Source organism: Eumetopias jubatus, unplaced genomic scaffold, assembly GCF_037043125.1.
Source record: "Eumetopias jubatus isolate StellerSeaLion01/CBP00866 unplaced genomic scaffold, mEumJub1_p1.0 scaffold_7, whole genome shotgun sequence".
Lineage (NCBI taxonomy): Eukaryota > Metazoa > Chordata > Mammalia > Carnivora > Otariidae > Eumetopias > Eumetopias jubatus.
Window position 1 is genome coordinate 13,199,217 of NW_028274813.1, and position 544,154 is coordinate 13,743,370.

Genomic DNA, 544,154 nt, shown 5'->3' on the forward strand with positions numbered 1-544,154 from the left:
ATATGGAAAACAAACTAGTGGTTGCCAACAGGGTGGGGTTGGGGAGATAGAAGAAATAGGTGAAGGAGACTAAAAAGTGCAAACCTTCAGTTATAAAATAAATAAGTCACAGGGAAGAGAAGTCCAGCATAAGAAATACAGTCCGTAATATTGTAACAACTTTGTGTGATGACAGAGGGTAACTATACTTATCATGGTGAACATCTTATAATGTATATAATTGTCGAATCACTGTCATACACCTGAAACTAATATAATGTTATATGTCAACTGTACTTCAATTAAAGGTTTTAAAAACTAAAAACAGGCAAGGGATTTGAATGTTTCATAGAAGACAAAGAGCCAATAAGCACACAAAAAGTTGGTCAACAACATTTTTCATTAAGGAAGGGCAAATCAAAACCACCATGAGATACACTTCACATCTACTAGGATAGCTAGAATCAAAAAGACAGGTAATAACAAGTGTTGCAAGAGTGTAGAAAACGGGAGCCCTTATATATTGTCGGTGAGAATATAAAATGTGCAGCTATTTTGGAAAACTGATAATTCCTCAAAAGGTTAAATACAGAGTTAACATATGACCCAACAATTCCACTCCTGGGTGTATACATAAGCAAAATGAAAATGTGTGTCTACACCAAACTCTGCCCACAAATGTACACAGCAGCATCACTCACAATGGTCAAAAAATGGGAACAAACCAGTGTCCACAACTGAAAAGTGGATGAATAAAATGTGGTATCCACACAACGGAACATTATTTGACCATAAAATTGAATGAAAGGCTGATACATGTACAGTGTGGAGAAATCTTGAAAACATTATGCTAAGTCAAAGAAGCCAGTTTAAATATATATATATATATTGTGTGATTCCCTTTATATGTAATGGCCAAAATAGGCAAATCCATAAAGACAGAAAATCAATTAGCGTTTGCCAAGAGTTGGGAGAGAGGGGCTAAGAATGACAGCTAAGGCATCCCAGATTTGTTTTGGGGGATGATAGAATGTTCTAAAATTAATTTTGGTGATGGTGGAACAACTCTGTCAATATATTGATAACTATTAAATTATACACTTTAAATTGAGACTCTATGCTGATTTACATCTAAAACTTTTTTTTAATGACACATTCTCACACACTACACAGATGTTATGGGGGAAGGTGGCCTCTCGCATGAGAATTCCCTTCAATGAATGTTCCTTCATCCGAAAACTATAGCATGTGCCAGATGATGTCAGGGTTGCTGAGGTGACCAAGACCCAGTCCTGGCCTTTCTGACACTCACAGTCTCTCCAAAGGAGCGAATGCACACCCACATACCTCTAACAGGACAGGGGCTGTGTGTGCCTGTTACGGTAAAAGCACAAAGTGTAAGAAACAGTGACAAAGGAAAGGAACTGGAAATCCCAACTCTTCCTTCCTCTTGGGGAAGATGGGCCCGGTGCAGAGGGAGGCAGGGATCCACAGAAATTTCCCTTCTCCTTCCCGTGGGGGCTCTCCAAGCCACCCCCGCTGGATGGATGGGTGAACGGGGGGAGCACCTGTTGAGCTGGGTGTCCTGGGGGATGCATGGAGGACTAAGGCATGGCCCGTGGTACCCGGAGTGCACAGCTCCCCGAGGCAGGGACACTGTGAGAAGTTGATGAACAGAGCCCATGTCCTGTAGGAGGCAGCATGTGACAGACGCTGGTTTGGGTGCCCAGGATGGTAAGTGCTGCAGGAGTGCCCGTGTCCTGCTTCGGCTCTTTCCAGATTGTGCTCCTTAAGTCCCTCTGTGTGGGCAGCGGCCTCCTCCGTCTGCCCATGTGGACTTGGACTTTCATGAAGGGCTGTCTGCCCCGTGGTTTAAATCAGAGTTAGGAGTGAGATGAGAGCAGGAGAGGGAGGTGGTCTGTGCAGCACCTGACTCTGTTCCCACATTTTAGAGGCCTTATCCTCGCCCACGTCCAAGTGCCCCAGCTGCACCTTGCTCATTCAAACCCTGCTCCCCAGAAAGGATCTGATCCCCAGGCCTGCAGTGTGCATCAGCGCCTCCCCACGTAGGGTGAAGCCCCACTAGAGGGACCCCTCAGTCACCCAGGAGTAGGGTCCCCAAACCCTTCCTGCCCTCACCCCACAGGCTTAGACCCAGGAGCCCATTCTAATGCACATAGAGTTGCAAGGGCCCAACCTGCTCGGATTAGTTGCTCCCATCAAAGGCGGGGATGCAAGAGCTGTGCTGGAGATTTCGGGGAGGTGGGGGTGGGGAGGAGTATTTTAAGCTATGCTTTCCCCTGTGAAAAGAAAGTCCACCCCACGTTAAAATAGGACCTTAGGTGAAGGACTGGCTTTCTGGGCTCCAGGCGGGGGCGCACGCTGAGGCTCGCCAGGCAAGCCTGAGAAGCCGCCAGTGATGAGGATGAGGTAGACCAGCCAACGTTCTTGAGTGAAAGGCTCAGAAAGCGGCAAAGGAAAAGAAGCCTGACTCGCAGGAAAACGCGCCAGCCCATGACCCTCTGTAACCCGAGTGAGGAGCCGGAGGACACCCCTACCCCCCGGGGTGACTTACTTCCCTCCGCACAAACCTGTGACCGGGTCTCAAGGACAACAGTGCTGTGGTAGCTCCCTGCGCCAATACCACTTCCTCTACCTGGGCGCCCGCACCCTATTCTTCCCCATCTGCACCTGGCCCTCCTTCTGGAAGCCTCCTCCCTCAGTCCTGCTCTCCCCAGAAACCAGCTCTGGCTGGTTTCAGCATTAATGGAATTCATCTCAGATGGCTCACAATCTCTGGGATGACGGTGACCAGGATGGAAGCTGATGGGTAGCCCTCTGCAGAGGTCGGAAATCCTCCTCAGGACTGGTCTGGAGAGGAAGGAGCATGGCTGCCACTGCTGGGCGTAGACACATGGGTGCACCTAGGCCAACTCCACCCACAGCTGCCACAGCAATGTCGACCAGATCGGGATGAAGCTGCCCCCAGGTTCTGAGAGGTGTCTGCCCATCAGAGCTGGGGTACCCACCCTCACTGTGGCCACAAGGGAGCCCGGCGCAGTGAGTGCCTGGCATTCTCAACTTCCCCGGTGGGCTCTGCCTCATCAGGTGGGGGATTCCCCAAATACAGGAAGGAGATAAAGATCACAAGGCATGACAGATGACCATTTACCTTTGGATAAATACCCAGAGTAAGGGCATCCCACCCTACCCTTCCTGCTGCCTGCCTTCCCGAGCCAGTGTGATCTCTTGAGTTTGACGACAGCCACTCAGGCCATCATGGCCGAGTCAGCTATTCAACACATATTTGTTGAGCTCCCAGGCCAACTGCAAGGGTCCCGTTACTTGCGAAAGCTCCCTAGAAGCGTGTTCTGCACACATCAGTCACAACTCTTTTCTCTGGGCCAAAGGCTTTGCTTCCCTGAACTGCAGTAAACTGGAGGCTGGAACACAAGGCCATCTCTAAAAAGATGTCCTCGTATGTTTTTTTTTTTTTAATTAAGGTATAATTGACATATAACATGATACAGTTTCAGGTATATTTGTACACGTTGTGAAGTGAGCACGATAAGTCTAGCCGACCTCCACCACCGCACATAGTTGCGCATTTTTTTCTTATGATGAGAACCTTTAAGATTTACTCTCTTGAAAAATTTCCGAGGAATTTTCTTGGCCGCTTTCTGAGCCTTTCACTCCAATTTCAGTACAGTATTAATTATAGTCACCATCCTGTATACCACTTCCCCATATGCCTTTATTTTACAACTGGAAATTTGTACCTTTTGACCCTTCACCCATTTTGCTCATCCCCCACCCCTAGCCTCTGACAACCACCCATCTGTTCTCTGTAACGATGAGCTTGTTTTTGTTTTGTTTTGTTTTGTTTTCGATTCCACATATAAGTGGCAATCCTACAGTATTTGTCTTTCCCTGTCTGACTTACTTCCCTTAGCATAATGCCATCCAGGTCCATCTAAGTTGTGGCATATGGCAAGATTTCATTCTTTTTTATGGCTGAATAGCCTTCCATTGTATACGTACACCACATCTTCTTCATCTACTCATCTGTCTTTGGACACTTAGGTTGATTCCATTTCTTGGCTCCTGTAAATAATTCTGTAAGGAACATGGGGGGGGCAGATATGTTCTCAAATTAGTGTTTTTGTTTTCTTTGGATAAACCCAAACATGTGCAAATCCAGAAGTGGAATCTTGGATCATATCTTTTTACATCCTAAAAAAGGAAATCTGGGTGGAGTGAGGACCAGTGTGACATCTGTCACGCTCCTGTAGCAGCAGAGACGGTCAAACCGCCCAACCGGCTAGAGTTCATCAGAAAATAACCTCCTACAGCAGACAGTGGGACAGCCTCTTTCTGCAGACCGCGGACTATTCTGGGCAGTATTTTGAAAATGAAACTGATTTATTAAAAGCTTACAAGAGGAGGCAAAAAGGCCTGAGGTTGATTTGACTGCTTTGCTGTGGAGAGCGCCCCAAGATCATAAGGGGAGTACCCTGGGGACCCAGCAGCGGCCTGAAAGCTTAGTTTTCTTGTTCCCACCATCCCACTAACTGGCCACGTACACCTGGGCCAGTCACATGGGCGCCTCAGTTGTCTTGTCTGCAAAACAAAGTTGAGCCCCTCTGGAGTCCTTGGGCGGCGAACATCAGGAATCCAAGTGATGGGGGAACCAGGCTGAGGGGTGGGGATCTCCTGCAGCCTGAGGGCTGGAAGCAGCTGGGCCTCAGGAAGGTTGGGAAAGTGATCTTTTCTTCAGCTAACATTTACTGAGCTACCACACTAGGTGCCGAGCCATTTCAAGGCCCTGGGAGCCAGTGATGAACAAACCCGCAGGATCTCTCCTCTCAAGGAGCTTATGGTGAGCTAGTAAGCACACGAATACTTGTGATGGCAGTCAAGAAGTCACATGTGATGAAGACACGAAAGCAGGCTAATGTGATAGAGTGTGGCTGCAGGAGGGGCCCTTTTAGAGTGTCACTCCCGGAGGAGGTGTCATTTAAGAACATTCCCGATTGTCAGGAATGAGGCAGTGTGGGAAAGATAGGGGTTAAGAGTTCCGGGCAGAGAGAACAACATATGCAAAACCTCAGATGGGAACAGGTTATGCCTGCTTGTGCCCAGGGTGCCCCGAGTTCCATCAGCCAGAGCCGGTGGTCTGCATGAAGTGTGAGAGGGAGGCAGGGGCCTGGCAGTGCGGGGCCTGGGGGGCATTTTGGCACCGATTCTCTTTCCACCTCCCCTCCCGACATGTCTGCTTCACGGTTGTTCCTTCTGCAGACTGGTTTCCCCTGCTGCCCAGGCCACACAAGCAGAACAGGACTGCCCCTGGGTACCAAGTTCACCCTTAGTGGACTCACTCACAGGGACTGTCATTTTCCAGGAAAGCGCTGGTCACATGGGCAGCACTCGTCCAATTACCTGTAGCCCTAAACCACGGCAGATGCCAGCAGCTGAGCTGGGCCCCAGGAGTTCCGTGGTGAGAACAGGGCAGGCACTCCAAAATTACCTCCCCCGGATGGGACTGGACTAGGGGGTCATCTCCCAGCCCGACGATTCTGAGAGTGCAGAATCCACATTGTTCTGAAGCAGTCTCAACGTTCAGGAGGAGTTGATTTAAATCAGTTCTCACACCTAAGTGAGCACCAGAGCTACCTGCAGGGTTTGGTAGAACACAGATGTCTGGACCCCCCCCCGCCCCCCCCCCCACACAACCTCAGAGTTTCTGATTCAGTAGGTCTAGGTGGCAGTCTGAAAATGTGCATTTTCTAACAAGTTCTGATGATACTTTAAATGCTTTTGTTCCTCAAAGTCGGGTCCAGCTCCCTGGCCCTGCCAGTTTCTTCAAACTGCAGGTTTTGGAGCGGGAAGGACTGGAGTCAGGGGTAGGGCCTGGCGTGTGCAACCAGTGTTCTGGATCCCTCTGGACACCAGGGTTTGAGAATCATGGTTTTAAAACGTTTCAGAACACCTGAAACGTCTTTGTTCCCAGCCTCAAGTGTCACCATGGGGAAATAAAAGGTGACCAGCCACTGGAAGTTTGCTCAGTGTCCTTACTTAAATGGTTAAAATGGTTAATTAATCAGTGTGTTTGGATTGGAACAAGACAAAACAAGCCCTCCACTTTCAGCAGAGGAGATGAGGATTTTCTCAGAATCCAGCCTCTGGGTGGGAAAGAGCCCTTTTTTCTGGGCATTTTCATTTCTCCCTGCAGGAGGAGACCGGGTCCCACTCCTGGCGGGGCTCGCTCGCTGCTCAGCGTCCATAAATACCGGGAGAAAGTTTGGGGACGCGCCCTCCGAGCCCTGGCTCCCGGGGGGGCGCCGGCGACCCGCCGCAGCCGAGAGGTGGGCGCCGAGGCCTCGCCGGGGGTCCGCCAATGAAGCGCCGAGGAACTCCATGACCTCATCGCGAGGCTCTGTCACTGGCTGCCGCCGCCGCGCCGGGCCCGCCCCTGCCATTAGAGCTGGGGATTTCTGCGTGGGCCCCGCCCCCTAGAATGAAGGCCACTTGGGTTCCTAACCGGGTCTGCAAGCTTGGCAGGCTTCTCTTCAGATTCCCCAGAAGAAAACTTCTGCTTCCTGAGAAAGACTTGAGTGTTCCTTTCAACCTGCCAAAGCACTGGTTCTCTGCGCTGACTTTTCACTGATGTTACTGGGGTTTGGCAGGTGCTCGCATCCTTTCCTAAGTACCTGACACATCACACTTACTTCCCACTTACTTAAATCGTATATTCTGACGAGCTTTGTCCTCCTTCCCAGTGGATGACTTTCTCAAGCCCGATCATACTGTGGAATGCTAGTGATCTTCTCTCTCACATTTAACCTGGGAATTAGCTGACGTCCAGAGAGGGAATAGGACTTTCACAAGGTCACACAATCAGGTTAATTACAGAGATGAAAATCAGATCCGGGGCTTCCAACTCCAACTTCGGTGTCACACATTCGCCACTTTGGCAAGCAGACCAGACCCGAAATCATTTTCCAAGGCTTGGCTCAGGGGTTACCGCCTCCAGGAAGACTTCCTATCCTGAAGCCTCCAGTGGGCCAAGGGCTTCCCCAGTCCCTGGTGCTCCTCTGAGTCTCAACTACAGAGCTGTCCTTGATTTCTTTTTCCCTTTGCCCAATTGGATTGTAAGTTCCTTGAGGGATGGCATCACATTTTATACAATTTTGTATCCTCAGAACCTAACACTGGCACACAATACATGCTTAATCAATGCTTGTTGAATTAGACTGTGGAAATTTTGCATGGTAGTGGTGTTGTCCAGGGAAAGATCACTCGCAATTCCTAACAAAAGCGGATTCTGTGTTTTTGAGGCTCTTTCACACAGACTGAGAATTAGCTTCTTTTTACTAGTAAAGTGTTTGAAATGAAAATGTCACAACTGTTTGCTAATACAACTCTGTAGTAACAACCAGATCCTTTGTGCTCACCGGGTTCCTGATTGCCCTTTCAAACTCCAGATGTGTGAATCAACCATTTTTCAAATCAAACCAGCCCATGTATTTTCCTCTGTGCAAGGTCTGCCGGGAAGCTTAAAAATCATTCTAGTTATACTCTTGACTAGGTGACAGGTACAACGTTCTCCCCTGTATCCATGTAGTTTTTGATCTTTACGTTGCTGCTCATTCATACATACCAGTGGGTGTTTTATCATAAACCCACTCTTTGCCTTTCTGGAAGAAGGTAGGGCAGGTCGTATACAAAGTACCAGGAAAGGGTTCCCAGAACTCTGGGTGTGAAAAACTCTCATGAAGATAAGGGAGTCCTATCACACAGGCTTAAACCCAAACCAACTTGGTTGTTATTATGGTGTCCAAAGCCTATGCAAGGTCATCATGGATGGAGACGGGCAGTGGAAATTCACAGAACTGGTCCAGCCTCATCCTGGGCAGGGGACACAGATCTGGGACATGTGGATATTCTCAGCCTTGGAGAAGGAGGCTCGAGAATGGGACCAAGACAGTTCTCAGCGCTTTTCCAGGGCCTGAAGGATGGCCTTTTAAAGACTTCCCTTTCTCTAGTTCCAAATCCATGCTCACCAAGCAACCTCTTAAAACAGTTTCAGCTTTGCATGCATCCTGACACTGGGAATGAGGTCTCCAGGGATAGGACACTGGGTAGGTAAATGAAAGTTGCCATGGGGGGTACACATTGGTCTGTGGTGAGCTTCATTAGTGGGAGTGGGTGGAGCAAGCACCCGGAGCACCCACGTGTTTCTGGACTTGGCAAAGCTGAAGGCCAGCCTAGGAACGTGGTTTCCACACGCAGGTCATGCCAGGCCCAGGCCCTCCTTGAGCCGCCAGCCAGCCTCCCACCTCTGGCGACCTGTCTAGCCCTGTCAGATGGTGACAGATGGTAAACCAGGCACACCCGCTTCAGTGTCTGCAGTGGGGCTGCCTAGCAAGATTCCCACTGGTTCGTCCCTACAGTGGGAACCATGGCTCCAGGCAGCAGCAGGTGGCCTTTGGGAAGAAACTCAGGGGGCCCTTAGGACACTTCAAGGGGGAGGGGCACAGAGCCATCTTGAGTCATCCTCAGGAACTCATCACAACAGGACAGATGCAGCTTTTCAACAGCGGCCTTGTCCATCAAAGTGTGGGTGCTGGAGGTATATGCTACACGGAGGCCGGCCCGGGTGTTACCAGCACACCGCAGAGTATGACACACCAGAGAAAAGGGAGGAACCACAGCCTTCAACAAAGGCCACAACAAGGACACATCCCAGAACACAATGAGCGGAAAAGCAAGTTACAGAACATGACACCATCTTTACAGAGCGTGCAACCAAACGACACCATATGCTGGGGCCACATACAGTACTCACAGCACAAGGGGCAGCGGGAAGCTGCTTACGAAACAAAGCCGGGGGCTAATAAGCACAAAGAGCAAGATGGTGGTTAACTCTGGGATCGTCAGTCGGTGCCCTGGTATTCATTTCATTATTTTGTTACACAGAGGCCTCCTGATTATACGTTTTGTACGTCTTAAATATTTCATAATTACAAACCCTCCCCAGGCAGAGCAGCGGTCATTACTCAAGCCCCAGGCCTGCAGGCTCTGGCATGCCTTCCAGGCTCCTCCCGGGCATGGCTGCTCATGGCTCACGCCTCCCGGGGTGCAGGCCGCCAGATGACAGGGCTGCCGCCCGGCACAGACCAAACCTTAGAACTGATCGTTCTGTCAGCACACTGAAGCCGTTGTCCTTTGCTCCTTCGGGATCTCCCTCTCCCCCTTCAGCCTGACCCATCGGCTTCAGCAAGCTGACTCCCACTTCTGTGGGCCTGTCCCCTGGGATGCCCAGGCCTCGGGTACACCCATCCAGTGCAGCCCCACCACCTTCCTTCTACTCGTTCATCCCTTCAGCAAGTATCTGTGGAGCACCTGCTACATGCCAGGCGCCATACTCAGTGCTGGGGATGCAGCAGGGAATAAAATCCCACAAAACCCTCTGCCTTCATGGAGCTTACATTTGAGTGAGGGGAGACTGGCAATGAACACTGAATTAATACCTAGAAATCAAGAAGAAAGCAAGCAAAAACCACAGCAGAGCCAAAGGATAGGGAGTGAAGGGAATGGCAGGGAGTGAGTTTGGGTAAGGTGGTTGGGGAAGGCCTCCCTGAGGAGGTGACCTTGGGACGGAGGTGACTTGGGACAGAGACATGAGGAAGGGAGGGGGACCACATGGATATCTGTGGAAGAGCCTTCCTGCCCGAGGGAGGTAAAGGGCAAGGGCCCCCGCCCCTCCTCTCGCCTTCTCCTTGAGCTTCCCCCACCCCAGCCCAGCCCAGACCTCTCTCAAGCACCCTGACCCGCTACTCACCTCATCCCCTATTCTAGTTGTAAAGGGGACCCAGGCTTTCAGGGGGAAGGGGGCTGGGAGGTTACAGGCCACAGAGGCACCTCCATTTGCACTGACCTTTGCTCTGAGCCCTGAGCCTGTCCCCACTGCTCCTGGGAAGCCAGATTTGCTGGAGGGATTAGCCAGGAGTCACAGTTCCTGAGCCATCTTCCACTTCGCTTCTTTCCTCTGGGCATCGCCAGGCCTCAGGGCTGGGTTTGGCCTACAGGCTGTGATTTCTCCCATCCTTGTGAAACCTGTAATACCAGTGCCTGGAAAAAAGATGTTGGCTTAATTACTATTCGTAGCACCAATGACTTCCTACCCCTGAATTTCCCTGAGCGCCACCTGCAGGTAAACTTACCTGGAAAACAGCCTGGGGAACTTCTCCACATGCCAATGCTTGCATGCCCCCAGGGTCGCCATGGCAGAGCAGCTCAGGCAGTGGGTGAGGACCAAAACATCACAGAGGTAACACGGACTCCAGAGACCTGGGGCCCCTCTGGGGCTCTGCACAGTGATGGCCCAGCAGGGTTTTTCTCTGGGCAGGTCAGGCTGACAATGTTTGTTGGCATCTGCTCCTGAGCCCTCTACCCCAGTGACCTCAGGCCTCAAGCTAATGGCCGTGAGTACTCTGTTGGGTGTCTGCCACTCCCAGGGTGGCCTGGTGAAGGTGGAAGCCTCAAACATCGTCATCACAAATACTGATTGTTCTGTGAAGTCCTAAAGGAAAACACCTGCAGGCTGATTCCACACCTTGAAGACCTCCCGCCTCATTGGTTCACTCTTTCATTTGAGCTCCTACCTCGTGGGTACAAGGGGGACGGAGATGCAGAATGACAGCTCACGGTTTTTGGGTTCTTACAGTGTACCAGCACAATGTTAAGTGCTTTGCTTGTATTTTCTCACTAAATTCTCAACCAGCTCTATGTGGGGGGAGTAGGTATTCTACCTGAGGAGCTGTAAGCACGTGAGGGATGGAGAGGTTAAATGCCACTGGCCAGGCAGCCCCTGCAGAGTTAGGGTTCAGGCTCATGAAGACATAGGGCTTGTCTTGGAAACTACTAGCTGGGGGCGCACAGATGGAACAGCGATGGTTCACATTACAGTATGGCAGCCGAGGCAGGTCCGAACACTCGTCACTACAAAGCCCTGTCACAGAGGGAGGTAGCACTGCTGTGGGCTGACACAGGATCAGTCAGCCGTGGAGCAGGGCTCCTTGGCCTGGGTCTCCAAGAATGCGCAGGAACGTCCCTCCTGGACCAGAGGGGAGTGAACATTCCAGGCAAACGTCTGGAGAGACAGGTCTCCAGGCTAGAGCTGAGAGGAGAACACGAGGGTCTGAGGGGGAGGTGTGGAGATCTGTGGAGATTCCTTCTCTTCTTCTTCCTCTTCCCTCTTGGTGCAACCAAAGGGAACAGGCGCTAAAGGGCCCCCTGCTAAAACTTTAACACATCCCTTTCCTGGGGCTGTCCCCAGCATCTGAGACCTTTCAGGTCCACCTTCGACATAGGTCCTTGGGGGTGCCTGAAGGTTATGCTGGTCATGGCTGAAGTTATCTCCTAACCTTCCCTCCTCACAACCAATGTCTCAGTTCAGCTTCCTCGTGGTGAAGTGCCGTCCACAAGGTCTGTTCTTCCGGGGCTGCTGAGGAGATAAGAGACGGACAAACCTGTGTGAAGCACTTGGAAAGCTGGCGTGAGGCACCCGGAAGGGGCGATGCGGATGATGACAGTGCTTCCTCACCCCTGGCGTTCCAGAGGGTCAGCTCTCTCCTCAAATGCAGTGTCCGGAATCCAACATCCTCAGCCCAGCCCCCAGCTATCACCCCGGTGTACCCACAACCATCTCTCTCCTGAACTACTGGCAGTGTTCTCAGCACAGCAGCTGGTCCGAGTCCTAAAACAGAGGTCAGAAAGTCCTGCACGGACCTCCCACTTCACCAGAGTCAAAGCCAAGGTCTTCATGATGGCCCACAAGGCCCGCCAAGGACTGAAACGCCTCCTCCTCCCTCTGAACTCTCCTGCTTCACCTCGCCTCCCTCACTCCACTCCAGCCACACTGGTCTCTTTGGTCTCTCTCCAACTCACCAACTATGCTCTCACCCCAGGGCCTTTGCACTGCTGTTTCCTCTGCCAAGAATGCTCTTCCCCCAGAGATATCCTCATGGCTCTCTCTCTCACCCTCTTTGAGTCTTCATCAGATGTCACTTCCATGAGGCCATTGCTAACATCCCATTGAAAACTGCAACATCTTCCACACCCCTTGCCCCCAACTCTTTATTCTCCTCACTTGGCCCTGCTCTGTTTCTTCAAGTAGCCATCTTTACTTTCTAACTTACTACCTTATTTTGCTTATTTATTTCCCTGACTGCACTGAAAGCTCTACCAAGGCAGACATTTTGTCTGTTTAGTTCTACACTGTATTCCCAGCATCTAAAACAGTACCTAGCACATAGCAGGTGATCACTACATAGGTATCAAATAACTGAAAGAATGCACACCTTGGACACCTGCCCCAGCTCTCAGTCTGCGGAGCCGAGGCAAAGAAAGCCCACTGGTGACTTTGCGTCCTCCTTAGAGGGCAAGGGAGCTGCATCTCAGCTGGTAGCTGTCCTTGCCGGGCTCAGGGCAACTCAACAGACATTTATGGCGCTCCTGGGCAGGTGCTGTGCAGGCCTGAGATAGAGGCCTCTCCGCCCACCTCATCTGGGTGGGGGGCTAAGGCTGCCGGGAGCAGAGGGGGCGCTGCTAAGGGAGACAGGCCAACCCAGGGTCAGAGGGATCTACTTGAAATCTGAGAGGGCGGGACAAGCTCAGGCCGGCCTCCCCCTCACACCCGCCTCGCACCAGGCCCCGGGCCCTCTAGTCCTGCCTGGCGGGTGACCTTCCCCAGGGTCGCTACCCCTTTTAGGCCTCATTCCCATCTGCCCCCTCGCAGTTTCTCCCAGACCCCCGTCCTGCCAGACCCCCATCCCTCACCCTTCCCTTTCCTCACCTGCCTGCACCACGGCCACTGCCCCCAGCCCTTCCACCTCCCGAGCCCCCGCCCCTGTCCCACTCCAGGTCCCTCTCCCGGGCCTCCCTCCCCTCCCTGGCCTCCGCCGCACCTCGTCCCCCTCCCCCCCCCCCCCCCCCGCGCCCAGCCGCCCGGCCCCGGCCCCGGCTCCCGCCCGGCTGCCGCTCCGGCCCTGGCCGGCAGGGGCCGCTCCTCGCGGCACCCGGGGCCCCGCCGCCGCCCGCCGCCGCCGCCGCCGCCCGCCTCCCCGCCCCTTCCCCAGCCGGCGCTCCCGTTACGCCGCGGAGCCGGGAGCCGGAGCCCGCGCCCGCGGCGGCAGCGGGAGGCGGCGGCGGGGGCGCCCGGGCGGCGGCGGCGGCGGCGGCGGCGGCGGCGGCGGCGGGGCCTGCGGGGCCTGCGGGGCCTGCGGGCGGGCGGGCGGGCGGGCGGGGTGGGCCCGGCCAGGCCGCGATGGCGACCAGGAAGGCGGGCTCGCGCCTCGAGACGGAGATCGAGCGCTGCCGCTCCGAGTGCCAGTGGGAGCGGATCCCCGAGCTCGTCAAGCAGCTGTCGGCCAAGCTCATCGCCAACGGTAGGCGCCGGGCGCGCCGGCCTGGGCTGCGGGGCGGGGAGGGGGGGGGGGCGCCGCGCTCTCCTGCGGGCCAGGCCGGGCCCCGGAGGCGCGGCGGGGCGCGGGCAGGGGCGCGGCCGGGATTCGCGTGGTCCGCGCCGGGGAGGTGCATGGGGCCGGGGCCTGGGAGCCCCGGGTTCCCGGACGTCACGCGGTCGGGGCATCCAGCGGGCCAGGGCCGTGCCCTGCGTCCCAGAGTTCCGGCGTGCGGGCGGGCTCCTGTGGGGTCAGCGCGTCCGGGGGCTCAAGGAGCCCGCTGCCGGAGCGGGGTCCTAGGGGCCCGGGCGGCCTTCGGGTCCTAAGAAGTTGGAGGCGATGGGGGAGGGCGCTCCCCCGGGCACGGCCGTGAAGTGTGCAGGGGATTACAGGGTGTGCGTATGCTGTTCGGGGCGGGGGGGGGGTGTCGAACAGAGACCCCTGGGAAATATGGTTTGTAAACACGTGACGTTCAAGGGGCTCCAGGGGGAAGCTCAGACTTGGGGTAGGTGTAGGGGGTGGTGGTGGAAGGTAGGTGAATGTGTGTCCTGGGGTTCAGAGAGTAGGGTGTCAAAGCTGTGGACCTAGAGAGGTCGGGTTTGGGAATATAGGGGAAACAGTGAGGAGAGTCAGAGAGAGCATATGGTAGAGAGAGGTGGGAATGTAGTTGAAGAGTGGGGTTGGGGGGCCTAGGGGCTTGGTGCCCAGAGGAGGAAGGGGTCTGCGTAGGAGTCTGGTGCTTGGAGTTAATCTATGGCCCCGTTGACTGAATTGGTTCTTGTACCCAATCAAATCAAAATTGCATCCAAAATCCCATTTCAGAGCGCAGCTCCACGTGGCCTTATTTGTTTTGGAAGCAAGTATCCTTAATATTTGCTGGTCTTTTAGTACCCGCCAAAACTGCGGGCACCAATGGACTGGTGAGAGGGCAGAGGTTTTGTGTTATTTCATCCCTGGCAGCTTGAGGCTGGGTGAGCAAATGTTGGCTGAACAAATGAATGAAAGAATGAATGAATGAAAGACACTGCTCTAAGAAAGGACATCGGGCTGTTTTCAACCTTTTAACCTCAAGCCACTCAGAAATGGAGAGGGATGTCAAGTGTCTTGTTCAAGAGTGGTTTATGATTGTGTCTTTTATGGTATTAGTGCCTTGAAATAAGAACTTGGTTTTGCACACACTCAACTGTGGTACCTTGCTTTGGGTAGAAGTTTCCCTGGGGGATGCAGGTGCCATGACTGTCCTAGGGGCATGGAGGGAAGCATAGACCTACCTGGGCTCAACTCAGTGGAAAATATTGCCTCTTCTCCTAGTAAGCATTCGAGGAAAATGGTGTTCAGTCTCCTGGGCCCCGACGGCAGCTTGACCTTGCCCTTCCCGGAAGGCTCACCAGCTTCTCCTCTTGCTCCTTCTCTCTTTACCTGCAGCATTTTCTCATTTCTTCTTAGAATTGGACAGTCCTGGGTCTACTTTGTCACTTCCCGGCTGTGTAGCCATAAAATACCTTTAGCGCAGGTTGATGTTAGAGTTAAATGGGTTCATTTATGAGCCTCCTGGTTCTTTCCTTCAGAACCCACTTGTTTTCTGCTTTCTTTACTCATTCATTCAACCAATATTTGCGTGCCCACCTGTGCCAGGAATAGAACAGAGGTGAGCAGCACTGACCAAGCTCCAACCCTCACAGACTGAATCTCTTCTGAGGAGACACGCAATGGCAAATACAGAAATCAAAATAAATGGGATAGCTTCATAGTGAGAAGTGATTTGAAGAAAACAGACGAGGTAATGGGATTGAGAGTGATGAGTAGGGGAGGAGGGTCGCCTCACACTGGGGTGGTCTCTGGAATAAGAGGGTAGATGGGCTTTTGGTGGCATAGGCCCATCCTACCTTCCCAGCCCCACAAGACTCGGCTCCCTTCCTAGGGCCTGAGCCTCAGTCATCATGGAGCTTTTGGGAGAGTGGGTTATGTGGGCCCCAGTGGTCCACGGGTCCGGGTGCAGGTTTGGTTTTGGGAAAATCATGAGAGAGAGATTCTGCCCTAGAACCCACATGGTTTGTAGCAGTCATTGATGGCAAAAGGTCACCCGGACTTGAAAAGGTCAAAGAGATTGCTCAGGAACATAACAAGATAAAGCAAAGAAAAAGATGAAACAAAACCAGAATTATTGTGGCTCTTCTTTGGGGTTCAGGGAAATGTTTGAAGGAGGGTCCTTCGCTTCCTTTGGCTGATGGGGGCTTCCTTGTGCTGGCAGTAGGATTTCCTCCTGGCCTTGAGGGCACCAGCTCCCCCTAGACCCTTTTGGGTGAACTGGACCTCGAATTCTGGGCAGATTTGGCAGAATCCTTAAGCAAAAGCATTTGCTGCTTACAATCAGGAAAGCGGGTTAATGTCATGTTTGTCATTGTAAGACAGTTTGAAGGCAGCCACAGGCCGAAAAGAACACAGTCGTCTTTGGAACCGGGCAGACCAGTGCCTGAGCCTAACTCTATGTCCTTGGCCAGATCCCTTAACTAACCACTCAGAGCTTCAGTCTCCTCATCTTAGAATGGGGAGGAAAGGACTGAGTTTGCAGGGGTGGTTACGAGGATCACTAATGACTCCCAGGGCTCATCAGTCTGAGCCGTTAGTATGCAGCCCCTTCATTCATTCATTCCACAGACAGCGAGTACTTGCTACAGGCTAGGCACTGTTGTAGGCACTGGGGATATACCACTGAACAAAACAGACAAAAATGACAAATGTCCCTGCCTTTATGAAGTCCACATTCTAGCGGGGAAGGGGCAGGGAGACATAAATAAAAATCACTAAGTAAAATTTATAGGATGCCAGATGGTGGTAAGTGGTATCAGAGGGGAATCAAGAGGGAAGAGGCAGCAGTGCTTTGGGAGTGGGCGGGGGTGGGGGGCACAAAAGTCACTAGTTTAATATGTGGCCAGGGAGGGCCTCACCGGGAAGGCAACATTTAAGATAGGCCCCGCGGCCGTGGAGGGGACGTCAAGGGCAGAGGCCTGATGAGGGCAGAGGGGTGGCAGAGCCAGATCACTTGGGGCCTTGGAGGTCATGGTTAAGGCTTTGGCTTTTCTCTGAATGAGGTGGGAGCCCAGGGAGGGGTCTGAGCGGAGGAGTCATGCGTTCCCAGTGCTCCTGCTGGCAGAGACCTCCCTGCTCAGCAGCATTTGCTTCTCCTGGGACTGGAGCATGACAGCCCCTCCCAGTAAGGGCTTGAAACAGTGGACACTTTTGGAGCATGCTGCTCCAGCCTGACTCCTTCAAGATAAATTAAACAGTTTGGCCAAGAGGTGAATAAGGAAGAAAAGGGCAAATGCCAAGCTGAACACAGACCTCGGAAATCCATTTTCTGCCTCATACTCCACTGTGAGTACCATTTTAATCACTCCCATCTCAAAAAAAAACAACCAAACAAACAAACAAACACAGCCCCCCCGCACCCCCCCAAAATGTGTGACAGCTACGTGTCAGGCCCCTGTGAGTTCCGGCAAGACAGTGATCACACAAGTTAAAAAGGGAGGGGTGATGTGGGAGAAAATTCGACTCAAGTCTAGATTCTCGCTGCCTGAAGTGTGGTCAGCGAAGCAGCAGCTTGGGCATCACATGGGAGCGTGTGAGGAATGCAGACTCTCGGGCCCCACCCCAGGGTCAGCACCTGCATCTTAACCAGGCTTCCAGCAGATTTGTGGGCACAGGGAATTCTGAGGTGCCCTGGCCTGGAACTGAGGTGGCACCCTGAGGGGGTTGGGGATAGAGATGGAGAACAACAGCACATCAGCTCCCTGTTGGCTCACAAGTCAGTTTTGGCCCTAGGAGGGCAGGCCCAGCTGCCCTCTCTCCCCAGAGTGTCACCCATTAGCCTCCCAATGGTGAGGTTCACTGCTGTGTGACAAAGTGCATGGCCTGGCACCTGGGCTTCGATCCACAATCTACCTGTAGCTGGGTGACCCTGAGCCAGTCAGTTAACCTCTCAGAGCCTGTGTTCTTCATTGCCGTGGTAGGGTTAATAATCGTCCTCCATTAAGGTGGCTGTGAGGAAGAAATGGGTTGATATATGCAAACCTTGCTACATGCAAAATGCTGGTATTGACTCCCTCCAGCTGACTCAGTGTAACCCTGGACAAGGCAGGCCACGTCCTGGATAACACCTGGCTGGGACGAAGAGTGGGAGCCCTAGAAATGACACACCTGAGCTTGTGCCTGGTCAAGACTCCCACATTTTTCAATAGCAGAAACAGGAGCCTGTACCAGCCCCAACAGACAGCCACTCCCTTTCTGAGGCCGTGTCTGCTTCTCCTTCCTTTCCCTGTCTGTTAATGTTAGGTAAGCTCAGTTACTGAGCTTACTTAGAACAATTAGGCCCCAAAGGGTGGTTTCTCCTTTAAGGGATCATCACCGTTCTGATTGGGTATGATTTTGAGACATGCTAATTACCTCTTGGTGATGGGCAGGTAGGGAAATGGTGCCTGAAACAAAGAATATTTCTGGGGCAGAGTTTGGTTACAAAATGTATGCAGACCTTTGAGTGGGAGTGAAGTTCTTGCATTTGCCACTAGCTGATATTCCCAATGGCCTTGGTGCCTCCAGCCTGGTGGCATCGCCCTCTGGAAGTGGGCTGAGTTCCTGGACAGCTCCCTGGTCTCAGGCCTCTGGAGCCTTTCCTGCCCATCTAGGGGCTTCTTTGGAAACAAGGCTGATGTTTAACGGAGAGTCTGCTGTGGGGTAGGAAAGTGGCACTGTTGTTTAGAATGGCTTCTTTGGACGTTCCCAGGGTGCTGCGGACTCCTGGGAGTCAGACTCTCCCCAGACAGTGGGGAAGGACAGTGAGACCTTGATGACACTCCACCCTAGCCTTCCGAGGGCAGCCATCCTCTTTTCAAATACTCAGTCTTGTTGTCCTCTGAAGGACACACCTTTGTGGCAGACCATATGTCCTGATTTTTGGATTCAAAAGAGTCACTTATTTGACAATAACATATTGATAGCTCTTGACCTAAGTACTGGGGCTCATGGTCACTGTAGTCAGGACGGAAGGACCACGACCTTGTGGCTGCATACAGTGGGGCCAGGACTGCCCAGCTTTTCTCTGGCCGCCTGCCTGGAGGGATCTCAGGTTCTGAGGATTCCTGACATTGATCTGCTTGGTAAGCCAGCCTGTCCAGGGTGGCCTCCCATTACCTGGGCTTCCCCATCCCTGCCCCCACCGTGCCCCCACTGGCTGGTTTGGCCTCTCGGACCCTCTCACTCACCTTGCTCATTGTCTTTCCACCTGTGCTCATGCCATTTGCTCTCAAGTCCTCTCTGCAGGCCAGAAGCCTACCCATCTGTCAAGGTCTGGTTCAAGTTCCTCCCAGCTGTCCTTCCTTCACAAAAAAAGGATGTTTGCCTCAGACAAAACCACCATACAGTGTGAGAACCAGATGGGTCCTGAGAGATCACACTGTATAGCAGTTTTCAAACTGTGTTGTTGAGGAATCCCTCTGGGAACACGCTTTAGGGGCCTGGTGGCTGGGTGGGCAGGCCTCACTCCCTGGAGCAGTGATACTTTTTCCTAAGGTTTCTCTTGAAGGAAGGCCTAGTATGCTTTTAAAAACACATTTGAAAGCCACTGATCCGGTCGTAAGCTCCCCATTTTACAGATGAAAAAAAGAGGCTCACGGAAGTGTCTTCCTTAAAGCCACCAGCTGGTGAGTAGCAGAAGTAGGCAGGGTGGGTCCGAGCTCTGGCCTGTGAGAGCAGTCGCTTAGTTCCAAGTGAGCTTCTGCGGCTTCCTAACTAAGACAGTTTCTTCACCTGGTGAAGCCCTGTGTGTAAAGTGGTGATATGCATCCAGAATCCCTCTTCTGAAACTCTTGGTGCCAGCTGTGTTTCAGAGTGCAGAATTTTCCAGAATATGGTACGTATCCTGGCCAGTATGTGACACTCTCAGTGGCTCCAGGAGCAGCACTTCAGAATGAAACACGTCACTATTTCTGCACCAAAACATGCAAACAGTCCTTGCGCAGGGCTGGGTAGATTAAAAAATAGCCTCGTGTTGGTTCGGTTGAGGTTTTGTTGCCCAATAAGTTAACAAAAACAAAACCAGCTTTTGGTTTTTAGGGAGTTCTAGATTTGGAAAATTACGGATAAGGGATTATGAACGTGTAGTAACAATGCCAAACTTGTAGGGCAGTTGTAAGGACCGAAGGTGAACACGAGAAACAAAAAACCGCACCTAACAGCCCTCAGCTTGGTGCCTGCACAGAGTAAGGCCTCAGGAGATGCCTGCTGCTGGGCCCTGGCGGTGGGTTTATCATCTCCCAGGTCAGGGCCGTTTCTCCTCCCCCACGTGGTCTGTTGTGGCTCGTGCCTTGTCTCCTCCCCCAGGGGGCCAGCTTCTAGAGGCTCTGCTCAGAGGAACGTTAGGCTCCTAGTGTGCATGTGCTGTGCTGTGTTCAACCGGCCCCAGACTTTCACGAGGGGAGGCCTCTGAGCAACTGGAAGCGGCCTAAGGAAGTAGGGGCCGGCGCCTTCGGAAGTGGAAGCGAAGGCCGCAGGGCAAGCAATGACTCTGGCCCGGACCAGGGCTGTTCACCTGCGGGGCTGGTGGTGTCACGTGACTTGGGGGCCGGCCAGAGGCTCCCCGGTTGTCAATCCAGCATGCTCCACCCGAGCTCCTTTTCCTCCTTCCTGACTGAGCCCCAATTTTGTCCAACTGTCAGGCCCTCCGTGTGCCATGTGCTTCACTGGGGGTGGCGGGAGGGGGGCGGGCCCTGATGGGTCCACTCCCTGCCTGTGATTGGTTGAGGCATGAGCATGTGACTTAGTTCTGGCCAATGAGACATCAGGGGCATTAGCTATGGGACGGGGCTTCTGGAAAAGATTTCCTCTGGCTCAGAAGTGACGTAGATGCTTTCGAGGTGACGGGAGTGGTCGTCTCCCCCTGGAAATCGTCGCTCGCGCTTCCGAGGCTCGGAGCTGCAGCCATCTCGTGGCCGTGAGGCTGACCCTCAGAGGGCGGCCGCGCAGAGACACAAGAAGGATGTGGCTCCACGCCTGCGGCGGCCCTTGTCATTTATGTGGAGTAGTAAATGCCTTCTTGTTGAAGCCGCACTGAATTGGGTGTGCGGTGGTTACTTCCTGCTGCAGGCATTCCCTTCTGGTGCACCTCCTCGCTTACTCGGAGCACCCGCCGCTGCCCCGCCAGCTTTGCACCGGGTGCACCATCAGGAATGGCCTTCGCCCCTGGTTCACACCGACCTCACTTGGGTAGTTTCCTGCCCCTCTGGGTGACCTCATGCTTGGCAGGTGGCGGAGCGTTGCGGGCCTTTCTGTGAAAGCCAGTGTTTCCCATCTGAGCAGCCAAGGAAAGGGAAGAGGTTTTCTGAGATCTCTCAAAAGCATCCCCATCAGCTACCAAGACAAGAAGGAGCAGAGTTTGGCAGATGGGTGGGAGGAGTGCCACATACCATATAAAGGGCAGCCGCAAGCCACAGAAAACCTAACAGTGTGGCTGCAGCCCCTGTTTGTCTGCCCATGTCCGTCAGGGGTGGTGGAGGGATGGAAGTGCCAGAGCGAGGCAGAACAGATGTTTTTTGGTCCTTTCAGAGGCCTGCCAGACCTGGAGTCAGAATCTCCATGCATTTGCCCTCCGAGTGACCTTGGGCACCTCACTTGATTCTCTGAAACCTTAGTTTTCCGGACTTCACGGGTGTTGAAACAATGCCAGTAGGGAATGAACAAGGCTTGCTTGAACTTTTGCTGTGTGCCGTGTTCTGGGCCTGAACTTTTACACAGATCCCAGGTAATCATCACAACAACCGCATGAGGAGTGGGGTCGAGGGTCATAATTCTTATTCAGGGGTAGGTAGACTGAGTTTGGGAGATGTTCATTGAGCTGGATTCTAACCCACTTGTAACTCCAGTTCCATTATTCTTTACACCAACAAATGGTTTTCCAAGCTCGTCGGATCAAGGAATCACCAAGTTGACTTGTGGGGCCCCATTCCTAGGGATTCTGATGCACTCGGTCTGGGGCAGGGCCTGAGCTCCCACACGCTTAACAGAGCTCCCATGTGATGCCAATTCTGCTTGTCCGTGGACCCGCTCTGAGTAGCACTGAACTAAAGGAGCCTGGACATTATGGATTCCCAGACCACTCCTGTGGGGTAGTGATTTCCCTGGTCCAAGACGGGGGCTGGAAATCTGCATTTTAAAATAGAGCCTTAGGTGAGTTTTGTGGTCAGGCAGGTCTGAAGCTGTTGCCTTCAACCATAATCTTTAGCATTTAATGTGTACCTCCTATGTATGGGGCCTGTACCAGAAGAAAAAGACTGAGTGGGTCACCAGCCACAAGAAGCTTACAGCTCAGAGCAGTCACACAGCCTCTGGGCCGCTGAGTCACCTGGGGGCTGGTTAGCAGCTCAGATTCCCAGGCTGGGCCCGAGTCCTGCTTTAGGAGGTCTTAGTGGGGTTGGGGTTCAGGAAGCAGGGTTGTTAACTAGCATAGGTGGTTTGTAGCACAGGAAGTTCCAGGACCAGATTTTAGGCACGATTGTCCAGGTGGTGGGACAGAGTGTCACCCCATAGCTTGAGCAGAACAATGACAGCATTACTTACAAGTCTCCAGGGTGCTGCTGGGTTAGTGGGGCCTGAGGGCAGGGTGTGCTTAGGTGGCAGTGGGTAAGGCCTGGCAGAGCGCCAGGAGGAGGCTCTTGGGCAGAGCTGTGGCTTTGTCCCGGTTGGCCTGAGACTTTCTTGGTTTGAAGCACTGAAAATCCCGTGTCCCAGGAACCCCCTCAGCCCTGGGCAAGCGGGACGGTCGTTTACCCTGTTGGGCAGATGGAAGTATTTTCGCAACGAGGAAAGGAACCTGGTGCAAGAGAAAGCAATGGGCCCTGTCCTGTGAGTCGTGGGATTAGATCCCGGGTCTGACACTTACTGCTTGTCTGGCCGTAGGTGCGTTACTCAGCTTCCCCGAGCTTCCATCTTTAGCTCCAAGGTTGTTCTGAGGAATCCAAGGGGTAATGCTGTTGGTCTGAGGCACGAGCGGTCATCTCAGGCAGCCTGCCCGGGTCAGGAGTACTGTGTGTGGAAGGAGGGGAGGATGGTCCAGATGCTCAGCCCTTGACAGGGGGGAGGAAGCAGGCAGGGGTAACAGTAACAGCAATGATAGCAGCCGTGCAGTGGGGGTTGAGGTGGGCTCCCGTGGTCCTGAATTGTGACCGAGGCCCAAAGCCGATGGCAGTCGCCGTTAGCCGGGTCCCAGAACTAGTCTGTGCAGACCTAGGGCCTCAGCTCAGTCCTCGGCCTGCGGCCGTTCAGTCTGCACTTCAGTGTGGGGGTGCTGTGAGGTGTACTGGGGACACACCCATGAAAGTGACTGCTGGGCTGTCGGCCCCACGAGGGCAGGGCTTTTTTGCTCTTTTGTCCAAGCTGTGTCTCTAGCACCAATAGCCTGTCTGACATACAGCAGGTACTCAGTTAACTGTTCAAAGAACAGCTTGGCTGTTGCCCTTGAGGAGTTAACTTGGATTCGTTTGCTCATCAAACACCTACTGAGCACGTACTGGGCGCCAGCCCTGCCTGACGACCTGGAGTACGGTGACCACTGAGACCGTGCTTATGCTCAAGTCTAGTACGTGGAGGCCCGGCATGTATGTGCTTGGGGCTGGGAATGGTAGGGGACGAGGGCGGTGGAGGTCCAGGGGAGGGAATGTCCGCCTAAGACACTGAGACTCCTGGTGCTGTCTCTCCGGTGACTGGATGGCCCTGCCCGCCTGGGGCTCTGGGTGAGTTCTGGCTGCTGGATTGCTGTTCCGGCTGACAGGATGTGCACGACCTTCTCTTCCTGTGTCTCTTGTGCAACTGAAGGGTTGATGCTTCCCGAGTGGCCCTTCCCAGGGAGGGGTTCTGGGTCTCTCTGCTTCCTCTCCCTCTCCCTCCAATCTCCTCAGTTTGGGCTGGCTCAGCCCCTTGGCTGTGAGGCCTGCCTCCCTTGACTAACTGCTTTCTCTGGCCCTTGCAGCTTCGAAGTCTAATGAGAAGCAGCTTTTTATTCTCAAGTAAGAAGTGTTGAGTTGATGAGGTGCTATTGCTGGGCATGCCAAGCGCAGGGACCTGCAGTAAATGTTTTTCCTTTCTCTGGCCCACCAGGCCAAGGGAATCAGTTCTCCACTGAGTCTTGGGCTAGCGGCCTGGGAACGAGGGTCCCTCAGGCCCTCTGCAGCTGCCCCAAGACCTGTGGTAGCCTCCCTCCTGCCTCTGCCCGACCCCACACACCAGTTGTGCCGTTTCCCTTCTGCCTAGACTCTCACTTGGAGAAATCCTACCTCACTTGGAGAAATTCCTGAGGCCCAGCCAACTCAGACCTCACTTACTTACTTCTGACAGTCTTCTGAGCGTGCCTCATGGTCTTTCCACCCCACCATGCCAGGACTCCATGGCCCCTGGCTCCCTCTGGACCATAGTCTTTGAGGGCAGGGCGTGGATTAGGGCTTTGAATCTTCAAGAGATGCTTGCTGATTCTGTGCGTGTGTGCATTTAACTTCTCTGTGTGGAGCTGGCTTCCTGAGAGAGCCATTTCCAAGCCTTCTGGGCTGGCCTGATAATATCCCCCTGCCCTGCTAGAGTCATTTCCTGCCCTGCTGAGCCCTGGGGACAGGCCAGACCAACTCCAAGATGACTTTCGAGTTACCTTCTTTCTTATTAAACAAGATTTTTCGAGGGGAAGTGTGTGTGTGTGTGTGTGTGTGTGTGTGTGTGTGTTAAACGAGTACACACCCTGTCTGTTCTCCCAGCGCAGTGGAAGTAGTGTCTTCTGTTCCCACGTTTTACTCTCTTGCCCTGTCCTTCCAGCCTCTGCATTGTGTGTGAACACGGGGAGGAGGCTTTGGCATGAAGCCTGGACTCCCAACTTCCAAGATTTTCCCAGAATATCCTTTCTGCCAATTTCTTTGAGCTCCTTAATCTTTGACTTTTGGCATCTTTGCCTTTCAGTCAAGATCCAAATAGCAGGTCCTCGGAACTGGGTCATAATTTGAGCAAAGATAGTGGAGGGGGACAACGGGGCCCGGAGGTAGACACGCGAAGGCCTGGGTCTTGGTCAACAGTCACACCCCCGTACGTGCCAGGCACCTTGGGGGGGCGGATAGCTGAGTCGCCAGAGACTAATGTACTTGAGTAGGTCCTGTCCACGAAAGGGAGACCCATGGATTGATCCACTCGTTTCAGAAATAGTTAGAGAACACCCACTATGTGCTGAGTCCTGGAGATGGGGCATGAATGTGAGAGGGACAGGGTGGAGGTCAGAGCCCAGGGAGTAAGGCACAAGGATTTTGGCTCTCCCTTTGGGTGAGAGGGGAGCCACGGGAGGGCTTTGAGAAGTGGGGTGGCATGACCTTGCCTTCTCCAGCCAGCTACTTGACAGTGGCCCTACCCAGGTGAAGCCCAGCTCTCTGCCGGCTCGTACGTGCCGCTGAACAGCTACACGTCGTGGGAGGAAGCCCTCAGCCTCACTGGTCATCTGCACTTGATGACCAGTGACCTCAGAGGCACTGCCACGCTTCCCGCACGTTCGTAGCCCTGCTTTCACGCACTCTTTCCCCTTCTCAGGCCTTTTATCAGAATGCCATCCTATCACTCCTAGCTCATGACCTGATATGAACTTTACTGAGGACATAGGAGCAGTTAGGAAAGCCCCTCGTTTCCCACCACAGAGTCAGCCTGCTCCCCCTCCTGTCACTGTGCGGAGGCTCCAGCTCCTTTCAAGGCCTGCAGCCCATGCACCTTTGCTCAGAATCCCTCTGTTTGCGCCTCCTCGGACTTCACAGCTGCTGACATTTCTCCTCTCTTCTGGATCAATTCTCTCTGTCTTCTTTCCCAGGTCATTCCCTCGAGGATTCACAGACACCCTAGACTCTCCTGTAAAAACCTTCCCTAAGCCCCCATCTCTGTGACTTTCTGCCTGCCTCTCTGCTCCGTCTCAGCAAAGCCTCTTCAAAGAACCGTTGTCTCCTCAGCCTGCTCCTTTGAGCTTGTACCCCCCACCCTGCACACCCCGAGACCTCCCATGTCAAGGTCACCCTTGATGTGGCCTCCCTGTTACCAAATCCAACGGTTGTTTGTGTTCTTATCTTCCTCCATAGTCCAGCTGCCTTTAACCCACTTGGCCACTCCTTCTTTCTGGAAGCTTCTAATCTGTTTCTGTAACAAACACGGTCCTGGTTTCTTTTTTTTAAATTTTTATTTATTTGACAGAGAGAGACAGCAAGAGAGGGAACACAAGCAGGGGGAGAGGGAGAGGGAGAAGCAGGCTTCCCGCAGAGCAGGGAGCCCGATGCGGGACTCGATCCCAGGACCCCGGGACCATGACCTGAGCCAAAGGCAGACGCTTAACGACTGAGCCACCCAGGTGCTCCAGCCCTGGTTTCTTTAACTGGGTCCTTCCATTCACTCTCCTTTAGCTTTGACTCCAACCTCCATCCATTGACTTGATTTCTCTACTTGGGTATCAAATATTATTTAAGTTAGAACAGGACTCTTGGTTTTATTTCTGCTCACCTCAGTAAATGGCAAGATGGTACCATTTTCTAATCCAGTGTGCAGTCTCAAAGCTAAAAGTAAAGAATTTATTTTAATCCCTCTCCATTACCATCACTGCTGTAACTAATGATCACACATCTACTGGCTTAAAATAATGCAGATGTGTTCTCTGGCAGTTCTGGAGGTCAGAAGTTGGACGTGGGTCTCATTCGGCTAAACTCAGGTGTCCGCAGGGCTGTCTTCCTTCTGCAGGCTCTGGGGAAGAATCCGTGCCCTTGTCTTTCCCGGTCTCCACGGCTGCCCACGTTCCTTGGCTCTCGGCCCCTCCTCCATCTCTAGAGCCTGCAGTTTAGTTTCCTCTGTGACTATACCTGCTTCTGCCACCACGTCTCCTCTGACCCTGACCCGCCTACTTCCCTCTTCCAAGGAGCCAGGAGTGCCCACCCACATAATCTAGGATAATCCCGTCTCAAGGTCCGAAACTTAATCACACCCCCAAAGTTCCTTTTGCCATGTAAGGTGACATATTCACAGGTTCCAGCAACCAGGACACAGTCATTTCTGGGGTGTGGGGGATATTATTCGGTCTGCCACACCTCCAGTCCAACCCATTAGTAAGTCTTGTTTACCTTACCTCCAAATTATGTCCTCCCTCCGCCTGTCTCTCCCTTTCTGCACTCTTTCTCACCTCTGCTGCCTTGTCCCAGCGTCTGTCACCCCCCGCCAGACTCCCGCAGTGACCTTCTGACTGTCCCTGCCGTCACCTCGCCCGCTCCAGCCCCAAGTTCGTTCTCCACACAGTGGACGGAGGGGTCTTTGCAGACCTAAACCAGATCCCTTCACCCCTGCTTGCACACTCTCCGCCCCCTCCAGAGGCGTCCAGGTGCGCTTCAGAGGAAAGCCACACTGCTGACCACAGTCTACGAGCGTGTTCATGGCTGCCCTTGCCCCCCTCCCTGACTACCCAGATCCGTCCCCACCGTTCCAGCCACACGGCCCTCTTGCTGTTTCTCGAACGTGCCAGCCATGTTCCCACCCCAGGGACCTTCCACGGGCTGCAGGGTTCTCTTCCCGCAGATCTTTGCATGGCAGACTCTGTCTCGTCTGATCTGACCGCCCAGTCTCAGGTAGCCACCCGGTCACTCCCTGTCACGTCCCCGTTTTAACTCTCCGCTGATCTCTTACCACTAGCTGGCCTTTTTCTGGTTTGTCTCCCCTTCTGGAATATAAGCAGCACAAGGGCAGAGACCCCTCTGTCTCCTTCACTGCTGTCCATGCCAGATGCTGGCAGGTGCTAAGTAAATGTTGGCTGGTGTGTGAATGTGAGGAGCCTGGGAGCTCAGGCCGAGGGAGCAGGAAGGCTTCTCCAAGGTGACCCTGAAATGCATCTCACACGATGCCTGGATTTTGGCAGGAGAAGGGAGGGAGATACAACATGTCCAGGCACCCTCGGGTGAGACAGATTGCCACGGCCTCGGAAGGATGCGGGGGGCCTGGAGAGTGTGCACACGGGAGGCTGGTGGCCCAGGGAGAGCAGGTGACAAGCTCTCAGTCATAACCGCAGATGCAGACCTCCTCCACCTGGCTCTGAGATGATGGGCCAGGTCGTGTGAACCCCTTGTGGGTGACCAGACTGGGCATTCCAGAGTCAGAGCACACTCCAATACGGGCCATCTTCTTTTCCTTTTAAATTAACTACTTAATGTTCTGTGCAGGTAATGAAGGTACATGGTACTAAAAATCAACTAATACAAGAGAGAAAAGTAACTTCCTTCCTACATCATCTCCGTGCCCTCCTGCCCCTTTCCACAGACGTAGCCACTCTTAGGACTTTCCTGGGAGGTCCTTTCAGAAATATTCAGCATATCTGTAGATTTATTAGAAAGTGCGTTGTTGGTTTTGTTTTTTTACACACAATAGTAACAGACGGCACACCCTATTTTGTATCTCTCTCTGACGTTGTTACCTATTGCTGTGTAACAAACCATCCCAAACTCAGTGTCTTAAAACAGCCACATTTTATTATTTGTCGCCATCCTGGGCTTGCCCGGGCTCGCTCCTGCATCTGTAGCCAGCTGCGGGTCAGCTCCGTGACATGGCTGCCCTGGGCTGGCTCGCTCACATGGCGGGGCCTGGCTGAGACGACTCAGCTCTCTTCCCTGTGGCCTTTCTTAGATCCAGGCCAGCCCGGCCGTGGGCTCAAGGTGGTCACAGAGAAGCAAGCGGGAAGCTGATGTGTAAGTCTGTTTCCCAGCTTCTGTGTGCGCCAGATGCACTACTGGTCTATCAGTCAGAGCAGATCATGCGGCCCAGCCCAGGGTCAGTGTGAACGGCCACAGAGCATGTGGATTCAGGGAGGTGTGAAGACCTGGGGTAGTGTGTGCAGTCAGGCTACCACGGGGTTGTATGGAGATCCGCTTCCCTCGTGTAATGGACACATCATGTATCATCATGTGGGGTGTAGCATAATTCATTTAACACGTCCCGGGTGAGGACCGTACGGGTGTATTCTGCCCTGTGCTCTTGCCACTAGGGCTGTACGTAGCCAACATCCCTGTATGTACCTCTTGGTGCCTGAGAGCGCATGTATGTAGGGGAGAAGTTACTAAAACTGGGCTTTCTGGGTCAGGTGATGTAGGTACATAAATCATTTTATAGATGTTGCTCAGTTGCCCTCTGCAGACACTCATTTCATGATGCTTCTACCAACACTGTCCAACAGTGTCTGTGTTTCTGTCACTTTTTGGTGGGGAGGGGGGATGACAGGTACTACGAGCGCTGAGAGAGACACCCGTGACTTACGAGAAGCCGGGTCAGTGAGGGGATGACATTCACTGAGCTTGTGCTGAGACCAGGAGACAGAGAAGCTGGCTGTCTCTGCTGGGTGACAGAGGAGAGCTGAAGAACTGGCTCCTGCCTGAACAGGGATTTGTTTTTCCTCTTGGATCACAGCCACGGCGGGAATGGTTTGAATAGACCTAAATGCTTCTCGATTGACAAATCCCAGTTGTTGAGGTTTTTTGTTTTTTTTTTTGGTACTGATATCAGGTACTCCCTGGAATAGAGTAGAAACCCTAAGCTTTTTCTTCCCAACCTGATCAAGTCTCTGGGTGTCAGCTGTTTATCCCTCGAGGGAGAAGGCTGGGAGGAAGGGGCAGTCACCTCAGGGGGCAAAGGCCACAGTCCCCACCCCCCCTTCCTCGGGGGAGATCAGGGAGGTCGAGGCTGCTGGGCATGGAGCTGGGCCAGCTTGGGGCTCGGGGGACTGTTTGGAGATGAAGCATGGCACCAGAGTGCCCCTCCCCTGGGGGGTTAATTCCCCATATTCTTCTCAGTGACGGTCCCCAGGAGTGGTCTCTGTTCGGCTTCAGGCTTTGGCTCCACGTAAGTTCCTGGGGAGCTGGTTTCTGCAGCCTCACTTACACCCTGAAAAATGCCTGAGGGAAAGGTGGAACGAGCCCTGGGCACCCCTGAGTTCCTCCTCACCCCCGTCCCCTGAGAGTCCTAGCAGGTGGAGCAGGAAAGGGACTTAGGGACGGCCTGCTCACACAGCTGCTTGGGAGGGAAGCTGGGCCCCTTTTCTGGGGGCTGATGTCCACATGCCGGGGCCACAGGGCAGGGAGATGGCCTGGTTCAAAGTCCCTGCTCCGGGACGGACCGGCTCTGCTACCTTTGGCATGTTGCTCCACCTCTTGTGCCTGGTTCCCCATTTGTGAGATGGAGATGCTAACAGGCCCTGGCGCGGTTGGGAGGGCTAACAGGACTGTGTACATGGCTTAGCCCACTGCACGGCATTCAGTAAGAGCCCGGCATGGCTTGTCTAGTAATAAATGTTGCATAATGTTCTTATCTTCCTACTGGATTGCAGGCCTCTTGAGCAGAGGGCTTGTGTCTCACAGAGCCTTCTGACCTCATTAGATCCAACGTAACCATTCTGGGAAATAGCAAGTCCAAAACGAATGGCACTAACAGGAACAGTAACACACGTCTACTCAGCACCTGCTTTGTACCCTATGCGTTAGGTACATGATGTCTTAGCCTCACAGTAGCCAGGTGAGGAAACAAAGGTTCAGAGAGGTTAAGTAACTTGCCCAGTGCCACACAGCTAGTAAGCAGCAGAGCTGGGATTAAGCCTGGGGCTGCCTGAGGCCAGAGCTCTGTCCTCCACGTTGTAATGCCAGGCTTTTGCGTTCTGGAAAGTAACATGCCTGGCCCCACCGTGCAGTCCTGCTTCCCCACCTGCAGGGTGGCTTGCCTGGCTGCGCCCTACCCTGTGTCTGGTGAGTGTGAGTAGGCAAAGGAGTGGGGGAAGAGATACTCAGATTTAAGTCTTTCATGTGGCAGAATTCTGATGTAAGGGCTCCCTGTTCCTGTGGGATAGCCGCCAACTCTCCAGGCAAATCCCAGAGCTCACCTTGTTTGTTGAGAAGTGCGTTACAATACGCATTTCTCAGGGATCACTTTTCTCTGTGGTCCCACGTCTACAGTCATGAGAATTGTTTCTCCATATAGTCTGTCCTGTGTTTGTGGTTATTTTATACAGGAGGGTAAATTTGTTCCATCTTGGCTGGAAGTGAAAGTTCTATTTTTATCTTTTTATCCTCTTTTATTTCATACTTAATTCTTTAATCCAGCTGGAATTAATTTTCTTGTATGCCCGAGGGGCCTTTGTTTTCCTTGTACCTCACTGTCCTAGCGTGTAAGCAGACACACTGTGCGCAGTAACAGCTGGCTAGGTGACCTCTGTTTCTTTCGTCACTTGCAGGCTCTGAATCGGGAACCCGCAGGTCCTTGACAGGAGCACCCAGTGCCGTGGAGTGTTCGTCAGGCTGCTGAGCTCCTGCCTCATGAGGACGGAGCCTTGCCGTCTCTGTATGATTTCTCTGGCCTGAGTTCATGGATATTTTTCAGATCCTTGCCCTCCTGGTTGGGAGAGTGAGTGGTAGGGAAGTCACCTTTTTCAAAGGAGAGCAAAGAAAACGTGGTTTGCTTGGGAGATTCATTGGAACCTGAAAATGTTTACAGTTGCACAAACGATTTTGCAACCACCATGCTAATTTCAAATTGGAATGTAAGCTCTTTGCTCAGAGCGCACAGCTCCTTCCAGACCTGAGGAGCTGATCCTTGCCTGTCTGGCAGGAAACTCCTAACTCTGGCCATCTTCCTCTCTCTGCCCTTCGTGGTTCAGCTCTAACAAATTACTTGGAGTTCCCCAAACAACTAGGCTGTGTCATGCCTTTGCATATTCCGACTCTGCTGCTTGAAAGACCTTTCCGTACATTTTCCATTTTGTAAACATGTACCTGTAATATTCTTGGTGAGGGCTTTGTCTCCTCCTCTGCCACCCAGGACTACCTCTTGGTGCCTGAGAGCGCATGTATGTAGGGGAGAAGTTACTAAGTAGAGCTGCAGTGTGCGGAGTGGTGCTGAGGGACTAGAACTTCCATGAGGGGAGGGACTGTGTCTCCTCATTCTGTGCAAAGCCTCTTCTTCTCAGCCGAACCTTTCCAAGGTCCCACCCAGTTGTTCTGATAGAGCTGGGCTCTCTGCATATCTTAGCAGCAAGGCTCTGGTGTGTTCCCCCAGGATCAGGAGATCAAGAAACTAAAAGGCTGTAAATCCTACAAAGCACTAAGGTGGTAGTTTTATAGTTCTCTTTATATGTAGTCCTTTGTTTAAATATTTTTGTAAGCCTAGGCTATAAAGCCAGTGAAACAGGAGAGGTGATGTGAGGGTGTTCTATCAAAAACCTCAGTTGGGTTCTGTGGGATTCCTTCTAGACATGAGGGACTCTGGGAATGAGTATTGATTGGTAAGGTGTTCTCAGATAGCAGTTCTCAACTTAAAGCCTGTTTGGTGGTGGGGAGATCTAGCTAGGATAACAGTTTGGCCGGTGTAACTAAGGTCAGAGTAACAGTGACTAAAGCAAGAGCCAGGTAGAAGTTAATGTTTCTCTCTCATGTAATAATTGATCATAAACAGTCCAGGGCTCAATGACAGCTCCTGGGTGTTGGAGACCAATGCTCCTAATGTTGTGCTCCAAAGTAGATGGCTTCCATCTTGAGGACCGGAATGGATGCACCATTTTCCACCAGCCAAGACTCACTCCAGCTAATGGGGTAGAGTGAAGAGAAACTGGAGGGTAAGCTCATTCCCTGGAAGGGCCCAGCAGAGAAGCTGCATACAATACTTCTGCTCACATCCCATTGGCCATAACTTAGTCACGTGACAGCCTCCAGCTCCCGGAGAGCCTGGGAAGTAGTCTTCACGTTGGCAGCTATGTGCACTGATAAAACTCAGGGACTCTAATACTAAAGGAAGAAGGGGAGAATGAATATTTGGGGACAACTGACAGATTGTGCCACCAGGACCAGGCCTAACGCAGGAGGGTATAGTCCAAGTGCCTTGGCCCGTCATTAAATTAATAAACCATTTATTGAGCACAGACTCTGTGCCAGACATTGTGCTCGGCTCTGAGACTAAAAACTAAGTAATACACAGATTCTTCCTTCAGGTCTCTCATTACAGTCTGGAAGAGGCAGACAGATATGTAAACACCTAGGTTGGGGTGCTTGAGGTTCCTGGGGCAGCTGGGGCTGGCTTGGGATAGGGCATGTGTGGGGAGAGATGAACAGTGCTTGAAAGATCAATAGGTCCTTATCAAGTAACGGTGGATGGTGTTCCTAGTATTCCGAGTCATCCCAAAGGCGTGGAGGGAGGAGGTTCACAGGGCCTGCGTGTGGAGAACTGCCTGTGGAAACTTCCAGGTCCTGTTTTCCGTGGGGATGGGGCTGAGCGGGGAGAAGGGAACCATTAGTCCCATGTTCTGCTCCCCACTTGAGTCTGCATTCTTCTCCCCTCACTCACCCACACCGTCTTCTCTGGCCACTTGGTCCAATGTGCTTTCATCGTCACACTTTTCTTATGTTCTGCTGTTCCCTCAGCCTGGTTTGCCTTTCCCTGTACTGTTTGCCAGTCCACATCGAACTCAGCCTGTCAGGTCTAGTTGAGAGGTGTGGCAGGCCAGGCCACAGTATTTCCCTCACTGAGAACTCATTAGCTCTCATCCACAGTCTTGCTATGGTCGTGGTATTATTCCCCTTTCATAAATGCAGGCTGGTGCTTCCAGAGGGTAAGCGATACGCCCCCGATCCCACAGCTAGAAAGGGGTGGCAGGCAGCAGAGGGCCTGATCTGCTGTCCTTTCTGCTTGTTGGCCTGGGGAGTCTGCTCCGGGCAGCCATTTCCAGCTGCAAGGTCAAAGGAGCCCGAAGCAGGGAGGTAATCAGAGTGGGGGTGGAAATGAGGGATATGTGGAGATAGGAATCTTCAGCTCAGATGTACAGAGGGGCTTTCTTAGAATTGCCCCCCAAAACACCGAGGCTAAATCCTAGGGCCACAGACACAGTGTGACAAACTGGGATTTATATCTATGACTCTGAATCTCATGTTATTTTATTTTTTGGAAATTTAAAATCTACAAAAAAGAAACTCAATGTATACTAATAGTCTCACCACTCAGAAATAACCACCATTAATGTCGCAAGATATATACTTCCAGTTTTTAAAGAAGAGTCACAGTTTTTCCTAAAAGCAATATAAAATGATTCTGCTCAATAAAAATAATTCAAACTGCAAAGGTGAGAGTGAAAAAATTATCCCAAGTCCTGTCATTTGGAAATTTTTATTACTTAAGTGATATTCATTCTAGACATCTTTTTAGGGAAACAGACAGAATAAAGATAAACAGGCATACTTTTATAAATGGTGATCACACTCCCATCTGATATCACAGCCATTAGCCATGGGTAGCTGCTGACCACTTGAAATGTGGCTGGTTCGAATTGAGATGTGTCATAAGTGCAAAGTACACACTAGATTTGGAAAACTTTTTTTTTTTAAGTCAGCTCTATGCCTAACCTGGGGCTCAAACTCATGACCCCGAGATCAAGTCACATGCTCTACTGAGGGAGCCAGCCAGGCGCCCTTGGATTTGGAAAACTTAGTACGAACAGGAATATAAAATATGTTGATAATTAAAAAATGTGGATTGCTTGTTCAACTAACAATATTTTGGATATATTGAGTTAAATAAAAGATACTATCAAAATTAATTTCACTTGTTTCTTTTTCCTTTTTTAATATAGCTACTGCAACTTTTAAAATAGCATGTGGCTTGCATCCATATCTGTTGGGCAGCAGCTATTTTATTTTATTTTTTTAAAGATTTTATTTATTTGGCAGAGAGACAGCGAGAGAGGGGACACAAGCAGGGGGAGTGGGAGAGGGTGAAGCAGGCTTCCCGTCGAGCAGGGAGCCCGATGCGGGGCTCCGTCCCAGGACCCTGGGATCATGACCTGAGCTGAAGGCAGACTTACGACTGAGCCACCCAGGCGCCCCAGGCAGCAGCTATTTTAAAAATAAAGTATTAATAAGTACTGATGGGAAGAAGGAAAGGAAAGTGAATCTAAGCGAATTGTTGAGCTCTAGATAAATGCTTCACCATGTGGCATTGTTTCCGGAAAGAGTGCAGTAAAGTTTTAAAAAGATTGGTGTCGTGTTTTTTTCTTTAAGCATGTATTACCTTGTTTTGAAGGATGGTACTCTGAAGCACTTACCAATTTTGTTACATTGTCATTTTTGCATTGTGTTGGTTTATAGCAGTCCAGTTCTGTTCTGTAGCTAGTTCTTATAGGCATTTAGTATTCTCTATGTCAATGCTCTGATCCTCGCTGTCAGGCCTTTGCCCACACATCCTTCATCCCTGAGCCCTGGATTTCTTTATTAGCTGCATTTCATTCTCAGGAATGGCTCATGCTTCTTGGAGGAGGCTGCTTGCTGCTCTTGCACCTGACCAGTGTTACGGCCAGCTCCAGGCCTGTTGGGTTACGCTCTGTGTCCCTGTGTCCTCTGCAGACATTGTGTCCTTGTCTTCTGCTGTAGGATGCTGCTGTGGTCCTGCCTGATGTTCCCTCATCTTGTAGGCTATTTGCTTTTCCTTCTTGGACAACTTAGAGAATGCTTGAGTTCAGTAACTTAACTCAGCCCTTGTTTACTGTGGCTTGGCCCATCCCAGAACACTAGGTCTCATTTCTAAGAGACTATTTTGGGCGTCCCGGTACACAGATAGAGGCATTGCTGAGAACTTTAGATTTGGCAGATTTGGGTCACTGACCAGGAAGGCTGGGAAGGCTCTCCTTGTAGCTCACTGCCTTCAGTGGACCTACCACTCAGAATCTCAGTGGGTGCTCCGTGACTGTTTCTTGACTTAATTTTAGATTACCTAAATAATAAGCCAATCTGTTCTCCTTTCTGGGACTGGAATGTTGTTAAAGATAAAACTAGAGTCCATTTTGGCCCCTAACTCCAGTTGAGGTCCTCCCTCAACTGTAGCCCAGTGGGAGGTACAATCGTGGATTTGAGGTATATCCTTCCAGACCTTTTACACTGTGCTTATATTTTAATGCAGTTCGGTTCTGTCGCATCACAGAAGAAATAGGTCATGCTCACGCTGGTGTATGAATTGTTCTGGGTTCATGCAGAACATCTAGATGTGCGGATTCCCAAGAGCTACTTCTGGAGTGAGCTCTTCATTCTAATTAACAAGCCAACGTGCACAGTAATGGAATTGTAACTCTTAAGTAGTGTAGTCTTAGGAGTAAAACCTTCATCTAGACATTCCTAGTTGTCAGTGTCTGTATAGCTTCGACTTTTAGGCAGAAACAGACTGCGTGCATTCAGGTCATTTTGACACAAACTCATTTTAAGAATCTGTACGAGACATTGCTCCAGCTCACATCCATGTGTAAGACCACAGAACACAAAAGAGCTAGGAGATGTCACTGCATCAGTTTTGGAAAATACATAGTATTATTTTGTATAGATCATGCCGAAAAATAGCATAAGACAGCTGTGTTTTCCTACTGAGCTTGCGCGCTCTCCATGTTAATACATATCTAGTCTTTCTAGATTCAATAAATGTGTGACAAAGGAATGAGCTACCCCCGTCTGTGTACACATTCTGGAACATTCTTATTGATGAACAGAATTCACTGTAAGCTGGTGCCCACTTGGACTCCCTCTAAGGCTATGAAGTTCCAGAAGGGCCTTGCACAGAGCAGGGGTGTGGTGGTCCTGAGGTCCCCGGGCGGAGCTTCCCAGCACACAGACCATTCCCGGCTCCCATTTAGCTTCTCACTTTGTTCTTTGTAGATGACATGGCAGAGCTTCTCCTCGGGGAGTCAAAGCTGGAGCAGTCCCTGAAGGAACACCCCCTGCGGCAGGGGGCCAGTCCCCGAGGCCCCAGGCCCCAGCTGACCGAGGTCCGCAAGCATCTGACCGCCGCCCTGGACCGCGGGAACCTAAAGGTACTGTGGGTCTCTGAGCTGAGGGGGCCAGTGGGGTGATGCTTGTTCTGCCTCCTCAGGGCAGTGAGCCATGGGGAAGGATGGCCTGCAATGGACCGGGCAGTGTTCAGAGCACACGAGCACGCTGCCACAGCGTGGCTTCTCAGAAGCAGGCCTGCTCACCGTGTGATCGGCGTCTCGGCCCCCTGTCTGGCTGACCCACCTTATCGGGGCTTCCAGCTCACTAGGGTCTCTGGTGAGTCTTCAGTGACACGCTATTCTGAAAAATCTTCTCTAGGTGCTTGGAAGAGAGCTGTTGTATATGGCCCAGAGCTCAACCTGACGCCTTGGCCACTTTAGGAAAGAGAGGAGTTAATCAGGAATGCCATTTACCGCACAATTCCTGCCTAAAATACACAGCTCCTGAACGTCCCCAGGCTGCCGTGGCCCGGAACTGCGTGGGGCTCCTCCTGGCGAGCACAAGCCTGGTACTTTGGTAGGGGAGGCAGCCAGGATGGAACCGTCCCTCTGCCTGAGCAATGGCCCTAACCCTCATGGCCCAGGAGACCTTAAGCACTACCCTTCTGCTCTGCTCCTTCCCTGCCCTGTCTTCCCGTCTCTAGACTCAGCTTTCCCTCTCATCACATATTCTTTTCTTGCTTCCTTTGAATCTCCTTTCCTCTCGTTTTTGCTCCCCCTGTGCCTGCTGCCCCCTACACCCATTAGCTCACTTGCGGGGCTCTGAGTTCTTCCCCGCCCTGAAGGCTGGTTCTTCCTGCTCTTCGGAGGTCACGCTCCTCCAGGTAGCTGCCTGCACCCAGCCCCAGACCCGTCAGCGTCCTCAGCTGCCGTCGTGCTGTTGTGCACCCTTCACCGTTATCTCATCTCCAGAACTTTTTTGTCATCCCGAACCAAAACTGTCTATGCATGAGGCTCCGACTCTCCGTTCCCCCCTCTCTGCCCCCGGCAACCCCCAATCTACTCTCTGTCTCTATGATTCTGACTGCTCCAGGTCCCTCATATAAGCGGAATTGTAGAGTATTTGTCTTTTTATGACTGGTTTATTTCATTAACATAACGTCCTCAAGGTTCATCCATGTTGTAGCATGTGTCAGAATTCCCTTCCTTTTTAAGGCTGAGTAATACTCCATTGTAGGTTTATACAGTGTTTTGTTTATCCACCTGTGAGTGGGCACTGAGATTGCTTCTGCCTTTTGGTACTTTGAATAATGCTGCTATAATATAATACAGACTTTTTTTTTTAAGAGGGTGGGGAGAGAGAGAGAAGGGGAGAGAGAGAGGAAGGGCAGAGGGAGAATCTTAAGCAGGCTCCATGCCCAGTGCAGAGCCTGATGTGGGGCTTGAACTCATAACTCTGAGATCATGACCTGAGCCGAAATTGCGAGTGGATGCTTAACCGACTGAGCCACCCAGGTGCCCCGAATAGTGCTGCCATGAATGTGGGTTTACAATATCTCTTCCAGATCTTGCTTTCAGTTCTTTTGGGCATTTACCCAAAAGTGGAATTGCTGAATCATATGGTAATTCTATGTTTAATTTTTTAAGGAACCTCCATACTATTTTCTGTAGCAGCTGCACCATTTTACATTTTACTTTCTCACCACACTGAGTTCCAGTTTCACCACATCCTTGCCAGCATTTTTTATTTTCTGTTTTTTGCTATTGTTTTGGTTTTGGATAGTAGCCATCCTAATAGTTTTGAGGTGATATCTCACTGTGGTTTTGATTTGCGTTTCCCTCATGATCAGGAATGTTGAGCATCTTTTCATGTGCTTATTGGCCATTTGTATGTCTTCTTCAGAGAAATATCTATTCAGGTGCTTTGCCCATTTTTTATTTGGGTTGGGTTTTTTTTGCTGTTGTTCAGTTGTAGCTCTTTGCCTTTAACCTTGATGATTTCTCTTTCCTTTTTCTTCACTTCCCATCTCAGAACCCTCCAGGGCTACTTCTCTGGACTTTATTCTCATGTTTATGTACACCCCCCCCCCCCCCCGAGAAGCCATGTTTTCCTTAGCTTTACTTTTTGTATCCGTTTTGGAAGCTTGTGCCTATTCCCAAATTGTTCCGTGACCCCCACGGAGGCCACCTCCCTCTCTGGGGCTTAGTTTCTATCAGTTTGAATAGGGTGGGCTGTTGGAGGGGTGAGCTTGGACCCTCCCAGCTCTTAGATATTCCAAGCCTGTGAGCTTTCATTCAGAGATGTCCTTCCTCCTTGTCATCTCGTCACCTCCTTGGCCCTGGAGCAGTTGGGGGCTTGGGCAACATTTGTGTAAGTGAGTGTTAGTGTTTGTCAGTTGTGTGGCTGCAGGCTTCTGGAAATGCAGGCAGAAAGCCTCCTTTCTAAATGGCCTCTATGTATGTCTGTCTCCACTGGACACAGCTCCAGGCCCCTCAGGCTGGCTTGAGAGCATCAGTTAATTACTTTATTTTTTTTAAGATTTTATTTATTTATTTCAGAGATAGAGTGAGCGGGGGTGGAGGGAGGAGCAGAAGGAGAGGGAGAGGGACAAGCAGACTCCCTGCTGAGCACAGAGCCTGATGCAGGGCTTGATCCCATGACCCAAGATCATGACCTGAGCCAAAATCAAGAGTCAGACGCTTGACTGACTGAGCCACCCAGGCACCCCGCGCATCACTTGAATATAGGAAGGTCAGTTTACTAAGCACTTGGTGCTGCATTTGGGCCTTTAAAAACACATATTCTCTCTTTCCCTGTTTCTTTTTTTTTTTTTTTAGATTTTATTTACTTATTTGAGAGAGAGAGGATGAGAGATAGAGAGCACGAGAGGGAAGAGGGTTGGAGGGAGAGGCAGACTCCCTGCCGAGCAGGGAGCCTGATGTGGGACTCGATCCCAGGACTCCAGGATCATGACCTGAGCCAAAGGCAGTTGCCTAACCATCTGAGCCACCCAGGCGCCCCTTTCCCTGTTTCTTTTAAAGGGCCATGCCACACTTCTCTTCAGAGTCAGTTCATGATACTCGTCGGTCCTCATCAGTGAGAAAGGGTAGAGGGACAGTGGACACGTGGGCCGTGCTTCCCAGGGATGGCCATCAGGCGTCCCTTCAAGAGGCCAGAGGGTGTGGCTGTGTGCTAGGGGAGAAAGGTTGAGGATCATGCTCCAGGCCTGACATCTGGCTAGTTTGTTTCCTCCTTCCAGATCCCTAACTTCACTGTGAAGAATTAACCTTCTGGTTTACCAGGTGCTGATGGTTTTTTTGCTCTCCACCCAGTGCAGTAGTAAGAACATGGAATTTCAAGTTAGAATTCCTGAGTTTGTGTTCCAGTTCTAGCTTTATAAGCTGTGTGATTCGGTGAAGTTACGTACTTTCTCTGAGCTTCACATTTCTCATCCGTTAGCATAGTTAGCTAGGGGTTGTCTTGAGGCTCAGATGTGGCACCAGAGACATGTCATTTACTGCGATGTTATTGGTTCTATCTAGAGAGATTTTTCTCCTGTGGCCATTTTAAAGCTTCCTCTACCGTATAAAGAATGTTCCAAAGTCGCCCAGCTTTTGCACGGGTGTGTTGCCCCAATAGCTGGCTACTGTGAAACTTGTTCTCTTCTTGACCTTAAATCAGTACGTCTCCTGGTGGGGCACTTGCTCAAGCCCAGTGCAGACAAGGTGCCCACAAAATACGCACGGACTGAAACAGGCAGGACCAGAGCAAGGTAGCAATGTGGTGGGGCAGAAGGAGCCTGGCCTGGGAGTCAGGAGACCTGCTTCTCAGTCAAGTCAAGAAAACCGTGTTTCTCCTGGGCAGGGCAGCACAGCTCTGCTGGGGCCGGTATCCCCAGCCCTGCAGCGGCAGCCTCTGTGTGGGGTCGCCAACTAGACTCGCTCCGGCAAGGCTCTCCCAGTGCATGCACACTGTGCCTTTGCACTTGGAATTTTGTTCAGGCTCCTGTATCTTTTACATCTGGCCTTGTAGTTTACTTTTCTTTAAAAAAAAAAAAATTTTTTTTTTCAAGTTGAATTAAACATCTTTTTCTTTTGGTAAAATATTATCTAACACAAACTTTGCCATCAAACCATCTTAAAGTGTACAGTTCTGTGGCGTTGAGTACATCTGCACCGTCGTGCAGCCTCTACCACTGTCCATCCCCAGATTGAAGCTCTGGGCCTGGTAAACACCAACCTCTGCTCCCCTCCCCCTTCTGTTTGCTTTTTAAACCAGTGGTCCCAGGGCTGGAAGGCCTAAGGGAGGAAGGAAGACAGCCTTGTCTGCCAGGAAGCCTTTTCTCTGGGTAGAGAACCCCTGTGGTGGGACTTTTTTTCATAGCTCTTTTCCTCTTCTCTTAAGTCTGTTTTGATTTTTCTGTTTGCAAAGATAATTCTCATTTCTTGCATTCTAATTTTCTTTCTCTCTCTCTGGCCACTCAAAACCCCCTTTTTTTGTTCCTTTCAGGGCGCCTGGCTGGCTTAGTCAATAGAGCATGCCACTCTTAATCTCAGGGTCATGAGTTCAAGCCCCACATTGGGCATGGAACCTACTTAAAAAATAATAATAAAATTTAATTTAATTTACTTTAAAAAAAACCCTCCCTTCCTTCCCTTTGCTGATTTTACCATCTCTCTAATGCTGCCCATTGCCCCTGCTTCCTTTCTTTTTTTTTTTAATTTTCTTTTTAAAGATTTTATTTATTCATTTGAGACACAGAGAAAGAGAGAGAGAGAGAGCATGAGCAGGGGAGCGGCAGGCAGAGGGAGAGGGAGAAACAGGCTCTCCACTGAGCTGGGAGCATGTTGTGGAGCTTGATCCCAGGAGCCCGGGATCATGACCTGAGCCGAAGGCAGACGCTTAACCATCTGAGCCACCCAGGCGCCCCAACCCCTGCTTCCTTTCAAAAAATACTTTATGATTTCACTTATATGTGGAATCTAAAAAAAAAAAAACAACAAATGAATAAAGAGACAAACAAAAAGCAGAAACAGACCCATAAATACAGAGAACAAGGTGATGGTTGCCAGAGGGGCGGGGGGGTTGGGGGGTGGACGCAATAGATGAAGGGGAGCAGGAGATACAGTTGTGGACTGAATGAGTCCCAGGAATAAAAGGCACAGCATAGGGAATGGAGTCAGTGATCTGTAACAGCACGGTATGGTGACAGGTGGCGGCTGCACTTATGGTGAGCACAGCAGAGCTTAGGGAGTTGTCCAGTCACTATGTCGTACACCTGAAAAGTGTGTGACATTGTGTGTCAACTATACTCAAAAAAAGAAAAAAAAAAAAAAAAAGAAATGCCCGGAAGCTGGCGATCCTGGCGGACAGCTGCTTTGCCATGCTCTGACTGGTTACCTGGCATTGGCCACCCCGTCACGGTTAACAGAACGGTGCAGCTTCCTGGCATGCTCCTGTAAGCAGGAAAATCTAGCCTTGCATAGCCTGGGTTCCAAGGAGCAGGCCTGCGAGAGGGTGATAAATCTGTCTCCTTATATAGCAGGCTAGGCTGTCTCCTCTCTTCCTGCTGATGAGTGCTGGCCAGGGGGAAGGGCAGCGGTTGAGGCCAGTGGGGATGGACTGGGGAGGCCAACCTCTCCTGCCTGGAGAGGAATGAGGGCCCATCAGAGGACGAGGGCTAGAGCTCGCAGCCTCTGTGGGGGGTGGGGAGGACCAGGGTTCAGTCACCTTACCCAGTGAGAATGGCTCAGTGGGAAAAGTTCGCCCCTGGAAAGAAAGCAAGTCCTGGGTTTTGCACCAATTTAGAAAACCTCTCTCTTTGGGTTATTTGGGTTATTGTCTTGTAGCACACCCCCAGGGCAGCGGGCAGGATGCACCAGGATGTCCTTTTTTGAGACAGGTGCTTGTATGTTTTGTTCATAAAGCATCCCTTCGTCCTTGGCGCAACACAGCCAAGCACGGGGACCTGTGGGGAGCCTCAGTGTTCGGTTTCGTTTTGTTTTACAGCCACTTTCTTGAAGTGGAGTTCATATGCCATATAACTCACCCATTTAGAATGTACAGTTCAGTGGTTTTTAGTATATTTACAGACTCGTGCAGTCATTACCCCATTTTAGAAAATTCTCATCGCCCCCAAAATAAACCCGTACCCATTAGCAGTCACCTGCCATCCCCCACCCTCCAGCCCTAGGCAAACACACTAATCTACTTTCTGCCTCTATAGATTTGACCACTCGGGCCATTTCATATAAGTGGAAGCATGCAACATGTAGCCTCTTGTGATTGGCTTTTTCACCTGCCATGGTGTTTCTGAGGGTCATCCCTGTGGTAAGCATGGGGCACTGCTTCCTTCCTCACTGTGGCTGGGTAATATTCCACTGTGGGGCCATACCACATTTTCCTTATCCGTTCCTCAGTCATTGGGCATTCAGGTTGTTGGCAGTCACAGGGCCATGGCAAACAATACTGCTGTGAACATTCGTGTGCGCATCTTTGTGTGGAGAGCCCCGAGGCTTTGTGGCAGCAGGTGTCGGGTCCCCGAGGGAGCATTACTCCTAGCATCGTAGGAAAATGTTTTTCTCTCTCCTTTTCCTTCTAGTCAGAGTTCCTACAAGAATCCAATCTGATCATGGCCAAGTTGAATTATGTGGAAGGAGATTATAAGGAGGCTCTCAACATCTATGCCCGGGTGGGCCTCGATGACCTGCCGCTGACAGCCGTCCCTCCCTACAGGCTGCGCATGATTGCGGAAGCCTACGCCACCAAAGGTGAGCCCGCGCCTTCCCTCCCGGGAGGCTGTCCCCTGGGGCCACGCTGCGTGGAGCCCACAGGCCAAGCCTGTACCCTGGGTCAGCACCTCCGCATGGTGTGGGCCCCGCCACACCCTGTTCCCTCAGACCCTCAGTTCTTCAGTTACCCCTGAAATAAATGAGGGGCAAACATTTTAGTAAAGGATCCTGATAATTAATATGCAATGAAATAGGAATTTTTTTTTTTTTTTTGGTAATTAAGACAATGCACAGCACACGTCAGGATTCTTGTCATATGGCCACTTGGCCACATGGCTGACCAGTTTTATTCATTATTGCCACCTCTGGGCTAATTTAATTAAGGCTGATTGGTCCCTGCAAATGGCTGTAACAGCCAGTCATCCAGTGTTTAGCTGTGTGCGTGGGGGCTCCGGGGCTGGAAGGAAGTGTAAACGTCAGCCCGGTTGCCAAGAAGGAGCTTGCAATCCCATGTGAGAGGATGCAGTCCCACGGAGAAGAAAATGACAGACGCAGGACACACACATTGTTTGACTTTTCCAAGCTGCCACTTCCTCATCTGTGAAATGGGTATAACCACATTCACGTCATAGATTTAGTCTAAGGATCAGTCAAATAATGTATGTAAAGCACTGACCACAGTACCTGGTGCATACTAAATGCTCATCAAATAATATTTTAAAATATCAGCCCCAAACAAGGCAGCAGATGGTAAAAGTCAGGTGGCTAACAGCTTTTTAGAGATAAGAGAGGTCACACAGGCCCACAGGACCAGGAAGGCTTCCTGGAGGAGGAGGGACACTTTGAATTGGAAAGGCCATCGTAAGAGAGGGAGCATCTGAAGCAGCTCCTCTCCGTCCTGCCACCTACTGTCCAAACCATGCATTGTGACTGACTGTGGCCAGCACAGAGGCCGGGGCCCTGGTCACTCGTGTGCTGTCAGCTGTCGGACTCGGTTGTCCTGCACAACGATGAACAAAGACCCAGCCTGAGGCACACTTAAGAGCTTTGTTTCAGGGGTGACGTATTCAACCTGTTCCCTGGGGAACCTCAAATACTGCCAGGTTCATCTAATTAATCTTCGAAACCTCCCTGCGGGCCGGGGAAGGATGCTGTCACTCTTGGACGGGCACTCTGGCACTTTGGCTGGCACCGTCCTGTGAGGCTGGGGGCGCCACGGGGCGTGCTGGGGTGTGTGCCACGCAGCTGCCCCCTTCTTCGTGGTGCCTGCTCCGTCACCTCACATGCCTTGGGCTTGGGGGAGTTTGTGTGTGATTTGGGGCCAGAAACGATCTCCTGCAAGGAGAGCAACGCTTCACCAGTCACCCGGGGCCCAGTGGGTTGTCTTCAGGGGTTTTGCTAGTTGCAGAGGGGGGATGGCTCTGGGGTCTGCTTCGCAGCAAGAGCTCAGGTCCTCGTATCAGCTCTAAGACAGACTGGTGGTGGCAGCCATCTGCAGGGGGCACTGCCCGCTCAGCCTCGTGGCTGAAGGAGGACAGGAGAGGGCAAGGAGGACGGGAGACGTGGTCCCTGGGTCTGGGCCTGCGTCATACGTGATTAGCAGTGCGCCCCCAGCTGTGGTGGGAGGCTCCTGGGAGACCTGGCCCTGGCCGGCTCCTGTGGGCACACATAGCATCACACGCGTGCAGGAGAGGCAAGTGTTGCTTGTGCCAGAGGAAGTGGCCTGCAGCCCAGGTGGCGCTGGCCCCGAGAGCCGGCGCTGGCCAGGTGAGAGGCAGTGCAGAGGGGGGATTCTGAGCACCAGTGCTTAGCTGTCCGCCTGGTCCGGCTCCCACCACCATCACGTACTGGCTCTGCACGCCTCGGTTTCTCCATCTGTCCAGCTCTCCTTGGGTTGTCTTGAGGATTACACGAGATCATCTGTATCAAATGCCCAGCACATAGTGAACATGATCTAAATAGTAGCGTAAAAGCTGAGTGTTTGTTGGGGTACTACAAGAAGTGACTTACAGTAACTGAAAAATTGTCCCTTTAATTTGTGGAGATGCCCAAAGACAGGACAGTTCTCTGAGGAGTTCAAGAGGCTCTTGGTCCTAACTCTGGGTAGCAGCACTCTTTGGTTCTTCTTTCTTCTTCAAGGTCCTTGAGAAGTTTTCAGGAGAGACTGTGGACAAATATTAGATGAATGCTAGTATACGGGGTTCTCTTCTCTCCGTTGTGAACCACGAGCCTGCAGGGGTCTGAAGCAGGGTTGGTGTCCTCAGCTCAGCGTTTCCAGCACTTTTGAAGTAGTTGCTGACGTTTCCAAATTGAGACCATCCAGTTAAAAAATTGGCTTTCTGGCTTCTTCGGGAAGAAGGGAAGGGCTGTCCCCTCAGGCCCCCTGGGCAAGCCCTGGCTGGAGCTGAGCGCCCAGCGCTCACCTCTCCCCTGACCACCGCGTGCTGCTGTAGGCTCGGAGTTCGCCTTTTATGGGTCACCTGAACTTTTCCACAATCTCCAGCGGTCTGATTGGACCAGGGCTTTCCGCCAGAGCCTGAAAGTATCACTCCCACATCTGCTCTTCCAGCCATGGCTGCGAGCTCTTCCCCTGGCCAGGTAATGTTAGCCTTGGCTTATTGGGAATCTGCAGCCAACATCATTCAGGTACCAGTTAGGGCTCTACTGTCTCTTAAATCCTCCAAACCTGTAATTTATAGACAAAGGAGATGAGACTGGGCAAGGTGACTGGAATGCCCACTGTGTGCCCTTTATTTGGGTATCTCAGCCAGTCTTTATCACCACCCTATGAGGTGGGCTCTGTTACTCTTTCCATTTTACAGATGAGAAAACTGAGGCACAGGGGTTAGATAAGCTGCCCAAGGTCCCGAAGCCAGGAAGTGGATGATCCAGGACTCGAGCCAGAGCCCATGCTCTCCTAGTGAGAGGCAGAAGGGGCCTCAGTCTGGAGCCCATGTTCTTAACCATTCTGCTCTGTTGGCATGTGGATCAGAGCACGCTTGGGCCAGGTGAGGTTTCCTCATGTAGAAAACACTCAGATCACTAGAGGATACCCTTGATTTGCACATAGACACCTCTTGGCAGCCTCACCTTCATTGTTCCTCCACTGTAATTTCTGCTCCTTGCCCAGATTTCTTCCTGTAAATTCTGTTCCTCCAGTTCATACTTCCTGTCTTCTCTGATGGCCTCTGGGACTCACCTGTTCAGAGTCAACCATATTCGCTGCTGTCTTTGCTCAGTAGATTAGTAGGTGACATGAAAGTCATACTAGAATCAGTTGTCCTGGTATCAGACGCCCCTGCAGGTCTGTGAGTTCCTCTAAAGGAGGAGCTGTTTGTTTTGTTTGTTTGCCATCCTCAGAACTCGGCACAGGATTTGGCACATAACTGGTGCTCAGTTATTGAGTGAAATTTGTACAGGTTCCCTTGCTTGCATTTTTACTGAGATGCCCATCATGTCATTCAAGTGATCTGGGTGCCTTCACTCCTAGCCTAGCATGGTGAGATGCGTTTTCTTTGTAGATGACATACTGGGCATATTTCAATGATTTAGAGTCCTTCCCTGCCGATTATGGGCAATACCTCCGAGAGTATGCTGACGTCACACCATAACAGAGCCTGACATGGATCTCTTTTTGAAAGGTTGTACATTTCCATTCATTTCCATGATCAGGGACTTCTGACATAGATCTCAACTCCCCCCACTATCCCCCCAACTCCTTCCTTCCATCTCGTAAACCTAAGCAGACAGAGAGTGGGAATCGAGGAAATGGAGAAACTCTAGCTTCTGGTAGTACTGGTTTAATCAAGCGAGTAGACATCTTTGCTCTGGGATACAGATTGATGTAGCAAATGAAATCTCCAGGACACCAAGTGGCCACAGATGTTCTTTTCACAAATGGAAAGGCTGGGGAACAGCGGACACATGGCCACTGTCTATTTTGGGACTTAGATGTGCTGGACACGGGGTGACTTTCTGCAGATCGGCCAGTGGGAGCTGGAAGTGGCTTGCCTTCCCCGATACGGCCTCTGTAAACAGCCTTGGTATGTACCCTGTTGTCTCACAGGGACTGAAAATGCCTGGGTTCCAAGATGAGGGAGTCCTGGAACAGTCCGCCTGGTCACAGCTGGTGGGGCAGCTGTGTTCTCCGAGGTTCCTGTTCCTCCCCATCCACTAGGGTGTTGTCCTCATCTGTGTGATTGAAGCTGCTGTGGTGGCGTGATGCAGCTCGTGGAAGGGGGCAACGAGGGAGACGTCTAGGGTGAGCAGAAGTAGCACGGGTCGGTTCTGCTGACAGCCCGCTGGGGAGAGGTTGCTATAGCACCTTAGCCACCAGGGACCTGGGATAAAGAAGACTGGGGGCTCACGTAAGCCTCTGATTTGACATGTCTAGCAGAGCTTGGTCTCACCCAGCTAACACCTGTAGGAGGGGCAGGGAGAAGGAAGTAGCCTGCACCCAGGCTAAGGAAAGGGGACGTGGAGGCCCTGAGGCTCTGGCGCCCAAGAGGAGGGAAATTATGAGCCTGGAAACAGTGGCGTGGTATTAAGCTTCCTTTCTAGATTGCGCGGTACGAAGCTGAGAAGGACCGACGGCAGACGGCCAGCGGGGCCTTCCCAGTCACCCCTTGTACAGACATTTTCTCTTTCCACTGGGGGAGACTGCCAGGGAGGCCAAGGGACTTGCCTGATGACGCCCAGTAGGCTGGAGGCAGGGCCAGAATGAGGCAGGAAACCTTCCTGTCAAACTGCATGACCTCCGTTCCCAGGTGGAGAAGGCAGCACGGGGATGGGGAGCTCTATGGAGCCTCCCATTGTCTCTTTCCTCCTTTGCTCCCAGGTTTGAAATTGCTCCTTTGATGCGCTGGTTAAGAACCTGGGGTTTTGGAGCCAGACTGCCCAGGTTTGATCTCTAGCTTTGTCACTTATTAGCTATAAGACCTTGGGCGAGTTCCTTTCGTCTTCCTGGGGCTCAGGCTTTTTTATCTATAAAACAGAGGTAATTATAGTATCTACGTTATAGGGTTATTGTAGGGAATGAGGGAGTACGGGTAAAGCTCTTAGTGTAGTGCCTGGTGGATCAACAGAGTTTAGCTATTTTTGTTCTTGGGTGTGACCCCAAATGGCTAGACCTCTTAGGGAGCCCCAGGTAACGTCCAGTTATGGGGAAGAGGGGAAGAGTTGCCTTAGCATATCTGCCTTGTCTGGCAGAGGGTATGGTCCCAGGAGTGGGACCCAGGAACAGTACGTTTAGAGGGAAATCTTTAGAGGCAGATCAAGCAAAGATCTGAGGTCCGGAGTGCCATCTGGGGAGGAAGAGGTGTTGATGGTGTTGGAGGATGGGCAGCACCCAGTGGCCAGGGGCAGATGGAGAGTTTTGCTTGAGGATGGGGCCCAAGACACACTCCCTCTGCACTTCACCAGTCTTGCCCAAGGCTGATCCAGAAGGTTAGAGGTCTTTGGAATTGGGCCCACATTAATGGTTTTTTCACAAAAGGCCATTTACATTGGAATGGTTCGGTTGATTCAAGTAGTGGTCCTTTAAGAGGCGAGAACCATTCACACGGTTCTCTGACAGCTGTCTTCATAAGGAACATGCTAAATACACAGGAGAGAGAGCCGCGGAGGAGAAACCATCTCTTGGTTGGACTCCCCTTCCTGGCCAGAGGCCGGGGGCCAATCTCTAAAGACCTCCCCTTCTCTAGAGTCTGCAGAGCTCATGGACCTCTTGCTCTTGCCAGAAGTGCAGGTATGATGTAGGATAGCATTCGAATTACATAATGATCTCCCCTTGGAAAATGTGACAGCCTTTTTTGCCTGCCTCCTGTAAAGTTGGCCCTGGGGCTGTCTTTGGACTGCCCACTGTGTGCGTTCTGAGCATCCCGTCTCAGGACACGGAGTCAGGGAAGGAATGAAGACCCCTGGCTTCTGCAGTGGGCAGGGTGAAGGGGCAAAGGAGCTCGCGAGGGAGGCTTCTCAGAAGTGCTGCCTTTTCCCTGAAGCTGATAAGCACTAGTCTTTAAATAGAGAACCCATTTCCAAAAGCTTTGGATCCCAACTTTGCTCTCCCCAGTTTGAAACCGAGTGTCTTCACACATCCACCGACTTCAGCTTAGCATAAGCAGTTGTTAGACCAGGAGACTTAGCACATTCACCGACAAATGTTTTTGGAAGATGCACCTGGGGATTGCTCGCTCTCTTCTGGGGGCCTCCCACCAGAGCAAACTTTAGATACATCAGCACAAGGGATGCAGTCCATCGATGAGGGGCTTTTATCAGGTGTCGCTCATGTGTGTGTTCACCACACTCTGCCCAGTCCTGGGCATCTGGATGCCATGGAAAAAGGCTTGGAACAAGTTGAGTTGGAAATCCTTCAGATAGTGGGTGGTTATGACTTGAGGACTATCATCTTCCCCAAAGGCTGCCAGGCATGTAGACCCCAAAGGAAGCAATTATCTTTAATCAGGGGTTCCATTTATGAAATAGAAAAGAAAAGAGAATGAAGGCGTATCTATCTGCCCCTTACCCTTAGGGGTTGATTCTGACAGCACTGTGTGTCAAGGTGAGGCCAGACCCCCGACATGGTGACTTGAGGGATGCGTTTCCTACAAGGATGCTTTACTTTCCTGCTTCAAGGCTTCTTTTTCCATCCTGGAATATTGGCTCCCAGGAGCAGCCCCAGTTTCCCCCAGGAAAGTGGAAACGTTTATTGGGGGGTTCTCAGGCTGTCACGAATGCGGGCTCCATCCTTGGAGAGGTTAGTTTGCTGCTTCCGGGGGAGCCTGGGTGTGGTGGCCTGGCTACAGGCTGGCTTCAGGCACAGACATGGAGACCAGCGCTTAAGAGCTCTCCAGCCGGCTCACACAGAGGCAGCAGCTGCCGGGGGTGGTGGAGGTGTGGCTGAGAGGATGTGAGGCTGCTTGTGTGCTTGGTGGGAGAGAGTGTCACTAGAGAGATGTGACGGTTGCTGGGGACCCCAGAGTAGGGAGGGGGCGGACCAGTGGCCGAGTGTCTGTGTCATCTGCTCTGCTCAGCCCCAGCCAGCCGCTCGGCAAAGGCAGTACAGGAATGTGTTGTGTTTGTAGAGAGGATGGAAGTGGCAGTGCAAATCCAGGTCCATCCTGCAAGGCTTTCTGCTGGTGGGGCCAGAGCCCCTGCCCTGGGGAGGTGCCAGGGTGCGCAGGGGGAAGCAGTGTATGGAGACTTTTGAGGGCCCGAGCCAAGCTGAAGACCCATTTTGAAGTTCTGCCAAGCTCTGTGGGTTAGGGCCCTTTTCACTGCAGGTGAAAGAAAACCCCACCTTGTCTGACTTCAGTGATAGCTGGATTCAGGGCTCAAAGATGGATTCTTTCTCCCCATTTGTCTCCGTGTTGGTTCCCATTTCAGACTCCAGGTGGCTGGCTGGAGCAGCCCCAGACTTGATTTTCTTAACCTGGGCCACATCCTCACTGTGTGTCAATGCCCTGGTGGATCACATTCCTACTCTTGATCTAGTTCCAGCGGCGAGCATCATGCACCGGGACTGGCTCCGGTCTGGCGTAAAGGCTGTGATGAAGGAGGGTGGTCCCACCAGCAGAATCAGAGGGAGGGTCCACAATAGATGTCCACAGCACAGCTCTTCTGAATAGGAGCCCTCTCGTCAAAGAGGCCCAGGGCCCTGTATGCCCTTCTCTCCTTGGAGGTGGTCCTTGCAGGGGAGAAGGAGAAGGGACACTTGGGGAGGAGCCAGGTGACCGCTCTGTGATGGAGTCACTGTGGACTGGACTGAAGATGCCTGGCAACCAGACCACATCAGGTGGGTCAGCACTGAAGGAATGGGGCTTTTTGGAAAAGAGTTGTCTCCAGGGGTGGAGGTCCCTTGGGGGAAGAAAGACTTCCTGTTCTGGCCTTGGGAATGGGGCCAGAGCTGGGCAGCGGAAGCTACACAAAGTCCAACGTTAGGCCTGTATCTGGAAGTCTTTCTAATAGCGACAGCCACCTCAGGGCTCGGCTGCCCTGGGAGGTGGGGGGCCCAGTGGATTAGCATTTATCAAGCCCTGCCCTGAGTCACGTGCGGTGTTTGCTGATTGACCTGTGTGATGGCACCTCATTCTGGCAGTAGTCCCTGTGAGGAGTTGAGAGGCTGAATTTCAGAGGTGAGGTGGGATTCACATCAAGGCCTGTGGACTCCAGAATCCCTACTCTATTTGCTTTATTGAGCTGCCTTTCAGCTGGAGCATAAATTCTCATTTGGAGTGGGGCTGCTGTTGACAAGGGGCTGAAGGACTGGTGTCAGATAACCTGCAAGCCCTTGATTCTGTTCTGTGATTCTTAAGCCATTTGATCTAAGTCTCTAAGTCTCACTTTTCCTACCTGCAAAATGGGGATAATAATACTCAGATGAGAGTACTGAGAAAGCTGAATAAGACAAAATGGGAAGTGCTTTGAAATATATAAATCTGAGAGGTTAACAGTAGGGGATTTTTGTCGTCTGTCCTCACGTACACCTGGGTTTGGGAGCAACCGGTGGCTGTGATGTTCTCGCTCTCCCCACGGTCCTCCACCGCGCCCCCCCCCCCCCCGGCCTGGGCCCAGGGTCCTGTCTAGCATGCTCCTTTCCTTGGGCAGCCAGTGGGGCTTCTAGCTATCACTGGGGTTGATCGCTTACCCTTTCCCCTATAATTTTATCTTATTGTTCTTCTTGATATAGACAACATACGTATGCATTACATAAAAATCAGAAGTATAGACCGGTCAAAAGAACATAAAAATATCCATCACCTGGTCTGCCCGGAGCCAATTTCTGTTAACATTTTAGTGCACTTACTTTTAGATCTCTATAATTATCATGTGGGTTTTTTTTTTTATAAAAATGAGATTATACCACATATACTGCTTTATGACCTGCTTTTTCCACTTCACTACAGATCATGAACACTTTTAGCAGCTGCACAGCATTTCATTACATGGATAAGCTGTAATATATTTAACTAAAAAGCCTCTATTTTTGGACATGTAGGTTGTTTTCAGCTTTTTACTGTTACAAGTAAAGCTGTGACGAACGCTCTCTCAGGCTGATCTCTGTGCTTGTCCTTAATGCTTTCCCTAGGAGAGATTTCCAGAAGTAGAATTTCTGGGTCAAAAGAGAAGTATTTCCAGACTGCTCTGCAGAACGTCTGTACCTTTGTGCTTTCCTGCCCACAGGGTGTGGGACCAGTTGCCTCTCCTTCTGGCTGAAACTGAATAGAATCCCTTTGATCTGAAAGTGAACTTTGAGTCTTTGGTTGTGTGTTGAGTATAGACTATTTGGAAAATAAAGAAAAATATAAAGCAGAAAATAAAATCAGTCACCATACGACCACTTGAGCTAGTGAACCACTGTTGGGGTTATATGTAAATATATAAAACATAGAAAGATAGATATTTGTATAAGATATAAAATATTTAAAGATAAAAAGATATATATACAGTATTTTGTACACAATTAGGATTATGCTATATATATTATTTTATAGTCTATTTTTCACTATATGTATGTGTGTGTACAATTATTTTTCCATGTCATTAAATATATATATTTTTTAAAGATTTTATTTATTTATTTGACAGAGAGACAGCGAGAGAGGGAACACAAGCAGGGGGAGTGGGAGAGGGAGAAGCAGGCTTCCCGCCGAGCAGGGAGCCCCACACGGGGCTCAATCCCAGGACCCTGGGATCATGACCTGAGCTGAAGGCAGATGCCTAACGACTGAGCCACCCAGGTGCCCCTCATTAAATATTTTTGAAAAAAGTTTTTAATGACTGCACTGTGGTGTGCCTTATGGATATTTTTGAACAGTTGCCTATGGAATGTCTGAATTTAGTTCTTCATATTACAAATATGGTCTATAGCTCTATAAAAAAACAGATTTATTGAGATATAATTCAGATACCATAAAATACAACCTTTTAAAGTATATGGTTCAGTGGTTTTCAGTATATTAAGAGTTGTGCAGTGATCACCACAATCAATTTTAGAATGTTTTCATCACCCCCAGAAGAAACCTGTACTCATCAGTGGTCACTTCCCAATATCTAATTCACATCACCCCAGCCCTAGTCAACCACTAGTCTACTTTGTGTCTCTGTAGATTTGCCTCTTCTAGGCATTTTATATAAACAGGATCACATAATATGTGATGTCTTGTGTCTGACTTCTCTCACTTCATATGTTTTCAAGGTTTGTCCATGTTGTAGCACGAATGCATGGTTCATTCCTTTTTTTGACCAGATAATATTCCCTTGTATGGATATCTCACATTTTGCACATTTTATTAATCCATATGCATCAGTTGATGGACGTGGGGTTGTTTCCACATCTGGGCTGTCATCAGTAATGCTGCTGTGAACATCTGTGTATAACATTTGGGGTGCATGTATGTTTTCATTTCTCTTGGACATACACTTGGGAGTGCAATGGCTGGGTCATGTGACTACTCTGTGTTTAACGTCTTAAGGAACCACAACTGTTTTCCAAAGCGGCTGCCCTGCTCTAAAGCTTCCAGTTGCTTCCCGGCTTGTCAGCACTTTACCATCCGTCCCCTTGATGCTAGCCATCTCAGTGGGCGTGAAGTGGTATCTCATTGTGGGTTTGATTTGTGTCTCCCGAATGACTAATGATGTCAAGCAGTATTTCATGTGCTTATGGGCCATTTGTGTATCTTCTTTGGAGAAATGGGGAGTCAGATCTTGTGCCCAGTTTTAACTTGGGTTAGTTGTTTTTTTATTATTGAGTTGTAATTGTTCTTTATATATGTTAGATATGGATATAGGAGACATGGTTTATAGGTATGTTGTTTATGAATATCTAGTTTTAAAATATTTGCTGCCATTCTGTGGGTTGTATTTTCATTTACTCAGTGGTAGCCTTGGAAACAAAAATGTTTTAAATTTTGATTAAGTTCAGTTTTTCCTCTTGTTCTTGTTCTTCTTCTTCTTCTTCTGGTTGCTTTTGTGCTTTTGGTGTTGTAGCTAAGAAACCACTGCCTAATTGAGTTCACAAAGATTTACTCCTATGTTTTCTTCTAAGAGTTTTATAGTTTTAACCCTTACATTTAGATCTATAATCTACTTTGAATTAATTTTTCTATATGGTATGAGGTAAGGTTCCAACTTCATTCTTTTGTATGTGAATATCCAGTGATCACAGCAGCTTTTGTTGAAAAGACTGTTTTCCCCCCTCACTGAATTATCTTGATGTCTTTGTGGAAATCAATTGAACATGAATGTAAGGGTTTGTTTCTGGATTCTTAATTCTAACCTGTTTGTCTATACGTCTATCCTTATGCCAGTAATCACACCTGTCTTTATTACTGTAGCTTTGTATTAAATTTTGAGATGGGGGAGTGTGAGTCTTCCAACTTTGTTCTGTTTCAAGATTATTTTGGCTCTTCTGGGTCCCTTACATTTCCATGTAAATTTTAGGATCAAGTGGTCAATTACTGGAAAAAAAACTTACTGGGAATTCGATAAGGATTCTGTTGAATCTATAGATCATTTTGGGGGAGTATTGCCATTTAGTCAATGTTAAGTCTTCCAATCCATGAACATAGAATGTCTTCTTTCTTTCAAAAATGTTTTGTAATTTTCAGTGTGCAAGTCTTGCATTCCTTTTGTTAAATTTATTCCTAAGTATTGTATTCTTTTGGTGCTATCATAAATGGAATAGTTTTCTTAATTTCATTTTCAGATTGTTCATTGCTGGTGTATAGAAAATACAAGTGATTTTTGTATATTGATCTCTTATCCTATAACCTTGCTGAACTCACTATTAGCTCTGATAATTTTTGTGTGTGTGGATTCCTTAGGGCTTTCTCTATACAAGATCATGTCACCTGTAAATAGGATAGTTTTACTTCTTCCTTTCCAATCTGATGCCTTTTTGTTGTTGCTGTTGCCTAGTTGCATTGGCTACAGGCTCCATTACAGTGTTTAATAGAAATGACCAGAGCAGAGATCTTCTAAGATAGGGGGAAAGCTTTCAGTCTTTCATCATTGAGTATGATGTTAGCTGTGGGTTTTTCATAGATGCCCTTTATCAGATTGAAGAAGTTTCCCTTTATGTCTAGTTTGTTGAGTGTTTTTATCGTGAAAGAATGTTAGATTTTGTGAAATGCTTTTTTCTAATGAGATAATCGTATAATTTTTGTGCCTTATCCTTCTAATATGGTGTATTACATTGATTGATTTTCATATGTTAAATCAGCCTTGCATTCCTGGGATAAATCCCACATGCTTATGGTATACACTCTTTTTTTAATATGTTGCTGGGTTTGGTGCACTAATATTTTGTTGAGGATTTTTACTTCCCTATCCAGAATGGATATTGGTATACTTTTTTGGTGATGTCTTTGTCTGGTTTTAGTATCAAGGTAAGACTGCCGGGGGGGGGCGGTTATAGAGTAAGTTTTGAGGTGTTTCTCCTCTTTTACTCTTCGGGAGAGTTTGTGAAGCATCGTGTTAATTCTTTAAACATTTGGTAGAATTCACCAGTAAGCCATCTGAGCCTGGGCTTTTCTTTCTAGGATGTTTTTTTTCATTACTCAATTCAATCTCTTGTTACTCTATTGTTTTAATAGATTTTGGTAGCCTTTACTTGTTCTCCACTTTTTTCGACGTGGCATCTTTTCATTGGAGCCCTGGCAAACAGCCCTGGTGGGAAAGGAATGATGCTTATCTACTTAGTTACTGGTTTCAGAGAGGATGACTTTGAGGACTGGTCTCTGTTTTCTTGCACAGTCATACTTTGAGCAGCAGCTCATCCCATGTCCTACAGTAAACTCAGTACATGTTGCCCTCAAGGGAAGCGGCACTTCCTATATATTTGCAACTGATTGACAAAGTCAGCCCCGTGGAGGAGTCCTGGGTTTCCCCGCCAGGAAACTGCCAGCCCCGGCCAGCTTTTAAGCAGAAGGAATGACTTAAGCTTCTAAATCAGAATGATCTTTCTGGCACAGAATGGAGACTCGATTAGAAGGAATGAGAGATTATAGGGAAGGAGACAGGCGTCGGAGAGGTGAACTGGCTTTGGGCCCTTCCCCTCCTGTTTTGCGTGCCAGGGGGCCTGACTTCTGCAGGCTGGCTCCAAGATGCCCTAGTCAGTTGGTTTCTGCCTGGGTTTGACCAACAGGAAGCACCAGCAGGAAATTGGGGAGCAAGAGGAGAGAGCAGCCAGGGTATTTCTCTCTCTTTCTCTATGCCTCCAGCAGCACCTCTGACAACACTTGCATCTCTTCGTTGCCCCAGCTGTTGGTGGTCTGACAGACTCACCCCGTTCTCCCCCCCCCCCCCGCCCCCGCCGAGGTTTTTCCCAGGAGGGAGCTTCTGCTGGGTTCTGTCTCCCACGCGCTGGCCGCAGCTTCGGGGCTCTTGGAGCCCCATCTCCTCCCTCTGCTCTTTCTAGCCCTAGGAAAGTTAGTGGCCTCCTGCTGCCTCAGAATTCTGGGATGCCATACCATCCTGTTTGGCGTCTCATCGGTTTCATCCCCTTAAATCTCCTTTATTTGAAAGAACTAGAGCGATACTTTTGTTCTAGCTGGATCCTGACTGATATTGCAAAAGCCCGGTTTCCAGCAGGCCAAGGAAACGGTGTGTGTGCTGGGGGAGTTGCAGTGGGAAGGTGGTTGAGGGAGGAATCAAGATGACTGAGATTTTTAGCTTTACTCCCTGGGCGCGGAAGGACGTTAAACCAGGTTAAGGATTATAGGAGGAGGAGCCAGCTTCCCTTGGAGGGTGGGGGAAGATACCGGGTTGTGACCGCAAGGGGGTGCTGTGCAGGGAATCAGTCTAATTCTAGGGCCTTTGCTCAGCACACCGGTTGCCAGGCAATGGGTTTGTTGGTCAGGATTTAGGAATTGATTGTGTATAGATTTGGTCACAACCCAGCAGTGGCTGAAGCTCACTCAGAGGAACACAGAGACTGAGGAAGGCAAGAAGTGAACCCTGAGCCCCAGGATGTACCAGGGGGGCTCTCCTATAGGCAGAGCACCCAGCAAGGCTCGGGGATACCTGGGGGGGGGGGGGACAGACGCAGATGACACAGAGCTTTTCCCTGGGCTTTACAGGGCCTAAAACACAGGAGCATTTGTACCCTTGTGGCAGATTTATATTCTTAAGTAGGTTGAGTGAAAATGTGGTGAAAGCAGTAAGTAGACAGTGGCCTGAGTATCAGGACAAGGTTTAATGTTCCATGGAAAATTCCACACTCAGGTAACCAAGAGTGCAGCCCTCTGCCTCCCCCCAAAGTCATCTTTCCCTTATCACTGAAGCTCAGGTTCTTGATGAGTGCTCCTGCTAATCCAAGCAGGTCTAGGCACGGCTGAGCGTTTTTTCAGACTCTGTGGAGGCTATGCCGTGGTCTTGCCCAGGTGACCCCATAGCCTGCTCTGTCCCACCCGTGCTCTGCTCCAGGTTGCCTGCTGGTGCCCACTTACCTGCCCTCACCTCTCCCAGGCCCCCTCCCCACCTCTGCTTGTCTTCTCCCTCCAACCAGGATCTCCTCCTTCTCCCTGTGAGGAGTCCACCCTCAGTGACGTGTCAGTGACAACCTCTCCAGCTCTCCTGTCCACTTCAGTCTCTCCTTCCTCTTCCGCTCTATTTATAGTTAGTACCATGCAATTTGGCATTCGGTTTTTGTTTGATTATTTCATATCTGTCACTTGCCTGTCTCAAACTAGATTGTATGTTTAATTAATTCATTAAACTGGCAGATATGTGGCAGATACTCCGGGTTGGACTCTGAGGCTGTTCATGTCTAAATTTTCTGTTCTGTGGTTCCACATTTGCACCAGGGACAATGCTTGCCACACAGGGCTACTTGTGATGGCATGGGTCTTTAAACATTTTTCCCTGGCAACCTCCGGGGTACGTTGTGGAAGATAAACTCTACCCAAGTAACACACTACTTGCTTAAGCAAAAGTGCAGTGTTTCCAGTGTATTCTGAAATCCTTTCCATTTTAGATAAAAATAGATTTTGGTTTGGGCCTGATATGAAACAAAATAATCTTGTCTCTCACTCCTACCACCTTCAGCTTCAGGTTAGATCATCCCAATCTGTGGACTATCTTTCAGATTGTGGGACTCTAGAGAGCCTGTCTCCCGTGGCACCTTTTCTTTGAAAGCCAGTGACTCTTTGGGTATCCCTGATGCCGTTTTTCTCCCCTGCATTGTGGGCTAGCTGCTGTATTTTTCACTCTTAGGATCTGGGTCCTTACTACTAGGATCTCCTTGGGGCCTAGACTCATACAAAGCTGGCCAGGTTTTTAAAAGACCATTTAATTCATACTCCTGTTTAATATTTTAAAAACTCCTGACTCCTCAGACAGTGCTCCCTCCACCACCACCCATCACTTGGCTTCCATCATTTCCAAACCATGTCTGGTGTTCATTTTCTTCCCCCAAATGTTCCTGATGCTTGGGGAAAGAAAAAAAGCATCCATATTTGGAAAGCTCAGAGCTCTCTGGGGGCGGGAGCAGAGCACAGACTGTTCAGTGGAGAAGGAGGGTGTCAGAGCTGGCTCTTGCTCTCCCCTCACGCTGGGACTGGTGCAGAAGAGCGGGAAGCTGTGGGGGGCCCGGGCTGGGCCTCCCCGGGCTGGGCCTCCTCCCGCAGGGCCTTGATGCAGCAACCAGGCAGAGGCCTGCAGCTCCCCACAGGGTACACTGCAGCCTCACAAGACAGGGAGGGGGACTCGGCTTTGGTGAGCTCCAACTGTGGGCCTAGCACCCTTAATCCTCACAACAACCCTGTTAGAAGCGGGTAGGGCCCCCATTTAAGAGGCGTGAGGGCTGGGTTCCCTGTGCCAGCCCCGGCCCCTTTTCCTCCTTTGCTGTCAAGGGCTTGCTTCCTAGACTGGGGCTGGCGTATCGTGTGGGTAGGAACCCCCAGGTGACCTCCAGAGACCGCCCGAGCCGGACTCAGAGGCCGTGTCGTCCCTAGGGTTCCGGGGGTGCCTTGGGTTGCCCCGAGCGGCTCCCAGGAGCTCTTGGAGAACTTCCATCTCCCTGAGCAGCACAGACAGCACTTGGGGTTCCTATTTAAGCAGTAGAGTTCTTTGGCACTGTGGGCACGTTCCAGAACCGGAATTCCACAGAAGGCCTCGAGCGAGGCCACCTGCTCAAGGCTCCGTCGCGGGCCACACCAACGTGGACCGGGGCCAGCAGCCGTTCCAGGGCGTCCAGGCCGAGCAGGTCGCCGCCGCTAGGGGGCGCGGGAGTCGCGTCCTCACCGGGCGCCCGGGGCCGCGCATGCGCCGAGCCCACTCCGGAGCCCCAGCTCCCCAGCTCCCCAGCTCCCCGCGGGTCCCGCCCGCCGCCCGCCGCCGCCCGCCGCCGCCCGCCGCCGCCCGCCGCCGCCGGCCTCGGGCAGCCTCCTCCCCTCCCCTCGTCGGCCGGTGCAGACGCCGCGGAGCCTCTACTGCTCTCCCGCAGGCGTCCGCGGCGCTCACTACCTGAAACATGCGGTGCAGGCATCACCCGGCAAGGGAAAGCAGTGCCAGTCTGTGGGCTGCTAGCTGAGGTTTCGCCGGAGTTAACACGGCTCCCTTTGATCACGCACCGAAAAACCCCCGGTAGTAAGGACTGTAGAAGCCCAAGGAAGATTTTCCTGGAGTATTACTTGGTAGATTAATGTACCAAGCTTGAAGTGACAGTGTCTAGGCCTGACCTTTACGAACTGGATATTTGCTAATGACCCTGTCGGTATCCCGGAGGCACAGCACCGACGAGTACCCACCAACAGTGCCTTTTCCCTGGCGGAAGAATTCTCCCGTCCGTTGGGGGCCGGGGTCCAACTGTTCACCTGCTCTGGCAGTTAGCTCGTGGGATCAGGGCTCAGGGCTGACTCTGCCAGTACCAGTACCCCTTGTGTGACCTTGGGCAGATCAGAAACCCTCTCTGAGCTTGAATTTCTTCATCAGAGTTAGCAGAGAAGATAGGGGATCCAGTTTTTTTTCCTGGAGAAGCTGCTTTCCTTTCCTTTCCTTTCCTTTCCTTTCCTTTTCTTTTCTGTTCTGTTCTTTCTTTCTTTCTTTTTTTTTTTTTTTTTTGAAGTCTTTAGATCCCTTTGGGTACCTTGAAAAAAGCAGTTGCATAGAAAGTCGAAGGGTGGAGGGAATAAGGTGATAGAGGGGGGGCCGGGGGAGTCCTTGCTGAGTGCCTGCTTTTGCCAGTGTGCCAAACACAGAAAAAGTGGCTGCAGGGGTGCAAGAGTGGGAGGACCTTTGAGGCCAGGGCATAGTGGTTGGGGGGGGGGGGTTGTGCAGCATAAGCCTTCCCACTGGTGATGTCAGGCCTCCTCCCAGCTAGATGGAACCAGGCTGCCACGGGTGGGAGGCCACATGCTGTGCAGCCACTCATCTCAGGTTGCTAGTCAAAGCTTCCTGTTTATATTTAGATGGTGTAAGAAGAGTAAGAGCCCTTTTATTGCCACTGGCCCATATTCATATTTAATGTTGGTTGTGTTAATAGGCTCCTCATTGGTTCTCCTTTTGGAAGCAAGCAGAGACTCAGAGAGACCAAAGAAAGTCTGGGGGCTGGAGTCCTAGGCCAAGGTCCACTGAGGTGCTTGTTCTTAGTTTTTCTGTGATACCTGATCTGTCTGAGTCTCTGCACTTCTTACATTGTTTTGAAAATGTCTTTCTCCTCCACTGCGCTAGAGGTGAGCTTCTCCAGGGAGAAGACCGGGGTCTGTTCTGTGAAGGCCAGCCCTCACCAGAGCACAGCACACAGGGGGTGCTCTGTGAGAATTTTGGAAATGAAGAAAGGACAGGCACATCTGTTCACTGGCAGCCATCATTCCTTGCTGTATTTGGGGCACCCAGGGCCTACACTTTGCACTATAGGGATCTGCTAGGAGTATGAGTCAGTCTGCTTTTCTTAGGAAAGAAACTAGAGCTGAGACCAGAGTTTACATGGTATCATGAATGATTAAGGTTGAGGGTGTGTGCTAAAATGTTAACTGCGTTTAATTCCGAATGGTGGGAATATGGATGATTGTTATTTTCTTCTCAGTACTTTTCTTTTTCAGACACCTCTCAAAAAAATGAGGTTTGTCATTGCCCCCGGGAAAGGTGCTTGTTGGTAATAGTAGTTACCATTTATCAAGTACTTACTTCACTGTGTGCCAGGCACTGGGCTAAGCCTCACAGTAATTGGAGCAAGTGCTATTATTCTCATTTATTTGATGAGGAAACAGAGAGGCTCCAAAACACTGAACAGCTTTCTCAAAGCCACCAAGCTAATAAATGGAAAAGGAAGGATTTTTGAGTCCAGGTCTGTCTACTCAGAAGCCCTTGTATTTTCATTTCTTAATATTTTACCCAGCAGTGTGGCAGTTAGATAATAATGTGATTTTTTTAGAACAAAGATTGAAAGTAATATAATACTTTAATATTATATAATTATAATAATTATGTAATTATAATAATACCCTATGTTCTATATCAGTTTTGTTCTAGGTATATATTCAAGAGAATTAAAAACATATGTCCACACTTAAGATGAGCATTGAGTAATGTATGGAATTGTTGAATCACTGTGTTGTACACCTGAAACTAATATTACACTGTTAATTACACTGGAATTAAAATTAAAAACTTAATTAAAAAAAGCAAAAAGAAAACAAAACAAAAGAACAACAAGAACACGTATGTCTACACAAAAACCAGTACATGAATATTAATAGCACTGTTTTTCATAATTTCTGGAAAGTGCGAACAACCCAAATGGCCATCAGTTGATGAATGGATGAATAAATGTGTTATACCCATACCGTGGAATATTATTCAGCAATAAAAAGAATAGAGTTTTTGGAACTATAGAGATTACACAATATTGTGACTGTAATAAATGCCATTAAATATTTAAAAATGGCTAATTTTATGTTGTGTGAATTTCCCCTCAATTAAAAAAAGGAATGAAGTTCTTTACTTGGTATAAGAGGTATGAACCTTGAAAACACGCTGAGTGAAAGAAGCAGAGACAAAAGGTCTCATATGGTAGGATTCCATTGACATGAAATATTCAGAACAGGCCAGTCCATAGAGACAGAAAGTGGATTAGTGGCTGCCAGGGTCTGGGAGGAGGGTGGAATGGGGAGTAACTGCTCATGGGTATGGGATTTCTCTTTGGGGTGATGAGAATGTTCTTGAATTAGCTAATGGGGCTAGTTCCACAGCTATGCGAATATACTAATACCACTGACTTGTGATTTTTTAAACAGGTGAATTTTGTGGTATTTAGGTAATATCTCAATAAAGCTGTTATTAAAATATGTATAAAAATACAGCAAATTAATAACATGCTCCCACTTGGAGACCTTCCAGCCTGCTGTTACCTAAAGATAATAGTGGTCTTGAGGGTGTGTCCTAAAATGTTAACTGCGTTTAATTCTGAATTTAATTTTTCAGGGGCTTACTATATGTTGGGTACCGTTCCAGGCACATAACATTTTACGTACAAAGTCAGCTGTGGATTGGAAACCAGGGAGTCTGGCTCCAGAGCCCATGTTCTTAGCCTCTACATAGTATTGCTTTACCTATAGAGACAGGTAAATCAGAGACATGAGAGAACGTAATGAAAAAGCTAAGAGCAAAAACTCAAGTAAGAGTATCTGGTTGGAATCATAGCCCTGCCACTTACCAGTTGCATAATCTTGGCTGCGTTACTTAATGGTGCTGAGACCAGTTTCCTCATCTCTAAAATGGGATGATGGTGAATCCTCTCTCAGAGCATTCTTGTGAAGGTCAGGTCAGTTATGCCAAACTCTCTCAGAAGTGTCTGGTGTGTAGCTAGTATTCACTATGTGTTGTTACTACTATTATGTTGTTACTAAGTAGTGACTTAGTGAGCATAAGTTCAAATTGCAAACTCAGTGAACATTTTAGGTTGAATTAACATCTCATTTGCTCACAGAATTATGGAAGGGGCATTGAAATGTCTGCTCTAGCAGGTGAATGTCTGATTTCAGGGTCTGGCATCTTCTTTTATGAGTGGCATGTGCGTGCGTGTGTGTGTGTGCGCGCGCGCGTGTGTGTGTGTACATGCACATCTTCTAAGAAGAAGATGCTGACTCTGGAAAAGAAGACGGCCATTTCCAAAAGCACCTAGAAGGGGCCAACCGAGTCTCCCAGGCCAGAGACCACTAAAAATCAGAGAGGCACTGGATTGACAGGGACTCCATAGGAAGTCTGGGCCAGCCACCCCCACGCCCATGCCCACCCCCCACCAGCATTTGGTCGTTTCCATTGGTTTCTCCTCTCTATACCCTGTACCGTGGCTTGTCCTTCCTCTGAGTTGAGTGCATGTGACACCTGTGGGAACCTGGCCATTCTAGAGGTGAGAGCACAGGACCAGCAATCTGGGGCTGCCTTTGCCAGGACTTTGCTTTGAAAGATCTCGACTCTCTTTTCCTGAGTTTCTTTTCAGCCTTGGAAATTGAGATCCCTGGAAATTGTCTTACTGTCTTTGAAGTCCATACCACAAGGCTGGGTGATCAGAGACAGGGTACTATGAATAAAGTTTTTCTGGTACTTCCAGTTACAAACTCCCTTATGGGTCATGTTACAGCAAAGCATCAGAGTAGAGTGTACCTGTCCTGGGTCTGGCTTCCAGAGATGCGGTTAAGATAAATGAGGAAACAATGCCTAATGTTGTAGTACGTTGTTCATGTAATTATATTTTATAGACTTTTATCACATTGCCTAACTTTATAAGAAATTAATTCCTTGTTCATTTTAATGAGATTAAAAAAGTCAAAATATTTGTTTTGGCTCTTAGTGCCCCAAAGTTCTACAGCTCAAGCTGGTCTCCCAGTAGTTGAGCCCTTCCTGATGCAGACAAGGAGCAGGAGGGCCAGTGACCCTCAAACCTGCAAGGGTGGTGCAGTGCTGGGTGGGAGAGATCCCTGTCTCTGGGCCCCGGACCTTGACTTCTGTGCCTTTACAATTTGAAACTCATTTTTATTGTCCTTGCTCTTATCAGACACTGAATATGCTGTCAGCAGCTCAGTGAGACTGGATATTGTGAGTAGGGTTCTGTGGTCAGATAGCCCAGGGGTCAAAACATGGCTCTATCATTTACTAGCTGTGGAGCCCAAAGTTCAGTCTTATCTGTAAGGTGCTGTTAACACCTTCCTGGCGGGGTGGCGGTGGGGATTATAAATGGGGCTTGTCAAACCGCAGGCAGAGCACTGGGTGCAGAGGAGGCCTTGATTCATGAACGCTTATCATTGTCAAAACTCTTCAGTCTTAACGTACCCAGATCAGGCTCCTCGCCGAGGCTTCTCAAATTTGAACAGTCCTGAAAGAATTGGGGGGTGATTACCCTTTCGGAGTTTTTGGCGGTGAGATGGACAGTTTTCCAGTTCCTCAGCCAGACCTCCAGCCATGTCGAGCCCTTGGTGTTTGTTTCTTCCCTTAGAATACTGCCTGGGGCAGGATGTGTGTGCCCCCACTCCTGGGCCCTCTTAACACATCCTTCTGGCCCCTGCACAGACCTTCGGCCTGTCATTTCACTTTTCTGAGACGTTCTTTTTCCACAAGATTGGAAGGAGGATGGTGCCTTTTAAACAGGACCAAACAGGCCAATGTCCACAGAAGAGCTTCAAAAGCAGTCAAGTGCGATCTACATGCTTTTCTTATCCTGAATTTATTTAAATGTGTTAAACCCTTCCTAGGCAGGACCTTTCAGAAGTGAGTCTACCTGTGGGAATTCCCTCCTGGGGCAGGGAGGTAGGGTTTGTGTCCAGTGGCTACTCAGCATTCTGTCAGTCTGAGCACACGGTCTGCCACGGTTTGCATCCATGCTTTGAAGTTGGCCACGATGATTGGGCAACGAGCGCTTGATTTACACTCTTTGCAGGCAGCTTTGATTTTGGAGGTTCCGAGCTTATCAAGATGTGCATTAGGCTTCGCTGTCATACCAGCTATTTGTCAAGTCTGTTTTTCACTTTTTTGGTCATGCATTTCTGTGGAAAAAAGAAAGTAACTCAAAACATTATTGATGAGCGCTTTCCAAACTGACAAGGTGTCATCTGACATTTTAAGGGGGGCCAGTTTGGGCCATGAACTTGGGCCTCGCTTCTCAGACAGTGTTGATCTGATCCCAGACGCTTGAAAATTTATAGTCTAGTCAGGAGGTCCTGTAAGTAGCTTCTGACGGAGAACTGAATATTCTGGAACTGAGCTGCTTAGCCACGAATTCACTGTGGTGAATCAAGACTCTGCTACTGCTCTGGGATGTCCCCGGTGACAGATGGAAAGAATGTCATAGCATTTGGGAGAAGGAAAGGAATAATGTTCACCATAAAGGGCCCCCTACCTAAGAATGGACTCCTTGCCGGGGACCCATTTGTTCTTGGTGTCCACATATCTCCCTTAATTAGAACACAGGCCCAGAGAGAACACCAGTCTCTCCTCATAGCAGAGGATTAAGTTGTGTAACTAGTTTGAGGGTTCTTACCAACTATTCATGTGATGGATTGCAGCCCTGGATGACTGGATTTCAAATATTTCAGACCTCCAAATACAGATGGTAGACAAACTGTGTTGAACTAGATTTGGCTTTTCTTTGATTTAATGAGCTTGGCGGGTCCCTGTGGGCCTTGGTCATCTTCAGGAGCGTTAGCAGTCAGGGGCCAGACTGCAGTGTTACCCAGTGCCAAAGAATAGACCCATTTTATTTTCCTGGCCCTTTGACACACTCTGGAGAATTCTTTTTTCTCTATATTAAATTCCTGATAAACCTGCACATTATTTGGTTATTTCTCATACAAGCAGAGGGCAGATTATGAAACAATTTATCTCTTTTTGTTGTTTTCTCGTGGTTTAAATTTTGCACAAGTGAACACTTAAAGCACATTTAGGAAGCTCCAATCAAGTGCATGCTTCTGAGTAGTCTTAGAGCTGGTCTGCCAAATGGTGAATTTGTTTGGTTTTGTTTTGTTTTTGAGTATCAGACAATTTGTTGTGATAGTAATAATATCTTAACAATAATACCAGCAAACTCTTATTGAGTGCTTTATATAAATAAACTCAACTAATACTCCCATTGAACTCGTTCAGTTTATCTTGTATTTGCCTCCAAAGAAAATTTCAAGAGCTTGTAACAGAGTTCACACTGGAGAGAGGCTGCTTAGTGATTTTTTTGCAACTGCATAAACAAACTTGGCTGTAAATGGGAAGGGATTGAATATTGAGCATCTAGGACTGGAGGGGCATTAAAATAGGTATTAGAACTGCATATTCCTTCCATTTAAAAATTGAGTAGAGACTTGCAAGATAAAAATAGACATAAGTCAAGTTTCTAGAATTGAAAACTTCAATGTCTGAGATGCAGAATACACTGGCTGTAGTTAATGACAGATTAGACATTGAAGAAATTGGTGAACTTGAAGGCATAGTAATAGAAACCATCCATAATGAAACAGAGAGAAAAATATTCTTTTTAAAAAAAGTGGAGAGAGCAAGGCACTGGCTGGCCCAGTTAAGCGTCTGCCTTCGGCTCAGGTCATGGTCCCAGGGTCCTGGGATCGAGCCCCGCATCGGACTCCCTGCTCGGCGGGAAGCCTGCTTCTCCCTCTCCCACTCCCCCACTTGTGTTCCCTCTCTCGCCGTGTCTCTCTCTGTCAAGTAAATAAATTTTTTAGAAAATCTTAAAAAAAAAGTGGAGAGAGCATAAGTGAGCTGTGGGGTAACTTTAAATGGCCTAATATGCATGTAATTGGGGTATCTCTTAGGGGGGTAGATACAAAGTTTTTGAAGAAATAATGGCTGAACATTTTTCAAATTTTATGAAAACTATAAATCCTCAGATCCAGAAAGCTCAATGAAGCCCAAGCATGAGAAACATGAAGAAAACTGAACCAAAACACTTCATAAGCCAAACTGCTCACAACCAGTGATAAAGAGAAAATCTAAACAGCAGCCAGAAAGAAAGACACATTACATGCCGAGGGACAAACATAATGGTGGTAGATTTATTGTCAGAAACCGTGCAAGTAATGACATATCAGATAAAGGGCCAGTGTCCAAAATCTATAAAGAACTTACCAAACTCAACACCCAAAGAACAACTAATCCAATCAAGAAATGGGCAGAAGACATGAACAGACATTTCTCCAGAGAAGACATCCAAATGGCCAACAGACACATGAGAAAGTGCTCAACATCACTCGGCATCAGGGAAATCCAAATCAAAACCTCAGTGAGATACCACCTCACACCAGTCAGAATGGCTAAAATTAACAAGTCAGGAGAGAAAGGGGAACCCTCCTACACTGTTGGTGGGAATGCAAGCTGGTGCAACCACTCTGGAAAGCAGTATGGAGGTTCCTCAAAAAGTTGAAAATAGAGCTACCATATGATTCAGCAATTGCACTACTGGGTATTTACCCCAAAGATAGAAACGTAGTGATCCGAAGAGGCACATGCACCCCAATGTTTATAGCAGCAGTGTCCACAGTAGCCAAACTATGGAAAGAGCCTAGATGTCCATCAACAGATAAATGGTAAAGAAGATGTGATATAGTGGAATATTATGCAGCCATCAAAAAAGAAATCTTGCCATTTGCAATGATGTGGGTGGAACTAGAGGGTATTATGCTAAGCTAAATAAGTCAATCAGAGAAAGACAAGTATCATATGATCTCACTGATATGAGGAATTTGAGAAACAAGACAGAGGATCATAGGGGAAGGGAGGGAAATATGAAACAAGATGAAACCAGAGAGAGACAAACCGTAAGAGACTCTTAATCTCAGGAAACAAACTGAGGGTTGATGGAGTGGAGGGGGGTGGGAGGGATGGGGTGGCTGGGTGATGGACATTGGGGAGGGTATGTGCTATGGTGAGCGCTGTGAATTGTGTAAGACTGATGAATTTACAGACCTGTACCCCTGAAACAAATAATACATTATATGTTAATAAAAAAATTAAAAAAAAAAAGAAACCATGCAAGTGAGAATATAGGGGGGCAACACCTTTAGAATGCCGGGTGGGCAGGGAGTGAACCGTCAGCTTTGAATTCCATACCTAGTGAAAATATCTCTAGAAAATGAGGGCCAAGAAAAGCCTTTTTCAGACATACAGCAGCTGAAAGGAACCATCATTAGCTGGATTGCAACCATGAGAAATGTTAAAGGAGTCCCTTTACGTAGCAGGAAAATGATACTGGAAGGAAATATGTACCCACACGAAGGAAGGGCGCTGGAAGTCACAGCTATGTTGATGGCTGTATGCGTTCTTCCTTAAAGATGTCTTTAAAAGATCATTGATCATTTCAATGAAGATGACAACTCTGTAGGGTGGCACTTACAACCTATGTGAAAGTCAAGTGTATATAATGAGAGGATAAAGACTGGAAAGAGAGAAACAGAAGTATGCAGTTGTAAAGGTGTTGGACTGTATGTATGTGATGTGACTTCTAGAACGTGATGAGTTAGGCCCTAAAGCAACCACTGACAGTTCTGCTCGGAGACGTCAATACCCATTTCCATATGTAATAGAACAAGTACAAGATCCTGGAACGAAACAGTCTACCAGTTTGACCGAATTGACATTTATATGACAAGCCACCCAACAACAGAATACACATTCTTTTCGAGTGTAATGGAACATTTACCTAGATTGACCATATTCTGGGCCAGAAACAAGTTTTATAAATTGGAAGGGTTCGAGTATGTTCTCTGACCCGTGTCAGCCCTCAGGTCAGTGATTCACTAGAAAGGTCAGAATTCAGAAAAGCTGTTCTACTCAGTTTCCGTTGATTACAACAAAAGGCTACAGATTACAATGTGTAAAGGGAAAAGGTGCTTGGGGTGGAGTCCCGGAGAGATCAGGCTCAAGCTATCAGTGGTCTTCCCTGAGTGGATTCATGTGGACAGCACTTAATTCTCCCCTGAATGTTGTGGGAACACTTACAGAGTATTGCCAGTCAGGGAAGCTCACTCCAACCTTGGTGTTTTAGGTTTTTATTGGAGTTCTGTCATGTAGAAATGGAGCGCCCATGGAACCTAATTACTCAGTGTTTAGTACCTCCAGAGGTCAGACTGATACAGTGTGGCCCACAGCCTTCACCATAAATCACATTGTAAGTATAACCATCTGGTATGGCCTGAGGCCTCAGGTATACAAAGACACTTTTATGAGGTGTGATATTCCAGGGACTTAGAGGGTATTCCCCAAGAGCTGCACAAGGGCCAGTCCTTACTTTGGAATGTGCAGAGTTTGAACATCCCAAGCCTGCTTAGCCTTTATCTGCACAGACCATAATGGAATTTTAGGAATCAATGATAGAAAGATCTTGGGAAAATCCCCAAGCATTTGACAACTGAATAATACATTTTTTTTAGTTTTTTTATTTCAGTTCAATTTAATTAACATATATTGTATTATGAGTTTCAGAGGTAGAATTCAGTGATTCATCAGTTGCCTACAATACCCAGTGCTCCTTACATCAGGTGCCCTCCTTAATGCTCATCACCCAATTACCCCATCCCCCTACCCACCTCCCCATCCAGCAACCCTCAGTTTGTTCCCTATAGTTAAGAGTCTCTTACGGTTTGTCTCCCTCTCTTTTTTTTGGTCTTATTTTATTTCTCCTTCCCTTCCCTTATGTTCATCTGTTTTGTTTCTTAAATTCCACACATGAGTGAGGTCATATGATAATTGTCTTTCTCTGACTTATTTTGCTTAGCATAATACTGTCTAGCTCCATCCACATCATTGCAAATGCCAAAATTTCATTCTTTTTGATGGCTGAGTAATATTCCTGTGTGTGTGTGTGTGTGTGTGTGTGTGTGTGTGTGTATGTGGATATAGAAGATGTGGTATGCATACATACATATTTATCCATACCTCTGTCGATGGACATCTGCACTCTTTCTGTATTTTGGCTATTGTGGACATTGCTGCCATGTGCCCCTTCTTTTCACTACATCTGTATCTTTGGGGTAAATACCCAGTAGTCCAATTTCTGGGTCGTAGGGTAGCTCTATGTTTAACTTTTTGAGGAACCTCCATACTGTTTTCCAGAGTAGCTTTACCAGTTTGCATTCCCACCTACAATGTAGGAGGGTTCCCCTTTCTCCGCATCCTCACCAACATCTTTTGTTTCCTGACTTGTTAATTTTAGCCATTCTGACTAGTGTGAAGTGGTATCTCATTGTGGTTTTGATTTGGATTTCCCTGATGCCAAGTGATGTTGAACATTTTTTTATGTGTCTGTTGGGCATTTGTGTCTTCTTTGCAGAAATGTCTGTTCATGTCTTCTGCCCATTTCTTGACTGGATTTTTTAAAAAAGATTTTATTTATTTATTTGAGAGAGAGGGAGCACAAGTGGGTGAAGGAGAAGCAGACTCCCCACTTAGCAGGGAGCCTGACATGGGGCTCAATCCCAGGACCCTGAGATCATGATCTGAGCTGAAGGCAGTCACTTAACCGACTGAGCCAACCAGGTGCCCCTTGATTTTTTTGTTTTTTGGGTGTTGAGTTTGATGAGTTCTTTATAGATCTTGGGTGCTAGCCCTTTATCTGATAAGACATTTGCAAATATCTTCTCCCATTCCATAGGTTGCCTTTTAGTTTTATTGACTGTTTCCTTTGCTGTGCAAAAGCTTTTTATCTTGATGAAGTCCCAATAGTTCATTTTTGCTTTTGTTTCTTTTGCCTTTGGAGACGTGTCTAGCAAGAAGTTGCTGTGGCTGAGGTCAAAGAGATTGTTGTCTGTGTTCTCTTCTAGGATTTTGATGGATTCCTGTTTTAGGTCTTTCATCCTGGATTTACATTTATGTCTTTCATCCATTTTGAGTTTATTTTTGTGTGTGGTGTAAGAAAGTGGTCCAGTTTCATTCTTCGGCATGTGGCTGTCCAATTTTCCCAACACCATTTGTTGAAGAGACTGTCTTTTTTCCATTGGATATTCTTTTCCTGCTTTGTTGAAGCTTAGTTGACCATAGAGTTGAGGGTCCATTTCTGGGTTCCATATTCTGTTCCGTTGATCTATGTGTCTGTTTTTGTGCCAGTACCATACTGTCTTGATGATTACAGCTTTGTAATACAGCTTGAAGTCCAGAATTGTGATGCCTCCAGCTTTGGTTTTCTTTTTCAAAATTCCTTTGGCTATTTGGGGTCATGAATGAAAGAAGAGAGAAAAAATCATAAATAATAATACATTTCTAGAGAAGAAATCAAAAGTTAAATTAGTATTGTGAACTGAATGAAAATAAAAATGACATATCAATAATTGTAGGATATTGCCAAAGCAGTACTTAGGGAGGAATTTATGACTAAATGCCTATATTAGGAAAGAAACAAGGTCTTAGATTTATACTTTAACATCCACCTTAAGAAATTAGAAAAGGAAGAGTAAATCAAATCCAGTGTATGCAGAAGAAAGGAAATAATGCAAATTAGAGCAGAAATAAATGAAATAGAAAACAGGAAAACAATGGAGAAAAATTGGTAAAACCAAAATCAATGAAATAAAAAAAATCTTTATTGAGAGTTTCAATAAAACTGATAAACCATTAACCAGACTGTTCAGGATAAAAAGAACACAAGCTGCCTAAATCAGGATGAGACGGGTGCCATCATTAGAAATTCTATAGATATTAAAGGGATCAGGGAATATTATAAAAAACACTGTGTCAATAAACTTGACAACTCAGAAGAGATGGATAAAATACTTGAAAGATATAAACTATCAAAACTCACTTAAGAAGAAAGAGATAATCCGAACAGCCGTATATCAAAGACATTGAATTTATAGTTAAAGAGCTTCCCACAAAGAAAACTCTAGGTCCAGATGGCTTTCCTGGTAAATTTTACCCAAAACGTAAGAACAAAATAACAATTCCCCACCAACTCCTCCCGAAAATTGAAGAGGAGGGAATATTTCTCAAGTCATTTTATGAAGTTAGCATTTACACAAATACCAATACCGTTACAGGAAAACTACAGACAAATAGTTGATGAACTATTTGTTCATCACATAGATCAAAAACATTTTAAGCAAAAATTTAACAAATCAAATCTGACAATATAAAAAAGAATAACACATCATGGTCAGTGGGGTTTATCTCAGGAAAGAAAGTTTGTTTTACTATTTGAAAATCAGTCAATGTAATTCACCAGATTAAAAAACTAAAAGAGAAAAAGCTGCACAATTATCTCAGTGGACAAAGAAAAAGGATTTGAGAAAATCCAGCATGCGTTCTTGATATAAACTCATAGCCAAATGGGTGTAGAAGAGCTCTTCCTTGACCTGATAAAGGGCATCTGTGAAACACTTAGAGTTAACATCAAACCTAATGGTGAAAGACTGAGTGCTTTCTTCCTAAACAGGAATGAGATAAGGATGTCTGCCCTCACCACTACATTCAACAGTCTGCTGGAGGTTCTTGTATAATAAGGCATAAGGTGATACATAGAAATAAAAGGCATCCAGATTAGAAAGGATGAAGCAAACCTGCCTGTATTTGCAAACAGCATGATTGTCTGTGTAGAAATTCTGAGGGAATCCACAAAAACGGTGGTAGAACTAATAGGTAAATTTAGCAAGATTACAGAATTCAAGATCAGTATTCAGTAATCTATTGTATTTTTTTAAGGATTTTTTTATTTATTTTGGGGGGGAGGGGCAGAAGGAGAGGGAAAGAGAATCTCCAGCAGACTCCCCGCTGAGCGAGGAGCCCAGCATGGGGCTTGATCCCATGGCCCCAAAATCATGAGCTAAGCCGAAATCAAGCGTTGGACACAACCTACTGAGCCACCCAGGTGCCCCCAAAATCTATAGCAATGAACAAAAGGAAATTAAAATTAAAACAATACCATTTACAACAGCACAGTAAATATGAAATACTTAAGGGTAAATCTGAGAAAAGGTTTGCAAGGCATGTACAGTGAAAACTACAAATCATTGTCAAGAGATGCTAAAGATCTACATAAATGAAGAAACACGTTGTGATCATGGGTCAGAAAACTCATATGGTTAAGATGCCAGTTCTCCCCAAATTGATCTATAAATTCAACATAATTTCAGTCAAAATCCCAGCCAACTTAAAAATATATATATTGACAGGCAGATTTTATATGGAAATGTAAAAGACTAAGATTAACCAAGAAAACTGATAAAAGAGAACACAGTTGGAACACTAACACTACTTTCAAGATTTATAAAGGTATGGGAGTCAAGACAGGGTGATACCAGCATAAATATAGACAAATGGCTCATTGGCACAGCACAGACTGTCCAGGAAAGATTGTACCCATCTGATTTTTCACAAAAGTGCAAAGGCAAATCTTTGATAAGTGGTACCAGCATACTTGGCTATCTATCTGTAAAGAAGTAAACGTCAGTCTCTACCTTGCAACATGTACAAAGATTATCTTAAAGTGCATCATAGACCTAGATGTAAAACCTAACCCTATAAAAGTTTTACAAGAACATATAAGGAAAAAAAAACCTTTGTAGCCTCAGGCTGGGCAAAGATTTCTTAGATACGAAGCCCAAAGCACAATTTAGAGGAGAAAATATTGATAAATTTGATTTCATCAAAATTCAAGATTTCTGATCTTCAAAAGACCTGTTAAGAGAATGACAAAACTTCATAGCTGAAAGAAAATATTAGCAAATCACATATCTGATAGAAAACTTGTATTCACAATACATAAAGAACTCTCAAAACTCAGTAATAAGAAAACAAACAACCCAATAAAAATGGATAAAAGATTTTACTAGACATTTCACCAAAAAAGATACATGGATAACAAATAAGCACATGAAAGGATGGTCAGTATCATTAGTCATTATGGAAACACCCATCAAAACCATGAGATAAGCACTTCACACCCATTAGGATGGCTATGATAAAACAGACAGCAATGAGTGTTGGGCAGCATGTGGAGAAACTGGAACCCCCTGCCCCCCCGCCCCCGCACTGTAATTTGCTGGTGGGAATAGTGAGATGGTATTGCCACTTTGGAAAACAGCTTGGTATTTCTTAAATAGTTAAAAATAAATGTATTATCTGACCCAATAATTCCACTTCTAAGTATATACCGATTAAAAGAGAATTAAAAACATATATCCACACAAAAAATCACGCATGTTCATGGCAGCATTATTAATAGTGGCCAAAAAGTGGCAACAATCCAAACGTCCATTAGTGGCAAATGGGGAGATAAAATGCAGTCTATCCATACAGGAATCCAAAGAAATGGAGTATTGCTATAATTTGGATGCACATTGAAAACATTGTGCTAAGTGAAAGAAACTAGACACAAAAGGCCACATATTCTATGATTCTGTGTTTATGAAATGTCCAGAGAAGGTAAATCTATGGAAATAGAAAGCAAATTAGTGGTTGCGAAGCAGGGGGTGGGAATAGGGATTGACTTCTTTGGGGGCAGAAAGGATCATTTGGGAATGATGGAAGTGTTCTCCAACTGCACCGTGTTGATGGTTACACAGCTCTGGGTTTATTAAAAGTTGTGAGGGGTGTGCTCAGAGCAGGGGGCCTGAAGAAATGGCCCCTCTGTTTACAACACACCCAAAAGGAATCTGGGTTCATTGTGAACAAGGGGCACAAAACTTGTGGCCTTCCTATGTACAAATACCCTACATGTGTCACAAAATAAAAATAAAATCGAGGTTGTTGAATTGTACTTAAACTAGTGAATTGTATGGCATATAAATTATCCCTCAATAGATCTATTTAAAATAAAATGGTCGGGGCGCCTGGGTGGCTCAGTCATTAAGCGTCTGCCTTCTGCTCAGGTCATGATCCCAGGGTCCTAGGATTGAGCCCTGCATCGGGCTCCCTGCTCCGTGGGAAGCCTGCTTCTCCCTCTCCCACTCCCCCTCTTGTGTTCCCTCCCTCGCTGTGTCTCTCTCTGTCAAATAAATAAATAAAATCTTTAAAAATAAATAAAAAATAAAAATAAAATGGCGTATAGTAATCAGGACAGCATAATATTGGGGAAAGAATAGACAAAGAAATGAATGGAACAGAACAGAGAGGCCAGGAATATACCCATTCAACTATAGTCAACTGATTTTTGACAAAGGTGCAAAGGCAATTCAGTGGGGGAAAAGATAATTTCTCCAACAAATGGTGCTGGGCACAACTGGATATCCGTATCCAAAAGACAAAAATCTAGACACAAACCTTAGACCTTTCACAAATGTTAACTCAGAATGGATTGTAGCCCTAAGTGTAAAATGCAAAATTATAAAACTTCTAGAAGATAACACAGAAGAAAATCTAGGTGACCTTGGGTTTGGCAGTGGGGTTGTATATACCACACCAAGATCATTGTCCATGAAAGAAAAAAATGATAGTGTAGACTGTATTAAAACCAAAAACTCTCATTCTGTGAAAGACACTGTTCAGAGAATGAAAAGGCAAGTCATAGGCTGGAAGGAAATATTTGCAAATATCTGATAAATGACTTGTATCCAAAATATACAAAGAACTCTTAATCAGCAGTAAGAAAACAAACAACCCAATTGAAAAAAAGGGCCAAAGATCTGACCAGATGCTTCACCAAAGAAAATATACTAATGGAAAATAATCACCAGAAAAGATGCTCAGCATCATATGTCTTTAGAGAACTACAAATTACAACAACAAGGAGACAGTACTATACACCTATTAGAATGACTAAAATTGGGGCGCCTGGGTGGCTCAGCTGGTTAAGTGTCTGCCTTTGGCTCAGGTCATGATCTCGGGGTCTCCTGGGATCAAGCCCCACGTCGGGCTTCCTGCTTCGCAGGGAGTCTGCTTCTCCCTCTTCCTCTGCCCCTCTCCCCCTCCCCCCCTCGTGCTCTATCTCTCACTCATGCTGTACCTCAAATAAATAAAATCTTAAAAAAAAAAGAATGACTAAAATCCAAAAAACTGATAACACCAAATGCTGACAAGGATGCTGAGCAACAGTAAGTCTCATTCATTGCTGGTGAGAATGCAAAATGGTGCAGCCACTCTGGAAGACAGTTTGGCAGTTTCTTACAAAGCTAAATAGAATATTGTTTCAAAGCATATTTATTTAGCTGTTTCTTACAGAGTCTCACTCCTGGTATTTACCCATTTGAATTGAAGACTATGCTCACACAATAACCTGCAGGTGAATGTTTATAGCCGCTTTCTTCATAATTGCCACAACTTGGAATCAACCAAGTTGCCTTTCAATGGATTAATGAATAAATGGAATATTATGTAGGGACGGAAAGAAGTGATCAGGCCACAAAAAGACTGGAGAGACCTTAAATGCTAAGTGAAAGGAGTGAAAGAAGCCAGTCTAAAAAGGCTGCATACTGCATGATTGCAACTGTGTGGCATTCTGGACAAGTTAAGACCATAAAGACAGTGAAGAGATGAGTGGTGGCCAGGGGTGCAGGAGGAGCGGGGTAGGGATGAATAGGTGGGGCATGAGACATTTTTAGGGCAGTGAATTTCTCTGTCTGGTGCTGTAATGGTGGATGCATGACATTATGGATTTGTTAAAACTACAGAACACCATGAACCCTAATGTGGTTTAACTATGGACTGTAGTTAATAAAAAATAAGATTAAATAAATACAAAAAAAGCATCATGATGCAACACTGCAAAAATGTTTTGCTTTGTTATATGCCAATTTTACCTCCATAACAGGTAAATTTGTTAAAAAAATAATAAAATCTTTGAGCCATACCTTCTGTGACAGACCAGTAACCTCTGAGCTCCCAGGCACACGGTCTGCAATTGTTGGCTCCTTGTGAATAGAAGTGGTTTCTCTTCCTTCCCGTTCTGTAGAACCATTTCTCATGGCTTTTTACAGCCTGGAGGGATAATCGCTGTTTGATGAGAGCAGCTTGGAAGAAGCCATTCTGGAAATGATGACGCATGAAACTCTGGGTCATTTGCTGATGCTTAGTGTGTCTGGGGCCCAGTCCCGAGTGGCGTTTGCTCTGAAAGTCAGCAACTAAGTGGATGGGTGTTTGGCAGGCTGGACACCTGAGTTCTGAGTCCTGTTGTGTCGTTAACTGGCTGCCAGGTTTGGGGGCAAATCACTTACTTTACCGTGGCCCATCTCAGCTTCTTTGTACAATGAGTGGGTTTTCTGGGGGAATTTCTCTGGCTTCTTCCAGTTCCAGACCCCATTTCTGTCAATATCAAACCCTCTCCCACACTTTTGCCTGGAGTGGAATGTGTGTCTTGTGTGTATGCATGTGCCCCAGGGCACTTGGCACAGCAGAGGCCCTCTTGTGTGGGGCTCCAGACGCCATCCCCGCAGTGTGCCCTCTCTCCGCCCCAGGTTGTGGGTAGAGACCTGGGGCCTGGGCCTGGCTTGCTCCGGGCTAGTGGCCCAGGGCAGGCCCAGAGGTTGGTGGCAGCCAGGCACCAGCCGCCCCTCCCAGCGCTGTTGTTCTTTCAGCTCTTTGTGCTTTCCTACATCCCAGCCCTGCATTCTCTCTTGGCAAAGAGGATCTCCTCCATCTCCAAAGAAATGCCCACAAAGCAGTTCTGGTATTTTCTTAGCCCACAACTGAGTCGTGGTCTGTAGTGCTATTGTGATTCCAAAACTCTAAGCCTCCAAGTTAGAAGATTTTCCTAGTAACTGAGACCCCAAAAGCATTTAACTTTTTTTTTTTTATGTTGAATTAGTTAAGTGGACATTTTGGGATAGAAGATATCTTCAGCTAGTATTATTCCGGTGAGCCTAGCTTTGCTTACTTTGAGGATCTTGGGACATAGTTGACTAAGAAGCTCTGTGAGGTCTAAATGGGGTCATGGTGAAGTACCTGATCAGATTCTCAACCTGGATATCAAGGTCAAATGTCCTTAATGGGGGAGGGTAAAGGGCAAGAGAATCTGCTTCTTTTGACAATTTGTGATATCCTGGGACCGTCTTCAATATTGAAAAATTAAGCTCCATGAAAAACAACTCAGCCAGGTTTTGTATGTTTGATTTTTTTAGGACTTTGTTTAGAGAAGCTGCCTGTTTCCTCTTCTACCAGTAACCTCCACGTGGACCGGGAACAGGATGTTATCACCTGTTATGAGAAAGCAGGGGACATTGCGCTCCTGTACCTCCAAGAGATAGAAAGGGTAAGTGAGTACCATGTGTTTCTTCCAGTTGATAATTTTTAAAAATTTCAAATCAGACTGTAGAGAACTGTGGTCAGCCTCTGGAAAACCTTCAACATCTGCCTCTGGGTGCAAAGCTTTACTTCTATTCTTCAGTGCAAAGGAGATGGTGGTGATTGCGGCACCTTGTGAAGAGTGTTTGGGAAGCATTTTCACATCCTCAGAGCGGAAATGACAGTGTGCCCCGAAGCTGGTTAGTCATTCATGTTCTCCTACGCACAATGGGGTGAGCTGCATTTGTACTTGCATGGATGAGATGCCAACAGAATGTACATCTGGGGCTTGGGAGACTTTACCTCAGTCATTATGCAGAAGGTCTGCTGGGGACTCCCAGCTGACCTTTGTGGAGCGGGTGTGCATCCCCTGAGACCATCTGGGATGGCTTACTCCCAGCAGTCAGTGGTGGCCTGTGGTGGGTAATGAAACCAGCAGCTGACAAGCGGGGGGGCCCCAAGCAGAGCCAGAGGGAGCAGGAGGCCCTGAACTCACACCCTCAGGCAGAGGAGGTTGGAGGCTCGTCTGTTCTGAACTTGTCTCTTCAGAAGGATCACTGCTCTTTACTGTTCCTTCATCTCGGCCTCAATTTTACCATCTGTGAAAAGAGCAGAATAGTTTCTACTCCGTGGAGTTCTGGTGGGGATTATAAAAGATCATGTAAATAAAGGGACTTAGCTCAGATGCAGAAACATTGGATTCTTGGTAAATGTCACTTATTTTTTTACTAATAACAACGGGTTCTGACCATCTCTGCTCCTAGCAGAGTTTCCTGGCATTCTCACCAAGGCCCGACACTGAGATTTCCCCCCCTTTACACCCAGACACATGTCCTGTGAGATTATTTAAAATGATGAGAAATCCTGTGAGACTTTGAAAATGACCCAAGTCTTGTTTCCCATCAGTTTGGGGGGTTCTCTGTTTCCCTAAGGATCAGAATGGTTAGCTTTGTTCTGTTGTCAGTGTATAGACTGAAGTCATTTTTTTCCGCAAGTCTTCTCATAGTGGGTTGGTGTGTGTGATGAGGATCAGAATTGCTCTATAAGGGGCGGGCAGCGCAGGTGAGAGCCACAGAGAGGAGTAGGGGAGAATGATGGGTCCAGCTTTGGACCTGGCCAACACCAGCATGGGTTCTAAATCACAGGTCATGATGTCTGGGAACTCAGGAAGATACTTGACCATCTTGCCAAAATGTCCTATCAGAAGGCTGTTATGAGAAAGGAATTTTTTGGTTATTCAGAGTTCTTGGTATGATCTTTAGAGAAATGATCATGCAGCCTGCTTTTAAAATCCACACGGTCTTCACTGTGTGCCTCCTTGATACCCAGTGCTTGGAAGTGGAGAAGTCGGCTTAGTGCAGCCAAGCTGTTCCTGTTGACCCCACAGCCCTTTTGCCACGTAGGGGCCCTTGCTTTGCACCTTACTCCCCCAACAGTTGTTGCAGCCCTGTCATCTCGGGGCTGCCTTCTCCTGGCGGAGAGGAGGTGCGTCTGTTACACGTGTCTTTAATGACCTGGGGATTGGCAGATCTGGATGTACTTCCTGTTGTGTTCGTATATAATCACCTGTTCACTGTTGGGTTCTCTGGCCAGACCATCAAGGAGACTTGTATAATCATAGGAATTTTTTTTTTAAAGATTTATTTATTTATTTTGGAGAGAGAGAGAGAACATGAGCAGGACGGACAGAGGGAGAGGGAGAGAGAGAATCTCAAGCAGACTCCACGCTAAGCACAGAGCCCCATGTGCAGCTCTGTCTCACAACTCTGAGGTCATGACCTGAGTGGAAATCGGAAGTTGGATGCTTAACCGACTATGCCACCCAGGTGCCCCTTACCATAGGATTTTTTTTTTAAAGATTTTATTCATTTATTTGAGAGAGAGAGAGAATGAGAGAGAGAGAAAGCACATGAGATGGGGGGAGGGTCAGAGGGAGAAGCAGACTCCCCACCGAGCAGGGAGCCCGATGCGGGACTCGATCCAGGGACTCCAGGATCATGACCTGAGCTGAAGGCAGCTGCTCAACCAACTGAGCCACCCAGGCGCCCCCTTTTCATAGGATTTAAAAGAGATTTTTGGGTGTGGTTTTGGGGAGGCAGTGGTCAGAGGATGTCAGATTTGAAGATGAAATGGAGGCCCAGTCAAGGAGGACACGTAGAAGTTAGGACCAAAGCTAGGACTAGAAGTCTTCCGACACCTAGTTCAGGGCCCGCTCGTGTCATCATCCCAGGCCGCCGCACACAAGTGCACAAGTGTGTCATTTCCCACACCCTCACCTACAGAAAGTGCTCTGTTAGAATTGGGCCAAGCAAGCCATAGCTCTTGGTAGCGTGGGGAAGCTGCCTCAGCCTTGGGTGCCTCGTAGGGGTCATAGATGATTTTCACATTTCTGGCTCCGATTTTCCAGCGTGAGTTTTCCTTTATGGGAAACCACTTCAGGCCTCCCCAGGTCCAGCAAGCGGGGATATTAGTGCTGGGAGAGACTGAATGAAACAAATAGCTGTTTTGACTGTAGTAAGAGCTCAAGAAGCCATTTGTTGATTGATGGGAAGCCTAAGGGAAAAATGACCTTCCCTAAGTGACTGCTGGGCTTGGTGGATGTTCAAGGTCTTCATGAGGCAAGATGGGATGCTATGCAGAAGATACCTGCTTGGCCTTTTTTTAAAATTTTGAACTTAAGATGACTTTTAAGGATTATGCTAAATTAAAAACAGAAATGTTAGGGAAATAGAATCTGAAAGAAGTAACAGACTGGCATAAGCCTAGGTATATAGTGCTTTGTTTTTCTGGGTAGGCAAGCCTTGTAAGTAGAAAATCCCACACACTCTGTTCCTCTGTTGGTTCTGCTGGGCACCGGCCGTTGCTCAATGGTTTCCCTCCATTTCCTAGCCATTCCATGGTGAAGAAACTTCTGTTGGCCAGGACCTTTTGGCATTTTATTTATTAGTGTTGGTTCTTAACTTCATTCACTAGCAAGAAAAAATTGGGGAAGAATTTTTGAGGACAGATTGGAGTGTCATGGTCAATATTTTCTCATGACCTGAAGCCACTAAATCATGTTTCTGAGGCAGCCCTATTCTCTGAATAGTGGAGATGTTTGATGATAGATTTGTTTGCTACCTAAAGAGCAATAACTCTCCAGAAAGGGGCGCCCTTGGCTGCCCCTCAAGGCAGCTAACTTAAGCCGTGAGAGGCAGCAGAGCACAGTGGTGAAGCGATGGCTGGTGTTGGGATCCTGGATTTGCCACCTTTTAGCTGTGGGACTTTGGGCAAGTTACTCAGCCTCTCTGTGCCACCTCAGGATCCTCATCTGTAAAATAGCAATAATGACTGCTCTAAGGCTATGGTGAGGATAGAGTGGCTTAACTCATATACTTCCTGGTATGTGGTTAGCAACAGTTAAATGTTAGCTTTGTTGTCATGTTCTGTACCTGTATCACCTGGCCGTGCACTCTCTCCTCATCTTAGATTTCAGATAGTTAGAGAAAAATCTGGAATATTATAAACATGCTGTTTCATTAAAAATGTTAAATAATTTTTAACAATATTTACAGAGTCATTTTTCTCAGGAGAACTTGGTCTTCCTTCTCTTGTGCAGAAGCTAATGGGACAGCATCTTGCCCCCCTGGAGTCTCGCTATCATATCTGGGTTCTGGACTTCTGGTTACCCCTGACTGTTCGACTTTGGTCCAGTCGTGTATTTCTGTGTGCTTTGGCGCTCCATTTTCATGGTGGGGCTGATACTGCCTGATTTGTCCAGGGCTAGAGAACCAGTGAGCCACCAGTGTTTTCCAGCTGCTACAGGAAATTTCCATGTGTTCTTGTCCCCCTCCCGCCACCCCTGTCCAAAGGTGGAGGCGGGGCCAAAGAAAATTTGAATACATGAAAGCAGGGCGATTAAGTATTTGTTTAGTGTTGTCCTTGTTATATTAGGGTTATAGAGCCATCTAATTTTCTCTGCTAGTTTGTTCTCTGAAGGGGAATAAAAGATACTTCTAAAATTGTGCATACACAGTGATTTAATCAACAAATTGAATTAGAACAGAGAGGATTAGAGGTGACAGAGGCTGTCCTTGATTTGTTTGTCTTCAGATGGTGGCATCATGCCAATGGTAAATAAAGTTACCTGCCCCACAAGGAGCTTCTTGTGGTGCCATGGTAGGAATAAAGATGACTTCACTTTTGAATATCATAATATGAGCCCTGCCTTTGGCAAATGAAATCATCCTGTCTCTGTCCTTTGCAGGCAGCAGCCAACCAGCTGGTTATGGCTTTCTTGAGCAGATGCCGTGCCAGGCTGGAACTTTACCTTCTGCCGACAGTTCACTTCTTCACACCCTATTTTAGAAAAGAAGTGAATGCTAAATTATGGGCTACCCATTGACTTTTGATGGGCAGTTTTTGGCCTAAAGTTTTGAGGAGAAACAACTGGTCCCTAAATACTCCAGACCCCACCTGGAATTCCTCTGTTCCTCAGGGAGGATGGCGAGCAAGACCGGGCCCTGACCTTCTTTCCTCCTTGACGTAGGGGGACTTGCAGCCACAGAGCTGGATTAGATTAAGGTGCATCTTGAGTTCAAACGAGACGTCCCAGGAGAATTGCTCAGGGCTGCTGATGGCAAAGGCAGGGTGTGACCCTGGGGGTCCATGTGGCCATGCTTTGGCCTTCAAAATGGGAGACAGTAAAGACAAAGATTCTTCCTTCCCGTCCCCTTTCCATCCCCTCCTTCTGCACTCGAGCCAAAGCAGCGGGGACCCGGTTCATAGCTTAATAAACTGCTTCCTTAAAGAAATGTCAGGACACCGACCAGCCGGTAAATGTGCTCTGACTCCGGGCAGGTCCTCTGACTGGGGTGGGAGGCCACGCACACTTAAAACTCAGAAAAGTCTGGAAACCAGAAAAGAACAGTAGCTTATTTTAATTGTCATATATTCTCAGTCTTTGCCCTCATAAGTTATATAGCATTAAAGAGTTTTGTATCTATTTTTTTTTCACTCAGCATTATGTCAACACTTGAAAATGTTTTCATGGAGATATAATATTTCATCACGTGGATGGCCTCTATGATAGAATTAACTTATTATTGGGTCTGACCTGTTGTAAATCAGGCTGCGATGCCTGCCGTCTTCCTTAGCTCTGCCCTTGATTTCATTGTTTCCCAAGGTCAAATTCCCACAAGGGGAGAGATTTGGGGCATTCTCATTATCTACATATTGTGTCCATTTGCTTTCTACAAGTCATGCTACTGTCTTTGCCCTTTGGCACTGGAGGAGAATAGTGTTTGCTTTGCACTCTTGCCTGGAGTTGCTATTGTGTAAAAGTTATTTTGCTGGTTTGCTAGGCGACAGTGATTCCTTGCTTGCAGTTTTGGTTTGCCTTTCTTTGTCAGTCAGGGTGAAATGTTTTCCTTCTATTCGCTTACGGGTTATGTTTCATTTCTTTTTGAATTACAGCATTATCGAGATATAATTCACATACCATACCATTCACCCATTTAAAGTATACAATTCAGTACTTTTTAATATATTTAGAGTTGTACAGCTATCACCAATATTTAATTCCAGAACATTTTTGTTGCCCCACAAAGAAACCCTGTATCCACTAGCACTCCCCATTTACCTCTGATCTCCCCCAGGCTGTGCAGATGTGTACGTTCTAGACATTTCATACAAATGAAACCGTACATCGTGTGGTCTTTTGACTGGCTTCTTCAGCATGTCCCAGTGCTTCGTTTCTTTGTACTGACAAATAATATGCCATTTTATGGATATGCTACATTGGGTTTATCCATTCATCATTTATCATTTGGATTCCTTCCACTTTTTGGCTATACTTTCAGGGATCATTTCTATAGTTCGTCACTTTTTGGCTATTATAATAACGCGTCTACAAATGTTCATATACAAGATTCTGTATGGGCAGTGCTTTCAGTTTTCTTGGGTATATACCTAGTAGTGGAATTGCTGGGTCCTGTGGTAACTTTATGTTATATTCCTTTCTTGTCTGTTTGTATTTTCTGTCCAGTTTTTGGATGAAGTCTTTTTCTGATTATTTGAATAAAGTCTATATCATAACTATGTTAACTCTTTAATCATATTTGCTCTGAATATTTTCTCAGTCAGTAAATTTCCATTTTTAAGTTGCTCATACATTTTAAATCTGTATATAGTTGAGACTAATTTTTTTTATTACATTTATTTCATTGTTTTAAAGCTGAAATATTGGAATAGACTCCCGCTAGGATTTAAAAATTTTTCAATCCTTTTCCATAGTTTCAAAAACAACTTTTAATTTCCAAATCTTCTTGGGATTTATTTTGTTGTGTGATATTAGATGTGACTCTAAATGAATGTTTTTCTCAAATTTCACTGCCACTTTAAGATGATCTTCTCTCTTTTTCACATTTGCTGTCATATATTTTAAGTCATTCAATAAAATTTTAGATACAACAGTAATTTCTGGCTTTCCTATTTTGTTCTGCTAATCTTATATTGTACCAATATGACACTATTCAATAAGTACTTCTTTATGATGGGTTTCAACATCTGAAAGGATTAGTTAACTACGTATTACTTGTATTTTTCAGAATATCCCTTGTTCTTTTCTGATGATACTTCTAGATCAATTTTAGAATAAGTTTGTTGAGTTCTAGAAAAATCCTGTTGGGACTGGTTGGATTTTTATGAACCCGACACATAATTTGGAGAATTATATTTAGTCTTCACTCATCTGTGACCACAATATCTCTTTCCATTTTCTTAGACCTTTTGTTTCACAGATTTTAGTAGGTTTATTTTACTCCCAGATTTTTCTATTTGTATTGCTTTGTGAATAGGATCATTATTTTTTAAATTATATTTTCACATATAGCAAATGCTTTTAATTTTTTAAATCACTTACACAAACATTTGCTGAGTGCTTTTTTTTTATTCAGAGAGAGAGAGAGTGAGAGCACAAGCAGGGTGAGGGTCAGAGATAGGGAGAGGCAGACTCCCTGCTGAGCAGGGAGCCCCATGTAGGGCTGGATCCCAGGACCCTGGGATCATGACCTGAGCTGAAGGCAGACCCTTAAACGACTGAGCCACCCAGGCTCCCCTATTGAGTGCTGTCTGCACAGTGTTTGACACCAGGAGCACTGGAATGAATAAGCCACAGAGCCTGTCCTCAGAAAACATATGATCTAACGGGGACCCAGGTCCATAACCAGTGTGGGCAGTGCTTTGGTGGGGAACACTCAGAGGACTCTGCAAGCCCAGAGAAGTGTCTTGGTGGATCAGCCTGGTAGTTCAGGGATGGTTCCTGAAAGAGAGGACACCTGAGCTGAATTCTGAAGGCCGACAAGGGTGGCAACATAGGAATATTAGCCACAATACTGAATTCTATAAAAATAGAGTTGATTCTTTTCATTTTTCTAAGAATACGAATATATGGCAGAGGAATGATTTTTGTTGTTGTTCCTTCCTGTCTAATATTTTCCATTTTATCTCTCTCACACCCTATCTCCAGATTCTTTTTTCCTATCTCCAGATTTTCTAAAACAATGTTAAAAAATAAAAGTGGTAGAAAAATGTCCTTATTTTGTTCCTACTTGAAGGTAACTCTTTAATATATCTCCATTAAGGATTATAATGCTTATATGCTCTTTAAGTTGCCACTTAAAATTCATAACAATCATGTCAGGTACATATTATTATCCCCATTACACAGATGAGGACAGTGAAGGTCTGAGAGTTTGAAGGAATTGTCCTAAGTCCACAAGTGGTGAGGAGTATCAGAACCTGACGTTGAACCTGGGTCTTTTGACCTAAAGTCTTTGGCCTCTGTCCCCTTACTGTCATGCTTCCTTAGTCACTAGGTGTATGCTTTTGCCAAAGCAGGATACACTTGTTAAGGATGCTTGTTGGCAGTCCTCTTGCAGGGAAGTGTTTATCCTCAGAACAAGTGGTGGCTTCGACACTGCCAAACAATGCTCCTGCCCAGGCCCATGTGTTAGAGGCTCTTCGTGAAGAAGGGATGAAATCCAAGATGCTTAGACTTGAGGGTAAACTCTGAGCTGAGCTATTCTCTCTGCCTCTCCCCTTGTGTCTTTCCCATTCTTCCAATGTATAACCTAAAGCCTCATCCTGGCAGCTCTGACCTCTTGTCTTTTGGACTTTGTTCTGCAAGCAAAGGCAGAGTGATGGGACAAAGGGGAAGGAGCTGGACTGCAGAGTCAGGTGGACCTGAGTTTCAGCACCAACTCTAACACTTAGCTGTGCAGTTTGGGCAACTCACCCAGTGGAACAAAGCCTCGCTTCCTCCTTCAGTGAAGAGAAGATAGTAGTGTGTATCTCAGTGGCTTTTTGTGGGGGAATAAATGAGAGAGCCTCTGTGCCTACATAGTGCCTAGTGCATAGTAGGTTACTTTCTTATTGCTTTTTTTCCTGCATTTCTGATTGGTCTTGCAAATTCATTCATTCATTATGTACTTCATTCATTTATGATGTATACTGAATGCTTAACCCTGCACCAAACATTGCAGTAGACATTGAACATATTAGTAAATTAAATAGATGTGGCCCGGACTTTGTGGACGTTTCAGCACCACAGAGGGAGACAGCCAATAATCAAGGGAAAAAAAAAAAAAAAAGAAAACACTGGTAAATGCAATGAAGGAAGAGGACAGGCTACTGTGAGAGGGAATAATAGAGGCAGACCTATGTGATGTTGGGTGGCCAGAGAAGGCCCTTCCAACAAGGTGACAGATCAGGTTGACACCTGAAGGATGAGAAAGATCACAAGGGTAACATGACCCAGATTGTGTTATGGAAAGTTATTCAGACTGCTTGTGGAAAGTGGGAAGAAGAAAAAGAGCAAGAGATGACATGGAGACTCCATTTAGGAGACGGTTGTGGAAATCTCACAGGAAGTGATGGTAGCTTCCATGAAGGTAATGGTTGTAGAAATGGATAGAGGTACAGACATATTTGAGAAATAATTAGGGACATGGTAATAGATTAGAGTGTCAGGGTGTCAAGCCTCACACCGCCCCACCCCCTCCCCAGTGTCTGATTTGGACAGCTGAGTGGATGTTATTTATTAAGATGGGATAACTAGAGAATTATGTTTTGGGGTGAACCTGAGCTTTTAGGAGCTTTAATCATGCTCAGAGTTTTCCTGGGGGTGGAAATTAGGTGGTTCTTGTCCCCAGAAGACATTCTAGGAGCTAGGAGGGAGATGCCCAGAAAGGGCCCCTTGAGGATAAGCCTCATCCCTGAGCTCTAGGTATATATAGACCCTGCCTCAGACCGAGGCTGGACCAGGAAAATCCAAGAATTTCTCTGTCCCACCACCAGCCATGTAACAAAACACAGCACCACGTAACAAGTAACGATAGACTACTGTTGGGAAAGGGGCATGACATGGAGAGAAATCCCCCCTGTAGCCCAAGCATACAGGGACTGCTGAAAATAGGTTAGAACAGAAACACTGAGAAAAACCCTCTGGCATCCCAGGTCCCAGAGTGAGCACAAGTTGGTAGCCTACTACTTGAGGAATTTGAAGTCTGTGGTGCATTGGAGGTAATTATAGAAACAACAAAACCCAGCCCAACTTCAACCACTGACTAGATTGACTCAGTCCCCCACATCTGTTGCCCATTTTCAGGTATAAATATTATTTACCTCAGTCTGTTTCTCTACACACGATCTTCAGTGTTGAATTTAAAAATACGAGATGTACACAAATGCACATACAAATAGGAATAAGCAAACTCTTGTGAAGAGCAATAAACAAACCAAACCCAGAAGTGACCCAGGTGTTGGAGCTATCAGACAGGAGCTTAAAAATATCAATGAATAATATGTTAGAGGATATTGTGGAAAAAGTATACAACATACATAAAGAGACGGGAATTTCAGCAGATAGATAGAAACTATAAAAAGGTAAAATTGAAATGCGAGAAATAATAAAACATGATATAAGAGATGAAGAGGTTTTTTTTTAAAGATTTTATTTTGGGGGCACCTGGGTGGCTCGGTCAGTTAAGCGTCCCACTCCTGGTTTTGGCTCAGGTCATGTTCTCATGGGTCGTGGGATTAATCCCCATGTTGGGCTGCATGCTCAGCGGGGAGTCTGCTTGAAGATTCTCTTCTTCTGCCCCTTCCTCCACTCACATGCGTGTGCTCTCTCTCTGTCTCGAAAATAAATAAATAAATCTTTTTTAAAAAGGGTTTTATTTTTAAGTAATCTCTACCCCCCAACATGGGACTCAAACTTACAACCCCAAGATCAAGAGTCACGTGCTCTCCAGGTGCCCCAAGTTGAATCAATTTTTTGATGGCTTATTAGAATACTGGGCATGGGTAAAAAAATATCTTTCAGTTGAAGATAGGTTAATAGAGATGATTCAAATAGAAATACAAAAAGAAAAAAAAAGTGGGGAAAAGCCAAATCAGAACATCCAAGAAATACAGAAAAAATACGTATTTGGTGTCCCAAAAGGAGAAGAGAGAGAAACTGAAACAGAAGAAATGTTTGAAGAGAAAAAATGGCTGAGAGTTTTTCAAAATTACTGAAACACAACAAACCACATATCCAAGAATCTCAGAGGACCCCAAGCAGGATAAACAGAAACATACACTTAGACATATTGCAGTTAAACTATTGAATATCAAAGACAGAATCTTGAAGGAAGCCAGAGAAAAAGAAACTTTAAATACAGAAGAATAAAACTAATAGTTACAACAGATTTGTCATTAGAAACTATGCAAGTTAGAAGACATCAGAGAGGGGCGCCTGGGTGGCTCAGTGTTAAGCGTCTGCCTTCGGCTCAGGTCATGATCCCAGGGTCCTGGGATCAAGCCCTGCATCAGGCTCCCAGCTCCATGGGAAGCCTGCTTCTCCTTCTCCCACTCCCCCTGCTTGTGTTCCCTCTCTCGCTGTATCTCTCTCTGTCAAATAAATAAATAAAATCTTTAATAAAAAAAAAAAAGAAGGGCGCCTGGGTGGCTCAGTTGGTTAAGCGACTGCCTTCAGCTCAGGTCATGATCCTGGAGTCCCGGGATCGAGTCCCGCATGGGGCTCCTTGCTCAGCAGGGAGTCTGCTTCTCCCTCTGACCCTCTTCCCTCTCGTGCTCTCTGTCTCTCATTCTCTCTCTCTCAAATAAATAAATAAAATCTTTAAAAAAAAAAAAAAGAAGAAGACATCAAAGAGATGCCTTTAAAGTACTGGATGAAAAATTTCAAAACACCTTTGAAGAAAGAAGACAAAGACTTTGTATTTTATAGGACAAACAAAAGTTAAAAGAATGCAACAGACCTGCATAACAAGAAATGTTAAAGAAGTTTAAGCAGAAGAAAATAAAGATACATACAGTGAAATGAAGATCGTCATAAATGGTGACAATGAGCATACATATAAAAGACTTTTTTCTATTTTTGATTTTTAAAAAATATAATTGACCACCTAAACCAACAATAACATTGTATTGTGGGATATATAACATAGGAGTAAGATGCAAGACAACCGTAGCACAGAAGATGGGGGAAGAAATGTAAGCATACTGTTATAAAGTGTTTATACTATATACAAATTGGTGTATTTTGTTTGAACATAGACTGTGATAAGCCAAAGAGCTACACTGTATACCGTTTGGCAGCCAAGAGGCGGGGAGGGTGGCGGGGCGGGGCATGGGTGGATGGACAGATAGACAAACATAATTAACCACTCATTAGTGGAAATGAAATGGAATCTTCAATCCAAAAAAGCAGAATGAGAGAAAAAAGGAACAAAGAACAGATGGGAAAATAAAAAACAACAAGCAAGATGATTCCAGTCATGCCAATAGTTATATTAAATGTAAATGGTCTGAACAATTAAAAGGAAGAGATTTTCAGATTGGATAAAAATGCAAGGCCTAATATATGCTATCTCTAAGAAAGCCATTTAAAATTAATATATAGGTAGGCAAAAAGTAAAATTATATACCATGTAAACAATAATCAAAACAAAGCTAGGGTGACTATTACATCAGAGAGTAGAATTTAGAATAAGGAATGTTTACAGGTGATAAAGGGAGATGTTACGTAACAAAGGGGTCGATTAATCAACAAGACATTGTAATTCTAAAAGTGTATGTAGCTAATAATAGAGCTTCTAATTGTCTAAAACAAAAGATATAGAAGAATTTGTAACATTAAATATATATTAGAAAGGAAAAAAAATTCAAATCAGTGGTCTAAATTTCCAATTCAAGAAACTAGAAAAAGAACAAATTAAAGCCAAAGCAAGCAAAAGGGAGGAATAATAAAGATCAGAACAAAAATCAATGAAATAGAAAAGAGATAAACAGAGAAAATCAGTGAAACTAAAATGGATTCTTTTAAAAGATCCATAAAATTTGTAAACTATTAACAAGGTTGAACAAGAATAAAAGAGAGAAGAAACAAATTACCAAGACCCAAGAAGAGGAGGCAGTACGATAGATTCATAAACGTTAAAAGGCTGCAAGGGAAGGGGCACCTGGCTGGCTCAGTCAGTGGAGCATACGACTCTTGATCTTGGGGTTGTGAGTTTGAGCCCCATGTTGGGTGTAGAGATTACTTAAAAAATAAGGTGGTAAGGGAAAATTATGACCAACTTTATGCCGGTAAATGTGATCACTTAAAAAAAAAAAAAAAGATTCCCTGAAAGACACAAACTACTGAAGTTCACTCAAGAAGAAGGAGATAACCCAAATATTCTTGTGTCTAGTAAAGAAATTGAATTTGTAGTTAAAAACCTTCCCAGAAAGAAAACTACAGGTCAAGTTGACTTTATTGGTGAATTCTACCAAACATTAAAGGAAGAAATGATAGCAATACTATAAAAACTTCCAGAATACAAAAGAGGAGGAAAACATTCCCTAACTCATTTTATGAGACTAATATCTCTTATGAATATAGATGCAAATACCCACAACAAAATACCAGCAAACTGAGTCCAACAACATATAGAAAGGATTATATACCATGACTGAGCAAGATTCATTTCAGGAATGCAAGTTGACTCAACATGTGAAAATCAATTAATGTAATATATCAGTAGAATAAAAGACAAAATCCACATGATAATGGTAATTTCACGAGATGTAGAGAAAGCATTTGACAAAACCCAACACTGTTTTGTGATAGGAATAGAAGTTCACACCTTCAACCTGATAGAAGGCACATATGAAAAACCCACATCTAAAATATATATAATGGTGAAAGACTGAATTTCCCCCCCTAAGATCAGGATTAAGACAAGGATGTCTGCTCTCACTACTTCTATTCAGTATTGTAGTAGAAGTTCTAGCAATACAATTAGGCAAGATAAAGAAATAAAAGCCATCTAGGTGGAAAAGGGAGAAGTAAGACTATCTCAGTTTGCAGATGACATGATCTTGTATACAGAAGATCCTAAGGAATTCACACATACAGACCCTATTTTAACTAGTAAGTGATTTCAGCAAGGTTATAGAATATAAGGTCAATATAAAAACTGCACTTTTATTTCTCTACACTAACAATCTGAGAATGAAATTATGAAAACAATTCCATTTATAATAGCATGAAAAGATGAAAATATACCTCTCTGATATGAGGAATTCTTAATCTCAGGAAGCAAACTGAGGGTTGCTGGAGTGGTGGGGGGTGGGAGGGATGGGGTGGCTGGGTGATGGACACTGGGGAGGGTATGTGCTATGGTGAGCGCTGTGAATTGTGTAAGGCTGATGAACCACAGACCTGTACCTCTGAAACAAATAATATATGTTAAAAAAAAAGATGAAAATACATGGGAATAATAGAAAGAGGTACAAATCTTAAACCCTGAAAACTACAAATCACCGTTGAAAGAAATTAAAGAAAACCTAAATAAATGGGAAGACATCCTACTTTTATGGAGCAAAAGACTTAATTTGTTAAGATACATCTGTATCTATATACTCTCTCCATGGGCACATGCATACATACATATAATAAATATAAGATCTGTTTTTAACTTTAGGACAAGTGCCCAGACCTTTAATGACTATGTGTAAAAAACCACATTTTTTTCTGAAGTTGAGTAATTACTTTGGTCACATTTTAGTTTCTCCTGTTAAATTTAATTAAAGTTAAATTAAATGTAACGGTTTACATTTAAAACTGGCATACATAACACAATCTCAGTTTTTGGAAAATGATTTTTATCTTTCTTTCCTTGATACATATGTATAGGGATACCTGGGTTATTGTTCAATAAATGTTAACTGGTCGTTTCTGTGTGGTGGAATTTTGAGATGATTTTTTATTTTCTTTGTGTGCTGTACTGAATTGGTTTTGCTTTAAAGTAATCACAGCATTTTTAAAAATTAAAAGCTATGCTTGAAAGCCAATGAAGGCTAATATTTTAAAAGTTTAAGTGTTGGGCCTCCAAGTAGAGATGTCAAGGAAGTAGTTGAATATATGAGTCTAGTGTTCGGAGGGCAGGTCTGCAGTAGAGAGGATAACTTTGGGAGTTGGCAACATAGAGATGATTTCTGAAGCTCAGAGGAATGGGTGAGCTCACCCTCTTGTAAGAGGGACTTACAAGAGCCCGCGCTCTTTGCATGTGCAGCGCTTGGAGGATGCATTGGGGAGGAGCCTGCAGTCGAGCCAAAAATGACAGTTCGCAGGGGTAGGAGGAACACCTACCTCTTAGCACTCACAGAGCCAAGTGCTAAGTCGGGAAGGAGCCAGGCAGTTTTGATAAGATGCTGGGATGTAGTTCAAATGCAAGGGTTGCCCACCTGGATTTCATCCCACAACATCTGTTCATTGTGCACTTGTCTTTGCTGTTTCCCGAAGCGCGAAAGTTAGAGACGCAGGAATTGCTTCCACTCCATACGGAGAATAATTCTGAGACCTCTAGAACGTTTGGGCTTTGGCTTACGGCTGGGTCTTTGAAGGGCTGCTGACTTCCCACAGATGTGGACAGCATGTTTGGAGAACACTTGTAGGGTTTTTAAATGGGCCGCAAGTGGCTTCTGTTTGATAAATGCTTTGTTTGACTTGCCAGTTCAAAGCGGGTAGCTTCTCTAATAGTAGGCGTGCGTTTACCCTTCACTATAACCCACTCGACTTGAAGGTCTTGCTCCTGATTAGTTGGCAGTCTTTCTTGTGGGGCTAAAAATTTAGACCTTTAAAAGCTCATTGTCTGTTGACAAAAGATCAAGTTTTGGGAGAGAGAGAGCTTTGTTTGTTTTTCTCCGAGCTCCCCTTGAGAGTCCATAGGCCTTGGCTTTGAAGCCTCGAGAGTTCACCCTCCCTGGGTAATTTCGGGGCCAATGCCAATCACAGCGCTTCTCGGCTCAGCTTTCTTTGGAGTTCATCGAGCTTATGTAGGGCTGGAGCTGCCGTCAGCCTGTCCGTGATCTCTGCCATTGGTGGATGATGACTTTTCCGGCCTGTTGCCGGGACCTGTTTCTGTCTCACTCAGACTCTCTGTCAACATTCTGGCACCCAGCAGGGTCCCTCCGCCTCAGTGCTCCGCCTGGCACCGGGCACCCCTCAGCACCCTTCAGTGCCAGGAGAGCCACGCATGCCCTGGCTCAGAGACGTCATTCCCTCAGCTGTCCTAATTTTTGTGCTCACTCCTGCACCGGTCCCTGTGCACCCGTATTGGCGCGAGGAAGCTGGTTTGTCAGGTTGTCGTGCAGCGCGTGTAGAGATGCGGTTTGAAGGGACTAGGCTTGGATATGGATCTGATTAGTTTTCCGATTTTCTCCCCTTCCAGGTAATACTTACCAATATTCAAAACAGAAGCCCTAAGCCTGGCCCTGCTCCCCACGATCAAGAACTAGGTTTTTTCCTAGAAACAGGACTTCAGAGAGCCCATGTCCTCTATTTCAAAAATGGGTAAGCCTTCTTCGTTTTTTAACTCAGGTTCCTAAAGAAGGAAAATAGAAAGCCTCACCATGCTGTCTCCGGTTCAGCTATCGTATGAAAGCAATTTTGAACATGAACTACGATTGGAAGAGTTTTTTAAAATCATGAATGTAGGCTCTTTTGTCTCTTCTCCCCCGGCTCTCTCCCTTTGCCATGAGGTCTGAAGGTGGGAGAAGGGAGGAAGGAGGGCTCCTTTGTGAGGAGGAGTCACAGGTTCGAAGCCCCAGGCCAGCGGGTGGGTCTGCTGGGAGCGAGCTTTCTGCCACCCCTCCTCCTCGGCAGCGGTACCGCACAGACCAGCCCCTTCCGTTGGGGGACGAGTCAATGACGTGGAAATCCCAGCACACAGGGTCATCTCCTGAGTGGCTTCTCAGTTCCAAGAATTGGGTCTGCCAAATCCCCAACAGTATTTAGGAAAGTGAGTGTGGCTCTGACATCACACGGGCACATTTTCCACTTGAGCTGCCTTTGCAAAGGATTTAGGAAAGTTTACTGACGTGAACGTGAGGGATAGCTTTCCAGTACATTTGACGTTTGTTTTCCTTTTTGTGTTGCTCTTAATGAGGAAGGTGATGATTCTGTTCCAAATCTCTTCAGCTGTCCCTTGTTTTGACCTTGTGCTGCAGGATAGATGTGCATGAAGACCCACAGTAGGTATCTGGCTTCTCTGTAGCTCCGCGTAGGCTTGTTCCCCTTCCTCTAGGAATAGCCAAATAGCGCTTAGAACCACAGAGGGGACACGAGTCCCAGCCTTTGGATAAATGAACGGTGGAGTTCCTCCCTCTTCATTTTCAAGAGCTTCAAACCTTGGGGCGTAGCTCATGGGAGTGGCATTTCTTCTGTTCGCTGGCTCAGAGCCACATGCAAACATTTCTCATTTGTTGCCTGCAAATGCTTATTTCTCCAAATCCCATTAAATTGTTGGTGGAGAAGACCTGCTTGGCTCCAAAGACCATTGGTTCAGATCAGCATGGCGTGTGAAAGGCCACAATAACACCCCAAGGTTTGGACTGGCTTGAGGCCTTGGTGGCCAGGAAGATGCTTTCGAGTTTGATCTCATCTGCCACTGATTGAGATCATCTGAGCAACAGTGCATGTCCTCTAAGCTGAATTTTTAGTTCTCTTTCCTATGATGCTATTAATAGAGGGACAAGGGAGCGAACATGGAATATTTTTTTGAGTGATTTGTTTCTTCTCCCTTTTAACAATAAATGGTGATCATCACAGAGGACCCCCAACCTTGCTCTCTCTCCCTCTGACCTGTAAGTGTATGTGGTTGACTCCCATACGCAAGTCCAGAGGCAGGAGTGCATTCCCTTGGGGCTCTCAGGGGTGCCGAACCAATACCTTCTATTGAAAACGTTTTGTGTAAGATTGGTAAAGGTGGGCTGGATAATTTATTTTCATCTGAAGCCTACTCACTGAAGAGGAAGAAGCTAGTCCTCTTGGGCTCTGACCTCCTGCCCTGAAATGCTGGCTGCCCACTGGAATCCAACTAAAAAATAATAATGATGAGAGGTTTGTCCTAGAAGATGGATTACATGCCAGGAATTGCTTACCGGCTCATTTCTCTTTTTATTTCACCCAAGTTCAAGGAGATTCCCATTGACGTGGCCAAAGTGAAGAGACTGCTTAACTTTGAAGCCTTTTCTCCTCCTTTCTTGTCCCCTCGCTCTTCTCTTTGGGCTCCGGAGACCAGTGATAGGGTTGGCCAGCTTCTCTAGAGGGTCCTCGCCAGCTGCAATGTCCTTTGCAGCAGTAATGAGAGATCACTTTGGGGTAGATGGAGGTGAAGGCCAGTTCGGGGACCATAAGCTGTGGATGAAAGGAGAGCGAGCAGCAGGAGGCTTGGGCCTGTCCAGTGCTGCCAGGCCGCCTGACTTAGAGCAGTGGGTCTCTCGGGGCCCAGGAGCCCCGCCTGCGTCATTGTCAATGGACGTGCACAGCCAGGATCTCTGTGGAGTAGGTGGGGGCACCTGGAGGTAGCTGCTGTCCCTAAGCACCAGTGGCTTCCCACATCCCATCTTCTGATGTGTTTGCTCCTTTTTGCTTTTCTGTACTTAATTTTTTAAATTATTTTTATTTTTATTTATTTTTTAGGTTGCGGGGGGAGAGAGAGAGAGAGAGAGAGAGAGTGGCAGGGAGGGGCAGAGGGAGAGGGAGGGAGAAAATCTTAAGCAGGCTCCATGCTCAGCAGAGAACCCAGCATGGGGCTCGATCTCACAACCCTGAGATCATGACCTGAGCCAAAACCAAGAGTCACATGCTTAACCGACTGAGCCACCCAGGCGCCCCTCTGCACTTTAAAAATATGTATCTGGAAGGGTATCACGGACGGGGTTTGACGGATTTGCAAGGATTAAGAAAATGGGCTGTAGAAGAGCTTCGCAATAAGAGATGGGAATTGATAAAGCACATCTTTTTCTTTAGAAATGTACTTCGATGCATTCAGCTTTGTAGTTGCCCTCCCTGAGGACTTAATGAGATTTAGTAATTAACCTTATTCGTTTATAATCCTCCCATCTTTCCCAAGAGTACGTGAACAAACTAGTGAACTTGGGTCTCTTTCAGAAAGAATCCGAGTCCCAGACCAAGGCTCTTACTTCACCGTCCTTGATCCTCACGGCGTCGGCTCTTTCCCGGGCAATGCCGCCCCTCAAGGCTGGTACTATGGGTAGCGTTGCCGCCGTGTGCCCACGGTGACCTGGCTGCCGGGTTCGGCCGTGCATCCTTCCAGCACGGCTCCACTCAGGGGAAAGTCCGTCCGTGTGCGCAGAGGCTGGGCCGACCCTCCAGCAGCGAGTGGTCTGTCGTCATCCTGCCTCCCTGGGAGGAGCCTCGGGACCCGGGGACCAGACGTTGCTGGGGGGGTTCCCAGCCTCTGCTGCTGATTGGGGTTTTCTCCTCCCACTTTTACTCATGTCTCCTGCAGAGTGTGCTGCAGGTCTTCTGTTTCCTCCTCTCTCCTCTTCCCCTTTTCCTCTCTCCCTGCCTCCCCCCCCCCCCCCCCGCCCCGCAGCCTCTTTCCTCCTGTTGGGACAGAACACCTGGTCCTATCTGAGCCCCACACAGCCACATCTGTCTCGTGGCTAGTTCTCCTCTCCCTCTGGGTGGCAGCAGCAAGCCTGTGAAGGATGAAGAAAAACCCTCTTGCTCAGCTCTGCAGAGGGTGTAATGAGAGCGCGTTAGCCTCAGAGGGCCAGGACGCGACCTCCAAGGGTTCCTGGAGCGGCCTTGCTGAGGCAGGCGCTCAGAGGAGGGGCAGCAAGGGTGTCGGAGCCAGAGGACTTGGATTTGGAACCAGTCCTTCTCCTCACTGGGTCTCGGTGTCTTTATCTGTAAAATGGGTCTGGCACCTCCCCGCCCCAGGTCACAGAGCTGAGCTGAGGCACAAGTAAGACAATGCGTGTGGGAGCGCTTCCTAAAGCGTCAGGCAAGCGGCAGGTGCCAAGCTGTCATTGCCAGTGATGCGGATGCCCGGCTGACTTTCCAGGTGGACGTGGGACCAGGTGAAGGTCAGCCTCCAGTGGAAGTGGAAGGTTTGCAATGCAGACATCACTCATTTGGTTGCTGAGCCTCACCTGACACATTTTTCAGGGAAGGGCATTTATTTATGGCTGCTGGTTTAGGTGAGCTCGGTCAGCTGGGCCAGCTATAATGACTGATGGCCTTGTCGGCGCTCCCGAGAGGAGGTGGGGTGACTAGCGAGGGGTGGCCGCTGGGCAGCACAGCTAGTGGCCCAGAGATGGCTTCAGCCTGGGGGTCCCCTCAGCCTTGTTGGAGTTTTTTTTAAAGATTTTTTATTTTATTTTATTTTTAAATAATCTCTACACCCAATGTGGGGCTTGAACTCAGAACCCCGAGATCAAGAATCACACGCTCCACCAACTGAGCCAGCCAGGCACCCTCCTCCCCTCAGCCTCCTAAGGAGAAGAGAAATGATACTCCTCGCTTGAGTCCTTGTGGCCAGAATTTCCAGGCAGCTCAGGTTTGGGATGCCAGTTATTGACTGCATGCTGTTTTAGGAATATTTGACCATCTCTTATCAACAAAGCGTAGCAAAGGACATTTCAGGTAACTTTGCTTCTTGTCAGCCCTGTCAGATGCACTGGCTGAGCAAAATCGATGGCAGCAGGTGTTTTCCTGGGCTCCGAATTGGTTTTAATTCAGGGAGGGTGGGGATACATTAAAACAAGAAGGCAAATGCCCAGCGACACCTGGGAGATGTGCCTGTGGGTCGTACTCTTTGCTGGGGTGCATCATGGAGTTCTACCCTGGAAACCCCGACGCGGAGGAGGTTTGGTCAGACTCTGAGTTGCCCTGCGGTGCTTGGTGCCACGCCGGGGAAGAAAGGGGTGTAGAGGGGCTTTTTGGCGTTTTGTTATTATAGTCAATCAAATAGACCACTAATCACCACTGTGCATTGGCTTTAAAAATCCCTAGACTTCCTCATTTTGTTGACCTGTTCAGCCCTGCTTAATGTAGCCTAGAATTAGCAGGCCGAAAAAGGAGCCCTGAGGCATGCAGTATCCTAGGGGCTGCTGAGGAGGGTGCTTCCTGTGTTTCCCGCCCCAGAGAGAGCAGCGGCAGCAGGTCACGGGGAGGGGGTCGTGGGAAGGGGCCGGCCAGGAAGTGAGGGGGGCCCGTGCTGGCTCCCCAGGCACCAGAGCAGCTTGGCCTTGGCCTGTGCATTCTCGCATTCAGGCTGCCTTCCCTCCCGCAGTGGTAAGAAGTGTTCACTCTTTAAACTGCATGTGGCTTTTTATATCATAAGTCAAATGCAATGCATAGGGAGAGAATTCAGACACGGTTCCAGGAAGCATTTAATACGTATCAATGTTTTGTCCATGATGGTCTTTGAGAGAGATTCAGAGATTAGAAGGAAATGGGCCTGCATTCTAGGAGATAGTAGGAGAAAAGGAAAGGTCAAGACATAAATGTAGGTAACGCAGTTCTTTTGTATAAAAGAGTAAACCATGGGAGAACACCTGATCTCTTTAAGTGATCCAAGTGAGCTGGAGTCTCTAGGCCCATGTAATCCTTCATTCAGGAAGGTCATATAGGGAGGATGACTTGCCTACCTATTAGGTACCAGACCCTATCTTAGGCAATGGTGAAGAGGAGGGGCAAAGTCCCTGCCTTGCTATAACTCACAGTCCAATGGGGAATTAAGGATGCAAACAAGCAATTTCAGGATAGTTTGGGTGTGTTGACAGGACGAGTTCAGCTTGCCACAAAAGCAAATAAGGAAGCTGCCATATGGACACAGCTGCACGATCTGTAAAGGGGGTAAAGCTTTGGAGAAGTGCGCTCGGAATGATGTCGATGCGAATCGACTGGGGAGAGCCAGGGCCGCCTCCCAAATAGTGGGTAGAAGTGTGCAGTTAGAGCTCTAATAAGCATTGTATATATTCTGCGGGGTATGAGGAGATCAATCTGGCTGGAGTGAGGGTTTGTGTAGAGATCTGTGGATTTTTATGTAAACCTCTCAGCATAGGACCTGGCACACAGTGGGTTTGGCCAGTCATCGGATAAGTATTTATGGAGTTCCCCTATGTGTCCAGTATTGTGCTTGGTGCTACATTGGCGAATGGAAGAGACATGGTCCAGGTCTACTGAGGGAGACAGATGATAAGCAAGTAAACCAATGGATACAATTACAAATTAGAATATGTGCCAGGGAATGAATGGGTGCAGTGAATGCAGATAACAGAGGGCACCTGCTTAGGTAGGGTGGTCAGGCTGGGCCTCCTGAGGAGGCGACCCAGAGCCCAGGACATGACGGTGAGCAGGAGGTAACCCTGCTGAGAGTAGGAAAGAGGATTCCAAGTGGAGGGTCCAGCATGTGCAAGCTCTTGACCCAGGAAAGAGCTTGATGTGTTTCAGAATCTGAAAGGGGTCCAGTGTGGCTGAAGCAGTTGTGAGGGGAGAGAGGCATAGACTCAGTGTGGAAGACTTCTGGTCAACCTCGCTCACTGTGCTGAGCACGTTTCATGAGTCCTCTCACTGTTAAGGAGAATTTCCATAACAGTTGAGCTGATGGTGGGGTACAGAATCTGTCAGAGCACATTTGTTTCAATCACTGCCTTTGATAGATGAGAAGTCTAAGATCCGGAGAAATCATGTGCAGTATCGTTTAATAAATGTTTATCGAGAACCTTACTAGGTTACTTACTAGAGCCAAATACTGATCTTAGAGGACAAGTGAGACCCAGTCAGTGCCCCTGTGGAGTTTACAATTTGGTTGGGAAAACAGTCAATAAATAAGGCAGCGTGATTTACTCAGGGCCACACAACTGGTTGGTGGCAGAGCTGGGGACCTGCACCTCCTTCTTCTGACGCCCAGTCTCACTTTCTCACCACTTGGCCCATACAGATCATGCCCAGTTAGTACCCTGTTTTTGAAAGTGGAACATTGAGCAGCAGAGCTTGAAGGAATATGTTATACTTAGAAAACAAGGACTTTTAAAAGCCAGTCTAGATGTAATTATTCATGTAACAAAAAGCATCAGCCAAATCTTCTCTGTTTTGTTTAAATGTAGACTAGGTCTGCCTAATCCCTTAATGCCATCAAAACTGTTGGTATGGAAACAAAGAAATCTTTGTCAATTTTAATTATGAAACTCCAAGGCCACTTTCAGTGATGAATTATGGGGAATGCATTATAGGGAACACGTAATTGCTTTCAGTATACTAACAATGAATGTTAGAGTCCTGTGTCGTCTGAAAGCTTTATGAGCACAGCAAGGTGGGTTGCATCCATGTTGGTCTGCCCTTGGCTTCAGCAGAAGAACAGGGTGGGTCATTTCAGGCTTCCAAAGTGCTGAGAATTGGGGGGGGGGGGTGAAGGGGGTAGAACAGGTGAACTAACTAGCAGTTAATTACATCTCATAAAGGCCCCTCCCCACATGGTTTTGATCAGCTGTGCACTGCCTCCTTTAGCCACCATTTAGAGTTGGAATTTTCTGAAACATGAACTGGTACAGGAGCTTCTTTTAGTTCTTCACAAGAGATTTGTCTCGGGTGGTGATTTTCTGCTTTAATGGGGGCAGGAGGAAAGGGAGAGATTCTTTGTTTATTTCATTCTGTTATTTATTCATCCATCAGATTTTCTGTGCGAGGAGCTAGGGTCAAGATAGCAAATGATCCCTATGGATTTTCTAGTTCAGCCGGAAAATAAATAATAACTACCAGTGGGTTAAGCCTTAGGACACAGGAAGAAGACAATGCTAATGCTTTTAAATTTACCCTTTCACTTTGCATGTTTTCCTAAAAAGAGATGGTTGTACAATACGGTGTCTAACAGTCAAAATGAACTTAATTTTTTTAATATTCCCAATACCTCTTGGTGGGATTGGAGATCGATCCCCTGGGCATCCCTGATAGCAAATGGTGATATCTGTAGAGCCACTCTGGGGTCGTGCTCTGGATGGGAGTAGCATGACTAGATGCACACAGGAGCAAACAGTGTGGTATGAGGAGTACTCCCCACCTCTGTTTGGTTTCACGTATGTTGTGATAGTCACTTGTTCTTCCAGCATCTCTTCAGCTCCTGCCCTGTGCCAGACATTCTCCAGGTGCTGGGGATAAAGTGGTGAGCAGCCAGACATGCCGCTTGCTCTCAGAGAGAAATTAGATCATGATATTCTTGGATGTATAGTGCTAAGATAGTGTTCAGAAAGAAAGGTACCCATTTCTGTGAGAGTCCATTTTAAAATGAAATTGACCTAGATTTGGTGGCTAGGGGAGGTTTTCCCGAGGGAGTGACTGAGCAGAAGCCTGAAGACAAATCAGTGCATGAGGGCCAACTAGCAGAGTCAAGGTGGGATGTGAGGGATGCTTATTATTTAGACCTGAAGGGATCTTCAGAAGCATCTTGTCCAACTCACCTGTCTTTTTTTTTCTGCCTTTTCTCCTTAACGTTTAACCAGCATTAAATATACTATAAACAGTGCTTACCAGGGTCTTCTTAAGTTCAGTTAAGCATTCTGACTCACAGGACTTTCATAGGCCGCAGTTGACACCCATCTAAATAGAAAGATCTAGAACAGGATTATAAATTGCCAGCAAGGCCATGTCAGGGGTTTCTCTTCTATGTGAATCATGCTCTCAGCCGTCCATATGGCCACCCAGGAGCTGTTCTGTTTGCCCCTCCCCCCTCAAGTGACAGCTCAGCTGCTACAGAATGAGCCTCACAATTAGTAAGTGTGGGATCTGTCCCAAGTATTCAGGGTTCCCCAAGGGATATGCCCAGTTTTAAGTCCTCACATTAGAGGAAGCCCAAGCTACGATGTCCCCATCAGATATGAATGTTCCGTCCAGTCCAAATGCAAGTTATCAATCAGGGGTCATTTTTATGATAAGCAATGTTGCCTCGTAACATAATCGACATTTTATCTTTTTTAGGTTTCCAGGGAAACACAACTAGGAAGTTAACCTCAGGTCAAATTGTGAAGCAGGGGAGGAAAGGAATTTGTTAACCCTTTGCTCACATTGTATTTTATTTTTTTCTTATCTAATTTGTCCCTCATCACTAGAATATAAGTTCCACTTGGGCAGAAATTTCTGTTTTGTTTGGGGAGGGACGTGTACCTTGAGCAATGTCTGGTATAGAATTGTACGTGAATGAACGAATGAGTAAATGAACTTCTCATTCTTGGTGGAGATGGCTGTGACTCACAGATGCCTAATGATTGCATGCTTTCTTTAAAATTAGGTAGCGTAGCATATATTTATTGAGAGCTAAGTGGAACTTACTGCCCCCGTTCCTGCTTCTCGGTGGTAAAGAGGGAGATGTGCTCTGCTCATCTAGGTCTTTCTGCATATGATGTCCTTCTGTTAAAGGAGTGGGGAGGGGTTCAGGTATCAAACACCTTCCTTGACCTCAATAAGAAATCATATATTTTCTGGGTAAATCATAGAGACCTCTGCTTTCTGCCTTATCTCTGAGATCGGAGGGTACTTAGAATAATTGTGGCTTAATTATAAGAAAGTCATCAGGGCGGGGCGCCTGGGTGGCTCAGTCGTTAAGCGTCTGCCTTCGGCTGGGGTGGTGATCTCAGTGGGGTCAAGCTCCTCGTCAGGCTCCCTGCTCTGCAGGAGGCCTGCTTCTCCCTCCTACCCCTGCTGCTTGTGTTCCCTCTCGCTGTCTTTCTGTCAAATAAATAAATAAAGTCTTAAAAAAAAAGAAAGTCACCAGGGGCACCTGGGTGTCTCAGTCGGTTAAGTGTCTGCCTTCAGCTCAGGTCATGATCCTGGGGTCCTGGGATCAAGTCCTGCATCGAGTTCCCCGCTCAGCAGGGAGTCTGCTTCTCCTTCTGCCTCTGCCCCTCCCCCCACCTTGTGCGCGCGCGCGCACGCTCTCTCTCTCTCTCTCTCTCTCTCTCACTCACTGTCTCTCAAATAAATAAATAAATTCTTTTTTTTTTTTAAAGCAAAGTCCTCAAGCAGGCTCTGACAGAATCATTCCTGAGATGCTCCTAGCTTAGTGGAATTTCAGTGATTGGAGGCTTCCTCACTTAAGCCTAGCATATACACATCTGGATGGGAGTTCCAGAGTTCCCGCAGCAGGAAAGAGAATTATTGTCTTCAGTGGTTTAGTTGTTGAGAAAGTTTGCTCCCAGGGCCTCCCAGACCCACATTTTTTAAGTAAGTATCTCTTCGACTTGAAACTCCGTGGGGCCAAGTTGGACCCAGAAGCATGTGAGAGTATATGTGGCCTTTGTACACAGCCCCTCAAGGGCAGACTGTTGAAATGACACATGTGTGTTGGGAAAGAGGAATTCGCATCCTGTCTGGTCAAGAAGGAAGCCAAATTTCACCCTCTCTGAGCCTGTCAGACTGTGGGGAGCGTTCCCGGTAATTTGGTGACACAGAGCGGGTCCAGACGTGTTTGCTCTAGAAGCAGGGTGGATGGGAGAGGGTGGGGAGAGCAGGCAGCACCCCTGTTCTGGGTCTTGGCCGGAGAAAACTCCTTAACCTGCTGTTTTCCTTCCCTGGTTTGGGTGTCAAATGCATTAATATTTCACACAAGAGCAGGGTTGGAGGGAGTGAGGGCCTCAGCTCTTTTCAAGGGATACTTCCTACCTATTTCTTTTTAAATCATTATTTTTTTCTCCATTCTTTTTTTTCCCGGAGGTATTTTTAGTCAACTCTTACAGAGTTGCAGAGAGAGATTGAGCTAAAGCCCAGAAAATGACTGAGACATCTTTGCAGAATTTCTGACTTTTCTTAGGAAATACTAGAACCTTCTATTGAAAATGAGTGGGCCTATAAATTTTCTTAGAAGTACCTGCCTTTATATTTGTATGGCAGTGTCCACCATAGATCTGTACACCAACAAGGAAAACCACAGTATAATTGTATGTTCTCACAGCAGAATCCTGCATTAAATTACAAGATTTTTTAAAAAATTAGCGAGTTACTTTTTTTTCAACTGATATTTGGTTTTTCCACCTTCCTCTCTATTTTAGACGAGATCGGGCCCGTTCAGGGTGGTATGGCCGTAGACCTTCCTCTCTATTTTAGATTTGAATTTTTCTCGTTTTTTCGTAGGTCACTTTGGTGGTAATGCTTTAGGCCTGGCACAGACGTACGGTACCTTCCGTCTCCTAGCTCTTCCTCCTTCAGCCTCTCTCTGCTGGCAGGTGTTTGGGATATGGTAGCTGGTTCTCCTTTGAATCTCCCTGGCAAATTAGCATCAGAAGCACCAATCTCTGCATGTTGGGAATAAGCAGCTAAAATACAGGAAGAATCAGATGCTGTGTTTCTTCTGAAGAATACCCCAGAAAAACTCATTAGCCAGCCTTGGTAAAAAAAAAAAAAAAAAAAAACTCTGAATTACAGATTTTTTAAAAAGATGCAATTATATTGCTTTCAAGTACATTTTGAGCTAGTTTAAAAAAAAAAAAACCAACTATTGCCCACTCAATTCCATGCATGTTTATTGAGAGCCTGCTGGGTGCCAGTCACTGGGGTAAGCTCTGGGATATGAGATGAATAAAAAATGTTCTCTGAGCTCATGGGGAAAGAGAAGGCTGTCAACGAATAATTATAACACCTGGTGAAAAGCACTATCATAGAGGGATGGGCTGGAGAAAAGAAGGGAGGGGAGGAAGAAGCCACCTGCCTGCCAGTGTGAATTCATCTGGTTTCTTAGAAGAATTGACATTTGAACTTGGTCTTTGAAGGAGGGGTACCATTTCCCATCGTAGGGAGGACTGAGGGGGACAGAGGTGTTAGTCACAGGGGAATGCCAGATATGTCAGGCCAGATACACTCCATACGCTCGTTAGAGGCAGCATTGTCAAGTGGTTACAGACCACTGACTCTGGATGTTATCAGAGACATTTGCTAGCACTGTGACCTTGGCAAGTTACTTAACCTGTCTGTGCTTCAGTTTCCCCCTTTCATAAACTGGGGATAGTAATGGTACCTACATCATAGTGTGCTTGATGGTGTCTGGCACTTATACCATGGACTGGAATGTCACTTGCGTTTGTGTGGGAGAAAGCAGAAGGAAGCAGTGGGGCATCTCATGGGCCTGAGCACCAGGGACCCTGAAATAATCAGCAAGTATGTACTGGACAGCTCGTCTGGCCAACTGGGATGAGCCAAGTAAGATCCAAGGGGCTGGAGCAGTCTGGGCCCTCCGAAGACAGGAAAACGGACCTCTGGGCCCTTTGCTGGGACTGCTCCCCACAGTGAGGGGGAACTGGGAAGTATGGAGTGGAAATCGACCAAGAAGTGACACAAGCAGAAAAGAACAAAAAGGTAGAGGTAAATGGGGAGGGGGAGGTAGCCAAGAATTATCATAAAGCAAGCTGCTATATTTTTTAGCAGCTTTATTCAGGTGTTTTAAAAATGCACCTTTGCAAACATGCAGTTCATTTGTTTTCAATTAGTTTTCACAGCAGTGCAGGCATTGGCACGCTTGGGTTTTAGAACATTTCCATAACCCACTCCCATGCTCTGCCCCAGGCAACCACTGATCTGTTTGTTACCGCTATAGATTTGCCTTATCCAAAAATTTCACATAAATGGAATCATGGAATATGTGGTCCTTTATGTCCTGCCTCTTTCACTTAGCATGGTTTTTATGTTCACCCACACTGTAGCATGTCTCAGTAGGTCATTCCCTTTTATTGCTAAATAGTTATTCCATTGTATGGATATGCACTCTTTTGTAGACTCATTTACCAATTGATGAACAAATTTTGGATTGTTTGCACTTTTTAGCTATTATGCATAATGCTGCCATGAACATTCCTGTACAAATCTTTCTGTAGACACATGTTTTCATTTCCCTGGATAGATTCATAGAAATGGAATTGCTGGGTCATTTGATAAGTTTATGTTTAACTTTTTAAGAAAATTGACAAGCTGTTTTCCAAAGCGGTTGTGCTAGTTTACATTCCTGCCAGCAACATGTGAGTGTTCCAGCTTCTTTCCATTCTCTTCAACACTTGGGATTGCCAGTTTTTAAATTAAAGCCAGTCTCGTGGGTTTGTGATGGTATCTCATTGTGATTTGAATGTGCATTTCTCTAATGATTAATGAGGTTCAGCAGTTTTTGTTTGCCTGTTAGCTCTTCTTGTATCTTCTGTGGTGAAACATCTATTCAAATTTTTTGACCTGTTTTCTATTCGGTTGTCTTATTATCAAATTGTAGGAGTTATATATTCTGAATACAAGTCTTTTATCAGATATATAATTTGCGAATATTTTCTGCCTGTCTGTGGCTTGTATTCATTTTTTAAATGATGTCACTTAAGGAGGAAAAGTTGATTTTGGATGAAGTCCTTTTTATCAGTTTTTCTTTTTATGGATCATCCTTTGGGTGTCACATCTAAGAAAATTTTGCCTAATCTGAGACCACAAAGATTTTCTCCTATGTTTTATTCCAGAAATTTTATAGTTTTAGCTTTTACATGTGGGTCTCTAGTCTGGTTTTTGATATTTGTGTATGGTGTGAGGTAAGGGTCAAAGTAGAATTTTTTTGTATCCGAATACCCAGTTGTCCAGCCACCATTTGTTGAAGAGTCTCTTTTCCCCACTAAATTTCCTTGACACATTAGTAAAAAATTAGTTAACTGAACATAAATCGAAAGGTTTATTTCTGGCGTCTCTATTTCGTTTCACTGATTTTATATGTCTACCCTTAAGCCAATACCACACTGTCTTAAATATGTAGCTTTACAGCAAGTGTTGAAATTAGATAGTGTAAGTTCTCTAACTTTGTTCTCTTTCAAAATTATTTTGGCTACTCTCAGTCCTTGACATTTCCATATACATTTTAGAATCAGCTTGTCAATTTCTACACAAAAAGCCTGCCAGGATTTTGATAAGGTTGGCAGTGAATCTCTGGATCAATTTAAGGAGAATTGCCGTATAAGTAATAGTGAATCTTCCAATCCAGTATCTCTCCATTTATTTAGATTTTCTCTAATTTCTCTCAAAAATGTTTTGTAGTTTTTATTGTGCAAGTTTTCCTTTTTTTTTGTTAAGTTTGTCCTAAGCATTTTATTCATTTTCATGCTCTTGTGAATGGAATTATTTTCTTAATTTCACTTTCAGATTACTTTACTATTATACAGATGTAACTGTTGATTTTGAATGTTGCAACCTTGGCAACCTTATTAATTAGTTGTTGTAATTTTTTAATAGGTTACTTAGAATTTTTTTATATGGGATCATGTCATCAGTGAATAAAAACTGTTTTACTTCTCATTTCCAAACTGTATGTCTTTTATTTCCATTTATTACCTTATTGCACTGGCAAGAACCTCCAATACAAAGTTGAAGAGAGGTGGTAAGAGCAGACATCTTTATCTTATTCCTGCCTGACCTTGAGAAGAAAGCATTTGGTCTTTCACCATAATATAAGATGTTAGCTGTAGGTTCTTCATAAATGCCTCCTTGTCTCTGGTAGTGTTTCATCACTTAAGGACTGTCTTACCTGATACTAATATAGCTACGCTAGCTCTCTTGTAGTTACTGTTTACAGAGGTATATCTTTTTTGTCCTTTTATTTTCAAACTATTTGTGTCTTTGGAGTAAAGTACCCCTCTTTTATATTTCTTATAGATAGCATATGGTTAGTTGGATCTTGCTGTTATAAAAATGTTTGCCTTTTGATTGGAGTGTTTAATCCATTCACATTTAATGTAACTATTGATATGATCAGATTTTTGTCTGCCATCTTGCTCAGTTTTCTGTATGTCTGGCATCTTTTTAAGTTCTTTGTTCCTCTCTATCACCTTCTTTTGTGCTAAACAAATGCTTTTTAGTATTACATTTTAGTTCTTCTGTTTCTGTTGATTTTTTAGCTGTATCTTTTTAAAAAATATTTGCAGTGGTCTCTCTGTGAATTATCACGTACATCTTAAATTATCACAGAGTACTTCAGGTTCATACTGACTTAATTTTAGTAAAATATACAACTTGGCTCTAATATAGCTTCATTTCCTCCCTTTGTGCTATTAACGTCTCTATACGTTATAAACACAACAGTGCAGAAAAATATTCCCTTATAGCAATCTTATCTTTTATATAAGTTTGAAATGATTTAAAATGTATTTATACAATATTTTATATTTATCCACATATTTACATTTCTAGTACTCTTAGCCGATTTTTTCCTGTGGATTCAAATTACCCTCAGTTGTCATTTCCTTGCAGTCTGATGGACTTCCTTTAAAATTTTGTACTGGGCATGTCTGCTAGCTATGAATTCTCTCACCTTTTTGTTTATCTGGGAACATCTTTATTTACCTTCATTTCTGAGTGACAGTTTGACTGTATATAGAATTCTTGGTGATAGTTTCTTTTCTTTCAGAACCTTGAGTGTATCTTCCACTATGTGTGATGAGAAGTCGCTGTCAATCTTATTGTTAATTCCCTTGTATGTGATTAATTTAGTTGTTACTTTTGATATATATGTATATATATATATATATATTTGTCTTTTAGCAGTTTTATAATTATGTGCCTGTATTTCTTCAGTCCTTTTTCTCTCTGTTCTTTGGTCTGGATAATTTTTATTCATGTATCTTTAATGTCAGTGTTTTTTCTGCCATCTCAAAGCTGCTGTTGAACCCATTTAGGGGATTTTTTATTGTATTTATACTTTTTAATTCTAAAAATCTCCATTTAGCTAATTCCTATCACTTCTGTTTCTCTATTGAGAGTCCCCATTTTTTGAATCATCATCATCTGATCTTGAAAAAATCTTTATATGTAGTTTCTGTTACATCTTTGATCGTACTCATAATAGCTTCTTTGAAGTCTTTGCTAAATGCAATATGTGGGCCCATTCGGAGTGAATTTATATTGATTGCTCTTTTTTCTGAGCATGGGTCAAACTTTTCTGTTTCTTTGTGTGTCTCATTACAGATAGAGTACAATGATACATTTAAAAATGGAAGGAGAATGCTGATAGCATATGCAGAAAATAAATTTTTAACATTTCAGTAATCATAATGGTGGTGGTATTATTGGCATTGCAATTCTGAAATGCTTTTGTGTGACATGGAATAAAGCAAATGAATACTTATGGAATGTTCTAACTATTATCCCCTGTGTCCTTGAGAACCAGGATTCTTAGTGTGGGAGAAAGGCAAAATAGATTTAAGATAGAAGAAATAAAAAACAGTCCCGAATTCGAATGATTAAATTGGAAATATTGGAAACGATGGAAATCGTGAGGTATTGTGTGTGTTTGGACATGTACATGTGTGTGCATGTGTGTGTATATAAACATATATACATGTGGGCATGGGAGAGAGGAAGGGAGGGAGGGAGGGAGAGAGAGGGAGGCCCATCTCAGTGACCGACCCAATGGCAGTGAACATCCCTAGTGCCACGGCTGTGATCTTGAATTATCATTTACCAATAAAAGAAAACTCATTCCAGTTCTGGAATAAGAAATGAATAGGATGAACTTGGAACATCTTTACGTACCAGAGAGCAAGGAAACTTAAAAGATTTCTAGGATCATGGTAAAAGAATTCAGGCCAAATATGGGACAATTTGAATTTCAAGAAGGATAAAAATTGCAATAGCCTCATCAAATATGTTTAAATTCATGAGTTTTAAATCAGTATCTAACAAAGTAAATAAAAAGAACTGGAGAACCAAATATTAGATGAAAGAAGCCACCTTCCTATAAGATTATTCCAGCTAATGAATGAAAACTACAGTGAGACATGCTACATTAGAATGTCACCATTTTGTAACTCCCAGTGAATTAATGTATCTAACCACTGAGCATCAAGGGCTGCTAGCACCCCTCCCTGCCCCCCCAAAAAAGTGACAGCCAGAAATGATGTGGCTCCTGATAGAAGAGCGCACCACTGGCAAAATCTTGAGCAAAGGGACCAAACCTGGATTGGTCAAGCCTTGAAATCCAGCTGCCAAGTGAAAGAAACACAGAGAACAGAGGAACATATGAAATTATGCAGTTTTCTATCCAAGGGGAAACTCTATGGGTCAGACAGTTCAGATTCTTTAACAGATAAATTGTAAGGAGAAAAAAGAGCTAGAAAAGGGCATCTACAGATGAAGAGCTCTTAAAGACTCCTTGAGTAAGGGTGAAAGTGGGCAAGACTAAAGTCATGTAGGCATGTACACTTGAGTGATTAAGCCATAAGGAAGTAGAATGAGGTGATTATTCTAAAAGTCAGGGAAGCAGTTACTTTTGGGTGGAGAGGGGAGCCTGTTAATTGGGATGAGGTGATTGACAATGGTTTTTTTTTTAACCTGGGCGGTAGTTACAAGGGTGTTTGTCTCGTTAAGAATTCCCCAGGCAATAGAGTTGTTTGATAGGACTTTCTGTGTCTATATTTTATACAATAAAAAAGTTTAAAAAGTTGGGGGAGGGTGGGCAGTGAAAGATGAGGTAGAACACTGCCCAGCAGAGGCCAGCGGAGGGATCCCCGTACTGGGCATCAAAAGGCCGCTCCCTTTCTCTCTCAGGCACTCCGTTTCCCTCCCTGTCGGTGGAAGATAATGAAGTCCTGTGTGCCTTGCTAGCTTAGTGAGAGGACCATCTGGAATAATGGGTTGGGGTGGGGCATGGGACCAGTTAGTGTTGCTTCAGAAGACGATGATGGTGATGGCCCACCTTCACTCGTGTTTACTGTTACCTCATATTATCCTCACAGTGGCCCCGTGAATAGCAGGTATGCGGCTGGGTCTTGTTCTTGGGGCACATGAGGACCCAATCTCTGTCCGGAAGGAGCCAGAAGTCTTGGAGGCAGGGCTTTCTTGAAGAGGGAGTGAAATATGTCTTAATGATCTTGTCAGTGGTTTGTCGATAAATGCCAGCTCTTCTGGATGGCTTGGAGGGGCTTGGAAATAGCCTCTTCCCCCGAGAAAACTAAATATGCTCCTCATAGATCACACTTTTCCCGCTCTTGGGCTTGGCGAAGCTTGTTTTCTATATATGGTCCAAAGGTACAATTGAGCTCACCATCTGGGGTGATTGGTTGTGAATTCTGACTGGGAAGGGCCAGATACACGAGGCGCTGTAGGATGAAAGAATTGAATTTCTAACGTAACGACGATGGACAGACCCATTTCAGTATTGTCATCATTTCATCACTGTGAGTCTCTTTGTCTGACACTGTCTTACTTCAGAGTTCTCTGTCTGCTCAGACCGCTCAGCAGAAAATTCTCTGCTGTCCCCTTGTTGTCCACCCCTGTGGGAGGGCCCCGAATCCCATCCCTTCTTTAGAAACAAGCACATCCAGGTGGACGCTTGATCTGGCCCTGGCTAGCTCCCAGCCTTTCTGGCATCTCTCCCGCCTCTGTTTTTTGTGTCATGGGAAGTAGTCACAGTTTCCACTTTGTCTGTGGCTCCTGCACCACAGGAGTCCTTTTCAGCTTTTGCGGGCCCCGGAATCAGATGGAGCCTGAGTTCAAATCCCAGCTCTTCTGTCCGTGGGCTGGATGATGGCCATGGGCACGTTAACCTAATTTCCTGAGCCTTTGTTTCTCCACATACAAAACTCCAGAAGGTGCTAAATAAACACTTATTGGTTGAGAAGACAGCTTTGACATGGTATACAATAGAAACCAGTTCTAATTTGGCAGTATTTTCTGCTAAACCAGAGGTACACAAACGTACTAGCAGCTGCTTTTGGCTTTTGCCCCATGAATGTTTCCATGTGGAAGGGAGGGCCAGGTGGTGGGAGGCAGCGGAGGGGTGGGGGAATGGGAGGGTTGACATGATTCTGAGCCCTGGGCCAGGAGCTTTCCAGGCATCGGGAGTGGGGATAGTCCCGTTTCGTAGATGAGGAAACAAGCACAGCAGGGTGAAGCCGATTGCCCAAGGTCTTGCTCCTCCCTGGCGTGCCTAGCATCTGGCAGTGTTTCCAGATGTCTCACATTCCATTCTCCGGCCCTCCTCTTCTCATGATCACTCTCAACCTTTGCCCTTTTCTCTTTTCTGTCCCCAACTGATTAGCCTCTCCCAGACCTAAGCAAATTATCTGCCATGACTCACGAGAATGTACGAGAATCCCAAACGGCACCACGCTGCCCCAAGCCGAGCCATACTGCAATACTTTATTCCCCCAAGAAAAATATTGGGGGTTTTTATTTGCCAATTTAATGGCCGAGCCCCCTACTGAGTGCATCTGGCCTGGTTTCGGACAGGACACCTTAGGCAGGCCTGGGGCCTGAGCACCGCGCCCCCCGAGCTGCTGCCGCTCCCTGGCCCCGCACGGTCTCTCCCTCCCCATGTTGCTGCCTGCTTGGCTTTTGCAGGCATTTGGACCAGTGACCCCCATACATTTAAAGGTTTTTTTTTTTTTTTTTTTTTTTTACTGACTCCCTTGGATTTTTTTCTCACTTGTCATAGCTTTTGAAATATTGTCCCCAGATGTTATTTTGGAAATGCAGTTCTGTTTCCTGCTAATTGAAATGGAAGCGAACATTGCACTCTGATCCTTGTACTTCATGTTTAGCTCAAGTACTTGTGGTGCATTTGGAAGGACTGTCCTCCCCTTGATGTCGTTCCCGCCTTTTCCCCTCTCCAGCGTGCAGCCAACGGGATGGATGTCGTTCCCCCCTTTACCCCTCTCCAGTGTGCAACCAACGGGATGAAGAGGAGGTCAAAAGTCCTTTTATCTATGTGACTTTGATGCTTAGTGTTGATTAACATTTGAAGTCATATTGTTAGCGGACTATCTCTATCTCTCTTAGATTGTCTGTCTACTACCTTTATATTGACTTATAAAATGAATAGTAAGTTGGCCTGGTGCTCATCAGTGTTGCGTGCAATTGTGTCCCTTCTTAGGAAGCAGGTCATTTGGAGCCCTGGCCACTCCTGTTCTCCTTATGCTAAATGTGGATGTCTTCCAGCTTGGGCAGGATCCAGAGCAAACACTTGCCTCATTGGAAGTAAATTATGTCAGTGCTAAGCTTTTCTCTGGTCAGCTTTGTGTTACACACTCATAAAACTTTAGTAGCTCAAGCACCCAAATCACCAGTTTGAGCCACTAAACACCCAATAACATTTTTGAGTTTGGCTTGGCCCTTGTCAATTGATTCCAGAACAATCTCTGGAAGTTGGCTGTATTAACAGACATAGAGAAAGAAGGATTCAGTTCAACCCCCTCAGTTCCTCAACTTCTCAGCTTTGCATTTGTCCCTGCCCCTCCCCTCTAGCCTTCGGTGGAGACTCTACACTCCTCCGTGTGGGCACCCACACTCATAGAAGATGTCACCATCATTTCCTGGGAGAGTAACCACAGAGCCCCAGAAAAGGAGCTTCTGTTAACCTCACGTGACATTGGCTGCTGTCTTGTCTTTGAGGACATGGCAGGCTTTCAGTAAATAACAAAGTCAATGAATGAATCAAACTGGGGAATACCTTTTTTTTTCTTCCAAAATTAAATGTCACCAAAGCATTAAAACAGACCTTCATGTTCTGTAAATGGACTGGAAGGTAGATTCCAGAATTCCAAAACGGTTCAGAGCAATGGCAGAATTTTGAGGATAATAGTAGTAATACTGGTGAACACTTAAAAGCACTTACTGCATGCATTAACTCATTTAATTCTTAGAACCAATCTATAAGGGGGGTGCATTTGTTATCACTATTTTACAGATGAAGAAGCTGAGGCACAGGCCCTCGCCCAAGGTCAACAACTAGTGAGTGTAAAGCTGGGACTTGAGCCCATCCTATCTGGCTCCGGGGTCCATGTTCTGTTTTGTCTCTCCAAGTGTAAGTACATAGATAAGTGTATGGATTTCCAGGCCTTCCATGTTAGACAAGTTCTGGGTTGTTTGATGCAGGTATTATCAGATCGAGGAGCCCAGCTTCGTGTTGGATACTGTTTAGTTTCCGGGGTGGAGTTGAGTGTGGTTACAGTGCAGCTCCCGAGGATGGACGCTTGGTGGATGGCTCATGATTGCACCCCGGGCCCTTTGCACAGTAGGCACTCAGGATATGTTGTTGGAATGAGGCTTGATATCCTTTGACCCGTTCCCAAAGGTTGGAGAGGAAGGACCTGAGAGGAAGCAAGCCTCCCCATACTGTGCCGTTTCCTCAGAGAGCTGGGGTCTGGGTGGCTGTCAAGGAACAGGCTGTTGAGGGAGGCAGGGTGGTTCATTTTTGGAGTCCAGCTTGCATCTGTGGGCCTCTAGCACGCCACTTTGGAAGGACCTGTCTGCATGTCCCTTTCCCGATGCCGACACAGCTCTGTGTGCCTTGTGGGACTTGAACGTCTGCTGCCCAGGACGCTGCCTGGTACGTGGCACACGCTCGGCGTGCTGACCAAAACGCCTCATCTGCTCTGCTTTTGTCGTGGGGAAGCCTCAGTTGCTGAGGTAGTCAAAAAAAATGTTGTTAAGCCTAGTACAACTCTCATTAGGTTTGAAATGAGACTTCTGGAAGCTTCGCCTGCTTGTTCACTTCCCAGTGTGGATGGTTGTCACACCCTCCATCACCATATCTAGGCGACAGCTGGCTTGCTCCATTGATCGCACTGAGTCTTTTGCTAACGAGGCCAAGGTTGTGGGTTTGATCCCTGGCCTCTGACTCCAGCAGGCCATCTGTCTTCACAAATGCACGTCACTGGATACGAGGTGAGGAGTGCGTACAGAGGGAGAAGCTGGAGGCCATTCTGGGAAAAACAGCTCCCTGACAGCCGGCCAGAAGCACCCTTTTGGACTGTGAAGGATGTCTTTTTCTTCTCCCGCTTTCCAGATCTGGATATCTGGTTTTGATTTCAGACTTTTTCCAAATAGGTGCTACTCAGGTTATGTAAATGAAGAGGAAGCAATTCTCAAGCCCAAGAACTAAGAACAAGTGACCTAGAGCAGCGTGGTTTATTTCTGGTTTTCTGGGGCTGTGTTGACAGTGGCTAGCATGCCATTGGGGTGGGTCTCATGAAGTAAGAAGTGTCTGCTTTAGGTGTCCCGTTTGTAGTTGAGAAAACTCTTCAGCAAGGAGATAGGGAAAGAGATTTCAGAATATAAGATGGCGCTCACTCTTTTCTCTCTTTTGAGGGCACCCAGCTTCCCAGGTGTCACCGGGTGCCTGGTTAGCTCTGTGTAGCAGTAGGGACAAAGAGGGCCGTTGCTTCCAAGGTGATCACAGTTTGGTGGGCCAACAGACATAAATACAAATGAAAATCAGTGTGTTGCTCAAAATACGTGTGAGCTTGTTGGGAACACCCAGGAAGTAGTACCTGTGTTTTCCTAGGGAAGCTGGGAAACCGTTCCCAAGGGTGGCCTTTGACCCAGGTCTGGAAGGGTAACTAACAGTTCCCAGACCACCTCAGACAGGGAGGAGCATGTATAAAGGCACATGGGCAGGAAAGCCGCCCAAAATGTCTGGAAGGTTTTTAAAAAGGTCTTCAAAATCCTTATGATCTGTGCAGCCCTCTCAAAGCTGTCAGGCCAGGCATGCCCAGCTGTGTCACTTGGTCAGGCAGGTGTCAACGGCTCCCGCGGGACCCATGCTGCAACACCACCGAGCACATGTGTGATGTGTTCTGTTTAAGAGAGTTCTTTGCTGGGCTGCCCAGTCCAGTGCAGTGAGAAAGAAGGGGACAAGGAACAGGTAGAAAATGTATCCCCTTGTTGGTCTTGGTTTATTTGACTCACAGTGGTTCTGAAATACACTCAACAAGTATATATTGAGCACTTGCTGTATGCCAGGCCCTGTTTGAGGGGCTTGGGGTATGTAGATGAGCAAAACACAGATCTTGGTCCATAAGGTGCCTACGTTCTTATGGGGGGGGGGCGGGGGTGTGTAGCCCTCTCAGCAACCTGAGGTGAGATGGTGTCCCTTGCTCCCCAGCATGTCCTCAGGGATGAGCCTGGAACCTGACATACAATAGTGCTTAGTAACTGTTGAAATGACCTACTGCTTAAGAGCTTCAGGAGTGCTAGTTGCTAAGAAGGGACCCCAGAAAAGCCACACGATTTCTAGGCTCTGAGAGATCTATGGTGTTGACTTGTTCTGTAATTGATCTTTGGTTACAAATTCCAGAGACCGGCCTTCAAAAATGCTGCTGCAGGCACTACAGTGTCAAGAGGGAGGCCAAGTGCTAGCGAGTCTGCCTCCCTCGGTGTCCTCAGGAAGTCACGCTTTTGCCCTGACCTAAGAGCCAGCAGATGAGACCTGGAAGGAGGAAGGACGATGATGAAACCCGATGGAAAAAGGAGGGAAGAAAAAGTGCAAATAGGTCACCAGGAGTCAAGTGTGTCCCTGTGAAAAGTGGGCGGGCTCTCCTGTCAAGACAGAGCAGTAGGTAGCCTGGGTTTGAACATGAGCAAGGCGGGGGGACTGGCCTGAGCCCCCTCTGCAGGGTCGGGGACGGACTGGGATGTTGGCAAGGGAAAGCAGGGGACAAGCAGCTGGTGCTCAGGGGACACGCAGGCCCTTCCTTTCTCCCTAATAATAGCTGAGCCATTGGGAACCGTTCCACACGGAGGGACACGCACCCGGCTCAGGAAGCTTAGCCAAGCAAGATGCGGGAGGTGAACCCCACGTTCTGACAGCTTGCCAAAGTGCCTGCTGCTCATAGGCTGGCAGGAACACTCATTTTGAGAATAGTTTGCCATAATGAATTCTGACATCATTGCGCTCTCTCAGTCAGGGATGTTGAAATGGAATAAATGACCTAATGTGAAGGGTCTTTGGAAACCCTCAAAACCAGGGAGAGTCCCTGGTTCCCTCGTCTTCATTTTGGAGTGGAGTCTTTAAGCAGCAGTTCATTCTGGATATTTACCGACCTCAACATTTTAAGAATAAACTAATAGTTTAGAGACATGAAAGCAATCATGTGGCTTTTATTTCCCTCAAATTGGAGTCTTTCATAGCACTTAGAATGTAATTCTTATAAGTTAATTTCCCCTTTTTCTTCCTTTCTATCATGATTATCCATCTAGCTTAAAAAAATTTTTTTTCTGCTCTCCTGGCAATGGTGGAAATGATTGGTTGAACAAAATTATGTGACTCAAAAAAATGTATGAATAGTATAGGAGTTGCTGAAAATGAGATGTTTTTGCATTTGGGAAACTTTCTTACTCTTCTAATATTTAAAGCCTTTCCCCTCCAGCCCCTTCTCCCTGCTGTCGGACTGATCTGTGGTTGTTCCTGAGGGCGCCACGTTTGTTTGCTTGGCAAGGTGTCAGGCCTTCGGGGGTTACCGTGGATCCTTTGTTTACAAGCAGGGCCTCCCAGAGCTTGAGGAAGAATTTGATTCTGAATCCTAGGCTCTCTCCAGAAATAATCTGGAAGCGGTTGAGAAAAACAGCATTTGCTTCAAGGCCACTGTCCCTACCTTGGGACGAAGCCCCCAGTGGCGGACCCGCCTCCTCCTGTAGGGCTCCCCCTTGAGTCCCGGGCACTTCCTCCAGTCCTCCAGCAGGGGGCCTCGGTCCCGCGCGGGAGTGCCAGCCGGCCCTCGGAGGGGAGTTGAATTTCTCCAGCTATCCTTTCTCTTCTAAGGCCGCCGAGGCAGTGCCCTGGACACCACACTGCTTCACCTGGGCCGACGGATTTTCTTTCCAATTTTGAGCCACTTCCTGGGAGCATCTCGTTAGCCGTGATCACTGGAACGTGTAAAATATGTATTATGTATATATGAAGTAATTTGCATATAAGTGATACAAGCCCGAGACCTGAGCTCTTGTATTTGTTGTTTGTTCTTTCTTCTAGAGCTACAGTACAGTTTTAGAGCTGACATGATAGAATCTAGTAGAAAGCTTCCAGCTCACTCTCTCACTGGCTTTGTGAACCTGAGCAAGGCATTTCACTTCTATGTCCTAACGGACTAAAGTGCATGGGCTTGTGAATAGCTAGAAAATTCTGTGCTTTTGTAACTGGATAAGTGCCTCATTCTGCCAGGAGGGCGTGAGAGACAGTCCGAATGACCAGTGCCTATCTTGTAGCCTACCCTGGCCTATCCTATTTAGATTTGATGCTGCCTTTTCAGAGCTAATTGCCACCCTGGTAAAACAGCCCTGTGAACCTGGGTCTCCAGTTACGTTCCCTCAGGCCCACCCGTATGTCATACAGCTCAGACTGCTGTTCCTTGTACACATGGCAGGAGCACAGTCTGTGATTGCGGAGCAGAATTAGACGACTGTGTCCGCGCCCATCCCTGATTAGTTATAGCTGTTTCCTGCCCCCGTTACTCGGGAGAGCCGAGCTTCAGTCCAAAGCAAATGTACCTTGTTGCCTGTGAACATGGATCCCATAAAAACAAACGAAGGGGAAAGCAGAGTAGATTGCGTGTCCTAGGGCCCATTACCTAATTTTCATTCACGTCTCTGTTAGAGTTCCTTTAGCACTGCTTGGAGTCCTGAGCACCAGCATCTCTTTTTGTGCCACCGAGAATCATCTGATATGTGTGGGTGAGAGGGATATGGGAGTATTGATGTATTGAACGCCAATAAACCATTAGGCTGTTCTTGTGAACGAGAGTCCTGGGATGTCGTGTCGGTAGAAGACACAAATTAATAGCCCTTGTGGGGGCTTGTAGCACACAGAACCCACATTCAGTTTGATTAAATACCTTTGCACGATTTAAAATGTCATCCAAGAAGACAGTCAAATACCTAGAGCTCCTGCCACAGCCCGCAGAGGCGGCTGACAGGTCTGCCCTGGCTGACCCGCTCTGTGGTTTTTTGGAAAGATGAGATGTGTTCTAATGAGCAAGTTATAAATATCACCGAGTTACGTCGTAGGTGGTGGTAGCGCTCAATGTAAAGGGACTGACTGGGAAGTGTTCCCAGCCGAACGGGACCAGCACAGCTTTCAGGGAGGACTACAAATGGGGGCTGCATATAGTGACCAGGATGTTACTAAAGAATTGTCTGTCCTTTACTGAAATGTGTCACCAAAAATGTCCCAGTGTGAGGTGTGGGGCAGTGAGAGGAGATGCGTTCCCATCCGAGTCAGGTGGCTCAGGGTTCCAGTCCTCGTGCATTTGCTCACAGAAGGGGCCTTTGACCACTTGCTTCTTCTTGTCGGTGGAGAGTGGGGGGGGGGGGAGGGTTGGCTTGGTGGCTTTTTTGGGCAGTGATTTAGGTTCTCAGAGATGCAGAGTGATTGCTTGGTGGAGCCCCTCAGTTTTCATACCTGTTATCTTTGTCCTGCCCATAAAAATGGCAAGTTACAGGAAGCCTTTAGCACACTGCTTTCAGTGCCTTGTGAGCATTCCCGTACCCTCTTGCCACCCACCTTTTAAGTGAAAACAGATTTCAGCACCACGCAGTAGAGCAGGAAAACTGTGGAGCCATTGTAAGGTTGAAGGTAGACTCTTGCAAGATACCTTACATCTATCTATCTACCTACCTACCTATCTACCTTCCCTTCCTTCCTTCCTTCTTTTTTTCTTTCTTTTTTGTTCTTCTTCTTCTTCCTCTTCTTATTCTTCCTCCTCCTCCTTCTCCTCTTCTTTTGGCTTCAGAACTGATTTTCAGATTTTTTTTCCCCCTTGAAAAAAATTTGATTGTGGAAGCACAAAAGACCAGCAGTCCCAGGCCAAATTTTTCAGAGTTGAGCAGAGATGGACAGGCATGTGCAGAATAATTGTTTGCTTAAAGTCTAACCAACAGCTTTTATGTAGACAAAATGCATCGAAATATGTGTATAAAATATTTAATATTAATGCACGCCAGATGGAAACCCTGTCAAATTCTGTGTGCACACAGGAACTTGACGAGAGGAGTTGGGAGATTTAGAGAGATCCTCAGAGCCGTAGAAACAAGAACAACGCAAAACCTGCGAATGGTGAGTGTGATGGATAATTGGATTGAGACCAGAAGGGCACTTGAGGTGTTATCTCTCCACCCCCCCCATCATATATGTGTGTGTGTGTATACACGCTTTGTTGAAATATAATTTCCACACCACACAGCTCATCCGTTTCAAGTCAGTAGTTTTTAGTGTACTCACCACATTGTTCAGCCATCACTAATATTTAATTTCAGAACATTCTCATCCCCAAAAGGAAACCCCATACCTATCCGTAGTCAATCCGCATTCTCTCCTTTTCCCCCAGCCTCTGGCGACCGCTCATTTATGTTTTGCTTTCATGGATTTGCCTATCTTGGACATTTCATGTAAATGGAATTATATACTAGGGAGTCTTTTTGTGACCGACCTGCTTTACTTAGCATGGTATTTTCAAGGTTCACCCATGTTGGAGCATGGATCGGCACTTCGCTCATTTTTTGTGACCAAATACTATTCCACTGCATGGATATAACACATTTTATGTATCTATTCATCAGTTGATGGGCATTTGGATTGTTGCCACGTGTTGGCTATTATGAATAATGCTGCTATGGACATTCTTACGCAAGTTTTTAGGTGGACATGTGGACAAGTTTTAGGTGAACAGGCTGTACGTTTAACATTTGGAGGAATTGCCAGACGATTTTCCAAAGCAGCTGCACCATTTTGTAGGCCCACCAGCAGTTACGAGGTCTCCAATTTCTTCATATTCTTGACAACATTTGTTATTGTCTGTCTTTTTAGTCCTAGCCTTCCTAGTATGTATGAAGTGCTGTCTCATTGTGGTTGTAATTTACATTTCCCTGCTGGCTAATGATGTTGAGCATCCTTTTATATACTTATTGGTCGTGCTACCTCTTGAAACAGAAGAAATGCATCCTGTAAGGCAGGCAGAATGTAAGCCCTCCCAGACGCTAGTGTGGTGAAGGGGTTGGCTGTACGCTAATGATTTCACAACAAAACCCAGCCAGAGGAAATCAGATTGGATCCTGAAGAGCACCTCGTTGTTTGACTGATTATATTGATGCTAAAACTTAGAGGAGAAATAGAAAAGCTAGTTAGATAACCTGGTTCATCAGCAGTTTGGCTGTGTTGTTGGCGTAAGTTCTCTCTCTTCCTTGTTAACCCTTGAACTTTCCTGGCTGGGGAGGTGATCGCTGATACCTCCATAGCTTGCTCTACAGAGCCATAGCCAAGGCCTGTCTGGGTGAAGGCCTGGTGCTCACCAGAGTCGAAGCAAACACCGCATGTCACAACGGACATAACAACCCCACGTAAGATACCACCTTCTTTGTCTTGTTACCAATGGCGTTGTCCTCCCTTCGTCATGACCCCTTTCAGTGCTGTGGGAGAGTTTTCAGTTGGGCCAGGCTCCGTGACTCCTGTCCTGAGAAGTGAGGCTGTATCTTCATTTTGGTGTCTCTAGGGTTTTAGGATGCAGATATCCAACTCGTGGGCCAGATGACGAAGCAATACGTTTTCCTAGAATTAGCGGGGGGGGGGGGGGACAAGAGGAGCAACTTTGTACTCCACACCTGCAACCAAGACCTTACTTGGTCTTTGGTATTTATTTATATATTGATGTGATTTGGGGTGCCTTAAGAAGTTCAAACCAGACATTTTGATTTGTAGAGTTCTTTAAGGAAAAAAAACTCTGAAAAAATATGGATAAAAATTGTTGCCAAGTGTCTTTTCTCTCAAATTGACCTTCTCCCAAGATTTCATAAAACTTCTTGCCTGGTCAGCATGAATAGCTTCTTTTAAGATTTAGAAGCACAATTAAAGTAACTGATGATATTGGCAAGTGTTCTTATAATTGTTTTAAAAGCTGATTAAAAAGCCAATCTTCCTAAATTGCTTAAATATGGAGCATTTGGTCATATTGTTGATGTTTTTCTCCCATTAGAAGGTGTGAGTGCATTGAATATTCTGTGGGCATCTGCCTGCTGCTTACTTCAACATTATTCTTCACAGAATTAGAGAATATCTTCCATTATTGCCTAAGGTTTCTGATATTCAGATCAATGTACTTTCAACTTCTAAAAATCCTGTGAGGTGGGATTCTGAATAAAGACGTGTCAGGAAGCGAGAGAGGTTTCTTCGGTTATTATTTTCTTTTTTCTGAGACGTATTGTGAGGAGGCTTCCAAAGAAGTCTGGGTAGACTGGAGCTGCCCCTGGACATTTTCAGCTGTTAACTGGTTAGTGTTGACATGAGGGAGGTCACTTCCTCTCTCTGTTGGATTTGTGGTGCAAGTAAGTAGACCTTTGGTTTTGGTTGATGAGTCTCAGGTGACCTTGGTTGAACTGCTTGCAGTTCCTTGAGTGCTTAACCAAAGGTGTGCATCAGAATTATCTGAGGAACTCTGAACAAATGCACATCCCTATTCCTGACCTCAGAAATGCCAACTGAGTAGGTTTGGGGCAGGACCCAAGAATCTTATTTTCTCGTTTCCGTGACAGATTCTTTGCCTTCCCTAGTGGGGAAGCACTTCATGGGTCTTATTCACTGGTATCTTGGTCTACACTAGCCCTCAGAAAGCTTGTCCAGTTAATGCTGCTCACAACTATATGATTCCTTAAAGATTAGTTGATCCTTGCAAATTTATGACGCTCTTATGAGACGGAAAAGTTGCTTTGTAAACTCTGTCTGGGCTGAGACCATAGCTGAGAAGGATTTACAAGTCCATTTACAGCAACCGCACTCTTAGATAAATACGTCGACGAACTGAAAGCAGGTGTTCAAACAAACACTTGTACGTGAATGTTCATAGCAGCACTATTTATGCTAGCCAAAGATGGAAACAATCCAAATTTCTCTATCAGTTGATGTCTAGATAAACAAAACGTGGTATGTCCACCCATGAGAGTATTATTCAGCCACAAAAAGGAATGAAGCACTGATCCAGGCTACCTCATGGGTCAACCTTGAACTCATGATGCTGAGTGAAAAAGCCAGACACAAAAAGGCCCCATAGTATAGGATTCCGTTGATAGGAAATGTCCCCAATGGGCCAATCTGCAGAGACAGAAAGCAGATTAGTTGTTCCCGGGGTCTTTGGAAGGAGGGAATGGAAAGTGACCACTAGAGGGGGACAGGGCTTCCTCTTGGAATGATATTCTGGAACCAGATAGAGGTGATGGTTGCACAACACTGTGAATGTACTAAGTGCCATTGGGTTATACATTAAAATGGTTAAAATGGTGAATTTTAGGTTAGGTACATTTTACCACAATTAAAAAAATACATACAAAACGGACTTAATGACCAAGTTTATACATTAAAGTTTGACTTCTTTCTGCCTCCTTTCCTCCCTTCCTTTCCTTCTGACTTTATTTGATAGTTACCAACAATTTGTAAGCATTTCAATGGCAAGCATATAAAACCCGAGTATAAAAAGTAAAATGTCTGATCAATATTGGTGATTGTGCTGGTCATTTCTCGTATTTATCTCCTGTTCTGAACTTCATTTGAGCTGTCAATACACACAGCCAGACATCCTTCCTAATTGGTTAGTGCAGTGGTGGAGTGACACGTTTAAAATATGCAATCACATCAAAACCTCATTTTAAAAGTCTCTCTGGAAGGTTAATACCCAGAGGTAAAGTGATATCTAGCATGAGCTGTCTCATAGTGGACAAGCAAACTGTGGAGGGCAGAGATTTTTACAACTTTAGCATCCCTCCATGGCAGGTATATCCAGAAAATGAAGCTCCTTGTTCATTTTTTTTCCTTTGACATTTTTTTTTCTCTGCTGTAGTGAGTGGAGGTTATTTTTGCCAGTTGATGGTTCCAGCAGAAGACATTAGCTTATATGACTGCAGGGAGATCGAAATGAAACTATAATGGAAGGTTTAAGAAGACAGTGCAGGAACTGTTTAGGTCCTGAAAATTGTGTTCTTATGAGGATCTTTACAGATGGCTCAGTTGGGAATGATAGGAGTGCATTTAATTTCACATTTTTATAGACATTAAAGCCAGTGGGTCTTACTTGGGAATAATCAAGAAAATTTGCCTTTACCCAGTGGTTATCAGAAGCCACTAAGCCAGTGATTTGGTTGCATTTAAGTTTCCTTGTGGTGTTTTAGGAGATTTCACGTGGATGAAAATCTAGCAAAGTTCTCTTCTGGAACATATTTATTTAAAAAGTCTCACTCTTAGAGAAGATCAGCATTCTTTGCCTGCATGTTTCCAAAGAATGTGAAAACCTTGTGGAAAAACCTGATGGTTGAAGTTTTATTTTGCCATCTTTGGCTGATCGTGGGGTAGCATGGGCCACCCTGAAGTGCACTTGCTTCTGTTCTTAGGGACATTTTGTGGGGTTTTTTGTTTGTTTGTTTGTTTTTACTTTTCTTCTTTATCACTGGAAGATTATGAGGTAAGTGAACGGATATGCATCAGCTAACAAAATGTCTCTTAGTAGATGCCATAGGCCCCCTCCTCCCATTCATCAGACCCTCCCATTCAACTACTGTTCTAGTACAGAGAGTTTGAAAAGCATAGTAATCTGTGTCTAACTTAGGATGACAAGATCCAGATATGTCTGGGTTTTCTCAGTGAGAAAAGAGATACCTATCCAGCTTTGAAAAGAGGTCTTTCTTGATCAGTAGCCACCCTCACCACCTTGCTTTCTCTTTTGCGCAGGCCAGCAGTAACCTTTGGGCTGGAAGGCCCAGGGTGCACTGAGAACAGGGTGCTCAGGTGCTGAGTCCCAGGATGGGGCCACCGTGGGACTGGCCCTTGGCACTTCAAAGAGGGAAGGCATTCCAGAAATCTACTCTGGATGCCATCTTATCAGAATGAAGAGCTTATTTATTTATTTATTTATTTATTTATTTATTTTCAGGAATAATGTCATCTAGGTTGAGCGCCAGCTTTTTATTTTTTTCTAAAGATTTTATTTATCCATTTGACAGAGAGAGACGCAGCGAGAGAGGGAACACAAGCAGGGGGAGTGGGAGAGGGAGAAGCTGGCCTCCCACCGAGCTGGGAGCCCGACGCGGGGCTCCATCCCAGGACCCCAGGATCATGACCTGAGCCGAAGGCAGACGCTTAACGACTGAGCCACCCAGGCGCCCTGAGCACCAGCTTTTTGCCAAGTTTGGGTTTTAGCAGGGATCTTTTGGGAGGTGATGAAAATATGTGCAGTTCACCTATGATAAGAGCTTTTGGGAAAGAGCTGAACTAAAAGTTTCAGTCGTTTCAGAGTGTTGGAGGCAGGGTGGCTCAAAGGGCACAGACTTATTTTTTAAAATGGTTCAAATACTTTAGTGTATTTTCTTTCCTTTTCTTTTTTTGTCATCAACTGATAGAATGTTCATCGGAGAAGTAAAAATGTTTAATCATGAGTCTTGGTATAGTGCCTAGCACGAAGTGATGCCTGGAAAACATTGAATGAGCGAATGAGTGAATGAATGATACAGAATAGACTCACGTCCGTGTCTTTGCTCCTTTGTGTTCCCAGACGATAGCCCGGCAATTGGCGGAGATTTTGTTGCGGGGTATGTGTGAACAGAGCTACTGGAACCCTCTGGAGGACCCACCCTGCCAGTCACCTCTGGACGATCCTCTCCGGAAAGGAGCAAACACAAAAACCTACATCCTCACTCGGAAAGCCCGCGTCTACTCAGGAGAGAAGTACGGCCATTGTTGTCCTCATTTGTAGGTTAGGGGATGGGAGGAAAACTTCGGAAAAACTCAAGGATGAGTAGAAGTTCAGGGGCAGATTCTTCCCCTAAAAGAGAACCAGACAGACAAGTCTCATTGGCCAATTTAATGGAGATACAGCATTACTTTTAGTAACTTCAGTGAATATCTGTGCACCAGTGGGCACATTTTAAGTAGGAAAATTCTCTCCTCTCAGTGCTTGGCTACTATTCTTGGCCATCACTGTTGGTCTTTGGGATTCTCTCTATTTATTGTAAGAACCCCAGCATTATCCAACAATCAGTAACAAAGCTGTTTGTAAGCCAGAATTAGCCTTTTTTCTTTTCTTCAGCAATTCCTTGATCCTTTTATTTGCAGATTTGTTTTAAATGGAATTAGCTACAAGAAGAAGGAGAATTAAATAATTTTTAAGTGACTGGAAGGCAATGTCTCTTTAGAACTTCTTAACTTTTTTAAGTTTTAAATCTGGGACTTGGCCACCTTGGAGGAAGGTGGGCTAGGGAACCTTTACAGCCTTGGCGTGGGCCTTCCCCAGGTTGGGGAGTGGGGGGTGGGGGGTGACAGGCAGAGACCATGAGGGGCCAGGAGACAGGAGATTGTTGACTCACTCTTGATTCCTCCCCTGAGAGTCTCACTCTCCCATTTTTGCTGGTTCCCGCAAGGATGAGGCATGATGGCTCTTCAGAATCTCTCCATGAGGGGAAGGGGGCACGTATGAATCAATATGGAAACCTTCCTCATTGGTGATCAAGTTGGAAAAATGGCGGAGAGACTGCAGGCAGCTGCTTCTGAGGCCCCCAAAGCGAGGGGGAGGGGAGGGTGACTAGATGCTTATTGCGTGTGTCACTTCTGGAAATGATTGTCGCCTTTTCAAAGGGGACAGCATTTCTCCAGCAGGCAGCCTCCTCTTAATCCCTTTACGTTGACCCTGGCATTTCTGTCCCTCATCCTCCTCTTCTTCAGACTGCATTTCTTATATGGATTCAGACAAGTAAGCATATTCTTAGCTTTTTCCCTAGGTTTATTTTAGTTTTCATTTAATCCCCCTTTTAATTTAATCCCCCTTTTTTATGGCCTTGTTGAACCATGAGTTTGCTGAATTCACAGCCTGTGCTTACTCCTTAGTCCTTATCTGGATTCACAGAACATCTGTTCTAGCAATTCTCAAACTCTCACTTTAAAAATGGTGACCCCTTATTATGGACAATTTAGAAGCAGGTTTGGGGTTCATTTTGAAAGTGAAATTTATATACTAAAAATAGGCCTGAGATTTTTTTTTTTCCTGCTTTCTATGCTGCTTAATAGACAGGTATATAAGGTGCCAGGTATATTGAGAAACTCAGCTCCTGCTCCCTCCCCTAATCAAGCTGGAAACATGGGTAGAGCTCTGTGTTTCTTTGGGTGTTATTCCAACGTGGCCTCACCCATTGAAGGCAGAAAAGCTCATAATGCTGGCCATTTCTCCTTTATTTTGTGAACCACTCAGACTTTGTCACTCTCCTGACATCAACTTCCCCAGCTGCCCAAGGAGAATTATGGAGGCAACATGAACATCTAGAAAATGCAATTACTAGTAAAAGGGAGATTTCCATACCAGGACTGGTTGCTGAGTCACAATTTCATTGCACACAGATACAATCAGTTGTTTTTTTTTTTTTTTTAACTGTTTTATTGAGATGTGATTCACATACTATACAGTTCACTCATTTAAAGTATACAGTTCAGGGGGCACCTGGCTGGCTCAGTCAAAAGAGCATGTGCCTCTTGATCTTGGGGTTGTGAGTTCGAGCCCCACATGGGATGTAGAGATCACTTAAATAAATAAAAAAAACTTAAAAAAAATATAGTTCAGTGACTTTTAATATAGTCACATAATTGTGCTTCTGTCACCATAATCAACTTTAGAACATTTTTCTTACCCCGAAGATAAACCTAGTGCCCCTAAACTGTCACCCCCATCCCCCAATCCCTTGCCTTTTTCATATGAATTTTAGTATCAGTTTGTCCATTTCTGCAAAAAAAAAGAAAGAAGGAAAGGAAAGGAAAGAAAAGGCAGATAGGATTTGGTAGGAATTGCGTTGAATCCATTGATCAATTTGCAGGAGTATTGCCATCTTAACAATATTGAGTCTTCTGATTCATGAACATGGGATGTCTTTTCATTTATTTAGGTCTTCTTTAATTTCTTTCAACAGTGATTTGTTGTTTTCAGGGTATAAGTTTTTTACTTATTTCATGAAACTTACTGTGTGTGTGCATGCTATTCTTTTGGATGCTATCATAAGTGGAATTATTTTCTTAATTTCATTTTTGGTTCGTTCATTGCAGGTATAGAGAAATACAGTTGATTTTCCGTATTGATCTTGTATACTGCAATCTTGCTGAACTTGTTCATTTGTTCAAATAGTGTTTTAGATTCCTTAGGATTTTCCACATACCAGATCATGTCATCTGCAAATAGAGGTAGTCTTACTTCTTCCTTTCTAACTTAAATGGCTTTTATTTCATTTTCTTCCCTAATTGCTTTGGCTAGAACCTCCAGTACAATGTTGAATAGAAGTGGCAAGGAGTGGTGGACATCCGTGTCTTATACCTGATGTTAGGAGGGGAAAAGCATCCAGTCTTTCACCATTAAGTGTGAAATTAGCCGTGGGTTTTCATAAATATCTTTCATCAGGTTGAGAAAGTTCCTTTCTAACACTAGTTTGTGGAGTCCTTTTAACTTGAACGGGTGTTTAATTTTGTCAAGTGTTTTTTCTGCATCTATTGAGATAATCATGTACGTTTTGTCCATTATTCTGTTGCTCTAAAGTATTACATTAATTGATTTTCAGATGCTAAGCCAACCTTTGTCAAATTTCGTTGATTTTTTTTCAAGAACCAACTTTGGTCTTGTTCATTTTTTTTATTGTGTCTTTATTCACTATTTAATTAATTTCCACACTGATCCTTATTCCTTCAGTTATCACCATCAGTTTTGAACTTTTCTAGTTTTGTGTATTCACAATAATACTTCTGGTTTATTAGTAAAGAGAGAAAGAAAGCCTGTTGGGATTATACTTGTCTTGGGGCTCCCTGATCACCAGGGCTATCTGATTAGTCAACTCCATGGCAAAAAGGATGTTATCACCAATTTAGTTATGCTCTTTGGCAGGTGAAAAAGGGAGTCCACAGATAATGATTCAACCCCATCTTGGCCAGTAGTCCCAAACGCTTACCCCTTCTCAATTTCCTATGAGAAATACGAGCACAGAGCAGACTTTAGAAGGCCCAGAGCCTTCCAGCTCCAGCAGATCACAAGGACCATTCAGAATAGCTGGTCATAATGGAATATAACAGAAAAGTGAGGTCTGTCAGAAAACTCCACTCCTTGTCACTGTGGCCTGGACCTGAAGTGGAAACAGGATACTCATTCTCTCCCCATCTTGAATTTTGAAAGGAAATCAAATGTTAACAATCCTAGATAGGAAAGAGGGGAGGGATCACGTGTCATGAGCCTCTTTACTTCCTTCTAGGTGTTTCTGTGAGGAATTTTTTGACCTTTGCTTATTTATTTATTAAAGATTTATTTATTTATTTATTTATTTGAGAGAGAGAGTGTGTGAGGGAGGGGCAGGAGAGGGAGAGAGACTCCCTGCTGAGAGCAGAGCCCGACGCAGGGCTCAACTGCAAGACCCTGAGATCATGACCTGAATGGAAACCAAGAGTCAGACGCTTAACTGACAGTGTCACCCAGGCGCCCCTGCTTATTCATTTTTTTAAGTAAGCTTTTTACGGACTCATAACACATATTGAGAGAAGTACACAAACCGAAAGTATAAAACTTTGAATGAATTTTTACCAAGTGAACACATCCATGTAATTACACCCTTATCAAGAAACAGACGTTGCCAGAAACCTTGAGGCCCTCTTTGTACCCTCTCCTGATTACTACCCGCTACCCAAGGGTAACCATCCTGAATTCTATCCCAATAATTAGTTTAGGCCATTTTGAAATTTATATAAATGGAATAATATATTAAAAACTCTTCTGTGTAACTTCTGTCTGATATCACGTTTGAGAGATTCATCCCTATTTCTGCATGCAACCGGAGTTTGTTTCCATTATTATGTAGTATTCCATATATACTCCAATATATTGATCCATTCTACTCGTGATGGATGTTAGAGTTGTTTCTCATTTGGGGCTGCTTCCATCTCATTCAGGCCCTGGCCCAAATAGCTTGGCTGTTATCTTCTCAGAAAGATATTCCCCAATCACCTAATCTAACTGTCCTTCTTTCTGAGCATATTCTATCACATGAGCTCATTTATTTTTCATCATAACACCTAAAACATTGATTTTTTGTTTGTTTACGTGTTTATCTGACTCCTCCTTCTAGAATGTGCTGCAATGACGTTCTTGCACATGTTCCTTAGTGCACACACATCAGGTGTATCTTTCTGCTATTCCTCCTTGTAAAAAAAATATTTGAGATGGCTTAGATCATTAAATGCATATTAGACTTCATGGTTAGCACAAAGTAAGAAAGAAGATTAAAAACTACTCTTGTGCCAGAAAGTGGATGATGAAAACATTTGCTGAAAGCCGGGAGCCAGACATCGTGCCGAGCTCCTCTGTAGGCCCCACGGGAGAGAGTGACTATCGTGGACTTCTAAATACAGGTTGGAACCTCCCTGAGCCAGTGCACCGGGTTTGCGTAACGATGAGGACACTGTTGAAAGTGTGAAGATGAGGGCGTTGAAGGGTCAGGAAAAACACCTGATGGCAGCACTGAAGCCCTGTGAACAACCCTCTGTGCCCCCTGCGTGCTGCCCTGTGCTCACCTTGAGCGAACTCGGCCCTCCTTCCGGTCATGGTGGAGGGCCAGTCCTCTCCCCAGGAATGCAGAAGCCTTCAGGCCAGGCCATATGCTTTGTGCGACTCACCCAGTCCACTCCAGAGCATAGCTCAGTGGACTTGATCCAAATGAAGGATCCTTCTTTCTTGTCACGAGGGGGAGTCGGCCTGTGTGGAATTATGTGCCTGGTGATCCTCAGGTGGGACTAGCTGATCCCTCATAGTCAACAGGTACTCTTAATGATTAATTTAAGTCCTTCTCCTTTCTTGGAACGCTTCTCCTTCCACATAAACCTGAGACCGAGGTACTTTCTGCCTCAGCATGTTTAACGGTGCGACTTGGGGATGGGGCAGAGCTGCAGCCGTTGTGGGCTTTGACTCTTTAGCTCTTATCCACGGGCTGTGGTTCGGAGGCTGTATTTCTCTGGGAATTCTCTAGGGCTATCACAACCAGGCAAGGCATATTAAAACTAGACAGGCAAGGGCGCCTGGGTGGCTCAGTTGATTGAGTGTCTGACTCTTGATTTCAGCTCTGGTCGTGATCTCATGGGTCGTGGGATTGCGCTCTGAGTTGAACTCCCTGCTTGGTGGGGAGTCTGTTTGAAATTCTCTCCCTCCTTTCCCTCTGCCCCTCCCCCCGCTCATTCTCTCTCTCTAAAAATAAATACATAAATCTTAAAAAAACAAAAAAAAAAGAAAAACCTAGAAAGGCACCATTGCTGGGCCTTGGAGTTAATGTCATTTATACGTAACTTTCTTGTGGGATGGAGGTGTTCAGAGCACTCCTTGCACCCAAATAGAGTCTGCATTGACACCTGGGTGGTGCCGTTGACTTCCAGACATCTAGCTCGTCATTGGTTGTGTAATAGCTAGAGATGACAGAAAGATGAACTGCAGTTGGATAAAATTGGATTAATTTCTTTTGTAGGATGGCTTCTACCACATACAGTGACATTTTTCACCCATCTGAGAAAATTTTTAGGAAGGACTGGGATCTGGCAGCCTGGGCAAGGTCCTGATCACTGTTCATGAATGGAGATTCTTGCCCTTGTTCCTTTTGTGTAGAGTCAGACAATGAATAGGTAAATTCATCCAAAGTAAGAAAATGAGCAACTTGCTTGCAGGTCAGTCCAGGAGTTAGTAAGGTGGCTGGGTTTAGAACGTAGCCCTTCGATCTTTGCTCAGCAGGACTGTGCTCGCACCTCCTCTGCTGGCCACCAGTCTGTCCTCCAGCAGCGTGTCCTCACTGTCCATGAGCCCTGTGTTCTCTCTGTCCCTTCTTACTCCGCACCCTGCCCTTCAGTCAACGTCCTGTGGGTTTAGGGCCCCAGTTTTTCCACTCCACAAGGCCGAGGCCTGGGCACCCCCAGGATCTGCCCTGAGGCTCTTGGGCCCCCAGAGGAGATTGTCAAAAAGAGCCCAGTGATTTCAACCATCTACCCTGAGCTCCACCTCTCCTTCGACGGAGAACAGGGGAGGAATGGCCAGAAATGGGTCTAGAGAATCTACATGTAGTGGAAGGGGTGTTCTGGTGTATAGTTTTCAGCATGTCTCTTAAAACTGCCCTTCCTCCTCCTCTCACCCCCCACTTCTTCCTGCCAGCTCTGAGAGTTTGCCACGCTCCTGAGTACCCATCCCGCCTGCCTCAAAAGGAAGGGTTGAGAAAGTGGAATTAGAATCAGTTAATGTGCTACTTGTTAGCAGCTCTGGCAAAAATAACACAACTTAACATTTAAGCAGGCGGGATGGCTCAGATGGAATTTGGGGATTATCCATGGACTGAATTGGCTGGTGTTAAGTCAGAATTAGCACGGGCTCTCTCTTCTTTTCAATTAGTCTGGACAATGCAGAACTGGCTAGTCGTGAAAAAAATAGTCAGTGTTACTGCTCGATTGTTAAGGTCCCAGTGGTATGTAAGCACAGCCAGAATATCAGGAAATGATTGCTGGGCAGACACACACACACACACACACACACACACACACACACACACTCACACACACACACACTCACACACTCACACACTCAGGAGTGCTCTTCATGCAAAGCCTATAGGCTCTATTGCTGAATTGAAGGGGAAAGAAGAGTTCTGTCTTTTGAAAAACCCAGCTTCCGCTCCCTCAAGCTACTTGTTTAAAGAAGTTCTCTGCAAATCTCAGAATCTTGCTCTTCATTTACAGACTAGCCTTTTCATCAAATTTTAGCCCTGCGAGGACAATGGGGACCATTCCACAGGTGGTCTCCTTACCTCTAGGGACGTCAGAGGTCTAGAAAGAGAACTAGGCCCTGTGCTTTTTCTGTCTTGCTCTTCATGGTCCTTTGATGCCCTATAAAAGTTGCCAACACTTCAAAGAGAACAAGTATTTATAATGATGTAGAAGACATTTTTTCTTTTTTTGCCATTTTGGGGATGGGGGATCATCCCATCTCTTAAATTAAATGATGTTAGCGCTGGGAAGATGTAAATTTAGTCTTTATTTTAACATCTCCAAAACATCGAGTTTTTTTTTTTTAACCAAGTTCATTTTTATTGCACCCTTCTTCTATTCCGTGAAAAAGAATCGAGTTTGGCTCAATTGGTGATAACACTCTCAGTTCTACTCAAAGGATTCTAGAGCTTTTAGAACAGAGAAAAAAATGCTGCAAGTCTCTAAAACTGCTCAAAGCACCCCCCAAAAAAAGGCTATAAAGGATGGAGATTGGGGTCATGTGTTTGGATTTTGTTGTTGTTATTGTTGTTCTCTAATCTTGAGTAACATTGAGCGTAAAAGCTCTTTCTTTTAATCCCAGATGTTAGAACTTGGCCAACTTCCATAAAATAGATTAATAAGAGAGCTAGCTCTTGCATGCAACCCCATAATAGAACATGTGTGTTTAATTAAGGTAGCTTGCCAAATTCTTACAGTATTCTAGAAATGATTCAAACTCTAAAATTGCTTCCAATCTCTTATTTCATCTAAAGGACAATATAAGATGTGGCAGTTAGTGAGAGGTAAGAAGCGGACTGCTTAGTGAGATGTCTACAGTCTATACCCCCAGAATGGGCTCAGGAGAAAGCTTTATCATTGAGATCATGTCAGTTTGTAGCAATCTCAATTTCTGCCTCTATAATAGGCATATATGTTATTTGGACTTTTACTGTGGTTTTTATGCACAGTTAAAATGTATAAATTCCATAGATTACCATAGAAATAAGCAAATTAATTCAAGCATCAGATGATACAGTATTTTTTGCGAGTTCTACATAAAAATCTAGAAGCTTTTAATATTCAGTACTGTTCGTCATGTATTTCGTATGATTTTGAAATTGCCATATATAACATTTGATTTTCTTTACACAGCATTTTTTGTCCTCAAGAAAATACTGAAGAAGCCCTGTTGTTACTGCTGATTAGTGAATCGATGGTAAGTAGAATGTGCTTTCACATTTCTCTGCCCCCCCGCCCCCCGTTCCTATGGTCCTGTTTTTGATAATGGTGACTCAGTCAGTACAGTGGCTATTTTTCTTGGGAAGAGAATACTCTCTAGAGGGGCTACCTGGGTGAGGGGAAAAAAACAACAGGGGTTTAAGAAGAGGGATGTTTCTTAATTCTCGGACTAGTTAGAAATGTCCCTTATAGGTTAATCTCAGCCTGGAGCATGGAGCCTCTCTTAGGCAAGCAGTAAACAGGCATCTGAGTTCATTCATTTGCCCACTGGCTATGGGAACACTAACACAACTGTGGAAAGGTAAACCGTAACTAAAAGGACCACCAGAGGAACCCTCAGAAGGGAAGGAATCCCCCTGAGGGTAACCTTTCCAAGCCACTCAACTTGCCTGGGGGGGATAGGGAGAGTTGGGATAAACCACTGGTGGTGGATACAAACCTCTGGTTTTTGTAGCAGGAGCCTGATGAAGTGGCCTTGTCCTCCTGGACAGGCCTCCCGCCTGCTCCCCAGACATTCTGGAGTCCCGGGCCGTGAGAGCTCGCTCCTGTTCCCTGGCTCTAACCTTGTGAGGGAGTTTTTGCCAGGCCATCGGATTCCTTTGAAATGTTTTCTTAATGTCTGGCCAGGCTATCAAAATTTACGTCTAGAATTTCATTCCTCACCATTTATTGGCTTTCTGCTCTGCATAGTGCTAGGCATGACTGCCTGGGCTTGAAACTGTGGGAGGCAATCTGTGTCACAGTAGTTAGTACCTTGGCACGTAAGTGGTGTGTGTTGAGCACCTGAACAGGATGGCGAGGCTCCTGGAACTGGGAAGGACCTCGATGTCCTCATACCCATTCACTCATTCTGTGGATGAGGAACCTGAGGACCAGAGCAGGCAAAATTCATGCAGCTTGCAGTGGTCTGTTGCTCTTTCTAGATCAGACTGCCTCCTCCCATCTCTGCCACCTCACCCGGCAGGCAGGAGGTTGAAGGAGGAGGAAAAGGAATCATGACTGAAGCAAGAGGAGGTATTTACCTTCTTCCCCAAGCATGTGGTTTCAATGGAGGCATAAAATACACCCAGCTGAAGAGGATTTAGAAATGGAGCCCAAGAAGAATGTCCAATGGGCTGAGTAAAGGAGGGATCGGGAGAAGCTGGGATTGGTCAGGGAGGCCAGCATTCTTCTCTTAATTTCAAGCTTTGGGTTTTCTTGTTCTGTGAAATGGCCCAGAGATGTTTACAAGAGCAAGCCTGCTTGAGTTACCAATGTTTTTATTTGGAGCCTCTTTGATGTCATTGGCCTTACTTCCTCTGAAGGAAACAGGTTGCCCCCCTTGACTCATCTTTCCTTGACTGTCAGCTGGTAACTCAGAATGGTATCATTTACATTCTCTACTCTGCCTTGGCACGACCAGGGAAGGCATATATGTGAGCAGCCTGGCACCTGGTGGCTTTCAGTAACTGTTTTTCAAATGAGCTGGTCTCACCATGCTTTGTCATCGGTTCTTCAGCGGGGGCGGCCGGCTCATGTTGGCCCCCTAGCTCACATTCCCTCATTCTGAGCTGGGCTCCTCGCAACTTGGCAGTGAGTTTCCTTTGGGCAGACTTGGTTGGTTATGCTGGGAAAGTCCTGAAAGACTGGCGGCCACACATTTTAGATTTCTTGGACAATTCTGATCGAAAATATTGTGTTCTGTTGTCAGAGTGTGTGTTCCAGTTTAGAATTTGGAAAACACAGCCACATCTCCAAAATGCTTGCTCCAAGTGTAGATGTCTTGGGAATGATGTCTCCACCTTTCCTCCTCCTTAATTGAAATGATAGAAACTAATAATACTCAAAATTGAGATTCCTTTGAGACCATCAGATTTGGCTCTGTGGTGTTTAATTTCTGGAAACTCCCTTCAGAGGATGGTGAAACCCAATGACATCATCAGTAAATATGAGCGTCTGGGTTTCCAACCAAAACGATTATGGTCTCCCTGTAAATTGTTCCATAATTATGTAGGTAGAAGTCTAAATTAAGTTCCTTTAGAAGCTTTTTTTCATGTTCCTTGACTTCTTGATTTTTCAGTTTTTAGACAGAAATCCACGTGCTCAATTTCAGAACCAAATGAGAATTCCTGTGTTTTTTTGGTGTCTAGGAAAATTGTATTCTTCATTGGTTCTGACTCTAACTTAGAAACATCAACTTGTCCATAGTCTCTCCACCCGTAAGATATGGTTTGGCATTGTACTGCTTTCTCACCTCAAATCAAATGAATTTTCCCCAGGACAAAAAGGGGTTATCAGAGCTACATTTGCACAAGTACCTCTGAGACAGTGTTCTGGGATATTTATTATTTGTGGGTCTGTTTGAGATTTGAATCAAAAGGTATCAATAGACTTTCTCTAAAAATTAAAAAAAAATGTACTTGGCATAACTTGAAAATCTCTCAAGTAGTATTTTGTTTTGTTTTGTTCTCTTCCAGGCGTTGGTCCTAATATGGAACATTTATAGCAAGTAAATAAAATGAGACTCCTTATAGCAGGGCCCCGTTTCCCTTAGAGCTTCTTTTGTTGGCTCAAAGTTGCTCCTAACAAGAAAACCTTAGAATGAAATCTTCAGAAGCAGGCTTGTATCCAGAAGAGATGACTCACTTGGTAGGAAGTGGCCTGTCTTATATATTCTTATTTGTCTTTGACATTTAAGAGCAAGGAGTTTTAAAGTGAGTAAGTATGGATGGGTGGCTAAAAGTGAGCGCCTTGGACTCATACACAGAGAGAAGGCATTTCGTCTTATTAGTGAGAGAGGAGGTGTGTGGGCATGTCAGGCAGCAGGATAGCCATCAGCCTGCCCGGACCAGGGACCCTGGTACCTCACCTACCACTTTCACAGGAGAAACCAAGGGGGCCCTTTCTGTCCTCCTAGGGATGCATAGATCCAGAAACTTCTGCTAACTAGCAGGGGGAGAAAAGACAGGCAAAATCTAACTTAATTGATTCTGAACTCCCTAGCAGGGAGGAAAGGAAAATGGTTAGAGTGGTTAGTGGCCCTAATACATGTGATGTGTCTGGAGACTCTGTCGAGAAATTAAATTTCAAAAGTAATGAAAACACGTTGTTGTAAAGAGCATTTGATTTCTAGAGAGATGAGATTAATAAGCTTGAATGTGCCTGCTGTGTTTCTGTGCCAAGCAGTGGAGATACGCAACAGGCAAGGTGTTCTCCTGAGTCCTCTGGTAATATCTTTTAAAACAAAAATCGGCTTGCTTCTTGCTCTCTCTTCTACAGCTGTTTGGTGCTTCCCTAAACAAGATCGCATTAGTCTTTGTAGTCTCATCCAATGAAGGTGCCATATAGGGATCTGAATGTTGCTTTAGTGGCAGAGGAAAAGTACGACGCGTCTCTGCAGGACTGAGGGAACTTAATGGCACCATTTGATGATGGGAGTGTGGGACTGGGGATCCCCCCCCCCGCTCTTTAATGTACAGCAGGAGCCGGACCGACAAGCGAGGCACAGCAGGGCCCCACCCGATGGGTGAGTCTGCTGCCCCAGAGCCCTGGCTGTGTGCGCAGCAGGGCTGGCTGGGAGCCTGAGGCCGGGAGAAATCACCCTGCTTTGCATCAGCTCCGAAAGCCTCCTGCCAATGCCTGCTGACAGGTACCAAGCATCCTCCAGGCCCATACCTCCAGGCCTTTGTGTTTGGATAATGCCCCGTACCGTGTGCTGCGGTGCTGGGGGGGTTTTGAATAATCAACCCAAGGTGACAAGCCCCTTACTCCTGCCCTTGTCTCCAGGCCCTTGGCAAAAGCCCTTAGGGGCAGGAGGGCCTAGATGGCTTCTCTCCACAAAATGATAGCCGTGTGCCTGAGCTGGCTCACCATCTGCTTCTCTCTTCTGTGTTGTTTTCAGGCCAACCGGGACGCTGTGCTGAGCAGAATACCCGAGCACAAGAGTGACCGCCTCATCAGCTTGCAGAGTGCATCTGTGGTCTATGATTTACTGACCATTGCCCTTGGAAGAAGAGGCCAGTATGAGATGCTGTCGGAGGTAGAGCCCTTGAGTCTGGTACTTCCAGGTTGGGGTGGGGCACTAGCAGAAGCAGCACTGGGAAGAGCTGTGAGACCAGGTCCTGACTCCTCTGTCCCTAGCAGCCGTGTGACCTTGGCCTGTCACTTCACTCTGTGAAACGGGAGTTGGGCTAGATGATTGGATCATGGAATTCACTGGTGGCGACTTCCTCCCAGTGGCCCCTAAACCCACTGGCTGTGAGTTTGCATGTGAGGAAAGGCAAGCATTTCTCAAGCAGTTTCTCTTGCAGGGTAGTTTCTGCCATCACCCAAAATCTCCCATCTGTGATCCTAATTCCCTTAGACAGCCGGTTTTACTTTGTTTAAAACATCGATGCGTAACTCCTGATGGAATGGCACCATTGGGCACGGGGTATTGTCAGGTGAGCTGGTATTGGCATCCGTGTCAATAAGCACGGTCTTCATTTAAAGGCTTTTGCTTGTTCAGAAGAGACCCAAGTTGATTACAGATCTTGTGCGAGGTCCTGTCATTTTGTTCCTTCAGCTTCTAAAAAACACTGAGGATGGAAGCTTGACTGTTTTACAGTTTTCAGAAGAGCCTAGTTAATCTCGGGCTGCGGTGATGCATTATCGAGCTACTGCCCAGAATACCAAATTCCACCAGGGTGTGGGCTGAATAAGTAACACGATCGGTTTATCCTTTCTTTAGTGGAGTAAAAAGAAGGAAAGAAAACAACTCATTTTGTTAAAGTGGACTTTTCCATGTTATTTATCTTTTTCTTTCTAAATTTATACCCATTGCAGCAGCCTCCGGGCATGGGGACAGGGAATGAAACATAGTAACACATTGGCTGGAATCAGATGAGCGCCCAGCTCATCCCCTAGCCTGCCACACGAGGCAGGAGCCTGGGAGGACAGATGAGCCTGCGTGGCTCGGGTCTTTTTTTAGTCTTTGGTTTGGTGACTCTTCAGGGCAATGGTTACTCAGTCTTCAAAAAAAGCCCCTCTCAGTCTGGCTAGATAAAGCAGTGTGCCCGGATGTTCCTGTCACACATGGCTCACCCCCTGGGACTCTGCCCAGATTCTTACCCACTCTGCGTGCTTCCGTTTCCTGGGACCCTCCCCTCCCAGCCAGCTTGGTGCCTGTCTGCTGTGTCCACCGTGGGGTCCGTCCATGGAGACCGTGCCACCCAGCTCCCAGTTGAGTCCTTTTCAGGTGAACTTTTTTTCCTCTAGACAAACCACTAAAGAAACCATCTCTCTGGGTCCGAGGTTGGTTGCGGTTGGCATGTCTCCTTTCATCCCATCATGTAGCAGCATGGCCTTTCCTCAGCTTGAACTTCTCAGATGTCAGAACCAGGTGTGAGGAGCCTGAGTTGGCTGGCGTGGTTGGCTGGCTGCATGGCTCCTGCCCATGGACTTCTCGTCATGCCATGAATGACTGTAGGGGGACGGCTGTCACCTTAGCAGCATTCCTCTGCAAGCCTGGCATGTGCCTCCTCCCAGCACGGAATACTGGGGCCTTGTTTTCACTCCAGTGACTTTCATCTTGGTATCACATGTAGCTTCCATCTTGTGGGAATGACCTGACGCCCGAGTCACTAGGTGGTCCGATTGGTTGCTGGAGCTTTTGCGATTCAGAATTTCACTGCACTGGTCCCATTTAAAGCGATGGGGACAGGGCCAGAGGTTGCCTCGTAGGTGATGGAGTACAAGGGTGGGAGAAAGGGAAATTTACCACTGTACATTCCTTAAAGCTTATGGATTTTATACCATATCTTTGTTTTATCTACTAAATATAAAATCAGTTGATAAGATAGACACAATGGAGGACATTCATTTGTGTAATACACGTATATGCGGTCCCCTGTTCTGAGCCAGGCGCTGTGATGAAGGCCGGGATACCGCCATGCGCGAGGCATGGACCCTGCCCACGAGCGGCCCCTAGTCCAGGGGGAGGCAGCCAAGCCGCAGGCAGCTGCCCTCTGCTGTGGCTGGTGCTGGGGAGGGCAGGGTCTGTTTCCAATAGTAAAGCATTTGACTACATGGCTTCAACCTTGCTGTTTCTACTTAGTTTTGCAGTTGGAGCTTCCCCAACAAACATTTGATGACCCTGTCATCTCAGATCTTTTAACTAAAACAGGTCCTATCTAGGAGAAAGCGGCTGGCATCTGGGTGCTCAGTTTCAGAAGGTCCAGCCTTGGCTGAGCACAAACCCTCTCTCCTCTGGTCCCAGGCCGAGGGTCCTGCTCCCTTCATTTGCTGGCATTTTCTTCTTCTTCTTTTTTTTTTTTCCTTATCATCTGCCCTTCCATTTTCTCAGGGCTTTAGGTTAAAAGGCTAACTGTATTGTTTTTTCATTGGGGTAAACTCCCGTAACATAAACGTAACCATTTTAAAGTATATAATTCAGTGGCATTCGGTACATTCACTGCAGTGCAGGCATCAGCTCTATCAAATCCTAGAAGGAGACCCCGTCCCGAGTAAGCAGTTGTCCCCCACCTCCCTCCCCCAGCCCCTGTCCACTACCAATCTGCTTTCTGACTCTGTGGATTTACCCATCTGGGGTATTTCCTATAACTGGAACCATCCAGTTAGTGACCTTTGGTGTCTGGCCTCTCCCAGCGGAATGTTTTCAGGTCACCCGTGCTGTAGCCGTAGCCCGTATCAGGACTCATTCCTTCCTGCGGTTGAATGACATTCTGCTGTGTAGATCCAGCACAGTTCGTTCACCCATTTATCTGGTGGTGGGCATTTGACTCTGGGGAGCAGTGCTTCTGTGGGGACAGCTGGATTTTAAACTTCCTGTGCTACTTCTGGGGGCCCCGTGAGTGCGAGTGATTGTCATTGCTGTCATTCATCATGGTCGTATAGTCAGTCTCTGTCTCCGCCTCCTGCATGGTGGCCAAAGTGATCTTTCTGAGACACCAAGAGTGGCCGCCACCCTTCTGTGCAGAAACGTTTGATGGCTCTTCTTCCCATCTCCCGCTTTTTTTTCTTTTTCTTTTGTTTTGTTTTCCTTTTCCTCCCATAATGAAAGTGACCTCATCGGTTATCTTTTTTGCAACATGCAGCACCTTGCAGACTCCTTGAAGCATTAAACAATACAGACAAGTATGGAAAAGGAAATAAATGTCACTTAGAGTCCCGCCCTCCTGAGGTAGACTACCCCTTGACATCGTTGAGACCATCTTTGCATGTGTCTCTTTATGAGTAAATGCACGTACATTTATGCAAGTTTCAAGGAATGAGGTAGTGTCATATGTGTGCTATTGTAGATATTCCCACTCATTTTTCTCCCCTCCATTGGCACTCCACCCCATCTCTGTCTGAGAACAGCCCCCAAACCCAGGTCAGCAACCTAGCGTGTCCTGAGCCCTGGCCCTTGTGTTCGGGGGCTTGGTTTTGGAATCTGGGTCTGCCACTCACAGATTACACTTGTGTGATCCTGGCAAGTTGTTAACCCCTTATGCCTTGGTTTTCCCTTCTGTAAAATGGGGACAGTAGCCATACCTATCTCAGATCATTGTGAGGCTATTCGTTAAACTAGGTAAGGTACTCAGGACAGAGCCCGACACTTGCTACGTGATACGGAGTGGAGCTCATTACATGGCAGCTGGATGCTGCTGCGCTGTTCCCACCAGCATATGCCCAGGAGTTGCCGGGCACAGGGGAAGCACAAAGAAGAAGGTCTTTTTGGCTTCCAGAAACTTCCAGTCTGGTTGGAGATGAAACAGAAAGACACGAAAAGACAACTGATTAGAGAAGACTGGTGAGTGCAAGGTGTGTTCCTTTCAGGTGAACGGACCGGGGGGCTTGCAGCCACATTTAAGAGGTTGGGGTGCCCTTGGGAGAGGAGAAAGTGCTGGTGCATCAAGGGCCGATAGGAATCAGAAAGTCTCACAGCAGAGAGACACCTTCATCCTCAAGACCCTGGGGGTACGAGGGCATGAGGCCCGAGGATCCGGGAGCCAATGGCTTGCTCTCACGGAAGAGAGGTAAGAGAGAATGCTGAACAGAAAGCATGGGGCCAGGTTGTCAGCCCCCCAACGTCTTGGGACAGGACCCCTTCGGCTGGTCCGTGAGCAGGTCCCCCCTGCCTCAGCGACGCTGCACAGATCTTCCTTTATACCAGCTGGATCCTTTTAGAAACAGAAGTTAACAATGGCCAGGCTGTTGGGAGAGAAGACGCCTTACGTCCTTCCCCTGCCTCAGACTTTCCTGCCTTCTCTTGTCCCCAGACAACATCAACACACCACATCAGACACAGCATGTTCTCCTTCTGCTGGCTCGCCTCCCCGGCTGAGCTGGGCCCCTCGGCACTCCTACACTGACGGGGGGAAGGACGGGGCCCCTCTGCCACGGTGCCTAGCGCATCTTGTCATCTTCTCTCCCACTGTCGTTGACACCTCTGGTGTGTCCTGCAGCATGGTGCAGACCCAGCCTTTTAGGAACTGTGCCTTCCATGAGGGAGCAGAGCCACTCTGGTGAGAAAACTGTCGTCTCTGTCTCTTTCTTCAGTGGTGTTTATTCCGAATGGACGGTTCCTCTCCCATCCCAAGATCGGCTGCCTTGGCACATGCCCACAGAATGCCTTTCTTCTTTTTAGGGCACCACGCAGCCAGATACTGGGCAAGGAGCATTGTACAAAGGAAATACAAACCAGAGGTTTATCACATCCTCATTCCGACAGGTTTAAATATAAGCACAATGTTTACCATATCTCCAGTGCAATGAGTTTTCGTGTTTTTAAAAGACTAATTGTGAGCCCTGCTGAAAGGTTTGTGTAGGAAGGAACACTTCTTTCTTCCCCCTTCAATTTAAATAGCAGCACTAGTTGGCATGACAACCCATGCTATTAAAAGTAAAGCAGCAAAGCACTGCTTCCTCTGTTTTTTAGAATGAACCCAAACTGCTAAGTAGGTTTGTTTCTTGAATTTGACTATTAATGGCTCCATTTTGACAGAATGTTCTGGGGTCCCTCTAGAAGGCTGTATGTGTCCCCTCTACATAGCTATGGCAGCTTTAGAGACAGAAATGATATTTTTATCTTCCCTGTTGAACTCATATTCATTTGTTTATGGTAAATCTCAACAACATTATAGTTCTGTGGGTAGAACTGTCTGGCTAGTGCTTGTACCAAAGGGACATTTACACATTCCTAACCCAAACACTTATTTAATCAGGGAGCATTGTGAAAAACACTTGAACGTCTAAGTCTGCTTAACAGGCCTACCATTTGTCAGTTTCTATTAGGGTTTGGTGTTTCGTGCAGCCCCACTCGGGCTGTAGAAGCCCAGCTTTGACCTGGGTGCCAAGCTCCCTAGGAGGGGTCGGTGTGACCTGACCTTCTGAGAGATGAAGGCAGAATATTTAGTTCATGGTAGATGTTCAGTAAAAACCTGCTGAATAAACCAGTGCTTCAAAGCCAATGTACCTTCTCGTCCCACTACCTTTCCTTTGATTTTTGAGATAAACTTTCCCTGGATATGCAATGAGTAGGTCTTCCCCAGGTGGGCCCAGAGGGTAAAGGTCATGTAGCTGGGAAATAGGTAACAGAGGAAGAGCTGGGCCCACTGTGGGGCAGAGCACTGTACAGATCCCAACTCTGGTCCAGCTTTGGGAGTCACCCAGCAGGGACCAGGACCCTGCATGGCAGGCCTGTCCCAAAGCATCTCAGCTATTGACATGACCACTGGCACCTACGTTTCCACTATCGTGGAAGTTAAGTATCGTTTCTCCCTTTTTATGGCCCTCAATGAATTTTAATATGCCATTTTAACCTTTTTAAAAGGTGTACAATTCAGTGGCATTGATTACATTCACAATATGGTACAGCCTTCATGACTATTTCCAAATTTTCCATCACCCCAAACAGCAACTCCTTACCCATCAAACAGTAGCTCCCTATTCCCTCCTCCCTCCCTAACCTGGTAACCTCTCATCTCCGTTCTGTCTCTGTGAGTTGGCATCACCTAAATGGAAGCATGCAGTAGTTGTGTCTTACGTCTGGCTTATTTCACCTAGCCCCATGTTTTTGAGGCTCCACTCTGTTGTGATAACACATCTGATAGCATGTATCAGACTTCATTCCTTTTTTGGCTGAATAATTTTCCCTTGTATGTGTATGCCACATTTTGTTTATCCATCCTTCTATTGGTGGACACATGTAGTGTTTCCACCTTTTGACTATCGTGAATAATGCTGCAATGAACACTGGCGTGCACATACTGGAGTTCCTGTTTTCAGTTCTTTTAAGTATACATCCAAGAGTGGAATTGCTGGCTCATATGGTAATTCTGTGTTTAACTTTTTAAAGAACTACCAAACTATTTTTCACAGCAGCTGCACCATTTTCCATTCCCAACAGCGAGGCACAAGAGTTCCAAGTTCTCCACATCCTCGCCAATACTTTTTACTTCTGTTTTGTTTTGTTTTGTTTTGTCATAGCCATCTTAGTAGGTGTGAAATGGTATTTCATTGTGGGTTTGATTTGCATTTCCCTAATGACTAGTGATGTTGAATAGCTCTTCATGTGCTTTTTGGCCATTTATGTGTCTTGTTTGGAGAAATACCTATTCAAGACCGTCACCAATTTTTAATTTGGGTTGTTTGTCTTTCTGTTCTTGAGTTATGGGAGTTCTTCGTTTATTGTGGGTAATAAACCCTTAACAGATATGATTTGTAAATATTTACCCCATTTTGTAGGCTGTCTTTCCATTCTCTTGATAATGTCCTTTTATCCACAAAAGCTTTTAGTTCTCTATGTCAATTTTTTTTCTTTTGTTGCTCATGCATCTGGTGTCATATCTAAGAATCCATTGCCAAATCCAAGGTCATGAAGATATACTCCTATGTTTTCCTGTAAGAATTTTATGGTTTTTGCTCTTATATTTAGTATGTTGATCCATTTTGAGTTAATTTCTGTATTTTAAGTAGGGATTCAACTTCATTGTTTGCATTTGGAAATCCAGTTGTCCTAACAACATTTGTTGAGAGACCATTCTTTCTCCTTTGAATGGACTGGGCACCCTGGTCAAAAATCAGTTGACTGTAGATGTGTGGGTTTGTTCCTTGGATTTCAGTTCTATTCCATTGGTCTATAGGTTTATCCTTATGCCAGTACCACACAGTTTTGATTATTGTAGCTTTGTTATAAGCTTTGAAATCAAGAAGTGTGAGTCTCCCTCTTTGCTCTTTTTCAAGATTGTTTTTGCTCTATTCAGGGCCCCTTGCAAGTCCACATGAATTTGAAGATTGCTTTTCCATTTCTGCAAAATTTTGCAGAAACTGTTAGAATTTTCATAGAGATTGTATTGATTCTGTGGATCATTTGGATAATGTTGTGCTCCTAACAATGTCTCATGTTCAGATATCAGATCTTCGTCTGAATCTCATTTCTGCTGCTTTACATGCTGAGTATGAACTTGGGCAGATTCCTTTACCTCCCTAAACCTGTCCCCTTATGGGGAAAATACAGATAATGATAGGACCTACCTCTGAGGGTTATTGTAAGGATTGAAGCGAGAGTGTATGCACAGTGCATGTTACCGTTCTTATCAGTGGTGTTGACAGTCTGCTCTTTCAAGTAAATGTCCCTCTGTGATTACCCTGGCAGATAATGCTTGACCGTTAGTAGGGTCTTTCATTGAATAGTGGAAAAAACCAGCCTTGGAGTCAAAGCATATCTGAGTTCAAATCCTGGCACGACTCTTCCCTAGCTTGTGATTTTGGAAAGAGCCACTCCGGGCTTCCACCTCAGAGATAGTTATGAAGCTTGCTGAGACAATAGGTATAAAATAGCCAGCACAGCTCTTGGTCTATAGTACATACCATTCTATTCTTCTCTGGTTATTAGAAAGGATGGATCTGAAGTTCGTCTCCTGAAACTCCCCCCTATTCTGTCTCTTTGGAACAACAGGGCAAGTCCAGTTCTGCCTCAGTGGCAACCCATCAGATTGAAGACAACTGTTATATTGCCTTCTTCCCTTTAGCACAAAGTATCCCATTCCTTTAGTTTGGGGGTTGGCAAGCTTTTCTATAAAGAGAGCCAGACACTAAATATTTTAGGCTTTGAGAACCAAGAGGCAAAATCAAGGATATGGTGTAGGTATGACAAGAGAGGAAAGAAATTTCACAGAATTTTTACTGATTAAATTCAAAATACAGTAGTGAGTACAACTTTCTGTAATATGGGTCCACCAATGAGAAGAATGGGATGGTTCTGGGGGATAACATTTCACTCAGTTTGGGCTCAAAGTCAGTATTTCCGGTCATCCAACTGCTGGCAAATGTTCATCTATGAAATGACTCTTAGCTGTTGGACTCTGACAACAAGCTGTGGGTCAGATTTGGCGCTCAGGCCACGTGCATTAACCTCAGATTCTCAGCATTTTGTGGGTCCTCTCCCCACGTGCTCTCTTGTTCGGGTGGCCCCCTTAAAGGGTATCCGGAAGAATGGATCCTCACTTGGATCTCCCTTCATTCAAGCATTCACTGAGCACCTGTTTTGTGTGTGACACGCCCCTGTGTCGCTGTTACCTTGACTCCTCACTTCCCTCCCTCCATCCCTGCATGGGCAAAGCAGCAGCCGAAGTTGAAGGGCGAACACCCAGTGCCCCCAGCCGGGGCAGGAGGACTGAGAACAGATGAAGACCCAAGGTGAGAGGCAGTGGAGGAGGAGGTGGTAGACGAATGAAACACCCGGTTCTTGAATTTAGTGATTCATTTTGCAAGAATAACAAGGAGCAGCTACATCAGCACAGCGGCAGATGGAATAGCATTTAAGTAGGACCCTGGAGACCCTTCCCTCGCTAGGCAAACTTGATCGAGTTGCTCAACATATCGTTGAGCAGAGAGCGTGCCAGAGGATGGCGTCCAGCATTCAAATTCTGTAATAAAGTCCGTGACCTTTGAAAAACAGCCCACTCTCTACTCCTCCCACCATGGCCAGAGGCAGTGGTGTCCTTTAATTTCAGCATTTGCCAAAGCAATAAAGCTTTGAGAAACCTTTGCTTGGATCAGTATTGGTGTTTTAAAGGAGAAAGATAAATGGAGAGGGGCACGGACGTGGGGTTTGCTCTATTTTATTTCTCATTTCAGAGGAGAAATCTTATTAAGATTTGACGGGCATCATCTGTTTCCTCAAAACCTGGGGCGGTGGCGGGGAGACTTTTGTTTGTAGCTGAGAGTCCCATAAGCATGACTTTTAGAAACTTTTCCTGGACCCAGACTCTTGTTGAGTAGATCTCTCAAACTCCACTATCATGTGTACTTTTATTTTTAGTTAATTTAGAAACAGAGGCTCAGAACTGAGCACCAGAGCTCGGATTTCAGGTCTGCCATTGTCACCCTGGGCGGGTCCTGTCTTCTCTCTGGGTCTTAGTTTCCCCATCTGTAAAGTAAGAACGAGGCCGGGCACTCTCCTACAGATAGTGGTCCAAAATGTCCCAATTGCTTAGGTTTTCACTGCTAAAAGTAAAGACATGAAATATTATCTATGTACCATGTTAAAGTTAAAAAAAAAACACAATTTTACATAACTGCAAAGGATTGCATTTATCAACTAACTCATTAAGGATATATGATGTAGAAAAGAAAATTTTCCCCATGAACTGAAGGATCTCTGTTACAAGAACTTTTAGGACATGGCCAACCTGCCCACAGGGATGAATAATGAAGACAGTTTGCTGTGTTATTTGTTCTATTTTAATACTGATGGATTTTAGATATAAGCTCCAGGCTGAATTTGAGGGGTATTTGATTATTTTATTCCTGTCCCCTCCCTCCCCCCTGGGTGTTGGCTGCTGACTCTCACTCTTGAATTCCAAAAATAGGCTTTGGCTTTTTCTTGCTTGTGCTTAGTGTCCAGCTCCATGGCCACGCACCCAGTTCATGTAATTGGGATTTGGGGACTAGGAAGGTAATTGCTAAGTCCCTTCTTGTGCCAAAAGAGCTTCTCATTCCTGGAGCCCCCTCAGAAGTGGCTGGTCTCTGAAAAGCCAAAATAAGAGACCAGAAAGGAGGAGCTCTTGCTCCCAGAAGGGAACAACATTGTTGCAAGTGGCATTTTGACGACCTCACTCAAATGATTAGGATGTCATTTAGAGTCTAATTATTGTTCTACCAAATATTTGTGGCATTACATGAACGTCATCTGGGATTTAGTGAGGTGGCAGAAGTGTGATGACGGTGAATGGACCTGTCTTTCCCGGTAGAAATAACACCACAGCCCCTTCTTTTCTCACAAGGGAAGTGGCTCAGGGATGTCACCACTGCCTGGTGTGCGTGACCCAGGCATCTGTCCCGTGTCCCTCTGGCCAGGCCACACTGCCGCCTCTCCACTGGACACCGCAAGCAAGAAAGGGCTGAAATCCCGCTGCCGTGTCTCCCGTTCCGTCCTTCCTTTGCCACCCACCGGCACCCCTGCGTCATTCCCAGGGCTCTTCTCTTTCCCCTTCATTCCCCCTCAGAGCCCGAGCCCCTCAGCATCTGCTGTGGCAGACACCCTTCTAAACATTTGACATGTTAGGTCAGACTCCCTACTCAGCAGCCAGAGGCGACAACCCATGGCTGGTGAGTAGGGAGTTTGGGTAAAGCCCGGGCTCTGGACTCCAGGGCCTGTGCCTTCACCACGTGACTGCTCTCACTTGGCCTCCTGCCACTGCTGTCGCCTTCCCGGCCACCAGCTACGTGGGACCGGAAGCAGCCTCTTCCCTGCTGCCCCCAGTGCACGTTACACCCACATGTTCTCAAAAGTCCACTTTATTGGTCCTTCTTTCAGACCGGAGCCCTTACAGAAATGTGAATGTTTCTATTTTATTTTATTTTACTTCATTTTACAGCATATATTCTGATTGCAATCTCCACCACTCCATCAAAGCTGGAAAATTTTCCTTTGTCCTATACAGAGATGATTAGGGTGTTTGAAAGGGGTAGTCGGAACTGGGTGAGCAAACATGCCATATAAGGAGCCGAAGCTGTGGATAGCAAATGCCTCCAGGGTCAACCCAAGTGCCTTTTATTCTCAGATGTGTTCTCTGGGAGAGTTACTGGGGTATGTTGTTACCGGGGTATGTTGACCTGAGCTGCTGAGGGGCTGTATACTCTCGGGGTTTACGGGAACACAGGGAAGGACATGCTATATAATCTGAGTGGTATGCTTGGCATTGGGCTTTCAGAAGCACCTGGAGCTCTCTGGGCACTTTCCCAGAGCCAGCGAGTCATCACTATTTATAAGATGCCAAGAGCCCCAGGAGGACAGGGCCGTCGGCTGTGATGCCAGAGCTCAAACACCTCAGAACTGGGGGTGAAGCGCGAATTTGTAGTTGTTAGCCTGTCTTTCCAGACTCTCTTTATGACACACCTGTGACTTACTATGGGTTATGGGTTGTCTTAGTTATGGGAAGGAGGTCCAAACCGTGAACGACATGGCAGCAGAGGGGAAATGCCTGAGTGACGCAACCTTAGCGCCTTTGATATTGGCTGTGGTGCCAGTGGGTTTCATGGGGTCTGTGAGGTTTCTCAAAAATTCTGCAAGCTGGAAAGGCCTGAGTGCTTTGTAGCCTCGGGGATCCCAAAGAGGCCATGGGAGCAAGGGCCCCATTAGCAGTAAAAAATACTGCTGAATCCCCAAAATAGTTCAGGGAACATGTGGCATTTTTAGGGGCCTTTTATTTAGCTATAGTTTGCTTTATGCAGCATGAGTGGGCCTGGTAAGTTAAGCATGAGTGACATGTCTGTAATTAAAGTTGCAGAGACAGCCAAGTATCGTGGCGCAGAGCCCCGACTCTGGAACCAGACTGCCCGGATTCAGGTCCTGCCTCTTCCACCAACACACTGACACCCCACATAGTCACGCGGGGGACCCCAGACTGGAGTCTGTGCTCCAGTGTCCTCGTCTGTAAATGGAGGACCGTAAAAGTAGCTGCTTATCCTTGTAGGGTTGTTAGGACAAGCAACGGGGCAGTTCTTGTAAAGCAATTGGAAATGGCTCCTGGCGAGGTCAGTTGAGCATCTGCCTTTGGCTCAGGTCATGATCCCAGGGTCCTGAGATCAAGCCCCACATCGGGCTCTCTGCTCAACGGGGAGTCAGCTTCTCCCTCTCTCTCTGACTCTTCTCCCTGCTTGTGCTCTCTCTCACTCTCTCTCAAATGAGTAAGTAAGAAATCTTAAAAAAAGAAGAAAAGAAAAAAAGAATAGCTCCTGGGCTACATAGTCAGTGTTATCCAAAGGCTTATTGTCTTAGTCCATTCAAACTGCTCTGACAAAATACCACAGACTGGGGGGCTTATAAACAAGATGCATTTATTTCTTACTGTTCTGGAGGCCAAAAGTTCAAGATCATGGCTCCAACGGATTGGATATCTGGTGAGGGCCCATTTCTAGGCTGCAGACTGTGGGCTTCTCGCTGTGTCCCCCCATGGTGGAGGGGGCAAGGCATCTCTCCTCTTTTATGATGGTGTTAATCCCATTCCTGACGCCTCCACCTTCACGACCTTATCACCTCCCAGAGGCCTCACCTCTTAACACCATCATACTGGGGATTAGGTTGCAACATGAATGTGGGACACAGACATTCAGTCCATACCACTTGTTAAAGAAATAAATAATTAACATATATTCTAGTGTGGTTCTGTAAAATCGAGTACTATTTTCAAGGTTCTCATATTGAATCCTTTTCTAAGATGAGGAAGCACTTTGTAAAGTAAGTAATGATTTCTGATATATTATAAATTTGAACTTTCATATTAAAATTTTTATTAAATTTAGATAAAGTGATAGGTATTCTACAGTTTCTTTCTTAATTATAAGAATATTAAATTTTCAAAAACAGCTAATAGCTAACCTTTATCTAATACTTAGTAGCCCATATCTGAGGTACTGTTCTTATTGCTTATATGTATTAACTAATTTAATCTTCCTGATAACTCTCTCCATTAATTACTATTATATTTCCCACTTTACAGTGAGGAATCTGGATATAGAGAGGTTAATCGGCTTGCCCAAATCCACACACTCAGTCTGTGGTGGTGCCCGACTTCTAGCTGCTGTTCAGGTTCTGAATTCCCTCTTTGGCAAGCTTCTCGGGCAGAAATTGTACAACTACTTGGGGGCTAGGAGGCAGGGGTCGTTTGCAAGAGCCTAAAGCACATGACTGGGTGTACCTTCAGGGCCGTGGTTGTAGGTAGTCAAACCGACTAGTTCACCCAAGCAGAAAAGGCATTCATCCATGTGTACTGCTAACAGAATCCAGAGAAGACTGAAGAATGGGCGTGAGCAGAAATTAAGAAGGCAAGGTCCCAAGGTTTGGGAGGACACCCCTGGCTCAAGGGCCTCCACCGACCCTGCTGCCCTTGTGGCCCCCAGGCCCGGCCACAGGGAAAAACATCCCAGCGCTTCCCTCCCTGCTCCAGAGGCGGGGCTCTGGCAGGAGCGTCTGACTGGCTCTGCCTGGGTCACGTGACACGCTCCTTCCTTCCTTCAAGCTTTATTACTGGCAGGTGGAGTAGCTGCTTTCCTCCTAGGGTATACCCCCAACTCCCAAAACAAAAAAATCAGAAGAGTTTTGAGGTGAGAGGAAGCCAAAGTGACAAATGTCTTTTCCTTTTGGGACCTCAACTGGATATTTCTCAAGTTCCCTCATAGCCCCAAGAGTCTCTGGAGTTTCCTGGTACCATGGCTGATAGAACATGGATTGGAGCTCTATACCAATTAGGCTTCCAGAAAGTGTTTATCAGTGAGTATAATGAGTGTGTTAGCCTTTGGCACAAAAGAAAATAAGGGTGCACACTTATTTATAGCATCTAGCTTTCTGATTCAGAACAGGCTGTCAGCGGCTGAGCTCCTTTTGTTTATTGGGAAAACAGTTGATATTTATCATTCCTCCTAGCAATAGGGGGAAGAAAAGCATTTAAACATTTAAATGTTTCTGTGTATATATTTAAGTACTTAGTGGTTATATTGCAATGAGCTGGTTGCATAGAGCTTTTAGGACAAACCTCATTTTTGATCGTCATCTACGTCCTCCACACACTGGCTCCTTTGCCTAATTCCACCTACGTGATCACGGTTCCTGGTCCCTCCTCTCCCACCGTCCCTCATCCCCCGACTCAGTTTCCAAGTACTGTTGGCTTTTCGTCACTTGGTGCTCTCTCCATAGCACCCGTCATCCCCCACTCCTTGCCAGCCCCTTCCACCTCACACCTGGATTAGGTCTCCCCTCTGTGCATCTTGCCTACTTGATCTTTTCATCAAGAGGCTTTAGTTTTTATTTCCAAGGTGCTTCTTAAGGGCTCCCTGTTCTTGTCAGTATAGTAGAGCTGTTTAGAGGGCTCTGGGGTCAGGTTCAGATCCCAGCTCTGCCGTTTAGTGTCTGTGTTAGTGAGGGATGTAACCAGATGTAATTAACAAAACCAGCTCACAGTGACTTAACCAAATAGGAGTGAATTTCTCCCCCTATGACAACAAGTCTGGGGAAAGGCTGCAGTCACAGCCACAGCACATCACGGCCTCCGGGACCCAGCGCTTTCTCTCTTTTTGCTTAGACATTCTAGAGAATGGCTGTCATTCTCATACTCTTGCCAGGGCTGAGGGCAGAGTGTGTGCCAGCTGGGACAGCCCTCCTCTTAGACACCCCTGCTGGAGGCTCCCCCAGCGGCCTCTGCTGACATCACATCGTCCAGAATGAAGTCACATGTCCACAGATCTTGGCTAAGCACGTTGCCAGTGTGATCAAAATGAGGGACTAAGTGTTCTTCTTGCTTGGGATCTGCAGATGCCCATCCCACCATCACTAGGCACATATGTGGTGCTTATTAAATGCTAACTACTTCACTTTTTAAAATATTTCTGTTTGGGCAGGTTTTCACAATCAACCAGCTAGCATACTGTTTGCTGGGAACTTCTATGTAAATATCACCCAAAATTCTCTCCCACCTCCTCACCCCGCCTTTATCATTTCCTGCAGTCTGTCGCCCTCTCTGTGGCTCCTGCATCCCCCAGCCCCCTGCCCCTCCCTGTGTGTCCATCCATTAGTCCTGAGACTTCCATTGTCGCTCCCCCTCTGCCCCGGGCTGGCTACAGAGCATCACTAGGGAGAACTGGCAGCCCCCGTGCTGCAGACGCCAGCGCCCGACACCCCAGTCCGCAAGGTGACCCTGATGTCAGCGTTCTGTCCCCACAGGGTGGAGTTGTTTAGAGCTTTTCCGAAAACTCCCAGCCCTATTCCGTTTCTCTGCTCCCACGCCCACTTCATCCCACCTTTGCCGAGAAGACAGTGGCTGGGTGGGACAGCCAGGAAGGCGCTCTCCTCTTCAGCTTCTAGAGCCTGTCTTCTGAAGAGAAGGCCTTATACCAGGGGCCTTGTCTGCTCGTTGGGCTCAGGTTGCCTCCTTGGAAAGATAGCGTAAGCCTCCGGTCTTCCTCCCGCAGGCGTGTGCTTCACACATCCTGTCCTTCACTGCTCACCTTCTTTTCTCTGTTCCCCGGGTGGTGCCCTCCAGTGCGCCCCAGAACCGTGTTCCCGGAGCTCGGCCGCCCGCTGCCTGGCCCGGGGCCTCTGGACCTCCAGCGCCCTGACCCTCTCATTGTCTCCACCCTGAGACCCCGTGCGCGTCTCCTTTCCTGGCCCTGAAGCTGAGATGCTTCCCAAGGCCCTGCCCCAGCTGCCCTTCCTGCAAGCACTCCTCTCATGTTCTCCAACCTCTCCTGATGGTGTTAGCTGTTTTCTCAAATGTACTTTTTCCCCAGTTACCTTTCTTGTGGCAAAATACATATCTTACCACCTTAACCATTTCAAAGTGTGCAGTTGGGTGGCGTGAAACACAGCCTCAGTGTCGTGCAGTCATCAGAACCCTCTATCTCCAGGATGCTTTCAGCTTGTAAACCTGGAACTCTGTCCCCATGAAACGCTCCCTCCCCTGCCCCTGGCACCCCCATCCTACTTTCTGTCTCTATGATTTTGACTGCTCTAAGTACCTCATACAACTGGAATCATGATATTTATCTTGTTGTGACTGACTTATTTCACTGAGCATCGCGTACTCAAGGTCCATCCATGTTGTTACGCCTTTAATTTCTTTCAGCTCAAATGTATGTCTTTTGTTAGATCTTCTCTTGAGGCCCCAGTTTGTCTCTAATTACCTCTAGTAAGTCACCACATGACACCTCAAGCCCACCATGTTCCTTTCCAAGCTCATTAAAAAAAAAAAACCTTTCTTCCACATTCTCCTTTTATTCTAAAAATTTTCTCTTTCTCTTTCATAAACACACACGTGTGCACACATGTGCATACACAAGGATCTTCTCTGCCACGGGTTTGCCCCCAGAGACTTTGGAGGCCTCCTTCAGTCCCTACGCCTGACCAGCCATCCCACCCCCTTCCTTGGGTGGCCTGTCTTTGCTGCTTCCTACTCAGACACATTTCTTGGTTCTTAAGTCCCTGGACCATTCTATGCACTTTATTCCTGGTCTGTCTCCACTCTGATTGCACAACCTTCCCCCGGCCCCCCAAATGACCTTCCTAAGCTCTGATGTGATTATTATCACTCGGTGCAGAAACCAGAGGCTCCTCACTGACAGAGAGTGAAGTGTGTCTGTAGATTACCCGCCAGGCAGGTACGGAGGTGACAGAGAAGTCAGGATTTCTGCCCTTGATCGTTTCTCATAGTGGGATATGGCCAGGCTGGGGCAGGAGGCGTGAAGACAGCGACACTAGTGTACAGTGACGAACTTGAGGAACACAGAGGAAGGAGAACCAAAGCTTGGATGGAAGAGGGAGATGGAACATCCTTGAAACGGAGCTGCCGTATCAGACTCTGTGACTTGGGCCCAGCCCACACCTGCCTTGCCTGATTCCACCCATCCCTGCCCGTGTGCCCAAAGCTAGGTTTATATTGGTCCACCCGCCATTGTCGAGGCGGAGCGTACCCTGTCACCTCCACGTCTCTGTTCATGTGCCCCTCTTCCAAGTCATAGCTGCATTTTTTTTTTCTTTCTCATTAATCAAGGCCCAGCTCAAGGAGCATTTTTCCAGGATGCCATTTCTGAATCCTGTGATTACTTTCCCATGCTTGGGGCACTTGTCTGTCTGGGCCTTGTGTTTGAGTTGTTTGTGTCCCTGCCTCTTTCTTTGTCCTGGATGAGAAACCACTTGAGATCAAGGATTGTATTCTGGTCAACTGTGGACGGTCCTGGCTTCTGGCACAGCCCCCGTGGGGGGCTCCTTAGGAGGGGTTTGGTGAAGGATTCTGTTTTAAGCATTCAAGGGAATGCTTAGGTTTTGTAGGACTGAATGTGCGTAGACACAAACTCACACTCATCCAGTTGTGCCCCCGGCAGTTCTCAGATGCCTGCATTTGTTCTTCTCTCTGACCAGTGCTTGGAAAGAGCCATGAAGTTTGCCTTCGAGGAGTTCCAGCTCTGGTACCAGTTTGCTCTGTCTCTCATGGCCGCGGGAAAAGTGAGTCGCCCCTTGGGATGCGCCATCCTCGCTGTTAGTGTTCATGTCCCGGAATTCCAAGGGGTGATATCAGACCTTGGAGAAGTCTAAACCAGCTATTCAAAGCTGTCCTGTGGTCATTTGTAAGAGGGCAATCAAATTTAGTGATTTGGGAGCCGGCATGGACACACCATGGAGAAGAAAAAATCTGACATGTTTGCCTTTTACTGGCCCTTGTAACTTTGTCCTATGAAGATGGGCTTAAACCAAGCCTGCTTCTTCACACAGACCCTTTCACATATTTGAGAGCATAACTGTATTCCTGGAGGGGGACACCGTTAGTGGTCGTTAGCAACCTATCACATTAGGCAGCGTATGATGCTGGTCGAAAGCGTGGGCTGTGGAGTCCAGCTGCTGGGTTTGAGGCCTTGACCCAGGCCAGGTCACTTAGTACCTCCATGTCCCCCTGGGCAAAGTGCAGCATCACAGCACCTCCCTCATAGAACCGTTCTAGGTAAATGAGGTAACACCCGTGAGATGCGTGGACAGCAGCCCCCACGCAGTACACGCACGATAAAGGGAGGAGCCATTGTTCTTCTTGTTAACTCGGGCCATTTAGTGACTTAGTAAGTCTGAGATAGGAGATTTTTGGGGCCAAGTGGAGGCAGAAATTTAGGATAGTGTGCTCTAAAATTATATAGTTTATTTTTCATAATAACTTAATAAGCCTTCATTGTCTTTCTTTTTTTTTTTTTTTTTTCTTATTTTTATAATGGCTACACAAGTAAGGAAGAAAATGAGGGTGATTCCAGGGAAGCACCTCTGCTTGTTCTAACCACAGGTTACTCCCTGGTCACTCAAGAGCCCCACACTCTGGTTGTCACCATCTTCAGGCCTCCAGGTTGAAAAACCTCATTAACAGGCTTCCTAACCAGAACCCCTCAGGGAAGGCCTTAGTGTTTGGTTCCGTCAAAAACTTTTGAGTTTCACAGAAATAATCTCCTTTTGCCAAGTCTGCACGGGCCGTGAAGGTGCTGAAAGAGTGTATCCGTCTGAAGCCCGACGACGCCACCATCCCGCTCCTCGCCGCGAAGCTGTGCATGGGGTCTCTTCACTGGGTGAGTAGGGCTGGGGCCCTGTGCTCACAGGCAGCACTGCCAACCTCTTCCACCTCAAGGCACTGAGAGAAAAGAGAGAGTAGCAATCCATCAGCTACACAAAAACAAGGCTCTTCAGAGCCCGGGCCCCCAGGCCCCCTCAGGCTTCACCCACCCATCCTAGGACTGAGGAGAATCATGTTCCTGGGATACTCCAGGTGTTTCTTTTTCATGGGAATGTGCTTCAAAAGTTGAATTGGTAAAATAGAATTGGAATTCATACTCATGTAAGTCTTGCTGTGTATGCAGGCGGTACGGGACTGAAAAGGTTTATGTCACTGAATGACTCACTCTTAGCAGAGCTGAGTTGTTCTGTAAAGCAAAGAGTCACCCTCTACTCCAGCTCATGTGTAAACCAACCGTGCTCATTCCTCTTCCTTCATAGAGACTTTCCTCTTCAGATATTCTTGCACAGATTTGAATTGGGGACTAGTCTGGTTTGTAACAGGTCTGATACCTCAAAAATATACCATTTGAGTGGAAAATAGGAAACCCCAGACTAACCTACGAGGTAGTGGTACAGATAATTACCACATACGATCCAGTTTTAATTTCTTTTCTTTAACTTCCTATCAAGATTAATTATAAGAAGAATTTGCTCAAAAGACCACGGTGCCTTGCTAAGGGTCTTCACCATGACGGTCCTTGCTGCCTGTTTTTTTCCATTTATCCTCACCCAGCAGGACAAAAGTAAGCCTTGTGAGAAAGTGTTCTACTTCTGCTAAATTTGACTGGGGGAAATATGGAAGGAAAAAGACATTTTGAAAGAGCAGGCTCTCACCTGAAGCTCACAGCTGTGAAGGTGTCGTGTGGTCCGTGCAAGATGCGACCATTTGGTGCCACCAGCGAGGGAACAATGCAGGCAGGCTCCAGCCACAGGCAGGGGAGCAGGCCAGACCCTGCAGCTTTGAAAATGCCAGTTCCCAGCCATGACTCTGTCGCGCCCCTTCCAGCTATGGCATTGTTCATGACTGTCACATAGGTCTCTCTAAAGCCAAAAATAAACCGGACTCTTTTTTTGTTTTTTTTAAAGATGAGCCTAACAAATCTTTTCTTTTTTACATTTTTATTATTAAAATTTCCAAACTCCACAAAAGTAAAGAGTATAATGAACTCCCGGGTACTCTCACCCAGCTTCAGGGACCTCAACATTGGCCATATTTTGAAGGAAGGAATCTTACTATTTTGGCTTCTAATGAATTGTGCCAAAGGTCTTATTGTGGGTGTAGTTTACAGGTGCACATTTTCTCATTGGAATCTGCTGATGCGGGGTCCCTGTGCTGTGCGTTGTAAAATAAACGGGAGTTCTGAACAGCTTGTAGAAAAGAGAATCCAAACCTAAATGTATTCTTTTTGTCATAAAAAAAAAAAAGAAGGACCCAGACACAGAAAGTTTCAAGGAGTTTATTTTATATATGTATATATATATATATAAAATTCACTGAATACCTAACACAGCCTAATTATACAACCAATTAGTAAAAAATAAAGATGAAAAAGATGGAACTCCCCCCCCCAACAAGAATGAGAATGACTTTGGAAAAGAAGGTAAAAAAGCAGTAGGGAAAACGTTAAAGAAAAAAGGCAAGGTGGGAACCCTGAGGACTGTTGGAGAGACTCAAATAAAGAAAACAGAATCACCACAGTGGAGTCGGAAGATTTGGGAGTGATTTTCACAGTGACTCATCAGAAATCTGTTTTTGGCAGCAGATGCTTATGGGAACTCATGTTAGAAATTCTGCAGGTCATTGTTGTTTTTAACTTGTCTGGTTTTTCAGTTGGAAGAGGCTGAGAAGTTTGCCAAAACCGTCGTGGATGCGGGAGAGAAAACGTCAGAGTTCAAGGCCAAAGGCTACTTAGCTCTGGGGCTCACGTACAGTCTGCAGGCCACTGACGGTGAGAGAGGCCCCACCCTCTGGGATCTGGGAGCCACAGGGCTGGGCTGCCTAAGTCTGCACTGCAGGGTTCCCACAGTCCCCACAGAGGACTGTCGCAGGAGGCCACATACTTTGGGTCACCCGGGCGTGCCATCATGTGGGAACCTGCTGCTGCTGCCCTTTTTGCTTGGACTGGTTGGAGAAATCGGAGAGCAGGGACGAAGGTCCTGGGTGCCGGGTGCATTGTGCTGGTGGTGCAGAGAGTGCCCAGCTGACAGGCGCAGGGCACCTGCTGGGAGGTGAAGGTGAGCAGGGCCTTGAGAGATGGTTTCCCTAACCCAGCCTGTACCTGTGTCCACCCCAGCACTTGGCTGGGCTGTCCCTATGAGAGGAGATGTTGTATCTTAGGCACAGGAATGTGGATGAGTTTAGGGCCAGCCTCCTCCAGGAAGCTTCCCTTGATTGCTTAGGATGCCCCCTTCTCTGTCAGTACATTTTAATTCACAGATATATACACATGCAGTGCGGCAGCTTACCAAACACTCATGCGGTCGCATGCATTTTGGATGTACATAGAACTTGGGGACTCTGGCTATTTTTTAAAAATCTTGATTATGTTTTGTATCCTTAATGAAGTTTTCAATTATATTTGCAGGAAGTATAAATTAATAAATTATTTTCCTGAACTCTTAATATTTCTTTTAACATTTTATTGTTAAATATAATACAAATGTAAAAAAATTTTTTCAAAAACCAGCGTATAATTAATGAATTATTAATTATTAATCTGTGTAATCACGACGCTGCTCAGGAGGTAGAACCTTGCCAGCCTCCTGGGGAACTTTTCATGGGCCTCCTCCCCATCACAGGCCCCCTGAAGAGAAAACACTCACTGACTTTTATAGTATTCGCTTTCTTTTTCTTTTTTTATAGTTTTGCTATAGTTTATTTTACAGATTACCCCAAAGCCTTCTCTCCTCTGCCGTAAAATAGCAGAGACCTTAGAAAAGTTTTGCATTATCAATTGGATTTTCAGTAATGGCTTTTTTGGCTAATTTTTCCTGCACACATGATAAGCTACACCCCCCAGCACCTTGTTTTAACTATAGTAGACTTTCAGTGAAGTGTGAATGTAATGCCATATATTTATCCAGATAGATTCCTAGTTCGGGTCCTACCCCTCATGAGCCCTGTAGCTTTGGGACAGTTGCTTGACCTTGTTGATCCTCCTCTTGCATTCATGGTTCAGTTGGGTCACCTGAGGTTCCCTCTAGCTTAGTCACTGTTGTTCTGAGTTCGCTGTGGTTACAGCCACATCTGTCTCTGGGACGGCCTTCCTCCTTTCCCAGTGGAATGGCCCCACGGGGATGTTCGATAGGGCCTCTCCAGTTCCACCTGCGAGCAGTTCTTCCAGGACTTTTGCTCTTGCCCCAGTAAAAAGTACCTTCGTAGTTCCCCTGACAGACCCGAAGGGCACCATTTCTCACATACTCTCTACAGGGGACTTGTGGGCTCACAGCAAGATGGCCTCACACTTTTCAGCTGATTTTTTAGTATCAGTGTTGAGGGTTTGCCTGGTCTCTCCCTTGTGTTTACATCAAGGTATTAAAGGTCCTGGCCGTTGTCCAGTGTGACCTGAACAGGCCTTTTATGGCATCAAGCTAGTTCCCTTGGCCCAGTATCCTAGCTGCTCAGTGCCAGAAGGAACTCTGAAGGCTGTCTCTAGTCAACACCATTGGTACTGGAATCTCTTCCCGTACCACCCAGTAGAGGCAGTCCTCACCCAGAAGCCACATGCCTGCGCTTGAGAGAGCAGGTGTGCTCCTCTCTGGAGTTCCCAACTGGTCTTCTGACAGCAGCCCCCGGTGCCTCGGGCATCATGGTGCCCGGCCAACTCATACTCTCCTCCCCGGCATGGCTCTGCAGTGGTGCCCACTGAGTGCGCGTGTCCGGGGTTGGCCTGGGCTTCATTGCCCGGTGCTTGGAGAAGACTGGGCACGCAGGCGCCAGAAACATGTTGCTTTTGATCCAGTTGAATGTATAGGTTTTATGATGAGCTTTGTATTTGTCAAAAGCTCCCTGATCTTCCATGCCACTGACTAATTGAACCCTTTTCTTAGCTTCTTTGCGAGGGATGCAGGAGGTCCTACAGAGAAAGGCGCTTCTTGCATTTCAGAGGTGAGTGGGAGTTCATCTTTTCACTCGGCTGTGCATAATGACACCAAAGTATGATAAGTATAAAAAGAAGAGATATTTATAAAGATTATGTAAACAGTGTTTTCCCCCTGGGAGTCTTTCATCTTGTGCACTGAACATAGAGTATCAAAACTTGCTGCCTGACTTGTTGCCATGTAATCGGCACCCTTACTCTGTTTATCCATTTGGGTACGTGTTGTTCATTCCTAATAAAATGATTTCAGCTCTAAGAAGATGGATACTCTGGATGTCTAGGGAGGTGATTCCTTTTATTAAAAGCAATTGTCATCCTCTAGAAGAGAGATCATTCTTTTCTAGCCTTTTTTTTTTTTTACATGTCATGCTGCAGATTTTTATATGACGAAATGAAAAAAGCCAGACTTCAGGACAGTTTCCAAAATGCTATGTTACTGGTTTCTAAAATACTGGTTAATGGCAGGTCAGCAAGTCTCGGGACCCTGCACCCTCGCCGCGCTCCATAAACCTTGTGATTGTCTCCATCATTATGATTTTCATGAAATTAGGAGAATGCCTTATAATTAGAGAGTGCTTGAGAGCTCTTTCCTATCCCTTCTTGAGCCTGATCCTCATGCCAGTTAACACAGACGGAACAAGCCGTGCGTCTTCTGCAGGTAAGGGACCGAGATGCACAGGAGGGTAAAAGAGCTGCCAGAGTCGCCAAGCTATTGAAGTCAAGACAGAATCACGGTCTCCTGACTCCCACTCAGCTTTCCTTGTCCCTGCTATACCACGTCACTCTAATTTTGTTTCTTACCGCAGGTGTAATAAAGCACCCCCAACGAGTCATTGCCTGAAAGCATAGCCCCATGATGTCAAATCTTGAATCGGTATTGATCCTGCCACCTTGAATACATTTGAGTCACATTGACTTCTTGGAATTGTATTAAAACTTAGTTACTTACCTGAAAATTTCATGAGGACCTCTCAATACCTAATAAACTTCATTCAATTCCTTTTCTTCGAAAAGGCACCTGGGGTTGCCTGCAGATTTGTCACTGTGCACACGTCCCTTTTTTCATGAAATCATTATCACTTCGCTTCAGTGACTGGGGGACTCTTGTCTCGTTTCATTTTGTTTCCTAGCAGACTTGATGATGGCTTCTTCACTTTGCCAGTCCCAGACCAGCTAATGGCACAAAGTACCAGTTGACATCAGCCAACAGACCTCCTCTCTCTGTGCTAAGCTTTTGTTAATGTTCTTCAGCATGGAGTGTGGAAGCATTTCCATTTCAAATGATTTGGAGTTTTATGTCTTCTAGTCCTAGTTTGTCAAACCCACACATGGATGCCTCCGAAAGCGGTCATCACATCTGTTTCACTTTCCTTAAATCAGCACATCTTACCAGCTCTCTAAAAACAGCCATGGTGGTGGTCTGCCTTGAGCTGCCAGAATTCGTAACTTCATGTTATATAACAGCCATTCCATTGGCCTGAAATTCCTTTCTGTTCCTTTTTTTACTTAGGTTTCAATTCAGAGAGATTTTTTTAAAAATATTAGTTCATGGGAATAAAGAGTAATAAAATCCTGCTAACCTACACGATTATCTTGGGGAAGGCTAACCTAAATTAGTATTTGTGTGAAATAAATAATATTTTTCAAAGGAATAAAATTATTTTGTTTTTGAGTACATTCATTAACTGGAACTATTCTAGTACATTGTAGACTTAAATCTATAAGGGAATGATTTGAAGTAAATAAGAATGATTTGTATTACTTCTTAAATGTAAGTGGCTATTTAAAAACCACTTGGCTGAGAAGTACTTATTTGCTGTGTGTTGTAAATCTTCTCCCCACAGTTCTACTGTTAAGGCTACTATCGTTTGACAATTTTTTGTTTAAAGAGAACGCAGTATAACTCAAAAAAGATGGGGTCGGGGCTCCTGGCTGGCTCAGTCTGTGGAACATGTGACTCTTGATCTCGGAGCCCCACATTGGGCATGGAGCCTACTTTAAAAAAGGAAATGGATGGAGTTATAGTTATAGCACGTGAAAATTAACTCTTAATTATAACCACAGTCAGAACTCAGAAAGATTTGCTCTCTAGTGGATTCGAAGAGGCAATTTTTGAAGACATCCCAGTTGCATGACTACATCTTAATCCTGAGACCCTCAGCTGTTTGCTGACTCATACACTCAGCCCAAGCAACTGAACCAACTCATTTGCTTGGTACAGAAGTATCATGAAGAAAAACAATGCTGTCTTCAGAGCTTTCTGAAGATGCACAACTGATCTGAGTGCCTACTTCTAGGGGCTCTCACATCCTCCAGAGAAAAGCAAGCCTGAAAAGAGTCGAGAGCATGTTTCAGCAACTTGACCCCCCATGTGCAGAAATCTGGGCTCCTCCACAAGGAATAGGTGACATGGTGTCATTCGTTTGCCATACAAAGTGGACACAGGGTATCCAATCTCACTCTTTTTTCCTCTCCTCTTCTGAGCTTGAGTTTAAGTTAACGTGGTGTGTTTTGTGGGCATAGAGTGACCAACCATCCCGGTTTGCCAGGAACTGGGCAGTTTCCCAGAATGTGGGACTTTCCATGCTAAAACCAGGACAATCCTAGGCAAACTGGGACAAGTTGGTCATCCTATGTGTGTAACTAAGGGGAGGCTCCTGAGTAATAGCTTTCATCAGGTTTGTGTATTTTTTTTTTTCTTAATAACACACTGATCTCATGCCCACTAGAATCAGGACTAAAGGGACCTCAAAAACTGACTAAACAAGATAGCAGGGTGATATGATAGGGAGTCCAGGCCTCTGGATTTCATTTCTGGCTTTACCTCTTTTGCTGGATGCTCTTAGACAGGATGTTTAATAGTAGATGCTTTATAAACTGTAGTTATTATTGTTACAAGGTATGTGTCTTATGGACCAGGTTCAAATTGGCCAGCCTTCTCTATATTCTTGGTTCAGCTCTAGAGGATGTTGGAACCAGAGTCTAGGGAAGCACTGGAGTGACCTCAGTGCATTCTGAGTTTTGCAGAATGGGAGGTGGTCTGGGAGGCCCATGCATGCTTTTCAGTAACAGCCTGGCATACCTCTCTCAGGGCATGCTCCCACTGCACTGTAATGATCACTTTGGGTCTCCCCCTCTGTGAGGTAGGGAGGAGCTCCTGAAGGAAGGACACTTGTATTATTCATCTCCAGCCTTCCCGAGTGGCTAGAACAGGTCCTGGCTTCACAGTACGTACTGTATAATGTGGATGGTTGGATGGATGGGTGGGTGAATGCATGACTAGGGTGGATGGATGGGTGGATGGATGGTTGGGTGGATGAGTGGATAAAGAGGTGTGGATGAGTGGATAGATGGGTAAGTGGATGGATGGATGAGTGGATGGATAGGTGGATGGATGGATGGATGGATGAGTGAGTGGATGGATGGATGGATGGATGGATGAGTGGATGGATGGATGGGTGGATGAGTGGATGGATGGGTGGATGAGTGGATGGATGGATGGATGAGTGGATGGATGGGTGGATGGATGGATGGATGAGTGGATGGATGGATGAGTGGATGGATGGATGGATGAGTGGATGGATGGATGGATGAGTGGATGGATGGGTGGATGAGTGGATGGATGGATGGATGGATGGATAGGTGGATGAGTGGATGGATGAGTGGATGGATGGATGGATGAGTGGATGGATGGGTGGATGAGTGGATGGATGGATGGATGGATGGATAGGTGGATGAGTGGATGGATGAGTGGATGGATGGATGGATGGATGGATGGATGGATGGGTGGATGAGTGGATGGATGGATGGATGGATGGGTGGATGAGTGGATGGATGGATGGATGGATAGGTGGATGAGTGGATGGATGGATGGATGAGTGGATGGGTGGATGGATGGATAGGTGGATGAGTGGATGGATGGATGGATGGATGGATGGATAGGTGGATGGGTGGATGGATGAGTGGATGGATGGATGGATGAGTGGATGGATGGATGGATGGATGGATAGGTGGATGAGTGGATGGATGGATGGATGGATGAGTGGGTGGATGAGTGGATGGATGGATGGATGGATGAGTGGATGGATGGGTGGATGGATGGATGGATGGATGGATGAGTGGATGGATGGGTGGATGAGTGGATGGATGGATGGATGGATGAGTGGATGGATGGATGGATGGATGAGTGGATGGATGGTTAGGTGGATGAGTGGATGGATGGATGGATGGATGAGTGGATGGATGGGTGGATGAGTGGATGGATGGATGAGTGGATGGATAGATGGGTGGATGAGTGGATGGATAGGTGGATGAGTAGATGGATGGATGGGTGACTAGGGCAGATGGATGGATGAGTGGATGGATGAATACATGAATGGATGGGCAGATGGATGGAGGTGACAGACGACAGATAAGTGGACAGATGGTTAGATGGATGGAGGGACAGATGGATGGATGGGTGACTTGGGTAGATGGATGAATAGATGAGTAGGTGAATGGATAGATGGGCAACATCAGTGAGTCAGCAGTCTAATATTTCTTCCTTTCCTTATGGAAGAGAAATTGACTTAATGGATATGGAGGTGCTTTGACAAGAGAAGTGCTCTGTGAGTGTCCCTGTGGTGACATTTTTGGGTCTCTGGGTTTCTCTTAGCAGCCTCACCAGCTACTCACTGTGTGGGAATGGGATTTATGAGCCTGCTTCAAATCCATGTGCAGAGGGGCATCTGGGTGCCTCAGTTGGTTAAACGTCCAACTCTTGATCTCAGCTCAGGTCTTGATCCCAGGGTCATGAGTTCAAGTTCCACGTGGGGCTCCGTGCTGGGTGTGTAGCCTACATTAAAAAAAAAAAAAAATCCATGTGCAGAGTCCAGCAGGCTTGCAGTTTTCAAGATCACTAATGTCCTTCCTCTTGCCTGCATCAACTTGCTGATTTCTGCTGAGCGGGTTTTCTGGGGCATGGCTTTGCCACAGGAAGCATGGCTCCTGAAGCTGTTCTGCCTGACTGAAGCAAGTTTTCTGGAGTCTACATGAGCTCATCACTGTGCACTTTTTCTTGCTTTCTTGGGCATTCTCCTTATCTCTTTGTTGCTCTCATAGGCTAAAGTGGTCAGTTTAATTCATTAGCCGAATTATTGAAGTGAAAGTTTTCAAATGTGTATGTTTAAGTTGTGTCTCCTTAGAAACAGGACAGTTGGATATCCAGTTGGCAATTCTTCAGAGTTTGTCCTGACGCACCCCAGAAATGCTGAGATTTCTATCACTTCTGGTTTGTTCCTGTCACAGTCAGTGCTGTGGCTAGCAGTTAATCATTATTTGATGAGGCCAGGGTGAGCCCTTTGGTCAGGACTACCTTCACCTACTTCCTGAACTCTCCAGGCCATTGCCAGCTTCTCTCTTGGTTGGTGTTGGGCAGAGGCAGCCATGATTTGATTTAACTTCATTTATGACAACTCTAAACTGGGCTGAGAAAATTATAGCTCTGAGGAATATTTTTTTTTTTTTGAGGGTGTAGAAACCTGGCTTTATCAATTGTGAAAGAAGATAAGATAAATAATGCTAAATAATTCAGAGTCTCTTCATAATTAATTTTGTATTCATTTTCCCTGAGTATTGGGAGAGACAGAAACCATGACATTCCAATCTCACTTTTTATGAACACGGAAGAAAAAAAAATTCTTTGATGTACAAATTCATGGAAAACCAATACTTGTAAAATAATAAAAACCGGAGGCCACAGAGCAGACCTCCGGTAGGAATAAGACATTTAAAAGGGCAACACAGGCAACTACTCAGTTGCCACCTCTTAAACTAAGGCTGTGTCCTGAGGCAAGGTCATTACTGAGGTCTCCCCAGGAATGGGAGTTTAGGGGCTTTGCTATTGAGATTAACAAAAGGACAGACCCTCCCCACCCACCCCCCCACCCACCCCCACCCCCGCCACTACCACCACCAGCTTTTCCCCACGCCCACCCTGGAGCTACCACATTTGCCTAAACAAGGCCCTAATTGTTGGACTTGGCGTATTTTCTGGATGCCAAATACCTGGAAGGCTTTTGAGCCTTTTTCTCCACAGCAGGATGGATGGTTTCAGTAAAAGGCCTTATTACTACAGAAAACCATCGTTGGCATGTTTGATGCAGTTGAATCCATAATGATTTGGCTTCCTTTGTTATCTCGATTTGTTTTCTGCTGGTAGAAGATCCTCCTTTAATCATCGAGTGTTGACAGAAGAGCGTGAAGGGTTGTTTACCGTCTGTCCCCCCCATTTGTAATTAGTCTGCCCCAAAGTGCCTTTTAAAGAAAGCAAAAGTTCGTTTTTCTCTTCCTCCCCGATTGTTAGACAGAATTATGTCTTGCACATAGTCACATTTTGAGTTACTCTTGGTGAAATACAGTTGACTTCCACATAAAAGCAAGAATGACTATGTTTGCCATCAAGTAGGAGGCCAGTACAGCCTTTCCCCATCCACTGTCTGAGGCCAGTTAATAAAAACAAGCCTAGCATCCGGCCACAGAGCCCTGCATGTCCCAGTTACACAGACGACATTAGTAAACTGCATGGAACTTAGTAAAAGCTTCAAAAGACTGAACGAGAACCCTTCTTTTCTTCCCATGGTTCAACAAAAACCAAAACCTCATTTTACAAGCAAAGCCAGGTCTTTGATTTTCATATAGTTTCTCTGAAATCCAGAAATTTGGATGAAGTAGCATTAAGGCCAAGCCAAAACTTAACCAAAGCAGCCGTCGCCTTGCCAAGGACACTCATAACCTCCCTGTGTCCCAGCATGACACGTGGGCCTCTCCTGCTCAGCCCAAGGGGAGGCGCCTGTGGATTCTTCACCTCGGGCTCCTCCTCAGAGCCAAGGATCGTGGGCTGCTATTTCAGATGCCAGAGAAAACACAGAGCATGCTCCTGTTTCATACCTGCACACAGTCATAAGAGGGAACATGCATTACCCTTGTTAGTGGACCAAAGAGAAGAGTTTAAATGAGACATTACGTAGTCAAATATGTGGCTTTGGTGTAAAACTGCAAATGTGAATACTCGTTGACTAGGAAAGGTAAAATGGCCTCTCTCGTGTACTAATGGCCACCAATACTTTTTCAGGGCCCACAGCCTGTCACCTACAGATCACCAAGCAGCTTTCTACCTGGCTCTGCAGCTTGCCATCTCCAGACAGGTCAGTTTCTCTCATGTTCCCTAAACTTGGTGCACGCTCTGTCTCCATGCAATTCCTTCAGCGCCTCTGTGTGAGGCAGTAGCTTGTCTTCTCTCATTCACCTGAGACGGACCTGGAGCCGGGGTCTCTTCTGAGGGGATGGTGACTCCTCCCAGCACGGCCACCGGTGTTTTGGTCAGTTTGAGCCTCTGCTGGGAAGATACCGGTGTCCCAGGTTCTGCTTTAGGAGATTAAGTCCACAGATCTGGAGGGTTCAGAGGGCAGCATGGGATGCAGCACATGGCATATGCCCGGAGCCCAGGAGTCCCCAAAGAGCCTTTGTCCCTTACTGGCGGGCCCAGTGCTGAGCTGCATGGTAGGGAATGAGCCTCTGGTTGTCATAAGGAAGATGCCAGCAGGCAGGGGTGAGAGGTACCCGCTTCCTTTATAACATGTAGGAGATAGGGACCATCTCTCCTTCAAATATGGGACTCAGCAGCGTTCTCCTTGCTGGAGAGGCAAGCTCTGCTGGCCTTCATCTTCCCAATGGCAGCTTCCAGAAGCTGCCTTTGCCATTCTCATCCCCTTCCAGCTGCTCGGAGGCTCTGGCCGCATGCCTGCCTGACCACCAGGTGCAAGACACTGGTGGTAACCCCAGCACAGTCCTGAGTGCTGACTGCGGGTGAAGCAAAGATCAGCCCCTGAGACATGCCATTCCCCGGGCAGGCCCGGGCTGTAGGTATGTCTCTGACTCCCCGCAGGCCTGGGAATGGCGTGGAGGAGTGACTTCCAGTGGTGACCCGGGGCCTGAGGAAACCAAGATGCATCCTCTGTACAGGCCCTGTGGCCTGGCATGGTGGGGCTCACAGCTGGACCAACGGGGAGCTGCTGCTGCAACAGCTCTGCACTGGTCCCCCCTCCCCGGGAGCTTCTCTCACCTTCTTCGCAAAGCCTTCTTCGTGCGGCGGCCTGCCCTTCTTCCTCCTGCTCAGCTCTCCTGTTCAGGATCTGTCTTCCTCCCTAGACTTTAGGTTCCACGAGGGCAGAGGCTCTTGTCCATCATCCTCATCGCTTTACCCCGGCAGCTGGAACACTGCTCGACAGGTGTTAGGCATTGGGTAATGCTCGTTCAATGAAGGAACTAGCTCGGAATTCCTTCAAGTCAGCTAGCCCTTAAGGAGGGCTGGTCACCCCTGCAAATCAACACCATGAGTATACCTGCCTTTCCACCCTCCTTGTAGCAGCAGGCTGAGTGCCGTTCGTTCACAGAGTGGGTGGTTGCCCCGAGGAGAGGATAAGTGAATGGGGCCTTATGGGTGCTGCCACCATCTTGGTGGGCCCAGAGCATAAGGCCCACACTCTGTGGGACTGTGTCCCTGCTGGGCCGGGGCCCTCTTACCTTCAGAACCAGTGCCGTTTGAGCAGGAGAGGACAGGAGCGGAATCAGAAGATCTAGCGGCCACTCTTGTCCCAGTCACTCAAAAGCTAGATGGACATGCTCAAGCCTGTCACCCCCCCGGGACTCGGCTTCCTCCCTATAAAGGAAGGGCTGGGCTGGACGAACCCTCTCCCGGCTGTGACCCCCCTGATGCTGTGGCTCAGTGGCAGAAAGCCTCCGTAGCCAGCAGTTAGAACTTAAATCCGTCAAAAATAGGATTTCAGAGAGGAAAACGAATAGGTTTGGGAAGTCGTGGCTTCTTGCTAACAGAGTGAGGTTCCTGACGGCTGAGAAGAGGTAGGAGAGCGGAGGAAAGATCCAACGTGGGGACTGGGTTTGGGGGCTGGAGACAGGAAGGAGTCCCTGGGGTGGCTGTGTAAGAATGCTCCGAGCTCTATTTCGAAATCCAGCGTCAGGTTCTAATTCTCCCTGGTCACTGTTAAACCTGCATGGCGTCTCGGGATCCATCATGTATGCATTTTATCAACCCTGGTGCCTGGATGATTTTGAAGAAAGTCTTGAACAGCTCTTGCATTTTAAAGGTTAAGGTTGTCTCTGCTCCTGTTTGAATTTGGATACATCTGTCTTGTATGTGGCATTGCAATTTGTTTCTTGGATGGCATTATTTTGGGTTGTAGTTTGGAAAGGTGTGGGGTTTTGTTTGTTTGTTTGCATATTTCCTTGATGTCTAATGGAGTGTCCGGGACGAAGGAACTTTGGAGAGACTCACAGGTGTCTGATCGTTTGGAAAGCTCTGTTTACGGTTTTGTAACTTACTGTGTACTTTGGTTCGGTAGTACCTTAAACAATGAGAACAGTTCAGCTCAGGCAGTTTAATTCCACTAAGAACCTCTGGCAAGTTGCATGTGTCTCCATTGAGAGTGAAAGTATCTTGGGCACAATCAAGAGTGCATCAGTTTTGTGGAAAAGAGAAATTGTGTTTTAGGGAGAAACAAAAGATTTGGTATTGGCAGTCTTACAGAGAGAAACAGAGCCTCTTGCATCACTCCGTGGGTCACACTATCGCTTGAAGAGGACATCTGTTTGCATGTCTGTGGTTAATATCCTGGGGCTGTCACAAAGATTAGGATCTGAATGTGGCACAGGGTGAAATGACTTTTGATATTTACAGAGAATCAGTTAGTTATTGAAGTGGTAGCTTCTCTCATGTGTGCGCGCGCACGCGCACACACACACACACACACACACACACACACACACGCACATGCGCGTTTTAAAATTCTTTTTGATTTTGTTTTAAACCAGATCCCAGAGGCTCTGGGGTACGTCCGCCAAGCTCTTCAACTTCAAGGTGATGACGCCAACTCCCTGCACCTCCTTGCCCTCTTACTCTCTGCACAAAAGCATTACCACGATGCTCTGAATATCATTGACATGGCCCTCAGTGAATATCCGGAGAATTTTATGTAAGTGCTCCTACTCAGAAAGCTACTCACTTTTACTCCTCCCCCTTCCTTCATTCTACTTTAAGTCCTTCACAGATATCCTGAGGATAAAGAGTACAAACTTGCCTTATTCTTGTTTTTGCATGATATTTGGAAACAAACATAGCCTGTCGGGTCACCCTTATTAAGTTAAAAATACCTTATTGCGTCTTTCCCAATGTGTACCCTTGGTGCACACTACAGATGGAATTTAGATGGATGGTGGATGAACATTTTTACTGTAATAGTTTTACATTTTTAAATGTACATTAGAAAAAAAATATACCTGCGTATCAAAGTGTGATTTGACAGAAATTATTGGTCAGAGGGAGACGACAGGTGTTTTTAAATGAGTTGTCTTAAAGTCAATTCGAAGAAAAACATTTTCCTATTTTGTTGGCGATTTCCACCAAGGTGCCTGACCTCTTTGTGCCTTGGTTCGTTCTCTAGGAACTAGAACTCCTTAAATAAATCAGTTCATCTCTGTACCTAAGAATTGCCCTTATAAGCTGCCGTAGGCATGAAAGCTTATCTTCCCAACATTCCTCCAAATCCCTGAATCCAGGCCTGTCGGGGAGGCTTTGGGAGAAGGACATTGTCGTGTGGGCGTCTCAGTTCCCATTTTATTCGCAGTGGAGTAGCCTGGTAACCAGGACACAGTGGCCAGAAACAGTAAACACTGTGCAGGCTGACAGCTTCTAATTGTCTAAGTGGCAGGGTCCGAGGTGGCGCGGGGGCGGTGTGGGGCGGGGGGGGGAGGGGAAGGATGGAGTGTGGGCAGGGGTTCAGAACAGCTCTCTTCACTTTGGGAAATCAGCGCCTTTGGCTTTATTTCTCTGCCTCATCACCTCACTGTTTTTAATCAGTGTGTTTCAGCAGCTCTCCTTAGAAAATTGGTTCACCCATTTCCATTACAAACATTTCTTTGTCTTCAAATGAAAAGGGCACTTCTGTTCTCCCCATCGAGAAGATTCTCATTATCATCCAGGAAACCTCTGACTAGAGATTTCTTTTGTCGGTTCAGCTATTTGTGCCAAGTGCATTAAAGAGCTTTGCTGCATGTTTTACTTCGCGCAGCCTCACACTTGCTCTGTTACACACCGAGTGTACTTCTGGGCTTCATCCAAAGCTGGTTAGCCCGTGGAATCTTCAAGCAGTCAAAGCACTTTACAGAGGACTCGGTCCTTTACCCATCAGCAAAGTACCTGATGCAATTGAATTCTGTTTCTCTCATCAATATTTATAAAGCAGCATCCCCTGCCTCCTACCCCCAACACCTTCATTAGACCTTAGATTCCAGCATGTGTCTCCTGTGTAGACAGCCCAGGGTGTCATCGTAGAGGAGGGCTTATTAAACTAATAGCCACGCCACGCAGTGAGCAGTAAACAGTGGTGGCTAATATGGTAATGCTTCCAAGTGACAGCAGCTGACAGTCTTTTCAAGTAGAATAAGTAAGGAACAGCAGTAGAGATATTTGAGGAATGCGAGCCTGTTATTTTAATGTTAAGCTGTAAGCTCAAAAAAAGCAAAGCATATGGCAGCAGGTCTGAGAGCAGCCGATGACTTGTTTGCTTTTTAAATATTTGTATTTCTTCCTATGTGATGGGAAACTTCTTCCCAAGAATACTTTATTAAAAGTTGGGGCCAGATGTAGTTGGTGGATCCCGTGGTTTCTTTCCAAACCCGGGGTAAAACATTTCAACACCAACCTAAACAAGATGATGTGGGCACCTGTCCCGAATGTTGAGCAGTAGTATCTGTTTGTTTGTGACAGGCTTGTCTCCCGCAGAACCAGAGACTCTCGGAAGCCTGGGAGTGCCTGTTTCTTGCGTCCCATCAGCCAGACGCAGATTGAGGACATGGCTAATGTTTCCTCCATACCTGCCAGATGGAGGGGAGGGCCCTTGCCACAGTCGGGCTGAGGCCTGTTTAACTGTTGGGTAGTTCAACTGTTGAACAGAGAATTGATTTAGCTGGCCTGATGCCGAGAATCATAGACCCATTGGTTCCTGTTAGGTTCCCTCAAGGGAACTTTTATCATTTCCTGGTGACAGTGAGGATAATACTTGAGAGACCGGCTGCCCCTCCAAGGACATTGAGCTGTCTGAGCTAGAGCATCTAAGGCATTTATAATGGTAATCACTCAGTAGTTGGTAGGAATTCATATTATCAGGATGACTAGTACTTCTCCAGTGTTCTCAAATGCGATATTTTAAATCCTTTAAAATTGTTGTTATTAGATATTGAGCAAAAGCCAAAGGATACTTATTAAATATATTTAAAATAATAATACGACTAACACATACACCCGCTTCTTAGTTTAAGAAAAAGAAGATTAATATTGCCTATGAATTTCCCGTGTGCTCCCGTGTCTCCTATCCCCTTAACCTCTCTAACATCTCCGAACATTAACCACATCGTGAATTCTAGGCGGGGCATTCCCCTGTGTTTCTATACCATAGATGTTTGCACTCCCAACTAATAAAAATTTCTAGTTTTGATTATTTAAAAATTTTTAATGGAATTGTACTGAATATATCCTTACACTGCTTGCTTTTGTTGCTTAACATTACTAGGTTCCGGAGGTTCATCCTTATTGCACGCAGCAGCAATGTATTCCTTTACACTGATACATAGTATTTTATTATATAAATATACCACGGTGTGTTTTTCCAGGCTGTTGGAAATGGATATACAGGTTGTTTGCAGTCTTCAGCTGTTAGGAGCAGAGCTGCTGTAGATATTCTTGTACGGGTCTCCTGGCATACAGGTGCACGTACTTCTGTGCGTATTACCTGGGAGTGAGATTGTTGGGTCATATATGTGCCTCTTCCGTTTGGCCACATAATTCCAAACTGTTTTCCAAACGGGCTGTGCCACTTTGCATGCCCAGCGGCAGTGCCCAAGAGCCTGTGGGCTTGCACGCACCAACACCCCGCCCCCGCACCCTGCCCCCATGTTTCAGACTTATTTTTGGCCACGTGATTGCTGGTTAATGGAGTTAGGTTGTGAGTTTAAGTGGCATGATGAGGTTGAACACCTTTGTCTCTCTATATTGGCCCTTCAGCTTTCCTGTTCTGTGAAGCACAGGGAGAAGTCTTTCCTCTTTGCCAATTCGGTTGACTTTTTCATGCCAACTCGTAAAATTTCTTTATATATTTTGGTTACAAGGCCCTTTGTTGGTTATATGTGTTGCAAAAATCATCTCCTCACCTGTGACTTGTTTTCTGATGAACAGAAGTTCTTATTTTTAAAGTAGTTGCATTTATCAACCATTTCCTTCATGGATTGTACTTTCTGCATCTAGTTTAAGAAACCTTCCCTTCCCTTCTCCAGGGTCATAAAGACAGTCTTCTAAGTTATAGTCTAAGAGCTCTTTTGTGTTACCTTTCACACGTACAAGGGTCCATCTGGAAATGATTGTTTGATGTCTGTCTGGTGGGAAGGATTCAGTGTAGCGTTCCCCCACGTGGATACCCGGTTGTCCCAGCATCGTGTACTGGAAAGATCCCTTCCCCGTTGCTCCTCGTGCTACTTTTGTCTTAAATCAGATGCCCATATGTGGGGGGGGGGGGGCGGAGGGGGACGATTTCTGACCTTTCTACTTGGTTCTTTCAGTTAGTGTGCCATCTATGTGTGATTGCCACTTTCTGCATTCCTACAACTTTATTATATGTGAGGTAGGTCCCTCCCTGTATCTTGCTCTTAAAGAGGGTTGTGGCTATTTCAGGCCTTTGAGCTTGCGTATAAATTTTTGAATCAAGTTTGTCAAGTTCAACAACAACAAAAAAAACCTATCGGAATGACATTTAATCTAATAGCTCAGCTTGGGGAGAATTCTGTATTTGTGACAGTGAGTCTTCTAATCCATGGCCATTACATCTAATTATTTAGGTCTTTAAAAAATACTTTTTAATGAAGTTTTACAATTTTTCTTATTAAATATTTTGCCCATTTTTTACTGGATTTATTCCTAGTTACCTGAAAAAAATTTCCATTTGTATACACTATATGTATACAGTCTTTTTATCTTTATCAAATTTACTATCTACTTGTTGCTAGTGTTTAGAAAGGCAGCTGAATTTTATACATTCTTGACTCAACAACTCAGCTAAACTTGTGTAATTCTAACAATTTATATATAGATTACTGTGGACTTTCTATACAAGACTTTTATCTGAAATAATTAAAATTTAGTTTCTTTATCCCTAATCCTTCAACTTTTTAAAACTGGCCTTACTGGACTAGGTTAGGACCTTCAATATAGCTAAATAAAATTCTTTCAGTGTTTTACCATTAAGAATTATGTTTGCTTATAGATACTATTTAAGAAGTTAAGGAAATTTCCTTCTTCCTGGTTTGCTAAGAGTTGATCTTTTTAAATCATGAATTGATACCGAATTTTATCAAATGCTTTTTCTATATTTGTTGAGATAATTTTATGGTTTTGCTCCTTTAACCTGTGAATGTTATATTGATTGATATTTTTAAATGTTAAATTAACTTTGCATTCCTGGAATAAGCCCAACTTGATAATGACATATTAGCTTTTTTTAGTGGATTCAGTTTACTAATTTTTTAGGAACATTTGTATTTGTTCCTGTGTGAAATAGCTTGCAATTTTCCTTTCTCATTGTATACTTGTCAGGTTTTGGCATCAAGATTGGGCCAGCCTCATAAAATGAGTTGGAGTAGTTCTTTTGTGTGTGTTTTAGAATCATTTGTGTAAGATTGGAATTATTTGTTTCTAGAATAATAAGTTTCGGTAGAATTTGCCTGTAAAACCATCTGGCACTGGTCTTTTTTCTATGGAAAGACTTCTTAGGCTTTTACAAAAATGATTATAGGATATTCAGGTTTTCTGCTTCTTTTATTAAGCTATGTATAACATAGAAGCTAAAATATATATAATATATGTATATATCTTAAGTGTTTGTCCATTTCATCTAAATGTTAAATTTTGTTGGCATGGAGCTGTTTATGTTTTTTAATTATCTGTTTATTGTCATACAGCACCTGCAGTTAAGTCTTTTTCATTCCTAATATTGCTTAATGTGCCTTCTTTTTGATTTTCTTGAACAGTTTTGCCAGAAGTTTGTCTGTTACATTGATCTTTTCAAAGAACCAGCTTTTTTATGGTCTCAACTATGTATTTACTTTCTCTTTCATGAATTTCTGTTCTTATTTCTAACATTTCCTTTTTTCTATTTTCTTTGAGTTCATTCTGTTTTACCTGGTTTTCCTTCTTAATCTCTCAAGTAGGTGCTTAGTTCTTTAATTTTTTTGTCTTTCTTATTTTCTGACATAAACATTTAAGACATAATTCCCCACCAAGTGCTGCTTTAGTTGTAGACCACAGTTTCAACATCTGAAATTTTTATCATCATTTTGTTCTAAATCATTTTAAATTTCCATTCTTCTTCTTTGACTCCTTAGTTATTTTAGAACTGTGTTTTCTAATTGTCAAATATATGGGTTTTTTCCACTTATCTTTTGTTAATGGGCTTTTAACAAACTTCATTGAACTGTGCTCGGAGAGACTGTCATCTATATGAACTTGAAATGTTGAGACTTGTTTTATGGCCCACCATGTGGTCACATGTTATGAATCCTCCATGTGTGCTTGAAAAGAATGCTTTCTGCATCTGGGGGTACATTTTTATACATCTTGTTAGATTAAGCTATTAGTTCTGCTATTCAGATCTTCTTTATTCATACTGATGGTTTTTGTTTGCTTAATTGGTCAATTATTGAGCTGAGATATGTGGAGATCTACCACTGGGATGGTAGATTGTCCTATTTCACCACATAGTCATAGCAATGTTTGCTTTATATAGTTTAAAGCTCTGCTCTTAGGTGCATATAAATTTAGAATTGCTATGTCTTCCTGGTAGATTCAACCCTGTATCATTATGTAATAAGTTACATAATTCATTTTGCCTCAGAATCTAGTTTAGATGCTATCCACACGCATCCACAACACTCATCTACATTTGTGTGTCCAAATACAGGTACACATATGCAGTGTGTGTGTGTGTGCACGTGTTTGCGCGTGTATGCTTGGAGTATCTTTCTTCATTCTCCTACCTTGAACTTTTTATATTCTTATGTTTTAGATTCACTCTTGTGCTCATTATATACAGCTGATTTTTTTTTTTTAACTCAAACTGACAGTCTTATCTGGAACATTTAGTTCATTTCCACTTACTGTAAATACTGGTACATTTGTGTTAGTATCTCCTACTTCTTCTGTGCTTTCTCTTTGTCCTGCCCTTTCTTTCATAGGCTATTCTCTCTCTTCCTACCTTCTTTTAGGTTAGTTATGTTTTTGTTACATTTTTTTTCTTACTGATTTGGAAACGGAATGTTCTGTTTTGGTTGTTGTTTAGTGATTATCCTAGAAATTTTAGTGAGGGTCTGTTGCTGGCACAATTTCTCAGTTTGTGTCTGAAAATACATTGGCTTTACTCTCAAAAGAGGTTTTCCAACTGGATATGTAATTCTAAGCTCACATTTCTCACAGCGCAAATGATCTTACTCCTCTTGTAGTTGTTGAGAAGTCAACTGTTTGTTTAATTTTGGATCATTTTAATGTCATCTGTCTTTTCTCCCTGGCTGCTTCCAATTGACGTCATTGCGGGTGCTATACGTTCTTACCGTGAAACAGCTCAGAGTGGCTCCGGCTCGGTCAGAGTCACTGGGCTATCGTAAACTATGGGTTGGTATTGTTTGTACTGTTTATCATTTCTAGAAAATTCTCAGCCATTATTTCTTCACATCCTCCTTCTCTTAACAGATAGCATAGAGTTGGGTCTTGCTTTTTTTTTTTTTTTTTTTTTTTTAAGTAGGCTCTACGCTCAGCGTGGAGCCCAGTGCAGGGCTTGAACTCACGACCCTGAGATCAAGACCTGAGCTGAGATCAAGAGTCAAACGCTTAACCAACTGAGCCACCCAGGTCTTATTTTTTTATTTAGTCTGATAATTCCTGCCTTTTGTCTTAAGTGTTTAGTCCCTTCACATTTAATGTAAGTAATGGTATGGTTGGATTTATGTTTGCAATTTCTCTATGTGCCGTGTCTTATTTTGTTCCTTCTGAACTGCCTTCTTTTTCTGTTGAAAAATTATTTTTGTGAAAACCCTTTAACTATTAAATACCTAAACAAAGGAGTGAGAAATCACTTGCTGATGATGTATTAAATGTCTTTAACACATTGCAAGTTTTCCCCAAAATAAAATCTAACAATGCATTTTTATATTGAAGAGTGTTTGTAAATTCAGGTAGATTCACTATCTACTGTACTTGGTAGAGGAGCATTGATATTTCTTCTTTTGAAATACAGCTTTGCAGAAATTTCCAAGTTGATGACTACATTTTACTTGGTGTTTTCCTCATTGGCCCAAGAAGGTAGAAGTAGGTGCCAGGTGATATTTGGAACAGTTGTCTCTCCTGAGGACAGTGGGGCAGTCTGTCAGCCAGTGCTTTGATCAACCCCTCATAGACTTTGTGTTTCTGCCATGGGGATTCATTTTTAGATAAAATATTGGGATGAGAGCTGACAATTTGTTGCTTTTTGTCTTGGGAAAATATATCAGAGAGTATCATATGTACAGTGGCATCTGAGAACGGTAGTGTGACTAGAATGTTTTATTCTAATTCAGCAAGCCTTACAGAGGTCACGAAGGGCAGCAACCGCCAGGTTTAGTCTCTTGCCCTGAGCCAAACTGTGGTTGCACAACTTTGCTAATTACAGATTTTTAATTGATTTGAATTTTAATCTTTCTTATTTATATCGTCAAATGTTACATGAAGCACAAGGAGGTAATTTTTGGAGCCTCTCAAGGATACAAATCCAAGTGGCATCATTGAGGTTTTTCGACAACTCTTTTAGATATGTTTTCTGACCCCTAACTTTTGATACATGAGGAGGTACTGAAACAAGTCCTTGGACACCTGGCCAGGAGACCACCATCTCCTCTAAACACTTCTGTGTATGATCTTCTACTCTCGTTCCTGCGAGAGCAGATCCTGTCATGCAGATCCTGTCACGTGATCACATTTCTTTTTACGCCAACGGGAACTATGGAAAGAAGTGAACATATATAACATTTATTCATTCACTCATTTAGCAGTAATAATCACTAGCATTTATATACCACCTTGGTAGAGGCAACTCTTGTTAGCACTTAACACATTTTTTTTTAAGTGGGTTCCACGCTGGCCCCAGTTCGGGGCTTGAACTCATGACTCTGAGATCAAGACCTGAGCTGAGATCAAGAGTTAGTTGCTTAACTGACTGAGCCACCCAGGCGCCCCCGCAATTAACACATTTTAAACTAATTTAATCATCATGAGAACCACGGTAGATAATATTATCATCCCCATTTTACAGATGAGGAAACTGAGGCACAGAAAGGTAAACTAGTTTGTCCAGAATTACCCACCTTGTCAGTGGCGGAGTCATGATTTGAATGCAGGTGGTCTGGCCTCAACATCTGTGCTCTTGACCACTGCTTTTGAAGCACTGAGTTCCTACCACATTCCACATGCCATGCAGCGCTAGGTATCAGGAATGCTGCCACGAATAAGAGAAAGACAGTTTATGCTTTCTTAGAGCTAGCAATCCACATGAAAAGGATTTTTATGCTATCTCCCCTGTCAGTCTTATCAATAAACTGGAAAGCATGGTCAGGATCATTCTTTACTCAAGTGGCGCACGTATCTGGTTTAAAAAAAAAATCATTGCTTGGCAAGTAAGATTGCCACTTTCTCACTCTTTCTTACTTACACTCAATTTAAGTTGAAATATGATACTGAGTAATGTTTTGACATAGTGATTACTGAGAGGCCTGGTGCTGTGGGCTCTCGTTAGGCCGAAGCTGAGTAATGGAGGCACGGACATGGCCATTAAATTTGCACTTGATAGAAAGTTGGGCCACAAAGCAAGTTTGTTCTCATTAAGTCGAGAGAAGTAATCCGTAGATACCTGAAGGATGTCTGGGAGGGATGAGCGCAAGGCTACCAACCCAGGGATGCCAACCCCCCGGATACAAGTTGGACAGGAGGATCTTTGGGCAAAGGAGGGTGGGTAGCAGCCTCAAAGACACCGTGGATCAAAGTGGAGCAAATTCAGTGGTGCAGTAGCTTCTTTAAAATCAACTTTCCACAACAAAAAAAACACCCAAACAAAAGATGGGCAAAGGAACTTTTCTCCAAAGTAGATATTCAGCTGGCCAATAAGCACATGGAAATATTTCTTAGTATCACTAAGAAATGCAAATCAAAACCCCAGTGAGATATCACTTCATACCCCTTCGGATGCTTGTTATTAACACACACACACACACACACACACACACACACACACACACAGGACAGAAAGTCACAAGTGTTGGTGAGGATGTAGAGAAACTGGAACCTTTGTGTTCTGCTGGTAGGAATGTAAAATGGTACAGCCACTGTGGAAAATAGTATGACAGTTCCTCAAAAAATTAAAAATAGAATTACCATATGACCCAGCAATTCCACATCTGGGTAAGTACTCAAAAGAATTGAAGGCAGGAACTCAAACAGATCTCACACACCCATGTTCACAGCGGCATTGTTCATAATAGCTAAGAAGGTGGGAGCGCCCCAGGTGCCCAGTGATGAGGGAATGGATACATGAGGTGTGATATATATGTACAATGGACTATTATTCAGCCTTAAACAGGAAGGAGATTCTGACACAAGCTACCACATGGATGAACCTTGAGGACATTACGCTACGTGAAATAAGCCAGTCACAAAAAGACAAATGCTTTGTGGTTACTCTTATATGGGGCTCCAAAAGCAGCCAAAATCCCAGAGACAGAAAGTAGACCAGGGGTTGCCAGGGGCTGGGGGGAGGGGAGAATGAGGAGTTATCATTTAATGGGTTTGGAGCTCCAGTTTTGCAAGAGGAAGAACGCTCTGGAGACGGATGGTGTTGGTGGTGGCTCAGCAGTGTGAAAGTACTTAATGCCACTGAACTCTTCACGTTAAAATGGGAAATTTTATGTTATGTGTATTTTATTACAGTTTTTTTAAAAAAAAATCAGCTTTCCGTTCTCTCCCTTTCAACATGTATAGTGATGGGAGGGTTTCCAGCGTTCTTGGGAGGTTGAGATGAGATACCTGGGGGTCCTTCTGCTCTGGGATTCTCTGGCTCTGGGTCCTGAAGCCACCCCTCTTCTGGGAGGGGCTGGCTGAAGCAGGGAAGCAGCCTCCCCCTGCGTCGGCCCGTTTATGTAATCTTTCTATGAGATTCTGGGTCTCTGGTGTTGCCTTCAGGGAATGTAGATGCTTGTTAAGAGAGACAAAATACCAAAAAGGCGACAAGAAATGGCTTAGAAACTGAAAAATTGGGTTTATGAGGTAAGGGTAGAAGAAGAACTGGAAAAGAAGAAATGGGAGAGAAATGTATTTGAAGCCCAGTTGGTTTATGAGAAGACCCTTACTTCTGCAGGACTAGGGATGGCCTTGTCCTCAGATTGAGAGTTATGCTGGCCCAAGCTCTGCTCCCCCAGTCCACATGCATGTGGCCAGTCTAAAGTCTTCATGGGAGTATCCTGCTTCCTTTCCAGAGAGTTCCCCTTTTCCTGGTTATTTCAGAGTATGCTGGAGAGAAAGCAGGACATGCCACTCTCCCATCAGCCAGGGCACAGAGCTCCTCAGGAGACCCAGCAGCGGGAGAGCCAGGCTAGGGCGGCCACACCAAGGCCATCTACCCCCACTGGTGACATGCAGGTTTATTTGTTTTGGTGCTTTTCTTTACAAGATCTTAAGTTCTTCTAAGTATCTCACTCAACAATTCAACATATGGAGTATCATCTTCAGGCTTCATGCAAGGTGTTTCCTGAAACCTCTGGCTCCCCAGCACCTACCCCAGTGGTTGGCATGCTGCAAACATTAATACATGTTTGTGCAATGAATGGTTGAAAGTAATGACCCTGCTGAGTAGTCTGGGAGCCTTAGTTCATAGCTAACTAAGCATGTGTCTACCTGTGTTTCTTCTATGGTCCATTTTGGTCTTAATCTGCCAAGTTTGCTATATAAAATAATGATTTCTGCTTACTGCATATGGGTCATGGAAAGCACCTGCGAGTTACCCAGCCAGCTGTGCAAAACACATCCAATAGTCCAAATACAGTTCAATGTCCGTGCATTCATAATGGTCTTTTTGCATCTTAAGGCCATGAAAGTTTAACTATTTACTATCTGTTTAAAAACAAAACAAAACAAAAACACCTGAAAGAAGATAAGGAAGACAATCTGCACATTTATCCCATGAGTATTCCCATGGGAACCCTGAGCCAGAAACAGCTGGTTGGAATCAATGACCCCACCTACAGATGATCCGATTCACTGTCCTTCGAACACCCCCTAGTGAAAGGTCACAGAGCGCCCACTTTCTGCCAAGGATGAGGAGAGCGGTGTCCCCGCCTTCATACCACTCACAGTGACACGTGAAGAGTTACTCTGGAATGTACCGAGTGCCTCAGAGGAAAGAAAGATGGCCACCGTGGCCCCTGCCACCTGCATCCTGGAGAGCAGGGCCCCCTGTGAAAGCTCCAGCCCCCAGGGACAAGGGTCCTGCTTTTGGTCTCCTTCACACCGCTGAAACAAAGCCAAGCAAAACCAAACCAAACCCTTCATGCTGTACTCAATGAGAACAGGCAGGACGTCAAGTCAGAGAATGTGGGAAATGTAAAACAGGCCAGAATTCACAGCAGCAGGTTCCTGGCTCAAGGATTCGAGGGCCGCTTTGGCATCCAATCCCAGAGAGATGCACTGTCCACCTCTGGTCCCAGAGAGCTGGTTCAGTTTCCCAGCACCCTGGCCGGTTTCCTCCTTTCTGGCTCCCATCCTGACTTTGAGTGGAGGGTGCCATTTCGATCCTACAGAGCCTCCTGGATTCCTCTGTCTTTGTCACGTCTGGCTCTGGGCTCTTCCCTTTCTAGGCCCAGGTGATCGGAGGATTCCCATTCTTTTGGCATCTGCCATCATCCACTGAAATAGACCCAAGTGTCTCCTTTCTTCACTTGAGCTCCCATCCTCAGACTTGGGAATATGGGGAAATCGGGGCCATGGGGGGAGCTATGTCAGAAATAAAGACAGGGAAATGCTCCAGGGGGATGACCTTTGGGGAGCGGCAGGTCAGTAGCATTGCTTCTGGCTCACTCCCTCCCCCATTTTGGAAATGACCAAGGGCTTTGTAGTTCGGAGAGAATAGATTGTTTTGTTTCAAGCTTCTGGCTCACTCCCTGCCCCATTTTGGAAATGACCAAGAGCTTTGTGGTTCAGAGAGAATAGATTGGTTTTTTTTCAAGCCAGAGAGTTTAATGGGAAGACTTACTTTCAAATATTTCCTGTCCACACATTTACTTACTGGCTGGCTACGTTTGCCAAAGGCACTTGCTCACCAGCTTACTTAGCGAACAGAGGGCTGGTAGTCCTCGGCCCCTCACACCCCCCAGGGAGACAGCGCTCAGGAAGTAGTCTGGACCGTCCGTGTCTGCTTTCTGTTGCTTTGTGGATGGCACCAGGTGAAAGGGCTCCCTTCAAAAACAATGCCAAACTCAGACACTGGAGGAGGTCTTTGACAAAGACACGGCAGTGTGATTCCGGGGGTGTTTTTCATTTACCCTGTCCGTGTCATTTCCAGCTTGGGTGCTGGTTCCGGTCACTAGCCCGACTTGAGCTTAAATAGCCGAACCGGGAGCAAAAAATGAGCCAAACTGGGGTTTCTTGAGGTGATTTATTTTAGCTAAATATGTCAGTTGTTTGTTTGTTCTAAAAATACCGCTAGAAGGATGGGGGAGTATTCCAGATTGTTGACACTTTGACTGAAATGCGAAGCGAAATGTAACTGATAGGGGATCTAACAGGAGTTCCTGCCTGTCATAAAGAGGAGGCCGGATTAGGATACCAGGAGGTGCAGCTGAATCCTCACAGACGGCCCCGTCGGGGCTGAAGGGCTGCAAAGTTCTGGAGAGTGAGACTCCTGCTCCTGGCACTTGGGTTTGTTAAATAAGTGTGGTGTTCATCTCCCCAGGACCCAGCAGACCTGGGAGCCTGGGCCGGGACGACACTCAGGTGACAGCAAGGCCGGTGTGGGGAAATGCCGAATGGCCTCCCACACAGGCCGACGCATTAGGTGGCATCTCTTTTTGAGCACCTCGGGACCTTAAAAGTGATCAGATTTTTAGAACTTCCTCAGTGGTTAAAAACTCCCAGACAGGAGTTTGCCGGTAAGCGACGGGGGTCAGTTCCTGGACAGGGCTTGATCCCTAGAGAAGAGCCATGTTCTTCTAACCCCCCCCCCCCCCGCTTTGGTGCTTGTGTTAGCAAACCAATGGGGGAGTCAGCATGTGCCTTGGGGTTTTGTAAAGACAACTAGGTATTCAGACTTGACTCCTGGAAACCTTGTAAACTAGGGGTTTCTGTCTGGCAGCCTGTGCATTGACATTCGCTCGCAGAGTCCCGTTAGGTCAGCGCACATTTTAAAAATGTTTGGATTTGATTACCTCTTGGGTAGGCAGGCACGACTCCAAACACTCCCTGACATCTTGAGCCCAGCTCCTATTCACTTGCCTGGTTGTGGAAGACATTTGAGTTTTCCATCCCGAAGAGGACTCCCAATGGCAGTGGATGACTGCTCAGTGCTCTGCAGACTCGGGGTGCCCTGTACATGGGTGACAATGTGAATGTGCCCCCTGGGTTGGTACACCGACCCTCCCTGGCGAGACTCTTAGGGAGGACTTGGACGGGGTTCTAATGGAGCCATCAGAAAGCCATCCTGGGAATCCCTCCAGAAGGAATGGAAGCATTCTGTTCAATGGGTAGGGGCCCCCTTCGTTTGTGGGCTTAATGGAAGTGGTTGATCAGAATTCCCGCTGAATTCTAAGCATAAAATACTCCCAAAATTCTTACTGGAATGAAATAAACACAGGTAGAATTTCCTAAGGGGGGGGGGGGACGGACGGCTATGGGAACTCTTTCCTTTGGAGATCTTTTAAAAAATCAGCCCATTGAAGGTTAGGATGGAGAGTTATGAACCAGAGTGGGGGTTCCTGAACTTAAATTTGCACACAAATCGTGCGGGAGTCGTGTTACATGAAGATTCAGGCATACTGGATCTAGAGTGGGTGGCTAGTCTGCATTTCTCACAAGCTCCCGGGGCTCACTGAGGCTGCCGGCCCTGGACCACACTCTTGGGTAGTGAAACATTATAGGGACTGCTCAAGGCCTTGTCCAGCTTTGGATTAATTGGAAAAATCTATATTTTTTTCTAATGAGCCAATGAACAGTGTGTCAATACGGCCGTGAGGTAAGCCTAATGGTCAAGGAAATTGTCTGTTTCCTGCGTAACAGTTGAGTAGATCGACCATTCATTCAGGTGACGTTTATTGAACACTCTCCATTAGTGAGTCCCCGAGCGGCATTTGAGGTCAAGTGGGAGCAGTCACGTGAACCGGTTCCTTCTTGCCCCTGCCTTCCAGCGATAGTCAGAGGACCCTCAGCACAGTTTGGGGGCGCGGCTCTGGGGCTGGCATAGCTGTAAACCCAGCATCATCATTGTCCCCTCTAGTGGGAAAGGGGCCCTGCTGAACTGTGTCAGCCCCAGCGGCTCACACGCCAGGCACAGTATGGATTTTCAGCGACAGTGACTCAGCCCAGGATCAGAGGCTGCTTTTTTGCCGAGAACACCACCATCTGGGATTGGATTGCTTTGAAGACCAGCCAGGAGAGGCTCCAAGACCAGCACACAGTAGACCATCAGAAATGTTGGTGACAATGACATTGAGTTAGATTTCCTTCTGGAAAGCCACACTGGAACCCAGAAGAAACCCCTCATTTGGCTCTGAGGGGTTGGTTCAATTTATTTGATAACATTTCCTCTGCCTGACCAGCGACGGGCTGCTTCCTTCTGGATTCTTTCAGACTTTGTTCCCAGCTGACTCATCTGGCTTCAAATTTCCATCTATCTTCCCCTCGTCACCACATGCTTTTGGCACATCTCTCTTGATTTCTCTTACCATTCTGATCTCTGGCTGCCAACCATCTTCTCAATTCGAAATTTCCTTTCAATATACCTGCATCCCCTGGCCCCCTCTGCCCGACCTGTTTCTTTGACCTGGTGACAGATTCACACTTTCTTTCAGGTGTTTGGCAGCCAGACCCACCTCAGCTCCCCAGTCAGGCTCCCTGGGAGTGAGAGATGGGGATGGTATTCAGGGCCCCCGTGGCCATTGCCTCACTTGGGCAGATACCACGTGCTTTTTCTTCACAGCTGTTTTGCATCCCTGCCTACATTCAGCAGATAAACAAAGAGCATGCTGAGCCCAAGAGCGTTCAAACAGAGGCCAGCACAAAATACCAAATGTTCAAGGTTCCCATGATTTTCATTCTGAATCAGCTGCCTTGAATACAGCATTTACAGATCGGCTAATTAGTGTGGGTTTTGTGTATTAATATGCATGTTTCCTCCTTGATGCACTTAATGAGTGCATTTTTTTTATACTGCCAGATAAGGTTGGAGGGAATCATTAATTTAGTATTTCTCTAAACTTTTCTCATCTACTGTCATTGAGAGTTCTTCACCAGAAAGCTTTGTAAAGCATATTAAATTTCAGAATTTAGAAATATCTACCCTTGGGGTGCCTGGGTGGCTCAGTGGCCTAAGCGTCTGACTCTTGATTTTGGCTCAGGTCATGATCTCAGGGTCGTGAGATTGACCTCCATGTCGGGCTCCGTGCTGGGCGTGGAGCCTGCTTAAGATTCTCTCTTTCTCCCTCTCCCTCTGCCTCTTCCCACTGCCCTCTCTGAAAAAAAAAAAAAAGAAGAAGGAAGAAAGAAGGGCCCTTTTATCTTTATCTCAGGCCCCAGTCTTATATCTCAGATTCCAGACACCACTCCAGAGCATATTGTGGGTGCTCACACCTGCCTGCCTATGCTTGAGATATCCATCTGCCTGCCTGAAAGACCCCTCCCCAGTGCCCCCTCCGGCCCCCCCGTGAGGGTCCTGCTTCTTCTCTGTGGTCTTCCATGACCCCCAGGCAGAGGCCCTCCTTTTTGTGCTGCTACCGGAATTTTGTCCATATGTCCGTTCATCACATATCATGTGTAGAGAACACTAGACCGTGAGGGAAGATACCATGTCTGATTCCCCTTAGTAGCCTCAGGGGCATAATAGGCACTTTTAAAATGATTGACAAGGGGCGCCTGGGTGGCTCAGATGATTAAACGTCTGTCTTCGGCTCAGGTCATGATCCCAGGGTCCCCGGATTGAGCCCCGTGTCAGGCTCCCAGCTCAGAGGGGAGTCTGCCTCTCCCTCTCCGCCTGCTCATGCTCTCTCTCTCTCTCTCTCTGTATCTCTGTCTCACATGAATAAATAAAATCTTTTTTCAAAAATAAATAAATAAATAATAAAATGATTGACAAAAGGATGAACAATTTTGAATTCATTATCAGGTACATTGACATATAGGTGGTCAACTATACAAATACAGCATTTTAACAGATTATAAAAAACATTTTATACATTTTATACATATACATTTAACAGATTATAAAAAACATTTTATACATAGAAAACATTATATACATTTATACAAGGTGAGGAGGGAAATAGCTTTCTGCCTGAGGCTGGGGGTCAGGGAAGATGTCAGACAGTGGGGTTGTCACAGTTGGGCATGGGAGGGGCCCCGAGGAGAGGACTTCGGGGAGGTAGATGCAGCACCATGAGCTCAGCGGGGAGATGTAAGCGTCTACGGTGAGCTCAAGGAGTGGCCTCTGGGGTCCGGCAGGATAAAGTTCAACTGGAGTGGTACTCTAGAGGTGAGGGTCTAGCGGTTAGGGTGGTTTCCAGGGAGTCAGCAAAGTCTTTCTGGGGATGATCATCAGACATTAAACCTGGCCTTGATAAAATGCCACTTTGAGACTTTCCCTAAGGTGCTGAGGACAAGTCACAATGCTACATGCCCCAGGGGGTGTACCTTCTTTCTAAATTCTACACCAAGCCAAACGCAGCTGTTATTTCAAGAGGTATCTTGGGAGTCATAAGAATTTCCAAAAATAGGGTAAAGTATTTCTCTTGGGTTTAATGGAAAGTAAAACCTTGATTAACTGAGTCCTTCAAATGACTAGAATTTTACACACACCGGACTTTGGGGTGAAAGAGGCAAGTCACAAAAGGCACAGGTCAATGGGATCATTTTTTGAAGAAGTACCTATGATGTATCCTAGGAACAATCCCCCAGAAGCGCAACCCCCATCTTCCTGCGGCCCGACTCGGGTTCCAGGGCCATAATCTGTCCCTAAACCGGGAATCCTGCCTCATGTTCATGGCCAGATCTTTTCTTCTGCTTGGACTCTTAAGTTCTTTGAGGGCAAGGGACTATATTTTATACCCACTTTTTTTTTTTTTACAAAAAATACCAACTTGGTTTATTGGATAAAAACAGTGATAAAATGGACACAAAGCCAAAAGTTAGAACAGGACATTTTGACATCCTCCCCGGACTCAAAACCATACTTCCCATCATCGGGGGTTAAGGTGTTAGGGAGCCAGAGCCCCCCAAAATCCCTCACTCTTCACCTGCACTAGAAACAAGGCCTGCAGTAGGAGAACCCAGGAAAGGAGAAAGTCAGAGCCAAAGTCAGCCCTGTCTACACCTTCATCCCTAAAAGTCTCTGGGTTGGAGGGAAGCAGGGAAGGAGTAAGGGGGCCAAAGTGGCTGGGACCAGCCTCTAGGGCCCACTGCCCAAGATGTCCTAAAGGAAGTTATCTTTGTCCCCATCCAATCCCTAATAAGTACCATTGTCAGGCCTTGGGAAGAAGAGGAAAGGGGATAGTTGGTTCAAAAACCAGATGTGGTCTCCACACCTTCTTCCGGCATTGATAAAAGCCCGGAAAGTGACCGTCTAGGCCTTGCTTGGGGCACCACACCTTTTCCCTCCTGCCCAAACAAGAGGTAAAAAGGAATTCCTTGGAACAGAGCAAGCCCAGCTGCTCTTAAATCTCCACGTCGCTTTCCTTGTCATTGTCATGGTCTCCATCATAGAACTCGTTGGGTGCCTCCGGCCTGCTATAGTTCTCCTCAGGACCCCTCTCCTCTGCATCAGCCTCATCAGTTCTGTCATAGGTCAGGAGGTCTGCGGGCACATCATGAATCTGGACGCTGGGTGCATGGTTCAGCATCTTCAGGTTTTCAGAGATTGTCTGGCGGATCTGGTCCAAATACTGGCGTGAGTTCTGATTCTCGATGCGGGTGCTGACATCCGGATGGAGCGTGAAGTCCGGGGCAAAGTACTCAAAGTATTCACTATAGGGAAGCTCCTCACTAATGGCTTCTTCTACCAGCAGTGATGTTTCATATGTCGAGCAGCAGGCAACATTTCGAACAGTATAGCCACCACCACCTAGCACCAGTAGAAGGATATTGAAGCTCTTGACATATTCGACACATTCCCCATGTCCTGGAATGCTGAGGTTGAAGCAGCCCAAACGATCACAGCCCAGGGAGTCAGCTCCACACTGGAGCACAATGCCCGTGGGTTTGTTAGAAGTCCACCACCTGGTTGATAACCGGCTGGAAAAGGTGCTTATAACTCTGGTCATCAGTGCCATCCCACAAGGGCACATTGAGACAGTAGTAGCGGCCACTCTCTGCTCCAACTTCATACATATCACCTGTGCCAGGAAGGAAGTAGTTTCCATATTTGTGGAAGGAGACTGTCATCACCCAGTCAGTGAGGTAGAAGGCTTCCTGAACTCCATCACCACGGTGGATGTCAGTATCAATGTAGAGCACCCGAGGGTGGTACTTGAGCAGCTCCAGGATGCCAATCACAATGTCATTGACACAGCAGAAACCAGAGGCCTCAAACTTCTTGGCATGGTACAGACCACCAGCCCAGTTAATGGCAATATCACAGATCTTGTTATTCAGCTGGATTGCTCCTTGCAGAGATGCGCCTGTGTAACGGGAACAGAACTCAAAGAGCCCAGGAAACACTGGGCAGTCATCGCCCACGTTGAAGGCATTAAGGCCCTTGGTGAAGCCTTGCATATTGGTGGGGCTGACTCTCTGCAAGAAGTCGATGTCCTCAGAATGAAAGTGGCATGTGTCATGCTGGGAGGCCTGGTAGGGCTTGATGACAATCATCTTCTTATAGAGACCGTAGTGAAGGACCAAACTATGGGTCAATGCCAAGCGATGGGGCTTCATAGGGTGCCCTGCCCCGTAGTGGAAGTTGCCCACGTCGGGGTCGTAGAAATAGGCCACAGTCTTGGTCATGGTGCCGGCGGGAGCAGGCCCCCGTGCCTCTGCCGCCCACCCGGCCGCCTGCCCCACCCCCCTATTTTATACCCACTTTTAACCCACACAGTAACACAGGTCTTTGCACATCATAGGGTCTTAAGTATTTGACAAGGGATTAGAAAATGCTGTCTATCCTCATTAATGTCAGGAGTGCGGTTAGAATATTTTAGGTCACTCTCCTGTGTTTGTTGTTCAGTGGATCTGGGTTTGCAGTTCTGGTCTACCCATGACTGGCACTGTGAACTTGGGCAAATTACTCTCAACCTAACCTGCACGGTTGGTGTAAGAATCAGCGGGTAAATATTTAACGTATCTGGCAGCAGCTCTTGTTCTTATTTTGCTTGTCTTGGAAAGCAGAAGTTTCCTGGCTTGTTGCTTATTATTCTGCAGTTGAGAGCTCTCATATTTTCGTATTTTCTGGAATTGCATTTCCATTTGGGAGCTTTAGCTCCTAGTACCTAAGGTTGGCTTTACTGAGGTGGGGGGTGGGGGGGAGGAGGAGCTCTTTGACCAGAAAGATGAGTAGATGCTAAAAAAGCAGAAATGGATGGAAAAGGCATTCCAGACAGAAAGAATAAGAGCACGTGCAAAGGCCCGGGGTCATGAAGGAGAGTGACATGGAGGAAGTCGATCATGGCTAGAATGAGAGATGTACACGATGGCAGTGAGCAGACAGAGGCTAAGCATTTGGGCAGGAGCCAGGTCAGGAACAGCATTGTGTGAGATGCTAGATTTGGGCTATCAGTAAACATAGTCAGATTGGCCTATCAGCAAGCTGCTTCTCTTCTTCATTAATTTCCTGTAAGTTTCAGTGAGTCTCTGAACCAAAATTGTTGTAATTAGCTAGATGTAGGGGGTAGGAATAGACCACTTTCCCAGCATGTGACTTCTTACCAAGAAAAGCACCTTACTTAATTCACAGTGGGACTCGGCTAATGTGGCCGGCAGACATCTCAGCCTGTGGTCCCTTCCTTCCGCTCTGCCAGGTTGGCAGTTCCGCACGCAGGAATATAGTCGATGTTGGTTTGTCCCAGGCTTTTTCATGACTTTTTTTTTTTTTAAGATTTTATTTATTTATTTGAGAGAGAGAGCAGGAGCAGCAGGGAGGGGCAGCGGGAGAGGGAGAAGCTGACCTCCCGCTGAGCTGGGAGCCCGATGTGGGGCTCGATCCCAGGACCCTGAGATCAGGACCTGAGCCGAAGGTAGACGCTTCACCGACTGAGCCACCCAGGCACCCCCTTTTTCATGACTTCTCATTTTGTCCTCAGGGTTTCCTCAGTAGGTTGAATCTCTAAATTAATCTTTGGCCATCCGCTGCAGCAAACCAATGCCAGTCATTGTTTGCATTCTCTTCATTTCTGTGCTAATGCAGCATACGCCGAGCCAGATGTTTTCGAACAGTCTTGAAATGTGTGAGCAGGGTTCGGCAAACATGATAACAAACATCACTTGTCCTGTTTTCGGGATTGTTCTCTGCCGGTAGCCAAGCCGAGGATTGGGGACGTGGTGAGAAGGAGCAGTCTGCTGGAGGCGGGGCCTCTTCTCCTGCTTGTATTTGTGTGTCCAAGGGAAAACCAGGGTTTGGCGTGTTGGGACGTTCTGCCCATCATCTGGAACATACCCGACAGCAGCAGCCAGGCTTTGCTTTTGCTCCCCTGGCCGTGTTTTCTAGCTTCTTCTCTCTGCTTGTCTCTCTCATGCTGTTCCTCCTGCTTCACTTCCAGGTGCCTTTCCCATCATTTGTGCTCAGCAGTTCTACTATTGTTCTTCCTGTCTGGTTCTCTTAAATTCAGCCCACACCTTTTCAACTCCATATCCTGAGTCAAGTGTTTGAAAGCTGTTATTTCATGTTAATTAGAAGTTCTTTTTCCAGCCAAGAAGCCTTGCATGCAACCGTTCCCCAAGTTGAGGCTTAGAGACGAGCTCTGGCATTTTGTAGTTTGGGTGTGGTTAAAGGACAATTGGACAGTTGGAACCACACTGCCACCGCAGGCAGGGCAGCCTTCCCCACGGCCTCACCCCCTCCCTGGGGCGGGCATGCTCCAAGCTTGGCTAAGCCAGAAGAGCTCGGTGCACCTCCCGGAGAACATCACCACAGTCCTAGGTGGGGTCTCCCTTGGCCAAAATTGCTTGGCAGCCAGACCCAGGAGGGTCTCTGGCATCTGAATAGGTCTCTACCAAATGCTAAAAGGTGACCCTTTGTAACATATCTCCCAGTTGACCCAAGTTTGGTGGGAGATTCTGGTGGAAAAAGGCTCCCATCACTTTCTGGACTGGTGAAGACATCAGCAGGAGTTGGCACCTGGCTCCTGAGAAACCCCTCAGGGAACTTCCACTTCTTGAAATGTTCTTGAGCAGATGTGGAGCCCTGTGCTCACATTTGGCCTCACCCTTTATCCCACCTGCTTGTAGATCAGAGGCTACATCCCTGTCCACAGACCCAGGCTCGAGGAGGCTGCAACCCTGAACCCTCCAAGAGCCCCCAGCAGCCCCTTGGGCGTCTTGTATTCCATTTGGAGGGAGGGGGTGGTACTAACCCATTGCAGAGCTTGGGCAGTGATGCATTCAGACCACCCTCTTTCCCTCTCCCACTGAGAAAAAAGAGACTTTCTTCCTCCAAAATGCTTTCAAATGAGGCCATTACATCATGCATGGTTGAGGAATTCTCTTGTTACTGGAAATACATTTCTTAGTCTTCTGTGGTTTGTAGAGAAACTAGTCAATGAGCCAGTGGGGCCACAGAGCACAATCCTAGGCACTGTGGAAGTGAGGGGTTGATGTTCTTTTATGGAAGGGGGATAAATACCACACACCAAGAAGGGTTATTACAAAGATCACCTTGGTTGTGTTTGTGAAGTGCCAAACACAGAGCCTGGCACAGAGAAGGTCTTTAATAGACAGGAGCTTCCCCCATTTCTTTCTTCTCTTTATTACCATTAACAGCAAATACCAGCTAATGTGATAGAGAGTAGAGTAGACAGAGGTGTAAGCATGGTATTGTTTGAGGAGATGGGGTTGTAGCTGGGTTTAGAATTTAGGAAGAAGTAAGGAGAGCAGTAGATTCATACAGATTAAAACTGAGGACACGGGGCACCTGGGTGGCTCAGTCGTTAAGTGTCTGCCTTCGGCTCAGGTCATGATCCCAGGGTCCTGGGATCGAGCCCCATGTCAGGCTCTGTGCTCGCTGGGAAGCCTGCTTCTCCCTCTCCTGTTCCCCCGCTTGTGTTCTCTCTCTCTCTGTCTCTCTCTGTCAAATAAATAAATAAAATCTTAAAAAAAAATAAAACTGAGGACACGGCATGTATATTCATAGACTCAGGAAAGAAACCTAGCCTTTGGCCAATAAATTATATTGATAGCAGTAAAGGGTCCAGAGGGATGCATGGCACACAATGGGGTGGTGAAACAGGAGTGGCCGGTGGGCAGGGTGCCTTCGAGGACTCAATAAGGAATTTTGACTTATTATTATAAGCAGTAGGGAAATCACTGTAGTTTCTTGAGCTGGGACTGAAAATGATTTTTAGAGATCTTCATAAGGCAATTTCTTAGAGCTGGGCAACTTGGGGGAACAGGAAGACCACCAGGAAGGTATCTGGGCTCATGCTGGGGCTTCACAAGGATAGTACTAATGAGCTCAGGGACCAGGGAAGCTGATGTCTTCAGAAAGGCATAAGGAGACTTTGGGAGTGAGATAACCAAGAGGCCGGGAAAGAGAGAAGGGTCTCAGCTCAGCTCACAGAAGGTCTGGGCAGAGGATGAATCCATTGGTGGTAACAAAAATAGGAAAGAGGTAGTTGGTGACTATGGAGTGAGCTGGTGAAGTCCTAGCCCTTCAGTAGCAGGGCTGGGAAGATCTGAGGAGAGAGCCTGAGCCAGATGCCCTCTTCTTTATGTGCCTTTTCGAAGCTTACAAGACTTATTCACCTTCACATGATGAGGATCTTGGTGGAAGGGGATTTGTAGATCATTTATATCAACTGAGTCACGTCTCCTGTGTAAATCTGTAAATAAGTCAAGATTTGCTTTTAATGAATTTTTGAAGTTTTGCAAATAAATTGGTTTTGTTTTAAAAAGCAGACTCTTAATAAAACCCCTGCGCTCTCAACAAAATTAGCCATTCTGATGCATTTAACCTAATCACAAATGGTCACATTGGGTGCACCTGCATTTGCCTTCAATCTACAAAGCCATATATTAAACTGGGAGTTCTGGAACCCTTGGCCCTTGCTTCCCCCGCTTCCCTCGGATCAAGCCTTTGCCCACCCCATTCTAGAATGAGTGCCGTCGCTTCCGGGTCTAAGCCCAGCCCCGTGGGTGGTTCTGGTGGGGACTCTCTGGCTTGAGCTGTGTTGTTTTCTCTCTTTGTCTCCCCATCATAGACTACTGTTTTCCAAAGTGAAGTTGGAGTCACTCTGCCGGGGCCCGGATGAGGCGCTCCTCACTTGTAAGCACATGTTACAAATATGGAAATCCTGCTACAACCTTACCAATCCCAGGTAAGAGGACAGCAGGGCCTGTTTTGCGTGGTTTTTGCATGGGTCCCCGCCTCCCGGGGCCATCTCTGATGGGCGGTTAGCACGCAGGCACGACCCCTGCCGCCTTGTGCACTTCCAGGTCCTCGTGAGCAGCAGAGAATAGTGGTGGAACCATCCACACTCCATTGTCAGGGGCTTTTCTTCCAGTGGCTGATGAAGCCCCCAGATCGGGAGTTTCTTTTCCTGTTGCTGCCACCGTGACCCACGAGGCCCAGTGACCAATTAATTACCACCTGATTTCTCTCAACCAGCCATTCATTTAAGTTCTTGGACAAGTCTTACCATCTTTCTGGTAATTTATGCATAGAGTAGTCAATTACATACTCCAGATGGGGGTGTTTAGAGTAGTATTTAAAAGACCTGCAGAGACAGCAGGCCATGTCCCACTAAGGAGAGTAGAAATCTCTATGGGCATGATAAAGTATACTTTTCAAAGAGTTAAAATCATGACACAAACAGGTATAAAATAAGCATGTATTAGAGGTTTTATTTACCTCGTTAACTAACGGGGAAACCAGTAAAATGTTAAGCCTCGTTCAGAGAAGAATTTGAAAGATAGATAAACTGAAATGAATTTGCAGAGAAATGCAAAAACAGTATCCTACAGGACAGTGAAATATATGGTTTGGGGTTGTCTTTTTACAGGGTGGAAATCAGTTGTATCTCATTTGCCTGCAGAACAGTAAAATGACCTTAATCAGTCGGAGTCAGTCAGGGGTACCCACCCAACCGAGGCAGATAATTGGGGAAGTCCCCCTCGTTAACCCCCAACTCGCCACTGAAAGACACCCGGTAACCTGTTGTGCCCATTTTCAAGTCTTGGGCAATTTTTCCTGGCGTCTGTTTAAATTACTAAGTGTGTCCTGCCGTTGGAAGGAAGTCATTTAACGAAAAGGGACCTAATAATTCAAGTGCATTCACACAACTGCTCATACACTTGGAACATTTTTCAAGCTCATAGCAAGATGTACGGACAGCTCACACAAGGCTCTTAAAAGTCAGGAGCCTAAAAAATATTCAAGTCAAGTCGTAAATGTGTACTAACGAAGGATGACACTTGCCCCGTACAGCCCCCCCAGGAGGCAGCAGGCTGGTGGCCGTGATGTGCAGGGCACGGGCCAAGGGAGAGGAAAGGTGGGGTGGGCGTTAGGGAAGCAGCAGAGGGCGGGAGGGATTCCATGTGGGATTTTATTTCTGTAGTTAAAATAGTCAAAATCAGGGCCCTCCGTGTTAGGGGACAGGTCCTTGTGAACTGACATTCAGCGGAGTTGTGACCACAGGGCCTTGTGGGCAGTGCAGCTGGAAGGGAGGGGGCTCACGCTGGCCAGCCCCAAGCCCCTTGCAAAGCTGGGGTCACGAGAATTAGCCAAGAATCCCTGTCACAGCCACGACCTGTGGCACGTGACTGCCCTATGCTCCATCTTCCTCTCAGTGAAAAGATAGTCCTGAAACTGGCCTCTTCCCTTTTGTGGATATGTTCTGAAAATAAAGATCATTTTAATTTTTAAAGAATCCTACTTTTCTAAGTCTAGAGCAGAAATAGAAAAGGCCCATGTTATGTTCCCGAAAAGCCCCCCACTCCCGGCCTCTCAGAAGCAGCAGGATTTAGGGAAGAGTCTTGGCCACGAGCACCGCTAACAGGAGATCCTCCCCAGGCTGGTTGCTTCCGTCCTGGAGCATTCCTTTGCCCGTACCCCCGTTCGAAATGAGAAAATAAACCCATCAGCCTTCATGTTGCCAATTTTCCCTCCGTTCTCCACACCTCTCCCACCTCCCCACATTTCCTCCCACTTAGCAACCAAGAATATTGAATGTGAGGAGAAAAAAATAGCAGAATTGGAAAGCTTTTTAAAAATACTTAACCAAATGCCTGGGCCGTGTCCATACTTCCTCCGTTTCCTGAAGGATCTTGCAGGGCCAGAGCAGGGAGGAACCCTGGCTCCAGGCACAGCGTCTGGAGGGGGTGTGGGGGTGGGTGGAGGAGGGACCCATCAGGGGTTTTCGAAACTGCTCCCTCCAGCGACTCCCAAAGCCTTGAGGGAGGAGGAGAGGGATGGTAATTGAGCAGCCCCTTAGTAAGGAGCTTCCTGATTTTTTTTTAACTTTATTTATTTTCTCTGGGATATAAATAAATGTTTCTCCTGTAGGCCTTACCATTTTGCAAACTTAGACATCCTCCCCAGTATGGTTGGGTTAGACATGACCCCAGCAGAAGAATGAAGCATAAAGAGGGGAGGGCTGCATCTTGACAAGGGATGGCATCCTTCCTTGTCCTCCAGATAAGGGCAGTTCTGGGTCCGGCAGCCTCGAGTCCATGATCAGGTCACGCAAGGTTCTAGAAGAGGGTAGAAGCGCATAAACAAGTGCATGAGAAGCATCCCTGCTTAAAAAAAGAGAGAGAGAGAGAGAGAGAGAGAGAGAGAGAAGTGCAATAAAAACTGGGCAGAGAGCATCTTGGCAGGTGGCTGGTTTCTCCCCAGAGAAGGTCCACGCTGACACCCTGAGTCGGGGCGCCCTTGTTTCTGAGCGTGCTCACTCGTGGAGGGGCTTCTGCTCTGCCTGCCAGGGCTCCCCACCGTCCCCCACCCCCTCCCAGCTCCACCCTGGGGCTGGCCCAGGCCCCTACCGCGGTGAGATGATGATGCACGGAGGGAGATAGGAAGACTAACGGGCCACGTGGAGAAGAGACCGAGCTTTCGTGTTCCCTGCGACTCGTTCCCTCTTGATCTTTGCTGGAAGGAAGATCACACTGAGCTAGTTGCTGAACCCAGCCTTAGACAACTTGCAAAGAGAGTTCCACCTGCAGGCTGAGAATGCATCTCTGCTGTGAGCAAAATGGTGGGTGGCGTTCTCTCGAGTGTACATTTGGCAAAGGTGTGTGTCATTTCAGAAGCCTGGATTTATTTGCTGGGTCTGCAGTTTTACTTGCCTTTAGGAGAGAAAGCTGTCTCTTGTTTCATCTCCTCCTCTCAGTGAAGGAGCAAGTTCCTTCAGTCCTTGTGCCCATTGGCTCAGCCGCTCAGAACAGCGGGACTTGTGACCAGGGCCTCACCAGAAGGTTCTGGCAGCCTCCTGGAATGGACAGTCAGCGTTTCAGCTGATGATGGCAGCACCCTTCCCTGGGCCATCCGTGTGTGCCTTATCTTCAGCCCCTACATCAGCCTCACAAGATCGAGACTCTTCTTTCCATTTTATAGAAAATAAACAAGGCTGAATAAGTTGCCTAAATGTTCCCAATTAAATAAGCACTAGAGCTCTGATTCAGGCCCAGGTCTGTGCTGACATCAATGCTCCCTGCACCATGCACACCGCCTCTCCGAGTCGCCACCAACTTCCTTTCCTTTATTTTTATTTTTTTATTGTCAACCAGTTCTTTCCCATCCCCCTTGCCCCTGCCACGTGGACCATCTCCATCGCGGGAGCCATGTCACTGGAAGAAAATATTTTCTTTCCCAGTCCTATTTCAATCGCTTACAAATCGCACTTAAAGTTTTTATTAAAAAAAAATAAATAAAGACGTTTTCTTTCCTCTCGCCTCAGTTGGAAGCTGGAAACCCCATCCGGCACCAATTAATAGTCACCAGCATTTTGGGGAAGCTTTTCTTTTTACAGAACGTGCTCTCGTTCCATCTTCCAAGCAGCCCCATAAAACAGGCAAGTGTCATGTTCTTTCATACGCGTTTTACTGACGAGAATTGAGGGTCAGGGATATTGGGAGCTCGCCTTGACTCTTGTTAGCCAGCCGTGAGGGGCCTGGAGAAGAACAGGCGTTTCCTCCTTTCCCACCTGCCCCGCTCTGGCTTCCCATCCCAGGCCCCTCTCTTCCATCTAGTAAATACTGTGCCAGGCGCTAGTTCAGAAGCCGGTAGGAGACCGGGCCGCCACAAAGACCCCCGGGCTCTCACTCAGAGCCCACCACCAGCTTGCCTCTTGTGTTTAACAGCCTCTGCGGGCTGTGGAAGGTGGAGGATTTCCAAGGAAAGCTTCCAGTTTCCGGTATAGCTATACCCATCACTAGAATGTACTCTAAATGTTCAGTCCTGACGGGGAACAGAAGTCACTTGCATGCGGGCGTCTACCTGTGTGGATATCTACAGCTTACATACCGTGGATTTGGGGCTCCTGCCAGTGTCCTCCCCCTAAACCCTCCACTAGCACCATTGGCCAGGAATGGTTCTTCCCTTCCTGCCGTCCTCTTTGAGGGGGGCCCCTGGCAGCCTCCGGGCCAAGCACAGGAGGGGAGATCACTGGTGGTGAGGCGGGAGTGGGTGGTCCAAGGCAGGGGCTCAAGCGGGGTCCCCCCGGGAGAGAGAGGAAGGCTTTCGTGAGAGAGACTGGCCAGAGTGAGAGAGGTAAGGAGACTCAAGAGGTGGCCAGAGCCTCCATTTGCCTCTTCCTCCATATCCCAGGGGTCATTGCAAAGGCAAATCTTGATTGGTTAAGACCCCACACCCTATAAACGTAGAACTAAAACTTGCTTCAAGCAACCAGCACAATCCTCAGTCAGAGCATTCAGAGTGGAACCGAGCGTCTCCGTTTTGAAGAGGGAACTGTTGCTTATGCACGGTTTTCAGAAGGAACTCTGAGGAAGAAAGAAGGAATGTGACCGCCCATAGTTTCTCAGCTGGTGGAGGGGAAGTTGATCCTGTGTCATTACAACAGTGGGGAAGGCTCACAAGTTAAGATGTGGGTTTTAGCAGCCGTTTCTAACATTCAGAGTAGGAGGCCCTTAACTCAGCTTCCCCACACCTGCCATTGTACTAGAAGGCTAGGAATAAAGTGGTCCTCAGAAATCAGCCAGCCACATTCACCTCGGGTGCATGTTTGTGGGTATATGTATTTAGAATGACTCACGGAGTATACCTGAAAGTTATAAATCTTCTGAATGCTCTGTCCACATGACCTCAGTTCCGCCTCACGCCGCTGTATGCAGGAAAATAATCCTTATCTTCACCTGACAGGGAAGACCCTGAGGCACAGGGAGAGTAGGACCAGAGTGACCTACTTGTTAGGGACAGATAGAAGGTAAGATCCCAGACCCCTGGCTGGCTTCCAGGACCCAGCAGCACACGTCGCAGCTAATCCCGGGCAATGAGACTTGGTGAGCTGGGAAAGTGTGGAGGTTTATGGCCAAGGCAAACCCATCAAAAACCCAGGCAAATCCTTTCTCTGCAATGCCTAGCACCTTACCGTGTGTCCTAGAATCCCCAAGGCGATGAAAAAAATCACTATATTTTGAGATGACATCTTCTGAAAAGCTCCGAGGTGGGGAGCCATTGCAATATTCAGATCATAACTCTTTGTAATATTTTTCTAATATTTATATTAAAAATACATGCATGAACGGACCGATGTTAGAAATATGCAGTCAGTAATGTGATTCATGAACATTTGCACCTACTTTTATGTTGTCTTCTGCTCAGAGACAGTTATTGTTTCACAGTTGTGGAAATAATTAATAGAACAGTTTCCAAAAAACGTGTATCCAATGATGTAATAACTATAGGCTGACAAATAGTCTGTACTGAAGCAAGTTTCCGTCTGTTTCCTGTGGATTTCTCTAACTACATCACTGGACGTGGAAATTACAGCCTATAAACCATATTAGGTTTCATACCAAATCTTGTTTGTACCACTTTTAGCAACAGCTGCATACAGGAAGGAAATTGTGTCCCTTTATTATAGAATTTGAGCTTCTTAACAAAACAAATACCACACCTGGAGCCCCCAGATCAACAAAACAAAATAGCTTCAAAGAAAAGCATTATAAACTCAAACCTCAAGAGATGGATGGGCTGCTTTTTGGAGCTTCTTGGGTGGAATATCATGATAGAGGAAAAAAAGAAGAATGCAATTGTTTTTGCTTACAGGCTTCTTAGAACAAAACAAAACAAGAGTCTGTAGGAGCTAAGGTCCCCTACCTGTGTTTCTTTCCACTTAGGCCCCAGGTGGTCTCCCATGTGACTTGCCAAACACATGGTGCCAAGCCTGCTCTGTAGAGGGTGCTGGGGAGGGGGATTCAGTGCAGGAAGCTGGTAACATGCAGGCCTGGAGGCTGGTGCCCGAACCCTGCTGTATGTTCTCAAGGCCCAGCCTTCTCCAGCCTCTCATCACTGGACAAGCTGGATGTCGGGGGGTGCCAGTGACCAGCAGCTCCCTATGTGATCCCACGACTATTACATAGGGACACAAGGGAGGCCACAGCCGTGATTGCCCTTTAAAAAGTAGGAGCCGGGGGTTCTCAAATCTTTCTACACATTGGAACAATCTGGGGAGCTCAGAAAAATGTGGACGACCCCAGAAATACTGATGCATTTGGTCTGGAGAGGGACCTAGGCATAAGGGTCTTCTAGAAATGCCCAGGTGCCTTCCCTGGGCAGTGAGGGCTTAGCTGTAGACCGTTGATTTGTAAGACAATTCGAGGGTGGTGTGTTTATGGGCTTGATGAGCTCCAAGACTTCCAACACGGAAGGCCAATCAGTTCCCCATTCTAAGGCGGACAGAGAACCTGTCTTCAAGTTTTCAGTTTTGTGTCTTATAATGATACCAAAGAGGCTAAAATTAGCAAGGGTCTGTGGGTGTGGTTTAAGCGTGTTTGTGACAGTGAGCATGAAAGGGATCCCAGCCCAGGCTGAGCCAGGACGCAGAATGCCTTGTAGGCGACGGAGAGGTGCTGAGGAGCGTCCCAAACGCACAAAGGTGTTACTGCACGTCAGGGGTCGGCGATGGTTGATTCTGTGTCTCTCCCCCCGTCCCCCTTCCAATGACTGACCTCTGCAGCTGTGTTTTGCAGTGATTCTGGACGTGGGAGCAGCCTCTTAGATAGAACCATTGCTGACAGACGACAGCTTAACACAATTACTTTGCCAGACTTCAGCGATCCCGAGACAGGTGAGAATAATAGACCAGAGGGGACGGAGCGGTGTCGGAGAGCGCGTGGGGCCTGGCCCTGAGTGGCGAGTGGCGGGGGACGAAGACTGCCAGGGACGGGGCTCGGAAATGCTCCTCGTGATAAGAGCTTAAACTCAGTCGAGGCTCATTTTCTCCAGTGTCTTTTCAAGTGTGTGTTCACAGTGGGGGACACGGTAGTGCCTGCCTGGCACAGCTCTTTGCGATCTATTTTTCCCCATGCTCTCAGAGCCTCAAATTCAAAAACTAAATTTAGATTGTTCACATCCCCATGAAGCTTCCCCTCTGCTTTTCTGTTTCTCCCTCTCTAAGTTTCAGATCTTGCTGAAAGCAGGTTTTGATTTTTAATCAGTTGAACATAGGAACATCCCCACCCCACCCCCCGCCCCTGGCAAAAAGGCCCTTTAGGGACACAGGTGGGTTCTGAGCTTCTGATTCTCCTGTCCCCTGAGCAAGTGTGTATACCTTGTCATTTGCGTTTCCACATTCGCCCAAGTACAGAGGAGTAAATACGCCTCTGTAATTTCCAAAACTCCAAACAAGTAATTCTAATAGTTCTACCGACTATTTGGTGGTGATTTGGAGGATATAAAGAAGTTCCCCTCTGCTTCAAGCCTCAAAGGTAGTTCCAGAGCATCATTTGAAAGCTGGTTCTGTTGCTTCTTCACCCCCACCCCGTCCACCGCCACGGTGCCCCGCAGAGGGCCTGTGTACAAGGCTTCATCCCCATCTGGGTATGCCTCCTCTTTTCTGGGCTGGCTTCATGAAAGGAGCCTCCAGGTCCCACTCCTGACCTTGTGACAGGTCCCAGCTCCTGCCCAAGCCCTTCCAGAGAAAGGCAGAGAGCAGCCCTGGGGTATGCACAGCCATCTCCTGAAAAATCTTGCCCCTGGCAGGATGGGAGAGATGCCACCTCTAGAAGCCAGATGTGCCACTCGCCCAAGCCCATGCTCACAAGCTGCCTGCAGACTGCCTTCCTTGGCTAGGCTCCCTTGTACCAAAGTTAAAGTCAGCTTGAGAAGTCTGATCCCAGGGCCCCAGGGCTCCCAGGTTAAAAGAGTGTTGGGTATTGGATGCAGTGCGAATTGCAGATCAGTGCAGTTCAGCAGGGCTGGCGGCCGCTGCTCAAAATGCTCAAAATGCAGACCGACAAAGCCACAAAGAAACCCACCCCCTGCAGTGGCCTGATCCACCACCCCCACCCCCCATGGACCAGCAGTCCTGGGGAGGGGAGCCTCTGACTTTAAATGTAGCATGGCAAGTCCTCCTCGAGACCCTATCGAACCCCCTCATTGCTGGCAAGGGAGGATGAGGCTGTCGGCTCTAGCCACTGCAGGGCGAGGCTGGGGCACCACGGGGAGAAGGGGGTGAAGCTCCCTGTGGCACCGGCAGCAATTTCAGCTGATTCAGAACAGCTGCTGCGGCTGCCCGAGGCTGCCCCCCCCTCTGCCCCCTCCTCAGGATCCCGTGAGGACAGTCCTACTAAATTCAGACCCCCTTTCCTTCCAGCTGGCCTGGACCTTAGTTGCCCCTGAAGTCCCAAGACTTGAATGCCACATCGCACTGAACGCAGATGGTGGCAGAACATAAGCGAGGTCCTTATTTGTTCTCCCTTTGCCCCATGGGACATTTTCCCTAGAGACTTCAAGAGTGTCCCTGGCCAGGTTCGGCCTTCTGAGCTGCGGTAGTACCCAGGGGAGGTGTGTGTGTGGCGCAGTCGGGCCGTTGCTGCACCCTTGTCCCTACTGGGGTTTGTGCGTCTGCTCCGTCCCTCACCCTGGGAGCCCAGGTGGTCGGAGTGGGGTCGCTGACACAGATGCCCTCGAACAACAGGAGAGCTGAATGGCACAGCCTCCAGGCCCGGCCACTGACCGTTTTACTGTGGAAGGCCATGTTAGGAGGCCTTATCAATGTCGACTGGTTGTAAATGAGGATAGAACATTCTGAAATGACAGTTGAAATCAGAGAGACAAAAATGAGGAAGACTCACCTAAAAATGGAAAGGGTGCCCCCATCTTGGTTAAGAGAGCCCAGTTTTCCACAGTTCAGCTCCGGGGCAGGTAGAGGGCCAGCACATTCTCTTTCATTCACCCTTGTGGATGGCCTGGCTTGTGAACGACCCACAGATTCTGAGTTTTGATTCAGAAGGTGCCATAAAGAAGTTTTGCTCCCATCCCTGCGCCTCCATCTTGTTTTTCCCTAAAGGCAACCACTTTTATTAACTTTATGCTTGCCCTTCCAGTGTTTTTTTTCATGCAAATAATCATAGATATGATTTCCCATGTCCCCCTACATGAAAAATAGCATAACGCTGTGTAGTTATACCGTCCAGCACCTGGCACTTTTCACTTCACGGCATGTCCCGAAGACCCCTCCATATCCACCTGCAGAGAATGTCCACGTTTTTTACAGCAACGTAGCGTTCCGTGGCGCAGATTCACACTCCGGGCTTCTCTGTCCCAAGGGACCTCGGCCATCTTCCTCCTTCTCTTTGCCACAGTCTTCACTGCACGTGAGGGAGGAGGCTGGCCAATTTTGAATAGCACTGCTCATTTAGGAAAGCAACTGGGCTCTAGAGGAGAAGTGAAAAGGAACTTATCCAAGGTAAAAATGGTTCCGAATCAAAACAAAGTGACCGAGGTCAGCTGCGGTGTGAGAGGACCCAGCCCTGGCAGGTGACAGCTCGCTGATAGTATTCGTCCCTGCCGCACCTGGTGCTTCTCTCCTTTCCTGAATTCCCTAATTTAAAGGGCCCAGGCATCCAACACGAGTGAAGCTGCACAGTGCTGGCATCCACAAGGACTTGGCCAAGGCCATGGTGAACCTCTACCGCCATGACCCTGTCCGTTCTCAATTACCCAGGGTGCAGATAGAGTCCTTTGCGAAGGCCCAGACCCTCTTGGGGTCACTTGTTTTTGTGTTCCAGAACTAAAATTTCTTTCCTTTTGGTTTTTTTTTTTTTTTTTAATTTCCTATTGTGGAAATTTTCACATATACCAAAACAGAGGCACCAATGTAATGAATCCCCATGTACCTACCACCAGCTTTCAACGATTAGTATTCCTTTTCCATCCATCACTTCTGTCCCACACTTCATTTTTATACAGTATTTTAAGGCATATCCCAGACATCATATTTTGTATACTAAAATTTCAGTATATACGTCAAAGAGATAAGAACTTTGTTTTTAAGAGATAAGAGCTTTTAAAAAATAGAAGCACAATGCCATTATTATACATCTGGGCCATTATAAGGTACAGGCTCAGCATTATCGATGTGGGAAGTGGTTAATTAACTAGGATATGGTTATCCTAAATCTCCACCTCCGAAATCTCCCACATGAACATCTGTGGAATAACATAAGGGGAACCCATGTCTAGAAGCTTTGGACTGGCCAAGTCTACTGTGGCTAATAGAGTAGGCATTGGTTTCATTAAGTGGATGTGGCAAATTGAAAAAGCCCCCTAAACAACATGATTTCCCTTCCATTGTCACCTCTGGCTCCCCTCCCCCCACCTCTAATAGGTCCCAGCCACGGAAAAGAGGAGTCAGATAGAGTGACAGTCTTAACATTGAAGCTATGAATCATTGTCTTTTCTTAGGAATAAGTTGGTAGTTCCTTAAATAGAGGATGAAAAAAATTTTTTTTTCTTCCTTTTGCCTTCAAAACAGGATGTGGAGTAAGGAGATTTATCTCTAATCATTGGTAGATATTACCAGACACCTATCTAAAGCAAAATTATTCTTTCGCCTTGAAAGTTTGGTCCATTGTGTCTGGGACAATTTTTCATTGTGGCCGCGGTGGTCTCCCTGTTACTGAGTATGTCCCCAGTAGTGAGGCATGAAGGTGGCGGTCACAACTTCCTTTCCACAGTGCCCAGCCTGTGCACCCGACCACAGACCAGCTTAGAAAGCTTAGCCCTCCATTGTCGCAATGCTGGGACCATGACCTATGGTTACACCTCAGTATCCCTACCTAGGAAAACCTTCACTTGCAAGTAAACTTTATATAAATGCCTCTCATAAAAAAACAAATCTAGGAGTGGCCAAGGTCTACACCTTTCCAACTGAAAAGCGGTCTCCTCTAGAATGTCCTGGATATTGTAGGTTAAAGATGTATTATTTTCAGCGGATCATGCTGCCGAGTCTGTGCCCAGGTAAATCTGAGTTATTTTTATTCCATGGTGTTGTTGCAGAACAATTAAATAACCAGTGGAAAAAACAACAAATTTGTTTTCTTCGAAAAGCACTTGTATTCTATTGTCCAGTAGAGGAATGATTGTGTATTACATGACCTCATTTTCTTTGCAGCTTATGTGAGTATATTAAAAGCTAGTTTATTTTTTTCCTTTGTGTCTCTGAAGCTTTTTTTTTTTTGCCTTTATCCTTTTCTTTTTCTCTTTCACTTTTTTAGTGTCAGATTCCTCCTCCTCTTCTCTTTCAAGAACCGAATCTCCTCTCCACCTGTTTGTGTCTCCTCATCTCCATTCTCATCCCAAACCTGACATCTTTGTGTGGCCCCCTGCGGCTCATTCATTCAATGACCCAGGTCCCCGCCAGGAACCCTCTCTGTGTAAACATGGTTTATGGTTTTTCCTTTCTTGTTAGACCTGCTGCATTTGCTTGATGTTTCATTTTCTGATAATCTTCCTAACTGATAAGCTGGATAGGAAACTCCATCAAATTTATCTGAGAGAAAAATCTTGCCAATTTGAAAATCCCGAAGCTGGGTGGGTCAGAAGGAGACATCGGTACCCAAGTTCCAACCCCTTCTTTGAAAAGTGAAGGAGACCTATTTTGAGCAGGATAAATAGAAGCTTTTCTAGACAATGCCTCTGGTTCTCAGCTACTCTTATGCTTTCCTGGAGTTAATATACATGCATAAAAATCCCATGTTTTAAAAAGGCAAAGTAGAACATTTTGCACATAATTTATTTCTATATATTTCTGATTTTCTATTTAGAAATTAATTCAATAAGCATGCAGTGATCAAGGTGATATCATAAAGATAATGGTCATAAGCCCTCTAGATTTGTGGTTCTCAAATTTTACTGCACATTAAAATCGCACAAACAGCTTTGAAAACTGCAGATCCCCCGAGCCCCACCCCTAGAGTTTATGATTCAGTAAAGCCTGAGCTGGAGCCCGGGCATGTGGATTTACAGAATCCCCACTGAGGGTCCTCCTCTCCCCTCCCCCATCTCCCTCCCCACCCCCAACGGGTTAGGGACTACATCTTGAGAAACAATGCTCTAAATTGTTTTCCATTTGCAAGGAAAGAAAATGTAGGGTTTGTGGGAAAACCTGTGAAACTATTCGGAGAAATTGGACAGTGTTTTAATCTAATCTTGCTTTTAAATAATACGGAAATTTGAAAGCCTGTTTTACGGTGCTCGGGGACCTGTCCATTTAAAAAACAAACAGATTCCTGTATTAAAATGAAACACTGGTTGATCAAGTCCTTAAATGGGACTTAAATGTGGGTCTCACCAGGAGGGGCCAGGCTTGCCTTCTTTCACTCATTTGTTTGATGTTCGTCCTGCAGCACCGCCAGAAAATTTAATCTCTGTATCCACGATTTATAAGGGCTCATCTCTGTCCTAAATGCTCGGTTAAATGCCAAACAAAAGCTCCTAAGGCGAGCCTCTGTCAGAAAGAACCACTTTCTCTAATATGCTCATCTTTCTGATGGCTACCCTGCTGTGTTAAACACACACACACACACACACACACACACACACACACACACACACACACACACACACACACACACACACACACACACACACACACACACACACTCAGGCAGAAATGAGACTATCCTCTAAAATCATCCAAACCAAGAAACACTCTGGCTTTACTGAGCTGCATTGTAAGTGTTCTGAACTTGGCTTTCATGGCAATCCCGGCTTTATGAAATGCAAGACAAAGATAATGTTTATAAACTGCTTATGTGGTTTTTAATCCATTTCTTAAAATAGACATTTTCCCTTTAATACAATGCCCACGGGCAATTGCCACTTTCAGCTTTTCTAGAAAAGTTGTTGCGCACGTTGCCTTTTGCCCAGTTTTCTGTCTTCAAATGGGATCTTACCCGTTCTAGAATAGCAGGATAGATTCCCATGGCCTGGCCACTTCTGTTGCACAACAAACCCACCTGCCTCTACCCCCGCCAGTGTTCATCTTCTCACATCCCAGAGAGCCCTGCGTTCCTTTAAACCTTTGAAGGCTGAAGTCCTGACTCTTCCGTGAGACACCTGATACCCGATTCATTAGTAAATTGTTAGGGGCGATGAGCACCCACTGGGTTTTCTGCTGAATGTGCTGTGTCCCAAGCAGGGCTCAATTGTTTATTCTTTGTGAAACTATGAGTCATCTCCTGCCCTTAGGGAGTGCCTTGCCAGTACCCAGGTGATGTGCCCGAGAATTTCTCCCCCATAGCTACCACATTTTGTTAGAGAAGCATACCATATATTACCGATAAATGTAAAATTTCTTGATTTAAAGTGTAATGAATTTGAATCCCGGCTCCTTTCCTGAGGACAGATAGCCAAGGCCTGAAGTTCTCTGAATTTCTCTCTGCAATCCTTTGACTTCGTAGGAGCGAAAACTAGCCCAAGTCTACAAACTATCGGAATCATGATTAGGGTTAATGGTGGAAAGATCTGAAAACCGCTTGTTTGATTATTTTTCCCTCTCCTTTGGAATTTCCTGCCCTGGAAACAAAACACATTACATGAATTTGTCAGCTTTCGTGTGCTGGGTGAGCATTTAAATGTAGAGGGGAATGCCCAGTTGGCCTTTCTTTGGTTTCCAAAAGAAAAAAAAAATTGTTAGTGGAAAAACATGTGTCACTCTTGAACTGAAATCTAATCTGAGACAGCCAGACTTACAGTTGGAAGGTTATTAGAACTCTATTTGCTTTTTTAGCCTTAATTTTGATTTTTCAAATGTTTTGTTTCTTGGTTTTAATTTTTGATTTGATTTGTTATTCCAAGGCAACTCTCCAGAAGTATACTTTCATGGTTTTCCCTCCCTTTTTTCAGTTAGTAAGTAGTTTACCAATCTATCTATTAACCTTTCTGAGGGTCTCCAGAATCACGCTTCCCTCCACCATGGAACGTGTGTTGTAGTTGTCCATCGTGGGGAATGCTGAGATGATGTGGATGTGAACCTGCCACCTGCTTGCTCACTCTGCCACCTGGGGCCCATCTCTCCTGAGATGCTAATGCGTTCCCCCCCACACACTCTACCCTTCCCACCCCCTCATCTCCCCCACCACCACCACCACCACCACCACCGCAGCCTGGGTTTAAGCACTGGGGAGGCAGTACTTCTCTGGGAGGGACTACAGAAGGAGGCAGTGCAGGAAAGAAGTCCAAGTCAGGCATGCGGTGGATTGGCCACAGCCCCACTGGCGCTGATCGGAAGTGAGACACTCAGCCTCCCCAGTGCAGGTCATCTGTGAATTTGGGGTAGAGGGAACCAGATGAATCTTAAATTTTTTTTCCAGTTCAAACCTTATTGCTATGTAGAAAAGCAACTCTAATAATTAATTTTCCTTTAAAAAGGCGAAACAGACATCATGAAATATAACCTGCATCTACCCAAACTGAAAGGAGACTAAGCAGTTCCCCGGGCGTAGGACTAATACTTTCGATGGTGTTCTTTTAAGGGAGCATGAGTGAGTTATTTTTCCAAGGATTTTTCCTTGACTGCTGATTCTCTGCAGTCAAATATTCTTGAGCGATATTGCATCTCCCTCTTAAAGACTGACAGTGCATATTGGCGCATTAAAGCCTCTGAGAAGTCCCACAGCTTAAAAAAGTCAAGGCTCTGAAGTTTGACCCCTTGTTCTCTAGCTAATTTCATCATTTTCCCACCCTGTGGAATCCATGTTCCAGGGACTGCATTTTGAGAAATGCTAATGTATATAGTGATCCAGGACATTGGAATGATCTGAACCTTTACTGCTTACAGCAAATATTCCTCTCAGGGAGATGACTTCCCCCCTCTGAAATACAGCTTAGCTTAGATGTGACTTTATTTCTGGCTTTTAAAAGTGTCCATACAAATAAAATATTTTTACATGAATAAAAGTCCGTAGTAGAAGAGATATGTTTGGTATTTTCATCACATTAGGGTTCTTTAGGAAAAAAAAAAAAAGTTTCACTGCCAGGGTTCTTTCAAATCCGGCTCCTCAGATACATTTAAAAGATTTGATTTTTCAGAAAGTCAGGTTACATTAAAATCCTCAGGCAGCCCTCATTAGTTACAGTGAGGCTTGATGCATTTATACAAGGGACTTAGTTATCTTCCATGGAAACCACCCCAGCTCTCCACGGTCAGGAAAGCTAGGTTCAGGGACCAGTTCTGCAGAAGAACCCAGGCAACTCAGTTACTCTCCCTGCACCTTAGCTTCCCTATCTGTAAGGACGTCAGTCTACTAATTCTGTTCACGCACGCCTTTATGGCATGCCAGGAGCTCATCCTGATTTCTGAGCCTGGGTCAGGTGCCCCCTCCTGAGTGCCTGAGGGCAGCTGTGGCCCCCACAGGGAGGTGGCCTCCGGGTGGGAGGAGCCCTATTAGGGTGCCCTCTCCACTCCTTAGACCTGGGGACCCCAGGTGCCCCCACTCTTGAGCGCTCTCACAGTCATTATCTTGGAGGAAAACGCGTGTTGACATTTTATTCGCCTCTCCAGGAAGGTGCTAAAATCAGGAATGCTGACTTGGGTTCTTGGCTCGGTTTCTCCTATCACTGATTCCAGTGATAGGAAAACTGCTGCTCTCTTTAGGAGCGAGTATAACCCTGGGGAAGAAAATAAGCAGATTCATGACAAAACACACCTCTCAAATGAAATACGGTTGAGGAACAAATTCAAGGTCGTCGTTTTTTTCCCTCTTCTTTTGGCTAGCATTTCATTATTGACTTTGCATTTTCTGACATTTAAAAATGCATCTCATGATCAGGAAATGACTAGTCAGGGGGGTGTACATTTCACCCTCTGCTCCTGCTTAACAGAATAAAGTCAGGTTTTTAGAATTTGTATATGAAAACGTTACTCCAGTGATACCCCACTGCTCTTGAGGGGTGGCAGTTAAAAAAATTCAGCCCTAATGACTCGAGGATGAGCCTTTTCTTGCTATTTTAATGAAATTAAAATTAATTCTCCCCAATTAGTTCTGTGGTGTCTTTCTTTAAACGGGATTGAAGAGAACTTTAGGAGATTGACGAGTCAATAATAAATAGCACGCAGATGGAAGTTAAGGAGTGTGTGTCCAGTAATGAGACCGTCACCCAACCTGGGGAGGCTTTTCCCAGAAGCTGCATTGAAAGACAAACTTAGCCTTCCCCAGGCACTTGAGTCCAAACACACAGCCTCATGAATATGCAACAGGGAGGGTTTCTAATGGAGATGAAAGCATCTGCCTGGTGTAGCCCTCCAGAAGGTACTGTCTCCAGCCCAGAGCCGGGGCTCGGCTCACTCCGACAGCTAGCATCTTCCCGCATGCTTGTGAACGGCTTCCCGCCGCGCTTCCCGTGTGCCCACCTGGCCCTGCCAACACCCGTCAGCAGCATGCCAGGCCACCCCCGCATGCCCACCGGTGGCCCTAAACCCCAGTCTCCCCGCCCCCCGCGACCGCCTTAGTGGTGCTCCTTCCCTAAAGCTTTCCCCCTTCAGGAGAAGACACATCCTGTCAGGTTCCATGTGCTTGATAGTCTGTTAAAGTCACTTGGAAATTGTGATCTCGTCTTGAGACCGTGGGTTTGGCTGTCCTGATTTACTTGGCTGTCTTAATCCCTTTCCCACTCCGCGAAAAAGGGAAGTAGCTCCTAGAAAGGGGACCAAAGTTATTCATCAGAGGAACCCGCAGGCAGGAGAGGCCTCATTGTCCGTGGGGACTGGGCGGGAACAGCGGGCACCTGCCAGGCGCTGGGGTCCCGCGCCCCTGTCACACTGGCAGACGCGCTTCAGAGAGCAGGGAGGAGCGCCCCCGCCCCAGCCCAAGTCAGCCTCCTCAGAGAGGCAGGACTGCCTCCAGCAAAGATGGGAATTGCCCTAATACACGCAGGGGGTCGCGGGAGGGGGCAAAATGTTTAACGGTTAAAACCAAAAAGAAGGTATAGAGACAATGTGCCTAGCTTGGGGCTTGATGTGAGAGTGGACCGTCCTCGCTGGCTCCCGAGCGGCTGCCTTCTGCAGCCCCAGGGACGTTCTGGTTCTTCGAACGCAGGTGGCAGGTGAGAGAGGGTCACCGGGCTGCCTGCAGTCTGCAGCGTCGGACTGATAGTACTTTCAAGCCCTGTCTCGAGAAGCAGACGTTCTTTTCCTGTTAAAAATGAAAAACTGTAAGCAGAGCTCTCTAAAGAATGCTTAGTCATTCCGATTGCCGTTCAGTATTCGGGATCCTGAAGAGGTGGACCTGCTGTCTCTTCCTTCCCTGTTTGAATGGTCTGGGGGGCACAGCTTCTCAGAACTGAGAGCCAAATAAAGTCTAGTGACAGATAATCTGGAATCATTTCAGAACTGAGGGGCAGGAAGTCCAGAGGTTCATCAGTCGGGGGGGGTTTCTGCGGGCCCGCTTCTGGAGCGGCTCTGTTTCTTTTCCGAAGAACGTGGGGAGCACAGGTATCTGCTGCTGTGGGGTTAGCCAGGGAGAAGGTGGGTCCCCCCCCAAGAGAGGGGACTTGGGGCGCGGCCACGTGCTCCATCATTCCATATTCGTGCACACCAGGCATCTGAGTTAACGCTGGGGCTGGGAAGCCAAGAGCAGCCCAAATCCCAAGCAAACTCACGTGAGATGTGCAGTGAATGATTTTCGTTGCACATCATGTAACACTTGTCCCTTGTGCCTGGATGCTGACACCTGCCCAGGCACCAGGTGGGCAGAGATTCATCTGAGATCTAGTGTAGCTACGACACACTGGGAAGCTGTGAGGGGAGAGGGAGGTGCACCGCCTTCAGATGAGAGCCGATTACCCAGTGCCACCAGAACAGTTCGAAGGACAGCTAGACTCTAAATAGAGGCCATGCATCCAGTGACCATGCTTGTGAAAGTAGCCAGACCACGTCTCACACCTTGTGCCTAACAAGGTTGTGGCCTCTGAGGTCCCTTTGAATGGTGAGATGGGGTTCACATGCGATTGCCCCCTCCAAGGTCCGTGTGGGGTCGGCCACAGGGGTAGCATGCTTTGGAGAGAGGATTTTCAGGAAGGCTCCGGCTGTACCAGCAATCTGAGCTGGCTGCTCCCGGTGGCCCGTTTGCCACGGGGGTTCTCAGCAGGCTTCAGCACATGACAACAGCCTGGGTCAGAAAACCTTGGGAGGGGCTCAGAGCTTGGACTCATGACTTCCTGAGGTCAGTGGCCTTGGTTCTGGGTCCTCTCAGCCGTGGGGAGCTGCCTGCCCACCACAGTCCCTGGGTCCTCTCCATTGCCTTCCCGTCCTCCCCCACCCCTCCAGACGAAAACCCTGGATGTAGGAATCCCAACAGTTCTTCAGGTAGCACTTTGCCTTTGGATCAGGTGTCCAAGATAACATTTTCCTTAGGGCATCTGGGTAGCAGAGAAGAGAAAGCAGTTGACTTGGGGAGATGCGGATCTGCTCAGCGCCAGGGCATCTGCTGCCCCCTGGACCATTTGGACAATTAGGTCGCAGAACCTGGACCAGATTGCCGGACGCACTCTCTGCTGCCTGCACCAGCTCTTGGTTCAGTTGCTTTGCAGTGGCTTTTCAGAGCCTCTGTGCCCTGTGGCTGAGGGCCCTGGGAGAGCACAGCCCTGCTCAGCCTGCAGGATTACGACAGTGATAAGCACGTCTCGAATTAATGTGGTAAATAAGAGATGCTCAAGCAGCCGGGCACTCTCCCCCGCTTACCTGTTGAACCTGATTATGTGGAAGCTTATCCCTCCAGAGTCTTGGATTTCAAATTAGAAATATATCTTATATTCCTCCCTCTGGTTCCTTTTTTAAGCCTCAATTTGTCCATTTCCCTTAGGGTAATAATCCCTTCCACCCCCATGTACACTGTGGGGATATATTTGCTTTGGTGAGAAAGACAAGGGTTGCTTTAAAAAACAAATGTTGGTTAAAACTAGCATTTCTAGTTGTGTACCTCCATAAATCAAAATCTATTTTGGTAAAGTATCTATTTTGGCACTTACCATTTCAGTCCTATGAGACAGTCACTTACAGGCTGTTTTTGTTTTTGTTTTGTTTTTTATCAGATATATCCATTCTGATTCATAATGATGTTTATTTTTTCCTCCAAATTCTAATCCTATGGAAGAATTTGACTTATTGTATTATTGCCAGGAATAGTAGATGTTAACTCTTCAGTAATGTGGCCCTTATTATTAGTCACCTGCTATTGTTAGCAAATACCCGAATGCTCTAATATCTGTCCCTAGTTTAGAACATGAAGGGTCTCTGCCCTTGCGAAGCATGTGTTAAAAGGGATCGACTAGGAGGGAAAACAGCAGTTCCCCTCCACATTTAAATGGCATAGTTATATTAGAGACGGGGGAAAGTCACGGAGTGAGGAGCAGTGTTTAAGCTACTATGTGCCACAGTCATTTGCAGTCCGGGCAGTTGGAGGTGAGGACAGCCACGCGGAGAAGCCCTTTGAGACAATGAAGGTTCTGGCCTCTGAGCCATTGTTAGGCCAGGAGAGTAGAGCACACCGACATGCTTCCAAAAGTGGGGACCGACCACTCTCTTCCAGATTTCAGACAGTGACATGTCTGTCAACAGTACTCATTCATTCTGCAAGCGTTTACCTGGTAGCTCTCATGGGCCTGGCATGGTCAGCCGCTGAAAGCACCTCGATGTGGGGCCTGCCTCCTGTCTTCTAGAACCACAGTCTAAGAGGAGAGACAGTGACGTTAACAGAAAACGCTGTGGTCTGTGCAGTGGATAGCCGTACCCACAGGGAGCTGGAGGAGCACTGAGGACCCAAGGCCCACCACCTTTTTACAGGGGAGTGACAGAGAGAAGAAACGGAAGGCTCATGGCAGCCCTTCTGGAGGAGATGGTACGGGAGCTGGATGTGGAGGCTGGATTCGGAGTTAGACTACTGTTCTAGTCCTACTTTTGCCACCCACTGGCTGTATGACTTTGGACAAATTCATAAGCTCATTAAATCTGTTTTGTTGTCTAAAGCATGCAGTAACATCGTTAGCCGCCTCACAGAATTGTTTAAAGGTTAAATGAAATATATACGTAAAGTGCTAATTGGACTGCCTGAAACCTGCCATGCCATGTTCACTAAAACTGATAATCACTACTGTCATCGTTTGCCAGACCTTATTCACAGGGAGCCATGTTATTATGTGAATAATTAGTTAATTTAGTTGTGTGTAGCTATCACGAAGAGAAGGGACTTTAACAATGGTTCTCATTAATTTGTTTGCAGACCAAATAATGAATCCAAAAACCAAAATTAGCTCTGCCAAAAGTCACAGGTCCTCGTAGCAAAGGACCCACAGAACCTAGGAGAAAACGGGTTGAATTTTTCTTCAGTATTTATTATTGTTAGTTGCAAATGAACTAGTGACTAGGTATTTTAAGCATTTCTCAGTTTTCATTTCCAATGTGGCGAAAACATCAATAGATGTAACCCATGGAAGCAAAATCTCTGGCAGGGGTCTCAGGGACTCTGCAGAGTCTATAAAAGGATCCTGAGACCAGGAGAATTGAGAATCAGTGTTCTAAAGAACAAGATCTTCCTGGAACTCTGTTCCCCAGGGTCTTGGCCTGCAGGGAATCTGGGGAGCTCATGCTCCCTGCCTGGGGTATGTAGAATATTCCTTCAGGCTTTTCTTGACCAAATGTTTGTAAAAACTGCTTTCTGTCTCTCCAGGTAGATGGGTCTCCCAGCCACACAGCGGAATTACCTAGGCAATTAGCAAGAGGCCTGCCCTCACCCCTAGAGTTAGTGATTCGGTTCACCTGGGGCTAGCTATGGCATCATGGTCTTTTAAGTCCCCAAGTAATTCTGATCCAAAGCCAAGGTTGAGAACCACTGTTCAAGGCAGGCGATGAGAAGGCGAGCCAGCGTGGTGACATCAGAATATACGGCAACCTTGTTTATTTAGCTGACAGTTGCTACTAAAGTCTCAGGAAAACTGTATCAAATCCTTGTTCTCAAAGTTAAAATATTTCTTTTCCATAGAAAGTCCAAAACAAAACAAGACCAAAATAATCGACAACAGTCTAACCACTTTGCTGTTTTGATTTTTTTTTTTTTTTTTCTAAGTAGTCAGACACACTTTGTCTAAGCAAGGATCAGTCCTTAGCTGAGCTCTGTGAGTTCTGGATCATAAGGGCATCGACTGGTGTCTTTTAACTCGGCCTCCGGTTCCTCCTCCTGTGTGTCCTGGTTCCCTCTGCAGGACTCACTGTCCATCCCCAGAGGCGCTCTCCTCGCTCGTCCTCGTGGGTGCTCTGTGTGGATTATCCACAGAAGGCGGATTCCCAGTCTGGTTTCCGTCTGCCTCCCGTGAGCCCCCTCCGCCAAACCCCCGCTGAAGGATCTGAGTGTATTTAGAGGTACCCATGTTTCCTTCATGTTGGAACAGTCAAAGCACAATATGGATGGCCAGCCCCTTGCTGGAAATACTCTCAAAATGAATAAATTGTGGCGCATCTCAAAGCCCCAACAGAAATTATTTTTATGTGCACAGTTTTGTCTTACCCAGAGTATAACCAGCTGGGTTCATTGGAGTGGTCAGCATTTGTCTTTATAGATGATCACTACTTGAAACCTTACAGTAAGTCGAGAGTTACCACTCACGATGTCGGAACGTCTCTCTCCATAGTACACTTTAGGATGAATTAAAAATGAAGAATGCAGCCAGTGACATAAATATCAACAGTTTGCAGTCGGAAATGACTGAGACACCTGCTCTCAGCTCTGAGGCCACCCCTCCAAGAGGGAGTATGGGGGGAGAGGTGAGAAGCCAGGCCCCTGTGGAGGGAGTGCACTCCAGCCGCCAGGACCCCGTGGAAGGGCAACGGGGCGGGGAATGAGTCATTTGATTTCTGAATAGAAGTTCCTTTACCAGCTTCCTTTGACTGGTGGATGTGCTTGGTCTGCTCCTCTCCTTAGCCGTTTAGGACAACAGGCTTTGCCCCCGAGGCAGACGGGTACCCCTCCTGAGCCCAGGTGCCATCCTCCCTTAGTGCAGCCTTGACAATGGACATCTGCTTGTACGTAGGGCCAGCGTGTGCTCCTCCTATCCTTAGGTCATGTCCTAGAGTTCCAGATCTAGGAGCGCTGGCCAGCTCTCGAAGGCCAGGGAGAGGAATGGCAAGTTGCTGCGTTTGTCTTGAGCATGGTCTCCTCCATCCCCAGGAGGCGAGGATGACCCCTCCCTCTGCCCCCCGGATGGTTTCTAGACTTAGGCCCAGCCGGGCGTGCTGTGTCACTTGCCTTTGTAGCCCTTCGTCTATGCCACGTTTCAGCATGAGCGTCACGGCCGTGTGTCCAGCTCTACCCCTCTCCTGCCCCAACACTTGCGCTGTCCTAGACTGAGCTCCCAGATGGAGCACCTCCCATAGCATGTGCTCTGGTTGTTGACTAAAACATAAGCTCGAGCGCAGGATGGAAACTCCCGTTCAAGGCCGTAATGATTGTCTGTATTTCTTTATGGACATACAACTTGGAAGCATCATGGGGGAAGGAGTGTGTGTTCGTCTTGAACTTGTGTCTGTGTGTGGGAGGGGGTGGGTGGATGGCCGGTCGCGTGGATCCGTCCTTTTACTTCTGATGCCGTCTTCTCGAACCCCCCCCCCCCCCACAGGCTCTGTCCACGCCACGTCCGTGGCAGCCTCCAGAGTGGAGCAGGCACTGTCAGAAGTGGCTTCGTCTCTGCAGAGCAGCGCCCCCAAGCAGGGCCCACTACACCCCTGGATGACGCTGGCGCAGATCTGGCTCCATGCAGGTACTGCCCCACCCCCACCCCCACCGCTGTGCCGGATACCGGAGGGTCCTATGGGCACTTGCCTGTTTAGCCTACAGCCCCTTTCAGGAGGGGTTTGGAAAAATAAAAGCCTTTGCAGTTACATGCCAAAATGTCACTACTGCTTTTCAGGAACCATTAGTTTCTCTGTGTCTCCCCATCGCTCCCCAGAACCTGGTATGGAACAGGCATCCATCAGGTGGAGATGATCTGATGGGCATCTGAGGGGCCTGGGGAGGTCGCTGGGTGCGATGGAGGCTTTGTGCCACAGCAGGAGGCAGAGAGCAACAGACACCTGGGCTTCCTTTGCAGGGCACAGCAAGGCAGGGTGTCCCAGGCTCAGAAGTCCGGAAGTCCCCTACTCTACCAGCTGTGTAGACAGGAGCTAATCGCTTCACCTCAGCCTGGGCTTCCTCATCTGTGGGGGTGGGTAGTAGCACCCACCTCCTAGGGTTGACAAACACAGTGCCTGGCGCGTCCTGGCAGTGACCTCTAGAGTCCCTGGGCGAGGGAACGTGTGTGTCGATGACTCAGAGGTCTCCATCAAACCCAGGGAAGGGGCAGCGCTTTTGATGTCCCTGCCCCCGCCCCCAGCACTCCTGCTTCCCACAGAGCAGGGAGCACCGCCGAACTGGAAACCAGCCCAAGGAGCAGAGAGGGCTGCCCCCCGCCCCCAGCTTCACATAGTGCTGCTGCCGGGCTAAAAATGCCCACAATACGTCCCACACCCAGGCTGTGTGGCAGTGAGCGCCCCACTGCAGAGAGGCTCGGGGCAAATGGTGGCTGCTGATTTACTGACGTGTTCATGTTTATGTACGATTGGTAACTCCTGTTCCTCGAGCTTTAGCACTGGGTCTGCAAGACGCCACCTGGGCCTTCCCAGGCCGGACCCTCAGGGTGCACAGTAGAAGCCCAGGTTGGGCTGGGGAAAGTGCTTGTTATCCACCATTGTCCATCTCTTTACTCCTTTTTTTGCCAAAGCTTAACTGTGTGATGTTCAGCCTCATTTGGAACGATTGGCAGACCTTGGTGTATGAAAACATGGTCAGGTTTACCTGGCTTTGGCGTCTCACCGAGCCCCGCTCAGCCAGCCTCCTCTGTGTTGGCATCTTTAATGAAGCCATAAATTAGCAAATTACATTCTTCTAAGCAGAAGCACAAAAGAGGGATGATTCATGAATGTGCTGATTGTTCTTCCGGCACAGACGCTTGCCGGCATGTGGCCTCTCGCTGGGTGCTGGATGAGCCGGGGCACAGGGACAGCGGGAATGCCCTGCCCTCCATGCCCTGTGCCGCCGCAGACAAGATCATTCCCCACTCGAGGGCCTGGCGCCTGTCCTGTTCGGTCGCCCTCACGAGCAGTGACTGCAGAGAACACAGAGAGAAGCCTGAGAAGGCTGCAGCGTCTGGGCCAGGAGAGACCCGCTGACCCTGCAAGGCCAGTGTCGGGGGCCGAGGGGTCTTTCCAGTTGGAATTGAAATCGAGATTTTGAAGGGCCAAAGTCTTAAAAAAAAAAAAAAAAAAAAAAAAACACCCAGCAGGGCTGAAGGCAGTCCTTCAAGGCTGGAATGAACTTCCTTGACCTCACAGGCATTGCTCCTTCCCCCGTTTGTTGGAAAAGTCAGTGATCTGAATGAGGGTCACTGAGTTCCAGGACAGTTTCTCCTGCTGGCTTGCTGCCCCTTATTCAGTTATCCAGACTCTGTTCCTTTGTGTGTTTCCCCCATGACTCTCGGGAGGAAATTTTGTAGCCGCTGATTAGAACATTGAAGACCTGGATAGCTCGGATTCAGTTTGGAGCTGTCCTTGAATTTGGACATAATCGTGTGATATCCACTTCTCATTGGCATAGCCTGTAGCACAGAATAAAGCTCTCGTTGTTGGTTAATGGGCGTGGCTTTTAACCTTCTATATGTTGGTGGGATTGAACTATGGAAAACGAACACCAAACCTGCCTCATAAACTCTGGACAGAATATGCAGGGTGCTTCTGTTATACGAAGGAATTGAGTAAATTAGAATCTGTACAGGATTTGTGCCATATGGACTCCTTCAAAGCAATGACTTGGTTTAAGTCAAGATTTAGAATCCTATCACATATTCATGTGGTCTTTGAAGAGGTAAATTCAGAACGAACTCAGAAAACAGACAGCTTCCACTGGACTATAAGGTTTTACCACCTGTGGTTTGAGCTCTGCTGCTCCAAGAGGCAGAATAACAGTGACCCCCCCCCCCGACTTTTGGACAATTTATGGGTCCATCATTAGGTCTGGCAGTATGGCCAGATTCTGTAAATTTTGCAAGCTTTGGAAGAAACTTCCAAAGATCAAGGCCTAACACCCCAGGCCATGGTGTTTCTGTGGCGTTTGTGGGTCTCTTCTCTCTTGGTTGTTTTCTCTGGTGAGCTGAGGCTAGTGGGAGCTCATGACAAGAGCCCATGGTGAGGTGGCCCCAGATTTGAGGCTTGCGGGTGAGGTCACTCTGAGACCACCTTTGACTTCCAGCCTGTTTTATGAGCAGGCCCCTGGGCCACTGGTATGTCCATTTGAATGGCAAAGAGATCATGAATTGGACATTGACCCTCCGGCCGCTCTGTGAGGGAGTGGGCCAGTGGCCCAGCAGGGAGCATAGATCCGGGAAGACAGATGATGTTTGACACACAAGGCCCCCCCATTCCTGAGCGGTGGGCCGCCCTCCCTGGGCACACCCTTCCCTCTGTGTCCCTGTCCCTCCTCCTCCTATCCTGGATGCTTCTGGCTCCAGTGGCTCAGGCTCTTCACCAGGACACCTCGTGGCTGACCGGCGTAGGATGTGTCTGTTTTGTTCCTTAGTTTGTTGGGACCTATGTAACAGTTGTATTTAAATTATTTTTGAATAAATAGTAATACCTGCATATGGTACACAATTGAAAGGGTACAAAGGATCAGAGTGAAAAATCTCCATCCTGCCCCTGAGCCTCAGCCACTGTCACCCCCAGCACCCCTGCTAGCTAGCACACACACCGGGCTAGCACACACACCGGGCTAGCACACACACCGGGCTAGCACACACACCGGGAGATCATTGCTTGTCAGCGTACCTAACGCTGACTCAGAGTTTTTGCCAGCCGCATAGTATAAATCCATTGTATGAATTTACCATAATTTAACCAGTACTCCATTGACTGACATTTAGATTATTTCTAATATTTTGCCATTACAGACAATGCATCAGTAAGTATCCTTCTATATATTGCATATAAGATAAATTCCTAAAAATGGAATTGATGGATCAAAGGGTGTGTTCTCTTTAATTGTGATAAATTTTGTCACATTGGCTTCCATAGAATAGTACCAATTTATAGCCCAGCCAACAATGTGCGAATGCCCATTTTCTTACAACCTTGTCAACACAGCGGATTCACAGACTTCTAGATCTCTGCCAGTCTGATCAGTGAAAAATGGGATTTCAATTGTCTGTTCATGGCTTCTGCTCATTTATCTTCTTAGACACCGAGCTTTCTTTTTTTATTTGTAAGCATTTATTATGTGCCAAAGAAATTTGCCTTGTGTCTGTGATATGAGCTATAAATATTTTCTCCTGTTTTTATTTTGTTAGTGTTTTTGTTTGTCTTTTTTTTTCCCAGTCTTTAAAAAATACATTTATCAATCTTTTCTTTATGGCATCTGGGCTTCACATGACATTTGCCTATTTTTACGGTCTCCTTTCCTGAAATTCCAAGTAACTTCTGGGGCCATTGGTATATACACCGTCTTATAAAGAAGGTCAGAAGGGGTTATCTCCTCCATTTTGCAGGAGGGGAACCCAGGCCAGATAGAAATAAGTGCCTCTGGGGTCTTACTGGGGAAGGAGTCAGAGTCAGGGGGCTGCTTTAGAGCATTTGATGTTTATTGTAGTACAAAACCCATCTCCCTAGGAGCCATACAACTTCCTTAAGATGCAGACCTCATGGTTGGCCATCGGAGAGTCAGACTTCACAGATATTCCAGGTTGAACCAGAGCCTTTGCCAAGCCAGGCAGCTTTTTGGTGCCCATCTTTTAATTTCCACATTGGGATGGCAGCTAAAAATGACTTTGCGGTAGGTGGTTAATTTCTGCTTGTTACGTACTAATAATTATAGCTTTCACTTTGGCACTCTCACAGTTGAAACCAACGGCTATTCTTAGATGTGCAAAATCAGATTTTCTGATTTCTGCTACAAATTTAAAGCCATGATACTCTCGTGAATTCCCTGGCCCTGGCCCGGCCTCTCCCGTTCCCCCCTCCCCCGCCCTCCCAGGCTCCTCCCAGCCTCCCAGAGGCTGCATCAGCAGGGTGGAGGGGTCATCCTGTGGCCAGGCCCCCAGAAGAGATGAAGGCCACACCCAGACAGGTGGTGTGTGGGTCACTGCACAGGAAGACCCTGTAGGAGCGAACACTCGGTTCCCCGGAGGCCAGGCCTGCCTCATTCAGGGCTGATCTAGATTAAGCAAAACCCCCCTGCTCCTGCCCTGGGGGGGGGGGTTGGATTAATGGTCTGCACTTTTATCGAGCACTGTCCATATGTCAGACTTTTTTCCAAGGACTTTAGATGTCTTAATTTGTTTTGGCCCCATGAGGTGTAAATACCTTATCCACCCAACTTTACAGATGAAGAAACTGATACACATAGCTGTCAAGTCTCTTGCCTAATATGACACGGCTAATAAGTGGAGGAGCCAGACTCAGAGCCAGCCAGTGTGGCCCCGGCACCCCAGCTGTAACCCAGGGTGGGCACTCGGGCAGTCAGCAGAGTGTCTTCGAGCACGTTGTTTATGAGCCACCATGGGAGCAAGGCTCAAGAGTCAGGGATCATGAAGATGACACGGTCCCTGCCTTGATGGAGTTTACAGATGTGAAACAAAACAATTAGAAGAAGCACTTTGTTCTCATGGTGCCACATGCCATGAAGGGGCAGTGTGGTCCCCTGGGAGAACTGGTGGCAGAGGTCCTCCCCCTCCTCCCCGGCCCGGAGCCAGTGGGGGTCTGAGCATGGGGGGCGGAGGCCGGAGGAGGGATCGGCGGTGGTCGGGACCATGGTGGGGAGGCCTGCAGACTGTGCTAGAAAGTGTTGGAGAAATGGCAGGGCCCCTGCTCAGGTCTTTAACTTAATCCTAAAAGCATTAAAAAGCCACTGATGAACTTCCAGCAGGAGAGTAAAAGGGTCAGGCAGGTTTTGAAAAGACCACTTTGGCTAAACGTAGAGAATGGAATGGAAGCAGCAAAAGTGGGAACAGAAAGAGCGGAGTATGGGGGCAGCTCGGTGTGGGAGGCGGAGGGAAGTGGGCTCTGAGATGCGCTGTGGAGCTGGAACCATAGGACTCCCGGTGGGTGTGATGTTGGGGGCGCGGAGAAGAATCCTGTGTTTGGGGCCTGAGTCAGTGTGAGCCGCTGGTGACTCCGTTTGCTGCAATGGGAAGCAGGTGGGGAGGGACTGATGTGTTGGAGTCAGGGAGAAAGGGAAGCCAGAGTCGTGTTTGAACTTGGAAGTGTCCGGTGCCCGCGGACATGAGAGTGAAGACAGCAAGCAGGCAGCTGGATAGTCCAGCCTCATTTCAGGTTTGGGCTAGAAACAGACACTGGGGACTAAGGATTTAATGGCCAGGGGTATGATGGGAAGGCCTAGGAGGAGAATGTCCCCTGAGAAGGGAAAGGACCAGGACCGAGCCCCTCCCACATCTAAAATTTGGGCAGGATGGGGAAAAGCCAAAGTGAGGGAAAGGGAAATAGGCAGGAGGGAAACAGGAGAGGGGCGTTGTGGGAACCAGAGGGGTTTCCTTCCCCTGTGTGTGGCACAGTCAGACTTGTGCGAATCCCCGTGTCACCTTGGCCCAGCAGTGTGAGCTGGGCACGTTCTCGCTCCTCCCTGTGAGCCCTGGTTTGCTCCCCAGTGCAAAATGAGGGCAGTTGTGACGGCTACCCCAGGTAAGGCATGCAGAGTGCTCAGTAGGTAGCAAGCACTTGATAATTCGTAAAAATCACTGTTATTAAGGAGGACGTGGCTGGTAGGAAGTGCTGCTGGGAGGTCGAATGGGCGCAGACAAAAGCACTTGTTGGACCTGGCGCCTGGGAGTTGTCGGTGGCCGTGATAGCGAGGCTGTGGGGGCGTGCTGGGGATGGAGCGTACCGATGTGGCTACAGGGCGCCAGCAGGTGAGGACGACAAGGCAGGGGCTGCGTAGTCCTCACAGGAAGGACCCCTGTGCAGCAGAGGGGAGAAATGAGGGGCAGCTGGGGCTTCACTGGCTGACACAGAAGCATGTTGATGGCCGCTGGGCCGATCACATCCATGCTGAGATCCTCCTCGTCCCAAAGAGAGAGAGAGGATGTGTGAAGGTCTGAATCCCTGAGGAGAGCAGGAGAGTGCTGGGGTCCAGGGCACAGGCAGAGGGATTGGCCTCAGTTACAGCAGAAACGGGACAGAATGGATGGGCACAGAGGACAACAATTCGCTTGTCAGTTCGGCGGCAAGAAGAGGCTCAAGGTCTGTTCTGCTGGCTTCTCTCTTCCCTTTGAATGAAGAGTCAAGGGGGTGGAGGGCTTATGGGGAAGGATTGAGGCATCAGGCGAACAGCTGGGCCAGGGCCTGGAGGGGATCAGGTGTCTCCCAGATGCCGCTAGAGGATAGGGAGCTAGCCCTACCGCCCCACCCAGCCCCTGGGGACGGCGTCCCTCTGCACAGGAAACTCAGAAATAAGTGTCAGTCGCACAGCCAAGGTCCTGACAGAGGCGTTTGGCCAGGCCTTCATTGAGGAAAGGACCTGGGCTGTGTTCATCACAGGGAAAACGGGCCCAGCTTGGGGCCTGGGCCAGAGAAGCTCACATGTGAACAAAACCACTGCCTTCTGTCACTTCTGACCTTCCCCAAACAAAGAAAAAGTCAGGAGTTCTGGAGAGAGCTGTTAAGGATGCAGCCCCCTCCCCTAGGCCTTCCTGACTTAGAAGGATGAAGGCAGCTCATTCAGGCCCTCATGCTGATTTTTATATGAGAGTGAATTCATGAAAGCACATGGGTGGTGTGCTCTGGGAGGACCTGCTGCTTCTGGAAGGTACCCTGTGCTCACCCTGGGGACTCCTCAGCACCCCCATGGGCAGGGGCTATCCCAGAACCAACCTGCTAAGGTTTTGTTTTCCAAGCACAAGTCAGAAAAACAGGGTTTGGGGTAAAGGGAACGGTTTTAAAGATTCAGGGAGTCTGCTGGCCTCGCTCCCTGCCTGCCTGCAGGCCTCACCTGTAAGACTGGGGAGCACATGAGTCTTTTCCTTCATCCCTGTCTGCCAGACCTCAGGTGGAATGGAAGATCTGACAGCTCCCGTATGGGTACAGCCCTCAGGCTGCCTCTAGCATTTACTGCCGCTCCTCTGTATGAGCTTCAAAATAGGTGTCCCCTTTGGGGACAACCCCCGGGGGAGCAGGCTTAACTAGCTGAAGGCACCTGTGTGAGAAGCCCCTTTGCATCCCTCTGGGCAAGCGCAGCCCTGCACCAGGCACACAGCCTGCCAGCAGAGTCCAGACTCAATTTCAGCCCCACTCTGCCCAGCACCTTTGCACAGTGCACAGTCCTGAGCCCAGGGCAGGCACGTTGGGAGCCGCCTCTCAACCTTGCAGCTGGCATGGAGTGGGTGCTTGACAAGTGTTAGAAGAATGAGTGAACGAGGAAACCGGACCTGGGTGGGACTGTGGGGCGTCCGGTACTGGGTTCCCCGATCAGGAACACCTCTTCCCCTTGAGGAAGAAACAGTCCTCAGGCCTCCACAGCAGAGCTTAGCCCTTTCAGATAGCATCCTGAGATGGCTCAGCAAATGATTTCAGAAGGCCCTCTGCACAAGGCATGATGCAGGGAAAAGGCAGAGCAGACACAGCTGGGCCGTCCAGGAGCACGGCCTCTGGCAGGGAAGCTGCCACGCACGAGGTCATGCAGGACAGGGTGGACTGGGGTGAATGCTTCCCAGAGCGCATGCAGGCCATTGGAAGGACGGGAGTGGGAGCGATGGCTTCCCCAGGGGTGTCTAGGGAGGGCACACCTGCAGGGGCAGGTGTGCTGGGGCCTAGAGCGAGGAGTGAGGGTCTTCGCGGATGGCCATTCAGGGGAGGCATTTGGGGCGAAAGGAACAGTACTGACAGGTGTGGAGGAAGATCAGGAACTGAACGTGGGGGGTGGGAAGGTGGCAGGGCCCTAATTTTGAATGCTAAGCAAAAATATTTGGGTTACATTCCCCTGCAGTTGGGAACCATTGAAGGTTTGCAAGAGGAGAGGGGCATTTTATTTCCAACATTTATCACAGCAACAGAATGACAAGGACAACCCAAGGGATTCCAAAGAAGACAGAGCTTAGTGTGAGCTCTCAGAAAGGTAGAAAGTGTCCATGGCCTCGGGCAGCCCCGGCAACCAGCACAGAATCTGTTCCTGTGACCTCTTTAAAGAGTGACCTCTCGGAGCCCACCCTGCAGCGCCCAGTTGCGTTCTTGTGGGGGCCAATGGGCTCTAAGTTCCCGGAGCCAGCCTCACTCCGTCTTGCTCTCTCTTTGGTATAGGCTGTTACATCTCTTCAGAAGCTTACAAGGCCCTTTGTTCACTTATTTTTTTAAGTTGAATTTAGCCTCCGGTGAAGGGTCAGGGAAACTGCTGTTGCTTCCCTGGTCCTCGACTTTCTTCATGGGCTTGCGCTGCGGAAATGGCCCTCTTGTGGCCCTCACTCGCTAATCTACAGACCCAGGGCTTAAACACCTGCTAAAGGCCAGAGCCTGTGCTGAGGAAAGCAGAGATGGCTGTGGTTGGGAGTTGCTCATAGTTTAGAGGGAGAAAACAATGCCGGTCATCTTCTGGAGGCTTTCGGGAAGAATGAACAATACTCGTTAGCTCCTGAGTTCTGGAAAGCGGAGCTCAAACTGACAGGCTCCGTTACTAGGGTGGTTGAATCAGAGAACGTGGCTTGGCCAAGGTAGATTCGCCCATCCCAGACTGCTGGCCTCCCCATTGCAGAGGCAATACCCAGTGATGTGCCTGCAAGAGCAAGCCAAGAATGCAGGCGTCTAAGAGACAAGGCCTGGGACAGAGAGGGCTCTGAAGGGCTCCCCCCTACCCTCCGTCAGCCAGCCCCAGCCCCTCTCCCAAATGCACCAATCAGGTGGGACCTGGCGGCGGGCTGGAGAGGGGCCAGGGGCCTGGCTGTAGCAGATGAGCCCCTGAGAGAGACAAGAAGCAAAGGTGGGGAGTCCCCTAACAAAGGTGATGTGATCCAGAGGATGACAGAGCTTATGGAAGGCCCATGGGAACACAAAGGCGGGAGCTGCAGCCCTGTGGGATCGGGGATAGACATTCGTAAGCCCCTCCTCTGGGAAAGTGTTGAGCCTTGTTTGGGCTGTGCAGCCCCAAGAAGGAGGGCTTCCCATGCAGCATAAGCTTGGAGTAAATATCTCCATGGACTTGTTGCACTCTAGAGGGACAGATGTGTCGCCCCGGCGAGAAGATCCCTCTGGGGATTTCAGGGTTGCTGGGAGGCCTCTGTAATCCTTCCCTCGTCCTCTCCAGCCACACCCCACATGATTCGACTGATGTCAGAAATCCCACCACTAAGGTTTCATTCCTGGAGCCTAAGACTCTGTGCCCCGGGAAGATGTGATTTCCTCGTAAAGAGGGAGTGACTGTTCTAAGCCTCATCTCAAAGGAGCCATGGTAAAATGGGAGGCTGGCCCTGCACCCCCAAATACACCCATCAGCCCAAAGAGCTGCAGGCTCTGCCAAGTGGTTTTACCTCCCTGCACCTCGGTCTCATCCCTGCCATCTGGGAGGTGGCGGGGCTCCACTAGGTGCCATCCTCGGCAGTTTCACCTACCTCTGGGCTCGGCTTGCACCACCTCGGTCGATCCTCACCACTGTCCCGGGAGAGCTGTGGGCCATCGGGCCCCGGCGGACAGGTGAACAGGCCCTGCCTTGCCCAAGGCCGCACACACGGCCCAGGTGCAGGCACCCAACCCTCCATGTTCTCAGGACACTGGCTTACAAACTGGGTACCCTAGAGCCCTGGGATCCCCAGGGCCCGGGACAGGGGACCAAACCAAGAGGGAGGCAAGCTGCCACTCTTAAGATGCCTTTGGAAGTAGAGGCTCCACCGGGGAAGGTGGTTTGAAAATCACCACATCACATGGTGCCGTGTTTGAGCTTCAAATGGACATATTGAGGAGAAGCCAGGCCACAAACCTGTCTGCCCCCCTCCCTGTGTCAGGAGCACGGCTTCACCAGCGATACAGGTCTCCTCCTATAACTTCTGCGCCACTGAAAACAAGTCCTTGGAGGCCTGGATTCTTTCTCCCACTTGCATGATCATGACTCAGCGGAGTGTCTGTCTTTTCTGATCAATTCCTCAGGAAGGAAGCAGTAGTATCAGACTCGTGGCTGGTGCTCGCTGAGACGCCTGGTCCCACGGAGGACCCTCCTAGAGCAGGACTGATGGGCACATTGCCATGCCAGTGCTTAAGCCCCCCCTCCCCCATGATCTTGTTATAAAAATTCTAGAAGCATTCGGTCCCCACTCCCAAGTTGGTCCTTTTTCCATAGTGAGTTAGACAGCAGAGGCCCAGGGGGTCACCCACCCACCCCATCAGCTGCAGGCCCTGGGGACCATGGAAATCCATAAGCCCACCCTCAAAACGGGAGCAAGTCAGGAGCCAAGTGTACAGTGGGAGGAACGTTCTGTACAGCTCTCCCCGAGTCCCTGGCACGCTCAGGTAACCCAAAACCTCAGCGGGCGCGCTGCCGGCTGGCCAGAGCGGGCCAGGAGCTGCATGACGGAAGCAGACGGCCCCGCCATGGCGTCAGGAGGGTATTCATCTCCCGGGAGGGGCAGGCTTCTGCCAGGGCCCAAACCGAAGGACAGATCCGTGTCGCCCCTCTTCCTGCAGAGTCCCTGTGTGTCACAGGTGCCCAGTAAACACCTGGTGGGCAGGACCTCGCAGGACAGGAGGCACGACGAGCCAGCATTGCTGCCATCAGGGCTTGGCTGGATTTGAGTGGCCTGTTTCCCTGTCCGGGGGGCCCTGGGGGGCTCCCCTCCACGGGTCCCTGGGCCAGCCCGTCATCTCTGGGCAAGGCTGGATCCCCCTGTCGAGGAGGGAACCCACGGGCTGGAAGACAGCCGGCAGGCATGGGGCCCGAGTTCTCCAGGGCTCTCTCCTAGCCTGAGGAGGCAGTTGTTGGAGAACATGAGCACCAGGAAAGGGAGGGTGCTTCGGGAGAGGGGCCACCCAGGAGGGTTGAGGTGAAAAAATGAACAGCATTAACACTCCACAGCCGTGGGATACACACCTGCCCTTGCCCCAGCCTCAGGACTCGAAGCTGGAGGCGGGGAGATAGAAAGTTTGCCGTCCAGGCGCGGACCCCAGATCCCTCAGGAAAACACATGTAGGGCCATGGCCGTCAGAGAGCGCCGAGGCTGGGCTCCCCTCTGAGGGGAAGCATTGGTCAGAGATGGCTGCCGGGGACGGCGGCTGCGGAGCAGGCCTGGAGGGAGGCTGGGGTGTCATGGCACCACCAGAAGAGGCAGGAGACCGAAAGCCTGTGTGGAAACAGCCCTGGCTCCCCAGGGCAGAGCCTGGGGTGTCGGGGAGCAGGAGGGACACAGGCTCTTGAAGGCAGGAGAGCCAGTCACCCCCGAGGGCTCCTAATGCCAGGCCGAGGGAGCTGGCTGTTATTTGGGGACAGGGGAGCCACTATCCCCAGGCCTCCAGCCAGGCCCTGCCTCTAGCTGGCCCTGAGACAAGCTCTTCGGGCTCCCTGTACCTGTTTCCTCGTCTGTACAGTGGTTCTGTGCACCTGGGTACCATCGGATCCTGTGCAGCTGAAGGGAGAAATGAAAGCACTTCCTGGGGTGAAGCACATGTTGAATGAATGTCAGCTACTGCTGTTGTTACTGTTCTCGTTCGTTCGTTCGTTCATTCGTTCATTCATTCAGCAACTGGTTCCTGAGCTCTGCCTAGGCCAGGCACGGTTCTCATCCCTGGGAACACAGCAGTGAGCAGCACAAACGCGGCCCCTACGCCTGTGTGGCCTACCGCTTGCCTTCTAGAGGGGGCCCGCGGCCAGCACGGGAGACAAACGAGATAAACCTGTTGGTCGGAATTAGGGAGGACAAGAAAGCAGAGAACAAAACAGGGTCCTGCTGAGGACGTGGGGAACAGCACTTTGAGTAGGATGGTCAGGGCAGGCCTCCCCAGGAGGCCGCTGGACGGAAGGCTGAAGGGCGTGAGGGGTGAACCGAAGCAGGGGGCCTTAAGGAACGGGCGCTTTTCTGCAGGCGGGAGGACGCGTCTACCTCAGGAGGCTGACCTGGCAGCGGCTGGGTGGGACAGACCATGTGGCAGGCAGCAGCTGAGGGGCCCGAGGAGGCCCTGGCCTAGTCAAGGTAGTTCCAAAGCGGCCTCCAGACGGCAACTCGTGAGGTGCTGCCCAAGGAAAATAGTAAAACTTTTCTATTTCTTTTGTATTGTGTTGTCCTACCGTTTCTGTTTTGGCGTGCATTATATTATACATAAAATACTACTCTGTGTGGAACTTGGAGGTGTAGGTGCCAGAGGGGGAGGGCCAGTGGTCCAGGCAGGAACCGACGAGCCAGGGGCTGCGCAGGACAGAGGAGAAGGGGTCGATGGGCCCAGAGCACAGCAGCCACCTGAGGAGGACTCGGGCAGTAGTCTTGACAGATCTGGCCAAGGAAAGAGGAGAGGGGTCCAGTGTCCTTGAAGACGCGGGCCCAGCGCTCGGAGCACAGGCTGAAGCACCAGGCTGGTGACACCTGAGCATCCCTCCACTTCTGGAGGCACACGCACCTCAGGACTCCACGGGAGAGAGCGGAGGCCTGTGAGTGGAGGAAAGGTCGCTTTCCTGCTTTTTTGGAAAGCAACAGCTTGGTTTTCAGAGGGCTGTGTCGGTGTTGCACGGTTCATAGTCTCCGGGGCGCAGTAACTCTCCCTGGTTGGAGGGCAGGATGTGATGGAGCAACCATTTTATCTCCTGCCCATAAACATGGAAGCCGCGGCCTGCTCCGTGTGTACACTTTCTGGCATCAGGAGAACAGGCTGGTGCCCTTGAAGGGCTGTGTGCCTCTGGCTTAGTTGTCCCTGGGCCCATCCCAGCCCTTTCTTTACGGTTTTACGGTTGTCAGGGCCGAAGGCAGGTGCCCCGGATACCAGGGTGGGCCCTGAGCGTGGGGGTCCTCAGAGGGGGACAGAGCCAGGCAGGCCTACCTTCCCTCTGGCGGGTGGTGACACGTGTGCCCTCTGAGGCCCTACAGCAGGAGCGACTGGAGTCCCTGTGTCACAGTGGGTGGGTCCACTCAGGCCGGGGGATTGGCTGGCTCTGGGCCCTGCGTATTCCGGATGGGCCCCTGCCAGACTCCCATGGGGGAGCTGTAAATGTCCCCAACCAGAGTCACAGCAGTTCGCAGGGCTTCTGAAGGGCAGTGAACCCGGAAAGCATCTGCCTTCTGCTCTCTCCCCACAGCTGAAGTCTACATTGGCATCGGGAAGCCTGCAGAAGCCACAGCCTGTACTCAGGAAGCTGCCAACCTCTTCCCGATGTCCCACAACGTCCTGTACATGCGCGGCCAGGTTGCTGAGCTCCGGGGGAACCTAGATGAAGCCCGGCGGTGGTACGAAGAAGCCTTATCCATCAGCCCCACGCACGTGAAGAGCATGCAGCGACTGGTGAGTCTCAGAGCCAGGCTGGGACCCCACTCCTGGATTGGGGCTCCCCTTGGAACCAGCAGGTAGCTCATGACCCCTAAACCCTCTTCCTCTTCGAAGGCCCATGCACTTAGCCTGCCAGGCTGTCGAGTTGCATGGGGCCGGCAGCACCATTCCCGTGTGGTTTATGCAGATGGAGCCCGTGGGAGTTGGCCGTGCTCAGCCTTAAGCGCAGTACCCAGTGGTCCTGTTCTGCTTCTGCTCAAGGGGTGGTGGGACTCACTGGTCCCCTGGGCCTTGCTTGTAGCAGCCACCTCGGGGGGGTGTCCACACCCGGGGAGACTCCAGCTTGTCTCTGAGGCTGCCGGCTAGTAGGGGCATCTTAGAGGAGGCAAGTCATCTAGTTTCCCCCCTGCGTATGGGGGTGGTGGCTCCCCAGAAATGCACCTGCGGCCTCCCAGATGCCCAGGCCAGAAGCCTGGGGCTGCCAGTGCTGCTCCCCTCCCTGCCTGGCCTGGAGTCAGCTCTCCCTCCGCCTCAGCTTCGGTCCAGTGGGGATCACCTGGCCTGATCACCTGCAGGTTTCTCGTCATTGCGCTGACGGTGTTAGGCACATGTATTGAGCCGGCGGTCTCCTGTTACCTTCTTGCGAGGGTCTGAATCGAAACTCAAAAGTTACCAAGGTCTGAGTTGCTGCTAAAATGCCCTTCTGCCTCTCTGCCCCTGCGTGCCAGGCTGAGGTTTGGGATTTGTGCTTCGTACTCAGGGGTAGGGCATCTCTGATTTAATGAACCACAGGAAGAGGGAGCCTTAGAGTGAGCTGAGGTGGCCTTCGTGTCCGCAGCCCTTGGGAGCCCGGTGTCCGTAATCAGGGGTTAGTGTGGGATTCAAAGAGCGAGCACTGGACAGGGAGTCTGGGAACAGACCCTGCGCCGTCAGTCGCTGGCTCTTGAACCTTGGGGAAAAAGACCCTAAGCTGTCTGCACTCAGTTTCCTTTCTGTAAAATGAAAACAAGCAGCTCGAGGGGCTGTTGAGTCTCACCCAGAGCCAGGAGGGTACAGTTTTGTGCCTAAGAAGTCAAATGTTCTCGGAAGGATCCCAAAGCCTTCGTTCTCTTGCCATTTCTCATAGTAATAGGGGCTCAGCACTTTCAAAAGTGACTAACTACTGGTTTTCAGTTTTAAAAATAAATCAGACCTTATCATAATTACAGCTACTTGATTTTTTCACCTTCCCTTTATTGAGCATTTTGTAGCTTAGTACAGCTTTATAAATAATTTTACATATTATCCAAACATTGGTCTGTTTGATTAAAAATATTACATGGCTTTTAATTTTCTGTCTCTCTATTGTACGAGGGATTTGTAAAGAGCTTTTCAGATCTCTGTGCTTTTGCTAGATCATCGCAGAAGAGGTATAATCAACGCTGTGTACCCAGCCTTTTTATTGAAAAGAAGCAGCGTGTTTCTACCCTGGGGCCTATGAATTATTCAGACAAGTATTTCTTGTTCATCCCCAAGGGTAACACATGAGACAAAAGATCAAATAGGAAAATCGTACTGGGAAAGTTTTCTGTTTCACCTTTGGAACTTTTCGAGACACCCGAGCTCCCCAACCAATGGCAGATGCTTTCCTTTCAAAAGGATTAGCCCCGGCCAGGGGAGCTGGTGAGCGGGGCCCAGGTGAGGCCTCACCTTCCCTGCCGGATCAGGGGCAACAGCTGAGCCTTGTCTGGCTCAGAGGCATTCTTGCCAGTAGAAAATAGTCATCATAAACCCTTAAGACTTTTCTCAGTGCATCCTGATATATTCAGAAACTGTCCAGACTGGAGGCAGATTGAGACCAGCAGGCCTACAAATTTCGAAGGGTTTAGATCCTTGGAGTCTAATACTGCCCAGGGACTGTGATTGGGATGACCCCCAAAGGGCAGCTTGGATGGCCCCTCCTTGGTGACCTTGTAAATGACACACCCTGGCCTATGTTCCCCGGACTGCCCCCCACATGGTGTCTGTGGAGGGGAGGCCACCAGAGCCCGCAGGTCCCCTAGCCCTGACACATCACAGCCCTCTTTCCTGCCTCCATCCCCACGCTGTGCAGAAAAGCTGTGTTTCTATGGCTTGGGGCCTAAGAAGGGAAGAAGGTGGCCTTTGCAATACACTCTAGAAGCTAAGGATGAGGCTCCAGGCCAGAAAAGGTATGAGATTCGAATCCCAGCTCTGTCACTTACTGGCTTTGGGACCACGAGCAAATCACCCTCTTGGTGCCTCAGCGTCCTCAGATGTATGAATGGGGATAATATTAGGGCCAGACACAAATTAAATCACAGAACTGAAATCTCTTATCAAGGCACAAAAGGTCCTGCCTCTGCCCTCACGGAAACCAGACTGGTTTGCAGGCCCCTAGGTTGAGGGGCAGGGGTCAGCAGAGAGATCAGAAGCCTTTTACCACCAAGGCCCAGGGAAGAGCCAGGGGCTCAAGACTTCTGTGGTGGAGCGGGGTGGAAACGGCCAAGAGCCATGACAGTCGCCCTGCCCTCAGGGTGAGGAGGGTGCACGCGAGGGGCTGGGCCAGGCCAGGGCAAGGCTCAGAAGATCCGAGTTAGAAGGAGTTTGAAGAACATGAGCACTGGAGACTTCCCAAGAACCAACCCAGGGCGTTTCCGGGGAAGGAACCCATTGCAGGCCGACTGTGGGTCGTAGAAAAAACCAGACAACGGAAAGTGTGTCCACACCAGCCGTACTGCTCAGGGAGGAAAGTGGGGAAGTGGAGGGACAGTGAGAGGGAGCTGTTTTGGAGGAAGGAAGCCATGTCCACTGCAGGTGGAACCCAGGTGGCAAATGGCAAGGGGCAGAGACCTGAATATGGTCAGGAGCTCGGCTTGTTAACTTCTAGGGGTTGTGGGTGGGAGCGTGCGCCAGATCGCCCGAGCCAGCGTGGAGGAGAGGTACCACTTAAGCAGAAACACAGACACATTCATATTGCTAAAAAAGCAATAATGACCTGGAGGCAGTTGGTATTCATTAAGGTTAACAGAAGGCCAGACTTGACAAAAGAAATGTAAATTACACCCCAGTGAAAATGAACACTTTTCTAATAGTTTTAGCCTTCATTTGTGTGTTTAAATTCACATATAGAAAGAAGGGAGAGCAGAAATAATGTGTTTAATATTAATAATAAGTTAGCAGCAGACAAGGGAGACAGAGAGCTGAGTGTGGGCAGACATTAAAAGACCAGGGAGCTGAAGGGATAAGGAATTACAAAGTAACGTTGTTGACAAGGGGAGGAATTCGGAGAGTGATCAGACTTCTTCCAGAGAATCTAAAGGCATATTTTCATATCATTTTTGCATAAGCGCATACATTTACATGCATTTGCATGCCATATTTCATTCCCAGTACCCCAAACGAATTAATGAAACCCAGAGCAACCTTTTCCACGCCAGTCGTCCTGTGATCTGGAGTAAGGAGAGAGGAGGAAAACGGGGCTGCCGGTGGCTGGGGGGCAGAGGAACGGCCTCCTTGGGCAGTGCTGCCCAGGCCAGGGACAGGCACAGAGACTCAGGGCAGCCAAGGACAGAATTACCAGGAGGACAGGGACAGGCTTTGCAAACAGGGACATCTGCTTAACATCTGATAGCGTCAGTCTGAGCTCTTGGGGGCAATGCGCGAGATTGGAGAGTGAGAAAGGGAGAACTTTCAGGAGAGGAACGAGCATGGCAGGGAGCCAAGAAGGCGGTGCGGAGAGGCGCTGATTAAAGCGAAGAGGGAGAAATAAATTTATCCTAGACCGTATTGGCAGACACGCTCAGGCCTTCCTCCAGACCATGTGACAGGGTGAGAAAAGGTGGGGCGCAGAGGCAAGTGGTGGGGGCCTCCCAGGGCTTCCCAGAGAGAAGGGGCAGAGCGCTGAAGAGGGCTGTGAGCTGGAGAGGGACTGGGCGCAGGGGGAGCGGGAGACGGCAGGAGTGAGCCAGAGCCCACCCCGCCCCCGCAGGGGGGCAGGAGGAGAGCTGGTGTGTCACCCTGAGGGGCCAGCCTCCCCCTAGAGCAAGTCTGGTACGACAGAGGCACTGGTATTCCAGAGCTGTTGCTCAGAGAGGAGAAGATAAAGGCTAAAAGCACTAAGGAGCCAGCCTCTCGAATGTTGACGTTCCCAAGACAAGGCCTAGAAAGGGACAGAAGCCAGCAGTCATTCAGAGGAGGGTAACCAGAAGGCTGGGGAAGGTGGGAAATTGCACCCCCTTGGCCAGACGAAGTCTCGGTGAGAGACCATTGGTGGGGCTCCCCAAAGAGATGGGAAGATGCCTGAGAAGAGAGGCAGTTGGGGCAATGGGGTGGGCCCGGCACTGCACCCGAGGAGTGGGGGTGAGGCCTGTCTTCTGTGGAAGGATCGTTAAGACATGAAAAGCCCCCCTGAGGTCAGTCACGATGGCTTCAGGTGGTCTCATACACAGGCTGTCTTTGAGGGTTTTCTCCACGGTCTTATGTTTCCCCAAACTCCAGAAATCTGGAGTGACGTGAAAGCCGTTAGAAGTGGCATTGGACTTCAGGGCATACATTAGTGGGCAAGACTGGCAGAATGGCTGAGCTGTTGGAAAAGTGCATGTGATGAAGAAGTGGCAGAGGCTTGTCACGTGGATGGTGGGTTTGGATGGAGGACAGCCAGTGTGCCGTGCGGTGGGATGTGTCTTGTGGACTGTTACTGCGTTTAAGTTGTTCTACCAGCTCTAAGGTTTGACCCAGAAGTATTCGTCACCACGAGGCTGGCTAACGGCATTGATCAGGAAGAAGGCTCTTCGGAAGTTCAGAGCGGGGCTGGGCGTCCGAGCTCCCTTTAAACTGTCTTCGAGCTTGTTGACTGTGGGAAAAAGACTTCCTCCCATGATGCATGATGAGCTGGCTGGATGGCAGGGAGGGTCTGAATTCAGGGAAAGAGGGGAGTTCTGGCTTGCCGCCGGCAGCTTGCACTGCAAAATGATGGAACCTGGGCGTTTTTCTCCCTCGCGTCTTTTCAAGTGTCCGTCTCTTTCATGAGCTTTGGGGGGACCTTGCTTGTGTCTCGCATTTTACTAGTTGGAAGCGTGTTTTCAGATGTGTGCCTCTGTTGGAAGAGAGATGCAGCATGAAGGTGATGAACTTGCAGTGTTACCCCAGAGATGGGCAGCCTGTGTCTGTGTATCTGTCTGATCCATCCGTCGGTCTGGCCAGGGGGCGCTGGGGTTGAGGGCGGCCAAGGGCTCAGACACATGGGGCAGGGTTTCACACGGGCATGGCTCCGGTTTTCCCCTAACAAACCCCGTCTTGAAGAGCCGTCCTTGATCCCTTCTGTTACTCTGGGTAATACAGTGAAATGGATGAAACAGAATGGAGACACCCTGCCCCTTTCAAATGCTGATCTTTGGAAATGGATCCCTTTCATCTAAAGTATCCATTTTCTTCCTCCACTTAGAATGATTGGCAGGAACGAAACCTTGGCCATGGCCAAGTGAGAAGGCTCTTTTATCTATGAATTGCATTTTATTTACTTCCTGGATTTAAAAAAAAATGCTTTTAAAATTAAGAAGAACAATATTTTTTCCTTTGAAGAAAAACTTAATGAAATATTTAGATGTCTTCCCTTCCCTACACATCTGTGCGCTGGTTGATAGAACCCTTAAGTGTACAAGACTTAATTTCTCTAATATCTTTACTCGTTATAACTGGGATTCAAACTAAGAGTGCAAAAGAAAAAGTAGTGCATTCTGTTGGGTGATTAGGACTCTGTTCCTTATTCTACTTTCTCTCCCTTCTTATAATGGTGCACACTACCTTTGAGCCCCTTAAGTAGCTCAAGGCCCTTTAGAGAACTATTAATATTTGGCATGAATATAACCTCTACAAAGAACTGTAAAACTTCATCTGCCAGATGTGTTTGTTCTCACAGTAGGCTCTAAGGTGGACAATTTCTTTTTCACCGCTGGAGAACCTGCTCTTGGTGACCCATCCCAGGCTACATTGCAACTTAGGAGCAGAACCAGGGCTGGGCTGGGCGACACTAAGATCGGACATTTGTGAAATCACTGAAGCGTCTACAGCTTGAGTGATAACTCAGCACAGGGGTTACGAGCCTGGTGCTGGAGTCAGCCTGAGCCTGGGTTCAAATCCCAGCTTTGTCACGTACAAACAGTACAGCCTGACGGAAGTTCCTTAATCTATCTGTACTTCCATTCCGTCAGCCTTCCATTCCATCAGCCGTTAAGCAGCTAGAACCATAGTGCCCCCCATGGTGTTATTGTGTGGTTAAATGAGTTAATACAGGGGCGCCTGGATGGCCCAGTCGGTGAAGCATCTGCCTTCGGCTCAGGTCATGATCTCAGGGTCCCGAGTCGGGCTCCCTGCTCAGCGGAGAGTCTGCTTCCCCTTCTCCCTCTGTGCGCTCTCTCTCAAATAAATAAATAAAATTTTTTTTAAATGAATACAGGCTGCAAAGCACTCTATAAACACTAGCTGTGAACATTACTATCATTCTCTGTAATTTGGGTTGCACCTATGGTAGAAGCCTCTGTATCTACTTGACAGTGGGGGGCGGGGCGTCTCCTTTCCAAAAGATCCTCCCATGGGCATGGCTTTCCTTCTGAACCATATTTCAGCAGGTGGAGGAGCCGAAATAAGAATATATCATGGTACGTGGTTGGCCAAAACCATGTGCTTTTGCCTTTAAGTATTACTTTCTGTTTCTCTGGAGCCTGTAGCCCAGCTTATTAGAGTTGAAAGGAATAGGAAGGGGGGTGTGACTTGTCAGGCAGAGACAGGAAGCATCTCTCTGGCTGGACTCAGGGGGGCCGGACCAGGGCTGCCGGCAGCTGGGCCCACCCCTGGGCTGGGGCTGGGGGTGGGGGGCGGGGGGGAGCAGGCCCTGGACCTGGACGGAGGGGCTGGGCAGGCTCTGTAGACTGGCCTGGGCAGCAGAGCCTGCCATGGAGCCCAGCTCAAGTGTCACACCTCTGAGAAGCCTTTCTTGACCCCTACCCACTCACCCCTGCAGAGGGGCTCTCAGCGCCTTGACTTCCTTCCCTTGAAGCACCTGTTGAACAAACATAGAGTTCCTTCTTCATGGATCCGTCTGCTCCTTGGGGGAGGCTCCATGCCTGAGGTGGCACAATGGCGGGTCTAGACCAGGCGTGGCAGGTAGATGAGGTGGGGCAGGGTGAGAGGGAGAACAACAAGTTCAAGAGCCAAGTTTTCCTTGACAGATGTCATTATTCCCCTTTTACAAACAAGGCCCCTCAGGGATGCCTGGGTGGCTCAGTTGGTTAAGCATCTGCCTTTGGCTCGGCTCATGATCCCAGGGTCCTGGGATCAAGTCCCGCATCGGGCTCCCTGCTCCGCGGGGAGCCTGCTTCTCCCTCTGCCTCTGCCTCTCTCTCTCTCTGTCTCTCATGAATAAATAAATAAAATCTTAAAAACAAAAAACCAAAAAAACGAGTCCCCTCAAAGCACTGGGTGGTTTCCCTTGAATGGATTGTGAGCAAATATCATTGGAACATGCTATTTTTAAATAGTCAGGCTGTTTGTTTGTGCAGAGGCCCCTGGGTGTTTGTTGGCTTGGCCTTTACACACTCCCTTCCCACCATGAGTATAGGAAATGACATTGAGGGGGGACTGGGGGATGCAGCACATGGTTTCACATGAGGCCATGGAGACCAAGTCAGCTCATTAATGGAACCTTCCAGTGCAACGGGATCTGAGTGTATTACAGGCCAAATCTCAAAAGGGAGGCGATGCGCTGGAAGGTGGGGCTCCTGTCAGGTGTGCCTGGCACAGCCGGGTCCCCAGGCTGACCTGCAGCAGCTGCTTGGGTGGCTGAATAGGGGGGCAGCCCTGGGGCCCTGGTTGGGAGCAGTGGCCACCCCACTCAAGTTCAGATGCTCCATCCTGTTGCTCCCAAGCACATTCTTCTTTGCTGGCCCCTGTACCCCATGTGGGGATTGTGGGGGTCACTTTCCTTAGACCAGAGACTGCCATGGAACAGTGTGTAGGCAGCTGTGCTGGAGTCCACAGTGGTCTTCCTGGGCCCATGTGTGTTCCCTGGCAATCTGCTCTCTGTCTCTCTCAGCTCAGTCGGAGAGGATCCCCTCTGAGAAGCTGACCCACAATAACCATGCCCATGAGAGACCTAGTTTCAGACTAGGAACTGAAATGGTAATTTATAAAGAATGGTACCTTTCCTGGGCAGACCCCCTGCCCTCCCACCCCTCCTCCTCACCAGAGGAGCTCACCCTCTAAGCCAGATGCCAGGTTCCCAGAGACAGATGCCAGGGAGGCTGAAATGGCCACCCCCACACAGCCTGGGACACGGAGGCAGACAGGGTGACATGGCAGGTGCCAAGGGATTGGGGCTGTGCAGATCCAGATAGTAGCCCTGCCTCCAACACAGAGAGCCCCTTCCTGGGCCCCGGACTCTCCAACTCTCACTTTCCCTTTAGGCCAGAGGTCCCCACCAATGTCCCATGGCTCCAGATGAGCCAAGAAGGGGACAGCCTCTGCCCTTGGGAGTGCCAAGGAGAGTGGGGAGCTTGTCACCCTTTGCCTAGAGCAACCCGGTCCTCTCGCCCCAGTGTGCCATACAAATATCATTAAATACCATCTTTTATTTGAGACGCCCAAACCCTACTCTCTCTGTTAAGATGAATTCTCTTATTGTGGCGTTTCTGGCAAGCCACCCCCTGGTCACCTCTTCCCAAGGACACTCCCTCGTCCCTTGATGGTGACCCAGGACACATCCTTAGCCCTTCTTATATGGTTCCCTCTGTAGACTGTGAGCCTGGTGTCTCGTTCGGGGCGTACCTTCTGATCTTGGTGCCAGGCTGAGGGAGTCTCTACTTGTACCCCCAAACCCAGATTCAAGTAGCTTCTCTTGTTTCCACAGCACCAAGACACGCCCCTTGCTTTCACGTCCAGCTTTGAGGGTGGGCTCCTCTGGGGAGGAAGGGGGGAGCATGTTGCTCTAACTGGGTTTGCGCCATGCCTGCACCTGTTTGGGGTAGGATGACGTTGGTGGCAATAACAGTGAGCCCACCAGAGCCTGGTCGGGGGGCGAGAACCACATGGGGAGGAGGGGGAGGGATTGGAAATGATTTGGGGGAAGAACCAGGTACTTGAAAGGTTTTTTTTTTTTTTATGACTCAAGCTGTGTCCTCATATTCTTTTGGAAAATACGTATTTTTAGCTTAGAGCATTTTCTGTTTGTTGGGTATGTGTGTCGTCCTGAGAACGAAAGGAGTGTCCCCTGGCAACGTGGAGCTTCTGCATCCACGTGACTCCTGCGTGGCTTATGGCCCTCGTTCTGGCCACTCCCTCCCGCACCCTCTCCTGCTGCTAGCGGGTGCAGAGATACACTCTGCAGACATTTTCTGCTTGGTTTTTGGATCCCTCCTACCCACTGCAGCATTTTCTCCGTGCTGGCCAGGGAGATAGGACATCGGGCCACCGGTGCTTTCATCGAGGGCTGAAATCACAGACCCAGAAACAACAGAGGCCCGGTGCAGGCTCTGAATACGAGCCATGTCACTGGGCCTTCCTTTGCCGCAGCTTACGGAAAAAATTAATTCTGTGTTTATTTCCATTTTCTGTTTTGGAGTCTTAGATGACTAATTACAGGCCGTGCAGCTCAGTGTCTCATTAGTAATTATGATCTAAAATTATTTAAGATCTGACATACTCTATCCAAACCACTTATTGTTAGAAATTCTGCCCCATTATTCCGGTATGATTTGACATTTCACTTCTGTCGCGTTCCTGCCCTGCCACAGTTACTGCGCCCTGGCTTGGATCAGACGATCTGATGCGAGGTTTCACTTATCTGCGTTGTTCTGTGTTCCCAGATAGCCGTCGCTAATTGCGCTGCCTTATTGCGGGCCTCCCTGGATGTTAGCCCTGCCTCGGCGCTCTCCTCCCTCTGCTGCCTGCTCCTGAAGTCAACAGGAGGGTGTGGCTGTCACCACGAGGCAGTGACATTCGGGGCCCCCTGGGCTGGCTGCCCCAGCCTGGGGAGGATGCCCTAGAAGTTTCTCGCAAGTACTGCTTCCAGCTTTTCTTCATCAGCATCAGGGATGAGGGCCTAAAGTGGCCGGGAAGTCTTTGGACCTGACACTCACCAGAGAGCAAAGGCATTGTGGGATTTAGAACACCCAACAAAACTCCCCGGTCTAAGCACCTGCCTGGTACAGATGGGGAGGCTGAGGCCAGAGAGGGGAAGGGACTTGCCAAGAGCACAGGGCAGGGAGCGGCAGACCCACCAGGAATCCGGACACCGTCACTCCCAAAGGCCTCATGCCCACTTTCTCTGTCTGAGACGTGCCTTCTCGCTTTGGGGTGGGGGTGGAGAAGAGATGAGCACCCAGAACTCCGCTCGTTGCTGTGGGGGAGGAGGGGGTTGGAGGGCTCCAGTTTGTCTTGAGGGTCACAAAGCACCCCCTGCGCTTGCATCCTCTCTCTTTTGCTCCTAACTGGAGTCCAGACTTGGTCTCCCCACTTGCCTCTTCACCTGGCCTCGAGGTGACCCCTACTGTGTAGCACCCCCTTCTCACAGCTGCCCCTGCCCCGTCTGCCTGGATCACCAGCATCAGCACTGATTTGTGAGCCCACTTGGGCACAGGGAAGTTTCCAGGGTAGCCTTTGGCACCCATCCTGTTGCCAAGCAGGGAGGAGTGCAGGGTTGCTTAGGAGGAAGGAATGACAAACGTACCAGTGACAAAAAAACCAAATCTCACCAAGTCTCAATCCCTGGGGCTCTAGAAAGGTGGTGACTTGGAGCCAAGGCAGGCCCCCTCCCCCACACAGGTCACAGAAGTGTGCTCTGGGCCTTGTCCTCAGAGACCTCCTGATCTTGGAAACCAGCGAGCGCCGCTGACCAAGGAATGGGGTGCAGGTGTGCAGAGGCTCCAACCAGGGGCACTGGGTGAGAGCACCGCCCAGGGTCCAGAGGCGGCCTTGCCCCTCACGTGCCCCCTGAGGCCCCACAGCCTGTGGTGGGGAGAGGACAGATCCACCGTCTGAGGGCCCACCCCTAGCTCCCAGATCCGGGCCCCCGTGTTCAGAAAGCTCCAGGAGCTTCAGGAAAGCCTTTTGAGAGCTCCTCCCCCAGGTTTCCTGGGCCTCCAGCCGCTCTGCCCCGGCAGCCACCCCCCTTCCCCATGGTTACTTGGCCGCTCTCACCTCCTACCAGGCTCACAGACTGACGTGTGAGCACTCATCCCTCCCTTTCCTCGTCTGCTTGGTATTTATGGGACACCTGTCTCTGAAAACCTTTGCAGGACTTGTCTCTTCTCAAGCCTTTCAGAACATCTTCAGCTGGAGGCTTGTGCGCAGGGCGGGACCCAGTACTTGGGCACCTTCTCTGTGCCACGAACCACTCTGGCTTCGCCTCCCCCGCCACGAGTTCAGCACAGCACACAGTCGCCGTCGTAACGATTAGACGACACGGCGCGTATAAGATGCGCGAAGCCTGGTTCTGTGCCACATGCTGGACTAGATAGACCCTCGGGTCTAGAAGGGAAGTGTAGGAAAAGCCACAAGAGCTCCCGTAGGCCAGGGTGCAGGTCACAGGCTATCTGGTCGCATGGAGGAGGGGGGCCAGACACGGCTCCACCGTAGGTATGACCCGAGGGCCAGGCGTCAGCAGCTGAGTAGAGATGTGGCTCTGCCACAAGTTGGGGACCGATGGAGCTTGAATACATAATAAACAAACCAGCCCTTGGAGATCTGTATGGGACAGTTGCGGCCAGGTAGTAGATGATGGTGAGGAGGTCCTGTTAATTTTGGTAAGGGTGGTTCCACATCCTTATTTTTTAGAGATTCCTGCTGAAGTATTTAGGGATGAAGTATCACAATGCCTATAATTAAAAAACCAATTCTTGCCCCCAAAATAGACAAAGCAAGTGTGAAAAAAGTTAACAGTTGTTAAATTTAGGTGATAGGTATATGGATGTTCATTATATTAGCCTTTCTGATTTTCCACATGCTTGAAATGTTTCAAGATTAAGACAGGTTAAAACAAAGTAACATGGTCGGGTTTGCATTTTGGAGTGATCATTCTAAAAGCCCTGCAGGCTAAGTTAGGCAGAAGCTGAGACACGGAGGACTAGACCTTGAGACACGGAGGACTAGACCCAGCTAGTAACATCTTGACAGTCCAGGATAGGAGATTTTGAGAAGGCAGATTCAGTAAGGTTTGGTGAGGGAATGGGAAGGTTCTTGTCTGGTTCTCAGGCACCTGGTTCAGGTCCCTGGATGGCTAAGACAGCTCCCGGGCACAAGGAGACGCAGGAGGAGGGGCGATTTGGGGAAGAGGAATGCAAGCCTGGCGTGTGGCTGGCTGGGTCTGGAGGCATTTCCAGGGCGGGGGCCATGGTTAGGAAGCCGTGGTGGCCTGGAGGAAACAACTGAAGCAATGAGAGTACGTGAGACCCATTCCCAGCTGGGCTGTGAATCAGAGAGAGAGAAAGAAAGAGGGCCAAGGGCGAAACCCAAAGAGCACCAACATTTGAGGAGCAGGAGAGAAATTTCGCTAATGAGGAAATGCACATTCTGGTCATTTACAGTTTTCCCATCCACCCGATTCATCCAAACCATAGCTGGCATTTGGGCCTGACCCTGCCAGATTCGCAAGCCCTCCTGTTCCCACGGGCCCGCTCTGCTCTCGGCTCGGGGCTGTGGCCGGCCCTGCACCCTGCAGTTGGTTTAGGGGATGTCCATGAAGCCACCATGCTGAGGAAGGGTCCCGGTCAGCAAGATCACTGTGATAAGTGTGGGAGACGGGAGTGATTTGAATTATAGACACAGCTCCCACATGGAGGAGCTGAGGGCCTTGGGCTCCTCTGGACCTCAGCGTCTTCCTCCATGAAGAGGGCTGATGATGGGAGAATCAGAGGAGAGCCCCTGTGTGAGCCAGAAGGACTGTCATGGTGTCTAACAGTGAATGCATGCCTTGGTTCTTCGGAGGAATGTGAAACCTCCCCTGTCATGTCTGTTGGGGCCCTGATTCCCCTGCCAGGTGCCAGAGCCCCCAGGGGAAGGTGGTGACCTAGGCTGGTAACAACAGTGGCCTTTTCTGCAAGGAATCTTGGACACACACACACACACACACACACACACACACACACACAGCCTGGGATCTGCCCTTGCCAAGGGGTCAGTCTTTTTTTTTTTTTTTTAAGATTTTATTTATTTGAGAGAGAGAGATAGCGAGAGAGATCACAAGGGGGGAGGAGAGAGAGAAGCAGGCTCCCCATGTGGGGCTCGATCTCAGGACCCTGAGATCATGACCTGAGCCGCAGGCAGCCCCTTAACCGACTGAGCCACCCACGCGCCCCAAGAGGTCAGTCTTGATTAGATCCGTAATTGCAGTGCTGGCTGATGTCCTTCCAAAGGAAGCAGAAACTGCTGGCCCACCCCTGCAGGGAAGCCTGTGGTATACGATGCTGAGTCTTTTTTCATAAATAAAGGAGCAAAGCATGCCTAGTGCAGAAAACGGCCCCTCCCCCTGTAGGGATCCGAGTCCCCGCAGATTTTCTCTCATCCTCTGCATCAGGGCAGCGGGAGTCCAGACAGAGGCATGGGGCTAGAACCAAAGTGCAAGCAAGCAGTCCCCGCAGGGATCTCCCAGAACAAACTAGAAGCAGAATCTACTTCTTCCTAAGGACAACATGCATTTTTCCAGGCCTTTCAAAGCCAGGCAGGTCAATCGAGTTATAATTGGCAATCTAATTAGAACTCCCACAAGCTGTTAAATTCTTTACCTGCTGCCTGGCATCTTCCATAGAGGTGACACATCTGCTTCTGCCTTTGGAATGATTAAAGAAAGCCGGCTACAGTCCCATCCTTCTTGCCGACAGCAGCCCCCTCCAGCCACCCCCTACAACGGCGCGGATGCCCACACACCCACCAGCAAGTATGACATGGGACACAACCCAGTTGACAAGAAAATTGGCTTTAGAGAAAGCAGGCTCAAAGTGCTGTGTTGTTGAATTTTTTTTTTTTTTTGGAGACTAAATGGGAGAAGACAAAGCCCCCAGCCCCATTTTCCCAGGTGTTCTGAGGGTGGTTCCATGATGCCTTCAGCTTTCCCCCAGTCAAGCTGCTTGATCACAGAAGAAAACATATCTCTTTTCTCCCTGTCTGCCTCCTTTAACCCTGAAGAGTGTTTTGGCTGACCCCCCACCCCAGCCCCAGCCATCAGGATAGCAGTGTGCTTTGACCGACAGGATGGGTGGATTGTATGGCACCAGTGTCCCTTGCATCTTCCATGGTCCCCCCGCTGCTGTGCCTTGGCCTCCTGGAGCTCCCGCCCATTAGCAGATGCAGGCGGTGAGCCCGCTCTGCTCCTCTTTCCCCAGCTCTGCCGGCAGTGACATCATGGGGAGCTTGAAACCAGCCATGGTGGGGTATTTATACCATGGAAATTGGCAAGCACTACACATCAGGGCCTTTTCTTTCAGAGAGCCAGTTTACCAGAATGCCACTGGACTCAGATCTAGATGGTTTAATGTGGGATAGGGAGGCAAAGGGGGAGCAAGAGGGTATATGGGCAGAGGGACAGTGTCCCTGACTCAGGACTTCCGGGGTGGAGAGTGCTCATGGCACAGATACAGTGGAGTTCACCTTGCCGCTCTAGACAGAGACAGAACAGCCCAGCGGAGGCTCAGGGGAGAAAGAACGAGACTCGGAATTGCCCGGACAGGCGACAGGAAGGGCGGTGTGGTTTGGAGCAAAAAGACCTACATTTGAATTCTAGCTCTACTGTTCACTCATTGGCAATTTGTATGACTTGGACATGTTATTTAGAAATGAAATTCTGTCATACAGAAATGAAAATTCCACCCTAACAGAGCTGTTGTAAAGGTTGAACATGGTTCTGAGCACTTGCCCAGCACATCACATCTACCCAGCAGCGGCTAGTCTTCTAGGCCTTCCTTTTCCCAAACCAGTGTGGCTGTGAGAATCATGTGTGAAGTGGAAAGGCCCCCCAGAGGCGGTAGAGGCTGGACACCAGGCACCCTCGTGGTCCCGCTCTCCCTCACTCATTGTGTTAGAGGGGCTCACTCCTCAGCTCAGCATCACGACCAGAGAGCTGGGGGTGCCCAAGTGGGTTACAGGACCTCATCCCCTCAGCTCCTTGGCAGCCACAGCCTCCGAGCAGGTCACCCACAGCTCTGAGAAGCCACTTCGTGGACCCCAGGGAGCAGTATTCAGCATTACCTTTCCTAAATCCACGCGGCATGCAAGGCCCGTGCGCTGAACCTCGGGAGCCATACTTGCTATTGCTGCCGGTTTCCCATTTCCCTGCAAACGATTGTTTCAGCCCCTCTCAGATCTGTCTCGGAGCTCTGTGCATGGGCATCTGGCTTGGGAGGAGGCTCGATGCTCCTTGTTAGCCACGGCCCACCCAACAGCAGGTGGCCGGTGCATGTTAGCTCAGCCCTGCCAGCCTCTGTTTGGGGGGCTGGGCACATCACTGTGCTCTTCCCGTTAGAGCTCATGGGGGATTTTTGAGGAAATGACTCTGATCTTGATGCTGATCTTTTCCATATCAAAGTGGCCAATGATAAGAGCTCAGTTGTGTTGGAAAAGAAAGCGCCAGGCTGAGTCCCTGTCCCATTTCCGCAGCAGCCATGCGGTTCCCTGATGGCAACGGTTCCCCGCGAGTCCCCGGCCCGTCTGCCACTGTCACTGTTCCGGCCTCGGGACAAGTCTGGGGGGCCCCGGGAGAAAGTCTTGGCAAAAAACCAGGAGTAAAACTCCCCGTTTCTGAGCACACCGCCTGTTTTCTTCTCTCACCAGATGGGAGCTTTCCTGGGCTGTGCTGCACCAGGAATGCCCGGGGGTTGGAGGGCGGGGAGGGGCAGTCAGGCCAGAGCCGAGCACTGTCCAGCGAGCTCCGTGCCCTGCCTGCCTGGGTTCCATGTTGTTAAGTTCTCTTGTCATTTGTGGAAAAACTTTTTCCAAGGCGTATTGATTCCAGTCCTCTCTCCATCAGAAGTATCTTATCATTTCTGTTTGTTTCTGTTTAAACGTGGAAAGAAGAGCTGGTGCCAGACCCTGGCAGGGATGGGCAAGGCGCTTGCCAAGATGACCACGTCCCCCGGGGTGAATCAGCAGCGTTTGTGTCTCAGGGCGTTGTCAAGAGAACTGTTTGTCTCCAGTGGCGGCAGGGTGCTGCTGGGGCCAGGGTGGCGGCGGGGGGGAGCCCCGGTCCGGGGGCCCCCAGCAGGGCCTGTTGAATGCTCAGACCTGAGGTGCACCCTGGCTCTGTGTTGTCCTGGTGGCTGCTGGTGGAGCCCATGTGCTCCATGGAGCCCGATGAGCCTGTGTCCCCAGGTGGCCTTCAGGGCTGGGGTCTGGAAGCCTTGCTGGCCAGCCTGGCTGAGGAGCACACCTGTCACCCCACCACCCAGACAGAGATGTACCTTGCCCAGAGGTGCAAGCTGGCACGGTGGCTGGATGAGGTTTCCAGGCCCTTCTGGTGGACCCAGGCCTGGACAGGAGGGGGTGACTGGCTCACGACTGGGAGATGAGTGTCTACTGGGTCCCGAGGACCACACGGGTCCCTGGGGTGACAGAGATGAGTTCCCGAGGCCCTGCCTCCAGGTGCCTGAGTTTGCACACAGTCCAGCAGCTGGGAGCCGAGCCCTTTTCCTGTGCACTGTTGGCTTCTTGAGTTTTCAGGGTTTCCTGTAAATCCAGTCGTCTTCTGGTACCGCCAGTGAGCCCGTCTTCTGATACTCGTCCACACCAAAGTGTCTCCAGCCACTGGCTAGCTTTCAAGTGTCAGAGAGAAAGGCACAAGGCACGGCCCAGCGACCCCGCAGTGCTCAGCCCGGCCAACGTAGCGCCGCGGGAAGCCGGGCTCCAGGGCCGCTGCCTGGTCTGGGTCCGCCTCTCCTCCTCCAGGAAGGCCCCCGCCCTGTCCCTTCCTGGCATGCTGTGGGCAGTCTTTCCCCCAGACTGCAGAAAGAGACGCTGCCCTGTAACATTTTCTGCTTGTTTCTCTAGTTAACGCTTAAGTTCTGAAACTGGAGGTACAATAGGTGATCCCCAAAAATACTTGTTGGTGGAAGATTTTACCAGACCCTAGAATTGTCATCTTGAGCATCTACTCCAGTGCTTTGTGTTCTAGGCTGGAAAAGTGAGGCAGAGAGAAGCTTCTGCCCAAGTTGGGTGCTTGGGGGTGGGCCACAGAGCTGGCCTGGGGCGGTGTGCCCTCCACCGACCGACCGACCGGCAAGATGCCCCCCAGCCCTGTGTTCCTGCCCCAGGGAAGGCCAGGACTTGTCCGTGGGAATAACTCAGACAGACTTTTGCCACATTTGGTGGTAAATGGTCAGAAGCAAGTCAGTGACACCCCAGTGAAAGGTGTGACATGCTTCCCCTGGACCTCAGGAATGGGGCAGGGGTTTCAAGGACTCTCCCAGCAAGCCCTCAGCTCAGCTCTGTGGGGGTCACGTGTGACTATTCTCCAGAGGCTAGGGAACCTCCAGCTGGGGCCTGTCAGACACGTGCCCCACCAGAGCTCTGGGCCACGTCTCTGCCTCCATGCCCACCCATCTCCATCACCTCATGGGGAGCTAAGCATCTGCCTGCACTGCCCTTCTCACCTGTGGAAGCCACGGTCCCCGGACCCCGGGGGAAGGCTGGGCCTGAAGTTGGCTCAGACCTTCCCGGTGGCCCACACCTCACTGGCTGGGCCGCAGAGGCCTGGGGTGGAACGCCATCTTCCCGAACCCGCCTGGGGCGGCAGCAGCCTCCCCAGAGGGTGGAAGCCTGGGCCTCCGCCTCCGGGGAGTGATTAGCACCAAACTTTCCACTGAGTGGATAACTCGGGCCGTGGGGCCACGGGGAAGCGCTGACTTCCCAGCCGCCCTGCCTGACTTGTTGGGGAAGGTAGATAAAAATAAATAAGTCAGCCAGGGAGATGTAGAAGAAAGTCAACAGCAGTCTCTTGCCCATTAGCAGTGGAAAAGGACGAGCCAGGGGAGCCAAGTTAGCACCCACGGAAAATGCTGCCTGGGATGTGCAGGTCCCGCAGCACCAGGGCCAAGCTCTGGCTTTCTCTCACCTAAGAAGTGGTGGCTAATATTCGTGTCTACACGGAGCCTCTGAGCTAATACTCACTGCAACACCGGGGCGTGCAATTTAAATGGCAAATTGGGGGAGGGGAAGGTGGAGAATCATCTGGAATTTTACCAAGAGCTGTCAGAGGCGTCAGGGTAAGGAGGATGCCCAGCATCTCTGTATGTTTCTGGGGACCCCAGGGCCGCCTCCTGTCCCCTTTCCACCCCTCGCCAGGGTGCTCAGCCTGAGGTGCAGAGGCGGACGTTCTCACTGGTGTCCTTTGACAGTGCATGGGACTTGCCTGGTCTGACATTTCTTCAGTTAGGTCAGTGCGCTGTGCCGAGTCATAGAGGCGTTGATGCCGGTGTTTCTGTGTGCGTGTGTGTGGGATCTGTGCGTGCCTTGCCCCGGGGGTTGCAATGGAGGGGGACGAGAGCTCACCCCACCAGATACGGGGATCCCCATTGCCCTTGGCCTGGCCTCGCAGGACCTGCCTGCAGCAGTGTCTGACCCCCAGGCATTAGCACACAGATCAGTGATTCACCTCCCAGGGCTGGGGGTGGGGGCTGTGCTTGGGACCCAAAGGGAGCAGCTCAAAGGCTGCTTTTGAGATGTTTTCGGGGAGGAAGCAGATGCCTTGTTAGCCTTTACAATGCTGAAGTCGGAGAGGGGCTCAACCTTTTCTTTTCCTGAGTAACAAAACCTCCACACCATTCATTCCAAAGGGCAGGTAAAGAAAGGGAGTCAGAGTGTTAGATAGCTGGGTCCTAGTTAGGGCAGGGGAGACTGCTGAGGGCACAGGGTACCCCATCTCTGATTTGGAGGGTGACCAGTTTCCTAAATGATCTCAGCTGCCGGCAGACATTATGGAGGGGGGTGGTTGTAGGATGAGCAGAGCCAGCCGAATGGGAGGGAGCTAGGCTGTCCTGCTCTGCACGACAGGGTCCAGACTTGGAGGGACATCTAGGTGGGGGACCCTCTGGGCTGCCAGCACAGCCTGCTGGGTAGGGTGGGCATTGTTCCTGTCATGAAGTTGTGAGCAGCCCCGTCAGCCCCCCTTGCGCTAGGTCCTGTGGTGCTCACCTGGGTCTGGAGAGCCCCCAGTCTTGCCCCACTGGAGCGTGGCAGCCACCACGTGGGAGAAAGACCCGCAGAGCCCAGGCCGGCTGACAGAGCTGGACAGGGAAGTCAGGTCCCCAGGACTTCTCCCCCAAAGAGGACTCCTCCCTGGACAGGCCCGTCCAGAGCCAGATAACCCCGAGAAGTCCTCTTAGAATGTGTCTCTTGGTCCCCTCAATGCCCAACACCCTCCAGAGACCCTGGTCCCCTGACCTGGAGAAGGAGCCCTGAGCTGGTCCTCTGGAACCTGGGTTCTTAGACCCAACTTGGGCTCCACCTGGCTGGGGGACTGAGCCAGGTGCTGGCCTGCCCAAGACCCTTTTCTTGTGTCTCTGTCATCGGTAAGGCCCTTCCCAGCTGTGGCTGCCCACATGCCTGTCCACATGAAGCTTTTTGAGGCAGGAGTAGCTCTGTGGCCATGAGCCAGTCACCCCGACTCTGAGCTTCAGTTTTCTCATTAGTTAAGAAAAGGGTGTGTCATGTCTTCTGGAATGTCTTCCCTTCTCCTTGCAGCGGGCCTTATTCTGTTCTAGATGCTGGGCCTCCACATGGGCACTCAGCCCTGCCTGGCTCAGAGAGGGTAGGGCGCATGACCAGAGTGACAGTCGATGCCACTGAGCTCCCAGCTCTCAGCACATTGGGGCCAGAACATCCACAGGTGCTCAGTGAAGTTTTCAGAAGGGAGGAAAGAACTAGAAGCGCCTGTGGTTATGGTCGACCGAACAGAGCTCCAGCCTGGGACCCGGGTGCTGGGATCTGGGTGGAGTGCTTGCCCACGCAGGGCCCCTGTCTCCTGCTTAGGAAATTAGGAGGCTGGCCCTTTGGGGAATGCTCGTGTTCTCTTCTCTGTGCTCCCTGACCACGCTCTGGCCATTTGTCTGCAGCAGGGGCAGGCCGGGTGTGCTTGGTGCTTGGAGGCTGCCGGCCGGCTGGCTGACTGTGGTCCCTCCCCTCAGTGTCCCCATGACCCCCAGAGACTGTTCTCTAAAAGCCACCACAGCATGTGGATATTTTGGCACCAACACTGAAGTACCCAGTTTCAAAGAAATGAGGCTGGAGGAAATTCAGGGCCAAATTGGGATTTCTGTGTGAAATCCATGCGAGGCTGGGCAGGCCCTTTGGCTTATGGCCAGACTGCCCCCATCCTCACTGCTGGCATGTTTCCTGCCTGACAGCCTGTCGCGCTGCTATTTGCAGAATCAGCTCCTCCAGAATATTCCAAAGCATTCTGGAGGAAAGAAGCTTTGAAAGATGCTGCCAGTCAGATGCTTTACGTAAAGGAAAAGCCACACTCACATCGTCTTGGAGCCTAACGGCTCGTCCTTCTGAACCCACCCGTGTGGTCTCCTTCGGGGGCTGTGCTCAGCGGCAGAATTCGGTGAGGTGGGGGGAGTAGGGAGGCCTGAGTTTACTGTTCCTCTAATGCCCTGGACTGCGTGTGCGTGTGTGTGATTCTGGAAGCTTTCTTCAGATCCTGAAGGGCTATCAGGTAAAAAGGGGAGGGGAGGGGAGGGGAGGGGGCTTTTCCCACGTGACCCCAGGGGACTCAACGAACATCAGGGAGTGGGAATTAGACAAAAAGCCTAATTAGGGCTCCACATTTTTAACTGACAGTTCAGACTGCCCACTAACGGTGTGGGCTGCCCGGGGTAGTGGTGAGCTCCCCATCACTGGAGGGAGTAAGCAACAATGGGAGGCTGCCTGTCAGGGACTGCAGCAGGGGCTCGTGCGTCATGAAGCAGAGGCCAGAGCCCCCTCCTCACCCCGAGGAGCTCTGCTTCCATGGATGGTTGGCTGCTGGCTTAGAAAATAAGAGGTTTGGGGAAAATTGAGTTTTGTTTCCTTCTGAGTTGAGTTCAATGCTAGAAAGGCCTGGTCTCCAGAAGGCACATCTCTTCAAATAAAACATTTGACCTGGAAAAGGGGCCCTTTTCTGAGCACAGCCTCCCACAGCCGTCGAATATCCTGAGTGAACGAAGAGGCCGGCAGCCTCTCAGGCATGTCTGGTCGTTCCCTGAGTGGAGGGAAGGGAGGGGCTGGGGGCTTTGCCTCCCCACTTCTGGAATACTCAGGTCCAATTCACAGCACACCCTGAGGGAAAGCCTCCAAGGGTGTCTGTTCAGTGCTCAGACCCCTTCCTCTCCCTCCCCCAGGCCTGGCCAGCCGTGGACACGAGAACATTTTCCTGTAATGTCCATCTCTGGCCCAGTCATGGATGGAGCAGGGCCAGCTACCTCAGGGGCCTGGCTTCGGCTCACCTCATCACAAGGAGCTCCCTCTCAGTGCGGCCTGTCCAGTCACTAGCCCTTCCCCAGGAGCCACTTAGCCCACGTCTCCCTCCTCCCCTTTGTCCCTCAGCCTCTTCCTTCCTGCTCTTCAGTCTGAGTCCCTGGTACAGGATGTCCGTGGTCCTTTGCTCGGAAGGTTAAGTGGTCTCATGAATGTTCTGCCCCTGCATGAGGGCCAGGTGGGGTGGACAGGACCTGGAGAACCTGGCTGGTGGCCGTGGCTGCCGCACGCGAGCCTGCTGTCTGTGGACGGTCATGAGGTTGCCAGGAATGGCTGGCCTTGGCCTTTGCAGAAACTGGGCCAAAACGAAGTAAAATGGCCAAAATGAAAAGACCAGCTCCATACCAGTCCTTACCCCAAAATTCCCACCATCTGACCCTCCAGGAGGCCCTTCTCCGGGGCACCCCCAACTCACGCTTGACTGACCTAGCCAAAAGGGGGCTGAGTTGCAGTGTGTGAACCCCACCTGACTCCGGAGGTTCAGCGGGCAGACATGTCTCAGGGCTGCAGGGCAGTGATGACCTTGGCATTGGCCAGGACACCTAGGATCCGGCCCCCTTGGAGCTCCTCTTCTGGTTAGGAGGCCCTTCCAAGGCCAGCATAGTTGGCCAGGACACACACACTCAGCCCCCTGGCAAGGCAGCGTGCATTTCTAAGCACTCAAAACACACAGAAAGGAAACATAAAACAGAGCCGGGTGTAGACCAGACCTCACCCGGAGCCGCTGGAGTCCAGGTAGAGAAGCTGAGCCCCACCCCCTCCCCATCCAAGTGTGTTTTCAGCTCCTTTTCGAGGCATTGTTGGCAAAGCAGGGCGGGGCTCCGGCTGGCCCCTCAGCTGCGCCCACAAAATGCCGGGTGCTCAGAACTGTCCGTGCCTTTGATCCTCACCAGAGAAGAAAGGGCCACTCCCGGGGAAAGGAGACGGGCAGCCCCTCACCTTGCCTTCCCACGGCTGATCCAAGAAAGTCTTTGCAGAGCCCTTGTCTCGCCTGGCCTTCTCAGGGTGGCCCTGGCAGGCAGACTGTTAGATTCTGGTTTGAGAACACAGCCACCAGCACCCCGCTCCTGTCTGATGGATTGCATCCTCAGGAAGGAAAAGGCAAATCCCTGACGAGAATCGGGGGCTAGCGTGCTGGTTTCCTCGATGATGCTTCTGCTTCAGCTAATGCAGACTCCTGCCCTGCCAGTCTACAACGTCTGGGGTGGGGCGGGAGGTCACAGGGGGTCCCTGTTCCTCTGGGGAGGGGGGCCGTGGGCTTCCAGGAAGCTCTCCTTCTGCCGCACAAATAGCCCGGGGCAGGACAGCTCCAAGCAGGTGGGGCTGAGGGCCGAGTCAGAGCACGGAGCTTGGGGTCAGAGACTCGGGATTTGTGCCCTGTGCCAGGCACCACACCAGGCTCCCTCCTCCCAGCCCCTTCAGGGATCTAGCCCCATTCTGGCCTTCCCTGGAAGGCAGAGGAGGCTCCGAGTGGATGGGCTCCAGTGGCAGCGTGGACAGGGTGACCTGAGGCCAGGAGTTTGGAGCATTGGCAGGAAGTCATGCCCAGCTCCGTCCTCCCCACCCTCACGCAGTGTCCCACGCCATCCACTCGTCCATCCTTCCGTCCCTTCACCAGATATGCACCAGGAACCTCCTCTGTGCCCGTCCCACCCCGGGGACCGCACATGCAAGAACAAATCAGACGATCCTTGCTCTTACAGAGAACTGTCCAGAGGGACACGCGGTTGGCAGTGAAGAGTCCTGCAACCGTGGGCATCTGGGAAGGACCTCCCCTCCCCTCGGTTGGTAAGAGTAACAATAAGGGTGGTAATCATATCGATCGGGGTGACCATTCACCAAAGGTTTACCGAGCGCTTTATGAAAACTTGCTCTCATTTGGGCCTCACGACTCTCCTGTGAATTGGTACTTGTCCCCGGTATACAGACAAAGCATCTGGGACCCAGAAGTCGCCAAGTCACTGGTGGAGCTGGTTCACACCCTGTCCCAGGGAGCCTCAGGCCACGCTCTTAACCTACACTCCGCACTCTGGAAGAGAGTGCCAGGCCTTTCCCCTGTGCTGGGCGGGTCCTCTGGCTGTTGCCAGAGCCTGCAGAGATCTTTGTAACCCCTCGCCTGGGTCCTGAACCCCCACAACGAGCCAGCTGTGGCAAGCACCGCCGCAGCTCAGGCTGCAACCAGCTCGGCAGCTCTGTCATTGTCCCGGAGGGTGACAGGCTGGGGAAATGGGCTTTCCTTTAGCTGCCATCACAATCGCAGGGTCCTGACAACAGAAGTCCCGCCAGGGGGAGGCTTATGTATCTTCGTCCGAAAGCCTTGGAGGTGCTGGTTTGACTTGAATGGCCCCAGAGAGGCTGTAGATCTGGTCATGAGCCCCCGTCTGCTTCCTCCGGGCACAGCCCTTGCCCTGAGGCCCCTGGCTCCTGGGTACTGGCAAAATCCTTCACCCTCTTTGAGGCATGCTCGGGTGGGCGGGGGCGCCGGCTCTGGGCTAGACAGACCTAGACTTGGTCAGCAGTGGCTTTACACACGATTCTCGTCTCGTAGATATTTGGGGTCTCCTCATTTATTCATTCCGCACTGAATGTAGCCTGCTTGCTCGGCACCAGGCCTGACAGTACAGAGACGATCACTGCCTGCCCAGTCCCCGCCCTGCAGGCATTCGGAGCAAGGCCGAGTGGGCGAGCTGGGATGGACATAAAGCACCTCGTACCACAGGACAGTTAGGGAGGCATTTGGCGACGGGTGACACACATAGTGCATTGGTTATAATACTTTACATGTTAGAAATGAATCGAGCCTGGTGGATCCATGCGTTCGTCCTCTCGGGTTTATCTGTATTTTTGGAGGAGCCTCCTGACAAGGCTCCCCTAAGCTCCGGCCCCAAGCCCCGCAATGGTGCGATGGTGGAGCCTCTGACCCAGACTCTGAAATACTCCAGTGCCGCCCCTCACACCAGACGACCTCCCCCACCCTGGCCTTGGGAGGTCTCTGCAAAGCCCAGGACAGCTCTGACACGGCAAGGGCAGCCGCTGATCTCTGCTCCAGAAGCCGAGAGCCGTGCCCACAGGGGGCAGGGCAAGCGCGAAGCAGTCTCCGTCCCCACCCTGCTGCCGAGCGTGGGATTTCCAGGGCCTCCCGCCTGGGGAGAAGCGATAGCCACGGGGAGACCGCTGTCTGACCCCCAGCTAGAGCTGAGCTGCACGGCTGCTTTTTAGCGGCGGCTCGGCATTGGGAAGGACGCTTCCTTGCAGGGACATTATCTCTCTGTGCCCATACGCCTCCAGGGACAAGCAGTGGCCCGTGCCATGCCCTTGAGCCCAGCAAAGGGCTGACTTGGCACTTGCGCAGAGCACCGCGGGGATGTCTGAAGTCTCCCAGAGGGGCTTGGGTCCTGCAGCCTTCGCTGCCGGTCACCTGACCCAGGGCTGGAGCAGGAAGCCTGCCTGCAGCATGTGGCAAGGTCTTCAGTCCTCGGGCATCAGTTATCACACACACACACACACACACACACACACACACACACACTCTCTCTCTCTCTCTCTCTCTCTCTCTCTCTCTCAAGACATGAGTGAGGAAGAGACTAATTGTCCTCAAATTAGCCAAGTCCGTTTTGTCTCGTTTGAAATAACAGGTTTAATTTCCTCCCTTACTTCCGGTTTGGTACAGCACCAGGGTCTTGTTGGTACAGAACACCTGATTGTAATAATCACCAGTTTGGGAGGCTGTCTTCATTTGTGTCCAGAGAAGGGGACAAATGAGATCCCTGTGCGTGGTTCCCTGCCTCCAGGAAGGCCAGCCCCGGTGGCTCCTCACCTGCAACGGCTCAGGAACGGCAGGGTTGAGAAGGGCGAGGACCTGTTTGCACAACCTCTCCCAGAGAAGGAAAGAGGGTCTGGTGTGAGGAGCAGGCACGAACCGCGAGAGTTCACGTCTCAGCTCGGGCCACTCGCTGCCTGCAAGTGTCTTAGGTCTTCGACACAGCCCAGCACCCAGCGTGCAGCCATCGCTCGGTCTCAGTAGGATTTGCACCGGGGCCCCAAGCTTGGAGAGCAGCCTTGCTCCTTGGCCTCCTCCGTATCCCCAGCACATGGCTGGGGTCTGGACAGTCACTCAGCAGGGCTTGGGATTTTGATATGGGGGAGAAGGTGGGTTATTCTGGTAATGAAATATGTCCGTCCTGGAAATCTCTGTCTCCTGCCAGCCTGAGGGCTGGGAGCAGGACCCATGCCTCTGGGTAGTACTGCCGAAGGTTGGGGCTCGGGGAGCAGTGTGGACTGGGCTCTTGGGGGAATGGTGATCAACAGGGCTTTGAGCAGATGGACTAGAGCTGCAGCAGGAGGGGCCAGACCAGGAACGGCTAACGTTGGAGAGGTGAAAGGGGCCTGGGGGATGCATCCTGCAGAAATGCATGGGCTTTTAGAGATCTATACTAGGAGAAAGTTGGATCCAGCCAGTGGTGAGAATAGTTAATGCCAGCCTCAGGAGTTAGGCCTTTGATGGCTGGAGAAGAGAGGAAGCAGGGCCTATAGAATTGGAAAAGGTGTCAGGGTTCTAGTGCAAAAGAGCACAATAAAGCCAAGGAAGCCCCCTCCCAGCACACCGGGGTTTTTGGGGGGACGGGCAGCTGTCAGTCCTGACAGCCAGGTTCTAGCCCACCTCTGGCCAACCTGCCTGCAACGGCTCAGAGCCCAGCCAGAGCTTGTCCTGCCGGAGCTTGTCCTTGATCCCATTATGTGACTGATTTCTGAGCTGCTCTTGGCTTGCTGGGGCACTAGGCAGAGGCTGATTTTTCACTCCCTTGCCAAGCCTGAGCTGCCAGCCCCTGGCAAGCGTCTGATGTCTCCCTGAGCAGCTCCAGCTTTAGGAATTAATTCCACTAAACAGATTGCTCTGGAAGCTTCAAGGTCATCTGGAAAGGGTAGCCTGTTCCTACATCAGGAATATAAGTCCAGGTATATGGGCTGAAAATTTCCAAGCCCACAAGAACCCCAGAACCCTAGAGGACATGAAGACTCTCAGCTGCCCAGGACAGAGGGTGATAGGTCAGATTAGCCCATTGGCTGGTTCTCTGCAGGCATTTGGGGGTGAGTAAACTTGCCCCCTGCTGTATACGCTGGAGCCCACAGGATAGGCTACAGCCAGATTTAGCAGCCTGCCATCTTCTAAACAAAATTCCCAGCAAAAAGGCTGGGGTCCTTGTCTCCACTCCAGCAGGGTGGGGGCAGATCATTGCTACTGAGAGCAGTGACCTCTGGGTCTTGCTGGGCCAAGGCCAAGGCCCTGGCCCTGCTGGGTCTCCACCTCTCATTGGCCCGCTTTCTGGCTAACAAGACCCCCAGTCCTTTGGCACCTACATCCATCCCAAGCCTTAAGATTACAGCCAGCCTGTAGGCCACCAAAGGGAAGCAAGGAGCCCTCCTAGTCCTTGAGTGAATATATAGGATGCTCCCAAGCAGCCTTCTGAGGGGGAGAAAAGCTAGGCTGGAGAGGAGCCACGTCATAACCACGGGGAGGAGCGACAGAGCCAGTGATCCATGGTTGGAGAAATGAAAGGGAAGACCCACCCGGCAGATGTCCATTTGCTCTTGCTCAGATGTAACTGGGTTAGTGCCCGAGGGGCTCCAGGCTTGTCTCTTAAAGCGACAGAGGCAGCAGTGAGCAGGGAAGCAGGTAGGAAGGTATAGTGGGGAGCATGGGGGTTTTCGCCGCAGGCAGACCTGGGCTGGCCTGCAGCTCCGTATTCATTGGCCCTGTGACCTTGGCCAAGATCCCTGGCCTTGCTGAACCTTGTCTCTTTGTATCTAAAGCGGTGGTAATGTGAGCTGAGCCAAGTACACGTGCCTAGCATCGCGCCTGATGGGGAGAAAACATTCGAAAACATTCCGTGTAGAGGAAGAAAACAGCGTGGGGCTGGCTCTGCAGCAGAGCCTAGCGGGACCTAAATTATATTCTCGGCCTGCAGCCAAGAAACCAGGGACGCCTCTTTGCATCTCACCAGGGCGCCTGTCCCTCATCAGCCATTCCCCAGCACGCACAGCCCCTCAGAAAAGGGTTGTGTGTATTCGGTAATGTGATGCGCTGAGAAAGTCACACCTTGAAGGAGTAGAATGGGGCCATGTTTGTCAACCTCAGGCCCCTGCTTGCTGCCACCGCCCACACCCTCTCCCTCCTCTTACTTCTCTGTTGGTTAAATCAAATGTTCTAGAGTGAGCTCAAGCTGATAACCTCCCCTGGAAGAAAGGAGGCAGGAGCTCGTCGGCCCTCACATCCTGTTGCACACCACCTAGGGAAGGCCTCCCATTCTTTTCCGCCTGACTGCCAAGATTGAGAAGTGTGGGCATCGAGCTGTCCCAAGTTTCTCTGAAGGAGGGCCAGAGGGGGGACAGCACCCCACCAGGAGACAAAGGTGCCTACTTATTACTGCCCCACCCGAGACTCTGCCCCCAAATGGATTTCAGGCAGACCCTAAGAGTTAGGATATGCAGGTTCTAGCCCAGCTCCGTAGTAGCTGGCTGGGCACCTAGGGCCGGGGATGCTGCCTGTAGGAGCCCAAACGGGGCAGTGCGTGGGGAGATCTCCCCACCGTGGATAGGTGCTCCCCCACTGCGGGATCTTACTTCACGGCAGCAGAAGCGGGCCTTGCAGACAGGTGTGGACATGTCCTCTATTATCACTATCCGTCATCCCGCCAGGAAGCCAGGTCCGTGCTGGACGTCTGTCCCCGCTCTCGGCACACAGTTCCCTGGCCCGCTCACCGGTGGGTGGGGGACGGCAGCTCTGGGGAGAGAGCTGGGAGGCTCTCCCGGGGGCGGGGTTGTCTCTGCACAGCTGACCCTGAGCAGCCTGGGCAAGGCCGCTGAAACCCAGCAGTTCACACTGGAGAACAGGAAGGTCTGTAGTCTGACGAGAGGAAACCTCAGAAGGCAAGGGGAAGTCCTCATGGCAAGGGCTGACTCCGGGCCACTGCCCGTGTCCTGAAGCCTCAGGGAGGGAGCCACCCTTCTGCCTGATGGATCCGATTTAGGACCTGGGCTCCCGCGTGAACATGCTTAAGGCATGCATAGATGTTAATAAGAGAGGGAATGTATACTGTTTCCTTTCGATTTTCTCCCCAGAGAGAGTAGAGCTGACCCTAAGGTCTGCTGCACCCTGGCCAGGGGAGGACAGCCTCTGTCTGCCCGAGGCCTCCTCCTCTGCCTCCTCACTCAGGGAGCCAGAGCTACGGTATGGAGATCTCTCCATACCCTCCACAGATCATGCACTGCCCTGGGCTCGTGGTTCTCCTTGACTGTGGCCCCGCTGACCTTGAGCTCTGCCCAGGTCGTCTCACGGCTCCTGTGCTGGGTGCTTGTAGGTGGGGCAGCGTCCTTTGTGGGGCTCCTCGCAGAAGCCCTGGATGGGGCTCAGTGGAACCAGCTTGACCACCATTTGGAGATTCTTCCTTTAGAGCAGATTTCCCCAAAGTGGCCTGACTGGGGTTCTCCAAACACTCTGCACATTATATCCGCACAGGGTCGTGTCCCTCTTGGAGCCGCTAGCAGAGTGTCAGGGGTCGGTCCCCTGCCCCCCGCGTCATGACGGCGTGACAACGCAGTCTGCCGCTGAGCTCATAAGCACAGAATGTTCCTTACTGAGACCTGCATTTCTTTACTAACAATTGAGGTTACATATTTTCCATGTCTTTGTTTACACCTTTTAGAGGACTGCTCTTCATCTGCAATCACAGTTGTCTAGACTGTTCTTTAACTTTCGAGATTTTTTTTCTTTGAACAAAAGTTTTTAGTTTTTTAAATTGAATTCGTTGAACTTAAGTGTTGGGTTCTGGGGGGTTTTTTTGGTTTGTTTTTTTGTTTGTTTGGTTTTGTTTTGTTTTTTGTCACTTCAAAGCTCTGAAAGTCATCCTTTGGAAGAACCGACATGTTCAATTCCACTTTGTTAAGTAGTTATCTGCTCTATCTCAGCAGACAGGAACCTGCGCAGATTTCTTCTTCTGGGCTGGACACAAGCTAGCTGACCCTCTCGCCCTCTCACTGCTTTTCAATGTGCTGTTCGATAAGGGTGCATTGGTACTGTCTGGAAGGATGTTCAGCGCAGCGTGATTTATAATAGCGAAGAGAGTGGGTGCAACCTCAATCTCTGCCCCGTGAGGGAGAGATTGAGGAAACGAGAGTCTGTCATTGGATGAAAGAGTGCGAACCCATCAGTCATAGGGAGGCACGACTGGGAAACACGGTTATGGTAAAATATTTGGGGACCAACGCCTACATCCTAATTAAAACTGTGTAAAATGGGGGCACCTGGGTGGCTCAATCGGTTAAGCGTCTGATTCTTGATTTCGGCCCAGGTCATGATCTTGGGGTCGTGAGATCCAGCCCCACGTCAGACTCCATCCTCATCGGGGACTCTGCTTCTCTCTCCCTCTGCCCCTCCCCCTACTCACACTCTTTCTCTCTTTCTCACTCTCTCTAAAATCAATCAATCTTTGAAACAAATAAAACTATGGAAAATGACAGCTCTGCTTGTGGTGAGCAGGGGGCGGTGAAGGCAGGGGCTTCTTTATGGTAGGGGGAACTGCGACCAATGAAAAAAAATTCAGTTCTAATCATGACCGACAGTAATGCCACAAATAACATTTCTCTAGGTTAGAAAAGCCATTAGATACCAGCCAGCACACGCAGGGCGGCCCATTGGGTCGGTACCGACTGGCCATCCCGATTGGTTCACTCCTGGGCGTTAAGTACTCACCTGAACCATGTCAAATTGCCAGTTTTTTATCTTTCCAAAACGGCCCAACACGGGTCACTCTTTTGATGATCGCCCCCAAGAGCAGGAAGAATTTGAACGTACTCTGTGTGCCCAGCCCGCTGGCGATCCATGCCCGCCTCCCAGAATCCTGCGGGAACTCGAGGACAGGTAAGAGCCGAGAGCTGCAGAGTCTCTCTGACTGTCTGTCTGTGTGTCCGTCTCCCCGATGCCTGCAGGCCCTGATCCTTCATCAGCTGGGCCGCTACAGTCTAGCAGAGAAGATCCTCCGGGATGCGGTGCAGGTGAACTCGACAGCCCATGAGGTGTGGAACGGGCTGGGCGAGGTCCTGCAAGCCCAGGGCAACGACGCAGCAGCCACCGAGTGCTTCCTGACGGCCCTGGAGCTGGAGGCCAGCAGCCCCGCCGTGCCCTTCACCATCATCCCCCGGGTGCTCTGAGCAGGCGCCTGCCAGCCTCACTGCTGCTCAGGCCCCCAGGGCCCCACCTGGGGCCCCGCCCCCCCATCCCGCCCATCCCACCCCCCACCCCCCCCCGCCGCACCGAGGCCACGGATGGACGTGTGACTGACCACACTGCACTAACGGAACGAGCCCCAGTTCATCGCTCTCCCCACACGCATTTCTGTTACTGTTTTGGCCAGCCCGATGATAGTTTTTGAACCTACTGAACATTGTTCAAAATGGATTCTGTGCCATATTTTGTTAGTCGACATCTGCGTTTTAAAGTCAAATGATAATGGACTTAATCAGCAAATGTAGAAGAATATATCCAAAGTTAAAATTCAGTGGCAGAGCAGATTATTTTTATCAGAGCTGTAAAGAAAACTCTCCTTCCCCTACCACTCCTGCCCCAACCTCGGCCCGGAAACCAAATGTGAATTTCCTGTTTCCCACCTCAGTGCTAGTCCAAGCCAGGACACCAGCTGACGATTTCTTGGTTTCGTTGTCAATAATTGTACCGTGTGAATTCCTGTCCTCACTTAGAGCAAAGCCTGAGTTGGAGAATGTTTCTATTTCACCAATATATGCCTGTTACAAGAGAAGGAAATAGGAGCTATTTAAGTTTAACTTTTTTATGTGAATTCAGAGTTTATTTATCGATGGAAATATGTACAAAGAAGCTTCAAATGGAATATTTACCGACATTCCTTATACATGACAGACACTTGGCTAAATGGGAAGATGATGTTAATAATAAAATGATTTTTAAATGGACCCGTGGCCTGTGTCGGTGGTGAAAGCCCACAGAGCCGAGGGGTTAAGGCTCGGTTCCTGGGGTGGGAAGCGGTGTGCACCAGGTCAGCCGTTGGCACTGGGAGGCCCCCGACTGTCCCCTTCCCATGGCTGCCCTGTTGTCTGGATGGGAGCGGGGCACTCGGGTCTGGCAGTTGATACCTGCATTCATGGGCACAGAGGATTGGGACCGAGCATGCGACCTGAAGTGGCCCAGTTAAGGGGGGAGCTGGAAGGAAAGGCTCTCATTCCCCCACTGGACTTAAACCCGAGAGCTGAGGCTGGAACTTCAGCAGCTCTTCTGCCACCATGAGGCGTCGGCAGAGATGTGTTGGGGCCAAATGTGAAGCCAGAGACTTTGACACCGAAAGAGTGGATAGTAAAGCACAAGAACCAGAGAGAAGCTGAGCAGACCTCTCCAGTCCTTGCCAGGACCCCCAGGAAATGGCGGTGGGGGAGCCTGAGTTCCGATCTCGAGGCGCCCCACCCCCGCTGAGCACAACCTTCCTGACTCACCGGGCAGGCAGGCAAGGGAGCAGCTGAGGTCTGGGGAGGTAACAGTGCTAGCAAAGGCCGTGGGCAGAGCAGGTAGGCACCCCAGCCTCAGCACTGACGTTATCAGGAGGCATCTGAGGCTTTGGATGCACACAAATCATGGAATTTTCAACATGAGAGACTGGCAGGAAAGGGCAGGCGTCCAGTGGGGCAGCAGCTCACCCTGGCTGGAGGGTCAGAGCCCAGCCCTGCCATCCTGTGCAGGGAGAGACCTGCCCAGATCAGGACCAGGAAGGCCCACAAATCACGCTCCAGTCACCATACCAGCCCTTCCCTCCCAAGCCAGTCCCGTGCCAGGCCCTTCCCTCAGAAAATCCCCTGCACACCGGCCTGTGCAGGGCACTGGTCATATCTCCTGTCTCCCTGCCCACCATCCAGCCCCTCCACAGTGTCGCACTCCCTCCCCAGCTCTCCAGCCACATGGCTCAAAGATGAGCACATGGGCCCAGCCTTGCCAGCCGGCCCCCAATTTCAGTGGTTCAGGTTTGGGCATGTGGTTCAAGCTTGGCCAGTGGGAACCCCCACCCCCTGCCCCGGGTCTTGTGTTATGGAAATATTAGAAAAAAAAACTCTCTTTCTGTTGGGTTTGCTGTCCTGATAGGATGCAGCGTGGGGTTGCTGCTGGCTACAGGCACTGTGTAGGGCGGCCTGCCTGAGAATGAGGCCAACTCAGGAAAAGAACATGAGGAGAGAGACCGGATCCCAGAGTCCTAGCTGGAGCATTGGAGCCCCAGACTTTTCCCTGTTGTGTTTGCGACAGTAGAGCAGGTTTCTGGGAGGCACCGTCACCCCACCCGTTCGGGAACTCTCCCCAAGCCCCTCGATCCTCTTCCTTAACCCTACCTGCTCCCCACCCCACATTTTACCTCTCAACGGGTCTTGTCATTTCTGCCCGATCACATCTCCAATCTCCCCACGGCCCCGGCAGCCAACAGCCCCACCGCCTCTGACCGGACCACCACAGGGTCCTCTCTGCCTCTACCTTGGCCCCTGCAATCCTCAGGGCAGCCCTGAGGGTCCTTTGTAAGGTGAGGATTGGATCAGGCCTCTGCCCCCTCAACCCGCTCTGTGGCTCTCCCAGCTCGCTCCTGGAGCCAGGCTCCGTGCTCCCCAGAATCTGCAGAGCCTGGCCCTGCTAGGCCCTCCTCCTCCAGGCAGCCTCTCCCCATTCCAGCCCTGCTCCGGGTCCTCTAGCCTGCAGGGCTTTCCCAACCAAGGGCCCCGATGAATGAATGGAGGCATTCATTCATTCATTAAGAGACCAGGGAGCAGAAGCTGAGTGGGTAAGAAAAGGGATTGAGACCCAGACCTGAGGGATGAACCTTTGAAAGGTACCCTAGGCTGCCCAGCAGAGGCGGTTTGGGGCAGCGAGTTGTGGGAGACGCCGTGTTTGATTTATTCCCCTTTCCTGGTCTTAGTCTCCCCATCTGTAAAATGTATTCATTCATTCATCCATCCATCCATCCAAGAGTGCTTACAACACCAGACACTTACTGTAGGCACCGAGGGCCAGCGGTACATATAAACGGGGCTTACATTTTTGTGGAAGACAATAGAGAAATACATAACGCAGCGTGTGTGCCGTATATACACAGTGATACACATATGCAGGGGCACAAGGGGGCATCGGAGTCACGATTTTACAGACGTGGTTAGGAAAGTCTCCCATAGGGACGCCTGCGTGGCTCAGTTGGTTAAGGGTCCAACGCTTGATTTCGGCTCAGGTCATGATCTCAGGGTCCGGGGATCGAGCCCCACATGGGGCCCCACGCTCAGCAGAGAGTCTGCTTGGGATTCTCTCTGTCCCTCTCCCTCTACCCCTCCCTGCCATGCACATAACATGCTCTCGCAAATCTTAAAAAAGAAAGAAAGAAAGGAAAACGAAAAGGCTGTGATAAGGCACCATTTGGCCAGAACAAGCCAGGTGGATCTGTGAGGGAAAGGCGCCCCAGGAAGCAGGAACAGCAAGTGCAAAGGCTCAGAGGCAGGAGGGGGCCAGGGTGGTAAAGGAGGAGAGAACAAGAAGATGAGCCAGAGAGCTTCACGGGGGCCAGAACACGTAGGGTCCTATGGTCCACATTGAGGGTGTACATTCGCTTCCTGTGGCTGCTATAAAAAATGCAAAAGTTACCACAAACTTAAGTGGCTTAAAACAACACACACTTACTCTTTTACAGTTTCAGAGCTCTGTGTTGGCAGGGCTGTGTTCTTCCTGGAGGCTCAAGAAGAGAGTCTGCTCCTAGAGGCTGCCCGAGTTCTTTGGCTCACGGCCCCACAGGACACCACCTTTTCTCCCTCGGCTAGCATTGTCACATCACCTACCTTCGGTCCTTCTTCCTGCCTCTCGGAGGGAGGGGCAGTGGAACCGCCTGGACCATCCAGGATGATCTTCCCTCTGCAAGCCCTTCGTGTAATCTCATCTTTGAAGTCCCTTTTGCTCCATAAGGTAACACATTCACAGGGGACAGATGAGGACGTGGACCTCTGTAGGGGAGGAGGGACGTGACTAGCCGACCACAGGGGGCTGCCGTGGTCCTCTAGGTGAGCACGACAGCGGTCAGGCCACGTGGTAAGGGGTGGTGGGACCGTGACTGTCCCGAGGACGGAGCCAAAAGGATATGCTCACATGTCGAACCCGGGCTGTGAGGGAAAGAGGGAAAGGAGAGAGTATGGCGGCCACTGAGACAGGAAGACCGCCGGCGGAGCGGACTGGCGCGGTGGAGAGGACTGCGGGCGCTTGTTGGAGGCGAGTGGAGGGTAAGACGCCCCGGAAGCCTCGGAGTGTAGAGCAACTGGCTAGACGGGGCTGAGGACAGGCGAGGCTCCAAGACGAGGGTGTCAATGTGGGGGCCTCCGTGAGCGGGGCTGTGACGGGGCCACCTCGGGAGCGAGTGTGGACAGAAAGGGGAAACGCCAGGGCTGAGCGCCAGGCCAGGGCGAGGGTAATGGGGTGGGAAAATGGAGAGGGACCAACAGAGAAAGAGAAGCAGCAGCGGTGAGGGAGGGAGAAGCAAGAGGGTGCGTCTCAGAGGCTGAGGAGGAGGGTAGTTGGCTGTGCCCTGTGCCCACAGGTCCAGTAGGGCACGTCTACGTGACCCTTGGGTTTGCCACCGTGGAGGTTGGTGAAGATCCTGGCAAGAGCTGTGCTAGGGATGGAGTCGTGCCCCCACTTACAGCGGAAGCCCCACTGTGCCTGTGTTTGGGTATAGAATCTAAGGAAGTAATTAGGGTTAAATCCGATAGGGTTAGACTCCCCATAAGAAGAGACAGCAGAGAGCTCACATGCTCTCTCTCTCCACCACGTGAGCATGCAGCCCTTGACAAGCCAGGAGGAGAGTTCTCACCCCCACCTGGATGGCCTGGAACCTTGACCTTAGACTTCCAGCCTCCAGAGCTGTCAGAAAGTAAATGTCTGTGGCTTCGGCCCCCCAGCCTGTGGCACTTGAGTTATGGCAGCCTGAGATGACTAAGATAAGCTGTTTGGACAGAGTAGTGGGGTAGAGCCAGTTTGGAGTAGGTTCAGGAGTGGGGAAAACGTTTGGAGTGTAGACATCTCTTTCAAGCATGTCACTGCCAAGGGGCACAGAGAAGGTGGGGGAGCCGGTGGGCTTGGGCTGTTTTTAAGATGGGCCCACACTGACGTGTGCAGAGGGGCTCGCTGATGGACTGGGGGGGCAGAGGCAGAAAGGGCTGAGGGGCCTCCCTGAGCAGCCGAGAGGCAGCGGGCGACTTCAGCTAGGAGCCCAGGTGTTTCCTTGGGTGGAGCACCTGACCCCAGAGGCCGAGGGACCTGGGCGGTCCTCCTCCCGTGGCCTCCACTTCTCAGGGCGCTAGAGAGCAAGCTGGGGGTGAGGGTGAGGGAACATGTGGGCCACTAGAGGGGACTGAGGGGGGCCAGCGCCCCAGGGAGGGAAGGACGAAGAAAGTGAGGGAAGAGAGGAGGCCGGCCCCCGCCAGCAGAGAAAGGTCTTAGGGGTCTCGGAAGCCTGGGTGGTGGGCTGTGGCCCGCGCTCTGCACGGCCTCAGGGCTGGGAGGGAGGTGAGCTCCGATGTCCCCAGGTGAGAACCAAGGCTTCCTGTCTGTGCCCTTACCTGTCTCCATGGCCTAAGGGAGCGCATGCGTGTGTCCGAGTCTGTGACCACGTGGAACCGCTCCAGATGGTCGCGCAGAGCTCCCTTGTGGTCCCACGGTCATCCTCCGATGCCCCCCCCCGTCTGCCCACAGGAGGCCCTGCCCTCTGCCAGGTGCCCTGCACCCCGTCGGCGCAGCGCCTCAGGGACCTCTCAGCCCCACCCACCCCGGCACCGCCCCCCCCGCAACACACACCCTCCACGGCCAGCACCCCCTAGACTGGGCCGCAGGGTGAAACGTGGGGGCGGCAGAAGGGGATTCCAAGGCACCCGCCGTCCATTCTCCCATCCACACCCCCAGCCTCCCCTGTGGTCCCTACTCAGCTCCCCCTTTCCTTGTCTCCCCCTGTGTCCTTCGTGCACTTCTGTCTCCGCCACCTCTCAGGACCAGCAGGGTGGTTGTCGTCGGGCTCAGGGGCAGCAGCGGAGCTGGAGAACTGGGACTAGCGCTCTCGGGCCTCGCGCGCGGTGGCCGGCCCCTCTGCCCTTATCCTTCCCGGGGCCCTCCCTGCCCTCCCTGTCCCTCTCTCCCTTCCTCTCCCTGTTCCCTCCTGCCTCCTCAGAGCCACACACTGACTGCGGCCCCCGAGACCCCGCGCCGGTCCTGCCAGGGAGCAGATGGGCAGCGGGCTGGCCACGGGGGGCCAGCAGGTCCTCATGTCCCTGGCGCACACACGGCCGGGGGCTGGGCCCCAGGAGGCTGACCCTCAGAGCTGCTACTTCTCCTGCCACCCTGTCACCAGCCTCCCTCCCACGCTCGTGGTCACTCATTTCCTGCCGCCCCCACCCCCGCTGCAGCTGGACAGGACCCGGAAAAGGACATCCTGCCAATGTCTTGGGCAAGCATGGCCTCCTCTGGAAGGTCTTTTGGAGCCAGGCTGGGGCCCCCTCCTCAAGGGCCCCCTCATGCCCTGGGAGACCCATTCCCGCTCTGTGCCTGCCTGGAGGTGACCCTGAGCCCCCTCTGGGCTTCAGGGTACAGGGGGGACAGGTTCCCCTGTCCGGCCTAACTTCTGGGCTGAAATGGGAGTCAGCAGGCAGCTGTCAGGGTTGTGGGGTGCCAGGCAGGGCACACTGCCCCATGGGGCCACCATTTGGGGCTTTGGGGCCAGGCTGTAGCAGGGGGTTCAGGCCCTGAGTGGGGCTGGCTCCGGGCAGATAACAGGCAGTCATGGGGTGCCTTCTGCAAGTGTGCCCGGAGCTAGGAGCTCTAGCTGGCCATCTGGGCCACCTACAGCCTCCACAGCCCTCCCTAACTCCTCCATCTTCTGCTGGTTGGCCCCTGACCCTCTGAGGACAATAGGGTTTCCTGGTGACCCCTGGGCTGTGGGTCACACAGATCCGGCTGGAATCCCAGCTCCGCCGGTTCACGGCGCCTCCCATGGAAAAAGGTCTCGAACTCCTGTCTCAAAGTGGGGTGACACTTCCCCTCACAGGGCTAGGGGGCTGTTAACATAATCTCGATGGTCCCAGAGGTGCACTGCAAGGACATGCTTCTGTCTTCCCTGCCTAGCAAGGGGCAAGAGCTGAGCGGCCCCAGGACATGCCAAGTGGCCCTGGGCAGGCAGGAAGGGCACAGGCCGGCTCGCCTTCTCCCCCTCCCACACACAGCTATTTACAGCAGAGCTGGAAGGCACGCCATGACTCCCACTGCGCGTCCAGAGTCCCTCTCTGTGGGGAGGAGGAGGTGAGGGGCCTGGGCTGGGGTCCCCAGGGTCCCAGCTGGTGGCTTCCCCTTGACTTTGCCTCCTCGGCCCCACAGGGTCATCCAGAGGCCCTGGTTCATCCAGCCTGAGCAGCGACATTAAAAAACAAAAACAAAACAAAACAAAAACCCACCTTTTTCTTTTCTCTTAAAGTTGTAATGTACATACCATCTGAGTTCACTTCCTACTGCTGCTGTAGCAAATTGCCAGACACATCGTGGCTTAAAACAACACGTTTATTAGCTTAGAGTTCTGGAAATCAGGAGTCTGACATAGGTCTCACGGAACAAAAATGAAGGTATCCGCCGGGCCACGTTCCTTCTGAGGAATGCTTCCAACTTCTAGAGGCGGCCCATGTTCCTTGGTTCATGACCTCCTTCCATCTTCAAAGCCACTGTTGTGGGCCACTGTGACCTCTGATCTTCTTTGCCCCATCTCCTTCTCCAGCCCCGACTCCTGTCTCCTTTCACAGGTGAGGACCTGCAATTTCTTTGGACCCACCTGGATAATCCAGAATAATCTCCCCATACCAAGATCCTTGATTTAGTCCCATCTGCAAAGTCCCTTCTGCCGGGGAGGGCGACCTATTCGCAGGCTCCAAAGATTAGGGTGTGGACATCTCTGGGGACCGTTATTCTGCTGACCGCACCCCGCCCCCCATGGACAGTCTCAGAAATGTAAAGACTAAAGTCATTACATTTCACCATCTAGTGTTTGTCCTCTCAGCATTTTGGCCTACTGCCTTCCAGCATTTTCCTATGAGGGTATTTTTTAATGAAGTGGAAATTTTACTAAATACAATACTTATAGACCTTTTCACTTAATATCCCCCTGTCATTGAACTCGGGAGACAATTTAAAGACCACGTAATCTCCCATCACATGGATGCACTGTAAATTATCAACCCGTCCCTGTGGTCGGCCACCGTCTTGCACTGTCATATCGCACATGGCGGAATGATTAACGCTAGCTCGCATTTACTGAGCCGGTACTATGCACCAGGCATTGATCTAAGCATTGCACCCGGATTAACCCCTCCAATACTCATGACAACCCTATGAGGTGGATCCTCGTGCAGCTGAGGGATGGAAGCTTCTTCAGAAGGTGAAGAAGCTTGCCTAAGGTTGGGTGACGCTGTGGTAGGAGTCCAACCCAGATCACCTGACTCCAGAAGCCACGCTCTTAGCCGCTCACAGACTCACATTTTTTCCTTCTGCCCCGCCTTCCAGGGGGAATGTTAGTTTGTACGGGAACCACCCTACACACTCTCTGTGGATTACCTCCTCTAAGCCCTAACAACCCAATCAGGTAAACTTCTGTCATGAAGCCCAGCTGATCGGTTGGACTCGCTGGCAGTTCTTTGTGGGGGCCAGTCGTCCATGGCAGTGAGGGCTCTGGGCTCCGGCCCCACAAGCTCACCTTACCAGCTGAGCCCCAGTGAAAGCAAAGCACAGCAAGTAGGTGCCAGAGCAGGTGCATGGTCTGGGTTGGGTGCGGTGCCAGTCCCGGGGCATCTCAGGCGCCCAGAAGCACTCCTAGGAAAGGGGTGGCACAACAGGATTCTGGTGGCGAGATTCAGAAGTCGGCTTCCCTTCTGGCCAGATCGGGCAACAAAATCTTCAAAGGCGTCTGGACATAGAACTAGATCGAGTCTTTGGTCCTGGGCTACCCCTGGAGGGCTGGACACTTAAAGGTGCCCGTACACTATCGCTAGAGCCAATCCACACTAATCACGGATTAATCCACACGTTAACACCCCCCCCAAAAAAGAGCATTTTTCATATCCATTGTACTGATTAGCACACCCCCAAACCCTCTGGACCTGATGGAAGATAAGATAATGCTAAGCAGGTAATAGCTGCCTCTTAGACTATGGGCTTCTGATAAGAGTCTTTCAGGTGTTAACCAACCAGCCCTGGAGTGTGTATTCCTGATTAGACCTCGTTAAGTGTTAAGTAATCATCTCTAGGTGTACATCAAAATTAACATATATATGTTGCACTGAGCTTGCTGAAGTATATTAAAGTAATTAAAAATAACACAAAAAGATGCAGTGATTATCCCCATCTAATAGATGGAAAACCAAGGCAGAGTGATCCAGTGACTTGCCGAAGAGTACAACCTGTATTCCATCCCAGGATCCATCTGATTCCATTGCCTCCCTGCAGGAACCAGGGCAAAAACCATTAACATTTTGAATGCCCTTGATGTGTATTAATAAACTGCCCTCCCACTTGACTCTCTCACCTCTGAGATGTGACTGTGTCTGCTCACTTTGGGGGTTCCGGTTCCTTACTGACCACTCGGAGGGTCATCTGTAGCCAGCTAAAGCCCCAAGCCTGGCTTCCCCTAGCCTTTCAGTTGTATGGCCAGCCTGGGAGGCATTCAAGTCTCCCAGCGGGGAGAGTGGGGTTGTCTGCCCTTCAGCATTGCTCATTCTTGTTCCCTGGGTTTGTACAAGCAACTAGGAGGTGGCAGGTGTCTGTGTTGTCCACAGAGAAAGCTTATCGCCTATGGATGTCCTTATTATGCATTCAACATACTCACTTCATCTACCAGTAAATACCTACTGAGCATTACTCTGGGCCAGGACGTCCTTCCGGATCTCTGCCCTGGTCTAGGGCCCTGAGATACTTTTCCTTCTGATGGCAGTGTGAACACAGAAGAGTCACTTCCTTTTGGGCCTCAGTTTCCTTATCTGTAAAAAGGGCAAGAAAAGGGCTTCACTAAAGGACCCCTGATCCTTCTTACGAAACCTGAAACATCACCAGGTTTAGGGACTCTTGGGACCTCTCCCGAAGCGACAGCAGTAGGGTTGGAGATTAAGTGAGCTGTCAGTGTGAAGTACCAGGCATAGAAGATTCTCAAAGAAAAGTGACGCTTCAGGAGCTTGAACACTCGAGGGTGGGCTGGACTCAGTGACATGCACCCAAAGAGCAGAGTTTGGAAAGGGGAAAAATAGGGACACCACCTGAGCCACGTGATCCAGACCAATGTCACCAGCAGTAAGTCATGTGCATGGCATGTACCTCTGATGGGATGGGATGAGAAGGCACCTCACCTCTAGGGTCTGCTTCCCCCACACCCATAACCCCAGTCTACTCTCGAGAAAACATCAGAAAAACCCAAATGGAAGAACTTTCTACAAACTATCTGACCAGTGCTCCTCAAAACTGTCAAGAGCAAGACAAACAAGGAAACTCTGAGAAACTGACATGAACCAGAGTCTTCCATGGAGACATGACAACCAAATGGGATGTGGCGTGGTTCCAGGGTGGGATCCTGGAACAGGAAAAGGGACGCTAGTGTTGTCAATTAGTGAGGTTGGACTAGAGTCTGAAGTTCAACCCACAGGAACGTAGCAGTGTTGGTTCTGTAGTGGTGTCATGTACCAGGTAATGTAAGAAGTTAATATTAGGGGAAATTATATGGGTATATGGGTATCCGTGTTATCTTTACAACTTTTCAGTACAGCTAACATTATTCCAAAATTAAATGTGTGGGTTTTTCTAAGTGAGATCTGGGCCAACAAGCACAGGAAAAGATGCTCCGCATCATTAGTCATGAGGAAAATGCAAATCAAACCCACAAGGAGACACCACTTCACACCCACTAGAATAGCTATCATCAAAAGGCAGACAACAACAAGTGCTGGCTAAGATGTGGAGAAACTGGAGCCCTTCAATTCTGCTGGCGGGACTGCAAAACGGTGTAGCCACTTTCGAAAGCAGGCTGGCAGTTTCTTAAAAAGTGAAACAGAGAATTACCCAGGGATTCCTCTCCTAGGTGTGTACCCAAAGAAGGGAAATATCTGTCCATACGAAGATGTGTCTAGGAATGCTCAGAGCTGCTTTCACTCCTAAGAGCCCCAAACTGGAAAGAGCTCAGATGGCCGTCAGCAGAGGAATGGCTAAGCAGAGTGAGACAGCTGGTGGCAACGGGGTGCTGGTGGCAAGAAAAAGGAAGGAGCTGTGGAGATGTAGGGCAGCGTGGGTGGATTTCAAAATAATGATGATGAGCTAAAGAAGCCAAAGGAGAAGGTACTGTGTGCTTCCATTTACAGAAAACTCATCTATGGTGACAGAATGCAGACCAGTGGTTGCCTGGGGGCAGGTGGGGAGTGAGGCGGGAGGGGTCACAAAGGAGGGGGGAGGAAGCCGGGGGATGATGGGTGCATTCACCACCTCAGCGGTAATGATGGCTTCCTGGGTGTATTCATGTGTCAAAACATATCAAATTGTACACTTTAAATATATGCAGTGTATTCTGTGCCAATTATACCTCAATAAAGCTGCTTTTTAAGAAAGTGAAGCCTGGGGTGCGCCTGGCTGGCTCAGTCGGTTGAAGCTTGTGACTCTTGATCTCCACGTCGTGAGTTCAAACCCCACGTTGGGTTTAGAGATTACTTAAATAAGTAAATAAATAAACTTAAAATTAAATTAAATTAAATTAAATTAAATTAAAATTAAAAATAAAAATGTGGGGGCACCTGGGTGGCTCAGTCGGTTAAGCGTCTGCCTTCAGCTCAGATCATGATCCCAGCGTCCTGGGATCAAGCCCCACGTCAGGCTCCCTGCTCAGTCTGCCCCTCCCCCTGCTCATGCTCACTCTCTCTCTCTCTCAAATAAATAAATAAGATCTTTTAAAAATAAATACATAGGGCCGCCTGGGTGGCTCAGTCGGTTAAGTGTCTGCCTTCGGCTCAGGTCATGATTCCAGCGTCCTGGGATCGAGGCCCACATCGTTCTCCCTGCTCGGCAGGGAGTCTGCTTCTCCTTCTACACTTCCTCCTGCTTGAGCACGCTCTCTCTTTCTCTCTCTCTCACGCTCTCTCTCATATAAATAAATAAAATCTTTAAAAAATAAAAAAAACATTAAAAATAAATAAATAAATACATAAAAAAAATAAATAAAAATGTGAAGCCTGAGTATGGGGGCGAGGACAGCGTGGCATCAGTCTCCTCACCTGTAGTGCGGGGGTGATCCCATGTGCCCCGCACCCTCTGAGGGCCCAGGGTGAGGTGGGGGGTCAGTGTGAGCCCCAGCCCTGGCCCAGAGTCCTGAGCTCCTGGACTTCACGGTGGGACAGCTGCAGGGCCCTGGCCACCGCCCCTCAGAGGAGGGGACGCTGTGGGGTCCCTCCCAGTGGAAGGAGGGACCCACTTACTCCCTCTCTCTTTACTCCCTGAAGGAAAAAAAACAAAAACAAAAACGCATGATGCTACATGTACTTTGGGGCTTTTTCAACACAATTGTCCAAAAATAGCCTGGGCCATCACAGCCCAGTTCCTTTTTAGGAAGGGTTTCAGCAGCCCAGCCTGGCCTGGCGGCCGGCTCAGGAAGTGGAGGCCTGGCGGAGCAGGGCCTCGGGCAGAGGCCATGGACGGAAGGACCGGGGCCCCCGGGGCCCCGCCCGTGCTCAGTGTCTGCCCCCCACGCGAAGGCTGGGCTGCCAAGAGCATGTGAGAGAGCAGCCAGTGGGTGACCTCCTCATCCCCAGCTGCCCCTGGGCTGGGCCTCCCGCCCTGGTGCATTCTAGCCCCTTGCTGTGGTGTGGCCATGCATACCCCACGTGGCTCCTCTGTGCCTTGATTTCCCCACCTGGGAAGTACAGCGCTCCGCTACCTTGCCCTGCCCCCTCTACAGCTGGGCTGTGGCAGCCGGGCCATGGGCATGGACAGGCCCCGACACCGGCGCGTGCCTGCCCTTTCCGGTGGGGGAGGGGACAGGACAGGCTCTGGAAAGCCACTTCCCGACCGAGGGCCCACCTGGGCCAGGCACCCTCCGTCTGCACAGGGCTCTGCAGGCATCAGGTCGCAGCCCCTGAGCTGTGAGGGTCATGGTGATGACGTGCATCAGACCCTGGGCAGGTGGCCAGGCCTCAGAAGCACCCAGCCCTGCTGACACCTTGACCTGGGCCTTCCAGCCTCCAACCTGTGAGACAAGAAATGTCTGATGATTAAGTCCCGGTCTGTGGGACTCTGTCATGGCCCCATAAGCAGATTCGTACGGGCCCCTGACAGGTGAAAAGGCCGAAGCTTTGGAGAGACTTCAGAACCGTATCCAGGGCCACACAGCTGCGGAGGGGCTGGGGCAGGACGGGAAGCCAGGACCTGCTGTCCCCCACGCTTTTCCCACCGAGGTCTCTGGAAAGCAGAGCACTGCTCACTGCCTCTCCCCACAGAGAGCCCCGGGCCTCCCCAGAGGTCAGGGGCAGGAGGGACAGCGTGATGAATACAGGAGCCTGGGCCCCTTGGCCGGCCCGTGGGTGCTCTGCCAGCCAGCGTGGGGCCAGGCCCGGTACCCAGGGCCCTTTCTCCTGTCATCTCCTGCGGGGGTTCCCCGGTCCTCAGCCTTGTGTGGTCTACGCTCTGCCCCTGCTTCGGGACCCCAATAGGATGGGGCCTCCTGCACGGCTGTTCCCAACTCACCCCAGGAGGATGGATCGCGGGGGAACCAGGAGCTCTCCTTGAGAACACCAGGCGCAGGGGCTGTCGGGACAGAGAAAAGGGTGTAATTTGGGCCCTGCCCCCACAGCCAGAAGGAATGACAACATGGGGCACGGGGATGAGTCCGGGAGGGACTCTACCTCGCTGCTGTGCCTCTGGCCAAAGTAATGTCCCCTGGTTTCATCTACGAAATGGGTGGCAATGCTCTCTGACCCACAGGGTGGTCTGGAGGGTTGACCAAGGCACCCATTCTCTCCCTAGCCCTTTCCGCCCTCCCCCTCCTTTCCCCGCCCCTCCCCTGAGGAGAGCTGTCACCAGCCATTCTCTGCCCCTCCCGAACCCCCGAACCCAGGGGGAAGGGCACAGGAGCCCCTTCTGTGGTGCACTGTAGGCACCCAACAGGCATGGCACTGAACTGAGACCCCGACAGGCTGAGCTGTCACAGTGACAGGGCGCTAGGGCCGAGACCCCATAGAAGAAACAGAGGGACAGAGACAATACACGCAGAACACTTAAAACAAGAGGCCCTCATGGGAGGCCATGGCCATTGACACTGGAGTCAGCTGCCCTGGGTTCGAGTCCTGACTCCACCATGCGTCCGCTGTGTGAACTTGCGTCTGTCTCTTGCCCTCCCAGCTCACCCATCTGTAAGTGGGTGGATGATAAAGGCACCTAATGTAACCATAGGATCATACAGTGAAAGCTCGGAGCACTAGCCCCACGTGCAGGAAGCGGCCAGTAAGCATCAGCTGTGTTTAGCGAGGCACACTGCAAGGAGAGCCAGGTTATACTCTGGCCCCAGTGCCACCAGAGCTCCAGCCCCTGGCCTTGGTTTCTCCAGCTGGGGACTTGAGAAGGTGAGGCTCTTGAAGGATGCTATTTTTTCTGCTGTATTGTCTTCCATAAGCCAGGCTGGGGACAGGCATGGGGACCGCGGGGGCATGTGGGAACAGCCAAGGGTGTCCCAACCGTGATATCAGGCAGCTCACCCCTCCCAAGCCTCAGTTGGTCACTTGTCTGGTGACCGTCCCCTCTCAAACAGTTCTGTGAGCTGTGGGAAGCAGCAGAGACCTCAGGAGGCCCTCCTCACTCGGGCCTGCTCTGCACCAGGCCTCCAAGGCGCCCACCCCTGCAAGGTGGCCTTCCCCAAGGGGCTGGGTGCCCGCTCAAGGCCATGGCAGGAACGCAGCTGGGCTCCGCACCCCAGCTGCACTGCAAGGCCCCGGCCACAGCCACCCCTCTCCTGCCTCCTTCCCTGGCCCCCGCCCTGCCCCTACCCCCAGCAGTTCTCGCCACGTTCCTGGGAGGAAGCCAGTGGCCCTGGCACGTGACAGTGTTTGGCTTTGTCCTGTCAGAAGAACAATTTTTTCATCTCCTTGGCTGTGCTTTCTTCTAATGACTTTTTGGCTCAGGGCTCCAGCCAGATCAAAGACTCCCCGGTGGGGAGGACACCAGGACAGTGTGTTTGTCATGAGCAAATCATAGAGGTGAAGCCTGTGGCTCAGGAGCTGGAGGAGGTAGGTGGGCGCAGGAGGGGGATGGCCCTGAGCTCCAGACGGGGGCAAGATGCAGAAGAGGAGGTGAGGACAAGGAGTAGGGAGGAAGAGAAAGGCACCCTTCAGGGTAAGGTGAGAACAGGACGGTTTCCAGTATGTTTGCCATGACTGGGCAACCTCTGGACTGGAGCTTGAGGTCCCAGTAGACCTCTGTCTTCAGGGTAACCTGAAAGATCTGCTTGGACAAGGACGTGGATGCGGGTGGGGTGAGGAACCTGGAACCATCCCTATAGCTTCTGACCTCCTTTGCCTTCCTTCTGTCTCACACAGGTCCCCACCGCTGCCCCACAGGCTGCCCAGCTGGAGAAGGCTGTGAAGCCCGTTCCCCCCCACCCCCGCCCCCGCCACCGCCCGCCTTGTTTGCCAGGCTCTTGGCAGCAAAGGAAAGGGAAGCTCTTCTCAGGAGCAGCTGTACCTAAGCTGGCCCTAAAGATGCAAGGAGGGAAAGGGTTTGGGGCCTGGAGAAGGCTGGCTGGTGGCAGCCTGGAGCAGCACGCCGGCGGGGGGCGGGGGGGGGGGCACGCAGGTGGTAAACAGGAGGGAGGTGGCCCATCCCTGGGGAGCTGTTGCCCGGGCCAGTAATGAAGTTATTTTGTAGAAGCAAGCAGGAGGCAGCTGTTGTGGAGCTCCCCCCCCACAAGGCTCCCAGGGAGCAGGAGGGAGCTGGAGGAGCTGGAGGGAGCAGGAGGGAGCTGGAGGGAGCTGGAGGGAGCTGGAGGGAGCAGGAGGGAGCTGGAGGGAGCAGGAGGGAGCTGGAGGGAGCAGGAGGGAGCTGGAGGGAGCAGGAGGGAGCTGGAGGAGCTGGAGGAGCTGGAGGCAGCAGGAGGGAGCTGGAGGGAGCAGGAGGCAGCAGGAGGGAGCTGGAGGGAGCTGGAGGGAGCTGGAGGGAGCAGGAAGGAGCTGGAGGGAGCAGGAGGGAGCTGGAGGGAGCAGGAGGGAGCTGGAGGGAGCAGGAGGGAGCTGGAGGAGCTGGAGGAGCTGGAGGCAGCAGGAGGGAGCTGGAGGGAGCAGGAGGCAGCAGGAGGGAGCTGGAGGCAGCAGGAGGGAGCTGGAGGGAGCAGGAGGGAGCTGGAGGGAGCAGGAGGGAGCTGGAGGGAGCTGGAGGGAGCAGGAGGGAGCTGGAGGGAGCTGGAGGAGCTGGAGGAGCTGGAGGCAGCAGGAGGGAGCTGGAGGAGCTGGGGGCAGCAGGAGGGAGCAGGAGGGAGCTGGAGGGAGCAGGAGGGAGCTGGAGGGAGCAGGAGGGAGCTGGAGGGAGCTGGAGGGAGCAGGAGGGAGCTGGAGGGAGCAGGAGGGAGCTGGAGGAGCTGGGGGCAGCAGGAGGGAGCAGGAGGGAGCTGGAGGGAGCAGGAGGGAGCTGGAGGGAGCAGGAGGGAGCAGGAGGGAGCTGGAGGGAGCTGGAGGGAGCAGGAGGGAGCAGGAGGGAGCAGGAGGGAGCTGGAGGAGCTGGGGGCAGCAGGAGGGAGCTGGAGGGAGCAGGAGGGAGCTGGAGGGAGCAGGAGGCAGCTGGAGGGAGCAGGAGGGAGCAGGAGGGAGCTGGAGGAGCTGGAGGAGCTGGAGGGAGCAGGAGGCAGCAGGAAGCAGCAGGAGGGAGCTGGAGGGAGCAGGAGGCAGCAGGAGGGAGCAGGAGGCAGCAGGAGGGAGCTGGAGGGAGCTGGAGGGAGCAGGAGGGAGCTGGAGAGAGGAGGGAGGAGGAAGCAGGAGGGAGCTCTCTGTCACATAGGGACAGCCTTGCAGGAATCTGGGAGTCTGGGGCGCCTATTTGACTGTCCTGTGTGACTGCGTGCACATACCCCTGCACATACCCTACACACACACCCCTGCACACACCCTGTACTCACACCTTTGCACACATACCCCTGTACACACACCCCTGCACCCTTCCTGCATACATACCCCAGCACATACCCTGCGCATACACCTCTGTACACACACCCTGACACGTGCCCCTGCACACACACCTCTGCACCCACACCCCTGCACGCATGCTCCTGTACACACACCCTTGCACCCTCCCTGCATGCATATCCCAGCACATACCCTGTGCACACACCTCTGCACACATACCCTGCACATGTGCCCCTGCACACACATCCTCGACACATGCTCTTGTACACACACCCCTGCACACGTGCCCCTGTACACACCCTCCTGTACCCCCTCCTGCTTGCATACCCCAACACATACCATGTGCACTCACCCCTGCACACGTGCGCCTGTACACACACCCCTGCACCCTTCCTGCATGCATACCCCAACACATACCCTATGCATACACCTCTGTACACACTCCCTGCACAAGTGCCCCTGTACACACACCCCTGCACATACCCTTGCACACACACCTCTGCACACACATCCCTGCACAAACACACACTCCTACCTACACGCCTTGTACACATCCTACACACACGTCCTGTACACACCATGCACACGTGCAGCCCTCCAGCAGCCAGAGGGCTGTGTTAGGCCACACGAGAGAGCAAAAGATCTGGTTCAGGTCCCAGCTTCGCCACAGCTTGGCTCATGACCCTGGAATATCACTTAACCTCTCTGAGCCTCAGTTTCCCCATCTGCCAGGTGGAGCCAGGACTCTTGCCCTACCTCTGGGTTATCTTGACGCTTGACCTATTAACTGCCAATGTAGTCAGTCACCCTACTCTCCTCGGTTAGTGAGGGAAGCTGCACCTCAGAAAGGGTAAGGGAGAGCCCCAAGGACACGGGCCAAGTCATAGGACCTGGACTTGAATCACACTCTGCCCCCAGAGGTCACGTGTACATGTGCATGACACATCCATCACCCATCCGCACATGTCCGTGTGTGTAAGCACATGCACACGGTGGTGAGAGTGCCCACCATGCTGGGTCCTTTACACACACTCACACTGAGCAAGTCACACCTCCCTGCCTTCCTAACATGTTCAGTTATGAGGATCTAGCTAAACCACAAGTACAGTAGTTGCTTAGCTAACAAGGACCCTGGGCATAGGGGACTTCTGGGTGGTTCATCAGCTTAGCGAGGTCATCAAGGACCCAGGTTCTTTCCATTTCTCTGCCCATCATCCTCGGTGTTAAGCTGGTGCCACATAGTTGCAGGATAACTACTGCAGCTCTGGCCATCATGCCTGCATTCCAGCACGGAGAGGAGGAGAGGTGGCCGAAGGGAACTCTCCTCTCATAGCCATCTCTTTTCTGAAGAAACAAAAGCTCTCCCAGTTCCCACCCTCTCTCTCCCCACAGACTTTCCCTTATATTATTGCCTGGAACTGGGTCCCTGGCCACCTAGGGCAACAGGGGAGGCCAGGAAACAGAGAATCTGGCAAAGGGGCGCAGGACCATCGGTGAGGCAAGATCCATGCCCCGGGCCCCAGCACTCTGCTGTTTTGAACCAAATCAGGATTCTGATGGCCAAGAAGAAGAGGGGAAGGGCCAGTTAAAATGCCTGGCATTCGTGCCCCTTTGGCTGTGAGCTCCATCCTCCATCCCTCCTCCAGGGGGCAATGTGAGGACAGAAGACACAGAAGCCACAGGCGTCTGAAGTCCCTTGGGAGGAGGCAAAGGGACCCCAAACTCCAGAGTTCTGCTGAGGCCCTGCGTGCCCTGTGAGCTCTCGTCCAGGCCATGGGTCCTGGGAAGGAGCCCTTCCTGACCCAAGGCCGTGTCACCGCATGCACAACCTGGGGGTGGGGGGGTCCCTGAAGGTGTGAGCGCTCTCAGCTCCCTACCTGCCCAGCGCCAGCCTGGCTGCCGTCATGGGCTTCCTTCCTTCGACGCGCTCCATGCCCTGCCGCCCACCCGCCTAACAAGAATGGCTTCTTGATTTATGTTTGGCCCCACAGCTCCCTTGTCCCAAGCATTGCATGTGACAGAATCCTTCCAGATCCGAGTCTGAGATGGAAACAACTCCTCCTAGGCGCGGATCCTGGCCCCCAGATGCTTGCTGCAGGAGCCCCTTATGAGGCTCACTTCTCACCAGGGCTGTGCCTGTGCCCGGTGCAGGACCCCTCCGGGCTGTCTCCTCCCTGGCCCTCATGAAACACATCGTCTATGGCCCCCTTTCAGCTTCCCTTCTGAGAATTTAACTCCCTGTAAGTGATTTGGGGTGTTAAGGATGGGGCGCTACATCTGGGTGGCCCTGCCCTCTGAGACTCAGCGCCAGGGAAGGCTGCGTAGGCAGGACACCTATGTAGTGATCCAAGGACAAGCCCCCCGCCGCCGCAGGCCATGCCCGCAGCTGGCTTCCCCACGTGCGGGTGTGATGAGGGGCACTTGTCTGAAAAGGCCACCAAAGTCTGTGGCACTCAAACGATTTGGTTCTTTCCCCCATGGCGACCTGAGACCGGAGCTGGGAGAGGTAGGAGGCACAATGAGGCTTTCAGTGTCCTGGGCCAGGCAGGCCCACTGCAGGGGAGGGGCGGGGAGTGCTTCTCCCGGCTGGTTGCCAGGAGAAGCACCCAGCATCCAGGAGGTTCAGGGACTGGGGGGGTGGGGGGATGCTGGAGCTCGCCTTCAGCCATCACAAACTACTGAAGCACCTTCCATGCACGAGGCACCCTGCCCTGGAGGCGTGTTCAGTCCAGGAGAGGGGCTGACGGCCACAGAGGTCCCAGTGAAGCCCGGTTCCCAGCTGGCAGTGGCGGGGGGGAGGGGGAGGTTGTGCCACCCAGTGGGAGATGAGAGACATTTGGGTCGTTCTGTCTGACAACCGTGGGTGGAGGCCAAGGATGCTGCTAAACATCTTGCTGTACACAGGATAAGCCCCACCACATGGAATCATCTGAACCCCAAAATGTCCATAGTGCAACTCTGGCCAACCAGGAAAGTGGCTGGAGCCCGGAGACTGGAGCCTGGGAGCTCCCAGAGTTATATGATGCCCTGGTGGAAACCCTGTGGTTCCTAACTGGGCTGCCGTCAGATGGCTCTGGGGAGTGGCACATGGTCCTTGTTAGGCTCCGGGGTGGGAAAGCCCGCTGACGACAGGGATCCAGCCCTTCTCTCAGGCTCCCCAAGTCCCAGCAGGTGCATGGGGACCAACTCCCATTGTGCATCACGGGGTGGCCCAGGCTCCACTGGACTGGGAGAGACTCGGTCATGGCCACAGCCCCGGCAGGCTTCAAGCAGGAAGAACTTGCTCCTGCGTGAGGGTCCCCCTACCTCCTCAAGCCTGTCCCTCTGTTCCAAAGCTCTCCTGCCCAGAGCGGCGAGACCCGAATGTAAGCCACCAAGAGGACAGAGACGCCAGGTCAGGGCCCATGCCTTGCCCCAGCTGCCTGTCCCTTCTGAATAAAATCCACACCCTGCCTCTGGCCTTCCGGCCCCCACGACCTGGCCTCATCTACCTTTCGAACTCCCGCTCCTCGTCCCTCCCCGCCCGCGCTCCTCCAGAGTCCTGACCATGAGCAGTGTCCCCTGGCCCTGACCTGGTGCCCTTCCCTGTCCTCTGTGCCCGCCCTCAACGGAGCCCCCCCCTCCCCGCATCAGGACTGACCCCACCTTTCCTGTCCCCCCTGAGAACCCCCATTGAAGTCTCCACCGCACGGGGCCGTTTCCAGATGCAGGATGTCAGGCCATGTTTCCATATTCAGCACATAACTGCCTTTGAATGTTAACGAACAACAACAAAATAGCTTTAATAAACTTTTAAAAAACAACTGTATACTTATTTGTGTGTATTTTGGTTTCAATAATACGAAAAGGTATAAAGAAGAAAATACAAGCTACCTTAAGAGAACACTTCCCTAGCACTCAGGTGAGTATCTTCACACACATCCTTCCACGTGCGGACACCCCTGCAAATCTGTGTCTACATTCGCACAGAAATGTGATCTCTTTGTATCAGATGTCACATGACCTGCTTTGTCCTCCATCAGGGTGACGTGTAGAACTTTCCATGTCAATACAAACATGTCTACCCAATCTGATCTAATTGCTAGGCAGTATTCCATTGGAGAGGTGGATTATAATCTAATTATTCTGTTCCCTATTCACTGACATTTACGTTACTTCGAATTTTTTGTTTTCACAAACCGTGCTCTGATGAATACCCTTGTGTATTGTACTTTGCTCGCTTGTCTGATTATTTTCTTAGAGCTGGAATTAGTGGGCACATTTAAAAGAGGGATAGTTGTTTCCAAATTGGCCTTTAGAAAGGTTGTACCAATTTATACTTTGAACCAACAGCAATAATACAAATAACTAACTACCGTGTATTAAGCACTTTTCCTTGCCTGGCACTGTCCTGATCACTTTATACGTTATGACTTATTTAATTCCCCCCACAAACCTGCCAGGAGGGTGTTGTCATACCCATTTTATAGATGAGAAAGGCGAGGCCCCGGGGAAATTCCAGAGTTAGTAAGTGGCAGAGTGTTCATATATGAAGGCACCCATTTCCCCCACTTGTGCGAATACTCGGAGAAACATTTCTAATCTTTTGATCACTTGATGGGGGGGAAAAAAGGAAAATCTCACTGTGACTTTTATTTTCATTTTTGTTACTGATAGCGTTGGTTTTTTTTTTCCCCCAGTTGTTTATCAGCCATTCTTTTATGAATTACTTCTTCACATCCTTTCCCATTTTTCAACCAGGCCATTCATCCTTTTATTGATTTGCGTTAACACTTCACATACTACAGAAATGAGCCCTTTGTCATCACCTGCCTTATCCCCTGTGTAGACAGTGAGGGTCTAAGGGGAGAGGGTGTACGGGCCTCTCCGCCTACCCCCCAGTGCCTGGCACAGAGCAGACCTCCAGTAATGAGACTCTTCATCGTTCAAAGGGAGCTCTGGGAGTTCCTAGGGCTCGACGGGGGCACCACCCACTTATCATTGACTCTTGACTCCTGATCTGCCCCTTGGCCTGAAGCATTTCCCTCTGTCTGCCGGGGTAGGTTTTATAGAATGAATATCCATCTTGTTTGGTGCCCAGGTGGCCAGGTGAGGCAGGCAAGGTATGGTAATCCCTGATCACAAACGAGGAAACTGAGGCTCAAAGCGGCTTCATCACACGCCTAGACTTTCACAGTTAAGACTGACATTGAACTCCCTGCTTCCTTGGTGTAAGGCTTATCTGCTCCATCTCTGACTGACAAGCCATATCGGAATAGGGCAGAACTTCCTGCCTGCAGAAGACAGGGACCCCTGAGGACCTGGCTCCCTGACACACCCCGCCTGCCCCCCCAAAGCAGGCCTTGCACCCACCACTGTCACCCACCGGGTGGCCCTGAGCCAGGCCACCCTGCCTCTCTCAGTGCTCCCAGCTGGGAGGGAGCCGAGGCAGGGCAAGCAGGAGGCACAAGGGCCCCTTTGTGCCTGTTGCTAAGGGCCTGGCTGTATTTACTCAGCCTTGGTAAACAGGAGGTGCCTGGAGGCCTGCTCTGTTATGACAACTTAAAGAACATTTTCTTTCCTTCCTGAGGCTGCTCAAGCCCTGGACTGTTCAAGGTGGTTCCCCACATTGGAGGGGCTTCCCCAGCACCAAGCTGGGGTGTCCTTGCCATGCAGAGGCAGGGCTGGAGGATAGCAGAGAGGTCACTCAGCTCAGCCCCTTGAGGCTCAGGTGGAGACCCTGAGGCCCCGGCAGGAGTGGGGGTGAGAGGGTAGGGGTCTCTGGCCCAAGGTCACAGAGGAGAGGCTGCTTGAGACAGGCCTGGCAGCCGAGAGTCTGTCTTCAGCATCGAGATGATTTGGGAGGCATCCTCCTGCCCCCCACACAGTGGTCGTCAGCCCTTGGCTCAGATGTAGACTCCTCACCACCCTCCTGCCATCCCTAGGGTGGGTGGGGAATCGGGGGGAGGCTGCCCAGCCGCTCACCCAGAAGTCCCCAGGCCCAGGCCCAGGCCCGTGGAGGTGGAGAACAACCGAAACCACAGTCATTTTTAAGGGTCTTAATGTCTTTACCAAACCAAGACATATCAAGGTAGGGTTAAAAAAATCATGGTCTTGTTTTGAATGCTTGCAATTAATCAATAATAGCTTTTAAAGCCCCGGCCCAGACAGAATCCCAGGGCTGGCTAGCAGCTAAGTAAAGGATTTCTTTCCTGCATATACATGCTTAGGGGCCAAGGAGGTGCATCCTGTGAGGGAACCCTCCCTGGTGGCTATAAAATGAGCTTCCTTTAGCCCTGTGGATATCTCAGTCATGCCTAGGGCTGTCACCTCCTTTGCAGAGAATGTCAAAGGGCTACCTTGAAGCCCTCGGTGCATGAGAGGCCTCCCATGACAGGTCCAGCCCATGGTGGCCAGCAGCCAGGGCTCCTGTGTGACCTTCAGCCAGTGCCATCCTCCCTGGCTCCCTTCCTCTAGGAGAAGGGCAAATTGTACTCTGAGCTCTGCCTCTCCGGCCCTGAGGTTCCTGTTAGGCCTCACCTCACCAGAGGACCCAGAAGGGCCAAGAGTGGGGCTCTGGGGGCCAGAAACTTATTTCCAGGGATACCCATGACTCCTGGGCAGGTGCCCAATGGGCTTCCGCCAGGCCAGGTGCTCCTCCTGGCCCAAGCCCCATCCTCCCCTCCTGCCCACACCCCAGGCTCCACAAACAAAGGCCCTGTGTACCTTGGCCAGCAGGACACTCACACAGGGAATCCTTTGGGGAACAGAGTGGATTTCCTCAACGGTGGGGGTGGGCCATCCTGGGGAGGCCTTCTGACCCAGGGTCACCCTACCCTGGCAAACAACCCATAGCTCAGGGCCAGGCCCTGGGGTTGCTGTGAGCCTGGCCAAGTGTTCTTTAAAGGGGCCAGCCGAGGCTTTCTGCCTTACAGGGGAAGGTCTGGGCATATACTCCCTGGCCCGAGGATAGCACACTTGGGCTGCCCCCCAGTGCAACCAGCCCTGGAGTCAAAGGCTCCTCTCTGGCCCTGCTATTACCCCCTTCCACCCCAGAATGTTGTTCCAGCAGAACTGTATCAGCGAGGACTTCTGAGCCAGCCTTGGCTAGAGGGTGGACAGGAAGGAGAGAAGGCCAGATTTTGAGTATTGGGCTCCTTCCTGTACCCAGACCCATGCCTCCACAGAGCTGGCCATTATTGTCCCCATTTACAAATGAAGAAACCAAAGCTCATGAGGCCCCAGGTGGCATAGGAGAGAACTTACAGTTGTGCCTGGGGATGGGCCTAGAAGCATTTTGTGCCTTGTTCTCAGCTGCTGCCCTCAGAAGGAAACAAGGAGCCCCACTCTGCCCATTAGCTACATGACAGACATGGGCATGTTACCCAACCTCTCTGGGCCCCAGGTTAATGAAGAGTACCCATGTTCTAGAGCTGGTGCAGTAGGTTAATTCACATGCTTTGAGCACTTAGAAAAGCCACAGTGTATCATAAGCATTATGTAAGCTTATTGGATGATGACAATGAGAATAACAAAGATTACAGGATGAAACTCTTGGGGAAAGTAAAACATCTCAGGTCTGTAGAATCTAGACATTTCTCTAGCTGAGGTACCTCTGGGGCTCTAGGATTCCGGGAAGTGGGGCAGTTAGTCATCCTCTGAGTTAGTGCCACCTGCAGCGGCCTGGGCTGGGCTGGCCCCTGGGCCACTGTCTAAGAATTCTCCAAAGGCCAGGTGAGCTAAGAGCAGCCCTCCTTGGCCTGCCCCTGCCCCTACCTCTGCCTTGTTGGGGCACTAGTTGGGGACTTTTTCTTCTGGGCTCTCAATCCCAGCTGGAGCTGCAAGGTCACAAATCCATCAACATCCTCTCCTTTGACACAGGTTGGTTTCTTTGTATATGGTCCTGTGCTGGGTGTGGAGCCACTAACAGGGGACACAGCAGAGGTCCCAGGCCTCAAGGTGCTTAAAAGTGAAGGGTAAGCAAACCTGAACACATCATCACCATGAGACTTATTTTGGGGAGGAGGTAAAAGAGATTATGGTTCTAGAGAAGAGGTGGCCCCAGAGCAAGGCAGAAGCACCAAATGCCCTGGGTTGGTACTACTACGCCCATTTCAGAGATAACAAAACTGAGGCTCAAGTAGGTAAAAGGACTTGCCTAAGCTCACACAGCTAGTAAGGGGCAGAGTTGCATACCCCAAGCCCTCTGGCGGTTCACGTTGCTTCCAGCAGCCAAGCCTTGATCCATTTGACCCTGAGTCAAGGGCCAAATGGTGACATGTCCTCCTTCCCTGGAACCTTCTTTCTGTCTTGTCTGGGGGGAGCAAGAAGAAAGGGGATGTCTGCAAAGGCAGAGAAAAAGAGCTTATTCTGATTTGCAAGCCCAGGAAGGAAGCCCCAGGGGGAGCTGGCTTTGTGGCCCTGAGGTAGCTCCCTGGGCTGTCTCTCTAGAGGCGGTGGCAGTGAGGAGAGGACGAAGCCCCAGGAAGTGGGAGTGTGCAAGCATGATGTGAGGCAGGGTACAGTCAGCCAGGGGAAGCGTGGAGACAGGGACACAGGGCTGCCTGTGGCTTGACTGGCTGCATGACCTTAGCAAGTCACACAACAAGAATGACAACTACTGTTGATTGCAAGCCTACAATGTGCCAAGCACTATGAGAAGCACGTTTTACATATTACCTCACTGATCCTCACAGTAGCCCCAGAAAGACCACTTCTGCTTTCCGAGATCACAGAGGGTAAGTGACTTGGCCAAAGCCACAAAGCAGATGAAAACCTGGGTCTGCTTGACTCTGGAGCCTGTACTCTTAGCCCCAGTCCTGCCCGGGCTCTCAGCCCCTTCAGCAACTCTTGGACACAGGGCAGGTGCAGGGTAGCCTGCCCCAACCTGGGCCAGAGGACTCTGGAAGAAGAAAAGAAGTAGAACCGTGTGTGCATAGATAGAACAGACTTTCAGGAAAATACCCATGCTAGGCTCTCTGGGGATCACTGGCTGGGACCATGATGCTGAACCACATCCTGGATGGGCACTGGCACATTTGTCAGGTAAAATCTGAATGGACAATCATCTTGGAAAGAACATTCATGAAAAGGGAGTGTCACGGAAGCGGGGGCAAGGAGGATGGAAGGATTTCCTCCTCTTCTTGGACTCACATTTGTAGCTGCAGGGCCTAAAGTGGTCTTGCTGATGGGTGAGCTTTCCTGGATCACGTGGAGGCAGCTGGGAGGTAAAAACAAGCTTGTGCCTCTGTTTCCCACTGCGGGTGGTAGAGGCGCCCAGAGTGGTGAACAGTTTCTGGGACTCCAGCATCAAGAACAATGACCTCCATGCAGGGGCATCTTTCTGGCCACTCTAGGGAGGGGGAACACCCCGGGGAGAGCCATGTCCCCACGCCTCCTGAGGCCTCAGCAGAGAGCCAGGCCAGAAAAAGGAGTTTCAGCGGACTCCAGAGAAGAGGGCAGGCCCCGCCCCCGCCCCAGGGCAGGCTTCCAGAGCGCGCAGGAGGTAGGCAGTGTCCAGGAAGACGTGCAGAAACAGCAGGACCCCCTTGGAGGCGGGCTGATTTCCAGTAAGGGGTCAGGGTCACGTGAGGTCCCAGAGCACTGAGGTGGGGAACAGGGGAGTTATAAACACCACATCAGCACGCTGTTCCCGAATGTTCTTTAGATAACAAATCACCCCCAACACTTAGTGGCTTCAAACAACATTTTATGATGACATCCCACAGTTCTGGGGGTTGGCCAGTTCTCACGTGGAGCTTCTCGTGTGGTTACAGAGGCTGGGACTGGAGCCATTCCGAAGACTTCCTGCCACCTGTGTCTGGCGTTCAAGGCTGCCTGCCAGCAGGAACCTCAGCAGGGGCCGCTGGATGGAGCATCTGCACGTGGCCTCTATGTGGCTTGGGCTTCCTCACACCATGGTGGCTGGGTTCCAAGGGTAGACCTCACAAGAGAACTGGACAGAGCTCTGTCACTTTCTCGAACCCAATCTGTGAAGTCATGTAACGTCACTTCTGACACGGTCACAGGCTGACCAAGAGTCAAGGGGAGAGAGCAGAGACCCTCACTACTCACAGGGGTGAGTGTCAGAATCACGCTGTAAGAAGAGCCAGTGGGGTGGGAGGAGTGGTGGCAGCCATCTTTGAAAAGTACAACCTGCCATCTTCAGTAACTTTATTGAGTGCCTACTATGAACCAGTAGTGACCCAGAGACAATGGTCCCTGCCTCGTGGGGCTGACATTCTCGTTGGAGAACACAGCCAAATTGGTAAACTAATTAAACAGGTCAGCCAAATACATAGGTAAACTCAAAGGCATATCAGGTAGGGGTAAGTGCTAAGGGAAACTGCAACGTAGGGTAGAGGATTAGGGAGTGTGGGGCGTTGGGGTTGACATAGATGTCAGTTGGCCATATTAATGTTGGCTGTGGGAAGGTCTGGGGACAGAATTCCGGGAAACAGATCAGCCAGAGCAGAGGCACTTGGGTGAGTGTGTGTCTGGGGCTCAGGAAGCAGCCCGGAGGCCAGCAGGGCAGGAGTGGAGAGAGAGGGAGAGGAGGGGGATGCAGCAGAAGCAGGATGTGCAGAGCGGTCGGTTGTCTCTGTGGGGACTTTGGCTTCTGCTCTGAGCAAAGCAGAGGCCATGGTGAGACCATGGAGAGTTTTGAGCAGAAGCAGAGGACTTCTGACTCCAAGAGCAAGATTGGGCATTAAAGAACACCCAACCAAATTCTCCCATGCTCCAGCTTTTGCTTGTATGCCTTTAATGATGGGGAACTCACCCCTTTGTTGTTTATGGGGTTTATCTTCTCATGAATGAAAATAAACCTCCAGTAGCTTCCCCTCATAATGGCCTGCCTCTGGGACCACTGAGTGGTCCCTCTCCCATCCCTTGATCTTTTAAGGGGAGATGTCCAACACTCCGAGTCTTCTCCACATTGAACCCCATGCAGTTCCTCCACTAATCCACATATACCTCAACCTCCTCACCATACAGGTCATTTATGTCTGTCCTTTTTCTAAAGAGGGATTGGCAAAATACAGCCCAAGGGCTAAATCAGGCCCTCAGTCTGCCTTTGTAAATAAAGTTTTATCAGAACACAGCCACAGCCACTTGTTTACTATTGCCTATAGCTGCTTTGCGCAGAGTTGAGTTGCCGTCCCAGAGACCATACCACCCATGAAGTTTAAATATTTATTATTTGGCCCTTTATAGAGAAACTCTTCGGACCCCTGTCTTAAATGTGTGTGCCTTAAGTTTTACTCTGGCCGTGATGCTGAAAAGAGATCATAAGGGTCAAGAGCAGACGCAAGGAAGCCCATAAGGAGGGTGGACTCTTAAGCAGTAAAGAGCATCCCAAAGCACAGATTTATTGAACTTTTCTATATATATTGTCCAACTCAAATATTAATTTACACAAACATAATATTTTAAAATTAGAATTCATATTTAGTTCTCTGCAAAGGTTTCTAGGACATCTCCGGTTGAATAAATACAGATTTCTGTGTGTTTTTTCCTGCATTTCCAGCATGACAGAGCCTCACACCTTACCTTGAATCTCTCTGCTCAGCCTGTAGGGGGCGCAGTTGTTGAGAACAGAGCCGGGTGGTATCCTGAGGTGCAATTAAAAACCACAGATTCTTAACTCTGAAACATAACAACATTAAAAACCACAGCCGGCATGAGGCCCACAAAGGGCTGAGTGTTTGAAGCTGACCGGCAGGGACTGGCCAACCACGTCTGCACCAAAGAAAGCAAGAAAGCCCACACCCCACCAGCCAAGCTGGCCTCCCTAGGAAACTTGGACTCTCCCTGGATTTTCCAAAGCAGAGGTTTTTTTTTTTTTTTTTTTCAGTCACTATGGTCATGAAGCATGAAAAGAAAACCCTGAATTGTTTACCCAGGAAGAAAGGGAGAAAAAGAAAACACTAAAAACTTTGCTGGTTCAAAAATATGTGCTTTGTCCATCGGCTGCCCTAAAGAAAACAAACATGCAGCAGAACTTAGAAAATTAGACAGGTTAAAAAAGTGAAGTCTTTACCTCTCATTGACGGTACCTTCCATAATCTGCACCCCCGGGTAACTAAACGGTGTGAACTCCCTTGACCGCTTGCACTGGGTTCTGGGTCCATGTCTGTATAGTAGAAACCCCAAGTGACCACCAGGCGTCCCAGAGTGGGGCTTTGCATGGAAGGAGACCCGAGAAAGGGGCAAATGACTTCCCAGGCACGGCTCCCCTTGGTCACTGCCGCCCACACTGGGATGCAGGGATACAGGACAGGTGTGGGCTCCACGCATCTTCTAGAAGCTTCACTAATTAAATCTGTGGGTGAAGAACTCAGAGAGAGAGAGAGGCGAGTGCTACCGAGGACCCAAGGCTGAGGCCACGGGTAGAAGGTCAGCCTTTGGACCTTAACCACAAGGCAGGGGCAGGAGCAGGGGGACCATGGATGCCTCCAGCCTCAAGCCCTGCCCTGGGTTCATTGAGGGTAACTCTGACCTCGAAGCTCACCTTCCCTGAGGGTTTTCTGGGCACTCAGACTGCTCTATGCTACTACCCAAACCTTCTCTGTTTCGTGGCCCTGGCAGGAGGCCGGGAAGCTGGCACTGAACCAGATCCTCTTCCTGCCCCTCAGGAATGTGTCCAGGGTCACGTTTAGTGTGGAAAAGCAGCTGCCTCGCTCAGGCCTCCCCAGCCTCAACCCTGGGTTGAGATCATTTCCTTTTCTCATTTGTTCCATGAAAAAAATCTCTCCCAGGTTAGTGGACAGGCAGTGCCTGCTCAGAATGAGCCTCTGGGGAGAAGCCTTGAGCAAATCAAAGAGTAGAATGCAGAGCCCTGGAAGGAGCTGGAAGAGCTGAGTTCCACTCAGATGCATTGCGAACTGGCTCTGACCTAGGCAGGCTGCTCAAACCCCCTGAGCCCCACTTCCCCCTTGAACATATTGAACTGACTGATCTCTAGCATTCTAGTTTTTCCTAACAACCACAAGTAGATGATTAGTTTATTGTCTAAGGTCAAAATGTGCAGTGTAATTGCACCATGCCAGGACCAACTGGGAGCCCCAGAATGCCTTGTGAGAAAGCTGACCAGCTCAAGTGACACAAAAACTGTTACATCCATCCATGAATCACAACTAAGCATTGATCCATTCACCCAACCACGTTTCCATTCTTCCTATCTTCCCTTACATTCTTCCATCTTTTTATCCCTCTCTTCATCCATTCAACCATCCATCCATCCATCCAACCTTCCATCCATCCATCCAACCATCCATCCATCAATCCAACCATCCATCCATCCATCCATCCACCCATCATCCATCATTTCACCCTTTCTTACTTCCATCCATTCATTCCATCCAACTACTCTTTTATCCACTCACGCTTTTTCTCTTCCTTCCTTTCTTCCGCCTCCCCACCCTTCCTTCCATCCACCCAAACTTGAGTCTTTCCCTCCCTCCCTCCATCTACCCATCCCTTGTCTTTATCCTTCTTTCCTACCATCCAGCTGTCCATCCTTCCTTTCATCCTTGTTCTTTCAATATATCCACCCATCCCTCTTTCCTTTTTCCTTACTTCCATCTATCCATCTATCCAACCATTCTTTCTTCCATCCTTCCATTTGTCCATCCATTTTTCTGTCTTTCAATACGTTCATTGATTACATATATATGAACACCTACTTGAGCTAGATACAGTTTATATTTTAATACTCATATATATATATTCATGTTCAATCTGAACAAATCATGTGCCTATTCTAGAAAATATTCCTTAGGGATCAGAGCCATCCAAATACTTGAGGTACAACATGAGAAATAGGATATAAATGTGTTCACAATAAGTTGTGCAAATCTGAGGGGAAATTATGCAACTCTGGGCCGGTTAGGATGGGTTTCCTGAGACTTTTTGAGGGATTTGAGAGATGGGTGTTTATCATGCAGACGAGGGAGGCCAAAGGAATGGAATGTGCAAAGGTGCAGAAGCATGGCAACAGCAGGGTCATTCCTGAAACATAGGGGAGTGTTATGAAGAGGAGGGGAGTATGGAGAGGGAGGGGGCTGGACATAAGCAAGAGTCCAGTTTCCAAGGGCCATGCAGGCCCTGCTGAGGAATTCAGACTCTGTCCTGAGGACCATGAGGAGCCCTGGAAGCGAAAGACCCATCTGGCTGCAGTGGGAAGAATGAAATGGGGTGGGGTGGGGTGGGTCAGGGCATGCCCGGAGATAGGCCAGTTGGGAGGTCATTCTGGAAGGTAGGAGGGGAGAGAGGCTATGGTCTGGCAAGGTGATGGAGCTGAGATGGAGAGAGTGGGTGGGATAGAGAATTATTTAGGAGGTGAGAGTTGAGGGTGATGACACTGAAGGGACCTTCTCCGTGGTCAGGGGCAAAGACTTTGGAGCTGGGAATGTGTGAGCAACAGCAGGGATGGGAGGGCTGGTGATGAGTCTGGGTTCAGTTAGGGGGAATCTGAGGCCTGGAAGCATCCTGAAGCAGGGGTCCCATTGCCAGTGTGTGTTCAGATCTAGAGCACAGGACCAAGTTGGGCCTTGCTGCCTATTTGCTTATCTGGTTTCCACTACTGCCCTCAGACCAAGGCTGAGCATTCATGCATTCACTTACTTGACAAACTTCTCTGAACATCATGGACCTGACTGCGTTGTTGGCCCTAGCATACACAGAAAAGTCCCTGGTTTCCTGGGGGCTGCATTCTGGTGATGGGAACCTCTGCTGGACAGTCAGGGGTCTAAGAGGTAAAGCAACCTACCCAAGGGTACACAAGCAGCTGAAAGCAAGGCCGGAGCAGAAGCTGAGGCTCCGAGGAGCTGCTCAGCAGGAGAATTAAACTGGCCAGCTCTCCGGGAAGACTCAGGAAGCTCCACGACTCTTCCAGCTGCTGGGTGACTCAGCAAAGGGCTTTTCAGCTGCAGCTCAGGACACAGAAGTGAGGCAGGAGAGATCTGCAGGGACCTAATGGGACAGCCAGGTGTCCGTGGCCAGAGCTTCCACTGCCCCTCAGGAGGCTGCTGTGTTTCCTCTCCCTCTTCCTGCTGGAACCTGCCTCCCCACCTACTCAGCCCTGCCTGTCTCCTCTGCTTCCTGTTCCCAGCCCTGAGCCCCCCTCCACACACACACACCTTCACTTGGTCCCTTGGCAACTGCCTGTCTCTCTCCTTCAGCTGAGTTTGCCCCAGACCAGTTGTAGGGCTTCAGAAATGTCATATGGCCTCTCTGAGTTCCCTTCATTTCCTTCTCTGTAGAACAGGGCCACCTGAACTCACAGACTGGAGCAGGCTTTGTGAACCAAAGCAGGTTCAGGAAATGCTGGGCTGAGCAGAAGCTGAGGCCAGTGCAGTGTCAAACCCCAGCCATGATAATAGATACATTTCTTGAGGACTCACCATGTCTAGACTCTTACCAGGCATATCCCACTTTTTAAAAAGATTTTATTTATTTTAGAAAAAACACGCTCATGTGTGCACATGCGTGAACAAAGAGAGAGAATCTCAAGCAGACTCCCTGCTGAGCACAGAGCCCAACTCAGGTTTTAATCCCAGGACCCTAAGATCATGACCTGAGCAGAAATCAAGAGTCAGTCACTCAACCGACTGAGCCATCCAAGCACCCCAGCATTATCCCACTTTATCTTCACAACCAGTCTACAAAATAGGCCCTGTTTACTATCCCCTTGTCTGCAGATGAGGAAGCAGAAACACAGACAGGTCAAGTAACTTGTCCAAGGTCACACAGCCAGTATGAGGCCTGGATTTGAATATCTAGCTCTAGTCCCCATATACTTCTATGCTGTGCTATGTTCTTTCAAGGTTCTGTCCTGGGTGCTGCCAATAAAGAGCAGAACCATACTAGCCATGGTGGAGTGGTGTGTGGCAGGAGCTGGACATGCTCAGTATGGAGAAGAGATGGCTTGGGGACAGGGAAGCCCTTCATCCCCCTCTTTATCTGGTTAACTCCTACCCACCTCTTAGGACTTCACATAAGGTTCTCCTTCCATCATCACTGTCTTTCTGGATGCTTCTGGTGTACAGGTGATTATCTCTGTCACAGGTGGCTATTTCATTGCATCTAGCATCTTCTTGCGCCAGGCACCAGCTAAGCATTTGACATTTTTTCTTTCACTGAATCTTCATAGCCCATCTGTCAGTACTTGACTTGGGTGCACAGAGGTCTCTGGTGGCAGGAGCAGAGACCACCAGAGCCAGCTTAAGAGAAAGGGAGCACATATTAGAAAGCCCCCCGGGTGTCTTAGAGAAAATTGGTCTTACAAAAGATTGCAGTCAGACACGGGGAAGCTATCAAGAACCCTTATAAGTCCTCTATATCTCTTACACCTGGAGGTCACAGCGTCTTTGAACTGAGCTTCTCTTGTGGTCCTGAGACCCTGGGATGGAAGTCTTCTCAGTGTAGGAAGAACTTCTCTCTGTCAGGACTATTCAGACATACAGGGGCTGCCCGGGCAGACAGCGATGACCCACCGCAGAGACATGGAATCAGTGGTGGGAAATGTGTGAAGGAGATGTGCCAGCTCTGATGGGGACCTGGGCTCAGGCAGCCTCTTATAGGCTCGTTCCATTTCAGCCATCCTGGGCTATGAAATCCAAAATCGTATTTCCAAATGCCTTCTCAGTGTTTCCAGTGGGATGTCCAATGAATGTCTCAAACAGGACATAGCTGAAACCGAGCTCTTGTTCTGTCCTCCCAAACCTGCTCTGCCCACCCACTTTTCCCCCCATCTCAGTTGATGGCAACTCCATCTTTCCAGCAGCTCAGGCTAAAACTTCAGTCATCTTTCACTCTTCTCTTTCTCTTCCATCCTACATTTGATCCTTCCGCAAATCTTGTTGGTTCTACCTCCAGAATCAGTCCAGAATCTACCTGGTCCCTCCATTGCTCTGGCTTTACCCTGGTGCAAGCTTCTCCGCCATCTGGACCCCCATTGTCCCTTTCACCTCCTCCCCGACTCCTTGCTATTTCTCCAGCACAGCCTCTGCACCGGTTGTTCCCTCTGCCTGGGGCCCCTCTCAGTCCCCAAACCTCACGTATGCATGGCTGAGTCTCTCAACCCCTTCACATCTTTGCTTAAGGGTCTCTTTCTCAGTGAGCTCCACTGTAACCTCCATATTTAAAATTGCAACTGCCTCCCCACTTCCCAGCCCATCATGGCCACTCCCAATTCCTCTTACTCTGCCAGATTTTTTTTCCCTTTTCTTTTTCCATAGCATTTACCACTTTTAACATACTATATATTTTCATTATTTTATTTTTTTCTTACCTGTCTCCATCCACTGGATATAAGCTTTATGGGGGTATTGACTTTACTTGTTCTGCTCATTAATATATCCTAAACATCTAGAACAGTGACTGATCTGACATAGGTGCTCGATTAATAAATATGATAATGGAATGGTGAGGCTACAAGCAAGTCAGGAGCTGGGAGCTGGGAGCCTCTAGGAGCTGGTCAGGGAGTTGGGAGCCTGAGGATTCCCCTAGGAGCTGGTCAGAGACCATGGGGCCCCCTCTCATACTGGGCTTGGGGATCTAGGCAGACTCGGCCCAGCTTCCTTCTCCACCCCCTTTTCTCCCCTTCCCTACTCTTATGCAGAGTGGGTTATACACTGGGGAGGGACTGGTTCTTAACTACATCTGCAAAGATCTGGGGTATATTAAATAAAAAGCCTCCTAAATTGTGCCAAAATTTTAGGTTCACTTGAGGGGTTTTTTTGGGTGGGGAGAAAGGTTTTTCTTTTTCCCCCAGCATTTACCACCTTCTGACATGCTATATAATTTACTTATTATGTTATGTTTCTAAATTTATTACTCATCAGACTCTTAAGGAGATTTCTGATTCTAAACAGTTGAGAACTACTTGTCTCAATCATCTTACTGTTTCCCTTGTGGCCAAATGGGCTCCTGGGTTCCCAGACCTAGGAGTTGCTCACCAGGCTCCCCTCGGTCTGTGAGTGCAGCCTCAACCCAGCTGGAGAATTAAGTCAGTACCCTGAACCTCAGCGAGTCCCCCAGACTGTCCTTCCTCTGCTCCCAGCCTGGTGGTTCCCAAACCCCCATAAACCCTGCCCTTCTTCATCTCAGGTCTTAGCCTGAGCTGTGCCCCTTTAGGATTAGCAAAACCAAAATGGTGGCTAGAAGGTTGCTGTGGTGCTCTCCGTGGTCCTGAACCATGTCACTAGTCTCTGCTCTGGATGAGATTGTTTGAGAAACAGAGATGGGGAGAGGGGAATTGTGTGGGCCCACAGGACCCCTCCCCATGCAGTTTACACTTATCTTTCCTGGAACCTAATTCTGCTTCTTTTGCTTTTATTAAACCTTATCTTTGAGGTCTTGGCTGAGTTTTTACCTCCTCAGGGAAGTCTTGGGCTCTGCAAAACTGACGGTGATCTCCTCCTTTGTGTTCACATAATGTCCTGTATTTCCCATATTTCAGTGTGTGGGGACCGCCTGTCCAAACCCCATCAACAAATTTTAAGCTCCTAGTCTCTCTCTCACACATAAGCAATGACAATAAATTTTGGTTAAGCAAATAAATGAGTTAACGAATGAAATGAACGTGTGGGGGACAGTCTGGGGAAGGAATGCCCTCATGTTTGTTCCTACCCTTTGATTAAGCCAGGACTACTATGCCAGGCTCTCTGTGCTAGTATGGTGGAGAGAAGTAAGAGGTTGGCATGGTCCTTCCCCTAAAGAACACATGACCTGGTGGAGGAATTAACAGTGTTTGATAATCTGGGTCCCATTTTATGGGTGGGAAGACTGAGGCTCAGAGAGATGACGCACTTCTTCTGTAGCCACAGAGTTCAGGAGTCATGGAGGCTAAACCTGAACCTGGTACCCATCCCTTGCTTATGCCATCGCTGCCCGCTCTAGAGTGTAGCTCAAACCTCTGTGTAATGAAGACATTGGACTAAGTCTATCTCCAAGGGAATTTTCCAGCCTATCCTATTCTTTGGGTAATAGCTTCTTGGGCCACTAAGATTGCACAGAGAAAGGCCTTTGCTCCAAACCATAGTTATGCTTCCAAGTCACATTACCAGAAACAGGGTGTGGGGCCCCTGTATTCCATGAGCTGGATTCTCAGCAGTAACCTTAGATGTCGACACAGTCAAGGCTCATGGGAAGTGAGGATAGGCATGATATGACCCAGCCTGGTCTCAATCTGGTCAGTGGCCAGAGCTCCCAAGACAGTCCACATCCTACCTGCTGGGGTGTATTTATGGGAACTGGGGGAAATTCTATTGTTGCCAAACTGGGAACCTTCTCCTACCAAGTTCTGAGAGATGGGGACCATAAGCCCAGAACTAGTGTCAGTTTCCACCTCTTGGAACTGTCTCACATATATACAACACAACCACACAAGCCCCAGGTCTCTGCTTCTGGGGCAGTCAAAGCCAGCGTTCTAGGAGGCTTTGATGATCAGAAATGGGCTATGGTATGCAGAGTTACTCAATAAAGGCTGTTTGTTCAAGGGACAAAGGTTTTGACAACATGGGGTCCACAGAAGAAAAATCACGCAAGTACCTGGGGAGGTGAAAGGTAGGAGATTCCCTGTTAAATCAAGATGTACAAACCCTGATAGGGGCAGCTTGCCTCCTGCTGGGGACCAAGGCTCAGTCTAGGAGGAAGGGCAAGGTCAGAGGGAGGAGCCAAGAGGGCAATGGGACTCTGTTGGGGAAGCCTAGAGGAGGTTGTTAAAGGCTGGCTTTGTGACCTTCTTACTTCAGTTGAAAACCAGGGCTGTTGAGAGGCACACAAACATGGCACTCCAATAAACCCCACCTACCACTATATGTGGGGGAAGTGGGGGCAGTGGTGCTCTCCCCAGCCTCCCATTCTTTTCCTGTGGCCCTCTGACTCTCAGCAGCTGGCCTGTTCTCTGGGGCTGGCCTGTCACGTAGCTACTCCCATCTGTCATGTCCTCAGGTGCACCAGGACTGCTGGACTGGCAGCTAAGCCCAGGAGAGAGGACCTGGGCAAGTCAGGAGGCTTGTACAACCTTGGACAAATCATCCAAACCACCCCCCTGCCCCAGTGTCCCAGCTGTAGAAAAGGGATAAGCTAGATATTCTCTGAGGGCTGTTGGAGCCAGTCACACCATGGCCCCCATCCTAGATTCTGCGGGAGGGAGGGCTGGGTCTCCACAGAGAGGCCACGCTGGCCCCAAATCTGGAAGCAGTTGTAGCTGGCTGCCCACGCACAGGCAGGCAAGCGGAAGGCAGGGTGCTGCAGCCTCGTTGCCAAGCAGAGAACTTTCCACTGGGTCCACGTTTCCATCACCATGGCAACTACCGGGGGGGGGGTAGGGGGTGGAAGCAGAATTCCTCAGAATTCCAGGGAGATTATATGGGGGAGGGAAGAACAAGAAAAGGAGCCCTGAGGGGGCCCCAAGTGGGCAAGGTCTGCACCCAAACGGGTCCCACATTTCCTCTTTGCCTTCTTCGTTCCCTTCCTCTTTCAATGTTTCTCTCTGCATCTTTTTCTCCTTTCTCTAAATCCCTCTTGCCCCACTCCTCTTCCTGAGCCCTTGCTCTTAGCAGCAGTGGCTAACATTTATGGAGCGTGTGGTAGTTCTCTCATCATCCCCATTTTACAGATGGGTAAGTGGAGGCCCAGGGAAGTCAGGTGACTTACCCTACTCACACAGTAAATGGCAGATTCGGGAGTTTGGTTGGACTCTAGTGACTACATCCTCAGCCACTATGGTGTCTGGATGGTCTCCCTGGTCTGAGAAACCAGGTGCTGCTAATGGAATCGGGGGTGGGGGAGGAAGACAGGAGACACAGGAGCGTATGTTTATCTTCCAGAGACCCCCCAGGGCCTTCCCCCACTTCCCCCTTCCCTCTGTTTGCACCCCACACTGACTTTCCTGGTTGACCACACCTCCCTGGCACTATTGGTTGAGCTCCCTGGCCCTGGCTGATGGCTCACTCTCTCAGGCCCAGAGATGGCCTTGGGAGGTCCAGGAAGCCAGAGACCTGGGTGTCATCTCCAGCACCCCCTAATTCCTCCTGGGGTACCCTGGGGAGAGAGAACCTGACCCAGGAAGTCTGGCCTATGCCCCATCATCACCCTGCAAAAGAATAATGTAGAATTCCAGGGGATTCACTTCTCTCCTCAAAACCTCCCACGTCATAGTGAGAGGCTGATGGTAGGTCATATCTAAAGATACTGTGGCAGCAGTAAATATAGCAACTCAACCAGCTAGTCACTTGGCATGACCTCCATGATGAACCACTCAACCAAGCTCATAAACACCAAAACAGGGGCATCTGGGTGACTCAGTCGGTTAGGCATCTGACTTCTGCTCAGGTAGTGATCTGAGTCCTAGGATCAAGCCCCACAATGGGGAGTCTGCTTGTCCCTCTCCTTCTGCCCCTCACCCTGCTCATGTGCTCTCTCTCTCTCTTTTTCTCAAATAAATGAATAAAATCTTTAAAAAAAAAAAAAGACTAGAACAAAGTACAGATTGGGAAAGACCTGCTTCAGCTCTGGGGAAAGAGAATCTCCTATTCGTGACTTTAAAGATGGCCGACTCCTCTCCAGGCTCACCTTGCCGGCTCTTCGCTCCCCCTGGCTTCTGCATCCTTCTGGCTCATTTCCCTCTAACCACTACCTTTGGTTGGATTTTTGTCTTCACATCTCTCACGGACTGGCCCACACTCTAACCAACTCTCTAGATCAAATTCCCAAGATCCACCCTGGATCTCTTAATTGCCGGCACCCTAATTTGGCAGAGCTCCACCTCCAGACTATTCCACTGGCTGCTGACCAGGCTACTGATTAATTGCTTTTAGTCTTGTGCTTCCCTCTGGTCCAATCAGCTGTGGCCAGGGAGGTGGGGTCCCATGTTACTGAATATCGTTGCTGAGATAATGGATGCATTTCTTTGTTGACGTAAGCCGCTTGGAATTGGGGGTTCCTTTACCTGAGCAGCCACCTCACTAATTTGGAAGCTTCATGCCCTTGGTGGTGAGTCAGTTACTTCTCTACTTTACTACGGTCATTTGAGTCGGGGTTTCTGTTGCTAGTAACCCCAACCCCCTGGGTGGTACCCCCATTGCACAGGTTTATGGTGAGATCGAATGGTTAGACCTCTCCAAGCTCAGTCACAACCTTACAGAACTGAAGGGAATGGGTCCAGAATGTTGCCTCAAGAAACTTGGAGGTCCCCGTCTTATTCATGAGCCTCCTTCCAGGGGCTGGCCCAAACTGATATGGAGGCTTGTGTTTCCATCTGTAGTCATTGGTGGCTGTGTCCTTGCCCCAAGATCCTTATGCTCAGAAGGACCAGAGAAATTAACTCACCCAATCCACTCCACCACTCCCCAGAGCTGAAGCAGGTCTTTCCCAATCTGTACTTTGTCAGGGGAGAGACAAACTAAGTTCTGAATGTTCAGTCCCAGGCCAGGCTCCCCATTTGAGGAGCCAGCTTTCTATCACCCATGCAGGTAGGGAAGCATATCTGCAGCCAGAGGCCTCTCCAACACCCACGGGGCTCACCACAAGTCTCCAACCAAGCCAGCCCTACAAATGTCTCCCTGACTCCGGGAGCCTTGTGATCAAAGGGACTGTGGTTGCATCTCTAGTGTATCATTTATGTCTCGCTGTGTGGGCAGGATGTACCAGTTCAGCACTGAGTACTGGGAAGGATGGGAAGACAGGGCCATCATGGGAGGCTGAGAATCTTCCCCTCCAGAGCAAAACTGGACATTAAAGAACAGCAAGCTCAATTCCTCCATCCCCTCAGCCTCTGCTTGCACACCTCTGAGGATATGGGATTACCCTTTTGTTGTTTTATAGGTTCTTCCTTGACATGAATGAAAATCAGCCTTCTGTTACTTCCTTTCATTCTTCTTTTTCCTCTGGGACCACTGATAGGGCATGTCTACCTCTCCGCACTTCATCCCACCCGCTTCTTTTACCAATCCATATATGCTTCAACCTCCAGAACTCTTACCATACTGGTCATTTATGTCTGTCCTTTTTCTAAAGTAGGGGCTGGCAAAACTATGGCCCCGGGGCCAAATCTGGCCTGCCACCTATGTTTGTAAATAAACTTTTATTAGAACACAGCCACATTCATTTACTATTGGCTATGACTGCTTTTGTGCTACAGAGCTGAAAACATTTACTACCTGGCTCTTTACAGAAAGAGTTTTCTGACCTCTATTCTAAAGCATCAGTGGTCCCCTAATTGGCACAGGAGACCCCAGGTATGGCCTGATCTTCAGAATTGACTCCTTCCTTGCCCCCATGTAGACCCAGTGTGTGGCTGCTTGGTGCATCCACAGATGCAGTGGAGTTTCAGCAGCTGTGGCCCAGTATTGTCTCCAAGAGAACCTGCGGTCAACAAAAATGCCCAGGTCACTTTGGCACAGCCTGCTGCTAAAGCCTGTTGCCAAGACAACCTTCCCCAGCTCTTAAGTTCTACAGGGCTTGCATTACCTTCCTTCGTTTCCCTTTGTTGCCTTTGTCACAAGCTCTTGCCTTATAAAAACTGTTTTGAACCCTGAGTCTCATCCATCTATAAGCCATCCAGCTTTGTGTTTTCCATATATTTGTTCAGCTTCCTTTCTCTGTATTCATCCAAATTATTAATGTCACTAGCGACCTCCTTTCCAGGTTGTTATTGATCTACTAACCAATGCTCTTAGGCATCATTAATCTATCTGCTGTGACTTATCTCCACCTACAACCTGCAAGGTTCCATTTTACACCATCTTATCAGTAAGGATATTGTGAGGCATTTTGTCAAACATTTGGCTGGGTTTTTGTTCTCAAGAACTGCTGCACACCTTTTAGAAAAGAGAATTACAGGATAGCAGAGACTTTGGAAATCACCTAACTGATCCTCTTTTCTCACAGGTGGTGAATCAAGGCCTCGAAAAGTGGCTGGTCCAAGATGACAGAGGAAATTGGTGGTAGAGCCAGGAATAGGGTGCTCTTTGCATGACACCTTGGTGATTCAGCCTACAATACAGGTTGTATTGTAGACAGTATTGTAGACTAACTGCTATAACAAATAGGCCTAAACATGTAACAGATCCCTACAACAGAAGTTATTCTGCTCACACTAGCCCTGAGCAGGCATTCAGGGTAGTTGGTTAGCTGTCCTCCTCACTGTCCTTCAGAGACCCAGGCTCCTTCCATCTTGTGACTCAGCCATACTGTAGGGCCTCCTTATAGTCCTCCTCCAGCTGACAGAAGAAAGAGAGACCTGGCCCAGTCAAGAAAATTCTTCTACTTTGCTGAAACCCCAAATGATTTTTTTTCTGGCTTTCATTGCTCCCCTCATTCTGCCCTAAGTCATTCCTCCAGACCTCAGCCCTCTCTTGGCCCCTTGTGTCACAAGCCAAGCCCTTATGCCCATCTAGGAAGGGCTTGGTCTGGAGACAGGGCTGCCATCCATGTCACCAAGCAGAGGGAAGCTGGATGAATGAGCAGCTGGTGTGAAGGAAAGCTGGATGAATGAGCAGCTGGTGTGCGTCCAATAATCACCCATTCTGCAAGAAGGTGAGGGGGCCTGCCCCCCCATCCTGTGGTAGGAGAGAACAGGAAGTGGCAGCTGGTAAGTTCACAACTGGAGTCTGCCCACACATATCCTCCTCTCTGAATTTAAAGGTATCTGACGTCATGGTGAAAGAAGCAGTTCCTACCCTGATGAGACCCGATCAACATAAGGGGTCTGCCAGCCAGGTCCTGTAAGAGGTGGCCTTCTTTGTCACCACTGTTCTTGTGGCTGGATAAGACTGTAAAGCCCTGGTCCCAATTCTTAACATCCCTCATCCACCAGGCTCCTTCCCTGCTAAGTAGTTTTCTGGAAATCTATGTTGGTAAAGTCTGGGCTAATACTCTTGGCATTCAAGGCCTTTCCCATCAGGCCCACCCCCACCTCATCTGTCTCTGCCATCTCCTCGGTACTCCTTCCTGAGGCAGTGTGGCATCATAGGTCTTTGGAATCATGCAGTTCCTGGTTCTGCCAGTGGTGTGGGCAAGTCTCTCTTTGACTCAATTTCCTTATCTGTAAAAAGACAAGTAGTTAGCAGGGACGTTGAACAGATTAAGTGAAATATAGGTAGGTAAATGAGTCTAGCGCAGGGCTTCCCCTATCTCACCCGGATTCCCAAGGCTTCCTCTTCCTTTCTGCCTAGTCAACTGCCACTTACACTACAAGCTCTACCCCCAACATCTTCCAGTGACTGCTGGAGGTAGAGCTTCTCTAACCAACCCATTCCCCAGGGATCTCTTTGCTGTAGTACTAATTGATGGGGAAGAATTATATATCGGCAACCTGATAAAATGCAGGGCTCCATGTGAATCAGTCTTTTCATGAAGTTGTACTCAAAGAAAGTCTGGCAATCAAAAGTAACTTTAAAAGACACTTCAATCCTTGTTTTTTGATTCTTGGAAGACAATCAATTCATAACCCATAGCAGACTTCTCAGTAGCTCCTTTTGGCCCTCCTAAGGTCTCTGTACCTTGGTGAGCTGCAGCTCTCACAAGCCTTCTCTACAGATTCTTCCTGGCCCCACCGCTATGGTTTTTCTTCCATTCTCTCCCCTCTGGTTCTTCATTACGTACAGTGCTTGGGACAAAAAGGGAACATGAACACTCATGGATTAATAGGTCTTGTCCTCTTCATATGTATTTGGGTTTTCCACGGTCTCTCCCTCATCTAACAGTAAGCTCCAAGAGAAAGGGACTATGCATTTGGGGACTGACTTTTAATTATTTTATATCATTTCAAACAGACAGAAAATTTGCAAGAATAATACAAGGTTCTCCCTTCTATACTTGACCAAAATTCATCAATTTTCACCAAAATTCACCAACTGCTCCATTTGTTTGCTTTCTCTCTCTTCCTATAAGCATATTTATTTATAATATATATTTATATATAATATATATAAAATAGATACATAATCTTTGATATATCTTATATATGAATATTTTACATTATCTATTGCAATGTTTATATATACATTTTACATGTATAAAAAATATTTTTTCTACAAGTAAGTTGAAGATATTGTGCCCCTTTACCCCTAAATAATTCTGTATAAATTTGCTAAGAAAAAAGACATTCTCTTAGGTAACTACAGTACAGTTATAAAAATCAGGAAATCCAACATTCTAGTAATATACTATGATCTATTATGCAGTTCATATTAGAATTTTATCAACTGTCTCAATAATGTCCTTTGTAGTTATTTTATTTTCCCAGTCCAAGATCCAATCCAGGGCCTTGAATTGCTTTTAGTTGTCATTTTTCTTTAGGAGGAAAATGTTTTATATTTAATGGGGTGTTTTAGGAACCCTTACCTCTAGCCAGCAATGCTAACACAATGCTGTGACGTTAATAGCAATTCAGTAACCACTTTGAATTGAATTAGCAATACAAATTTTAAAAGTAACAATTGCAGTTTCTCACATCCTATGGCAAACACTGTTGGTGTTACATACCCAACAGTCATTCCACCCACCCTACCAACTTGGGTTGATGAATGTTGTGATCATTGGATGGAAAGATGGGTGGAGAGATGAGTGGATAGGTGGATGATGGAAAGGATGGTGGGTAAATGGGTGAATAAGGAATAGTTGGATAGAGTGATGGATGGAGAGATGGGTGATGAGTGGATGGATAGATGGATGGCAGATGGGTGGTAGATGGCACATTATATGAATGGTTAAGTGAAGGAGCCAGTGGGTTTGTGGATGGATGATGGATGAGCGAGAGTATGAATGGTTAAATGGGGAGATTGGTGGCTGGATGTTGTTTGTGCCCAATGTTCACAGTGATATGCTAGATGAAGTACTTGGATGGGAGTCAGAAGTCCTTGGTTCAGGCTCCAACTCTACCTCCTACTAGCTAGGACTCTTGGAGAGCTCCTTCCCCACTCAGGACCTCAGCAGCATCATATGTAAAACAAGTCTGCTAGACTAGTTGGCTTTTTGATCCCTTCCAGTTTGGATCAACTCTTGTCTCAGAAATGTTAGATGATTTCCCCGAGATCATGGAGCTAGTGCATGATGGAGCCCAGATTTGGATCTGGGCAATCTGACTCTAAAGTCCGTGCTTTCCAAATATTCTGCTTTACTGCTCCTATTGAGACATCAGAAGAAAGGTTCCAAGGCCAACCAGGAGCTCCTTGCTCCCAGTACCAAGCCCCCTTCCCCCATCCCATCAGGCTGCTCTCCCAAGGAACTGCTCTGAGGTCCCTGCATCAGGAAGCACCTGGGCTTATTCCACATTTTTCTGCCACACCCAGAGGCCAAGGGATGACACGTGGCATTTTCCACAGGCCACTCCCTGCTTGCTTTCCTCCCAGCTCAGCCTCTCCATTCCCCGCCTGTCCCCATCCCCAGAGCCCTTTGTCGTGCCCTCACCCCCACACTCAGCAGCTTGCAAGACTTCCTGCCTCCTCCAGGCACCAAAGAAACTAAGGAGAGGTGCTACAGCTCTGAGACCTGGCTCCTTTCCAGTCACGTGTGAGGGGAAGTATTAGCACCTACCCACATGGACAGGAATTGGGCTCCACTCCCATGGATACCAGGGATACACAATTTTCAAGGTACTGCAAGATGAGTGTCACTTACCTCTTGGATCCTACAACAGGAGGCCCAGCAGGTGCTAAAGATGACAGCAAACAGGGGCCCCAAAAATAAATGAGGAAAAATAAAACATTTTTAAAAGATTTTGATATGTAATGTTGTAAAAACATTATAAAAGTAATAATCATGAAAAAATCAGAATTCAATTAGACTATGGTATTTTCAGTATTATGACTTGTGAATGGTGGTCAGCCCCTGAATCTCCTCCAAACACAGGGTCTCAGAAAGTCTTCATGTGGCCCTCCCCTGGGGAGTTTGGGGCAGCAAGACTGACAGGCTAAGCTGTCCAGGACAGGGAGAGCTGAATACTGGGCCCGTGCTTCTGGCATTTCAGGAGTCTGCTGACCTGAGACCTCAGAGAAGCTGTAGAGCTGCCTCCCCCAGCCTCAGTTCCCTGCATCTCAGCTGCCCTAGGCCACCCACAGGTCAGGGGTGGTCTCCACACTCCCAGATTCAGCTCTCTGAGCCACTGTGTGTGTGTGTGCACACATCTGTGTGTGTGCACGTGAGTGTGTGACACATCCAAGGCCACAGAGCCAGTTCCAGACAGAGCTGAGACTTGAACCTTATGTGGTAGGAAATGAAGGGCCCATGCAACCTATGTAATTTGTACCAGTGCAAAAACAGGAGCCTTTACTGAGAGCTGTCCTTGGCAGTGACCCAGAGGTAGAACCAGGCCAACAGTTTGCTCTGAGACTTGAGGTTAGATAAGAAGGTCAATGTGTTATTGCCACACCCTTTTGCAGACATTATCCAGCCTTCAGTCTTTATTTGGAAAGTGTATCTGAGGCATCTGCATACTATGTACTCATTCTTCACCCAATCCACTGACCCTTGCTGAATACCAGCTCTGGGCCAGGCCCCTCGAGAAGACGTGTAAACAAAGAATTCACAACCCAGTTTGTGACTGGGTCATGGCTTGTAAGTACCCTGGGAGCACGGAGACAGAGTGACTCATTAATTTTGCCTGAGGAGGTTGGAGAAAGTCTCACCAGGGAGCTGACATTTCGAGCTGGATCATGAGGGACGAGAAGGGGGGAGTGAGAGGAAGAAGTTGTGTCTGTTGAGCATGGTATTAATTAGGGTAATGCTAGGTGCCATAACAAGCAAACTCCAAAATGGACAATGGGTCAGATGTGTTGGAAATCTATTATTTGTTCACGTTAGGTCCAAAACTGTGTTTCTGACTAATAAGTGACCCTCCTCCATGTGGTGATTCAGGGGCCCAGCCCCCTTCCACATTGCAGCTCCACCATCCTCACTTTGCTCATCTGCATCAGACTAGCAGAAGGAAGAGGACCATGGACAATTACATGTGGAGATTTTTTTAAGGGGCCTTACACAGATGCGGCACACATCATTCTGGTCACATTTCATTGGCTAGTGCACAGGCACATGGCCACACACAACTGCAAAGAAGGGTGGAAAACATAAGTCTATGCCCAGGAGGAAGTAACGGGTGTGTTGAACAACTATCACAACACTTTTAATTGTGCTCTTTAATTGTGTTACTCTTATCAGCAATCCTGTAAAGTAAGGCATTATTTTCTTTCCCATTTTACAGAGGAGAAAGCTGAGGCTTGAAAAGATTCCATGATCAGCCCAAAGTCAGAGAACTGGTGAGTGGCTGAACTGTGATCCAATGCCAGGTTGTTCCGTGAGAGTCTGAGGCACTTTCACTGCCCCCCAAACCACCAAACTTCATTGATCTCCAGGAAGGAGAAAGAATGGAAAGCAAACATGAGGGTGAATGGAAAGGACTGAAAAAGCAATGGACAATGGAGGCAAAGAGGGCAACAACCAACCAGCCAGTGTGGAAGAAAAGAGAGAGGAAGATGCAAAGGGAAGTTCATGAGCCTCTTTGTAGTTCATAGGTGACACGCCATCTGTACCACAGAATGGTTTAAAAAAACAGGCCCCATCAATCTCAACCTATGAACACAGAAAAATCCTAAATAAAATACTAGAAATAAAAACCAACAGCATATTTAAAATAGCACATAGTGACTATTTCACATGTGTTGGAGGTATTAGCCAATGCAACTAGATACGAGAATGCAAGTAGACGCATAATAATCAGAAAAGAAAGAAAATCTATCTGCTTGCTGATATGACTGTATGTATATCTGAAAAAGCCAAAAAGAATATGGAGAAACTGCTATAAACAATGAGAATTTAGTAAAGTAGCAAGATAATAAAATCGGACATGCATGGGGCACCTGGGTGGCTCAGTCGGGTAAGCATCTATCTTCAGTTCAGGTCATGATCCCAGAGTCCTGGGATCGAGCCCCACATTGGGGTCCCTGCTCAGCAGGGAGTCTGCTTCTCCTTCTCCCTCTGCCCCTACCCCCACTCATGCTATCTCTCAAATAAATAAAAATCTTTAAAAAAATCAATACACATAAACCAGTCATCTTCATAAATATAAAAAAATCATAAGTTAAAAGAAACAGAAGAGCAGACTCCATGTATAACAGCAAAACTTGAAATAAAATATTTAGACATAAACTTAACAAGAAATGTGTAAAATCTATAGGAGGAAAATTTTTAAATTTCCTGAAATGCAAATATGTACACTTCAGCAAATTGATGTGTATACCATGTTCTTGGTGGAGAAGTTCAACATTGTAAAAATGTCAATTCTCCATAAGTTGATTTATAAATTTAATGCGATTCTCCCCTCCCAAAATACCATCTTTTTTTTTTTCCTGGAGCATTAAAGGTTGATTATAAAATTCACATGGAAGAAAGCTAGTAAACATAGCCAGGAATAAAGAAAACTAGAAAAAAAAAGAGTAATAAGGAGTCCTAGCCTTATAAGATATTAAACATATTTTGAAGCCTCTATAATTATAACAGTGTAGTATTGGTGCATATGGATATAGCTATTTCTGGTGTATGGATTGAAAATCCAGGAATAGACCCAAGTACTTATGGAAAATGAATTTGTGATAAAGACAGGATTTCAAGTAAGTGAAGGCAAAGAAGGATATTTCATAAGTCATGTGGAACAACTGGATAGCCATACAGAAAAAGATAAATTTGGATCCAGACAAACACTGTACACCAGGAGAAACTGAATTTAAGTGAGAAATCTAATTGTAAAAATGAAAACAATATGAGTAATCTTTATAGCCTGGGACTGGAAAAACATTTTCCTAATTATGACTAGAAATCCAGAAGCAATGAGGGAAATGGTAAACTTACTATAAAAAAAAAAAAAAAGCTTTTAGGGGCACCTGGGTGGCTCAGTCGGTTAAGCGTCTGCATTCAGCTCAGGTCGTGATCCAGGGTCCTGGGATCAAGGCCCTCATCGGGCTCCTTGTTCAGCGGGGAGTCAGCTTCTCCCTCTGCCCCTCCCCCTGCTTGTGCTCTCTCTCTCTCTCTCTCCCTCCCAGCTTGCTCTCTCTCAAATAAATAAAATCTTTATTTTAAAAAAAAAGCTTTTAAATGTGTTCATATAAAAAAACCATAAACATGGGAAAATGCTAAACTGGGGAACCATTTTTTGTCCTATATCACAAAGAGTTAATAATATCCCTAACAACAACAAAGTAGAAAAATGGGTGAAAGATGTGAATAGACAGTTCCCAGGGGGAAAAAATGCAAACAGCTACTGAACCTATGAAAACAGAAAAATGCAAATTAAAACTAAAACTAAAATTAAAACTAAAACAAGACACCACTTCTTTGCCCTATCATATGGGCAAAACTCTAATATTTAACAACATACTCTGTTGGAGAAGCCTTAGGGAGACAGGCACTCTCATATAATACTGATAGAAAAGGCAAAAATACGCAATCTCTATTGAGAATTTGGCAGTATCTAGCAAAATTGCATATGCATCTACCTTTTGGTCCAGTAATCCCATTTTTAGGAATCTGTCCCAAAAGCACACTGAAAGAAATAAAAAATGATATAGGGCACCGGGCCATTCACTGGTGTATTATTTGTAAGAGCAAAAAGAAAACTGGAAATAGCCCAAATATTGATCAATAGGGAATATGTTGAAAAGATTATGTTCATCCATACAATGGAGTACCATGCAGCTATAAAAGAATGAGGATTATCTCTAAATGATGTTATGAGCAATTTCCAAGACATATTGCTAAGGGAGGATACAGAACAGAGCGCATCGTTTGCTACTTTTTGTGTAGAACAGGGGGAAATAGACATATACACATATGTATGTATTTGTTTATCTTTTCAAAAAGAAATACTGGAAGGACTCCCCCAAAGCTAATAAAAACAAGGGAGGCAGACACAGCTAGGAAGGACCTTTCTGAATACCCTGTTCTATAGTTTTGACTTGAGATCAAGTAAATAAAAATGAGAAAAAGTCAAAGTATCTCTAAATTTTTTTTAATTACACACCAAACTTAAAGAATAAACCTAACTCTACATTATGATGGTTATCCATCACGTTGACTGTGTAACTTGGAAAACTGATCATCGAAGAGAAAGAATCAAACACTTATCATGCCTTTCCTGTAAAACTCATCTTCAAGATAATCAAATAGTTGATGTGAGAACTTTCCTCTTTATAGAGCTAATAAAAGCAAGGGAAATGAAAAAATTAGAATACCACCTCAGTGGCTGCTAAAACTGAAAAGATTCATGGAGAACCCTAGAATAAGTCAGACTCCAGCACCTGCACCAATTGGTCAGTCTTAACATCACTCAAAATGAGACAAACGGACAGAACATCTTCCTGACATGGTGCCCACCAGTACACAGCATCACTCACGATGCCATTCTTCCTCAAACGCTCAGTCTGAATCTTCTTAAGCCTCTAAACAGTCCAGTGTACAGAAACATCGAGGAGAGAGGAACGTGCCAAACACATACCACAAGAATACAATCAGTCGAAGCCAGAAGGCTGGACTTTTTATAGGGCGAATGATCATGTTTCTTTGACAAAGGAATGACTTTTTAAAAAGAGGGGCAAGGGGTGCCTGGTTGGCTCATTTGGTTAAGACTCTGGGTTTCAGCTCAGGTCATGATCTCGGGGATGTGAGAGCAAGCCTCCCGTGTGCTCCAGGCTCCGGGCTCTGACCTTAGTGCAGAGTCTGCTTGTCTCCCTCTCCTTCCCCCTCTGCCCCTCCTCCCACACACGTATGTCTCTCTCTCATATTAATTAATTATTTCCTTTTTAAAAAATAAAAGGAGGGGCAAGTGTTACAGATTGAAAGAATCTAAAGAGACATGCCAACCAAATGCAAAGTGTAGAATTCTAATTCAAACAAACGACCGTAGAAAGGCTTTTTTGAGAAAACCGGGGTGAAATTAGGGTACTAGAAGATGTTGAGCAATGAAATACTAATGTTGGCGTGATAATAGCATTGTGGTGATATTAGTTACCAATAGATGAAGCAAATGTTAGAATGTTAAGTCTAAGTGGTGCGTGTTTGGGAGTTTAATATTCTACTATCTCTGCTTTTCTGTATGTTTGGGAATGTTTCAGAATAAAAAGTTAAAGAAAACCAAAGGCCCCCAGTAGGGGCAGAACTGTAATCCTTCCCAGCCCCAGCCCCATCCTCGGGGCCAGCGGCCTCACAGTCCAGGTCCATTCAGGCAGCTGGGGATTTGGCCCCTGTGAACGCACATTGCTGCTTCTGGTGGCAGGGAAGGGGACTGGGGTGTTTCCAGGGAGCCATATGGAGAGAAGCTTAGACTTACCTCTGTCGCTGTGGGTATTTGGAGAGCGACTGGGTTGCATCCCACTTTTGTGACTTCACATATGCTCTGTCCATCATTCTGCATAGTTCAGCCTATTGGAGGGGTGTTAACAGTGCTGGGGTACCAACCAGGGCCTTCTCTGGACTCCTCAAGGAGCCCCTACAGAGATGCCGCACAGGCTCCCCAGCCCTGCACTGGGAAACCCAGGACTACCAGCCAGCACCATTTTTTACACTCAGCGACTGAATGATACCCCTTTAGGGCATCAGGGAGGCAGAGGAAATCACCCCGCTTATTCAAATATCTCAGCAAAAATGGAGTAAGGAGACAAACCTTCTTTAGCTTCACTTCAAGCGTTCCTCTTCCTCAGATCATCCAAAAACACTTGAGCAGGTATGAGTCCAAGGCAGTAACGATGCTTTCAAGATCCTGGGGCCCATGTTGCATGCCTCTAATTTAAACCAGGTGCACGGTGTGAGTTACTGGTCTCGATTTTTTCCCTCTCCTATCATAGAGTTCTAAATCTGCCCTGACTACAGCCTTGTGGTGCATGGAGGGTAGTTCCCCACCCTTTGACTTGGGCTGGACCGTGTTAACTCTGTGACAATGGAATATTCGTGGCCATGTAGTGGGCAGAGGCTTCAAATGCATTCACCCAGCTGGACTCGCCCTGTTGAGCTCTGGCGATCGCCATGGAAGAACGTGCTCCTTCAGGCTGAGCCCCAGAATGAGACAGGTGGAGCAGATCTCATGCCCCCTGTGGGGCCAAGGAAGATGAACAATATGTAGAACAGGTTTGAATGCAAACAGTAGCCGGGACCTGGAGCCGGGGCCTGGCATCTGGAAACCAGTCCAGCCTAGCGGAGGTGCACCGCACTTGCACACCTGTGAACACGATCATAATGAATGGCCATCTTTAGCCCCTGGGTTTGGGAGTGTTGTTTTTTGGGTTTTGGTTTTTTATTTTTAAATTTTTTTTTTTTTAAGTAAGCTCCATGCCCAGGGCAGAGCCCAACGTGGGGCCTGAACTCACACTCCTGAGATCAAGACCTGAGCTGAGATCAAGAGTCAGATGCCCAACAGACTGAGCCACCCAGGTGCCCCAGGGAGTGTTTTGTTACACAGCATTGTTGTGGTAATAGCTACCCCATATGAAAGAATAAAGAGCTTGCTCAGTATGCTGCAGCATCAAAAGACCTGGCTTGTAATCCAGCTCCACCATTAACTGTGTGACCTTTAACCTCGACAAAACTCTGGCACTTCCCCTATTAAATCTCTCTTTATTTGGGAGCTACGTGGTCAGCTGGGCCCACTAATCCCATGATCTCTCCAGCCAGTGAACCCCTAAGACCCATGCCGGTTGCTTTACAAATGTTGCCCCAACAAGTGACAGGTAGGGAGAACTGTTTAAAAGAATTATAAGCTCTTCAGAGCATTTGTTTATTTGATCTCTTAAAATCAAGCTTAGAATTTTCTGCCATGTATAATACCAAAAGAGATCACCTATTTTGAACTTAATACCTCACATAAAAGTGTTTTTGAGAACTGTTTGTGGTTTCTGAACATGTATTTATTTAATCAAATAATTATCTGTGGATATTTTTAAACATTTATTTGCTTAGCCAAAGATTTAATCTGCTTAAAAATGGCTGAATCATGTGTTAAGAACTCTGGAAAGCCAAAGAAGAAATGCTACTACACATTAAAGGAGCAAAAACATAGACTATAATGGGGCGGAGGTAGACCCCAGGGAGTTGGAAAGCGGATTCATCTGAGTGCAGGAAGACAGTATTAGAATTTTTATTCCGATCTTTATGCAAAAGTTAGGAAAGAAATGAAGGTTTACGAATGTTTAATTTACGAACTAACCTCTAGGTTGTCTGGAGTCAGGTGGCCACGGCGTGGAGGGGTTCACGGCAGTACCTCTCCCACTGGGGTTTCAATGTATGGTAACTCGGCTTTGCCTAGGCCCCTGGATTTGCAACTGTCCAATTTTCATCAGGTCAACTCTCACGAAGTGGACAGATGGCTTTAAGAGACTCCTGTGAGGGATCTCTGGGAGGCTAAAGACAGTACTGATCACATAAGTGCAAGAGAAAAACAAGCAAATGATGAAGCTGACCCTCCTCTCTTGCAAGGACAACCCTTCCTTTCAGTTGCATTGAGATGGAACCAGCAACAAATCTGACAAGCAGCTATCCCTCACCCCCAATCTGAAATTCCCAAGAAGACTTATTGGAAAAGTAGGGTTGTTTCCATCATTTTAAATGATGGCCCTTGCCCTATCCTAATAGCCGTGCTTGAACGTGATTTGTAGGCCCTTGAGCATACATTATATTGGAGGGATGGATGCTCAGAAGTTTTTGGTGGTGGAGTGCATGATCAAAAAGTGGGGAAGTTATGGTGGCAAGTGGTAACTACACTCATCATGGTGAGCACTGAGTAATGTATAGAATGGTTGAATCTGAAATTGATAGAACACTGTATGTCAACTAAATTTCAACAATAAAAAAATTTTTTTAATCACACAAAAAAGTATTAGCTGTGTGACCTTCAGAAGTTTCTTAACACATCTGAAGTTTGGTTTCTGCGTTTATAAAACCCTTGAAAGTTTGTGGGATAAAGTTGTAGGTATTCTTCAAATGTTAGCTATTATCCTTATAATAAAAGGTTGACACGGTGAGGTTAGCACACTCATAGTTAATGATATAATATCTTTTCCTGGATTCTGGTATTTGGCTTAGGCAAAGGAAGTACCTGAGGAACTTTGCATTTTACATAATAAGAAAAAGAAGTTTGAAAGCTACTTCGTGAAGATCAAGGCAGGCGTACAACATCAGGGAACTTGGGAAATGAGACCAGGAGAGGCTTAGCTGAAGGGCACTTCCTAGCAAGTTGACTTAACCCCTCCATGTTTCAGATTTCTGCAAAGTGTGGATAATGACTGTGCCTACTTCAGAGGGCTAGTATAAAGAATCAGTGAGTCAGTTAACACCAAAAACAGGGTTGGCTCCTAGTAAATGCTCCCTAAGGGTTTGTTACCTAAGTGGCAAAATCCCACCGGATTTCATCACGTGGAAATACTGACCGTGAATAAACAGCATGCCAGAGCATAACCTAGCAGAGGAAGTATGTGTCACACATGGGAGCCGTTGGAAAGAACTGAACATGAATGGCAGCTGCCAGGCTGGGACAGGAATTACAATCCTTGGGCCCTCGCCTTCAGTGCGACGCACATGACATCATCTAGTCTGTCCAACTCCACACTGGCTCCTGGGATGAGAGAGAGCAATACAATTCAGATCCTGCTGCAGCTCCCAGCCTGATGGTGGCGGCAGTGATGCCAACAGACATGACAGTGAGTGGAACAGGAGCTGGGACCACGGAGGGCCTCTGGTTTGGGTAACTCTCCTCCTGACCCGGTCTCCCTCGCCCTCTCCCTCACCTGGAGTTCAGAGCATCAGCCCCCATCGCAACCAGGGACCCTGAGGGAGAGCCCTGACCTTAGCTTTGGAGGTCATCCACCCTGTGAGAGCCACCTGAAGTCAGGGGAAGGCAGTCAGTCCCCAGGAGCAAGGGAAACAGGGCACTGGTTTCCCAGTGCACCCGCCTGAGCTTCCCCACACGAAGATCTATTATTATCCACGTGGCGTGGGCTGGCAGTCAATTTGTTTTACAGGAGCCCAGAGGGCTGAGTGTCCTATTCCATCCATCAAAATAATAACTAAGCAATTAGTAAATAATAGAATGGAATTGATTCTGTTAAAGACAGGCAGTTATGTGGCCCGTGGGCTGTGACAATGAGAATGAAAGGATGGAGAAAGCAGCAGGAGCCTAAAAAGGATAGAAATCCTAAGAAGCTGGGAAGGGAGGGGAAGAAGGTTGTGAGTAGGAGCCCCAGGCTGCTCTGCCTGCCTCCGGTCCACAGCCCTGCGGGGGGCTGTCCACTGACCGTGCACACAGCCAGGCCCACGCTCAGGCTGGGGCCCCGGGTTAGGAGCTGCTCATCAGCATGGCTCTTGCAGGAGGGATGGGGGTTCTCTGTGGATTCTAAGCCTTTAGAGCCTAAGTTCTCTGTGGAGTCTCACTCTAAGCCTTCCAGGGGGTATCTTCAGGACCTGTCTTTGGGCTCTGTCCTGGGTGGTGACACCCCTGTGTTTCCAGGGTCCAGCCCTGAGCCTGGCTCAGAACAGGGGCTCACCAAATATTTAAAATAAATGACTATGCACTGGCCCAGAAACTGAAGGGCTAATAAGGCAAAAGGGGTTAATCACACAGTCTGGAGCCGGGGCTCTGTCATTTCCCAGCTGCAGGCCTTGGCTGTGTTCCCTAATGTGCCTCTGTTTCCTCATCCATAAAATGGGAGGGGGATTAAGGGAGAACCAGAAGAGAAGTCTAGAAAAGCGCCTTGCAGACGGTAAGCACTAGCTGCTATGCTCAGCAGGACCACGGAGCCCCAGCTCATGGCAGGCACAGAAGCACTTCCACCACCTGTGCCACGGGTCACCCCGTCCCGCCCGCGCGTCCTCTGTGACAGCTCTCAGGTATGAGCCACCTCCCGACCTCACCCCCTTCCCTCACCCCTCCACTCCTTCCTGACATGCAGGCCTCCAGGCCTCCTCCTTCCATCTCAGCGGCATTGAACACCAGGCAAGGGATGGCCAGATCATCCAAGGACTCTCTACTCACACCGTGATCCTCACCTGGGAGCCTGTGAGGAATGCAGGCCCTGCAACCCCATCCCAGACCTACTGGATTCCAACCAGCCCTCCAGCAGGATCCCGGGGGGGTTCGTGGACACATCAGAGCCAGAGAAGCAGAGTAGTTCTCAACCCTGACTGCATATTAGCACCACTGGGGAGCAGTGGTGTCAGAACCACTGGGGTGGCACTTTGCCATCAGTAATTTTCACGAGGTTCCCAGAGTTTAGAATCAGTGACTAGACAAATGCTTTCCTCTAGTAGAGAAGCCAACCAGGGTCAAATCTAGGCAGAGGCAGGACAGGCCAGAGAAAAGAGGCTCCCTTCCTCCTGGTGTGACAGTGTGACCATGTGAGACCTCAGCCACTGTTCGGGACCCCATGGGAAAGATCATGGATGAGATACTGTCCTGACCCTAAGTTGTTCCTGTTCTGGGGAGGGAGAGAGTTGAGTAAAGAGCCAACAACAAGGCAGTGTGGGAAGCGCTGGGGTTTGGGCACAAACTCGGGGAGCACAGAAGAGAGAGTGAAGGACCTATCTGGGGAAGCCCGGAAGGGAAATATGGGGTGGGCGGCTCCAGAGCCTCATCTTGAGGGCCTGGGAACTCAGCAAATGCAAGAAAAGAAGAACATTCCAGAAAGAAGGAACAACACTGCAAAAGCAGGGATTCACAACTGGGCTCCTCGCTGAGTGTGGGGAATGGTGAGAAGCTCAGAGGGACTGGAGCCTAGAGTGTTTGGAGCACACAGGTTGGTGAGAGATGAGGAGCGTCTGGACTTTATCCCGAAGACACCACCCACGCTCCGGTAAGAAAGAGCAGAGACAGGGCCACACTTGACATTTAAGATCACGGGCACCAAAGACGAGAGTCGACGGAAGGGGACAGGTTGGAGGATGGGGACACACATGAGACATGAAGAGGTCGTGAGCTGGAATGGTGACAGAGGGATGGGGTGGTGAAGCCACGTGCAGGTCAACATCTCGGAGGAGAAGTCAATGAGGGATGCATGGGGTGGGGACAGCCAAGCTCCAGGGTCCAGAGCAAGGATCTCAGTTTGAATCTCAGTTACTTACCCGCTTTCTGTGCCTTAGGTTCCTTATCCATAAAACGGGACTAAACATAGTACAACCACATAGAGGTAGGTTTCAAAGATCAAATGTATTAATACAGATGGAGCTCTTACAATGTTGCCCAGTAGATTGTAAGTGCTCTGTAAGTGCTGGCTTACAGCAGAGATGACCAGCTGAACACCAAACAATCATGTTCCTCTTTGTCCGTGGGCTGGGGAGCACCTGGCTAGTTGGGGACCATATTTCCCAGACAGCCTGGGCTTGAGATGTGGCCCCGTGATTGCGTTCTGGCCAATGGAACGTGGGGAACACGTTGTACACCACATGCTGACCTGGCCAAGGAAACCTCTCTTCCTCCTCCAGCCAGCGTGGGTGTCAAAAGTCAGAGTGACCTTGGGGGGGTCTACATGATAAAAGATCAGTGATCTCTCCCCTCCGTGATTTTAACTCGAATCCATTCATCTGTCATTTATCTGGCATCATTGAAGAAGCAGTTGTCCCCAGAAGTTAATTATCCAACAAAGAAAGTAAAACATGTCAGAAGAACTAGGCTGGAGTTTTCATCTCTGATTTTAATGCATGACCTTGAGAAGCCACTTGATCTTTCCGAGCATTATCCAAAAAATGGGGATGAACTCCCCAGACGTGGCTGTCAAGAAAATTAGATCAAAGCCTGTGTGTATAAGTGCTTTGTAAATTTATATAAGGTTGATTGATTTTCCTTTAAGACACAAAATTTTAAAATGTAATCATCCAGTGTACCTCATTGAAACAATAGATCTAAGAGATAACTTGAAATTTAGATGGCCCAGAATCATAAGTTTGGACATTGATTATTGTCCTAAGTATGACTGGGCCATTCCCTCTGAGCTTGTAGAGATTTGGGGGCTGCTTGCCCTTTCACTGAAGGACCCCATATTGCTGTATAATTTGTCTCTGATGAATTTCTGACTTGCTATTGCTTATCTTAAGGCTATGGTGAGCGACAGAAACCATATATACATATATACATATGCATACAAATATATACATATGTATGTATATATTTACATATATGTATATATAAATAAAATATGTATTTATTACCTTTATAACCATTTATTTATTCATTTTATTTATTTATAACCTTTGGGCCTATGATACAGACCAACATTCAGCCGTGATTATGAAGACCAAGCATCAGGAGCTTCCAGGGTCTGCTTTACTCCTGAATTCCTGGTACTCTTCCACCCCTTCTCCAAAACTCAGCCCAAGGGTAATCCTAGAGCCCAACCCCTCCGTGTCCCCAGGGCACGTTTTGCACGCCCCCCCCACTCCCCCCCCCCCCCCCCCCCGCTCAGAGCGCTGAGCACATCAAAGTCTCCATTTTTTGTTGTTGTTGTTGTCTTCTCTGCTGCTAAGGTTTAAGCATCTTGTAGGTAGGAGCTGGGTCATCTGCATCTTCAGCCTGGGCCTAGCTTGGCACCTCTAGGCACTCAGGAAGTTCTGGTAAATGAGTAACTCATAAAGCCAGTAGTTTTGGATAGTGATGGGAGCTATATCACCTCCCACTGAAAAATCCATTTCTCTTCATTTTCGAGTCACATTTAGAGCCTGCACTGTTCCCTTTGTTTCAATTACATTAGCTAATTAGTTCACTGCTGAAGCTTTTTCTTGGACATTTTCCACCAAAGATATAGTTGGTTTCCAGAAGTAATTTAGGTGCACCCTGTGTATCCCATTTAGAAGACAGTGAGAACCTCCTGATAGTTCTGAACAGGCTGGAACTGGGAAGAGAGCAAAGGGGCTTCTTTAACAAGACAGGTGTTGAAAAGGAAGGACACCTCCTGTGCCAGGTTGTCATTTCCAAAGATGTCTGCAACAGTAGGTGCCACCTCACATACGTTTCAGCAACAGTGACCTTGACTCTCCTCCTGGGAGAGGCGGCACCCTTGCCTGCTCCCCCTTGAATCCGGATGGGCTTGTGTTTCTTTGACTCATAGGGATGGCTGGTTTCACTGCAATGGTCACCGAAACACACACCACACACACACACACACACACACACACACACACACACTCACACACACACACGGGCACCGCAGAGCCAAGATTCCTCCCTTCCCGTGCCCATCTAGTCCCTCGCGCACCCCAAAACCCGCAAATGCTCAGATTCAAGAATACTCATGAATTTACCTCTCACAGGCTTCTGTAACCTGATTCGTTTGACCTCTCACATTATCTTCCAGCCCCTCTTTATAACCGACACACACATGTACAATCGAGAGAACATTCTCTCTTTGAAGAAGATATACAAATAGCCAGTAAGCACGCGAAAAGATGCTCCGCACTGCTGGTCACGAGGAAATGCAAATCAAAACTACAATGAGATCCCCCCCCACACACCTATTAGGATGGTTACTTTACAAAAACAGACAACAGCTAGTGTTGGTGAGGATGTGGAATAATTGGAAGCCTCGGGCGCTGTTGGTGGGAATGCAAATTGGTGCAGCCACTGTGGAAAACAGTATGAAGGGTCCTCAAAAAATTAAAAATAGAACCACCCTATGATCCAGTAATCCCACTTCTGGGTATATACCAAAAAAAAAAAAAAAACTGAAAGCAGGGACTCAAATAGATAATCTGTACACCCATATTCACAGCAGCATTGTTCACAATAGCTAAAACATGGAAGAAACCCAGGTGTCCTTTGATGCATGAAGAAATAAACAAAGTGTGACATATACATATAAAGGAATATTATTCAAGCTTACAGAGAAAGGAAATGCTGACACAGGCTACAACGTGGATGAAACTTGAGGACATTATGCTAAGTGAAATAAGCCAGTCACAAAAAGACAAATACTCTATGGTTCCACTTATATGAAGTACTTGGAAGAGTCGAAATCATAGAAACAGAAGGTAGAATGGCGTTTGCCAGGTGATGGGGGCGGGGGGGGAGTGAGGGGTTAGCGTTTCATGAGGACCGAGTTTCAGTTTTACGAGATGAAGGAGTTATGGAGATGGATGGTGGTAATGATTGCATAACATTACAAACGTATTCGATACTGCTAAACTGTACGCTTTAAAAAATGGTTAAAATGGTAACTTTTATGGGTATGTATTTTAACAAAAAGAAACAAAGAAAAAACATTCCCATCAAGTCAGGTTGAACCAGAATTCTCAGTGTTCATAACTCACCAGGCTTCACTCTCCCACTCAACATGTACTCAAGCTGTGCCCCTGGCCTGAAGGTCTTCTTGTTTTCTTAGCTATTCTCAAACATTGTTCATTGTATCAGTTAAGAGTAAGCAGGGCGGGGGCACCTGGGCGGCTCAGTCAGTTGAGCATCTGACTCTTGATTTTGGCTCAGGTCATGATCTCAGGGTCATGGCGGGGGAGTCTGCTTGAGATTCTCTCTTTCCTTCTCCGTCTCTCCCTTCCCACCTCCTCAAATAAATAAATAAATCTTAAAAAAAAAAAAAAAAAAAAAAAGAAGCAGGGCTGGTATTCAGCTAGTTTTCAGCTGGTATGTATTGAGATAGCCAGACCAGTGGCTAAAATAATAAAATGCTTCCATACTATATGGTAAATATCTGTCGCTACAAGCTCCCTGCTATTCCCAGCCCTTCACCTGCTCTAGCACTGTGGCCAGAGTTTGTTCTGATTGATCAGTGCCCATGCCATTCTGGTTGTTAAATATTTTGAATAGCACCCCTAGAATTAGGTTCAGCTGTGTATAACAGGGGAAAAAGTGGGGGACTTAAGATAGAAGTTCATTTCTCTCACACAGAAAAGTAAAGAGATAGGCAGTTCAGGGACATCATAGTGGCCCCACGGTGTCATAAAAAACCCAGGCTCCCATCATGCATCATCATCCTCAGTGCACATTTTCTGTCTGCAAGGTCAACTCACACCTCAAAGTGGATGCTGGAGTTCCAGCCTTCACATCAGCATTCCAGTCCAACAGAGAAAAGAAATAGGGATGAACGGACCCTCCTCCCATCTGAGTCGGATTAATTTAAGCAGGCTTTCTGGAAGTTCTACATAAAACTTGTGGCCAGTTCTACATAAAAGTCCTACATAAAAGTTCTTGGCCAGAACTTAGTCACACGGACAAACCTAGCAGCAAGGAAGGCTGGAAAATGTAGTCTTAATTTGGTTATTAAGAAAAAGGGGCCGAATGAATATTAAGGGGCAGTTAGTACTTTCTGACTCTCTTACCCTTTAAGGTTGGTACAAGATGCCCCTGCGACACCAGTCCCCAGGATATCTTATATCACACGTCATTGGAACTACACAGTTTATGTTCACTGTTAAACACTCAGGGTTTTATGCAATAATACTTATGGTAGTAGAAGCAGTTACCATTCATTGGGCCCTACAATGTGCCAGACACTAAGTACTTGACCTGCCTTATCTTATCTTATCCTCATAAAATCCCTATATGCAGGTATAAACTGTCATTACCCCCAATTTGCAGGAAAGGAAACTGAGGTCCAAATGGAGATTCAATATTTGCTGGAGGCCACAGAGCTTTTAAGAGGTGGAGTCAGGATTAGATCCATGAGCTTGTTAGGACAAGAAACCATGTCGCTCACCTACAGCACTCAGCACAGTGGTCAGCAAAGAGAAGACATGAAAAACAAATGCAGGGCGTGGGGGACATCTGGCTGACTCAGTCGGTGGAGGATGTGACTCCATAGGGTCGTGAGTTCGAACCCTACGTTGGGCATAGAGCCTACTTAAAAAGAATAAATAAATAAATATGTTTAAAACAAACAACAAATAAAACCTTGGTTGATCCAGTGATCAACTCAGCATCAAGATAGAAACAGGAACCAGAGCAGGGACTTAATGGAAAACCAGAGCTTTCTCCAAGTACAGGAAACCTCAAGTCCAAGAAACAGTCAGGACTCGACGCTACAAAAATCAGGAGATTTGCAGGGACCACGGAATGCGGCAGGGCTGAAAGTCCCAGGCTTGCCTTTGCCTCCATTGTGGGGTCTTCCAGCCAATGTCCCACAAGACTATTCTGTGCTCTAAGAATGACCCAGGGTGTCTTCCTAAGCAAGCCAGCATGTCCATTTGATGCCCAGTGTACTGCTTGTTCGAATTCCTTTAATTTTTTATTGCTACTTATTGAGCAAACATCAATGAAGCCACCTTCTACAGCTCAAACATACCCAGGAAAGTCGCTGAGCATTTGCTGTCAGTGGCCGGTAAATTATTATTGTTACTATTATTATTAGTTCAACAGAAAATAATTCATGCAGGTTACAGAAGCCTCTGAGAGCTGTTTTCAGCTCTTCTCATGACAGTGCTATAGACTTTAGTACCAGCCTAGGATACCTCTTTCCTAGTGCAGAGGCTTCTGGAAACGCCGGTGTGGACCTCTCCTACTGCTCTTAAAAACATATTTTTTTATTATGAAAAATATCAAACATATACCAAAAGATTAGTTTGCACCACATGAAATTGCCATTTTGAAGGTCAAAAACGGTCAAATGTCAGCAATTTTGTATGACACGAATTAATAGAGTGGTATGACCCCCCAGGTCCTCATCATCACCCCACTACAATGATCAGTTCTGTTGTATCTAACCCTCCACGTCCTTCTCTCCAGCAGGGACGACTGTAAAAGCACACTCCGGACATCTTATTATTTCATCCATAAATATTTCAGTATGTATTCCCCCAACAATTAGGGCTCTTTTTAATTATAGTCCCAATACCATGCTAACACCCCTCAAAATTAAAAATCATTCACTGACATGATTAAATATCCAGTCGGTGTTTAAATGTCCCCCAAATGCCTCATGAATGTCTCAGTTTTTATTGTCATTGCTGTTTTTTAGTTTGTTAGTAAGACTCCAGATTCGAATAAAGTCCATCTGTGATAATTGGCTGATATTTCTCTGGAGCTTCTCTGTTAATTTTAAGTTCCCTTTCTGTTTTGTTTGGTGGAGTTTTTTTCCCCCTTTTATTCTTTTTCCTTGTAATCTTTTATTGATGTAACCTGTAAGCGTTTTGCCTACAGACAAAATCTGACTATATCTCTGGAACCGGAAGTCAACTCTAGAGGCTTATTCAGATTCTGGTTTGATTTTTGGCAGGAACACTTCATAGGTGGTGTTATGGTCTTCCATGAGAAGGAACCTAATTTCCAACTGTCTATCCTTTTATGATGTTAGCTGTCACTGACGATCACTGCCTGGATTCTTTGTGTTCTGAATGGTGACAAGTTGGCCTTGGTGACAGTTCAGTTAAGGGACTGGTTCAGTTAAGGGACTCCCCTTGTCCTCCCCCTTCTCCCACACTAACTGTGTTGTTTGGGAGAGAATAATGGGGCTGGGTGCTACACTTCCTGACCATCTCTCCCCTCTTCCTCCCTACCCCACCCCTGTGGGGGGTGCACCATTAATGGAAAGCTGGGGGATTAGAACAAACCTTGAGTCTGGGCTTAGCCCTGCTGATGCCAACCTCAGTGGTTGCTAGGATACACGGCTCCCAGAGCCTCCCTGGAGTCACATCCTTCTAAAGCAACTCACAGACACTGGATGGGCTTGCTGTGCAGTGGGGGGCGGGGAAAGAAAGACAGCACCCAGTAGGCCTGCCAAAAAGGGAGAGGCCCGGGCCCCTCCTGGAACTCTACATGGAGATGAATTCTGACCACTCACGGTAAAGGCCACTCTGGATTTTAAAAGTGTCCAGTCCTATCTTCCCCTGATACATTTCTTCCACAATATGCCCTTCTATAGTTATTCAGAAAATATAACATGAATGTATGAATGAACGAATGAATGCATGAATGAACGAACGAACGAATGAATGAATGAATGAACGAATACTGGCTCTCTCTGCAGCCTGTCTGCCTGACAAACTTCTGGTCCTCATTAAGGCTCAGCAAAAGGCTGTATTCTCATCCCCAAAGCATCCTTCAGACTCCCGTGCAGACTCAGACACTCTCTCCCTGTGCTCACACTCACAGACAGCTTTGCAACTATCTGCTAAAGTACCTGTTGCCCTGCTGGGCCTCCTTCTCCTCTGTACGCCTGGCAAAGCTCTTTGCACAGTGCCTCGCGAAGATCAGTTTGGATGCATGAGTGAAAGTGATGGCTTGCATGGCTCTGGAGACAGAGCTCACCATCACAATGCCGCTCATTCTGCTCAGCTTCAAAACTCTTCTTTATGTACAAGTCTGCCTACAGGAAACTTCCACCTGGGACCCGCAGTGAGCAGGCCAGATGCCTCTTTCACAAGACCACCCTTCAGAGTTGAACCTCTCTCCATCCCCCTCCGCAGCAACCACCAAAGAGTAGTGGGAAACAGTCAGACATTCATGTTCTAAGTCACCAAGCTGGATTCCATAGAAGCTTCCCTGAGGTCAGAGGTCTTGGTCCTATGCTGCCTTGATGCTCGGGCAGCAACCTGGCACACCATCCCTGGTGCCCCTTGGACAGCAGCCCTCAGGGCTCAAAATAGTAGGGCACAGGCCTGAGTGCCAGAGAGCTTGAGTGGACTCCAAGGGTCTGAGAGTATCCACCCACCTTTTCCTGGTGCAGGTGAGGGGGGCACCAAGGCCTAGATAGGAGGCACAGTTTTCTCAGGATCACTTAGAGAATCCGTGCAGAGTTGGGACTAGAGCCCGGAGAGAGATGGGGAGAGAGAGGGAGAGAGAGGAGACGGAGAGGAGAGGCAGCAACATGCCAACATCGACTGCCACAGTTGACCTGACATGAGCCAGCTCGCTGTGATTTATGCGCCACCATCCCTGGAGTGGTAGGAGAGCTGAAATCCTGACATCTCAGGACTGACCTCCTCATATCCCAGCAACAGCTTTTCCCCATCGCCAGGCAAGCTTGCTAGGACAGCTCAGCAGAACAGCCTGGCCCTGGCAAGCCAGTCCAGGGAAGTCTCCTGCCAAAGACTGCCCATCGGGCTGGGGAGCTTAAACCAAACACAGCAGTGAGGGGTGGCTACTCATTCATCCAGGCAGGCATCGGGATTAAGGGCTCTGGAGCCAGCCTGCCTGCGTGCAAATGCTGACTTTCTCACTCACCAGTTCTATGACCGTGGACCATCGGTTATCCTCACCCAGCCTCAAGAGTGAATGTTTATAATATGAATAAAATCACTTTTAAACCTTAGCAGTGTCCGCCTTTTAGGGAACATTCAGCTAACGCTAACCATTTTCATACACATCCACGTCCTGCCAGGCTATAGGGATGCGGAGAGCGAGCCAGACAAGGTCCCTGTCCCCCCAAAGCTGACAGCCCTGCAGGGAGGACGTCCACGTGGGTGAATGGGTGTTGGTGGAGGAACTGGGGCAGAACCTGGTCCTGGGGGGTTCTGTAAAATGGTGGCGGGGGGGAAGACGTTAGAATAGGAACCCTCTCCTCCTGCACGTGAGGAGGGTGACGCCCGCCGACATGATGTCTCTGCCCTGCTCAGTGGCAGAACCTGGGCCTCCGTCTGCCCAGAGTTCTGCCCCATCGCGGGCCTTCTCTGCCAGCCGGGCACCAAGGATCCGGGAGCCTGGGACGCAGAGGCCCAACGGCGCGGCTGGGATGCAGGGCCCGGGAGGCTCGGTTCCCAACCAATGGGAGTCCACGGTGATGATGTAATGCTCAGCCTCCACCATCATTGGCTGCCCTTCCTGCCACTCCTGAGCCCGCTCGGGGGCGGTGCTTTCGCCGCCCCAGGTTTTTCCGCAGAGGGGGGGCGGTCACTGGCCCCGGGAGGGGCGGGGGATGTTGGGGGGCGGAGGACTGAGCCCGGAGCCCGATCTTTCCCTGAGCAGGTCGGTGGGGGGGAGGGGGAGGGCGGGGAAGAGGGGGGCGCTGGCGGGCGCCGCCGGGGGCCTTCGCGGAGCTCAAAGCTCCTGGGGGACGCGGCTGCGGGTTCCAAACCCCACACTCCCATCATCTCCCCGGGCAGCGCGAGCGTCTTGGCGTCTGCGGGCGTGCAAATCCCGGGAGAGCTGGGAGGAGAAGTAGGCACCAGCCCCGGCCGCCCGGACACAGCCGGTGCCCGAGGGAGGAGCGCTGGGCCCAGAGTGCGGGGGGCCTGGGTTCAGCAGAAATAAAGCATGACCATGGGATGAGTCCAAAATGTGGCACCTGCAGTGGGAACTGCTCACGACTTGGGTCTGTCCTTGGAAATCACTGTGCTTTTTCAAAAATGCCCTGAGGGAGAGGGACCGAAGGAGGGTCCCTTTTCTGAGGAGGGGAGTGAGACACCAGTACTAGGGGTACCTGTGGGGAGACCCCTGAGGGCTCCTCCTTCCTACCCTCTGCCCCATGAATCCAAACCGCAAACACAGACACCCAAGGGCCCTGTCCTTCCCCCAAACCTGGGAGGTCATCGCTCTTCTTATCCCCATTTTACAGATGGGGAAACTGAGGCACAGAGAGGTGGAAGTGTTAGAAAGCCAGGACCTGACTCAGAGCTGCCTGACTCCAAGGCCAGTGCTCTTTAGCTCCCACAGGTAACCAGCCTTAGAGTGACCCAGGCTGAGGGGAGGGTTCCAGCCTGGGTGGGAGGGGCAGCCGTGGCCGTCCTGGGGACAGGGGGATCTGCCTGGATGGGGAAGGGAGAGCCTACCTTGCAACCCCAGAGTCAGGACACGGGGAGCATTTCCTCACCCTGCTCCGCAACAGAGCAGAGGCCTAGGTCCCCCCGATGCCCCCCTTCTCCAGTTTCACTCTTTGGTATAGAGGCAGTAGGCCTCCCTTTGGTCCGCTCCCAGTGAACTAGCTTGCCTCATCTACTTCCTCCCTGTGCTTTGGCCAGAGTGGGCGTGCAGCGGCTCTAGGGTCCCGGCTCTGTCGCACACAGCATCCTCGCAGGGCCTGAGACTGAGATTCTGGTTCAGCCTTGGCAACTTACTGGCTGTGGAATGTGGGCACGGTCCCCGAACCCCTCTGGACCTCCCTCAAACTCCTGAGGAATCACACCCAGGAGCAGGTGCAAAGGGCTCCCAGCACGCACAGGTAGCCTCCTTGCCTTTTCAGATGCAAATCTTCAGGGGGTAGTGCACCAAAGGTGCAGGCAGGAGACCAGGCCAGGATTGCAGAGCTTCCCTAGACTCTCCACCCTCCACCTGACAAACAAAGATCCCCCAGAGTCCCAGAGTCACAGTGGTTGGGGCAGTGCTAGGACTGGGGCTGGCTTCTGGACTCCCAGCTCGGGCTTCTTCCACGCCTACAGGTCTCCCCACCCCCAGCAGCACTGGTAACTCCAGCAGAGGGGGAGACACGTCTAAGACCCACCCACACACAACATTACCTATCCTGATTCCAGCTTCCTATGTCATCTGGGCACAGGTAAGGCCTTCCCCCCGACTCCAAACACCTAGAACAGCAGAATGACCAACCTCTTATGGCCATCGAGCAATGGACACACAGAAGATGTTTTGTCCACCTGAGCTGTTGTAAGAAAATACCACAGACTGGGTGCTTATAAACACCAGACTTTTATTTCTTACAGTTCTGGAGGCTGGAAGTCTGAAGTCGGAGTGCCAGTCTGGCCCGCTTCTGGTGAGGGCCCTCTTCGGGGTTGCAGAGAGCTCTGTGGGGTCTCTTTTATAAGGACACTAATCCCATTCATGAGGACTCTACCTTCATGACCTAACACCTCCCAAATGCCCTCCCTTTTTAATTTAATTTAATTTAATTAATTCTAGTATAGTTAACATACGGTGTTATGTCAGTTTCAAGTGTACAATATATAGTGATTCAACAATTCTATACATTACTCAGTGCTCATCATGGTAAGTGTGCTCTTCATCCCCCTCACCTAGTTCCCCCATGCCCCCCGCAGCTCCCCCCGCCCCCCCCATAACCATCAGTTTGTTCTCTATAGTTAAGAGGCTGATTCTTGGTTTGTGTCTCTCTCTCTCTCTTTTTTTTCCCTTTGTTCATTTGTTTTGTTTCTTAAATTTCACATGTCCGTGAAATCATGATACTTATCTTCTTCTGACTTATTTCACTTAGTATTATTCTCTCTAGCTCCATCCCTGTCCTTGCAAATGGAAAGATTTCACTCTTTTTTTATGGCTGAGTAATATTTCATCATCTATATATCACATCTTCTTTATCCATTCATCTAGTTGTTGTAGAGAAATTACCGGATCATATGGTAATTCTGTTTTTAATTTTTTGAGGAACCTCCATACTGTTTTCCACAGTGGCTGCATGAGTTTGCATTCCCACCCACAGTGCACGAGGGTTCCTTTTTCTCCACATCCTCACCAACATTTGTTGTTTCTTGTGTTTTTTGATGTTAGCCATTCTGACAGGTGTGAGGTGGTATCTCATTGTAGTTTTGATTTGCATTTCCCTGGTGATGAGTGATGTTGAGCATCTTTTTGTCTATTGACCATCTGTATGTCTTCTTTGGAGAAATATCTGTTCCTGTCTTCTGCCCATTCTTTAATTCGATTTTTTGTGGTTTTGGTGTTGAGTTGTATCAGTTCTTTACATATTTTGGATACTAACCCTTTATCGGATGTGTCCTTTGCTAATATCTTCTCCCATTCCAGAGATTGTCCTTTAGTTTTGTTGATTGTTTCCTTCATTGTGCAGGAGCTTTTTATTTTGATGTCATCCCAATAGTTTATTTTTGCTTTTGTTTCCCTTGCCTCGGGAGACTTATCTAGAAAAATGTTGCTATGGCTGATGTCAGAGAAATCACTATCTATGCTCTCTTCTAGGATTTTTATGGTTTCAAGTCTCACATTTAGGTCTTTAACCATTTTGAGTTTATTTTTGTGTATGGTGTAAGAAAATGGTCCAGTTTCATTCTTTTGCAGGTAGCTGTCCAGTTTTCCCAACACCATCAAATGCCCTCCTCCTAACACCATCACATGGAAGGTTAGGATTCGAACATATGAATTTGGTGGAGCACCCAAACATCAGTCCATAACAGAAGGCATGAGTGTGGTGCCTAAAGTCACCAAGAGGCAGAGCTGAAGTGCAGGTTCCAGGAGTTTCTGGAAGTTCTTGCTCAACATCAGGAAAACCTCATCTATGAGAAAACCTTCCACCAGGATCCACTGAGAATGTGAGAGCAGCTATGGCTGATGGTAGGAGTTTCAAAAGCCTGACCACTGGCAAATAGGACAAAATGGGCAGAGGAAACATCCCACCACTGGGCCTGTTTGTCAGTGAACCTGGCAGCATCAGGCTGGTGATCAGACAGTCAGGTGATCAGACACTCACTTAATCCATCATTCAACATCCAGCCAAGTCAGCCTGCCTTAGAGGTTTCAGGGCTGCTGGCTGGAGGGCACTTTGGGGGTACCTTCAGTTCTCCCTTTAAATAAGAAATTCTGGCTGCTCCCCATCCACAAGCACCTGACCATGTTCCACCTCCAAATCTTTGTCTTTGCATTCCCTCTGCCTTTACTGAGCACTGGATTGGTTCTCCGTTGTCACAATAATGCTGCGTAACAAACCACAAAACCCCATGGCTTAAGAGTATACATCTCTTTAGCCTCTGAGCGTGTGGGTCAGAGGGGGCAGTTCTGAACTTGGCTCTCTCATGCATGTCTGCATCTGTGTTCAACTGGCTGAGGAGCTGTGGGTTGGGCTCTCTCACATGCCAGGACCTCAGCTGGGACAACAAGCAACTTGGCTCGGCTCCACGTGGTGTCTCATCCTCCAGGAGGCTAGGGCCATGCTGTTCACACTGAGGAGGCCAGGGTCCAAGAGAGTGAGGGGCAGCATGCAAGACCTCTTAGGGCCTGGGCTCAGGACTGGCACACTCCTGCTGCATTCTCTCTGCCAAAGCAAGTACGAAGGGCATCCCAGGTTGGGGGGTGGGAAGGAGCTACAAAGTCTCATCACAAAAGCACAAAAGCTGTGGGTACAGGGAGGCCATTCACTGGGGCCATCCACGTAGTCAGCAGCAAACATGGACTCTGCCCCTCTTCCCTCCACCTGTTGGCCTATTTCTTGTTCACTGAGACCTTTCTCAGTCTAATTCTTTATTATTTTTTTATTTTTTTAAAGAGAGAGAGAGAGTGTGCAAGAGCAAGTGGAGGGGAGGGGCAGAGGGAGAGAGACTCTCAAGCAGGCTCCACGCTCAGTGCAGAGTCCAACATAAGGCTCAATCCCACGACCCTGAGATCATGACCTGAGCCAAAATCAAGAATCAGAGGCTTAACTGACTGAACCACCCAGGTGCCCCTCGGTCTAGTTCTTTAAAGCTTTGCCTGAACGTCTCCCTCCTCATCCACTTGAAACTAAGTGGAGTGATGGATTCTTTGCCCTTCCAACGTATATATATATATATATATTAAAGCCCCCAAGTCTGTCTTTGCCCCCACGGCTGTGGGTTGACCTTTCTGGCTGCCTCCACTGCTAGGTATGAGCTCCAGAGCCCATGAGCTGCATTAGAATCCCCTCCAAACCTCAAAGCCAAAAATGATAGCAGGTGGGGTTGCAAGCTGGGAGGCCAGCCTGGTGTGGAAGCTCTGTGAGTCTTGAACACCCCGCCCTCCTCAGAGCAGTGATACTATCTGAGACACCCTACCTTGCAATTAGTACCCGTGTGAACTGGGGCAAATCAGTGCATTTCTCAGAGCCTCCATACTCCCCACCTCCCAGGGTGACTGGAAGAGAGGGTGGCTGACAGTGGATTGGGCCTCAGGGCACGCAGCAGGCATGACACTTGGCAGCTTCGGGTCTCCTCTCCGCCCCACCCCCACCCCACACCCTGGTCACAGCAAACCCTGACTCCCTGCTTTTCCTAGCGTGATGCAGACCCATGCAATGACTTCCTGGGCAGGCTGAGCCCTCTCTGTACTGTTCTGCTGGGCTCGCATGGGCTCCGTGCCCATGCATACGTGTTTGCCCTCGTTTGAGCACGCTGCCTGGCTAACGGAATCACATATGTCAACTTCCTCTGCGCTCTGCCCAGCTGCCCCCCGCCTTGGCCATATTGTTCCGTCTCCTCTCTGCCCCCCTCCCTGCGCACCCTCTTCTCCCTAGCTGATGCTTCTGCAGACATGCCCAACCAGGCCATCGGGGCATTCCCTGGGGGAGGCAGCCGGAGGCTCCCCGAGGGTGGTCTCGGGCAGTACCGCCATACGTACCCACCGCCGCGCTCCCCTCCCAGAGCCTCGCCAGCGCCCAGCACTCAGCCAGGCCTTCCAGGTGGCATCGTGACTGGGAGAGGAGGGTCTCAGGCTGTCCCAGACGATGCTCTGCTGCTCTCCCTCTCTCTGCGTTCCTATTTCTGCTTCTATTTCTCCTCCTATTCTGCTCTCTATTTCTGCTCCTGTCTCTGCTATTTCTGAGGCGGCTCCGTGTCCTGTCCGCCACCACCCCCAGGATGTGGGGGGCCCCTCAAGCCCTGAGCCTGTGAAATCCTGACAGCCAAAAATGATGAGTATGCAGCAGTGGGGCTCAGGGCTGAAGAGTGCAAATGCTGGAGGTGGACAGTCTGGAATCAAAGCCTCTGTCACTTTCCAGCTGTGTGACCTTGGGCAAGTCACTTAACCTCTCTGTGCCTCATCCGTAAAATAAGGATAATAATAGTACCTGCCTCAAAGACCTATTATAAGGAGTGAGTGGATTAAAACAAAAAGCTTGTATTGACTGACATGAACTGAGTTCATGTTAAGTGCTCAGAACCATGCCCGGTACCCGGTGATGAAGCTGTTACGAACAGGGCCGATGCTCAGAAAGAAGAACAACTAAAGGTTTGTGTTTCAGGCACACGCAAAGGATCTGGGCCTGTGTCCTGACTCCCTTACTTCCTAGCTATATGACTTTGGCCAGTCATTCAAACGCTCTGAGCCTCAGTCCCCTTCTCTGTAAAATGGGGGTGAAAACATTCACCATCCAGGGCATTGTTGGGAGGGTTCAATGAGATGGTGCCTGGAAGTGTCTCATACAGAGCCAGGCATGATAAGTAGGCCCTCAGTGAGGACTTCTTAGATGACAGGAGGGTGGATGGAACTACCCCACCCCCCGTCTCGTTCAAGTCATGATTTGAACCCAGGCCTGCCTGATTCCAAAGTGAGTCCCTAGCCACTGCCCCTGGCCAGTTTGCAGGGTAGAGAAAGTGACCCTTGGGTCTCATGGATGATATCTGGGGTTGGCTGTCACCAACGTAGGCTGCCAGGGGTTACAAAAGAACCTGGGTCCCCAGTGAGTGGTAGAGGCCCCAGCTGGTCTTCTAAGATATAATCCGGAGGGCGTGGAAAAGTGTTGCTAGGTTAAGGGAAATAATCGTGAGCTCCACGTACATGACACCTCCCCATGCCAGGCACCATCTAAGGACTGGACATGTGCGGTGCATCCCTTGATCCTCACACAGGCTGTCATCACCATCATCCCCATTTTGCAACTGAGGGGACTGAAGCAGAAAGAGGTAAAATCTGAATGCAGCGTTGTATCCCACATTAGATCCCAGATCAGAACAAGAACATGGGTGGAAAATCTGGAAATGCAGATAAAGTCTCGGTCTAGTAAACTGTAATGTGCCAGTGTTAATTTCTTACCTGGGATGAATGTGTCATAGTGATGTAAGATGTCAAAATCAGGGGAAGCTGGGCAAAGGGTATACGGGAACTCTCTTGGCAACTCTTTTGTAAATCTAAGTCTCTCAAAATTAAAAGTTTAAAAATAAAAGAGGTTAAGTGACTTGCCTGAGGTCACATGGCTAATTAGTGGCAGAGTGAGGATTAGGTCCCAAGCCTCCTGCTACAGATTCCGTGCCTATGACCACCACACTCTTCTGACCGCCACTCAGAAGGCCACTGTCACCTGCCCCTCCCAGCTCCCACCCAGGGCTGCAGGTGCTCACAGCCATTGTGACAGTGGCTGGACACACCTTCCAAGGGAGGGTCGTTCCCCAAGACAGTACTGGGGAGTGAGAAGTGCACACACTTGGATCTGTGTTCAGTCCCTACCCTGCCCCGTCCTCACGCCAGGACTTCGGCTAAGTGACTCCTTCCTTTAGATTTCTTCTTAAATTACCCAAATCCTGACCATCTTCTGATGCCCAACCCAAGCCCCATTTTCTCCCTGGTGTCGTTCCTTCTCCTTGGGCATCCTCTTTATGTATGGAACAAAGGAACTTCCATCCCCCAACCAGCCAGCTGTGTTCCTTGATGTCCTTGGCAAGTCATAAATACGCTCTGCCCCCTCAGAAGCACCAGCACGGGCCAGGCAGGGCCACTTCCCGGAAGACTGAGTGCCGATTCAACGGGTCCCTACTCCCAGCCACGAGGTTCTGACCTCTTCCCTCTGTTCCCGGTCCTAGGGGTGATGGCAGCCTCCTGCGGTGTCTACTGCAACGTTATCCGAGTGTCCCCCTTTCACTTCAGTGCTCCAACACCTGTTTACAGAATTTCTTCTATTACATTCTCTTGGGAAAACAGACCCAGCAAGCGCTGTGTGAGGCTCAGGGCAGCTTAAAGAATGGAGTCACTTCTTCCCAAGGAAGAAGCATTTGTTGTTGTTGTTGTTAGAGCAACCCAGCAAAATAAAATTCCTGTTCGTTGTTGGACAACATTGTTTCACACATACAACAAACACGAAAAAACAAGCAAACAACACCTTTATGCACCGGAAAAGGGGAAAAAATGAAACCTTTTATCTTCGGCCCCTTTTTAACCATCTCCTACGAACCAACTACTTATAGTACAGCTAAGTACGTACACAAAAAAAGTTACTGCAATACTCGGAATAAGGTCATTGTTGTTTTTGTTCTGTTTACAAGGTAATTTTTTTTCTCTTTGAGATTATAATGAATATGGTCACACCATAAAGAGTCAGAAAACCCTCTGAAGGCAGGTTTTGGAGTTAGGCTGGCTTGGGGTTGAATCCCAACTCGACTACGAATTAGCTGTGTGACCTAGATCTGGTTTCTTAAGCTCTCTCAGCCTCACTATCGTTCATCTGTAAAACGGGAATAATCACACGCACCCCTTAGGGTTGCTGTAAGAATTCAATTCCATGCCGTAACACCTGCGTGGCTCTTCTCACAAGGCCTGGCAATAAGGGTTCAGTAAGTAGGGGCTTTCATTGTCATTGCTGTCGTGACTGGAATCAGAAGAATTCTCACAATAAGAGAAAGGGTTCATTTGGTCTTCATGCATGACTAGCAGCCTCCCATGGAGAAAAACTCCATTTTGTAGCTGTATCAGACTAGCTACTGTTGCATAAAAAAAAAATCACTTCAAAATTCTGTGACTTAAGACAGCAATCATTCTTGGGGCGCCTGGGTGGCTCAGTCGTTAAGCGTCTGCCTTCGGCTCAGGTCATGATCCCAGGGTCCTGGGATCGAGCCCCACATCGGGCTCCCCGCTCCGCGGGAGGCCTGCTTCTCCCTCTCCCACTCCCCCTGCTTGTGTTCCTGCTCTCATTGTGTCTCTCTCTGTCAAATAAATAAATAAAATCTTTAAAAAAAAAAAAGACAGCAATCATTCTTTTTCGTGCGAGTGGAGTGGCCGGGATTGGCTGATTTAGACGGCGTTGGCTGGGTGGTTCTATGGGTCTTGAAGGGGCCACGTAAGTCTGAGGCTGGCTGGCTCGCTCTACTGCATGTGCCTTTCATCGGTCCCTGTGGGTCACCAGGCTAGCCTGAGCACGTCCTCCTCGTGGCATTGTCAGAGGGGCAAGGGGATAAGCCCCGTCTGGGGAGCACTGGTCCAGGCTCTGCTTTTGTTCTTGTCTGCTCACATCCTGTTGTCTGAAGCAAGTCACAGGGCTGAGCCCAGAGTCAGGAATGGGGAAGTGCCCCTGCGCACAGTAGGACGGCGTTGCAATGTTGCATGGTGAAGGACACGGATACAGGGAAGGGGGAAGAACTGGATCCCTTAAGGCAGTCAAATCTACCACATTCCACCCTGATGACCCCAATTATCCAGGTCCTTCCGGCATGCAAAATTCATTGCCGTAGCAAGAATTCAAAACAACCAATGGCAGCAAGCTCGAAGTCTCCTCTCTCGTGATCTGCATCAAGCCCAGATGTAGCTCCTCTTGCTTCAGACGCCAATGGGCAAGTATCTGTCTCCCACGCCTCCAGTATGCAGTGGTGACCTAGGAACAGGATGCCTGCAATCAACACTGCCATTCAAACAGGGAAAAAAGGAGGGCCATAGCCGTTCCTGGTCCATGGCAGTCCTGAAACCCTGCTGGGAAAATGTCTCTTGTTACCCAAACCTTGAGGGCAGGTAATGTTCCCCGATTGGCCCCCAGACCTTCTTCTGGGAGAGGGGCCCGTCTGCATGGCTCTCCATGGCTCCTGGTCCAGCCTCTTTTCTCGTACCCTCCTGGGTCACTTTTGAAGGCACTGTAAAATACATCCTTGAAACAATCAAATTGTTTCCTACCCTGAAATCTATTTACATTTTGAACAGTTTCTCTTTTAATTCAGGCTGGGAGTCCTTCTATCAATATGACTGGTTTCTAAAGACTTTGTGGGTTCCCTATATCTTTGATTCCATTCTACTTGTTATGCCAAAACCATATCAACAGAATAGATTCTAACTTCTCTATAGTCCTTCTAATTCTATTTGCAAACTGACCAGTTATTTTCTGAGCTCATCTCTTTTTTTAGTACCTTACTAAACACAGCCATAAAAGCCAATTGATGCTTTCGATATTCTGCCTGGAAATCTCTTTGCCCAGTCCAAGAGTTCATTAGATACACTTGTTATTTCCCAAGTTACTATAGACAACAGTTTGACCAAACGACTCAGCACTGCCTAATGTGAGTTGCCATTTTTCCAGCCTCCAATACCAGTTTCCTTACTGTCTTTCTGTAATAGTTTGTTCATCCCCACCACCCTGTCCCCCAAACCAATACTGCCTATTTTATGTTTGGTCATGGCAGCACCCTACTTCTGGGTACCCGTTTATGAGTCAATTATTGCCCCATAACAACATATCCCAAATCTCAGTGGCTTAAAATAACAATGACATGTATTATTTCTCACATGTCTGTGATGACTCACAGGGGGGTTGGCTGATCCAGGCTGAACTTGACCAGCTCTGCAGGTCTCAGCTGAGCTGACTTGTAAGTCTGCAGTCGGCTGGGGCTCAGCTGATCCGGGCTTGGCTCAGTTAGGGATGGCTGTGCGCCACGTGTCTCTCATCTTCCTCCTGAGACAGGTGGGCAAGCCTGGGTCTGCCCATCTGCAGGCCATGGGAGCAGCATAAGAGAGCAAACTCGTTTCTGCAAGCTCATCTCAAGGGTCTTCTTGAGCCATGTCTGCGATCATCCATTGGCCAACGCACACGGCTGAGCCCAGAGTGAAGAGGTAAGGAAGGACCTCACACCCACAATAAGGAGGACACTGCAAAGTCACACAGCAAAGGGGATGGACACAGGGAGGAGTCAAGAATCGAGACCATTGGGGCGCCTGGGTGGCTCAGTCGTTGAGCGTCGGCCTTCAGCTCAGGTGGTGATCCCAGGGTCTTGGAATCGAGCCCTGCACTGGGCTCCCTGCTCTGCGGGAAGCCTGCTTCTCCCTCTCCCACTCCCCCTGCTTGTGTTCCCTCTCTCGCTGTGTCTTTCTCTGTCAAATAAATAAATAAATAATCTTAAAAAAAAAAAAAAAGAATCGAGACCATTAATGCAACCCACCACTGTGGTCAAGGGCAAACAGTCACTTCCAATTCTTTGCACCTGCTCTCTCCTCTTCCTGGAGCATCATCCTTATAATTGCACCACAAGGTAATATCCTCATTTTTTAGATGAGTGAGGGGAAGATCAGATAGAGAAGTGAGGTCACTTCCTCAGGAATCACAACAGCTGATATGTGGTAGGGCTCACATTTGAATCCAAGTCTGTTTGGGCACATGTTTGGTGCCCACCAAACGTATATGACATGAAGAGCAAATCATTTCTGGGATGGTGTATCCATGGGGCTGTTGGATTCCAGAACCCAATTCTGGCCAACAAGCAGGGAGAAAACCCATTTATTGGGAGGAAGCTGGACAGTGAGCAGTGGTGAAGGAAAAGCTGGAGGTAGCAGGTGGGGTGGGAGAGTGGAAGAGATGGGGCCAGCTCACTGGACGTCAGCTGTCCCAGGCAGCGCGTGACCGGTGCAGAGACGCCAAGTACAGGGGAGCTTCAAGGGACCCCGGGCTCACAGCCGCTCTCCACAAGCCATGGGGCAGGATGTGCCCCCGGACCCCGCCGTTCGCTCATAATCTCATGATCTCAAGGAAGGAAATCGGGTTAGCCTGACAGGCTCATCTTTTTACAAAGCCGCTTGTTTTTCGTAAGGTTTGTTCTGTTGCCCTGTGTGACCCCAGAGTGTCTGCAATTAAGTTAGCAGAGGAGACCATCATCCATTCCAATGACAGCATAGGGGAAGGACCTGGGAATCCCCTCCCTTCATCTTTTTAGCCTAAAAAAAAATAAAGAAAGAGGGGTGCCTGGTGGCTCAGTCGTTAAGCGTCTGCCTTCGGCTCAGGTCATGATCCCAGGGTCCTGGGATCGAGCCCCGCATCGGGCTCCCTGCTCGGCGGGAAGCCTGCTTCTCCCTCCCCCACTCCCCCTGCTTGTGTTCACTCTCTCGCTGTGTGTCTCCCTCAAATAAATAAATAAAATCTTTTTAAAAAAGAAGAAGAAAGAAAGAAATTAAGCCAGACAGCAGGGTTCAGATTCTGTCTCCACCACTGGGTGGCTTCAAGCATAGTCATTTTACCTCACTGTGTCTCGGTTTCCCCATTTGTCAAAAAAAAATCATTGTCGTCAAGTAATGCCAATAAGTGTCAGGTCCTGTGAGTCCCAAGTGAGTTAACACACGGGCGTCCTTGGAGCAGTGCCGGGCGCGTTTCAAGGGCTCCCATCCTGCCCAGTGCTTGCTCCCCGGACCAAGGCGAGGGGATCCCGGGGGAGCGCTGTGCCCTCCTGGAAGGGGCCAAAGGAGTCAGTCACGAGCACCCCAGAGGACCCGGCCCAGGACAGGGGCTGTCCAGGCGCTTGTCCTCGCCACCCCCTCCTCCCCAAGTGCCTGGACCCCTGCGTTGTGACTCCTAAGCTGTCCTGTGGGGCCTTGCCCTCAATCCCATGGCCCGGTCTCCACCAGCCCAATTTCTTCAGCTGTTCCTTTTTCCTCCCTCACTGTCTCTCCTCTCCAGCCAGGAATCCCCCTTCCCCAAAAACCCAGAGTCTCTCCACACACTAGGACATGACTGACTTGCCAGGAGCCCGCTGAAGACAATACGAGGAAACCATTCTGCACCACCACTGGAAACTGTAATGAGGGTGTTTTTCAAGACTCTAGAAGTCTCTGGCATGAGGGGCCGAGAGAAGGCAAGGGTAACATGAAAGTCCCAGACGGAGGGCTGGGAAAGTTAGTCCTTCGGGCATCGAGCTACTGGAAAATGCTGTGATTTTATGTTATGTCTGTGTCAGCCTCAGGAGCAAGAACCTACGAGGAGAAAATTGCAGGCTCTCTTGAAGAAGAAATTCAGAAAATCAATGTTTCCATCGGTTTAGTTTGCTCACTATTGAAATGAGAGATGAGGGTGGGCCATGGGTACTCAGGGGTTTATTTTGATACCTTGTCCTAACTTTATTATGACTATATTAAGAAGTGAAGCAGGAGAAATTAAAAATGGCTGACCTACATTTAGGAAAGCATGAATGAGAAGACATGTCATTTGTTGGCTGTCCGGCCTAATAGCATCCCCTCTTTCTTTAGAAGAATTTCCTCTCCCTCATTGTTTATACTCTTGACAGGAGAATGATTCAGGCACAGGCACAGGACCCCACCTCAGAAGCAAAGGGGACACACACTCCTTCTTGGGGCTTGTGCCCTCAGCTCGGCCATATGGGCCATCTCTCTTGTCCTCAGGTTACTTACTCTGCCATTTTGCTGGAAACGGAAGTCACCAACCCCCGCTGACTGCTCTGAGTACTGGAGTAGCCAGGCAGTGTGGCTTCCTGTCCCGCTTTGCCATGACAAGTCATGTGACCTCCGGTGTGTCCCTTAACTTCTCTGGGGCTCCATTTCTTCATCTGGATGAACAGACAAATGTTACAATCATGATTTTGAGTAAAAGAAGCCGACACCAAATGACATAGACTGTGTGAGTCCATTTGTAGACGACAGCTCAAAACCAGACAAGACTCAACTTTATTATTTAGGGATGCATACATAGTGGCCAACTAAAATGAAGAAGGAAATGATCTTCATAAAAGCAAAGCAGTGAGTGCCTGGAGGATGTGGGAGGGGATGTGAGTGGGAAAGGCCACTCGGGGATCCTGGCATCATCATATTATTCATTCTGTCTTGAGCTGGGCTGTCTGTTACACAGGTGTTTGCTTTACAATTACTACAATTACAATGATTCGTGACATTTACATTTATATCCTTTTCTGTATGTCTGCTATGATGACAAAGAAATGGGCGATGTACTTAAAGAGCCTCGTAAATGGTAATGTACACATATTAGTGAATAACTGCGGAGCTCTGCTCTGCGGCTTACAGGCTGGTTCAGCGTGTCCTGCCTGTCCCTTTTCTCTAGGTTCATAATCGAGAATGTCCAAGCTAGAAGGGACAATTCTAGTCTGGCCTCCCGCGCCTCGTCTTACAGAGGACCAAGCTGAGGTCGAGAAGGCAAGGACGTCATCTCCTCATGCTTCTCTCCTCCTGCCCTAGAAGGGTTTCCAGCCGTGAGACGTGTCCTTGCTTGGCTGGAACTGGAAGCTCCCTCCTTGCCCTCAGCTGCTGGTGTGTTTTGTGGGAATCCAGCCGCCACCTCAGAATGCAGCGCTGACAGAGCATTGCCTCTCCTTGGGAACCTGTTTCCAACGGCCTCCCTCTCGGGCTGAAAAAACTATGTGCAATTTCCTCCCGCCCATGACTCCCCCTAGATGCGCTCAGCCTTGGGAGTAGTAGAGGACTTTATTAGTTTTTTAAGAACCCATACACACCTTCCCGAGCCCACATAAATCCTTCTGAGCATCCTTCTACGAATCACTCCAAAGGAATAAAAACCGTGCTGGGGAGAGCACCGAGCCCGCGGCAGGTGCATCTAAGCTTCCAGCTCAGACATTATGAGCTTGCTAGAGGCTCCCAGGTCTCCTCATCATCTCGACAGATGTGGTCCTTATTTCCCCTCCAGCTTGGAGGAGCTGGGAACTTGACAAGCCGCCCTGCTCCCAAGGCCGGTTATTCCAGAAATTAGCAGTGACTAAGATATGCTCCCTTTGTTCTAGGCGGTGGGGGCCAGCTTGTCCTGCATTTTTCGTTCTCAGCGTTGCTCAGATAGCTGTGGACAGAGCCCTCCAGAGGCCCCCACGCCTGGGTTGGGGGCTGTTCCTTCCTGACATTTTCCTGTGTCCTCCTTGCCTTGCTCAGACTGATGAGGGAGGTACTGTTGACTTTCCATGACATTTGTTCATCTTTGCTTCTCCCCCATTTCCCTCTCACTCATCTTCCAGAACAAGAAAGAAACAGAGTGGGTGGACTGCCATTTTCACTGCTTTGTCAAAGACTGGAAGTTTTTCCAGAGACTGGGGAGATCCTCCAAATCCCTATCCTCTAAGAGCTAGAGGGAAAGGCCACTCAAGTCTGGGGCCTTGTCACCTGTCCACTGCTGGGCCCAGCAGGGGTGCGGCCACAGCAACAGGGTCACCACCCCAGTGAAATGCACTCTACCTAATGGAGGTCCATGCGAGAGGAGCTCTGCTCTGCGGCTTACAGGCCGGTTAAGCGTGCGCAAGTCATTTCACCTCTCCGTGCCTCAGTTTGTGCATGTGTAGAGTAGGTGTGACAATGCATAGTAGGCATGTTCCACGGGGTGATATGAAGAGGCAGTACCAGCGACATCATTTACAGGGCCCAGAGCGCAATCAAAATCAGGGTCCCTTCCCAGTCTAGGCTGCCACATACCGGAGTGTAGGTTGTGCACTGAACAATGGGAATGGTGTTCCCCAAAGCTGTGCACTGTGCATCCTTCCAGGGAGGCTGGATGAGACAGACTTTCTTCCCTGAACCACTGGTAGATCCCCAGAATGGAGAGCAATGGACTAGTGCCTCCACCCCCCTACTATAACCTGCCAAGCCCACCAGCTTCAGCTCCTTAAATAAAATCTCACCCTGACCCTTCAAAGCTAGCAGCGAAGGGAGAGTTTCCATGGGGGGCGGGGGAGGGAGCGAGGGGTGGTACCAAGTCCCTCCAATTGTTGAGGGGCTCTCTGACCCTCCTTGGGGTGTTTTCATTGATCACCGTGCTCCCACATGCAGCTCTGGGGAGTGGGGTGCTGCTCCCCTCTTGCTTGCTCTCTGTCAAATAAAATAAATAAAATCTTAAAAGAGAGAGACCTCAGATTGGGGCCCCCTCAGATTGGGCCCCCCCCCCCGATTGGGGGATTCGAATCTTGACCGCTGTGACCCAGCTGTGTGACCTTTGGTGGTCACTTCACTTACCATGCCGGCCCTCAGTTTCTCCATCCATAAAGTGGGGACAGTATTGGCCTCCCTCACCTTGCTGCTGGGAAGATCTTGGGAATGCTAGGGGGAAATATTTCATATCTTAGTGTTAAGGTCACTGCATTACCCTGCCCTGTCCAGTGTGGATATTTTAGTTTTGGTTCTCTTTGGAATTGGATGGTTCCCCACCTCCCGCCCCCCAGCAGGGCGGAATAAGGCTCAAAAGGCCACCCGTGGTTAACAGCACTTTGTTAATGCTTCCCGGAGAAAGCAGCTATGAATGGCTCCCCTCCTGTCCCTATGGAGAGGGGAGAAGACCTTGCGCTGAAATTTGCACAAGAAAGCCTCTCCCCTCTCCGCCGCCAACCCCCCCCCCCCCCCCCCCCCCCGCCGCGGTGATGATCAGTCTACTGGTCCCAGTGGTGCAGTTGGCTAAGGGGTAACAGCTGCGAATTCAGAGCAGCCAGCCCTTCCCCGTTAGTAAAAAAGGAGAAAAGGAGGGAGGGCATCGGAGAGAAAAAGGAAGAGACAGTGACCCAGAGACAGAGAGACAGAGAGAAAGAAGTCCAGAGAGAAAGACTGGGGCACCCAGGGAGACACACACTGAGTCCAAAAGAGACACAGAGAGGGACTGGAACGCTTGGATGATGGGGACAGAGGGCAGTAGAGCTGTAGGAGTGTGTCTCGTAAATGAATATTAAAAAAAAGAGAAACAAAAATCAAAATTTGCTTTATGTCAGGCCTATTGCCTTCTGCTTCAGTGTCTCAGGCACGATCACTTGTGAGGTCTAGGATAGGTCATTTGTTTGGGCAAAGGTACTAAGTATATATTAGGTATATATTAAGTACAATATAACTTAAAAGAAGTTCAAGGTTGTCCTTCTAACAGGGTCACCCTCGCTCTCTTGCCTTTCCGAAGGTTTATGGAGCGGGACTGACGGTGCCGGGGTGCAGCCGTGGGTGACCCCCAGCTCCAGCCTGAGGACGCCAGCCCACTGGGCGCAACAGAAGCCGGCTGGGAGTTGCTGTGCCCATGGAATCCCACTTTCTCCAAGCTCCACCAACACACTGCAGGGCACGTGGCAGGGGCCTCCATGGGGTAAAGGGCAGGGTTCCCTGCTCCTGGGTCTGACCTCCCCAGCCAGCCTGGGCTTCCCAATGAGCCCTCCTTACTCCCAGACAGCAGGCTCAGGGGCCACACCCCTGGGCTGAATCAGGCTCTCTCTCCTGCCTGTGCACCCTCTCTGTGTGCCCCGGGCTCCTCACCTGTTTCTGGTGATGGAAACAGCATTATTGTCCGCCCCCCCCCCCCCCCCCGCCCGTGGCGGGGATGCAATGACTTCCTGTCTGAGGCAGTGAGCGAGGTACCAGCACACAGCGAGCGCTCGGGAACTCTGAACTAGCCCAGGGCGCGGCGCATTAAAAAGACCCAGGGCAGAGGATCCAGACCCCTGTGTTACTGTCTGACTTGAGTAAGCAGGTTACTTCCCTCTTTTGGGCTCTTTTTCCCCCAAACGGGGAATGAAAAGACTAGACTGGATAGCAGTGCCTTTCCAAACTTTTGGGTGGCAAATCACAGCAAGAAATGGCATTTGACATCGCGGTGCACATAGGTGTTTATGGAACCGAGACACAACTGGCATAAGCCGACACTCACCCTGACCATGTGCTGGGCACTCAGACGTTTCCTGCTCTATCCTGTGTAAGTGGCCACCGCTATGTTGATTTCATGGTGACTGGTGAGTCACGACTGCAGTGGAAAAGCACCAAGCAAGGGGTCTCAGAGGCACCAAGAGGCTCCCTCTTGAGGGAGGAGGGACCCCCATCTGACAGGACCTTGGGCCTTCGCCACCCACCATTCTCGCCTCACTCAGAACAACTCCACTCTTCTGTGTTTTATTCACTGGCCTTCCCCACAAGGCTTAGTTAGGGAATAATGTTCTCTGGTTAGACTCAAAAATTAAGAAAAGATTGAAACCAACTGGACTGGTAGCCATTGGGTGATTTCAAGCTTTGATGTCCCGTGATTCGGTGGTTTGAAATGAATTGGACAAAGTGAGTAATTGTGAAAACAGAATAAAAAATTCTGGGAGGGAAAAATGGAGTTAGAATTATTTCATCTGGAGAGAAGGACTTACTAATGTATTTCAAGTAAACACATAATTGCTATGCATTAAATAAAATAATTACCTTTAGTCTGTAATTACAGACTTCTGATGTAGGAAAAGACGTTAGGGTATAAAGCCGATGGCTTCGAACCTTGAGACGTCTTTGGTGCAAACAGGTGATTTTATGAAAGCCCAGGGACAAGACCCATGGGCAGAAAGAGCGACACCGGGGTCATGACGAGTGGCCCATCATAGACTTTCAAGTTGGAAGGGCATTAAGGAGAGCCTAAGTTTCTAAGGAATTTTGGAAGCAAGGTTTCCAGGACCTCGAGGGGGCTAGCTATTGTTGGGAAAATGTCATTTATTACTGTCTAATAAAACCCGAGTCATGAGACCCTTCAGATGCATATCCGTGGGCCATATGCTTGGGGGATGATTGCCAACACGTATTTTGGGGGCTTTAGAGATAAAGGAAGTTTCCAAAAGAATTTTTATATGTTAAAGTAGACTTACAGGATCCTGGGGGGCAGGGAGGGGGGGTTTTGGGCTAGGATTGCCTTTTGCCCTTGGCAAAGTGTCAACATCGAGGCAGTTGAGTCCCGAGAGGAATGTCCCTCTGCCTGTTTCAAGGACTTGTCAATGGGCTGTAGGTAGTAAGGAAATTTAATAATTTTTCTTCTTTGTTTCCCACATCAACTTCTATGTCCCAGATGTTTACATTACTCAATGTGATCCTCACCACAGACTTGTGAGGAAGGGCTTCTTATGCGCATTTTATAGATAAGGTAACTGAGGCTCAGAAACACTCAGAACTTGCCCAAGATCACACAGCCATGAAGAACATCTTGCTCTCCCAAAAGGAGAAGCTAAGAGGAAGTGCTCCTGGGCAACAGAAAATACCATGGTAGACCCACCCCTAAGAGGGCTCAGTTGTCACCTTTATAAGATAGAGAAATCCTACCTCTCAGGGTGATTATGAGGATTGATTGTGATGATGCAAGTGCCTGACTCCTAATAGTTGCTCAACAAATGGAAGCTCTTTTTATGAAAAGCTAAACCCACAGGGGTGCCTGAGTGACTCAGTTGATTGAGCATCCAACTCTTGGTTTCGGCTTAGGTCATGATCCCAGGCTCATGGGATGGAGCCCCACACAGTTGGGCTCCCAGCTTAGTGGGGAGTCTACTTGGGATTCTCTCTTTCCCTCTCCTCATGCACCCCCCCCCCATGCACACACACACTAGCTCTCTCTCTCTCTCTCTCTCTAAAATAAATAAATCTTTAAAAAAAAAAAAAACTAAACCCACGGAACCTGCAAACACCACCACCACTCCTGCAAGATAGACACACACAGCATATGCTGGTGCTAAAATCCCACTCTACAGTTCAGTTTCCAAGAAAAAGGGACACAGAAATCATGGTCTCTAATCAAATAAATATCACAGTGAGACCGCTTGTACTGTTTTTAACATACAGCTGAAGGGATGTGTCTACTCCTCCCTCCCTCTCCCCCTTGCAGAAGATACCACTCCCCTACCCCCTTGCCGATGATAAGAACAAAAAGAAAGAACTTCCCTTCCAAAGCAGGGATCCAGGGCTCCCTGAGTCTCTGAAACAGAAGCCACCATAGAGAGCACCCAACTGCAACTTTCAGCCCATTTTACAGGCGAGAAGACTGAGGCAAAAGAGGGCAGGGGTAGAGCCAAGGTCACACAATATGCCTGTGGAAGAGCTGGGACCAGAACCACAGGAGCCCAGTCTCAAGCATTGACAACTCCAAAGGCAGGGTGGCTTTCCTAAGCATCCATGGGTTTCCTGATATGTTCCCCTTCACGCTGGTCTTAAGCTCACTGTCCCCTGACTTCCTAACAGCCTCCAGCACAAAGGCTCTTCCTCAGAGAGGAGCAAGGCAGACTCTCCTCCCCAAAGTGGCCAGTTTGCCTTTTGCTGCCTCACCACCAACTCCACACGTGAACCGTAATAGTCATCAGTCCAGCCATGCAGACAGGGAAACACGTGTGTTTGCCATTAAGGCACCCTTCTCTGCCAGACTGTGAACTTCATGAGGGCAGGGGCTGGGTCTCTCCATCTGTCTGGTCTGAGGCAGAGTCCTTACGGCTCACAGTCTCTGCTTCCTCTCTTTCTTCACAGGAATGTTGGGAAAATTAAATAAGAGCATAGACATGAAGAGCGAAGTGCAGTATCTGGAACCTAGTAAAAGCTTAATACATGCTACTATTACATATTATGTTATTGATTTTTGTCATTATCTGTATCCCTAGCCCTGAACATATCACAGCGACCAGCAAAAACATAGATGCTCAGGAACTTTGTAGGGAATAAATGTGCCTACCATCTATAGAATTTCTAGTAAGCACTTGTATCGGTCAGCGATGGGCATGAAATGCTGTGTAACAAACTATCCCCGAATTCAAGGAATTGAAACGGCCATCATTTGTTCTCACTCAGGTATCTGCAGGTTGACAGGAGCAACTCTGCCCCCCATGTGTTCAGTCTGGGGCCCAGGACAAGGGGGCAGAAGCTACCAGGGGAACTCCTCACCAAGATGGCAGAAGGCCAAGTGGAAACACACACAGTGTCTTCTGGCCTGAGCTGAGAATTGGCTCCCTGGCATTTTTGTCCACTTGCCACTGGGCAAAAAAAGTCACAAGGTCAGCCTCACAGCCAGTGGGGTGGAGAAAACTCCTCTGCTTCTGTGAGGCTAGAGCGAGGGTGTGGGTGTGTTAGACAAGCACAGGGGAGGGAGGGAGGGATCGTCATCAGTCATCCTGCCACGGACCCATCAAGTCCACCTCTAACTTGCAGCTGTCTGAGGGCAGGTCCCTCTACAGCTGTTTTTCTCCAGTCCGCATGGACGAATCACCAGAAGGATGCATTCCCACCTCCCCCCCATCAGGATCTTGGGGGGAAAAATATCTCAGACAGAAAACGAAATGTATTTCGAAGCAGTTTGCAAGTATAAGGTGTAAAGCATAAACAAACAGGCAGGAATTCCTCTCATTTTGCCCTCTGCAGTTAGGGATGTTCGTGCAAACCCTTCCTAACAGAGCGCTTAATTTCAAGAAGCTGAAAATGGATCTGACAATGTGTTGTTTACGAGCAAACTTCAGGGTCTGGAAGTAAGAAGAAAGGATAGCTGAAGCCCACGGATTATTTTTCCAGTTAGGATCGAGCCTCCATTTTTACCTGACAACTCCCCTCCTTTCAGAAATGTTCCATCTTTGCTTCTGGAAGAGCACTGGGCCCAGTCCAAAGGTTGCAGAGAGAATCAAGAGGGCAGGAGGCCAAGAACACGGACTGATGGGGAGAGAGAAGCAGCGGGAATCCCAGGAGTCCCTGCACCTCGTCTCGGAGAGACACCCTCCGTCCTTGGAGTTTGGTCCTCTCGGGCCTCCCTGGCGGGCAGCGCTGGGAGGAAGGGCAGAGGACACAGAACTGTCAGATCTAGGGATGTGGAAGGAAATCTGTTTCTACTCACTTGCAGCCGCAAAGACTGTTTACCTCCCAGTCTGTGTTTTTCAAGGAAATGGAGACCAGCAGAGGAAAAACGCCCTTCTGAAAACATTTCCACGAATTTATGCCGTTCATCTAGAGAGGCACAATCCTTCAGCGACACCTCTGGGATTTCACGTGGTCAGGATGAGGCTGGCCTGCGTCTGGAATCCACAACTACATGGGAGGCTGCCTGCTGGATCCACGATGGAAGGACACTGGCCGTGTCACCCTCGGCTCAGCAGAGCCAAGGAGAGATGCACACACATCCCCTGGGACCCCTCAGTAAAATTCAGATCTGTCTCTCATCAGAGGAACGAGCAAGGGAACACAGTGGGTGGCATCAAAAGACCTGGGTTTGATGGCCCAGGGCTGCTAGTGCAAGGACGTGTGACCCTGGACAAGTCACTGAACTGCTGTAAACCTCAAGGTCCTGTTCTGAAAGTGGGTGAAAAATCTCCCCCCTCACAGGGCTATTGTGAAGACCAAATGAGGAAAGGAGTATGAAATGATCATTTCATACTCCTTCCTGAGCAGGGCAGGGCTGCAGCCTGGGGACAGGCATCCATAGGCACAAGTCCCTTGCTGGATTGGTTCTGTGGGATAAGAATAGATTCTAGAAAAGCTACCAAACTAAGCCAAGGGCTGATACTTGGAATTCATGGAACACCTGGGGAGCCAAGTGTATTTCCTGGAGACCAGAGGAGAAACCTTGGGCAGTCAGGGCAACACACAGGAGGAGGCTTCCAAGGAAGGCTTCCTGGAAGAGAGGGTAGGGCTTTGGAAGATAAGTAGATACTTCGACAAGTAGTACTTAGCAATTAGTAGAAATCTAATCTGCCTATGTATCTAAGTACTATTTAGATAGGGCTGAGTGCTTAGATTGTACTAAGTGCTACATACTTAGTACTTAGATAAGTAGGGCAGGCTCTCCAGGTAGGGAGAGTGTTATGAGCAGCCTGGAGGGCGGATTGTCGGCAATGTGTTTGGAAAGGGCCCACTGGATCAGTGCGCTGAGTGGAGGAGTACAGAGCAGTGAGGTGGGGGGGTGGGGGGAAGAAGAGGAGAGAAACAGATGTCAAGGAGCCTTAATGCCAGGATGAGGGGTTGAGAGTCTGTACCAACTAAAACTTTTTTAGGAACAGATGATGGAAAAACCAACTCAAACTAGCTTAAGCACAGAAGGGAATGAATGTATCAATTCATACAAGTGAAATGTTGGGGGGCTGGGGGGAAGGGGCTTCAGGTAAAGCTTAATCCTGGATTGTCTTGGCTCAGCACCACTCTCTCAACAGGCCACATGCCTAAGACTCAAGGCTGGTGGCTACTGCGGGCACTCAGGGAGCTGTTCCCAGGCGAGGGCGGCAAGCATGCCCCACGCACTCATCCTGCCAGCAATGGGGACCGACATAGCAAGGGACCCACCAGGGCAGCGTCCCTAGGGCCAGCATGACACATGGTGGGGTGAGACCTGTACTCACAGGAGTGGATCCAGCATTTAGGCAGGGGCTCAGTGGCCTCCCCAAAGTAGACAGTTAGCTCAGTCCCCACTCCCCCACACCAACCCCACGCAGTACTGGGGATGCCCCACTTCTCTTCAATACTTGGGTCCTCACTTCTAAGGCCCCGTGCAGAGAGAGGGGGGATGGGACAGGGTGGAACTGGAATGACAGACGAGCCCAGGAAGGAGGCAGTTCCTGGCCTTCCCCGGGACCCCAGAGGCCAGTGGGCTCCACCAGCCCCCCTCCCCCATCTTCACATCATCTCTCCCTTTTAATCCAGCAAAAAGCTTTTACCTTTTTTTTTTTTTTCAATCTGCAGTGGAGACTAAGGATTTAGATCTTTTGCATTTCAAATGTTTGTTCGCGTTTTAATTTAAACCCCTAAAACTAATTCTGGGGACTCTGTGTGCCACATGGCCCCCTGAGATCCTGAATCCTTTTTTGGTCCCCATCCCCTGTCTCATCAGACTAATGGGGTACAACGGGATTTGTATGTGAGTGCATTTTTTAAAATGAAAAAAAAATAACAAAAGGGTTTTTGAGATATTAAACTAGTATTTTTTTTTTAGTCTTTTAAATTTTGGACGGTTTCCATGGTAACTGGTAAGTTTGCTTCTTTGTTCTCTCCAATTTTCTAGAGAAGCCAAGGCAGCTCTCAGCAGCTTCTCAAGTAGATTTGGATCAAAGTCCCAGAGTCCAGGCGTGGGAGGGGGCAAGGAGCGGCCCCTTGGGATCTGGTCACCCATTAGTAGGATGGCTAGAGCGGGAGCAAGCGCTCATGTTGACCCCGCTCGCCTTCCCACATCTCCCTAGGGCGTGGGTCTACTCCCTCAAGGTCCGGGAAGTCCACACTGGCACTGGAAGCCCAGGTCAATTCCCGGAGGGGTGCAGCAGGCATGAGAGTGGGGGTGGAGAATGGGGCATTGGCCTGCCTGGGCCTTCCTAGACCCCTGCCCCTGGGGAGCCTGTCTGCATGCTTAGACACCAACCCCCCCAGCACCACCAACACCACCACTGCCTGGGCTTGAGGGAGGGCTATCTTGGGCTTTTGCTCCTGGGAGCCAGGACAGTCACCTTCCCTGTGTCCCTGGGCTCAGCTCCTTCTCCAGCCTCAGCCCCCAGGGCCCCCAAAAGAGCCTGGGCAGTGGCTGTGCTCAGAAGTCTGGCTGCCCAGTGGAGCCTATTCTGGGGGTGAACCTCCTTCTTGCTCACCATTTCCCAGCCTGAGTCCCCCGAGTCCCTGTTACTGGCATTGCTGTGTTCCCCTCATCTTCTAGACCAGTGCTTTTCAACCGTTGCTCCTGACACACAGGGTTGTGAATCAAACAGGGGGATTGGGACTGCTCACAGGTGCCGACAGGGTTAAGGAACCCCGGGAGGGATGTTGAAGCACCCCGGGGCTAGACACAGCACCAGCCCCCCGGGCCAGGGGGATAAGTGACCGGAGCTGCAGAAGCAGCTGTGTCCACAAGGTCGGGTCCCCCTGCCAAGCCTCCCAGCCCCCGGGCCACAGCCCCAGCTGACTCACCGCCCGGCAGGGACCCACACCCCTCCGCCCTCAGTCTCTGTGCTGCCCTTGTCTGGCAGACCCCAACCAGAAGCCCCGGGCAAGGGGGCCGTTCACGCAGTGGGGACAGGTCAGCCTCCGCCCAGGCACCGGGCTGGGCAGAGAAGGGGCAGAAATGAGGCTGGGGGGAAGTTGGGAACAGCCCCCTTAAGAGGCTCCCTGGCTCCTCCCGGGAAACCCCTCGGAGCGCCTGCGGGACTGCCTGGCTGTCCATGAACCTCTCTACGGTGTCAGGATCAGGACGCCCCCGCCCCGAGGCCTGGCCGCCTCCGAGGCCACCAGCCGGCGCACCTTGAGCCAGCGTGACCGGTGCCCTGCGCAGGGTGGGTGCCCGGTGCGTGCACTCCGGGCGGGCTGAGGACGGCGGCCTCCGGATTCCAAGGCCTCCCGAAGGAGCGCTGCTCTGCCTGGCCGCACCCGCCGCTGGCCGGCCCTCCGGGTCCCCTCCGGTCCAGGCACAGCCGTGGCCCTCTTTTCTGTCTCCTTCCACCCGAGCTCACCTGCTCATGCTCGGAGCCTCCTCCTGCACTGGCCTCCGAGAGGGGAAGACCATGGGCAGACCAGGGCTGGCCTCCACGGGCTCTCAGCCTAGGGCGCTGGGTGGGCTCAGGGAGGGCGTAAGGTGCGCCTGGGGAGAGTTGAGTTCTAACCAGGCTAAGGCCACGCACTCCCCAACAGAAGCTGGGGAGCAGGCCACAGGATGGGGAGTCCTGGGGGGAGCTGGTCCAAGGCAGGTCTTTAGGATGGTCATGGCGCAGGGCTCAAGGAGAAAGCAGGCTGGTCCGGCCATTTTGCCTGAGGGGGCCCTCCCTGTCCAGGAGGTAACCAGGGCTCCCAGGCAGGGAATCCTCATCTGTGACTTGCTGGGGTGTGAGGTGATGGCTGGGCCATCAGAAGGCCTGGGTTCCGGCCAGGTCTCGCCACCTTCTGCCTGTGTGACTTTGGTTGGTTCTCCTCCAACATTTGGGACCTATTCTTCACCTGGTAAGTGAAGAGCCTGGACCAGTTATCCCAGCGTTATCCCCGTTCCAAAAGGTAGGAAAACCAGACTCAGCCCATCCCGCAGGCCTCTCTCCAAGGAGGACTCTGGAGAAACCCTGTGTAGGGGTGGGTTTTTCTCCCTGCAAACGTGTTTGGCGGAGGGAAGAGCCGGGTAGAACCACGGCCCCTTGCCAGGACACCCAGGCCAGACCCTTGCGGGCCCACCCAGAGCAGGTGAGAGTTCAGGACGTGAGCAGGTTTTTCCCTGAAGCCTCTCGGGCCAGAGCCGAGGGAAATACCAGCACGTTGGCAGTGCGCTGCCTGAGTCCGTCCAGCTCTGGCCTCATTCGAGGAAAACTAACTGCAGGAGGTCAGGAAGCCTGGTGTTGGGCAGGGTGCAGGCATGGGTGTGAAGCTGTGCCCTGAGTGTGTGCCTGGGGGTGAGCCAGTGTTCACAGCTAGGAGACATTGACGTTCATCTCACACATACCTGAGAAGCACCATCACGGCCTTCACGGTCCTAAAATACTTTAAAAACATCCTTACCTGAACACTGCACCAAAAACTAATGATGTAATATATGGTGATTAACATAACAATAAAAAAGGAGGAAATCATTAAAAAGGAAAAAAAAAAAACAAAAACATCCTTACCTGTTGGTAAAAAAAACCACTGGACCAAACCCTCAGGTGTCTTCTTGTTGCCTCAGTCCCTCCCCGGCCCCCCCGGCACAGGTGAGCCTCCAACGGAAGGGTTAACTCCCAGCCCTGCTCCAGCGAAGGAAAGAGAGTGTTCTAGTTGGTGGAGGAAGAGGAGGGCCCTCCCTGTTCCCGTATCTTGGCGGTTGCCCCGCGTGTCTGTGCGTGGCTGTATCTGTAAGCTCTGTGAGTGAGTTGGTTCCACAGAGGGCCTGACCCTCACCTTCTTGCAGCAGTTTGATACCAGATGTCCCTTCTCGTTATTTTGGAGGAAGGAATCTGAAGTTTGGGGCCAGAGAACCCAGTTCCCAGCCCAGCTTGGCTCAAATGGTGGTCTGTCTATATGGTGGAGTATTATTCAGCCATGAAAAGGAACAAGGCACTGATACACACGATCGTGTGGATGAAACTTTAAAACATCCTGAGTGAAAGAAGCCAGACAGGATAGGTCCCATACTCTGTGATACCACTACCTGAAAGATCCTGAATCAATAAATGAGAACGGATTAGTGGTTGTCAGGGGCTGGAGGAAGAGGGAGTGGGAAGCTTCACGGAGACAGGGTTTTATAGAGTCTTATAGAGGATGGTTGGGGAAGGATTCTTGAAGAGGAAACATCAAAGCTGAGACCCACCGGCTGAGAAGGAGCCAGTCATCCTACAGTGAAGGGACAAGTATTGTGGCCAGAGGTCAACTGAGGTTACTCAGGGGCCAATGACACTGTCTGGAGGGTCCAAGATGGCCTCACACATCGAGCACCTTGGTAGGGGCAGCAGCAGGAAGCCTTGGCCCAGCACCTACATGTGGCCTCTTCCGCATGAAGATCTCAGGGCTTCCGGAATATTCCCAGGACAGAATTGGAAAAACCCAGGTTCTTAAGGCATGAACCCAGAAACTAGCACATCCTTTCTACCGTATTCCATTGATCAGGGTAGTCACAGTGCCCACTTAGATTCAAGGGGACGAGACAAAGACCTCATCACTCAGAGGGAGGAATGGAATAATTTGACGGACCTTCACTACTGGTAGATATATTTTTAACTCCTGATTAGATTTCCTTAATGGTTATAGTTTGTTTTAAATTTTCTACTTCTTCCTCAGTCAGTTCTCCTCTCTACAAAATTGTCCCTTTTACCTAGGTTTTCATATTTCTGGCATCAAAGTTTTATAGTATGCTTTTTTAAAAAATCTCTGGTTTATTTGTGGCTATGTCTCCCTTTTCGTTCCTAACATTTTTTTTCATCAGCCCTGCCTGAGATTTATAGTAACTTTTTTTTTACTTGAAATGCCAGAAATTAACTTCGATTATAACACTGTAATAATTACACATTACAGTAATGGTGAAGTAATGGGGGAAAAAATCAACGCAACAGAAGAGAATACATCATCTGCAATATGAGCAACTTCCAGGATGACATTATCTTTCTGTAATGTTCTCTCTAATTCCTGGACTTAAAAAAAAAAAAATTGTGGTAAAATATGCATAACATAAAGTTAACATTTTAACCAAATTTAAGTGTGCAGTTGGGTGGCATTAAGTACATTCATGTTGCTTTGCAACCATCACCCCCATCCATCTCCAAGGAACTTTTTTATCCTGCAAAACTGAAGATTTATCCACTTCACAAGGACTCCCCCTCCTCCCCTCTCTGTCATCCACCTAGAAATTCTACCTTCTCTATGAATTTGATTACTCTAGGGACCTAGAGTGGAATCATGTGGTATTTGTCCTTTTGTGAGTGGCTTCTTTCACTTAGCACAATGTCTTCAAGGTTCATTTATGTTTTGGCATGGGTCAGCACTTCCTTCCTTTTTAAGACAGAGTAATATTCCATTGTGTGTGTACACATTTTGTTTACCCACTCACCTACTGAGGGACACTGGGGTCACTTCCACCTGTTAGCTGTTGTCAAGAATACTGCTATGGACATGAGTGTACAGATATCTGTTAGAGTCCCTGCTTTCAATTCTTTGGGGTATATACCCATAAGTGGGATTGCGAGATCATAGGGTAATTATATTTTTAAGTTCTTACGCACTGCCATACCTTTCTAATAATCTTTTCGGAGAGCCAACTGTATGTCTTTGGTTTTTTTTTGTTGTTGTTGTTTTTTAAAGATTTTATTTATTTATTTGACAGGGAGAGACACAGCCAGAGAGGCAACACAAGCAGGGGGAGCGGGAGAGGGCGAAGCAGGCTTCCTGCAGAGCAGGGAGCCCAATGAGGGGCTTGATCCCAGGACCCCGGGATCACGACCTGAGCGGAAGCAGACGCTTAACGACTGAGCCACTCTGTTGATCTTCTTTTTGGTAACTTTGTTTTGTGTTTCATTTTGTATTTTGTACCTGTGCTCTCTTTGGGTTTATTGTATTCTTTTTCTAACTCAAGTTGGAAATTTACCTTATTTATTATTTTTGGCTTTTCTTCTTTTTGCTTATGCATTTCCAAGCTGTATCCTACAGTTTTGAAATGTAGAATTTTGTTTTCATTCAGTCCTAAACATTTTCTAGATTGTCATTATGATTTAAGACCCAGGCGTCATTAGAAATGGACTTTAATTTTCAAAACAAATGGGTATTTTAAAAGCTTTTTTTTTTTTAGGGGCGCCTAGGTGGCTCATTCGATTAAGCGTCTGCCTTCAGCTCAGGTCACAATCTCTGGGTCCTGGGAAGAAGGCCCACATCGGGCTCCCTGCTCGGCAGGAAGCCTGCTTTTCCTTCTCCTTCTGCCTGCCCCTCCCCCTGCTTGTGATCTCCCTCTCTCTCTGTGTGTCAAATAAATAAATAAAAATCTTTAAAAATAGAAAATTAAAGTTGTGGTTTTTTAATTATTTTTCATCCATTGCATTGTTATGAGATAACACGGTCAGTATGAAATATTTTTAAATGTTTGTTGAGATTTACTTTATGATCTAATATATAGTCAATCTTAATTCTCTAATATCTTTTTATTAATTTCATTGTATTATTAGTTATTTATATATTTGTATTTCTGATTATACATTAGAAAATATGATGTTTATTAATTTATTAATATTATTAAGAACTAATTAGTATTTGTAATCTGAAATCTCTACTTGCTGAATAAAATGTTCTACATATCCGTGAGATCAAATTTGTGAATTGTGTAGTTCAAATGTACTATTGTCTGCTTGATTTCCTAATTACTGGAAGAAGACTATTAAAATCTCTATGATGCTGGAGTTGTTATTCTTGTTGTCAGTTTTTGTTTTACACGTTGTTCTGCTATGTCTGCATCAGTTCTTCTGTATTCAAGTTGGTATATTTATTCATCGGCATGCTGTCTGGCAGTTGTAGTTACTAATATTTCTTCGAAAAGCCTGCAGAAGCTCCTCAAAAGGTAGAGACTGAGCTCTGAACATTGTAGGCATCAAACCTGAGAATGAATAATTAGAATACAACCCTCTTACACTTTCCCTTAATCGGCTGGCTCTCCCAGGAAGAAACAGCAAAAAACAAACAACAACAACAACAAAAAAACTATGTTCTGAATTCCTCCCTGGTTACAGGTGAGCAGCCTGAACGGGAAGGCCCAGCAGTTACATGTGAGGCTGAGTTAAAGGATTTGCCCTGTTTGAACAGCTGCATCCAGACCCTGCATTTCCTTCCGGAACCCTTCAAAAAAGATGAGCTTGCTTAAGATTTAGCCAACCATTGGGTCATTGCCTACTTCTGGGACTTGGGGAGGGGTCTCTGACCTGGAGTTGGAATCAGATCCTGGGAGCCCAGTCAGATGACATGTTCCAGGTGGAGGTGGAGTTTGGCAGAGAAGAGGGGAGGCAGGATGTGACCAGGTAGCTTTACTTTCCATGGTGTTAGACAAATTTGGGCCAGGTCCAGCCATCCTAGAGAGAAGGGCTCCCAGCTGGGGGCAGTGAGCATTTTTCAAGGACTCATTGGAATTCTGAAAGAACCACGGGGGTCCCGGAAGAGAAGGAGCATGAAGAGGCAGGCCTCTGCCAGGGATGGAAGGTAATGAGATGTTCCAGAGAACAAAGAGAGGGCCTAACCACTGACCTCTCCCGCCTGTGGTCAACCGCCTCTATTAAGACTGACCTTTAACAAGAATGGGACCTCCATCATTCTCCAGAGAAGACCCAGTCTGCGAGTGCCCAAAGAAGCTACAGATCTTCCCATGTGGGCACACCAAGGGAGAACACCGACAGAAGGTTTTAGGCCCAGCCCCACTGAGGGTCCAGTCGGCCTGCCCATGAGCTCTGGGGAGCAGAGCTCCCCAGAAGACTAGACACTGGCAACTCTCATCAGGACTTCCAAAAGGAAGAGGAGTCAAAGCCTAAACAGAAGGTTTGTGTGATTTTAACAAAGAGAGGAAGTGGCAATTCCCAAAAGCCATCATGAGCTGGATCCAACAAAGGAAACTGTAAACCTGACCTCATTTTCTCTGGTGGTAACGGAGTTCACAACGCATAGGAGAGAGAGTGTAAGCACCTTCCACGGGCTAGCCACCGTGCTAGAGGATTTCTGTCGTCTCATTCACTCTTACAACCACCTTGAGGACACTGAAGGACAGAGTTGTCACCTGTCAAGTTGTACCACTTGGGAAAGCAAGATTTAAATGCAGAAATCTGTTTGAATCCAGAATCTGGGCAAAGTTCACTATATTGTGTTGATTCCTCTCAGAGCAGTCTTAAAAACAACAACAACAAAAAAAAAAAAACAAGAAGTAAATATTAAGCCTGAATATTTAAGGAGGGGTGTGTGGAAGTGGAAAAGACCAAAGGTCTGCAGTGTGGAAATAGGATTAGACGTCCGGTGTTAGCTCCACCAGGCTGACAAGGAACCAATGAGTAGAAGCTAAAAGGAAGAACGCAACCTATTAAGAATGTTCTCACACTTAGAACTGCTCAAAAGGGGATGGGCCAAATGGCTTTTATTAGGGGATTGGTTAACGAAAGTATGCCATATTGATATAGCCAGCTCCTAAAAATTATATCCAAGAATTTAAGTATATGGAGGAATGTCCAGTATAAAAAGTGAAAACGAGAGGGAAAAAAATTATGAGTACATGATTCAATTTATATGAAATGTCCAGAATAGGTAAATCTAAAGACACACAAAGTGGATTCATGTTTGCCACGGGTAGGGGAAAGGGAGAATGGGAAGTGATTGCTAATGAGTACTTTTTGGGGTGATGAAAATGCTCTAAAATTCGATGTTGTGAATGTATTAAAAACCATTTATTAAAAGGGTGAATTTTATGGAACATGAATTTTATCTCAAGAAAAAAGCTAAGGAACAAAAAGATTATATTATATATGTATATAGTATACAGAATATGTAATTGTATATAATAAATAATATCATGCTTAATTTTTAAAAACCATACCTAGAGATCCCAATTTTGTGAGTTGTATCTCTGCATCCATATGGTGAGAAAAAATTCTGGAAGGAAATACTAAGAGTTAACTATGTTTTACAGGGTAGTGGGGTCATTTGATATCACAGATTTTATACAATAAACATTTCTTTTAGAATCAGAAACATGCTTTTGTAAAAGTGAGACTGGGCACCTGTTGAGGTAACAAGCTTCTTGTCATGGTAGGTATTCCCAGAAATTTGAGAATCACCAGATATGGATATTTGCACTGAGAGTTTGACCTACAATGTTATGATATAGTCCTTTTTTCTTTTTTTTTAATCGGCTCCACGCCCAGCATGGAGCCCAGTGTGGGGCTTGAACTCACAACCCTGAGATCGAGACCTGAGCTGAGATCAAGAGTCAGACGCTTAACTGACTGAGCCACCCAGGCACCCCTGATCCAGTCCTTTTAACTAAAAAATTATTTTATAATTACTTTTTCATTTATTTTCTATTTTCTTTTTATAACCCATTATCTCAAATCTTGCCTCTGGTACCAATCTCTGTGGGGAAAAAAAAAATTCTTTTACTATAAAACACAGTAATTAAAAAGAAAGTCACAACTTGAAGGGCATACTAAGACCCAACAAGGGGAAGGAAATTAGTTTTAAAAGCGAACCGTCCATGTTTATATGCAGCCAAGATAGATGATGTAACAAAATTTAAGAAATTGTCTTACTAGTGGAAGAACCTCCAGATTCTCCCTTTCATCTTTGTAAAAGTGAAAATAAAACTTTAAAATGAGACATTGCAAGTACTATCTGCCTGTGTAAATACTCGCTCCAAAGGTTGCTGACACACAGGCAGAACACGATTCTTGTGAGGAAAGCGAACACCCTTTTTTTTAAACCCACGTTCAGGGATTGTCAATGGGCGAGGCGGGAAAGCAGGCCAGCTCCGCTGCCCTCATCTGCTCTCCAGAAGGGTTCTGGATCATGAGCTAACTCCTCCCGTTCCCTGGCAGAGGGTTGAGGGCAGTGGGAGAGAAGCTCCAAGCTATAAAAAAACTTTCCAGTTTTATTTCCTTCTAAGGCATCCTGAGTCACTGGGTGCTCCAGCCCCCAGTGCCCAGGGAAGTTCAGCTTAAATCGGAAATTGTGTGTGTGTGTGTGTGTGTGTGTGTGTGTGTGTGTGCGTGTGTTTCCTGAACCAAAGCTGCTGAAAATCCAGATGACGTTGCCACTTGGACTGAATCTCTTGCAGGCAGAGTGGGAGCTTCCTATTTCCATCCTGGGAGGAGGATGGAAGTCACTTAATGATCAGTTTCTCTGACCCATGTTCCAATATTACATCACAGTCTAACAGCAAGCTTAACCTCCACTCCACCCCAACACGGAGCTGCTGACACTAAAAACCCCATTTGTCACCTCAAGGCATACAGCACGCCCACATATTTTGCCTCCCACCCTTGAGGCCGCAATTTTTTTTTTCGGTTTAATTTTCATTTATTTGAGAAAGCACGCATGTGAGAGAGAGAGAGAGAGAGAGAGAGAGAGAGAGGGAGGGAGAGAGAACACGAGCAGGGGGAGGGTCAGAGGGAGAAGCAGACTCCCCGATGAGCAGGGAGCTGATGCGGGTCTCCAACCCAGGACCCCGGGATCATGACTGAGCTGAGGGCAGACACTTAACCGGCTGCCACCCAGGCGCCCTAGGCTGCAATTTCAATTTAAACAAGTGATGCCAAGCTGGGTTGGTCAGAATCCCAGAAATCCACTTAGTCCAATACTCTTATTTTAACCAAGGGGGAAAATGAGGCCCAGAGAAGCAAAGTGCCTGCCCAGAGCTACAGAGGGACAAAACCCAAGCTAAGACCCAGGCCAAAAATGTCAGGGCAGAGGGTTCTGTCCCCACGGCAGCATCCACATCCTTGGTCAGCTCCTGTATACAGGAGGAGCCCAATGCTCCCTGCAAGTGGGGCTCGAGCCTTCTGACCAAAGCAGCGGCATTCCCTGTCATCTTTCCCCTTCTTTTCAGCCCCCTTTGCTGCTTTTGTGTAGAAGGAAACAGGCAAGGCAGCCTGGAAAAGATCCTTCTGGAGACAGAGGTGGCCTTTCCTGCTACAGAACTTTGCCCAGGATCAGGGTCTGGAACAGGACTGATTAAGGGGTAGGTTTCAACTCCAGGGCTGGAAAGTTGCCTCCCATCCCCTTTCCTCCACTGCCCTGCTCTTGCCATGGGCAGAGCTAAGTGCTTATGCAATTTAAAATTCCTGTCCAATTTTTAAAGTGTATTTCTTCATGCCATTCCTAAAGGCACTTGGGACTAACACGGAGGTGAATCTTTTTCTGGTGTGCCTTTTCCCACGTAAAGCAAGCACGAATACGGTAATACGCCACGAGATAGTGTTCAAATGTCAGCTATTAATCCCTGAATTGAAAACTAGAGTGGAGCTGTCGTGGGATGTGTCCGTGGTGTTTCGGGGCCCTCCTGCTCACCTACCGTCCTAGAGCCTGGGTGGAATTACATCTGGGGGCAGGAGTACCTTGTTCATTAAGCAGAAGGGACTGGAGGCTATACAAGCTAAAAACCTACACAGTTCGCAGTTAGAGATGAAAGGCTGCAGAAATGTTTATTGAATACAGTGCCAGGTTTATAAATAAAACTTATTTACAATTTCCATAGAGTTGGTCCCCCATCAGAGAGGTGGTTAAATCTCCAAACAGTTTATCTCAAGATTTACAGAAACGTTCAAGTACATCTCCTTTTAAAATTGCCACGGTGAAGGGTACCTTCTGTTATCAGAACTCCCGCCATCTTTGCTACAGACGTGTTTTAGGAACATTACAAGAGCTGGAGAAAGAACACACGCTCCACCCATGCCGCTACCTTCTTACTCCAAGGGATACGGACAGCAAAGAATTTGTCTCCTACAAGACAACTTCGAGGGATCAAAAAAAAAGGAAAATACTAACTTCCAGCTGAAGGGGATAGGTTAAGACACATTCATGGAAATCTCGTCACTGCTGAAAGGATAGTATATTTCGGATATATAATAATTCAAATGTTTAAAATCACTTGAATGAACCAAAGAGCAGACTTTTGACCAAATTTACATTCTTTGTTTAGGAAGAAGTTCCCAGTATGCTGAGGGGCTAATATAATATGCTGCCACTCTTGACAGGCCACAGCGGCACTCGGGAAGGCCTACTGGACGGCCACTCGTCACAACACGGGTTACAGGTAGAGTCAGACATGCATTTATAAAGAGAATATAAAAATATGTACAGTAGCTAATTTTCAGTGTGTTTAAGTTGCCGAAAGACACCAATTAAAGTGTGCAAAAATTCGTTTGTCTAAAAATCAGAAAAAGCCTTCCTTGGCAACAGTGCGTCAAAAGCCCATCCGAAACATCGAGATGAATTTGCCTTGCTCAACACCTACCCCCAACAGATGGAGAACAAAACTATGAAAGTGTTTGCCAAGGACTCAGCAGTTTCTTATGGCAAGTCTCAGGCTCAAGCGGGATGCCAGTTAGTCACTTTATATATATAAATATATGTATATATTTATAGAGCAGTTAGAAGTAAGGGGCAGGAGTTTACAGGGAGGTGCTAACCAACTTTCAGGGTACTGACCCAACACCCAGCTATTTCCTCTCACAAACGCATGCAGCCTGCAAAGACCCCACCTGGGCTGGTCTTCCCCTCAAAAGCCAGAGGGAAAAGGCTCCGGTGGACAGGGCCGCCCTCTGCACCAAGCTGGGGACTCAGCACTCCCCGGGGGGAAAGGCTTGCTTCCCAAACAGGATGCTAGCCATGTTAAGAATCTGGTTTCAAAAGCAGTCTTTTCAGAAGGACTGTGGGACCGCTAAAATGGAGCCCACCCAGCTTCTAGAAAAAGACTTGACGGAAGAGTTAAGACAGAAGGCAAAGTTTTAAAAACAAGTTAAATTACCCCCAACTCTCTTTCAAACCACCAAGAAGCCATCAGACACAGGCCTGAATGGGTCAACACTTGGCCTCCCTTGCAAGAAACATCCAGGAGCCCTCGGTCCTCCCTTTCACCTGAAGAACCTCCAAGGTGTTCTCAGGTGTGCCTTCCAGATTCAGGGAATTGTGAAAGTCCCCTCCAGCTCCATTGTCTCTTTGACAACCACCCAGTCTAAGGACCAACGGCAGAAGTAAATGGGCAGGCTCCTCTCCACTGCTCTGACCTATCCCTCTGGCAGGAAATCTAGCAAGCTGCAAAATGCCAGAAAGACAGGGAGTAGGAGAGGGAGAAGCCAAGGGTCTCTATAAATCAGCCCTGAACGCACCCATTTGGCTGCCAAGAGCTTCTTGCTGCCTCACTAGCAGCCTGCCGCGGTTCCCTGGCAAATTAAAACCTCCCACAGAAACACTCAAAAACCCAACGCTCCTTCCTGGTGAGAAACCAAATGCACATCCAGCCTGCATTTCAAAGAGTTCTGCACTGGTTGCAATATTCCTTTGAAGGGGTTTTTAAAGCACACCAATCCCACTGCGAAGACCAGTACCAGCATCTATCTCAGTTTTGGTTACAGGTTTATCATTAGACACAAAATCCCCTCCAGGCTGGAGTTTACTTTCAAGCTGGGGGCTAGCATTAGTTCTACTTGGGGGCAGGGAGGAGGGGAGCAAAGTCAATTCAACTTTGGCGGGGGGAAGGAAAAGGAGGCTAAGGAAAAGTAGCATCATAAATTAAAAATCATGAATCAAAGGTGACCGGTAGAGTCTTTTAGGCATAAAGACTGGCTTAGAAGGGACTACTGCTTCTACCACACAGCAAGGATCGAATTACAGACAGACACACTAAATCATGTCTCTTGCACAGATGGTCTCAAGTAGTTACATAAAACAGGTAATCAGCAGCACGACTGAGAAGAACCCCTAAGTACATGCTTGAAAAAAAGTGGTTTTTTTCCTTCATTACGAAGAGTGCCACTGCCTGAATAAATCATTAAGTTACTAGGGTTCACTCCCCCCACCCTACCCCCACCCCCCCCCAGTGAAAATACAAGTAGACCTACATGTCCATAGATAGGATGAAGCAACTGCTATCTGCCCTGTTTTAGGCAAGGTCTCAGGCTCAGAGGTTGGTGCTGGGCCGTCAGGAGGGAGGGGAGGGCAGGAGGGCAAGCCCAATGCTGGGCTTTGGGCTTTTAAAGGTACTGCCCTCTCCTCCAACTGCCTTGTCCCCGTTGAGGTCTCAGCTTTACAAAGCATGTAACACCACTTTAAGTTAATGGTCTTTTTTTATTGGAATAAAAAAAAAAAAAAGACTAGCATTTACAACTTGGAATGGACATAAATTGTAATTTCTTGATCAGCAATGTTGATGCTTGTGCTGAAGTCCACAGCCACAGCCTACTCTGCTGGCTCCAAGTCATGGTTCAGGAGGTTTTAAAAACAGAGAGTCCCAAGATGCTCCCTTGGTAAAGGTTTCTTTTTAAAAAAAAAAAAAAAAAAAAAATTGTGTGAATGGTGACAGCCTGACACCCATTTCGTTCTAGGACAACACGGGACAACGCTAAACCAACACACGCGGCATGCCACCAGGATGAGTGTCATGGTCACCATGGGTGGGGGCACCCGGTAGTACGAGAGGGCCGTCCTGCTAAGTGGGGCTGCGTCTAGACAGTTTAACCTTCACCCATTTTTCTGCACAGCATCCTGAGGTAAACCAATTTTAAATGTTTTGTTTTCAGTAAACCAGCTATGACAATTTATACTAACAAATTGAACTAGAACCCATTTGAAGAAGTTTTAAATTTGTTTTTTTCATTTTTTGTTTTTAATACAAATGCCTGACTGTGCTCAATTGTCAAGCTGCATGCATGAAAAACTGGCCAGCCCAAACAGTGTATTAATCATGAGCAAATGGAACTGCAAGGAGTCCACTAGGTGCTTCCTTATCATTAAGGTAGTACAAGTATTTATATCGTAAAACTGATGTGTAGCTTGATCTTTAGGGGACAGGACCACCAACCAATACATGCAGATTTTGTGTGTGTGGACAGAAGGTACTTTTGACATTCAGTTTTGCTATATAGAAACAGAATGAGTAAATGAACTTTTTTTTTTTTTTTTTGCAAGAGGTAAGTAAAAGATTCAATTTGATTCTTCTAGAAGGGGAGAAAGGAGTTGAAAGTAGGCCTTCATTTTGCAGTCATCATCTGTACGAATTCTGTAAAGACAAATAATCATAACTTTTGGTTATCTTCAAAAGCAGCTTGAATGAACACAACATCTCTACTCTGTATAAAGAAAATAAATAAAAATCAGTGTCTCATGAAGCAGTTAACTTGTTTATAGATATGTAAGGGAAGACTATTAAAAACTAAGCTAAAGAGATTCTGCAGTGTTTTTACCTTCATAGTTGACTTGCCCATCTCCATCAATATCTGCTTCTCTGATCATTTCATCTACTTCCTCATCTGTTAGTTTTTCTCCTAAGTTGGTCATGACATGACGTAGCTCCGCCGCGCTGATGTAACCATTGCCATCCTGTGAACATTAAGCAGGGGCTACTGAGGGTGGCGGAGAGGGCTTCTGAACGGGCACGCAGGTCTGGGACTTACTCGTGCCCTCACCCGGCACTGCCAACTCTGCACACAGGGACAGGTCACCCAGCTCCAGTCCCCACCCAACCCACCAAGTGCGAGCCCTCAGTGAGCACCGAAAATGCAGGGGATTGACAGGTGCTAACAAAGTGAAAGCAGCAATCAAGAAGCTTGGTTCAGAATTCCCCACTACTTATGCTCACCCTCACCCAATTTAAGGTCGCTGCAGTTAAGTCGGCTTATTTCAAAGTGAGATCACCACAGAGGCCCAGGCAATTCGGTTTAAGTGTTCTAAGTATTTCAGAAATGGGAGCAAAGAAGCTGTCCATAGGGACGGTCTGCAACACGGACGCAGATTTACCTTGTCAAAGACTCGGAATGCCTCGCGAATTTCTTCTTCACTGTCTGTATCTTTCATTTTTCTAGCCATCATGGTCAAAAATTCTGGGAAGTCGATGGTGCCATTTCCTCAAATTAAAAAACAAAAGCTCACATAAAATAAATGCTCCAGTGATGCTCCCTCCCCAGCAGTGATAATCTTCAAAGCACTTTAGAGAACGGTTAAGACTCACTTGGACAAACTGATCGGTTATTCTATGAGGTTAAACCATTTCTAAGTCTCAATTGTTCAAATACTTTGCAGGGCAATTTCACATATTCACATAATTCAAACTAGTAATCAAGGTCCAGGAGAGCACTTCATGATGCAAAGGAAACTGCACGTGTAGATTCTTGACTGCTAAAGGCGATTATGCAGCTCAAGAGGAGAAAGCCCATAGCACCCTTCATTCCTGACGGAAGCACTCAAGACTGTCTCCCCCCGCCCAAGTGAGGGGTGAGCCCTCGGTCCTACCTCTGCCTTGGCTCATGATGCTGGTCAAGGCCCAGAACTGGCCCACCAGCACAACAAAATGTTTTTACAGAAGAAAAGGATTACAGGAGGGGAGAAAATGGACTTTCTTATGCCACGGACCATAAAGTATCACACAGTCTTCTCCAGAAGGTGTTTCCTGGCCACATTCTGACGATAAATCACCTAATCATTTTTTTTCCAACTCAGGGTCTTAGAGGTTCCCCACTAAGGGCAAGGCTCGGAAGTGTTTTCATAGCTCAGACCATTACCACTTAGGAAACTGGGTCAGAAGAGTCTGTTCTACAGCCAGTATTCCAAATAACGTCCCCCTCTAGAGCTAAGAGTTAGGCGAGCACCCCCCAAAGACAAGCCAGCAGATTAACAATGTAACTTGAATTAAAGGGAAACAAAATTAAATTAGAAGAAAAAAGCCTCAGGTTAAGTTATTCATTTTCACCAGTACCTTTAAATCAAAATAATAATTCAGAAATTCCTTTGGCCTCCAAAATTTTAAAGCATTATGGTATTCATGCAAGATGAAGTAAATTATTTGAAGTGCTATCTCACAGTCATGCAGAGAAGACACCCTTAGGCATTACATTTATTCAATACAAATACTAGATTTTGTGGCCTGGGACGACTCACTCCTTCCTTGTTCCATACAATCTAAGAGCCTAATCCATTTGCCAGTCCCTAAGCACCGTTTCTCAGGGCTCACATAAGATGGGGGGTGGCCACCCCATGTTCCCAGATGGCCAATCATCTTAGCAGTCAAACAAGAGGGAATTATGAACTACCCCTTTTCCAGAACATTAACATGGATGAACACTCTCTCCAGAGTAGCTTGAATAAGCTGAAACCACTTGTTAAAGAGCTCACCCAAAACCCCTGCTTCTAAATATACATGACCAAATTTAATTCTACTTTATCCCCTTATGATACATATGTTTAAATGTTAGAAAGTAGTCTAGATCCAAACTGCTTATTCTTAGCTCATTTTTAAAAAATTTACCATGTTCTACAATGTCATGTATTAGCTGCATATAAATGGTTTCCAAAAAAACAGTTTTTTGAGAGGGGAATACTCAAGAATTGCTTACTGAGAAAAAGTGGGCAATAAAAGATCTACTGTCCACTGTTCTAGAGTCCAGAGGAATCAGTGACCAGTTGGTGACCCCGTTACAGGGGGTACTGCTTGTTCCTTCTTGCTCTGTACTTTATTCATCTTCCCCTTCTGTTAGGTTCATAATCTACTCCCTCCAGTCATCAAGCACTCCATGTCCAATCCTTACATGATCCTCAAAATTCTCTGTAATAAACACATCTGCAGCTCACGCTATAGTCAATTCTACATTAATGTCTAAGAGTGCTCTTCTCCCACTTCACTTCCCACTCCTCCTGGAGACAGTCAGCTTTTTGAAACGGTCTATGGCTATTTATTTTTACTTCCCCAAAAGACTCAGTGCAGACTCATGGGCTAGTTGATAAAAAAGATTGAGCTGTAGGTCACGGCAAGTAGAAAAGAACAATACGCCAATCTGATCCAGGAAATGTTCTAGACAGTGAGCACAGCCAAAGGCAGGCCCATAATCTTCTATTTTCATTGTCAACGGCCCGTCAGGCAACCACCAAAAGGAGCGCTGCGTATTTGCTTTGCTCTGGGGACCTGAAAGACAATCTTGTGACATGTCTGAACTTGAATTACACAACACTGGCACTCATTCATAGGTCTGAGCCCTCACCGTCAGCATCCACCTCGTTGATCATATCCTGCAACTCGGCTTCTGTTGGGTTCTGACCCAGTGACCTCATGACAGTTCCAAGTTCCTTTGTTGTGATGGTTCCATCGCCATCTTTGTCAAATAGGGAGAAAGCTTCCTTGAACTCTGAAAACAAAAGTTTACCCTTTAGAATGAAGATCTTTACCCCAACCGGCCACAGCACACACTTCCCTTGGGGGGCTTGCCAAAGCAAACCAAATGGCATTGAGAATTCTTACGCCAAGTCTGCAAATTATCAGAAACTGCCCAGGCTTTATCTCCTGAAATAAAGACCACAATAGTCCTATCGGACCGGCCTTCATTCAACAGTCCATAAAGCAAACACTGCTCCTGGTTACCGGTTCCATAAAACCACAGTATTCCCATATTTTTAAAGAAAACTAAGCTTAAACACACTTAAATTAGTCCTCAATCCAATCTGACAAGTGAAGATTGGTCCGCGGGTTCCCTTTTAAGGCCCCTTCCTGATAAACTGCTACAGCCACAGGAACGCTTTTCACACAACAGGAAGGGGTTACTAGAAACGTACACTCCCAGGTAACCAGCGTGTTCTTTCTAGCTGGCACTTAAGGCATTTCAAAGGCATCCCTGGTTTCCTAAAGAGAAATCATCTCAAAAAAAAGTCCTCCAAGTAATACTAAAAGCTAGTATCTAAACTAACTCCCTACCCAATTATTATAGTAGTCCTAACCCTCATCTCCACCCAACCCCACGTATTTCCAAACGGCAAACACAAGCCTTCGTGGTGAATTACAAAAAGGCCTGTGGCCTAAGAATTCTCAATGCCATTTGGGAGCAGCAGGCTCCGGGCACTCTCGTGGTAGGCAGGCAGGGTCACTTCATGCAGTGACCACCGTGAAGCCAACACTGCAGAGCGGAGCAAGGAGGCTAGTCCCACTTCCTTTCACACCGCCTCTGAAATACTGGCAAGGAATTAACACCTGACCTAAATATTTCTGCTTCTTGCTTCTATTTAAGGAAGTTCTTAGAAAACTGCTCAAATTTTAGTCGGGGGAAGGGTCAGAGAAGTCAGCCGGAACGGAGTCGTGCCTAGTTCTGGACTACGGGGCCTCCCTGATGTCATCACAACTTACCAGCAATCTGTTCTTCGGTCAGCTGATCAGCCTACATAAAGAAAGAAGAGGTTATAACTCAGTGCACAAGCTCTGATTGAGAGCAACAGAGTTTTCCCAGTTATACTTTTGATACTGACCTTTCGAAAAAAAATCACTCTTTAAAAGAAAAAAGCCAACCATGTGAAATTGTTAGCCATTAAATAAAAACAATAAGAATAAAGGGAACACTTTATGGGATTTTAAAAAACAAAGGATGACAAAGAAGTGACAACATTTCACTTCAGGTTTTCTTTGCTGGGCCTCTGGCTGTGTGCTCCCAGGTCTAACAAGGGTCAGTTCATAATTTGAAAAATGGCACCTCTAGTGGCAAAAGGCCACACCACATCAGATGCAGCGGCAAGCTCGGAGAAAGAAGAGCGCCACCTACTGCGCCAGGGACACCGCAGTCCCCCCTTCCATCCGAGAATCCCAGCCTGACGCTGCTGTCACCACAGCCAGGATCCCGGCCAGGGGCAGGCTTTGAGCACACCTTGCGCAGTGCTGCAGGCGCTCCAAAACCTCCAAATAGGCATTACATAATGGCATTGGGTTGGATTAACTGCCTTTCATATCTATTTTATGAGATACAATTAAGTGGAAAAAATAAATACACAGCAATGGATTACCCCCACCAACTTCATTTCCAAGTAATAAATGCTTTCCACTTAAATTGGGCAGTTATTTATTAAAAGCCTCCCACTTATAATGGCTGATGTCCTCAAATTATCTTTGATAAAGCAACCAGGAAAAAATGCAACCACTCTACGACTGAACTGTTACAAAACTGCAAACCTTAAATACACACAAAAGTACATAATAATTATGAGACTATACCTCGTCTTTTCTGGAAAAAGAGCAACTACCAACTTTGCTAGAGAATATTCACTCTACCAATTTTCAGTATGACATAAGAGCTGCTTGTAATAAACACACTTTACTCAGGTGGTGATGGCCATGAAGGTAATTCGCACTTGTATGTCTGGTCTCTGCAACACGGAACCTGTGACCTGTGCATCCAGCCGGGGGACTTGGAGAATGCAAGGAGAGCTAGCCTGTATTTTTATTTTATTGAAGTACACCTAATGAACCCAGTTACAAAGTCAGTCCCAATAGAAAGCTAACCACGTTATGTTTACGCTCTCAAAATGAAAACTTTCCCAATAGGTGTGGTGTTCTGATATACTGATTTGGAGGAAAACTTATTTTTTCAAATTAGAATTGGGTCTTCCTTCCTTTCTACCCCAGTCACCGGAAGGCGGTTTTCTTTATATCGAATGAAGGAGACACGATGATTTACGTAACGCCAGGACAACATCTGTCTTTGTACAACAGGAAGCCCTACCACACCTTGCACGAGGAGCTGTCACCTTACCGGGGAGAACAGTCCCAGCTCACCGCAAAACTCTGTTGGTTAGCGAGCTTTTCGAGAGCATCAGCCTTCCTCCATAAAGAAATACCCGGCCCCACATCGCTCTGGCCTAGAGGGTAAAGGTGCTCTGAACCTGTCGGGAGCCATCTCCCCATCCCGCCAAGCCAGAAAGCGCTGTGGGTGATGTCAGCCCAGCCCGCCCAGGGAGGAAGGGGGCTGTAGAAAACACACCCAACGAGGCGCACAGGCGCATCTGGCAATCTAGAGGCTGCAGAGAAAGCGGAAACGTGGAGGGCATCTCCCTGCGGACTGCAAAGTGGCGAAGGGCCAGGCAGGCGTGCGTGCCCCGAGAGCAGGAGGGGTGCGGAGGAACGAGGCAGCCCCAGGGCGGGGGCACCGCCCTTCCCTGGCCAGGACCACCCCCCACTCCCACCCCCGCTCCGGGACCGCGCGGCTAGAGGGGGCCAAGCCCGCCCCGCGCCTCCCACCCGCTTCTGCTCCCCCAGGCGGCGAGCCGCACCGCCGCCTCCTCCCGGAGCAGAAACTTTGCGTCTCTAATGGAAACCGAGCCGCGCGCCAGCTCCCTCCTCCCCCGCCCCCCCCCCCGCCCCAATTAGCGTGAGCCGAGTGCCTCCCGCGGGAAGGGACCTCCCGGTGTACAGAAGATCACGCACGCCTTCACTGCCGCACTGGGCGGGGGGCTGCAGGGGTGCGAAACAGGCGGACACGAGCCCCGGCCACACCGCAGGGCCCCGCCCGGCCGCAGGGCGGCCGGCCCGCCGCTTCCGCCCTCTCCGCCCCCCACCCCTCGCCTTCCTGCCCCCACCCCACCCTTCCCCGGCTCCTTCCTTCCCAGCCCACGCCCGCGCCGCGCCCCCCGGGAGGAAGGAGGGAGAGCTGCCGAGCCAGGGCGCCCAGCGGGGTCGCCGGGTGGGGGAGGTGGACGGGGGCTTCTCCCCCCAAGCCCCGGCCCGAGCAATGTGCGCCACCGGCTAGGTCGGGCCCATTCATTCTCCGCAGTCAGCCCGACCCGCCGCCACCGTGCCTAGGGTGGAGGGGGGGGTTGGGAGGGGATCGTGTGCCCGGCCCCGCCCGGCTCCCCCGCCCCCCGGGGCCCCAGCCCAGGCGCAACGCTGCGGGAAGCCCGGGTGCGGCGCGCTGGATGCAGTGGTGCGGGGCTGGGGGAGGGGGTGGATGTGAAGGCCCCAGTGCAGCTGCGGCCGGAGCCCCTGCCCGCGGACAGCCCACGGCCAAGTCCAGCTCCAAGAGGGACCGGAATTTAAGTAAGAAACCCTGGCCGAGAAAAGCGAAATGCAAATCCAAAACGCGTCCTTCTTAACTGCAGCTGCTGCGTAACACCCGGAAAAGAGGAAGCCCCCCGAAAAAAGGGGGGCGCTGAACTAAAAATCTGGGAAGAAAACATGGGCAGGCAGCTGCTACGCCGCCGTTTACCACTCCCGACCTACCATGGTGCGAGCGAAGGGAAGAAGAGCAGAGGGAGCGAGGGTGGCTGCACCAGCGCAGGGGCTGTGACGGCGGGGGCGCCTCCGCTGCTGCTGCCGCTGCTACTGCTAAGGCGCGATCTGCGCTCAGCGCTGTGCCACTGCCGCCGCCCGACTGCGAGTAACGGCGCCGCGCCCGCGAGGCTCCCAGCACCACTGCCGAAGTGCGAACCTGCGCCCCGCGGTATATATAGGGCACTCCGTATCCCTCCGCCACGGCCGCTGCCGGCTCGCTCGGAGCGGCGCTGTGAGGGCCGGGCCTCGGCCGGTTGGCCCCGCCCCCGGCGCGCCCCGCCTCCCGCCGCCCCGGCGCGCCCGCCGCGGGCCCAACCAAGCTGGGGGCCCGGGACGCGAACGGTTTGGAGAGAGGCGAGAGGTCGTGGGGCTGGGGCAGAGGCAGGAGCAGGTGGGGCGAGGAATCCCCGGTCCCATCTGGGGCTGGACTAGGGCAGAGTGCGTCCACAGCCCCGACCTGGGGTGGCCCTGGACGTGAGAAGCTGTCCGCCTCTCACCCCAGCCCCACCTGCACCTGTGGGACACCCCCCTCACCTCACATCTTGTACACCTTCTCCTGGGGCAGCCGGGTCCCCCAGGCCCCCGCCCCGGGGTCTCCAGCTGGCCGCCTTCCGTTCGGGGTGTTTCAGGAGGTCCTGGGGCAGGGGGCGGCCGCGGGGAGCTGGGGACAGAGGAATTGACTGCACACCTTCCCCTGCCTTGGAGAGGGTCTGGAAGGGGCATGGCAGTTTTCCTCGCGGGAGAAATTGGTCATATGTTTTTTTCTCTTAAAAATTTGAAGCAATTTCTGACACATTATATATGCTGAGTTGCTAAATCTGTGTCATGCTCATATGCTTAGCCAGTCTTCTTTTAATGTTTTCACGTTTCCACTGAATATTTTTTGTATGCCTGAATAATATTTCTCCCTTAACTGTTTTGTTTCCTACGGAAAAATACTATTCACCCTGGCTCTGGGTTTAACTGAAATTAATGTACCTGTGTGACTCTTCCATAGACCTTAAAACCCATGCTTTGATTTTTATTTTTTCTTAATTTTCCCGGTCCTGAGAGGGATCAGGTCTTTATTCAGAAAAACAAAGAAGGAACAAATAGGCACTTAGAATTTTCTAGATTAGAGCTGAAACAAACAGCAAGTTGTCTCTACAGTGGAGCTAGATTATATTTTAACGTACAATCTTGATTCTGTTCCTTTCTTTAAAATATTTTATCTTTAAATTTACCGTTTTCAGCTTTTCTGTGAACAAGGAAAAGGGCAATTTCAGTTATTAATTTGAAATCAGAACTTGTAAAAATCTTGACAAAATACTGCAGTTGGTTTTCTTGCCAAGGCAGCCCACAGAATTTGATCTTTTGTTTACAGGGCCTGGGCAACAGTTGCAATTTATCATTTGTTTACTCTTTCAGAGAATGTGCAAAGTGTGTAATTGACAAACTCTGCTAGAAAGGGCTTCCCTTGGTTACGTTTGTTTCTGGCTTTCACAAAATTTGCAGAAAGATGTTTTTTTAAAAAGGAAAAATGTTCAGGCACATTGCAGATGCCACAAGACTTCTGGAATAACCTCTGTGGAACTGTTCTTACTGCCGTTCCTTCTGAAATGCAGCAGAAAGGGTGAACCTGCTATTCAGTTTAAAGAGAGGCTGCAGCAGCAAGCCAGGGAATGGTGTTGCCTTCTCTCTGCAGATGAAAAAGACATTTATTTCACAAATCCCCAGTCATCATCATCATCTTCCTCCTCCTCCTCCTCTTCCTCTTCTTCTTCATCTTGTGCTTGCTCAAGGCAGGAAACCTGAGTGGGGGAGTTGGAAACAGGGAAATAGAGGGAAAGGGACTAATTAGAAATCAATTTAAAGAATATTCAATAATTTGGTGAGTTACAAGTCTAAATGGCCAAATACATCTTAAAACTAATTCATTTCTAAAGGAATTTGTATTCTTTTGTCAGGTTTTTCATATAGTACCTAGTGAAATACATTTTAAAATACCATACACATTGTGTAAGTAAGGGGAAATAATGTCCTGGAAATGAAATGTGTTTAATTATTAAGGACTCATTAGCTTCTGCCTTCCATTCCTTATAATTATTTTGGTTAAATTGCTATAATCCATGATTTTGAAAATAATATTTCTCCCCCTGTCATTTAACCAATTTCACCCAAATAAAAAACTTGGAAACTTCTTCATGACTTTACTTGCTAAAAACTGTACGTTTTAGAATCATTTTACTCATTATAGTAAAATTCATTATTCCGATTCTTTATATGGTTTTACTAGCTTAAGTTTTCTTTTGGTAATTCTTTAATTTATCAAAGCACATCTCACCTTTCAAGTCTACTGGGTTTGTAGTGAGGTCATGCTTTAGTTTTTTGGCTAGTTTGACACACTGAAATATGGGAATGTCAGTGACTTGCCCAAGATCTTACTGTGAGTCAAAGATGGAGCATAAAACAGAGCATAGGCCCTTGCGTGGGGGCTCTAATATTAGATTATATATTAGTGAAATCAATATCTGAAAACTTTAAACATACAATGTGAAGGATTTGCCTATTTCATGAAGCAGATCCTTCTACCTAGATGATTACTGGATTTTCATTAAAGTCAAATAGACTCTTCATTATTTAAATTCAATTAATTAACATATAATGTATTATTAGTTTCAGAGGTAGAGGTCAGTGATTCATCAGTATTATATAATACCCAGTGCTCATTAGATCACGTGCCCTCCTTAATATCCATCACTCAGTCACCGCATCTCCCCACCCACCTCCCCTCCAGCAACCCTGTTTGTTTCCTGTGATTAAGAGTCTCTTACGGTTTGATTAGATTCTTTTTTTTTAATAATAGTATTTTTACACTTGATCTTAGCCAAAAAGCTGGGAAGTGATCTTATAATTTTTTTAAAGATTTTATTTTTAGGGGTACATAGATGGCTCAGTCAGTTAAGTGCGCAGCTCTTGATTTCAGCTCAGGTCATGATCTCAGGGTTGTGAGATGGAGCCCCATGTTGGGCTCCATGCTCAGTGTGAAGCCTGCTTAAGATTCTCTCTCCCTCTCCCTCTGCCCCTCCCTCTCATGCTCTCTCTCTAAAATGGGTAAATAAATTTAAAAAAAGGAAAGAAAGAAAGAAAGAAAGAAAGAAAGAAAGAAAGAAAGAAAGAAAGAAAGAAAGAAAGAAAGAAAGAAAGAAAAAGAAAGCAAGAAAGAAAGAAAAAAGAAGACAACTTTTGCTGAGCATTGACTATGGCCAGGCCCTGTGCTAAATGCATTATTTCATTCTCCTGTCCATCCCATGAGGTAGGTATTATTATCCGTATGTGGAAACAGGCACTAAGAGATTCAATGATTTTCCTAATTTAAGTGGTAGAACCCAAATATCTAGCTCCAAGCACTTTGGACGTCATACTATAACTATTTCCTATAATTTAATAGAATTTATTTTTAATTTAATTTTCTGGGGGAGGAAGAAGCACAAAGATTAAGATTAAAATTTGTTTTTTAGGGGCACCTGGCTGGTAGAGCATGTGACTCTTATCTCAGGGTTGTGAGTTCGAGCCCTGCGTTGGGTATGGAGATTACTTAAAAATAAAATCTTAAAAAAAAATTTTACATTTGTTTTTTAAAGAAATACTTCTTTTTAAAAAATTTTTATTTATTTGAGAGAAAGAGGGAGAAGCAGACTCCCTGCTGAGCAGAGAGCCTGATGTGGAATTCAGTCCCAGGACCCTGGGATCATGACCTGAGCCAAAGGCAGACACTTAACCGACTGAGCCACTCAGTGGCCCTTAAATAAATACTTCTTACCCAAGGATTTGAAAGTAAAATAAGATCATAGGAATGTAGTAATAGCTACATCTCCCACATAAGGAGCAGGGAATTTGTGAAGGAAAACTCAAAGCAAAAAAGGAAAACTCCCCGACCCAGATTTAATAAAAGAGCAGCAAGGGCACCTGGGTGGCTCAGTTGGTTAAGTGTCTGCCTTCGGCTCAGGTCATGATCCCAGGGTCCTGGAATCGAGTCCCGCATCAGGCTCCCTGCTCAGCGGGGAGTCTGCTTCTCCCTCTCCCTTTGCCTCTCCCTCTCTATTTGAGTATTTCTCATACTCACACTCTTCTAGGCATCAGGAATACAGCCGATGACAGATAAAAAGATCTCCTTGCCTTCATGAAGCATACACTCTTTTGAGAAAATGACTGTGTGTGTGAGAGAGAGAGAGAGAGAGAGAGAGAGGGAGAGAAGGAGAGAGAAAGAGAGTTGGTTTGATGATTTTTACAAAGTATCCAGTCTAGGGCGTCTGGGTGGCTCAGTCGTTAAGCATCTGCCTTTGGCTCAGGTCATGATCCCGGGGTCCTGGGATTGAGTTCCACATTGGGCTCCCTGCTCAGCGGGAAACCTGCTTCTCCCTCTCCCGCTTGCCCTGCTAGTGTTCTCTCTCTGGCTGTCTCTCTCTCTCTGTCAAATAAATAAATAAAATCTTAAAAAAAAAAAAAAAAGAAATTTGTAATGCCAAACTGGAGCCCCTGAGCTACCTCACAGGAAAGAAGTCTTTCTTCTCCCTCTCCACTGTCCCCAGCTCCCTCCTTCTCCACCCCATAATACTTTGATGATCATCTACTATTTGGGATTCTCTACCTCACTAATCATCTCCATGGGCCGGAACAGATTCTTGCTTTTCATGTGTGCATTTACATTTCATTAAATGTTATACAGGATTATTATAAAAGCTTTACTATCTCTAACAACAAACAAAATACCTCCTTATTTTTCCATTTTAAATTTTGCTGTTACGGAGTTTTTTGGGTATAACCTTTCATGATTGGCTCTTATAAAGGTAAAGAATAAAGGGAGAATTCTAGCATTACATTGAAATTTTAAAACATGTGACCATCAGAACATAATAAGCAGGTGTTAGGCCAAGACCTTGTACCAGGAGAAAAACATGATCGATTTTAGTATATGTCGATTTAGTGTCCCATAATTTTAAGTGAATCATAACCAGACTAAATGCCCTGCAGTATGTTCCAGCTTGCAGTGTTCACCAATATATTTAGTTAATGGTCTAAAGTGCAATATTTCCAAACAGCACCATCTACCTTGCATGTTTGCCCCATTCTTTTTTTTTTTTTTAAAAAGCCTTTCCTGTTTAGAGGAGAGGACATCTTGCCCTCCATCCACAGGGCTGGTGCTTGTTTTGCTAGTAGCTGTGGTGATGGATTTGCACTCTTCCCTCTCTGGCCTGTTCCACCCTTGTGACCAAGGTCATGAATATGCAACACAGCAAGTTGGGGTCAGGGATAGAGAACAGAGCAAAATAATTGGCCATTAATAAGTCTGGACCCATGACTTGGGCTTCATTAGCTCTGTGCTTTCACCCACTGAGCTCTTAAGTCACAGGCAGCCAATGGTTGTACAGACTTAGGGAACAAGTATGTGAATTCAGATTCTAAAATGCCCAATGGGGTAAGATCACAGCCTTCTGTGCTTTACTTGTTTACACTAAATTCAAGCTGTTTTGTTTTTTTTTAATGCAGCTGACCTACTGAGAAGTATATTCTCTAAGTCATTTTATTTTAGAAATTCCCTATTAATCCCAAAGTCAAGTGCACAAGTCACTTTGATCAACATCCAAACATCCAGCAACTTCTCATTTCTACCGTACGTGCCAGAGTGGGGGACGAACCAGACAGTTGATCTAAGACATCCATACAACAACAGGCATTTAGCAACCTATAAACGATTTGACAACTATTCAGCTGAGGGATATGTGGCCACTGTGGTAAGCTGGAATAGCCTGTTTTGGGGTGACTCAGTTTGCCTGAAGAGCAGAGCCAGGGATTGGCACAAATTGGTACTTTCTCTCACTGTATCTCTCTGTGTCAAATAAATAAATTAAAAAAAAAAATTGGTACTTTCAATGAGGTCTTGATATGGATAAAACTGACCACAAGGATTAATCTGATAAATTGATGCTGATTGTGGATTACAGCAAAGAATGGGCCTCACCAAGTCCAGGAGGGAAGGTCTAGTTTGGTAACTGTGTGGTTTCGTTTTGAATCATAACAGATAGCCTTGGTCCTGCATTTTGGAGCCATGCTCTCCAACACAGTAGCCACTAGCCACATGTGGCTATATCAAAATTAATTAAAAAAAATTCAGTTCCTCCGTGTCATTAGCCACATATCAGCTACTCAATATGCCCATATGCTGGTGGTTGCCATATTACACAGCATAGGACATTTCCATCATCACAAAAGTTCTATTTGGACAGCATTATTCTAAAGATTTCTTTTTTTAAGGGAAGAAACATCCACGTTTGCCTAGATCAAGAATGTTGAGAACCCCTAAATTTTTAATACCAGATTCATGATTCTTTGTCCATCCCAATGAGTTTGTCCCCTTCTGAGCCAGGCAGCATGTGGCCACCAGATTAGTTTTATTGTGTCACTTCTCCACTCCAGAACCTTCAGTGACTCCTCAGTGCCCACAGGAGAGAAAAATGCTAAGTCCTCACACCTAGCCTTCAAAGCCCTTCAACAGTTTGTTGATCTACTTTTTCAGAGTTACTTTTGTTATTCTCTAAAAACAAATTCTCTGCTTCAGACAAATTGGTTTATTCTCTGTTCCCTGAATAAACATTGTGCCCTCCCAACTCAATGCCCTTTCCATGCCTTTCCCAGGGTCAGATGTCTGTCCATATCCTCACCAGCTGTCTAAACCCTCCAGGTCCTTCATGCCCAGTTTAAATCCCACATCTTTCCAACTTTGCTGATTCTTATAGCTCCAAATGAACTTCTCTCCCAAATTCCACATTTCTTACCCATTTCTACCTGATATTATCTTTTCATGTATTTTATCTCCTCATCCAGATAGTAGCAGAAGCTCCATGTTATACTCTTTGTTTTTTGTTTTTTTCTTCTAAAGATTTCACCTATTCATTTGTCAGAGAGAGAGAGAGAACACAAGCAGGGGGGAGCGGCAGGCAGAGGGAGAAGCAGGCTCCCTGCTGAGCAAGGAGCGCAGTGCGGGACTCGATCCCAGGACGCTGGGATCACCACCTGAGCTGAAGGCAAAGATGCAACCAACTGAGCAACCCAGGTGTCCCCATGTTATACTCTTTGAACTTAGCATAGTACCTCAGTCAATAAATACCAATACATTAATTGGTTGGTGTTGACCTCAGTTCACTCCTAAGACTAGGGAAGATATTATACATGAATTTTCCAAAGTGAGAGAAAAGGAAAGGGAAATCTTTGCTTTACCACTGAACTACCACCTGAAGCCAGTCTCCCTAGATTTGGTGGCAGGCCACATCTCCTTAGGAACGTGCTAGACTGTTCCTGCCTTGCTCCAGACCTGTACCCTTCCACAGCCCTGAGCAAGCATATCCCTTCTTCTGCAATTCTCCCCCCACTTTCACATAACTGGATCCATCCCTGCCTTCCTGCGGTGGAGTAAATATGGCCCAAAGGCAAGTTGTACTTGAATAGAAAAATTATCTATACCCAAGTCCAGTGAAGATAGTTCTTGAGTTTTATTCATTCTAAGGAGAGACTCTGAGTCATTGGCTAATAAACCAACTCTCGGCATCACAACAGGATGAATGGACCATTCGGTCACTGAAAAGATTTGCCTTCAAGAGAGTTTGCAAATTGTACAAATGAGTATTTGGTATGCCCCTCCCCCGCCCCCCGCCTTCTCACACTCTCCTCCGCAAAGCAAGAGGATAGTAATAAATTTTGTCTTACTTAAGTGAAAGTTTATTCAAGGTTTTATTTCTATTAAGCAAACAGCTATTTCCCAGAAGAGGACAGCATTGTGAAATATTATTTGCTAGGTTAAATGGCTGCTTCCTTGGCCACTCAGCCACACAGACTCAGCTATCTCACCTGTAAAATGGCTATATAATTATAACATACCTCAAGGGCTCTTGTGAGAAAACAAAAATGAGAAAACGAGAGAAAAAATGTCAAATTAGATTGTAAACAATAAAACCCTAGACAAATATAAGGTGTGGTTGTCTATAATATCTAAAATACGTGTCAGCTAAATACAGCAAAGGTCAAGTCAGAAGTCAATCCAGGACCAGTCAGGGAATCTGACGCAGTCATTCTAAGGCTCGGCAGTGGGAAGATCCAAAAGGTCTCCCATCGCCCCCAACAGGCTGCTGCCCGGGGCAACAAGCCCTCTGGCCTCGCTCCCTCCACCAGGCCAATGGAATGCTGCTGAGTCATCACGGTCTTGTAGAGCAGCCTAAGAGATTTGTGACTCAGAGAACTGATTTATCCTGTCGTGTTTCACAGCTCTGGCGCTTCCCTGCCACACAAATTCTCATAGTTGCACCTGTTTCACATCAAGTTTGAAACCGAGGAAATGACCCCCCAAATTGGGTAGCAGCAAAATAGATAAGCCATATTTTAAACGGCCTACCGACAAGTGATTCAAATAGAGGCAGTTCTGATTTTCAAATCCCGAAGAAAGGTGAGAACCGATTAAAGCTGTTCAGTGCTTTGTACCTGTGGGAGCTTTGTATTTTGGGATACTTTGAGGTTTGAGCACCATTTCAGCCTGTATTTTGTATACAGAGGCTCACACCGGGCTATTCTTTTTAAACTCTTTTTTGCTTGTGAACATTTGCTAGACAGCCAGCTAGGTGAGGGGGTTAGGTGCTGCAGGAGCCAAGGAACGAGTTTTTCTTTCTGTGAAAGAGCACCATGCTCTAAACAAGTCTAGTTCATACCCGTTTTCATCAGCTGAAGAGGAGAACCAAATTTTTAGGAACCAGCCTGCCTAATGGTTGCATAAGGAGAAATGAAGAAAAAACCATGATGATTCTTTATTAGCACTTTGCAATACCCCCCAAAATACTTCAGAATGTCCTGAAAGAACTACAGTTGTATAGCTACATTCCTTTTCATTTGTTGGTTACACCTTTCAGAAAATGAACTTCTCTGAACTCTTGGGAAGACAAAAGGGAAGCACTGCTAGCCTAAAGAAGACAAAAGTAAAGAAATTGGTACAGCTTAACAATAGGAAAGTGTCAGCAATTTAAAGGAAGGTCAAAGATTTTAAACCAGCTGTATAGATAAGACCTAGCACACAGAACAATTCAGGACAGCCAATCCCTAGATGGAATAACAAAGTCCAAAGCAAAGTCATCTCAAGACTTTCTACAATCACTGGGAGGCCTTGTGGATGATAACATTCCTCTGCTCCCCTTATTACAATTAATCTTTGATTAAAATGTTTTCAAAGGTCAAAGGAAAGATCAGCCTAGTAAGGACCCTAAAGCCCACTCCGTCCCTAACTATTCACTTCTCAGAACTTAGTTTTCTTATCTGTAAAAGGAAAAGGGGGACCAGATGACCTTTCTGTGATTCCTCCCAGATTTAGAATTTTATGATTCTAAATATTTCGCTTGTGATTTTTGCGAGAGATTTGTGAATTCCATTAGTAACTGGGAGACCACTGGAGATGTGGATATAAATAGAACTAGGGTCACAGGGGACTTGACTCAAGAGTTACATCTTTTTATAAACAGTAAACATTAAGATCATTATAGAATTCCTACTTTGTTGAATGATAGTTGATTAGAATATTCAGAACAGACTAGGCCATGCCTACTCAAACTGACTGATTGGGGTGCCTGAGTGGCTCAGTTGGTTAAGCATCTGAAGAAGACAAAAGTAAAGCCATTTGTCTTGGGCTTAGGTCATGATCTTGGAGTCCTGGGACTGAACTCCATGTCAGGCTCCCCGCTCGGCAGAGAGTCTGCTTCTCCCTCTCCCTTTGCCTCTCCCTCTGCCTCTTCTCCCCTGCTCGTTCTCTAATAAATAAATAAATAAAATCTTAAACAAAACAACCGACTGATCAATCATGATACTTACCCCCCCCAAAATTACAAAAGAAGATCAAAAGCTGGGTAAAGGACATTATCTCTTTATAAAGACCAGAAGAGCAACAATAGAAAGGGAAAGTGAATGATTTTTTTGAGTGAATCTGATTTATTATTTTCTTATAAATCTGTGTATTGTTCGAAGAATGGAATAGAATACACACAAAGGAAAGCTTAGAAGTAAACCTTGATATTTAAGAAGACATTAATAATTTCCCATAATGATGATATTTCCTTAATTTAAAAATAAAAAGTGGGGACAAATGGAGAAAAAAAATTGTGGTGTTAAAAAAAAAAAGCCTACCATCTACATTGTAGACTGTAAGTAAGTATTGGTTGGTTGATTTTCTTGGAACAAATACACTTTTACATCTGGATTCTTCTACTACTGTCCCAATTATTGTTCGTTCATTCCTTTAATGAATCTTTACTGAGCTCCTGTAGCATAAAGTGAAATTCACTAAGCACAGAGAATATAAAGATGAATTGGATAGGCCCTAATCTTAGGGAGCTCACAATTTAGCAAGCTAATTGCTGACCACCAAAAAGCAGCAGGTTTGGTATGTACTAGGATTGAAATAATAGGCCCAGAGGAATATTTTGTAGCACACCGATTCACATTTACATAACCTTGGGACAGACTTTATAGTAAATCCAACTTCTTATGTAATGGGGAGACCCTTCCTCCAGAAGTATTGCAAAGATTAAATGTGAAAATAAATGTAAAAGTAACTTCAAAAGCCTAAAGCACTGTACATAGAAGCAGATAAGCCTAAATATGACATAATAAGTTGTGGTCTAACTTCTTCACAGCAGAATAAAATAATAGAGCTGTAAGGAAATCTGGAAATCATCTGATCCAATCCTCTCATTCTACAGAATAGAAAACTGAGGTCCCAAGAACAAAGGGACTTACGCAGGAATTCCCAATTTGTTAGTGGCACAGTGAAATCTCTTTACTGGCATCATGATCTGACTTAACACAAAGAAGTCATGGTATATATTTCCTATAACGTATATATTGCAAAAGAAATATGCTGTATTGCTTCTTTGGGCAGGTAGCTTTATGATGAGTTGCTCATTTGGAAGTTCAGAGATTTGCTCACTTGGCAAGCATCTTTGGGGATGACTACTAGCCGCCTACAGAAAGAAAACCACAGCTTTTCTCCTTTTTGAACAAGTCTTTGAATAAAGGTTTGAGAAGCGGCAATAAACAGCTCCCGGCAACTATAGCCTTAGATCAAAGAACAACCTTTACTTGGGGACAGTAGAAACACCACTACTGGTTGTAAAACCTCAGGAAAGACCACTAACAGCATAACCTTAGAAACAGGATGTGCATAGAGAACAGTTCAATCACAAAATTCATTAGATCATCAAAGCCATACTGCGTCAAAAATCACAGATAGAGGATGTTAAATGAAATGGCAGCTCTAAGAAATCTTTATTTCAACAAGACTATTTTCTCAGCTAGATTCTTAAGAGTACTGAAAATAACCAAGTAACATTTCTTCTCCGCTACTTCCTCTGTAGGACACTGAAAACTGCGTTCAGAGAAACGCTTTCCCTTAATTCCCACACCTTCTTCCAGGTGCAAGGCCAAGTTCCCCAAATGCCTGAACCATCTCACACCTATAGCGTCAGCTCTAGAAAGTGGAGTATTTACTGGAGCAGAAAAACCCAGGCTTGGGAGACAGACAACCTAGACTGTTTGTTCTGTGCTGTGCTACTAAATTGCTATGTGACTGTAGGCGTGTCGATTGACCTTCCTGGGTCTCAGATTTTTCACAAGCACAAGGACTTAGAGGTATCGTCCAGCACTAGACAGCCTGTGGTACCAGACTGGCCCAGTTCCACCGAACCCCGTCCTCTGTCTAGGAGGGCCTTTCCGCAAAGAAGTCACAAGGGGCTTTCCGTGGGGGAGGACCCTAGAAGCTTCCCCTCGGTCTCCCGAAGAGCTCAGCAGCAGCCAGCCCGCGGCTCCACGGCCACCGCCTGTTACTCTGCCCCGGTCGTCGGCCCGCGGCCCCCGGCCGGCTCCTGGCCGCGTCCCCGGCGGCCCCCTTCGGCTCAGACCCGGCTCAAAACCCGGGCCGCCGCAGGAGATAAGGAAACCACAGGAGGGAAATGGAAACTGGAAACGGGCCCTTCCGAAACAAAAGTGCCCACGAGGGCGCTTCTCGGGCGCCCGGGCCTCCGCTGTAAACAGGAAGGGTCGGCTCCGTGGCAGTTTGAGTCGGGGTTTCGAGATAAGGGGAGCTTTTCTTATTTCTCCGGGGGCAACTGTGTTCACAAAACGTGCCGGATAAACGGCAACGCGCGCAGCCTCACTGAGCAAGGGGGCAGGGCGGCAGTGGTTGGAGATCGCCCCTCGCAGGACCACGGGCCACGGCCAAGGCATTTAGCACTGTTTCTAAGGCAACTATTTGCGTCCAGTCTCTCCGAGGGCGAGCGAAAGAGCGAGCCTCGCGCCTAAGCCTTTCAAGAGCGCGCGCGCGCGGGCGGGGCAAGGCGCGGGTGCGGGCACTATATCTCCCGGCGGAGGAGCACATAGCCGGCCGACAGCACACGCCCCAAAATGCTCTCAGTTGCCGGTTGCTTAGTTGGCGCTGCTGAGCCTTCTTTCCTCGTTCAGTTTGACAAGGACGCTCTGATAGGCCAGCGCGACCCTGCAGTGGTTGGCCGGAAAGAGTCGAGCCGCCTGATTGGCCGCGCCGTACCTGCAATGCGTCAAGCCGCGGCGGGCGTGGAGGGCTCCGCGTGAATGGTCGTGGCTGGCGGGGCAGCCGGCGGCCTTCGGGAGGGAGCGGCTCCGCCTATGGCCGCCATCTTTACTAGTGGCAACGCGGACGGCCCTGGATGCAGAGGGCCTTTCGCGGCGCTCCTTGGCCGGTAGAGAAAGGCTCTGTGACAGAAGTTGCCTTTGGGGTTTCTTTTCCCCTTTTTACTTTGCGGAGGGTGGTTTTGTGTTGGCTCCGGTCCCGGGGATGTGGTGGGGGTAGAGTTCGAGGGCTCCCGGCTGGGAGCTCAGAGCCGAGTGGCCACCTAGGAAGGCGGGGGGATCTGGCGAGAGTTTTAGCCGCCGCCTCCGCCGCCTCAGTAAAACCGCTTGCTTTGCGTTCTCTCGGCGTGCGCGGTTCTTCTCATTTTGTAGAAGCAAAAATGAGATTTGCTTTCTGGGCATCTTGCTCGAGCTGGAAAGCAGTTCTGGAAAGCTCTCCCGAATACGTCATGGTTCTTGCTCATGCTGTGCGCGGTCCCGCCCGCGCGGAACGCGTTTTTGTTTTTTAGAACTGTAAATCAAACAGCCGTCTTGGAAACCGTTTATCGGCTCCAGAGACAGTGGCCTGCAGGGGCAAAACTGAGCTTGCCTGACAGACATGCTATGAGACGTTGGCTGAAAATTATTTTGATCGTATCAGTTTATTTGCCTTTTTAGGCAACTGCTGTGTTTCTGTGTGCATCCGGTTTTCATCCGTCTCTGATGTCCACCCCCGCAAAAAAGGGAAAAGAAAAAAAGCCCTCTTAATGTTTGCATCAAAAGTGGTCGTTGTTCGGGACTCATCCCCTGGTCCGTGGATGTGGGTGAAAAGGAGTATGTTCTCTGGATGAGTTAGGGATGGGGAAACGGAAAAGGCCATGGTTGCCTTGTTTAGCGGGAGGTGATGTCTTTGATGGTTTTATTTGAGCTGCGCAGGTGCACAATCGGTGGAGTGTGGCTATCCAAAGGTGAACCCTGGAGCTGCCTTGGTGTGGGTGTTGCCATGGCTACGGGGAGAGGTGGCTGGTGAATTGCGGGGCCAATAAACCCAGCAAGGGCAGGCCTCTCCCATGTATGAAATCTTCCATTCCCGTGTCTGCCCGGGATTCCCGGATTGATCTATACAGGCACACATGGGCGTGTCAGTTTTTTTTATATCGGCTAATACAGGTGCGTTCACTGCCTTGTGTGGATTTTCTGATTAGATGCTGCGTATAGCAGAGTGGTTTTGGTACCATTTGCCATACATTTTGATTTGCGAGCTGTTGCCACTCTTACCTAATCTTAACCAATTTTTTGGAACATTTAATTATTGGCTTTTATGCCTTTTTCCATAGGTCAACCATCACTTTTACCTTAGGGTGCCTTCTCCCCAAAACGAGCACTCCACTTGACTGTGTATCAGTATAATGCCAGAGCACTGAGTTCATGGACGTTGCAAAAGAAAGAAAATTGCAGCTTTGCATAATCTCCATATAGCAACAACCACTTGTGCCTCTGTGGAACACTCAGTAATTCAGTGTTCTTTGGCAGCTGCAGTGCTAGAAGCAGCCACTTTGCTTGCTGTGTGAAGTATGGCAAAGGACTAAATCTTCCAGAACTGTGGTTTCTTCTGTAGTATGAAGAGAATCTAGTCTATCTCACAGAGTCCCTGTGAGTTTCGCATGAGATACGAAGGTGCCATCACTGTGTAAATTATAGAACTACTGATAATGATATTCAGTTACTAAAGCATTTATTGAATGCCCATAACTGTCTGACCTTATGAGAGAAAGATGTTCCTTCAAGATTCTCTACTTTGTGGGAAGAACAGATGGAGAAACTCAGATCCAAAATCTTAAATGGCATAATTTTCTCTTTAATGGAAGGCAGAGTATTAATATAGCCTTATTAGCATATAGTGCCAGATTTGAGGACTCTTGGGGTGACTGGCTCATCGGTTTGCCTAGGACTTTCCTGGCTTTAGCGTCAAAGGCCCATGTCCTAGAGAGCCCCTTTTGTCCCAGGCAAACCCCAGGACATTTGGTCACCGCTGGACTGTTTTCAGTGCTACAAGGTGGGAGGGTGAACAGAATGGGAAATGAAGACTCCTGCCGTATAGAGCTGATCGGGTTTCCCTGCCACTGAAGGCCACTGGTCACAAGAAAGGAGATAAGCGTGTGCTGACACCTGAAACTCATCCAAGCCAAATTGATACTCTCGTCCATCTTTATTCTTCCGCCTCTCAGTCCCCACACACGTTTTTGTTGTTGTTGTTTTATTTAATTCAAATCTTTATCTCTGGTAAAGCCTTTACTGAGCTTTTAGTCACTTCAGCATGATTAAGTTCTTTTTTATGCCATGGACCCCTTTGCCAGCCCAGTGAAGCCTACTGGCTGCTGTGGTTTGTTGCCCATATTCATAATTGAAGACATGCTACATTTCACTTTGAGGTTAGTGAAAATAAAGATGTTCTACGTTTCCATCCAAGTTCACGTACCCTGTGAATTGGCTCCATTGGAGAGCCCCTGCTCCTGCATTGCCCCATTGCAATTCTCTCTCTACTCTGTCCCCTTTTACATTCTTTCACCTTGACATTCCCACTGCCACCACCATATTTCAAGGCACTGCTGCTGTTTCCCTAACTCTCACAAACGTCTTCATTGGTCTCCTACCCTTAGTTCCATCTTCTGCCCAGTCGATGGAGTGGTTTTCCTAAAGCACACGTCTGATTATGTAATTTCCTCCTCAAACTTGCTTTGGCTTCCTCTGGCCTCGAGGATTAAGTCCAGATTCCTTAGGAGCTCCTTCAGGGCCCTTCATAATCTGGCCTTTTCAGCCCTGATAACCTACTACACTTTGCATCTCCTAGATTTGAGCCGTATGAACTGTTATTCAATATTTGTGCTTTCCCCCTCCATCCTTTATTCACATGTTTCTCTTGGCCTAGAATTCTGATTTCCATCATCTCTACCTCACAAAGAAAGCTTACTTCAAATGCAGGGTGAGTGAAAATAACCTCTTGCTCCCCTGAGCGCCCTTAGCACTTTATTTCACCGTCTTTTGTTACCACATTCTACTTTTATTGAGTATTTGATTATTCATGCCATAAATATTTATCAAGTACCTGTCGTGAATGTGGCCCTGTACTAGAGGCAATGGGGATATAAAGTGAAACCAATTGTACGTTGGTTTTGTTTTGTTCTTTTTTTTTCTTTTCATGTGCACAACAGATTTATTTAAATGTTAGTTTTGGTTGGATTTACAGGACCTGGTGGAGATTATGGGGGGCTTCCTACAACCACCCCCAAATCACCAGTTTCACTGCTGCTTTTTCCTTTTATTTCTCCCTCCCACCTTCTAAAACTGATCTTCATGGACTACCTTAGCATCCTCCTAGACGGTCCTCCAGTAGTCCACTCTGTGTGGCATTAAATATTTCTTTCCGAAACTTGCCTCTGTAAGCTGGTCTTCCTTAGACAATTGTATTTCTTCTTCTTTTTAAAATTCCAATGTAGTTAATGTACAGTGTTACATTAGCTTCAGGTGTACGATATAGTGATTCAACAATTCCATATATTACTCAGTGCTCCTCAAGATAAGTGTACTCTTAATCCCTTTCATCTATCTCTTTTTTTTTTTTTTAAGATTTTTTTATTTATTCATTTGTCAGAGAGAGAGAGCACAAGCAGAGGGAGAAGCAGGCTCCCTGCTGAGCAAGGAGCCCGATGCGGGACTCGATCCCAGGATCCCGGGATCATGACCTGAGCCGAAGGCAGACGCCTAACCGACTGAGCCACCCAGGCACCCCCCCTTCATCTATTTCACCAATCCCCCTGCCCACCTCCCCTTTGGTAACCATCTGTTTGTTCTCTGTAGTTGAGAGTCAGTTTTTTGGTTTGTCTCTTTCTTTTCCCTTTGTTCATTTGTTTTGTTTCTTAAATTCCACATGTGAGTGAGATCATAGGCTGTTTGTCTTTCTCTGGCTTATTTCACATAGCATTATACTCTAGATCCATCCATGTCATTGCAAAAGACAAGATTTTACTCTTTTTTATGACTGAGTAATATTCTGTTGTATGTATATATGCCACATCTTTTTCATCCATTCATCAGTCAGTGGACACTTGGGCTGCTTACATAGTTTGGCTATTGTAAACAATGCTGCAATAAATACAGGGGTGCATATATCCTTTTGAGTTAGTGTTTTCATATTCTTTGGTTAAATATCCAGTAGTGCGATTACCGGATCATAAGGTAGTTCTATTTTTAATTCTTTGAGGAACCTCCATACTGTCTTCTGCAGTGGCTGCGCCAGCTTGCATTCCCACTAACAGTGCACCAGCGTTCCTTTTTCCCCACGTCCGTGCTGACACTTGTTTCTTGTGTTTTTGATTTTAGCCATTCTGACAGGTGTGGGGTGATATCTCATTGTGGTTTTGATTTGCATTTCCCTGATGATGAGTGATGTTGAGTGTCTGTTGGCCATCTATATGTCTTCTTTGGAGGAATGTATGTTCATGTCTCCTGCCCGTTTTTTAAATTGGATTATTGTTTTGTTGGTTTGTTTGTTTTTTTGGTGTTGAGTTGTATAAGTTCTTTATATATTTTGGATACTCACCCTTTATCAGATACGTCATTTGCATGTGTCTTCTCCCATTCAGTAGGCTGTCTTTTAGTTTTGTTGGTTGTTTCTTTTGCTGTGCAGAAGCTTTTTATTTTGATGTGGTCCCAACAGTTTATTTGTCCATTGGTTTTTAAAGGACTTACATTTCAGGTTGGGAGATAATGTAAACTTAAGAAATGTGTTTTCAAGGTAGAAGAAAACAACGAAGTATTTCAGAAGTGTAAAGGGAAAGCTCTTTTTACTAGACGGATCTGAAGAAAACTTTGTGGAGGAAGTGGCTTCCAGGCTAGTTTGGAGGATCATGATCTATATGGATGTACATAGGGAAGGCATTCCATGCAGAGGGAATACCAGGAACAAAGCGAGGAGGCTGAGAAGAGCAGCATGTGTTGGGGAAGGGGAGGTTTAATCTGTTATGAAGGGGCCTCATGAGAAATCGGGCTGGTGTCAGGTTGGTTAAGGGTAGACAAAGAATAGCAACACGCTCCAGGCAAGAAGATACGACTATCCTGTTTGCATGGAATCCATTGAGTTTTGACAAGAGACTGACAAAATCAAAGGTGATTCAAGAATAATTATGTGGCACCATAGTGGGAGGTGAATTTTATAGAGAGAGACTGTACAGGGGAGACTGATGAAGGCAATAACAATGAGAATAATGGCAAATATTCATTGAGCACTTAAAAAAATGCTGTGCAATACCTTTGTCTGCAGTATCTTGTTTATTGCTCACAAAAACCCTATTATTCACTCCTTTTCACAAATAAGGAAATCTAAGCTTAGAGAGAATAAATAACTTGTCCGGGTTCACCCATGGTGACAGAGCCTGAAGTTGAGCCATTACCGTCTGCAGTAGTTGGTCCACGAGTTAGCTATAATCTGAAAATGTTAGTAGTGGAATTAGAGAAGATCCACGAAATGATGCTCTTTCTAAGTAGTAGTATTTTTGTACTTTATGTTTGAGGTGAAAAATGAAAAAGCAACAAATATCACCATGGTTGGGCTAAATTCCTGGACTATCTTCTTTTTTTAAATTTATTTATTTTATTTTTTTTAAGATTTTTAATTTATTTGACAGAGACAGCGAGAGAGGGAACACAAGCAGGGGGCCGTGGGAGAGGGAGAAGCGGGCCTCCCACGCAGCAGGGAGCCTGATGCAGGCCTATCTGATCCCAGGACCCTGGGATCATGACCTGGGTTGGAGGCAGACGCTTAATGACTGAGCCACCCAGGCGCCCCCTGGACTATCTTCTTAAATATGGATCTCACTGTGTATCTCCTACATACTTTCCTATAGTGAAGAAATAAGACACCAGTAAGCAAAATACAGTTGCTACAGTTTTGCCTCAGTTTATAAAAACTTACAATACCAAAATGGGGAAAGGGTTTAGATGCTACTTGGCCTTGGCCTTCTACTTGGACTCCTCAGAAAACTCACCGAAGTATGGAGCAACAGCGCTGGTTTGGAGGTATACCAAGTTATGCTACCAAATAGACCTACTGGGGATGTCTCCTGAATGTGAACTAGAACTTTTCAAAGTATTTGCCTTGGGTGAAAGTTTTCTTGGGCTAGCATCTGTTTAAAGATGTTTAATGGGTTCAGGGCACTGGAGGAATGGTTTTCCTATGCTCTTGGTCAAGTCTGTGACCCCCACCCACTTTGCCTCCCTAAGAAAAAAAGCGGTAAGGAGAAAGAGCTATTGACTGTGCCCTTGAGGAACCACTGGATTGCTTGATTCCCCTTGGTACTATCTTCCCAGTCACGAAGATTATAAAAAGAGGAGCAGGGAGGGGAAGTTTCATTTGTTCTGATCCTTTATTTCCCCCTCCCTATCCATTACACTTCCCATCTTTTTCTGATTGTAGATGGAAAAATTAAACACTGAATGTGTCAAAAATCTTGAAATCTAGGAAAGGCTCACCTTCAAAAGTTCTAGTGTAAATTTTATAATAACCTTGACTACCTTTCCCCCTTTGCCAATAGTCTCAGCATTTTGTTTGTTTTATCATTCTGATTAGATCATAGGTTCCTTAAAAACAAATTACCTTTTTTTTAAAAAGACCTCCCACCACTGGTACCATTGTCCTGAATTTAGTAGTCACTCAGTCTTCATTTGTCATTTGTAGTTTTTTTTTCTGATTTATCTTTTCTACCCAACACTTGATGGTCACATCAAAAAGTTCAAGGATATTCTGGAAAAAGTTTCTTCATTTAAGATTCATTCAACCATGTTTATTGATTTCATTCTGTATGTCAGGTATCTTGGAATGTGGGTGCTGATTACTCTCTTCTGGGGTCATGGTTCATAGTCTTATTTGGGTCACCAACACCTTTGAGAGTCTAATAAAAGCCATAGAAACCTTCTCTCAGAAAAGTGTACATACATAAAATAATTCTGAAACCTCCGTCATAGGGTGTAGACTTTCTGACTCAATCAAAGCCAAAACAAAAAACATTTTTTAAAAAATCCAAAAATCCTCTTTAGATGTGTTTAGGGTTTACCACTGTATGATCACATATGATCAGTCTGTATAGGTGACTATTTGTAAGCATTCATATGCAATTGCTCAATGATATAGCACCAAGAAGCTATTCCAATACTTGAACTGTTTGGCTTTTTTAAAGGATTTATTTATTTATTTGACAGAGAGAGAAATAGCAAGAGAGAGAGAGAAAACACAAGCAAGGAGAGGGGCAGGCAGAGGGAGAGGGAGAAGGAGGCTCCCTGCTGAGCAAGGAGCCTGATGCAGGACTCGATCCAGGACCCTCCCATCGTAACCTGAGCGAAGGCAGACAACCAGCTGAGCCACCCAGGCATCCCTGTTTGTTTGTTTTTTTAATCTTAAGACTGTCTAAAGCAAAAAATGGCCATCTTTCTGCTACTAGAATTTGGAAGATGAAACATCATAGCACCATTATTCATTAAGGTAGAAGTTCTAATTCATCACTGATAAGAACATTTTTCAAATTATAGTATGGCATATTGGTAGACCTAGTCTTTGAAACTTAGAAGTTCTAGTCTCTCTTTTATTTTAAATTTTGTGCCACCTGAAATGTATATGATTCAACTAAGAAGGTACATAAATGAGATTTTTCATAGAACATTTTCCCATAAGATTTAGTACAATTGATGTGTTCAGTGTTCATTTGAAAAAATATTTTATTTTCACTGAAGAGAATGAGTAGTGACTGCATGAGTTATTTTCAGAACAGTTTCCCAGTGGGTTTTTTGTATTCCCTCGTGCTGCTCTTCCTAATAAATATCAGTATTTGCTAAATTTTATTACAGAAAGACTGATAAAGAGGAAACCTGTCATAATCTGTAAATTTGTGTAAAACCTGTATGTTTAAAAGGTGCACAGAGGGAACAAAAGCTGCCATTTGAGAATTTCTTTGTGAATAATTAATGATGGGATAATTGGACACTGAACAAAATTTACAAACATCTACAACTCTTTACCTCCACCTGGAAACTTGTTGCAGTGATAGTTATTTCAGTAAGATGAGACTGCCGAGATTCCCCAAAAGGATGAGATTCTAAGTGGCTTTTAGTAATCCAGTATGACGGATTTTCTTGTCACTGAATGAAATCTATTTCATTCATTTATTTATTTATTAAAGTTTATTTAATCTCTACACTCAACATGGGGCTCAACTCACAACCCTGAGATCAATAGTCCCATGCTCTTCGGACTGAGCCAGCCAGGTGCCCTAGTGAAGTCTATTTTAAGTGGCAAGATGATCTGAATACAGCATAATCTTCTAGCAGGGCGCCTTGCTGGCTCAGTCGGAAGAGCATGGGACTTTTGATCTCAGGGTTGTGAGTTCAAGTCCCACACTGGTGTAGAGATTGCTTAAAAATAAAATTTTTAAGGGGTACCTGAGTGGCTCAGTTGGTTGAGCATCCGGTTCTTGATTTCAGCTCAGGTCCTGGGATCAAGCCCTGCCTTGGGCTCTGTACTCAGTGGAGAGTCTGCTTCTCTCTCTCTCTAATGAATAAATAAATCTTTAAAAAATAATAAAATAAAATCTTAAAAATCTATCAATGAAAAGATCTGTAAATGGTACAAAGAGCATCAATATCATCAGTGAACATTATGGAGGTTCTTACATGGGCAAGGCACTATGGGAGGTACCAAGCTTGCAAAGAATTACACATAGCTCTGTCCTTTAGGTGCTCACAACTAGACTATCACCTGCCTGCAGGCAAGGGCCATGTTTTTATTTATGTTGGTTTTTGTAATGTTTATATTGGCTTATACCCTCAATACACAACCATATCTGGCATGTGATAGCTGCTAAATAAATACACGTTGAACATCTGAATCAACCGCTATTAAAATAGTTGGAGAGAAAAAGAGAGTTAAATAAAAGGAAACTTCTGTAATGTAGCTTTTAAAAAAGGAAAATATTACATTATGTTTTTCTTTTAAAACATCTTTAGAAATATTGAACACATACAAAACAATATATATAGTACATGTAAATTAATAAGCATAATAAGCCCCAGTGAACCCACCACCTATTTAAATAACTAGAAAGTTACTAATACTGTGGGAAATACTTGTGTACTTCCAAATGTCCTCCCGCCTCCCTACCAGCCCAAACTGCACTCTCAATTCAGGAGTATTTTAACTTTGAGATGTATAAATCAGAAACAAGGATTTACAGATGGCAAATCTGTAATTCTTTATTAAGAATTACACATTTATGGGACACTTGGGTGGCTCAGTCAGTTAAGTGTCAGACTCTTGATTTCGGCTCAAGTCATGATCTCAGGGTCGTGAGATTGAGCCCCGAATCGGGCTCCACGCTAAGTGGGGAGTCTGCTTCTCTCCCTCTCCCTCTGCCCCTTCCTCTCACGTGTGCTCTCTCTCTAAAAGAATAAATCTTTTTTTTTTTTTAATTGTAATGTGTGAAAGTTTCCTTAAAAAAAAGAATTTCACATTTAGGAAGCAGTTGAAAAACAATTTTGTTTTTCATGTGGGAGATCATTTATTACTACAGGTCCTTTGAATATCATCAGAAAATAGTAAGCAAGGTTGCTTCTATGTGTGAAATCCTGGGGACATCAGCACAGTCTATACCACACACAGGATAAGCAGATACTAGAGTTCATTTTCTAGTGTCTTGTTTTGCCTTGTTTTCCCTCTTATAAAATGATTTTTGAAACGTCATTTTTTTAAAATTTGCTTTAAATAGCTTTTTAATTTGTCTTACGTGTTTTCTGTTTCACAGTCTCAACACTGTCTTTCATCATCTGGGGTATGTTTTTACATAGATGCTGAGTGCAACTCTTCCTGGGAGTTGTCGGTGAAGAGATTTTAAGATGTAACACTGGTTCTAGGTAAAGATTTACCAAAGCAGAACATAAAAATAAAGAAATGATTAACAGAATGGCACTATAGCAACATCTTCTCAAATAAGAATTCTTACACCAGTGTTGACTAGGAGCATACTTTTATACAATACATGGTATAGCATATCATATCTGGTAGTGTAAACGTGAATTCCAAAGAAATACTATAAATGAAGTGGGTTCCTTTCCAAGACAGTTTTACCCTTCCTGTTAATCTTTGTACATCTGGCTTCCATAGCAGTTCTATATGCAGCCATTTAAACAAACTGTCTTCCTTGTTTCTTTTATTTTTTATTTTTTGACATAATTTCAGAGTTACAGAAAAGTTACAAGAATGGGGCGCCTGGGTGGCTCAGTCGGTTAAGTGTCTGCCTTTAGCTCAGGTCATGCATGATCCCAGGGTCCTGGGATTGAGCCCCGTGTCAGGCTCCCTGCTCAGTGGGGAGTCTCCTTTTCCCTCTCCCTCTTTCCTTCCCCTGCTCATGCTCACTCTCCCTCTCAAAAAAAAAAAAAAAAAAAAAAAAATACAAGAGTAATATAGAGGATTCTCGTGTACCTTTCCCCTATATTTCCCAACTGTTAACATTTACCACATTGGCACATTTGCACATGTTCTCTTGTGCTCACTCTCTCTTTGTGGCAGACATCACACCCCTTTGTCCCTAAGTAGTTCAGTGTATAACTCAGAAATAAGATCGTTCTCTCATGTAACTCTAGTACAGTTATCAAAATCAGGAAAAGGACATAATATCATTGTTTTTTATTGTCTAATCTATAGTCAAAATTCGTTGTCCTAATACTGTTCTTTACGGCAAAAGAAAATCCCAGATCATGCATTGCATCCAGGTATTATGTCTCCAGTCTTATTTAATGTGGAATCCTTCATTTTGGCTTTGTTTTTCACACCATTGACTAATTTACTGATTTCTAACCAATCAATATGCTGAGAATTTTTAAGGAAGTAAGTATATTTCAAGTAATTGAATTAATCACTCTCAAGACCTACAAGAAAAGGTTTAGGTGCTGATTATCTTATCTTACATTCATTAAAAAATAATACCCGAAGAAATGGTAGAGCAAAGGATGAGAAAAAGCAATTTAGAATTCTAGACATTTCTGTCCCCGTAGTGACACAATCCACTGTTATGAGAAAATAGAAAACAGACTAAGACACGTTAGATAATTAATTGATCCGAAGCCCTCCAGCTCTCCTGCTTCCTGGATCCCTGTACTTTTGTCTGTAGCATATATGCTTAATGGAAAAAAAAGTCATTATAAAACACTGAAAGTAGTATATTGGTTTATTTTTATTAATTCATCTACTGTGTTTGGTTTGCCCATAGAATTCTGCCTACTGGTGATCTCTGTCTGGTGGTGATCAGCTATCTACAATAGCTGTATAATAGTTGATATTTGATTTATATTATGTTTAAATGTAATGCTTGTCATAGAATCTAAATTTATCTTAGGACCATGTACACAGGGTTTAGACAGCAGTCTGACAATTAGACTAGGACACAAGTGTAACGTGACCTTATTTATGTGCTTCACTGTAGACAAGGTGGGCTCTGATGGAGAAGAACCTTTTAACCAGGTACTGTTCTGAGCTTTGCACCAAAGTATCCCAACAGGATAGAGGACCAAGGGTGCTGCGGGCTTGAGGGTGTAGCCTGAGCAAGTCTATCCAAAGTGACATCCCTCTTTGAAACTTTATGTATTTCATGTTCATGTTCGTTCATACACATTTTATGTTTCTTTTAATTGAAAAGATGTCTGCCCCCCAATCATCTAGGAGGACTTATTCTCCCTGTAGCTTCAAATACCACTGTACATCACCACACCCCAGTTTGAGAAACACATGGACAGATTTGTGAGATTTGCGGAATTCCAGGCTCGGGGTAGCTCATGAGCGATGCTCTGTCAGGTGAAAGGCAGTCTGTGAAGAAGTGCAAAGTGGGACTCCGTGCAGAGTAGTCATGTGGACTTAGATGCCACCATGAGGAGTTGGAGAAATACAGTGAACAAGAGCACTGGTGCAGATTTAGAAGGAAGGAAACCAGGATTCTGGTTCTCTCTCTGCTACCCCTTTGCCATGGGGCCTTGGGCAAAGCACTGAAATCTGGACTCTGGTTTCCTTATCCGGAGAAAGGCAATACCAGAATAAGAGACCGTAAGTTTCCTTTTGGCTGTGATATTTTGTGATTCATTATGAACTAATAAATATGCATTAGCTTGTTAATAGTCCCCATGTTTCATAATTTACAAATTTAATCTGATAGGTGCTCTTAATATTATTACTAGCCACCTGCTGCTGATAATATACAATATCTATTTCAAGGCAATGAGTATATTTATGCTTTTAAGAATATCATGGGGGGGGGGGCGCCTGGGTGGCTCAGTCCTTAAGCATCTGCCTTCGGCTCAGGTCATGATCCCAGGGTCCCGGGATCGAGCCCCGCATTGGGCTCCCTGCTCAGCGGGGAGCCTGCTTCTCCCTCTCCAACTCCCTCTGCTTGTGTTCCCTCTCTCGCTGTGTTTCTCACTGTCAAATAAATAAATAAAATAAAAAAAAAAATCTGTGAAATCTAGGCCTGCCATCTTATGGATCCTAAATGGTACTACCGAAACACAGGGTAGTATGTCAGGAGATGATTTTTGCACACATCAAAAGAATACCTGCTTATGTGTATGTAACTCATTTCCAAAGGAGTTTGTACAGTATTTTAAAATTTATTTTCTTTGATAATTCTTAGTTTTAACCCTCTAGTAAAGAATTGAAGTAAATCTAAGGAAGCCCCTACCTCCAATTTTAATTGTTTATTGATCCCAATAATTATTTTCCAGGCAACCTTTCATTTTCTAAATGGCTATCGATAGTTCCTTTGCTTTTGAAATTGTTTGGAACAAAAGAATGTTCTTTGAAATGATTGTGCAGAGGTGCTGGTGTGCATATTTTGTGAAAGCTGTGACCATCCACGATTGTGAAATGTAACATTCGTCCTTTTACCTTTCATACAGCTGAGAAATGATGAGACTAGGAGGTTTTCCTTTGCAACTAGGATGGGCATTTGTGGAATTTACTCCTTCCATCCCTGGCTGATGCACCGGAACATTTATCTTGTCATGTAAAAAATCCACAACTGAACTTTTGTTCACAGTGAACATGGGGTAGTTAGTAGCAAACATTTTCCAGCTCTTTCGAAACTGTGACTTTAAAATACTGCAAATAAAAGACTACATCCCAAGTAAATGATGGAATTTTTCTCTAGTAACTCTTTGCTTTGTCCCAAACAGATCCAAATAAGATTGTTCAGACTCCCTTCCCAATAATACCGTTTGAGACACTGAAATATCCTAAAGGTTGCTTTTAACGGGCATTTTGAAATTTTCTCTGGGGCAAAAACTAATTCTCCTGTTTAAGGTTGCTGATTTCGTGAAGCTTTTTAAACTGTGTTCTACTTCCCAGTGCTTTTCAATTTATTTTCAGTATGCTTCAGTATTTGTGGAGGTTTTAATCCCTTTCTAGTTGAAACACGATTATTATAGTACAGTAGAAGCCAGTGCTTGGACGTGGCTGACAGTACAAGTACTTGCTGCAACTAATTTTCATCAGTATGGATCCTTATATCTGAATCCAACATCAACAGCTGGTATCAGTCATGGAGAACTATAGCAGAGTTCTATCCAACCATTTTAGCTTCTCAGGGGTCCCTTTTTGCTGACTAGAGACGTTGGCTGGGATTGCATTCTTCCTACTGCCTCCTGAAAGGTGAATGCTTTTTCTAATCATCTCGTGATTTAATTATCAGATCCCCTTTCTTTAGATTTTCTCTCCTAGTTTGACTAAGCCCTACTGACTTTCAGGAAACAATGCAAAGTGTTATGTCCACATTCGGCCCAATCAAAGTCTGTGACATCCAAGTTTTCTTGTTTATTTTGGTTATGTATTTTAAGATTTTTACAGATATTTAGAATATTTTAAAACCCTGCTCAAAGTTAAAAGTATTCTTTTGTAGTCTGACTCTAATAGTTTACTTAAAACATATTTGAGAAAGCGTTTGGTTTTCTTCCAGTTGCTCAATTGATGTTTCAAAATTTCTAAATCTACATTTGCTTTTACTCTTAAAATATGCTGTCATATTATAAAATCAGATGAGTATACCAAGTGCCGACAATATGTCTTATAGAAATAAAAGTATTCACAAAAATAAATCACTAGGAAAGATACCTCACAAATACGTATTTTGTGAGCTTCAAGTTTCAATAAAGAAGGTAAAACTTGAAATAGTTCTAATGCTGAAACCTAGTTTTGGGAAGGAATGCAAATGTGTAATTTACATGTTGAACCATAGGTGTATGGTTATCTGTTAAATTTCAAAGTTTAGTTTACTTTCACTCCTGCCACAGGAATATTCCGGTGTCCATAAATCTAAAAATAAAACTATTGCCAAGCCTTTCACATATTTAAGTGCAATTAAGATGTTTTTCTTTGGGCAATTATTTTTGGAAGAATAAGACACCAGTGTAAAATTTAAATTGAGCCAACTGGTTTTATAGAGTTCCATGTCATAAGATATATTTGAAAAGCTTAAGTAGTATTGCTTTATAATGGAGTAAGTTGGCTAGAAAGGAAGTAAACTAGATCATTGTGTCTATGAAAACTCAAGTGTAAGTTAGGGTCATTGTTGGAGATTTTGTAGAATGTATTTTTTCACTGGAGGGGAATTGGGCCGGATTTTCTCAGAGATTCTTTCTAACTCTGAAAGTCTAAGATTTTAGTAAACTTCAGATTAATACTTTATGGAATTTACCTTAATATCAGAATGGGAGGCATTTTGGGGGTGTTTAATCATTATTCTGGAAATATATCCTGAGTTGGGGCAATGGAGGAAAAGTCCCTTTTCATTGTGATTAAAGGCATGTTGACAGTAGAGGAAAAAAAAAAGAGCTTCTGTAGCTCTGAAAGTGCTTTATAGAAGCAGTTAATCCATTTCAAGTTTCTCTTCTGTTTCTGCTGATATTCAGGTCCTTTTTGAATAGAATGTGAGGATCATTTCCTGTCATTATTGGGTTTGGGAGTTTGACCTCCCCCCCAAAAAATGACTGTCCTCTGATAACTGGCCATGTGTGGTGGCCAGTACCCTGTAGGATCTGGATCATGATCAATGGTGAAGATTTTTCCATTTTAATTCCCTTGTGATCAGAACCCTTTTGGGTGGGTGCCAGCCGCACACTGTCCCCCAGCATCCATCTCGTTGAAGAGGAAATCATTGTTTCCCTGGCTGCCAGTGCCTGCCAAGTGTCTGGGAAACACGTTAGACCCCCAGGAAGGGGTCTCGTTGGCCCTGGATAAGTTGTGATCTGGTGGATTGTTCCCCTGACCGGTGCAAGGTGACCCTCAGCAAAACTATGACATAAGAAAGGTTATTTTTTATACCATTCACCCTGGTTCCCACATTTTTTCCTCCCTGGTCACCCAGTGACAGCTTTCATCTTTAGACTTTCAGAGTCTTGATTTAGTATTCTTCACAACACACCCTCTCCTCCAGCTTGCTTTCTGGAAAGGATGTGTTATTAATATGCTAATGCAAATTTAGGTTAATGTCTCTGATCTCTCCCAGGGATATATGCATTTCAAACCTTTCTTCTTGTGCAATGACCGGGCGTCAGCAGACAGCAGAGGTATTTGGGGGCCCTTGTGGAAAGTATGTCACATTAAACTGTCTCCCAGCCTGCCTTCTCTTCTCTTAAGGTCTTAACAACCACTAGTCTCATCTTCAGCATGCCCCTCATACCTCTTTCTCTCATTCATTTATTCAGTATATTTGCTACATAGCAAATACCTGTGGAGCACCAATGTGTGTCCTGCACTAGGCCAGGCCCAGGGCATACCACAGTGAGCTAAAGAAGGCACAGTCCCTACTGTAAGGGACTTTAGAGTCTAGTGAGAGAGTGGGACAATAAAAAAATTGCATAAATGTCAAGTTACAATTGTGGTAAATGCTACGAACGGGGCAGGGGAACAGAGTGCTGTGTGAATATGATAGGGGATTTGATGGAGCCAGGAGGTCCCGGACACCCTCCCTGAGAGAGTTTGGCTGAGTGAGAGTTAATGAGACAAAAGGAATGACAGGATATATTGGTTGCCCAGGATAGCCATAATAACATACCAGACCTTGGGTTGCTGAAAACATCACTAATTTATTGTCTCACAGTTCGGGAACCTGGGAGTCCAAAATCAAGATGTCAGGAAGGCCATGCTCTCTGATGGTTCCACGGGAGAATCCTTCCTTGCCTCTTCTCACTTCTGGTATTTGCTGACCATCCTCAGTGTCCCTTGGCTTGTAGACGTGCCACTTGAGGTTGTCTTCTGTATGTGTCTGTCTCTGTGCCCAAACTGCTCCTTTTGAATAAGAACATCAGTCATGTTGGATTAGGACCCACCCTAATGACCTCGTTTCAACTTGATTACTTCCGCAGAGACCCTGTCTTCAATGAGGTCACATTCTGGGGTCCTGGGGGTTGAAACTTTAGCCTATCTTTCTGGGGGCCACAATTCAAGCCACAACAGGATAAAGAGTAGAAGAGTAGAGTATTCTAGGCAAGGGAGACAGAACACGCCAAGGTCCTTTGGCGGGAGGACGCGTGGCCTGTGTGGTCTAGAGAGCGAATGGGAAGTGTGGTGTGAGAAGAAGCTAGAAAGGAAGTGAGATTAGTTGTTAGGCCTACGTCAGGCATTTTGGTCATAATGTAAAAGCCTTGGTCAGTAATGTTCCTGGTGATTTCAGCAGGAATAAGGCATGATCAGATTTGCACTTGTAAAAAAAATCACCCTGGCTGCAATGTGCACAATGGGTTAGTGAAGCAAGAATGGATGCAGATGTACCAGTGAAGAAGCTATGCAACGGAGCATGTGAGAGAGGGAGAGGCAGGCAGGGCATTCGTCATAGAAAGTCCAATCAGTGAGCCTCGATGATGGATCAGACGTGGCACAGAGGACGAAATGGTCAGGGATGATTTGTTCCTCGATTTCCAACTCCTTTGCTGAATGCATGCAGGGGGACACTGAGGAAGAGCCGGGTTAGGGGGCAAAATTGCAAGGTGTTTATGGACATGCTGGGCTTAGACGTGTACAACTGTCAAATAGGCCTCTGTAGGTCTGGAGCTTAGAGGAAAGGTCCCAGCTGAAGCTGAATGAAAGTCCAAGTCATTGGCATGTAGGTGATATTGAAGGTGGTTGTTTTTTTCTTTCTTTCTTTTTTAATGGGGCGAGCCTTCAGCCACTGAGAGTGGCAGCTGAGGGAGAAAGAGTATTTGAGTGGGAGAAGGGTCATCGAATGCTTACAGCAGGAGATGATAGAAAAGGTGGCCCTAGGTAGAAGAGGAGACATTTTCTCAGTTAGCAGGACTCTTTAGGATTTTCCCTTCCTGGCTTTCCTGTGTGACGAGGCAAAGTGGACTTCCCCCTCCTGTCACAGATAGTCCTCAGCCCCGAGCTGATGCTACAGGCTGGGGTGGGTGTTTTCTCCTCCTGTGTTTGATAGAGTCTAATCTGACAGCTGCTATAAATACAGGAGGAACGGAAGGCCACATCTTGAGTAATTCAATTTTGGTAATCTATCAGTAAATCGCAAGATACGTCATGGTATCAAAATAGATGATCATCTCCATTTAAAAAATAAAACTTTGGATTTTCAGTCACTTCAAGGCAGACCTTTTCCATTTTTCTTCTGAGGCAGGAAAAAAGGTTATGTAATTTTTTTTTAATGCCATGGTGTAGGCAAGTCCAAGCCAGAACAAAGTCCATCTAGTCCTCTCCGTCGGGGTCGTAATTCATTTTTTCTATTCATCCTTTCTGGCTCCTTTTGTTTTTTAAATTCTGGATTTCATTGGTCCTTAACATAAAACTTTTGGAATGCCTCTGTTTTCTTGTTCTTATGTACCCCATTCTGCATTTCCTCTATTAAATGTTGTGTCCCAGGTAAGCATTTGTGGGCTGGCCTTCAGCTGCACCTGCCTGGGCGTGTTGAAATTGCTGATAAGAAAGAGGGAGCCCCAGCTGGTTGGCAACTCGGGAACACTAGTTCATGCCAGCGTCAGTGGGCTTAGGATTTCCATGAAAGTCTTCCTTTTTTGTATTTTTATTTTGTCTTTTAAAAAAATTGTATAAATATTCCCTGAAGATATTCTTATTGTAAAGCGTTTTTAAAAATACAGAAGTATTTAAAGCAAGATGTAAAAAAAAATTATCTGCTGTCCCTTTCCCAGCACTCTCCCTATCAATTCTGTTTGCTATTTCCCAAGTGGGATTTGCATCTTTAATACGGTTTTTGCCATCTTTCTCTTGCCCCTCCTCCCTCCCTCTTCTTTTTAATCCCTGCAAAGGATTCCATAATATAGTTGTATCATTATGTAACCAATTTTGTATTGGTGTTTTTTTTTTTTTGCTCTAATTGATAATGCTGCAGTGGACGGTGTTATCTATCTGTGCATTTTTCTCCATATCTGAATGTATTTCTTTAGGTTAGATTCAGAGAAGTAGTATCCTGGGCATATGCATTTAAATTTTTGGAAAATGTCTTCTGGCGCCCTTTCTCCCCACCCCCACCCACTTCTAACCATGCTTCTTGGGAACTCCCTCTTCTGGTTTAACTAGTCTTCCTAGCTTCAGGAATTAGGAGCCTATGGTGCTGGGGGTTGGGTGGGCAACGTGGCAAGCACTTGCTGGCATATTCCTGTTCCCTCAGAGAACCAAGAAAGTTGGCAAATGTGGCAAAAGCAAAGGATCTCAGGAGAAGCGCCACCACCCATGTTTCTGGATGACCAGGAGCACGGATGGGCACCTTGCTCTAGAAAGCAGAAATCTAAAAATTCTGGGCTTTGAAGGAGGACACAGCACCTGCTATACCCCTCTCAGTTTTTTTAAATGGAAATTAACTTCTTCTAAGGCTTTACCCAAGTGATATAAATTTTATATATTCTAGAGTTGGCCTCGATTTTTCTAAACCTGACACCAAAACTAGAAACGGCAAAACAAAATGAATTGATTTGACTAAAAGGAAATTTACAAAAACTTTCCGAAGGCAAGAGAAACCAATATAAGCAAAAATTTAAGGTAAAAAAACACACAAAAAACCTGAGACAATATATTTAATACATCTATGTAATATATACTAGGCCTGCGTAAGATCCCATATACATACGTATCAAGAATTCTTAGAATCAGGGGCGCCTGGGTGGCTCGGCCGTTAAGCGTCTGCCTTCGCCTCAGGTCATGGTCCCAGGGTCCTGGGATCGAGCCCCGCATTGGGCTCCCTGCTCAGCGGGAAGCCTGCTTCTCCCTCTCCCACTCCCCCTGCTTGTGTTCCCTCTCTTGCTGTGTCTCTCTCTGTCAAATAAAATCTTAAAAAAAAAAAAAAAAAGAATTCTTAGACTCAGAAAAAGACCAACTCTCCAATAGGAACATGGGCAAGAGGTCATGATTAAGCAATTTACCAAAGAGGAAATACAAAGAACCATAAATATTTAAATATAAATTGGCATAATATTTCTGGAGCTCATCAGCTTTAGATATTAAACCATGTGTATTAAAAGTGTTTTTATTCCCTTATAGTGCAGGAAAGACGTTAGGGTTCGAAGCCAATGGCTAAGAAAGAATTCTTGAGACATCTTTGGTGCAAACAGGTGATTTTATAAAAGCCCGGAGACAGGACCTGTGGGCAGAAAGAGATGTGATTGGGTCAGGGGTCATGACGAGTGGCCCAAGTTGGGAATAGGTTAGGAAGAGAGTAAGTCGCTAAGGAATTTTGGAAGCAAGGTTTTCAGGACCTTGAGGGGGCTAGCTATTGTTGGGAAAATGTCATTTATTACTGCCTAATAAAACCCGAGTCATGAGACCCTTCAGATGCATATCGGTGGGCCATATGCTTGGGGGATGATTGCCAACACGTATCTTGGGCGTAGAGATAAAGGAAGTTTCCAAAAGAATTTTTATATGTTAAAGTAGACTTACAGGATCCTTGGCGGGGGTGGGGGTGGTGGTGCTGGAATCGGGCTAGGATTGCCTTTTGCCCTTAGCAAAGTGTCAACATCGAGGCCGTTGAGTCCCGAGAGGAATGTCCCTCTGCCTGTTTCAAGGACTTGTCAATGGGCTGTAGGTAGTAAGGAAATTTAATAATTTTTCTTCTACCTTTGTTTCCCACATCACCTTTGACCTAGAAATTCCACTTAGAATTTATCCTAAGGAAATAATGATGGATGTGCACAACGGTTTAATTTATAGATATTAATTTCAGGCTTATTTGTAACATTTTAAAAGTGGGATGTAATCTACCAGAGAGAAGTGATCCATGAATCATGGTACAACAAGATAATTGTAATGGATTTGTGGAATGTCACTGATGCTGTGAAATGATTAGCAGGCAAAGATCTTCATGGTATACTGTTAAATGAAAAAAAAAAATCAAATTCTGAAGCATCATGCACATTATGATGCCCCTACTTTGTGTTCCCTAAAATATACTTATCTGTGGCAGGAAAGGCCAAAACCTTAATAGCAGTTATCTGGTTTGGGGGGGATTATGACTGATTTTCATTTTATTATTTTTGCTTGTCTATAGTTCTTAAATATTTCATGTATTATGAAAATTTATTTTTGAGGAATTTCCTATTTTTTCATGTACGATTTCTTTTATTTTTAAGATTTTATTTGTTTATTTGAGAGAGAGCACAAGGAGTGGGGAGGGGCAGAGGGAGAGGGAGAAGCAGGCTCCTGCTGAGCAGGAAGGCCAACGCTGGGCTCATCCCAGGACCCGGGGATCATGACCTGAGCTGAAGACAGACACTTAACTGAGCCCCCCAGGTGCTCCTCAAGTACTATTTCTAATTCATTGATCTTTCTTCATCTCCTTATACCTACATATTAAAACATTACCCACTTTTGTAGAGTCTCCCATTTTAGGGTCACTTTCTGGGAATCTTTAGTGAGTAGAGGTCCTAAGTCATGCCTTAAAAATATGGAAGAACAGGGACACCTGGATGGCTCAAGTCAGTGAAGTGTCTGGCTCAGCTCATGATCTCAGGGTCATAAGATCCATCCCCATTTTGGGCTCTGTACTGGGTGTGGATTCTCTCTCTCCCTCTCCTGCACTCATGCTCTCTCTCTCTCAAAAACAAAAATGAAAGAACAGACTTAGAGGTAATAAAATAAAATACCTCAAACTTTTGTAATAAAATTTTATTATGGTTTAAGACATGAGACATACTATCTAATGAATGGCTCACAAACACACCCCTAGAAATACATTTTGAACATATTTCTGGCTTATTTTTAGTTATGTGTGGATAAGTACTAGGGTAGATACTCAGGAATAAAACACTAATGCTGCTGTTTTAACTCCCCCAAATATTTATGGATTATATAGTGAATTAAGAAAAATGTTACCACTTTCAGTTGTTAACACTTTTTGAACTGGGAATTAGTTCACTCATGCAGTTTATTTATTTATATTTAAAGATTTTATTTATTTATTTGACAGAGAGAGAGCACAAGCAGTGGGGAGCGGCAGGCAGAGGGAGAGGAAGAAGCAGGCTTCCTGCTGAGCAGGGAGCCCAACACAGGCTTGAACACAGGACCCCGGGACCATGACCCAAGCCAAAGGCAGATGCTTAACTGACTGAGCCACCCAGGCGCCCCTCATGCAGTTTGTTTTTAATTCACTTGATTTTATTTTTAATCCACCTTATTTTACTGAAAACTTTTTTTCTGCAGGTTAAAATAGAATGCTCCTTTTGTAATGATATTACTCAGATACCCTGAACGTGATGATTTGCTTCACACCTGATTCTCCTCTTTGAGAACATGGTTTCCAGTGAAGAGGGATTTGCCTCATCACGTCTTCCAAAGAAAAAATGCCATACCCATATAGATGAATAGTCAGTTTTGATTAGTTTATCACCTTGAGCTTGGTGAAACTAATGGATATTTCAGATAACTAAGCACAGGAGGATGGTTGGATATTCACTTAGTCCTTCATTTGACAAGCTCTTATTTATATTTTTTTTTTAGATTTTTATTTTTATTTTAGAGCATGCATGAGCGTGCTGGGGGGGTGGGTGGGGGAGGGTGGGTGGGGGAGGGACAGAGGGAGAGGGAGAGAGAGCCTTAAGCAGACTCCGAGCGGAGCATGGAGCCCGACGTGGGGCTCAGTCCCATGACCCTGATATCACGATCTGGGCCTAAACCAAGAGCGAGAGTCTTAACTGTCTGGGCCACCCAGGCACCCCCAACAAGCTTCTATATGGCACCTACTGTGTGCCAGGCACCAGGCAGCTGCCCACCCCCATTCCTTTCTTCCTTCATGCCTACCATGTGCCAAGCACAGGGTAGACTATGACAAGACAACCTGGAGAGGGGCAATCTTGCAGTCAGGCAGAGACAGAGATGTGTGTAGAGCTGCATGGGAGAAGGTACGCTGGAGAACAGTGGAGGGGAGGGCGCCTGGGTGGCTCAGTCGGTTAAGCGACTGCCTTCGGCTCAGGTCAAGATCCTGGAGTCCCGGGATCGAGTCCCACATCGGGCTCCCTGCTCGGCAGGGAGTCTGCTTCTCCCTCTGACCCTCTTCCCTCTCGTGCTCTCTATCTCTCATTCTCTCTCTCTCAAATAAATAAATAAAATCTTAAAAAAAAAACAGTGGAGGGGAAAAGAATATAATCAGAAACGGCTTATAGAGGGAAGGAGTCTTGCTGAGTCATAAAAGATGAGGAAATGCTCATGTGCAAGGGAATTCATCAGTCTACCAGCACAATAGGAGACAGGACAGAAGCACTGGACTGAGGTGGGGGGACCATATGAGTGACGGATGATAGGACCCTAGACAAAGGGAAGAGCAGTGAAGGAAGAGAGACAAGAACAGACATAATATGTAAGAGAAAGAAACAGTCTTTATGCCCGGCTTTGAGATCCAAAAGAAATAAAAGGGGCAAGGGAGACTCCTGAGTCAGGAAGCTTGGAAGTCACCTGGGAGGGTGGATATTGGCACTGTCCCTGGCCACAGGACAGGCTTGGTAGGAATGAACAAACGGAGGCACCTGCGAGCCCCTGGCTGAGTGTATATAGGTCTGAGGGCTGTGGAGGGGGGGAGTCTGGACCAGAAATCAATTTAAGAGGCATCTGTACCTAAGAGGCACACTTAAATGACAGCTAGAAAGAGCCTGTTTTAGACCCTTAGATGCTCGTTTTAATAAATTAGTGTATTGACAGAGCCACTCTCTTTTCTATTATTTCAAATTATTTATCCCATAAAGGAACATCGCCCACAGCCGATAATCACAGTGCTGCAACTTTGAATTATATCACCGGGGAAGTTTGAAAATGTGGAGTCCTGGATCCTACCCCCGGGGGCTGATTCAGTAGGAAGGTAAGGCAGAGATATGTAATGTTCACCAGATATCCACCTCTCACCCCCTGGCGGTGGCCGGGGTGGGGGCGGGGGGGTAGTGATGTGACATGTTCTGGCCAATGCGTTGTGAGTAGATGTGCCAGGAGTCATCATGAATGTCTTCTTCACCTGCCACATCACCAGCAAGAGACCTCGCCTCCCTGGTGGAGCCACAGGAGAGAAACAGCCTGCCTTCCTGAACCCCTGCTTCGCATGCATTTCCCTGGAGGACACTCAGAATCCCAGTGGACTTTTCATGAGTGAGAAGTAAACCCTTCAAGGTTAAATCACTGAGCTTTTCGGGTGTGCCTGTTACTGCAGCATAGCCTAGCTGATCCTGACCAATGCAGCCAGCCCATCTGTGGGACCCAGAAGCCAGTTTTATAAACATACAGTCGGTGATCCAGCTGCCATGGGCCACTGACCACAGTTTGTGATCAATGACCAGAATGACCTTTTGGGATAGCCTAGGTCGCGTGGGTGCCTTAGAATTCTCTTTAATGTTAGACTTTCCATGAAGTAGGCTTGGCTAGCAAATGGTGTGCCCTCCATTCGGAAATGTTAACAGTATATGTCATTGAAGGAAGCATGATTCATTGGTATAATTAACATGTTGATCACAGTTTGCTGAGCATTTCCTATGTCCCAGGCACAGTATTCAGTGTTTCACCCTTGCGGCGTAAATATGATTGTACACAGGTAGGAAGTGGTAGGGTGAGATTTGAACCCAGTTTTATCTAATTCCAAACTTGGGTGCTTTTTTTTTTTAGTTTGTTTTTTTTTTTTTTAGTAATCTCTATACCCAACGTGGGGCTCGAACTCACGACCCCAAGATCAGGAGTCACATGCTCTTCAGACTAAGCCCACCAGACGCCCCTAGTTTCAAACTTGTGCTTTGATTCCTGTACTCTCATCTGCAAATATTACTCCCCTAATGTTTTAGAGCTGGGGTCTTACAGCTGAGGAGGACCCTAGTGTCTCCACCAGAACGCCTTGCAAAGGTTGTGGTAATACTAAAGGTTGTGTAATATTGAACAGTAAAAATTTTCTTGAACTTACTTTACAATTTTCAGCTAAGCATTTTTTAGGCTTTGAGGACAGCTAGCTAGCATACTTTCAATTTTCCTAGCAATAAATGAAGATTTTTGATTTCTAAGGGCTGTGAAGGAAGTTTGCTATAGGGTTACAATTCCATCTCTGGGGATCCCAGACTTTAATGCATTTGCATATCAATAAACCAAACAGCACAAATTACTTGTAATAAAATCCTTTGCAAGCTTCTATGCATTGACCATTATGTCAGAAACTCTACAAAATAATCTCGACAAAGAAAAACAAATATTGTATGATCTCATGTCTGTGTGGAATCTAAAAATGCCAAACTCATAGAATTGGGAAGTAGAGGGCGCCTGGGTGGCTCAGTTGGTTAAGTGACTGCCTTCGGCTCAGGTCATGATCCTGGAGTCCTGGGATCGAGTCCTGCGTCAGGCTCCCTGCTCAGCAGGGAGTCTGCTTCTCCCTCTGACCCTCCCCCCTCTCATGCTCTCTCTCTATCTCATTCTCTCTCTCAAATAAGTAAAATCTTTAAAAAAAAAAAAAAGAATTGGAAAGTAGATAGTACAGGTTGCCAGGGGTTGGGAGGGTGGGGGGTGGGGGAAATGAGATGTCTGTCAAAGGGTACAAACTTTTGGTTATAAGATGAATAGATCCTGGGGATCTAATGTACAGCATGGTGCCTATAGTTTGTAGTTTACAAGACTGTATTGTATACTTGAAAGTTGCTAAGAGAGTGGATCTTAAATGTTCTCACCACACACCTCTAAAAATGGTAATTATGTGGGGTGATGAACTGTATTGTGGTAAACATTTCACAGTATATATACATGTGTCAAGTCATCATGCTCTACGCCTTAAATGCAATACCATGTTATGTCAGTTCTTTCAATAAAGCTAGAAAAGAAAAAGTCTCCAGATCAACAGTCTGTGTAGCATAGCCTCTCTTGATTCTCAACATCTCAGTGTTCTTGTCTACTTGAAAACAGAGCTGTCTCTTCTTGAGATGCTGGACTTGGATTGCAAGACCAGAGTTCAGCTAATCAGTGGATGGCAATGACAGGACCCGAGAACGTTTAACAACAGTAGCAAATGACAACAGCAGTAACAAAAATACTTCAAACTTCTCAGGAAAAGAAACTGTGTCCCAAAAGACCATGGATGTGCTTTTTTTTTTTTTTTTTAAGATTTGATTTACTTATTTTTGAGAGTGAGAGAGAGTGTGTGAGCATGAGGGGAAAGGAAGGGGCAGAGGGAGAAGTAGATTCCCTGCTGAGCAGGGAGCCTGGCGAGCAGGGGCTTGATCCCAGGACCCTGGGATCATGACTTGAGCAGAAGGCAGACGCCCAACCAACTGAGCCACCCAGGCGCCCCATGGATGTGCTTCTGTTAAATGTCAAACCGTTTGATAGAGTCAAATGTTGACGAGCATTCAATGTTGACCTTTTCTTACCAAATAGAAAACCTTGTTGCAAAATCTTATCTACTGTCTACAATAGTTACCTTGTTAGAAACCTTAACAAAAATGTTGTCTGGGTTTATTTTTCCCTCTCACTTCCCTTCAGAAACGGGTGGCGTGGAGGGAGATGTTACCCCGGGATACCATGACTGGGAAAGTGATTTACCCTGCTTTGGCCAAAAAGGTTGGTTGGTTGGTTGATATAACTTAATGCCAAGTCTCAGAGCAGTGGAAAATTAGAATGATTACAGGCAAGCTCATGAAATATCTCCAAGCATGATTTGCTCAGGTCCCATTTTCAAACAAAGGAGCCTGGAAGAAAAATGTCCCTGTAGTTTCGAAGTCCTCCCATCCAAGAACCCAACGCCTTACCTTCCATGGGGAGCCACAGAGGAAGGAATTTACCCTGGGTGGAAAGTTCACTGAACATGCTGCGCTGACTATTTGAAAATTACTTGTTCCAAAAGCCCTTCAGAAACCAGTAATCCTATTAGCTTGGCTTCTGGAACAGTTACCTACCTGCAGCAAAAAGTAATTACAACTGTCAGCCAGCAAATAATTGCTCCAGTGTCTAAATGAATGGGGAATCTTCTCTGGAAGGAATTACTGTTCCTAAATGAGTCAGCTCAGCCTTCGTCTCTGCTTTGGTTGCCGACCAATTGGGCCATCTGCCTACACCAGGGAGGAAAGTGAAAGGGGCGAGGGAGCTTTAATTGGCGGAAACAGGCAGCTGAGGGACTACGCAAAGCTTATCACCTGAAGGGTTCTTCTGCGCCATGGGAAGCCTTTCCTAAAGACACAGACACCCTAGGCGAGTTTCAGGTCCGAGGATTTGACCATCGGCTGCATCATAAAACCTCCGAAGCTCCGACCTTTTCCTCCCATTCTTTGCCAGTGCTCACTAAGTGAGCTCACTAAGTGTACAAGGGTGTCCGGTAGAGAGGAGTCCCTGTGCCCACAGCTGGGTAATAAGGTCAAGAGTTGTCACAATAGACCTTTTGCAAAGAAATGAATGGGAAGGGTTTGGCAAGGGCAGGGGGTCAGTTTGTAAAGAGGAAAAAAGAACAAGGCCTTTCCAGTAAGGCTCAAAGGCCCCCAGTGCTCAGGACTCCAAAAGGACCCCACTTTCACCTCCTGAAAAGCCAGCCCTGCTTTGGTTGGAATCTGCCCCCCCCCCACCGCCGCCGCCTGTCGCTAATAGCTGGAAGAAGTGGGAGACAGCAGAGCCTCCCCTGGACTGGGAGAACATGGGGGTCCTGGCCCAGCCATGCCCTGAGCCAGCTGCACCGTCTTGGGTCAGCTCCTGGATTTTTGAGAAGCTGAAATGAAAGGAGTGGTGACTGTGGAGGGCTCTGTTGCTTGGAAATCCTCCTATACATTTGGGGCACAGTTGGGCCGTGTGGTCTGAACACGGGCAGAATGCTGCAGGCAGCCAGCTTTAGGGACGAGGGTTTTGAGGAACTCTCAGGAGCTTAACGGAAAGGTTTTTAAAAGGCTCCTGTGTGCGGAGGACCAAAAGGCATGGTTAAGCCCTGCAGGAACTTACAGATAAATTGCTGCCAATTCAGGAGGGAATAGATTGTCAGGTTGGGGGACTGGCTCCATGGTGACTCTGTGCCTATAGGCTGGGACCTTGTGCTAGTGACCAAACTTGCCTGACCTTGACATTATCCATTATTCTCTGCAAAAGAAGATGAAGCGGGAACAGTAGATTGGTGAGCACCGTTATGGGGAGGGAGTCCTGCCTGCTGAGCCACTGGCTACCTGCCTGGTCTTCCATCTCAGTAACACCTAACATGGCAGCTCACAGTTGCCCGCACAAATCACAGGCGGTCATGTGCTTACCTCGCTGTGCACCGACCTGTCTTTTGTTCTCTCTTCAGCTCCAAGTTTAATATTAATATTGACTCACAATATTAAACACCCTAACTTACCTGCGGACGTATTTACACATTAGAGACCAACGCCATCAGTTTAGAATGTGTTGCTAAGAGGACATGAATTCTTCCCTAAATAATTATGCCTGGGGTTAGTTGCATAAGTAACAGTAACTAAGCAAATACCAGAGATAATTATTTGTTGATTATTAATTCAGTGTATTTTCTCTCTCCACCTTAGATTTACTTTACTATCATATTTTTGAAAAATGTTAATGAAAGATGTATATTTAACGCACATTAAAGATGTCATTTGACTTTTAATGCATTGCTTAAAACTGCTTATCCATGGGGTGCCTGGGTGGCTCAGTCGTTGGGCGTCTGCCTTCGGCTCAGGTCGTGATCCCGGGGTCCTGGGACCGAGCCCCGCATCGGGCTCCCTGCTGGGCGGGAAGCCTGCTTCTCCCTCTCCCGCTCCCCCTGCTTGTGTTCCCTCTCTCGCTGTGTCTCTCTCTGTCAAATAAATAAATAAAATCTTAAAAAAAAAAAACCTGCTTATCCACTATCATGCTTTTATAAATAATTTTTGATGCAAAGATTAGGGAAAGAATTCACCTGTTTTTTACAGAGCATTTTGTTCGAAATATTTTGCCAGCAAATTCTGACGTCATTATTCCCCACCCCCTTAGATACGTTTTGTTTTGAAGGCACATTCCACATTCATTCTGTAAGCATTTGAGTGCTGCTCTTTGCTGAGCCCTGGGCCCAGCACCTAAGTGCTGTAGAAATTGAGGGTAAGCACTTGAATGTTTTCTGTTTTTATTTCCCTTGGGGAGTTCGTCCTTTTTCAAGATTTTAAACTCTAGGCAGGCAACTCTCCCAGTTGACATTTCCAGCCCCGTAGACCTCCAGGCCCACATCCCCACTCAGGTACTCTGCCTTCTAAAACCAAACTCTTTCTCTGGGCTGGTCTTAGTCTGGGAGGCGGCTTTTGCTGGGCCTGGAAGTGTGTGAGGGGAGACTGTGTCGGGGGAGAGGGCGGGGGAGGTGTTCTAGGTTGGAGGGCCGCCGGCGGAGAATTGGGAATAAAAGCGGTGTGGTGGCGCCACCGTCAGGCTCTTGTGGGCACTGCAGGCAGGGAGAGAAAGAACCAAAGCAGTTAAACCTTGTGTTGGGTGGATGAAACAGAGGGATGACGTCAGTGTACAGAATGGACTGGAAGGAGACGGGAGGTAGGGGGACCAGCCTGGAGGATGCTTTAATGTTGCAAGTAGAGTGTACCTATAGTATTGATTAAAATGACAGACCAGACAGGAGGAGAGGGTCGTGGACCCTTTCAGAATAAAACGAAAGCTATGGGTCTTCTCCCCAGAAAAATAAGCATACGTGTACCAAGTATTATGTGTAATTTTGGGTGGGGGTTCATGGGTCGCAGTAGGTGATGAAACAGGTGGATTTGGGATCCGCAAAGGAAACAGGAATAGCACAGTGTAGCCGGTGGAAGTCAGTAGGGAGACTTGGAAAAGGAAGTAGTTCAGGGAAGAAGGGACCAAGACATGCGGAAATGTGGAGATGTGCTTTGGGCTGCGCACATGTGTCTGCAGTTGTGTGAGGAGAGGCCCAGCAGCGTGGCTGGAGGGGGAGACCTGAGTCGTTTGATCTGATTGCACGAGTTTTCCTTTTGAGGGGCACCTGGCTGACTCATTCGGTGGAGCACGTGACTAAGCTCGGGGTTGTAAGTTTGAGCCCCACGATGGGAGTGGAGGTTACTTAAAAAAAATCTTAAAAAGAAAGAGTTTTCCTTTTGAGAGTAAATGAGCTCCCTGAGTTAACAAAACAGCAGAAGGCATTCAAGTATTTCCCAATATAAATAATTGGAGCCATAAATATGCCAGTAATATTTCTGGAGGAGTTTGGGATCGCTGTCATGAAAAAACCATACATAAAGAAACAGACACTAGATAAATTCCCAAGTAAATTGTTTCATTAATATTCATTATAAGGCTTAAAATTAAGCATAAGTTGTAAGAATCAAGATCAGGAGAGAAGCTGGCCATTTAAAGTTATAGTCATTAAGGTAAGCTTCCGAGGAACAGATACATCAAGATGTCTAGACTTCTCAAAATCGTTTTCCTGGTGTCTGTATGCTGCAGTGGAAGGAGTGTAAGTCAAAACGCCACATCCCTCCTGTTCCAGGTTCTCTGCCTACATCCCCCCGAGCTAGCGGCTGACAGAGTGGCGCCTTTTGACCCCATAAGCTGCACTCAAATGGGAGCTCTTTGGGATCTGATGTCCTGGGAGCAGAGATGTAGAAATAGACTGCTCTCTCCGAAGAGCTAAGGGGAAACAACATGGTTAGTTTCCAAAATATCCAGGGCTGTGGTCCTGCTATACAGGAAATCATCACTCTGATGTTTGGGTTTGGGGAATTCACCAGTTCTCCTGACTGGGGCCAAAATAACACACCTATTCCAGAGACTGAAGTGGGGCATAGCCCTGAATCCTCCCCTCAGTCACCCTTCCCAGAAGGTCTGGTGGCCATTGGACAGGTCACGCAGAGCCTCGAGCGGTCCAGGCGGGGACTGGCCACCCAGTACCCATAAGGCACCACAGAAGTGAGCACTGGTCATGACTTTCTCAGAACCCACACCCTCTACTTACTCCAAGCTGTGCTAGGTCTCCGCATCCAGCTTCTTCGGATACCCCGAAAGCCGGTGCTATACAATGAATGACCTGGGTATTTCTGGAGACAGGGATTGATTTGTCAAGGTAATTGTCTGTGGTAGTTTTGGAGGCCCCAGCTAACCTTGACTTCCCAGGGGCTACATGGGATCCACTTGGAAGGTAACAAGCCTGAAAGACCTCCACTCCCCAGAACTCCAGTTGCTTATTTATTTTTGTGGTGCTCATCTCTTATAAGAAAACATCAAATGATGGGAGAGGTGACTCGAGCCAAGGATCCCAGTGTCTGGTCCTATTAGCTGATGAACCATATTACTGGGTGAACCGTGACCCTGTGTAGCCTTCCCTGATGTGGGTAATGAGGATGCTGAGATACACACCATCCCTCATCGTTGAGGAAGGGGCAGACAATAAATCCACAAGGTCTTTAGAAGTGTTATTTCCAGTAACAGTTTTAGCAAAAGATTTTTTTTCCCTTGGCCCCCGAAAAGCAAATTCTCCAGAACTGCCTTGGTCTGTTCAGCTAGGGGAACCAGGGCTGGCTGGGTGGGGACCTGTCCTGGGTGAGGGGCTCCTAGAGGGGCTTATTCAGGCCTCAGCGAAGGGATGGGTTTAAATCAAGGAAGAATCATGAAGGCAGGGTTAAGAGCCAGGGAAGCCATCCTGAGCATCAGGTCAGAGGGTCAGGAAGGCTGTGAGCAGGGAACAGTCCGGGGGAACAAGAAGTGAGAGGTCAGGCCAGACAGATGCTTTGTATGACAGATGAGTGAACTGGGACCAGCCCTGTGACCCAGGAGGCAATGGTGTTGGGGGGCACCTGTTTTAACTGGGGGTGGCCATAGGGGTGAGGACAGATTGGCCAGCTGAGATATGCCAGAACAGACTAACCAGGAACATTCTGGAAAACTGAGGTTCTGTGATATTTTCCATACAGAAATAAAATCCCTAAAATTAGAGTTTGAAGTCTACTCGTGCTATGAGTATTTTGAGTAACTTTGCAGAAGACTGGTAAGTGCTTCTGAGTTACAGGGCTGCCCCCTCGTCCCCAGCACAGGTTTCCTTCTGGTGCTTTGTGCGGTTTGAGCTCAAGTGGCCTGAGTAGCCGAGGGGCTGCCCCGCACCTGGAGTGTTAGCAGCGCAGTGTCCTGCCCTCAGGCCGACTTTTTTCTGTGATGATAACAAGCATTTGCTTCTTGCCTTCATCCTTACCTTTGAATGGTAAATCCCTTGTGCTGGATGAAAACCTTCCCTCTCTGTTGGCACATCTGAAATACCTGTTGATTTCGGGTCACAGGACAGAGGGGGTTGAGCTAGTGGCAAGAAGTTGGGCCCCCGGGGTTGTATGGTTACCGGGCCAGCCGCCTTGCTGGGGCTGAGTCTGGACTCCCACCGAGCCCACTAGCTGCTTCTGTCGCCTTCCCCTTACTCCCCACTGCTCTTCTAGGCCTTCTGTGATGGTGGGAGCCCTTCAGCGAGGCCCCCTATACCCTTTCTTTCCATCGGCCTCATCTCCCTGTGAGTCTTCCAGCAGGGACCATGTTCTACATTGGAATGCCCCTCCTGGAAACAACACAGGGTTTCCAGGAGACTAAGAAAACCCTGAGGGACTGTGCCAGGCATCTTGTCGGAGATTACCAAAAGAAACATGGGAAGAAATCAGACACATGGACGCCTTTAAGCCTTGGTGCAAAGCATAACCATCACTTCTGGTGGCTCTAAAAGTCTGTAGGATGATGTGACATGGCAGAATTCCAAATCTCAGCTGCTTCTTGCCAGTACACTGGATCCTAGAGATTCTTGTGTTGAGCTATGTGGACAAAGATGGTTCACCATGACTTTTACGGTTACTCAGGGGCAGGAGATGGGATTTTCCTGGGCATTCTGACTCTGAAAGATCCACTTCTGGAAGGTTTTTCACAAGCCTACCAGCCTGGCACCCAGTGTCTCTGGTTGGCATATTAGAGATGCTGATTTAGCCTTCTCTCTGTATTCCATGATCTTATTTAAAAGCAAAACTCCCCAGTACTGTTCATGTGATTGCTTAGCGTCTCATTCCATGTTATATAAAGTTTTACAGTAATTGAAAAACTAATGAATAGCACCCCCCGGGCAGTAAATAAATCACAAAGTTCATTAATTCAAAGCACCGAACATCAATTTGTAGAACACTACAGCACAGTGTAAAACAACATTACCTACAGTGTAAGAACGGGAAAGTGGGAATTAATGTTATTTTAATTTTTAATGCACTTTTGACTGCTGGAAAAAGACGTTAAACATTAACATAATTTAATATATACACTGACATTTATTAAACCACTGATTCATGAACAAATTAAGCACCCTGTGTTTTTTAAGTATTAAAGATTCAATAGTGATAATTAACTTGAATGTCACCGAGGAAACAATTCTCAGCATATTCTGCAGGATCCCCCACAGATCATTCAGCCCATGTGCTGAAGGTTGTGGAAAATTGTGATCAGCTGCTTGATCATCTGAAAAGAGGTTCAAAGACATTATGCTTTCATTTGTTCTGATCGATCAGTTCGCCAAACCTGTGGGAACGGTGAAAAATCAGGTGACGAATTTGCACCCTCAATGCCACTGTCCAGTCTCACGGGAAAAGATCTGTTTCTCAGGTGGAGGCAAATCCAGCTGCATCCTGGAGGTTCTGTCTATGACGCGAGCATCACTGATGATGCAGAATCGGGAACTATACTGGGCGTGTTGCTCAGTCTGAACGCCCAACACCAACATGTGACCTTTCACCGATGAGGTCTTTGAATTTGAGGGACCTGACTTGAATTTTGATTCTTTAGATGCAAACCCTAATTCAAAATAAGCAGCAAGTTGGGGTGATTTTTCAGTAAAAGGAATGAGTTGTCACTCTGGGGGCCGAATTCGTTGATAAACCAGTCAAGAACCAGAGCAACATACTGTATACTGTTGTGTTGGTTTTTTTCCTAGTCGTAAAAGTGGATTTAGCTGAGGAATTCCGATCAGTAGGTATTGAAATTGCGCATATGATTCCAAGTTGCTAGAAAAACAATTTATTATCTTTGAAATTGGTCAGTGTATTTGTTTAACGGCCTTTTGGCTTAAATGATCTATTGTATCTGGCTACGCTGATCAAATTAACAGAGGATTGCCAAGTATCCACTAAGCACATCCATAAATTCTATTGGGTAATTACTATTCACTTAGGTTCATAATTTCCTTGCAAATGAATAATTTCCACTCAAGATTGTAACCCGCCTCACATCAGTGGCCTCTTTGCTGGGGCACCCTGTAGAGCCACTTCGGCTCATAGGCCGCAATGATTTATACAAGAAATTGGTAATCAGAAATTGAAATTTATTTAAATGATCCTCAAAGACATAAATCTGAGGCTGAACTGTCCTTTGGGAAATAACTTTTTTCACACTTATCAGGATGAGCCCTGAATAAGGTACAGAATTGTCGAATCACTATGTCATACACCCGAAACTAACATAACATTGTACATCCACTATACTGCAACAATAACATTTTTTTTAAAAAAAGACAATAACTTTTTTCTTCTTTCTACTAAGGTAAAAATATTCATTATGTATTATTCATAAAAATATAAAGCTGAATGTGTATATTTTCCCCAACTCCACTACTCAGATGTTACCTTGGTTACTTTGGGATGCACAAAGTTTGTTTTTCAAATATGCATACATATTTGGTCACACTAGCCTATTGTTTTAAAGCCTTTTAAGAAACATGTCATGTATGGGGCACCTGGGTGGCTCAGTCGGGCGTCTGACTCTTGGTTTTGGCTTAGGTCATGATCCCAGGGTTGTGAGATCGAGCCCCCAAGTTGGGCTCTGTGCTCAGCAGGAAGTCTGCTTGGGATTCTCTCTCTCCCTCTCTCTCTGCTCCTCCCCCTGCTCGCATAGGCATGTGTGCACGCTTGCTCTCTCTCTCAAATAAATATATAAATCTTAGAAAAAAAACCCAAAACATGTCATGTATCATGACAACTTTCCACGTTAACACCTATAAATCAATTTTATCACTTTTAAGGCTGCGGGATATTGTACCATACGGACCTTCAGGTTGTTTCTAATTTTTCATTATTTGTTATGAACCAAATTTTGTTTCCCCAAAATTCATACATTGAAGCTCTCATCCTCAACGTGACTGTATTTGGAGATGGGGCCTTCCAAGAGGTAATGAAGGGGGCGCGCCTGGGTGGCTCAGTCGTTAAGCGTCAGCCTTCGGCTCAGGTCATGATCCCAGGGTCCTGGGATTGAGCCCCGCATCGGGATCCCCGCTCCGCGGGAAGCCTGCCTCTCCCTCTCCCACTCCCCCTGCTTGTGTTCCCTCTCTCACTGTGTCTCTCTGTCAGATAAATAAGTAAAATCTTAAAAAGAAAAAAAAAAGGTAATGAAGGGTAAATGAGGTAATAAGGGTGGGGCCTTAATTCAAAAGACCAGTGTCCTTATATGAGAGGAAGAAACACCAGGGCAAAGGTCACGTGAGGACATAGGAGAAGGCAGCCATCTACAAGCCCAGGAGGGAGGTCTGGGGAGAAACTGACCGTGCCAGCACCTTGATCTTGGACTTCTAGCCTCCAGAACTGTGAGAAAATAAACTTCGGCCACCAGTCCACTGCGCTAAGACGCTATTACGAAGGCAATAGATGCACACTTAAGATAAATTCCCAGAAAAGGACTTGCTCGTTCAAGAGTACTCCCTTCACCTTCCCCACCTTCCCCACCTTCCCCTCGAACTGCCTGTAATTTTTTTTCTCCTTTGATTTTTTTACACATATTACCAAATTCTCACCCAGAAGATTTCTACCTACATATCTTCCCACCATCACTGTATAATCTCTGCTTTCTGCACGCATGGGTAGTTAAATCTTCACTATCGTTTATTGTGGTGAAATTTGTATTTCTTTGACTATAAATAAGAATGACATCTTTCCACATGATTATTTGCATATTTTTTTGTGAAATGAATTTTTATTTCATTTCCTCATTTCATGGGAGAGAGTCATGTTTGTCTTATTTATATATAACAGCTTTTTAATCTGTCTTAAGGATATTAGTCCAGATGATCTAGTGTTTTTTGTTTTTTTTTTTTAAGATTTTATTTTTTTAGGTAATCTCGATATCCAATTCAGGGGCTCAAATTTACAACCCTGAGGTCAAGAGTCCCACGCTCTACTGACTGAGCAGCCAGATGCCCCTGGATGATCTAGTTTTTTTATTTTATTTATTTTTATTTATTTATTTTTTTAAAGATTTTTTTTAAGATTTTATTTATTCATTTGACAGAGAGAGACACAGCGAGAGAGGGAACACAAGCAGGGGGAGTGGGAGAGGGAGAAGCAGGCTTCTCGCGGAGCAGGGAGCCCCATGCTGGGCTCGATCCCAGGACCCTGGGACCATGACCCGAGCCGAAGGCAGACGCTTAACCAGTTAACCGACTGAGCCACCCAGGCGTCCCCTCCATCTTTTTAAAAATAGATCTTATTTATTTATTAGAGAGAGCACATGCTCATAAGATGGGGCAGGGATAGAGGTAGAGGGAGAAGCAGATTTCTGGCTGAGTGCAGAGCCCAACACAGGACTCAATCCCAGGACCCCGAGATCATGACCTGAGCCACCCAGGTGCCCCTGTTCTCCATCTTTTTGGTATCTTTTTCACTTATTTTAGTTGATTAATTTTATTTTTGCATTGATGCATCATTTCAGCATCAACCCCAAATTCTTGGATTAATTAATCCAAAATTCTTATGAGCTGTTTGTAACACAAACATCTGTTGGTAAGTTGTTTGTAAAATTCTCATTTAAATTAGGCCATCTTGGGGCACCTGACTGGCTCAGTTGGTGCAGTGTGTTGACTCTTGATCTCAGGATCGTGAGTTCAAGCCCCACATTGGGCGTGGAGCCTACTTAAAAAAATAATAATAAAAATAAAAAGGAACGCCTAGGTGGCTAAGTCGGTTAAGCGTCTGCCTTTGGCTCAGGTCGTGTTCCCAGGGTCTAGGGATCAAGTCCTGCATCAGGCTCCTTGCTCGGCGGGGAGCCTGCTTCTCCCTCTGCCTGCCACTCCCCCTGCTTGTGCTCTCTCTCTCTCAAACTCTCTCTGACAACTAAATAAATAAAATCTTAAAAAAAAATCACCTTTGCTTAATAAGCCTATCTTTGATGAATCCATTCCAATAGACGTTATTAAACTCATACTATATTCCATAGAATATTTCAATCACATGATCTTATAGATGGGCTCCTGCTGCCAGTGCCCAAGGAGGCTGACTGAGAAGGGGATGTTTATTATATTACATTTTGGTCGGGGCTGAAACATGGCTAGCCCTGTGTCTTATCTTATTTCTGGCAATGGCTCTTCATGGTCTTGTTTTCTACCACAGTAAATAAAGGAGAATAAATAAAGGAAAATCGAATCTCCTCTCACATTCCTAGGTGGGCAACCCAGCTTACCTTGAGAAGGGGGCAGTGCCGACGAAGGTGGCAAGGGTATGCATCCAGGCGTGAGTGTGCCACTGTGCAGGTCTCCTGGGCCTTGAACTTGGGTGGGGACAGGCGAGTGCGTTGGAAGAAGCGGGAGCCGTCACAGAAGGGCTGCTTTTTGCTGCGGCCACACACACACCATCTGTAGGTTTTCCCGGCTACCAACTCCACCTTGATGGGCGTTTTCAGGGCCACCACGGACTTGGCTGGGGTTTTAGGAAACCATCGGATCCAGGCACTCCAGTTTCTGTGCCCAGCGGCCTCCCTTTCCAATTTTTGTTTTTTAAAGAAAAGAGTAGAATTTAATCCTTATTTACAGGACACTGCAAGGAGTTAAAAGGCAGAATGTATACAATTGTACTTTTTTTTTTAAAGATTTTATTTATTTATTTGAGAGAGAGAGAGAGAGAGAAACAGCATGAGAGGGGAGAAGGTCAGAGGGAGAAGCAGACTCGCTGCTGAGCAGGGAGCCCGATGCAGGACTCGATCCTGGGACTCCAGGATCATGACCTGAGCCGAAGGCAGTTGCTTAACCAACTGAGCCACCCAGGCACCCTACAATTGTACTTTTTTTAAAAAAAGATTCTAATTAATCTCTATGCCCAATGTGGGGCTTCAACTCACAACCCCGAAATCAAGAGTCGCACACTCCACTGACTTAGTCAGCCGGGCGCCCCTATGACTGTACTTTTTTGATGGTAACAGTGGTGTGTATGTTGGGTTCTTTCTTTCTTTCTTTCTTTCAATATTTTATTTATTTATTTGAGAGATAGAGAGAGAGCACCATCCAGGCGCCCCTTTGTTGGGTAGTTTCACTCCTGTACCCAACACTGAGAATTAACTAAAAATTTCAACAGCTGGAACCCTAAGAACTCAGCAATAAAAGAAATTGGAAAAGTAGGGCCACCTGGGTGGCTCAGTCAGTTAAGCATCTGCCTTCTGCTCAGGTCACGATCCCAGGGTCCTGGGATCGAGTCCCGCATTGGGCTCCTTGCTCAGCGGGGAGTCTGCTTCTCTCTCTCCCTCTGCCACTCCACCTGCTTGTGCTCTCTAGCTCTCTTTTTCTCAAATAAATAAATGTTTTATTAAAAAAACTTAAAAAAAAGAAACTGGAAAAATAAATACAACAAACCCACCAACCTTGATCCTTCTACCTAATTCAGGAGAGTGGTTGCCTTTAGGGAGAGGATGGATGGGCAGTGGGTTTGGATTTGGGGAGAGATCCATGGGGACCTCAATTTTATCTAAAGTATTTGATTTCTTTTATTTGATTAAGGGTTTTTCAGCTTAGGCACTGTTGACATTTGGGGCCAGATAATTCTTTGTTGTGGGGGCTGCCCTGTGCTTTGTAGGAGGATTAACAGGATCCTTGGCTTTTATCCATTAGATGCCAGGAGCTTTCCCCAGTTGTGACAACCGAAAATATCTCTAGACATTGCCAGATGTCCCCTGGGGAGAAGAGTTGCCCCTCCTCCCCACCTTGAGAGTCATTGATTTATAATAAAAAACAAATACGCAAAAATAGAACAACTTAAGAAAAAGGAAGAAAATGTGACCATGTGCTAAATTAGAGGTGGGGGTGTTAGCACATGATTATTTACTGTATTATTCTGTATCTTTAAACTCTTCCGGTAGACTCAAAAGAAAAACGTCTTTTTATCCCCCCCCCTTTTTTTTAAGATCCAAGTGTTTTAGTTTGCTGATAATTGAAAGTGATGTTTCCAATCAACTGCTGTCTCTGTCCCACCACAGGCTGGACACGCCCTTGCAAAACCAAGCCCCTGGGGATGCTGCTCTTTGATCTGCTGCTTCACACACTTATCTTACAGAGATCTTTGATAATTCATCCTCAGTATTGATTGCTGTGTGCTGGCTTAGTTCATTTCTCCTTTCTGATTTCCAGCAATTCATAACACCCTCTTTCATACTCTTCTGCCATCTAATCCATTCTTCACACTGCCACCGAGTGGTTTTTGTTTTGTTTTTTTTTCTAAGACACAAATATTTGACATTCCCTTGCTTAAAATCTTTCAAAATAAGGTTCAAATTCCTTAGCCTGGTGCAATCCCGCGATGTCATTCCTATGCAAACCACCTGCAATTAGCACAGACAGGGTAAGGACTCTAAGGGCTAGACTGCTCTCACTTTCGAAGCCAGCCACGAGTTTAGGGGTGCCCAGGCTAACCCGCACTCCAGACCAACTGGCTCCAAATTCAGGGGATCCCTCAACCATCTAAGGTATGATAATTTGCTGCAACAGAACTCTCAGGAAAGTGCTCTAGTTATGATTATAGTTTTATTATAAAGGATAGAAGTCAGGACCAGCCAAATGAAGAGATGCATACGTGAGGTCTGGGAGCATCCTGCCTGTAGGCCTCCTGTGCCCTTCCTTCATGGTGTCAGGATGCACCACCATCCCAGCACATTGATGTGTTCATCAACCGGGAAATCCATTGGAGAATTGGTATCTGGAGTTTTATTGGGGTTTCATTATGTAGCCATGATTGATTGCATTATTGGCCATGTGATTGAACTCAACCTCCACCCCCCTCCACTCCCTGGAGGTCAGCTGGCTCAAGGCTCCAACCTTCTAATCACATGGTTGGTCTTTCTAGCCTATCCACATCCTGAGTCACCGTGTTAGCACAGACTCAGGTGTGGGCCCACTGTGAATAACAAAGAATCACTTGGGAAATTCCAAGGATTTAGTGTTTGCCTCTGAGGAAGAACCAGGGACAAGGACCAAATTTTTTATTGTATGTCACATGGCATCCTTTGTGAGGCACTGGCCAAAGCTTCTCAGCAACCTCAGAGCCGTGGTTGAGGGTCCTCAGACACACCTGGCTGTTTTCTCACTGGGACTCCCACACTTGTTATTTTTCCTGCCTACCTTGGTTTTCTCCTTGGTCTAGCCAGTGAACTCCATCATTTGTCAAGACCCAGGGGAGCAGCTTTACTTCTGTGGAGCCAGACAGAGTTAACCCCCACCTCCCCAATGTTGCTAGTACCTCTTGTTCATTTATAGATTATCTTTGCACTTACCTCTTCGGGCCGGAATTTTTGTTGCTACGTCTGTGTACAGTTGGGATGTAGTATAGTGACTTTGCTGATTATTTTGTGGAGCTTTGTATTTATTATTTGAAGTTATATTTGTCTTTCTAGAAAGTGTCCTCTTGTTCACCGCCATTTTACCACCCCACTCCTCATGCTCCAGCACGGGGCATCATTATAAACATCCCTCTTGAGGGGTGCCTGGGTGGCTCAGTCGGTTCAGCATCTGGCTCTTGATTTCGGCTCAGGTCATGGTCTCAGGGTTGTGAGATGGAGTCCCGTGTTGAGCCCTGCTTCACAGCATCTGCTTGACATTCTCCCTCTCTCTCTGCCCCTCCTCCCACTTGTGGGCTCTCTCTTTCTCTCTCTAAAATTAAAACACACACACACACACACACACACACAAACAACACACCAAACAAATCCAACCCTCTTGGCCACTGGTGGATGATCTACCATTTGCAATCTTGTGGCTCACAATCCCATCTGGCTATTCATGTTTGGAGAACTCATGGATAAAGTCAATGAGATGACACAAGTGAGGTTTGCTAAATATCTAGAAATAGGAATAATTAAGTGTATTGTGATTCCATTCACTGGATGAAATATTCTACATCTAATATATGTTTATGGCATTTGTGTAAAACAGAGAGATGCTTATATTAGGAAGAAAAGTAATCACAACTATGATGAAAAAATATACCCATAAACTAAGAGACCAGAAAAGCAGAAGAGAAAGAAAGAAAAGGCCTGTGTAGAAATACTCTGAAATAGTATTTGTGTTTGGGCAATGGAAATATGGGTGATTATTCTGCATTTTCTTCATACTTCCCTGCATTTAAAGCTTTTTCTGTATCAACCATGTATTTCATGCTTAAAATGGACAGGAGCGTTCTTTCTGCATTCCTACAGAGATGGGCAAAAGGTGAAACCAATTTAATTTAGATACTTTCACCGGGAACTAGAAATTTACAGGGGGAAAAAAATCCACACTTTTGTTCCTTTGGGCAGTGACAGGAGACAGTGAAAAAAGAGGTGTAGCTGGGAGGAAAAGGGAGCGGTGATGCACCGGCCACTCCCGCCTCACACTTAAAAGATAGGTGAACACAAGCCAGAGAGACAAAAGTCAACAAGATAAAGGAGTTTTTAAATGGAGACTGAGGCCAAACATGTTCTTAAAATGTCACTTTTCTAGTCAAAGAAAGTCACCCTAAATAGTGGGGATTTAACTATTTACTTATTTAAAAATTATTTAAAAACAGAAGGTTTATTGTTGATTTCTTTCATTATCAATATAACTATAAAACATGCCATTTTCTGGAAGAATTCTTATGACAACAAAAGCTGAAAATCCTTTCAGGCCATTTTGGGAAGATGTGCTAATTTAAGAGTAAGCTATCTGGGGTGCCTGGGTGACTCAATCGGTTAAGCATCTGACTCCTGGTCTTAAGATCGAGCCCTGCGTCCCCTCTCTCCCTCTGCCCCTTGCCCCCGTGCTCAAGCGTTCTCTCTCTCTCTCAAAACCGTTTTTGGTTTCTTGTAAGAAATCCCTGCCATAGGCACTGGAAATACCCAAAGTCTGTAGAGTGAAATAGTAACAATAACAATAACAATAATAACAACAACAGTTAAAGTGAGGTGTTTCCATGCACTCTGGAGTGGGTTTCCCTATGCAGAAAAGACCAGGCAAAAGTTTACTTTCAGTTTTGTTTAATGATAGAGAGTTTGCAAGGATCCAGCAAACTACGGCCATGGGTCAAATTGACCCACTGCTGATTTGTATGGCCCATGGGTTAAGAATAAGTTTTATGGGGCGCCTGGGTGGCTCAGTCGTTAAAAGTCTGCCTTCGGCTCAGGTCATGATCCCAGGGTCCTGGGTTCGAGCCCCGCATTGGGCTCCCTGCTTGGCGGGGAGTCTGCTTCTCCCTCTCCCGCTACCCCTGCTTGTGTTCCCTCTCTCTCTATCAAATAAATAAATAAATAATCTTTAAAAAAAATAAAATGGCCTTTGGGGCGCCTGGGTGGCTCAGTCGTTAAGCGTCTGCCTTCGGCTCAGGTCATGATCCCAGGGTCCTGGGATTGAGTCCCACATCGGGCTCCCTGCTCCGCGGGAAGCCTGCTTCTCCCTCTCCCACTGCCCCTGCTTGTTTTCCCTCTCTCGCTGTCTCTCTGTGAAATAAATAAATAAAATCTTTAAAAAAAGAAAAGAATAGGTTTTATACTTATAAATGTTGGAAAAAATAGAAAAAAGAATATTTTGTGACATGTGAAAGTTGTATGAACTTCAAATTTCAATGTAGTTGCCACAGAGACCATATGTCCTGCTAAGTCTAAAATATTTACTATGTGACCCTTTTCAGAAAAAGTTTGCTGACTGCCGGTTAGTCTTTAATTTATTAAAACAACAAATTCAAAACCTTGGTGTGTTCTTAAGCCTTTAAAAAAACCAGGTGGTGATTACACTTCTGTGAAACCACCACGAACATAATCAAGGTCCAGAACATTTCTTTCACCCCCAAGAGATTCTGCATGCCTCCCGTAGAGTATCCCTCCCTCTGCTCCCACAGCCCTATAGGCAACCACTGATCTGCTTTGTTACTATATATTAATTTGCATTTCCTAGAACTTTGTATAAATAGAACCGAAGGGTAAGTACTCTTGTGCTTACCTGCCTGTTTTTACCCAGCGTACAGATTCTGAGATTCATTCATATTGTTGTGTGTGTAGTTTGTTCCCTCTTATTGTTATGCTTTTTAAAAAAGTAAGCTTTTTAATTTTTAGTTTAAAAATTCTGTATTATAGAACATTTCAACATTTCACCAAAAAAGGCCAAAATAGTGCATGTACACATTATTTCTTTTACAGGTACTTCAATTACCTGTCAAGTATTAATTTTTATAAAGTTAAGCAATTATGCTTACACATCGTAAACTTTAAATTCTCTTAGGTGGCCTAAACTTCATAAGATTTCGACTTAAAATCGGAGGTTTATATCAGTTACTCAATTATCCACAATTTTTATTTTTTATTTTATTTAAAAAAATATTTATTTATTTGAGAAAGAGTGAGAGAGAGAGAGCACAAGATGGGGGAGGGCCAAAGAGAGAGGGAGAAGCAGACTCCCCACAGAGCTGGGAGCCTGATGTGGGGCTCTGATCCCAGGACCCCAAGATCATGACCTGAGCCGAAGGCAGACGCTCAACCGACTGAGCCACCCAGGTGCCCTTTTTTTATTTTTTAAAAGTTATTTATTTTTTTAGTAATCTCCACACCCACTGTGGGGCTCGAACTCACGACTCTGAGATCAAGAGTAGCATGCGCTTCCTATTGAGCCAGCCAGGCACCCCTTGATTATACACTTTAAATTGTTCTTATAAGGAGGGGTCTCTTAAGCCAAATTCTCTGACACATTTGTAGCACAGAAAATATCTAACATGCCCAGATTTCCTTCTGCTTCCAGAACCATTACTATTATGGTTTTGACTCTCCCAAGCGTTCCATGTTACTTATTTTTCTGGAGTAGAAAAAATATGAAGCACTGGACAAGACTGTCACCATCCCAGCTAAGCAAAGTGATCTGCTAAGGAGGCAGATGCTGCCCCAACTGATTGAGGTAACTTAGAGCCAGAGATTTGGGTAGAACCTGAGTTTTTAAGCTGCATGCATGCAAAGGTTTACTACCCCTACCACCATACCCCTCCTTTTAATAAACACTATGTAGAGGTCTTCAGAGCATGAAGGGTGTTCATTTTGGACTCACACAAGGTCAGCTTTCTTGAGTCCACCCGTCCCTTGATTAGATTTGTAACTATTTGGCTTCTAATATATTTTCTACTTAACTCTAGAGATCTTTGAACTCCCTGGGATCCACAGAAATATTTTTCCACTTATCTATTTTCACCTGTAAATACTAGAGTATGTATCTCCAATACATAAAAACTTTATTATTTTTTAAAGTATGCTCCAAGCCCAATGTGAGGCTTGAACTTACAACCCCAAGATCAAGAGTTGCATGCCCTACCGACTGAGCCAGCCAGGCGCCCCTGTAAGAACTTCAAAAAGTAAGCTTACTGACATTAGTTTATCTAACCAAATTAACAAGAATTAATTGATGTAATCTACTAACACTCTGTCCACCTCTTATTTCTCCATCTGTCTCACAAAGATGTTTTTACAATGTCTAATCAGAATCATAACAAGGCCATATATTGTATTTGGTTGATACATCTCTAAAGGTCTTTTAATCTATTGCAATCTTCTGTACCCTCAAAGCTATTGATTTTTTTGAAGAAACTGGATTGTTTTCTATAATTTCCCACATTCTGGATTTGGATGATGCTTCCAGGTGGTATGAACTCTTTAAATTTTCTTTATCCCCTATATTTCTAGTAGCAGGCTTAATTAGATGCAAATTCTTTTTTTTTTTTTTTTTTAGTCAAGAATACCTCATGGGTGGGTAAATAAGTTCTCTAACTAGCAGACCTTTGAACCTGATAGGTTCTATTCTTTTGTATTGCTTAGTTTTTTTTGTTGTTGTTGTTTTTTTAAGAGTTTACTTTATTTGAGAGCACAGGTGCATAAGCAGGGGGAGCACTTGAGGGAGAAGAGGCTCCTCGCTGAGCAAGGAGCCCGATGCGGTGCGGGGCTCGATCCCCATGACCCCAGCCCAAGGTAGATGCTTAACCAACTGAGCCACCCAGGCGCCTCAATGAAGTTCCGTCATCTCATGGCTTTGAGTTCGATCTGCAGTCACAACTCACGTAATAGCTAACTTTTCTCAAGTGCTTCCCATGGGCCAGGTACAACAACTAAGTAAGCACCTTACTTAACAGCGCTCATTTAATCTTAGGAACATTTTGCATAAGAGGAAACTGAAGCTTACAGAGCTTGATTACTTTGACCCAGTTAGTGATAGTGTGAGTTCAGGGGTCGAACTAGGATCCCAGCTCCTGCTACTTTCACCTTTGAAAAATTCCACTTGGGGTCTCTCCATTTTCCTGGTTCTCAAAGAAGCCTTCGGAGAGCAATTACACGGAAGTGGCTCCGCCCCCCTCGTCGCCCCGCCCAGTCCCCCGGTCAAGCCCGAGGGAGCGCGGGGTAAAAAAAAAAAAAAAAAACCACACTTCCCAGAGTGCACCGCGAGAGCGAAGGCCTCACTACCGGCGTCCGCTCACCGGCGCCATTTCTGTCGAAGGGAACGGCAGTGCGGCCTGTGATCATGGCGCTGTTCCCGGCCTTTGCGGGCACTGGTGACGCTCCCAATAGCGGCAGCGCCAGGAAAGGTAAGCACGCAAAAGGGATGAAGGAGACATTCGGCGGGCATACGATGGAGTTTCTCAGTCCTAGGTCTCGGCCCTTGCCTTGGATTTGTTTATCCATTTGTATCCCAGAGTTCTCCGCGGCGCTGCAAAGACTTCTGGGAAGGGAAGCCCCCTGGTCTCGTCCTGGCTTCAGTTTAAGAGTTGTAGAGCAATGGGCGGAGAGAGAGACCGAGGAGAGGCCGTGGGGCTGGGGCTCCTATGTTGTCATGCTGTTGGATCCCATTCTTGCTCTGAGCCTCAGTTACTTCACCTGTGAAACGGAGATGCTAGTACTCCACATCTCAAGGAGATTCTTGATGCAAATGCTGGGTGTTGTTATTACATCTTTCGTCCTTTCCCGTTTTACTTATTTCTGAACCGCTCAGTGGGTTCATAGCTTTTGGCAGACCTAGAGCCAGGGATTAGGATCCAAAGCATAATTGAACGCAGTTTCTCTCCAGAGGGACACAGATGCTGGGAATCAGAACTGTTTATTGAGGCTCTCCAGGTGGTGACATCACATACTCTGTTTAGCCTTAAACATACCCAGGAGATCTGCATTATTAAAAATTGAGACGGAATTGTCATTTAGAGTAATTAATCCTAGATCATGCACTTATGTGGCAGAGTCCAATTGTGTCTGACACCTCTTTTATATTCTCTGATAGTTCCTACACTTCTATTTTGGTAAGGCTCTTCATAATTTTTAGTAATCTGTTATATAATCAGTGTAAGTTTTGGCTCTTTCCTTACTACCTACAGCCCATTGACAAGTCCTTAAAACAGGCAAAGTGAAAATCCTCTAGGAACTCAGCTGCCTTAGTGTTTATACTTTGTTAAGGGTAAAAGGTCCTGGAAAGCTTGCTTCCAAAATTCCTTAGACTTAGGCTCTCCCTAACCCCCTCCCAACTTGAAAGTATATAAGGGGCCACTCCTCATGACCCCAGTGCTGCTCTTTCTGCCCAAGGGTCCTGCCCCTGTGCTTTAATAAAAGCACCTTTTTGCACCAAGGGCGTCTCAAGAATTCTTTCTTGGCCCTCAGCTTCGGACCCTAATGTCTTCTCTACATCAACAGGTATTTTTTTAAAAAGTAGCAGAAGAGATAAGATGTTACAGGTGTCACAGGTGAACTACAGGAATACTGACTTCTGATGGGAGGTTCAAAGAAGGTTTATTTAGGAGATAACTTTGATGATGGGTCTTCAAGAGGGGAGGATTTGGACAGATGGAGATAGTGGAAGGGCATTCCAGGGCCTTCAAAGACATGCAGGAAGGAGATCGTGTGACCTGTGCGGAAAGTTGCAAATAGTCCTGTTTGTCTGAAAATATAGAGGCAAAAAGGGGAAGCCTTGGGAAATATGGTTGGGACTGGTGGTGAGGGAGGGTAGTGACTTGAGTAACAGGCCAGGGGTTTATCCTTTATTTGGGGAGGGTGAAATGGAAAGTTTACAGGGGAGTGTCACCCTTGTCATTTATCTTAACCAGTATTTATCAGACATTTTCTGGGTATTCAATGGCAGGGTAATGTTTGTAGAAGAGCTTTTTATGAAGCACTGTATTTTTAAAAAACATTCTCATTCAATGAAATTAACTGTAATTCTTTAATATCATCTAATATCCAGTCAGTGTTCAAATTTTCCAAATTGTCTAAAAAATGGCCTCTTAATGCTGCTTCAAGTCAAGATCCCAAAAGGATACAACATTGTATTTTGTGGGGTATATCTCTTAGGTCTCTTTTTAATATGAAATAGTTTCTCCTTCCCCTCCATTTTCCCTTGTGATGTATTTGTTGAGGAAAATGGGTCATTTGTCCTATAGACATTTCCCACCAGATCTCCTGGTGACATTTAGTGTGCTTCTCTATCCCAGTATTTCCTGTGAGCTGGCAATTAGATCTAGAGAGTTAATTAGATTCAGGTATAATTTTTTAAATTGGAGGTACCTCATTAGGGTATTTGCTGTTGACTCAGGTCAGGAGGATGTGCTGTCTAGTTTTCTCTTCATTTAGAAATGTTAAGATTGATCAGTGATTTCATGGACAGTCCTGACTCATCCATCAGTCTTTCACCTAATGATCTTTGCAGCCATTTATGATTATTGCTTAGATGCATTATTTCATTGGGGTCACAAAATGGTTGTTTTCTAATTTTAACTTTCCTCCTATATTAGCATCAGTTATTCTATAAACTTTCTGTCAACACTATTGGGATACCCTAAAATAGAATTCAGGCAAGAAAGGATGAATGGTTGATTCTTTCCCTTTGTCAGTGTTCAGAAAATGAGTTGGGGTTCCTGCAACTTTTAGAGGTCTCCCTCTTCGTTATAAACTCTCGAATTTTTAACACTTGTATTTCAATCCATTGCAGATACCCTTTTTCTAATGCTCAAACCATCCCATCTGTGGCTATTGGGAGTCTAATTAAGTTTGGTGTGTATCTTTTTTGACATGACCCAGATGTTTTCATTGCTTCCTTGCCTTCTGGCCTAAAAGATGCCCAGAGCTCATCACTTACACGTTTCATTAGGACCTGGAATTGGCTGTTTCTCTAAAAACCATGGTTTCTTTTAGTGGAAAATGGTATGGGAAGGTTAAAACCACACGTTGGTGTCAGGAGTGCTAATTGCAGTGGTCGTCATTACTTCTAGACATTTTGAGTGGTCAAAACCAGGAAGAGAAAAATACATCATGAATTCACCTTGATATTTCCAGGCCAGATTTAAGATTGTGAGATTTTTACTTAATTTCTTTTTGTAATTTAATTTGTAATTTGTAATTTATATGTACATTTATAATTTAATGTTTATATTTCTTTCCTCTTACGCTGAAAATCTTAGTTCCTGGGGCACCTGGCTGGCTCGGTGGGTGGATCATGTGACTCTTGATCTTGGGGTTGTGAGTTTGAGTCCCATGTTGGGTGTGGAGATTACTTAAAAATAAAATCTTAAAAAAAGTTCCTAATGCCACCAGAACAATTGTGTATATGTTCAAAATAACAGTAGTAACATGATTAATACTAAATAGTTTAATATTTCTTTGTGGTTCTTTTGGTCCTTAGGACGTTTCGTGCAGCAGATGTGTGGTTGATTGACTGTTTTAAAGTCACTTGAAATAGTTCTCTGAGTGGTTTTGTCACCAGTTTGACGTATATTTGTTTTTCATTTTTAGGGATTGCTTTTTTCTTCTTTTTGAATTGATCCTGTTTTATAGTGTTGTGAAGCATTTGCGTGGTCCTAAGGTTGAAATTGTAAACCTGGTATATTCAGAGGAAAAAAAGCCTTTCATTTCTCTTCCTCAGCCTGTTACTTTCCTTACTCTTTCCTACTTTACTTACTTCATTACTTCCTTACTCTGTGGGTTAGAATTTTAATTAGTCGGGCTCCTGGGTGGCTCATTCATTGGGCGTCTGCCTTAGGCTCAGGTCATGGTCTCAGGGTCCTGGGATCGAGTCCCACATTGGGCTCCTTGCTTGGCAGGAAGCCTGCTTCTCCCTCTCCCACTCCCCCTGCTTGTGTTCCCTCTCTCGCTGTTTCTGTCTCTGTCAAATAAATAAAATCTTTAAAAAAAATTTTTTTTAATTAGTCATTGAGATCCTTCCATTTTTTTTCTCCCTTAATACAAGTAACTACATTTCTTTCTCTTTCTTAAATGCATACTGTTCTGCATTTTATTTTATTTTTTAAATTTACTTCTTTATTTTAGAGGAGTGAGAGAGAGCTTGAGCAAGCAGGGGGATGGGCAGAGGGAGAGAGAATCCTGAAGCAGACTCCCCTCTGAGCACAGAGCCTGATGCAAGTGTTGATCTCAGGACCCTGAGACCATGACCTGAGCCGAAGTCAAGTCGGACACTAAAAGATTTATTTATTTTAGAGAGAGAGTGCAAGGTGGGGGAGGGCAGAGGGAGAGGGAGAATCTTTTTTTTTTAATGTTTTATTTATTTATTCATGAGAGTCAGAGAGAGAGAGAGAGAGGCAGAGGCAGAGGGAGAAGCAGGCTCCCCGCCTAGCAGGGAGCCCGATGCGGGACTCGATCCCAGGACCCTGGGATCATGACCTGAGCCGAAGGCAGATGCTTAACCCTCTGAGCCACACAGGCGCCCAGAATCTTTTTTTTTTTTTAAGATTTTATTTATTAGAAAGAGAGAATGAGCGCAAGCGTGATCAAGGAAGGGGTAGAGGAACAAGCAGATTCCCCACTGAGTGAGGAGCTGAATGGAGGGCTCAATCCTAGGACCCTGAGATATGACCTGAGTGAAGTCAGAGGCTTAACCGACTAAGCCACCCAGGTGTCCCAGAGAGAGATAATCTTAAGCAGACTCCCCACTGAGTGCAGAGCCTGACAGGGCTTGATCTCATGACCCTGAGATCACGACCTGAGCTAAAATCAAAAGTTGGACACTCAACCGACTGAGCCACCCAGGCTCCCCACCTGTTTTTCGTTTTAGGGTTGAAATCCCAGAGATCACTCTACAGCCTCTGCACTCTACAGTATGAGATCTTCCTCATTTCTTTTGACTGATACACAGAACTCCATCATGTGATGTCATATGGTTTATTCAGACAGTTCCCTATTAAGAACATTTACTGTTTCCATTCTTCTGCTGTTATAAATAGAAGCACTGTACATTTTTTTTTTTTAGTTGACACACGATGTTACATTAGTTTCAGGTGGACACCATAGTGATTCAACCACTTTATACCTTATGCTCTGCTCACTGCAAGTGTAGGCACACACCAGTATTACAAGATCATTGACTCTGTTCCCTATGCTGTGCCTTTTATTCCTGTGCTTTAGTCATTCCATAACTGGAAGCCTGTATCTCCCACTCCCCTTCACCCATTTTGCCCATCTCCCGGCAACCCATCAGTTCTTTGTATTTATAAATGATTCTGCTTTTTATTTCAGTTGTTTTGTAGATTCTACATATAAGTGAAATCATGTGGTATTTTTGTTTCTCAACTTCACTTAGCATAATACCCTTTTAGATCCATTTATGTTATCATAAATGGCAAGATCTCGTCCTCTTTAATGACTAAGTAATATTCCACATTATTTATATTTTTATATACATATCACATCTTTTTTACTGATTCGTCTATTGATGGACACTGGGGTTGCTTCCATATCTTGGCTATTGTAAATAATGCTGCAGGAAAATAGGGGTGCATATATCTTTTCGATTTTGTTGGGTAAATACCCAGGAGTGGAATTATTGGATCATATGGTATTTCTGTTTTTAATCTTTTGAGGAATCTCCATACTGTTTTCCACAGTTGCTGCACCAATTTATATTCCCACTAACAGTGCACAAATGTTCCTTTTTTCTCCACATCCTCATCAACACTTGTTATTTCTTGCCTTTTTTGATTTTAGCCATTCTGACCGGTGTGAGGTGATATCACTGTGGTTTTGATTTGCCTTTCCCTGATGATGAGTGATGTTGAGCATCTTTTCATGTGTCTGGTGGCCACTTGGATGTCTTCTTTGGAAAGATGTCTGTTCACGTCCTTGCCCATTTTTGTACTTCTTGCCTTATACTGTAAAACGTAAAAATGTAAGATTGTTAATAGTAGTGCAGAATTTCAATTAAAAAAACTAAACTGCTGGACAGGACAGACAGGCAATACCCAAGTGAGTGACCCCAACTCGGCTCCTTGCTCTGGAGGTACTGTTAAGCTTTAGGACAGGATTTAAGTAGCCATCCCATTCAGTAAGAGGTTTGAGGGGGGAAATTTAGCAACAGTCATTCTTTCAACAAACAGGTATGTAGTGACTCCGTTATATTAGAAGCAGCAGAGAGCCTCCAGTGTCTGATCCCTCCTATTCTCAAGTTTTTCTTCTGTACGTACCATCAGACTATTAGGATTTTATACTCCAAAACGTTATTGCTCAGGTGCCGAATATTTGGACAGAGTTGGGAAGGAAGATGGCATATCAGTGCATTTAATCCTTATAACAACATATAAGGCAGGTGTATTATCCATATTTGGGAAAGAAACTAAACTGTATTTTTTTTCTCTAAAACCTGCTCTTCTTCCTGGGTCCACGTATTAGAAAATGGCACCACCATTCCCCCAAGCCAAAACTTAGACACATACTCTGACTTCTCCTCCTCCCCCCCCACCCCCCATTCAGTTCTTCATCCCATCCTTCCAAATAATTCTTTTCCCATCTCGGGAAGTTTGTACCTCCTAATCCCTTCCATGTATTTTGCCCACCCCCCCCCCCCCCCGCAACCATCAGTTTATGCTCTGTATTTATAGATCTGATTCCGTTTTGTGTGTTCATTGGTTTTTAGATTCCACATATAAGTGAAATTGTGGTATTTGTCTTTTTCTGACTAATATAATACCTTCTAGGTTCATCTATGTTGTTGCATATGGCAAGGTCTCACTTTTTTATGGCTTAGTAATATTCCCTAGAGAATCTGTGTGTGTGTGTGTGTGTGTGTGTGCGCGCGCGTGTGCACCTGCACACGCATATGTGCATGTATACACACACTACATCTTTTTTTTTTAAGCTTTTATTATTTGACAGAGAGAGAGAGCACGAGCAGGGAGGATAGGGAAAAGCAGACTCCTTGCTGAGCAGGGAGCCCGACGTGGGGCTTGATCCCAGGACTCTGGGATCATGACCTGAGCCAAAGGCAGACGCTTAACTGACTGAGCCACCCAGGTGCCCCACACACTACATCTTTACTCATCCATTGATGGACGTTTCAGTGCTTTCATATCTTGACTATTGTAAATAACACCACAGTGAATATAGAGGTGCATAAATCTTTTCGCATTAGTGTTTTCATTTTCTTAGGTTAAGTGACCAGAAGTGGGATTGCTGGATCATACGGTATTTATATTTTTAATTTTTTGAGGAACCTCCATACTGTTTTCCACAGTAGCTGCACCAGTTTGCATTCCTATCAACAGTGCATGAGGGTTGTTTTTTATTTCCTCCACATCCTAGCCAACACTTATTTCTCATCTTTTTGATTTTAGCCATTCCTACAGGCATGAGGTGATAGCTCATTGTGGTTTCGATTTGCATTTCCCTGATGGCGAGTGGTGGTGAGCATCTTTTCCAAAGTGTCTGTTGGCCCTCTGGATGTCTTTGGAAAAATGTCTGCTTAGGTCTTCTGCCCAGTTTTTAATTGGATTGTTTTATGGGTATTGAGTTGTATGAGTTCTTTATATATTTTGGGTATTAACAGCTTATTAAATATATCATTTACAAATATCTTCTCCCATTACAGTAGGTTACCTTTTTGGTTTTTTGATGGTTTCCTTTGCTGTGCAAAAGGTTTTTAGTTTACTGTAGTGCCAGTTGTTTGTTTTTGCTTTTGTTGCCCGTGCCTGACAAGACAGGTCCAAAAAAGTATTGCTAAGACTGATGTCCAAGAGTTTAGTACCTATGTTTTCTTTTAGGTACTTTATGGTTTCACTTCTTACATTTAAGTGTTTAACCCATTTTGAATTTATTTTTGTGTATGGTGTGAGACAGTGGCCCAGTTTCATGCTTTTGCGTGTAACTATCCAGTTTTCACAACACCATTTATTGAAGAGACTGTTTCTCATTGAATATTCTTGGCTCCTTTGTTGTAGATTAAATGACCATGTAAATGTGGCTTTATTTCTAGGCTCTCTATTCTGTCTCATTGATCTGTGTGTCTGTTTTTGTGCCAGTACCATATATTTTGATTATTATAGCTTTGAAGTATAATTTGAAATCTGGGAGTGATACTTCCATCTTTGTTTTTCTTTCTCAAGATTGCTTTGGCTGTTCAGGGGCTTTTGTGGTTTCATACAAATTTTAGGACTATTTTGTTCTAGTTATGTGAAAAATGCCATTGGTATTTTGATAGGGATTGCACTGGATCTTGTAGATTGCTTTGGGTAGTATGGACATTTTAACGATATAAATTCTTCTTGTACATGAGCATAGTATATCTTTTATACCATTGATTTGTGTCATTTTCGGTTTCTTTCATCAATGTATTATAGTTTTTGGAGTGCTGGTCTTTCACTTTCTTGGTTAAATTTCTTCCTAGGTATCTTAGTCTTTCTGATGCAGTTGTAGATGGGATTGTTTTCTTAATTTCTCTTTCTGATAGTTTGTAATTAGTGTATAGAAACACATCAGGTTTCTGTATATTAGTTTTGTGTCCTGAAACTTTATTGAATTCATTTATTCTAAAAGTTTGAGGAGTCATTAGCGTTTTCTGTATATAGTATCCTGTTGTCTCCAAACAGTGATAATTTTACTTCTTCCTTACTAATTTTGGATGCCTTTTATTTCTGTGGCTAGGAATTCTAGTACTGTGTTGAATAAAAGTGGCAAGAGTGGGCATCCTTGGCTTACTCCTGATCTTAGAGAAAGGGCTTTCAGTTTTTCACCATTGAGTATAATACTGGCTGTGTGTTTGTCCTCTATGGCCTTTATTATGTTGAGGTATATTCTCTTTATACCCACTTTGCTGGGAGTTTTTATCATGAATGGATATGGAACATTGTCAGATGCTTTTTCTGCAGCTATTGAGGTGGTATGATTTTTATCCTTTATTTTGTTAATGTGTATCATGTTGATTGATTTGTGGATTGTGAACCAAACCTGGAATAAATCTCACCTGATCATGGTGCAGGATCCTTTTAATGTACTGTTGAATTCAGTTTGCTCATGTTTTGTTGAGCCAGTTAACTCTTCAATTCATTAGTTTACCCCTGTTCTCACTGCCACTTCCCAGTTTTAGCTGTCATTACCCCCTGGATTGACAACAGCCTCCTAAAGAGTCTCCCCGTCTTCAGTCCTACCTTCACTCCCTGAACCACTCTCCACACTGTAGGCGGAATGTTAAAGTGCATTTATTTAAAAACACCACGTGCCATTCACTGGTGAAAATGCTTTACAAATATTAACTCATTGAATTATAACCCTATGAAGTTGGTACTGTTTATCCGCATTTTTAAAAATTTATATATTTTATTTTTTATTTTTTTAAAAGATTTTTGTATATTTATTTGAAAGAGAGAGTGAGAGAGAGAGAGAGCAGGAGCAGGGGAAGAAGGAGAAGCAGGCTCCCTGCCGAGCCAGGAGCCCAATGCAGGGCTTGATCCCAGGACCCTGGGACCATGACCTGAGCCGAAGGCAGATGCCCAACTGACTGAGCCACCCGGGCGCCCCTTTATCTGCATTTTTAAGGAGGAGGAAATGGAGTCACAGAGCCAATAAGTAACCTGTCTGTGGTCACGTGGCTGGTAGGCCTCAGAACCAGGATCTGAGCTCAGGCAATCCAGCTTCAGAACGCGTGCTCTTTAATACTACTCCTTGCTGCTGTTCTTTAGAATCCTAGATCTGACTTTGTCCCTCTTGTTCAGCGCTGTTGAGTGTCTTGTCCATTGCTTTTAGGGTAAGCCCAAACTCTGACATCTTTGTAAGGCCCCCAACCTCTCCAGCTTCATTGTGCCCCTACTTGTTCTTCCTCCCAGTGGTCCAGACATAACAGCTTCCTGCTGTTTTCCAGAGCCCTGCTTTCCCACTTTCAAGCCTTTGTACCAGCCGTTTCTTCTGCTGGTAGGAGCAGATTAGCCTCACTTCTCGTCCTTCAGGTCTTAACCGAGCTGTTCTCCCAGGCAGCTTCCTCTGACCCGTACCCAGTTTGGATGATGTGCTCTCATTATACCTTCTTTATCCTGACGTTTGTCACGTTGTGTGTAAGTGACTGCAAGGGTGTCAATGCCCTAGGGTCAGGTTGGGTTTGTCTTGTTTGCTGTGTGTTCCTAGTTCCTAGAACAGTGCCTGGTTTTCAGTAAGAGGGAAAAAAAAAAAAAGCTGAGTGAAAGAAAAGAGACTCAGATTAAGTGTTTTGTTAAGAGTTGCACAACCAGTAAACAGTAAAGCCAGTATTTGAACACAGGTCCTTCTGGCTCCAAAACTTGTGTTATAAATCACACTGTGATATTAGAATGTTGGGGTTCGGACCATTTAAACATTACTCTTGGGATTCCTGGGTCTCTTCAAATTGTAGGTTAACTCCGTAGAAAGTCTGACTTTGGCTGGGTACTCTGTAATCACCATTTTAAAAGCAGTTCTTAGCCACGTTGGCTGGTGCTTTCTGTGCAAACGTTTGCGCGCTCAGTTTCCTGGTCAGAAAAAAAGGATTTTGATCAAATAAAGAGCTTGGCTCGCTCTTATTAAAGGAACAATCCCCTTCCCTAATACATGTGCTAATCGATTACACTCAACTTTGGAAATGTCTTTTGAATTATACCTGGAGGGGTGGTGCTCACCAGAGTCCACAGAAACCAGTAATCAGAGCTATTTTGTTATAATAGTAATGGGGAAGGGGTGAACTGGGATATTTTATCCAGCTGTGATTAAAAAAATTTTTTTTTTTGTATTTAAAACGATTCGTGGTGATTTCTTCAGCCCTCTATCCAGTGAAATTGAATTAGAGCATTTTCACTAGCGTTGGGGAAATAGCATGATATAATAACCTTATCATAAAAAGCATGTCAACTTTGGGGTGATTCATTATATAATTTTCGGTAAAATTACACATGCTGTGGTTCTTCCAGATACCTACCTGATTTTTATTAGGTGGTAGTTCTTTTTTTTATTGTTATGTTAATCACCATACATTACATCATTAGTTTTGGATGTAGTGTTCCATGATTCATTGTTTGCATATAACACCCAGTGCTCCATGCAGAATGTGCCCTCTTTAATACCCATCACCAGGCTAACCCATCCCCCCACCCCCCTCCCCTCTAGAACCCTCAGTTTGTTTTTCAGAGTCTATCGTCTCTCATGGTTTGTCTCCCCCTCCGATTTACCCCCCTTCATTCCTCCCCTTCTGCTATCTTCTTCTTTTTTTTTCTTGACATACATTGCATTATTTGTTTCAGAAGTACAGATCTGTGATTCAACAGTCTTGCACAATTCACAGCACTCACCATAGCACATACCCTCCCCAATGTCTATCACCCAGCCACCCCATCCCTCCCACCACTCCAGCAACCCTCAGTTTGTTTCCTGAGATTAAGAATTCCTCATATCAGCGAGGTCATATGATACATGTCTTTCTCTGATTGACTTATTTCACTCAACATAACACCCTCCAGTTCCATCCACGTTTATTAGGTGGTAGTTCTAAAGTGGTTTTCTGCCTGGTACTTCTACCCTTTTTTCCTTAGGGTGTGTGTGTGTGTGTGTGTGTGTGTGTGTGTGTGTGTGTGTGTGTGTGTGTGTGTGTGTGTGTAGCAGAGTGCTGATTTCCCTTTTTTCCTTGGTGTGTGTGTGTGTGTGTGTGTGTGTGTGTGTGTGTGTAGCAGAGTGCTGATTTCCCTTTTTTCCTTGGGGGGTGTGTGTGTGTGTATGTAGCAGAGTGCTGATTTCCAGGCAGGTTCAACCTATGCTTATTTACTAACCTGCAGGGACAGAAGGTTTGTCAGCCAGCCAGCTTTTCTATCCAAACCAAACCCTGGGCAGGGTGTATCCTGTCTGTCCTTCCTCTGCTATGTTATGTTCTCCTGCTTGCTATTGACACAGTGATCGAAATACATACTTGATTTCTATCAAAGGAGCTTGTAAATCGTGTGAGGATGTAGGTAAATAGAGGGAAAAAAACCTTTGCAATCTGATCAATAAACTATCTTTTAATCTCAAATAACTTCCTCCAGGATTCCATGTAACCCAAATTTAATAATCTTACATGTATTACATGAACAGTTAAGGTTATGAGGAAGTATAAATACCACATGAGCAGAGACCTGGCCTGCCTTATTCACACTGTACCCCCAAAGCCTGGGATGTGCCTGGGCACATAGTAGCTAATCAGTACTTTATTCTTTAATGGCCAAATCTCCATTTACAGTGAAGAATTAAAATAGTTGTACTTTATACCTAGATATTGGCATGCTTTTGATGATCTCAGGGTCTTTCAGTTCAGTAAATTAGGTGCTGGGGATACAAAAATATGAAGATACGGCTCAGATCCTCAGTCATTTTATGTGCTAGGGATTGGGAATACAGGAGCGAGTAGTCATAACCTCTCCCCTCCTGTTGCATTTAGTTTAGAAAGAAAGGAATAGGAGCAGGGTAGGTGAGCTGGAAACTTGGATGCAAGAATTGTAAACCAATTTGCTGTATTTGTTTGGCTGGCAAAATATTTTGTCTTTTTTTCCCCCCCATTCTCCCTACAGTGTCAGAGGAATTACTAATCTGGCCCTTGTAAGGATTTGAGTTGTTGACCTTTGCCTTAGAATAAAGTAGGAAGACTGCCATGCAAATAATGAGATTATAATGTGAAAATTGCCACACTAGCCCCATGTACCAGTCGCAGGGAGATTTCAGGAAAACCAGAGCCTTAGTTGAGGGAATGAAGGGTAGCACCATGGTGTGGTGGAGAGACCAGATGGAGGAGCGCAGATCCAGTTTCAGGTGTGTGCCCACAGCTGTGACTGAACTTCTTTGGGCCTCCTGCTTTTGATCCCTAGATGAGGAGGTGGTATCCCGGCTCTGCCCTGGAGAGCCTTCTCAGAACTGCTCCCTCCCTCCAGACCCCTAGGAGGATCCCTACTTCTGCTGTTCTGCATGTTGGGCTTCTCTGAAACATTTTGTTTGAGCAGTGTTTTCTTTGGCTAAAAAGAGTTTAGAAATCTCTAGACTAGATGATTTCCAAAATTCCTGCATGCCTGACATCCAGTGGTGATTACTTCTAACGTTTCATGTTCACTGCTCATGCGCTTCCAGGAAAAAAAAAGCAGTGGTAACTTCTTGTCAGGTGCAAATACCCTTTGCTCTGACAAAAGGTCATTTGATTGAGATGAAGGTCATAGAGAAGGTCAGTGATGATTTGGGTTAGAACCCCAAGAGTTTTAGTTCTGTATACACTACTCTTTTTCCACAGTGGTCTCATATGGCAAAGTCTTAATTGCTCCCTTAAAAGCCCTTTTTCTTGTACTTTGTGAAGGACGGAGTCCTTCACAAAACAACACTTTCTGTTGTTCTGACATCTGCGTTTCTTTACATTTTCTCCAAGCTGTCCTCACTGTCTGGAAAGATATACCGGAATCGTTTGAGAGCATCTTTCCTTGCATATTGTTCCATCTTTTCTCACTTTTCCTTTGTTCATGAGAAAATCCAATTTTTGTGGAAATAATCATGATCTCTGAGCAACAGGAACTATTTTCACATACCTCTTGCCAGGAATTAGACCCAAGGAAAGGGAACCAATCTCAGAAAGAAAAAGACAATAGAAGAAAGATTGCCTGGACGATTGTTTAGCACTCACTGGGTATGACCTTACAAATTATTTAATTCCTTTGAGCCTCAGTCTCCTCTTCTATACAGTGGAGATGATAATACCTCCCATAGTGGGTTGTTTTGGTGCTTAAAAGGGGTAAGGATATAAAGTGCTTTACCTGGTGTTTGGCCTGCAGTAGGTACTTAATGAGTTAGGATCCCTCTCTTCCTTCCCCCCCCTTTTTTAAAGATTTTATTTATTTATTAGAGAAAGCACGTGTGTATGTGTGTGTGCTGCATGTGCTCTCGAGTGAGGTGGGGGCTGGGGGGAGGGGCGGGGGACAGGGAGAGAGAATCTCAAGCAGATTCCCTGCTGAGTGTTGGGCTCCATCCCATGACTCCGAGATCAAGACCTGAGCCAAAATCGAGGAGTTGGACACTCAACTGACTGAGCCACCCAGGCACCCCTCTTTTTTCTTTTAATGTACCTTTCCTCCCTCCCTCCCCTCTTTCCCACAAATATTTATTAAGCTCCTCCTGACGCATTGCCAGGCATTGCTAACGGATACAACAGTGAGTCGAACAAAGTACCTGTCACCAAGAAGCACACATTTCAGCATCTACTCCTCACTAAGATGCAGTAATCATCAGGGACTAGAAGACAGAACATATAAGGCCCTCTTCCAGCACAAGACTAAAAAGGCAACCCAATTAAAAAATGGGCAAGGGATTTGACTATTACTGTTCAAATATGAATGGCCAATAAACACATGAAAAGATGCTTCGCGTCATTAGTCACCAGGGAAATGGAAAAGCACAATGAGGAGAGACATCACACCCAGTAGGATAACTATAATCTAAAACACAGACAGTAGAAATCAGATTTGGAGAAATCAGAGAATCCATATACAGTTACTGGGAATGTAAAGTGGTGCAGCCAATTTGGAAAAAACAGTCTGGCATTTCCTTAAAATGCTAAATGTGAGTTACCACATGACCCAACGTTTCTCCTGGATATCTAGCCAAGAGCAGTGAAAACATATGTCCATATAAAAACTTATACATGAATATTCACAGAGCATTGTTCATAATAACCAAAATGACGTCCAGGTGTCCATCAGCCAATGGATGGACAAAATGTGGGAGATCCATAAAATGCAAAATTATTTGGCAATAAAAAGGAATGGAGCATGAATACGTGCTACAGCATGGATGAACCTTGGACACGTTATGCCGAATAAAAGAAGCCAGTTACAAAAGACTATATTGTATGATCTCATTTATATTCAGTGTCCCAAACAGGCAAATCTATAGAGACAGATTAGTGGTTGCCTGGGGTGGAAGAGCCAGAGATGAGTGAAGGTAACTGCTAATAGCTTTGGGGTTTCTATCTTTTTTTCTTTTTAATAAGATTTTATTTATTTATTTGACAGAGACAGTGAGAGAGGGAACACAAGCAGGGGGAGTGGGAGAGGGAGAGGCAGGCTTCCCGCTGAGCAAGGAGCTGAATATGGGGCTCGATCCCAGGATCCTGGGATCATGACCTGAGCTGAAGGCAGATGCTAAATGACTGAGCCACCCAGGCACCTCTCTATGGGGTTTCTTTTTGGGATTATGAAAATGCTCAAATTATTTTACAGTGATAGTTGCACAATTCTGTGCTTTTTTTTTTTTAAGTAAATTGTGTGCCCAACATGGGGCTTGAACTCATGACTCCGTGATCAAGAGTCGCATACTCCACTGACTCCATACTCCACAGCCAGCCAGGCGCTCTGTACAATTCTAAATATACTAAAAACCATGGGTTGTACATTTTAAATGGCTGAACCCTGTGGTTTTTGGATTATATCCCTGTATGACTGTTAAGAAGTGCACGGAGTGCCTGGGTGGCTCAGATGGTTAAACGTCTGCCTTCGGCTCAGGTCATGATCCCAGCGTCCTGGGATCAAGCCCCACGTCGGGCTCCTGGCTTAGCGGGGAGCGTGCTACTCCCTCTCCCTCTCCCCCTGCTCATGCTTTCTATCTCTGTGTCTCAAATGAATAAATAAAATCTTAAAAAAATGCAGTTACACTTCTGTCTCCTAACTTCATCCATGTCACAGGTGCTCTAGCCTCATCCTAGAACAAAAGAGGACAACCTCTAACCACCGTCCATCATCCCATGGCTTTTTCCTTTCCTTCACAGTTAAGACTCCTAGAAGGTTAGGAAATAAGTAATTTAGAAAAAGTTCATTCCAGAGGAATTAGAAATTAGTGGATAAGCAGAAGGAGGAACAATTTTGAACATTTAATCTCACCACCCAGAGATAATCATTATTAACATTTTATGTCATTTTAGTGTTAACAAAGTTGACACCCCGTGTTTTTATTTTCAAAGAAGAGTACTGCTGTAAGGAAAGGCTTATGTTAAGTTACTGAGAACGGAATATTTTTTGAAGAAAAATGTCTTAATCTTTTGTAACGATATTAAACATGGCGGGCTTTTGTGCATGATTTGATTTTTAAGTTTTTCGGAATTGTCTGCGTCAAATTTGAGGTCATTCAATCCTAGTGCTTTGGAAACAATTCCTGCTCCTTAGAGTGTGATGGAATCGTGAAGCCGTGTTGCTTTTTAAGCCACACTTGTTGCGTGGCTTTTGCTTAAGCTGCAGTCTGATTGCACAAGAGGATTTCAGTCTTAAGTATTTTAGAGTGTGTGAAAGCCCCATGCCCTATGAAATAAAAATTTCATGGATTCCCTTCGGCTTCTTTGGACTCTCTGGCTGACACTGGCTGTGAATTAGGATGTCAGCTGGTAAGATGGATTTCCTGCTTTCGAAATCACGTTGAGCTGATTTTGTTGATTTTTTTCCCCCTTTGCTTGTGCAGAATTAGATTGGCTGAGCAACCCGAGCTTTTGCGTTGGAGCCATAACCTCTCTGAGCCAACAACCTGAAGAGGCTGCTGCTCTGGTTTCTGAAGGGTCACCGCTGACGAGGTAGCTTTTCTGAAAGATGGATTTTTAGTTTTTGTCTGTGTGTTGTCTATCGTTGGGTTCGAATAGTGCTCCTTAGAAAACCCTGTGATAAAAGAGCGAATTACAACTCTTCTTTCTTAAACTAGTGAGGTGCTCTTTGTTTTCCCTTACCTCACTCATAGATTACCCCTCTTTCCCCCTTTGTGTTTTGTAGTGGCAAGTGTGTAACACAGTGCCAGTTACGAGGCCACGAGGGAAATGGCACCATGTGATTGCTGAGTAACTTGACTAACCTCATTAGTAACCTTTAGAATATTATAACTCTCATGTTCCCTCAGTTGCATTTTCACCATTTTTGGAAAAACAGAAGCTGATGTGATACAACATCAGATAAAATCTCATGAAAACTTTGAGGACAGCAGAATGGCGCACATCTGTACCAAGCTTTGAAAGAAATTGTGGTAGAGCATCAAACTGAGAAGTGAGCCCTCTCGAGTTTATGGACTAGGTGGTCTCATTAAGATGAGGAGCCCTGAGAAGGCAGTCCTCCGAAAGTGCAGGAAACCTTTGGAAATGGACACTGGTTGGTGCCTGAGAGAGAGTTGTCTGTAGATATTTCAGTAATGTAGTAGGGCTCATCATAACCTTTAAAAACAAGGACCAGAATTAAACCCTTTTTTTTTTTTGATTTTTTTTTTGTCATTAAGGACATGCTGCCCTAATATGTAGGACTGAAAATAAACCCTTTATAACATTGCTTCAGAAAATACTATATTTGAGGGCACCTGGGTGGCTCAGATGGTTAAGCGTCTGCCTTCGGCTCAGGTCATGATCCCAGGGTCCTGGGATCGAGTCCCGCATTGGGCTCCCTGCTCCTTGGGAGCCTGCTTCTCCCTCTCTCTCTCTCTCTCTCTCTCTCTCTCTCTCTCTCTCTCTCTGTCTCTCATGAATAAATAAATAAAATCTTAAATACTATATTTGATAAAATAACTGGTAGATTATTTTCATTTAAAAATGTGCAGATGTGAAAGTCTAGATTTAGAAGCTATTACAATAGAATTTCTTCACCTACTGTTGTTTTAGGTCCAGCTTTTTTTTTTTCTTTTCTTTTCTTTTCTGGGTGGTGGGTCCAGTTCTTAAATCCTTAAGGGGAGTTGTGATCTGGGAAGGCACTGTATAAATATATGGGCAAATAGTAAGGCCCTGTGGGCATTTCTGGAGTTCCCTTTTATACATTTGTTTGCTTATTTTCATAGTCTTCTCCCTACTTCTCATCTGAAAATAATTCTAATGTTGATTTTCCCAAAACAGGAGTCCTCTGAAATCAGAGCCTTCGGATGAAAGTGATGCTAACAGAAAGCCCAAACAAACAAGCAGAAAAAAGAAGAAAGAGAAAAAGAAGAAGAGGAAACATCACCACAAGAAAACCAAGAGAAAACGTGGGCAGGCCAGTAGCAGTGGCTCCGAGCCAGATAGTGAGCCTGAAGAGGACAAAACTTCCAGAAGCACTGGAGACGGTAGAAAGGAATCAGAGAAACCAAGGTGGGTTTTCTGTTCTCAAATACCTATGACTTTTCAAATTTTGAATTTTTTTCCCTCAGTTGTTGCCACAAATGAGGTATCTGAATGACTCTGTAGCCACTCAGTCAAATGGAGTCCAAAAAAAAAAAACAAACCCAAGTAGAGCTCTACCATTAGGTCACCATTAAAAAAAAAAAAAAGAAGAAAACTCATTAAAAAAATTAGGGCCGTGATTTTATTTGAGAAGTGTTATTTAGACACGGTAATGATTGTGTCAGAATCTGATTCAGACAAAAAGTCTTTGGGATTTTGAAAGATGGCCGATGTGCCATGCCATGGGAATATGGGCCGGTTTACTACATAGTTAAGGGTCCCGTCTGTGAGGGTCAGAGCAAGAGGAATGTCTTACTTCTCTTCCATAGTCTCTCTCCCTTTCCATCGCTCGCATCAGCTGCCCCCCTGACACCCCCCCCTCCGCTGGGCACACACTCTTTGGTTAAGGGCGGTATAGCACTTACAGTCATCATTTCTTACCTCACGTTTCTTTCCAGCACGGTGTGGAAGTTGTAGACTGGCCCATGAACATAGTATTTCCTTTCCTGGGGGCTTTGCTTCTCCCCACATTTTGCCCCGCTGTCTCCCTTGAGCCTGTTGCTCCCATTGTTCGCTCGCTGGTAGCCCCTCCTTTGCCTCGTCTCCTCTGCTCCCCCGCGGGGGGCCCTTCTCCCAGGCCTACGACAGGCAGCACGTGCTGGAACTACCTGAGTCGTTTCTCATGTCACTTTTTTTTCTTTTTTAAAACTTTTTTTAAAAAATATTTATTTATTTGAGAGAGAGAGAGAGCATGGGGGGGGGGAGGGTCAGAGGGAGAAGCAGACTCCCTGGCTGAGCAGGGAGCCCGATGTGGGACTCGATCCCGGGACTCCAGGATCATGACCTGAGCCGAAGGCAGTCGCTTAACCAACTGAGCCACCCAGGCACCCCTCACTTTTTTCTTTTCTTTGTTCGTATGGGCCAGAAGAGAAGGTTGAAGTCCCCATGCAAGGCATACTTAAAAAATTTAGGGCTATTAGGATTTTTTTTTTTGACTCTTCAGGCATTATTTGCTTTTGTCGTATGCTTAGACGTCCCACTGACATCCGTGAGAGCTCTGTGGTGCAGTGAGTCTAGAATCTGACCCACGGGGTCTCCATCAGACAGGTGGACCCTGAGTCCTCCTGCATCCTTCTGCCACCAGATCTGTGGAGAGCCTCGCAGGCCGCTGTGGCTCGGGGCGTCCAGGTTGACTCTGCCGTCTCTGTGCCTCAGGTTCTCCATCTGTAACCCAGGCTTGCTCTAGGAGAGGAGAATAAAAAGGTTCTGACTTGGGCCGAGTTTATGTGGGCAGGAATCACTCCTGTCTCGCTTGCCCTTGTAACCCCTCAGTGATTGCCACAGGGCCCGGTGCACAGTAAGCGCTCAGTACATTTCTGTTGTGTGAATGAATGAATACGTTATTGGTATTTTTGCTTTTCGGTGTGTCTTCAAAGCATCATACATTAATCATTGCTTCTTCTGGAAACTCACTCTTAGCTACTTGTCCATTTTTTTTTAAAGTTGAGGAAAATGAGTTTTAAAGGATTTTCTGAACCTACACAGGAACTACCATTAGAACTTGGAAGGTAGTTATTTTCAGCCTATGCGTAATCACATCAGAGGTGAACTTTAGAGCCTCTTGATGGTTCTGTGATCCAGATAGCATTTTTAAGTTCATTGATATTTTTCAGAATATCCCCATTAAGATCAAAATCCACTCTTTTTGTTCTTCTCTTTTACTTTCTTCCTGTGAACTTCTGTAGTCTCTTCCGGGGAAGATGACCTGGAGGAATTGTTTCCATAGAGACAAGGACTAAGGTACTGAGTTGTGAGACTTCTGTAATGTCGGGAAAGTGGGTTCTCGGGGATATAATGCACCATATAGGAACTCTATTTTTGAGTGATCGAGGGATGACTTCCCCTAAGGCTACAGCTTTTCAGGGACCTCTGTCTCCTAGGGTGAGCTCTTCACCTTCAGGTGGAGGCAGATCCTCCCTTGTGCACAGCCCAGACCACATCCTGCTTCCTGACCTCAGTACCCAGTAGGAGAGGATCAGAGCTCGTTTATTCCCCAGGTGTGGTCTGCTTCCTCCTCCCTCCCCCGTGGGCTTTCCATTTCTTTCTGGAATGCATCCATCTCATTCCTTCCTTTTGCTGCCCCTTATGGTGTTTGTCAACAGAAAACCCTCCATAGATGTTCTGAAGGGGAATGTGTTAAAAATCACCGTGTCTTTTAACCTATTCAGCAAACACTTGATTGAAAGCTACTTTGTGTCCCCGGAATGCCATTCCTCTGTATTCCCAGTCAGAGATGATTTAGAAGCCGTTAGAATCTTTATTTCTATCTGGGCAGAGTCAAAAGCAAAGATGGAACAAGGTTAAGGGCTGTTTTGACTACTTTGGCAGCTTCTTGTGTCAGCAGCATGATGAACTGATTTTCTTTAGAGGAGGGAAGATGTTAGATGCCAAAAAAACTTTACCTCCCCCTCTCGTTTGACTCCTAGGGAAGTGGTTCCATTTGTGTCTCAGCTGGAAGTCTGCCAACTCTCAGGTTGGTTCAGAGGGATAAGTAAGGGTCTGGTCTCACAGGGGCTCTCTCCGGCCTTGGTGTAAGAGAGAAGGTCAGTCCACAGCGCCCGGGCTATAAAAACGAGACTTAGACCAAGTCTGAATAATATGTGAGACTGACCCATTCGGAACTGTCATGTTGCTGTTGTTAAGTTTTGAGTTGGAATAATCTGAGCACTTTCTACTGAGTTAGGCTAAGCAAGGGCAACCCACTTTATTTATTTTTAGAGGAAACTTGTTTATAAATATATTTGAAATTCTAGTTACAGTCATTTAATAGAATATTTAAAAAGAACACCTGTGGACGCCTGGGTGGCTCAGTCGCTTAAGCAAATCCGACTCTTCATTTCAGCTCAGGTCATGATCTCAGGGTCATGGGATGGAGCTCTGGGCTCTGTGCTCAGCGGGGTGTCGGCTTCTCTCCTTGTCCCTCTCCCTCTGCCCCTCCCCGTGTGCTATCTCTCTCTCTCTCTGTCCCCCCTGCCTGTCTCTAATAAACATAAATAAGTAGATCTTTAAAAAAATAAAAACTTGTGTCAGGTTAATTTCTGAGATAAGGTGATTTCTTGGTAAAGTGTCACTTAGGGTGGACAGTTTTGGCTTCATATTTTAAAGCTTTTTCCACAGCAGGAATCCTCTTCATCTGTGGCCCGTGCACATTTGACATACTTGGGTGTGTTTGATGCTGTGTGGAGCATCAGTGTTGAAATGTTTAACTTTCATTGTTCTGAAAAGGTGGACGATGTAGCCAGAAGATTTCAAAGTGCCTCTCCCTCTTTGTTCTTCACCTTCCTGTGTCCCACAGTCAAGAAGGTAATGCTGCCGCTGATATTGGGCATCGCTTTGTTTGGCTTGAGGACGTTCAGGCTCTGACTGGAGAAACCTTCAGAACAGATAAGAAACCGGATCCGGCCAACTGGGAGTATAAGTCTCTCTACCGAGGAGACATAGCAAGGTACCCGTCACGATGTCTTTCCTGATTTTCACTGGTGGGAAGTAACTTCCTTCTCCCCCGAACCCTCTCTGCGCGGTCTCTGTCTGCCCCCGCCCCCCTCTTCTGGATTCCGGTGGGTGTCCTCCATCGCTGAGCTGTGGAGGCATGTGTCTTATCTCACACTCTGAAGTGAAAGTTCAAACCTTGAAGTCAGGATTCAGGTCTGAAAAGTCTCATTTATCTGTGGTGCCTGGCATTGTGCCGGGCGTAGCAGGTTTTTAGTAAATACTTGTTGAATGAATGAATCTAAAAAATACCTTGAAACAAGTAATTGTGACAAACTATCCAGAAACCATTTGGTCTGATCTGTATGCCATTTTAAAAAGTCACGAAAGCTTTTTATTCATCTGTCCTCCAAGTAAGCCATTTTAAAAAGTGACATTAAGTGGTAATGACTTTTTCAAAATGCTTCCAGCATACGTCACCAGGTAAAAAAGAGATGATGGTATTCACTTCAGTAATTAGTTTATTAAACTTTTCTCCTCTACCCTGTCAATCAAAAATATTTAAGTACTTATTAAATCCCTTAGGCACTGAGTAGTTTGTAAGACACTGCTGGGAACACAAAGAACAGTAATACACAATCTCTCTTCCCAGACAGCTTACAGGTAATGAAAATGGAAGGTAGAGAATATTGGAATGTAAAGCCAAGAGGGGACCATTATCATTCTTTATAGGCTAATTACTTTTTAAAATAAATTTTGGTTTCCATTACATTGCTGTGCCTCCAGATTTTAATTATCATTCATCACGACATTATACCTCACCACATAGGCAGTTCCAACTAAGATTTCCTTTATGATGTGTTTATATCTGTGATTTTTCAGTGCATGTTTATATCTACATGCTATCTCCTAAAACCTTATGGCTGAGAGTAAATGACTATCAAAACGTTTTCATACATTTTTTAATAATTTTAATACTCCTTAAAGTCTTGTTCAGTTCCCCATGGCCCCGCGGTGTGGTGCCACAGATGTGGTAGGACCCAGGAAAAGATGGGGAGGCCAGCAGACACTGACTGAGCCCCGTGCTTGTTAGCCTGTGTGATCCTCACAGCTGGTGAGGAGAACCATACTCTTATTTTATGAACGAGGAAAAGGAACCTCAGAGAGGGTAAGTAGCCTCTCAAGGTCATGCTGCCAGGAAGCAGCTTTCTTGGGGAACCTATGTTCCTCTAACCTCAAATATTCTTTTCCTGTCCACAAATAAAGATGAGCTCAGTTGTGTGGTAGGATGTTTTCTGCATTGGGAAACGGAGGACCCTGGTTCTCATTCTCACTTGGCCACTGACTGATAATGTAATCCCCCATGAGTCACTAACCCTGTCTGAGCCTCTGTTTCTTCATTTGTTAACTCCTGCTATGCCGCATGCTCAGATATCAGACATCATCGATAGAAATTAGACATTAGTTTGCACAGATAAAGGGTTATTACTTACTAATAGTTGAAAAAGGAAAAATATTTACAATGACTGGCTCTTAAATCTCTGCTAATGAGAGGCCCAGACCTTAGGAGGAGAGTAATGAGAGAAGTTTACTAATCTAAATTGTGAAGATGCTATTGGAAGGGCTTGGGGCATTGGTGTGATTTCCCAGTAGATTCCTGAAGCTTAGGTGAGCTAAGTCTTACCCGGATTAATAGCTGTACCGCTGTCAGTGTCCAGATCTAGGGAAGTATTGATCCCATGGCACTGTGAGTTGGTCAGAGGACAGGGCGTGTTTTGTCAGGTCGTGAATTTTCACACTTCACCAAGGCACTGACAAAGCAGGAGTGTTGAGAGGACTCGCCTGGCACCATCCTGTGAGGACCAGATGAGGCCTTGTGGGTATGGGCCTGGGACAGCAATATGGTCAGAGTCATTGAAGCTTCAATGGACCATCTTTTGGAAGGTAGATTGGCAATGTTCTGTGTAACTCGGGAAGGCAGAACCAGGATCAACGGGTGGAAGTTGCAGAAAGGAGATTTGACTCAGTATCAAAGCAAATTTTCTAGTAGTGTGAGCCTCCCAGCAGTGACCTGGTATGCGTTCGTGTATTGTGGTGAGCAGGGCTTAGAGTTCGTGGGTAAGAGTCAAAACTACCTTTGGAAAATTCCTTAGGGCTAATATACTAGCTTTCAGTGAAGTTCAGCTCCATTTTTTCTCCATTTATGGAGTGGATTGTTTCTTTAACTATATACCAGATGAAATAGTTGCCTTATGTTTAGGAGCCAAGTCTTATAAAATAGTAATAACTTTAACTTATCTAGTGCTTACTGTATGGCTAAAGACTTGAAATATATAAACTTTTTGATCATCCCTGCTATTCTCTGACATGGGTACCATTATTATCCCCATTTCACAGATGAGGAAACGGAGGCACAGACAGGTTTTGGGGTTTTGTTTTAAATAACTTGTTCAGGGTCACCTAGTTAGTAAATGATGGGGTTGGAATTTGGACCCAGGTAGACTGCCACCATGAGAGCATGTGTGAATTGAAGTCACTGAAGGAAAGGCAAATTTATTATTGCCCAGCTCACTCTGGGGCTTAGGGCCACTGAGTGGATTCAGGGCAGAAGTGTGTGTTCGATTTAAATATATTCTTTTCCCATACCCTGTCCCTCTTTCTTTTTTTTCCCCCCTTTCCCATCCCTTCCCTTTTCCTGTAGCTAAATTCATTTAAATTAAGTGTCCATATGGTGTCATTCACTGAACCTCCAAAGTGGGGTTCCCTCCTGGAATTATTCAGGTAAGACCTGCTGACTTTTTTTTTTTTTTTAAGATTTTATTTATTTATTTGACAGAGAGAGAGAGAGCACGAGAGCAGGAACACAAGCAGGGGTAGTGGAAGAGGGAGAAGCAGGCTTCCCGCTGAGCAGGGAGCCCGATATGGGACTCGATCCCAGGACCCCGGGATCGTGACCTGAGCCGAAGGCAGATGCCCAATGACTGAGCCACCCAGGCACCCAAGACCAGCTGACTTTTTGATAAAGATTTTACAGAAAAAAATGCCTTCATGTGGGGGAATATTGTATTAAATTACATCCTAGGTTCTATGATTAAGGTTATGTGATAAATGACAAATTAGATAAAACCCAAATGTCCAATTAAGGTTCTATGATAGATGATAAATTAGGTAAAACTCAAAGGTCCAACAATAGAGAAATGTTAACTAGATGCGGGCTTACCCTGCCAATGGATTGATTCAAAACCAATAAAAATGGTATTTTCTAAAAAGAATGGTATGGGGAAATGCACAGAAGTAGGGAGAAAAGCCCAGAGTTGTATATCAACTATTTTTAAAAAGAGGTGTGAGTGCACATATAAACACATGTACACACATATCTGAAAGTAGGCACTTAATAATACAGATCAGTAAGAGTCTTTTTTCTTCCTTTATCGTTTTCATCTGTTATGAAATGCAGCTGTTAAAATCAGCTTTAGAAAATGCACTTGTAAAGTCAGAAAACTCTGTAAACATTTTTTAAGAGATTATGTGAATGTTGAAATACTGTTGATTTTTAGCAAAAATAAAATAGTAATTAAGGGGAGAACAAAACGAGTTCTACTTACAGTTTGTTCCTGACAGAATGATGGGTGTGTTTAGAGCTCTTGAAGCACTATTTTATCTCCTCACCCCTCGTTACAGTTTTGACTCCTAAAGGTACCAGAGACCGATTGTCGTGAGTTAGCCTAGGTGGGCCTGGGGGAGAGGATGGAGAGGAAGGGTTTGTGTGCATGTGAGAGCTGGAAGGGCGGCTGCTCAGGCACCTGTTGACTGTGGGGAAGCCAGGCCCAAGCCTGGGCCTGGACCAGGTGGAGATGGACACAGAACTTTCTGGAAGATGACAGAAGATGGTGGCTGCTCCCTTTTTTTCCCCGACAGCATGATATTATGGAAATTTTAAAAATACAGCATCCATTGAAAGAATTTTACAGTGAATGCTCCTATTCCCACCCTCTGCGTTCTACCATTAATATTTTACTGCGCCTGCCTTATCACATGTCTGTCTTATTTTTTTGGTGCCAGCCTCCATGTAGTGCCCCCTAAATACTTCAGCGTGCATGTCATTAACTGCAGTTCAAGATTTGTTTAGTTTTTTCTTTGGACTTAAAATTCACATATAGTGTAACAAATCTTCATTTGCTGAGTTTGGACACACGCATACACCTGTATAATCCAGCCCTCTGTGAACATATAGAACATCACTGTGACCCCCCACACACACAAAATTTCCTCCTGCTCTCTTCCATTCAGTCCACACCCCACCTCCCCAGGGGCAGTTACCGTCCTAATTTTTTTCCACCCTCAATTAGCGTTGTCTCTTCTGGAATTCCATATAAATGGAATCGTATAGTACGTACGCCTTTGGGCCCAGCTTCTTTCACTCAGTGTGATGTGTTTGACATCCAGCGCCATTGTGGTGTTTGTCAGGAGTTTGTTCTCACTGCTGGTCACCTTCTGTTGTGTGGCCATACCGTGGCTTGTTTATCTGTTCTCCTAGTGATGAGCACCTGGGCTCTTCGTGGCATTCAGCTGAGAATATCTGTGCACACGTCTTTGTGTAGAAAGGCAGTTTCCTTTTTCTTGGGGGAATGCCTAAAATAGAATCGCCGATTCACAGGGTAAGTCTAACTGCCAGACCTTTCCCCAAAGTGACTGTACCAGTTTCCATTCTCACTAACAGCATGTGAGAGTCCTGGTTACCCAGCAGATCGCTCCCTGGGGTTCAGAGTCTTCGGTGTTTAATTTTAGCCATTCTGGTGGGTATGTGGCATAGCACCTTGCAGTTTTAATTTGCACTTCCCTCATGATTAATGATGGTGAGCACTTCTGCATGCGCCAGTTGGCCCTTCATGTCATCTTTTGTGAATTCCGCCTGGATCCTTTGTCCGTTCTTTAATGGTCATTTGTGTAACACACCTGCAGAAGAGTGCACGGTTCCCTCAGCCTTCAGGCACATACTCAGTAGTTGTGAGTGTGATTCTGGGGGCACCTGCACGCGCCATACAGGCCTTTTAGAACCCAGCCTCTCTCCCTCTGGAGTAGAAAACAGCCAAGTGTAATTTAAATTATTTTGTTTCAGGATTAAAAATACAATCTTAGCCCTCCCTGTTTTCTTCTTACGTGGGGATACAGGACTATCTTGAGGAAAAGGGACTGGTGTAGGAGACAGATGACTCACTGTCACCCAAGGTTCTGGTGTCTTTACGAATAGTGTAAAGGAGGGGTTGAGGATTTACCCCTTGTCTGTTACATAGGATCGTGATGATCAGTGACGTAATGTATGGGGCAAACTTTACAAAACTCCAGGAAAAATAGAAATTACTAGATCTGGAAGACAGGACTGATCTTAAATTCACGCGATGTTAACAAAGAATTGAAGTGTTCAGAGGAGTAAGTTCCACACAGAAAAAGTTGATTGCTAATTGTCGTATTTCTCTAAATAGAAACCGTTGGAAGGTAAGGTGAAGTTAGCTTGCTTCACAAGAGCTCATCTGTTGAGCTGAGCCTCCACTGGTGCAGGGCTATGCACCTGTTCCCTCAGTAACTGTCTTTCTTTTTCAAATACAAGATACAAGAGGAAAGGAGACTCCTGCCTTGGCATTAACCCTAAGAAGCAGTGTATATCCTGGGAGGGGGCTGCCGCAGGAAAGAAGCCTTCACACAAGCATGTTGAGCGCTATTTTACGAAGAAGAGCGTGGGCTTAATGAACGTTGATGGAGTTGCTGTTGGCAGTAAAACTGAACCTCCCTCATCTGAGCCAATCTCCTTTATCCCTGTGAAGGGCTTGGATGATGTGATTCCTCCCGTTATGACCTGGTTGAACCCTCTGGGGATTTACGATCAGTCCACCACGCAGTGGTTACAAGGGCAGGGTCCTCCAGAGCAAGAATCAAAGCAGCCAGACTCCCAGACAGACAGAGAGCGTGCGCTGCTCAAGGCCAAGGTGGAGGAGTTCAACAGGAGAGTGCGGGAGAACCCTCACGATATTCAGCTGTGGATGGCGTTCGTTGCTTTTCAGGTAAGTAGCGCCGTCCTGCTGCTCTTATTTAGAAATACTGTGCTAGTCTGGGGCAAACCAGTGCGCTCCGCAGCCGTTTCTGAGCCCCTGGGAGGAACCCGGGCCCCAGGCATTGGAAGTGTATTATCCTGGAGCCCTTGCCCTGAGCTTGCTCCAAGCCCATGAGGAAGCCCGATGTGTGGAGAGTCAATGCTTTCATGTATAATTTGGGGGTGGGAGGCAGTGCTTTCATGTGTAATTTGGGGGTGGGAGGCGGCATGACCTGGCTCTAGGGAGCGCGAAAGGGCTCCTAAAAGAAGGTGAAGTTTAAACAATCTGGGAAGAAGCGCCCTTGTTCACCCCGGGTGTGGGGGTGGGGGTGGGGGTGGGGGTGGTGCAGGGTACAGAATGCACAGAATTGGGGAAGAGAAGGCGCTGCTCCCCCGATCAACCAGCTGGGGCTCTAGCTTCATCCTGCTCACTTGTTTTTGAACCGCTCATATGGGTGTATTTTGCCCCACATCTGCCTGTGTCGTGGGTAAAGTGGGCTCTTGAGAAGCAGCGCTCAGGGCGCTGCGTGCTCGCTCCCGGTATGTAACTCCCATGATGGAGCGCAGACGGTCGGGTGAGGGAAACACGAGCCAACGGGAACCCGAGGAATGGAATTCCACCACCCAGAAAAAATGGTGACCAGCAAGCCAAGGAGGTCCGAAGGGCGATTCATCCTGGGAGGCGCCGGAGGGCGGGCCTTGCAAGTAGCTCTGGGGCGATGGCGGGCTTTTGAGGCTCCCCGACTTCCAGTTGTGAATTGACATTTTTGTCTTGAGGACGAGGTCGTGCGGAGCCCTGGCCTGTATGCCCTGGAGGAGGGGGAGCAGGAGAAGCGGAAGAGGTCTGTGAAGCTGGTGCTGGAGAAGCAGCTGGCCATCCTGGAGCGGGCCATTGAGAGCAACCAGAGCTCCGTGGAGCTGAAGCTGGCCCGGCTGAAGCTGTGCGCGGAGTTCTGGGAGCCCTCGGCGCTGCTCAAGGAGTGGCAGAAACTGATATTTGTACACCCCAACAGTACGGCCCTCTGGCAGAAGTACCTTTTATTTTGCCAAAGCCAGTTCAGCACCTTCACCGTGTCCAAGATCCACGGTCTTTACGGCAAATGCTTGAGCACTCTGTCCGCGGTGCAGGACGGCAGCATCCTGTCGCACCCCGCCCTGCCCGGCACCGAGGAGGCCGTGTTCGGTAAGAGGCCGAGCACCAGGTCCCTGCGTGTCGGGGGACTTACGCTTCCTTCTGGCGCTAGGCAGAAGTGAAGGTGTGTTTTTGGTTTATTTTAGAAATGGCCAAATTGATACAACGGATTTAAACAAAGTATTAGGACCCCTTTGGACTAGACCAGATTCTCGCTTCTCCACCTTCTTGGAGATGCGCAGTGGGCCTCGGAGCCGGTGAAGTTAGCAGAGTATCCCCAGCCTAGGAGCCCCAGCTTTCCTGCTTATTAGCCAAGGAAACACAGTCAAGTCTCAGCAGTTGTGGCTGTCCGTGGCCTTCCCTGTTGCGGTGTCTGTCCGCTCCTCTCACCCGTTCTGGGATCTTAGGCGGTGGTGTTCGCGGGGATGCCCCGATGGCTGGGGATCAGCACGCAGAGGCAGTTAACGATATTATTATACTGTTAAGGTTCTGTGTCCCGAAGGAGCTAGAATATGAACTCTGTCCAGTAATGAGGTACAGAAGGCAGCCTGTCACACAGGAGCTGGAGAATATCACTCTTGACTTGAAGCCTGGATTTGCCCTTCACTGGTTCTCTTGTGACCTTGCATATTTCCTTAACCTGCTTGAGCTCCAGTTTCTCGCTCAGCAGCATTGATACAATACTTGCTTTATAGGGTCATCGAGCACGTTAACGGAGATTGACCCATGGTGAGTCTGGCTCCGTGTCCAGCACACAGCAGGTGTTTATTTGATCAGAACTTTGCTATTTCTTTTCTTTTTTTTTTTTTTTTTGGTAAAGATTTTATTTATTTGGAGAGAGGAAGAGGGATGAGAGAGCATGAGCAGGGGGAGGCGCAGAGGGAGCCCGATGCGCGGCTTGATCCAGGACCCCGGGATCATGACCCAAGCCAAAGGCTTTTAGATTAGATTTAACTTTTAGATTAGATTCTCATTCATTCATATTTATATTTATATTCTAAAGATATAAATATATTGTTCTAGAAATAATAAGCATTTACAACACTGACATAAAGAGCCTCATATTTGATATCATTTGTGGTATGTGCAAATAGCCTATTGTTACTCAGAACATGAAACTATACCACAATTCAGACAAACTGAAATTTTCATGGATGGAACCTTGATTTGTTTACAGTGGCCTCCGAACAAATGATGAAGATGGATCACCATCTAGTGATCCATCGAGCACAGATCTTTGCTTTCTGATGAAAATCTATACCATCCTTCTCCTAGAATTTTCTTGTAATAATGAGCTTTGAGTATTTGGTAACTGTTCAGAACAACCTCTTGCCTTACTTTTTTTTTTTAAGATTTTATTTATTTGAGAGAGAGCATGAGAAGGGGGAAGGATCAGAGGGAGAAGCAGGCTCCCCGCAGGGAGCCTGATGTGGAACTCGATCCCGGGGCTCCAGGATCATGACCTGAGCCAAAGGCAGCCGCCTAAACGACTGAGGCACCCAGGCAGCCCGTTCTCTTGCCTTACTTTTATGCAGCATATATAGTTGTTAATATTTGTATTCCACAGTGGTTTCATATAAAAATTGGAATAAATGTACTTCGATTACAGTTCCGTGGTGAGTCCTTTTAATGAGGACACGTATTAGTACAGCTTTTGAAAAGATCACAGGAACTAATTTTGGAGAAAACATGTTCTCGGTGTTGAAACGCATGTTGTTAGAAGTTGTGTTCTTTCCCTTGAATTGATGTTAACCAGGCTTCTCCCTCTTGCTCTCCCTGCTTTCAGCTCTCTTTCTTCAGCACTGTCACTTCCTGCGGCAGGCCGGTCACTCTGAGAAGGCGATCTCGCTCTTCCAGGCCATGGTGGACTTCACCTTCTTCAAGCCAGACAGCGTGAAAGACCTGCCTACCAAAGGACAGGTGCGGGTTTAGTTGTGAGACCGACCTCTCCCCTCCCTCTCTCCCCCTCCCTCTCTCCCCCTTCCTTTCTCCTTCTCTGTCTTCTGGGGGCAAGTGTGGATAATGGGAAGCGGTGGTAGTATTTTTAAAATCCTATCCTCTTTGTATCAGTCCTGCTGAGAACTGTTGCTCAGAATATGCTGGTGATCCAAGGAAAATTCCATAATGAAGGTAGTGGAACTTGGAGAGATGAAAGATCTACTCCCCCCAGTATAAAGACTCAACCATGTCCCTCCCTTTCTTTTCTCACTTGTGGGCCTTGTTTCATTGCTAATTGTCCCCACCAGGCAGAGAAACAGGGCTCATGCCTCTTAGAGCACGTCTCACTGTCTCCTCCCTCTGTGCCTTTGAAGCTAGGTCTTAGGTCGTTTCCCCAGTTCGCATTTCCACTATGTGAGATCTTTGCAGGAATTGCAAACGATAGCGCATGTTGGCACTTTCTCGACACTGATCCTAAATTGGGGAGGTGTCGTTTAGATGACAAGTGAACATTGCCCATATTTGTGATGTGAAGCAATAAAAAAAATCTCATCATAGAGCTACCCATATAAGAATGCCACCTTCTCCCTTTTTCCTTGGAAGAAATCTCCATTTCCGACTTTGCAAAGGGGGTCTGGTGGAAGATGGATAGGATATCTGAATTTATAGTGAACTGACAGGGGTCTCGGAAGGCTAAGATCTCCATCTTGTGGAATGTTCCTGAACTGCCTTTAAAGACTATTTTTTTCATCATTATTTTTATCTGTTTCTTTCCTAGACGAAATTGAGTTAAAGAATATTGGCTAATATTAGTATACCTGATTAGTAGTATCATAAGCCAGATAACAAAATTATTTTAAGACCTGGTGTGCTGTTTTAAGAATATGCTGTGCTACGGAAGTGAATCTTGGCGGACTGCGGGGCCCTGGGTGTGTGGTTGTAGGGTCAGGGTCAGAATGGCCCTCATCCCCGCCCTTTGCTGACGATCATGGACTGTGATGAGAACAGTTCCTTGCGGGGAGGGCAGTGCCCAGGACTGTGAAGCATGAGGAGCCGCTCCCCTCAAGTGTCAGCAGACCCCGCTGCGTGCTCTGGAGGTTTTCAATACTAACAACACATGTAGTTTCAAAGCATTTACAAGACAACTTTGAAATAAAGCTTTATCTTTAAGGACATTCCATATCTTTAAAACTGAGAGACATTGTTATAAGACACAGTAGTATAGCGTGAAAGAAGCAGAGTCTGGTCTGTGTTTCTTTTTCCTTTTTTTTTATTTTTTAAGATTTCATTTATTTGACAGAGCTCATGAGGAGGGGGGGCAGCAGAGGGAGAAGCAGGCTCCCTGCGGAGCCTGACATGGGGCTTAATCCCAGGATCCTGGGATCATGACCTGAGCCAGAGGCAGACGTGTAGCCTACTGAGCCACCCAGGCACCCCTTGGTCTGTGTTGCTATGGAATATAAATAAATCCGTTGTAACTTTCACACTTTAAAAAAAGCCACACTTCTTTTTGTTGAGTGCGCTTTCTTCTATCCCTCCTGTAAGAGCAAGACTGCGAAGAGAGAGCGTGGTCTTTCCAGCTCCCCTACCTGAGGTGGCTGCTGGGCACCTGGTACGGGGCCCGTGTCCAGACCACTGCCCTGCCCTCCCGGGGCTCTCTTGCATGTGTGCGGGGCACCGCCCTGGGCTCAGGCTGGACCGTCCTGCGGCTCCTGGTCCACAGCTTGTCCCTGGAAGCCTCGTCTTCTTCTAAAGGTTTCTTACAAAAGCTTTCCTTGAGCAAGTGGTTGGCTCACTTTTGAAGTCCTTATTGTCGAGGCGCCTGGGTGGCTCAGTTGGTTAAGTGCCTGCCTTCGGCTCAGGTCGCGATCCCAGGGTCCTGGGATCGAGCCCCGCATCGGGCTCCCTGCTCTGCGGAGAGTCTGCTTCTCCCTCTCCCTCTGCCTGCCACTCCCCCTGCTTGTGCTCTTTCTCTCTAAAATAAAATATTTTTAAAAAAGAATTAAAACAGCTAAAAAAATAAAGTCCTTATTGTCAGGTGATAACACGATTGCTTTTCTGTTCATTGCTGTGTTCACATTCTCCTCTACAGGGAATTACTGCACTGAACTGGTCACCACACACAGCAGACCTAGTGCCCAAATGCATGAGAGCAGAGGTGTGATCACAGGGCCTGGCTTTAACACACAGACCTTTTTATTCACTGGCTGTGCCAACAAGCGTTTATTGAGTCCCTACTAGGTATTGGGCACTGTGCCAGATTTTAGGAACACAGAGTTGAGATGTCATGCCCTCAATAACTCCCAGTCTGTCCTATTGAAACTTTGAATCCCCTTCTCCTTGGAAGGTCTTGAAAGCGACATGATTTCAGGTATTCAGGGGCCCCGTGGCTTTAGGGGAACGGGCTGTGTCCCTGTCCCCAGTTAGACTGGCATACCAGGGTCAGAGATGGGAAACCAATCCTCTCCTACCCAGCTGGAGGCCCTTCTCGCCGACCATGGCCGGTCTTTCTGTAACAGACTCTCAGAAGTGGTAGCCCGTCACGCTTTACCGTGTCTGTTTGTTACAGGTCACTAGACCCAGCGCACACTCAGGGGTGTGAATGCCACAAGGCAAGGGTAGGGTCACGGGGGGCTATCTTGGAGGCCGCCTACCACACTAGCTCATTATTTTTTCTGTTTTGGGGTGTATCCTGTATCTACTGGAAAGACTGATGGCACCCAAGATTTCAACCAGAAGCCCCTCTTAGGCCTATTAGAGCACACTTTGCTCAGTGACTCAGCAGTTTTGTACAAGTTAGGCTCACCTCCGTATTTTGAACCTGAACAGGTGGAATTCTTTGAGCCCTTCTGGGACAGCGGGGAGCCCCGGGCTGGGGAGAAGGGTGCTCGAGGCTGGAGAGCCTGGATGCACCAGCAGGAGCGAGGCGGCTGGGTGGTCATCAGTCCAGGTAAGGCACCTCTCTTTAGGATGCGTACACCTCTGCCGCCTTCTTCTGGAATGTGTTTTCACGTCTTTCTGATTATTTGTTTATATGTATAAACTCTTTTGTCAGTCTCTAAGAACACTGTAGAAACATGAAAATGTCAGAAATACGTTAAGTGGATGCGTTGGGAGATTATAGACTGTCTCTTACCCTTAGAGTCAACCCCCCAACCCTGTGGAGGGTTTGAGTTTCTTTCCAGAGGAAGTTTCATTTTTCCTTTTAAAAGGTTGCTACTCCCTACGAGTCCTCCCCTCCCACCCCATTTAGTGTGTCCTAAGGACAGTCTTTCTGTTTTCTTGGCAATGTACAGACCATCAGATCCTTTGAAGCATCCCTCCCTATTAAGAATACTATAAAATAATTATTAACTAGCATTTATGTAACTGTCATTCTAAATGACAAGTAATTTCTGGATTTACAGCCTAAGACAGCGCTGTCCAATAGAAACATAATTCAAGCCACAAAAGTAACTTCATATTTTCTAGTCACCACATTAAAAAAGTAAGATGATGAAAGTAACATTGGTGATACATTTTGTGTGACCCAGTGTGTCAAAGCCTTAATATTTCAATGTGTAACTATTAAAAAAATTGAGATATTTTGCATTTTATTTTTCACACAAACTCTTTGAAATCTGGGGTGTATTTTTACACTTTACAGCACGTTTCACTTCAGACTAGTCGTTTTCAAGTGCCCCGTAGCCACATGGGCGTGGCTGCCATCTTGGCCGGCACAGCTCCCAGCCCTCATTGCTTCTCCCCCTGGTTTTGTTGAAAGTGCGAGGGGGAGAGAGGCCCAGGCTTGGCTAGCCTCTTCTCAAAGATGTGTCACCTTCCTGGGCCTTGGTTTCTTCAGGGAATGAAAACTATGGATTAGCTCCATAGTTTTTTTGCCAAATAAAATCTTAAAAATAAATAGGGCACCCGGGTGGCTCAGACAGTTAAGCGTCTGCCTTCGGCTCAGGTCATGATCCCAGGGTCCTGGGATCGAGTCCCGCATCGGGCTCCCTGCTTCTTGGGAGCCTGCATCTCCCTCTGCTTCTCTCTCTCTCTCTCTCTCTCTCTCTCCACCCCCCTCTGTCTCTCATGAATAAATAAATAAAATTAAAAAAAAAAATCTTAAAAATAAATAAATAAATAAAATAAGATTTCTTTAGTTGGCAGAGAGAGACACAGCGAGAGAGGGAACACCAGCAGGGGGAGCGGGAAAGGGAGAAGCAGGCTCCCCACTGAGCAGAAAGCCCGATGTGGGGCTCAGTCCCAGGACCCTGGGATCATGACCTGAGCCAAAGGTAGACGGCTCAATGACTGAGCCACTCAGGCACACCAATAAATAAGTCTTAAAAAAAAAAAAATAAAATTCTTTGAGGAACCACTATACTGTTCACAGGACTGTGCCATTTTGTACTCTCACAATTGGTGCACAAGGGTTCCAGTTTCTCCATATGCTCACCAACATTCATTTTCTGTGTAACTTCTTACGATGGGCTTTTTTCCCCTTCGCATCATCCCCGAGATCCATCCGAATTATTGCACGCATCTGTGGTTTTTTCTCATTTACCATGAGTAGTAGTCCATGGTGTAGACATACCGCGAGGTTTATTTCACTGTTGACCTACTGCGGGGCACTGGGCGTGTTTTCAGAGTTTGGCCGTTATGAGTAACGCTGTTGTGGGTATTAGTGTACAGGCGTCTGTGTGCGCGTAGGTTTTCATTTTTCTGGGATCAGCATCCAAGAGTGCAGTTGCCAGGTCATGTATAAATAAATGTACGTTTAATATCTATAAGAAACTGCCCACCTGTTTTCTGGGGTAGCCATACCATTTTATATAGCCTGTTTGTTTATTTTTAAATATTGAACTTTACAGAAGACTCAAGACTTTTCTCCTCTTCCATTCTGCATGTTCAGAGTTAGGGAACAAAGTGAAAGTACAGGATATCTTGAATTGACTTTTTTTGAGAAGTGAACACAGGGTGTGATCATAAGGCCACTGGCTGAAAATCCTGATGGCTTTAGGAAACCTAAACCAGTGCTGTTACTAAGTGTCATTTAGCGTTCTGGAACTGTGTTGTCCAGTACAGTAGGCATTTGCCACATGTGGCCATTTTAATTAAATTAAGATGAAATGAAGTAAAAAATTGAGTTCTGCCGCCAGCTACATTTCAGGTGCCCACTAAGTCACACGTGGCTGGTTGCTACCATAGTACGCAGAAGGTATATGTTATGTCATCATCGTAGAAGGTTCTGTCGGACAGTGCTGTTCTAGAATATGTGTGTTCCATTTTAATTGCTATGATAGCATTAAAAATCATCTGATTCCATTGGCTAACCTGCCAGGGTTTTTTGGGAACCCGACTGGTGATAGGAGAGTCCCTCAATGCCTCTGAGTCCCTGAACGTTCCAGAAGGCCGGGCCTGGCTCTAACTCGTCTTGGCCCTCCAGAGGCCCACCACAGCAGCTGGTGTTGCAGACTGGTTGGGCATCCGTGGTGGTTTTATTTGCTGGTGAGGTGAGCTAAAAGTTTTGCTCTCGTCTAGATGATGATGATGACGAACCAGAAGACGAGGACCAGGAAATAAGAGATACAAGTCTGCCCAGGTGGCAGATCTGGCTCGCCGCCGAGCGGTCCCGAGACCAGAGGCACTGGCGGCCGTGGCGCCCTGATAAGACCAAGAAGCAAACCGAGGAAGACTGTGAGGACCCAGAGAGACAGGTGAGTGTCCCACCCTGGGAGGGAGGCCAGCCGCGGGGTCCTTCCCTTCTCCCCACTGCCACGGGCTTTGCTTACCTGCAGGAAGCTTGCTGAGCGCCCGGGGCACTTGCCTGGCTTGGGAGAGGTTAGCCTGCTCCCGTTCCTGTCTCTGGAGGCCTCACCGGCCACCGGTGCTGTGGGAGCGTGGAGGAGCCTAACCGCATAGTTCCCGTGCCCAGGTCGGAGGGAAGGCCCCTCCAAGAGATGGTCTTCCAGTCACTCAGTTAATTTTTCACACGGAAGCCTGAGGACTCAGGGTTTTCAAAACGTGGTATCCCTGTTCTAGGTTATTTAGCTCTGTCCGTCCGCTCTCCCCACCGCACGCTTGCGTCCTCAGAGACGTGGTGGTTTGACTCTGGAGGACGGGGACTGGACGGCGAGGCTGCGCTGGGACAGTCCGTACACAGCTGGTGTTGCTGGGGAAGCCGCTCACATTTCTGGAGCCACTGTTGTGCGCCAGGCACTTCGGTTGTCTCGTTGACTGTCCTGGAGTGACGTGGCCCATGCTACCCCTGTCTCGTGGCCAGCAGCTCTGGACGTTCGACGTTAAAATAAAGGAAGAGATTCTATTTGGAGCCTGAAATGGACCCAGTTTCCTAAGACCCCAGCCGTACTGCTTGGCATGTGACGCACTCTAGGGACAGACCAGCAGGTGTTTGCGGTCGCGAGGCTCCCCAGCTGAGGCCTGGTTGGTTGTCTGCGACCCTCCTGTGATTTACATGCCCCGAGGGTGGGGATTTTGCTGGATCACCAGGGCACAGACAGTGCTTTTCTTGTGCTCAGTTAGTGTTCCTGGATGTTGAATGACTGTTCGATGCCGGCTCTTTTGCTCCAGGCACAGGGATCAGCACACGTGCCCGGAATGTTTGAGGAGTGGCGAATGGGGTTAGGACGCAGGGAATTGGGGAGCTCTGGGCGGGAAGAAGGGGCCGACGCCAGGGAAACCGCTGCTCAGCTCTAGGGTGTTTGGTGTGTGGCCTGCTGCGAGGCGAGTCTGCACAGGATGTCCCTTTCCCGACTGGCACTGCGTGCGTTGGGAAGAGCAGGGTCTTCGGTATTCGAGGGTTTTACACCATTCAGGGTCACCTCTCCAGAAGCTGGTTCTCGAGGCTCAGAGTTCTGGCAGTTTTCTGGAAGCTTATTTCTGGAGCAAGCTTCTGCTGTGAGCAGTTCTTGTCACTTAGCTTTTTCTCTAATCAGCGCCTGGAGGAGAAAAGCTTTCTGATGAATTGACAATTCTGAGGAGTCTGAGACCAGGGAGTCCAGTTTTACTGTGCTCATGCTTTGGTTTCCTCTTTGCTGGGAGCCTCGGAGACCAAGTAGGTCAGTGGTGCCCTGAGACAGGCCGGTCTCCGTGGCCTTACACTTTAAAGTGACTGCATGAAATCAGCTACGGACATGTACAGTTAGCATTATGTCTTAGAATTGCTCTTACCACGGCCCGTGGATGATAAAGTGTCCTTCCTCCCTTGCTGCTGTTTATCTACCTTTGAGCATATTTTTCATTTCTGAAAGCAATTTTATATGAAGAAACCACCAAATAATTCTTTTTTTTTTTTTTTTAAAGATTTACTTATTTTTAGAGAAGGAGGGAAGGGTGGAGGGGGAGAGAGAGTATCTCAAGCAGACTGCTGAGCGCAGAGCCTGATGTGGGGCTCGATCTCACAACCTGAGATTAGGACCTGAGCCGAAACCAAGAGTCGGATGCTCCACCGACTGTGCCACCCAGGTGCCCCCAAATAAAATTCTTATCTTCTGTCTTAATAAACAGTTTTGACGATCGTAATTTATTAAAGTAACTACAAAAGCAATTATGTGTGCTTTCAAAAGGGAATATGATCCGAGATTTTCTGTGAATCCACCAGGCTCCTTTGGAAGGTTTCGGCTTAAGCCCGCTCACGGCCCTCCCTCCTCCTGAGAGTGCCTGGGCAGCATGAGAACGCCACCAGCTCCCGCCAGCTCTCCAGTACCTGGCGAGGCCTCTAGCTTTTTTGCAGCTTGTGGGAAACCTAGCTGTTGTCTGTTCAAAATTTAATTGGAACAGTGTTGAATCATTAGCACATCCACATAAAAGGAGCCGTGGGGAAGGTCGCGAAGCCTTGTCGCTTATCTGTCGCGGTGAACAAACCGTGCTCCCTGGCGGGCCACCTCACCGTGTCTTGGTTACAGGTGCTGTTCGATGACATTGCTCAGTCTCTGATCCAGCTCTCCAGCCAGGATCTTCAGTTTCAGCTGGTTGTGGCCTTTCTGCAGTTCCTGGGCGTGCCTTCTGGCCTCAGCCCCCCAGCCTCCTGCCTCTACCTGGCCATGGATGAGGACAGCATCTTCGATAATGGGCTTCATGATGAAAAGCCACTGACTTTTCTCAACCTGTCCCTTTCCGGCGTCAGCTGTGTTGGCCGCTCAGACCCACTGGGCTGCCGCCGCTGGACCCGCGGGCACAATCGAGAGGGCGAGGAGTTCATCCGCAACATCTTTCACCTTGTGATGCCTCTGTTTTCAGGCCAGGAGAGGTCTCAGCTCTGCTTCTCCTGGCTACAGTACGAGATGGCAAAGGTAACTCCGGCCTCCCCCGCCCCGCGTGGGGGCTTCAGAAACGATCACGGGGCTCTTGGTGTTCCTCAAGCGCCGGGCTTCGGCACCTCCTTGTTCAGGGACCCCCAAGGCCCCAGGATGTGGCCGCCCCACAGAGGGGCTGGGAGGGCAGGAGGAAAGCGGGGGTGCGCAGCTCGTCAGTGACTGGAGCTGTTGTGTTCGCTCCTCTGCCAGGTGTCTGGGATTATACGAGCAGTTAGCGTGAAGAACCAAGCTTAAGCAGGCATTAGGGGGTTTCGGGGTTTATTAAAAGATAAACTAAGCTACTTACCCTGCTCTTCACATCTGTCTGCGAGAAATTCCTCTAGGATGGACTCTTTTGCCTTCTCCTGGCCACCAGTTAGTATTGACTCTAACGCCCAGAGCTCTGCGCCTGAACTACGCAGATTGCGCACACCAGGATGTATTATGAGAAAAGTGTGCGAGGAAATTTGGTGGCCCCCCTCTCGCTGGAGGAGGATACTTGGAGCAGACGAGCCTTGTTTTCCGAGGTTTCCGGTGGAAACCTGGATGCGGTCGTTTGGGGGTGCCAGTGGCCTTGGTTCAATCCTGATATTGTCCAGTTCGGAGAGCCTAAGTGTTTAGCAGCCATGTGATGAAGAAAGGAAGTGTAGACGCCCGTGTCGCTTTCTGAAGTGCACAGGACAAAGGGATTGCTTGAAAATCACAGAGCACTTGGGAGTCCTTTTCTTTTTTACTTCCAGGTCATTTGGTGTCTGCACACTAAAAACAAGAAGAGGTTAAAGTCGCAAGGAAAGAACTGCAAAAAACTCGCCAAAAACCTCCTTAAGGAGCCAGAAAACCGCAACAATTTTTGCCTCTGGAAGCAGTACGCACATGTGGAGTGGTTGCTCGGCAACACCGAGGACGCCAGGAAGGTGTTCGACGCGGCGCTCAGCCTGGCGGGGAGCGGAGAACCGCGGGGGTGCGAGCTCTGGGAGCTCGGCCGCCTCTACGCGGGGCTGGAGCTGGAGCTGGAGCTGGAGCTCTCGCCGGCCGCGAGAGGGGCCGCCACGGCCCGAGCCGTCCACATACTGACCAGACTGACGGAGAATGGTCCCTACGCACCCTACTCCGGGCCGGTCTTGGCCGTTCACGTTCTGAAGGCCCGGAAGGCTTACGAACACGCGCTGCAGGACTGTTGGGGGCAGAGCTGTGGCTCCGGTCCGGCTCCCGCCGACGCCTCTCACCGCCTCACCGGCCCGCTCCAGTGCTTCATGCTCTTCCAGTACTTGACCGTGGGGATCGATGCCGCGGTGCGGCTCTACGAGCAGGCGTGTGCGAAGCTGCGGGGCTCGGTCTCCCCGGGCGGCTGTGGCCCGGACGAGCCCGGCTGCGCGCAGAGCCCGGGCCGCGGTCTCGAGGCCGTCACGCTGACGCACACGAGCCTGCTCCGCTTCCACGCGAGAGTCAGCGCTTGCCCCGTGGCTCCTCTGCGGCAGGCGCTCTCGGACGCCTTACGGTGGTACCCGGGCAACCAGGTTCTGTGGAGGGCCTACGTACAGATTCAGAGTCGGTCCCACGCGGCCAGTAAGACCAGAAGATTCTTCGATGCCATCACCAGGTCTGCCAAACCCTTGGAGCCGTGGCTATTTGCCATTGAAGCTGAGAAGATGAGGAAGAGGCTGGTGGAAAGCGTTCAGAGGTAAGCACGGATGTCCGTGCGTCCGCAGAGCCTGCGCTGTGCCTGCCGTGACCGCGGTGCCTGGCGGAGCAGCCGTGGTAACTGCGTCCCGGGCCAGAGCAGGGGCTCCCGCGTGGGACTGTGGGTTCAGACCCCAGCGCTGCCCCGGCCTGGCCGTGTGGCCTCGGGCGAGTCCCGTCCTCTCGAGACCGCCTCCTGTGCGGGCTGCTCGGCGGGGCCGGGGAGGGAAGTGCTGAGCCCAGAGCCCGGAGGGAAGGAATTCCTGGCCCCCGTCCTTACTCCTGGTGATGACGGCGTCGCGCGCCCCGTGTCGTCTCTTGATGTGGCGCGTGTGTCCTCCCGGGAGTGCTTCGGCCGTGGCTTCGCTCTGGCCTCGTGTCAGCGGACGCCTCAGAGCCGCCTCTGAAGAGCGTTTCACTTTGTTTTTTATTTCTTCCGCTGGGATTTTACTCTCGCTACATCCCCTAAATTGAAAGGACTTTCCTTCCCGCCAGGGAGCATTTGCGTTCTGCTCAGTAAAGCGGGGGCTTGGCTCTCGAAAGCGGAGACACAGGGAGATTGTGAGTCCTGGGTGGACTCTGGCCTAGAGAACACGGAACCCTGGGCGCTGCCTTCCTCTGGCCTTGGAGGGGCCCCTCGTGTCTGCAGTCTCGCCCCCAGCGCCGCCGGACCCGGGGGACGGCCCCGTCCCTGACGCGCTGGTCCTGCCGGAGCTGACGTTGGCCGTGGCTAGCGCACCTCCCCCGCCGGCGCCTTGGGCGCGAGCACAGGTCTCGGGGTCACGTGAGCCTTGTTTTGCAGGGTGGGTGGCAGAGAGGTCCACGCCACAATTCCTGAGACCGGCTTAACGCATCGGATCAAAGCCCTGTTTGAAAATGCTTTGCGGAGTGACAGCGGCAGCCAGTGCCCCTTACTGTGGAGAATGTATTTGAACTTTCTGGTAAGAAAATGTTTCGAGTGTCTGTTTTCCTGCCGAGCCTCCGCTGCTTCCTCAGAGGGGAGAACGTGCAGGTGTCCAGTAGCCACGTCCCAGGAAAGCTGGCAGGGGCTTAACTTTCCCCCTCACACCTTCTCGGCCTCGACGAATCCTTCTGAGAACCCTGGTGGAGTCATGTCAGGTCTCTCTGGACTCGGGAGGGGGACACAGGTTGCATTGCTCCTCAGCGCTTTGGTCGGGTGATAGGAATAATCCCTGGGCTGTTCGCAGGAGAACTTAATGTGGCTCTCTCGGAGGTGACTTCCTTGAGCCAACAACTTAGAAATGGCCTAAGAGCTTTCATTGGAAAGAGACCTTCATTCTCTGCCCTCTCTGTTCATAAGAATTCCCAGGTTCTGATTCTGTTCCGTCATTGAAGGTAGGATTCACCCTAGAATGTAGTTTTGACAAGAGGCCTCTGCAGAGCAGCTTTGTTTTCACGTAGAAGTACCCGTAGTTAGCGACCGAATACGGGCAGATGCCGTTTGATCGTGGTCACATGCGTGTGGGGCTGAAAGGTGCTGCTTGGGCCTCGCGGAGTCTGTGAGGTGACTTTGCCTTTGGTTAAGGACCTGGTTGAGATGCCTCATTTCCTGGAATACATCTGCCAAGTTGCGTGGTTTTTCAGAAATGTAGTCTCCTGGGCCACTTGAGTGTTTCAGCTGAAGGCTACTAAATCACACCCAAGTGATCTCTAATAAATATTGTACTTTTTAGAGGCCAGGAGTGACCTTCCTTATCTCTCTGATTATTTGCACTGGATAAATTCTCAAGGCAGTCAAAGTATTTGAACTTTGCCAATCAGCACATGACAGACTTGGGTATAAAGAGATGTGGAGAAAGTAAGTTACGGGCTGGGAGAGCTTTGGGCCTTCCCCATCTGAGATTTTGGAATTCGTCTTGGTGTGCCTCCCCTGAGCTCTTAGACTCCCGATGGCAGGGGAGCCGCTGCGTGTCATGACAGCAGCTTCCCGGCACACCCAGGACAAGGAGGCACATCCTTGCGGGCAGAAGTCGGCATCAAGATGAACCAACCCAAGTCTGTGTGGTTTGTTTTTGTGTAAGATTTTATATGTTTGACAAGAGAAAAAGAGAGCACAAGCAGGGGAAGTGGCAGGCAGAGGCAGAGGGAGAAGCAGGCTCCCCGCCGAGCAGGGAGCCTGATGTGGGTGGGACTCGATCCCAGGACCCCAGGATCACGACCCGAACTGAAGGCAGACGCTTAACCTACTGAGCCACCCAGGCGCCCCAAAAGTTTTTGTTTTTTTTTTAACATTTACTCATCAGACCCAAAAGCTCCGGTTTTATATTTCGACCGTGTGTGAAATGGAAACCTTCAGAAATCCAGATGGTGCGTTCCCAGCGCATTCGTCGCTGCTGCCTGTTAATCGGGGCGGGGGTGCAGCTCAGGCAGACCGCAGTCCGGAGAACCGGCTTCCCGTTTCATCGCCGCTCCTGTGGTGGGACCACTCAGCCGAAGGAGCAGGGGAGGTGCTCCCTCAAATTTCCAGTGCTGATACCGTGTGAGTCTTTGTAAGCAAATGAAGGACCTTGAAATGTGAAAAGGGAGGGCTTGCAGACTTGCCAGTTTAACTTCCCCTGTTGTCGGTAGAGGTGGTTAGGGCAAAGATGGACTTAGGGTATTTTTACAAAGAATCTTCCTGAGCCAAATTTGGTTGGATTGTAGAAAAATTCTCCTTGACTTGGAAGAGAAGATTCAGGCCCTTAAGGAATTTCTGTCTTTCTGGAAAGAGGTAGCATTGAACCAAGGACGAGTTTGAGCATGACTTCTCCTGCAGCTCCTGAGGCATCTGGGTTGGCTCCCGAGGCTTTGATAACCCCATGAAAAAGTCCAGTTAGGGCCAGAATGCAAGGTGAGGAGAGGGCCGAAGGGAGCCAGCTCTGCGGAGGAGAGCTGGTGCTTTGGTTGTGTGTGCGTGTGTGCCTTCCCGTGTGTGTGTATGTGTGTGCACGTGTGTGCACACATGTGTAGATCTATATGCACGGAAGCCTGTTTATGCGCTTGTTTTTTTTCCTGCAAAAGTGATGGAGGGATTACAGCTGCTTCTTGGCCACGGAGCACGTGGGACAGGGGCGGGATTGGCCAGTGAACGCTGCCCACCAACGCTGGAACTCCGCTTGAAACCTCTGCTGCGAGGGCGCTTTCAAATGCGCCGTTCTCCTTGCATGTGTAAACACGTTCTGCCAAACCTTGTTTTGTTGTTTTGGCTAATATTGCAGTTCTTGTTTTTCTTTTTCTCTCTTTTTTTTTTAAAGATTATTTGAGAGCGAGCACAAGTAGGGGCAGCGGCAGGCAGAGGGAGAGGGAGAAGCAGGGTCCCCACAGAGCAGGGAGCCCAGTGCGGGGCTCGATCCCAGGACCCCGGGATCACGACCTGAGCCGAAGGCAGATGTTCCAGTGACGGAGCCAGCCGGGCACCCAGAATTGCAGTGCTTTTCAAGATTGTGAGAGTTCTTTAGTTTGGTCATCCAGCTACACAATCAGGAAAGAAAGGACGGTGTATGAAACGTTAGCTGGTGAAATAATCTTACAAGCGGAAGGAGCCATGGCCCCTCTGTAGTCCCTGGCTTGTTTTACCCTCCAGCATCATTTCTTCTTCCCCCGTGTTGGCAGCGGGCGGAGGTCAGCCTTCATCGAAAGGCCAGCGCTTAGAAGAGCCGGTGGGAGGGCGAAGAGTCATCTTCCGTTCACTCTGCTGGTCATGGGGACGTAAGCCTCCTCCCTGGAGCACTCCGGGTGTTGTGGAAACAGCTTTTTGTTTGGGTTGGGTATCAGTTGGGTCAAGTTACTTTAAAAAAGTTGTATTCACTAACAGCTGCTCAGATTTGTCTACAACCAGATAAGAAAAGAGAATCAAATTTTACCAAAGCCCCTCAGGTGTTTCCCTTTCCGCTGATGCTGCCTCCGCCAGCTGGGGGCGACCCGCGCCAGCTAGGAGGGTACACGGGGGCCGAGGAGGTGATCCCTTGCTTGCGCACTTGCTGTTGTGGAGGGGCAGTGGCCCCCGCACAAGGCCCTCTTGCTCTCCGGGCTCGGGCCTTGGGGGGCGGGCCCAGAGGGCTTGAGCTCCATGAGCCTGTCTTGTGCCCACTCACTTGTGTCCTCCGGTCGCCGGGGTCCTCTTGGCTGGGTCCCTCCTGGGGTGTGTGTGAGGCTCCCTCCCTGACTAGAGTGGCCTCTGCGTGAGACCCTGGCACCCCTTCACTCTGCAGACCAGTCGGCCATACGGGGAAGGTGGCCCCCACGCTCTGCTCCTTCCCCGGCTGCGTCCCCTTTGGTTCTGTGCTCACCCCATCCTGACGCTGCGGGGTCGCATAGCATGTGGGAGTCGCCTGTCGCTCTTGCTTCAGCTTGGACTTAGGAATGGTACCAGAAGGCACGGGTTGTCAGGACGAGGAAACTTAGAGGGTGAGGACGGACGCAGAGAGCCAGGGCAGCTCGTCTTCCCAGGGGAGGCTCTGCTCTCGGGAGAGGCCGAGGGTGGGTACTAGGTTGGGTCTCAGAATATGAGATCCTGCACGGGGACAACCAAGGGTCAGCACAGCGCTGTTGCCTGGCATGGAGCCCTCCCATACCTGGTAGCCTAGGCGTTCTCCAGTGGCTGATGAAGGGAATCGCAGAGAGCAGTGTTCACTGGAGTCTAGCCAACCGATGTACCTGAATTTGCTGGATTCCAGGGTTATCAGTGAGCCTCACAAATACAGGGCTTGAGAATGGACAGTACAATTTTTCCTTCTTTCAAGAACAAGGAAACTGTGTCCTAAGTTTGTGAGAGGATATTGAAGTATTCTGGTGTGTGAAGGAAGGACAGCTCTCACCGTTCCTTGCGTATGAATTCAGAGAGGTCCAGCCTCGGAAGGGCTGGAGGGGAGGGAAGACAGGAGTCCCCCGGGCTCTGCAGCTGGCTCTGGGGGTGGCGAAGGCCCGCCATCTCAGGTGCTGGCTGTAGCCCAAAGTTAGTCCCTGTTTCTGTGAGAGTTAACCTGAAGGAACTGCAAAGGAAGGGAGGCCATCTTTAGTGGACAGAGCTCCTAAGCCACAGGCTGGAGTCTCTAGATGCATCCCCCAGGTTCTGGGGGTCAGTCTCGTGCCAGATGCCACGTGCTGGCCATCCGGTGGGAAGAGCCAGCAGCCACTAGAAAGCTCTCCCTGTGGGAATGGCAGCGTGGAGGAGGTGGGTGGGGAGAAAGCCCAGAAGGACTTCAGCTCCATGAGCCTGGCTTGTGCCCATTCACAGCTGCAGGTTTCTGCTGGCCTGGGGAGCGGCCCTGCTGAGCTGTGGTGCCTTCGAGGAGCCACTGAGTAACAGATCCCTTCCTGGGACCGGGACACACCCGGATCCGGGGGTGGTGGGGAGGACACATGTGCCCTTTCCATGCCCACTGGAAACTGGAGCAGTGTGTCTAGGGGTTGGGATTAAGGATATTATACTTGGAGAGAGAATATGCTGTATATCTGCGTGCTCTCAGGCTGAAATTCCTGACCAGAGGTCTATTTTTATTAACAAGGAGCTGATTCAGTGATGCCGGTTACCTCATTACTCTAAGATCTTAGAAAACGGCAAGCGTTAAAGCAGACATTTTGTGTGTGTAAAGTCATCAGCCTGGTCGCGCGCACACGGCCTCGTTCTGGGCGCTGTTCTGATGCGAGGCACGATGGCCCCCGTGAAGAAGGTGGACCAGTCCGAAGTCGGAGGGCCCGGTCCCCTCCGGGTCCATCGGTGCAGGGGAAAAGCCACGCAGCCTTGGCCCCGAGCACCCCTGCCCAGCGGCTGAGCCCCCGCGTGGATCAGGACAGGGTGGACAGGCCGGATCCTGTGGCCTCAGACTTTGCTTCAATTAATCCTCTTTGTAATTCTCCCCCGCCTCTGCCTCAGGTCTCCTTGGGAAACAAAGAAAGGAGCAAAGGCGTGTTCTACAAAGCACTTCAGAATTGTCCTTGGGCAAAGGTAAGTCCCAGAGACCATGAGATCTGCACAAGCCCAAGGCCCTTCCTGCCTGGGTGCCCACCCCTCCGTGTCACTGGCGACTGGGCACATCCCAGACCGTTTCATAGGGAACCTGTCCCTTAGGGAGCCTCGGCTGATGGGTGTGTGTCCGCTCCCTGCGCTGGGGCTGGTGTTTCATGGGGGTCTTGCAGCAGGCAGGGGGTTTCCATCATCCGCCAGAGTTCAGCCCAGGTGCTCACACCGGGGCGGGGGCCCCAAGTCTGCCTTGGCGTCTGCCTTGGCGAGCCCAGTCAGGCCGTGTTCAGAAATGGGGACTGTCCTGTCCACCAAGCCTTGCCCCACTTTAGAAAGAGAAGGCCTCGCTCGGGTCCACTTACTTCCACCCCCGCTTTGGAGTTGGGTGTCCTTCCGGAAGCAGGTGCCAGGGTGCTGCCGAGTCCGGACGGCGCTGGGGAGGGCAGGCTGGCGAGCGCAGAACTCCTTGCCCTAGGCGCTGTACCTGGATGCCGTGGGGCACTTCCCTGAGGAGATGCAGGAGGTCCTGGACCTGATGACGGAGAAGGAGCTCCGGGTGCGCCTGCCCATGGAGGAGTTGGAGCTTCTGCTCGAGGACTAGAGACCAGGAGGTGTTCAACAGGCCCTGCCTTCCAGGCCTCGCCGCCTGCCCCGCCGGGGCCAGGCTGCAAAGGACGGGGCACGCGTAAGTGCGTGTGCTCCAGCGGCTCTGTTTTCCAAGTCTAGCTTTAGTTCTTAGTAATTTGTACCTGGGTCATCAGTTTCTTAGCTCTTGCGCATTTTTTGGATGTGCAAATGACACAGAAGCTATTGCTTACATATTATATATGTGAATACGTAGGTAAGAATTATGTCCCGTGACAACGGAACCTCTCGTGGTTGGCATGTGCGGTGTGTTCTCTTCCTCTGTGCCCCCAGCCCCGCCATGGCGAGTCTGCCCTGTTGGTTGGCCTTCTTGGCAGCCCTGCCAAGGTTTCTGGATCTTGCAGTCATGATAGGAAAGGTCTGGTGATTCAACACTAGGACCTCTTCCCCAGGCTGGTTAGCAGGAGAGCGGATTTTGCTCTTCTCTTCAGGCCACAGCACTGGAGTCCCTGAGAACTTGGGTGTCCCGGCCTGTGTCAAGTGTAGGAAGCGTCTCGTGGTCCCTAAGCTCTTCTTGACACCTCCCAGCTGTGGACCAGCAGCATCGCCTGGGCGTGCTGCAGCCTCGTACTTAGGACCCCTGGAGACTTAGGAGCACCCAGGTGTGGGAAGGACCCCTGCTGCAGGGGGCACGTGGGCAGCCATCCGAGCAGAGCAGAATGGAGTGGTGGCTTCCTACCAGACCCTGCCCGCCCGTGAGCCCGGCCGCGCGACGCCCTCACGGTGCAGCAGCGCTGCTCGGGACAGAGGCCCGCACTGGCCGCCTTCTTGATGTCTGAGGGTTATGAGTGGAATGAAATGTGAATATCCACATTCAGACCACTTTCTTCTGAAGAGGACATGCGTGCAGTTATTAACCATTAATATTTAACTAGGACGAAATTGCTTTCTCTTCTCTGAGGCCGGCTCTCAAACAAAACCGCGACGCCTCTAACTGCCGACGTTGTCGTTCTTTGGCACCTCATCCAGAAAAGCCAGTGTCGTGGAACAGAATTTTGGCGCGAAACAGCTGGAAAAGGAGGCTGGCGAGTCAGAGCCCCCGAGGAAGGTGGCCGGCCAGCCAGCCAAGTGGACGCTTGCCGTGTCTGCCCGGCTCACTCCCTGGCTCGCACACGGACCTGCTCAGAAAGGAGAGGAGTGCTGGAAACAGATGGGGGGAAGGGAAGCTCTGACGTGGTTTTGAACACCCTGGAGATGGATGAGGTTTCTGAACCTGAGAACGAGGGATGCTAGGGCAGGGGGAGGGACGTCAGCCAGGGCCTGTGGAGAGTCCTACTAGGAACCCCACTACTCCTTTCCTGCCCCAGAGTGCTAAGAACCCACAGGCTCCAGACCTTCCAAAATGAAAAGCTGTTTCCTTCTGAAGCCAGAGCCATACTCTTCAACGACAGAGCCCACCGGCTTTAGGGGTCCTGCTTTCCCACTAGCTGCTGTCCAGCTCTGCCACCGGCTCTGGGCGTGTGAGGCAGGGCAAGAGGTGTTGGAAGTCCGCACTCCCTGTCACCTCCCAGAAGCCTCCCTATGCCCAGGTCCACCTGCTTGTTGCTGCTGAGCGCCAGGCGTGGAGGCTCCAGAAACAGGAGTTTGAGAAGGAGCACGCTTTATTAGGGACAGAGCACTGCACGTGACCAACAGATGAAGGCAGCCTCGGGGGCATCCTACACGTCACACTCAAAAAGGTACACAGGAGATTTTGCTAATAAGAAAGATCAACTGGAACATGGGTTCCTCTGGGCAACTACCCCAACCTCCCATCCCTTCAAGGGGTCGGGACAACCCCAATCATTTCCTTGAAGGCAGCTGTGGTCTGCTAGAGATACAGTCCCTCAGGGGTGCCTTCTTGTTTTTTATAAAGAACATTTTCTTTAGATTTCTTGAAGTCTTCATTTGTTACTTTCATTCTACGTTCTCTCAAGGCCATCAGACCAGCTTCTGTACAGATTGCCTGTAAGAAAGAACAGTATGTTCAGAAAGGGAAATACTTATTAGTATTCTATCAATTCGAGAGCTACTTTGAAATAAGGTGTAAGACAGACTAAACAAATTGCTTAAACTTTCTAATTACTTTCTCAGAGGATCTGAGGTGGCTTTGAGAACGAGGACTGGCTCACATTGTAACCAGTGGGGTGGCCTGGTGAGGGAGTTCTCAATGCTCCACTCGTTACAGAGAGCCACATTCCTTCCTGGGCACCAGATGCAATTATACCAGGACACTAAGAGGCAACAGAGCATCCATCCAGTTCATTTACCCATGGTCAGAAGAGAACATGTATTCTGGCTAACTGTAAGTCTTAGGACAGTATTTACTGTGATACATTTTTCAGTCATCACTTGCCAAAAGTAAAACAAGAACCCACTCAACATCATGTGACAGAAACACAATCCTGGCATTGAATTTTCTATCTGGTTATGGCCCTCAGGATATTTCAAATGGTTCAGCAAAAAAGAAAGTATTTGTGAACAAAAGATAAAGCAAAGCAGTAAAATGGTAACATTTGATAAATCAAGGTGATGGGTATACTGGTATTTACTATTGTTGCAACTTTTCTGAAGACTTCAAATTTTTCAAAATACAAAGTTGGTGTAAAATTTTAAAATGAAATTGCATTTTTTTTTTTTTAAAGATTTTGACAGTGAGAGAGGGAACACAGGGGGGAGTGGGAGAGGGAGAAGCAGGCTCCCCACCGAGCAGGGAGCCCGATGGGAGGCGGTCCTGGAATCATGAACTGAGCCAAAGGCAGACGCTTAACGAATGAGCCACCCAGGAGCCCAAAATAATTTCAATTTTAAAAAGAGCTTTTACAGGGCACCTGGGTGGCTCAGTCAGTTGGGTGTCTGTCTGCCTTCGGCGTGGGTCATGGTCTTGGGGTCCTGGGATCGAGCCCCACGTCGGGCTCCCTGCTTAGTGGGGAGTCTGCTTCTCCCTCTCCCTCTGCTTCCCCTGCTTGTGCGCACGCGCTCTCTCTGACGAATGGAATCTTAAAAAAAAAAAAAAGCTTTTACTCACCAACACAGACACTAACCTAGTTCTGTGTTGGTGAGTAAAAGTTCTATGGAGGCCAAGGATACGCATCTCAGTGTAGGCACCAGCGTGAAAAGACCCCACGGGTGCTGTCCTGACCTGTGGCACTTACACCTGACAAAAACCCAGGTCCCCACAGAAAGAGCAGGATGGACCCAGATTCAGTGCTGCCAGGCCTTGCACTTGTGTGTGCGCGCGCTCTCACACTCTCTCTCACACATACACACACACACACACACGCGCAAAACTGAGAGGTACAACCCAACCCAGGTTCTCACCTTGATGTCGGCACCGGAGAGGTCATCTTTAGCCATGATCAAGTCATCCAGGGTCACATCATCGGCCAGTGTCATCCTGCTTGTGTGGATCTGAAAGATGCGCTTTTTAGTCTTTTCGTCGGGTAGGGGGAACTCAATTTTCCTGTCAATGCGACCTGCGGGTAGAAAAGATTTCCAGTCACAGCCCTGCATAGCCCCCAGGTGGGCCTGAGCCTGTGTCCTCACTCACGCTGTTTCAGTCAGATGGGTCCAAATCCTGAAAAGTGAACATCCTTCCTGTAGTTTGTAAATGTCTACATTTGAATTCATCCCATTTGAAAGAAATCCTCTCTGCTCTGGTACCCCTAGAAATAAAGGAATGGCTCCTGAATGGCCTATATAGTGGAAAAAGAGCATGTTAAAAACATTACAAAAGCATAAACAAATTAGCTACTGTTGCTTCCTGGTGTGACCTGAATGTAAAAAAATGAACCTGAGTTAGCATATGAATTATTCCTTCAGAAAAAAGAATATCCATTACAGGAAAGAGAAAAGATCACAACTTAAGATTGGAATTAAAAGGGCCACGCTACACCCACTGCATCATGTCCTCGCTTAACCACGACCTCGGGGGACACTTTTTAGTAAGTTACTCTGCACTTCAATCACGTATTTGCCTTGATATGTATCATTCTTAAATCCCCTGCCCGTGCACTTAAACACAGTCACACATAAACACAGTAGCTGTCCCTGATGGAACAAGCAATCTGACCTGGTCTGATAAGGGCCGGATCCAAAGTCTCTATTCGGTTTGTGGCCATAATAACTTTCACGTCACCCCTTGAATCAAATCCATCCAACTGGTTCAGCAGTTCCAACATTGTTCGCTGAATTTCTCTCTCACCACCAGAATTTGAGTCATATCTTTGAAAAAGAAGAGGAGTGAAAACCTAACTGATCTGCTGAAGGGGAAATGACAGAAACACCTCTGACTCAGATTCTGACGCCCTCAATTCTAGCAACAAAATCATGCCCTCCCAATTGCCAGATTATGTTTAAATTGTAGAAATTTTCATGCCCGAGATTATATCATTAATTAGTTCAGTCTCCCATGTTTGCTATCTGAGCCCCCAACCCTACCGGGAGCTCCTTAAGGGCAGAGGCTTGTGTACAGTGGCTGTATCCCTAAAGTCTAGATGAGGCCTGGCTCCGCCTCAGGACACAGTTGCAGACGAATCTCCAGGCAGTCACAACTCCTGGGTGGTGGTTACCTGGCACCTGGGAGAGAGGAGCCTAAAGCACCCAGAGCACCATGTATGGTAGGAACTGTGGCAAACCCACATGCAGGCCATACAGGGAGTACTTGATCATTCTCAGAGAAGAGCTCCGGGGTTTTTATCTCTGCTCAACACAAAGTAAGAGAGAAGTGTACCTCTTTGTTCCAATGGCATCAATTTCATCAATAAACACGATGGATGGTGCGTGTTCTTCCGCAACTCGAAACAATTCCCGAACGAGTTTGGGTCCGTCACCTAGGTACTTCTGAATAAGTTCAGAGCCAACCACTCTCAAGAAAGTGGCTGAGGTTTGGTTTGCTACTGCTTTGGCTAATAAGGTTTTACCTATTTTATATTTAAAAAGAAAAAGAGAAAAAAAAACCCCTTAAGTGCTGTTTTAACTTAAAAACTTACTTAAATGGGCATCAGAAATGGGCAGATCCCTGTGACTGAAAAGGCATACCCCTATTCAGGGGTCTTAACATTCTCCGAGGCAGGTAAGAGAAAATCGAGGAAAAACCTAAATAACGTTTTGATTATTTTTAACTATCTTCCTAATTCTCCATTACAATGTCAGAAAGTACATTTTACTGGGTTATTCAGAGTTGCATAGATTATTAACCTGACCCATGCAACCAGGGTTAGAGATCCAAACTCAATTCCTATGAAACTATCCGTGATGGGAAAATGGCCTGGGAACCCTAGGTCTGACCTAAGGAAACACACTCTGATCTGGAGCACCAGGCCGGCGATCCCTGAGGCTGAGAGTCACGGCTGTGCTGGGTGGGCTTGCCCAGGGCTCAGCTTAGACAGGACCAGCTCCCGATGAAGCCCACAACTGAGAACTATTGAAAACTCTTAGAGACTTCTCAGTCTCTGGTGTGCCCTCGTGAGGATCGTTCCTCTCAGGGATGAGCTCAAACATTTCCAATCCTGCTCCATTCCTTGATATTTCTATTTCAGGTCAAATACAAGAGCTGTGGCAGCCACCCTGTGAACTTTAGGGCTGGAAGACCTTGACCCCTTTGTTGTGAGGACATGGGCACAGGGCCAAGCAGTGGCATCAGGACACGGGCAGCTAGAGGCAGAGCCCATAAAGGACCAAGCTTAGGCCTGCAGGGGGGGAGGGGGCAGAGGCTGCTGGTGAGTGACACAGAAGACTTAGTTCAAGTGGGAAGGAGGACAAGACACTAAGCTTTGAGACAAAACGTCGCAGGAGGAGGGGCAGGTGTGGGGGCTCAGAAGCATGGACTTCTCCCTGATACTACCAGTGAGGTGTGGTGAACGGAAGACGAAAAGGACCTCCTAAGCGGATGGCCTCTGAGTCCAGGAGCAGCCACGGCCAGCCGCTGGGACACTTAAGTAGCTGGCGGGACCACCGAGCCAGGCTCTTCCTCCTCCAGAAGGCCTGCCACCCTGTGCCTCGCCCCGCATCAGTCCCTGGCCGTGCACGTGCACCAAAGGCGGCCCCCAGCTGCACCTCCAGCCCCACTACGGGGTCAACTCCCAGAGCTCCTGCGGCCTTGGGCTAGTCACTGGCCTCTCTGAATTTCCTGGCCTGTAAGATGATGAGCTGCAGAAAAGCTCCACGCCTCTCAGTTCAGTCGTCTCCCAGTGCCTCCACTGTGGGCAATCTTCAGTGATGCCTTCACTCAACTGTGCTTCCTTTGGAATTTACATGGCAGTGAACTGCTAAGTCCTGGACTGTACAAGTTATTCAGGTCAGCTAACTGCATAATGAACCAAATGTACATTTTTACCTGCATCTCTTCATCCAGTATTCTATTCATTCAGTACAGTGGACCAGAGTATGAACCCAATCTGAACAGCACAGGATAGCTTTTTAAATCTGTGGTTCTCCACCATGGCTCTGATACCCAGCCACACTCCAGATGAACAGATCAGAATTTTTAGGGATGGGAGCAGGCATCGGTATTTTTTAAAGCTCCAAAGTGATTCCAATGTACAGCCAAGGTTGAGCATCCCGGTTGGTGTCTTACAAACTATTTTTAATAGACTCACATTACTCTTATGAATACTTGAAAGTCTTATGTTTTATAGCATATAAATCTAATATATTGAAGTACAGAGAGGAGTCCTAAGAAACTATAAATACTAATCACACTGAGCAGGCATTTGGGGGGTGGGGTTTACCTACTGGTGCTTATTTTTTGTTGCAATTCCTACTATTGTTTTTAACACATTAAATCTATTAAGTCTACAATTTCAAGTCCAAGGTAATTCAGTTTTTTAGCATCTACTCTACAGATAAATACACTTTTATGTAATAGGTACATTTCCATATTTACTCAAAATGTCCAAAATGTTTAGAAAACCTTGTTTTAAACTAAGGAATGGTGGCATCCTTACTCAAGAATTAAATAATTATAACAAACTAATGCACAGCTCAAGAGATTAGCTGAACACCCAGAAAGTGTCAAACACAGACCATACGTACCTGTGCCAGGTGGACCATAGAGAATGACCCCTTTTGGGGGCTTTATACCCATCTCTTCATAATATTCAGGATGAGTGAGAGGAAGCTCCACAGATTCCTATTGAAAACAAATACTTGGTAAAAATGAAATGCTTTGTCCCTAGAATTATCAGATCCATGAATTGGCATCCTGGACATATCTCACTTTCAACAACAATAAGCTAAAATGTCACTTACTCTTGTTAGAGACAATATGCTTGACTTCATCTAGCAGCAGAGACAGACAAGAGAACATCTGTCCTCCCTGAGTTCCCCTTCCTATTGCACCCAGTTTCCCTCTCACTTTCTCATAGAAGTCAGCCTTGAGCAACATTTAAGCTCGTCCTGAGCAGAAGGAACTTAAAGTGAAAATACACCATTTTCAGTTAAACTACAGACCGGAGCTGGCAAGACTTTCTGATTGCTGTTACACCAACAGACATGATGGCTACTTCCCAGCTGTCTGCGAGGTCACTGGCGGTGACCAGTGACAGCTCTGCATGACCCCCTACAGATGAGATGGCTGGCTCACAGCCAACCTAAAAGACCACTTCCCTTCACCCCACACATCACTGGAGGTTTCCAGATAGCCCCAGCTGAAGTCAACACAAACAGAAACATTATATATCCACACAGATAATAAGTAAACGTTGCACCTAAAAAGGATGAAGCTGCAGCTGCTGCACGAACAATCATACAATTTGTTGTTTCTATTATCTAACTCAGATTAACAAATACAATACTCCACGATTGGCAAGCTCTGGTCAGTTACTGGTTTGATCACTAAAGAAAAAAACAAAATATGCACAATAACTCTAAGCACCCTAAATGAGACTGCAGTAAGAAACCAAAAATCTAGAAACCCAAAGCTGGTTCTTACACTTACCTTAATTTCCTGGATTTGGTTGTCCAACCCCCCAATATCAGCATAGGTTTCCTGGGGCGCCTTTTCTACCTTCATCACTGTGACCAAGGGATCCGTGTCATCCATGAGCACCCCTATGACAGCATGCACCTAACAGAGAACATTAAGTTTTAATGCAGAAATGTGAGGTTCACGTAATCCATTCACAGCAAAACAACGCCAATCGCAGAGCGGCACAAATGGACAGATCTGAGAGGAAGGAGAAAGCACTCCTAGGGACTTAGAGACCATCAACTTGCCTTGTGGTTGAGCAGGACAGAGCAGCCTGGTTCCAGCAGATCCTTGTCTACAAAGGAAAGAATGCTGACGTAGTGTTCTGAGCCCACAGATGTAGACACGATGGCATGATTGTCATCAATGATCTCTTCCAAGGTTCCTACTGACATTGGGGTCCCCCTCAGATCATCCACCTTAGATCTTTCCTCCTATGTAAGAATACGCCATGAAGGAAAAGCAGATTAGACCTAAAAAGCAGATGAGGCTGATAGTTTTACTAGATTTTACTACATTTACAAAGCAGATGATGCTTTTAAAAGGCAGCCAGTCCGAATGGGTCAACTACTTGAATTTCATTTATTCACTGAATTCCATTTAGTACTGAAAACTGTTAATTTGTAAAACAAAAGTTACAGTAATTTCTCAATTACCTCTTGCTTTTCTTCTAAAGGCTTCATTTGTTCCTGATTTCTAATGAACTCTTCCTCCATGAGAAGATAGTCTTTAATTCTCTCTAACTTCAATAATTTTAACCGGCACTGAGTGTGAGGTGTCACTGTAATTAAAAAGAAAGTTTTATTCTATTTGGAGCTTGAAGTTTGCAATTAATTAAGTTCGTTCTTAAGGAAAAAAGGTTAAGACTTAAACTGATTTTAGTTGAACAGACAGAAAAATTCAAGGTTTGGTGACCATAAGTAAGCAGGTGCCTAGATGCTAAGGGAAAAGGAACTTTGGCAGTTGTAAGCAAGCAGGTAAAAACAGGGACGAGGTCTGAATGACATCTGCTAAGTGAACTGTAAGAAAAAAAGAACTCAACAATCCCAAAGATGGTTTGCTTTGGTTTTTGATTCCCCATCTGTGTTAATAAAAATAGGTACAAGTGCTGTCCGGTCAGAATACATTGCTACAGGCGAGCTTAGGAATCCACCCCTGGGAGAACTGTGAAATATTAGTGATATTAACATACGTGGCAAGCATTTTTTCCATACTCTTTTGCATTGTTTCTTTTGGCTTAAAGTCTCAAAAAATGTCAGTCTTTTCCTTTGTGGTTTCTGGGTTTCTTCAAAATGTCTCTCCTTCCCTAAGGTTAAATATATTCCTAATTTTTCATTTATTTATTTTCATATCTGTAATCCATCTGGCAAAAAGGGGTCTAATTTCATTTTCTCTCAATAGCAAATAAAGATGACAGCCATTTATGTTAAACAACTCACCCTCTCCCCAGAGAACTCAAACATCACCTTTACCATACACTCATTATCCATGTAACTCGACTGTTTTCGGACTCCTGTGCTCTTCTGGCAATCTGATGACCTATTCTTTACCGATACCATATTGATTCATTATGGTAGATTAATGGCATGTTTTTCGTTGTCTGGTTCCCTTCATCCTTAACCAAGCAATATTTTAAAAATTATTTCATCTCAGCAGGAAGAGACTTGTTTAGATGGGGGTGGGGGAGATTATGTGAGCCTCAGTGATGAGAAGCAGGCAGCCATGGGAAGGACTGGGGGAGAACATTTTTTTAAAGATTTATTTATTTTTAGAGAGCACAGGGGAGGGGGGAGGAGAGGGGCAGAGAGAGAGAAATAGACTCCCAGCTGAGCGCAGAGCCCAACATGGGGTTTGATCCCATGACCCTGAGATCATGACCTGAGCTGAAATCAAGAGTCAGATGCTTAACCCACTGAGCCACCCAGGCACCCCAAGGGAAGAACATTTTTAAGCAAAGGGCAAAAGTCCTAATGTGTGAGTTATCTCGGGTGGCTCAGTCGCTTAAGCATCCAACTCTTGATTTTGGCTCAGGTCATGATCTCAGGGTCGTGAGATCAAGCCCCCATGTCCGGCTCTGCACTGGGCATGGAGCCTGCTTGATTCTCTCTCTCCCCCCCCCGCCCCTCCCCACCCTGCCTCCACATCCCCACCTGTGCACGTGTGCTCATTCTCTCTCTCTCTCAAAAAAAAAAAAAAAAAAGTCCTAATGTGCATAAGAGTCAAAGAACAGAAGGCAGGGCTGTGTGAACAAAGAGCAAGGGGAATGGCAGGGGCTTGGCCTGGGTCAGGTCACCCGGTCTGAGGTTTAGTCTATGTCCAGTACGAAGTCATTGAAACAGTTTGTTCATGTATCACAATATGTGAATTCCAACACAATGGCATTCCATTTCTTCATGGAAAAAGTGTGTTTCTAAGTTATTCAAGCTCAACCTGAGTTTTCTAACCTAAAACTACACTTTTCAAACATTAGAGGAGCCGGTTAAAGGAAATTAGTGGAATTTCTTTTTTTTTTTTTATTAGTGGAGTTTCTTAAAGTAAGACACAGCTGTATACTTTTTGTATGCTGCTAAAACTAAACTATAGCTTTTATTCCAGTGTCCTGGAGTACCACACAGAAGAGTCAGAGCTTCAGCCACCCCATTTCTTGCCTCCATATTCAGACCTCTAAGCTACATACACACAGACAGTTCCCAATGGAATCAAGAGACAGCAAGGAGGGACTGTGTCATTACCCAGTGGCAGTTTGCTGGCAGCATCTGGTCCCTTTGTTTTCTTCTTCTTTTTTCCCACTCTAGTTGGCACAGGAGGTTCATATTTCTTTTTCTTGTCCTTGAATTTTTAGAAGAGCAGGAAAAACAAAAACCACACAAATCATATCAAAACACAAACTTCTTTCTGTAGGACCATCATCTATTTCTAGTGGCTGTAATTTTCCTTATCTTTCAGAATGCTATTAAAAACTGTCTTTTTAAAAATTAAAACTAGTTGGGTGGCTCAGTCAGTTAAGCGTCTGACTCTTGGTTTTGGCTCAGGATCATGAGATAGAGCCCTACATTGGGCTCCGTACTCATCAGGGAGTGTTTCTCTCTCTCTCTCTCTTTCTGCCCCTTCCCCTGCTCTGTCTCTCTTTCTCTCTCAAATAACTAAAATCTTTAAAAAACAAAGTAGGTATTACATTCCTGCAATTTTAATTGGTGAATGTAACTGATCTTTCTTTTTATAATACACAGTGATGGTTATTCAATAAGGACTAGAGGTCAGAATTCAGAATTATATACCAAAAGTTTGAGCTGAGATAATTTGAGACAATTTTTCACATCTGAAGAAATTAAACACTAAAATTACAGGCAACTTAACACTTCATAATGTTATTTTATACATTTAAAAACCATTAATTCATAACTACTTACCTGACAGGTCAATAATCTTTTCTAAAACATGAAGAAGACACTGAACCTGTAGGCCAGGCTGGGTAAATAACTACAGGATCACTTATTTTGCATTTTCAAAGTCACGAATCCCCAAAGAACTTCTTAACTGAGATCTAGGATATGTTCCACGATTGACTTGCATCACAGACCTATCTGGCTTATTTACCTTGTCATCCTTCTTGCCACCTCCAGGGCCATGACCACCACTCTGACTCTGACCCTGAAAAAAGAAATCAGAGGTATACATTCAGAATATGATCACTTCAAAAGAACATCCTTTTTATTTTCCTGATTCTAAGACACCAAGACTTCCCCCTCATTTTAACATCTCTGAACTTAAGGTGTACCCTGTAGTCAACACGTACATTTAGCATGGCAGAATTTTTTTTTTCCTGAAAAGCTGTTAGTTTCCTTGCAACTGATTGCATCTTAAATCAAGGACCATTCTATTAAAAATCTGATGTAACATCTGTATCATGATGAGGCTGGGATTCTAAGACTACCCCTTTGTGAGGGGAAAATATAGAGCTTGACATTCTTTATTATAAAACTACTTGATTGGGCGCCTGGGTGGCTCAGTTGGTTAAGCGACTGCCTTCGGCGCAGGTCATGATCCTGGAGTCCCAGGATGGAGTCCCGCATCAGGGTCCCTGCTCAGCAGGGAGTCTGCTTCTCCCTTTGACCCTCCCCCCTCTCATGTGCTCTCTCTCTCTCATTCTCTCTAATAAATAAAATCTTAAAAAAAATAAAAAAACTACTTGACTGAGTATATTTCATGAAATTAGGCCATCAAAGCTAAATAATTTTACCTATTCAACAATCATTTATCAGTCATTTACTCCTTATTAAGATCACACCAAGACTCAGGAGACTTTCCTTTCAATATCAACTTATATACCTCCCATCTTTAAAGCCTGGGGCTCTCAGGCAGGTCTTTCTTGCCAACCTGAAAAGCAGAATCACTTTAAAGTATCAAGAATTCAGTGTGTTAATAAGCTCATGGGATTCTGGACTTTAAAACAGACCACTCAGTTACAGGGCAATACTTAACACCGAACAGAATCTCAAAAATGATAGCATTTTAAGTAATAGTGAACTTACTTGAATAAAGGGGCCCCTTTATTCCCCTCAAATCACTTACACATAAGCACTTCTAAATTAATACACTGCCAGCTTAATTATCAAGACAGAACAACCATATCATGGTTACCTAAAAGAGTTAGGGTCAAATATATTTCCCTACATGCAGGATTCTTAAAATTTTGTGCTTTACTCTGAAGAAGGTATTTAAGAGCTCTGAGAAATTTTGGTTAACAGAATTAGTTATACTGCAATAGGCTGTTCAAATTATAGGCCTTTAACAATTACTTACTTCTACCTCCTAAAGAAATTTGCTGTTGGCTGGGGCAACTAATGTTTGTGGGTTTCTAACTATGTGACTAAGTCTATACTAGACATTTTCCTTCACTATCTCATTAATTCTACACCATCCTTCAAGGTAGGGTTCATTATTCCCACTTTCTAGATGAGGAACTGCAACAAGCCTAAGAACATGGGCTATGGAATTAGATGCATCCAGGTTTCAATTCTGACTCCATCACTAATAGGCTATGTCACCTCAGGTAAGTCAGGTCACCTCCCTGAGCCCTGGCACCCGTAACTGGAAAGTGGGGATGACACTAGCTCCCGTTACTGAAAATGAGGTAATGCACATAAACCACTCAGCATTTGTGTGACTCAAAGTAACTACTAGCAATACACTGTTATTGGTGAATTATCCAATTATCCAGGACTCTAGCCTCCCAACTGAGATTCCCACAACAGTTTCTCCCCTCACCAATCCAGCTATTACCTTTTAAAACAAAGAGCTAATCCTTTCATTCTCCTCAAAAACCTTCAACATTTATGTGTAATGTATCATGATGGTGTAGCATTTATGGTGTAATGTCCAAACTTTTTACAGTGGCATACCTGGCTCTTGCCAAACTGGCTGCGACTGACCCTTCCCACGTTCATCTACCTTTCTCATGATCCTGCAGGTCTGGCCCCACAGGAGGACATTTTCCTGAACAGGTCCCAAACTTCTTCATGTGTGGGGCATTTTACATGATATTTCTCAGTCTCCAATAACAGTAAGAAATATACCCATTATTAAGGCCTTACTATATGGCAAGCAGTGTACGTTCTCACGGTATCATCTCGTTTAATTCTTACAGACACCATGAGGTTGGTACTATCATTACCTCTAGTTTACGGATAAGGAAACCAAGGCCCAGAGATGTTAACTGACTTGCCTATTATCACAGAACTTGTCAGAGATGTGGCTGGGCATCACTCAGGTCTACTGGACACCCATATCTGTGTGTTTCTCTACTGCATGTCCTTTAGAAAACACTAACAGGGTTTGTTGTTACAGCACAGCCACATACTGAGTCTCAGTTTCCTCTTTGGTAAAGTGAGGATAAGAATTACTGCAAGGACTGCTGTGAAGAGTAAGAAAATGCTGGAAAATACCCTTACATTTATTGCAGCATTATTTACAGTAGCCAAGATACGGAAGCAACCTAAGTGCCCACTGATAAATGAATGGATAAAGAAGATGTGGTGTGTAATACACACAAACACAGGGATATTACTCAGCCATTAAAAAAAAAACCACAGATCTTGCCATTGGCAACATTAATGGACCCAGAGGGTATTAAGCTAAGTGAAGTCAAACAGAGAAAGACAAATACCACATGATTTCACTCATATGCGGAATCAAAAACAAACGAAGCAGAAACAGACCCATGAACACAGAGAACTGGTGACTGCCAGAGGAAAGGGGGTGGGGGCTGGGCAAAATGGGAGAAGCGGAGTGGAAGGTACGGGCTTCCAGTTATAAAATGTGTCAGTCACAGGGATAAATGGTACAAAGGTACAGCACATACAGGGAATACAGTCAATAATATTGTGATAGCATCGTACAGTGACAGCTGGTGGCTCCACTTGTGAGCACAGCATAGTATACAGACTTGTCCAGTCACTGTTGTCCACCTGAAACCAACGTAACACTGCCTCTCAGTTATACTTCAACAGTAGTGCTGGAAAAGCACCTGGCACATGCTTAGAACATTATCCCAAAGTCCTCCTAAGACCTATCCCACTACACGCTCAGGCGTTCTTGATGTCAGGATACAGGCTCAACACATTCCCATCTCAGGCCCTTTGCGCTTACTATTCCTTCTGCCTGGACCACGTTCCCCTCAGATATTTGCACAGGATACTCTCTCATTTCACTTAGATCTCTGCTGCTCAAATGTCACCTCCTCAGAGGGACCTCTGCTGACACCCTATGTAAAACAGCCACCCCCCCATCCCGTTCCTTTCTAGGAAACAGTCCTGTAACACTGGCCATCCCGCCCATCTCTATCCCGCTCCATGTCATCATATTACACGTCTCTTTTTCGGCTTTTGTCTGCCTTGTCCAGAATGCAAGTTCCAAGAAGAAAGAGACTTCAGTAGTCATACTCACCCCCTTGTGCCCTCAGGGCCTAGAGCAAGAGCCTGCCCACCGCCCCCCCAACCCCGCCATTTGCAGATGCTCAGCAAATACCTGCTTAGTAGACTCACGAATACATGCCAGCCGTTTTTATTATTCCTAATGCACCACAGGAGCGTTCCCTCCGAGTTCCACCCGTCATAAAAGCGTCAGTCTCTAACGCTTCCTCCAAGTGCCCCACTCCGAGCGATCTTGCACGACGGCGCTCTCCCCTGCTCAGCCGGAACGAATCCCTCCCTCTCTTCAGACGCGCAGCCCTTCACCTGAGCGGCTCAGAGAGCACTCGTCCCCCAGGCGCTTCGGGAGGCTCCCGCTGAAACTCCCCGCGCCGCTCTGCGGGGCCCGGGTCGGCGGAGCAGCAAAGCCGGGCGCCCTGACCCGCTCTGCCGCCCCACTAGTCAGCCCGGGGTACCCTTCGCGCCGAGCCCCGGCCCCAGGTGCCCCGGGCCAGGCCCTCTGGTCGGCCCCGGGCCGCGGCGGACCCAAGCACTGTCTCCGGGAGTCTCCGTCCCCCGAGAAGACCAGGCAGGAGAGCGGACGGACCGAATGCCTCGGGCAGCCGTCTCGTGCTCTCGTCTCGGCCGGCTCCGACCCCGTCGCGCCGCGACCACCGACCGAAACCCTTAGTCACTCACCATCTTGCTTCGGGCGCTCGAACAACCGCTGCCGGAAGTGCATCCGCCAAGGCGGCCGTCAGAAACGGAAGTTGCCGAGGGAGGCTACGGAAGCCGATAGGAACCAAATCCCTCGCGGCGGGAGTCGCGTTCGAAGGGCTTATATCGGTGGGGCAACAATGTAACTTATAAGCAAAATGTGAATCTTGTGAGTATCTTAAAAAAAATTTAAATCGGAGTTATTAGGCTATTGTCAACAATTTGGGACAATGACCTAGACGTAAAAAGAACTAAGACGACTGTGAAAATATAAAATATTTAAAATATGCAAAAATCGTAACTGTGAACTTCACTTACTGCGCCAAGAACTGGAATGGGATTTGGAACTGTGAAGTTGACATATACTTTTGGATCAACATTTAAGCCATTATTTGGTCTCTGGAATAAACATGATCATCTGAGAGTATTTCCTTGTCTAATGAGTTACCTAGATGTTTTTTTTTCCCCTTGATGATTTGTGACTTGTGATGATGCCAAATGTTGTCTCAAAATAACTAATCTTGCACCTAGTTGGTAAAGTTGATCATTTATTACATCCACCAGGACATTAGAAAGAAGGCAAGCATCCCCTTGGCCTCTGGAAACTTCCATAACAGGTGCTCAAGATGCTGCATGTTGCTGAACTGGAGAGACGAATTCTTTTTTGTTTTTTGTTGTTTGTCCTGCTCCTAATCAATTTAGGGATTTTAGTTGTGAAATGCTAAAAATATTTCACTAATTCACACACAATAGGTACAAAATATAGGAAATTACTCTTTTTCATCATCATTAAAATACTATAATAGAAAGTCTTGACACAGTTGAACTCCACTAGCAAATGTGGCGTCTACATGATACATGAAGTGGTATGACAGGTGGAGGGCAGGAGAACTCTCCCTTCCTGAATGCTGAGAGAAATGCCAGAGTTGTATGGAATGTCTAAGCAATCTGTGGGTAACCCTAAGAAGTGTAATTCCTGAGGTGGTGTCACATTCAAACAAACACAGGCTGATAATACGAAAGAAAAACAAAATTCTGGAGGACCTGCATTGAGAAGGGCCTTAATGCACAGCAAACACATTCATCTCTTTTCTCCCTATTGCTGACCCTGTCAATATTCTCCACCCCACTGACAGCCAGCTCTGCAGCCCTGACTCTTGCAGCTTCCAACCTCCCCAAGGAGCAAGTGCTCCAGTCTTTCCATCCCCTTCCTGCTTCCTCTTAGCTATTCATTATGTAGATAAACTTCTCTACTCTCCTTAGTTTTAGCTGTGTTTTACCCATTTCTTGGATTTCCCTCAGAAAAGGGGCAGAGGAACTGGCCCAATCAGGGAATATCCTTTTGCCCTAGAAAAAAAGGGTGGGGCTGGGAAGATTGTATGGAATGCCCAAATCCCTCAGAAGATCATGAAGAGTCACATTAGTTACTTTTGTCTTGCTCACATGTAGAAATAATATTTTTTTTGTAATTAGACTAGGCTGTGTTTAGAATATCCAGGAATTTAAACAGTCGAATTTCACAATGTATATAGTTGCATATGTACTTTTACTTGTGTTTGAGTATGTGTGTATTCTCTGTATCTCTGTACACACACAAACACACACATGCATTGATGCCCTGCAAATATCCAAAACCAAACTTAGCATCTTCACCTAGGACCTGTTCACCCTCACGTATATTTTATCCTGGCTGATGACACCATTCAGAGACCTAAGCCAGAAGCTTCCCCTTTTCCCTCTCCCAGCCCCAGCCAGCTCAGTGGTCAAGTCTTGTTGCTCTGACTCTGTCATTTTTCATCTCACCTCTCTTTCCATCACTACCTAATTCCTACCTCATCATCCCATCTCACAATTCATTCAGCAAATACTTTCTGAGCACACCATGTGCCAGGCTCTCCTCCAGTGTCTGAGGATACTGCGGTGAACAAAAAAACAGAATTCCCTTTCCTGATGGCTTTTACAATAAACAAGTTAATAAGCATATAGCGTGCTACGTGATGATAAATGCTTTGGGGAAAATTAAGTAGGGAGGAAGAATAGAGATTGTGCAGCAGTGGTGGTAGGTGCTTCTGACTTTAAATAGGATGGTATCTGAACAAAGACTCAAGGAATTAGAGTAAGCTATTCAGATATCTGAGGGAAAAGCTTTCTATACAGAAGGAACAGCCAGTGCAAAGGCCCTGGGGTGAGAGCTGCTAGGAATGGACACTAGAGACACCATGTGGTGAAAAACGGGGGAAAAAAAAAAAGGGAAAAACAGACACCTAACTCACAACGGAGGGTCAGGGAAGGGTTAGAGCCAAAGCAATGTAACCCTATAGGGAAGAGGGCAGCAGATTTGGGTATCAGAACACTCGGGTCTGAATCTGGACTCCATCACTTACTGCTGTCTTGGTTTCCTGTGCTGCTATAAGAAATGACCACAAATTTAGTGTAGTCTTTTCTGAAAACTCCAGGGAGAATCCATTCTCTTGCCTTTTCCAGCTTTAAGAGGCCACCTACATTCCCTGGCTTGTAGCCCTTTTTCTGTGTTAAAGCCGGCAACGTTGGCCCTGCTTCTGTCCTCATGTCTCTCTCTGACTCCACTTTTGCCTCCCTCTTTCACTTTTTAAAAATTAATTTATCTATTGAGAGAGAGAGAGAACAGGGGTGGGGTGAGGAGGAACAGAAGGAGAGGACAAGCAGACTCCACACTGAGCCTGTAGCCCGAGGTGAGTCTTGGTCCCAAGACCCTGAGATCATGATCTGAGCCGAAATTAAGAATAGCACGCAGCGTCCTCGAGTGGGCAGGTCTCTGACCCTAGAATCACAGCCTTCAGCATTGAAAGTGGCTCCAAAGTTCTTCAAATTGGGCACGTGTTAAGAGCTCCTGAAGTTTTGTTTGAACAGAGCCGAAAGACACATCTCCCTCGACTTCATCTGTCTGTGGATGACGATGACATTGATTGAACAAGGGAGGGTTCCCTCATCAATTCTATTCTTATCTGTCATTTTTATAGATGTTTGGGCTGAGAACTCTTGTTCACACAAATGGGACAGGAAAGAAATTAGTAATGAAAATGTCACTCAAGTCTTCTAAGTCCTTCTGTGTCATATACCAAAGATGACATAATGACCCATTAGCAAAAGTGATTATTAGTGGTAGCTTGCATTGTCTAAAAAAAATTTTTTTATTAACATATAATGTATTATTTGTTTCAGGGGTACAGGTCTGTGATTCATCAGTCTTACACAATTCACAGCGCTCACCATAATAACTACCCTCCCCAATGTCCATCACCCAGCCACCCCATCCCTCCTACGCCCTTCCACTCCAGCAACCCTCAGTTTGTTTCCTGAGATTAAGAGTCACTTCTGGTTTGTCTCCCTCCCCGGTTTCATCTTGTTTCAGTTTTCCCTCCCTTCCCCTATGATCCTCTGTCTTGTTTCTCAAATTCCTCATATCAGTGAGATCATATGATACTTGTCTTTCTCTGACTGACTTATTTCGCTCAGCATAATACCCTTTAGTTCCATCCACGTCATTGCAAATGGCAAGATTTCCCTTTTCTGATGGCTGCATAATATTCCATTGTGTATATATACCACCTCTTCTTTATCCATTCATCTGTCGATGGACATCTAGGCTCTTCCCATAGTTTGGCTATTGTGGACATTGCTGCTATAAACATTGGGGTGCACGTACCCCTTAAGATCACTACATTTGTATCTTTGGGGTAAATACCCAGTAGTGCAATTGCTGGGTTGTAGGGTAGCTCTATTTTCAACTTTTTGAGGAACCTCCATACTGTTTTCCAGAGTGGCTGCACCAGCTTGCATTCCCACCAGCAGTGTAGGAGGGTTCCCCTTTCTGCACATCCTTGCCAACATCTGTTGTTTCCTGACTTGTTAATTTTAGCCACTCTGACTGGTGTGAGGTAGTATCTTATTGAAGTTTGGATTTGGATTTCCCTGATGCCGAGTGAGCACTTTTCATGTGTCTGTTGGCCATTTAGATGTCTTCTTTCCAGAAATGTCTGTTCATGTCTTCTGCCTATTTCTTGATTGGATTATTTGTTCTTTGGGTGTTGAGTTGGATAAGTTCCTTACAGATTTTGGATACTAGCCCTTTATCTGATATGACATTTGCAAATATCTTCTCCCATTCTGTCGGTTGTCTTTTGGTTTTGTTGACTGTTTCCTTTGCTGTGCAAAAGCTTTTTATCTTGATGAAGTCCCAATAGTTCATTTTTGGCCTTGCTTCCCTTGCCTTTGGCGATGTTTCTAGGAAGAAGTTGCTGCGGCTGAGGATCGAAGAGGTGGCTGCCTGTGTTCTCCTCAAGGATTTTGATGGATTCCTGTCTCACATTTAGGTCTTTCACCATTTTGAGTCTATTTTTGTGTGTGGTGTAAGGAAATGGTCCAGTTTCATTCTTCTGCATGTGGCTGTCCAATTTTCCCAACACCATTTGTTGAAGAGACTGTCTTTTTTTCCATTGGACATTCTTTCCTGCTTTGTCAAAGATTAGTTGACCATAGAGTTGAGGGTCCATTTCTGGGCTCTCTATTCTGTTCCATTGATCTCTGTGTCTGTTTTTGTGCCAGTACCATACTCTCTTGACAATTACAGCTTTGTAATAGAGCTTGAAGTCTGGAATTGTGATGCCACCAGCTTTGCTTTTCTTTTTCAACATTCCTCTGGCTGTTCGGGGTCTTTTCTGATTCCATACAAATTTTAGGGTTATTTGTTCCATTTCTTTGAAAAAAGTGGATAGTATTTTGATAGGGATTGCATTAAATGTGTAGATTGCTCTAGGTAGCATAGACATTTTCACAATATTTGTTCTTCCAATCCATGAGTATGGAACGTTTTTCCATTTCTTTGTGTCTTCCTCAATTTCTTTCATGAGTATTCTATGGTTTTCTAAGTACAGATTCTTTGCCTCGTTGGTTAGATTTATTCCCAGGTATCTTATGGTTTGGGGTGCAATTGTAAATGGGATCGACTCCTTAATTTCTCTTTCTTCTGTCTTCTTGTTGGTGTATAGAAATGCAACAGTTTTTTGTGTATTGATTTTATATCTTGCCACTTTACTGAATTCCTGTATGAGTTCTAGCAGTTTTGGGGTGGAGTCTTTTGGGTTTTCCACATGAAGTATCATATCATCTGCAGAAAGTTAGAGTTACACGTCTTCTTTGCCAATTCGGATGCCTTTGATTTCTTTTTGTTGTCTGATTGCTGTGGCTAGGACTTCTAATACTATGTTGAATAGCAGTGGTGATAGTGGACATCCCTGCCGCATTCCTGACCTTAGGGGAAAAGCTCTCAATTTTTCCCCATTGAGAATGATACTCACTGTGGGTTTTTCGTAGATGGCTTTTATGATATTGAGATATGTACCCTCTATCCCCACACTGTGAAGAGTTTTAATCAAGAAAGGATGCTGTACTTTGTCACATGCTTTTTCTGCATCTATTGAGAGGATCATATGGTTCTTGTTCTTTCTTTTATTAATGTATTGTATCACATTGATTGATTTACGGCTGTTGAACCAAACTTGCAGCCCAGGAATAAATCCCTCTTGGTCGTAGTGAATCATCCTTTTAATGTACTGTTGGATTCTATTGGCTAGTATTTTGGTGAGAATTTTTGCATCCATGTTCATCAGGGATAATAGTCTGTGATTCTCCTTTTTGATGGGGTCTTTGTCTGGTTTTGGGATCAAAGTAATGCTGGCTTCATAGAATGAGTTTGGAAGTTTTCCTTCCATTTCTATTTTTTGGAACAGTTTCAGAATAGGTATTAATTCTTCTTTAAAAATTTGGTAGAAGTCCTCTGGGAAGCCATCTGGCCCTGGGCTCTTGTTTGTTGGGAGATTTTTGATTACTGCTTCAATTTCCTCAGTGGTTATGGGTCTGTTCAGGTTTTCTATTTCTTCCTGGTTCAGTTTTGGTAGTTTATACGTCTCTAGGAATGCATCCATTTCTTCCAGATTACCTAATTTGGTGGCATATAGTTGCTCATAATATGCACTTATAATTGTTTGTATTTTTTGGATGTTGCTTGTGATCTCTCCTCTTTCATTCATGATTTTATTTATTTGGGTCCTTTCTCTTTTCTTTTTGATAAGTTTGGCCAGCGGTTTATCAATCTTATTAATTCTTTCGAAGAACCAGCTCCTGGTTTCGTTGATCTGTTCTACTGTTCTTTTGGTTTCTATTTCATTGATTTCTGCTCTGATCTTTATTATTTCTCTTCTCCTGCTGGTTTAGGCTTTATGTGCTGTTCTTTCTCCAGCTCCTTTAGGTGTAGGGTTAGCTTGCGTATTTGAGACTTTCTTGTTTCTTGGGAAAGGTTTGTATTGCTATATACTTTCCTCTTAGGACCGCCTTTGCTGCATCCCAAAGATTTTGAATAGTTGTGTTTTCATTTTCATTTGTTTCCATGAATTTTTTAAATTCTTCTTTAATTCCCAGGTTGACCCATTCATTCTTTAGTAGGATGCTCTTTAGCCTCCATGTTTTTGAGTTCTTGCCAACTTTCCTTTTGTGATTGAGTTCTAGTTTCAAAGCATTGTGGTCTGAAAATATGCAGGAAATGATCCCAGTCTTTTGGTACCAGTTGAGACCTGATTTGTGACCCAGGATGTGATCTATTCGGGAGAATGTTCCATGTGCACTAGAGAAAAATTTTATTCTGTTGCTTTGGATGGAATGTTCTGAATATATCTGTGAAGTCCATCTAGTCCAGTATGTCATTTAAAGCCTTTATTTCCTTGTTAATCTTTTGCTTAGATGATCTGTCCATTTCAGTGAGGGGGGGGTGTTAAAGTCCTCTACTATTATTGTATTATTGTCAATGTGTTTCTTTGGTTTTGTTATTAATTGGCTTATATAATTGGCTGCTCCCATGTTAGGGGCATAGACATTTAAAATTGTTAGATCTTGTTGGAGAGACCCTATAAGTATGATGTAGTGTCCTTCCTCATCTCTTATTATAGTCTTTGGTTTAAAATCTAATTTGTCTGATATAAAGATTGCCACCCCAGCTTTCTTTTGACGTCCATTAGCATGGTAAATGGTTTTCCACCCCTTCACTTTAAATTTGGAGGTGTCTTTGGGTCTAAAATGAGTCTCTTGCAGACAGCATATCGATGGGTCTTGTTTTTTAATCCCGTCTGATACCCTGTGTATTTTGATTGGAGCATTTAGCCCATTTACATTCAGGGTAACTATTGAAAGATATGAATTTAGTGCCATTGAATTGCCTGTAAGTTCCTTTCTGGTCTATGTTACTTTTAGGCTCTTTCTTTGCTTAGAGGACTGCTTTCAATATTTCTTGTGGGGCTGGTTTGGTGTTCATAAATTCCTTCATTTTTGTTTGTCCTGGAAGATTTTTATCTCTCCTTCTATTTTCAATGACAGCCTGGCTGGATATAGTATTCTTGGCTGCATATTTTTCTCATTTAGTGCTCTGAATATATCATGCCAGTCCCTTCTGGACTGCCAGGTCTCTGTGGATTGGTCTGCCGCCAATCTAATGTTTCTACCATTGTAGGTTACAGACCTTTTGTCCCGAGCTCCTTTCAGGATTTTCTCTTTGTCTCTGAGACTTGTGAGTTTTGCTATTAGATGTCGGGGTGTTGATCTATTTTTATTGATTTTGAGGGGGGTTCTCTGTGCCTCCTGGATTTTGATGCCTGTTTCCTTCCCCAAATTAGGGAATTCTCTACTATAATTTGCTCCAATATAACTTCTGCCCCTCTCTCTCTTTCTTCTTCTTCTGGGATCCCAATTATTCTAAGGTTGTTTCACTTTATGGTATCACTTATCTCTCGAATTCTCCCCTCATGATCAGGTAGTTGTTTATCTCTCTTTTTCTCAGCTTCTTTATTCTCCATCATTGGTCTTCTATATCACTAATTCTTTTTTCTGCCTCATTTATCCTAGCAGTTAGAGCCTCCATTTTATTAAAAAAAATATTTTATTTATTTATTTGACAGAGAGAGAGAGAGAGAGAGAGAGAGTGAGTACAAGCAGGGGGAGAGGCAGAGGCAGAGTGAGAGGAGAAGAAGGTTTCCTGCTTAGCAGGGAGCCTGATGTGGGGCTCGATCCCAGGACCCTGGGATCATGACCTGAGTCAAAGGCAGACGCTTAACCGACTGAGCCACCCAGGCGCCCCGAGCCGCCATTTTTTATTGCACCTCATTAATAGCCTTTTTGATTTTGACTTGGTTAGATTTTAGTTCTTTTATTTCTCCAGAAAGGGATTCTCTAGTATCTTCTATGCTTTTTTTCAAGCCCAGCTGGTATCTTTATAATCATCATTCTGAACTCCAGTTCTGACATCTTACTAATGTCTGTATTGATTAGGTCCCTGACAGTTGGTTCTGCCTCTTGTTCTTTTTTTTGAGGTGAGTTTCTCCATCTTGTCATTTTGTCCAGAGGAGACTAGATAAATGAGAGAACAAAATGCTAAAAGGCTAACAATGACCCCAGAAAAATATACACTAAACAAATCAGAAGAGACCCAAAACTGGGGGGAAAAGAAAAAAAAAAAGAATCGGATCAGGCTGGTGAATAGAACAGAGCCACACACTAGATTTTGGGTGTATTTTGGTGTGTTAGAAGAAATTGCCTCCCAAAATTTTAAAGAAAGAGAAACTTATATATATATACAAAAATAAGGGTAAATATGATGAAGGGATGGAATATGACTGTAAAGATGAAAGTTAAATAGTTTTTTTAAGATTTTATTTATTTATTTATTTGAGAGAGTGAGAATGAGAGAGTGTAAAGATGAAAATTAAAAAAGATTTTAAAAAAGGAATTGATAAGATAAGAAGTTGGTTAAAAAAACGAAAAAAAGTTAAAAAAAAAAGAATGTGATCAGGCGGGACACTAGGACAAAGTCATACACTAGATTTAGGGTATATTTTGGTCTGTTAGAAGAAACTGTATCCCAAAATTTTAAAGAAAGAAAAACATATATATACCAAAAAAAATAAGGTTAAATACAATGAAGGGATAGAATATGACTGTAGAAATGAAAATTAAAAACGATTTTCAAAAGGAATTGATAAGATGTTGGTTGAAAAAGGAAAAGAAAAATTCAACTAAAAAAATAGAAAAAGAAAAAAATAAAGAAAATTTAAAAAATTAACTTCGAAAGACTAAAGAATCATGGGAAAAAGCCATGGATTCTGTGTACAGTATTCCCCTGGCGCTGGAGTTCTCCCGTTCTCCTTGATCGGTAAACTTGGTCTTGGCTTGCTGGCTGTTCCTGCTGATCTTCTGGGGGAGGGGCCTGTTGCCGTGGTTCCCAAATGTCTTTGCCGGAGGCAGAATTGCCCCGCCCTTGTCGGTCCCGGCTAAGCAAGCCGCATGGGTTTGCTCTCCGGAGCTTTTGTTCCCTGCAAGCTCTCGGTACAGCTTTGGAGGACTAGAGTGAAAACGGTGGCCTCCCAATCTCCACCCGGAGGAGCTGAGAACTCGGGGCCCCGCTCCTCAGTGCGCCCCCAGAGAAAGGCAGTCACTCCTGTCTCCCCGGTCTCCGGCCGCACTCCGTGCTCACCCGGCCTGTGACCGAGCGTTTCTATCTCTGGCACCCGGCTCGGTGTGGAGTCTCCAAACCCAGCCGATCTCTGCGGTGCGCTCCCGCGCCGCTCCTCCCGGGGGAGGGAGGGGAGTCTCCCCGGCTCTGCTGCTTGTTGGGTCCCTGCTGGAGGAGCAGTGGCCTGAGTGGGCTGCGGATCACAGTTTATGGCAACCCCGAGCTGAGAGCCCGCGCCTCGGCTCCTTCTCTGCAGCCGGCTTCCCTGCTCCGATACCGGGGAGCTCTGCCACCCTCAGGCACCCCCAGTCTTTCTGTGACCCCGAGGGTCCTGAGACCACACTGCCCCACGAGGGTTCCACTCCCCCCTCACCCCCGCTTGGCAACTGGAGCGACGTCCCTCAGGGGAGCCGACTACTAAAATTTCCGATTTTGTGCTCTGCTGCTGTATTACTTGCCAGAAGTGGCTGAGGGAGGCCCCCTCCCCCCAAGGTCTATCTTCCCAAATATCACCTTGGATTCACTTCTCCGCACATCCTACCTTCCAGAAAGTGGTTGCTGCTCTGTCATAGAGGTACAGCTATTCTTTTCTTCGATCTCCTGTTGAGTGCGCATGTGTTCAGAATGGTTTGAACCCTATCCAGCTGAATCCCTGGGACCAGGCGAAATGTAGGTCTCCACTCCTCCGCCATTTGCTCCTCCCCCTCGCCCCTCCCATTAAGTCTTTCTTCCAGGAGGTTGCAAAGAATGAGAAAACATGGCATGTACGAAAGGATCTGTTATCCAGTCATGAAATTAACTCACCTTCTCAGTTTCTGGGAAAAGTGCCCAAAAGGCTTTATCAAAACATATCAAAACATGATCCATTATCTCTGCTACCCTTTCAGGCAGAGGCTTCTGATTTACTTATTTTTTTCAAAAGATTTTATTTATTTATTTATTTGAAAGAGAGAGAGAGAGAGAGAGCATGAGCAGGGAGAGGGGCAGAGGGAGAAGCAGACCAGGGAACTTGATGTGGGGCTTGATCCAGGACCCTGAGCTCCTGACCTGAGCCAAAGGCAAGGTGACTGAGCCACCCAGGCACCCCCAACTACATAAACTTCTTAATATGTAATGCAAAGGGTATTGTTTTTAAAACTCCTAAGAAATAAATTACAGAATAGATCTGGTAAGAATGATCAAAGGCAGTTAAGATAAAATTGGAACAATTAATGTGTCCATTTTATAACAATTTATCTTGTTACAAAACAAGATAAATTAATCTTTCTCTTTAATTTTTAATAATGCAGTGTAACATAACTAAAAATGGAAGTTCTTTGTGAAGCAAGGATTATGATAAAATGTATGGCATTCCTTTGGCAAATGTGTGTATGTGTGAATTTTTGAAATTTTCTGGCATGTATAATTTCAGAAATGGGAAGTAGAAATATAAAACATTTTAAAAGAAAAATAAGATGAAGATTGACTATAGTTGGAATCAATATTTCATATGACTAAATAAGTAGGTTTCAACAACCTCATAGAATAGCATACACTGAACCTGAAGGAAACCATGTTAAAATTTGATCTGTGGGTTTTTGTTTTACCTAAAGCATCTTGCAATATTGAGTAGCCCCAGAAAACAGTGTAATTACACTGAAAAGAGTGTCATAAACTATTTTTACTCTAGCTGTTCTAAGTTATGTTTCATCCTGGGGGCAAGTATTGAAAAAATTGCTAATATTTAGACACATTTTATTTTATTTTTTTATTATTTTTTTAAAGACTTTATTTATTTGACAGAGAGAGAGACAGCGAGAGAGGGAACACAAGCAGGGGGAGTGGGAGAGGGAGAAGCAGGCTTCCCGCTGAGCAGGGAGCCCGATGTGGGGCTCGATCTCAGGACCCTGGGATCATGACCTGAGCCGAAGGCAGGAGCTTAATGACTGAGCCACCCAGGCGCCCCTAGACACATTTTAAAGAGCTCTTTTCAACTTTAGGAATGCTTGTATGCTTCCCTCTCCAAGGACACTCTGTCAAGAGTGAAGCATTTCATGTCTACATGTTTTATGAAAGAGGACAGGCTATCAAATGAGAATTGCCATCACTCCCATTTTGCCACTGTCCTCGATATCTGAATTCAGAACACCCTTGCATGGGCTGTGGTTCCTCCTTCCCAATGCTTCACCCCTGCAGAAATACGTATAGGATGGGAAAACACTGAGCTCCGAGCACTTAGTGCTTTGATTTTAGTCATCAAAAGAGCTTTCCCAAAGCCACATTCTCAGTCATTTCTGGGTGAGACCCCCTGACCAAGATACAGCGAGACATAGGTGGATGAATGGGGTGGTTTTCTTCTGTCAGCTGGGAGAAGAACTTTTGTGAATGCATGTTCAGTCTTGGACAGAGCAAATTTTAGGACAGAGAACACACGGCAACTGAAGAACAAGAAATAGATTCCCAAACCCTAGCAGTTTGCATACCCCAATTTGAAGACCTCTTTAGAAGTATGGGCATATAATAGAGAAATACACTTGTGGGGATTGGTTGACATAAATAAATAAATATACAAATGGGACTTGATGCTCAACTCTTTTTTAAAATAACCATTATTGATGGCTGAGCCATCAAAAAAAGTCTGGAGAGGTGGCCTGCAGAAGAGAGGACATAGGGGCGGCAGCTAAGGCAGTGACACCACTGGCCTCCACCCCTCCCCTTCCCTCCGGGCCCCTTGGCCCCCGTCTCCTGCCCTCTGCCCTCTCAGTTCTTCCATGCCTGCATTCGCTGAGCACCTCGGGCACCATGCTAGGCACTAGGGCTGCCAGCATGCACAAGGTGCCTTTCCTTCAGGGTTTCCCTCTGACTGAAGTCTGCTTCCTGGAGATACCTGAGAACACCTGTCAGCCATACGGGCTGCCTGTGTTCTCTGTTCCCGGGGCTCCCCCTCTAGGGGGTGTGGTGGGCTCACAGTCTGTAAATGCTAACCACCACCACCACTAATTTGGTGTCCGTGTCCAGCACCCCCCTTGTATCTTTTGCCCTCTCCCGAATCCAGCTGGCTTTCCAGGACTCACTGCTCCAGGAAAGGATGGAGAGATTGGCACAAAGCAGAGAGAAAGGAGCTCCCACTGGCTCTTGAGTTTCACAAGCAAGCTGTAAGGGGTCAGGAAAGATCTCAGGACACAAGAAAGTTGATTTGGTGATGGAGAGAGCAAGATGGAGTCGCTCATCGAGCAGTGACGTAAGCAGCGGAGGCTGTTGCCCCTGAGACCACATGCCTGATGCATCTGTGTGCCCGCTAGGGCTCCTGTGTTTGCTCCGTTTTCCCGCACGTGGAGCAACCAGTCTACAGCAGGGAGATGGTTTTTGACAGAAATCTGTCCTCATCTTTTGAATCTCTGCACAAGTAGATTCTGCACCTTGTGCTACCTCCACGGTTGTCCTTGCCTGTGATTTAATTTAACACTCCTCCTGGGCCACACCTGTGTGGCTCAGTCCCTTGCGCGTCTGACTCTTGGTTTTGGCTCAGGCCATGATCTCAGGGTGGTGGAATCGAGCCCCGTGTCAGGCTCCACACTCAGCAGGGAGTCTGCTTGAGATTCTCCCCCCGCCCCCTCTGCCCCTCCCCCTGCTCGCCGGCCCACTCGAACTTGCTCTCTATCTCTAAATTAAAATAAATAAATCTTAAAAAAAATTTAACACTCCTCCTTGTAGTAATAGGTCTGCTTTGATAATCCTCCTCATCATAGTTTCCTGGCTCCTCAGGATGGGTGGTCCGATGGATGTTTTGTCCTTTAAAGTAGTCATTGATTTGCTCTTCCTTATTACTTTATTAGTAATAGAATACTATCTTTGCCGCTTTGTTGGTCCTGGTCTGGCTTCAAATTGGTTTTCTTTGGTAAGATGGGAAACTCAGCAGTAGGTGCTCAGGACAATAAAGACTTTACGTTTTTAGGATCCTTCAGATCCGTGATTACATCTCCTAGGGTCCTGGTAGTGAGCTGCTTTCTGACTTGTAACTCTGTGGGTACCACAGGTCTTCTACACAAAATATGGTATCCTGCCTCTTGGCCCTTCCCACTTTTTTTTTTTTTTGAGTGAGAGAGAGAGAGAACAGGGAGGGGCAGAGGGAGAGGGAGAGAGAATCTTAAGCAGGCTCCACGCTCAGCAGCGCTGGGCTCCACTTGGAGCTCGATCTTACAACCCTGAGATCATGACTAGAATTGAAATCAAGAGTCAGAGGATTAACTGACTGAGCCACCCAGGTGCCCCTGGTTTGATTTTTCTTAACCCTCCAAGTGCCTTCCTGAAATGGTCTCCCTTGGGTTAGGCTTTGGCTAGTTCCACGGCAGGCCCGGCTTGCAAAGGAGTCAGCCCTGGATGAGTTTCCACTGCCAATTGCACCCTGCATGGAACTGGTTTTGGTTTCACCTGCCTTTGCTGATACCTTAGGATCTTACACCAGGTGAGATGCCTGGAAAGTCTATATTCACACAAACCTATTCCCCAATTGATTATTTTTAGTTCTGTTATAGTCAGTTCAAGCAAGGCTCAAGGAGTCTCTTCTGATTCTTCCAAATTGCCTAATGTGCAGTGAGTTCGTGGCATGGAATCCTGTGGACGCTATGAAGGCACATACATGAGTGTGTCTTTCTACAATGTCAATTTGATTCAATCCTAAAGCAAGGTTAACCTAGTTGTAAAGCAGATTCAGGATTCTAAATTCAAGGACATTTCACGACACGTTTAACTTGGCTTCATACATGTCACACAAAGCCATGCACAAGATAAAGTCACACAGCAGACATGATACAAACAGAAGTACGAAGTTAACGAGCCCAATGAGAAGTCAGTCTGTGAAGGGCACGCGGTTGGGGTGCTGGTTCCGGGCAGCTCTTGGCACCTGCTGCTTCTCATGTCCAGCCATGGAGGATCTCTGTTATGTTCAGATATTAATGGGGCAGAGCCTTTGGGGGCAGTTGCCTTTTTGATGTGGTTAGACGTGAAAGGTCAGCGTCTGGAGAGTCTGACATTTGCTGCAAAGTCCTCTCTTTAAAAGGGGTTTAATCAGTCTGGGGCCTTTGCCGGTCTTCTCTGGTTCTACTGGGTATGGGTTCTGGATGTTGTCAGCCTGGGCTGCTTTCAGCGATACCTAGTCTTAGCAGGAACACCGTTGGCTGCTTGCGTTACAGCTTGACGTGAGTGACTCCATCTTGTTCTCTATGGTAACGTAATGGTTAAGAGCACAGACTGAAGTCAGGTTGCCTGGATTTGACCCCAACTTGCCACTCACATAGCATATCAATCAGTGGGTGGCCCCAGGCACGAGTTTTCCCATTTGTAAGATGGGTGTACTAATAGAGCCTACCCACAGAACTACTTGGAATAACAAATTAGGTGACATTTGTAAAGTATTTAAGAGTGCCTGGCATGTAGTAAGCACGACATAGGTTTGTTAAATACATTTTATGTGAAGTGTTTGTGTAAAATGACTTGAAGTTTGATAATCTGTCACCAAAAATAACCCCCAGCTTTAGCGCCCAGGCTGCTTGTTATTGGGGGTGTGTCTTCTGTGCTTGGTGACTGAAGGAGGAACGAAAAGGAGGCAGTTTTCTTGGGTGGCCAACAGGTGCATGCAGTTCAGATACTCGCCAGCAGAGGGAGCCACGCAACCAAATACTGCGCAGTGGCTGGTTTCTCCTGACCAGTTGAGAAGTTCCCTTACGAGTCGAGATCGGGCGTCCAGGGTGGTATGGCTGTAGACAAGAAGTTCCCTTACCAGGCAAAGACCCCACCAAAAAGGAGAATTTCAGACTGATATCCCTGATGAATATGGATTCCAAAACCCTCAACAAAATCCTAGCTAAGAGGATCCAACAATACATTAAAAGGATCATCCACCACGACCAAGGGGGATTTATCCCTGGGATGCAAGAGTAGTTCAACATTAGCAAATCAATCAGTGTGCTAGAACACATCAATAAAAGGAAAGAGAAGAACCATAGGGTCCTCTCAACTGATGCAGAAAAAGCATTTGACAAAATACAGCATCCTTTCCTGATTAAAACTCTTCAGAGCATAGGGATAGAGGGAACATTTCTCAAGTTCATAAAATCCATCTATGAAAAACCCACAGCGAATATCATCCTCAGTGGGGAAAAGCTGAGAGCCTTTCCCTTAAGATCAGGAACATGTCAAGGATGCCCACTCTCGCCACTATTGTTCAACATAGTACTAGAAGTCCTAGCAACAGCAATCAGACAACAAAAAGAAATAAAATGTATTCAAATTGGCAAAGAAGAAGTCAAACTCTCTCTTTTCGCAGATGACATAATACTTATGTGGAAAATCCAAAAGACTCCACCCCCAAATTACTAGAACTCATACGGCAATTCAGTAATGTGGCAGGATACAAAATCAATGCACAGAAATCAGTTGCTTTCTTATACACTAACAATGCAACTGTAGAAAGAGGAATTATAGAGACGATTCCATTCACAATAGCACCAAAAACCATAAGATACCTCAGAATAAAGCTAACCAAAGAGGTAAAGGATCTATACTCTAGGAACTACAGAACACTCATGAAAGAAATTGAAGAAGACACAAAAAGATGGAAGAACATTCCATGCTCATGGATTGGAAGAATAAACATTGTTAAAATGTCTATGCTACCCAGAACAGTCTATACCTTCAATGCCATCCCAATCAAAATTCCAATGACATTTCTCAAAGTGCTGGAACAAACAATCCTAAAATTTGTATGGAATCAGAAAAGACCCCGAATCGCCAAGGAAATGTTGAAAAAGAAAAACAACGTTGGGGGCATCACGTTGCCTGATTTCAAGCTATATTACAAAGCAGTGATCACCAAGACAGCATGGTACTGGCACAAAAACAGACATATAGACCAATGGAACAGAATAGAGAGCCCAGATATGGACCCTCAACTCTATGGTCAAATAATCTTCGACAAAGCAGAAAACATATGCAATGGAGAAAAGACAGTCTCTTCAATAAATGGTGCTGGGAAAATTGGACAGCCACATGCAGAAGAATGAAACTCGACCATTCTCTAACACCATACACAAAAATAAACTGAAGATGGATGAAAGACCTCAATGTGAGACGGGAATCCATCAAAATCCTAGAGGAGAACATAGGCAATAACCACTTTGACATTGGCCACAGCAACGTCTTTCAAGATACATCTCCAAAAGCTAGTGAAACAAAAGCAAAAATGAACTTTTGGGACTTCATCAAGACAAAAAGCTTCTGCACAGCAAAGGAAACAGTCAACAAAACAAAGAGGCGACCCACAGAATGGGAGAAGATATTTGCAAATGACAGTACAGATAAAGGGCTGGTATCCAAGATCTATAAAGAACTTCCCAAACTTAACACCCAAAAAACAAATAATTAAGTCAAAAAATGGGCAGAAGACATGAAGAGACACTTCTCTGAAGATGACATACAAATGGCTAACAGATACATGAAAAAATGTTCATCATCATTAGCCATCAGGGAAATTCAAATCAAAACCACATTGAGATACCACCTTATACCAGTTAGAATGGCGAAAATTGACAGGGTAAGAAACAACAAATGTTGGAGAGGTTGTGGAGAAAGGGGAACCCTCTTACACTGTTGGTGGGAATGCAAGGTGGTACAGCCACTTTGGAAAACAGTGTGGAGGTGCCTCAAAAAATTAAATATAGAGCTACCCTATGACCCAGCAATTGCACTCCTGGGTATTTACCCCAAAGACACAGATGTAGTGAAAAGAAGGGCCATATGCACCCAAATGTTCATAGCAGCAATGTCCGCAATAGCCAAACTGTGGAAAGAGCTGAGATGCCCTTCAACAGATGAATGGATAAAGAAGATGTGGTCCATATATACAATGGAATATTACTCAGCCATCAGAAAGGATGAATACCCAACTTTTACATCAACATGGATGGGACTGGAGGAGATTACGTTAAGTGAAATAAGTCAAGCAGATAAAGTCAATTATCATATGGTTTCACTTATTTGTGGAACGTAAGGAATAGCGTGGAGGACAGTAGGAGAAGGAAGGGAAAAATGAAGGGGGGGAATCGGAGGGGGAGATGAACCATGAGAGACTATGGACTCTGAAAACCAAACTGGGGGTTTGAGAGGGGAGGGGGGTGGGGCGATGGGTTAGCCCAGTGATGGGTATTAAGGAGGGCACGTACTGCATGGAGCACTGCGTGTTATATGAAAACAATGAATCGTGGATCACCACATCAAAAACTAATGATGTATTGTATGGTGACTAACATAACATAATAAAATTAAAAAAAAAGAACTCAGCAAAGAAAAACACATGAGATTTTCAGCTTAAAAAAAAAAAGTTCCCTTCGCAGCTGGTCTATGGTGCTAGGCTCCCAACCTGCCTGGGTCCTCTCCCTGGACATCCTCTGCTGGCTCACTCCCCAGGGCTGACCCGTCCTCTTTCTCACGAAACCCCTTCTGTCCGTGAAGCCTGGTATTTGGCCTCTATGAAGTTCAAACCTGGCCCCCGAAGAGAAGCAGAGTATGTCATCCCAAAACATGCTTCTCGGGCATGAGGATGATTTTACGCTGGTTATTTTTAAGAACCTGCAGACATAGGAGCAGTTCTGAAAATGGAGTAGAAGTTACCCTTTTGTAAGAGACATTGACAAGTATAAGGGAAATCTCCATCTGTAAGGGTGCCTCCCTCATTGTATCAGGAAGAGGGGCATGGCCAAATCTCTGGAAACTCTTATCAAAGGAGAAGGCAATGACTTATGTCTGCATAACAACCATACCCTTGTTTTCTGTGCTTTCCTGGTGACCTCCCATTTTGTCATTAGCTGAAGATGGTATTTTGGGGAATCGCTCAGGCCATTTCTGAGAGATATTCAGTTTTCCTGGGTCTCTCCCAGGTGTATAGGAGGTATACATGTTATTAAACTTTTGTTTATTTTTCTCCTGTTAATTGGTCTTTTTATTACAGGGGTGTCTCAGCCAAGAACCTAGAAGGGTAGAGGGAAAATTAGTTTCCCTCCCCTACACCCTTCAGGCACTGCTTCTGGAATCTGTTCTCTGGCGTCACTGTGACTGCCTTCCATCCCTCTGTCCGGGCTCCACCTGGCTGGCCACGCATACTGGAGGAAGACCTGCCTGAGCCCCTCTTGGTGCTGGAACCAGGTCACTTCCAGTCCTACCCCCAACCCCCTTCCTCTTTGTTTCTGCATTGAGCTTTGGATCTCCAGAGATGAACTAAAGCTGAAGATTTTGTTTTTTTATTTTTATTTCTTTTTTCTTTTTTATTTCTTTTTGAGAGAGAGAGAGAGCACAAGCTGGGGGAGGGACAGAGGGAGAAAAAGACTCCCCACTAAGCAGGGAGCCTGCTGCGGAACTCGATCCCTGGACCCTGGAATCATGACCTGAGCTGAAGGCAGACACTTAACTGACTGAGCCACCCAGGTGCCCTAAAGCTGAAGACTTCAGATTCCACCTGCATTTTTACTGAGTGCCCAGTGGCTACCATCTCAGCCATGCACCCAGATGATGTACAGCAATGCTTTGACTTCTGTGTGTTGCTAAAAGAGGACCCAGCCGTTGCCTTCACTACCTCCACTTTGACCTCAGTCTGTACGTTCTGACTGATGAAGTTCTTCTCCCCAATTCATCTCTTAACTTGGGGCTAGGTGGGCAAAGCCTCCCGTCGTGGAACTGAAACTGCCTCATCCAGCAGTAAGAACTACACTGACACCAGCAGGACCCCGTGTGATTGACCCCAAGACAATGACCGACCCGACCTCTGCTGTCCAGCTGCCTGCACCCACTGACCTTCGTCCCACTGTTTTCTTAGAGAACCCTACAAGTATTTTCAGCACGTTGGAGACAGCCTTTGGGACACTAGTCTGCCGTTCTTCCCTGTGCCAGCCTCACCGAAATAAATCCCTTTCTTGTTTCAACTCAGCTCATCTCTCTGCCTCTGGATTTTGCCAGCGGTGAGCGGCCAAACCCTGTCTGTTTGGGCCCCACTAAGAGCGCTGCACTCAGTTGTGCTAAATGTTACCACTGGGGGAAGCTGGTAAAGGTTATGCAGGATCTCTCTGTATGATTTCTAACAAGTGCATGTGAATCCATAATTATCTCAAAACTAAAAGTTTGTTTTAGAAATATGGATCACTACCATCGATTGAATAATTACTCTGTGAACCAACCTGCACACTTTTACCTTATTTAATTATCACTGAGATCTGAGAAAGAGGTATCGTCACCCCTATTTTATGAGGAGCCGGGGTTCAGAGAGGTTGGGGGGACTTGGCTAGGAGGTGGTGTGGGTCAAGATTTGAATTACTCAAAAGCCCAAGCACCTCACTAGGTGGGTTCAGTGTTATTTAAAGAAAGATGAATAGAAATTAACGACTCAAAGGACAGGAGAAAGTGAAAAAAAAAAAAATGAACAGAGCCTCAGAGGTCTGGGACCGTACCTAGTGTTATAACATACACGTAAATGCAGCCCCAGAAGAAAGGGGAATACAAAAGGCAAAAAAAAAAAAAATTGTGAAAAATGAGCTGCTGAGAACACCTCAAGGTAGGTGAAAAAACATTCACTCACAGATCAAGAAGTTTAACGAACTCGAGGTAAGACACAATATAGAACAGAAGGTAGATAAGTGGCTATGGACACGGTCTGCACAGAGGTGCTGGCCACAGCCACGGGGCTCTCCAAGGCGGGGGACGTGGAGGAAGGGGCCAGTCCTGTCGGCCCAGGGCAGACTCATCAGGAGTCAGGGGCATGGGGTGGGGGTGGGGGGCAGAGGGACGATGCGATGGAAGTCCTGGCCGTGTAGGGGTCAAGGAAGCAATGGGGAGAGAATTCTCAAGGACGTCAGTGGTGTCAGGTGCATAGGGCAACATAGAAGCATCGGGACAGGGAACCGAAAGGCCGGTGGATATGGTCCTTAAGGAGATTTCCTGGGCACGTTCCACCAATGCCCTGGGACTCTAGATGGGAGTCGAGTCTTCCTCCGAGGCATTTTGAATATATGTCAGTGTTTTACAAATGTGAACCTTGACCCACCTCATTCTAATGCTAGGAGTTTATTTTGCAAAAATTACTAAGCGCGGGCAGGTGGATTTCTGTTTCTTTGTTGTGATAATAATGACAGCTGACTTGTGTTAAGTGATTACCATGTGCTGGGTGCTTGGCCTGCATTATCTCACTTACATCAGCGAGGGAAATGCTACTTTTATACTCATTTTACAGATAAGGAAACTGAGGCAAAAAGAGGTTGAGTAACTTACCAAAGGCACATAATATGTGGGAAAGCTCAGATCTTTCTGCCACAAAGCCCCTGCTCTCAAATGTGAACGCAGCATAAATGTCAAAAAATACAGGCTTGTATACATTATAGCATATCCAACAATCAAAATATCACATTATTGCCTGTCTCTTTCCCTCCCAGAGTTCAGCTCCATGAGGCTGGGGACCTGGACCTCCTCTGACTTGTTCCCCAGTGCCTAAAATATTGCTCGGCACATTGTAGATGTTCAATAAATATTTATTGAATGAAGGAAATAAACCCATGTAATAGAATATTATGGATTATTAAAATTCATTTCTTTCAAGGAGTAGTTAATGATATGAGAAACATATTCATGATAAATGAAGGTGATACTATTTTAAGTAAAAAGGGAAAATATAACACTAAATATATAGTACGGTCCCAATTTTGCTAACAGGCTTATTATACGTAAGGGAAAAAAAAGGTTAAGGAAACACACCAAACCATTAGCTGGGGTTTTTATCTATCTAAGTGGTAGAACAATTCTTTTCAAAAGATTTGTTTATTTATTTCAGAAAGAGAGAGAGAGTGTGAGCAGGGGAAGCAGCAGAGGGCGAGGGAGAAAGAGAATCCCAGACTCCCTGCTGAAAACCCTGGAGGGGAGTGGAGGTGATTTCAGTTTAAATGTCTCTGCACATGGCCAGACACAGTGGAGAACAGCTGAGCAGGACACCCCATTCCTTCAATCAGTAAACAAGGAGACCCCACCCGGTGCCTGGGGCAGGGACACAGTGATACAGGGATACGGGGAGTGAGCAGGAGATGTGGCATCCAAAAGACAGTGTCTGGGCATTATAAAACTTTGTCCCCAGTAATAATCACCTAACTCTTGTGGGGTAAGTGCTCAGAGAGTAGGGTGAGGAGATATGGCCAGGGTAGAGAGCAGATGTGAGGGTCAGGGACAAGAGGTCCTGGGGTGGATGCTGTTGTGGGAGAGGAAGAACTTTGCCTCTACCCTCTTAGATTCAGTCACTGGGGACATGCAAATTAAACTGACAAGAGACGTTAACAGGAGAAAAAAAGGCTTATTTGTATGCATAACAAAAGGAGCTAACAGATGAAGTAGGTATCCATGTAGCTCAATACATGGATAAAGTTAGAGGCTTATATACTTAAGCTTAGTAGGAGAAAGTGGGGGGAGAGCCTTCTATGGGAAGAGCAAATAGGTTTCTTTAGGAAAGACAAATGGATTTTTAGGAAAACAAACGGGAGATAGGAAATTCGTGATGATGTTTGTCTATACGGGTATGCGTAGCCTTTCTATCTTCTTCAGGGCCATGAAACTCCCCCAGAGAGGAGACTTATTGCAGGTTTACCTTTGGTCTCTCTCCTGGAAGTAGACTTGTCCCAAAGAGGGAATTCATAGAAGCCTCGTTTCCCAGAAGTTGCCCCTGTTAGATAAGGGAGGCTCTGAGAAGGTTTCTTTCTGCATCTGTTGAGTTTCAAATATTTTCAGCTTAAAGTAATCTTCATACCAACTCTGGGGTTCTGAGTGGATCCCCACAGTGTTGAAGATGAAATCTGAAAGGAGGAGGGAGCCAGGCAGAGATGTTCCCAAGCAAAGGTCGTGGGGTCCCCAGCAGCTAAGCAGAGGCACAGAACAACTGGATGGGAAGTTGTAGAGTATGAACTTAGGGTGCATCCCAATCCAAAAACTCTCTGGATTTTCTAGAGACAAAAAGGCAAAAAAAAAAAAAAATACAGGTTGGGAGCCAGAATGTCTAAGTTAGACCCGACGGCCCATCAGCTGTGCGGTCTTTATGTCTCTGAGCGCCAATTTCTCACCAGCAAACTGGGGGTGATTTACCAAAGACCAAGAGCACCTGGCTCTGGGGGGCACCAAGGGGACCAGGTTCGGCCACTTGTCCTAGTAAATCCAGAAGCAGAGAGAGAGCAGTGGTGAAATGAGAAAGGGATTTATTTCGGTGAGGCTGGTACAGGGAAGAACGGCAGACTAGTGTCCCAAAGGCTGTCTCCAACGTGCTGAAAATACTTGTAGGGTTCTCTAAGAAAACGGTGGGACGAAGGTCAGTGGGTGCAGGCAGCTGGACAGCAGAGGTCGGGTCGGTCATTGTCTTGGGGTCAATCACACGGGGTCCTGCTGGTGCCCAGGTAGGAGGGAGCAGTTTCGGTTCCCACCACGGGAGGCTTTGCCCGCCTGGCCCCGAGTTAAGAGATGAGTTGGGGAGAAGAACGTAATCAGTCAGAACGTACAGACTGAGGTCAAAATGGAGGTGGTGAAGGCAACGGCTGGGTCCCGTTCACAGGCATACTCATTTTCCTCCCCACCCCCAAGCCCTAGCAACCACGAATCTGTTCTGATTTCCATAATTTTGTCGTTTCAAGCACGCTTAACAAATAGAATCATACAGATTGTTACCCTTGGGGATTTTTTTGTTTTCCACTCAGTGTATACATTAGTTTTCTAGGACTACTGTGGTAACCAGGTACCACCAACTGGGTGCCTTAAAATGCCAGAAATGTCCTGTCTCACGATTCTGAAGGTGAGAAGTCCAAAATCAAGGCATTGGAGGGGCCTCGCTCTCTGGGAGGCTGTGGGAGAAGCTGTTCTATGTCCCTCCCTTGGGCTCCAGTGTCCCCTGGCTTGAGGCTGCACAGCTTCTGTCTCCGTCTTCCCATGGCCATCTTGTTGGAAGGACACCAGTTGTAGTGGGGCAGAGGCCCACCCTTGTCCAGCATGGCCTCGCCTTAACTTAATTATATCTGCAATGACTCTATTTCCAAATAAGGCCACATCCAGAGGTATCGGGAGTTAAGACTTAAACATCTTTTTTGGGAAGGGAACACAGTTCAACCTATAACAATGTCATTCCCTAGAGACTCACTATTTGCTTTTCTCAAAGACAAAACACAGCACATCACACTTTATATAGAATTCTCTGTTCATGCACCTCTTTCTCCTCACAGATCGTGAGCTACGGGGCTTTCCCGCCTCTGTGGCCCAGCACCGCTTCCAGCATGCAGGAGGCACTCGGTAAATGTCTGTGGAGGAGGCATGGCTGAGGCCTCCCCAGACCCATCATGTCTGTGTGCCGCCCACCAAGCTCGGGCAGGCCCTCACCAGCTGCCACTCCCGGTGTCACTGCGGGCGGTGGCACTGTGGATGTATGCCACACATCCTTTGTTCCCCCCTCCTTCTTTCCATTTTCCATCGACTTCTCCCTCCCTGGCCTGTCTTCTCTCTCCCTCCCCAGTCTGACCAGTCTCCAAAAGCAGGGGCTGAAATGGAATAGGAAGTAGAAAGAGAGAAGAGATATGGATGAAAATCAATTTTTTAAAAATAGAAGGAATAAGGGTGCCTGGGTGGCTCAGTCAGTTGAGCGTCCGACTCGACTTCGGCTCAGGTCGTCCTCTCAGGGTGGTGAGATCGAGCCCCCTGCGTTGGGCTCCGTGCTCAGCGGGGAGTCTGCTTCAGGATTCTCTCCCTCTCTCTCGGCCCCTCCACTCCCTCACTCTCTCTCTCTCTCTAAATAAATAAATAAATATATATATATAATCTTTATAAAAATAGAATGAATGACTATAAAAACAACAAATAAAGAAATTTAGGGTATAAAAGCGTTCTGCATCCATTTTACAAGTGAACAAAGCATGAATCTGATGCTGATTGTAGGGTGATTACTGTGAGGGGCTACATGAGAGTTTGATCCTAAATCTTTCACTTCCAGGTTGGTTTTCATGGCACAATCAGGCCATTCTTGTCAAAGCCCTCGCCCGGGGGTGTTAGCTGGTCCGCCCTCACCACATCCTCTGGGGCCAGGCATTTGCTTCAGGCGTGAGTAACCCTCTATCACCCCTGTCATAGACTTAACAAAGTCCTGCATTGTTGGCACCATTTGCGGTTCTCCTTGTGCATCTGGATGGCAGCGTCTGACAATCACACATCAGCAAGAGACTGAGGATAGACTCATTGACTTGACATACTGGGAAGAGGCTACAGAGGGATGGTGACTGGGTGGGGACTGGTTTTATAAGGGCCGAACTCATTAGGAAAATGGTAGCGTGACTTCCCATAGCCTGGGACTGGTGGATGCTGGGATATCAATCACTGGCATAATGAGGACCCCTCTGAGCCCCTACTCAGGGCTTTGTGGTCCAGGTTGCTGGCAGGATGGATCTGCCAGAAGCTTCATGTAATCAGAGCAGGGGTTCAGAACATGGCATTCCTGAGACCACCTTGGTTCATAGCCCAGCCTCTCGACCTCTCAGCTGGGTGACCTTGGGCAAGTCACCTGATCTCTTTGCGTCTCAATTTCCTTCTCCATAAAATTAGGTTGTAAGTGAGATGATGCATTGGAAGCCCATCCTGTAGAGTTTAGTGCATAAAAATCACTTACTATATATATCCAGGATTCTAGCTGACTCATTTACTCTCATCTACTCTACATACACCCTGACTTCTGGGCTCAGAGATCTACTTACAGTTTCCCAAAGAACTGTGTTTATTCATTCATTTGTAAAGGGAAGCAGAAAAAGGCATGTGGTGGTTGTTTCAGAAGTTAGGAGAAACCCTAAAATGGAGAATAGACACATTCTTCCACCTGCTGGGAGAGATAGACCCTGCAGGGCTGAATCCTATCCACTCCCACCAGCAGCCATAATGGCCCCCTTGCAGAAGACTAGACATTGGAGAGAGGAGGGCACACATGGAAGCAGAAAGCACTCCAGATTTTCCCTTCCCCCACTCAAGCCACGTGAGCAAAACCCAAGTAGTTAAAGATGGGGGGGGTTCCTATAACAACAGGGACTGATGTCTTGCTCCCTGGCTGCAGGTGTGCTAAGTTGCAGACGTGTCTGGGCACCAGGTTGCAGCCTGGGAGGGAGTAATTTTGGTGGGAACTTACATGTGTGCCTGGAGTTGGGGGACCCACTTGGAAGCATGCCTGGGGCAGCTTGTGGTGGCAGTTGGAATGAGAGGACAGTCGCAGACAGCCTGTATGTCTGTTGCTTATCATGGAACAAGAGGATGCCACAGAAAGTAGCTGGCTTGAACCTTTAGTGCATCCGGACCAAGATGCTGTCTGCAAGCATGAGGAAACCCTGGCAGGGAGAGAGAGTCTTTGTGGCAGCCTCCCAGGGGCAGGAGCTGGGGGTCACGAGAGGTCAGCTGGAGAATGCAAAGCCAAAGTCAGGGGGCAGGGCACCGTGGAGGTATCTGCGGGGAGTCTTGGCAGAACCCTGCTGTGCTTCATAGAAGAGCTGGCATGTTGACCTGGGGACATCAGCCAAAAGAGAATAACAAATAGCCCTAGCTAAGACTCAGTTCTCAAAATGAGATAATATCACTCCCTAGGGGAGCATCTGTAAGTGTGGGGGGTGTTTTTGTCACAATGATGGTGGGGGAGGGAGGCTGTCCTGGCATTTAGTGGGTTGGGATGCTGGACCTCTTGTGATACACGAAACCATCCAGCTTTAAGAAGAATGGCCCTTCCAAAATGCAATGTACTCTGGAACCATAAAAGATACCAAATAGCCAAAGCAATCACGAGAAAGAGGAACAAAGCTGGAGGTATCACTCTTCCTGATTTCAAAATATATTACAAAGCAATAGTATTCAAAACAGTATGGTATCAGCATAAAAGCAGACATGTAGGTCAACAGAAGAGAATAGAAAGTCCAGAAATAAACCCATGCATATATGGTCAATTAATTTAGCTTCATCAAAGCAGTCAGGAATACACAATGAGCAAAGGACAGTCTCTTAAATAAATGGTGCTGGGAAAACTGGACAGACACATGCAAAAGAAGGAAACTGGAACACTTACCTCATGCCATACACAACAATGTACTCAAAGATTTGAATGCAAAAAAAAAAAAAAGATTTGAATACAAGACCTGAAGCCTAAAACTTCTAGAAGAAATGATAGATGGTATGTTCTTTGGCATTAGTCTTGGTAATGATTATTTGGATTTGACACCAAAAACAAAGGCCACAAAAGCAAAACTAAGCAGGCAAAAGGACATAAACCGAAAGTTTCTGCACAGTGAAGAAAACCATCAACAAGATGAAAAGGCGGCCTACTGAATGGGAGAAAATATTTACAAACAACCTCTGATAAAAGGTTAATATCTAAAATGTATATAGAACTTATACAACTCAATATCAAAAACAAGCAAGGCGATGAAGAATGGGCAAATTATCTGAATAGACATTTTTCCAAAAAAGATGTACAGATGACCAATAGGTGCATGAGCAGGTGTTCAACATCACTCGTCTTCAGGGGTGATGAAATGCACATCAAAACCACAATGAGATATCATCATGCATCTGGCAGAAGGGCCAGTATCAAAAAGATGACAGATGACAACTGCTGGGGAGAATGTGAAAAGGGAAGCTTTGTGCACTGCTGGTGGGAATGCAAATTCATGCAGCCACTGTGGAGAATAGTACAGAGGTTCCTCAAAAATTTTAAAATAGAGCTACCCCGTGATCTGGCAATTCCACTTCTGGGTATTTGTCTGAAGGAAATGAAAACACTAACTTGAAAAGATATCTGTACCCCCATCTTCACTGCAGCATTATTTACAATAGCCAAGACATGGAAGCAACCTAAATGTCCACTGATGGATGAGGGGATAAAGAAGATGTGTTTATAGTACAATGTGTACACACACACACACACACACACACACACACACACACACACACAGAGGAATATTATTCAGCCATAAAAAAGAAGGAAATCTTGCCATTTGGGATAACATGGATGGACTTTGAGAGTATTATGCTGAGTGAAATAGACAGAAAAAGATAAGTACAATTTGATCTCACTTATATGTGGATTCTTAAAAAAAGCTAAACCACCTGAACCTAGATATCCAGAGAACAGATTGGGGGTTGCCACAGGCAGGAGGTGGGGAACGGGGGCTGTGGAATGAGTGAAGGTGGTCACAAGGTACAAACTTCAGTTATAAAATAAGAAAGTCCTAAGGAGGTAATGCACAGCATGGCGACTGTAGTTAATAATACTGTATTGCATATTTGAAAGTTGCTAAGAGAGTAGATCCTAAAAGTTCTCACCACAGGAAAATAATTTTGTCTTTACAGTGGTGATCGCCTCACAATATATACAGGTAGAGAATCATTATGTTCTACACCTGAAACTAATACAATGTTATATGTCAACTTTTATCTCAATAAAAAGAATAAAATGCAACACACTCCCTTGAGGAGCTCAGATTCAATAACAGACTTTTGCAGCATCTCTAATTCCTCCTGCCAGGTGCTGTCAGAGCCACAGAGTGGGGAGGGTTCTGGAAGGGCGGGAAAGGAGAGGCCCGCCCCTTACCACTGCTGTGTGTTTGTGTGGGGCGGTGTCTTGAGCTATGAATTGGGTCTGAGTTGGGGGATGAGAGATGCTTTAGACTGGAGTAGACTTTAATCGGAGTGAGTCTTCTGAAAATGTGACTGTTCTTAATATTAGAAATGACCAAAAGTGCTGGGATCTGCTCAAGATATCCAGGGGTGGGAAGGAGGATTTTTCAAGGCATGGGTGAAAGCACAGTTTGGAGAAAAAAATTTTTTAAAGATTAACTTATTTATTTATTTATTTATTTATTTATTTATTTATTTATTGGGTGGGGAGGGGCAGAGGGGGAGAGAGAGAGAGAGAGAAGCTGAGTGCCAATGGGGGTGGGGGGCTCAATCCCACAACACTCAGATCAGGACCTGAGCTGAAATCAAGAGTCAGATGCTTAACTGGCTGAGCCACCCAGACATCCCCAGGTTAGAGAAAATTAAAACCATTTCCAGTTTGAACTCAACCTGAATTGTAATAAACTAGTTGTTCATTCACTCACTCATTCATTCAATATCCACTGAACAATGACCATGGGCCAGGCACTGGGCATATTGCTGGGTAGACAAAGCTCCTGTTCTGATGGAACGTACAATCTACTTAGTTTGCATTTCATTCCTCTGTGCCTTTGCACAGGCTGTTCCCGCTACCTGGAGTTCAGGCTCTCTTCATCTTCCCACTCCCAATGAAATTCTTCCAGACTCTGGTCAGGCTTCACTCCTGGAGCAGCATCAGGAGCCCCTTCTTCCCATTCCCTCAGTAATTACAAGTACCAGCCTGCTCCAATCACTGGCTCATGTGCTCGTTCCTCCCCTAACCTCGTTACCTCCAGCACCTCGAGGAAAACACGCACCAAATTATGACAGAAAACTCTGAAATGACTGTCAGGTGATTGTGAAAAATCTGCCTCTCTTTAGTTACCACCGGGAGACCCTAAGCATGTCATTCTCCACCATGAAACTCTGGGCCTCACCTTTCCCATCTGTAAAGTGGGTTTATAATCCTTGCATTCTCAGGTGTCATGGAGATGGAATGGAGCTGGGTGGATGGAAAGCCCTTTCTGGGGGCTAGGCTGCTGGGTGCTTCACCCCTGTGGGTGCAGGTGTGTTCTAGCCACGGCCTTGGTGGGACCTTGCTAAACAATTACTATGGCTTCTGAATTATCCCTCACACTGCAAAATCAGGACTCTGATGAGCTTGTAGACATTTTCTAGGGCTTGTAGGTTTATGGATTGACTCCTCAGAGGGATGATGATGATGATGATGATTTATCACCTCTCTAGTTGCTTCTCTCCTAATTTCCTGCTTTTCAGCCAAATGGGACCAGTTCTTGTTTCTTGTACATGCCCTGGGCTTCCCACCTTCCTGCCTTTACTCATACTTCTAAGTCTGTCACTAGCTGTTGAACTCCTGTTCAACCTTCAAGACCCACCTAGATGCCACCTGTCAATAAAGCTTTTCCTGACACTGTTCCCCCCCTCCAAAGTTCTGCTAGTGGCCTCCTTTCTTAGAACTCTTTCATTTGTTGACTTAATTAGGGAGGTTGTGCATGTCTCATCTCTTTTCGGAACCTGGAAGCTCTGGGACTAAGGACCATAACTGTTTTTTGTCTGTGCCCTGCCACCTGTGCCTGACTCATTGGTTTGTGTATGGGGGAAATGCAAGAAACTCCCCAGAGAATGGAACTGAGACCTTGGGGGACACAGAGGGTCCTGGGACAGAAGCCAAGCAGTCCAACGTCTGAACTGACCTCTGTCTCCAACGCAGTCTGCCTGGGCCTGGCTCTGCCTGAACTTGCCCGCGTCTTGGCAGCAGAGGCACCTGCCAATGCATGCCCATTTCATTCCCATAGGCTTCCCCCAACTCCCAGGAGAAATCAGCCGTGAGCCCGGGGAAGCCCTCGAGGAGGTAAGACTAGGTACACTTTGTTAACACGAACATTCGCTAAATGTCAAAACTTGGCTTCCTCTGTCTCAGCAAAGCCTTCTTGAGGGAGCAGAGTCCCTGGGAAGGCGGGAGTCCCCGTGGCATTTGAACAGCTGAAAAACCAGCTGCTGGAAAAATTCCAGCCGAACGGCTGCCAGCAGTGGATTGACTAATTTATGGAATCCAATCTGCCATATTAATGGTGAACCTCCTTACTCAGGTGTGTTGGCTCTATGCACGGGGCAGAGAGCAGTAGAATGAGGAGCTGATTTCAAAGAGAGCAGAGAGGCAGGGAGCCAGCTTGCAGGCTGGAGCTGGAGAAAACCCTGAAAGGCAGGGGGGTTCGGGCTCCGGACCCTCCAGGTTCCTTCTTCCAGCCTGGAGAGATCACAGAGCTCCATGGCTTGATATATGCCCACTGGATTTCAGGCTGTTGTTATGGAGCATTTATGGAGCATCTACTGTAGGCATGGCACACTGGCTAAGGAATTAGAGAACCTGGCTCTGCCATTTATGGGATGACAACCAATTTTGCCTATCTGGACCTCGTTTCCCTCACTGTAAAGTGGGGGTGATGGTGACAGTGACATGAAAGCTTCTGTTTGGTGAGTACTTTCAATGTGCCAGGCCAAGAGCTTTCCTGCCGTATCCTGGGAAGAGGAAATGAGGGCACAGGATAGGACACAGGATAGGGCACACTTTCAATGTGCCAAGAGCTTTCCTGCCATATCCTAACAGAGAACCCACCAACAGCACCATTTTATAGATGGACAAGAAAAAACAAGGCTTAGAGAGTGTGCTGGCTTGGATAGTGTGTCTTCTGCCCGCCACCATCTCCCATTCATGTCCTTCCTGGAACTTCAGAACGTGACCTCATTTGGTTATTTGGAAATAGGGTCATTGCAGATGTCATTAGTTGAGTTGGGTGGGTGAACACTGGAGTTAATATTGGAGTGGGGTTGGCCTTTACTCCAGTACGACCGGTGTCCTTATAAAGAGAGGCTTTCTAGCCTCATAGTTCTGGAGGCTAAATTTTGGTTATTTTAAGCCACCCAATTTGTGGTAATTTGTTATGGAAGCTCTAGGAAACTAACACAGAGAGGTTAAGTAAGTTGCCCAAGGCCACACAGCTGGGAAACAGAAACCCTGGGATTCTAAAGCAGATTCTGATTCCAGAGCCCCTGTGATGAGCCATTAGTCTTGATTAAATGAGTCAGTTGTGTAAATCAGCTCCCGGGATGCAACAAAAGCTAAAGAAGTGCTAGTTGCTGTTAACAGTTGCTGTTGCTATTAATTATACATTATCGTGGGCTCTCTCCCTCCTCTGCACACTTCACAGTGTTGATGTGAAGATTGGGAAGATAATGAATGCTTTGAAATCTTTCAAGATCCAGACAACTGTAAATTATATTATTGTTCATATTCTTAGAGACAATGAGGTAAAGAAAAAATACAGCTAATATCCTTCCACGACACACTGAAGTGTGTTTAGTCAAAGTGACACCAGTTCATCGTAATGAGAGGGAGGTGGGCGACAAACAATTCTGTTGTCTTCTGGAGAGAACTTGAGATTTTCCTGCTGCCTCATCTATGTTCCTCAGTGCTGCCAACTACAAGAAAAGAGAGTGAGGGAATGGCTCCCCCAACCCCTACCCTGTGCCACGTGACTTTGCAGTTCTCACTTCCATGGCTGGTGTGTGTTCCTCCCTTGGGGTTGGCCAGGTGACTTGCCGGTCAGTAGAATGAGATGGAGGTGATGAAGTGCTTAGTCTTTTGCATTTCTACCTGCCCTCTGGTGCCTCTGCCATCAGCATGAGAAGAGTGTTCCCGGGCAGCTTGCCGATTCCTGGTGGTGGATGAGACTCCTGGCGCGGAGCCGCCTCCAGGGAGCACAGCCTGGCTCAGCCAATCGCCAGCCGTGCACACCTGAGGGAAATCGGTGCTCCTCACTGGATGCCACTGAAGTTTTGAGGGTGTTTGTTAGGCAGTATTATGATAGCCAAAGCAAACTGATACACACCCCCAAGGACTTTCTCCTTTACAAATCTAGCTGTGCAAATGATGCTATGGTCACCTGGAGCTTTGGCACACAGCGGTACTCTGGAGCTTTAACAGCATCTGGAATGGAGCTGTAGTCATAGCCCTGCTCTGAGTCTTCCCTGCAATGGGCCTGTGCTTTTCCCAAACCATCCATCCATCCATCCAACCACCCATCCATCCTCCATCCATCCATCTATCCATCCATCCACCCAACCATCCATCCATCCATCCATCCATCCATCCATCTGTCCGTCCGTCCGTCCATCCATCCATCCATCCATCCATCCATCCATCCATCCACCCACCCATCCATCCATCCACCGATCCATGCACCCATTCATCCTATGTCTGTTTGTGGAGAATATCCTATGTGTTAGGTGCTCTGGTAGATACTAGCCTCATTGCAGTGAACAAGACAAAGAGCCCACCTTCACTGGAGCTCACATTCTGGTGGGGAGATACAAGAGAGAGATAAACCCACCAATAAATACCATCAGGGTATGTGGAGGGCCAGATGTGATCTGTTGTTTCTTAGCTCCATTCCCTCATTTCCTCTTCCCAGTAATGACAGAAAGAAAAGAACAAGGATGGGGCGCCTGGGTGGCTCAGTTGGTTCAGTGGCTGCCTTCAGCTCAGGTCATGATCCTGGAGTCCCAGGATCGAGTCCTACATTGGGCTCCCTCTTCAGCAGGGAATCTGCTTCTCCCTCTGACCTCCCCCTCTCGTGCTCTCTCTCTTATTCTCTCTCTCTCTCTCAAATAAATTAATAAAATCTTTAAAAAAAAAAAAGAAAAGAACAAGGATGATGACAATAGAAATAATAGCCACCACTTACTGATGGCTCATGCTGTGCTGGACATTTCACATGCATTAGCTCATTGTACCATCATGAAAGCCCTTTGAGGCTGTGCTGTTGTCATCCCCATTTCACAGTTGCAGAGAAGTTGAATAACTAGCCCAGGGCCACACTGTTGGCAAGTCAAGGATGGGAAGAAATTCAAACCCAGGTTCTCTGGACCCCAAAAGCCTTCCAACACATCCTCTCTCCAAACTTTGTGTGACTCATCCCGCCAACACGCCTTTATACATACCCTCAACTTCTAATGCACCTTCTCCTCTCATGACTGCTAGCTACGAAAAGCCTACTGGGTGCCAGGCAGCACCTAGATACTGTATGTACATTATTGTTTCTAACCCTCCCAAGGACACCTCATGTTAGGTATCTTATAGGTGGGGTTGCTGGGTCTCAGAGGCTGAATAATTTGTCTCTGGTCACACAAATGGTAAACAATGGAGCTGGGATTGTAGCCTTGGTCTGCTTGGCTTCAACACCCATGTTCTTTCACCATCTCACATTGATCCATCATCAGCAAACTCCTACATATCCATCAAGACCCAGTCTAAATGTAACCTCTTTGTGAAGTTGAACTTGACTCTCTGAGGCATGGTGTTTCTACTTCTGTACTCCCACTGTTCCTTTAATATGATATTAGTTTGTGGTTATTTGTTTACTTCTGTGTCTTTCTCTCTAGGCAGTGGGCTCCCCAAAGGCAGGGCTTGTCTGGCAGTGCTCCATTAACAATAATCTTGCCTCTTCCTTCAGAGACTGGGGCTCTGTGCATTTCATTTCACTTCTGATTTTAAACTAACTTCACCTGTTAGTCCATTTGTCCACTTATTTCTGCCAATTCCTACTAATCCAGTTCGTGTGGAATGAGGAGTCTGTCCCAGTGGAACTAATGGAAAAGCGTGCTCAAGGTCAAGTCCAGCCCTTAGCAATATTGTGGACTCTGCCTTTGACCACTTCTGTCCCCACCCCTGTGGGCACCTCAGCCTCTCTGGCTGTATCTTTCCCCTCTTATTAGGAACACCAGCTGATAAACATTCACCCTCAAGTTAAAGTCCCTGGAATCCTGGTCCTCAGGGACCTGCATTCAATCCAGAGATAACTAAGAGTGGAATTTCACTTGCCTGCACTTGGAGCAGGGCTGTGGTGTGACTTTCGGGATCTCTTTCCTCTATAAAACATCTCAGAAATTATATTTTATGACTGCATTGGTATAAAGTCAAATACAATCCAGGGTGATTTCTATCCTTTCTTCCCTCCCTCCCTTCCTCCCTTCCTCCCTCTTGCTCTCTCCCTCCCTTCTTTCCTTCCTTTTTTTAGACAAAAGATAAAACTTTGTTTTGGAAAATCTGAGTTGGTGGAAGTCTCTAACCAGAATGTTTGGCCCATCTATTTACTATATGTATACAGGGGCTGGGGTTTCCCATGCACAGCTGGCCATGTCCCCCCCTCAGCCTAGGATATATTTATCTCCTTCAACAACTATCATTTCCTTCCTCTAGCCCTGGGACTGCCACTAGCTACAAAATAGACACAGCTTTTCAGGGTGACATCCCGACATGTAATTCCTGGGCACCGTCTCCTAATCCCTCAGGCTTCCTTTCCAGCCTACGGCTCCTGCAGAGCACTCTGGGGGCCCGCCTGCTCGGTGGAGGGGTTTCAGTGGGTGTTGTGGGGACACCCCAGACATTGGCTCTTCCCCTAAACCCACAACTTCAGTCTAATTTTGGTCTAATTGTAAGACAACAACAAAAAACTCAAACTGAGGGACCTTCTGCAAAATACCTGACTTCTTCAAAAACAGTCAAGGACATGAAAAGCAAGGAAAGACTGAGAAACCATCATAGATCAGAGCAGACGAGGGAGACATGATGACTACATACAGTGTGGTTTCAAGGACTTGCATTATGGACCAGAGAAAGGACATCAGTCGAAAACCTCGTGAAACTAGTGAAACCCATGTAAAAGAGTTAACTGTAAAATACCAATGGTAATTTCTTAGTTTTGATAATTGCACCAGGGTTGGGTAAGATGTTACTATTCAGGGAAGCTGGCTGAGGGGTATATGGGAACGTTGTCCTATCTGGGTAACTTTTCTATAAACCTAAAATTATTCCAAAGCAGAACATTTATTTTTAAAAATATCAAAGAAATCCACAAGTAGGACATTTTTTTTTTTTTGACCTGGGATGCTATCGTTTCCAAAAGGAGTGTTGTATACCAAAAGCTAATCTTGTATTCATTGAATGTCAGGCTCTTTTGATGACTCTGGGCAGCTTGTGATGTTTGGGGGCAGGGAGGAGCTCCATGACCCCATCCATACAACCCCTACCAGGTGGTATGTGATCATGAGAGCAAGCCTCACTCCAAATTCTGCCAAACATGCAGGCATTTATTAGTAAACTGCCCAGATCGTCTCACAAAAGGTTGGAATTTTAGGAAAGGTGTTTGCCTGTTTCAGGAACACAAATCTACCCCATTCACAAAAGCCTCGAACAATAGCATCCTTATGGCAGGGTAGGCAAGCCCCATGGTCAAACCAGAGGTCCAGAGGTTTCCTGATCATAAGGGCCGGTCAATATTCATCCTTAATCACACAAGGGGTCTCGATACTTCACTTATGACTCCACTAACCAAAATATGCTTCTGTCATTGCTTATGCAAATTAGATAACCCTAGAGAGTTGTTACAGGTTTGGATTAACTTGTGGATGTAGCCTCACCCACTACACTTCTCCTACCCAAGTATTTTCAGTATTACAGGGAGGCAATGTCTGCAAAGAAAGCATCCCCTACACAGGTTGAAACCTACCTCTTTTTTCCACAACCAGCAGGACAAATGAATGCCATCAATGGGGCTCCAGGATGCCACGGAGCAGAAGTGAAAGCCAGGTGGCTACCTGTGAGCAAACCCTGGAGAATGTGTACATGATGGGTGAGGAAGAGAGCCTTGAGGGGGCCCCGTGCCCAGAGAAGTAGGGACAAAATGGCAGACACAATTGTAGGGAGGCTGTGGCCCACAGAACTGAATACTTCCAGGAGACCGAGTAAGGTCTACGTCGAAGCATCCCTGGGATCTGGCAATATGGAGGCTGTTGGTAAGCATATCTTGTGGTGTTGGTGACCACAGTGGTGTGCTGGAGGCAAAGCCCAAGTGTGTAGGATGAGGGGAGACAGGTAGAGAAGAGGAATGGCAAACCCAAACCTTGCTTCGGGAAGTGTGACTCTGAAGGGAAGGGGAGAGATGAAGTGGTATATCAAAGGAATTTCTTTTGTTTCTTGTTTCTTTTTTACTTTGTTTTACTGGGAGCGGACTCGTGTGTGGTGCAGTGGTTGAATGTGGTGCATGCTTAAAGCTTTGGCATCAGCCAGATGTACCTCTTTGTTCCTCTCACTTTGGGCATCTTTTAATTTCTTTCTTTTTTTTTTAAAGATTTTATTTATTCACTGGAGAGAGAGAGGGAGTTGGGGGAAGGCCAGAGGGAGAGGGAGAAGCAGACTCCCCGCCAAGCTCAGAGCCTGATGCAGGACTTGATCCCACAATCCTGAGATCATGACCTGAGGAGAAATCAAGAGTCGGACGCTCAAGTGACTGAGGCACCCAGGCGTCCCAAGGGGACATTTAATTTCTGTAACCTTGGAAAAGTCTCTGAGTCACCCCAACTGAGTTCCTTGGTTGTAAAGCAGGCAACATAACTGTTCCTACATCGTGTGGTTATTAGGGGGACTGCATAAAGTAATGTGCACAATGCAGTTAGCACTGTGTCTCACGTGTAGCAAGAACTCAGTAAGCGTTAGCTGTCCTCACAGACAGAGCCAATCAAAGAAACCAAACGTGCAGGAGAGGAAGGAGGAAGGGAAAATGATGGAGCCCAGTCTCAGCCGCGCTCCTAGACGGTCTCGTGTCTGACACAGAGATGCTGACCACCTGCTGCTGACCGTTGGTCCATTTCTCTTGCTGAATGTTTTATGTGGAGTGTGGTCAGAGAATGTGAAGGACAGGAGCTGGGACTTCCTCACGCTCTCGGAACAGGCTGTATGAACTGGCTTGGGACCTGCATGGTACTAAGTGATTATTTAATAAATGTCTATATGTAGGGTGGCATTTGGTCTAAGAGTTGCTTTCATTAGCTCCCGGTGGTAAGGTTTGGTGGGTGGGGGGAATTAACTCTCTTTCATCTCAGAGTTTCAGTGGTTACTGTCTTTTTGCACAGAGAACCTAACCATTGTAAATGACCAAACTGGCTCAGGTCCGGTCACGGGAGGCACCAAACATGGGCTTTTGAAGTGAAGAGGGGAAATTAAGAGAGTGAAAGAAATGAGGGTTCACAGGGGCTAAGTTGAGTAAGAAAATGGGTCCAGGGGCACTTGGGTGGCTCAGTCGGTTAAGCATCTAACTCTTGATTTTGGCTCAGGTCATGATCTCAGGGTTGTGAGATCAAGCCCCATGTTGGGCTCCTCGCTGGGCCTGGAGCCTGCTTAAGATTCTCTCTCTCTCCCTTTCCCTCTGCCCCTCCCTCCTAAAAAAATCTTGAAAATGGAGTCCAGAGGTGGAAAGTTTGTAACATCTGCCAATCAATCTCTTCATTGCCCTAGCAGCAACAGCCAGAGGATGCTCAGTGGCGGAAATGCACCCAGCTGACTGGACTAAGAGTGATGGTGGGAACCGCCCTGAGGTGAGCCTGTCACTATGACTTAGGCTAAGACACTTACCAAGTGACTAAATTATGACTGTCCAGTGAGTGGCATCCACTTCCCATTATAGCTTCTGTTCACGGAATAATTGAGGGTTCTAACTAAGGGTCCTCTTAAGTAAGGTTTTGCAAATGGAACTAATTGGGGGAATGTCCCCCAACTCCCCTCACTAATCAGAGAAAAATGTTAAATAGGAAATGTTTGGAATCAACAGATAGTTGTAACTGGATATCCCCACCCCCAATAACTCCATATTCGAGATCTTTGACTTTCAATATATAATGGCATCCTTATGAGCAATAATTTCAAAGAACTCTTTGCGAAGCCAGTTAGAGATATTTATTAGATTCCGCAATATGCCCTTCTCTCACTGAGGGGTAGAATTCAAAAGGGAAGGGCAATGAAGGAAAGTAACTATTACAATTCACAAAAGGTTAGAAGAATTGGTAGTTCCCCAGAATAATCCAGAAAAGGATGAGAATGTGAGGTGGAAAGGAATATTAGTTAGGGTGTCCAGAGAAATGGAACCAATAGGAGATAGATGAATGATAGATAGGTATATAGATAATATATAAAGCATATAAAGAGATTTGAAGATTTTATTTGTTAGAGAGAGAGAGAGAGAGAGAGAGAGCACACGAGTGGGGGGAGGGGCAGAGGGAGAGAGAGAAGCAGACTCCTCGCTGAGCAGGGAGGCCAACGTGGGGCTCCATCCCAGGACTCTGGGATCATGACCTGAGTCAAAGGCAGATGCTCAACTGACTGAGACACCCATGCCCCCCTAAAGAGATTTATCATGAAGAATTGGCACATGGGATCATGGAGGCTGAGAGTCCCACAGTCTGTCCAGTGCAAGCTGGAGACCCAGGAAAACTGTGTAGTTTGAAGGCGAGAAAGCTAGGAAGCCCAAGAGCAGGAGACTGATGTCCCAGCTCAGGTAAAAGAGAGGAAACCCAACATTCCTCCACCTTTTTGTTCCATTGGGACCTTCAAGGGATAGGATGGTGCCCACCCACATCGGGGAGGCCAGTCTACTTTACTTAGCCTATGGATTCAAATCCTAATCTCTTCCAGAAACCCCCTCGCAGACACACTCAGAAAAAATGTTTAACCAGATATCTGGGCATCAGGTGGCCCCAGCAAGCTGACACATAAAATTAACCATCACAGAAGAAAGGAGGGAGAGAGAAGCCAGAAAAATACTCCGTATGTGCTTGTGAGGGGCACATACAACAGGAACCACACATGTGTTCACACAGGAAGGCATTTAAAGATCCATTAAAAAAGAAAACACTAATTAGATTACTAAGAGTCTCAGAGCCAGAGATGACCACACAAGCATTAGCACCTCTAGAATTCACAGCAATCTTGGGGGTAGGAAGGGGAGGGCTTTGAACTGATCTTATCTAGATCTTAAGGGGCCAGAAAAATTCACATGAACATCAATCTAAGCATCTGAGGCCAATCTTTTGACAAGTTCCCTACTGTAGAATAAAGTCTCAAGTCCATGAATCTCAAGTCACCCATTCATCTCGAGATGAATATCTTTCTACCTCTAATGCCCAAGACAGTAGCTGGCAGGTGGTAGATGTTCAATAAATGTTTTCTAAATGAGTGGGTGATTGCACGAACGTAGCAGTGCATAGATTTAGCCCTAAAGTCCTTCCTTGAATTAGTTGCCATGAAACCCCAACAGGAAAGCTAGTCATTCTTGCTTAGACCCTTGTTCAGTCTGTCATAACTCATATTGAATAAACAATTTAAAATATATTGGGTACACTGGATACTTGGATAGGTGTCTATTTTAGGAGCACTAATTAGGGGAGGCACAGCGGAAAGTGGCTGGTCCGACAGGCACAGGGATAGCGGAGAAAGAGAGCTGCCAGGATGACCCTAAGACAAGAGGGAGACAAATGTCCGTAAAAGCCTGGAGTCTTCCAGAACAGAGTAAGTTAATCCTTTTATTGAGCGCTTCCTCTGAGCCAGGAACTTCTGGTCGTTTTATAAAGCTGTGCAACTCAGCTGTAAAGTTAGGGAAATTATTCTGTTTCACGGGCGGGGACACTAAAAGTCAGAGAAATTAACAAACTTGCCAATATTCAGGTCCAAATCTGTCTGCTTTTTCCACTAGTCAGCACTGAACCCGTTGTATTTTATACTTTTATTTTAATTTTCGAAGATTTTGAAACAATAGTTGTCTCTTAAGAAAAGTCCCTCTACTGGATTTATAAAAATGATCTCTTCGCATTCACCAGTTTTGTATCTAATTTAGCAGCCTTACTCTGGCATCCTTTCTTCCCCGGTGTGTATGTGTGTTTGTCGAATACATACTCGGTATATCTTGGTCCCTTCAAGTCTGGTTTGTTAGGCTCCACTGTCTGTCTCCTCTTGTTCCCTCACTGAGTTAAAGAAATCTTTTATTTTTGCTCATTATATATTTGTATGGGACATATGATTTTCATGTTTTGTAAATTATATTTCAACGCATGGGCCCCACCAAGAAGAGTGTGTGAGGGGCCGCTGCAGGGAATGAGGGACTGACGTCTGATCTGAATCTCGTACTCACACTGTTCTTTCTAGGCTGTCAGGACAACACCACCTCCCTCCTCAGCCAGGCCAAAATTGTCCAAACAAATCTTGCAAAATGGAGCTCAGGGAAAATTTTTAAATGTATAAAAACACAGAATATAGAGTAAGTTAGAGAGCATAAACTTAGAACTTCATGGAAATCACTCTCGCAACAATTTTGGAAGCTGTTAAAAATCCTCATGACCGAGTACCATCCTAGACCAACGGAGCTGGAATCTCTGAGACAGGAATGGGGCATCACGTTTTCTTAAGGCTTTCAAATCATTCTAACATACAAGAGTAGGGAATGCCCGGTGCCAGGGGAAAGACTGGAGTAGGGAACTGTAGTTGGGGTTTTCCCTCTTCCTTCCTTTCCCTCAGTCTCCGGGCTATCTCAGGGGAGGGAAAGATCGGACGCCATTGCCTTAGGGTTCTCCTCTGATTTACTTAGAGTCCATTTGGAGACAGAAACCACACTGGCAGTTTGAACAGGGAAAATTGAACAGAAACAACTGTTAACCTGATGAGAGGTGGTTAACTACTCAAAGCAGAGCAAGAGGACTCGTGGGGGGTGAGGAGGCAGCAATGGAAAAAGCTGCTGTCACCCCTAGAGCTGAGGGGGTGGTCGAGGGAGGCCCTTGGAAACCTAGAGGAGGGCTCCTCCCTCCCTCCAAGCTGACACCCGGTCCTCTAGGGTGAGAGTGTGCCATTTGGTGCATTTCCCCTGAAGCCCGACTAGGAGGGATTTCAGGGCTTAGGATGGTTTCTGAATTTTTTTTTTCCCCAGCTTCTGAGGGGTTTAATGGGTGTGATGGTTAATTTTATGTGTCAACTTGGCTAGACCAAGGTACCCAGATATTTGGTCAAACACCAGTCTGGATGTTACTATGAAAGTATTTTAAAGATGAAAGTAACATTTAAATGGGTGGACTTTGAGTAAAACAGATTGCTCTCCAGAGCGTGGGTGGGCCTCATCCAATCAGCTGAAGACACAGAACAAAAAACTGAGGTCACTGGAGGACAAGGCAAGGCAGCCTCTAGACTGTCTTTGGACAAGAGCTGTAATATCACCTCCCCCCTGGGTCTCTAGCCTGCTGGTCTAACCCTATAGATCTGGACTTGCTGGCCCCCACAATTGCAGGAGCCAATTCCTTAAAATAAATCCCTGTCTACATATCTATACATACTATTGGTTCTGTTCCTCTGCACTCCTGAGTGCCGAGCTGAGAGGCACCACCCGGGGAAAATGGACAGGCAGCAGTGCATTGTGTTAGCCAGGGATCTGCAGAGGAACAGAACCAATAATATGTATAGATATGTAGACAGGGATTTATTTCATATCTCCTCCAGGAGAATGAGGCATCGGTGCTGGGTGCTGCCCTCCATTCCCACTAGGTAGAGCTTAAGCAGCTCGGGGGAAGTTTAAAGAGTCCTTGCAGTTAGTGAGTATCCTGGAGCACCCAGGGTGACCAGGAAGAAAACAACTGGAGATTCCAGGAAAGGACCCCTCTCTTCTACAGGAGAAGAGTCGGGCCAGAGAATCCTTAGAGGAGGGAGAAACAGAATTCCAGAAGACTAGGAGCAAGCAGTTTCCCCCAGCTCTGGACTTGCTTCTCACTCCTGATTTCCCATGGGCATGGGAGGTGCTCACAAATACTCAATGTTCAATGGAAGACGAAGTCTCTAACCTTGGAATCCTTGATCTCGCTTCTTCCTTTCTTACCTACCTATGCCTTCAGCAGGGAGCTTTTAACCTCTTGTATCCATTCTGCCAGGCTTAGCGCCCAGCCAAACTCTTCCATGCAGACCTCCCTGACTTTCCCAGGCCACATGGACTCCCACCCCTTCCCGACACAACCCTGGAAATTTTTTAATAGTTTGTTTCAGCCCTCAGTTATATAATGTGTTCTTGTGGTGATCACTGTGTTCCGGAAGTCAGGAGCTGCCCTGAGATTTGTTCTGTACTTTCAAACAGCTCACTCAGGGCAGGCTTTGATATTTACTGAATATTGAACTGACTTACAAGAGCCTGTGAGAAAGCAGAGGTGAATGCTCGGACAAATGGGTGGGGGTGGTGCCCAGGTTCATGGACAGGTCAGAGAAAGTCAGGAATAAATCATGTGGACAGGTGCACCATGCAGGTTTTGGATCATCTCAGTGTTCATCAGCCTAACCAATCTGGATGCACAGAGCTATGCTATAATTATCTCAGGTGTCCATAAATCCTTCTCGCTAGATCTGAGGCAGGTCCTGCATCTTCCTTAAGGCTATCCAGTTTCTTCAACCCCCACCTCATCCCAAAAGCAGCGCTTCCCAAATGTGACTGTGCAGAACAACTGATTGTTATGAGAGGTGGTGGAACTCCATATTAAAATGCAGATTCCCTGGTCCGTAGAGATTCTGATGAGAATGTTGGGAAAAGGCCTGAAAATCTGCATAAAAAAATCTCCCTAGGTGAATCTGATGATTTTGAGGAAGGTGGTACATACTTGATGCTCAGCTCCCGTTGGCATGTCATTCTGTAATGACTAAAATCCAAGGGCAGCTTCTGGGAAGACTCAACAAAATTCAATCATCAAATGCCCTAGGAATACACAGAAATCTACCCAAGGACAGCTAGGAGGTGATTTAAAAAAAAAAAATCCCTTTACAAAAAGTACCACCTTCTGCACAAATCCAGGATGCTAAGTCATTACTTTCATCTAATAGCTTACTGGAAGCATAGTTATCAGAGTAGTTATTTTGTATCTGGGCAATTTAAAATAATTAGAATTGGTTCTGAGATGCAGACAAGAGATTCATTTCTGGGCACCATTAGGATCCGGCAACAGAGGTAGAGCCTAATGGCGATGCAGGCTGGACCCCAGGGGAGGGTCTTCTACCTGCCCTTGATAGTTCATGCTCAGGACAGCGTTCTTTACTGGAAAAAAATTGCCCTGGAGGACTTGTTAAAATGCAGATTGCCTGGGCCTAACCTCAGAGTTTCTGATTCCTGAAGCTGGGCTGGAGCCTGAGAATCTGCATGTCTGACAAGTTCCCAGGGACTCTGGGGGCCACCTACTGCTTTAGTTCAACGGGCCAACGCCTGCTTTGGACGTGAGACCCGAACTGGAGTCACAGACGTATGCTGAAGTCACAGCCCACACTGAGGTGTGACGGGCTGTGTGCAATCTTGAGAAAAGTCTGGGCGTTTTTCTTCTTAATTTTTTACTTTGAGATAATTTTAGACACATAGCCGAGTTATAAAAGTAGTACAAGAGTTTCCATATATACCTTTTATCTAACTTCTCCTAATGTTAACCTCTTAACCACAGGACAATTGTGAAAACTAAGAATTTAACCTTGGTAGAATACTATTAACTAGACTACAAAATTTATTGGGTTCCACCCCAGTTTTTCCATGAATGTCCTTGTTATGCACCAGTATCTAATCCAGGATCCTATACCATGTTTAGTCATCATGACTCCTTCCACTCCCCATAATCTATAACAACTCATCAGGGGCACTGGGGTGACTCAGTCGGTTAAGCGTCTGACTTCAGCACAGGTCATGATCTCAGGGTCCTGGGATCGAGTCCAGGGTCGTCAGGCTCCCTGCTCAGCGGGGAGCCTGCTTCTCCCTCTCCCTCTGCCCCTCCCCCTGCTCATGCTCTCTGTCTCTCTCTCCCTCAAGTAAACAAAATCTTAAAAAAACAAACAAAACATTTCTTCAGTCTTGTCTTCTCTTTTGTGAGCTTGAGACTTTTGAAGCTTTCTTGTTCCTTGTTTTGGAGGATGTCCCTCAGTTTGGGTCTATCTGATGTTTTCTCTTGAGTAGACTGGTGTTAGCATGAGGGATGCCCCAGAGATGCTGTGTCCTTCTCAGTCTGTCTTTTCAGTGGTACCTGGTGTTGGTATGTACTGTTGTGGCTGTTAACTCTGCTCCCTTGATTGATCTGGTATCTGCCAGAACTCTCCACTGAAAAGTTACTATTTTTCTCCTTGTAATTACTAAACATTTTGGTGAAGATCCTTTCAGACTGTAAATATCCTGATTCTGCTTCAACTTTTACATCATTAATTTTAGCCTCAACAGTGGATCTTGTCTGTGGTGATTCTTACTTTCTCAGGTTCTAAAGGTTAATTCTCTGTTTTCCTGATTCCTTCTATGTTTATTAACTGGAATTCTTCCATATGGAAGAGTTGTTCCTTCTCTCCTATTGTTTAAAAATGTTAAAGAAAGTTCTTCAACATTTCTTGAAGGGTGGGTTTGCTGGCAATGAATTTTCTCAGTTTTTGTTTGAGAAAGTATTTGTTTCTCCCTCGTTTTTGAAATATATTTTTGATGAATACAGAACTCTGGATCAAAAGTGTTCTTTTTTAAAATTTCAGCATTTTAAAGATGTCACTCTATGGTCTTATGGCTTACATGGTTTCTGATGATGTCTGCTATAATTCTTACCTTGTTCCTGTGAATGTAATGTTCTTTTTTTTTTCCTCCAGCTGCCTTTATGATCTTCTTTTCTTTTTGTTTCTGCAATTTGAGTATGATATGCCTAGGTGTATGTGGCATGTGTGTGTGTGTGGTGGGGTGTATATTTATAAATACCACCTGCTAGGCATTCTATGAGCTCCTTGGATCTCGGTTTCTGTCATTAATTTTGGGAAATTCTCAGCTATTATTTCTTTATATTTCTTCTGCTCTGTTCCCTTTTCTCCTTGGATTCCACTTACTTGTGTTCTAGTCCACTTGATATTGTCCTGAAGCTCTTGGATGTCATGGTTTGTTAACTTTTCACTCTTTCATCTCTTTGTGTTTTAGTTCGGGTAATTTCTACGGATTCTCTTCTTGACTCTGTCAGTTGACTGATGTACCTATCAAAGGCATTACTCATTTCCCTTACTAAGTTTTATATTTCTAGCATTTCCACTTGATTCCGTCTTGTTTCCATCTACTGAAATTACCCATCTGTTCTTGCACGATGCCCACTTTTTCCTTTTGCACTTTTAACATACCAATTATGGTTATTTTAAATTCCCTACCAGGGTGTTTCCAACAACTGCTTCAAGTCTGAGTCTGGGTCCAATGATTGCTTTGTTTCTGGAGAATGTGAGCTTTCGATCTTGCACTGGGTCTCAGAGAGGGGTTTTCGGTACCCTCTTACCCTCTCAGCGGTATTCTGCTATTACTTGTTATCTGCAGCTTGTTAGCTTGGTAGGGGGATGTTGGGAGTGTTTCTGTTGTTCTGATTCAGCCTTAGTTTTAGGTAGGCACTGTGTCCTTGGGCGTCAGGGGCATGGTCTTCTCCCTTCTCCTGCCTGTCCCTTGGGCTTAGCTGTTGATGCCACATGTACTCCCGCCTTTCTCCCAGGAGCAGGGATTATTCCTCCTTATTCTCGACCCCTAGCTGCCATGAATTTTCACCAGTGCCCAAAGGAAGCACACTTTGTTGCCTATCCCTCCTCTCATTAAGTTTTCCGCTCCTTAGAAAAGACAGGAGAGCAAGGTCCTGGTAAAGTTTCTTTTCCCACATGGCAGCCATTCCCCTCCCCCAGGTTTGCACCATCATGGACACTTTCTTAGAGCTCATTCTGGATTTTCTGTGAGTACCCAGTGAGGTTTATGAAGAAAAGACCTACAAGCACGTGTAGGTTCCCAATTTTCTATGGCTCTCAGAGGCTTCACACTGTCCCACCGGGCTACACTCATCAATTCATAATTATCCATAATTCATGCTTACTCTAAACGCTTCCACCCCAGGTAAGTGAGCCCTTGTGGTTCTTCCCTCTCCGCAGATGCCCGTTTCTCCTCATATTTTGGGCCAGTTGGTTGCTCTGCAACCTCAGCTCACCAATGGTTTCCTCAAAAATGGTGAATTTGAAATTAATCCAGCTCTTTTTCATTGTTTGTTCAGAAGTGATGCTCCTTCCATCTCTACATCTAGGGAGAGAGGCCACACATGTCACCAAGTCATTAAATTTTCCTAAGCCTCACTTTCCTCATCAGCAAAATGGAAATGGTGATGTCTTCTTCACAGGACTGTTGTCAGAATTAACTGACTCATGGAACAAATGGAGATTCTTCATAAAGTTTGAAAGATTATGCCAAGTAAAGTATTGTTCTCACTAGGTCATCATTATCAATAGGATATAATAATTTCTGGAACCCAAGATAATAAGCTCCCAAGCAGGGGATCTCAACCTTGGCTGCACATCAAAATCACCAAGGAGAATTTTTTTTTAAACTTTTGAAGATTTTATTTATTTACTTACTTATTCTAGTTCTACCCATGTGTGTAGTCTTGGATTTTCTACATATAAAATCATATCATCTACAGAGACAATTTTACATCTTCCTTTCCAATTTGGATTCCTTTTCTTTTCTTGCCTAATTGTTCTGGCTAGAACTTCCAGTACTATGTTGAACAGGAATAGTGAGAGTGGGAATCCTCGTCTTGTTCCTGATCTTAGAGGATTAGCTTTCAACGTTTTGTTGTTGATATGATGGTAGGCTGTGGCCTTATCATATATGACCTTTATTTTGTTGAGGTATATTTCTTCTATATCCAATGTGTTGAGCGTTTTTATAACGAAAGGATGTTGTGTTTTGTCAAGTGTTTTTTTTTTTTTTGCATCTATTGAGATAATCTTTTGATTTTTATCTTTTATTCTATTCATGTGGTGTATCACATTTATTGATTTGTAAATGTTGAACCATCCTTGCATTTCTTCCCACTTGATCATAAAGGACTGTATTAAGTTAATTAAAACAAAGGAAACTTCCTTTTCTTCCCAAATCTTGGAATAAACCAGGCTCTTCTAGAAGTCCATCTTGTTTATTCTTTGGCTTCTGGAATGTTGTAACATATCCTCTTCACCCTCGGGGGCTTAGATGCCACATAATGAGAGCCCAGATCATTCCATTTATCTGCTGCAGTGATGTTGTGATGCAGATACAATTATTCCTACACAGCAGATGAGGAAACTAGGCTTTTGAACATTAAGTAACTTTCAAGGTCTTACAGCCAGAAAGTGAAAAGGCTGAAACTCAAACCCAGTCTGTGTCATTTTAAAGCTTATTCTCCAATCTGTCAGTGTGAAGCCCCGTTCATTTTTATGTAAAGTGTGATTATTTCTCTTATTTCAGAAAAGATTAAAGGCAGTTTGAAGACAAGTGCTCTGCCTACTTCACAGTGTGGTTATGGAAGTAAACATGTTACAGTTGTGGACAGATAAGCCTTAAAAGCCATAAAGTTCTAGCAATGTACAAGATACTAGTATTACAGCTTTCCCCAAACATTTTACTGTGTCAAATTGTACAATTAACTCAGCTAATTCCGAAATGAAAGGACTCAGTGGAACAGAAATAAAGTTGATAGGGTCTATTGGTTTAGTATAAAACCATCACCAAGAGCGATGCCATCCAATACTCAAGAACCATGAGTAAAGCACAGTGTGGCAAGCAGTGGATGTCAGTGCAAGAACAAAACAAAATCCTTCACTGTGGGATTTAATGTCCTCCTCATCCCTGTCCCCAGTGCCCCCAGCATGTGGACAGCCAGTGCCCACTGCCGGGGCAGCTCCTGGGGGGGCCACAAAGCCCTGCGCTGAGCATCGCCTCATTTGATCTGATGTTCTTACCATTTCCACATCACGGGTGCAGAAGGACTGGGGCACAGAGAGACTTGCCCATCCTCTCTCACATTGGAACTGGTGTCCACGGACAGGTGTTCAAACCTAAGAACTCTTCTTCCCTCTGCAGTTAGCCTCACCTCAGAAACTGCTGTACTTTGTGACTTCTACACAGCCCCTAATGAGGGATGTGCACCAATGGTTTGGTGAACGTGCAATGATTTTAGGGGCCCTCAGGCTTGCGATGAATTCACATCAAAGCACATAGTGAGGAAGTTATCCCGGTTTTCATTCTCTTCCAGTTCTCGTGGTTGTATCACCAAGTCAGTTTGGTGCTTGTGTCTTTCACACCTCCCCCACACATGCCAATCTGCATTTGTAACAGAGAGAAAAGGTCTCAGGTTTAGAGTCTTCTCTAGGATATAGGATCTGGCTAGAATTTAATAACATAGTTTTGTCTTCATTTTATTGATTTTTACAGTGACTGCATTTTCTATTTAGAGCAAGTGATACAAGCTCCCCCTTTAGTGAGACAAATTTCTTTTTAAGACAAAATTAATTAAAAACTGAGTTGATTAAAATATTAAGAAGATATCATTTCAGGCAGTATGGAAATACCCCAAAACTTGTACAAGCAGTATGGGATGAGGGCCCCAGGAGACACTCCATGTCTTGACTCTGAGGGCCCCCATGAAAGGCCAGTTCATATTCATAACATCATAGAGAACTAAAGATAGGCTAGCTGTGAGCCTAGCCATGGATGAAGCCCGAGAGATTCATGGATGTCGAGACAATGGGTCCCTTCATCACTTAGGGGAGACTCTGTGTTCCTGAACAGAGGGACTCAGGCCAACTTCAATGCCTTCTGCAAATAGTCACTCTCCTCTTGGCCAGTAAGGTGCAAGGGCAGAGGAACGTGATTTCTGATGGGGAGGCCATGCAACACAGTCCAGAGAAGGGGACAGATAGAATTGGCAGGGAGGGTTAGGGACATGCAGAGTGGGGACAAAGGTGACAAGGGGAAATAGCAATAAACGTTCTAACTCTAGGGAAGATGGAAGGACTTCCTTGGAAACATGAAGAAAACGGTGAAGCTTAGTATGCAAGACAATGTACATGTATGTACATGTGAGTGCTCCCTCTCACGTTTTATTGCACCTCACTTTCTTACTCTTTGCAGATACCATGGTATTTTTTAAAGATTTATTTTTATTTTTAGCGAGAGAGAGAGAGAGAGAGAGAGAGAGAGTGAGCACGTGGCGGGGGCGAGGGAGCCGAGGGAGAGGGAGAGAGTCTTGAGCAGACTCCCCGCTGAGTGTGGAGCCTGACACGGGCCTCGGTCCCATAACCCTGAGATCATGACCTGAGCCGAAATCAAGAGTCCTACACCTAACTGAGCCACCCATGTGCCCCAGATACCACATTGTTAATCAATTGAAGGTTTGTGGGAACCCTGCATTGAGCAAGGTTATTGGCACCATTTTTCCAACAGCATTTGTTCACTTAGTGTCTCTGTGTCACATTTTGGTAATTTTTGCAATATTTCAAACCCTTTCATTATTATATTTGTGATGATGATCTGTGATCTGTGATCTTTGACGTTACTATTGTAATCGTCTATGGGTGTACAAACTGTGCCCATAGGAGATGGTGAACTGAATCAGTAGATGTTGTGTGTGTGCTGGGTACAGATGTGGAATTAGCAAGAGAACCAGGATTAGAAGGGGAGCCTGAAGATGTGAGTGAACTGTTGCAATCTCATGATAAAAATTTAATGGGTGAGTGGCGCCTGGCTGGCTCAGTTGGTAGAGCAGGTGACTCTTGATCTCAGCGTCATGACTTCAAGCCCCACATGGGGGGGAGAGTTTACTTAAAACTAAGTAAAGTCTGTAAAAAAAAGAAAAACTTAACGAATGAGGAGTGGCTTCTTATGGATGAACAAAGAAAGACATTTCTGGAGATGGAATCTATTCCTGGTGAAGATGCCGTGAAACTTGTCGAAATGACAACAAAGGATTTAGAAACAGTTGATAAAGCAGCAGCAGGTTTGGGAGGATTGACTCCAGTTTTGAAAGAAGTTCTACGGTGGGTAAAATGCTATCAAACAGCATCACGAGCCCTCGGAAATCGTTGGTGAAAAAAAGAGTCAATCAATGCAGCAAGCTTTATTGCTGTCTTATTTTAAGAAATTGTCATAGTCCCCCCTCCAACCTTCAGTAACCTCCACCCTGATCAGTCAGTAGCCATCGACATCGAGGCAAGACCTTCCACCAGCAAAAAGATTGTAACTCACTGAAAGCTCAGATGACAGTCAGCATTTTTTAGCCATAAAATATTTTTAAATTAGGGTATGTACTTTTTAAAAGGCACAGAGCCACTGCATACTTAATGTATGATAGTATGCCATAAACATAACTTTCATCTGCACTGGGAAACCCAAAAGTTCATTTGACTGGCTTTATTGCAATATTTACTGTATTGTGGTGTTCTGGAACCTAACCCCCAATACCTCCAAGGTGTGCCTGTACATAGGCAACAATGTTAAAGGATTTGTGGCCTCCAGATTTTGAACTCCAGCTTTATATTACTACCTAGAAATTCCCCTATTAACCAGTTCATGCCTAAGAGTAACTACAGAGAGGCTTAACTACATAAATTCCTAGTTTGCCATTTTTGGGGGCAAATGTTATTCCCATCATCCATTGTAAATGTACCACACTTCACTCCTTATGCTGGTTCTCAAATGTTTCCACCAGGGAACCTCAACCCAGAGCAAAACAAACTCATTCTCTAAGACCCTGAGAAGACTCCTCAGGAAAACTCCTCAAAAGTTCAAAAATTTTTTTCATGGTAGCTCAAAAGTTTATTCCAGTTTTGGATCCTACTTAAATAGAGCCACGTGTTTTGATACATCTCTCTGCTAAAATCATTCAGTATACTGACCTTCTAGGAAGATGATGCTCACTTATACTGATGCTCCTTGGCCCCCTGGCACACCCCCGAGGTCTAGGGACCTGGGTTGGAGAAGCAAGGACCTTTGGGCCAGTCCCTGTACCAGGAATGTGGAGCTCAAGACATCTCCTAGGGCAGGGACCCAGCTCCTCTCCCTATACCCATGATGCTTCGAGCAGGGTAGAGCCCGGGCGGGGTGGGGGGGCTTGGTTTGCGATCAGAGGTTTTTTTTTTTTAAGACTTTATTTATCTCTTTATCAGAGAGAGGGAGAGAGAGAGCACAAGCAGGGGGAGCGGCAGGCAGAGGGAGAAGTGGGCTTCTGACTTGGGGCTCAATCCCAGAGATCATGACCTGAGCCAAAGGCAGACGCTTAACCGACTGAGTCACCCAGGCATCCCTCGATCAGGGTTTCTTAATGAGGGCTTTGCAGTAGCTCCAGAAGGCTTCCCTTTAAGAGTGATACAAGGTAAGACATGAAGATCTCTGACTTTGGAGCCACACAGCCCTTCGTTCAAAGCCCAGGGTTGCTGTTTATTGGACCCCTGCTCTTGAGTACTTTTGGCATTATAAAGAAAATATTTGGGTTTGCCAGCTGGAAGAAAAGGCAACTCAGCTGAAGAAGGAGCAGTGGAGGGAGGTTCCGAAGTCTGCAGCTGTGTGGAGCAGGGCGACAAGCCCGGACATCCCCGTCAGGACACCTGGCTTCCCCTTGCTGTTCGCTGTCAGCCTGAAGAGTTCAGACAAGGAGCAGTCCCTTCGTGCCTCTGTTTCCTCCTTGTCTAAAACACAAGAAAGGTGTATGGGATGGTTCCCAAGGTCCTCCCAGCTCTGATGCTTTCTTCTCAATATCTCCGTTTCATTAGACATAGTTCTCTGCTTTCTTTTCTTTACAATGCCTGACCACCCTCATTGTTTCTAAAATAGCTGTGTGTACCATCCTTATCTTATAAAAACAACAGCTATCTCTTATTAGTGCTGCTCTCAAACCTCAAAATGTTCTCTCCTGAATATATGAAGAAGATCAACAGCCCTTGTTCCCAGCATGGATGTTTTACTGGCTTGGGAGGTTATGTAACTAGACTTGTTACAACACCAGAAGGCAAAACCGAAACAAATGACACAGGAGAAGCCAAATTTTCTTATCTGGCCTAGAATGTTTCTCCAGCCAAGAATCCAAGACGATGCTCATATCCCTGAGAGTTAATTCCTTGTTTCCTTTTTCTCTAATTCTCTGTTTCCTTTTTCTCAATAAAT

The 544,154-nt window shown here is 47.3% G+C and overlaps 4 protein-coding genes, 1 non-coding gene and 1 pseudogene across 9 annotated transcripts; 3 read left to right on the top strand and 3 right to left on the bottom strand.

Annotated features, from left to right (window-relative positions):
• Positions 1–13,282: 13,282 nt before the first annotated feature.
• On the top strand, positions 13,283–262,128 carry TTC7B (tetratricopeptide repeat domain 7B). 4 transcript variants are annotated; one of them, XM_028098223.2, is made up of 20 exons: positions 13,283–13,430; positions 36,188–36,342; positions 42,843–43,011; positions 77,946–78,076; positions 93,867–93,988; positions 120,197–120,275; positions 125,746–125,918; positions 134,130–134,193; positions 138,097–138,234; positions 155,593–155,676; positions 156,669–156,773; positions 158,591–158,708; positions 160,810–160,867; positions 167,971–168,043; positions 170,727–170,887; positions 194,631–194,747; positions 201,580–201,677; positions 217,502–217,642; positions 231,175–231,377; positions 261,840–262,128. In XM_028098223.2, the coding sequence occupies exons 1-20, from the start codon at positions 13,310–13,312 to the stop codon at positions 262,059–262,061; spliced, it is 2,532 nt and encodes an 843-aa protein (XP_027954024.1). In that variant the 5' UTR covers positions 13,283–13,309; the 3' UTR covers positions 262,062–262,128. The 4 variants fall into 4 exon arrangements, with proteins under 4 accessions (XP_027954024.1, XP_027954035.1, XP_027954046.1 ...); XM_028098234.2 differs by lacking the exon at positions 194,631–194,747; XM_028098245.2 differs by lacking the exon at positions 13,283–13,430 and having other exon boundaries at positions 36,267–36,342; positions 42,847–43,011.
• On the top strand, positions 74,481–74,611 carry LOC114208849 (small nucleolar RNA SNORA11). Its single transcript, XR_003609162.1, has one exon. It is a non-coding gene; the product is annotated as a small nucleolar RNA SNORA11 (small nucleolar RNA).
• LOC114205011 (histone deacetylase 3 pseudogene) lies at positions 188,877–190,227 on the bottom strand (annotated as a pseudogene).
• Positions 262,129–363,526: 101,398 nt separating the features above from the next.
• CALM1 (calmodulin 1) lies at positions 363,527–371,643 on the bottom strand. 2 transcript variants are annotated; one of them, XM_028098188.2, is made up of 6 exons: positions 371,438–371,643; positions 368,582–368,612; positions 367,449–367,592; positions 365,215–365,321; positions 364,662–364,797; positions 363,527–364,477 (listed from the first exon to the last, which is right to left on the bottom strand). In XM_028098188.2, exons 1-6 carry the CDS (start codon positions 371,438–371,440, stop codon positions 364,449–364,451), a joined length of 450 nt encoding a protein of 149 aa, XP_027953989.1. In that variant the 5' UTR covers positions 371,441–371,643; the 3' UTR covers positions 363,527–364,448. The 2 variants fall into 2 exon arrangements, with proteins under 2 accessions (XP_027953989.1, XP_087880607.1); XM_088024481.1 differs by lacking the exon at positions 371,438–371,643 and having other exon boundaries at positions 368,582–368,618.
• Positions 371,644–429,320: 57,677 nt separating this feature from the next.
• NRDE2 (NRDE-2, necessary for RNA interference, domain containing) lies at positions 429,321–483,095 on the top strand. Its single transcript, XM_028098176.2, has 14 exons — positions 429,321–429,454; positions 445,575–445,683; positions 446,974–447,204; positions 450,632–450,781; positions 456,374–456,824; positions 457,631–458,036; positions 459,772–459,905; positions 462,753–462,873; positions 465,447–465,622; positions 467,831–468,217; positions 468,961–469,901; positions 470,703–470,841; positions 475,776–475,847; positions 476,338–483,095. The coding sequence occupies exons 1-14, from the start codon at positions 429,391–429,393 to the stop codon at positions 476,461–476,463; spliced, it is 3,507 nt and encodes a 1,168-aa protein (XP_027953977.2). The 5' UTR covers positions 429,321–429,390; the 3' UTR covers positions 476,464–483,095.
• Positions 478,091–492,107, bottom strand: PSMC1 (proteasome 26S subunit, ATPase 1). The gene is made up of 11 exons (XM_028098186.2): positions 492,063–492,107; positions 488,053–488,106; positions 487,188–487,284; positions 485,112–485,236; positions 484,704–484,889; positions 484,426–484,554; positions 483,522–483,618; positions 481,219–481,408; positions 480,559–480,710; positions 479,808–479,962; positions 478,091–478,452 (listed from the first exon to the last, which is right to left on the bottom strand). The coding sequence occupies exons 1-11, from the start codon at positions 492,063–492,065 to the stop codon at positions 478,318–478,320; spliced, it is 1,323 nt and encodes a 440-aa protein (XP_027953987.1). The 5' UTR covers positions 492,066–492,107; the 3' UTR covers positions 478,091–478,317.
• Between the last annotated feature and the right edge of the window lie 52,047 nt (positions 492,108–544,154).

Bases quoted from the DNA above. Each gene is read 5' to 3' on its own strand.
- PSMC1 (XM_028098186.2), bottom strand. The intron at 487,285-488,052 runs GTAAATAAGCCA...TAAAAATTCAAG, and splicing joins GTGGCAAGAAGGATGACAAG to GACAAGAAAAAGAAATATGA. The intron at 481,409-483,521 runs GTACGTATGGTC...AATATAAAATAG, and splicing joins CTATGGTCCACCTGGCACAG to GTAAAACCTTATTAGCCAAA.
- NRDE2 (XM_028098176.2), top strand. From the start codon at position 429,391: ATGGCGCTGTTCCCGGCCTTTGCGGGCACTGGTGACGCTCCCAATAGC. The intron at 456,825-457,630 runs GTAAGTAGCGCC...TTTTGTCTTGAG, and splicing joins TGGCGTTCGTTGCTTTTCAG to GACGAGGTCGTGCGGAGCCC. The intron at 470,842-475,775 runs GTAAGAAAATGT...CCTCTGCCTCAG, and splicing joins GAATGTATTTGAACTTTCTG to GTCTCCTTGGGAAACAAAGA.
- TTC7B (XM_028098223.2), top strand. From the start codon at position 13,310: ATGGCGACCAGGAAGGCGGGCTCGCGCCTCGAGACGGAGATCGAGCGC. The intron at 156,774-158,590 runs GTGAGTAGGGCT...CTGGTTTTTCAG, and splicing joins GCATGGGGTCTCTTCACTGG to TTGGAAGAGGCTGAGAAGTT. The intron at 168,044-170,726 runs GTCAGTTTCTCT...GTTTTAAACCAG, and splicing joins AGCTTGCCATCTCCAGACAG to ATCCCAGAGGCTCTGGGGTA.
- CALM1 (XM_028098188.2), bottom strand. The intron at 367,593-368,581 runs GTAAGTTGTGAT...TTTTGTTTTCAG, and splicing joins GACCGAAGAACAGATTGCTG to AGTTCAAGGAAGCTTTCTCC. The intron at 364,798-365,214 runs GTAAATCTGCGT...TAATGTTCACAG, and splicing joins CATTCCGAGTCTTTGACAAG to GATGGCAATGGTTACATCAG.